The 530,798-nt window shown below is 44.4% G+C and overlaps 4 protein-coding genes and 1 non-coding gene across 24 annotated transcripts; 2 read left to right on the plus strand and 3 right to left on the minus strand.

Annotated features, from left to right (window-relative positions):
* Window positions 1-113,031: 113,031 nt before the first annotated feature.
* Window positions 113,032-158,169, minus strand: TFCP2L1 (transcription factor CP2 like 1). 2 transcript variants are annotated; one of them, XM_005279775.5, is made up of 15 exons: window positions 158,007-158,166; window positions 150,763-150,914; window positions 133,800-133,876; window positions 132,286-132,391; window positions 131,913-132,019; window positions 131,087-131,239; window positions 129,537-129,647; window positions 127,614-127,705; window positions 126,063-126,111; window positions 125,872-125,965; window positions 124,018-124,108; window positions 123,174-123,274; window positions 121,803-121,945; window positions 119,352-119,403; window positions 113,032-118,381 (listed from the first exon to the last, which is right to left on the minus strand). In XM_005279775.5, the coding sequence occupies exons 1-15, from the start codon at window positions 158,066-158,068 to the stop codon at window positions 118,344-118,346; spliced, it is 1,428 nt and encodes a 475-aa protein (XP_005279832.1). In that variant the 5' UTR covers window positions 158,069-158,166; the 3' UTR covers window positions 113,032-118,343. The 2 variants fall into 2 exon arrangements, with proteins under 2 accessions (XP_005279832.1, XP_042699002.1); XM_042843068.2 differs by lacking the exon at window positions 133,800-133,876 and having other exon boundaries at window positions 158,007-158,169.
* Window positions 158,170-215,060: 56,891 nt separating this feature from the next.
* Window positions 215,061-480,452, minus strand: CLASP1 (cytoplasmic linker associated protein 1). 19 transcript variants are annotated; one of them, XM_042843070.2, is made up of 43 exons: window positions 479,732-480,452; window positions 453,351-453,836; window positions 407,153-407,231; window positions 406,062-406,165; window positions 404,908-404,999; window positions 404,722-404,797; window positions 398,586-398,683; window positions 393,870-393,937; window positions 350,564-350,716; window positions 349,477-349,550; window positions 346,900-346,992; window positions 345,038-345,183; window positions 343,023-343,158; window positions 341,003-341,073; window positions 339,766-339,825; window positions 338,266-338,343; window positions 335,619-335,786; window positions 334,078-334,127; window positions 332,141-332,311; window positions 330,442-330,465; window positions 318,773-318,880; window positions 316,259-316,285; window positions 314,330-314,497; window positions 307,535-307,642; window positions 300,555-300,617; window positions 289,266-289,369; window positions 285,504-285,527; window positions 284,263-284,507; window positions 279,214-279,277; window positions 277,109-277,272; window positions 275,757-275,835; window positions 273,282-273,425; window positions 261,533-261,628; window positions 255,278-255,421; window positions 253,576-253,682; window positions 245,792-245,908; window positions 240,936-241,083; window positions 239,614-239,860; window positions 238,570-238,763; window positions 236,811-236,939; window positions 227,014-227,220; window positions 219,780-219,896; window positions 215,905-218,917 (listed from the first exon to the last, which is right to left on the minus strand). In XM_042843070.2, the coding sequence occupies exons 2-43, from the start codon at window positions 453,543-453,545 to the stop codon at window positions 218,831-218,833; spliced, it is 4,827 nt and encodes a 1,608-aa protein (XP_042699004.2). In that variant the 5' UTR covers window positions 453,546-453,836; window positions 479,732-480,452; the 3' UTR covers window positions 215,905-218,830. The 19 variants fall into 19 exon arrangements, with proteins under 19 accessions (XP_065417541.1, XP_065417544.1, XP_065417547.1 ...); XM_065561469.1 differs by lacking the exon at window positions 261,533-261,628 and having other exon boundaries at window positions 215,061-218,917; window positions 238,570-238,760; XM_065561472.1 differs by lacking the exon at window positions 245,792-245,908 and having other exon boundaries at window positions 215,061-218,917; window positions 238,570-238,760.
* Window positions 408,711-408,837, plus strand: LOC112059471 (U4atac minor spliceosomal RNA). The gene has a single exon (XR_002888786.1). It is a non-coding gene; the product is annotated as a U4atac minor spliceosomal RNA (small nuclear RNA).
* A 20,901-nt stretch (window positions 480,453-501,353) lies between the features above and the next one.
* NIFK (nucleolar protein interacting with the FHA domain of MKI67) lies at window positions 501,354-509,451 on the minus strand. The gene is made up of 6 exons (XM_005279793.5): window positions 509,263-509,451; window positions 508,337-508,465; window positions 505,928-506,036; window positions 505,280-505,491; window positions 503,312-503,386; window positions 501,354-501,546 (listed from the first exon to the last, which is right to left on the minus strand). Exons 1-6 carry the CDS (start codon window positions 509,374-509,376, stop codon window positions 501,370-501,372), a joined length of 816 nt encoding a protein of 271 aa, XP_005279850.1. The 5' UTR covers window positions 509,377-509,451; the 3' UTR covers window positions 501,354-501,369.
* A 3,574-nt stretch (window positions 509,452-513,025) lies between these two features.
* On the plus strand, window positions 513,026-523,250 carry TSN (translin). The gene is made up of 6 exons (XM_065561482.1): window positions 513,026-513,341; window positions 513,542-513,635; window positions 519,045-519,141; window positions 520,152-520,267; window positions 521,003-521,082; window positions 521,578-523,250. Exons 1-6 carry the CDS (start codon window positions 513,276-513,278, stop codon window positions 521,812-521,814), a joined length of 690 nt encoding a protein of 229 aa, XP_065417554.1. The 5' UTR covers window positions 513,026-513,275; the 3' UTR covers window positions 521,815-523,250.
* Window positions 523,251-530,798: the final 7,548 nt, after the last annotated feature.

A 530,798-nucleotide genomic window follows, 5' to 3' on the forward strand; every position in this document is an offset into this window, starting at 1 on the left:
GGCTTCTTAATGGATAAAGACCCTCACCCCCTTGTTCAAGAACAGCCTATTGCTGGAAGCAGATACAGAGTGATGGTGCGACCTTTCATGTGTACAGGATGGGTGGGTAAGAGCCAGGACCATCTTCTATTGACTGTCAGTTCAGTCTGAATGTTCCTGATTAAGTCGCCTTCCGGTAGGGGGTCTGGCAATGGGGATATAAAAGCCTCACTCCTCCTTCTTTAGCTCCAGTGGCAGAGGCCCCATGATTTTGGAGCAAAAGGTCTTGAATTCTATCATCATAACTGTAGCTCCTAGAGATTGGAGCCCTGTTGTGCTAGGCACTGTACATATACATAGTAAGAGAGAGGCTCTGCTTTGAAGAGCTTTACAGTCTCTGTTGACAAAGTGCGGGAGGGGCACAGAGGCAATGACTTTCCCGAGACAAACAGGTCAGTAGTACAGCTCCTGCATCCCAATCCAGTGGACCACACTCTCTCTCCCTCGGTATGTAGTTGTCCATCAGGATGTGCGTATGCCAGCAGTCTCAGCTCATTAACATTCTCTGCATGTCACCAAATCCTTCTGTATTGTACATTTTAACACAGCATCTGATTGACTCATAGGTTTAATTTCTTTCCTGATATATGTATATTGACTTCCTAAAGCACAGAAGAGTTTGGCCCATCCTTCTCTGTGATGACCCCAGGATCAACCCAGATCAGACACTAAATACCTCCAGTGCCATTAGTCTTTCCATTACAGTCATTGGAGGGGGGATTTTAAGCTATGACCATCTACAGACTATCTGGCCTGTGAATGAATAGAGAGGTTTGGATCTAATTCTTTGCTTGCCAGTCATGTCTCTTTCAAGAAGACTAACGTTCACCTAACAAACTGAAGACAAGTTTCTCAGAGGCTCTCTCGTCCTAAGCTGGTAGGAGATGCCTACCAGAGGCTGTAACAGCCAGGTCTGGGGAAGCTATGGAGGCTCTGTATGGTTAGTTTGCTGTTCGGGGCAATCTTCATTGTTGTCTCCATTGCTGGATTTGGGATATTGATGAATACACACCTTTAACAAAGTGAGGCAAGTTTTGTTCTTGCCGATTTACTGTTCTTCAGCTCATAACAGCCAAACCACATGCAGCCAAAACGCAGTAGGTGCTGGTTGGCTGGCGGGACAAGTTATTGGCCTCACAGGTGACTGCAGCTGCTTATTTTACACTAAATTAAAAAACCTTTCCTTACAGCTGCAGATTCCCTGGGGCAGGAGACATCTTTTTGTTCTGTGTTTGTACAGTGCCTAGCACAGTGGGGTCTTGGCCTCTGTCTGCCACAATACTAAAGGTAATAAATGCTAATAATTGATTGGCCTTTTCTTGTAGCTGTGGAGTGTAGTCTCCCTAATATGAGCATTTTTAAAAAAGAAAAAACATATCTTCACAGCCAGATTTCAAACACGTGGGATCTTTGGACCAGAGGAGGTTGTTTACATGTAATTTAGAGAGGGCCAACTGCAAAGTCCAGATCTGGAGTCTGAGCCCTTAAGATCTGGCATGTTCAGATCTGGGTTTTGTTTCAGGCCCACCTCGAATTGTTACATGATGGCTAGGGCTTGGACTTGGAGGGTGATGGACTTTCATAAATGGTTACAATTTGCAGAGAAACTGCAGTCCCTGGGCTGCTAGAAAAGGACCTTGTGAAGGCATCGGAGAGAGGCTATTTTACACTACGTCAGGGATCAGAGCAATCTGTCAGCCAAAACAAAGGGGTTGTGGTGGCAGATGATTAAGTTTCTATAAATCTGAAGGTTAAAAAGTGAGTTAATTTTTTCAGATGGAAAATCCTTGAAAACGCCATAGAGATGATTCATGTCAGCTTTAACTCTAGAGAACAAGGTACCTTTGGAACATGAGAAATACCCAGGCAGAGGTAAGTTTAAGAATTATTGCTGTATCCGTGTGGGAGCTCAGGGTTTTTTGAAGGCTGTTGTACTAAACAGAGGATGAAAATGCTCCAGCTAAAGAACATGGCACTTCAACAGATGGGTCTACACTGAGAAATTAGGTTCAGGGTTCCAATTCAACCTTTCTCAGAGTTGGAGTGGGCTCAGACCCACTGCTCTTGATTTGATTCCAAGTTGACTCAGAACAAAAACTCGACTAAAACGGCCACGTTGCACATCGGCCTCACTAAAATTATGCAGAGTCAAACACTGCATGTGATTTTGGCTCCAAATTATTCACTGGAGCGGTTTGTAAACCTCTCAATGTGCAATGTCTGAGCAAAGGCAGATTACAGGTTTGTGGGGCCCTAGGCCAGAGTAAGTGGGGTCCCCTCCACACCCCTTCCACCTGCAGTTCCCCCTGCCACCCCCTGCGCTCCAGCTGGGGGCAGGGGCGGGGCGCAGGGGCTTCCCCCGCTCCCCGTCAAGGGTGTCAGGCGGGCGGGGGGAGTGGGGCAAGCCCCCACATCCCAATCCCACTCCCCATCAGGAGCACTGGGCGGGCAGAGCCAATTCCGGGGCCCCCCAAATTGGCCAGGGCCTGTGGGCACAGTGGTCCAGTGGCTAATCCACCCGTGTCTGAGGTTTGGCTTTTGTAACACACCCATCACCTTTTGGGTTGCAATCCAGACCAGTGAGAGGTGGCGTCATCATTTCTCCTGTAACCTTAAGTGCCTTAAAATGCTCTGTTGCTGTAGCTCCCTGTCCGGATGCTGCTAGCCAGCATATAAGCACGCACTGAGTGTCTGCATATTAATCACTCATGGTTCAGCAACGGACTCCAGCAGCCTGCGTGTTACACCACAGCCACACCTTGGTTACTACTAGCCAAGTGACCCCAACACACCCCAGTCCTGAATTTTCCCCAACCCATCTGCCTGGAAGGGTCCAGCCCTCTCCTGGAACACTCAGAGAAGTAAACAAAGTTATTTTGCTCCTTTAAAGAGACAAAAAGCACATTGTAGCTTATTAACATATCTGGGGTAAATGCACTCTTCCCTTCAAGTGCAGCACTGAGATGGTTTATTGTAAAAATAAAACAACTTTATCAACAAAGAACATTGGTTAATGATACCACGTAGAAGGAATAAAGTTAGAAAGGGTTATGAACAAACAAAAGTAAAAATACGCTTTCTAATGGCTGAGACCTAACTTAACAAGCTACAATCTTGATTCAAGGTAGTTTCCTTGCCAGTCCTCCATTCCCAGAGACTTCAACCCCCTAGGTTGAAGGACCCATCTTTCTCAGATTGCAAGAGCTCTGGCCCCTTGTGTCTGCCCAGTGATGGATGACAAGATGGCTTCTTCTCTTTCCTTATATCTCCCCAAACTCACTGGTTTGTCCTCAGACGCAGGATGACCTCATGCTGTTCTTCCCTTCCTGTGATTTCCCATCCCCCCCCCCCACTGATTCGTATGAAAATGGGGGTTTCATTGTTTTTGTTCACACCTTGCTTCAGTTCATTGGAGACTGGTAGGTAACTGACATCCCTCCTGTTTGGGAGAAAACCTGTTTCTCCCTGTGTTTGGTCACAGACTTTAAGGCACAATATCAGCGAGTATTCATAATGCCTCCTAGAGTATTAATACATACACTTCACAGTGATTTAATTACCAGTGTGTCATTAGCTTTCATAAAAGACCTTACATGATACACTTTTATAGTGCAGTAATATTGTATACACTCAAGTGATTCAATTACTTACCATTTGAGGTTCAGACGCCCAGAAGAGGCTTGCTCCCCCACTTGCTAGGCTGATGGCTTTGTTCACCTTTTATGTAAATATGCCTTCATTATCTCCGCCTGCCAAGCAAACACACATTCTTTTGTTTTGGGCTTTTGCATTGCTTGCCAAACACATTTTAAGAACATAGTTCTCACACATATCCATAACTCTTAGTACACACATCACTCAAGATGATTAGTTTTCTAATGGATATCTTACATGACTCCCTTCTGATACAGAGACAGTGTGTTAGGTGTAGTGAGTGCGTCAGGCCTGACAAGAACTGGCGCCATGGAGTAGTGAACCACACATAGGCTTCTGTGTGTCAATCCCAAAATCAGGTGATTTTTCTTGGAGTGTTGAGGTGACTAGTGTGCATAGAAAGTGATATTTCCCATAACTGCTTCTCTCCTCGATCTCTTATTCAACTGACTTCACAATCATAGATTAATTGTGCTCTCAGTTGTACTTGTGCAAGAAGGATGGACTTGTGCTTAACACACTGGAAGGGGTCTCAGGAGACCTAAGGTCAGTTCTCAGCTCTGTCACAGACTTCCTGATATGACCTTGGGCAAGTCACTTCATCTTTCTGTGTCTCAGCTTCCTTGCTATAAAACAGGTCTCTTTGAATAATAATTTCTTTGAAGTCTCTTGCTCTGTGTTATGCAGCACAGTGGGGCCCTGATCTTGGTTGGGGCCTCTGTATGCTTCCATAACACCAATAATAATGATATTCCTGTTTATGACAGTAATCTGTGTATCTTCTCTGTGGTCAGTGGGGTAGCACGGGGAAATGAGAGCAAAATTTGGCCCAATACTATAACACCAGAAGTTAGATGGATGTTTGAGATTTCCTTTCTTTGTGCTAATTCCCCAGGTGGCATCATAAGCATGATGCTGTGCAAAAACCATGTGTTCTCCTGAAAAATGCCTTTATGACTTGTACCCCTAAGACGCGGTTGATAGCAGTAAAATTACAATCCCCGCTCATGCCAAACAATATAACTACGTTATTCTCACACACACCCCTCCAGAGACCACAGCTTTGTTGACAACTTAATTAACTGCGTTTATAATGAATTTTTGGCCTCATGCAATAGCCTAATTATTAAAGCAAACCTTAATTTCTTTCCAGGAACATCAAAGTATTGAGAACTCTAAATATTTAGACCAGCCGCAGATAAAATTCTTTGCACTAATTCTAACATAATTAAAATTATGTTGGGGCTAAGGTAATTATGCAAGGCATGTATATGGCATAACAATGGAATTGGAGCCTGTGTCCAAGATGGAGTCCTTTAGTAAATCAGTAAAGTTCTCAAATGTGTGTGAAATCTGTTGAATGCATTGTTAAACGATTCAGACCAGCATCACTCATAAGCCATGGTAACCCTTTTAAAACTGCCAGTTGCCTTAAATAAATAAGCAAAGAGTTGCCGCTAGATCACCTCATTATTTGCAATAGTCAAGCTATTTCCTATAGTATGTAAAGGGGAGTATAAGAGGCTCCTACAGATAGTAAAGTAATTTTTATGGACTAGATTCACAAAGCAGACTGAGGCATTGCAAAGCTGAGCATTGCATTGACTAATTTTTAGGTTCCCTGCTGTCTAGAGGTGCTCACTGCCCTGAGTTAGATTCTCCGGCTCCCTACACAATACATAGGGAGGGTTAGGCACCTAAGAACAGGATTCACAAAAGCCAGCATGATGAGCAGGTAGCTGCCTAAGCTAGCCAATAGGAAATGCTGAGGAGAGGATTCTGTCCTAAACCCTGCCCTTCTCAGGGACTTAGGCACCTAATTCTGGGCTGGAGGGAGCTACCTATCTACCTTTGGGGTCCACAGACAGGAGCCTTCTCCTGGAGTCAGGGGCCTAAGCCATTTCTTGCAAGAAAGCTGACAGCACATTCCTCACTTCACACAAAATGGCTAGGGGTGGGTTGCGAAAGAAGAGATCCTTAGGAGACACCAGATCGTCAGGTGAGGCTGAGTTCTGCTCAGCAAATCATGGGTGGAGGGGGCAGCATGGCATAGGTGACTTTCCACCTCTCCATATCTGATGGCAGCCAGGGGCTGCTTTGGTCCCCCATGCAAGTTAGAGCAGCCTCAGGACTGCTCTAACTTATCCCAGCTAGAACAGCCTTCTATTTTGACAGGCCAAGATTGCTGGCGTTCAGCATGCTCTGGCCACACCCATTCCAGTCCCTGGTGCACCTACTGCAACGGGGGGGAAAGGGAGTCAGGAGAAGATACCATAGCTGTTACATCAGCTTTGCATCAATAAGAGATCCTCCTATGCAAGGGGAATCCTGATTGGCTCTTTAAGCTTTCCATCCCCTTTGCACCATTTGGATGGCATGAATGGGACAGATCAGGTGCTGGAATGTAGCCTAACTTGCAGAACCATTAATAGCAATTCACGATAGCTACTACAGCGTGAACACCACACTGTACTCTCTGTGCCTCTCTCGCATGGTGACATATACATTTTTTCTTTCTTTGTCATTTCCCTTCAATTGGAAATAAAAGCCCGCCAGACCGAAAGTCCATGTTTTGCTATTTGCAGCTAAGAAGCGGAATAGGAGCTAGTGAGTTTATTTGAGGAAAAGGTGTTCTCTGTTTTATGCTGAACCTAATCCAAAGTGTATCTTTTTATGAACTAGCTAGCCCTGGGCCTCATTCTGTGCTCCGTTACAGCTGTTTTCTGCCAGGGTAACTCCATCGAAGTCAGTAAAGTCACACTAGTGTAACAGAGCCCAGAATCAAGATCACGTGCTCCAGAAACCTGAAAAATCCAGTGCATTTTGAAGCAGAGGCAAAGTGCACCAAAGTTAATGGGCATTGGATCAGGCCCTTATCAATTAAAAATAAATTACATCTGAGTAATTAGGATAGCTGATGTGCAGCTTATTTCCAAGAGAGTTTGTTTTCTCTGATGACTGCTAGTTCTGGTTACAGTAAATCAAGTCAATATGGCCATCTGCCTTGTTCCAATAAAACAGAATAAATAATAATGCAGAATGTTCACCATGTAATGAGTGTAACAACATCAACAGCCTTTGGGGTAAGTGCTTAATAGATTGCTATGTGCAGTCAGGATGCTGAGTACGTTGGAGCATAGGCGATGAAGTATGGAATGAAAAATGAATAAAAGGTGATTTTGTTTCCTCCCCCACAGGTACAGCCCCCATTTGTGCCTTGTGTCTGTTTCGTTAATGCAGCAGGTGACCTAGTTTCACAAGTAGAGCATCCCAAAGATGTGCTGCATGAACAGAAAACACTGATCTGCTGGCCTGTGCTCAACACACCTGCATTCTGCAGCCCTGGGTCTCCTGGCAAGGCTAGCATGCAAGGGTCCATGCTGACCCAGAAAGCCAGGAAAACAGTCTTTTAATTTATGATCTTAGAATGACAGAAGCCAGAGATGGAAAAGATAGAGTGGCTCATCCAGCCCACCTCCCTGCCACGGCAGCATTTATCTCTACAATACATTTCCTGATGCTCTGGATAGGCTAGCTTTAAAATTCCCAAAGGATGTCACATCCACCATTTCCTTTGATAAACAATTCCACAGCATTATTATGCATCCTACTGGCCAAGATCAGCCCCTCCCATGTAAGGGGATTAGAGGGAGGCGAATGGGAAAACGCCCCTCACTCTCATCCAGCAGAAAGCCCAGCAGGGGGGAAGGTGGCAGCGGTACTGACTGCCTCCCCACCACTCAGGAAGAACCCTTTATTGGGGTGGTGTAATTTATACCTCCCTGCTCTAGCTTGGATAAATCTAGCCTTGTGTTGTCACACAAAATTAACCTGCACCATTTGTGTCATCTGCACTACTGGGTCTGATTTTCCACTTGCTTACACTAGGGCATCAATCAGGAGTGGTTCTGGTGAGGTTGATGGTGTTACCCTGCTGTAAAAACACAGGGGAGAAGAGAATCATACCCATTATGTCATCTCTTCCACACATGTCAGGACATATGTTCCTTTTTCCAGCTACTAAATTTCAGCTCCTTTCTGTGGCCTTTGGAGACATTTGCCAACAGGAAAGCTGGATTCAAACAGATTTCTGCCTAGGTTTGACTTCATTAATCACATTATTTCTTGACACAAAGCACTCAGGACTTGCCGGAGGTGTGAGGCCAGCAAACCTGGGCTTTGCTGAAAGGCTCCATGGGATATTTCAAAAGCATTTTCACAGATACACAAGTTATTTGAAACAGGCAAGCTTTCCTCTAGATTTGCAGAGTTTAAGCACTTAACAGATATCTTCAAAAATCAATCACACTCACTGCCTGTGTTACAAGGATGGGACCACTGGGATACGGTGGTTATGACGGACACTGAGCGTGCTTTTGATCACATTATCTGATGCCAGAGATAGACCTGATTGATGAAGATTAGCTCAGAATTAGAATCTGACTCCAGAATTCCCCTAATTTCAGAGGTTTCTGGACCCAGTGTCCATTGTGAGGCCTCCTCTAGTTGACACTAGAGCTGTGCAAAATGTTCTCAAAGACACCTGAAACCATGGAAACCTCTCTGCTTTCTGGTTATACTTCAGGCTCCCAACTTGTGCCTGGTTTGCCGAAAGGCTCGCTGAGGCTGCTGAACGTGGGCTGACGTTACATCAGAATTGTGCCAAATTCATAGTGAAGTGTGTGGATTGTGAACACACATGGATTGGCAAGCTCTTGTTTGCATCTTTCTGCTTTCTGTACTGAAGATGAACCTAAACCAGAACCCTGGATCCACGTACCCTCTATCTCTGGCAGAGTTTGGATCCAACCCAGAACCAAACTTTTCAGCTTAGACCCATGTCTGTTCTATACAGCGTATCCTGGTCCTTGTGTTCCTGTATAATACATCCCTATCATTGTGTTCCTATTCCTCTGTCTTACACAGTAGTTGCCTTTTGGTCTACAAGTACAAAGCAGTTTTAATAAAGACTATGAGCCATATTCTAGCTTTGGAGCTGATCACACATAGCTCCCAATGCAGTCAGTGGAAGCAGGATAAATCTCTATATGAGGATTATTTTTTCCTGAAGAGAGCACTGATGTAATGAGTTAAATGACAGAAGCAAATCTAACTGTAGTAGGATTTGGTTATACATTGCCCATTGACTATGCCAATAATGGTTCCAAAGCTTTCATGGAGTTGATTAAAAATATTTGTACTGAACAAAGGGAACATAATGTATATGGCTACGTAACTGTTATGATTTTTGTTTTCTGTATACTGTACCTTTCAATTTCTGCAAGTTTGCTTGGGCAACTACCATTCTGGGAGGCAGTTGATAGATTGTGTTACAAACAAGATGTATGTAGACATGATTTCTCTCTCAGTCTCTCATGGAGACTTTACGTTTGTTCTTTCTTGTTTTGTTGTTACTTTTAATCTAAAATAAACATCATTCTGATGGAAAGTACAGTGTTGCACTTTGTGTCTAAAATCATCCTGGAGGCAGTGTTATCTGGTGATTATATTCCTAATATCTATTCAGAACTCTGCTACTGGCTTCCCATGTGACCTTGGGCAAGTCCCTTACCCTATGAGACTCAGTTTCCCCGTCTGTAAAATGGGATTCACTTTTGTGAAGCACTTTCAAATGCTCAGCTGACAAAAGCTATTTAACTGCCAAGTATTTTTCCTAGTTTATCTCCTTGTAAGCACATACGGTATATTCTCCACCCTGAGATTTGTATAATCCATTTTTAAATAATTTAAGCAACAGGGCTTCCAATAGCCTCAGGACTGCTCTAACTTATCCCTAAATAAAATCTCTACATTCCAAAGTCCCTTTTGAAAATGAGATTTAGGCTCTTAATTCAACTAGGTGTTGCATCATTCAGCTCAGCAATACCTAAATACTTTAAAAATCTGGGCCTACGTGACTTGTGCCAGAGCTGAGAATTAAGCCACAAGACCAGCCTTCCTCCCTTGGGTTGACCTAAACATTTCCTCTTTTGAGTGGTGCTCACATACATCAGAGAGGTCCTGGACATTGAAATTAACTTTTGCTAGCTCCACTGCCTGAGCAGGAACATATATTTCTCAGATTTAACACAGACATGGAAGAATAGCTGAGAAGTGAAGTGGGCAAGAAACATTCTGGGGTTATCAGGTTTGCTATCGGAGACCATTCATCACTATAAAAGGTGTATTACCAGATGGAACTGTCGTATAGGAAAGAATATTTTGTTTACTTCCATGTCAAAAAGAATCATAGAGAGCTGGAAGGGACTTCGTGATGTCATCAAGTCCAGCCCCCTGCATTGAGGCAGGGCCAACTAAACCTAGACCGTCCTTGACAGCTGTTTGTCCAACCCAGTCTTAAAAACCTCCAATGATGGGATTCCCCAACCTCCCTTGGAAACCTATTCCAGATATTCCCTCATGAACAGGGAAATAACCTGGTTGGAGATCTAGGGACTTAGACCCAGATCGTCCAGATAGGGTTGCCACCCTTCTGGTTTTTACGCAGACAGTCTGGTTTTTGGCTTCTGTGTTCGGGTGCCATTTAGGGTTGCCAGGTGCCCGGTTTTGGGAGACCTGGCAACCCGAAATGGTACCCAGACCAAAAGTCTGATTATCACAGGGCAGCGGAAGGCGCCAGGTCATTAACCCGGGCCAGACCCTACTCAGCCAGGGCCACCTCCTACCTGCAGGCAGGCTCCTCGAGACGATCCAGCAAGTGACAGGGGAAGGGTGGGGGAAGAGGAGCGAGTAAGGGGGGGCCAGGCCTTAGTGAGAAGAGGCAGAGCAGGGGTGGGGCCTAGGGTTGCCAACTTTCTAATAGCAGAAAACCCAACACCCTTGCCCTGCCCCTGCCCCTGCCCCTTCTCCATGGCCCCGCCCCTGACCCACCCCGGCTCACACCATCCCCCCCATTGCTCGCTCTCCCCCACCTTTGCTCACTTGCACTGGGCTGGGGCAGGGGTGTGGGAGGGGGTACGGGCTCTGGGCTGCTGGTGCGAGCTCTGGGGTGGGGCTAGAAATGAGGGATTCAGGGTGTGGGAGGGGGCTCCGGGCTGGGGCAGGGGAGGAGGTGAGGGCTCTGGCTAGGGGTGCGGGCTCTAGGGTGGGGCCAGGGCTGAGGGGTTTGGGGTGCAGGAGGGGCTCCAGGATGGGGCAGGGGGTTCGGGTGCGGGGGGGGGCGTGAGGGCTCCGGCTGGGGGTGGGATTGAGGGGTTCCAAGCGGTGCTTACCTTGGGTGGCTCTCAGGAAGTGGCCAGTATGTCACTCCAAGCTCCTAGGCTCAGGGGCAGCCAGGTGGCTCTGCACACTGCCCCCGCCCACATGCACCTCCCCCACTGTTCCCACTGGCCACGGTTCCCACACAGGCCACTTCCCAGCAGCAGGGCCGGCTCCAGGCACCAGCTTAACAAGCAGGTGCTTGGGGCGGCCAAGGGAGAGGGGCGGCAGGTCCCTCACTCCCTCTAGGATCGAAGGACCTGCCGCTGAACTGATCGCGGCTTTTTTTTTTTTCCAATTGCTGCCGCCGATCGCAATTGCAATCGCGGCTTTTTTTTTTGATTGGGGCGGCAGAAATGCTGGAGCCGGCCCTGCCCAGGAGCCATGCAGAGCCAGGTAGGGAGCCTGTCTGCGCTGCCAACTGGATTTTTAATGGCCAGGTCAGCAGTGCTGACCAGAGCCACCAGGGTCCTTTTTTGAGCAGGTGCAGTTGGAAACAAGACACCTGGCAACCCTCAGAGCCTCAGGGGTCCAGTTATCAGCAATTAGAATGGTGGCAACCCTACTTCCAAAGTGTTTAGGCTCCTATCTACCTCTTTAGGTGCCTAAGTGCACCATTTGGGCACCACTGCCATAGTCAAAACTGCCACTTGGCTGCCACCTAACTCACAGGCCTCTAAATACCCTCGCACCTTCAGCATTCACAAAGCCGTCTAAGCCAACCCACAGCTAACAAACAGCTTGGACCATCAGCCCAAGCTGAAGCCCCAGCAACGCAGGATTCTCAAACTAGGCAAGGCAATGCCTGTCTTGCCAGTGGGCCCTGATCCTGTCGGCCTGCTCTGAATATGCCTAAGCCCCAATACCTGTCAGGCCCTGCTGCAGGAGGGCTGGGTGCAGGTCACTGGTAGGTGGCAAGGGGACAGCACGGCAGCTCAAAGCAGAGGGACAGCTCAGGGCATGAGAGAGATATCCGTTGGGAGCAGGAGACATGTTTTCAGCTGCTAGGGCATAGGCTACCTAAGCAGTGACCTGGCCTAAGCCTAACTCCAGGAGAAGGGGCGCAACTGAGGATCCCAAGAAGAGGGAGGCACCTAGCTCCGGCCCATCACCCAGAGGCACATGTACAGCCGGTTAGGAGCCTACTCTACCCTGCCCCTCTCCTCAGCATTTCACTCCTGGCTGACTTAGGCAGCTCCTTGTTCAGCTTGCTGGCTTCTAAAGATCCCCTTCTTAGGCACCTAACTCTCTCCAGGCATTATGGGGAGCCTAAGCACCCAGCTCAGGGCTGAGGTTTCCATGAGCCAGCAGAACCCCACATTGGGGTTAATGTGGCAATGCTGACCAGAGCACCACCTCAGTACCTGTGAGGGTTTGGGCCTTAGTTCTCTCACTTACACCAGTGTCAATCTGTACTGACACCACGGGGGTCAATGGAGCTACAGCAGGGTAAAGTAGGTGTGAATAAGAATAAAGTCAGACATCATGGTCTTTCAACAGAGGTGAACTTACTTCCAGGCCTTCCAAAATGATGCTTACACAGCAGTAGGGATTAACCCAAAGTTAATCGGGTATAAGTCACTAGGGGGTATTTACAGGCTTATAGATCCATCGATTCTAGGACTGGAAGGGACCTCGAGAGGTCATCGAGTCCAATCCCCTGCCCGCATGGCAGGACCAAATACTGTCTAGACCATCCCTGATAGACATTTATCTAACCTACTCTGAAATATTTCCAGAGATGGAGATTCCACAACCTCCCTAGGCAATTTATTGATGACCAGAACAGTAGTGAAACAGTGGGATGAGTCAGAATGCAGCCACAAAATGAATCAGGGGAACTTGTCAGAGTGCCAAGAACACGGGAACTGTAAGTACTGCCGGCCTTTTCCTCCCAACCCCCCCTCTTGTCTGGTATTAGCGGTTCAGTAGATGAAACAAGTGGCAAATGGCACATATTGTGATTTTAATGCTGGATTGCATGGAAGATAACTCCCACATGCCTGGAATTGCTAAACTGTTTGATGATTTTTTTACTTTCCAAGTTATTGCAGGATTAGGACTGGGGCTTAGCCTTTGGCACAGTTGACAGGTGCTTTAGGGCTAGAAAAGATTTTAGGCCTCAAAATCCTTGAGTTGGCAGAGGCTGGGACCCTTACACAGACTGCTATATTGCCTATACTGCTCTACAGCACCCTCTGGTGGCTGCTTGTAAGCAGGCGAGGGCTGCACGCAGCATGAGAAGCAGGCAGTTGTAACAGGCGAGGCTCTTCTGATGCACAACAAGGCAGCTGATAATAAACAGAGGAGAGAAAAGTCACTCCAAAAGCTCAGAAACTTTTGGTGGAAAAGAAAGAAAAAGAAACTTGTCAGCTATCGGGGGCTGGACGACTGGATACCATGTCTCACCCTTTAGCATCTGACCCAGGCTGGTTCATTGGTCCATGTGAAAGGAGTTTGTGGTCTCTGGCCTGTGGACAAATTTCCCCATCTACCCAAAGTACTACTATTGCCCTCATTACCCTAACATCCGGGCACCCCCCCAATCCTCCCTATGAGGTAGGGAAGTGCTCTTCTCCCCATTTTACAGGTGAGAAAGTGAGGCACAGCTTTTTAGGCTATGGATGCAGACAGGGACCGAGTCAGATTTTCAAATCCCCCTGGATTTTGTAACTTTTTCAGTCATTCTCTGTTTCTGTTTTTGCAGTTGGCTAAAGTTGGAAAATAGTCAAACTGTGTGTGGGGAGAGGAGGGGAGGGGGGGGAAATCCCACCATTTAGTAACAAAACATTTCAGAAAGCCAAAAATGTCATTGAAGTTTTTTAACCAGCCCTACTCTAGGGCTATCTCAGCAGAAGACTTCCATTTCAGCCACCCAGAAGGGCCATATTACTCCTTGCTGGAGACTAGAACAGTCCCTTCATCAAATGGAAATCTTGCAAAATGGTGAGAGGAAGCTACTATCAAGGGCCCAGATCCTGCAATCAGATCTCCATGAGTGAACCTGTGGGCTAGCTAGATTAAAGTGAGCTCAGGTATGTCTACCTGAGCTGCTGTCCCACTCCACAATTGCTGTGTAGCCACCCTAAGTCACGTAGGCGCTTTTGACAATTTTACCCATTGTGTCTCCACTGAAGTATTGCTGTTGTATTTCCAAGACTAGAAGGACTGAGCAGTGAGTGCTGATGGTGCTCTCACTCTGACAGCCAGGTAGCCCTAGCAAAGCACTTATTTTCATCATATTCTAGGATGATCTCTTTGTTCTGGTGCAATGAGAATGAAGTGGAAATTCATTAAGACGAATCAAGTTTATAGACCTTGTGAATCAGTAAATGAATTATCTGGTGCTGAACACAACAAGTAACTTTACTTACACCTCTCAAGGGGTGATGACAATCCCCTTTGGCTAGTGAATGAATCAGATCTGCCTGGGTAGGAATAAGCAAAGCCAGATCACAAGGTGGTTAGCGTTCTTATTGGGTGTTCAGCTTGTTTTGAAATGCCCAGAGCAACCAGCAGGTGGTGCTGCAAGACAAGGCATGTGAACTTAAGGTGTCTTTAACACATGATCATTCTTTGGATAGTCCAGAAATATTCATTGCTGAGGAAAAGCCCCTCAGCTGAAGATTATTCACTTCTTTAAAAATTGCAAATTAGGTGAAAATATCCGTTTTGGATAGAGAGAAAGATGTGTGTGAGGGGTGGTATCTTCCATATAGGAGAGGAAGATGTGTGTGAGGGGTGGTGTCTACCATATAGGAGAGGAAGATGTGTGTGAGGGGTATAGGAGAGGCAGGATGATCTAATGGCTGGGACATTACTCTGGGACCAGTGTTCAATCCCCTGATTTGCCACATACAGTCACAGTATTTAAGGCCAGAAGGAACCACCAAATTATCTAGTCTGCTCTCCTGTATATCACAGGCCACCAAGCACCCGCTTGCTAAATGCAACCTCCAGACTTCCTGAGTGACCCTAGGCCGAGTGACGTAGGCCCAGCTCCTCAAATGCACTGAGGCATCCAATGCCCATTAATTTTTTAAAAAAACACGGTTTGAACGCTAGTGTGAGCGCAAGTGCTGGACACAACAACATCCTCCATAACAGACCCTTACACTCTGCCGTAATATTTCCACTGGTCTCTGCTGTTATCAGTGCAGTGAAAAGTAAGTTGCAGACCTCGAGATTTTAGAGAGTTTCTCTGCCATTTTTGAAATGCTCTGCAATAGTTTTTGGAGCAGGGATTAGAGCAGTAGCCTAGGACTCGGGGAACATGGGTTCAAAGTGCCTGTTCTGAACATGGCGAACAATAGCTCACCCTCCTCTTTATAAAAGCCCTTGAAATATTTGGGGTCTGCTAAGGTTCCCCCCTCAGTCTTCTCTTCTCAAAGCTAAACATGCCCAGTTTTTCTTAACCTTTCCTCCGAGGTCAGGTTTTGTAAACCTTCTGTTATTTTTGTAGCTCTCCTCTGGATTCTCTCCGATTAATCCACATCTTCAAGTGTGGCACCCAAAGCTGGACACAGTACTCCAGATGAGGCCCCACCAGTGTCAAGTACAACAGAACAGTTACCTCCTCTGTCTTAGATACAACACTCCTGTTAATACACCCCAGAATGATATTAGCTTTTTTCACAAAAAAGCACACGTAGATCTCACCATCTTTTATGTATTCATCCAGACAACAGCCCTAAGAGGTAAGGCAGTGCTGTTATCCCCATGGTACAATGGGGAACTGAGGCAGAGGATGCTAAGTGACTTGCCCAATGTCACACAGGAAGTCTGTGGCAGAGCAGGGAATTGAACAGAGGGTCCCAAATCCTACACTAGTGCCCTAACCACTGGATAATCCTTTTACTTCTAGACAAATACCTCAGAAAGCTTTCTCTCCCAGTGTCCCCATATTGCCCACCCTGGCATATTCAAAATCGTCATTCGCATCCCTGCAAAACAAGTCATGAGATTGGCTTTGATATACATGAGATTTAAAAAATATATTTGGGGCTCCTTTCATTTGACTTCTGGTTTTATGGGTGCATTTTGGGTCACATCTTCAAACTCTTCTCTGCAATGAGGAGGGCTAGAAGCCATTTTTTTTAACTGGAAACTGAGATTCTTACCTAGTCACAGGACTCCAGGAGCTGGGGCTTTAAGAAAAACACCAATAATTTTAACATTTGGCAATTCTGTCCCAGGTGCATTCTGACTGCCCCTGTCCTCTCTACGGTTTGTGCATCCGGCAGCTGTACTCCCACCCACTCTAAATGGCTTTTCACAATGTGGCCTTAAAAATGTTACCTTCTTTCATCATGGTATCCCAGTCAGTTTTCTCATATCCACAAAATAAACTTCACAGAGACGAAGCTTTTCAACCACAAATAGAACTGATCAGAAAACAGAATGTCCTCTCTACACGAAATTCTAACACTTCCACATTTGTTTTCATTCAGAATCAGAGCAAAAGGTCAAAATTTCAATTCGGAAACATCAAATCATTTCATTTTGATAATGTTGAAATGTTTCATGTCAATAATGTCAAAACATAATATTAAAATATTAATTACTGTATTTAAATCAATATTTTAATATAAAACCAACACAAAATCAAAATGAAAGATGGAACTAAACATTTTCACCTTACTGTTATTTTTGATGCTATCAAAATGAAACATTTCAACAAACACTGTTCCATTCAAAGTTTGACCACCTCTGATCATAAGTGGTTATTGCCTTTATAGTGGAAACCTACCTTTCTTTCTTTGTTACTATTAATATTATTTAAAGGGTGCCATAACTGTATATGCTATTTTATAAAATATAGCTTGCTACTCTGGTGTACCAGTGCAAAGCCTGAAGAACTCCAGTGAAGTCACTTCACGGATGGGGAAACTGAGGTATAGAGAGTCATTGATGGTCTGGAGTAGACCACAAGTCCTGTCTCAGTGGCCCTGCTCTAACTCCTCACTGAACTAGAAGGAAACTTGGCAAGGTCCAGAATGTTGTTGATACTGAAGAAGAGGGGAGCTAAAAAAAATCATCTGAACACATTGCAGACTGAGGATACAATCTGTTTCGAAGGTCACCCCACATTATTCCAGCTCACATGTGTCAATTCTTTTCATCAGATGACAGTATTGTGTGTTTCGAGGGTGAGTCAGGGTGTTTCCTACGCAGGGATGTTTCTCCAAGCCTAGGGGTGGTGGCTTTTGAAAATTAAAACATCAGCTATGCTTTAAATCCTCCAAAACAGTAGAGCAGGCTTTAAATGTTCAAAGCATTAGAGCAGGATTTACACATCAAGGGATCATTTTGTGAATCAAAGCATAAAATGAGTTAGCACAAGTGCAGTACATGTAGGGAAAGGTACTGGGAACGCTGTTTTTATAGGCCTTAACTGCCAACATAAAACTAATGTACTGGCTGGCTTTAAAAAACTACAGCCCAGCTCCTCACATGGGGTAAACAGCACAGCTGCATTGAAGCAAATGGTGCTACATCCCTCGACACCGGCTGAGGATCTAGCCCTGTATATTTAAAATTCAAATTTGTGCGGAGAGAACATTCCATTCCTGCTCATGTCTCCGGCACTAAGCTTTTTAAATCCACTGTTTACAAATTTGGAAGAAGTTTGTTTTGGGGTGGTAATAAATGTTATGTAACTGAAATTCCTTTAGTTACAGTGCAAACACTTCTGGGCAAGGAAAGCATTGCTCTCAGATCTAGGTACAGGAGTGACCTGCTCTCAGGCTCAGAGCATCAGAAATGGAAGAACTCTGCAGTCCCTTAGCACCTCGAGCGGCGAAGCTGCACGCCCCTTCATTACTTGGTGTTTAGGATTTTGGGAGGCCCGTTTATGCTGCTCAGAACTGACCTGGCTTGGGCAAGGGTTGTTCTAGTCAGTGGCCAAGATCAGCTGGCTCATGGAAGCCAAGTCAAGGCCACGGCGAGCCATTGGAGGAGAACTTCATGCCAAGAACTCTTCTTCCTCCTCACCGACATGTTTATCTGCCTGCCTGATGCAGAGTGGGACCTGTGAGACATGCGATGACATTTTGAGAGTTTCTCTATTGGCAGCACTTCTCAGTGGGATGTTCAAAAGCACTCAGCGCTGGCCTAACTTTGCTCCCATTGAAGTCAACAGTTCAGCCATTAACGACAATGGGAACGAAGTTAGACCAACCCCGAGTGCACCTGAAAATCCCATTCTTCATCTTTGCAAAAGTACTTTGGAAACCTTAATCCTCAAACTCCCCCTCACCTCCAGGCAGCCCATGTGAAATTGGTCAGTCTACGGGAGGGCTGTTGTGATTTCAGATGGGTCTGTGAAGGGATTTTTGGTCGCCTTACCCCGCCCCCATATAACAGATTCTTGTCTGCTACACTCACATGATGGGCCTAGGGATCTCGGGGAGGGTCATCCAGGGCATTTTCTGAGGAAACCCCAAATTCAAATTAATTTGATTCTAACTTAGAAAGGGGGTGGAGCTCTGGACTCCCTGCTACAGCTGTAAACAGAGCCTGATTGCCTGGTGCCTTGTGCTGGAATCAGTGAATAATTGGCAATACTTCCAAAACCACTTTCCACAGGACTCCAAATGAGCTAGAGCTGATAGGCCCTTTGTCCAGGAAGGTTGCATGCACCGTCTGATGGACAGCCACCCTTCAGAAACACTGATCAGCACAACTCCCCTGTGGGGCCATTGAGCTACTGTCCCCATTTTACCCACTGGGAAGCCGAGGCAAAGAGTTTATGACTTAACCAAGGCCACAGAGGGACGCTGTGTCAGAGGAGGGACTCATGCTCTGTCCTGTAGAGCACTAGAGCAGCCTGTCTTCCTGTGTCCCCACACGCCCTGTTGCCAGCCCAGCAAATCAGAACTCTTTGGGAGGCACTAGTATCACCACTGTCTTGAGGGTCACCAACTTTCTAATGGCACAAAACCGAACACCCCTGCCCCGAGGCCCCGCCTCTTCTCCAAGGCCCCTCCCCTGCTTGCTCCATCCCCTCTCCCTCCGTCGCTGGCTCTCCCCCACCTTCTCTCACTTTCACCAGGCTGAGCCAGGAAGTTGGGGTGGGTGTGGGGTTGTGAGGACTCCAGCTGGGGGTGCAGGCTCTGCGGTGGGGCCAGGGATGAGGGGTTTGGGGTACATGAGTGGGCTCCAGGCTGGGCCCAAGGGGTTTGGAGTGTGGGAGGGGGTGTGGGCTCTGGATGGGGGTTAGGGTCTGGGGTGGGGATGAAGGGTTTGGGGTGAAGTAGGGGGCTCCAGGCTGGGGAAGGAGATGGGGTGTGGGAGGGGGCTCAGGGTATTTCCAGGAAGCAGCCACCAGGTCCCTGCGCCCCTAGGTGCATGGGCGGCCAGGAGGGCTCTGTGTGCTGCCCTCATGCCTGCAGGTTCCACCCCCACAGCTCCCATTGGCCGAGGGGACGAGAGCAGCACGCGCAGCCTCCCTGGCCACCCATGAGCCTAGGAGCCACAAAGACCTGGCAGCCGCTTCCAGGAGCCAGACGGAGCTAGAGCAGGTAGGGAGCCTGCCTTAGTCCTGGGCCCCCGCTGCACTGCCGACCTGACCTTTAACAGACCGGTTGGAGCCGCCACGGTCCCTTTTCAACCGGGGGTTCCAGTCGAAAACCAGATGCCTGGTAACCTACTGTCTTTCTTAGCCGCACACTGGCCTAACATCCTCCCCCAAGGCAGTGGGCCCACCATGGCAATAGGGTGGATCTGTGAATCCCCATGGTCAGCCCTGAGTGCTTGTAGGGATGCTGCAGGATGTAGGCCAACCATCAGAAGCCTGGGTTGTGAAATTCCCCCCATGTTGTGGCCTGATTGTCCACTAAGCGAGTTTTATACTTTCCTTGGAAGCAGCTGGTACTAGCCCCCTGTCAGAGCCGAACAGTGAACTAGGTGTACGATTCCTCTGCTCCAGTACGACAATTCCCATGTTCTAATGGGTTCTCTTTAGCTTGTGCAGTATTAGCAGAATAAATTAAATTCTGTTGTCAGAATCTTTACTCCTGGTGACGATGCAAAAGCCAGAAAGAACCCAGATTGGCTTTCCGATCCCAGATTGAGTTGGCAGCGCTGGAACTGAAGTCTTGGCAAGATAAACATGGAAGCCTTCAAGATGCCAGTCTTTCAGAGGATAGTATCAGAGGGGTAGCCGTGTTAGTCTGAATCTGTAAAAAGCAACAGAGGGTCCTGTGGCACCTTTGAGACTAACAGAAGTACTGGGAGCATAAGCTTTCGTGGGTAAGAACCTCACTTCTTCAGATGCATCTGAAGAAGTGAGGTTCTTACCCACGAAAGCTTATGCTCCCAGTACTTCTGTTAGTCTCAAAGGTGCCACAGGACCCTCTGTTGCTTCTTTCAGAGGATAGCAATGGAAGGAAAAAAAGAACCAGTTGACCCACCAGGAAATGTCTGTACCTATTGTGGGCGGATCTGTGGCTCCAGGATTGGAGTCCTGAGTCATCTCAAGGCCCATATGTAATTCTGTGATTGAGATTATCCTCTAATTGATGGTGATGAGCAATGCTCAGTATTGCTATACAATTCACTAAATGCCCACCATAAAGATAAGGAAAGTTGTAGCGAGAATAGTTCAACGTATTGTTTGGTCATATACTGATACAATAGGAAATATGTTTAAGCGAACTTTGCATGTTTTATTACATTATTGTCTGGGAACTCACTTCATTTCTATAGTGATCAGGTAAAAAGAGTTCTGTAATGGGCACTTACTGAATATACTACAAAATGTGAGAATGAAAGCTAGCCACTTATGCAAATAGTCAGATTATAAATCAAGGCAAAACAATGAAACTAGGCCAGGTTCACAAAGAGATGTTTATCTACAGTAATAAATAAGGAAACAGAAAACAAGAACAATATGACAGATTTATTATTTCTCTGAAACCTGACTCACTAAAAGAAATTACAGTCTCACAAGGGGCAAAATAGCACTGGAACACTGGTTTTAAAAGAAGAATTTGAGTCCCAGTCTCATACAGCTATGTTTCTCTCCCTTATGTCAACCGTCTCTTATTGGTTTCTTCTGCAGCCATAACATCTTGGGTTGTGATGCTGTCAGATCGCATAAGCTAAGCAGAGCTGGGCCTGGTCAGTACATAGATGGGATACTGAATCAGTGGGTGGTTGACAAGATGCCATTGAAATACATGTATCAGAGGGGTAGCTGTGTTAGTCTGGATCTGTAAAAAGTGACAAAGAGTCCTGTGGCACCTTATAGACTAACAGATGTATTGGAGCATAAGCTTTCATGGGTGAATACCCACTTCGTCAGACGTCTGTTAATCTATAAGATGCCATAGGACTCTTTGTGGCTTTTTATTGAAATACATGTATTCTCTTCTACTGTGACTGGAGCATAAACCTCATTGCTGATAAACTCCTAGGACGAAGAAGCTGCTAGTTGTAGGGCTGGTAACTCTCTCCTAGGTAAAGTACCTAACAGAATTCCCTAAGGAAATCCCAGCTGCTACCACACACAGCTTTGGGGACTGAGCAGGTGGCACTCTCCTCCGAGTGTTACTGCTACATCAATGGTGCCAGTAGACCATATGCAGTTGGAGCTACCATCATGGAGGTGAGACTAAAAATGAAGACCACAAGTGGCCCAGGTTCTTAGTGTGACGGGTTGGATCACAGAAACCCCCTTGGGAGTTGCCACGCGATGTGCAAAGACTACCCCTGCTTCTGTTTTCCCTGCCAGCTCAGGACTCCAGCACCCTGTCTTGCTGAGCCAGACACTCCCATCTGGCTCCAGACACAGACCCAGGGTCTGAATCACTTGTCCCAAAGCTGCAAGTTTACCTGAAAACAGCTCACAGAAGTGTGCTTGTCTTTAGCACTCAGATGCCCAACTCCCAATGGGGTCTAAACCCAGATAAATCCGTTTTACCCTGCATAAAGCTTATGCAGGGCAAACTCATAAATTGTTCACCCTCTATAACACTGATAGAGAGATATGCACAGCTGTTTGCTCCCTTAGGTATTAATACATACTCTGAGTAAATTACTAAATAAAAAGTGATTTTATTAAATACAGACAGTAGGATTTAAGTAGTCCCAAGTAGTAACAGACAGAACAAAGTAAGTCACCAAGCAAAATAAAATAAAATGCGCAAATCTATGCCTAATCAAACTGAATACAGATAATCTCACCCTCAGAGATGCTTTAGTAAGTTTTTTCTCTGACTGGACACCTTCCAGGCCTGGGCACAATTCTTTCCCCTGGTACAGCTCTTGAAGGGTGACCAGATAGCAAGTGTGAAAAATCGGGACGGGGGCAGGGGGTAATTGGCACCTATATAAGAAAAAGCCCAAAATATCGGGCCTGTCCCTATAAAATCGGGACATCTGGTCACCCTAAGCTCTTGTTGCAGCTCAGGTGATAGCTAGGGGATTCTTCTTGATGGCTCCTTCCTCCCCTTGTTCTCTTCCACCCCTTTATATATCTTTTGCATAAGGCGGGAACCCTTTGTCCCTCTGGGTTTCCACCCCCCCCCCCCCCACTGGAAAAGCACCAGGTTAAAGATGGATTCCAGTTCAGGTGACATGATCACATGTCACTGCAAGACTTCATTACTCACTTGCCAGCACACACATATACAGGAAGACTCGCAGGTAAATACAGCCATCTGCAGACAATGGGAGTCATCAAGATTCCAAACCATCCTTAATGGCCCACACTTTACATAATTACAATAGGCCCTCAGAGTTATATTTCATATTTCTAGTTTTAGATACAAGAGTGGTACATTTCTACAAATAGGATGATCACACTTAGTAGATTATAAACTTTGTAATGATACCTAACAAGAGACCTTTTGCATGAAGCATATTCCAGTTACATTATATTCACTTATCATATTTTTATAAAACCATATAGACTGCACAACGTCACACTTAGTAACAACATTCTATTGACCTAAGGTTCTGCCTGCTCTTTGCTTTGGAAACTTGAAGTTATTCTTCATGTCTCCCTTAAAAATAAAACCCTGCTGTGGCATTTTGCTAGCACAGAAAGAATGACTGCCCCATTTCACCCCAGCAATGGCTGCTTTTCAGCAGTAGGAGACTTATCCCTACATACATGCAGTCAAAAAATGAGAGAGAATCTTTCTGCATGAAAGGCACTACATATATTACTTTTATTAATGGTGTTTAAACTTTGTCCAGAACTGCATCACCCATATCACTGAACTTTTTAACCTGGTGCAGCGCTCTACGAAATCTTCTTAGCCTGAAATATTGCAGAGACAGAGATCTATGATAATCAGAGCATAAGCCTTCTTAGAAATAACTGCAAATGAGCCAGAATTGGAATTTTGAAGCTAAACACCTTCCAGCTACATTGTGGGAAGGTGGCTCAAATTCAAATCCCTCTATAAATACCATTTTTTGCAATTTACAGTCTCTTAATTGCTATGGGTGAGATTCTCTGCTGATCCTCTTAAAGGTGTGGCACAGAAATTGTAGCCCAGGAGTGGAGGATAAAATAGCTTTAAAATTACTTTTAAGACACCTTTGTGTCCTTCTGATCCCATGCTGCTGTGGATGCTGGAGAGGGTAAGGGGGCCGAGACCACAGCTGGGGGTGGGAGTGGGGCCAGGATCAGAGCCGTGGGCAGGGACTGGCAGCTGGGACCCCATGTGCGGGGCCAAGAGCAGAGCCCCGGCTGTGGGGCTGGGCACGGGGCCAGGTTCCCAGGAGCAGGGCTGGGAGTGGGGCGGGCCCCTGGAGTGGAGGCCTGGGAGCAGGGGTGGAGCCAGCGGCCAGGACCCGAGCCCTAGGTGTGATGAGAGGTTGGGGAGCGGAGTGCAGGCAGAGGGTCTGGAGCAGGGCATAGGCACGGGAAACACCCCCAGGTTTTATGCGCAGATCCAGTGGCTGGGGAGTGGTGTGCGGAGCCAATGGCCCTGCATAAAACCTGGGGGTGCAGCACCTCCCCACACCTATATTTCCTGCACCTATGGGGTTTAGGACAGGGTGACTTCTGCAATACGTGCACTGAAGGAATCCTCCCTCCATGCATACGAGGGGCTTTTAGAGACAGTTTATGGCACTTTAACCCTTTCCCCCAGCATAAAGAGGCCAGAGTGGATCTCACCCTAGATATCTAAAGGGCAAGCCTAGGGTTCAATTTGTTCCATCATTGCAAATCACATCAATTTTTGTATACATCAGAATCAGGACGATTTCTCATACCACTGACAAGATATTTTCAGTTTTTATGAAATAAATGTACCCTTTATTATTAAAAAAATGAACTTGAGAGTAGTAGCAAAATAATTTTCCGCATCTCTGCATAACAGTAATTATAGAAAACCCTCTTTTGGAGACTTTGTCTCTCCTCCTCCTAATATTCTGATGCATTTAGTTTATCCAAACTTCCTCTTGTATTTTAATGAGTTCTGCAACTTTCACATGGTTTATGGCAGTCAGTAATAACAGTGGGGCAACTTCCAAAGGTTTGGAGGTACAGGAATTCAGATGGACTTTCAAAAGCTTGAATGCTCATCTGAGCTTAGCCAGTCTGCAAAATTGGTTATTATATTTATATATAGGACAACGACATTCAAAATGCGCTAGGGACTGTACAGATGTATGGAACGACAGTTCCCTATCCCGAAGAGCTTATAATCTAAGGCCCTGATCCTGCAAGGACACGTCATGTATTCAGACCCCTGTCCCCACCCAAGCAGATCTTGACTTTAAAAGGTTCTCCTTTCAGAAAGGAAGTGGGAGACAGGGATAGACTTAAAAGCAAACTTGATAGTGTTAGGCTCACATCTTGTTAGCACCATGAATCTTTTATTTATATAGAGAATAGGTTTTTTTGTGAGATTGATGGCAAATCCATAACCAGTAACTGGTTGTACAGAGGTGCAGAAAACTACCAATGATGGAGAGGAGCTTAAGTTAACTAAACTTTTTTGAAGCCTAAAAACATTAACCCTCTAGGGCTTTAGAAAGACATGAAATCTCAAGCCTCTGTAGGTTCCCCATCTCAAATGAATACTTTACATCACCACCGATTCTTCACTACACATCCCAGAATCAGAACCTGCTTTGCACACCATGTGTATCAGGCCCCAGTTCACAAAGCACTTAAGGGTTAAGTCTATGCCTATTCAGCAAAACTCAAACATGTGCATAATTTCTATTGAAGTCAATGAGTCTTAAGCACTTGCTTAAAGATAAGTATATAAAAAATGACCAGAGGCTATTTAATTTGTGAAATTGTGACACTGCTCAAAAAATAAATGAGCGGGGTATAATATTGGGTTTGGCACATTTGTCATTTCTCAATTGGAAAAAAAATTCTCTTAAAAAAATTCTTTCCCATTAAAAATCACATAATAACTCAGACTCTTTACCGACATCCAGAAAGAATTGCTTGATGAAATTTCCAAACTGAAAGCAAATCCTTTTTAATCTTTACCTTTCCAAGAAAACAGACCCACTGCTTGTGTGTGATGTCTTTTATCCAAAGTTCTTGATAAAATAGCATTTAACTAATTGCTTTTAGGTCGTTTTTATTTTATTTTTTAAATAAGTTTTAGCTCCAGGTCATGGATCATTAATAGTCAGTCTTTAAGACTAAAAAGGAAAGGCCACTAAATATTTTACTATTTATAAGTAATCTGTTACTGGAGACTAATGAAGTACTAATAAAACCTTGAATTAATATGTAACTTAAATGACAGCTTCTTTACAAATACATACATTACTAGAAAAAAGGATAGTTAACCTTTTTGAGTTAGTTTACTTGTTCTCAGCATAATTCTAGTCTGTGAATCCATTAAATGTAAATGTAAAAAACCCTACCAAAACCACAACATTAATGTCATGTCAAGAGTGCATAGATAAAATCCGCGTCAGGAAATGTAAAGGTTAAGTTTGTAATCTAACCAGGATGCATACATTATGTATGTACATTTCATTCCATATTTGCACATCCACTTAAAGAAAGGAAACATAGGAGTGCCTATCCTTTGCTTTATGTGCTCCTTGACAGTTCCGTAGTCAGAAGACAGGCAGTACCTATAATCCCTCTTCAGCCATTAGCCAACAGAGTGGATAAAAAAAATCTGATAATTTGTAATGAATTTCTTACCCATACACTTTTTTATGTATTGGGAAAATTTAAATTAAGAAGCCCCAGACCAGCTCTGATCTACCCCATTATGATATCTTAGGGGAGTGATAGACAGCGGGTCAGAACATACAAGTGGCTCTTTGCAGCACATCATATTAAAACACTGTGATTTAATTATTAACCAATCTAAGTTATTAACCACGTAGGATGCTTTTACTATGTTATTAACCAATTGTAGTGGATAAAATCGTAATACTTTGCCAGAATAACCAAAACTATATAAATAGTAAATGAAACAATGAATTCACACTACTGCGTAATGTGGATCACTAATTTGCCTCCTGAACACTGAGGTCTGAGATCACTCTCATAGGGTAAATATTAAATGACATCAAACAGAAACACATTTAACAAGGGGAATAGGAACAGAAAATTAGAATAGATAGATAGATAGATTGCCAGAGCTAACTTTGTTATAAGACTTAAGGCCACATTTTTCAAAACTATCAAACTATCAATGTTTAGGAACCTAAATAATTTTCCTGGTTTTCAGAGGTGCAGAAGAAGTTCTGACTCCCATTGTGGGTCCATGGGCACTAGGGTAAGCACCTATCTTTACAAAAAATGCCATGGGATCTTTTGCATTTGTGCAAAGTGAACCAGAACCTCAGTTCTTATGGTCTCATCTGAAAGACCTACACATAGTAAACAGCATGGTATTTAGTTCACCTACTTCAGAAGAATGAATAGGAAACTTGATCTGGCTGAAATTTGAACTCTTTGGCTCTAGGGAATGAAGTTATGACAAACCTGAAGCTTATACTACACAGCCATCGCTTCTGCTGTTAAATTTAATCGCCGTTGAAAGAGTAACGTTTTGGTTTGTGAAAATTATGGATGACTGAATCACTCTGGGTAAAATATGAGCTGATCCCAGTCTTGTAACACTGAAGCCAAGCTGAATGGAAATGAAGCAAATTATAAGGCTTCAAAAATAATCACTTTTTGTTTTATCATCTACTTTAACCAGAGCAAAAAGCAATTAAATATAATGACAGGCTGTTTTCTCTGCATTTTTGTCCCTGGCAAAACCAAGAAAGATTTGGAAGTCTCTTGACAGTCTCACCTTGCAAAGTTTAAAGCCAGTTTACTGGAGCAAAGGGGCTTTCTGCGATCTTCTGTTAATGTATATGCTAGCTAGAATCATGTTCAATTCTATGTCACTGCCAATAGATGGCACTCCTGATTTCCATATTTGTTCCTGTTTCTATTTGGAAACCAAGTCCCAGAAACACTGTTACATATAAAGGTGGGCATAAGCCACAATCTTTGGCACTAGGTCCAAAATCTGATGGTGTCTGAATCAGGGTTTTGACCCAGTATTTGGTTACATAACCAAATACTGTATTCGTCACGACTTCCATCGTCATACAAGAAGACAGTCAAAGCTACTAATTGTGGATGTCACACCCACATACATTCCATTCTATATCCCACCCAAAAAGGTGAATCATCTTTGTGTCTGTGCAGTCTAGGAGCTCAGATACTATGGTGATGGACAGCAGTATAAAACTAACAAATAGGTCTTGGCAGGTAAAGTATGTTTCTGGGGTCCAAAAACTGAACAAGCGGGAACAGAAAAATTCCCCAATAGACTTGAAACGCCTCTTGAGTATCTTAAACCAAAAACCACAAAAGACCACTAGGCCAACAATCATTTTAATAGACCCAGTGCCATGCTGACAAAATATGAAGGAAAAATTAGATGCAATTTTGTTTTCAAAGTTTTTATAAGAGAAATATTGACTAGAGTTTACCACATGTAGGTCAAGAGAGCTGCATTACTGGGTTGAAAGAGTCCTTAATTCACAGAAAGGCTTTGGTAGTATTCTATTAGTACCCAAAATTGGAGCTCCAATCATTTCTTCATAGGGGGAAACTGATGTGATACCTTGCTCTGAAACATATTGAAGCCAGTCAGGGAACGGAAGACTTGAATCTAGAACAGAGCTCAATGACTTCCAGTTGAAGAATAATTTTCAGTGTGAGAATTTCAACTGAATGTTGATCACTGCCCCAGTTGCTGGTCCTGTCCCTGTGGGTTCCTTAAACTTCAGTCAAAATGAGTTAGGAGAATTCTACTACCTCTGTTGTCACCTTTTGTGTCTACTTCCAATGTCACTGGGAACTGTCCAGCAAAAGACTTCCTGAAGAACATCATGCCCTGAAGATTCTGTTGAACATCCAGAGCCAATGGATGGCACATTTTAAATTCTTTCTTGGTACATATGCACTATCAAGGGCTGTCTACACTACAGAAGTCCAAGTGTGTTCCCTAACCCCGACCTTTCCCCTAATATAGACATGGATGAACACCTTTTACCTCAATTCAGCTGGCTGAGGTCTAATTAACGTTATCCTCTTTTCTAATATCGATGTGACCTAGCATTCGCAGTATAGGACTGAGTCGAGGAAAGCAGAGAAAAGGTCCTTATTGGCACATGTTTTTAGATAACACATCCCAGATGAACTTCATCCTCTCCTGTAGTGTAGGAAACTATTTTAACCGCTCTCTCTTCAGGCTTCATCTAGAAATAGCACCTTCAAAATAATATTCTGCTGATTACCATGCTGAGGGATGCATCGGTAATATGATTAGCCAGGGGACTATTGTTCAATTCTCTTCCCTCACAAATGCACAAGTCTGTGCACATTGGAAAAAATCTCCCAATGTCTTCAAAGAGAGCAGGATTAAACCCTTTATGACAGAATTGTTTGGAAGACTACAACCAAGCAGTGTTCTGGGTTCATTAGTCAATCCCAGAAGGACTATGAGCCATCAGTATAACATGGCCATTAAAAATGCAAATGCAACTCTAGAATGTATCAGGTGAGGTATTTTCGATAGAGATAGGGAGGTATTAATGCCAGTGTAGAAGACACTAGTAAAACTTCACCTGGATTATTGGTCCCCTATGTTCAAGAAAGATTAATTCAAATTTGAACAGATGCAGGGAATAGTTCCGAGGATGATCAGGGGACTGCAGAATATATATCTTATGAGAGGAGACTAAAATAGCTTGGCTTATTTAAGCCTAGCAAAGTGAAGGCAGAAAGGGGATATGATTTCTCTCTATAAATAGAGCTGTGGGGGGAAAGGAGGTTAAACATGAGGGAGGCAGAAGAGCTACTTCAGCTAAATGTTGGCACAATAACCAATGGGTATGAACTGGCCATGAATAAGTTTAGGCTGAAAATTAGCAGGTTTCTACACATCAGAGGAGCGAGGTTCTAGAACAGCCTCACGATAGGAGTAGTGATGGCAAACAACCTAACCATGACTCCTCTGCTTCCCTCAGGGAACCAACCAAACAAGCAAAGCTTACCACCACCGCCTATAAAGGAAGGCAGAGAAGCCAGGTGTCCACTCAAGGATCAGTTGGACCCAAAGCCCGCTCCATAAGATTCATCTTGATGGCCAAATTCTGCTCTCAGATATATGAATCATAGAATCATAGATTATAGGACTGGAAGGGACCTCGAGAGGTCATCGAGTCCAGTCCCCTGCCCGCATGGCAGGACCAAATACTGTCTAGACTGTCCCTGATAGACATTTATCTAACCTACTCTTAAATATCTCCAGAGACGGAGATTCCACAACCTCCCTAGGCAATTTGTTCCAGTGTTTAACCACCCTGACAGTTAGGAACTTTTTCCTAATGTCCAACCTAGACCTCCCTTGCTGCAGTTTAAACCCATTGTTTCTGGTTCTATCCTTAGAGGCTAAGGTGAACAAGTTCTCTCCCTCCTCCTCATGACACCCTTTTAGATACCTGAAAACTGCTATCATGTCCCCTCTCAGTCTTCTCTTCTCCAAACTAAACAAACCCAGTTCTTTCAGCCTTCCTTCAGCCTGAATGCAACCCCATTGATTTGAATTGGTTCAGTTAGATAATCCTTTATTGCAGTAGTTCTCAACGAGGGGTCCGGGGGCCCCTAGGAGGCCTCAAGCAAGTTTCAGGGGGGCCTCCAAGCAGGGCCAGCATTAGACTCGCTGGGGCCCAAGCCAGTCCCTGATTCCCGTCAGCCGGGGCTGAAGCTGAAGCCTGAGCAATGTAGCTTTGTGGGGGCCCCTGTGGCATGGGGCCCCAGGCAACTGCCCTGCTTGATACCCCCAATGCTGGCCCTGGCTTTCATATGCAGAAAACCTATTATTGTGGCACAAGTGGGACATGGAGTTTTTATAGGATGTTGGGGGGTGGGAGGGGCTCAGAAAGAAAAAGGTTGAGAACCTCTGCTTTATTGGCAACAAGATGCACATTTTGTTGCCAAAGAATAAAGGAGAGAACCATCGGGTCTTCTTCAGAGATAGATATAATATGCCAAGCCTCCACCTAGTAGAGCGGCTCACGCTTCATTTTGGGTTTCTTCCTCTGCAACCCCTGTGTTATTGTCAGTCCCTGGGTCTGACAGGTTTGTGACACCGCATGATGCTATCCCTGCCGTCTCTTCCATTTTTCCTCACTCCCCTTTTTAAATGAGGAATCTTATTTCTCATATCTAGAGGAAATACCTCTCTCCTGATGCCCTATCCTCTGGGCAGTGGAGCAGAGAAATCTCCCCGTCGCACTGAGTACACAACTGTTGCACTGTGCTTCGTGTCTCTCAGGCATCCACAGACATAAGAGGAAATAATTTGGCCCAATGTGTTTAATCATTTCAACATATCTCTGCAAAGATCCCTGTGGAGTATTGCCATACAAATACGAACAGTCTAGAATCAGAGACACAGCAGAGTGGTTCTAGCAACTGATATTTCAGATCTCTGTAACTCAGTCACCTACAAAAACAAACAAACAAACAAAAAAATCCAAAACAAGATAACCAGCACCATATGAAAATTTCTAACTCATTAAAATCACTAAGTGCTGCAACAATCTTAATTCAGCACTGCAGAGAATGAGCCAAAATTTCCCCTTCCCAAACGAATGCAACAAGGAACATTATGAAACTTAGTTTTAGCTGGAAATAAAAATTCAGACTGTGATTTTTGAACATCTGCAAAGCTTAGGGTTGTTTGGATGTGAGGGGCTCGTTTGGCTCATATCTTTCTCTGCTCCGCAAGACACATTGTGATTGCAGCTTGAAGGTCCAGACCAGGTGCCAAGGGAAACTTAATTCCTCCCCCCACCACTACACGCACAGCATTTCAGTTTTGCCATCAATTGCATGAGGACAAACTGGTTCTTCACCCAGATGCAAATTTGGTGGGGGAAGGGAGGGAAGCACACACTCTTCTAAGACTGATTTAGTCTAAATGGGAAAGAGGCACATGCAAATACAGGAAAGTTCAGGCCTAGAAAATATGTACCCAGAAGGAAAAAAGAGATAGCTTGAGGTCTTAAGAAACAAAATGTCTTTAATCGTGAGAACATACGCCATAATGCATACTCAGCCAAAAATAATACTATTACAGCACAATGTGCTCTAGAAAAGAGAATAGGGATTTGTTCCAGGAGGAAGAACCTGCAAATTAATACAAAATTAAATGAGATTCTACGAAAGTAGTGTTAGCTCTGGGGTATGGGCAGTTTTCTTCTTCTTACCAAAATGTCCTGTTGTTTCAATCAGACAATCAGAACTGTATTATCTTCCTGTTCTAAAACCTTTATATAATGTTGCTGTACGGTTTCACAGCTGCGGCCTTACCTGCCCAGAGCTGGTTGCATTAGACACAGGTGTACATTATACAGCAAGAATTGAGAATTTGAGGGGGGACTCCCACCATTCTTGCTAGGGTAGGTGTAACTGCTGGACACAGCAAAATCCTCCACATCAAACCCTCACATCCTGCCTTATCTTTTCCACTTGTCTCTGCGGTTATCAGTGCAGCCAAAAATAAAACCAGACTCTGTGGTTTGAGAGATTTCTCTGCAACTTTTGCTATACTTCACAATATTTTTGATCCAGTGGTTGCAGCACTGAACCTATGTTTCCCAAATCCTAGGGCTAAAGTCCCTGGTCTGCCACTGACTTCATGCGGGACCTTGGGCAAGTTTCTTAAGATACACCTACATCGCAGCTGGCAGCGAGACTCCCAGTCAGGGTAGACAGACTCACATTACTGGACTCAAACTTGTACTCTAAAAGTAGCAGTGTGGATACTGCAACACCAGTGGCTAACCCACGCCTCCGCTGGTGGTAGCCACCCAAGCATGGGCCCAGCTGGCTAGCCCAAGCCACCGCCAGGGCTGCAACATCCACATTGATATTTTTTTAAACACACTAGCTCAAGGCTCGTTATCATGAGTCCATCTGCTGGGTGGCTGACGCCCAGCTGCAGTGTAGATGTACCTTTGGGCCAGGTCCTCAAAAGGCCTTTAGGCAGCTAATTCCCTTTGGTGATCTGGGCCTTAGATTCGGTGTCTCAGTAACATGGGGATAACAGCACTTCACTATCTCAGAGGTACTGTGAGAACTACATTAAAGCTTGTGAGGCGCTCAGATACTAAGGTAATAGGGCCCGTGTAAGTATCTTAGACAGAATACTCCACAAATTGCAAACTTTCAATTAAAATAAATAGTAACTTTTTTTTCCACCTCTTGCAAAGATATAGGCATCCCTGTGTCAGATGCATTGCTACCAACCAGCCTTGCAGATAATTCTCGCTAACCAAACAGCACTAGCAGAGACAGGAAGTGACCCGCTGTCCTGCAGTTTCCTCAAGCTTAAATGGATGAAGTTGCAATCCCCAGAGGGTGATTAATTTGGATTTATACTATGTTGCTTTACCACCTGAAACACGTCCCTCCCAAAAGGTGCTCAGATATGGGAGAGGCAGGATTTAAGGGGCTTAGCAGGTTTGATAGAGAGTTGTAATCAGAAAGCAAAAGCCGAAAGAACTTTATGTCCTGGTACCAAATGTTTACACAACATTTTCTGAGAACAGAACCATTGCACCTGTCCAAACAAAACAGGAGGAACAAACTCTCTCTGCCAATAATGAAACTATATCTTCATATGCCAACATGCAATCCCCACCTGGAGAATCTGATACAGTAAATTGCAACTGATTTACAAGAAAGTCATTGATTTACCTCCATTAAAAGGTCAGATTTTAGATTCTCCCCATTAATTTTTTCACTGTACATAAGAAAAAAAGCAGTATAAGGAAGACTGAATGGTTCCAACAGACAATAGGATAAGAGAAAGTCCAGTTCATCCCTTAGCCATTGGAAGTTATCACCACCCGGTGGACTCTGTGTGTCTGTTTTCCCTATTTCCTCTTTTGTCGGTCTTGCCTATTTAGATTGTAAGTTCTTCAGGGCAGGGACCATCTCTTACTATGTGTTTGTACAGCATCTAGCATCACGAGCCTCTATCTAGGATCAGGCCTTCTAGACAGGATCTCAATACAAATATATTAACAAGAATATGTAATATTTGCATTGTGGTAGCACCTGGGTCACATTGTGCTAGGCACTGTAGCGACAGAGAATAAAGAGACGGCTCCTGTCCCAGTGCCCTGACAATCTAAGGAAAGCTGTCCAATGGGAAAAGAGCTTGCGGGGGAAGAGATGGTATAAATCCAATTCCTAGAGGCCAGACGTTGAAGTTCTTTAACTTAAGCTCTTGTTATTGATAGACCAGTCAAGGACCAAACACAAAGTGAAGCCCGGTCAGAAATAGAGCCGCAGCGCCTCTCTTCCTGCAACACCACATCTCCCTGGGATTTGATCCATTGTCCTAAGTGCTTCTATTCTCTGTTTTAATTGGGGAAAATTCAGAGATAGCCCCAGGCTGCAGTTGTACTGAGCTACAAAGCCATTTAGTTATACTTTAACTCCCACCTGAAAAGGGGTCAAGAGGTGAAGCGTGCAAGGCGGGGAGAAGTCCTCCTGCAGGAATGTCGTTATTTGGTGCACGGCATAAAATCAGCATCTCCGTCTAAGTGAAAGCTTAGATCCATCACACGCAGGAGCCTTTGCAAGTTGGTGAGGGTGAAAATTCTCCCTGGAAACAAAAAGCGCCGGTGAACTTAACTGAGACTTTTCCAGTGTTTATTAGACGTTTTCATAAGAAGTGAGAAGTTAGCTGCTGGAGGTTTTCCTAAGATAGATGTGAAGCATGAGTGCCCAAAGTTTGCCCAGACAAGAGCTAAACAGACAACTTAGATTCCAGTCCTGCAAGAGGTTGAGTGTCCTCAGCTCCCATAGAGTTCAATGGCAGTTGTAAGTGCTCAGCACCTTGCAGACTCCAGGACTTGAGAAGTCCAAAGTCCAAGGCTGGGATAAAGCATAACAGGTTGCGACCATCTTCTCCTAATTTTAAAACGTTATGGGCTACACAGCTAGAAAAAGGTGCACCTATGATGCCATAAGGAACAGGGAGGAAGTGGATTTGGTGGTGTCTGTAGAGAAAGGCATTGGCTCCCATCTTCCTGAATTACTTTAAACCCAGGAGATCGTCAGTCCATTTTCCAAAGCCAAGAAAGTGACTCTAGAATTTCTGGAGCTGGGAGATTTCAGGCCTCATTTTCTATCTAATCTTAAGTACCTATCCCTTGGTATCTAAGCACAATCACAACCCTGTAGAGGCCCTTCTAAGTAAACGTTTCTACAGATTAGCGATGGTATGTGCTTATTTTTTCCACTTGCCCTTTGTATTTCCTAAGGCTGTTTATGATTTCCTCTTGGGCAAGACCTGCGGGGGTGTTGGATAATATTTCCTTCTTGAAGTGGGTGACCATTTCAGGAAGTAGCATGTTGATCTGTCTTCCCGGGTGGTGACACTTCTACCCTTTCCTTCACTCAGGTCAGCTAGACCAGTTAGACCATCTCTATTCTGATCTAATTGCACTACCCTTTCCCTAGACACTACACTTACACTTCAGCACGTTCCGTGGCATGAAAAAAAATGCATTTCTTAGGACACAGTTCTGCTCCCTGATCCACCTTCTCTTTCATAAAAAGCAAGAGAGGGTCCTGTGGCACCTTCAAGACTAACAGAAGTATTGGGAGCATAAGCTTTCGTGGGTAAGAACCTCACTTCTTCAGATCAGAGGTTCTTACCCACGAAAGCTTATGCTCCCAATACTTCTGTTAGTCTTAAAGGTGCCACAGGACGCTCTGTTGCTTTTTACAGATTCAGACTAACACGGCTACCCCTCTGATACTTGACTTCTCTTTCATAGTCTGCACATTGATCTTCAGATATCAGGAAGCACTGGCTCATACTCATCCATAATCGTTGATATCTCAACAGACATCCCCATTTTCTATGTGGGTCAGGGCATATCAGCATTGATCAATGTTATATCAGAATTAATCTGTATTTTTTCTATCTGGATCAATAATAAAATGAGGGTTGGTCCTTCTTACTGGGACTAATGGGACTTGATAGGGATAGATTTTTCTTAGGAGATTTATATCTGTAAGGTTTACAAGCTACTTTTTCATCTTTGCTTCCCCCATTAAAATCATTTTGAAATCAATAGTCTGCATTCCTGCTTGCCTAGACCTCTGGGGCACATCATCAGCAGGTATAAATCAGATTAGCTACGCCCATTTACACTAGCTGAGAATCTGGCATGCACATCCTGTAGCTCTTCCAATACTCAAGCTTTCATTCTCCTTTTATCGAACCTCCAATATTTATGCAATTCTCCTCTGACTATTTTATCCTACTCATGCATTTCAGGCTCCCTAGCAGAGATGAGAATGTGAGTTAAATGTAAGCAGATTTCAGCCCCTAGTCTGTTCCTTGCTTCTACTTTATTTCCAAGTGTTTGCATTATTGTTTTAAAAATCAAATGATATGACATATACCTGACAATAACAATGCACAGGCAAGGAACAGATGATGGGCCAAATTCTGTTCTCAGATTAAATCCAAAGTAATGTCACTGACTAGAAGTCAGTAGAGTGAGCTGAAGCCAATGGAGTTACACAGGTGTAAATCTAAAACAGGGCAAAATTCTTAAATTTCATCAGGACATCCCATGGTGGAAGCTGGCATACGCCTCTTGCCTTCAAGATCACAATGGGGGGTGGGGGCTATGCTGCTTGTATAATACAGCCAGATCACCACCTGATGATCATATTATATAAGGAAATTCAATCATTCCTCTTCTGAGGATACCAAGTAAAGAATTTCTAAGTCTCTGAGGCTAAATTTTCAAAAATGGAGATTTGACTTAAGAGGCCTAATTCATTGCTGTGCCCAAACTCCACTAAGCGCAAGGTCTTGGGGGCTTTATGCCCAGTTCTGGAGCAGACAGGAGGCTGTTTTTAGCCCCCCCCGAGCAACTCAGGGCAGCCAGTTACTAATGGCCCTTTCTCCCCAGTCACACCGTCTGCCCCAGAATGACTTTTCTCCTGATTTGCATTGACTACTTACATCACTTGCGGGACATAACTTACATATTTCATCAGACTTATCTGACTGCTGCTTGACCATGTCACATGCTCAGACGGCTGCAGCTGAAGCAGCTATATGTAGAGTGTAGCATGAATCTTCTGCTTCCTCATAACACAGAAAGCTTGGAATCCTCTGCTACATGATTAGAGGCTATTTCCTTCACATCAGTCAAACAAGCAAAGCTATTAAAAGCAGGGTCTTGGGCTCCAGAAATCTACTTTGTATCTGTATTCAAACATACCCGTGCCTCGCTGGTTAGACACTCTTTTTTAAAGCTGCCACATGCACCGCTGAAATCATCCGCAGAAGAAGCTACGTCTAAGTTCAAATCAGCAAAGGACGAATGAGCGCACTGGAAGAACCTATGCAGTTTGATACGAGACACCAGTCTCCACTGGATCCAGAAAAATGACTGAGGGCAATGTTTCCATCCATTTTTAAAGTCCACAGGACCCCACTGTCAGTAACGGGAAGCGCCTACTGAAAACCTCTCCGTCTTGTCTCTCGTGCTTCGTCAGCATAGCTTGGATCAGAAACACAAAATCTGTTGGTTTGTTGCAACATCTGGAAGTCATTTTGACACATCAAGGTAAATTAGATCTGGAGAGCAGCAGGTCATGTAAAGAATCAAAGAATGACCATGTTTGGCTGATCTTCTGCCAGAGACTTCATCCTCAAAAGAGGAGATATACAGTCTGCGGTTACTAACCCTGTTGCAAGAAAGAGGATTTTGCCCCAAAACCCTGGTTCGCCTTCATCATTTTAAGGAGGAGCACCTCAAGTTCATATCAATAAACATGCACGTTCATCCTTCAGTGAACTAGGAAAGAGCTGTTGGATTGGTATCATTGTCTATTATGAATAACTTAGGGGTAGTAACAAAAAACTTTATGTTACTAGCACATTAGTGTTTAGGAAGGGTCCATTATCCAGATAGAATGCTGCTGGCCTATGAATCTATGGGCTAGACTACACCCAATTTTTGTACAGCTGTAAGTGTATCAGGTTAGAAGCAAATATAAAGTAGTGCATCCTTCTAGTGTGGATGTGATTATATCGGTTTAAAGGTGCTTATATTGGTATGACCTAATTCTGGACATTTGTTAATTAGAGGAACATTCTTCCCCTGCCCACCCATGGTAAAGATGTATGAGCCTCTCCGACATGAAGTGATAAATGTAGGGCAAGTTGGCTTTCCTCATATACCATGTGGGCCACTGATTCAAAATAAAGACCAGGAAGCCCTGATTTAAGACCTTAGTGCTTTAAACAACTCTATGCAAGGATGTCAGTGAAACACCCAAGGGCAAATTCTTCCCTAAATTACAGGGATGAAAATCTGGGAAAACTCCATGGCGTTCTCAGATTTTCATCTGTGTAACTCAGAGCAGAATTTAGCCCTCAAATTATGTGTCAAAGCATCAGACCTTCTCTATGGAACCCTAGACTCTTATATAATTTTGAAGTACAAAATTACCTTTGCCACCGCAGGGCATCAGTTGACCTTCCAGTCACACCATGCACTTTCCATACCTGTTTTTGCATTTTTTAGGACAATATTTGAACTATGAGCAGGAGACAATTCTTTTCACCAAAAGACTTTCCACTTGCAGTAAAACTGAAAACAGCACCATAGTGCACAGCAGCTAAACTCTTGGGACCACGTCCCTCTTTCAATAAGGGCCCCAACAGCTAGCATCAGCTCTACCATAAGCTGACATAGCTTCATTAAATTCTGTGGGTGTTGCCCCGTATTTATGCCATGTCTGCATTGGTCAATCAAAGAGCCTTTCTCAGGCAGCAAGGACAGTACAAGCCAGAAAATAAATGAGGGTAAATGGAGTATCTGACAAAAGGGCAGATTTAGACATAAATTTGCAACTCCAGTCAAAATACACCTGAAAGATTTAAGGGCCGGGTCTGAAGCCCATTGAAGTTAATAAGAAGATCCCTTATTGACTTCATTGGGCTTTGGATCAAGCTGTAAGGACGATAGAATGAGGAAATCTCAAAACTTCTGAAAATAGTTTCCAATAACTTTTGGGAATCAGAAGAAGTTGCTGATAGAAAACAGCAAATGTGAAAGTGAATAAAATGATTATTCCTGAGTAAGTTAATTAACCCTTTGAGCATTAAAGTAAAAGGGATTTTCAAAATCTAATTTGCATTTCACTATTTATGCTATTTACTTTCAGTAGGAAGTTTGGACAATTATATTACACTGCAATTATATTGCATTTTCTGTGTATTGTTGCTTTCACTATCTGATTATCATGCTCTTGTTCTACTGGTGTTGTAACTGAGTGTCCAAGCCTATAGGAGAATGTTGAAATTAAGCGAAAAGTTAACTGCTGTTTCCTAAATAATGATCATAAAAAAAAAATCTTATAACTTTTTACATGTTGTTTAAAAATCTTTTTCTTCTAACAAAACCTGAATTTGGGTGTTCAATTACTTAACAGTGTCCCTTTAAGAGGGACAAAAGATAATCATCTTAATTTTCCCTAATCTACAATATTTTGGGAGCTGATAATTTTGTAAGTATTCACATGTTGTAACAACTTGGATAGACACTGTTATATTAAAAATAGACGCTGCCTTTCGACTCTGCCAATTTCTCACTGGATTGATTTATAAACATTAAGATCATGGACCAAATTCTAGCCCCCTTTTCCACCTGCAATCCTTTATGGAAATCAGTGGTGTTGCAAAAATGTAACAGAGCAGTATTTGGGCTTTTCTAGCCAACACATGCAGCAGTTCATGCATCCAGTGAATTCACCTGTTGGTGCAAAAATAGTTACACACACCTTGAAAAAGTGTTCAGTTCAACTGTGTCAGCTTCTGTATTAGTTCTGCTGAAACATTATCACTCTCTGTTGTTAATTTCTACAGGACTACTGTATAAGGAATCTCATCTGTCTAGGGGCCAATGGCAAACAGGTGTGCTAATCTAGAAATGTGGGCACTGGAATTTTATTCTGGTTATCTGACCATTCTTGCCATGAGATTGAAGTATGGATGAAAACAACCACAATAGGAACTGAATAACCCACCAAGCAACCACCACGTGAAGTGTGGAAATGATTGACACATGGGAAAGCAGCTATGCTTATTTATTTCACTGGTAAAGCAGCGTGGGGTCCTGCATTTGATCAGGTTCCAATATGGAACCAATGATCTCTTAATGATTCTTTGTATCCTCGCAGAGTGGAGAATTGTTTTATGGACTGACTTTGCCAGAGAGATGAGATAAGCACTTGCTGCATCTCTAGGGTGACCAGGTGTCCCGATTTTATAGGGACAGTCCCGATTTGGGTTTTTTTTTCTTTTATAGGCACCTATTACCCTCCATTCCATTCCAATTTTTTACACTATCTGGTCACCCTATACATCTCACTTACAACCTCAAAAACCATCCAACACATGGTGGAAGGCCCTAGAAGTTCATGTTGCATGAATTCCAGAGGAACCCTTCTATGACAGCATCCTGTTTTTAATCAGATACTGGATACAGCCCTAGTTCATGTGCTTAACTTTAAGCACATGCACAAGTCCCCTGGCCATCAATGGGACTTGAACATGTGCTTACGTACTTTCCTGAACTGGGGCCGATATGATCATTCCCAACAAGATATTCAAAGCTGCTGATCAAAGAGCTATCATTGCTTGGTTTATCGTAAAACCTTTCAGTAAGCAAAAGGTGTCTGCTCCTGACAGCAATCAGAATGTGGAATGGTTGGCCCTGATTGAACATTAAGAGTTGTACTGCTTTGTTTCAATCCGCAACCATGCAGGTATTTAATTTGCTGTTACCCTTGAATTTTATCATCAAGCAGCTAGTTCAGACAGCACAGAGTCAGTTGGTTCCAGTCTAACCCTTATGGGGGAGGAGAGAGCCGATTATTTGCACTGCTAAATAAGGCCAATCTCTCTATCAGCATCAGCTCTCCTCCCTTGCTCGACTGGTTGGAAAAAAAAAAAAAAAAGCGCTAAAAAAGCCCAGCCTCTCTCCACCTTACATCTGCCCCACATGAGACTCAAAGGTTACAAATGAACTCGAGCCAATGAGATGGAAACTGAGAACAAACATGCAGAAGCACCCAGAGATTTACTGCTCAGATAGGATTATTTTCCATAGAATTTGGCTAAGAATTCCTGGCAATACAACTGAAAGGCAGATCTCCATCTCGTTTGAAAGGAATGGGGATTTTCACCCTCGTTCTCCAAGTGGATAGCTGAGGGTCAGTGTGAGCATAGGCAACTATTTCTGCGGGTTTGAGTTAGATATGAATCTCGTATTTAGCAATACGTTTGTTGCTAACTGCTGGCTTTGGGCCTGATCCAAAGCCCATGAAAATTAGTGGAAAGACTCCTTGACTGCAAGGGCCTGATCCAAAACCCACTGAAGCAGCAGGTATTCTAATAACTATGGGAGATATTTTAATTTTATGATGCAGTTTGGAAAGAGCTTTGGAAGCATTTGGGATGAAAGGGCCATCCACTGAATTTAAACTAGTCTGAAACCACCTGACATTTGGTATTATTTATAAACAAACATCTCTCTGGATTTCAGGTTTGGAGGAGCAAACAAGTTTTGGAGATCTCACAATGTGAATAGCTAGAATTTACATAATCATAGAATATTAGGGTTGGAAGGGACCTCAGGAGGTCATCTAGTCCAACCCCCTACTCAAAGGGTGACTTGTTTTTTTTTTGCCCCAGATCCCTAAATGGTCCCCTCAAGGATTGAACTCACAACTCTGGGTTTAATGGGCCAATGCTCAAACCACTGATCTATCCCTCCCCCCTGTATGAGCATGCCCCTAATATATATGTGATATATTATTAATAATAAATAGATATTAGAATAATCTTTTAGGCCCAGATGCACAAAGGTATTTAGGTTCCTAACGTCCATTGATTTCAGCAGATCTGGGCCTTAGTCCCTGATTATGCAAAACTGAACAGGTTTGTGAGCGTTTCAGCATGTCAGTGAGACTATTCCAATGCAGAAAATTGTTTAAAAAGCTGGGGCTTTATTTTTAAAATACTTTGTTGCTACTATGACTGCCCCAGGCAGACACAGTAATAGATACCGTAACAGAGAATAAAGATAGCATGGATGCCATTTGACTCAACTGCCCTTAATCTCAGCACTACAAGAGATGCCAATTCATAAAGTTCTGTTGTATTCCATCATTATATCAAAATAGATCAAATGTAATAAACTCCAAGAGATCAATCAATGCTGGGCATATACAAGATTTTCAAGAGGCCAAGTACCTGAATAAGGGCCAGGTTTTTCAATGCTCTGAACCCTGCAGCTCTCAACATGATACTTATGATCAGATTTTCCAGAGGAAAAAAGCCACCCAGCATGCCAAGCTGTTTGGGAAATCTGTTCCCCTGTCATTGGTACTGAACCCTCCTGAAATCCTGGCATAAGGAAGAAGGTAGTTGACCAGCCCAAAGTAGTGGAGGAATTCCAGGGATGCTAATGACCCAACCCTGCAATGTGCATTGTACAGGAAAATTCTGCACCCACGCAGTGCCTACGCTGAAGCAAACAGAGCTCCATATGATTGGGGATCTGCCCAGGCAGAGCTCACTGAAAGATAAGGATCCAAATATTTGAGTATAAGCTTGTTAGAAGAAACTAACTGCAATATCAGCTTTCTGTCAAGCAATAGCAGAGGTTGGAGCCTTGTACGTCAGTTTTCTATTGTAGAAGAAATTAGTGACATGGAATCTGGAATAACTCTTAGTGCAACTTCTTTTATTTACCCATATGTACCAGTCCTGGGATGGAGGTGGTCACAAATAGCATGCAGGCAATCCCCGCCTTCAGGAATCTCAGCCAAACCCCAAAGCACAATTCTTCAGAGCAACAATCCCCCAAGAATGAACTAGTTAGAGAGATTAAGGCAGCGAGCAAAGTCCTTTGCTACTTGGCACAGTTCTCCTAAAGAATCCACATCGGGGGGGGGAAACCCACACATTTTCTTCCAAGACTAAAAACTTGCTCATGTGTTCGGAAAAACTTTTAAGACTAATAGTGCCACGTGGTGATCCACTGCCATAACACAAATAAGAGAGAACACTGCTGCACCCAAACAGTAATCTTCTAGGTGGGATTTTCAAAAGCATGCTAATGGAGACAATTGGAGTTTGGTAAAAATCCCCTGGAGGCTGAATTGGGCCAACACTGAAAACTGCTGAAAATCTCATCACTAATGTGTCTAACCTGATTAGCCATTTATTTAGAAGGGCGCTGGAGCATTAGGGGTCATATCTGAACTGTATGGAAAGATTATGCAATAATCTAAGGAGGCTGGTCTATTTTTAAGCACTGTCATAATGTTAATTCTTTTATCAGTTCATGTATATGAAAGCGGGTGGGGGAGGGGCAGAGTGGCCTGTGTTTCTGGGTAAGATTGGCTTAGTGCATGGAAGGAAAGAGCATTCCTAGATCATGTTCCTTCTAAGAAAACAGAAAATTAATAATTGCTTCTGGGGCTTGTTGGCATTTTATTAGGCTGATTTTCAGAGACACTGGGTACCCTTGGTTGTCCTTCAATCATATAGATTCAGCTGCTTACTTTTAGGCACCCAGTTTTGAAAACTTTCTCTATATAGTTAAGATGAGATTTTCAGTCACCTAGATCTCAGGCCCTTAGGCCAAGATGCTCAGTGAATCATGTCTCCAAATATAGGTCACTGAAAATCTCAGCCAGAGAGGGTATGTCTTCCAAAGAAAAACCCGTGACACTGGCTCTCAGAGCCTGGGTCAACTGACTCGGGCTGTGGGGCTAAAAATTGCAGTGTAGATGTTCCCACTCAGGCAGGAGCCCAGACTCTCAGACCCTCTCCTCTCACTGGGTTTCAGAGCCTGGGCTCCAGCCCGAGCCCAAACACCTACACTACTATTTTTAGCCCTGCAGCCCAAGCCAATTGAGCCAGGGTCTGAGACGGTACCGCAGGGTTTTCTTTGCGGTGTAGATGTACCCATAGTTAGCAATAAACATTTAAAAACTGTATGTTTGATTGTATCCCTCTTCCCTCCCATCCACTGTATGTCACCTGTGAGGTGTTTGTACAGTCACGAGCACAATGGGGCTCTGATTGGAGCTTCGGGGCACTTCCATAATATAAATGTTAAACATTATGATCTACTTGTATTACTGTGGCACCTGCAGGTCCCAACCAAGTCTGAAATCTCACTGGGCTAGGCACTGTAGAAATACAGAGTAACAGAGACAGTCCCTGACCCAACGACCTTACAATCTAAATAGACAAGCCAGACAAATGGTGGGCAGGAAAACAGGCATGGAGATAAATGACTTATGCCGGGTCACACAGCAGTCCCGGGACTAGAACCTAGGCCTTGTGATTCCTAGGTCAAGTAGGCCTCAGTACCTCAGAATAATCATTTCCTGAGCAGTTCATCTAAAGGGGCTCCCTTCACTGAGTAGAGCTAGCTTTGGGCATCATAAATCAGGGCCTAAAAGACAGAGCAGATGAAAGACGAAGCAGTGAAAATCTCAGCAAAGGACCTCATGCTTGTGAGCTCTGCCTTTGACCCCCTTCAGTTTATCAGCACTCAGAGATCTGGCATGTTAATCCACTCTGCTGGCTTTTAATTATATGGCCCTAGTCAAACACTGCTGCATTTCAAAGAGCGCTGAACCTTTTGCTGCACACATTATTTGGCAGAGAGGGAAAAAGTTCACTTTGGGGGAGCCCCTCTCTGACACGATGATTCTGATTTATGTGGAAATTCCACATCAAAGAGTTGGTGACCCTGCCACATTCTCCATCAACTGCTCTTTGCCATGTGGGCTGGAATGCAAAAGAACAAGTCCTGGTATTCCAGCATCAGACTCCCAGGAGGCACTGGGGCAACTGCCGTTCTGTCAACCCAGAAAGGACACACAGAATCACAGGACTGGGCTGGCCCGTGGTAACAGAGGAATTACAGTGCCATCCAGGTGACTGGAGGAAGAGGGGAATCGTTTGGAATACACAACAGCAAGTCCAGCCACCCGGAAAGGAGAGAATGGCATTTTCTGTGTAAGCCTCACTTATTGACTGAAGTGTCAGAGTAGCAGGTATAGAGCAAATGCATCTTTCTGGCATGCCTACCTCTGACCTGACTCGCTTCCAGTCCATACAAAATATCCACTTGCATCTGCTGCCACATGCGCTCCCCTGAATCACGGCGCTGGCTGTACTCTCAGTAAAGCACAAAGGACCAGCCCCTCAGCTGGTGTAAATCACCCTAGCACCAGTGATGGCACAGCTACACAGGCTGACACCAGGTGATGATAGAGCCCAACAGAATATGTTATTCAGGATGTAGACTCATGCTCCCCACAGCAACAGCCTGCTCAACCTCTAGTTACTTCCAACCATCAAAACCATATTTGGGAGGTGCGGGAGGAGAGTCCCAGTCGGGGCACTGTCTGAAGGTTGGGATTTGTAGATGGTTCAGCAAAGTGCAACACCCCATGTGACTCCTGGGCATAGTGCTGTGTGGAAGCTGAGCAGCGCGCACTGGCTCTGTTTGGGGACAGCTATAGTAAACAGAGCACATCAGACCGTTCTGCACAGTCAGGAAAATGTGACCAAGGTTCAATCAGTTACCGTGCCCTTCCCACATGCCTCTTGTGCATATCAAGCAGAGAGAGTGACTTCTTGACCTCTTTCACACACGCAGCAATGAGAACATTTCGTTGCACTAAACTGCTTCTCGGCGTTTCAAAATCCGGAGCACAGTAAAGCAAACAAGAACGTGTGGCAGGTAATTTCCTGCAAAGCTGGCAATTCTGAATCACTGAGTCACCTGGGTTCTGTTCCTGGCTGTGTCACTGATTCACTGTGTGACCTAGAGGAAGTCACAATCTCTGAGCCTCAGTTACCCATCTGTGAAATGGGAATCTCATATTACCTCACAAGGGGGTTGATAGGCTCAATTAATCAATGCTTGCAAGTACTTTAAGACCTTTAGAGAGCTCCAAAGTATTATTACTATTTATAACTCCTTTACATTTATTCCCTAAATCTTCACAGGCAGTTCCCAATACTGCATGTGCAATTTTGCAAGCCAAAGTTAATGTAAATGCAACCATTGGCACTCACAGTTACACCCATCTCCTTTTTCTGCTTAGCAACAGCTGTCGTAGTGCTGCTGTCGCTCGTCTCATAGCTAAATGGTCAGCAGCCTTCACTTCTTGGATGGCACGTGCCATCTCTTAAGCCTGCTCTACATTACCGAGTTAGATCAATGTAAGCCACCATTCATTGACCTAGATGTGTATTTGTCTACACTTGTATTTGTCTCCCGCCGAAGTAAGTACCCCGTTACAGTGATGCAGTACCACCAACTCCCCAGTTGGCGTTGAGCCATGGTCGGCGTACTGAGGTCAACGCAGTGTGAATGCAGACACTGCATTACCTAGGTCGACCCTAACACACTCCTCCGGCAGATGTCGGACACTGACTGCTCTGGTCACAATTGTAAACTCCACTGCCCAGAGGTCACTGAGACTGGTTAGAGACCAGAATGCATAACTTCTAGTTCTAGACAAATTGGTTGAAATTATAGTAAAGAACAGAATTATCAGACACATAGATGAACACAATTTGTTAGAGAAGAGTCAACATGGCTTTTGTAAAGGGAAATCATGCCTCACCAGTCTATTAGAATTCTTTGAGGGGGGCAGCAAACATGGACAAGGGTGACCCAGTGGATTTAGTGTACTTGGACTTTCAGGAAGTTTTTGGCAAGCTCCCTTATCAAAGGCTCTTAAAGTAAGGAGTCATGGGATATGAGGGAAGGTCCTCTCATGGATCAATAACTAGTTGAAAGATAGGAAACAAAGGGTAGGAATAAACAGTCAATTTTCACAATGGAGAGAGGTAAATAGTGGAGTCTCCCAAGGATCTGTCCTGAGACCAGTTCTGTTCAACCTAAGCATACATGATCTGGAAAAGGGGTAAACAGAGAGGTGGCAAAGTTTGCAGATGATATAAAATTACTCAAGATAGTCAAGTCCAAAGCAGGCTGCAAATTGTTACAAAGGAATCTCATAAAATCTGAGTGGCTGGGCAACAAAATGGCAGATGAAATTGAGTGTTGATAAATGCAGGATCTCATTAAACAGGTCATCCCGAGTTGTCTTTTCTCCTCCTTACCTGGCTCAGGCGCTCTGCGGCTGTGGAGGGTGGCACCCCTCAAGGCTGCAATGGCAACAGCTCCAGATAAAACACACAGAGGTATCGTAAGTAAAGTCCCAAGGGAAAGCGAAAGGTAAGTTTCAGAACTCCCTTTCCTTGCTCCCCTAATGCTTTAAGACGACATGCTTATTGACACTACAGCTTTGGAGCACTTGCGCCCAGCACCACTCTCCAGTCCCAGTCATTGTGAGTGTAGCCTACTGGGGTAATGGGGGGTGGGGGATGGGGAATGAGGAGAGAATTGTATTGCTTCATGCAACCAACATGAGTACAGGAACTCCGCGCTTAACGTTGTAGTTACATTCCTGAAAAATGCTACTTTAAGTAGGGTTACCATACGTCCGGATTTTCCCGGACATGTCCGGCTTTTGGGGGCTCAAATCCCCGTCCGGGGGGAAATCCCCAAAACCCGGGCATGTCCGGGAAAATCGGGAGGTCAGCCGGGCCGGCGGGGAGCCGGGTCAGCCGGGCCGGCGGGGAGCCGGGCCGGCGGGGAGCCGGGTCAGCCGGGCCGGCGGGGAGCCGGGTCAGCCGGGCCGGCGGGGAGCCGGGTCGGCGGGGAGCCGGGTCAGCCGGGCCGGCGGGGAGCGCCGGGCCACCGGGGGCCGGCAGTGCTGGGCGGGCCGGGGGTGGTCGGCCGGGGCCGGCACCCCAGGGCCCGAGCCGACCCAGGCTGGAAACGCCGGGGGGCCAGCCTGGGCCGCGCCTCCTCCCCCCACACCCCCGTTACCTGCTTCAGGCTTCCCGCGAATCAAATATTCGCGGGAAGCAGGGGAGGGGGCGGAGACTTTGGGGAGGGGGCGGGGCTGGGGGCGGGGGCCGTGGAGTGTCCTCCATTTGGAGGCACAAAATATGGTAACCCTAACTTTAAGCGAAACGATGTTAAGCAAATCCAGTTTCCCTGCATCTTGCACCTGCAGGGATTGGCTGTCACTAGAGTCCTGTGCCAGCACAGGGAGCCTGGTGCAGCTGCGCTATCATGGCCCACTCACTCACTCCCGTGCCAGCAGGGCTGCACCGGGCTCCCTGCACGTCCACAGGAGCCATTCAGTAGCAGAGTGTCCTTCCCTGTGATCAGGGGCTCGTCCTCCTCATGGGGGAGTCTCTGCTCTATTATCCAAACTGCGCATTATCTAAACCCCTTCCTTGCTTCCAGCATGAGTTACATACTGCAAAGGGCACGTATCTCATGCTCGGGGACATGAAAGGGATTCAGATAATGTGGCGGGTCAGGTAATAGGGTTTTGGATAAATGAAAGTATAGTATACGGTACCTTAGAAATTAAACCTTTTGTTAATTAAATCAGCTTGCTCCTTGGGTCAGCTCCTCAAATGTGGTTAAAGGTCTAGAGAGAACCATCTTGTATTCAGATATCACAACAAAATGTTTTACTTGTAAGTGGCAAGATCGCTGCACTAAGGATCTTCCGGAGGCATTGTTGGTGGGACCTCTCCAGACTCTTGAGGTGCTGTCGATGGGTCACCCCGGTTTCACAGCCATAGAGAAGGGTAGGCACAACAATTGTCTTATAGACCTGGATCTTGGTGTCCTGCCGAAGGTCACAGTCTGTGAAAACACATCAGAGCAATTTCCCAAAGGAAGCACTTGCACGCTGGATCCGGTGCTGGATCTCACAAAATTTTTGCATTTTGAGAAAGTTGGCTACTTAGGCAGCAAAAATGCTCTACTGTCTCCAAAGTCTGACCCTCGATGGTGATTTTTGGTGGGTCATGTGCAAGGCCTGAAGCAGGTTGATAGGGCACTTTAGTCTTCTCAATATTGAATGAAAGTCCTAGGCTTCGGTATAGATTCAATAGTGGCATCAGAGACAGTTGACTCACGGTTCAGGAGTAATTCAAAATGCTCCTTCCATCTGGTTTTGATGGCTTCACTGTCCTTAAAATACGTTGACCAACCTTGGGCTCGGAGTGATGTGGGTCCATGGGCCGTAAATGGCCCTTATTGCCTGAAAGAAACTCCTCATGTCATGGTTACCAGCATAAAGCTCAATCTCCTTGTCCTTTTCTCACCATCACTTATTTTTGATGTTATAGATTTTCCTTTGGGCATCAGCCTTGAGTTGCCTGTATGACTTTCTTCTGCTGGTGTGATATGTTGTTTTGCCACATGTGGTGAGCTTTTCTTTTCTGGTCAAGCAGGCCCCGAATTTCAGCATTGTTCTCCTCAAACCAATCTTGGTGATAGGGGGTGACATAGCCAATGGACTCAGCACATGCCAAGAGAATAGCAGTCTTTAATCCCTTCCAGAAATCTTCATCAGCTGTAGGCATAGCGGCAGACTTCTCTTGGAGACACTTCTGAAGTTGCTCCTACGTCACTATATCGTCAAGGGACTTGACGTTGAATTTCTTTCATACTGATTTTGCCTGCTTGCAATGGCTTGAGGTGATCTGGAAATTCACGATTGATCTAACAAAGCGATTGTCTGTCCACCAGTCATCAGTTCCATGCATGGCCCTCGTGATGCGGACATCCTTCCAATCTCAAGCTCAGACAATAACATAGTCAAGAAGGTGCAAATACCTGGAGTGAGGGTGTCTCCAGGTGGTCTTATACTTCTCACTTTGTCTAAGGAGTGTGTTCGTGATGAACAGGCCACATTGTACGCATTTGCACAGGAGGAGGATGCCGTTGGATTTAGCCTTTCCTACTTCTTCTTTTCTGATAGTGCCATTCCAGAGATCTGATTCCCGCCCAACTCTAGCATTAAAATCTTAGAGGAGAATGATCTTGTCCTCCTTGGGAGTGTTGATCAAGACTGTCAAGATCTGTATAGAATTGTTCCTTCATAACCTCAATAGAATCAAGCATGGGGGCATACACGCTGATGACAGCAGCAGACGGGTTGTTGCTGAGCGCAAGACGAAGAGTCAATGAACGTCTTATGATTCCTACAGGAAATTCTATTAGATGACTGACAAACTTCTTCCTAATTGCAAAACTGACACCAGGAATGCGCCAGTCCTCTGCAGATTTTCCTTTCCAGAGAAAGGAGTAGCCTCCACCTTCTCCCGGTTGACCTTCATCTGGGCACCTTGTCTCACTCAGGTCAGCGATGTCAATATTATACCTTGCAAGTTTCCTGGTGACAATTGCAATTCTTCTTTCTGGCCATACATTATCTTTGTTATCCACCAGGGTGCAAACATTCCACGTAGCAAAAGTCGCTGTCTTTTTATACCTTCGACCGCAGGCAGAGTGGCAGTAATCTGATGGCGGTAATCCAGCCAGTAGTGTATGAGACAGCCTAGGTTTAGGGCACCTTTTCTAGCCGTCTCCCCATGTGGGGTGAGCAGAGGGGATCCTAAAGAGGACTGCTCAGTTGCAATTGTAGCTGCCGAATTGCACCCGTCTCAGTCCAGGTGTCCGACGACCATCTAACTACCGCCGCCTATGTGCAGATTCGTGGCTAGGGACTGCCAGATTCACTAATCCTGTCCCCGTCACCATTAGTCTGTTGCTGCAGGGCTTTGAAGGTTGGAAAGATGTTATTTCCTATGGTAGAAGCCTGCACTTGATTTCTTTTAACATGGGGAGGCTGGTACACCTACAGCGACCACACGATCATGACAAGTTGGAGGTCTGGGGCCCAGTGGGAGGGAAAGTCCAAGACTACTGGAGAGCTCCACTTGCCACATCCTTCATCCGCTTTCACAGCTGTTGAGATCCGAGGACCCTCTTCCGCCCGATCCACCATTGAGGACTTGGGGGATTGGACCGTGCCTTGTCTGGGACCTCCCCTCAGACCTGTTCACCTTGGGAGACCCTACCAGGAACAAGAAGCTCATGATAACTTAGCTCTGAGGATCATTGGAACACACAAGCCCCTTCACCACAACAAGATGATGGTCCCCAAAGAGGGCTGCACCAAATATGGGTTAGATGGGGGACTTGCCTAAGGGGCCTACATTCAGATGGCTCAATTCTGGCTTTAAACTCTCAGCCAGGTCCATGTGTCAAGAAAATCAATTTCTGACTTGCTGGAGTTCTGGGTGCCCACATAAAGCGAGACTGGTACCAACGAAGGAAACCTAATTTGGATTACTATTGACCTTGTAAATGCAAACAGAGTGACGTGCTCAACTGCCACGCTTCCTGATACCCTATTGCCAACCTTGAAGGGTAGCTAATCCCTCTCTGGCACCTGTTACCCGAAACTGAGCAAATCCTAAGAAGGTGGCATTGTTTTGCCTGTGCCCTAGTATTTGCAACTGCATTGAGAACAGATGCCATGCACAGAACACACAGAAGTCTACCTTCTCACATTTCAGGTGGGTGTTGGCATTTGACAGTGGCAGCTTGAAATACCAGGAAGCTCTAGGACTTCAATATCCTTTTAATTTGCCAGGCAGAATTAGCTGTGCAATCACTCTATTTGCATGGAAATTATAAGCAATATAATGACAAGCAGGATGAGGGGTGGAGGAGGGAGGCTAGACCTTTGACACCATCCAATTTGAATTCTCAGTGGAATAGTTCATTTGAAAGTTTAAGGGCTGTTATTATAATTATTATGTCTCTATAGGACTAGAGATTGGCCCACAACAAACCTCATGACAGGTTCAGATCCAATTTCACATCTGGAGCCCAAGTCAATAGCTTGGATCTACAGTCGGTGGATATAAAAGTCTGAATCCAAAAGGTCTCTGATATGGGAACCCAGATTTCAAATCCCGGTGTGGGAGAATTGGGGACCAAGGGTTTTTGACTCAGGCAGATCCAAGATCCAATGGTAGAATTCAGGTTTAGGGCGTTTGGTTCCAGGCCATCTATATCTTCATACTAGCTCCTGGGGATGGAGACAATTAAGAACAAACTCTCCTACCCCCTTCTGAACAACCCCTGCTCTACTTGGTAGACTGAAGCATGGTGCAGGCAAAGGGGAAGGAGTAGAGAGCAATCAGTGATGGCAGTGAGTACCTTGGTTAGGAAGGCAGCTGAGAGCGTTTCCTTCCCATGTGAACACAGCGCTGGTGAATGGCCAAGTGGACAGTTCTGGAGCCTGAATCCTCCATCATTGTCCAAACGGGCAGTAGCAGCACAGACTTCCCTTCCCACCAACTCCTGTGGTGTTCAGTGATCACTCTGTGCTCAAGATGCTTGCAAGAGCTCTGCTTCAGCTGGTGTCTTAGTTAACTGGTCAGCATTGCTTACCATGAGCTGCTTCATAGCATAACAATTCCAGCGAGCTCCTGCCAGAGCTTCTTAAAGCACAGTTCCTCCCATGCCAGCCCCGATCCAGAAGCACCACCTCAGCCAGAGAAAAGATAGTTTAATATCCAAGATCCGTTCTATCCTTGACCTTTTTGCTGTGGCTGCCAGTAAGGGGTTCCAATGGTGATTTTCACTTTAATTTGCACTGATGTCTCTTCCTCCTCATGTCCTGCCTCATTCTGTTTATCCTCTATTCACAATCTGTCCATCAATCTTTAATTGATTAAACAGTAATAAGCCACCAGGACCAGATGATATTCACCCAAGAGTTCTGAAGGAACTCAAATATTTTCAGAACTATTAACTGTGATATGTAACCTATCGTTTAAATCAGCTTCTGTACCGGATGACTGTCAGATAGCTAATGTGAGACTGATTTTTTAAAAAGGCTCCAGAGGCGATCCTGGCAATTACAGGCCGGTAAGCCTGACTTCAGTACCAGGCAGATTGGCTGAAACTAAAGTGAAGAACAGAATTATCAGACACATAGATGAACATGGTATGTTGGGGAAGCGTCAGTTTGCTTTGCAAAGAGAAATCATACCTCACCAGTTTATTAGAGTGGGGGGGTCAACAAATATGGACAAGGGTGATTCAGCTGATATTGTGTATTTGGACTTTCAGAAAGCCTTTACGAAGGACCTTGTCAAAGTAGGCAGTCATGGGCTAAGAGGGAAGGTCCTCTCATGGCTCAGTAACTGGTTATTCCTATCCTTTGTTACCTATCTTTTAAACAGTCAGTTTCACAGTAGAGAGGTAAATAGCAGGGTCCCCCAAGGATCTGTATTGGGACGGGACCTGTGCTGTTCAACATATTCATAAATTATCAGGAAAAGGGGGGGTAAACAGTGAGGTGGCAAAGTTTGCAGATGACACAAAATTATTCGGGATAGTTAAGTCCAAAGCAGACTGCGAAGAGTTACAAAGGGATCTCGTAAAACTGGATGACTGGGCAACAAAATGGCAGATGAAATTCAGTGTTGATTAATGCAAAGTAATGCACACTGGAAAACACTTGCAACTATACATACAAAATGATGGAGTCTAAATTAGCTTTTACCACTCAAAGATCTTTGAGTCATCCTGGATCGTTCTCTGAAAACATCTGCTCAATGTGTAGCAGCAGTCAAAAAAGCTAACCGCATGTTAGGAGCCATTAAGAAAGGGATAGCTAATAAAGACAGAAAATACCATAATGCCACTATATAAGTCCATGGTACGCCTGCCACTTGAACACTGCATGCAGTTCTGGTCACCCCCTCTCAAAAAAGATACATTAGAATTGGAAAAAGTACAGAGAAGGCAACAAAAAACAACTAAGTGCATGGAACAGCTTCCATCTGAGGAGAAATTAAAAAGACTGGAACTGTTCAGCTTGTAAAAGGGACGACTGAGGGGAGATATGATAGAGATCTATAAAATTATGATTGGTGTGGAGAAAGTGAATAAGGAAATGTTCTTTACCCCTTCACACAACACACAAACTGGGGGCCACCCAATGAAATTAATAGGTAAAATGTTTAAAACCAACAGAAGTACCACTTCACACTCATTGAACTTGTTGCCAGGGGATGTTGTGAAGGCCAAGACTATAACAGGGTTCAAAAAAGAATTAGATAAATTCCTGGAGGATAGGTTCATCAACAGCTATTAGCCAAGAAGGCCAGGGATGCAACGCCATGCTCCGGGTATCCTTAAACCTCTGACTGCTAGAAGACGGACTGGACGACAGGGGATGGATCACTTGATAAATTGTCCTGTTCTGTTCACTCTCTCTGAAGCATCTGGCACTGGCCACTGCTGGATCACAGGATACTGGGCTAGATGGACCATGTGGTTATATTCCTACCACAATTTTTGCTGTTAGCTTCAGTTTTCTGAAGGTGTCATCCTCTTTATCCTGCTTACTCCGCAAGTGGAATTTGTTTATCGTGATTTATAACAATATTGATACCAAATAAAGCACCTAACTTGGGCTCAAGGCCCCTTTCCCAAAAGTTGAAAATGCAGTCAGATTAAGAGTTCAACTAGAATGGAAGCTGGTGCAGCATCGATTATGGGAGGCATCTTGTAGCTAGTATGTCAGAAACGCTTTTGGATCTGCATGGTCTACCTCCATTGTACTAGGTAGAATTTAATGTGCTTGAGAACGACATTGCATTTGAAAATGAATAAGTGAGTGAAACCAGCTGTTATTTCAGAGCTTGGTGGCCAAAGATAACCAGCCACCACATAAGCCCAAGGTCAAACATCCCCTCCTGATCAAGCTTCCGTCTTCATATTCTCAAATCTGCGTCTTCTTCCCCTTTATGCCACCATTCTGTAGTCCTGTTGTGTGTTTACACCATTGCTCCTGGCCTTTGCCCTGGTCTGCTTTGTCTGAATCCTGTAGATAATTCTCTCCTAGCCCTGTTTCCTTTGCACAGAGCCGCACTCTTAAAAACATGCTATAGAAAAAGAATACACTGGAAAAAATGTGAGAGAGGAAGAAGCACTAAAGGCTTGTCTACATGGCCCACGGTTTGGACAACTGGGATGTGAAAAGCCGTGCACAGCCCAGCACTTTAGTGCACAGTGCTATTCACATGCCCATAGTCTGAACTCCAGATCAGTGTAGACAAGCCATAAGTCTATAGCTGCTATAAGGAAGCTATAACCAAACAGGTCTTTCTTTCCACACTCTTTTCGAGTGAAGCAAGCCCAAAAGTTTGTATGCGTATGCAAATACTGCTCAAGATAACCAGCCAAATGACTCTTTTTTGCCGTAATGCCTACAAAAAGTTAAGTAGCGGGTGTACTGATACCACTGCCTGTCATGCCGACCACTGTTGGCTCATTGTTTCCTTGTACTCCGTCTATATCTATTGGTCTCTCTCTTGTCTACTTAGATTGTAGATCCTTGGGCCAATGGCTGTCTTTCTGTTCGGTTTGTACTGCAATAGCGCTTTGGAGTCTCAGTCATGGGCCAGGCACTGCACAAATAATAATAAATGCCTCAGGGAATAATAATGCCTAGCTCATCATTAGGTCTCAAAGCTCTTTACAAAGGTCAGTATCATTATCCTCAGAGGGAAACAGACACCGAGCAGGGAAGAGACTTGCCCAAGATCACTGAGCAGTAGAGCCAGGACTAGAACACACGTCTCTTGTGGCCTAGGTCACAAGGCTCTGTCTATGAATCCATAACCCTCTTTTGTCTTTCAGTTTGCAGCCAATCAAAATAGCATCCCAAACAAGCTCGAATGGGGCAATGTGTTTAAGAAAACGCTGAAGGCATCTGTTCAGCACTGAGAGGGTGAATCAGATTCTATCCCAGTATCAGATCATGTGACCCACCCACTGCCAGTGGTGGCAAGACCCTCTGCCTGGCTCACAGCGTGCTACTTTGACAACAAAGCAGTGGGGGTTCAGAGGGCAGCTAGGCCCATGAGAAGGCCTCTCACTACTGGAGTAATCCTCATCATGAAAGTGCTGTAGGACCAATGGGATTAGATGAGCTCACACACAATTCAAGGTCAGAACACTAACACTTTTCCTTTCTATTTTCTAATCAGGTTCTTACATTGCACCCATCGCCGTGGTGTGTGAGCGCCTCTTAAGACAGGCGTTACTGCTGACAACGGGCACTGTGCCTGGCATCATTCAAGCACATGGCTGCTCCTCTGATCTTTGGAGTCTATCTGTATTGCGCAGCCTTCCTCCCACTGGGACACAACCAGTTTATTTGCACTGCTTCAACTGAATCCATGCTTCTTTCCCCCCACTATGACATTCTACACTACATCAAAGCCATGCAGACCTCGTTGTGATGGACATAACATCTGATCAAGGGCCATTTTCCTCTTGCTTCTGTTGTAACATAACTTTTGCCTGCTTAGGAATTTACCATGGAAAAATAGGTCAAGTTATTGTCAATAAAGATTGTTATAAACAAGTGCAAGAGAACCAGACAGACTAAATTAGTCCAAGCAGAAAGTTACTTTGATATAATTCAAGGGCTATGTTGAGATCGTGGTGGGTAAACACGGAAATGTGGGTCTGGAAATTAATGAACCAAAACTAGTGTGTTGGATATTAGGCCTAATTGGTGGACAAAATACTGAGAGGACAGGCTATTCTGCCTATCACCCCCTTTTGGGTCCTTAAAGAAAAAGGCTGAGAAGAACAGACGAAGGCTACCATCATGGCAGCCACACCCACCATTTTCTGGGACCCTAACCCTGAGCAATGCCCTGACCAGATTGGGCAAGAGAGATGAATCCTGATGACATTGCTGTGTTGCTAACACTTATCATTGAGGTACTCTCATGTTGAGAGTACCTCAAATCTCATGAGACTGTCATGATTTTAAATAAACGGTGGGTTCCTTTTATTTGCCTCAGACTAAAAAATCCATTCTCTGCACAATCATGAGGCCTAAACATTTATTTTATGTGGAGAGAGGGATAAATGAAAGTGGAGATTCTCAGCCAAGTAATCACATGACTCCAGGAGGTGGGGCTTTAAGAAAAGACACTAAATATCGTGAAACTTGCAATACAGTCACAAGAGTTGGCAACACCACTATCCCTCTAATCCAAATTGCCATATCTGTTACCAGCTACAGAAGGGCTATTTCCTGCAGTATCCTTGAAAAACCTTACTGAATTAAGTTTAATTATCAATAGGGGGGGCATTGCATTAATCCAAAGTTTATGTATTATTGGAGGCCAGGATTCTATGTAACCTCTCCGGGGAGGAGTGTGGGGGGGAGGGGGCAGATGTGATGTGAAGCCTGGATGACCAAAGGACTATACTGATCACTGTGCCAGACAAGAATGGACTTGAGACAAAAAGCATTAAGTGGTTTTCTGGTGACTATCCAGGGGGAAGTGAATGCAAATTCCCCACCCCTGGTTATGCAAAAAACAAAAAACAAAAAACAAAAAAAAAACAGCCTTTTGAAGCTATGCCCCAAGGAGTGGGTCATTGTCTGCTGATCACCTGTTACAGGAGGCCAAAATCAAAGGCCCAAGCTGTATAAAGGAAAGACATTGTTCGTCTGGTTCTGAAGCAGTCATGAACTTGTAACCACAGGGAAAAACCCCATTGTGGGGTCCTGAAAGACTGACACCTCCCAGAGGTTGAAGCTGGGGTGACCTCTAGTAAGTTTTTTAGTAGGCATGTGTTTTCTCTGGAATGTTTTCACCTTAAGAATAAACGTGCTTGAGTATAAAGAGCTGTGTAATAACTTAGAACTGTGGGCTGTTCATAACCTGTGGAGATAGAGCTGGAGAAAAAGCAAAGCACAGACGCTGACCTGTTTAGGCAGTCTGGGTTGCTGGGGATATCACAGAGTAGGCAAGGAACTACGCAGCCTGGAAAAACTTCTGTCCGGAGGGAGAGAGATGTGGGTCTTAGCCCAAGAGAGGTGACTGCTGGGAGCCAGAAACCCTTAAATGGGTTGACCACGGTGGAAGGATACAGGTGCAGTTGCCCTGAACTGTAATAGCTACAATCAGTTATGCCTCACCCTACATCACAGAAAAGCTGGGATATGCAACCATTGTAACTGCTAGTGCCCTGCTTTACAGCCACTCTTCTAGTTCAAGCCCATGGTGGAGAAAATGGCACAGACCAAAGAAAGGAAAGGAGAAGAATATGAATGCATGCAGCACAACTGTTCAAAATAATTAGAACTTAGAGAAGGGAAGTATGAGCTTGGGGTTACGACACTGGACTCAGGGGATTTTGGTTTGACCGCCAGCTCTGTCAGACTTCTGTGCAACTTTGGGCAAGTCACTTCAGCTCTCTGTGCCTCAGTTCCCCATCTGTAAAAAGGGGATGGGGAGACTTCCTCTTTCCTCACCTCTTGTCTGTCTTGACTATAAGCTCTAAAGAGCAATGATCATCCCTCACCATGTGTATGTACAGCCCCTAGCACCATGGGCCTCAATGCCATTGGGGTACCTAATACAAATAGATATAAGCACCCAGCTCTGTTTCAATTTATTCAGTATTATACTGTAATCTTTTGTTCAGCTTTTCACCAAGAATCAGAATTAAAACAGACACACACAAAAAGCCAGCAGCCATTCTACTGAATGTACCAGGTACAGTACTGGCCCTTGAAATTTCCACATATCCCACAGGACATTACCAGGCCTCAAGGCTGAATTCCACTGAATTCCTGTTAAAACAATACTCACCTTTTCCTTGCTGCAAGGCACATGCAGTTTTAGAGAGCTAGGACTGTACAGCCCTTGACTTCAATCAATCTGAACAGGCTGATAAGAACCACTGCAGGTGATGTAGAAACCCAGCATGAAACAGATTGAGAAAGAAACAGGGTGTCACATGGCAATCATAATTGTGCCTTTTTAGCACACAGCATCGGAGGATCTCAAAGCACTTTACAGATCTCTGATAACCCATTAAGCTTTGAAGTATCCCCATTGTAAAGAGGGATGCCTTGAAGCAGAGAAAGGTTTTGATTATTTCCTGAAGGTCACACAATAGTCAGTGGCAGAATTATGCTTCATAGTCCTCAGCTTTTACATATAGCCAACACTCCCTTGCCTAACTGCACACCATTATAGTGTTTTATAGATCACGTTAGCCATTGAAAAAAGAACAGGAGTACTTGTGGCACCTTAGACTAACAAATTTATTAGAGCATAAGCTTTCGTGGACTACAGCCCACTTCTTCGGATGCATATTAGCCATTGAGCGTGCAAAGTCCTGAAAACCCTTACACCACACAGATTGGGAGGTACTGTGGAAGGCTGGCATAGTTCCAGGATTCACGAGAGGACAGCAGGAGGGACCTGCAGAAGAGATCACCGCCTATCATATGTGGCTCAGTGGTCTCCTGCCCTGAAATTGTGTTTGCTTTGAGTGGTGAGCATCAAGGATCATTCCAACATGGACAGCTTTGGAGAAGAGGTTGCCATCCAACAGGATCATGTCACCATGGGAATTGTAGCCTTGAAATCAGATGGTTTATCTAGAGACATACAAGCTTACCACTAACTATACCAGTACAGTTAAAGTAGTACAACCCAGCCTAGTGTGGACACAATTAGACTGGTATAAGTGTGTATACCGGTATAGCTTATTCCTGAATGGGAAATGGAAGAAGCTAAACTTGTATGAGGCATCTTTATGCCACTATAACTGCACCCACTCTAGAGGTCGTGCTGATGTAGTTATATTGGTTTAAAAAGCACATTCCTCACCAACAGGGTTACACAAAAATTATATGAGGCCCAAGAAAGCGTGTCTTGAATTATAAAGAGTGCCTCAGACAATCCTCCGGCTCACCCACCCCAGCTCCCCTCCACTATACAAGCTCTCCATTGTTGAATGCAACAGCCCAGCTGACCATACAAGCTACACGCTCCAGACGCACTCCTGCCTGCCTACTCCAGGCAGATTGCTCAGGGGATGCAGGAGAAGGGCTAAGATAGGGACCAGCAGGCCCATGTGAAAGTCAAGAAGCTACAGCAGGCATACCAGAAGGCCAGGCAGGCCAATCAATCAATCAATCCGGTGCTGAGCCACAGACCTGCCGCTTTTACAAAAAGCTGCATCCTCCCCTCCCCACCACATCACAGATATCTCCATGGAGCCAAGGTGAGGAGGAGGTGGTGATGAGGAACAGGAGTATGGTGGACAGGAGACCAGGGGATCCAGGTGTGCAGCTAGCCAGGACCTGTTTTTCACTCCACTGCAGTCCAGCCCGAGCGAGCCTGATGCAGGGGAAGGAAGTGTGTCGATCTATTTTCGCCTACAGCAATGGCACCCCCAAAGTAGCAGGACACAACTTTTGACTTTTCATTATGTTACTTATTCTAGAAGAGGTCAAAGTAGAACCAAGAGAGGTAGAGTTGCTGTCTGCTTTTCATTCCCCTCTAGAGTTAGGTCGGGGGGGGGAGGGGAAAGAGAGATGCAAAGCAGTTTTTTATGCACACAGAGATGTCTCTTAAATCCTCCTGAGAGATCTCGAAGCTTTCATGGAGGTACACTGCACTCCTCTGCTGAAGGTTCCCAGGGAGGGCTGTCTTATTTCCCATGCCACCCAGCGATAACTTCAGCAGGCACCATTGCAGTACACAGGCTAGCAGCCTACGGCCCCAGGCGGCTTCAGGATGCCAGCAGCAACTGTGCTCTGTGCCTGTGTCACCTTCAGGAGTGAGATATCAGCTAAAATCACCACCGCCTGTGGAAAACAATACCAGTGTTCAGTGCCATTGCCCTACACTACTACAATCCTGCAACCAAGCAATTCTCTCTTCATTTCCCCTATCCTCAGCAGGCCCCCCTCACTGTGCAGTGCAGTGACAGGCGTTGTGCACAAGCAAGCCCAAGCAGAAGGGAGAATATGGTGCTTAAAACTTCAGGGGAGCGAGTGGAGTGTTTTAAGTTTTGCTGCCTATAGTGAATGCGCGGACAGTGGCACCTCTGTGTGTTTTATCTTCAGCTGCTGCCACTGCAGCTTTCAGGGTCTGTCCCTCCACACCCATGGAACACCTGAGCCAGAGAAGGAGGAGAAAGAAAAGGACTTGGGGAGCACAGGCACAGACTCTGTGGGTGCTCTGGGGCTGGAGTACCCACGGGGAAAAATTGGTGGGTGCTCTGCACCCACCGGCAGCCAAGCTCCCCACCCCGCCCCAGCTCACCTCTGCCTCCGCTCCACCTCCTTCCCTGAGCGTGCCGCGTCCCCGTTTCTCCTCCCAGTGCTTGCCGCTGTGAAACAGATGTTTCGCGGCGTAACAAGCTGAGGGAGGAGGAGCGGGAACGCGGCATGCTCAGGGGAGGAGGCGGGGCTGGGGCAGGGGCAGGGATTTGGGGAAGGAGTCTAATAGAGGCAGGAATGGGGTGGGGACTTTGGGGAGGGGATTGGAATGGGGACAGGGCAGGGGTGGAGTCAGGGTGGGGCCAGGAGTACCCACCGGCACCAGGAGAAGTTGGCGCCTATGTTGGGGAGGACATGTTCAAGCCAGTGCTACATCAGACCATGAGCACATTGCCTGGAGGATTGCAGGCAGCCTGGAGAAGGAGAACAGAGAGAAGGTACGCACAGGAGTGCCAGCAGTAAAAAGAGAAGGAGATGCACCAGGACATAACAGGGTTCCCAAGCAGCAAACACAGATGCTGCAGACTCTTGCAGGTTCAACAATCCCAGATTCACTTCCCTCTGCAGCCCATTGAGAACTCAATATCAGGACCACTCTATACCCCTTCCCCCAACATTCCACGGGGCATCAGGGGTCACTGCACTACCCCATCACTCCACCCCATTAAAGACAATCTCAGCTTCACATATACTGACCTGTGAAAGCCACGGCCGGTGTCGGTGCAGCTAAAATGTACACGAATGTTCTTTGCCCTTCAAAAATTAAGGGAACAGAACTTATGAAGTGCTTATTGTGTTTGTTTAAAGTCGCACAGAGCCTTTTCCACTGATTTTGTTACAGAAGAGAATTATATTATTTAGAACATAATTCATCTTTGTTAGCTCACCACACATGCTGTCAAGGGCTCGGCAGTTCTGAAAGCAGCCAATTACTTGTTACTGCACAATGTCATATAAATCATAGGATCATTCAGAAACATAATTAATAGGGGCACTGACAATGTTATATTCCGACATGTACAGCAAATTGCCACATGATTCCTACCCGGGCACAAAAGAGCAGGGCCAGGCAGAGCATGCTACAACACACACTACTCCAGCTCACTGTTAAAATGGGCTTTCAAAGCCTCTCTGAGCCATATAGCTCTGCGTTGGGCTCTTCTAACAGCCCATCTAGCTGGCTGTTCAAATTCAGCAGACAGTCGCTCCACCGCTGCTCCCTACCCCAGCAGAAACTTTTCCCCCTTTGCTTCAGATTTTATGCAGGACACAGCAGACAGCTATACCCATCGGGACATTTTTCTCACCGAGGTCCAATCTTGCAAGTAAACTATGCCAGCAACCCTTCAAACGACCAAACACACATTCCGCTGTCATTCTGCACCTGCTGAGCAGGTAGATGAATCATTCGTTGGCTGGTGCATGGCTTCCTGAGTCAGGGGAGCAAGGGGTAGGCTGGGGTCCCCAGGATCGCTATTGGCATTTCAACATTGCCAGTGGTAACCCACTGCTCAGGAAAGAATGTCCCTGCTTGTAGCTTTTTGAACAGCTGTGTTCTTAAAAATACGAGCATCATGCACCTTCCCCAACCAGCCAACACTGATGTCAGTGAAGTATCCCCAGTGATCCACCAATGCTTGCATAACCATAGGAAAGTAGCCTTTTCTGTTGATGTATTCCTCTGGTCCCCCCCAGTCAGACTCAAGTGCTGAACAGTGAATTTTGATTCTATCTACAGCTGATCACCACCATCACACCCACCACCACCACCACCACCGAAGTTTTTATGCCAAGATGTTCTGAACAACATTGGTTGGTCATGGCTTTTAGATGTACAGACCAGGGACTGTTTTTAAAACCAGTGAACAAGGGAATAAAAAAAGCACCCTACTGGATTCTATTAACTATTCTTCCTCTTTGTGGCCGTTCAGGTGGTTTCAGTTCCTGTGGCCATGAAACACTGGATTTTTGCCTTGAGTTTCTGGTTCCAATGAGCCCTAACCTCAAAGTTCAGTTAAAGACTACCAAGTTTTCCTGGCTGTCACATGACATTTTATACCCAGTGAATTGGATATTAAAGCCTACAGGAGTCAAGGAGCATTACCATTCATTTTATATACAGAGAGCAAAACCTTTGTGTACCTTTCAGCTAAAATAACTAGTTTAGATGAAGGAAAAGGGAAAGCAAGGGCAAGGTCTCTCACTGGGGAGACTTAGAAAGCCTGTTAATTTAAAGGCCGGATTCTCTCCTGCCATTTCTTCCTTACATTTAACCCAGACAAGAGAGAGCACCACCCTCCGAAACTCCTTTGTAGTCTCAAAGACTTAATTAAAAATCAACGGCATGACAGGGGTGTAACTGAGGACAGAACTGGGTCACATTTTTGTGCATGCAACATAAGACCTTTCATGCCTTGTTTGTTCAGTGTCATTTGGGTACATCGTAAATTGCTTTCACCTTCTGCTATGTACATAACAGCAAAGGACACAAGATCAGGAAACTTGGATCCTCTCTCTGAACTCTGCGGTACCTTTTGTATCTAGGGTAGGCAACTTGGTCTAGTGGATGGGACATGGCCATGGGGACTTGGGAAACCTGGATTCTATTCCCAGCTCAACCACTGACCTGCTGTTTTTGTCCTGGTCATTTCACCACTTTCCTTTGGCTGTCTTGTCTATTCGGATTATAAATTCTCCACTGCAAGGAATGTTTGTACAGCACCCAGCCCAAGGGGCTCACCCAGCACAGACCCCTAAGATCATGCAAATCTTCTTTATAAAAATCAGAACTACTTATACATAGCTTGTCTGCTCATTCAATCGAAAGGCACAAGCTGGGTGAGGCAATACCTTTTATTGGACCAATTTCTGTTGGTGAGTGACACGCTTTCGAACTCCCGAAGAAGAGCTCTGTTTAGCACGAGAGCGTGTCTCTCTCACCAGTAGACGCTAGTCCAGTAAAAGATATTATCTCACCCACTTGGTCTATCTAATATCCTGGGACCAGCACAGCTACCACACTGCATACACCCGGTCAAAACACAGGTATCAATTCTAACTGCATTTTTTTTTTTAAACTACCACTTCAGCAGAGTTTAGCTTTCTAAACCAGGAGTGCTACCTTTGCACACACCTTACTCCAACGTTAAGCAAGGCGGCTTGTCTCTTTAATAGAAGGCTAGAGCTTGTCCAAGTTTTAGAAATCTGAAAGCGTTTCTCCTCTAGCTTGCCCTAGGTGTGAAATAGATTTTGATTTAAGACATCCAACAAGTCTACTGTTTTATTTTTGGGGTGAGGGGTGTTTGTTTTTTGGGTTTTTTTTTAAACAGACAAAACATCCCAGGTAATGATTAAGCTGGCACAGGTGCGCAACATCCGTTTCAATGGCTGTTTTGATGGCTGAGGAATACAAACAAACAATCAAAAGGGGAAGAGACATTAGCCGCTCGATATCCTAGAGACGGCAACACAACCTTGCCCAAAACAACCAAACAAAAAAAAAAAAGCCACCTGATTTTTCGTGACAAAAGCCCCATCCAAAAATAGAATAGCCCCAAGTTTAACCCATCAGTGGGTTCTGGAGCTGTGCAGAGGTTTCCTACGACGAGCAAGATAGCTGCTCTTAATCTTCTGCAGCATGGATCTGCGGCTGCTAAATATCATGATGGACTGTCCAATACAGCTTCGCTGCATTTTTTTAAAGTGAACTCATTCATTTGTAGCCAGGGGTGAGTCAGGAGTAAATGTAAATCGCCTGCCTCGGCAGACTTATATAAAAAGGTTTAAAGGAACATTGTATTCTCATAAAAAAGGCTGGGCCTCCAAGTAGGCTGGCATGCTCTATATGAAAAGCTATCAGCCATGACAAGTTATATTTTTACGGTATTCAGCTTGGATGACAATATACCGTGACCTTTAAAAAAAAACGAAACAGGAGCAATAAATATCGAGTGCAAATAAAGCTTCAAACTCCTCCAGAGGCAGTTCTTATAGAGCATGCTCTATGCTTAGAAGTGTGATGTTCTTTAAAGTAGAGTTCCTGGAAAGATGAGCTTAATGGAGCGCTTGCAAGATCCAAGAGCTCATTAGAAGTGTGCAAAGCTTCCTCCCCAATGAAGCACCTTCCAAACGACACAAGTTTCTTGCTGCATACCTACATGGTAGTTCATTATTATTTGTTGGGACAAAATACCCGAGTTAAAATTTGTTTGGATGCCAACAAGTCAGTGGCCTCCTAGAACTTCACAGTTGTCACCTCACCACATCCACTCAGCACTTCAGTGACCAGAAGAACAGACCCAAGATCTTCCTGCTCCAAATGGACTAGCAAATCACCTTTACCTGCAAGGATATGATTTATGACACATAAAACAGTTTTAATTCCGTCCAGGAGAGGACAGAGGTGCTCATACACACTTCCCAACTCATTGCTGTAGTCAGCAGGCCCCTCTTCAATATGGTGTCTGTGGCTGAATACCTGGCACGGCAAAATCTCTCCAGTGTAAAGAGAGACACCTACGTACCATGTGCTGCAAGTAGACTTTCGGAAGCAAAGTGATCCATCTGCTGAACTCATTTATAGTTCAATAACCAGAATGTTCTGCTATTCAGAACTGAACTGAAATTCAGAACGGATATCAGTCCCAGGCTTCTTCTCAAAGAAGAGTAATCCCCTTTTAAAAGTGTTATACCCAAATAGTGTGATGCTGGAAGGCATTACGTGCTGTATTACAATAAACTGTCATCGGGCAGCTACACAGGATATAAACAACTCCCTTCTCCTCTCCAAGAGTCCAGTAAAGTCTTCATAAGCCAGGCAAGCAGAGGCTAAACTGGATCTTCCAAACGACAGGAGGAATCAGACCACCATTAATAAACAGTGGTCTCTGGAGCAAGAGCTCCATTTTTAATTGCATAAGACAGGGATGAGTAAATAAAGATCCTGGCATCATGGACCTTCCCATTTCACTCCACATTGGTAAACCTACCACAGTAATAAACTAGAGCATCACCATACCCTTTTCTGAGGCCTGGGGAGGGGGAGGAAAATAATAGACATATGGGTCCCATCAATGGGCCCTTTATAATTCCAGAACCGCAACCATGCAACTCCATCAATAACCTCTTGTACATTCCTCAGCTTTATGACCTAGGGCAACAGCACGATCCTCCATAACAGTAGCCCCAACAGCTGATCTACCAACACCAAACTGGTTACCTCCTGGCTGGTAGAAATCAGGAGGGGTGACTGATGAGCTTCCAGATGGCAATGGTCATGTGTTTTTTCTATGCTGAAAGGGAGAGGGCTACTCATGTAAGTGTTCTGGCACTGGAGCTCTTGGATGAGCTCTCCTCAGATGGAGGAAGTAGCCTTCTGCAGCCTGAAGTTCTGGACAACCTAGCTTTGCAGCACTATCCCTTACCACCAGTTAGCACTGGTAAGCTGAGCCCAGACGTGGCACTCCACTAAGGGCACGTCTTCACTACCCGCCAGATCGGCGGGTAGCAATCGATCTATTGGGGATTGACTTATCGCGTCTAGTGAAGACACGATAAATCGATCCCCGATGGCTCTGCCGTCGACTCTGGAAATCCACTGCAGCAAGAGGCAGAAGCGTAGTCGACGGTGGCGCGGCAGCGGTCGACTTGCTGCCGTCCTCACAGCCAGGTAAGTCGACCTAAAATATGCAACTTCAGTTACACTATTCACGTAGCTGAAGTTGCATATCTTAGGTCGACCCCCCCCCCCCCCATAGTGTAGACCTATGTGAAGCAGCTCCAGGAAAGCATCATGCAGAAATAACTGCTTAATTTTACCCTTCTCCAACCATACCTGCACAGCATCATGGTGGCTGTCTCCCACTTCATTTCAAGTCATCCAAAGCAGCCTGTTCAAGTTGATGACCATCAAGATCACAGCACTCAGCAATCTTCCCTCCATGTTGCCTGACAGCAATTTGAAAATAGGGCTGGACCACTAAACACAAATGAATTATGTGATACCATGAATGGTATCATGAGAATTTTAGTTTGACCCCAAGTTCCAGAATTCTAGTCAGCATCCCACAATGCACCATGAGAAAGATCCCAGAGTGCATAGAGTCTAACAGTGGAATATTTCACCATGGGCTATCTGCCCCAAATGCTGTGCAGTTATTTCAAAGAAGTGCAGAGTTGCGTGGATGCAATGATTATGGGAAGTAACTTAAGCCAGCATAAACAAATTGGTGTGGACACAATCTTTTGGTATAGTTTTACCAGGAAAATCATACTGAAAAAGCTTTCCGACATAGACAATGCCCCAGTTCACCTTTAGTATGGAACATGGTATTGCAGCCTATGACAGGATGACCTGGAACTATTATAGGTATGTCTGAAGGCATGGTCCTCAAGTCATTTCTTTCACACTGTAGTGTATAGATTTACTGAAGAAGCATGCTAAAAGTCCATGGTGCCATAATGGCAGAGGAGGCAATCAGGTTGTATCATTTGCATATAACATGCCATCTGATTCATCCCAGGAATACCTGAAAATACTTATAACGAGGATTACTTTCCAGCATGTGATAAAGTCATTTATCACTCTAACAGGTATTTAGGGAGTATTCCGATTCTAAATCATATTGCTGTTCTTTGGAAGAAATCCAGATGTTCAGAAAGTGGCAGCCATATTTTCAGTAAGCTTCTTTTCCCGTACACTAAACATTTCTGTATAATAAACTAAAGTTTTGCACCCCCCCCCCCATTTTTACCAGCAAAGTGTCAGATGTAGGAATAATGTGGTGCTATGCCACTTGGCAGACCTCCTAGGTTCTGTATTTCTGTAGCAGCTTTACCCATAGGCACAGCATTTTAGATATATTTGGGCATGGATTCTGGAAAACATTCCTGCTTCATCATACTTCAACCTCATCTTCTCTGACGAGCACATAGCAGCATGTACATTAAAACTACCAAAACAAAACACCCCACCTCAGACATTTCTTCCCCTGGGGAGAGGATGAGGGAGAACAAAGCACACATGACAGATGTTAGGCACATCACTTAATGCATTTCTGGAAGGCACAGCATTCAGTTATTATAGTGATAAGGATGGGACAAGAATAGAACAGAATACAACAGAAAGCACTTAAGTCCCAGTAAGAGCTTGAGTGCCTTTTCTGAGAAGGGCTGGATCTAAGCACATGCTTAAATGCTTTCCTGAATTTGGACACTGCAGTGCTACAGGAAAGATGAATTCAATGTGGCTACTGATAGGGCAGAGCTTAGAGAAGAGAAATCTCTTCCCCAGTCATGAGATGGGCCATCTACAGAAATTCACCGAGTGAATTACCAACAGAAACTCAGACTCTAGAAGCAGGTGCCTCCATGGCAGAGGAATAGGCTGGTCTCCTCTACCAAGTGAAGCTTACAAAAATAAACGGGTCCATTTTATTTTGCAATTCATTGGAGCACACAGCATGGCACAGTCCACGAAGGTAAGCCACAGGAGCAACAGACTGGAGAGCAAGGGAATGAGAAACAAAGGGCTCAGTCCTACTGAAATTAATCCATCTCATGTAGGTCCTATGGGGCTGGCTGGGCTCAGCTTCCCGCTCTGGGCATTTCGACCTGGTCCACAGGGTCACTGCACCGCTCACATTTGGCTCAGCCACCCTCTCTCATGATGGTGGGGGACCAGCAAGGCCAAATTTGAGTGAGTGGTGCTGTGATCCCATGTGCCCGTTACAATGCCCCTCCCTCCAATTAAGGAAACTGGGACCAGACCTGAGCAGTGCTGCAGTCCTATAAATTGCCAAGCCCGAAGCAAAGAACCAAGCCCAGCCAGCCCTGCAGGACTGGGAGCTACAGGATGCAGTGCTATGGTACACATGGTGTACTTATTGCATTAGTGTGTTTATTATATATCATGGCTAAGAAATATTTAGGAAGCCAGATGTGTTTTGCACTAAGGCTATTTACTGGGTCAAGCCAGGGCATCAAGATTTACAACTGGGTCTCAAACTCAATATTTTAGGCCGTCTATCAAAGCAATGACTACACAAGCTTAACTTTAAGCCCGCCAATAGTTCCACTAAAGTCAATAAAACTAAATCTGTACTAAAGCACGTGATTAAATCCTTGATCCAGCAAAGCATTTAATGAGCACACTGGGTCAGATCTTGTTTGTGTCTCACCTGGAGTACAGATGTAAATCACTTAGTTTCATATATGGCACAGAGTCTAATCTGTGTACTGTAATCTGGTTGAGTGCTTTCTTGGTGCCTGAACACCCATAAAAAGATGGCTTTAGCAGCTTAATCAAACTTTTTGTACTAGTAAAATGCTTGAAAATGTCAAGACTAAATACAAGCTCCAATAACCATAACAGTAGCAGAACACAAAAATCCCCAGAACAAACTTTTTATAAGTCAAGGAGTAAATAAAATCGGAATGACTGTTAGCTGCGTCATCAAAAGCATACGTAAATTCCTGAAGTGTCTCATAAAAGTTGTTTCACACAATTTTTTGGCACAAGATTTTTGCATTTGTGTTTTGTATCATCACCTAGAAGCACATAAACCATTTTTATGAGAGGACATTTGTGAACGGCATGAACTCTAGTAGGCAGCAGACTACTTTAAATTCAGTGTTGGGCATTTTTTTCTTTTAATCCTTTGGTATATGAATTGAAAAAAAATAATTCACAGTATAGTACATAGCCAGATAATACGCTAATAGAGGGGAAATATCAAACTGACAAAGTGCTATCAAACAGATGAGCAATTTTGTTGTATTAAGCTGGGACGGGGGTGGGGGTCAAAAGCACCTACTGGAATTTAGGAGCACAAGCTCTTCTGACTTCCAATGGAAAGTATGTTCCTAAAGTCCTTAAGGGCTTTTGGAAAAAAATGTACCTCTAAAATACCAGTCTGTGGCTATCTGCGATCGCTCCTGTATGAAAAGTTGCATAAAGCACATGTTAGAGATGGGCCACAACCAGTAACTGAAACGCCTGTGAATTTCAAATAGGTTCAGATTTCACTCCGCAACTTTGAGCCCAACTTTATATAGTTTTGGCTCCTTGGGTCAGATCCATAACTGAGCAGGAACTATTTTGTGGTTCCAATTCTGATGTATCCAGGAGACGTGAGAATGTGATAACTTACAAGAATTCTGCCCAATAGGGCGTCAGTATCACACAAGAATAGCTAGCAAAATGATATCACAGTAAAATTTGAACTCAGACCCAATCCATAGACCTGATTCAGTCCTGAATCCAAGCTCCAAATACTAGTACTCTCTTTCTAGGAGGAGTTTGAGAACCGCTGATCGCATATTTCGTCTGTACCACAGGTATCACACACACAGCATTCTTTTAAAGCTTGAATGGGCTGAAGAAGCAGTATGATGATGATCATGATGGGGGTCCTCACGTTGATTGTCGACTTATGAGGACTCAGTGAACACGACAGGTGAATATGGATATGCGAGGTCAGACCAACACGAGAACCTCAAACACGTTTACATGTGGGACAGACAAGATTGTGATCATTGCAGACCGCTGTATCCTTGCTGTTCACGATTTCACATAAGGTGTTAATGCTCTTCTTCAAAGTGGCTAATGGCACCATGACAAACCGGCTGCCACTTTGCTCTGACATGGGTGCTTGCTTCTCAGTTGCTGGGGTCAATCAGACATGCTTTCAAGTTTGATTTCAGTGTGCTGTTGATAGTGGCCACCAGGAGAGCAGGTGCCTTGCTTTAGCTAACCATCAAATAGGACTTTGGGTATTCTCGAGTCAGCCATATGAACAAGATGCCCAGACCAATGCACCTGAGCTTTTATGAGCATGCTCTGAATGCTAGACTTCCAACAATTAAGGCGTTTGATATTAGGAATCTTGTCCCGCCATTTGACCCTGCAAACGGATCAAAGACAGCACATATGGAACTGACTGAATTTCCCAACGTGCAGGTGACATGTTGTGCATGTCTTACAACCGTAGAAAAGTTTTGAGAACGACTGCTCAATAGACATTTCGCTCAGTGCTTATTTTGACACCCTTTTCGATCCCTAGGCAGAATACATATACACCCTGAATGGATCCACACACTGCTTCCTCTATGAGCAGGAAGCAGAGCACAAATCCTTCCATTATATGTATTAGAGTAAGTCTTAAAAGCCCCAATCGAGATCAGTCCCACTGTGCCAGGCACTGTACAAACACATAGGAAGACAGTCCCTCTCCCAAAGCCCTAGAATAGCACTAACAGTCGTACATTAAAATCAATGTGGATGTAGGAACAAACTACTAAAAACCTATTGAAGTCTGAGCATATTCTTAAAAAAACGGAAGCTGTGATCTGATGCATGTATCTCCCAATAACTTATTTCCAAAATTCAACTCAGAAAGTAAATACATGTATACATGGAAATGTGTACATACATACACACACACACACACATGGCTTCAATCAAGTTCAGTCAACTGCATGCAATTCCCTCCCCACCCCGGTCTCAAAAATAGCATACCATGGTTTCAAATTCATAATGTTTCATAGAAGACTGGCTGCATCCAGCTGAAACAGGTTAATAATTATGCCTTTTTTATCAGAGCAATCCGTTTTTTGCAAGATAAGTTAAAGGGAAATGATCCTTGAAAACGTTATTCTGGGTGACTGTGAAAACACTTTTACTGGTACCCAGTTCTCTCAAGAGTGACACTAAGTAGAAATTACTCACCAATAATTCTGTTCTCTGTAGTGCAGTTCTTCATGAGTCTAGGATTAATCACCACAGCTGGACATTGTTTGTTTAGCTTTAAGTGGCATGTCACTAAGTCAAATGCCTCACACCATTTTCAGTTGTGATGGTTGCCATGGTTCACTCTGATTGGTCACTAGGTGCCATGGTTGGTAGAAAGATGATATATTCTCTTCAGAGATTAGAAAGATAAACAGGACACCACAGTGGAATTTTCAGAAACACTCAATATTGGCCTAACTCTGCTGCCAATGGGAGTTTTACAAAGGATATCAATGGAAACCCATAATGGCCTGAACTAATTATTATATATTGATATGTTTTACAGACAAGATAAAGGCCAACATTTTCAAGAGTGGCCAGCAATTTTGGTTACCCAACTTTGAGGACAGTTGCTCAGCCCTTTGTAAAACTCAGCCCCTCTAAGGTGACTCAAGTTGGGACCCCCAAAAACAACATCTGAAGAGCTTACCAAAGAATGATGTGATAAAATCCTACAAAAATAAAGTTACTGAGTGGAGGAGCGGGGTATTGGGATAAAGGTGTACAAGTTACCATAAGATACTTACGTGAGGAAAGTTATTCACGTATATATTTGCAAGATCAGGTACTAAGTTAATACATAACTTGATGATCGCAAACACAAGGAGGAAGGGATGATTTGGCGGTCGGCAATAAGGTCATGTGTCTGCGTTGATTGGTAATTCATTTGGCAAGGAAGATCTAAGGATAGTATTTTTTGTAAGTGAATCTGTAAGATTCTGTTTCTTTGAAGGGAAGACCATGGGATGTAGGCTAACTAGGAGATGCAAAATAAAATGAAAGGGAAATGTAGGCTGAAGATCAGGAAAAAAGCTCCCAGTGGCAAGAGGTATTAGACTAAAATAGCACACAAGACATTTTAGAGCTAGACTGAACTATAACACTGGAGAATAATTACAGAAAATAATCAAGCACTATCAGGGGACAGATTAGATAAGACATAGTATTTTGCTAAGGTCTATCATTCTGTGATGTCTCTTTCAGAAATATCCTGGAGCACTACAACGTGGACACACCATGATGAAAGTTATGGCTCGGTGAGATTTTTTATTTCTGACTTCCCCAGTGTTCGCTGCTTAAGATGCTTAGAATTGCTGGTGCCAAAATGAAAAGCTCTGATCACACTAACAAATACCTGTAATCTCCAGCTCTGGAGGTGGAATTTTAATGGCTTATTTCATCTGAAAGTCAAGAGTATCCTATCTTTGACTAATCATAGATCAGTAGAGAAATGTGCCCGTGAAAGGGGCATTTCATTGTTATTAAAGTAGCATTAATAGCCTCAACTCCACTCCTTTCTAACCAGACAACCGTTTCACATGGGGAAGGTTGTTTCATAGTATGTTCACCACAAGGCCATCAGGCCAGCTGTATACCTTCTGGCTTATACATGGAGAAACTGAGTTCTACAAGAGGAAGGAGGGTCTAGTGAACAAAGGCTGTGCACCACACGCAGCCTTCATGCTAGACGTGCCTTTCTCTTGTGGGGGTTAAGAAGTTGCATAGTCTGATGCCAGAAGGAAATCCCTAGTAAATCACTGTTACTCTGAGTGTTTCATGCACCATGTACTGCATAAGAGAGGTCTCCACATTTCTAAAATCAAATTGTCTCTTTATTAAGAGAGCTATTTACAGAGATACAACTGCAACTAGCATTCCAGCCATGTGCACACAGACTGACTTCTTGGTCCCTCCTCCAAACTCCTCCTTTCTGCAACCAGAGCTCCTCCCTCTAGATTCTATCCAGGTTGCTACACTGAGCAACAATAATACAGGCAACATGATTTGTGAGTTCCATCCTACGTGTTTTGCTGTTTGCAGCCGGGTGACCAGTAGAGCATAAAATCTGTTTCAGTCATGCCACCAGTGCTGTGGAGAAGGCATCTGAGCCTAAAGGTCCCATAGATTCCTAGCCACCCTATTTTCAGCAAGAGACAACCCATGCCTACAAAAGGAAAGCCTATATTAGATTTTACTGCTTCTCCATTTGAAGCCTTTTTTGAACATGGAGAGGAAGTTTTCATCCTAAATATATAGGGAAATAATTTCACCCACAACTGAAATGCAATCACTTCTGAGGTGGAATGTGGCAGCTGTTTAACATCACACAGCAATTCTACAACAGAGTATTTCCATATGCACCTGAACATGCTGATTATATTTAGAATAGAACACGTAACTGTCCACACAGAATGTTAGCCTGGACACTAACGGTGACAACCTCTCCCTGCTTGCAAACCATGACACAGGATCTTTAAATATAAGAGAGGGTCAGGTGCTCTGTCTCTCAAATGAGAAAACTTCTTCTCTAACACCACAATGCCTTATTGTTTTAATGAAGTTATGTGACAATGAGCCTACATGTCACTGAGAATGTGGGTTCTGATATTTCCAAAAATACTCTATGCAAACCATTACTGGGTGGTTACCCCAAATACAGAGGAGAGCTCCCCCAGCCCATGCTATTATTTATGTTTCTCCCCACAAAGAGAACCCATTGCAGCTTGAATGACCCATATTTTAGAAGAAGTGAAACAATCAATAAAGTCTCCACAAAAGAGCACAGTATGTGCATCTCCAACAATCTACACTGATTTCAACACAAAATGGTTGCCCAACTCTGTAGACAACAGTGCCCTTAGAAATTTCAAGAGCAGGCCACCGAAGAGACAGACATAATAATTGCACTGCAAAGTACACCACACTACCTCTGTTCCCTGTGTGTGATTAGAATTGCTTCTGCTTGGCTTGCAGCCAGCTGGCTGAACAGGTCATCAAACAATTAGGAAAAGGGTTAAACAGAGCTAGAAAAGGTGATTAGATCTACTATAATTGAAAGAAGCAAAAAATGGAGTGCCAACTTGAAAGGAATTTCTCTTTTAATAATCTATGCATTACAAATCCATAAAGAAGACTGCTTAGCCTCAGACCCATGGACTTTAAGGCCAGAAGAGACCATCATGATCATCTAGTCCAGGGGTCGGCAACCTTTCAGAAGTGGTGTGCCGAGTCTTCATTTATTTACTCTAATTTAAGGTTTCGCGTACCAGTAATACATTTTAATGTTTTTAGAAGGTCTCTTTCTATAAGTCTATAATATATAACTAAACTATTGTTGTATGTAAAATAACCAAGGTTTTTAAAATGTTTAAGAAGCTTCATTTAAAATTAAAGTAAAATGCAGAGCCCCCAGGACCGGTGGCCAGGACCTGGGCAGTGTGAGTGCCACTGAAAATCTGCTTGCGTGCCACCTTCGGCACGCGTGCCATAGGTTGCCTACCCAGATCTAGTCTGACCTCCTCCACATTGCAGACCTCAGAACCTTGCTTGTTCCTTAAATGTAATGACCAAAGCAGACAACCAAGAAGATTACACAATTTGTTTCTTTCCTGAAAGAAAAGCAAACGAAAATATTTCAGCCTCCTCTTAGCATGAAACAGAGACTAATCCCATTGGCTACATCTGTCAGTGTCAAAAATGTCCACCTCTTCTGTAGCGCAGAACTAGAAAATAAGCTTCATTAAGATAGAGTTATAGTTGTTAGAGATAGATTGGAAGGCAATAAACTTATTAACATTGTAGGACAAATGACTGAAAAGTAGGAGGATAACCACACAAACACCCCACAGATACACCTAAAAGACTGGAAATTCAGAGTTAAAATTCCACAAAAGAGAAAGAAATCCCTAAACCCTTAATTCTGCTTCCATTAACCATCTACGTCATTAACCATCCACATAGACATGCCTAGAGGGCTGGCTTTAGCAAGTGCGGGGCCTGATTCGTACTCACCCGACGGTGCTCTGGGTCTTCGGCAGCACTTCGACAGTGGGTCCTTCACTTGCTCCGGGTCTTTGGCGGTGGGTCCTTGAGTGCCGCCAAAGACTCGGAGCGACTGAAGGGCCCGCCGCCGAAATGCCACCGAAGACCACCGGAGCGCCACCGGGTGAGTAAAAATTAAAAAGGGGCTGGTGTGGGGCCCTCTTAGGCGCTGGCGTGGGGCCCTCTTAGGCATGGGGCCCGATTCTGGGGAATCGGGCGAATCGGCCTAAAGCTGGCCCTGCATGCCTATTTAAAGTCCTTCTGCTGAGTCAACTGCATTTAAGCATTCTTTACTTCTTCTTCCAAGTGGTTGCTGATACATCCTGGCAACCCAATATTCACCACTGTCATGTAATTAGGATATGGTTTCTACAAAGTATGCCTTGTGAGGTATCATTCTAAAAGTCTTGATCTGCGAGATATTAATATCTCGTTTGATTGTATGTGCTACCGTTGTATGCGAAGTTTGGCTATGTATGTGTTACTGAAACATGTTGTGAGGTTGAAAACTCCCACAAGCAGCCTTTCAGGTACAACAGTAAAAAGGCCAAACAATGTTTATGGCTTATTAAGGAAATGCACACAAGCACAAGGATTACCCCAGGAATCGATAGAAATCTGCGCACGATAGAAACCTCTCAGAGATAGCACCATATAATGAGAACTGTTTGACCCAGGTCACAGCAAAAGTGCTTCCCAGCAAGCAGTAAGAAGATATAAAAGAGGGACAAGGACATCATGATGGTACCTCACTCTCCCTGGATCACCTGAGGGAGAAGGACTGAACTGTGGGAAGTGATGGTCCCAGGCTAGAGGGATTTTTAGCCTGTGTATGAAAACCTGGGAAACCCAAGTCAACTTGTACCTTAAGAATCTGCCAGCCTGTTTATCACTCAGGGTGAGAATTTGTTAATTTATATCTTACCTATCTAGTGTGCTAAGCTCAGTTTGCAGTTTTGTTTATTCACTAGGGTAATCTGCTTTGATCTGTTTGCTATCTCTTATAATCACTTAAAATCTATCTTATGTAGTTAATAAACTTGATTTGTTTAAAAACTAATGTGTGTGGAAATTATAACTTGGGGCAGAAAGCTGTTGCATCTCTCTCTCCACATTGAGAGAGGGGGCAAATTTCATGAGTTTACGCTGTACAGTTCTCTGTGCAGCGCAAGGTGGTATAATTTTGGGTTTACGCTCCAGAAAGGGGTCCGTGCCTTAGGAACTGGGAGGTGCCTTCGCTGAGCCTTCCCATGCAGAGCTGATCTCAGCACGTGTGTGTATAGCTGCAGCTGGGTGTGTCCCTACCTGTATGTGTGCTAGTAAAGTGCTGTCTGAAGCCTGGGGAAGGGTTTGACTGGTTACATAGCAGTACAGTGTAAAGGGAGCCCAGGCTGGTGGGTCAGGCAGGCTCAGTGGTACCCCAGTTCCAAGTGGCACCCAGGGGGGAAACCGGTCACAGTTCCATAGCATTTTCTTGCCTTTTGCACTCCACCCCAGCAATGGCTTCATCCCATACACAGTGGCTGCTGCTAAAGCCAGCAGATTCTACACAGCACAAAGAGATACCATTACCACAGATTTCCACTGTAATCAAATAGGAAATAATTTCAATAACTGATAGCAAATATGGATAATGGCAACAATTCTCTATTGATTTCAGTTAGTAAGAGAGTCTGGGATCCTTCACAATGCAAGGCATTATTACTAGGGGCTCATCTGTTCTCTATATAATGCCTCACTAACAGACCTTGAATTGCCCAAGAAATGCACAAAAACTACATAGTAAATTTACAATCCGGACAGGGATCATGTCTGGACATTAGTATTTTTGCCTCTTTGGCCCAAGCAGTGAACTAATATTTAGTTCCTTGCGAGTTGTTTCTATTTGGATAAGGTTTCAATGAAACAAGTCAGCTATATTATTCTGTAGTGCAACCCCATTTGTTTTCAAAAAGCCCTGTTTACCAGAGCACAATGCAAACAACAGCAGGTAGTTTCCTTGCAATGCAGCAAGCTCTATGCCCAAGATGCTCAGGGCCATGCTCACAACTGCTTCTTTTGGCTTTCTGCCTCCAACACACACAGGCTGCAAAATACTGCCCAGCCCCTGCATCTGCAACCAGAAAACTGCCAAGCCACACAGTACCTCTGACCTGTCATTTGCCTTCGGCAGTCCCTGCATTCTTTGTAGCTGTCTCTACCACCACCTACATGGGCTTAACTGTTCTGAAAATTAATCTGATAGAGAGCTTTGCACTCCCATTGACTTTTGTGAATGGCTGTCAATCAAAACTGCACCCAATTGTAACCATCTGCACCTTTCAGCATAACACACCTCTGGTGGCCCTATGGTCCCTCATCCCTTGGGAGCGTGAAGTTCAAATGTACCCACAATATGGAATCAGAGAGGAACTGGAGAGGCAGTTGAGGTTTTAGACAATACATTTGCTGTATTTACATTTTAAAAGTGTGCCCACTTTCACACCCAAACTATTTCCAAGTCATTCCCAAGAGCCCTTCAGAGAGTAACAAGCCATGACTGCATGAATCTTTAATTGCTCATAGAAAGGGGAGCCATCCCAAACTCATGCTGGTGGAACCTTTGTACCACCCCACCCCATCATTCATCATCTCTAGATGAAGCACAACATGTTATGCTCGAGTCCTTAGCACACTTAACCTGCATCTGCCATTATACGGAAGCATCCTAAAGCAAAGTTCCTAAATCTATGCTGTCAAGTATCAGAGGGGTAGCCGTGTTAGTCTGGATCTGTAAAAAGCAACAAAGAGTCTATAAGGTGCCACAGGACTAACAGATGTATTGGAGCACAAGCTTTTGTGGGTGAATACCACTTCATCAGACGCATCTATGCTGTCAGCCAACCAACCGAGTTGCCGTGTAGCAACAAATTGTTGTGTTGTATACCTGTCACAACATTAGGGAGGCACATTTTGCACCTGGATGTTTATTCTTGCTTGCCCTAAGCCACCATAGTGTGCAGTGTTGTTGTAACCAAGGTTACACAGAGCTCTTCTTCAGCTGCCAGAAGAAGAGCTCCGTGTAGCTCGAAGGCTCAGTCTCTCTCACCTACAGAAGCTGGTCCAATAAAAAAATATTACCTCACCCTCCTTGTCTCTAACAGTGTTAATGCTGAACAAACCGGGAGCCCCTCAGGTTATTATTCACTCTGACTAGCTTCTAAAAATACCTCTCCTCCCGCTGGCTACTGCCTTAGAAGTCTCCACTCCTAAGGCCATAACAAACGCTGACACAGCAATTTCTGCCCTCTGCTTACCCTGTCACCTCACTTAATACCTCACAGGGAGAGGCTGCCTAACTCAAGGAAGGTTTGTTCCTCCCGCTCATAGCCTCCACCTGCAAGACCCTGAATGTCTCCTACCAAGGTCTGAGCGTGGCAGCCACTCCCATTGCTTTTAATGGGAGATAAGGACATGTAGCAGGACTGGATCTGAAGAGTAACATTAAAGTTGTATTTAGCATGTTTGTTTGCATCATTGTTTAGTCACAACAACATTAACGAGTGGATATAACTGTCATTGGGAATGGAGTCCATATTATTGTAGTCTAGCAGCTAGAGTAGATTGTAGCTTCTTTTCCCTAATGTGTTTATACAAGAGGTAGAAATCCAGTACTGCACCCCTTCTGAGTTACTACCAGGTTTGGAAGGATTCAATTTTTATCTCTCTGATTTAAGGATATTTACTTGGCGTATTTTGACATGAGACGTTGGCAATTTGTGTTTTGATAGTTCTGAAGCTTTAACTTTTTCAATCTCAACGTCGGTCATTAAATAATGGTATGATCCCCGGCCCTTTGTCTGACCATCTCTCCCCACCCCCACCACACACACAATTTCCAGCAACCGCGTAGATAATTGAAAAAGCGCTTAAAATAAATGGCTACTGTCAAAACCATAAAAAATAGAAGTTGCATTCTGCCAATTCTAGTTATCAGCCATTTGTTCTTCATTCCCCACATCATGTATTTATAAAAACCTTCTTCCCTTCAGACTTTCACCCCTCAAAAAACCTTATCTCCCCTCCTCTGTTTCCTGCACAGTATTTATATAAAATAAAACAATCATTCATGCAGCCACATTGGCCATTTACTGTCCCTTCTCATTCCCTCTGAAATCAAACACCTTTGGTTTGCTGTGCTCTGTGAACTTTTTTTCTTTCTATATTCAAATTCATGACTTCTTGTCTTTGGGTCCAAGCTTCCCTATTGTGTTCATGATCGGCACCATTTCCTACCTACCTGGAAGAAGCACGCATCTCTGCTTTCTGAGTCACTAAACTGTCGTTTTCAGAATCTGTCTGATGATGGGTGTTTAGCTGCTTTTGTTACCAAACAGGTATCCAAGTATTTAAAATTCCTTATATGAATATTGTTCTGCTGTTTGTTAGGGCATCTTTAGAGTTGCTCCAGGAATATTTTGTTCTTACTTTTTCTAGTCCTGAGGGTCTATAGCACATGCCAACGGTCACATCTCCTTTGTTTTCAGCTCTTAACCATTACCCAAAGTTTTCACCCCGGCTTTATGCATGTCATCTGTAGCTCACTAGCATCCGCCTGTAACATGCTCTAGCAGCATTCACCACCCCTTCTTACTCCAGTTATCCCACTAGCTCATAACCAGCACCATGTATTAATCTTTCTTTGATGTAGAGGCAGTTTAGTATATTTATGCACTTCATGTTCCATTGCAGGATAATTCCATTTTCTGCCTTGTTTCGTTGGTTGGAATTACATGCCAGATTAGTTGACCTGAACAAGGACTTGATTTTAGTGTAGTCCCAAGAGAGGCAGACTAGCAGTTGGCATGAATTGTCGTAGCTTCATTGAAGCCAAGGAGCTATGACAATTTACACCAGCTGAAGATCTGTCCCTTGGAGTTAATGCCTCCTCTGCCCATGTCCCTAATCCAGAGTGTTGCCTCACCTCCCACACTGCATTGCTCCAGAGACTCCCGACCCGCCTTTCTACTACACTGATCTCCAAGATATGGGCTGATCTCTCCAGGGCTTTTGGTTGTATTGATTCTTCCTCATGGCAGATTTTATTTTAGATCTACCTACCTCGGTTCTTTTACTGTGCCCTGTTATCGTTGCAGTATTAGTTCTGATGTTACTTTACAACCCACTGCTAGTGCTGTACCTTAAGTTTCTTTTCCATGAGCTCAGGCTCTAATGTCTCAAAACTACACAGGATGTAAACCTTCTATTTTATTAGCCATGGGCTACCAGGTAAATTCAGCTTACAAAAAAGTCAGCTTTGTGTCTTAGGTTACAGTGACAATATTGGTGAGTTCACGACTGATGTGTCAACAAGATTCTGAGGACACTGTCACACAGGTGGCAATAAAGATGTTAGAGAAACAAGGTGAGTGACGCAATATCTTTTATTGGACCAACTTCTGTTGCTGAGAGACAAGCTTTCAAGCTAGAGCTTGTCTCTCGCCAACAGAAGTTGATCCAATAAAAGATATTACTTCACCCACCTTGTCTCTCTAACATCCTGGGACCAACAGGACTAAGACACTGCAAACCAAGTTGTTCATTAACTTCCAAAGCCAAAATTGTGTTAGTTTAGAATCCCGTCTCCCTCCCCCAAACAAAGACAGAAACAGAGGGAAAGAAGATGCTTGCTCTGCTACAGTCTGATGTGGGTGGCCAAACCTGGCACCCTCTTCTCAAGCAGACAGGGATGTCCTTGTCCATAAACAATTAGAGAGACTGAAAGTCAGGGAGCAGGAGGCAGGGTCAGTTTAACAGACAAAGTCCCCTCTCTCCACAGCAGGAGGATCAAACAAAGCCGCACCGGATGAGCAGGCAGGGACCACATCCAACATGGCTAGATTACGTTGTCAAAGCTCAAGAGACACCATAGCCCCAACGCTCAGTTGGCTTGATGCCAATTAGACCTACAACTTGGAGTGGAGAATAAGAGCAAAAGAAAAGGGACACAGCAAGAAAGGAGGAATAAAACCCAAGGGAAGGGCTTATCATCTGTTATCCCTGGTTGACCACTAACCACCTGGAAGCCACTGAGAGTTCCAGGAGTCCTTCCCCCAAACCATCAGGACCTTGACTTTTTCTGGAAAGCATTTAAGGCTAATATTGTCCAGGCATATAAACTGTCTATGAGTCTATCAAAGAACTCCCAGTTCCCAAAACAAGTCCAAGTAGATCAGCCTCTCAGCGTGACTCTGGTCAAGGAAGTGGAGCCATTGTTCAAATTACTTAAGTCATTAGAGTCTCAAGAACAGGTGGGTGGGTTCTATTGTAACAATAGTCCTCTGCCATGGCATCCAAGCACCTTCATTGTGGTATCTGAATGCATCGAGGTACATGAAAATAAGAGTCTGGCCCAATGGTGGAGGGGGTCTCAGATTATTCAAATTCCCTTACAGACTTCAACCTTCCACATCCCATTTTGTACAGCACTGTGATCAGATGTTAGTATTTCATCTACTAATGTGTGCTGTGGTGGGTACCTCAAAACCTATAGCAGATTAGTGCCATAAAATATATTTTAATAGTTACAAGCTGAATTAATTTGTATGCCCTCTTATCTAGGAAGCATGAGAACAGAATTCTTGCACTATGCAATGTGGTTTTTATCAGCAGCCTTACCTAGAGTGCCATGCTGAAATGGATCCGTTCATCACAAGCAGATTTTTAGCTTTATGGGATCTTGTGCATTTTGGTTTTGGTGTCATTGAAGTACAATTAATTTATTTTGACTAACTGCACATGACAATAAGGAGTTATAACCCAAGATGTCACAAAATTAAAGGAAACAATTAGAACATGAATAGAAGAGACGCTCTGCTTCTTTATACTTGAAGTAGATGGAACATCTTGATTTTTTGTGTGTAATTACCAGACACTAGAAGGTACTCAATCGGTACAGAACACATTGGCTGGATCTTACAACACATTGCCAGTGGGGAAGGGTCTGGTCAATGCTCAGCAATCATGCTTCTTTCCTCTAAACTGCAAAGAGTTCAGCGCCCTGAAGATGATGACTATGAAGCTGCTCAAGTTTTGCCACATCTGTATACATTAGAAGCTAGAATTCCCAGAAATTAATGAGAGACTGCACATAGGTAGAATCTCTTCCTTCCACAGAGATTCCATGTAACTAGAGATAAATCGAAACCACAAAATCTGGCTGAAATCCTAGGTTGTAAATCCCTCCAAAGTTCTGGGGCTTTTCTTCAGACCATGTATGTATATAACCACCATCTGAGCCATCCCACTGCAATAGTTTCCCCAGAGACCTCATCACCCTTGCCATGCAAACAGCCAGCGCTCTGCGCACTCCTTTCCTGTGTGCAGCCCTGCCCTCCTAAGAGGTTTTAGCAGCAGGTCTCTGGCTGCCTCACAGTCTGCCACCAGGCCCATTTCACGTGCCGTTGCCCATATTCTAGTCTGCAGTGATGCTTGGGCAGCTCAAAGTCACAGGAAGCTATTTCAGGTTAGGTTGCTGACCCTGTATAGGAAGCAGGCAGCAGCTGTGTATCGGGAGCTAGTTCAGGCCTGATAGTGATGGGAGCATGATAAACAGGTTAGACGGAGGGGGAAGTGAGTTGTGTGGGAAAAGCAGGGAGGGGAGAATAGCCAAGCAGAGATCAGCAGCAAGGGTTTGATGTACCAGTACGGGTACCATAATATTTAGCACTTTAATCCTTGAAGTACCGTGTAGGTAGGCAAGTAACGTCACTCCCCTTTCATGAGTGGGGAAACTGAGTCAGAGGTTAAGGCCACAGAGATCAAGGCTGCGTCAGAGGCATCCCTGCATGCCTCACCTGAGCTCAGACCCACCTCCCTCAGCACTTGAGAGCCAATGAACCCCATGGAACAAATCTGTGGGAATGCTAATTCACAGTAGTGCCAGGGAATGTTCCATATTAGGTTGTGTTGTTCACACCCACATTACAGCCATGATGTAACTCTGCATACATTTCCATCAAACCCAGAACAACTGATTCAATAAGAACGTTTGTCTCAGGAAAACAATGGGGTCGACACATCATTCTGGCACCAAACTCCGGTACCCACCTGTTTTTTCTCATGCCCATCCTTGGTGATTCTTCATTATCCGCTATGTGAAGAGTGCAGGCTATCAGCAGCGCTATTAACGAGCCCCATACAGTTTGGCATCTGCAGAGCGTATTTCGTTTCAGAATGATCAGAAGTTAATACAGCAGCAGATACAGAAGCAATGGGTGGGGAGACTGTCTCAAGCTTTCAATCAAGCAGCTACCTGTCAGCCTACAGGACAGTAGGCCAAATTCAGCAGTGATGTATAAAGTGATGTATAAAGTGCTGTGTTCTACCCTAAGGGAGTCCCTGGTAGGGGAATGAATACGCTGAGGGACCAGGAGAACTAAGCATGGGAGTGAGCTAATGTAGGCATGAGCATGGGGAGGAGGGATAGCTCAGTGGTTTGCACATTGGCCTGCTAAATCCAGGGTTGTGAGTTCAGTTCCTAAGGGGGCCATTTAGGGAACTGGGGCAAAAATCTGTCTGGGGATTGGTCCTGCTTTGAGAAGGGGGATGGACTAGATGACCTCCTGAGGTCCCTTCCAACCCTGATATTGTAATTTCTACCATCTACCCCTCTTCTGGAAGGCTGGTGCACCTCCTCTCCTTTTTGGTTCCTCAGACTGCAAGATCCCAATCCTGCTCTGTAGGGATACCCCTCTGTCCACACAACCCCACTGAAGTCAAGGAGAGTTTACCCCCCCCCCCCATTTTTTGTTTTCCCACAGTCAAAAATAAAAGTCATTTATGTTGATAGCATGTTCCTGGGACCTTAAAACCCCTTCCCTGAGGTCTGATCCAAAGTCAATGTGAGTCTTTGGATCAGGCCCCCAAAGCAAGCTGCTTGCCCTGCAGGATGAATTCCATTGAATGACGCTGAGAACAAGGCACCCCCTTTCTACAGGATAAGTGGGATTTTAAGACACCAAGAAAGGGTCCAGGACAGGGCTTCCCTGAATATCACAATTGACAGCTGCCATAACTGCCCCTTGGGGATTATCGGCAACTGGGCCATGTAGAGTATTTGCTGTAAACTTACAGCAGCCCAGGCTGGGGGAGCACAAGCCCTCCTTTGCACACCCCCTCCCAAGCTCTCTCTCCTTCACACTATTGGTTCATGTTCCACCAGATCAATTTTCATTTCAGTTCAGTAACATGCATATAAAATGTTGCCAGAGACATTCTCAGCTAGGTCCAGTCTGCCCAGGATAGCACGTTACGGTAGCCTCATTTTACTATCCAGCCAATGGCTATATCCAAAACGAGTTGATGGGCTTCAATACTATACTAGCAGATAGGTAGCCATGTAGATGGCAGTCTTAGCAGCCTAAACGGACATGGTAACTTGGCCACACTCATGTCTGTGTGTGGTCCATGCAGAACAGACGTGAGGTCCATAGGAAGGACAGCATGAGAGAAGCTTATGCTACCACTACTGTATTTTTTCCAGTGGATCAAGAGAAGATTTCAATCTTCAGGGGTCAAAGACTCTTAAGATGAATTTAATGGTCATAAAAAGCAAGAGTCAAAGAAGAGCAAAAAACAGTAATACTTGCTGTGTTCTAGAAAACAGCTTCCACCAGAGGACACCATTATAAATGCTGGAGGTAAAGCGGGGTTTGGGGTGGAGACTGACAGCACGTGACCCCCCATGTAATACCCTCACAACCCCTGAGGGGTCCTGACCCCCAGTTTGAGAACCCCTGACCTAGAGAAAACAGCACCTTGTGCTTCTGTTAAAGGGCCTAACTAAAGAAGTTAAGGGCCTAACTAGTCAACCCTTGCTAGAAAGAAAGAAATATTTGTAAGAAAGCTACCTTGAACGAAGACTGTAGCTTGGTGAGTTAAGTCTTAACCATTACAAAGCACATTTTTACTTTTGTTTGTGTGCTACTCTTTCTATCTTTATTCCTTCTATTTGGTATCCCTTAGCATAACCTGTGTCCTTTTGTTAATAATCTTGTTTTATTTTTACTATAACCCCACTCAGTGCTGTGTTTGAAGGGAAGGCTGTGTTTACCCCCATTATTAAGCTATAATGTACTTTAAAAGAGCAGCAAACTTAATATCTTCTGTGAACCTACAGTGCTAGGGGTTATGCATTCCAGAGAAGCATCTCTAAGGAGCTCAGGGGCTGGAATTCATGGATTGTCACCTGCTAGGCAAGCTTTGGGCTGGGAGAGCTTTGAGGAAGATAGGCTGGTGGGGCAGGGAGCCGACACACTGTCTAACCTCCAGCAAAGCTCACTCTTGCTTGAGGCAGGGAGGTAACTCAGTGACTCACAGTTCTGGGTGACACCAGCAGCATGTTACAGTAGCATCCTAAGGGGCCCAGCCCTGGAACTCTGCACCATGAAGGGGTTTTCCACCTTCAATCTAAAACAATCCTACATCACAGGGTAACTTCCTACAGCTCCCATCTCTACCCCCCGGCTACATTAGCACAACCCTTCCAGGCTGCTTCCCAGAGTTCTTATCACTCCAGGCTCTTCTAACCCCACCCAGGCACCCTACCTGGAGAAATCCCAAGCAGCTCCTTCCCTGGCTTTCCTAGTGGAGAGTCCTACAACAGGTCTGGCCTCTCATAGACTGGGCCTTATATAGTCCTGCTGTGATTTCTCAGCATGTCTTGCAGTCACCTGACCCCTCTGGCCCTATACTCCAATCGAGCCTCTTCTTAAAGGGTCAGAACTCACTGCAGAGATGAGCAGGGTCCAGACCTAGTCTTAAAGGGGCAGCCCACTCTATAACAATGCCCATTCCAGAACAAATCTGCCTTTGCATTTGGATCCCAAGCAGAATCTTTTATTTAAATTTATAAACTGAGCAAATTCAATATGGAAATTAATGTGAGATGATAAACATAGAAGCCCACAATGCCCTTCTGGAGAAGAACCACACTCTAAGCTTCAAAACAGCCCAATGCAGTTTTTACAGAAAGGGAAACTGAGGCATAGAGCAATTAAGTGACTTGCCCACAATCACACAGGAAGCCTGTGACAGAGACAAGCCTGGAACATGGATTGCTTAATCCCCAGGCCCATGTTTTAACAACAAGACTATCCTTCCTCCTTATGGCTCCTGACCAGGGCCCCATTGTGCTAGGTGCTGTACAAACACAAAACAAAATGTTGGTCTCTGCCCTAAAAAGTGGACAGTCTAAGTAAATACAATTTAAAAAAAAATTATTGCAACATCACCCTCAAATGCTTCTTTTTCTCAGAGTACACGTATAATTTCTCTGAGTAAATGGCAGATGGACAGAACCCAAACATTGCTATTTTTTAAATCTCATAATTTTAAGCTAATATGATTTTGGGGACTGAATCATGATTTTATAATTCATTTATTTCTTTGCTTATTTTAAACATTTGGAATTGGCAATACTATGTACGTACAATGTACTTATGTTAGGAACTTGTCAGCCAGATTTTGCTCATTGATAACAAATGCATGTGCAATTGTAGTTTTAAATGGGAAACTGAAGGTTATAATGCCACAATTAAACTCTCCAGTACTGGCTATGTCAATATCTTAATTCCAGAGCTTGGTGGCAAAATATATGTAATAGGGATTGTCTCAAACTGCAAAATTTGCATCTGGATTTCTAATGCCCTGAAGTTTGGGGTTGTTCAGAATCTAGGGCTTGGATATACCCATTATAAAGAAAAAGCACCATTTGCAAAATTCATCTCTAGGTTTGCATTATAACCACTGTCAAATATAGGGGTTACTTGCATGCAGAGTTTTGATTCATGCCCCAGTGTGGCTGCTCTCACTTATGCTAAGTTAACTCACTCAAGTGAGCGGTGTAATGAAGAGAAGGTTTCTGACATGAAAGCCGCTGTTCACACTTCGTAAACTGGAGTTCTTTATGCAAAGATCTATGTGCTTGTCTTACCACCAAAAACAGCCAATCTAGTTCAAGTCTTGGCAGCACTTCAGAGATAATTGTAAGATTTTACGCGAGGAAGGCATTAAAGATTTTCATAGCCCAGTTTCTCTGGTGTTTTGAATTTTGTTTTTAGCTTCTTAACAAGTTAGAGAACTTTTCCTTTATACCAGCAGCGAAACAAAACATGCTGTTTAAAGTTATTATTAGTCATGGATGTCAGTGCTGTCTTTTCTGCAGCTTTTGTTTCATGAAAGATTTTCCTAAATGTGACTCTGTAAATACCATAGTCACAGCACCTAGGTAACTGGAGAGGAGAAAAAAACTATTGAGAAATAATGTTTTGCATTGATATAGCACATTTCATTTATTGATCCCAAAAGTACTTTTGATAACGGTAATGAAACATCTCAGTCCTCCTGGGAGATAGGCAGTCTTGTGCCCATTTTAAAATGAGGCACAGACAGGTTAAAGCCACGTTTTCCCTCAAAGCTTGCATGAACGCATAGAGCCACGTGGGTGCCCAAACTCTGCCTTCAGTTATACCTAATTACATTGGCATCTTGATCTGCAACTTGGTTATTAGATAGGTCAGATTCTGATCTCAGTGACACCAATGTAAATGCAGAGTAGCTGCCCTGTCGTCAGTAGAGTTAGTCCAGATTTACTCTGGTGTCACCGAGATCAAAAGTTTGCTTTGTGGGTTTCGAAAAATTCAGACGACTTATAAAAGTATAAATAGCCTTAGGGGCAGCAACATAGCGAAAGAAGGAACAGATTAGATCCTGGATAGCCATATGCAACAAAACGCTGACCAGGGACGACATCACAGTGAATAGGGGATACATTTATAAAACCATTAGCATGGTATTCAGCAGCAGTAAATATAGTCCTAGGGATCTGTAAATGCTGGAATTTAGCATAAGCGAGCAGGCCACATCTGAAATATGAGGGCAAGTCATGCTGCCAGCACTTATGCCAATGCAAGTCCCTGCCACACATCCGCACCGCCTTCTCTGGAGGCTCCCTCTGCCCCACCAGCATCACCTTTGTTTAATCTGGATTCAATGTCATTCAGCTCAGTCTGCCACTGCCCCCGGCCTATCCATGTTATTCTGAATTGTACTGCTCTCCTGCTTTGTACTAAGCGGACTGCGGCTTCCTCCGCCCCACCACGCTCAGTTTGGTCTCATCAGACAAAGTACCACCTCATCACACGCTCCTCCTTCTGAGCTAGCTGTATGAGCCCATCAGAGGTCTTTGTGGCCGTGCACTAGCCCCCTCCCTCTGAATGAGCCAGACTTTGGGAAATAGCTTAGGTGATTTATAAGGCCAACTCTAAGCCCCCTAGGTCAGAGACTGTCTCTTTGTTCTGCGTTTGTACAGCACCTAGCACAGTGGGGTACTGATCCATGACTAGGCTCCTAGGCACTATGGTAATACAAATACTAATAATACATCAGATACTTTTGCTTGTATGTAGTGCCAATACTGTCAATTAGGAGTGTGATTCTTTTTTTTTTTTTTTTTTTTTTTTTGCTACATTTTCTACCTTCAACCTTTTCTTGTACTATTTGTGGGTAGGGGGACAGGTGGGTATAGGCCTGCCCAAAACTAAATGCCCGCCCCTCAACTAAGGGGGAGGGACCATAGGCCCAGTTCACAAGTGAGTACCTGGGACAATGAAACAGGAAACGGCTATTGGAGAGAGGTCAAAGGTTAAAAATCAGGGAACCAGAGGGGGCCACTGAGCAGAAAGCCCCGGACAGCACCCACTGTCCCGCAAATGTGTCTAAGGAGTCAGTAGACACTGCCCTGAGGAAATCTGCCTGGAGAAGTGATCGGGTGAGGGACCAGAAATAGGCCCCACACTCACAGAGCGCACACACACCCCCATCTGCCTCCCGGTATGTTTGATGGCCATCTTGGCCACAGCCAGGAGGAGGTTGACGAGGAGGTCCTGCAATTTTGTGGGGCCACAGATGGGATGGGCATGAATTAGGAGGTGCAGGGAGAAGTGCACCCAGAACCTCAGTAACAGGTTCTGGAGGAGCCGGGAGAGGGGCTGCAACCTGACTCATCCTATACAGATGCGCGCCAGGGTCTCCCTCTCGCCACAGAAGGGACAGGTGTCAGGGAGTTTGTGCACTGTGTCAGGTACACACCCATGCTCACGGCTCCCTGGAGAAGCCTCAATCTTTTCTTGTGTAGACCAGGCCTAAGGGGCTGGGCTTCACGATGCTCTCTGCAGAGCTGGTTGGATAAGCTGAAGATCCCGGCATTATTTCATAACCTCACTTGCAAAGTTGCTTGGACAAAACAGTTGAAGGTGATTGCAAATGGCTTGTGCCCCTTTTGCTTCTTTATGAGGTAAAAAACAGGCCTGGAATCTTTGTTGTAAATTGATTTTTCCCCTACTTGTTTTATACATTGGAAACATCAGGAATTTCAAAGCCTGGCTTTGCTGCAGAACCCCTAGGGGCCTCCAAGCCTGTTTATTAATAGTTTTAATATCTTAATGGAAGGGGCTGGTGAGCTGAATCGTTTAACAAACGCTTACTTTCTGCTCAGTGTTACGTAAGCATTGACATTAAATGGGTGACAACAACAAACAGTCCGACCAAAGAGCTCTTCATTAACTTGACTTTCACTCCCTCAGTTCTCTTGTGACAAGTCCTGAATTATTTTTATTGTTTCAAAAAAAAAATCAGGGGGGAAAAAAAGAGAAAAACCTTGCAGGCCTCCTTTACTTATCACAAAGAAGAATGTTGAAACATGGAAAGGGTTCAGAAAAGAGCTACGAGACTGATTTGAGGGCTGGAGACCACCTCTCAGGGCTGGCCTACGCTTACAAGTTTTACCGGTGTAACTATGACGCGTGGGGTGTGATTTTTGTTGCTGACATGGCTGACCAGTAAAAGGCCTGCTGTAGAAGTTATCCCAGTATTATCATGCCTTAGACCAACATAGCTTATTTTGGTTTCCAGCTGACACAAGTTAGCTGATTGACTTAAAGACTACAGGGGAGCCTAGGGTTTACTTTTACTTGCCAACTCGTGAGGAAACTACACACTGCCTTGCCTTCCACTAGGATTTTGCCTCAACTCGAGTTACGGACACTCCTTTTTCCTAGTGAAGACAAGGCCTCTGTAACACTGAGGTCTTGTTTAAACAACAGTTTCTGGATGTGTGATAAGTCAATGTAATTGCCAGTTAACTTGAGTTAACCAACAGAGTGTTAAAAGAACAGGAGTACTTGTGGCACCTTAGAGACTAACAAATTTATTAGAGCATAAGCTTTCGTGGGCTACTGCCCACTTCTTATGCATTCGAAGAAGTGGGCAGTAGCCCACGAAAGCTTATGCTCTAATAAATTTGTTAGTCTCTAAGGTGCCACAAGAACTCCTGTTCTTTTTGCGGATACAGACTAACACGGCTGCTACTCTGAAACCAACAGAGTGTTGAATGCTAATATAGCCACAAACCTTTGTTCCTGGTGGTGGTTTACCCAGGAGTTCCTATCTCTACCATCCTTTGTCTCACACATCTTATCTTTGAGATCCTGTATCATTTTTGTTGCCTTTCTCTGCAACATCTTCCTGAAGACCAGCATTTCATGCAGTATTCGAGGGACAGCAGGACCATGTAGAGTGGCACTATAATGCCTCTGATTGTCTATAGAATCCCTCTGTAAACACATAGAGCATACCATTGTCCATTTTGTAACAGCACCTCAGTGAGATCACATAGTTTATGTGCTATCGCCCCTTGGTCCTTCCAAGATCATGTCTACACTAGCAGGGCTTTGGAGCTGTGCTCCGGCTCCGCTCCAGCTCCAGGCAAAAACCTGCAGCTCCACTGCTCCGGAGCTGCTCTGTGCTCCAGCTCCGGGCTCCGCTCCAAAGCCCTGTACACTAGGAGCACTTTATTGGTACAGGAATACCAATATAATATACCAGCAAAGCACTCCCAGTGTGGACGCAGCTACACCAGCACAACTGCACTTTGTACCAGCATAGAAAAACTCCCTATCCCTCCAAGAGAAACAATCTATACCAGTAAAAGCCAGTATAGCTGTGTCTACACTATGATTTCTGCCAACAGAGCTGCCAGCCAGGGATCACACCTCTTTACTCATCTGACTGACAAAGCTATGCCAGCAATAGTCTGTAATGTAGACCTGGCCTCAGACTTCCTGCTTTCCAAAGCGTTTCTCCTAGTCTGGGTGTGTGCTGTGCAAAACTCAGTTATGTCAGGTTGAAAGGGCTCACTGGAACCTTTCCTTTGATTTTGAACCGCGAGTAGTTAATTTCACCTTCCCACCCCCTAAGATTTGGTCCTGGGTGTGAATGAATACCAGTGCTCCCACGAAACAGCTGAAGATGACACAATCCAACAGGTTTCACGAAGCCTTTAGTCCATCTGACTTTGATGTGAAATGACATTGGCCCCAAGTACACAAAGCTTATTGTGAGCTCTATTCTCCTCTCCCCAAGGGTGTGACTATATATTTAGGACCATGTTCTGGCAGTGCATGAATGTGTGTGAGTGCCACAGTGGGGAGAAAGGCCCAGGAGCTCATAGCACCACCAGAGATGCTGGACATCCCAAAAGAGGGTCAGGCATGCTTGTAGGTGGCTGTGGTCCTGCAACCTCTCGTCCCCTATACACTAGCTGGCATCCGCAGGAAAACAAACACTGCAAACCTTTTGAAGGGTGGAGCAGCCACACTGCTAGACATTCCTCCACAGACAGACATAAACTAGTCCAGCACTGAAACTCAGTACTCCTGCCTCTGGCTTCTCCATTCACGCCTTCTTGGAGGGCTGACAGTCCATTTTTAATCCATGCTTTGGTATGCTTTAACTATTTGGTACTCATCCAGTATTTGTCTGAGTTTTCTTATGTGGCACTAAACTGAATGCTTGTCGGTGATCCAAATATATGCTGTCTGCTGTATTCCTTTATCTCCCAAGTCAGTAATTGCTCCAAAGGAGGCTATATGATTGAAATCAGCAGTAACACTTTTTTTCTCCCCTGCCATTGTCCTTCAAGATTAAAAAATGCTTCAGATTGGGGAGTGTGGGGAATGAAAAGTGCTTGTAATGTGTGGGAATGGAAGGTTCTGAATACTGGGAAGTGCTTATCAACCTGTGAGTTGTAATAGCATCAATTAAATCACAATCAAGGTGTGCCACATTAGAGGGGGGAGGGGTAATATTACACAAAGGAATAGATTAATAGATTTTACAGCCAGAATTACTCTGATAATCTAGTCTGGCCTCCTGCATAACATAGGCCAGAAAATTTCACCCAGTAATTCCTGCAGTGGAGGGAATTATTGTTCTATAACAACTCTAAGTACTGACCTGCCTTAAGGCATATGAATGGAAACACTGAATATTGATCCAGGGTGGCCCATATAACCTCTTTCAAGCAAACTGTATCCCATTGTTAGCAACAACTGTTAAAAGGTTATGAAAATATTTTCACAACTAATTATTTTCATCTGCTTGAGGTCCAGGCTCTACCCCCAAGAATGAAGACGAGGCAGGTATCTATCATGGAGAGAGTATCTGCTTAAAAACATAATGTGGAACTCTGCTTTAGCAAGTGTGTGGCTGTATACGGTTTATCATCATGGGTCACAGAGTTTACGGCCAGACGAGGGACACCAGATTACCTAGTTTGACTTCCTGCACATCACAGGCCACCAAATCCCACCTATTGAGCCCAATAGCCTGGATTAGACTGAAGTATTGAAGATCCCAGGAGACTAAGCTATTGTGTGCCACAGGCAGAGAACACGATGGGCCAAAGTGTTCTCATGTCCAAGGCTTTGCCATCAGTTTCACTGCAGCAGCCAGTGTTTTATTTGCAGTCATTCGGATGGTGCACATTCCCATAGTATCTGAGCACCTCACAAACACTGCTGAATTTTGCCTCACACTTATGAGGTAGGGACATACTAACTCTATTCTACTAGAGCCTGCTGAAGACATGTCAAAATCTGGCAATGAACAATGCCTTTTCTACAAAAGGGAAGTTTCCATGAGACAATGTCTGTTTTGTCAATATCTGTCAAGTTTTTGATGAAAATCTGAAAAAGCTAGTAAAAGTTTTAACAAAAAAGAAAAATATGTGTTATATATAGTCTTCAAAGTCTGTTGAAGTGAGCTCTACATTTTACATGTGAGGGAAATGGGGGTATCAAGGGGTTAAATGACTTGCCTAATGCCTCACAGGAAGATTGTGGCAAAACTGGAAATCACAAGTCTCCTGACTCCTAGTCCAGGGTTTTAATCACTGGCTCCCGGGTTTTGGCCGCCCCAAGCAGCCAAAAAACAAAAACAAAAAAACCCCGTTATTGCGATTGCGATCTGCGGCGGCAATTTGGCAGACGGTCCTTCGCTCCCAGTGGGGCGTGAGGGACCGTCCGCCGAATTGCCGCCGAATCGCTGGACCTGCCGCCCCTCTCCGGAGTGGCCGCCCCAAGCACCTGCTTGCCAAGCTGGTGCCTGGAGCCGGCCCTGACTGAACCACCGAGAATAACATCTCTTACCTTCATGCCACAGTGGATTATGAGCCTTCAGGCTCTTGTAAACTAAGTGGCATTGGGTCTTTTAGTCATATTTGGATGGAAGAACAGACAGATGGTGGAGAATCAGCCAGTACTAAACCTGCACCTCCATGTGATATTAAGAGGCAGTAGTGGTCATCTCTTTCAAGTAAGACATTTTAAGGTTGAAGTCCTGACAACCTGTGGTCTTTAGATATCCTATGGTCCTTTATGCGAAAGACAGAGTCTTAACTTCAGTGACCTAGCTCAGGCCAGATTATTGGCCTGTTCTGTTTATCTAAAGTTCCCTCCAGTTTCAACTAAATAGGAGAGTCTTCTTCATTTCCTGTTCTGAACTTTCATGAAGTGTTGCTGTGCACTGATAAATAGCTCCCATATTCCACACCCCAGGGTGACTGCATTTCAGTGGTGAGATAAGTGGTCTCTATTTAAAGTGCATAGTGAACAGATCAGCTTGATTTTCTAGAGTACTTTATAGCATTGTTTAAGTTATCATTAGCCACACTGAGTGTGGGAGAGATTTTTTGTTTTGATTTGAGCTCATGTGGTACATTAACTTGGCTCACAATAGCAGTCACATTTCTGCTGCCCTTATCCTGACTCGCTTCTTGTGGTAACTGAGCACCTACCTTCAGAGATAACTCCAGAAGACAGAGGACAGGCGCATGGGCCTGAGAGAGAGATGATTAGATTACAGTAGGTCCTTGTTAGTCTGTGCCTTTGCAAGTTTTAGCACTGTGTCATTCAGACAGCTGTCTGACTCCACATCTCAGCAAAGACTGAGGAGCAAAGGATACAATTCTGAGGCCTCATATTATTACAACTTTTATATTTTTACAGAATATACCACAAAACATTAATTAACACTAAATGTCCCCTGCCAGAATAAATGAACAAAGAACATTCTAAATGGCATAATTTTTTTTTTTTTTTTTTGGTGAGAGGGTTGTTTCATTTGACCCAAGACTATTTTTTTTCAAGGGGTGGCAGTAGAGTCCTTTATGACCTTCAGCCCATTGGTTACAGCACTCACCGTGGGATGTGGAAGACCCAGGTTTGATTCCCCCTGACCCAGTGACTATTCATAGTCATTCATAATGGCAGTTCATCAGGCCAGGGAAAGACAGTGAAAATGATTTAATGGTTAGGGTGCTCCCCCAGAATGTAGGACCCCCAAGTCCATATCCATGCTCCAATAATGTGTTATAAAAAGTGGAACAGCTTCAACAGGAGAAAAGCCTTGTCCGAATACATCCTGTAGCCCACTGGTTAGGGCTGCCTCCTGAAATGTAGGAGACTGAAATTCAAATCCCTTCTCCGCATCAGGCAGAGGGGTGGGGGGATTCAGCCCCAGGTCCCCTGCATTGTGGGTGAGTCTTCTAACCCCTAACCAGTTATGGGGAGCGCATTTCTGTGCAAAAAGAACAGGAGTACTTGTGGCACCTTAGAGACTAACAAATTTATTAGAGCATAAGCTTTCGTGGACTACAGCCCACTTCTTCGGATGCATACAGAGTGGAGATATATATACACACATACAGAGAGCATAAACAGGTGGGAGTTGTCTTACCAACTCTGAGAGGCCAATTAAGTAAGAGAAAAAAAACTTTTGAAGTGATAATCAAGATAGCCCAGTACAGACAGTTTGATAAGAAGTGTGAGAATACTACAAGGGGAGATAGATTCAATGTTTGTAATGGCTCAGCCATTCCCAGTCCTTATTCAATCCTTTGTTGATTGTGTGCAAAAGGAGTCTGAATACCGAAAACAAGAATCTTGGCCATAACTATTCAGCATATTTTTGTCAAATTTGAATAGTTTTGGGTTGACCAAAACAGCATTTTCCAGTGATCAAACTATTTGTCCAAGAATTCCATCCAGCTCTACTGCAAGCACAGAAATATGGACGGCTACAGTGCAGCTCTGCGGGGGTGGGGGGCTGCCCCCTCCACCCTGCTTAAAGCTCTATGGGCCGAAGAAATGACATTTCATATGACTGAGCATATGACCCTCTTGCCATGATGAAAAGGCAATTAAATAATAACACCTTATCAAATCATGATTTTTCATAGCTTTCCTTTGGAACTGGGTCAGCTCTTTCCAAATTCATGCGGCTAAATCAGCTAGCAGTAAACAGCTGTGGTTGTTCCCTTCGGTTAACATGGTGAGGTCCATCACCTTCACAACCCAGAGGGACAAATCCTTACTGAATCCTTATTCAGACAAATTCCAAAAGGTGCTAAGGTTTGACCAACCACACAAGTCTATGGGAAATCCAATCATGGGCAGATACACTCTGGCCCTATCTGGATTTGTTACATTGTCACTTCTTAACCCTGCACCTAAAAATGGATAGTAGCTTGTTTTCCCCAGATATATGGCAATGCATCCTAGGGACCCACTTTGCAGCTAGCCCTGTGCCGATGCACTAGAAGGGGAGAGGACGTGGGAGTCCCTTCCCAAGGGGATCCATGCAGGAGGCGGTCAGAATCCGACTGCAAAGCTCCGGGGAACAAAATGCAGGGACAGAACCATCAGCCTTACACATGGGAGCAGTCCCCAAAGATGTAGGGAGAGCCATCGCCCACTGCGTGCTCCCATCAGGAACGAGGAGCCATTCTGATTTATACAGGCGCAATGCCTCTTTTCACTGCACTCGAGCTGAATGTGCCCTGCTCACAGCTATTACTGAGCCCGACATACGCTAGGGCAGGACTGTGTAATCTGTTCTGCTCGTTTTAAAAGCTATGAAGTCACGTTCTGATCATGGGCACTTTGAAAATGTCTCTTCTGCTTATATAGGAAGTGGGGTTTTTTTCCCTTTCATCCCTTTGCCCTGTCCATGATTGTGTGTTAACTCCTTATGCTAACCAATCTGTTCATCTTGTATTTACCTGTGATACTCGGAGTACATTTCCCAGACTTGAAGAAGAGCTGCGTGTAAGCTCAAAAGCTTGTCTATCTCATCAACAGAAGTCAGTCCAATAAAAAATATTACCTCACCCACCGGGTCTCTCTCCTGCGCATAGTACATTATAGTGGCATAAATTATAGCTGTATTTAAAGGGAGAAAGGTATGTATCTTTCTACTTTTCTGCTTAAGAATATAATCATGGAACTTGGGCTATAAGAACTCTGTCAGAAAAGCCTCCATTGAGGTTAGGGCACTGGTGGGGGACCTGGGTTCAAGTCTCTACTCCACCTCAGACTTCCTGGGTGATCTTGAGCAAGTCACTTAACTTCTCCAGGCCTCAAATTTTCCATCTTTAAAATGGGGCCTTAGCACTTCCCCACCTCACAGGGGTTGTGTGATGAAATACTGTGAGGCACTTCGATATTATGGAAATGGGGTTCCCACAAGTACCTTTGATAGATAGTTATTACTATTTATTATGATCAATGCCCACCATCCTCTGCAGTACAGAGACAGAACACGATTAGAGGTGGGCAGGAACTGGCATTTCCAGCTGCAAGAAATTTCACATTTTCAAAAAAAATCCCATTCTAATTCTGAAAGAAAAGTCAGAAATGCAAGATTTCCTGGGGACTGGGAATTCTCAAAAAATCCATTTCAGAAAAACCAAAACAGAATGTTTCAAAAATGATCTGGGCTGGCTCCCCGGGCTGCCCACCCAGCTCCCCGGCGACTTGCCAGAAAACCAGTTGGGCAGCCCACCCATACACTAGGCAGGCAGGCCAGGGAACTCTGCACTCAAGGGAGCACAGCAGACAGACAACCTAGGGACCAACCTCGCTGGGGATCCAACCCCGCACCCACCAGGGTAGCTGTGGTAGATTCAGGGAGCTGCAGATACAGGTAAGCTGCCATGAAGCTGGGGACCCCCAGATCTCAAGTTCCTCAGCAGTCCAATTGGTGAGAGCCTGGAAATCCAAACCCACAGCAGCCTGCCAGGGGGTTGTCAGTGGAACTCATTACTCCTGGGAATGTTTCAATTTCACTGAATCAGCATGTTCCCATGGAAAAATGCTGCATCAGAACATTCCAACCAGCTCTAGTCAGTGACACAAAACTACTAGAACCAACGATAAGTTTTACTTTGGCCAGACTTCAGGAGGAGGTGGGAGACAATCCTTTCTTTGAGAATCTGCCTGCAGCCCCGATAAAGTTGCCTTTAACAATCCGTCATTGACAACGATTGAATAGCTAGTCACAGGCTTTGCTATAGAATGGCAAGGTCATCACGGCAATAATCCTGATCCATTTTAACTCACTAAAGTTGGCAGAAACATGAGTGTGTCTCCAGTGAGGTAAAGAAATTTACCTCCCTGGCCTGATGCAAAGGCCTCCGTTGATTTCAATGGACTTTGGATCAAGCCCAGAGATTAGATGCTTTTCAAAAGACAGGAGTTCCTCTAGCAACCTGCTTTCCTAGAGCAGAGCTGGTTTTACAACTTTTCCAAGGACAGGTGAGAGTCTTCTAATGGTGGTGCTGATGGTAGGGAGAGTAGATGGGGAAGGGAATGTGGGACACCAGTTTGTCAACAAAGCAGCCAATAAGCAATTTTTTTTTTATGAGGGCCAAGGGGAGGCTCTGGACAGGAAGATCTAGACAAACCTGTTTGCCCAAAGTTCCTGAAGTTGTGTGAGCGATGTTCCTTGCCTTGCTTTTTATAGCTCTTCCATAGCTTAAGGCACAAAGAACCGCACACCCACCCTCTCCAGAAATATGTCCTTTCCAGGCCAGAACTTGTTACAGTCGCAAATAAAATCTGTCAGGTACCCTGGTCAAGTCAGTAGCATTTTAAGATGACAGTTTACATTTTGAAAGCAATGAGAACAAAATGTCCAGATTAAATAACTTAATAAGCAAGAATGTACCTTAGGCTATCCATGTTCTACCCTGCTCCACTGCCCTTCATGTACTGAAGTGAACAATGAATTAAATTAGGTCTTGCCAAGGGGAAAAAAAATCTGCTGTACTGTTATGTCGTAATAGCCCATTTAGGAAAGGAGGCAGTAGTATTTTTGGATGGAAAAACGTTTACATCTGGGATTGTTACATGCATTTTTAAAGTGGCTCCGTCACCCCAGATTGATATGAGAGAGAGAGAAATCTTTCCTTGAAAGGCTCTGAAAAAATTATAGTGGAAATTTTTTTTTTTAAATGAGTAAACATTCCAGGGCAGTGTTTGCAATTGCAGCACTGACGTTAATGCAGGGAAAACTGGGTTATATGGGATAAAATTAATTACATGTTTTGAAAAGTTAAATTCCTCATCCAGCCCCTCAAAAACAAACTATTTTATTAATTATTTGTATTGTCGTGGCCCAGGACCCCACTGTGCTAGGCACTGTACAAACACAGAACAAAAAGACAGTCTGTGCTCCAAAGAGCTTACAATCTACCTACTTAAGGACTCTCATTCTTCAAACACTTGCAGATGGGTTTCAGTGGAACTGCTCGCAGTAGTGAAGTTAAGCACATGTGGAAATGTTTGAGGATCAGGGTCTAAGCAACAACACAGCTGTGTTCTTAGGACTTCGTCTTCCCCTCCCCTACTCTCCATCTCCTACGTTTCTTTGTTTCTTTTTTTTAAAAAGACTCTGAGCAAATTGTAAACTCTGAGGGACAGGGACTGCCTCTTAAATTTGGCCCTGCTCCTGCAAAGGGAGTCATCTCTGCAGAGCCCCTTTGAAGTGAGTGGGATGCTGAATGGACATAAGAACCAGGCCTTTGCAGTCTGCAAAGTGAAGAGTGTTGTATAGTGACAACTGTGCTAAAATTACAAGCTGTCACTTTAAATTTAAGGGGTTTCTTGGTCCTGCTTTCAGGTCTAGGGGGCTCTGTAGGGAAGCAAGCAATCTGGCTCTTGTGGAGTTAGACTGCAAAGAGCCAGCCTCTAGCAAGGTGGGATGAGTTGTGCCTCTTTGGCTAGGGAGCAGCCTGCTTTCTCTCTCTCTTTTTTTAGGTTCTTATGTTAGGGTTCTTGATTCTAAGAAATAAAAATAGTGTTACTCTGGAATCTTCCAGAAAGCTAAAAACATAAAATACTCCAACTTCTCTGTTTGTATGCTGTGAACAATGTAAAATAACCACCTGCTGGGGGATCATCACAGACCCCTGCACTCATGTGGAGTCCCCTTGACTTCAGAGGACAGAGGGCTGTGCTAGAGGATCTCAGGGCCTTTGAGGTAAGATTTGGAACAGATAAAAAAATAGTTTAAATACCCAACAAATTAAATGCTATTTGATTTTCAGGCTGAACAATTGTTCTCCACATTTTAAAAATCAATTATTCTCTACATTTTAATACTAGGTGATAACCATCCTGTAGGGTAAAATCCCACTCTGGATTTCCCATATACACTTTGTGTACGTTTTACAAGCTCCCTGGGGCACTGGTGCTGGGCCCTGCACAGAGTGGAGTACATCAGCAGCACTAAACTAATAACACTAATAGTGAGAAACACACTAGAACTTGACCCTCTTGAGTATGCCTGTAAGTAGGGCCCTGCCAAATTCACAACCAGGAATAATTCATCACGGACCATGAAATCTGGTCTCTCCCCATGAAATTTGGTCTTTTGTGTCCTTTTACCTTATACTATACAGATTTCATGGGGGAGACCAGCATTTCTCAAACTGGGGATCCTGACCCAAAAAGCAGGTTGCTGAGGGGTCACAAGGTTATTTTAGGGGGGGGGTCACGGTATTGGCACCCTTACTTCTGCGCTGCCTTCAGAGCTGGGCAGCCAGAGGGCGGAGGCTGTTGGCCAAGCGCCCAGTTCTGAAAGCAGCAGCACAGAAGTAACAGTGGCAGTACCATGCCATGCCATCTTTACTTCTGCGCTGCTGCTGGCAGCCGCTCTGCCTTCAGAGCTGGGTTCCCGCCAACAGCCACCACTCTCTGGCCACCCAGCCCTGAAGGTAGCACTGCCGCCAGCAGCAGCACAGACGTAAGGGTGGCAGAACCGCAACCCCCCTACAATAACCCCCACAACTCCTTTTTGGGTCAGGACCACTACAGTTACAACACTGTGAAATTTCATATTTAAATATCTGAAATCATGAAATTTACTATTTTTAGAATCCTATGACTGTGAAATTGACCAAAATGGACCATGAATTTGGTAGGGCCCTACCTATAAGCAAGGCAATCGTCTTTTCCTGAGACTGGGCCCTCCCATTGCGTTGGGATCCCTTTTCAGAGTTATGGCAACTGGGCCAAATTCAGCCCTTCTATAAACAGATATAACTTGTGGTCTTAGCAATGTGGACTCCTGTCCATTGTGACATGGATCTGTTAGCCAATATATATGTTTGTTATGAATGTGGCACAGCACCCTAATATCTATTACATGCACAATGTTAACACCGTGCATATTATATCATGTATGAAGGTTAGGTAGTACCCTTAAACTGTATAAACAGAGGAATGTATTTGCTTTTCCCAGAATGCTGGTCACTCTTGTTCACACATGCTAAAGTATGTCCCATAACACTTTGTAATACATGTAGTTGAACTCTGCTCTTGACACAAATACAAAATCTGTCAGAAATAAGATGTATGAATAATATGTCCTGGTATAGTTTGGAGGTGCCTCCATGGCCCAGGGACACCTGGAATGTGGTATAGAAAACAAAGATAAGGAAGATACAGCAAAACAAGAAACTGATACAGATTGGTGGGTTGAGTCCTGGGTGATGTACAGAGTACTTTTAGCTTGCAAACAACTACAGTATAAATACAGGTAAGTTGAATGCATACTTTTGAAGCAGACCTTCTATATAAGGTGAACGCTGCAAGATTGCTTCCGAGAAAGGATGGTACGTATTTCTCTTTTTCATGATGTACAGCTTTGACTTTGACTAATAAACAGACTAAGCTTCGCTATTTGGTTTCTCAAATATTCTTAATATTGAACCAAAAGTGTAATCAAGTAATTGGCTATACCTAGTTAACAAATCCAAACCACCAATATCCTTTCACACAGGTCAGATTGCCATCAGAGAAAAATGACTTTCACCCACATTGAATTCAAACCAGTGACCTAGAGTTGAGAATCTCTAGCTCCCACTAACACAGAGGTAACAGGTTCCACCCTCCCCAGCCATATATTCCTTTTCCAATCAAGAAAAATGCAAAGATGAGTTAGCTCAGTCATTAAGCCTGATGTTATTTCACATCTGTCATTGTATAGTGACACCATCAGTCAGTTCAACCATAGATTTTCCAGCTGCAATTAGCATGTGTTCATGCTTCTGACAAGACAAAACACCGACCGATGACTGTGTCCTTACAAAAACTGCCAGATTTAGAATGAAGTGTTTGTCAAGTTACGTTCCTTCCATTTACTGAAGGAAGAATATGAAGTAAGCAGATACACCCCGTTTTTGTTTTAAATGGTCATTGCTAAGGAAAAGATTATGTCACGGAGGTCATGGCTTCATCCCCCTTCCCCTGCACCCCCCTCAGGCTTCAGTCATCCCCCCGTCAGCCCGCTACCCCCCACCCATTATTTTTAGTAGAAGTCACAGACAGGTCACGGGTTTCCATTAATTTTTGTTTATTGCCCACAACCTCTCCATGACTTTTCCTAAAAATAACCATGACAAAATCTTAACCTTAGTCATTGCCAAAGAATGAGCTGGTCTAAGTGATTATACCTAGACACTCTTAGGTTGTTTTATCCTTTTCCTCCCACCCAACCCAGAAGATGCACAAATCTTCCTTAATTTTTATATTCCTAGATTCCTTAAGGCCAGAAGGTGCCATGATGATTATCGAATCTGACCTCCCAGATAACACAGGGCATGGAATGTCACCTCGTGATGACCTAGGCCATAACTTCTGGTTGAACTAGAGTATATCGTCTAGAAAGACATTCAATCTTGATTTAAAGATTCCAAGGGATGGAAATTCACCACATCCCTTGCTAGCTTCCAATAGTTAGGGTTGTGGTTCACCTCAAAATCTCCTGCATTCTATTTATGTTATGTAGGGATATTTTATGGTGGTCTTCATTGTATCCCAGCAAGACCCTGTCAATACCATTTCATGACCAACAGTTAGCAGCTCAAAGAATCAGAAGACATCCAGAGACAAGAATAGCAGGAGATCCTTGCAGCTCAGTTGCTGGAAGGACATAGGTAACAGCACACTGCACCCAACTCTATCAGCCGTTCCTGGTCCCTGTGTTTACTATGTTGGCTCTGGAAAGTATTTGGCTAGGTTATCATTACTGTCCTCTAGCCAATCTTGCAGAGGTACAGTTTTTATTGAGTCTGGGTTGTTTGGGAATCATCTTTAGTTTACAAACCTAGTCATGGCAAAGTCTTATAATATTAGACTTGCCCAGACTGGCTAAGCCAGACTTTTAGTAGCTACAAGGCAAAAGGAGAGATAGGAAAGAGAAATAAGAGGATGGAAATTGACACACCAGGAAAAGATTAGCAGGAACCTTAGATGTTCTCATCTCAGGAGCGGTTCAGGACATAGTCCTGGAGACAACGATGTCATCTGGTTTCTTCTCCTCATCTGACCTAAACCTATTTCATGATGCAGAAGAGAAGGCCCCATGATGGGATGGTAAATCCCTTGGAGAACAGTCAACAGCAGTGAGGATACTGCTGCCTCCTGTGGAAATAGGGAGGGAGAGGGGGAGGAAAGAACAGGGATTTAAAAAAAACAAACAAGGGTTTGGCAAGCCCCAGACCCTACTTCCCAGCGGGAACTCGAGGGCCGGATTAAAATGTCTGGAGGGCCGGATGTGGCCCGTGGGCCGTAGTTTGCCCACCTCTGAGCTAGCCTGAGTGCTGTTTGTGTCACTGCTGACCCACTACTATTTTTAGATGCTAGCCTGAGCAGAGGTAGCACAGGAACGTCTACACGGGATGGGAATCACATCTCCCAGCTCATGCTCTTGGAGTCGAACACACAGCCCAAAGCCAACCACCTGCAGACATACAGAAAGGGATAGCTCAGTGGTTTGAGCATTGGCCTGCTAAACCCAGGGTTGTGAGCTCAGCCCTTGAGGGGGCCATTTAGGGGATTGATCCTGCTTTGAGCAGGAGGTTGAACTAGATGATCTCCTGAGGTCCCCTTCCAATGATGATCTATGTGGTGGAAAAAATTCCCGAAGTTTTATTAGCAGATCGAAAAAGGATGTAAAGGGGGGTGGGTCATTGAGGCTTGTGGATGAGGGGCTCTTCGGGGCCACAGCGTGGAGAGAGGGCTCAGAGAAGGAGGTGGCATCCAAAAATGGAACAACCTGGTCATGATGTTCCCTCCATTTTTCTCTGTGTGAGACAATTGAATAGAGCTGGTTGGAAAATTAGACTCTTTTCCCCAGGAAAAAATGTAAACTTTTTGTTAAAAAGCCAAAAATGGAAAATTTCATCTAGTATCTGCCAGAAATTAACAAATTTTGATTTACAGACCATTTTGGGTTTTACGTTTGCTGGCAAATATGTAAATTTTTCTAGACAATTGGACACTTTCCCACCAAAAAAGTTTTCACAGAGATTTTTTCCAACCAGCCTTACAGCTGAATAATTGCAGAGCTCAAACACGACACCTTTTGCATGAGCCCAGCCTCTCCCACGCCTATTCGCTCCCTCATCCTATCTATGTCCCCAAATGCCTCTCCCACCAAAGACTCCCTCCTTATTCACCCTGTTCGCTCTCCCGCTCTGTCCTGTCACTCACCCTCTGCTTCTCCCCCCTGGCTTTCACAGTGGAAGAGAAAAGAATAAAGGGGTGAGGGGGGGGGAGAAATAAAGCCAGGCGAAGGAGAAAGTAAAAGAGAGGGAGGAATTAAGAGAGGTGGGGAAAGAAAGGGAAGGAGAATGAGAGAAGAGGCGGGAAAGAAAAGAAGAGAGGGAGAGAAAATCTCTCTGCCCCAGTGATTCTTTCATTAGTTATTCACAGTGAAACCAGTTCAACAGGAGAGACTGGGGGCTTCCCCACACAGAATATCCCACAGGCCAAGGCACTCCCCTGAAAGGTCGCAACGCCCTGCTCAAATCCCTTCTCCCCCTCAGGAGAGAGGGTTTGCATCCAAGAGGGGAAGGGGCAGAATTTAGGCCTTGGCATCTCCCATTGGCTAGCTTAGGCAGGGAGCCACCTAGCATGGTGGCTTTTATGAATCCCATTCTGAGGCACCTATCAGAACATAGGAATGGTCAGACCAATGGTCCATCAAGCCCAGTATCCTGTCTTCCAGCAGTGGTCAGTACCATACACTTCAGAGGAAATGAACAGAATAGGGCAATTATTGAGTTATCAATCCCCTGTCATCCACTCCTAGCATCTGGCAGTCACTGTAGCCTAGGCGCCTAACTCAGTCTTTGTGAATCCCAATGATTTTCTAGGTGCCTAAAAGTTAGGCAGGGTCACACTAAGCATCATCTTGCCTACATTTCTTTGTGAATCTAGCCCTAACTCTCTGGTGTTTCTTGTTTCCCTAAAGCCACGTTGCACTATGCATTTTGAAGACAAACTCCCTGTTTCAGTGGGGAGAGTTCCATTTCAGAATCCAAGGCATGATCTTCAAACATCAGGAGGTGTAACTCACTGCAAATCTTGCTCCACTTTTTCAGACCCTCTTAATTATTTTGGATGAAGGTCATCTCAAAGCAGTCTCCTCTTGTGCACCAAGTATGAACCCAAACCCTTTGATCGTTTGTCATACCTACTAAGGTAGGTATGCTCTGTGAGGAAATGGGCAAATCCTTTCACCTCTCTGTGCCTAAGGTCACCCAACAGACCATGAATAGAACTTAGGTCCCCTGCCTCTCAATCTGGCACCTGTCAATGAGGCTATGCATCTGAGGAAGTGGTTTTTTTACCCACGAAAGCTTATGCCCAAATAAATCTGTTAGTCTTTAAGGTGCCACCGGACTCCTCGTTGTTTTTGTGGATACACACTAACACGGCTACTCCTCTGATATGGGGCTGGTGTCATTCTTTTGCTTTGTAGCTGTGGGGAACAGAGAAAAAGAAAGAAGAGCTTTGAGACATGATTTTAAAAAGCAAGGTTCATGGGGCATGGATGAACTGATTTCAAGGAGACTAGACTGTTGTTTATCAGAAAACAAGATTTGGCAATATCCTTAGCTAAAATGTGGATAACTGAAAGCAATTGACCAAATTCTCCCATGTTTTTGCAACATCATAGAATTCAGTGAGGTTATAACATAATTGTGGGGAGTTAGAGCAAAATTGTACTCAGTATTTTCCGCTAGTTTTTTGTGTATTTTTACACTTTTTTAGATTGCAATGTTTTGAGCAGCAATGGGTTGCCACTGTATCATTCTCTTCCCTTTCAATTGGGGGAGAAGAAGAAGCGAGGGGATTTGCCCTTGTTTTGCTTCTTTAATATATATTGAAAGGACCTAATCTTGTTGTTTTAATTTTTGGTTCTTTTATATTGGAAATTCAGGTCTGGTTTTCTAACAGACTAGACTGAAAACTTCAGGGCTAGCAGTATTATAATATCAGAGATACCTCATAAATGGAGAGGATTTCCCTACAGACTGTGTGTTAACATCTGTTTAGTTCTACTCCAGTTATAAGAAAAGAACACTTTGTTAAAGTTTTGACAGCTCCACACATTCTGTTTAAGGATTCTGCATCTCTAGGTTCTCCATCTGAGACCACATGCATACACAAGGAAGACAAGACTAGGCATTCCTGATATTTCTCGGCGTTTGTCTAAACTGACATGATAAAGCCAGCCACCTACCCTGACTGCAAAGTTGCGATCAGCATTGCATTAGCTAACGTGACTCTTCAAGGGCACGTTCTACTTCAGTGTAATTTTCTAATGAAGGCAAGTCCTACAGTAAAAAACAAAAGCCCAAATCCTCTAAATTAAAAACAAAACATAAACCTTCCAGGTGTTCCTTATAAAATATAAAGAAGAAATAAAAGAGATCACAGATTATTTGCCTTTTCAGTTCACCTTTAATTCGGATTCTATCACAATTAAAATTTGCCACAGCCTCATACCACTTTAAGATGTTTCCTGTTGGAATTACATGAATTAATTCCTAAGCTGGCACTAAATGCCCAGAAATTGCTTATTCTGGGAGATTTCGTGACTCCCCAAGGTGACCTTTAAAATTCTCTCACATGGCAATGCTTCATAATTTTGCATTTGCACAATCGCATCTAGCATGTTGTTACTCCAACCAAAAAGGTCACATTCTTAACCTCATTATTTAATTAAATTTGAACCATATGAAAATGGTTTCTCAGTTACTCACTTTCTCCGATCATTCTATATTGTTGTTTAATCATCATGACTGGAGATTCTGATTTTTAAACATCTGACTTGAGCCCATGACTGCTCTTCATAATCTTCCTTTTCATGTCATACTTCATCCTTCTCATTTCAAAAACAGAAGAGCCAGGAAAAATCTGGAAAGACAAAGACAGACATTTTCTTTTGCCATGTGGGAAAAATAATATACATTTTTAAGAACAGATTTAAAAATTTTATTAAGAGGATGTTAAAAAAAAAGTGAGCAGAGTTTGAGCATAGAAGTTTCTGGTTATCAGGGAATAACGTACAGATTATCGAGGGTGCAAAGTTTGGTTTAAGATCAGGTGGCATAAGAAATACATAATCTGCAATATCCCCGATTGGGGGTAAAGGGTTGATGGGTCAAAGTACAGGCATTGAGATATGAGGGTATGAAGTTCATAAAATGCACAGACTTTTTCAAAGGAAGTAATTCCATCTGCTACCTATGGAAAAGATGATGTTCTTGGGCAATTTGTTTAGCTGCTCTATGCTGCAGTTCCCACACTGGTGTAATTGGGATAATAATGGTTAACTGTATTTTCAGATAAATAGTGCCATATAAATAATGATTAGTAGTAAGCCCATTTTTCTGTAATTTTTTCATTGCAATGTCTTGTGCATTCACTCTGAGGGTGGCATTCACCCAAGTGTAGAGAGCCAGCACAAGGCATAGGACCACTTAGTTCCCCACTTAAGGACAAACACATAATTGGTGCCTAACCCTGAATGTATTAGGCCCGTCTTTTACCTATTATTGGTTTCCGTTTTTTCCCTCTCCTTAGGCAAAGGTCAAGAGAAACACATTGTTAATTATCAGTCTTTATGTTGGCCTTCAAATTGGGTTTTGTTTCTTTTTTGTCTTTTAAATAACGTGGATTAAAGTTGCAGCACATAGCTTCAGATTTGCGACCACTTGGCTTGACGTGTATTAGGCTTGTAAGAAACTAGTAGGAAGCTGGGTCTTTTGGGTGAGGTGCTGGAATGAGCCTTGAGCACTGACTATCCATGCTGGGAGCTGCTGATTCTCAGCCCCTTTGAAAACCAGGTCTCCGGTGTTTTTGGCACATTGCAGCCAGCAGAGCGAATGGCAGGTCACGTAACATACCTCCACTCATGGTATTCTAGTTAGCTCACTAAAAATAGAACGGAGGATGCCAGGGTTGGGGATATAAGGGAGTCCATACCCAGGGAGGCAGGCTTGTGCAGCTGGCACTGAACCCCATATCGTGGCATCCTTGCTAGATACACGCTTAGTTCCCAATCTGTAAAATGAGGCTACTAGTAGTGTCTTTCTCCCACCTGTTGTATGTCTTACCTATTTAGATTGCAAGGTTTTCAGAGGGGAGAGCCCACCTCTGATGTTTGTACAGCACCTAGCCCCGTGAGACCTTTATTTGATTAGGCTGCCTAGGCTCTACCATACTATCTATAATAATAGAAGGGTATAACCCTTCTTCTGCCAGTACCTATGGAAGCTATTACTCATGGAGAGAGAGCGAGAGAGAGAGAGGTTTCCATGACTGTGCCAGTAATCTCAACTGAAAGACTACATTGTTTTATAAGGTGGAAAAAGTCAATTAAAAAAATAGTTTGCTTGTTGTTGTGGATTTAAATGAGATTAGTCCAATGCTTTGACCAAGCAGTTCTAACCTCAGCACTTGGCTTGCCTCACGCGTGAAAGGCTGTTTTCAGCTCTTGTCCAGTCTTAACACAATTACAGCTATTGTTTTCTGGTGAATTTCCAGAGGGTTTTTTTTGTTAAATCTGTTCTTGTAGGTCATTTAGCAAAGACCTCAAACTTACCAAAGTTGACTCTTACCCTAGTTCTAAATCCTTCTTATTTAGCTAAAGAGGGATCAAGAATTCATCTTTGGTTTTAACTAAACCCATCGGCTCTGAGCTTCGGTCTTATCACAGAAAAGAAACAGCTTTGCTTCAACTTGGTGATGTGACATGCTGGTCTCAGCTGAGCCTGGGGGACATGCACCCCTCACCTTAATAATGTGGATCATGCTCTATTTGACCAATTAGTCTGTTCTCGGTCCATACTTGCCTTGTACCATACGTCGTTACTACTGCCAAGACCTTACCTTTATGAGGCTCCTACAGTACATTACAGACTTTATATATGCAAGTAGGGATCATTTCATCCATCATGAACATGTAGTCACCTCTGGAGAAGTGAACAGTGCATAGCACACCACTGCATACTTGTTCAGGACAGAGAATGAGGGGAAATATCTCCAAAGCCCATCTACACTAAACTTTATTTTCATAGAGTTTCCCACCAGCACTACCTTCAGTGCAGCTCCACTGGTAATAGAACCAGGGGGTGCACTAGCCAAGAGAGGCTGCCATGTCATCTCAGGCTACGTCTATGCTATGAGCTAGGGGTGTGACTCCCCTGCTCGTGTACATAGACTCACGCTCCGTCAATGAGAACTAGCATGAGTACAAATAGCAGTGTAGCTGTGCTAATGGCACTAGAGGCACTGTTGAGACGTCCAGAGTACAAACGTGCCTGAAACTGGGGGGTATGTGCTCAGCACAGCTCAGCCATGCCGCTGCTGCCGCTACCCTGTTATTTATGCTCATGCTAGCTCAGTGAGAGCTAGTGGGAATATGGGAACCATGAGTAGGCGAATTGCACCCCTAGCGCGTAGTAGAGACGTAGCCTTAGTGTAACCTGTGCTTACATGCGAGTCTCCTGCTCACTCACGCCTGGCTAGGTCACGGACAGGGGTTGGTGAGTCTGCAAGTGCTTCTGGGCGAGTTGTTCTCATCCTTTAGCTGAGGCTTATGCTTTTGGAGCCAGAAGTGCTGGGTTCAATCCCTGCAGACAATCCAGCTGGGGATGTTATGATTTGTACGGTATGACCGTGCCACCTAGGAGCCGTAGTCATGGACCAGAACCCCACTGTGCTAGGTGCTGCACAAACAGAACAAAGAGCTAGCCCCTGCCCAAAGAGTTGACAATCTACACATAAGACAAGAGACAACAGATGGATAGACAGACCAAGGAAACAATGAGACAGTATTGCCTAAATAGACAAGACAAGCCCGGGGGAGGGGGTCTAACACAGACAGTGAACAATATGGTGGCAGCAAAAGTCATGTTAGGTCCTTGATTTTGGGGGTGGGGGGGTTAAGTTAGAAGGGAAGAGGAAACAGGGCTTTGGAGAAAAGGGTAGGAGGGCTGGGGCAGATGTTCAGGGAAGCTAAGATGAAGAGACTGAGGGAGGGGAAAGAGAAAGGAGCAAACAGCCAAACCTGCACAGGACAGAAAATCAAACTCTCTACAGTTTTGACTGGAATGTGCAAAGGTCAGACAGAAATTCCCAGCTTTGGCTTGCTTCTGTCATACCAGGTAGAGTCTCTGGCCAGCTCCTCTCTGCAGCCCATATGGCCGGGGGCGGGGAGGGGGGGTTTAAAGGGAGGTCCTGCATGGATCCTAGCACCCGCAAAGTGCCTGTGGAGGGTCTCCCATTCCCAGTTCTGGGGTCTGAAGGGTGCTGGGAGGAAGAGGTGGCCCTTGCCGGGCCCCACCAGTGCAGCAGTCTCTGTTCCTGCTACATAACCCTGCTTTGAATGGCTCAAACTTCTCAACAATGGGAGCCATGGCACAGACTGGCAGCTGACTCCATTGCAGTTGCACTCACAGGCAGTATCAATGAGTAATTTTAAGGACAAGACAGCTAGTATAGACAACCCTCTCCCTCCCCCTTCAGAATGCAGTGGTATATCCGTTTCCAGTTCTCTTTGGAGAACTAATCAGGGGCCCCAATCATTTTCAGTTCAGAAGCAGCCATCACTAAACCTTGTGTAATGTTTTCTGTGCCACCATCCACATGCAGCCCTAGGTTTGTAATTCAAATACTTCTAACTGGAAGTCAAAAGAACAAATTGAAATTGCTCTCGGACATTGCATGCCAAGCTGAGTCATTGAGTGAGTCTTGGAAGTGTCTGCTGACGTTAGAAATCCACAACCTTTGAAGAAACGTAGCTAGCATCCCAAGCAGTATGTAATTAACAGAACTCTACAAGGAATTATAATTGATATCCTGATGGAATCAAAGGGAAGGAGATATGCTTCTTCTCTCTTTGCCTTGTTCTTGCTACTCGGGCTGGTGAAAAGCATTATTTGTATGCAATTCGGGAACAGTTTTCTCTAACTGCCTGTTATTAATATATCCATGTTTCAATGTTAGCTCAGCAAATACATATTTATTAGAGACACTGCTCAACTAGGCTAATAATGTACACACTAAAAGACAGATTCTAGATCAATTTCAGGTTCTCCTCTCTTGCCAACACTTCAATATGTTCCACCACATAAGAATTGTCAAATGAGAGATGGCTTTACAAGTGAAACAAATGCTTTTTCTTTGCTGGACTCTTATCTTTTAGGACGTAGCTTCTCAAGACTGAGAAAAAGCCATTGCATCTATTGATTAACAAAACTGAAGTCAGATGTTGTGCGCTCTGTGATTGAAAGCACTGATCTGTTATTAAAGACTTTGGTATTTGTAATTATTTTTACATGAAAGAGATATTTTCCCACTCCCTCAACCCAGATTAGATGTGAATATTTCGCTACATTGTAGATTCACTTTATTTCCCTGGCCAGGTCTACGCTATAAACCTACATCGGTTTAACTACATTGCTCAAGGGTGTGAAAAATCCACCCCCAAGTGAGGCAGTTATACCGACCTAACCACCCGTGTAGACAGGAGAGCATCTCCCGTCAATATAGCTACTGCCTCTCAGGGAGGTGGATTAACTACACTGACAGGAGCAGCTCTCCTGTGTCTTCACTGAAGCGCTACAGCCGCATCGCTGTATCATTTTAAGTGTAGGCCTGCCCCCAGGAAATAACTTTGTTTGCAACAAACCAAAATGTCCTAGTGTAGTTTAACATGACTGTGGTTCTCCAACACCTGCACTCTGACAAATAGCGATGGTGCTTCGCATGGGGTTCTAAGCTCCCTACCTTCAGGTTCAGTTCTGGAGGACCTCAATCCCCTCGTCTTTAATGGACTGAGGACAGTCAGCACCTTGCAGGAGGCGGCTCCTGTTCGTGAGCTGCGTTGGGCACCCGTCTCCCAGTCACTTGGTTGTGCATGTGCTACTCCAACCCGCAATGGAACTTGAACAGCTCAAAGTGGAGGGTGCAGGCCCACACTCTACTGCAGGTTAGAGCTCACTAAGCGAATAGGAACTGGTGGACTCTGGGTGGTGCAACCGAGGATTTGGCACCTGATGCTCCTTTCCGTCACAGCATTTTAAACACAGAGCATTAAGTCATCGGCATTAAACAGTCTAGCGAGAGAAGAGCCAGGCCACCAGGACCAAACTAATGGCTGCCCCATGTGGCCACTTGACACTGGCTCCAGCTACATAAAGTGGCATCCAACCACTCGCAGGACCCCTTGAGGAGTTCCCCTGACGTAAGTATCAGGGGGTAGCCGTGTTAGTCTGGATCCACAAAAACAACGATTTATTAGGGCATAAGCCTTCGTGGGTAAAAAACCCACTTCTTCAGCATGTGCTGACACTGCACAACCACCACTGCCTTCTGCAGGAGCCTCCAGCATAGAAGACATGTGGTTGCTCCTGGGAAGAGGAAGGGGAAGGGTGGCATGGCCCATAGTGTTTCTATAGCCCAGTTATTCCCCACTGCTGGAATGGGGCATAGAGACTTTTGGCAGCCGGGTGAAGTTAGAGCTACCCCAGCAGAGGAGCAACCCTAAGCATAGCAGAAGAGTGATGGTAACAAACCCAACTTTGCCCACTCCTTCCAGGCTCAACCCTGCAAACATTTTGGCCCTGTTCAGGCAAAGCACCGAAGGGCTAAAGCAATCAGCACATAGCAGGATCAAACCTTTGGTCCCTACACAGAGCTGAGCTCAGGCTGGGAGATAAATCTAGGCCTTTGCCCGGCAAACTGATAGTGCCGTCTGTTAACGGTGCCGCAAGACATCCTTCCACAGCGAAAAGGACCATCCGCCTCAACCCAAGTTTAAAGGACAATATATTTCATCAGACAAAATATTTCTTACAAACAAGTTTATTCGCATTTTGACTGGAGCACAGATTCTAGATACAGATTTCTTTTCTTCTGCACAACAGTACAATAGCCAGTGCAAAATATGCTTTTTATTTCACGTACAAAAAACAAAAACAAAAAGGTGTGGCAGTATTACTCACAACTGGTATGCCTCAGCCTCCATTCTAACCACCTCCATTCACCCTTTGCTAATCACAGACTTACTGGTCAATGGCTGCATTGTCAGCGAAGAGAGGGGACTCCCATAGCCCTTGGAAAGAAAAACACCTACCCCAAGCAAACTGGGAAAACAACTTTAAATTTAGAGAAATACAAGCCATTAAAAAAAAAAAACCTGAAAAACCTTGGGGGAGAGGAGGGGGGGGCGAGAGCTGAACAAATTTTAGGGAATTACCAAAAAAAGGTACAAATCTGAAATGCACAGAAAATTAGGCACTATCTTAACCCATTTTTAAACAGACGGGTGAATTAAAATATACGCCCAGTCTGCCTTTTCATCTGCATCCATAGAAAAGATACCAATCCCAGTACAACTTTTGCCCCACTCAGAGTACATTGTGCTGTATCATAATCTTAGCAAAGTATTAAGGAGTATTGGCTTATTATGCAGAAAGTTAACCATTTCGTTTCATAGCTGAAGGAGGAAGAAAATAATCACAATCTGAGCAAGCATTTCTTTGAAAGTACAGTCAAATGAAACCCCTAGCACTGTGATCCTTTGGAGGATTGTTGGAATTACAACAAAACATTTAAGCAATACATCATCAAGCTATCATAGTTGCTGTGTGGTTGTTCCGCTCAGGGAATAGCTTTTATTCCAAAGCTTTGCCCAATCTATTTTTTTAAAACTGTATTTAACTCAGTCTTCCAGAAGCTACAATATAGAGTAACAGAATTAGTATAAAAATATGGTTGTCTTTACCAAGGCACTGTTTATACCATAGAAACGCATCAAATTTCAAGCGTACCAAGCTTAATTCAAACCACAGCAATGATTACATACTTTTAAATTTCTACCCAATGGGACCAGTTGGGTCTCTAAGCTTGATCAACCAGAGTTCATTACAGTGAATAGAAATTAAACAAAGCAGAATGCCAACTAAAGCCAAAGGACACAGCAAATACCTAGCTCATATACATGTCAATATACACAGGATAGTATATATATTACATCATTAGGAAATTGCCCTCCATAGATTTAAAAAAAAAAACCCAGATATTCTTCAATGTGTTTAGCGTGAGATTTTATATCCAGTTAGATCCCACTCAATACAACTAGAGCCAAGTCTGAAAAGCATCAGGAGACATCTCAGACTGTTTAAATTCTGGCCAATTAACATAACAAGGAGTGAGTACCTGGGGAAGCAAGTGGAGTTTGCATTTTGTCTAACAGCAACTGTCTCATTTTAAGAGGAAGGTACTCATTCAAATCAGCACATTTGTACCTTTTCCTCCAGAAGCTGAATAGATGCATATTTAGGTGCTTTCAAGACTTCTCTAACCACCGCCAATTAGGCACTAATTGTCCCAACACACTTACTCCTGTATGCCTGTCGATAAGGTGATTTGTTAAATAAATTCAGCTGTTGCTCTGTTTTGGGAATATGTTCGTGCCTTGTTACACGCTGGGAGGTGCCAAATTGCTTTCATTCACACCCATCTATCCCGCTCTGAGCCAGAGATTGCATTGTGACTGTTGCAGATCCCACGACCATTCAGGATACAATGTGTGGTTTCATTAGAACCTCCAGGAATCTAAAGTTCTACTGTACACATTCTGGACAAAAAGCTGGAGAGAGGCAAACTACAGAAATCTCATTCTCCTGAGAGACTGAAGCAGGGCTTTGGTTCCAGTTTAAAAGCACATCAGAGAGGGCAAAATCACAACAGGTTTCAGACGTTTAGGCACTTCTATAGATTCCAAATCTGCTATACATTAAAACTAAGTTATTCTAAAGTAATTTGAGCATAGTGGAGATTTTTTCCTTTAGACATTTAACACACATACAGAACAGCCAAGAGGACAAAATCTGAAGTCTTTGCTCAGTCTTTACTCAGGCAAAACATCCATAACTGCAGTGGGAGGTTTGCCTGCATCATGCTCCTAGATTTGACCCAAAGATATTGCTCTGACTGGTGTCCCTATATGCATTGGCAGTGTATTGATAAGGATTTTTGGTCTATGCATCCATCACAGCATAGTCTGTGGATTATACAGCAAGATCTTTTTAGTCAATGCAAATTCCCATATAGCCTTTAGGACATAATATATTAATAACCTGTCTATGTAGGCGTTCTATAAAACCCCAGTAGCCCTGAAATCGGGCAGCAGGAAGTTCTTAAAATGCACCATTATAGCCAGGATGCACCTACACAGATTTGTACAGATAGGTTTTCGTTAGGCAAGTGCAGTCTCCCAAGCGTCCCATTGAGTCAGTGTAATCCCAGTAGAACTATAGTTATTCCTTCACAAGTTAGGGCATTTCGATACATAAAAGTTGTATCACTAACTATAGGACATTTCATTTCAAAATCAAAGACATTCCGTCCCCCTGACTTGTGCCCAGAGAAGTTCTGCGGCACTGCCTCGGATTCACACTTCATCTTAATCAAGGGGTCCATATCAGGGAATGGAGCACTCAGACTGATAGAACTACGGGGCTCAGATCTTGCACCCAGGAAACAAGGGGCACAAGTAAAGTTCCCTGCTCCAATTTGAATAAAATTCATTCAACCAGAGTTTTGGCCACCTTTCTACACAAAGTTTCAGCTGGGGCAGCGTACAAAGCAGCCAATTGGGCAAGAGTAGGGCCTGTATTTGAAATGTTAATTAGCAGAGAAGGCTGGGAAATATCTGTAGTAACTGTTTATTGGGAGGGGTGGGGGGACAGGAAGAGGCAGGGTTTTTTTGTTTGTTTTTTTTAACAGAAACACCTTTCCATTGGAAAATGTTGATTCTCTCCCCCGCCCCCCCGCATTTTATTTTATTTTATTTATTTGAAAAAAAAATTAAAAAATTGTTGCGTGTCCATTAGAAATTAATCAATCTACCAGAGTGCCCTGTATCCCCATTTTCCTCTGTGGGCTGGACTCCATCCCACATTACATCTTCCATAATGCACTACGCCGCCACGCACACCTCCCACTCCACCCCCACTGGCTAAGCTACTACACAATGCATCATGGGAACTGGAGTCCAGCCCACAGGGGAGAAGTGGAGCAGGAGGCACCTGAACTACAGCTCATTTTGACAATGTTTTGACACTTCCAATTTGAAATGTTTGGTTTCAACATTTCCAAAACGGCTGTTTTTCAAAACTTTTCATCCTGTGAAACGTTTTGTATTTCAACTGTTCAGACCAACTCAGGGCAAAAAAAACAAATGGCAAAGTCTCAATTGCCCACAGGAAAGAAATTCTCATTTTCAATCAGCTCTCCTAATTAGCCACCAAAAAGAGTGAAATGCAACAAGGGCCTGATCCAGCGTCAATTGAAATCAATGGGAGCCAGATCAGGCCCATAAAGATGAAAAGGAGAATGGTAGATACAGGCATGCGAACAGGAAGCAAGAATGACACAGCAGATGTATGCGAGGAGCAAGTATTCGGAATGCCCCCTTACCTGATCTTAGATTCAAATAAACTGATTGCATAAACTAACACGGCTACCCCCTGATACTTGATTGCATTTGCTACAGCAGATAGCTTATGTAGAAAACAGAAGCTACCACAACTAAAACCTAACATTTACAGCAAGTATCAGTTACCAAAAACTTTCGTTGAATGGAATAAATCCAGAGTTAAGTTGTCAAAAGATTTAAAGTCATTCTCAAAAAACAATGCACTTGACTGAAGCTATTCTAAGCTAAAAAAATATAGTGTGAATTGTTCGCCTTGATTTGTCCTCATTTGCATCCTCCAAAAAAAAAAATCATTGGATTGTATGTGTGTACATTTCCATCCATGTGGAGTCCTTCTGGCAGCATGCTAAAATGGAACAATACACATTCACCTCTAGTAGCAACAGTGGAACAGATGTAGCTACACAGGTCCTACAGCTGAGTGAAAAAAGAGAGGGGGCAGCTGGAGAAGAGGTCTAGAGAAAGCTTAGCAGGGTACCAAAAATGGAAATTAGCCCAGTATCTGCTGTGTTGTCAAATTGAATGGGAAGGCAGCAGGACGAAATGCTCACCAGGGGCACTGAGAAGGAGAGGAAAGTGTTGGTTGGTTGTTGTTTTAAAGAGGAAAGATAGAACAATGCAGTGTGAATCACAAACAGCCATAACTGACTGGTTATAGGAACACAGGACGGGATGCATGCAGATACTTAAATATTAATTGGGCCAGAAAACAAGCAGACTTAGGCATCTAAAGATTCCACTTTAAATTAAACAATGGAACAACTTCAATAGGAGAAACTGAGGGAACCTCACCTCAGAATTTTCCATAGCCTAGTGGCTAGGGACCTCACATTGAGAGAATCTGAACAGGGATCTTCCATGTTTCTACCCCTCAGGATGAGGGGGGGGGGCACTTGCACTGGGGATCTCCCACATCCTATGAGTGTACCCTATCCACCAGGCTAACGATAAGGGAAGTTTTTCTCCCCTCCCCACAGCTGTTATGTTTTGGGTCCCACACGGGCAGCCAAACACCTGTGTTCCTCCAGTTTGTGGATCACTAGCCAAGATAGGTGCCTCCATGCAGCGTGTTGACTTTGTGGATCGCAGTCAAAGGTGCCTATCTCTCCCCATTCATTGTACAGGGAGCCAAGGTGTCTAAATTGGCTTTGTGGCTCGCAATGTTGTTCCAGGGATTTTCTAGGCACTATGACACTCAATGTTGTTACACCTACGCCCGTTCATGGATCCCACCTATAGTCCTCTGTCTAGAAAGAGGATAAGAGCTTGTATCTGAGATGAGACTGGTGCTGAATGCAAGAGTACTCAGAAGGCACTGTAGATAAACCAGTTCCAGCCATGAGAATTGCTTTTCGTTTTGCATTTCCCTTTAGAAAAAGGCAGATGTATCTGAGCAATAAGCAGGACCCTCAACAATTTAAAAGCCTAAATAGGAGGGAAGGGGTAGAAAAATACACAGACGCTCTGAAGATATTCTCATCTCCATTCTCAGAAAACCACTTGTCTACGAAGTTTGTTTTTCCTTAAGACCTTTGGTATTTTTCAGTTCATGGGAGCGCTTTATCCAAATGGATCTTCATGTTTCCAGTCTGGGTTGCAGCAATCTTGGTGAGGCATCGTAGTTTTAGGCTGTTACAGTCCTGCTAGGCCGAGTGGTCATTTTAAAATGATGTGGTAGCCATCGTTGCTTTCAGCTGTAATAGCAAAATGCTTTTCAGTGCAAAGATTATTGTGATCTATTTTATATAAAGAAGATGAAGAAATGTAACATTCTGGTCTTTCCTCTAATGCAGCTTACACTCTGCTACCATAACTAATTAATAAGGATTAATACTGAACGTTCATACAAAAGCATTTTTAAAAATGACTCTAATAGGCGATGAAGGCTAAATTCTGATAATTTACACTAGTGATGTCAATGGACTTATGCCAAATTGGCACCAGTATAAACAGAGAATATGGGCGAGATCCTCATCTACTGAAAATTGGCTTCCATGGAGCTAAGATGGTTTACACCAATTGAGGTTTGGGCCTTTGAATTCAGTGGCTTTAGAATCCACCTAAATTCAATGTAACAGAGCAGAATTTAGTTTCAGATTTACACTGGTATAAGGGAGGGCAGAATTTGGCCCTAGTACTTATTTTTATGCATTCAGCTACCACTCCAGTTGTGCTTGATGCTAGAGATGCAAATCAGAAAAAGTCAACCTTTTCCAGATAGCTTAGAAGGGATTCAAGGCTTCAAATGCTTCATGAAGAAGTTAGTCTGAGGATTCATTTACCTGTATACTCACTCTCAGATTCTTATCTCAGAGGATACAGTGGTTCTTCATAAAATAAAATCCTTCATTACGAGGAATAATTACTTTACACCTCAGTTATGTCTACGCTTATCAGAATATGGATTTAAATGGGGATGGGAGATATTTTAGTCCATTAATGCATTTGACTTTTGCAGTGTTATTTGCTACACATTACTTAAATTTACATGGCCAACAAAGGAAACCAAAGTTTCATTTACAGAACTTTTGGTTATTTATATCTGCCATATCCCACCTTTCCATTTCTCAATCCCCCCTCCCCCCCCCCACCATTCTTTCCCTGAAGTTCTTAGGCAGTTGAAAGCAATAGTATAAAACGGTAAGTAGCATCAGAATAGCATACCTTTTAATGTGCTGATAACAAAACAAGACTCATCCTGGAAGTTTTGCACCATCTGAATGGCAGGAAAAAAACAAGAACAAAAATTCTTCATAACAGTTGATGTCTTAACATTTTGAGCACAACAAGTTTTAATTCAATGCCCAATATAACTTTTAAAGGGAAGGTCAATCAACTGAGCATCAGATCTTACAAAGCACTGAGCATTTTGCCCCAATACAGCAAAGCAACTGAATATAGGAGTAGTCCATTAAAGCCAATGGGACTAACTCATGCTTAAGTGTTTTTCTGGATCAGATCTATAGTGCTCCTCATTTGCAGGATCGAGTCCAAAGATTACCACACAAATTCATGTTTTCCTGCTACATCAAGTCACCCAGTGCATCCCCACTCTGGATCGGGTGAGGGTCTGGCCCTTAAACTGGCCTACCTCCATTGACTTCAGCAGGTTTAGGTCAATTTACATCAGGTGGGGTCAGGATCGTCATGCAGGCTTATTATACATTTACTAGTTTTTCACCAGTCTATTTTTAAGTGTCCCAAGCACCAGGGCTTCTATAACTTCCTTGGGGAGACTATTGTCCCTCTCCAACAAGGCCTGATCTCGCACCACTAAAGTCAGTGGCAAACACCCTTTAAAGTCAACAAGGCCTGACAAGGGCCACAGATCTTACTATCAGGAAGTTAAAAGTCATGGATCATATCCTAAGCTGGTATAGTTCCATTGATTTCAATGGAACTATGCCGATTTACAATTGCTGAGATATGGTTCCTTCTTTTAAAGTCTAGTTTACTAGTGAAATATTTGTCCAATGAAAGGACGCCACTCAGTTAAGAGTAGATCATTGCTATCATTTCATTCTTTTGAATATGAGAGGATGTTTGCTCCTAAAAAAAGGAAAAATGGAGTCCTTCCTGTACATACGGAATATCATTAATGTCCTTAAATAAAATAAGCTAGACAGCATACATCTGATTATTTTGCTTACATGTAACATTTGCCTGTTTCTTCCTCTCTGCAAGTAGACAATACACATTGACCAAAATCATATGAGAAACTCAAAGAGAAGAGTGAGATCTCTGCTGGTAGGGTTAGTAGCTAACCTAAGCAGAGCTAGTTACTCATGAGAAGCAAACAGATTTTAAAGAAAAGTCCAGCTTCCATTTAAATCCCCAAATAACTGATCAGGTTGGGCACAGAGTGATGAGCTCCTCTGGAAAAGTGTTACAACGGGAGCTGAGGCCCAGAGCTTGGAAGGCAGTTAAGTGCCTAACTTTTTGAGCTCTTTTGAGACGTTAGCTCCCATTGTGTGCTGAGCACTTGAAAATCTGGCCCCTACCTGTTTAAACTTGACCCCCAGTGGCAAGCAGAGCAATTCCACTTCCATTCTCTTGAAGTTCTCATGCTAAGCTCCCTTTCCACCTCTGGTTCCCCTCAGGCTAAGTTAACTCCCCTACTCTCTCTCTCTCTCCCCCCGCCCACCCCAAATTAGACTTCACTGCACTGGGTGTGTGTGCACCTAATGATGCATGAAGTACATTAACTCAGTGCCTCTCCTTTGCATCACTTGTGCCTCTCTGCCACTAGAGCACAAAAGACCAAAAATAAAGTAATAGATATTGTTAATAAGTAACTTAAGTATTTAATTAAGGCCCCTCACACCAGAGGTAGTTGAGGCAATTCCCTCCCTCACAGGTTGCCTCAAAGCACTTCATGCTTATTAAACGCTGAAGGTTTCTGATTTAATCGGGGTGAAATGGCAAGGAGACTTTCAGAGTACGCATTACAGGCTTAAATTTAGGCCCCATTTGAGTCCCGCTCTCTGCTTCGTTTGCTTTAACAACGTTCCTTTCAGGTGTAGGGCCAGTCCATCTAAATGAAGCTCCTTAAGTGATTCTGGTGCATGAAAAGAGTAAGTCATTTAGAGAAAGAAAGAAGAGTGGGGCAATTCACTATGAAGTGCTTGTGTAAGCAGGGAACTGCCAAGAATTCAGGGACTTTGTTACATACACCTAGAAAGCAATGGCTTTGGCTCAATGTCTGCAGCCATTGGCTAAGACGGAAGAGTGACTGGCAAGTGATTTCCAGGTGCCCAACCTTAAAGAGTCTGATTTTCAGATCTGGTACCCAAAAAGTTACCACTTTTGAAATTCACTCATTCATTGGAATTAAGATATATTTCATGCGACAGCAAATATCACTGAAAAGGAACTTCTCTTAAGGAGAAAAAAGGAGAGTTGTATGGCTGAATTCTTTGATTTAAGACTCAAAAATATCTTGGACAAGTGTGATAGTTAAACAAATTTTTTAGGCTTAGTAATCTCGACTAGTTCCCTTGGAGACTCTTACATAGTTTTAAAGGTCAGCTTAACTATAAGAAAAGAAAGAAAGAGTCAGGCAGCTGTCTTGAACTCTGATACTTCATACCAGATGTGTTTGCTTTAGCCCCTTACCTCATTGCTCACTAATACATGGATCCCTGTAGGTCCTTGCCGATAGATCCGATTTATCTGCTGTGGGGAAATGCTATACAAGTTTGCAATCTTCTCAATTAATTCCAGGGTTGTCAGCTCTTCCAAGAAGACTGCATGATATACTGCAATAATTAAGGGAAACAAGCCTTTATACATACAACCAAAAAGCTTGACTTCAATGAATGAATTGGATATAAAAGATCAAGCGCTAGATCTGGAGCTGGTGTAAGTTAGCATAGTGCCTTTGAAGTAGCACCAATTTATACCAGCTAAGGATCTGCCCCAAAATGGCTAATATTTATTTCTCTGCATGTAAGAATGCAAGGAAAATCTAGATACGTTTTGGCCCAGATTTGCCTGCAGAAAGACTCAAGAACTGCCAATAAAACCACACATCACAAGACACTAAATGAAACCCCCTTTATACGAGTGCTAGTTGATTTTCTTAGAGAATCGTTTGATTCTGCTGACCCCATTTTGGCACTTTGGATACATCTGAAAGAGAATTAGTTTGAGCTACAGGAAGATGAATGAGTTTCTATATTATAAGAAAAAAGCCTAGCACACGTGTAGTTCTTTGCAGGCATAGATCTCGAAGCAGAGCCCAGAACAGAACCTGGATCTCCTGATGCCCAATCCTGTGGCCTATCCTTCAGGCCCCACTACCCTCTGGCATTTCTGCATGTGCCATTCTCAAAAGGGCAGAGTCTTGCATCTGTTCTTCAAATTCTATTAACTGAAACAGTTGCCTAAAGTACAATGCTTGCCATTAAAAAGTCAACATCTCCTATATGGTGTTATCAGTTACTTCCCATTTTACATGTGAGGTGATAACTGCAGTAGATCAGATACCAATGGGTGGTAACGTTTGACAATGTTGATTTTTAGAAGGGTAAAGGGGCCACAATCTCCCTTCCATCCAAGGGCTTGAAGGGGGCCATGGAGAACCCCTGAAGTGGGCAGGGCCGGCTTGAGAGAGGGCATGGCCAGGACAGCTGGGAGAGGATGCACTGATTCAATTGGTCTCCTTCGTGGCATTCCATTGTAGGGGCTACTGTGGAGCCACTAGCAGAAACTGCCCTGTGTTGATGGCTCCCTTGAGGGAGGGTGGCAGTGCAAACATCACCTGCCTTTCCTGAATAACCCTCAAGTCAGCACAAGTTGCATCTCTGTGGCAGGCAGGATGCTGTCTGTGCTCCATGCCCTTGTGGAGCTGAAGCCAACCTAGTGGAATTACAGCTGGGGTGAACCACTGTTAACTTTTCAGACATGGAGCAGTCAGATGTGGAGTTCAGAACCAACGCATCTCATCAGACTAGCACTTATGGGAGCAGAGGTCAGGAAACTTACCACACAGATTACCATCTCCATTCTCTCGTTTTTGGTGCAGATGAGACCTGTTCTGCTCTGGTTCTTGACAGACATAAATTGTCATTTTAGGCCTTACGTTTCTATGGGTTTAAAAACAAAAGCGAAATTCTTTGTTATTAGACTGTGTTGTTGGTGTGAACCGGTCCACAATGCACTGGAACAGCTGTGGTGGACTCATTTGGGTAGTACATAAAAAGCAGTTAAGGAGAATCTTGACATTAGTGTTGCAGAGGAGAGGAGATGTGCCAGGAGATTTGGTAACTGAAGCTTCCTAACCCTGGGAGATGATGGAATTGGTGCTGAGCAGACTCGACTCCTATGAAGCAAATAAGATTGAGGGTGTTCAGCACCACACAGGAGGCCCTTAGTACATAGAAGGCTAAAGCCCTCAGTTACTGACCTGAACCCAGCCCGGTTGGTTAGTGAGTGTAGCCACTGCCTCCTGATGAGGGTTAAGAGGCATTTGTGGGCTGTGTCTTTTTAGTCCATTCAAACCTTGGTTTCTGCTGAGACAGGCAACACAGGTACCAGATGGGATGTGAACATGTCTCTACTGGGAAACACATTGAGACCACTAACTGATTCCAAACAGACCACTGAAAACCACATTATGCTAATGACTTTTCACTCATCTCTGACCGAGGCAGTATTCAAACCCATACCTTAGGGTGAATAGCCCACTGCCAACCCCCTGAGCCAAGCAGACTCTAAGGAGACCTACTTCGAGGACTTTACAGAGGCGCTGTAACCAGAGACACTGAATTAACACTGGAAGCACCAATGGACGCCGCAATAGCAGTATCTGGAAGAGATAGGTACAAACCTTCCTTTGATTGCATTAAAGAGCCGAATTCCATCAGCAGGCCCACAGATCTGAACAAAATCTTCTTTGGACATCTTCAGTAAGTCAGCACCTAGACATTTTGAGGTTATTTTTAGAGGTTAAACAAAACAAAAGAGCTTCCAAATAATCCGAAACATGTACAGCTGGACCAGTTAAGAGATGCTGGATGAACAGTTAACATTCCCAGGGTGTGCACTGCAATCGATCCCTTCACAACAGATTTTCTGCAAGTCCACAGAATGGCCAATAATGAGCAGTAGTCCAGAGGAAGTGCTTTCAACTGCCACATGCACAAGCTAGATTGAGTTCCTGGTCAGTGGACCAAAATCTGCTCTCAACTACACACATCAATGTGGTTTTAATGGAGTAACACGAAACAGAATTTGGCCATGCAACCCTTGCTGCCCTAGATGGCTAGGGCTGGTCATGACCTAGCTTTCCTGCTGCACAGGGACATTTTAAAATGTCTTCTTGTTGACCAAGATTGTGGAGGTCTTAAACTCAACTTGATGACATTTCTGTTTGTCTGTCTGCAACATAACTTTTGAATGCCTCATCTGACCAATTTAAATGTTTCAGAGAACATGCTATTCAGCATTGTTGGGGCCATGATATTCAGTCCCAGAATATTGGAAAGAAAAGGTGGGTGAGGTGTAATCTCTCTTATTGGACCAACTTCGGTTGGTGAGAGAGACAAGTTCTTGTCTCTCTCACTAACTGAAGTTGGTCCAATAAGAGAGATTACACCTCACCCACCTGGTCTCTCTGGAGAAAGTACTAGGCAACAATGGATATTGGATTTCCCCTATTGATTTTTGGGGAAATGGGGGACACATGGAGCCCCTGCCTTCTGATTACCACAGCCACAACTTCAAACATCTCCGCAATTATCTCTAGATCAAACATCAGATTGATGGCACCCATTAATACCATCCAGCATAACAATTCCCAACCTCTCCCCAGCCTCCTAATAGAGTTGGACTCATTGACACCTTGACAAACTGAATGGATTTATCTCCCAGATTAGCAATGGTGGGGAAGGGGAGAAATGGGGTGTACACACAGGCACTGGCACGTGGGGGGAGAATGGAGGATTGCACGGGAGGCACACAGAGCCCCTCATATTGGAGGGAAGGTTGGAAAAGAGGTGCACACAGAGCTACTAGCATACGGGGTGGGGAGGAGGGAAGTGGGTGACCCTGATATGAGAGAGGGGAAAATGGGAGGCACACAGAACCCCTGTCAGGGTGGGGAGGAAGGGAGATGAGGAGAGAAGTTGCAGAGAGTCCCTGAAACAGAAGGAGTTGGGAGGTTGCCCCACAGGGAGCTTGTAGGTGGAGAGACAGAGGGAACCAAGGAGCCCCGATATGTCCAATAAGCTCAGCCTTCTCAAGCTACAAAGTGTGTCGCCTCCTAGTATGTACCTTTCAGATATTCACGGTCAGTTCCTTCCTCGAACGCATGATGAAAGTTAGCTTAAATTGGAACAACCCATGCACATTTCATGCACCAATGAGAGAGAGTAGAATTTCAGTGACCGAGATTTTCAAAACCAAGTTGCCCAAAATTAGACTTCAAAGCCCAGATTTTGGCACCTAAATGAGTGGCCCAGTTCACACAAGTGCTGAATATTTAAGCAGCTCCGATTAAGATTATATAGGGACTTAGGAACTTAACTTTAGGCATCCAGTTTTGGAAACCCTGACCAATCTTTTTTAGGGTTCGTCCAAACCCCAGCTCACCATTTTCTTTGACAAACGCTACCAACCTCCAAAGAATGATCCACGCTTGTACCAGAAAAACAAAACAAAAACACGGACCACTTAAACTCACCCGAGAAACTTGAGAAGAGTCTACAGAATGGAGAAAACCTATTACGATGAAGCCACTGCTGGACATCTTGAATAGAAGCAGAGGGAAGGAGGTGCTACATTGCAAAAAGAATAAGAGGGTCTTGAAATGAACTGCTCAGCAGTGTCCTAAAAAAAGAAAAGCACCACATTAACATGATCTCAAATACTTACATCGTTGCTGGGAGGCAGGAGCTCCACTTGGTGGGTTGGAGAACTGTTGCTAAAAAATTGTATAAAGCAGGGAGAGAAAAAAACGTTATTTTAAAATTGACATTGAAAATTGTTGGTTGTCTTTCCCCACCCCCCAACCCCTTGTCTTGACTGTCAAGAATTTTATGTCAAGTTGACATTTTTCCCCCCTGATTGGATCAGTTATTTTTTAAATCAGTTTGGGCAAAATTCTGCAAGTAAACTTCCATTGACATTGCCCCTTTGATGTTGCTTTACAAATCCATCTGGATGGAAAGCAGATGGACTTTGTGGGAGGAAAAAAGTTAGTGCCTTCTAATCCCTCTCTGCAAGATCTTGCATTAACTCCTTGAGAGGAATGTGTGCCAAGGAAAAGTGGTGGAGGGAAGTGAAGGGAAGAGAGGTCCATCAGATTTAATAATCCTACTAGCATGGAATTAATCTTCAGCAGGTTGCAGAAAGCAAAACATGTTTACTCCTAAATGTCACATTTATAGAATAAAGCGAACCTTGACCCTGAACCATATGATCAGTTGCACACATGCACTCCCATTGGCTTCACTGGAGTTTGCAGAGGTGCAACTGAGGGCATGATCAGGCCCCTTAAGCTCTGTACTGAACCAAAACATCACAGCAACTGAGAGTGCACTGTCAGGTCTCCCACATATTGGGAGGAAAACATTGAGTTCAAACTTTTCAGCTGGGCAAGTCTCTATCCTCAAACCATCATGCTAAGAGGGTCTGACCTGCCAATGCAGGCTGGGCACAAACATTTTACCATCCCTGGGCCAAGCCATCAAACTCCCAGGGATGTTCAAAGGAGTCTGCCTGCGCAAAAACGGAGTAAAGAAGGACCCCATGATTTGACCCCAGTGTTATTATTTTAAACAGGGCAAATTGTATTTGAACAGTGTTAGCCCAAACTGGTTTAAACCATGTTTCAAACAAACATGTTCTATCCTCCAGGGTGGACTGGGCCTTAAAAAAAAATGCTAAAGATTTGCCTATAGAGCTAATGATTTACCTTTGAATAGGAGTGAGTGCTCAGAAGAGAGTTATCAGCTAGCATGCTAGTGTCTATTTTTGCAGTCTGAATATTTTCCCCTGCCTCACAGGGCCTAAGTCTGTCAGTGCAGAGCAGAGATATCATCAGGCCTGTTTACATACATTAAATTTAAAATGAGAACACTAGATATCCGTTATAAAAACACTTAAGACCTAACACTGCCCTCACTGATGTACAGAGCAGAACTTTCACTGACCATCCCATAGTCTCTCAGTGTAAAATATTATTACCGTCCCCTGCCCAATACAGCACACAGATCGGGAATGCGTAATCAGACCGTTAAACTGCAAGGAGGTGGGAAATGCAGCCAGTTCCTTCTGGGAATTCTTGTGGGAAGAGTGGACTTTAAAGCTGGAATAAGCACTGAGCTCCAGGCTAAGCTGGTTCTTGATCTATTATATGGTATCAAACCAATGCACGCACACACGCTACACGCCAACTGAGAAGAGAAAGCATTTATTACATACCCATCTCCAAGGCTGAAGCTGTTTGGAGAACTGTTGTAACTTGGAGATGGAGCGTTGTTCACTTGATAAGGCAAATCTGGCCATGGAGAACACTAAAAACAAAGCCAATGGGGACACTGAGCAAAGCAGGCTTAAATAGGGGGCCTGATTCTTCCCTCACACCACGTATGGCACTGTCACTCCATTAAGGTCAGCAAATTACCCCTGCTGAAAGGAGGAGCAGGCTTAGTGATCTATACTCTGCATTGCAAGAGGACTGAGGCGGTCCCAAATTAGTTCTAATTGTGCTTTCTCCATATATTCCTTTTCAGAAAGCCTGTCCCAAACTAACACTGAGCCAAACTGTGCTCTTCCTTACATCTGGGCAACACCTATAAATCAGTTCTCACTGAAGGCAGGATTTGGCCCGCAATACAGAAATTTCCCAGCTGCCAGATTCTGGTCTCAATTATAAATCCCAAGTAACTCCAGACTAGAATGACTAATTAGATGAGCCACAGGCACGTCAGTGGAGTTACGTCAGGTTTATACCAGCGTGAGAGCAGAATTTGGCCTGGTAGCAACAAAGGAAGTCAAGTTTATAAATACAGGCTATAGGAAAACCTAAGGCAGGCACACAAAAGGCTACCAAAAACCACTGCAAACATAGGCCTGATTCCACACTCAGTTCCACTGGTGTAAATCCAAAGTAACTTTACTGAAGCCAATGGAGTTGGTTACAGTGATGTAAATCCAGAACAACAACAACAACAGAATCTGGCCCTGTAGTCAACCTGTTAAGAGCCCATGACTATACTATGCAGTGTCCCTGTTTGCAGTGATAAAGCAGGAGACAATCTGTGGAATTCTTGGAGTTTTATCACCTCCACAAACACAGCTTTAAACAAATATTTAACTCGTTGGCAACCAGGGCTAGAGGATTTCCTGATTCAATGTGTTGAAGTGCACTGGTACTCACAGCAAGAGCTCTGTATCTGCCCATGCTGTAGGATTAGGTTTCTCTGCACAGCAGGGTCTTGCTAGCAAAGGCTACTAGATTATAGGACAAATTATATGGTCTTTGATTATTCCAAGTAACTATAGACCAAAAACTGTTCTCCTAGGGAATGGGGAGAGCTTATTTAAAACAAGCAAAAAGAAAATTAAATCGTCTTAAGGAGTTCCAGTGAGACATTGTTTAAATAAAAAAAACTTGATCTTCCCCTCAGCGGCAGTTCCAGGACTAAAATGCCAGCCTGTAGAACATTCCCATAAGGAAGGTGGTACCTGACTCCTAAACAGATTATAGAGGTGCCCTTGGCTGGTGCTTCTGCAGCCCAATACGGGTTATGCACAAGCTTTAGTGCACAGTGTAATCATGATGTTAAAAAGAAGAAAAAGTAGATCTCATATGACCCATACCTCACACACAACATTCTTCAAACGTGAGCCCATTGTAGAGTGAAGCTAGCAAAGACCAAGCTCACTATAATGGCTTGTTCTAAAGGACATCCATGAAGGAAAAGGAATTGCCAATTGGATCAGACCATCTCTTCCAGCATCCTGTCTTTGACTCCACCCAGTACCAGATGGTTCAGAGGAAAGTGTAAGCCACATGTATGGGACACTTATTTGGAGGGGACAGTTCAGGGGGTGGTGGGAGGTGAAAGACAATCGCTCCTTAACCCAGTTAATGGCTGGTTTATGCTCTAAAGCACAAGGGTCCAATATTCCTTATAAACTTTAGTTCCATCTAATATAGCTTCTTATGAAACGTCTAATCCCTTTTATATAGTTTCATTAAGCTCTCAGTCTCAATGAGACCTTGCCGAGTGGATCCCCACAAACTCATTCAACCCAGGGCAGAAGTCATTCCTTTTGTCATTTTAAGTGTGTGGCCCGACATATTAAACCAGTGTGCTGTACATGACTGAAGGATCTTACCTCTGTGAGAATGGTCGTATCATAGGAGGGCTGGTATTTCTCCTTCTCTTGGGCAGTCTTCTTCTCCATTTTCTCTCTGTCAGTTTTCTGCTTTCTGTCAGCTCCCTTAGGCTAGAAGCACAGAGCACAAGCTTTTCCTTATGCCTCGCTTCACAGGGTGGGTAACAGGGGGCCATAGGTTTCATCTGATCTGTGCACAAAAGCCTCATTGACAGCAATGGGCTTTCTATACATGAAAGAAGGGCAGGACAAGGCCTCTATTTTCCAAGCAGCAGTTCATAGAAAAACCTCTACTGGATCTACAACATCCTTTGTTAATATTGTCATGCCTGTAGCATTTCCTAAACATGTTGAGTGCTACACAAGCGGTTTGCTTTCACAGGATTTGATACTATTTTAGAGCCTGAATCTCTGATGGAGAAACACACTTCAATGAACACCTGTGTTATTTCTCCAGGGACTATAGATGTTATGAAAACTAAAGAGGGGTCAGAGTGGATCACCAAATCCAGCCTCCATGCTCCCCACCAGTCTATGGGGAAGTTTAGATTCAGATCTAACCGAAACCCTGATCACCCGTCCCAAAATGGATTCAAGTACCTGCTCGTTCCAGGTTTGCCAAAAAGCTTCAGACATGAACAGAGACCGAGAACTAGGTTGGCCATCTTCCTCTCCGTTGTGTGGCATAGAGGAGAACTACTTGGAACATTTAAGGCCCTTCTCGAGGGCTTATCTGAGGGTAGTCTAGGGAGTCGTTATTCTCCTCCGCTACTCAGGAAGAGCTAACTAAAAACTAACTAAACTAAAAAAGGAGCCAGATTCCAAGAAGCGGCAAGGTCAAGAAGCGCTACCGCCAAAATGCCACCGAATTTTGGCGGCATTTTGGCGATGACGCCTCTTGACATTGCCGCTTCACGGCGGCATTTCGGTGGCTGCTTGTCCAGCGGCTACGGTCCTCGCGGCTAGTCATCCGGCACCCGCCCCATGGAACAAGTTGGGGACCACTGTAATAGAGCAAAGGTTGGCTTTGGTATCTTAACAGGCAGTGACAGAAGTTACCAAGTGCCGGGACTGGAACAGGTAGAATATACGGACCATCTCTATGGCTAATTCTTTCCTGCTATTGGTGACTCAATGAGCAATATCTTTTACGGTTGAAGAGACTCGGATATGAGAGCTCTATTCTGTGCATTGGTGCCTTCCCAAGGAGCTGTGAGCCCCTCCAAGCAGAGTTGATTGTTTAAAAATCCAGAGAACAGAAAGGACTGAGATCTGGGCAGATCTCGGTCTGAGTGCATGAAGCCGGTCCACTGAACATAGCTAGCTGTGCAGTGCACTTTGAGATCTCTGTTGCTAGGATGTTGTGCCTTTTCCATAACGGGTACTACTGATAAGAGTACGAGCACACCTGTTTAATACCTTTATTCTTTTGCTTTATTGTAATGCCTGAAATACTAACCAACATTTTTAAAACCTTGCACACAGCAAGAGCAATATTTCCCGTGTCTCGAACTCCAGAGAGAATTTGGGAAAACCGAACTAGCCCATACCTTGAACACTTTGATCTGGCAGCTTGCAGAATGCAAGTGTTCGGTATATTCGCCATTCTCATTCTGTTTAAATGTGTCGATTTGTATCCTGAAGGGCACCCCTTTCTCTCCACCATGTTTCCTTGGCGTAAATTCTGTGCTGATACAATGTACCTGGCGAAACAGAAGCTGTCTTTATAACTAGAGATGGCTCAAAGTTGCAAAAGATCTGAATTTCAAGCCCCTGAAGTTCAGGCGTATATGCAAGTGGGGGTTTCAAGTTTAGTTCTGGCCCATCTCTTATTTTCTGGAGGAAACGTAGAAAGAGTTCAGAACAAAATAAAGAGAGTTCAGAAGAATGACAGGACAAGCAGCCTGGAGAAAAACTGAACATATAGAAAAGCAGGCTTTGGTGTCGCATACATACAGATTTAAAAAAAAAAAAATAGATATTAAGGGTGGGAAAGCCCCATGAAGTCTGAGATTTTGCAGACACTGAGCCATTTGGGGTGTTTGCAAAACTAGAGTTTATGGCCTTTTCCCCCCCATAAATGAAACCCATCTTTAAGAGGAGAGTGGATATTTAAAGAGACATACAGATCATTCTACCTACAACAGGGCCTGTGCTATGTGTTAAGAATAGAAGATGCAGCCCCACCCCCAAAAGCTAAATTGGCACAAGTGAATATCCTATAAATAGGACATCAATGCACACACTCATCGATGGAGCATGGGTATTTTCCTTAGTATATTTCTTTCCCACACCTCAGATACTTTTTCAGTCTCTGTGTATCCTTATTCCATCATACCATTCCATTTACTGCATGCAAATCCATTCATTCCTTACCTGAATGAATGCAGATGCTCTTTTGGACGGATCCCACAGAAATTCAACAGTGTTTAGCTGGGTCGGGCTGGCCCTGGGATCTAAGATACCGACTGACAGTGGGATATCTGTAGAAGAAAACCCCTAAAATTTTAAAAATATTAAATTGAAGACAACCAACCAAGTTTTCATACAGTTACCAGACTCATTTGAAAAGCCAAGACAACCAACGAGGTATCCAGTTTAAGCCAATGCAGCTGTGGTTTCTTTCACCCCTCCCTGCACATGCACACACCATTAAAATTTTTCTAAAAAAGCAAACTCTGAAAAATCCTTCATGCAGCTCACAGCTAGCTCCAAACACTTTATGGGAACCATAATGAAATAATCTCACCTATATCAAGGATGCGGTCTCCAGGCCGGCTCCATCTCCAGCCCTCCAGCTGCTGGTGTTCTGTGTATTGCAGACGCCGATCATGGAAAACCACCCGAAGGATGCTCTGTTAAGAGAGGAGGGCAAAATGAATTAGGGGAGCCAGAAGCCCTTTTCCGGAGAGGATTTTGGTTTCCCAGTGTCAGAGATGGGGGTCTGATCTGTTCCTCCTCCATGAGTCTAACTCCCATCAAGGAGGAGATCAGAGTGTCCCAATGAAAGCCACCCATCTCCATTTATGTCAAATTCCATTGAGAGATGGTTCATCAAGGCAATGCTCTCTTTGAACTTCAGAGGCCTTGTCAGTGGGAATTTGCCTTGATTCCAGCAATCGATGGCCAAGCCATTGATGTAGGGTTTGCCCCAGTGCACCTCTTCCAGTGTAGACTACGAAAGCCTCTGTTTGCACCAGCAGAGCTTGCTCCCCTTTCACTTCAGGTTTGGACTGGTGCAGCTACATCAGTGGCCAGAGACCAAATGCCCAGAATCAGGGCAAATGCCCAATGCAGGCAAAGCCAAAGAGACTTTGTACTAATGTATTGCTTTGCATATGCAAAGTGCTAATTATCCCTCACCTCCCAGTTTCCAAGTCCATTGTCTTGCTGTTGCCATCCATTCAGAATGGAAGTGAGAGATTAATTTTGCATATAAAATTAGAGAAAGGCCCAAACCAAAACCTAGATCCAAGCACTTGCTTGCTCTCCTAGCAAGAGAGCGTGTGTGCAAATCTGAACCCAGAGCCACGTTTTATAAATCCTTCCTGTCGTGGGCTGAATAAAAACATGGAATTCAAATATGCTTGAACTCTGGAGATGGTCTAAATCCAGATCTGGATCCAAATTTTGCAAATGGCCCTTCTCTAATGAAAATCCCTGGATCACAACCACAAGAATTTGGGCAAGGAGGGCTTGAAACCAGAACCAAGATCTGGATCCAAATTTTGCAAAATCCCTGTATTTGTAAAATTCAAACCCCAGAGTCAAACAACCCAGAACTCAGGAGGTAGTTCTGTATGTTGTGGGTTGAGTCCACCACTAATGTAAACTTGAGCTGTGTAAGACCTGTGTGAGAAAGCTATGTGAAAAGCTGGAGTCCTCCTTCTGAACACGTATCTGAGCCCAGGTGCGTTGAACCTGGGGTTGGTTTATAGCTTTGCATGGGTTAAGCCAGTAGATGAAGTGAGCTCAATGGTTTCAGCCCAGTTTAGCTTTGAATTTTGGGATTCATCTGAACCCAAAACTCAGAGTGAAACTCTGAGGGCACGATTGTAACCAAAGCAAAGGTTTAGATGAAACCCTGCAAAGCAAAACTGCACGTGCAGCTCTAACCAACTCAGGAATTAGGCCTTCAGTCCTGCTCCCATTAAAGTCAATGGCAAAATATCTCCCATTGTCCTCCATGATAAGCACGGTCAGGGCCTTGATTTGTGTCTGTATGTAGTAGCAGGAAGAAAAGAAATCTATATTTCTCCTTACCTTTACATATTTTGTGTTTAAATCTTGAAACTCTCCCAATTTCCTATTCTCAAGTAGACGGATTTCATAAGACTGACCTAGAGTTTAAGGAAACATTTCCAAGGTGTTTAACATGTTGTAGCAATGAGAGAGTCATGCTGGCATTCATGTTGCTAATAAAGCATAAGACTGATCAGGGAAGGGTCATTCTTGGCAACATAACTCGTTTGTCCCATTAATGAGTGGGCATTAACGCAAGGCAGAAATTTGAGGGGAAGATGGTCCTGCGGTTAATGCCCTGGAGTGGGCATTAGGAGATTTAGGCTCATTTCCCAGCTCTGCCACAGACTTCTTGTTAGACTCTGGGAAAGTCACTTAATCTTTGTGCTGTCATTCCTCACATAAAATGGGGACAATAGCACTTATTCCTTTGTCTGTCTTGTCTACTTGGTCTAAGTATTGAAGTCTCTTACTATATGTATGTACAGTACCTAGCACAATAGGGCCTCTGGGATAATAATCTGAAGCTGATCTTGCTTTCCTTATCACGAGCTTCAAAAGGATTTTTGGGTGCCCGGGGATCACAAGATTGGGCTTGATTGTGGCCTTCCACCATACAGAAATTAGCTCTGACGTTTGTTCGTGCAGGACCAGCGGTGATGGTTTTCTATCACTGTGAGGGATTCAAATCCAAGTATTGGTTTCTTCCATATTAAGAAATTTGCTGATAGTCATATATGCTGATGCTATTGTCTGGACGTGGAAAGCACCTGGACATAAGATACCAGAACCTGGACCGTGCAATGAACCTTTTGTGTATAACCAACTCTGTGTAGTAAACCAGTGCCTGAACAAGGGCAGAACACGATCAATACAATAAATGAAGGGAGTAGATACACAATAGCTGGTTTTTCCAGTTTATCTTGCTGCCCCCTATCCACCCTCCTTTAGTGAAGAATGCAGATCATCCTAGAACAAGGCAATCTGAAATGGTGATTGGTTCAGATTTTCTAGCTTAACCAAGGTCATTTTAGCACTGATCCGCCAAAAGACTGCATAGCAGATACATCTGCCCCCAAGCAGCTGCCATTGGTAAAGGAAAAATGCTACATTTCTGGATCCAAATCTGTAAATAGCAGTAGATTTAGGACAGCAGAACTAATGGAAAGATATTGCATTAGAACAGGGTTCCTCTTGGGAATTGCAGCATTGCAGGTTGGCAATGTGAGTGTAGGCAATGTCACTGGAGTGCTGGGATAGTCCAAGCTTATTCTGCTATCTGGAAAAAAAGAGTAGAGAGGCCATATTCTATCTTCAGTGTTTGCACACCACTCCCACAGATGTCAATGGGAGTTCCACATGCAGGCTATGACCCTTGAATCCAACTGGCTAAAGGAGAAAAGGAAACCACATGTAGCTACAGATTAATTACTTGGTGCTAGAAATATATATAAATCTCAGCCCACATTTTGCAAAATCCACCATTTTTACTTCCAAGGAGAACTATATTTTGTAGCAAAACAGACTGTTGGACTGAGACGATGGTGTCTGTAAACCAATAATCCCAGCACACAATGCCATGATAAATCTTGTGTTCATACCAAGGAAATAGTCCATTGAGTATTCTCTTGATCAGGAATATAACTTTATTCACATGGCAATTTCAGAGAAATTTAGTTCACTGAAACACAACAGAAATGCCACGTGTCTTGTACAGATTTCATAACAACGCTACATAAGCATGTGCTTGACTTTAAGAATGTGAGTAACTCCACTTTCTTCATTGGAACTTAAAGCACTTAAAGTTAAGCACATGCTTAGTGCTTTGCATGATTGGGACCTCACTTTCCTCAGACATTCCTGGAATTCCAACCTGATCAAAAAAAAAGCCCCAAGGTTCGTTTACAGAAAATTCAGTAGTTTACTAGAAGACACAGACAAGTAATTGCATGTGGCAGGGAGATGAGGATGTGACCATAAATGGGAGGGGAGATGAGCCAAGATGATCTTTCTGTTAAGGTGAATGCTATGAGAGTGTGAGAACCCTCCGTTTATGTGCCCTACGTAACCGATCTAGTGTTTATGCAAAGGCACTGGCTCTGCGTAAGCCAAACTGTTACACAATAAGAACAAAATACTCACAGGGCCCAATTCAGATACCATTTACACTGGTAGAAGTCAGGTTTATCCCAACAAAACCCATGGTGTTACATTGGGGGAAGGGATAGCTCAGTGGTTTGAGCATTGGCCTGCTAAACCCAGGGTTGTGAGTTCAATCCTTGAGGGGGCCACTTGGGGATCTGGGGCAAAATCAGTACTTGGTCCTGCTAGTGAAGGCAGGGGGCTGGACTCGATGACCTTTCAAGGTCCCTTCCAGTTCTAGGAGATGGGATATCTCCATTATTATTAGCGTAAGCCCCCGGCTGTTCCCACTGCTGTTATTTCATTACAGCAACACAGATTTTTGACAAAGCCAAATGGAAATAATTGGTCCATCAAAGATGGCTCCATTTTGGTCTAACTTTCATTGGTAGCATGACTTTACACATCTCATTGCCTCAATGGATTTAGCTCCTCTCAGATCCCTCTTGTACTTACAGAGCTTTACTGTGCAAATATTAACCCAATTAATCACCTCACAAAGCCAACTTTATTATTTGAGAGACCACACACTTCTCTAGAGGTAGATGGGTCTTTCTAGCCTCATTCTACAATAGAAAGGCTAAGTGACTTGATCAAGGCCACAGAGTAACCCAGAGCCAGAGCCAGGACTAACACTAAGTATTTCTTGTTCTCAGTCAAATGCTCGGGGTACCGGACAGCTTGATACTTGGTGGCATATTTGCTATGGGTTCTCCCATTAGTCTCTATTGTCCAGCCTTGGTTTATCATTAGCTGTTCACATAAAACAAAAGACCTTACTGGGCATAAGAAAATTGGCCCCACTCCCTCTAGGCTGTCTTTATTCACCAGATAAACTAACAAGTCACTGTGCACCATGTGCTTTCCTACCAACAAACAAACAAAATAGTCACATTCTGGATACAAAATGAAGGCCTGAACTGGCAAAAGTTCCACGCATGAAGTTACCATTGAAGTCAGGTTCAATGGATCAGACCTCAAACTGGCTAGAAACAGAGGTTCAGCTCTTTAATAAATGCTGCCTCCAAGAAGGGCTCTGTTATTTTAATATTATGGACGCCAAAAGGCTAAAATGTTTTGGTTCAAAATATATGGATCAAGTGAAAGAAGCCAGTGAATTTAATATGGATTCCCTGAAAATCATCATTCGAAAGGATATTCATACACTAGCTGGTTCCCCTTCAACCTGAGTGTTAAATACCGATTCCATCACAAAATAATTAAATATTAAGAATGTTCCTAGTTGAGCTTCCTGCACATAAATTGTCTCCTATGGAAAACACTTCCCTTCCACACCCACCCCCGAAACCAAGTTTTAGACTACAGGTCAGGTTAACATTCCTACCAGCATTCCCATAAATATCATTAATGCTAGAACAGGGCACAAACAGGACCGTATTTAAGGGCAGTGGTACCAGCACAGCCGTGTCGATATAGAAGCTGAAATGCTTGTTCTCGGCTTCTCCACAAAACCTTCCCTCAGTGTCACAACTAAGGAAAATCTGAATTAACCTGGTAGTTAGGGGTTACATTCTCTTCTCAGTTATACAGTGCAACCCCATTGTCTGAGGAGAATTTGACCCTATACCAACATGCCAAATATTCTCTTCCATTGATAGTACTTTGGTACTGATAATACTTAAGGTATCACATTCTCAAAAGTACACCTCCCTATGGTTTAATCCGTTGTATCAACTTGGAGGGGGATTTCTTTGGTTCATGGCTGATGCTCTGCTAGCTTTCACCACTGTTGATAGAAATTGTAGTGTAGACAGGGCTGAGGCCTTCATGCATTTTTACCACAGCATAGTCTAGACCTGCTCTGAGCAGAGTTCAATAATACAGTGGTAAAGACACCAGAGCCCTGTTTGCACTACAGCTTCCACCAATGGCTAAGTTGCACCAGTGGAGAATTACATATGGTCCCCCTTTCGCTATTGTGGACATACTGTTGAAATGGTTCCACTGGGTATAAATAATTGTGGAGTCATTAGGTCCAGAGAGGGAGAACAAGTCTAGAGACCAGTGCTTAGTGCACCCCTGGAAGGTGGGTGACCCAGAATCGAGTCCCCTCGCTCCTGTGACTCTTTATATTTATATCCACTGGAACAACTTCAACAGGAGAGACTGAGGGACGCCAATATCAGAATCTCTCATAGATTTATGATTAGACTAGAGCACATTCTTCAGAGGTGTGAGACCTTCTAGTCTAATGTGGATATCAAGCTGGGAGGGCTTACAAGTGCTTTGGAGGATAGGATTAAAATTCAAAATTATCTGGACAAACTGGAAACATGGTTTGAAGTAAACAGGATGAAATTCAATAAGGACAAATGCAAAATACTCCACGTAGGAAGGAACAATTAGTTGCACACATACAAAATGGGAATACTGCAGAAAGGGATCTACGGATCATAGTGGATCACAAGCTAAATATGAGTCAACAGTGTTACACTGCTGAAAAGAAAAAAAAAAAAGCAAACATCATTCTGGGATGTATTAGCAGGAGTGTTGTAAGCAAGACACAAAAAGTAATTCTTCCGCTCTACTCCGCATTGATTAGGCCTCAACTGGAGTATTGTGTCCAGTTCTGGGCGCCACATTTCAGGAAAGATGTGGACAAATTGGAGAAACTCCAGAGAAGACCAACAAAAATGATTAACGGTCTAGAAAACATGACCTATGAGGACAGATTGAAAAAAATGGGTTTGTTTACTCTGAAGAAGCAAAGACAGAGGGGACATGATAACCGTTTTCAAGTGAATAAGTACAAGGAGGAGGGAGAAAAATTGTTCTCCTTAACCTCTTAGGATAGGACAAGAAGCAATGGGCTTAAATTGTAGCAAGAGCGGTTTAGGTTGGACATTAGGAAAAACTTCCTAACTATCAGGAAGTTATAGTTGAGCACTGGAATAAATTGCCTAAGGAGGTTGTGGAATCTCCATCGTTGGAGATTTTTAAGAGCGGGTTAGATAAAACCCGTCGGGATGGTCTAGATAATAGTTGGCCCTGCCTTGAGTGCAGGGGACTGGACTAAATGACCTCTCCAGGTCCCTTCCCGTCCTATGATTCCATAATCCTTTCTACCACTCAAGCAGAGGCAGGAGACCAGCATTTGGATACCTAGAGCTTGGCAGCAGCACGAAAGGTCAGAGGGAGAAACCTGGGCACCAAGGGAACCGTTACCCTGAACCTTTAGGCAAATACAGAGTTCAGCAGGAATGTTGGGGATCACAGTGGAGCCTAAAACTAGGACTTGCCACCTAAGTCCTTGTAGTGGGGTGGCTGCCCCACTCCTGGAGAACAGGGACTGAGAGCAGCTGAGGGAGTGGCTGACCACAGGTGTAGCCAGCTCAATCAGGGTCCAGCAGGCCCTGATAAGAGGGCTGGAAGCCAGGAGCTACTCTCTGTCTCTCTGTCTCTCTCTCACTGTGGAGAGAGAAGGACCTAGCTGTCTGGGAATAAGGTACCTGAACTGGAGCAGTGCTGGGGAAGGGCAAAGGGAGCTGGGGAGCTCCAGCCTGGTAACCCCTAGGCTGCAGGCCTTGGGGGTTAGGCAAAGGCAGCAGGCCTAACCCCCTTGCCAATGATGAGTGGCCATTACAGACTGCAGTTTGCCCCAGTGAGTGGGAGCTAGATGCTGACTGGCAGTAGCCACTGAGGCAAGATGGGTTTAGACGGTTGGGGGATCCCCTAGGAGGGGAAACCCAGAGTAAGGGGGTACTGCTGGGGGCAGAACCCTGAGAAAAGGGGCACCGGGGTCTGGGAGGGACACGGGGCCTAAGGCAGGCAAAACACCGGCCAGAAGGAGGCACTCCTGGGAGCTGGAGTTGAGCTAATTCCCAAGATGACCAGCAGGAGGCGCCGCGCCAGTGAGTATCGCCTACCTAGCCAGTCCCCCTTTGGGTATGTCTACACTGCAATTAAAAACCAGCAGCTGGCCTGTGCCAGTTGGCTCAGGGGCTATTTAATTGCAGTGCAGACGTTCCCTGCGAGGTGGGAGGGTCCCAGAGCTTGGGCTGCAGCCAGAGCCTGAATGTCTACACAACAATTAAACAATCCCTTAGCTCCAGCCAGCAGGCGCAGGCCAGACATGGGTGTCTAATTGCAATGTAGACATACCTTCAGTGGATCTGGGCCAAAATGCCTCGTCTTCACTGTGATTTTACCTCAGGCTAGCTCACACATGTTTGTTAGCCTGCAGTAACAAAAAATACACACACACACACACACACACACACTTTTTTTAAGCAGTGAAGAAAAGGCCAAAGAGGCAATTTGCCTCACACTTCACCGAAATCTTCATAGGCACTAGCCTAGCCTCTGACCTAGCTTTATTACAGCAAGTCTGTAGGGAGGATGTTGTACGGAAGTTTGTGTTTAAAAAGGGCAGTTCCTGAACAACAGACATTTACACAATCCCATTACAGGAGTTTATGCTCTGTTGCTGTACAAACAAGACTAGGATATGACAAAGTAGTAAACCACCCAGGCACACAATGTTCCTAACTTCTACTTCATGAAACAACTCCACCTGTCTTAAAAAGAGATTTATGGGCAGTTTACTTTTGTTACTTATATTGTCCCTGACAATTAATGCAGCATAAAATTTAATTGTTGCTATCATTAGCAAACTTCTGACATCCATGTTCTTTTTGCCAAAGGTAAGGATGACAAAAATAACCCTCTCACTTAACAAGAGGTCACTAGACTAGTTCACGTGCTAAACAGGTACGCACGCAACACTTAATTCCATTAATCTTCAGCAAGTGTATTGATTGCTGGGATTTAGTCACTACTGATCGTAGGAGTTTTCTGATTTTAAGAAGAATTATTTTATAATCTAAGGTTACATTTTGTAAAACCACTAAACTCTTTCCCACACAACTACCAATCCTATTGCAGTTACCAGTTTGGCTTTACATTTCTAATGCCATTTACATCGCAAGGTCTCCGTTTTCTACACAACACGTTAACAGGTTATGCTGATTTCCAGCTATGGCTTCAGTATGCCAAACTAATCGGCTCCGGGCCTGTTTAGAAAAGTAACTAGCTCACCTAGCTAGAATAGAAGATTAGGTTTTATGTAGAATAGGTTCGCCAAATCAGTGGAAGCCAGAGACAGAAAAATATACTCTTCCTTAATATATGGTCCTAGTGACACAAAGAGGGCCTAGAAAGATAGAATCAAACTGGAAACTGTTTAAGGATTAAGCCAGAGGTGGGCAAACGATGGCCTGCGGGACCATCCTGCCCGGCTGGGGAGGCTAGCCCCCGGCCCCTCCCCTGCTGTCCTCCCTCCCCCACAGCCATGCAGGCAGCGCTCTAGGTGGCGGGGTTGCGCACTCCTGCCGAGCAGCACGGCAGCGTGTCTGGCTCTGGCCAGGCGGCGCGGCTGCCAGACATGCTGCTCTGAGCGGCATGGTAAGGGGCCGGGGGCCGGATAACGGGCAGGAGGTCCTGGGGGGCAGTCAGGGGACAGGGAGCAGGGGGTGGTTGGATGAGGCAGAGGTTCTGGGGGACTGTCAGGGGATGGGGAGGGGTGGATAAGCATGGGAGTACCAGGGGGCCTGTCAGGAGACTGGGAGCAGGGGGGTTGGATAGGGGGTGGGGTCCCGGGGGCAGCTAGGGGCGGGGGATCCCGGGAGGAGGTGGTTAGGGGACAAGGAGGGGGAGGTTGGATGGGTGGGGGATTCTGAGGGGGGCAGTCAGGGGGTAGGATATGGGAGGAGCGGATAGGGGGCCGGGCCAGGCTGTTTGGGGAGGCACAACCTTCCCTACCCAGCCCTCCTTACAGTTTTGCAACCCCAATGTGGCCCTCGGGCCAAAAAGTTTGCCCATCCCTGGATTAAGCTAAACTATGGTCCACCGCAATAAAAATTCCATTTAGCAACTTAACAAGGACCCGCAAAATGCAGCATTGATAAAGATGAAAGAATGTGCCCGGCTGAATACAGCTTGGAGGGGAAGGAAGGGAAAAGCCGTTCTCCAAAACTCCAGCACGCACAAGGCAGGCAGGCAGAACACCTTAATGAGACCATTCAGAGAGACGGGCATCCAGAAAGACTTTCAGCGGGTTAGTCAATAAATCCTCAAGCTAAAACAGCAAGATATTTTCAGGGCATGGGGCCACCTGATCATGCATATTTTATGCCACACACGTACTTCAGCTAGAGACAAGCAAAAGTGAAACCGTGCTCCCTGCACACCCCCTGTACACACAGGCATTAGCAGTGCCAGGTGGGTGACAATTCTCCCATCCTAGACCACAAGTGGCACTGGAAGCTGCTTTGTGGTTGCTTATTGTAGCCTCAGGGCTGTGTAAGCTCAACAGATGCAGCAGGAGATATTTAGCCAATGGATGTTGGGGATCCACTAGCTACAGGACAGGCCACCCTCAAACCTCCCTCCTGTGCGAAGAGGATGGAACCCGGGGGGAAGAGGGGAAACGTGTGGGTGCCAGGGAATGCAGCCCCCACATGACTCCACTATGTCCCACTCTGTCCAAGGGTCTTCCATAGCCCTTCCTTGGACCAGAGGATTATGCTCACAGTCAGTCTCTGCCCTGATTTTTATTACAGAGGGGTTGGAGGAATATAATGGAGTGCCGTTCAGGTGTCCAATCAAATACCAATTTATATAGCCGCCCTTCCAACAGTTCTCTTCCTGTATTTGTCTCCTCCTGTGGCTTCTTCTCTCCTCTTTTCAACCCTTTGTCCCCTGTCCCTCCCATGCACATCTCTTCCCTCCTGTACCTCTCAACACACACTCAAGAGCCAGGTTGGTTGGCGGGAAGGCTCAGCGCTCTGCACCAGCACTCACCTCAGCTTGAGTCTGCTCAAACTTCTGCAAACAATCTAGTTCCCATTGGGCATGCTCAGAGGCTTACAGGTATTAAAATTACATCATCTCATTGGCATGGTGACACAGACCCTTTGTTCAAGTTTAGTTAATAATCCCTCTGCGGCAACACTTCCTACTTTGAACTAAGGGCATGTACCAGCCAACAGGTTCTGAAGCACTTTACAGTTCCTAAATTAGTCACCTGCACTTAAATTCAGCCCTGTGTATGGCTGGCTCATTCCCTGGGGTGATAGCTGACATGACTTACTCTGGGTTGATTGTAGTATGGTGGCTGATACTTGGCCTGGCTGGTGTCTATAATGATTTTAGTAGCCTGGGGAATGAGGTAGTTCTCTATTCCTTGGGGAATAGATTTCACCTTTGCCTCCTGAATCAATAAGGATCTAGCACGTTTACACGTGTAATGAGTAAATCTCGATTACGTGTTCAGTACCTCTGCCTGTCCAGATCCAAGCATGAAATCACATACTCCCTGCCAGTGAGGTAAAGGCCCTTGCTGGCTTCCAGCTGATATTGTCCGTCCTGCTATGCAGCTGATACCATCTATTGCACAAGTTTCCTGGCTGCAAGTTTTGACACTGGGATTTTTAGGTCCGTCACGGTAACATTTGTTTCTTTTGTGGCTTTTGCAAGCCTAGTATTTGCTCACGTTTCCCAGGTTACCAAGAGGAAGGATGGTCTTGTGGCTGGAGTGCTGCAGAGGGACTCAGAAGAGCTGGGGTCCAATCCTCAGCTCTGCCAAGGGCTTCTTGTGTGATGCTGGGCAAGTCACTTAATCCTCTGTCTTAGGTCCCAATCGGTCAGATGGGGATAATGCAGCCTGTCTCCCAAATTTGGCTGTCTTGTCTATTTAGATTAACTATTTGGGCCAGGGGCTGTCATATTAAATTTGTACAGGACCTTGTACCTTTAGCTCAGTGGGACCTCTATGCACTACTGCAATACAAACTAACAACAATGAGGTCTAGTGGAAAGTCAAGTCCCTACTTGTCTGCTCACTAGCACCTGTGCTGGGAAAGCCAATCCACCTAGCAGCACACTTTGAAGATACAGTAGGACAGATCTGTGTCATGTTTAGCTTTCATGGAAAGTTTTTCACTGTCTGAATAGCTCTCAGACAAACCGTTACTCAGGGATTACTAGGAATAATGAACTAGGATGGATTAACAGCCTCAAACACGAAAGATAGAGCACATCATTACAACATTGCAGGAGATGACTGGTCTCTTATTTCCAGAGAGAATAGTGTTTTCTATTTAAGCACAGAATAGGTGCAGTATGTTAGTGTCAGCAGCAGTGCAACCTTCCCTGCATTGGCCCATCGGAACGCCTTAACCCTGACCTGGAGGCTTCTCACCCAGGCCTGGTCATTCACTCCTTGCTCTCTCTGCTAAAAATAACCAAGAGTGCCAGTCAGTGCCTGATGTGCTGTGTGGGGAAAGAGACTGTGCTGTGGACAGCCACCCATTAGGAAGGAGACAGAGACTCTTGGCTCATCTCTCATAGCATGTACAACCCACATGACACTAAGCTACAGTACCAGTTGGTACATCAGCACGAGGAGCATCCCCTGGGTTTCCTAGAACACCCAACCTAAACAAATGCAGGGAAGAAAGTGAAGTAAAGGGGTCCCCTAAGAAGGGGCAATTCCAAACCTCTTTACAGCATACAGATCAGGTATTGGCATCTCCTTCATTGATCTACAAAGCCAACAACCAGTAGAGAGAGCTTGGTTAGAACAAGGATCCACAATGCCCTCCAAACTGCTTATTCATGACCTAAAGTGCAGCTTTTGAAGACACTTCAAGGTAGAAACAGCTAATTAGGAAATGACTCTAGCTGCTTGGATTGACAGGTGCTTTAATTCAGAACTCAAATGCAGTAGAAATATAGGAGAAACTTCAGTACCAAAGTTACAAACATCCAGAAAAGTACCAAGCGCAAATAAAAGAAGGTTCAGGTAAATGTTCCAGAAGTCTTGCTGACTGTCACCAATGAGAAACCGAGTCCAATCCTGAAGTCTACCCACAGTCCTGAACCTGGTCTCACCTACACCAGCATAAATCCACAGACACCAACAGTCACTGCTGCTTTGTGAGAGTAGAACCAGGTCCAGAGACCGCAGCAGAAGTTTTTCCTGAGTGAGGACTGCAAATTCACTGACTTCCATTTAATCCAGATGGGAGTAAAGAGAGGATATCAGGAAGGATAGAAAACAGTCTCCCAGGTTAAGGGCAGCCAGGAGATTCCTGCTTCCTATGGACAGTTGTGCTCTGATGCTCTGCTTATTCCGAGCCCCTTGTCGCCTGAAGCAAGATTGATGGCCACGTTAGCGATGGTGTGGTTTGGAGATAGCACTGTGTATCCTGCACTGCCATGTAGAGGTAAAGCTGCCAAACGTATGGGAGAGGCAAGAAAAATGCTGCTAGCAAAATGAAGGGGCTGGAGTAGGACACCAAGAACCTATCCAGACTTGCTTGTAATTGAGGTAAGAGGGCCAACTCCATCCCCTGAGCTTGAGGTTATGTCTACACTATTACTTATGTCAGTAAAACCTATGTCACTCAGGGGTGTGAATATTACACACACACACACACACACACACACACACACACACACACACACCGAACAACAAGTTACACCAGCAAAAGTGGCAGTGTGCATAGCAGTATGTTGGCAGGAAAGCTTCTCCCACCGACATAGCTACCGCTGCTTGTTGGGGTAGATTAATTATATTGATGGAAGCGCTCTCTCCCGTCAGCCTAGAGCAGCTACACAAGAGATCTTACAACAGCGCCGCTGTAAGCTCTCTAGTGTAGACACATCCTGAGAAGTGCCAACAGAAGGACAAAAAGTCTCAACAGCTGGTCATGAAAGTGAAGAGAAAGAAGAACCAACTTCACAAACCATTCTTAGAAATGATGGGAAACCAGGGACAGACCAAAAATGTGTCAAGGAGGAGAGATTCTAAGGCATCTGCAGAGCACATATTAGCAAAGGGTAGGCCAGAAGGGGATTTAATTCTTTGGAAGGCTCAAGATCTTGTCAATAATTGCAATGACAATTAGGAAAAGAGCCAATTTCTGAGTCACGCAAAATGAAAATAATATTCTTGCAAATGCAGCTATAATTAACCAAGAACCACACCCAGTCAGAGCTGGTCTCCCAGCTTTCTGTACTCTTCGTTTAGGCAAATAAAAGACTGTTCCAGGAAACATACAAATATTCAAGCACAGTCATGACCCTATAAAAATTCAGTTCCGTGAGAGTTAATGTCAATACAAAACAGCTTTCTTCATTTCCATAAATCTCCAAGCATAAAATCCAATTCTCCAGCTATGGAAGAGTCCTGTGGCCAGATTTGGAGACTTAAAATTTAACCAAAGCAAAGGTTTTCTTTCTACTTTCTCCTCTAGATAGCTCCATCTCCTCCCCAGACAACTAGGATTTCAGAGGGTCTTCTTCAAATCACCTCTCACTTTCCTATACTTCCCATGCCTGCTCTGCTGGCACTACTTCCTGCTGGCACAATTGCTCGAACTCACCTTCATTTGCCCTTTTTCCACATTCAGGATGGTAACCATGTTGAAAAGTATTTGAGCAGGGACTGCCGTATTAAGTTTGTACAGGACCTTACACCTTTAGCTTGGTTGGGGTCTCTATGCACTACTGCAATACAAACTCGGCTGTTAGATGATTTATAGCCACACCCCCCGCTGGTACAAACCATGGAATACAAACTGTATCAAGACACCTTGCTAATGGGGTAGTTTGTAGAAGGGTTGCTGGTCAATAAGGTTTTTAAGACAATCCACTGAAACAGCACTTAAAAAAAACAGGCTAGTTCCAACGGTGTTTGAAAACAGTTGGCCCCAAATGGTTCCATTTTAGCAGGGTTCTGGCTCCAGTTTCACAATGCATGAGGGAGCGAAGGGGAGGAGACTGCGAAAGACAAGAGTAAGGAGTCAGTCACTGGAGCGCAGACTGTGTGGATCGGACTATTCAGTTATTTGACCTGTAGGCTGGGTCTCTCACTGCAGCCAACAAGAATGTAGGGTTTCAACCTTTTGCCAATGAGCTTGGCCTCTTGTCAACTTAATACAACAGTTAAGACTAAATGCCTCAATGTCCTTCATAAACCCTCCCCACCAGGCACACTATCCTCTCATAACCTGGGAGTCCTCTTCAACTCCCCTCTTCCCCCCATCCCCTCCGCCGCTCCCATCCAGGAGAATCCAGTCCACATCTCCTCCTCCAAAATATTTCACCTTTTCTCTGTCTGCACAGCTAAAAACTCTTCCCAACCCTAGTCATCTGTCCCTAGGGTATATACCCTTCCCCTATGCGGCCTCCCCAACCCCCATCTTAGCAGTGGCTGCATGGACTGGAGGGGGCTAAGATCTTCCTAGCCAGTTCTTCAGGCCATATCAGCCCCATTCAATTCCCTCTACTGGCTCCTTCCCCACTATACTAAGCTCAAAATTCTTGCCATCACCTTCAAAGGCACTACTTAGTTCTGCCCATCCTCTCTTATTGATCCTCCTTATTCCTTCACTCAGTTAACAATGGCAACCTCAAGGCCCCATATCAGAATCCGGAGCTTTCTTCCAAGCTTGGCCCTACACATGGAACATCCTTCCTGAGCTGGTCCACAAATGCCCTCCCCTCCACACGCTCCCTCCCCATCTCCTTCATTGGGTCATATCTGGCATTGGTTTGTGAGCTCCTCAGGGAAGAGATCAGGCCTTTGTAACACAAAGTGGAAGTTTTATGGTGCTCAAGACTCAGGAATAGTTCCAATGGAGAAAGACATTTCTCCTCAAAACAAAATGGTATTTAGACTAAAAGACTATTTTTTGTTTTTAAATTAACAAATGCATGTCCTACTTTTCTACTCCAGAGAGGTCAATGCTCCCACAAGACTTTTGACACACAGGGAATGGGAAGGAGACATTTATAAATACTTCTCTCTAGGAGTTTACAAACACAAGTGCCCATTTTAATCAGACCTCATCATCTGCCAGTTCAAAGGGACTCTGTCATGGGACTACAAGGCAAATTAGGATTTATTTTTAACCTAGTGTAAAACCGTTGCTTAGATACCCACAAGAGAAATGTACCACATCTGACTGGAAGGCGAAATTTAAAATTGCTTCTCCCCAACCCACAAGAGATTACCCCATAAATATTATTTTAAAACAATCCCTAGACCAAGACAAGCTTTGGCTTTTGCTCAGAAAAGGCCATGTCTATATCAAAGCGAGAGACATGCTAGCAGGGCTCTGGCACCTTTCCCAAGCCATGCCCTACCCAGCAGAGTAGGGCTAAATCCTCTCCTTCCTATTGGGAGGGGCAGTGTGTGGAGCGCAAAGCAGAGCTGGCTGCAAATATATACCAAGAGACTACCCGCTGGAGTGGGGCAACGTGGCTTCAAGCAGGAGCATGCCTTGAGCATGGGTGAAATTCATCTGCATACACAGATTCAACCACTTAAGCAGTGCACAGACCTCGATTTCAAGGCAATGTTCTAGTCACTTCGGGTATATCTACCCTACAATTAGACATTCGTGGTGGGCTCAGGGGGCTGTTTAACTGCAGTATACACATGCTGAAGACAGAGCAGGATTCCGCGCTTATACCATTCACATTCTACTCTAGTCATGTTCTTCTGCATTGTAGTTCAGTCCAGCTAGCCACGGCTGCAGCCAACTTGCTTGTGACCCCACTAGAGACAAGGCCAAAACTGGACCTTCCCCTACTCCTTTAGGCAAATCCATTCTAGGTGGGATTGTCAGAAATGCTCAACACTGGCCTAACTGTGCTTCAAATGAAGTCATTGCTAAGAGTCCCATCCATTTCCATGGGAACAGATTTAGGCCAAAGCAGAGCACTTTTGAAAACCCCAGTCTGTGTGCCTGTCACACGGTGCAAGCCTGTTGATTTCCCTATTATAACAAGGGCAGAAGTTGGCTCCTTGGCCAGGTCTACATGGGGATACTCAGGGCATGTCTACACTTACCTCTGGAGCCATCGATCCAGCAGGGCCGCCCAGAGGATTCAGCACTTCGGCGGCGGGTCCCGGGGCGGAAGGACCCCCCACCGCGGGTCATCGGGGCACTTCGGCGGTGGGTCCCGGAGCGGAAGGACCCCCCGCCGCCGAATTGCCCCTGAAGACCCGGAGCGGAAGAAGTTCCGGGGGCCCAGGCCCCGCAAGAGTTTTCCGGGGCCCCCGGAGCGAGTGAAGACCCCATTCCAGGAGCCCCGAAAAAACTCTCATGGGGGCCCCTGCGGGGCCTAGGGCAAATTGCCCCACTTGCCCCGCCCCCCCCCCCCCGGGCGGCCCTGCGATCCAGCAGGGGTCAATTTATCACGTCTAGTAAAGACGCGATAATTGACCGCCAAGCGCTCTCCCGTCGACTCCGGTACTCCACCGGAGCGAGAGGTACAGGCGGAGTCGACAGGTGAGCGTCAGCAGTCAACTTACCTCAGTGAAGATACTGCAGTAAGTAGATCTAAGTACGTCGACTTCAGCTACGTTATTCATGTAGCTGAAGTTGCGTAACTTAGATTGATCCCCCAGTGTAGACCAGGCCTCAGGAGAGGTAAGGCAAATCAGTGATGAATGGTATGAAGTCAATGCCCAGGCACTGGTGTGTTAAACATCCCACTTGGATGCTCTCTGTAACTTAATCGTCCTCCACACACTCATATTTCCAGCTTTGTTTAAAAAAAAAATCCAAAGATTAAATTACAGCAAATGAAGATCACTTTACTCCTAAGTAAAAGCATCCACGTGGTTGTTCTGATACACTTTAACTTACATGCACTGACCCCACGTCTTTAATTGATTTGCCTTAGCCTTCCTGAGAATCCTCATGTAGCCAAGCCCTTTGTCTCTTACAAAGATGGAGCAGGAGATGCCCCATTTTCAAAGCTGTTGACAGACAACAGGGAACAAAGCCCAAAGACACAATGGAATTTATCAGGAGATGTTCAAACATGATCAGTCTCAACTTTAGAAAGGGAACTTTAGACTGCCCATTCACAGAAATCTGATGGTTAGCCATGAGCGCTCTCCAGCCTCTGTATGCAGAGCCAAGGGAAGAACTGCAAATTAGCAGCTCCACCCTTCTCTGGGGCTAAGGCTGAGTTGGAGGAGAGAACACTTTGAAATGGGCTTGGGTATTTTACAGGCGGAGACGTTATTTTGCTACTGGTTGCTTTTAATGGTAAAGGATCCCATGCCCTCCATGACTGGAAGATCTTTTCACAGAAAGATTCACCAGTTCTTTTACCCTCCCTTTGATCACTTCAGATATTGAGCAGCATAACCTCTCCTGCTCTGGTTTGCTCCTGCTCTGGAGGTGCGTCCATGTGTTCATCTGGGAGCCGAAGTTAGCCTACAATATAGGCAATACGGAACCTCGCTACATTGCAGCTCATTACGCTGCCAAGTTAGATGCTTAGCTGTGTCATCTACAGAAGCGTGGAGCAATGACATTCCACCACTGTGATGAGATAGGGCCAGCATGAGTGAAGTCACACTCTTCATGGAACAACATGGGAGCATCATATGCCTTCCTAGCCCATCCACTGGCAATTCCATGAAACAGAGCTAGGGCACTCATAACTGAGTTGTGTCAGTGATACTCCTAACGCTTACCAGTCTGCCAACTTTACCCATCCCCACTGGGCTCCCCCTACCCCATTGCTGAGGAACTAATGCATGTCAAAAAGCAAAAATTCAAATTATCTCAGTAGAATCCAGCACCTGCTACATGGAAACGTGTGGGCCAATCCCCAGCTGGTGTGAGTCAGCTATGAATTCAGTGGTGCTTCACCAATTGACACCAGCTGAAAACCTGACCCATATAGGCACAAAATTCAAAGTTTTCCCCCCAGGCAAAACAAAGGAGCATAATTCAATTGTTTTATCATGAGCCATTTCCAAGGGACATTCCCTCCTTTCGTTTCTTACCTTGGTTGAGATAGGTAAGGGTTTCTTCATGCAGCTTTACAGCAGGGGATGTGGCTGTGCAGAGAACATACTGAAACGGAGGCAGTTTGGTGTCATTCTCCGGAGACAATTGGGGCTCCTCCTGTTTGAAGATCGGCAGTGCAAGGACATCACTGAAACACAGAATTAACACATGTTTACTTACAGCAACTTAGAGGAACACAAGGCAAGAATCCAAAGGTGAAATTCTCTCACTCTGGACTCGTGGGTGATGATCCAACAGCGCAGAAGAGATGGATCTGACTTCTCACGCACAATGAGTTATACGCACTAGAGCTGGAAGGTGTGAATTCCAACTCAGGGTAGACATAAGAGTGCTAGCTCTGATCAAGCTTGCGTGCTAAAAATAGAAGTATAGTTGTGGCAGGGTGAGCTGCAGAAGGGGATAACAGTCCCCATTAGATACCTATGACCATGGTAGCTAGTCCTCCCCACCCGCCCCGCCCCACTGTGGCTACACTTTTATTTTTAGAGCACTATCTAAATTAGAGCTAGCACAGGTATGTCTCCTCAATCTGGAATGTACACCTTCCAGCTCTAGTGTAGATATTTCCTCTTAGGGTACAAAGAGTTTGGCTTGTGCAGCATAACAGTGCGTGGAGTCCTCCAGTTCAGTAAGTTAGTACCAGGCACACTTTAGCACATAGCATCAGTACAATGGAAGGTCCTCAAGAATTACTTGAGTTAGTAAAAACTAGAGCTGGTTGAGAAGTGGGTTTTGTACCGGGGGAGGGAGGTGGGTGCAAGGAAATGATGAAAACTAACATTGCAACAAAAGTGAAAAGCCTTTTGAAGAAAGTTTTGGGGTTTTCATCCCAAAGACAAAAGCCTGGAAAAAAAAATTCAAAGAAAGTAAAAATAAGCCCTGGATCAGGGCCGGCTCTGGCTTTTTTGCCGCCCTAGGCAAAAAAGCCACCCGCTGCCCCTCCGCCCCCCAGTGCGGCATGGGAGGGCGCCGAGCCCAGCCGTGGGCCCGCAATCCCCGACCGGCCGGAGCGCTGGGGGGAGCGCAGCGAGCCCAGTCGCGGCCCCGCTCTCGGGCCGGAGCGCTCCGCCGCTCTGGCCGCCGGGGAGAGTGGAGAGTCCCAGCTGGGCTCTCCGCCCTGCTCCCGGTGCTCTGGGCGCCGGGGAGAGCGGAGAGCCCCGGCCGGGCTCTCTGGCCGCCGGGGGCTCTCCGCCCACCCCCAGGCACTCTGGCCGCCGGGGAGAGCGGAGAGCCCCGGTGGAGAGCCCCCAGTGCTCTGGCCACCGGGGAGAGCGGGGAGCCGCGGTGGGCTCTCCGCCCTCCTCCCGGCGCTCCGGCCGGTCGGGAATTGGGGGGGGGGGGGGGCGGCGGGTGGCTTTTTTGCCTAGGGCGGCAAAAAAGCCAGAGCCAGCCCTGGCCGGGGGAGAGGGCGGAGAGCCCCGGCGGCCAGAGCGCTGGGGCTAGGGCGGCGAGCCCGCCGCGGCTCTCCGCTCTCCTCGACTGTCCAGAGCGCGGGGGGGAGGGCGGCAAGCCCGCTGCGACTCCGCTCTCCCCAGCAGCGGGAACGCCGCGGGGAGGGCGGCGAGCCCAGTCGCGGCCCCGCTCTCGGGCCGGAGCGCCCAGCCGCACCGCCCCACTCCAGGCGCCGCCCCAAGCAGATGCTTGGTGGGCTGGTGCCTGGAGCCGGCCCTGCCCTGGATGCACTCTAGTAAGAACACTGGGATGTGATTTTTTTTTTTTTAACCGGAATTTGCTACCTACCCATCAGATTGCTTGATTAATTCTACACAACAAAGCAACAGCCCCTTCTCTCAAAAGTAAGGCATCCTTCCTTGTGCCTACTAATCCCATCCATTTGCTTCTCACAGAAAATAGCCTTCTCCCCACCAAGCTATGCCCTTCCTCTATCTAACTCTTCCCATTCCCCCACAAAACCATGCCTCTCCCTCCTACAATGTAGACACACTCCCTGTAAACTGATCCCATCCTCCCAAAGCCAATCAACTCACCCTGCACTGGTCACTCCCTCAAAATTCAGCCTGCCCCGACCAACAATTGGTGTGACTAATAACTCAGGGCTGGTCAGGGCACCTCAGGATAAAGGGTGGGGAGGCTGGGGGAGGCCTGGCCAGAGTTAAGCAATACAGTCATAGGGTTAACAAATGATGGGTATTGGGAATGAGCTTTCTTCCACAACAATTCACTCTGCCATGCAGCCAGTTTATATGGCCTGTTGGGATGTGGATGCTTCATGCTACCATGTTAAATAGCTTCAGGATTTCGCCCATATTGAATAACATGCTTCTGTATGTACCGTTTGCACTGGAAGATAGTGCTCAGCCTTGGAGTTCAGCTCAAAACATTGTGGCTCAGTCCAGGGTTTTGTTCTAGCCCATTAGAGTCACCAGGCTGGATCCAGATATCCCACCTTCTCCAAAATAGATCAGATCCAGCCATTTGGCCTAGGCCCCTCTCTCATTCTAATTTAAAAGCCTTTAGAGTTTGATCTGTCCACAATATAGGGTCAGGTTCTGCCCTCAGATGCATCTGCACAACTCCCGTGGACCCAAATCTGACGTCCTTTCCAAGTTTCACGCTGGCATAACTCTACCGACTTAAATTAAATCAATCTTGACACTGTCAGAGAACAAAGCAAAGCTCATACGCATTCAGAGTACCAAAGCATGACCAGCAAGGGCATCCCTACACTGCGGCTGAGGGCATGCTTCCCAGCACCAGTAAACAGACTCGCCCGAGCTTTCCTTGAGCTAGTGCCCGAAAAATAGTAGTGTGGACACCGTCAGGCACAGGTACAAGCTAATCACCCAAGCTCAGACACAGGGGGTCGGGAGCTTTGGACTCAACTCAACAGCTAACCCAGGCTATTACTTTTAGCATGCTAACTCAAGCATCCCCTCCCTGAGGGGTTCTCTCCCAGCTGTAGTGTAGACATACCCTATGAAAATAGAGGCCAGTGTTAGCAGCCTTATCTCGCTATGCCGAAGTATAAAGAACCACATTAGTCTTCCCAGCTTCTCCAACGCTGAACCCTACTTCTGTTCATTCTGTACTGTTTGTACGACTATTAAAGTCTAACCCGGCCACCTCCTGGCTCAGAACAGAAATCTTTACAGCCATCTGTTGTCTCCACCGGGCACATGAAACCCCTTGACTTCCAAGTTATTGAGGCAGTAGCTCCATCCATTGCATTAATGCTTAAGTGCACAAACAAGCATCAAAAAATAACTGTCTAGGCACATGGAAAGGAGCGGTGGCTTGCGCAGTTAAGGGCATTAACTCTGCCCATGCAGGTTAATGATCCACTTGTTGTTAGCTTTTAACTCGCAGCACTACAACCTTGGGGAGCTCTCTCCAGGCCATTAAATCAAATGGTAAAGACTCAAAAGTTCCTGGTTCAAAAACAGTCACTCCCATTTATGGAGAAAAAGCCATGGAGCAGATCAAGCAAAGTGTGGGGAGAGTCAGGAGTATTTTCATCTATAGCCACCATGAAAAAGTCCAGCCCCATTCGTTTCACTGGTATTAGATGCTATCACAATTCTTGCCTAACTGAAACACCAACTTTTTCCTATATGACGATGAAGACTTATTACAGTAAAGAAGATCCAAATGCCTACAGATTGATTTTGAAAACAGTATTTCTTCTACAGGGACCCCATAATACTTTCCACACTCATATATAGGAATCATTCTCCACTGAAATGCAGTCACCTCTGCTGCACAGGAACACTTATTCATGCACTAGCTACACAATGCCATGAGGATGCAAGTTGCTTTACAGAAAATATAACACAGGTCCCTGTTCAAAGGCTCTACAATCTAAGAGCCCAATTCTGCAAATGCAAACAAACAGCCAGTGGGCCCATAATTAACAACTTTGGGCAAAGATACATTCCTCATCTGGCTGAAATGACACGGGGAAATTTAGGGAGGCAGAAGTCAAGTGGCTAGATTCCATATATCACAGTCCAATTTAATTCCTCTAAACTTGCAAAGAGTGCTATAGGATAGTTAATGACCACAAGCATTGAAGGACCCTTAATTTCATCTGAAAGGTTAGTGGAAAGTCTAATCATAAAAAACAATTGGGAAACTGCACAAAAAAGTGCTATTGTATCCAAGTAAACAGCATTTTTATTCTCACAGGGCCTAATCCAAAGCCCACTAACTAGAACGTGCTATAGATCAACCCACAAAGAACATTTTACTTTATGGTACTTGGCGCATAGTGTATCAAGAGTCTGGCAACAAGACAAGGTTTTAGCAGCCAGTCAAGGCCTGAGATCATATACATGGCAGGTATATAAATTCAGGCATGGCAAATAGAACGGAACGAAGATTGTGAAGTGCTGTCCTGTCTACCATTTTGGAGAGCAGTTTTTTCTATAACTGAGGCTCCGTAACAGTTCCCATCTTATTTCATACAGAACTTATTTTTAAAGTTTCACTTTTCGGCTAAAGTTTTCCAGGACTGGTCTCTGCCTAAGGTCAAATGCACTTACCATATCTTTTTTTGGAGGTGCGGGGAAGGAGTTTGTTGAAGTAAGTGAATCCACCATTGGGAGAATAAGGAGAGTGAAACAAATCAACACTGTTCCCATGGGGGGGGGGGGGAGAAATCAAGATTCTCCCCCACCCCCCCAAAAAACCCCAACTTTAAGGCCAGGTCTACACTACAGACTTCTGCCCATATAGCCATCCATTAGTGATGTGAACAGCACACCAGCAGAAGTCCCTAGTGCAAACAGCTACTACATTTTTACCAGTATAGCTTGCTACATTCACGGGGCGTGATTTTCCTCTAGTCTTTTTTGACAGGGACAGCTGCATCCACTCTAGGAAGGCTTTGCTGGTAAAGTATTCATAGACCAGTATGCATCCGAAGAAGTGGGCTGTAGTCCACGAAAGCTTATGCTCTAATAAATTTGTTAGTCTCTAAGGTGCCACAAGTACTCCTGTTCTTTTTATAGACCAGTAAAGCGCTCAGCCTCCTAGTGTAGACCTGACCTCAGGTCCTGCTTGTACGGGGATTTTTGGCAGTATTACACTTACACCAAAATACACCCCAATGCAGATGGACGGCACTGGGGTAAAAGAGGCATTGGGCTGATGTACCCTGGTAGACTATCAAAGTACATCACACACAAGCCTCTTTTGCACAGCCGCAGTGTTTCTGCCTCAGAGATTGCACTGGTGGTGTAGATACATCCGTGTAGTTGTCTGTGCACCTTTTCCTAGTCTAGACAAGCCTCAACAAGTCTGGCAGAAAAGTAGCCCTCACCGAAAACAGGGGTCTTCAAATGTTCCAGTGCAAAATGGGGGTTGTATTGAACAGCGTTAGGAGGCATCAGAAGTCTTTGGGTTGTATATCATCACCTGTCACTTGCTCTCCATGTTCCTTAATAGCCAAGGCAGCCTGCACACTGTACCAGCCCTTGGGTTGATGCAGCCTGCTTCACCCATTTACCAGCTCCACGCAGAGGGAGCTGGGCAAAAGCCCCATCTAAGTTATTAATACACATACCTCGGGGGGCGAGAACATGGACACCCTAGACCGTTTAAGATACAGTGGCCCTTCATGGCAATGAACAAGTGGCCTCTATGTAAGGGTGGGGGAGAAGTACTCAAATCGAATACCGTTCCACTGGAGAACAACAAGGGATTTTGTACTTAAAGCATCCTATGCATATAGGGCTAGAGTTTAAGAATGCAGGTCTAGCAGCTTAAAGGAAGAGATTACCGGGCTTTTGAGTGCTTAAATGGGCAAGCTGGATGTTCCCGCAGATAGCGGTTACACGGAGATATGCTTTGAAAATGACAAGCCATTTGGTTGTGAACCAGACTCTCTGCTGGTATAAATCAGCACTTATCCACTTCCACTGAGTTATGCCATTTTCCACCCGCTGAAAGTCTTCCCCTATAGATTTGAAACAATTTTCATAAACATTCAGCAAAGTCAAAAATGAAATTCCCAGTGGTCTATTAGAGGGGTGCAAATGTGGGGTTGTTCTACATATATTGCCGTGCTGCAGACTGTATTGTTTAACTGCCCCTGTGCTTAAATTAGCCATTTAATTCAATGTGACTGGTGTGAAAACAAGACAGGATATAACTGGTTTCGACAAGCTCACAACCAGACGTTGGAGCCAGTTAGCCATCCTCCAAAAAGAAAAAAAGAAACATCTGATCCTGAGAAAATCTGATGTCTTCCTAATTTCCAAGGCAGCATTTTCTACAGCCACTGGACAGTGCTTTGCAAAGAGTTGTAACTGCTCCCTTTGAAATGCTCTAGTTAAATCTCTACAGAATGCGGCAACCCTCAAGGGCGATCGTCCAAAAATCAACAGCCAGCAGTGTCTAATAAAGACCCTTTCATCGCGATTTAACCCCCAGCTCTGGTAAGAAGTGGGGAGAGCCCAGTTTAGCTTTCTGTGACTCAAAGCCAAAGCTACACAAATTCCTTAAGCCTGTTCATAGTTATAGGCAGCAAAGGTGGGAACGTTTCCAAGGGTACCCAAAAAGAACAAAACTTTCTAGGAAGTGGATTTCATCTGGAAACAGTACAAGACAGCTCAAATTAAAAGAAACAAGCCAGGAAATTCACGGGCAGATTCGCCGCTCATTTATTCGGATTATACTGGTTTCACACCAATGTAACCCGAGTGGCGTTACTCCAGATCTACACCAGCCAGAGGAGATCCACGCGGTGTAGCTGTGCACACCAACACTTCTGCCCCTCGCCGAGGGGATTTTTCTCTAGACCACACGCGTTGGAACGGAGGCTGGCTTCGCCCAGAGCCAGCGGCACACGCGACGCGGCGCGGCAGGGCAGTGTCAGCTGAGGACAGTGGGGAAGCGCCAGTTGGGTGATACGCTGCCAAGAGTGGGACGCGGAGCCCCCAGCACAACGCAGTAGAGACACGGCGGGGGGCGCCACATCCACGCCTGAGCGCCCCCCAGCCGGAACGTGCAGTGGGGCCAGCCTGCGCCTCTCCCCATGCTGCCCCAGGCAAAGGGCACCGGGCTCTCCCATGCGCCTGGAGCGCACCAGCGCCCACCCTTCCCCGATGCGCTCCCCTTCTCCTCCGGCTTCTCTCTGCCCCTAGGGCCCCAGCCCCGCCAAGGGCTGCCCTGCCCGGGAGCACCCACCGCAGCGCCCGGAGCTGGCACCCCGCGGGCAGGGGCGGTCGCTGCGCCCGGGGCAGGGCGCCGGACTCACCGCAGGTAGCTGCCGGTGGAGTGCTGGTTGTAGTGCTCGGGCTGCGTGTGCCAGAACAGCATCTTGGGGAGCCCCGGGGAGCCAGGCGCCCAGCCTGGCACAGCGCGCACCACTCCGGACCGCGGCCGCCCGCGCCGCTACCTGCGCTTTTATTGCCCAGCCCCGCCGCCGGCCGCTTGGCCGGGCCCTCCCCCTGCTCCTCCTCTCCGCGGCCCGGGCGGCTCCACCCGGGCCTGGCTGGGCGGGCGGGGCTCGCAGGTGGATGTGCCGCGGCGGTTTCCCTGGAAAGAGGGCAGGACCACTAATCCCACAGGTGCCCCACAGTACAAGGGCAGGGCACCCAAACGTGCCCCAGAGAGGGGGGTGAGCAGGACACACAATCTCATAGGTGCCCCAGAGAAGGAGGCAGGGCACCCAAACCCATAGGTGCCCCAGAGAAGGGGGACAGGGCACTCAAACCCACAGGTGCCATAGGGGGACAGGGCACCCAATCCCATAGGTTCCCCAGAGAAGTGGGGCATGGCACCCAATCCCATAGGTGCCATAGAGAAGGAGGCCGGGCACCCAATCCCATAGGTGCCCTGGGGAGGAGGGGCAGAGCTCCCAATCCTATAGGTGTCCCAGGAAGGAGGGGGGCAGGTAGGTGACCCAATCCCATAGACACCCCAGAGAGGATTAAAGTGTCCATGTCATAAGCTCCCAAAGGTGTTGGACTAGATAGAGGCATCTCTGTGGAGAACAGCCTCTGAGTCCTCCCCCTTTGCCTTAGGCAGCAGTTGGGTTTCCAGGAGGAGCCCTGTGGGGGTGTCTGTGTCCCTCCCCTCTCCCTGTGGCTCACAGTCTGGCACGTCATTCCAGGCAGTAGGTTAACCCCTCACCTACCCATGCCACCCAGGGCTTGGTTTTCCCTTCCAAATGGCTGTGAGTGCACGTGCATCCGTCCACACATGGGTGCAGAGCCACTCCCTTTGCACTGAGACTCAGGCAGCACCAAGCGAGCAGGAGCCTCCCACAAGTCCCCTGCTGGGGCCTTCTCTGGTGTGTGGGTGTCCCTAGTGGGGTACCTCCGGCACTGACTCCTATGCTATCCACTCTGCAGCCCCAGCAAAGGGCCAGGGATGGTGAGTGGCAGGAGCACAGCACACTCAGCCACCCCCAGCTCTTGTATGGTCTTTAAAGGACCATAACCAGCTAATGTAAGTTAGAGCATCTGGGGCTGTTCTAACGAGCTCCAACCCCTTGACATCCAGGTGGGTAGGGAAGGGAATCGGCCCCATAGACTGACTTCCTGGCACCAGGAAGTTTAAATCCACTCTTTTTATACAATGGTCCTTTATGTGAGTGAGTTTGTCCCAAAATTTCTCCTCCCAGTGTTTTTGTGATGTTTACTGTCTTTGGCTATCATCGGCCACCCCAGAGGCAGCTGCATTTAAATGGCAGTGTGTACTAGGTATATAGTAAAGCCCTCAGGGATTCGTTATGATGCAGGGTGTTGTGTGTATGTAAGGTATTATTATTGTAAATGACATGCTCCGTAAAAAGATGTTCTTTATTAAATAGCACCAGAGGTGCTTGGCCTATGTTACCACTTATATACCATTGATGGTTCTCCAGAAATAAAGTATACACACTAAAAGCCAGGTAGCCGGGGCTAGAATAAGCAACAGCTGTATGTAAATTGTTGTATTTGTTTACATAAAATAAAAACTGTGCCTTTTAAAACCATAGGCTCACTCATAGATTTAAAGGGAGTCTGTCAAGCATCTTTCATCATAGATTGTTTATAGTCTGAGGTACAGTATGTGCTCCAGATATCTTTTTAAAAGCAGCTCTCTTCCCATCATGCCCTGGGATCATGCCAGCAACGCCCATTGACTTCAGTGAGGGTTAGATGTGTGGACACGCGATAACCATTCAAGTTTATTTTAATGTATCTGTTCTATTATTGAAGGTCATCAGATTATTGTAACTGCATCTCTGGCCTCTGGTATGTGGCCTGTCTGGTACACTAGACCCTCACATTAATGAATTTAGCATCACAACATTTTGCGAGGTGGGAAATTTATCCCCATTTTACAGATCAGGAGCTGAGAGGTTCAATGACTTGCCCAAGGTCACACGGGAAAACTGTGGCAGAGCTGAACACTGGCCCAGTCCAGTCTTTTAACTATAAGAACACCCTGCCTGTCCCCCACAGCATATATCTCCCCTTCTAGTCTGACCAAAATGCTGCTGCTAAAGTCATCTTGCCCTCCCACACCAACTGTGCCACACCAGCCCCTTCCCTGCATCCCTCAATCTATTTTTCTACTGCATCAAATTCAAGCATCTCATCCAAACCCACAAAGCCCTATATATTCTCATCCCTATCTGCAGCTGTGCTTCATTTTCATCCTTATGCCCCCTAGGCTCTTCACAGTCCTCTCAGTTTAGTTTCCTTTTTCCAGTCTCAGCCTCAGCCCCGCTACCAGGTCCTCCCACCTGTCCTTCAGATGGGATGTAAAACTGAGCTCACACTCCCTGTGATTATTAAGGACCTCATGGCACATTTTTGTGAGAGTAGGCCTGTTAACCCCAAGGATCCTAGTACAATTTGAACTGAGGTAACTACAATCTCCTCACCTACCTTCCTCCTTGCAGTTTCAATCAGAGTCACTATTCTTCCCTTCCTCTTCTAAGCTGTTAGGTGGTGTTTCTGTACGTTGTTTAACAACTGCTCTATTCTACCCCAGAGGTGATTGCATTTCAGTGGTAGGTGAGGGTATTGTTGATTATTATTATTTAACATTTATACTGTATTAACACCTCAAGGCCACGAACAACTTGATGTCCATTGTGCTAGGTGCTGTACAAACACAAATAGATGACAGTCCCTTTTCCAAAGAGGTTACAGTCTAAAAAGATACTTGAATCCCGTGTATTTGTTACCTACTTCACAGAGGTGTTGGAGGGCTGAGTCAGCTAATATCTGTAAAGTATTTTGAGAAATATATTTATCAGTATTTATTGTTTTCAAACTAAGAAGGTGTCACAAACTGAGAACTTTAATAGAAGAGAGAGACAGTATTAAATGTACTTTGTAGTGTCTCTTTAAAGTAGTTTCTCTTTTTTACCCTTCTATAGTGCAATAAGAAAGCTTGCTTCTTTCAAGGCAAAATTATTCATTCTAGATTGCATTTTTAAATGCTTTTAAAAATATTTAGCAATAAATGCACAGCTCAGTTCACACAAGTCAACATCTGAGCAACACAGCTGTTCAGGTACTTGCTGGAGCAAAGTACCTAAATATAGTTCTTGGACAGAGACTCAGCACTACATTTGTTGAGGTGTCCAGAGACTTCTGAAATAGTAATTATCCTTCCACAATTCTGGACCCATTGCAGCATTGACTGGAAAAATACATGATTTGGTCCTAGAGTGCAAGGCCATGTGAATGATCCAATCAGATCTGGCCTGTCAATATTTTGTTTGCTTCATTTCTAGAAATTTAATGTTGGAGGTCAAGTGAGTTTAAAATAATTCTATTTATTTCCTCTCCTGTTTCGTTATTGTCGCTAAATGTACAAAACAAAGTTCCGTTTGCTGACCATCTTCTCCTCCCAGCACTTTTCTCCTCGGACCCTCCCTTTCTCAGCCAAATCTGTGGGGAAAAGACATCTCTGTTTTTCATATACCTCTCCTGAAACCAATTCTGCTTCATTCCCAGTCAAACTTCTGCTCCTCTCACAGTGTGAAAACTCTCCCACAGTATCAAATCTGCTCTCCTGGTTTTCAAAACTTGCCCCAAATTACAGATCTGGGGTCTCTCTCTCTCTCTCTGTCTGCTTTTTTTCCCCCTCCCCCTTTCTTCTGCTCATCCAACCCCCGCCCATCTCTCTGCCCCTTACATAGTCTCCAATTCACACAAAAGTCTTCCCCTCCACAGCTTCTGTCACCTGGATCATCATTCCACCTTATCTCACTTCCCTCTCAGATGCAAGTCTCCCACTTCTGCTTTTCCTATGGCTCTAACAGGGCCGGCTCCAGCTTTTCTGCCGCCCCAAGTGGGAAAAAAAAAAAAAGAAGACGACAACGAGCGGCGGCACTTCGGCGGCGGCTAAATCGCGCCGCTTCTTTGGCGGCAGGTCCTCCCTCTTTTCCTCTTTGGCGGCAATTCGGCAGCAGCTCAAAGAGGAAGAGAGGGAATGAGGGACCTGCCGCCGAAGACCCGGACGTGCCGCCCCGATACCGGACAGAGTGCCGCCCTTTTGAATTGGCCACCCCAAGCACCTGCTTCCTACGCTGGTGCCTGGAGCCGGCCCTGGGCTCTAATCTCTCTCTCTCCCCCTCTCCTTAGTTACTCGTTCCTTGTTCTGCTGCAAAAGGCTTTGTCCATATGATTAAAAGTGGGCAGGATAAATATTTAACTCAGTGTGTTATGTCAGGTAACTCTGTAACGCATTTTGGGATACAGTTTGTATGAAAGATTCGGTACAAAGTAAGGATTCAGGCCTACTGACACAGCTGGGCATGACATTTACTATAATAATTAGTCTGGTTGCTAGGCCAGACTACTGCTAGGCCCTCTTCTGTAATGGAGCCTCCTGGCCTGAAGGTAGGACCAGGAAACCCCCCTGGAGCATATTTAAAGCTGACAATTTCAGTACCATTTTCAACTCACCACACTTGACTTTCAATGCAATTTAGGAGCCTTAACTCACTTTTGAAAATGTGACAGGTTCCTAAATCAGTTAGGCACTTTTGTACGCTAGGTACCCCCAAAATGCCCTATGCCCACTGGCAAGTGTTTCCAGGAGCACGTTCTAACATACTGTACTGTACAGCATAGCTTCCAAAACGTGCCAATTGGCTCATACAGCAATGGGGTTTTTGTAAGTTGCCCTGTGAGGCATGAACCAGGGTGTCTGACATTGGCACAGATCCCACAAAATATAATCCACTATTTAAAGGGAAAGAATTTGCTCTCCTCCTTTTTGTGGTCATCAGGATCACACAGCTTCTTTACCTTCACTCTTCAAATGTCCATGTAATTGCTTTGTTCCTGGCTAAGGGCTAGTGCAGACAGACATGCTTGCCGGTGGGAAGGCAATCGTGATAACAAAGGTAGTTCCATCTGCTACATGAACTATCTACAGTATCAGGCAAGAAGAATAGCCAAGAATATGCCATGTGGATGTGAGGGGGATTTTGCTTAGGGTCCATGCCCACACTGACATGCAGAAATTCTTCTAGGACACTGGTTCAATATCCTGAGAATTAAAATGTCTGGATGAACTGCAGGTATTTTGACATTCAGGGAAGTCAGAGCATTAATCCAAACACTGAATATCCTTTAAGAAAAATCAACATGGCGCCTTTGTGTGAAGAGCACCGACACGTGTATTACTTGTGTTATGTATATCCGTGCTCTAGTCAATTGTAGGAGTTTTACAATGTTCCTTCGTGTGCATTTACGTGTTAATATGTTATGGCAACTAAATATAGAATTATGGAAAGAGAAAGAATGCAGAGTTTATTTCCTCTCCATTACAGATTTTTATACATTAAAAAACAATAACTTGCATTGACATACTCCCTATCTTTCCAAAGGATGCCAAAATGATGGATCAACAATAGCTCCAGTCCAGCAATCTGATTCCTCATAGCAGACCCCTGCGCCCACCCAGAGCCCATTGACTTTAGAGGGTTACTGCTCAGATCCACCTGTAGGACCGAGGACTATACAAACGGGATCACATCACCTATCACTCATACACAGTAGTTTGGAGTGGAATGTTTGCTTAGCAGCTCACAGCAACATTACATAATAGCTAAAGACTTGTGTATCCAACTGACACTGTATAAGGATATTGGGCAAGCCGAATAGGATTACCCATGTTGGAGTTTTGCCAAGATATCGGAACTACCAGCCCTACTCTGGCAAAAAGTGCTTTGAACTATTTCTAGAGGAGCAATTAGTCACCAGTCAACCCTGTCACTGGGCTTCAGAGTTAAACACATTGAGCAGAAGGCCCTCATTCATCTCAGAGAGCTGTTGTCTCTGAAACTTAATGATGACAATTTAAATGTCAGCATTGATAACTATTTATTCCAGAGCAATTCCAAACCACCTCCTAAGCCTTACTGGGTGTCCAGCGGGGGCCCCACATGTCCCTTACCCAAAGGCCCAAACCTCCAGAAATTCTGGCATCAGCACAAATACTGGTGACGCATTGAAAAGTGAATTTAGGGACAGAGTAAAACCAACCTGAACTTAATATCAAAGCACATAACACAGAGACTCCCACACAGATTGGTTTTAATTAATGGAATAAGAAAATAATCCAAACATTTTCTCATTTACCAGAAGCTGCCACCAAATATCCGCTGTTGCCAAATCTCCAGTCATTGCTGCAGAATCTAGGTCCAGTTTGCAAGCCTTGATCAGTATTATCACTGGTAATTACAACGGCCCTGATTTTATCAGCTGAATTGAACTATGTATTATTTTCTTTCCCAATGAACATTTCTTTTATAACCCTGTTGTGAAAACAAACATGTTTATACAATGGTATGACTGATGATGGGACAACAAAGTAGAAGCTTTTAAAATGTTGGTACTACATCTACTGGCACTGGATTTCACATTGCAGTGCCAAGCTTCACTCACCAGAAAGACAACTCTAGCCCCACCAGCAAACTTTTTGGTTAGTTGTATGTCCTATGCAAACACAGTGTTTATTGTTTACGTTGCTACAGTGCTGGAAACAGAAGATCCAGAGAGCTTATGTAACTCACAGAAACAAGGAGATGGTTTAAGAAAGGACAGGCTGCACTTTGATTGCTTTAAGCAGTTTGTTTCACAGCAAAAGGTTTCCTCAAACTCCAGTACTTTATTAGTAATTGTGGTTACTATGGTAGTGCCTAGGGACCAACCAAGATCAGAGCCCCTGTAGATGAGCGCCCCCTGGTGGCCTCAAGGCAGCCCCGAATGCCACTCTTCACCTCAGTTTCCCTTCTTGGATCCCCAGATAAACTCCACACAGAGTTTTTCCAGTCCAATCACAACAACCCTCCTCAGGGTCTGACTTATTAACTTAAAGTTCAAAACTAAACACACAATCCTTCCCTCGTGAGATTGGTCAGAATCAGGCAACACTCAGCTAGAGCTGTTCCCCTGGTCTCAGGATCTTCCCTGCAGAGGCCTCTCTCATTCTCACCACAGCCACCCTCTGCTCTTGACAGGAAACTGCCTGATTCCCCTCAGGTGGGGCTCATTCTGTAATCAGGGTTGGTTGGCCTCAGGCTGTCCAGCCCAAGGACAAGCCCATTGTGCTGAGTGCTTACAGACGTATAGCAAAACACAGATGCTGTCCCAAACCCTAAATTGACATGACAAACACAGGGTGGGGGGGAGGAATAAAAAAACAGGAGCAGAGTGATCAGTGTGGTGACGACAGGGGACATGGTGGGGTTTAGGTCAGGAGGGGGTTTGCTGTCAAGGGAAAGGAAGGAGTGGAAGGGTGAGACAAGGGAGGGGAGGAAGTTATGAGGGTGAGGTGAAGAGACCTGGGATGGGAAAGATTTGGAGCAAAAAGCCAAAGTACTGCAGCTAACATTAATTTAGGGCCTGGAATGGCAAATGCCAGCCAGTCACATCAGTGCATACTACACATGTCCGTAACAGTTTGCAGAACCAAGCCCTTCATTAGTCTGTGTGCTTAATGCTCTACTTCTTAGCGTATGCGCAACATGCCTCAGGTGGCACATGATCAGGATTCATCACCAAATTTGGTCCACTGGTTGGATCATTAGCTTGCCTGGGCCAGGTACTGACAGAGCGCGACATGAACGCTGATCCATGCCCCTCAATGCTCCACTGCCTTGTGTCGTTATTTATGCTTGTGCAAAGTGAGTGTAATATGTGTCCAAATCTGGATTTTCTGCTCCTTTGGTGTTTGACCACCACTTTTCCCTGTAACTGGCAACACAAGGCAATGGAGAACAGGCCCAATCTTTGTAAAGTGTTGTCAAGATGGCAGGTCCTAAATAATCAACATGACAGTAGAAGATACAAACTACATAATGAACATCCCTGTGAGGTCCGACAAATGTCAGGAAAAGAAAGCTACCCCTGTTCAGTTACAATTGGATCATGTAACTGAAATCAGAGGGCCCAATTCTCCGCTGCCCTTCTCGATACCCTTTGTGTAGCCACTTACAGATGTGAAAAGTGATCAGAATTGCAGCATTTGACACCCATTTGGCACAGACGGACGGATTACACAAGGAGCCGGGCTGTACAGAAGTGGGTATGTCTACACTAAGCTTTTTCCCCTCCAGGCAATTGATTTCCGGTTCGCTGGAGGAAGTTCACACATTGGGAAAGGCTAGTCTGGAAACTGCCCAAACCTTTGTGCTAAAGTAAAACCAAGCGGTTAGAAGCCTGGAACAAAAATGTGGGGAGCGTCCAGACTAGCCTTATCAAAAATCTTACCTCCCTTGAGTTTCCTGGCAACCGGGTAAAAATCTCCAGTGACGACAAGGCCCCCTGGGGTAACACTGGAAAGAGAGGAGAATTGGGCCCAACTGATTCTATTTCTACAAAGTTAAAAAAAAGGGGGGCAGAAAAAAGTATTTGAAAAATTAACCCAGTACACCGCCCCCACCCCTGTTTGTGGGCACTGTTATAACAGTATAAAAGTGCTCATCCCAGTCTAGCTTATTCCTATAAAGGAAGGGTAATAAACTAGGCCAGTGTAAGTGCATCCATAACTGCACCCAATTTCATTAGTTCAGTAGAAAACTTACACCCCTAACCAACTTAGTAGTTGCCTCAGTACGAATGCTGTGGTTAGACCAAGTCTTCGGGCTTATCTACATGGGGACATGCAGGGCTTGTCTATACGGCACAGCAAAGCGCACCAGTGGGGTGCGATTTATAAAGTGCTCTAACGTTCTGCACTTTAACTGCCCTGCACAGAGCCTGCTGGCATGCTCTGAAAGGTACATATAGGTTGATGTTAACAAGAATGAGGTACCTTTTAAAGTGGGCTCGAGGGTCTCAACAGGGTAGTCTGCCGTGAAGACACGCCCCCAGGAAAATTAATCTGAATTACTCAAAGGTGTGAATTTAAAGAATAGTTAAACCACATCAAATCTCTGTGTGGACGCACACATTCAGAATTAAAGTGACCTAATTCAGTTTAGCTTAATTCACTTCCAAAATTCCAAGTTAGTCTTCTCCGCTCGCATCTCAGCCTGTATCACTCACGGAGTTTATGCAGGTGCTGGGGTGACTTCCTGCAAAACCTCTGAGCTGGCCACTTCCCCTTCCTGGATGGTGAAGGCCAGTGCAGCAGTACTAGGTCCACTGTTGGTTGAGGCAGTCGGTGGTTCCCCACAGCAGTGGGGGAAGGGTAGAGAAGAGTGCTAGTAGCTCTTAAAGAAGCTATCATGAGGCCAATGATCAAACCAATCGTTGATGCTTAGCATTACTCCTTGATCTGGTGCCTTAAAAAGTTTAAGTTCATTCATAGATTTCGAGGCAAAAATAGAAACATTTCCAACACATACATAGATATATACACACACCTATGTATAGGAAACAGATCTCACACAGAGATAGCGTAAACCAAACCAAAACTGGAACAGCAGTTTAAAAAAATGAGCAAAAGTAGGTCATGATAGTTTACCGAAAATAAAGCCAGTGTTGTGTTTTCATACAATACAGAGAGCTGGGTGGGAGATGAAATTTCTGACCTATGAAAAATGTCAAGTTTTTAGAATTTTTTTCATCCTGAATCAGGCCAAAACACTCAAAAAATTTTGTGGGACTAAAAAGCCGCAATATTTCTATTAGAAAACATTAAAATATTCCTGCAGTGGGAATTTTTCAGTGTTTCTGAAACAAAATATGTTCCATGAGTTGCTCCCTGGAAGCCTGTCTGGTGGGTTGCCCGTCTTCCCAGGTTCCTTGGATTCTCCAGCTCCCCACCTGGCTGAGGAACTGGGCAGCCCAGGGAGCTGGGTGCCTGCCAACCCTTTTTCACTCAGCAGGTGTTCAGACTAGGGAACGCATTGCCACAAGATGCCATCAAGACCTAGAATTGAACAAGATATAAAGAGAGAGGTTGGATGACTATTTGGATAACAAGAAAATCCAGAGTTATAATAATTAATGCCAACAGAAAAGGAGAGTTTGGGAAGGAATGCATAAAACCTCATGCCTTGGGGTTTAAGACAATCTCTAACTACTAGGGATTAGGATGAAACCCTCAAGGTTGGCAAATTACCCCATATCTGCTGTGCCTACTATGGGCTTTCCTGCACCTTCCTCTGAAGCATCTGGTGCTGACCACTGTTGGAGACAGTTCACTGGAGTAGATGGATCACGGGTCTGATCTGGTATGGCAATTCCTATGTGCCTATGCCTCAGCATGACATAAAAAAATCCATTGCAATAGTGGTCAGTTTAAGGTTTTCTTTAGGATGCAGAAACAGTATACTGAACACCCAACTACCCAACAGCACTACCGTCAGTCAAATTCCTCCGTCAGCCCATACTGATCAATGCAATGTCTGCACAGGTTGACTTTTTTACAGGGGTCCCCTAATGAAGGTGAGTGTTTGGGCGCAGAAGGATTCAGAGGGTTAGATCCGGAACCAGCATAGTAACAATGACATTTGTGTAGGACACAAAAGGAGACATTCCCGTGAATGTAAACCCACCATTTGTGAAATGATTCCAGTATAATAATTAGACACAGTTCGGCATGTATAAAGATCTGAAATACTCAACCCCTTAAGACATGCATATAACTGCAGGGCAGAAGTAACCATGAAAATTTGTGTCACAAAGCCTTTAATCTTAAATCCTTTAAAGACAGTTTAGCGCCTTGAAAAGAGAATGTTTTAAGTTTGTGTCCATAAATTGCTATTGAATGGTTATTTAGTACACCCTTTGTACTGTATCATCATTATTCATTGTAACCCACAAAAAGTACTGGGTCCTGTAAAAATAAATAAGATGACTTTTAAATAGTGCTGGTCAAAGGCAGAAATTCCATTCTATGGGAAATTCTGAAATTGTGGGGGTGGTGGTGGTGGGAGTCATTTAATTTTGGAACAACAAGTAGAAACTTCAAAATTTCCCACTAAAGGAAAAATCCAAAAAAACCTTCATTTTGAAAGTTTCAAAATGAAATGGAGCTAAGCTAGATGAAGTCAATGGGAGTTAGCCCAAGTAAGGACTGAATAAAAACTCTCTCTATTAGGTATTTATATGGCACATATCACTATAGTATTTAGAAGTCAAATTAAGACATGCATTAAGACAACCGTCTCATGATCTGCCCTGTTACATGCTAAGGGCCAACCCGTGTAATCAAACTAGCGTCCAAACATGGCTTAGCAAAGTCCTGGATCAAACAGCAATGGGAAAAAGTCGGGGGGAACCTGCAAAAAGTGATTTCCCTGACAGCCACTTTAACAGAACCATAGGCCCAGCTCTACAAATTTGCCAATTTAACTTTGAAGGTAAGTCTTGCTCTAAAAGGGACTAGCTAGCTAGCATTATGCTAGACAAGGTGATTGATGTCCTCACCCAGCAAGAAACTCAGATCAAATAATGACGCCCGAGACTCACGTTGCCATACTGCCTGCTACAATCTTGTTGCTTCCCTCCAGCACCCAAAACGCATCATTGCCACGTGCATCAAGCAGGGAATTAAGCATTATGACATGACAGACGCCAGGAGCAATTCCAGAACCTTCCCCATCTTAGTAAGAATCGACAAGATGATGGTGGTTAACGTGTACAAACCACTGCATACAGACTGGCCTTCTCTTCCATTACCCACAGCCTATCATCCAGCTATGTATGTCGGTGATTTCAATAGTCGCCACATAATGTGGAGCTATATTAATAATTATTTTGTGAACGAGGCACTTGTGGAATGGTCAGCAAATGAAGACATACTTTCTTTTTTATACGGCATTTTTCATTTCGCCTGCTGGCTAACAGACTCCACCCGAATCTCTGTTTCCCACCAAAGATCAGTTCAGAATTCTTCAGAATACCGCCAGAACTATTCAGGGCCACTTTCCACACAGTCAGCACTGCCCAGTGATAATCCACCTTGGGACTGAACTCCTGGTAGTTCTGGCATCGCCCAAACCGCGATGGAACTTTCAAACGACAAACTGGCCAGGAGGCACTGCAACAATTGAGACCACGTTGATTAAATTCCACCCAACTCTAAATGTGTGTCACTTGGCTCATCCAAATAAAAACATCTTTAGCAATCCAAAAGGATATACCTCATGCTGGAAACCAGAAACAGAAAGGCTATTAAAGGAGTACCAAACATCTGGTGACCCAAATACTGCAACATCTCTACTAGAGTCACTGAAATTAGCACATCATCAACGATCCATCAAGAAGGTTCAAGCTCTGGATTTCACTCCTTCCAGATACAAAGCTTGTTGCATCAGCGTGGGGCTGCAAACCCAGTGAAAGATCGAAATCCTGATGTCTCAGCTGATGCAATTTCAAGAACTCAGCTCCTTGTGAACTCAAAAACACCAGAGGACAAATCTATTAAGTGCAAAGTGCATAGGAGAGCTCCAACAAATAATCAGTCCTGGGAGGAGGTAAAATGGGAGGAGGTAAATGCTCTATTTACCTCCTCCTAGTATCGTCCTTCACTGATGAGGAGATAAAAAGAGCCTCTCACTCACAAAAGCCAAGAAACCTGCAGGACCTGACGGTGTCTTTCCAGAATTTCTTAGGAGCCAAACGATGGAAATGGCTGTCAGGACTGTCCTCCAATATCCATTTCTCAGGGCTCTTCCTGAGTAGGGCCGGCTTTAGGCCGATTCCCCCAAATCGGGCCCCGTGCCCTAAAGAAGAGCGCCTAACTTAGGCACCTTTTTAATTTTTTTACTCATCCAGCAGTGGCCCGGGTCTTCGGCGGCGGGTCCTTCACTCACTCCGGGTCTTCAGCAGCATTTCGGCGGCGGGTCCTTCAGTGCCGCGGAAGACCCGGAGCGAGTGAAGGACCCGCACCGAAGTGCTGCTGAAGACTCGGACCACTGCCGGGTATTCGAATCGGGCCCCGCACTTCCTAAAGCCGGCCCTGTTCCTGAGGATCTGGCACAAGGCTATGGCTACTGGAAGCCAACCAATAATCCCTTATTGTACCAGCCCATATCACTCCTGTGTATGTTGTGCCAGCTCATGGAGAGAATGTGATTGGTAAGGATTATACCACTTGTACAAGCAATGTTACCAAATGAACAAGCAAGTTTCCAAACAGGCCACAGCTGCACTGACCAAGTATTAGCCTTCTCAAAACACACTGAGGTAGGATCCAGAGAAAACTGAAAATCAGGGCAGCTTTCCGCAGCCTATGACACTGTGTGGAGGAATGGCCTTCTTCTGAAAGCCAGCAAAATTATCCCATGCAGTGCAACAATAAAATTCTTCCGAGAAGTTCTGACCAACCATTGTTTTTGTGTTTTCCTTGGTAACCAATAATGGCGTACCACAGGGATCAGTCCTAGCACCAATCCTGTTTAATATCTACACCTGAGACCTTCCCCAAACATCATCACAGAAATTTGTCTATGTTGATGACATTGTTCTGACTACACAGGAATGGGATTTACCTACCATAGAACAAATCATAACCAAGGGCCTTAAAACCATGAGAAAATATTTCCTATATTGACATCTAAAACTAAACCCCACTAAAATTATCATGTTAGCATTTGATCTAAACAGTTGAAAGGCTAGCATGGGACTGCATGTGCCTTTCTATGATCAACAGATAAGACACCATCCTACCCCAAAATATCTTGATGTAGAGACTGAAGCCTCACAGACCACCAGCACTTGTAAAATATCCATGACAAAATAAATATGCATGTAAAGCTCATCCGGAAACTGGCAGATATGACCCAGGGTGCCGATGCAAAAACACTCTACAGACCTCTTCACTCGCCCCTGCCTACTCTATTGCAGAATACTGGATACAGTGTCCATACATTACTTGTTGATTCCCAACTTAACACTGTCATGTGGATCATCACGGGCATAGTAAAGTCAACGCCACAACCATGGCTTCCTGTGCTGGCACACATCTATCCAACCCAAATTCGTCACAATATGAGAATCCTTCAGGAGTTCCATCATATTCAAGGGAACAAGAATCTACCGATGCAAGCCGATCTAAATAATATACCAAGATTATGACTCAAATCCAGAAAACCTTTCTGGCTTGCAGAGCAAGAGCTCAAAGACGCTGGGTTTTCCCCTGAAGATCAATGGCAAGCAAGGTGCAAGGGAGCGAATGTCCTGAACGAACACCTCATCAACGACCCAATCAAAGAACCCAGCGGCTTTTCATGCCCAGGGAAAATATGGTCCACTTTGAACCACATCCATACATCACATGGCAGATGCACCTACTTCCTCCATATAGGGGGACACAGCAGACACAGACAGTGGAAACAGACTTCAGACTATGGAACACCTCATCAACCAGTGTCCCGGCCTGTCATATCCTGGTGGTAACCCAGCCGTCCACTTCATGTCACCAAAGCGAGCAATTGGATCACCAACCTAGAGGGGGACATCTAGCATTACTGTTTTTAAGCCATTCTAAAGAAGTCTGTAATGAACCTTGCTTTTGGTGTAATGACCTGTAAACATTCTGCTGTAGGCCACATGGGTAAAGAGCTTTCAGAGGTTCATAAAGTAGTTAGTAGAGCTTCAGGTCACCCAGTCTGAGTCTGCCTAGCACTCAGGCCCATGTTCAATTCAGACCTCCCTCTAGGTCAGAGGTCCCCCAACTGTGGGACACAGAGGAACGTTCAGGGGGAGGTGTAGCAGGGTATGGGCCAGCCCACATAGGGGGCGGGGAGGGAGCACCACCCGGTTCTGCTCTCCCCCGGCTCTGCTCCTGCCCCACCCCCAGCCCTGGCCTCAGCTCTGACCCCTGGCTCCCGGTCTGGCTGTGGCTCCACTCCTGGCCCCGGCTGCAGCCCCAGCCCTACCCCCAGCCTCAGACCCAGCCCTGACTACAGCCCCACTGTGGCTTTGCTCCTGGTCCTGCTCACAGCCTCAGATCCACCCCCAGCCACAGCACCGGCCTCAACTCCTGGCCTCAACTGCAGCCCCACTCCCAGCCACAGCTCCAGCCCCAACCATGGCCCTGCTCCTGGCCCTGGCTCCCGACCGTGGCTCCTAGGGGGGTGTAGACAGATCACATTACAGGTAGGGAGATGTAAAAAGTTTGGGGACCACTGCTCTAGGTCCTCACATCCAGGCTATGTCTAAATCTTGGCAATTCTTTCTGCATAACCTCTCTAAGACAAAACCTTTCCTATCCAGCCACACAGTGAAAAGTCTTGTCCAAGCTCTCATAATCTCAGGTCTTGATTACTGCAATGTCTCTCTGGCTTTGACAAATGCAATCTTGCCCCGCTCAAATCCATTCAGAATGCTGATGGAAAGATCATTTTCCTAGCCCATCCCCCTGATGATATCATCCTTCTCTTTGAATCCCTCCACTGGTTTCTCCTTTCTCTATTTCGTGTCTCATTCGCTGCAAAGCAGTTGATGTTTGCCTATGATTAGTTCATGATACCAGCCTTCACTGTCCGCTTTTCAAACAGGAACCTTTGTTCTTTCTCCCATGCTGCCCCTCACACTTGGGAGGTGCTGCCCATAAACATCTTCAAACCTGTTTCATGATTCATCTTCAAATCCCTCCTTAAAACTCTCCTTTGATGTGATACCTACCAAAACTTGACAGCGGTCAGGCTGCTGGCGTTCTGTGACAACCCGCTGACCAATATTGTCTCATTGTACTTCCCCATTTGTCCGTATCCATCCATTGCCTCTTGTATTTGGACTGTAGGCTCCTTGGAACATGGACCATCCTATGCTGGTACAGTGCCTTGCACAATGGCGTCCTTGTCTCTGACGGGGGCTCCTAGGTGCTATATTAATACAGCGATAAATAATAATAAAGAATAATAAAGAAAATCATTAGAATGTATCCCTTTCCCCTACTCTCCCTCCTCCTCCCCGCACCTCACAGTCATTATTATTATTAATTCCAACCTGATTTCAGTCTACACAGAGTTTGTGTGAACAAATACAATCAGAATGGCATTGTGCAGTTAGCACATTACTGGACTAGATGCAGTAATCCCTGAACAAAATTCCAGGGCCTGTGTTTTACAGGAGGTCAGGCTGGATGATTATAAAGGTCGCTTCTGGCCTTAAAGACATCTGTGAATGAATCACAGTGCAGTGCTGAGCTCATCCGCTGCTAGGCAATTTTTCTATAAACAATTTAATCTTTGAGATCTGAGCTTTGAAAACAAACAGAAGAGACACAACTCTGATGTCAGGATTTCAAATGCATTAGAGCCCCTCGGGCTAGGGAAGCAAACATACGCCGTAGATCTCAGCCATTACAAATGTCAGCTGGTCCCTTGGCTAGCACACAACAGTTCATCAACAGAATTGTTATAAGACGGAAAAGATTTGTCAGGTGCCAGTGCATGATCACGACTGGATATCATGTGTAGTTTTAAGTGTCTCGCTATTTGGAGGTAACTGCATAACAGTAGCACCTGACAAAGCAGGGTTAGTATCATGGTCCTCTCAGAAGGAGAATTAGGGTCAGACACTCAGCAAGTGTACATCAGTGTAGCGCTGTTGACTTCAATGGAACTACACCCATTTCCACCAGCTGTGGCCCTTGGTATGAGCTACACACAGGCTATGGTGACACTACAAACTTTGCTCAATGCAAGTTATGTTGTCATGCAGCCACCGAATTTGTATATCACTCTAGCACGTGCAAACTTGGCTTCTTGCAAGGGCACCACACGTACACACCAAGACTGCTTGTGTCGAAGTTAAGTGCGGTGCATTATGGGTAAATACCCCAGTGTGCCACACACTGCCATCCTGTGCAATACCTTTTGGGACATTTTCACAGTATTATGTGGGATAGTAATGATTTGCCAAGGGATTTCTGGGAGCTAGGGGCCAAGTTCCCAGCATGCACCTTTCTCCATCCCATAATACAGTCCACATCCCATAATTTTCACACCGTTTTTTAAAAAAATCCTACAAACCTGTGTGGAGCTTTTCGGTCTCTGCCAACTCTGGTGCCTGCGGAGCTCAGCACTATTCTCATAACAGTTGCAAATCAAGGATACACTATTCTCCTGTATTTGAAGCCCTTCTGGAACAACTAGGGTCACACGGAGGAAGATGAGGAGATCTTCAAGGAGAGTTTGTTTATGGGCATAGAGAAAAACGTCCAGGCGGCTGATGGCATTCCTAGAGCAGCTGCAGATGATGGAATGCCACTTCTAGCCCTAAGAAACGAGCACTGACTGGTGGGATCGCTTTGTAATGCAGGTGTGGAACGATGCACAGTGGCTGAAGAACTTTCGGATGCAAAAGGCCACATTCCTGGATCTGTTTGCCGGGCAGCCCTCCAGTGCTTGGACACCAGAATGAGACCTGCTTTTACAGTTGAAAAGCAAGTGGTGATGGTGCTCTAGTTTGCAACACCGGATTGCTACCAGACAGTGGGAAATCATTTTGAAGTTGGAAACTCTACAGTTGGAGCCCTTGTCATGCAAATGTACAGGGCCATTAATTGTCTCATGCTACACAGGACTGTGACTCTCGACCATGTGCAGGACATAGTGGATGGATTTGCAGCAATGGAGTTCTCAAACAGTGGTGGGGCAATAGATGGAATGTATATCCCTATTTCAGCACCAGCCCACTTTGCTACTGAGTACACCAACAAAGAGGGCTACATTGCCACTTTTATACTAGACGTTAGTGGATCACCAGAGATGTTTCATTGCTATTAATGTGGGTTTGGTCAGGGAAGGTGCATGAGGCTTGCATCTTTAACAACACAGGACTGTTCAGAAAGCTGCAAGCAGGGACATTCTTTCCCAGGCTGTGGATTGCCATTGGTTTTTCTCCCCTGGCTCATGAAGCCATAGACTGGCCAGCACCAATGAAAGCTTCAAGTACCGGCTCAGTAGGTGCAGAACGACCCTGGAAAGTGCTAGTGGTAGATTGAAGGGCTGCTGACATTCTCACTAGATTAGACCTTAGCGAGAAAAACATCCCAGTGGTTATAGCTGCATGTTGTATCCTGCATAACATATGTGAGGCAAAGGGCGGGACGCTGCCAGCAGGGTGGAGTTACCGTCTGCTGAATTTGAACAGCCGGACATCAGGGCTACTACAAACGGATATAAACTGGCCGTCGGGAAGTCTAGGCTTGAAATTAGATGAAGGTTTCTAACCATCAGAGGGGTGAAGTTCTGGAACAGCCTTCCGAGGGAAACTGTGGGGGGCGAAAGACCTCTCTGGCTTTAAGATTAAGCTTGATAAGTTTATGGAGGGGATGGTTTGATGGGATAAAGTGATTTTAGTCAATAGGTCAATAACGTGCCATCGCTGGTAATTAGTAACAATGGTCAATGATGGGATATTAAAAGTTACTACAGAGAACTTTTTCCGGAGGGTCTGACTGGAGAATCTTGCCCGCATGCTCGGGGTTCAGCTGATCGCCATATTTGGGGTCGGGAAGGAATTTTCCTCCAGGGTAGATTGGCAGAGGCCCTGGAGGTTTTTCGCCTTCCTCCGCAGCATGGGGCAGGGGTCACTTGCTAGAGGATTCTCTGCGACTTGAAGTCCTTAAATCATGATTTGGGGACTTCAACAGCTGAGTCAAGGGAGAGAATTATTCCAGGAGTGGGTAGGTCAGCTTTTGTGGCCTGCATCATGCAGGAGGTCAGACTAGATGATCATAATGGTCCCTTCTGATCTTAAAGTCTATGAGTCTAAGAGCCCAATGTGGAGCTGTGTGTTTGAGGGTGGCTTTAAAGGTTTATAGCCAGTCAGCTGCAATACTGTTGTCTCTTGAGATAGTGTCTATCTTCTCTTTTTTAAATTATGTATGTTTTGGTTTCTGCCTGCAGGAATCTATTCTGTTGTGTCTCCTGCAAATTATAAATACTGCTGAGCCTGGTGCTATGAATTGCATGGTGCTTGCTACCCATTTATAACTGTGGTTGGGGGGGGGATTTCCTGGTGCTATGAATTCTGTGGTGCTTGAAGTGCCCTTACAATTACTGTTTGATTTCTTGATGGCTGCTCTGCGCTCTGTAATGTTTGCTGTGAACTAATCAAGATCTTTTGATTCTCCAAAAAGAGAACTTTATTGCTTGCAAAAATTCAGTGCACAAAATCAAAGCGCAAACACGCACATACAATGTCACACCAACCTCTAACATAACTTAATGGGGTGAAACTTTCAAAATGCCTGCTGAAAAGAAAGTAAACATTTATGTCCATTTGGGTAAACAAAAGGTAGTTCAGTGTAGTCCATTGTGGCAACATAGACACTCATTTGTGGTTGTCACAAGTCAGGCTATGCAAAATTGTTTTTCCTTGCTGTCCCCGGCATCGGGTGTTAGGGGTAAGGATGCAGTCCGTGATGCTATGTGGTATCTTGGGGGGATAGGGGGAGGTAGGGAATGCGCAAGAGGGGTTCAAGCAGATGCACAGGTCATGGCGGGAGATGACAGCTCCTCTGGCCCTGGGGCCGCGGGGGGAGATTCAACTCCTCAGACTGTCGGGGGAGAGCGAACCCCTCCAGCCATCGGGGGGAGGGGAAGAGCCAAGTCTTCCAGCCATGCGGGAAGGGGAGGGGGAGAACCAGCTCCTCTGGCTACGAGGGACACAGAAAGTGCCCCTCCAAAAGTGGCCGAATTTTTATTCCTGTGCACGCCCCTGATGATGATGTTCTCCAAGGTGTGCAGAGGCTGATAAGTCCAGGATTTTGGGTCACCTGTAGGTCAACCAGGATCTGCAGCATTTGGGTTTGCTGCCTGAGAAGACCCATTATGTCTTGATACATTTCCTGCTACTTGTCCTGCTGGGACTCCTTGGCCTTTTCTCTGTCCCCTCTGTCCTTCTGCATGCTCTCAGTCATCTTGGCCCTCCAAGCCCTCTGTTCATGGTCCAGCGCAGCACTGGCTTGGAGGATCTTGCAGAACATTGCCAGGGGGTGTAGTGAAGGCCAAAAGTATAACAGATAAGTTCATGGAGGATAGGTCCATTTGATGGCTCTTAGCCAGAATGGGCAGGGATGCAACACCATGCTCTGAGTGTCCCTAGCCTCTGTTCAGTTAGATGCTGGGACTGGATGACAGGGGATGGCTCACGGGATAATTGCCCTATTCTGTTAATTCCCTCTGAAGCACCTGGCATTGGCAGGATACTGGGCTATTTGGACCATTGGTCTGACCCAGTATAGCTGATCTAATGTCCTCCCTTAGTCCTCTTTCTTCTCCTCCCATTAGGGTCAGGCAATCTGCAGGCATGGAGGGGGCACCCCTCAAGGCTGCTGATAAAAGCAGGCAGATGTGCCGTTCAATTTAATGTCACGACAAAAAGGGAATGATGAGTTTCAAAACTCCCCTTATTCCCATAAATACTTGTAAGAAGAAATACTTATTGACACTTCAGCTTTGGAGTAGCTTGATACAGCACCAGTCTCCATCTCCAACCATGGTGAGTACGGCCCGGCAGGGGGAAAGCTGGGGGAATTTTCTGTAGTATGAAGCAATCAAATTTCAACTCTGATCCATGGGTTCAAGTCTACGGCAATGACAGTGAATATTGGCACGATTTTCCACAGGCACTGGTGATTTGGGCTGATATTTCACTCCTGAGGTTCACAGGGGCACAGAGATCCCAACTGCTACTGACATCCCAAAGCCGCCCAGGCCTGTATCCCGCTAGCCTGTTGGCTGCAATGGTGCCAGATGAACTCAACACAGCATGGCATGAGAAAGCATCCTATAGGGGAGGAAGAAATAAAGTAGCCACCCCTAGAAACCTTTGGGAGGGGATTGCACAGTATCTCTATGAAAGTTTCATCAAGATATCTCAGGAGGATAAAAGGGACATCCCTCTCCACACAAAGAAAGTGCACCATCCAACAGAGGAATGAAAATCAGATGCCAGCTCTCCCTCTGTTTGTTCTATCTCTACCTGAGCACGGGACACCAAATTGATGTGGATCATGCAGTCGGACTGCCATAGAGCCGTTCAAGAATTTGTTTTGCATTTACTTCCTAACTTTCCATTCTCTCATAATATACCAGGAAAGCAATGACAAGCTGATACCCTTGTCTTGTAAGGTTGGGGATGTAGGGGGAGAGGACAGAAAAGCCAATAGAACAATGCAAGGAAAAATGCACATCCACACCGACCCTAGCTCCCTTCCCTTTCATCAGAGGGCTCGTCTGCACTTGCCTGGCAGAACTGGCTAGACTCCTGCAGCGTTTCAAATAGGTCCTGGCTTGCAGCATGGTTGGAGTCATCCGCCATATCCCCTTCTCCGCCTCCTCACTGTTCACAGCCAGGGTCTCCATCTTAGGCTCCTCCGAGGTATCCCCAGTGGTCTGTGGGGTCGGGTGGAGTCACCACCAAGTACAACATGCAGTTTGTTGTAAAAGCAGCAGGTCTGCAGAGCAACACCAGATTTCTTGTAGCCCTCCCCTACCTTGTGGTATCCCTGGTGGAGTTGCTTCATTTTCATATGGCACTGCTGCTGATCCCTGTTTTACTCTTTTGCCTGCATCCCCCATGCAACCGGCTTGTAGACAGCCATGTTTCTATGGCCAATCTGTAGCTTTCACAGTCTCTTCTCTCCACAGGCCCAGGAGATCCAACAGGTCTTGCCTGCTCCTTCAGGAATGTGTTTAGTACCTCTGTTTGCATGGAGCTGTGGTCAGTTGGATGCAGAAAACAAAGGTGAGGTACTTGGTGTGCTTGCTAAGGCAGGCAACAAGGGAAGGCCATTTCAAAAACATGTGAGAGTTTTAAAAGCAGGGGAGAGGCCTTCCAGTCTCTGTGACTTCTGGGCAGTGCAGTTTTAAATGGTGAGCAGATTGGTCACTGTCACAGGGACTTGGGCATTGTGGGACATTGGGTTGACACAGGTCATGCAGTCTCTATACTCGTAGAGCCCAGTAGGTCGACCGTGGCTCTGTGCCATTCGGGGAGGTGTTTTTATTGTGTCACTGTAATTGGGCACTTACATTGGCCAGAGACAAATTTGAGTGTAGACACATGCACAAATAGGTCGATGCCAGGTGACTTGCATTGACCTAAGTTTGTAGTGTAGACCAGGCATCACTGTAGACACAGGGCGTCATTTTGTCTGCCTGTGTTTCTACAATAGGGCTGTGTGATGGTGCGTGTATCCCTCACAGCTGCCAAAATGGTTAATATGCATCTGCAAGGCCAATTAACATACTGGGCTGCACCTGGAAGGACAACCCAACCAGGATTAACTGAGGAAAAAGCCCAGCTGGGGTGGAGCAGGGAGAGGACTACAAAGGGAGGAGAGGTGGAGGTGGAGAGCAGAAGAGGGCTGCCAGAGAAATGCCTATCACTCTTGGAACAAAGCTCCTAGACTTAACCTTTTGTGCTAATGAACTGGATAATAGTGAAGATGATAACACTAAGCTAATATATACTGATTGTTGGGAATAAGTGGGGAGCAGGTAGGATAAAAACTCAAAAATTCCTCATGTAAGGAGGGTAAAAAAGAGGATAAAGGATCTTAGTGAATAGAAAGTCTTAAAAGAAGCCAAAATCTATAGCTATAGGGAAATACTCTATCACTGGAAAACCACTACCCCTGAGAGAGGCATGGAATTATATCACAAAATAAACAAAAGGAGAAAAATGATAAATATACAAGATATAGAAAATTTATATCTCCATGAAATGTGGAAGGAATGGGTAGAGTGGGAATAGCTTTCTGCGTGCCCGCATTCAGACTCAAAAAAGCCATAAGACCAATTAACTTTATCTCTGTCTTCATGGCTATTGCTGGCACTAACTTGGGCCTTAGATGTGTGGCCAGCTGCCGCGGCCAACCTGTCTGATTCCTTATCAGGGCTGCCAGCACTATACAATGGCAAGTTTGACAGCAGAAACTATATCCTTAATGAAATATTACCACTAAGAACCGAACTGGAGCAATTGGATGTGACCATAGGCCTAGCATGGATCCCAGCACATGTAGGGATAGCTGGTAACAAACTGGCAGACAAAGAGGCAAAAAATGCTATTAAGCCTGACCAAGTTGACCTCGAGGTGCCCTTAAGCAAACTAGGATTTAAACACTTAAAAATGAGCTAAGGAAGGAATGGCAAGAATTGCAGGCACATGAAATAAAGGGAGCATGGGGAGGGAATCCATGAAGCTTGTCCAACAGCTGAAAATGCTGATATAACCCAAGCCCTGTGAGGAAGAGTGAAGTGGCTCTATTCAAAATGTTAACAGGTCATGGTGGATTAAACAGTAATCTATTTCTAATAAACAAACATAAGGATGGAGTGAGCAAAAAATGTAAGGTCCAGGCAACCATAAATCATCTCCTATGGAATTGTAAAGACTGTACCAGCAGAGGAGATATTTATAAGGAAAACTCAGAAGAAGAAAATTTTCTTTGCCACACCTACGCAGAATATTAGGGAAATAGGCCCAATGTTTAAAAAAAAAAAAAAAGCTATTCTGCAATTCTTTACGAATACTGGGAAAGATGACAGATCTTAAGTCAGAACCTATCTATGAAGTCCACTGAATGGCAGTCCTGGACTCAGGAAGTGAGTCTGCTGTACCACAAAAGCCAAGGAGAAGAAGGAGGCTGCAGGGAGAGATTCTGCAGTCACTCACCGGGATTAAAGAGAGTGGAGAGAACAGGAGGGTCAAGGAAGAAGCCCAGGGGAGAACTGGTGAGTGGAAAAGTCTGGCAGGAGGCCAGGAGAGAGACAAAGCAGCCATTGGGAGTGGAGCAGGCTTCAGGTAAGTCCTGATAAAAGGGCAGGAACTGGACTTCCAGGGAGAAAGCCTGGGAGGTGTTCAGTGGAGGAACAGCAAAGGGAATTTAAGAGTCATGAAAGGCCAAGCCTAAGGAAGATGGAAGTTGGTCTGAGTTTGTACCTTTAGTTTGGGTTTGTTAAGGCATTACGGGGAGGACTCCGAGTCCTAGCCCTGAGTGAATGGTGAACCCAGAAACGTGTGGAAGGAGAATGCCGGAGAAAGGTTGAGTAGGAGGAAGCCCAGGAAGACAGCAGCAAAGAGTTGGATGAAGCAGTCCTCTGTTGCTAGCTATAGGATCCCTGGGCTGGAAAATGTTGTAGTGAGGGTCCACGTTCCCCTACCAGCCTCTGGTATGGTGACATGTGGCTGGAAAAGGGGACAAGGATGACAGAGAGCCCTGAGAAAAGAAAGTGAGGACCATGGGGCCTACAGTCAGAGCCGAAGACCTGATACAAGTTCTTGGAACTTGGTTTGTTGGACTTTTTGTTACCCTCAAAGGAATGGACTTAAATTGAGACCTGGCTGGAAAGCCGCGTTGTGGGAATCGACAGGCCACTGGAGGACCAGAGAGGCTGTGAGCGAGGGGTGCCAAATGGGGAGAGAGTCGCTATGCCACACCCGGCCATGAGGAGGCATTCTAGAAATGAGTCGCCCCCTTCACAGGTGGGTTGAACATTTTCCATCAAAACTGGTTCTCGATGGAAAATTGGGATGTCAACAAAATGACATTTTTCACAAAAAGTGTCTCTTCCTGCAGAAAATGTGAGCTTTTTGTAAAAAATAACAAAAACTTTAAGGATTTTGTTTTTTTGATGAAAAGTCAGAATTTTCCACGCCGGGGGTGGGGGGGGGGGAATGGAACCCACTTGCTGACCAGCTCTGTTCTATAATAATGCCAAGGAATTTCATAGGGCTATGCAGCCACAGATGTCAATGCATTTTACAATGGAAAGGAAGCATCTTAATCCTTATTTGAGCAGATGAGGAAAGTGGCAATTAAGTGATTTGCTCAAGGTCAGACAGAAGTGACACAAGCCAGTATAGAACCCAGGTCTCCTACATGTGATCCAGTAGATCATTCTGCTCTTATTGTTCACCAGCTCTTAGAATCACAGAATATCAGGGTTGGAAGGGACCTCAGGAGGTCATCTAGTCCAACCCCCTGCTCAAAGCAGGACCAATTCCCAGACAGATTTTTGCCCCAGATCCCTAAATGGCTCCCTTAAAGATTGAACTCACAACCCTGGGTTTAGCAAGCCAATGCTCAAACCACTGAGCTATCCCTCAATTCAATGGTGCTATACTGATATACACCAGCTGAGGGTCTGGCCCTAATTGTTTCTTATTCCACAGCTCACACCTCCTTTTCCACATTAAGAATTGTGCTGTTAAATCCAGTTGTAGACAGCACGGTTGTCAACTGAAGCCTTAGTCAGGGCTCAGCCATCTACAACGCAGTGATTTTAAAAGCAGCAGATGTCAGACTCCCAGGAGATATAATTTGGCAGAGATAAACTATGATCTGTTAGCTTGAAGACCTTGAAAAAGTTGACAAATGGTTGTACAAATGTCTTTCCTCTGTCAGCCCAGCCATTGGTCAAGGGTAGTGACTGCTGAGTGATAGGCTGCATGGTGTGTCTTGATCTGTAATCTGATTGGGAAGCAGCCAATTCTTACACACACAGTGATAAGAGGGATTTTCAAATACCCATTTGCAGAGATTTTTGCCAAGAGTGTTAACGGTATTGTCCAGTTCTCTCTGTCCCAGAACAGCCTTTCATCAGCTCTTCTATCAGCCGGTGCCAACGGGAGACAATCTGTATCCATGTGCTCTTCAGGCCAGCTCCTCAGCTGGTGCAAGGGGGCACAGCTCGTTTGGCCCAGTTGACATCAATGGAGCTATGACCATTGACACCAGCAGAGCATCTGGCCTTTTTCTCTACTAAACCCTCCTGCTCCCTCTCACCCCTCCCCCCATACTACTAGGTAAGTGCTGGTGAAAGGTGCCAGATGGACAGCCCTGAAACAGACGTCCTCTCTTTACCCACACTGAACCTACACTGCAACTGTGCAAGCTGTAAACTCTTTGGGGAAAGGGCCATCATTTTACCCTCTGTGTGTATGTAACACCAACAGACCCCGATCATCTGTGGGTGAGATCAAACCTGGGACGTCTGGAGCGAAATGCATGAGACTCTACTGCATGAGCTAAAAGCCACATTGCTCTTAGCTAAGGCTGTAGAGCAGACTCAATCTCTAAGTGGCCTTGGTGCCACTAGAGAGGACAGAGCACCACACCCAGGAGGTGTGTGGATTTCAATGGTCTTGCCCCTGAGAGGGGGCCTCTGTTTACAACCACAGTACAAAAATAGATAACTCTAATCCCACCCACGCGTCGCCTGAACTGAGGAGCCACCTATAGACACTGGGTCTATGTGGCCCATTAAGCCTTTGGCATCTCTGCTGCAACTCCCAACAAGGGTCAGTTAGGACCAACTGCCATGGTGGTTTTTGCAGTGTCCACTGGACCGAGGTGCTCAACGCATGGCATGTCGCCCACTGTCGCAGCCATGAACATAAGAACGGCCATACTGGATCAGACCAAAGGTCCATCCAGCCCAGTATCCTGTCTACCGACAGTGGCCAATGCCAGATGCCCCAGAGGGAGTGAACCTAACAGGTAATGATCAAATGATCTCTCTCCTGCCGTCCAGCTCCACCCTCTGACAAACAGAGGCTAGGGACACCATTCCTTACCCATCCTGGCTAATAGCCATTAATGGACTTAACCACCATGAATTTATCCAGTTCTCTTTTAAACCCTGTTATAGTCCTAGCCTTCACAACCTCCTCAGGCAAGGAGTTCCACAGGTTGACTGTGCGCTGTGTGAAGAACTTCCTTTCATTTGTTTTAAACCAGCTGCCCATTAATTTCATTTGGTGGCCCCTAGTTCTTATATTATGGGAACAAGTAAATAACATTTCCTTATTCACTTTCTCCACATCACTCATGATTTTATATTCTGCTATCATATCCCCCCTTCGTCTCCTCTTTTCCAAGCTGAAAAGTCCTAGCCTCTTTAATCTCTCCTCATATGGGACCCGTTCCAAACCCCTAATCATTTTAGTTGCCCTTTTCTGAACTTTTTCTAATGCCAGGATATCTTTTTTTAGATGAGGAGACCACATCTATATGCAATATTCAAGTGTCAAGTTCAAGGTCTCAGTCCTTATCTTCATGGCCCTCAGTGGCCTGGGCCCGGGCATCTACAAGATCACCTGACGCTCTGGGACATAGGCGCTGCTCAGCAGCTCCGCTCCTCAGGAACATGGAATGTAACTCCCTATCCGAGGGGGTGGGAGCGTGTGCTTCAGGTTTGTAAAGCCCTATGGGATCCTCAGATGACAGATGCTAGGGAAGTATGAAGTATTTTGGTTTTTTTAATTCAGAGGCAGGGTGGGCAATGCAGCCACATGATTTACAAGCGGAGGGACTGTACCTTTAAGTAGCCAAGACTAAGCTGCTGCCCCAGTGATGATGGGAGAACATGGTTGCTCCTGCCTGCTTTACCTGGGCGCCTGTGAACATCGGCATGCATTTGCATAAAAGACCTTTCATTGATTTACCTTGGACTGTAAACTGATGAAACACATGTGCAGCTCAGAGATGGCTCTTGCACCACCTCTCAGAAAACCAGGCTTGTTCCTGGTACCACTGTTCACCTCATGGGAAAACAATAGGGACCCATGTTTGTGCAGTGCTACGTTAAGTGCTGGTTTGGGATATTTGCAGAGTATCTACAATTATGGGGCCAGATGCAACCCTTGGGCTGTGCATAGGCATGTGTCCAAAAAGCTGAGCTAGGAGGGGACAGGCAGGGTGCAAATTTTGTGCCCCACTCCCTTCAAGCCTTTGGAGCTCACACAGATTCTCCATGACCAGAGCCGTGTATGTGGCAAGTCCTAAGATCAAGGGTGCAGGTCCATGCCTTTTAGTACACACACCCTCCGATCCAGCTGCCCTGTATCTTGTACAGGCTACTCTCACTCCTGGGAGACATGACCTGGTTGGAGGACTGTAGCCAAAGGTAGACACAGAGTCGTATTAACGCTGCCTTTGCTGTGCTGAGGTGCCCCCCGTATCCATGCTATGAGGGAAATCCTGCTCCTGTGAAAAACAACTGAGTACCAGGGCTGTGTGGAGGACTTGTGTGAATGATGGGAAAATAGACACCTCCTCCTCAAGCCAGTCTGTGGGGCACTCCAGTGTGTGGGTTATAGTAGCAGCTGTAGGCCACTGCATCCGTGGACATTGGTCTTGGGCCAGTGATTCTGTCCTGTGCACGACATCAGTCTGCCTACAAGTCCTGCTCCATAACCCTGCAGAGAGAATTTCCCTTTGTTGCCTGCCCCAGATGCAGCAGTAACAGCTTTCCTGCTGCGGGATGGGGCCTGAAGGGGCAGGACCTGGGCATAAATGTCCCTCTTTACTTATCGCTTTCTAGGTGCTGATCGAGATCTGGTTGCTGTAGCATCAGCCCACAGAGTTTGCTCATTGCTAGTTTAACTGTAAACATTGCATGATTTTTATGGAGGGGATGTTATTTCCCGCCACTGGGGTCAGAAACAAAAGGTCTGATTGGGCATTAGCTCTGGAGCCAATAAACATAAGCACATGTTGAAAGCCATACCTTATATTTGGGCTAACCCAGAAACAAAATTAGGTCACTGGGTTATGGAAGAACTACAATTCTGTGAAGTAACTGTGGAAAAAAGAAAAGCAACACATGCTGGTAAGTGGTTGACTCTGGTCCCCTAGACTTAGGAGATCCTTATGATTCAGGTCTCATAATGAACTATATCAGTTGAGGCCTGCATCCCACTATTAGTGGCTGGAGTTCTTCCCTGTACCTAGTCTCTCTGCATTTAAAAGGAAAATCTGCTGTGCCAGCCCCATGCTGATTACTCTGAAGGGGACATTTTGAAGGAAATAGGTGTCCTGGAAGGTGTGGATGAAGGAACAGCTAAAGTAAATGGGATAGGCAGGGGCCATGGATGACTCTCCATTACTATAGGAGGTACAGTACTTGCTTCAGAAAGCTGGAGGGATCACAGATGGAATGGTGCTAGCTGAGGAAGGGTTGGGGCTGCCAGCCCTAAAAGCTGGTGGGTGAGGAAGTACCACAGGATGGAGATTATTGGCAGTGTCCTAAAAGCAAAGTCTTTAGAGCACTTCCTTTAAGGTTGGAAATACACATACAGCATAGTCCTCAGGACTGTGAACCAGGCTGACAGCCCCGGATGTCCTGGCTTAGCCCGGGGTGTCCTGGGTGGGTGACGTTGAGGAGGAAGGTAGAGACCACCCAGTGAAGAGTATGGCTTTCTCCACATCCCACCAAGAGAATGAATCTACCAGTTCAGCCATGAGAGCTCCTTGGCCAAAAGTTGCTTCACGGTTCTGTGGCCCAGTTTCCCCCTTGTGGTGGGGGATAACTGTATCCTCCCCACAAGGGTGGTGAGAGGATGGATTTGTCAAGGCCAGTACAGCACTCTGGAGATGTAGGGTGCCCTACAAGGGTGATTATATCCTCATGTGATAAGGATGTCATCCTGGATTAGCAGGGATTCGTGGGTAATGTCATTCCTGCACATACTGGTTCCATTTCAGCCCATTGTCTGATTGAGAAGGTTTTACAGTCTTCACTCAGCTCAGTGAGGTTCTGTGCATCGTCTTCATCAGCGAATGCAGGCTCCCCTTATGTGGCTTAAAACGATGGTTCCTAGATTGTTAGCTGGGTTTATGCAAAATGCATGTGTCTATCTTGCTCCTTCTACACCTCTACCCTGATATAATGCTGTCCTTGGGAGCCAAAAAAATCTTACTGCGTTATAGGTGAAACCACGTTATATCGAACTTGCTTTGATCCACTGGAGTGCGCAGCCCCGCCCCCCCGGAGCGCTGCTTTACCGCGTTATATCCGAATTCATGTTACATCGGGTCACATTATATCGGGGTAGAGGTGTATTTACTCTATGGATGTTGGAGTCCCACCAGCATGTTACTACTAGTCAATAATATCACTGTCTAGCTGATTTAGGGATTCGTAAATATTTTTTTTTACAGGGACCTGTGTGATTTTTTCTCCTTCTGCGTTTAGCTCTAGGAGCAAAACACATGTTATTGAACACAAATCTAAGTTAATATTTAGCACTTGCCCAAAGACAAAGTTTATGGAATTCCAACTGAAATGGAGTGAAAAACCACCTGGTGACCAATAATAATCAAAAGGGGACACATTCTCCTCATAGGCAGGGCTGACGAGAGGGGGGGAAGCCGGTACAAATTACTGGGGCCCGGCAGTCCGGAAGGGGCCTGGGGCCCGGCTTGCCCCCCTCTCATTGGCCCTGTTTAACCAGTCCACCCTTGCTGGGGGGTGGGGTGGGGTGGGGGGGCAAAAAAAAATTTCACCAGGGCCCGAACCCGCTCTCTGCAGCCCTGCTCACAGGTACCCTATGCAACATCACTGGAGTCTCCCTCAGGGGCAGGGACGGCTCTAGGCACCAGCAAAGCAAGCACATGCTTGGGGCAGCCCATTTGCGGGGGCGGCAGGGATCCAGCATGGGAGCTGAGAACCAACTGGGGGCCCTGGGAGCTGTAGTTCCTTGGTTAGCTCCCTGCCTATAGAGCCAGCCCTGGAGCAGGGAAAGAACTACATTTCCCAGCATTCCCTTGGCCACTACCAACAGGAAAGAGAGGGAGGGAGGGAGGAAGCTGAGACCTCATGCTGCAGCCCGCTGTGAATGGAGAGCTGCACTGGGAGTAGGGATTCCATATTTTAACATTCAAAAAATAGGACACTTCACGGGGAGGGAGGGTAGCCCCACCCTGTCACCATCCACCCCCTCCAACTACCCCCCACAGAAACCCCAAACCATCCAACCCCCCCTGTTCCCTGTCCCCTGATCACCCCCTCCCAGGACCCCTGCCCCAACTGCCCCCCAAGACCTCACCCCCTATCTAAGCCCCACTGATCCTTGTCCCTGATTGCCCCCTCCTGAGACCCCCCCCCCCAATTCCCCACAGGAACCCACCCCTTACCTGTCCCCTGACAAACCCCTGGGACTCCCATGCCTATCCAACTGCTGCCTGTCCCCTGACTGCCCCCAAACCCCTGACTCATCTACCCCCGACCCATCTAACCTCCCCTTCTCCCTGCCCCTGACTGCCCCCCCGAACCTCCGCCCCATCCAACCCCCCAGCTCCCTGTCCCTTGACTGCCCCCTGGAACCACCTACCCCTTCTCCAGCCCCCTTACCGTGCAACTCAGACCAGCATGTCTGGCTTTGCGCAGCGCCAATTTCTGCATCCAGATACCCATTGCATGCACTCAGTGTGGGAGCAATGAAATAGTGGAGGAATGGCTGCAAACTTTGTTTGGTAAATTGCCCAGGGGTTATTCAGCCTAGGCTCAAAGACACCACAGCCTATGATTGTTTCCAAGTCTTGTCCCTTTGCCCAGGAACCAACACTGAGTAGGCACAAGCCATTTCCTCCACATTTGTTATTTATTATCCTTTGGTCAGTTCAGTTATAAGAGGCTTAAATCAGCCTCTCATTCAGCCAGTCACACAGTGCATGCCACTCAGGGCGTGTCACACTTCACGCAGAGGTGTGACTGCAGCGTGTGTAGACATACACAAGCTAGCTTGCTAAAAACAGCAGTGAAGCCACAGCAGCATGAGTGGTGACGCATACCCAGGGTCCCAGGTGAGCTTGCAGAGGGCATGTGGGGCACTGCCATTTTTAAGCAAGCTAGCTAGATCAAAGGTGGCCTGGTTACATCTACATGTGCTGCCGTCACACCTTCTGAGTGCTGTGTAGACAATACCTGAAGGCTGAATGACTTACCCAGCCTCCCACAGGAAGTCTATGGCAGAGCAGAGAATTGAACCTAGGTCTCCACTATGCCAGGCCAGTGCCTTAACCATTGTACTAGCCTTCCTCCTTTGATAGATTTGGCCCCAGAACATAGGCGTCGACTCCGTGAGTGCTCCGAGGTGCTCCGCACCCACCAGCAGCCAAGCTCCCCCCTCCTCGCCTCCTTCCCCCACCCCGCAGCGTGCCGCGTCCTGCTCCTCCCCCTCCCTCCCAGTGCTTCCCACTCCCCCGCCCCGCCGCCTAACAGCTGTTTGGCAGTGCTTAGGACTTTCCAGGAGGGAGGGGGAGGAGCAGGGATGCAGCATGTTCAGGGGAGGAGGCGGAGAAGAGGTGGAGCAGGGGCTGGGGTGGGAAAAGGCAGGGTGGGGCAGGGACTTGGGGTGGAATGGAGGTGGGGCGAGGGCGGGACAGGGGCAGGAAGAGGTGGGGCCAGGGGCGGGGGAGGGTTGAGCACCCACCAGGCAAAGGGGAAGTCGGCGCCTATGCCCCAGAACACGTAACCCAGGTTTTACAATGAGCCCATCGCATGCTGGGGCAGGGCTTTGGGAATTTAGCAAGGGACATGCAGACATGATCGCTACGGATCATAGTTCTGTCCCTTACCTTACGCAGAGCCTCAGTGCCTTGGTTTAAGGAACTCCCAGGAGCATGGGACACAAAACAGGCTGGGTACCTAGCATGGCCTTCTGCAGAGTGAGTTAAGGTGAGATGGGAAGGATAACTTCCCTGCAAGGGCAGGAGGCACATGCAAAGTGCTAAAGGCTGAACGATGTCTGCCCATGTGCAGAGGTATTTGGGAAGGGACGTGCAGAGAGTGCATTTGCTCCCTAATACTCCTGCATGGCAAGCATCCATCATGTGGCCTCCTAGGCTCCCAAAAGCACAAGGGGTGAGAAGGTGCAATGCTGTAGAGGACATGGTAGGGGAGTGACTCTAACCACACCGTGGTCACTGGAGAGTGTACACAAGCGCACGCGCTCAGTACCCACAACACTGCGATGGGTGCATATATCCCCAGTGCCATTGGAGGTCTACAGCTCCTCTGAGCCTCTTCAAGCAGGACCCTGCTACTCACATGCCTCTTCCTTTTTGCTTCCCTCTTCTCAGGCTCCAAAAATTTCCTTTGGGTAGCTGCATCCCAAGGAAGCAAGCCCCTGGCTGTGGTCATGAGCCAAGTGCACTGTGTAATGTATGGACTAAAATGGACAGAAATCTTTTCTACTTCACTATAGGAAATCCAAAGAACCACCAAAGTAACAGTGCCTCAGACTATGAGACAGCATAGCCCTGTCTAACAATGGACCCCAATCCAAGACCGACTTATTTTCTAAAAGCTTCCATCTACCCCACAGGGACCATATATCGATACATCCATGTATTCATCTTTGGGGCAGCACATCTCTATCTGACTATAGCAATAAAGTTATTGAAAGTGATGTATAATATTATGGGTATTTATATAACGGGGATTATAATTTCATAAATACTATATTATGAAAGGAGGGAGTTTCTCAAAATCCCTTCTAAATGTAAGCACAACCACAACTGGTTATGTTTTTAAATCTAAGTGCCCCATTTCTCTCTGAAGGCAAAACCATGTTTAACATCATGTTGGATGCACTTCCCCAGAGAGATTAAGGGCTAGTCTGCACAACTGTCTTGTGAAGACGCGCTAGGCCGATGGGAGACCGCTCTCCTGTCAGAATAATTACTCCACCTCAGTGAGAGGCGGGAGCTATGTCGGTTGGACAATGTCTCCCACCGACTTAGCGCTGGTGTGGACAGCACTTTGGTCGATGTAACTTGGGTGGTGGCTTTTTCATACCCCTGAGCAATGTAAATTACATCAACTTAAGTGGTAGTGTAGACAAGCTCTACGTGAATTGACCAAGGTAAGAGCCAGGAACTGAACTCCGAGTTCCTGAGCCATGGAGCCAGACTGGTGCGATTACTCTTCACCTCTCTGCCACGTGCCTGAATTTTGGGCACTCAGGTGGGCTCTTTAATTACCCAAATATCCATTTTAGGCACCCAAAAGGGCTGATTTGATCATAGATTCATAGATTCTAGGACTGGAAGGGACCTCGAGAGGTCATTGAGTCCAGTCCCCTGCCCACATGGCAGGACCAAATACTGTCTAGACCATCCCTGATAGACATTTATCTAACCTACTCTTAAATATCTCCAGAGATGGAGATTCCACAACCTCCCTAGGCAATTTATTCCAGTGTTTAACCACCCTGACAGTTAGGAACTTTTTCCTAATGTCCAACCTAGACCTCCCTTGCTACAGTTTAAGCCCATTGCTTCTTGTTCTATCCTTAGAGGCTAAGGTGAACAAGTTTTCTCCCTCCTCCTTATGACACCCGTTTAGATACCTAAAAACTGCTATCATGTCCCCTCTCAGTCTTCTCTTTTCCAAACTAAACAAACCCAATTCTTTCAGCCTTCCTTCATAGGTCATGTTCTCAAGACCTTTAATCATTCTTGTTGCTCTTCTCTGGACCCTTTCCAATTTCTCCACATCTTTCTTGAAATGCGGTGCCCAGAACTGGACACAATACTCCAGCTGAGGCCTAACCAGAGCAGAGTAGAGCGGAAGAATTACTTCTCGTGTCTTGCTCACAACACACCTGTTAATACATCCCAGAATCATGTTTGCTTTTTTTGCAACAGCATCACACTGTTGACTCATATTTAGCTTGTGGTCCACTATAACCCCTAGATCCCTTTCTGCTGTACTCCTTCCTAGACAGTCTCTTCCCATTCTGTATGTGTGAAACTGATTTTTTCTTCCTAAGTGGAGCACTTTGCATTTGTCTTTGTTAAACTTCATCCTGTTTAACTCAGACCATTTTTCCAATTTGTCCAGATCATTTTGAATTATGACCCTGTCCTCCAAAGCAGTTGCACTCCCTCCCAGTTTGGTATCATCCACAAACTTATTAAGCGTACTTTCTGTGCCAATATCTAAGTCGTTAATGAAGATATTGAACAGAGCCGGTCCCAAAACAGACCCCTGCGGAACCCCACTCGTTATGCCTTTCCAGCAGGATTGGGAACCATTAATAACAACTCTCTGAGTACAGTTATCCAGCCAGTTATGCACCCACCTTATAGTAGCCCTATCTAAATTGTATTTGCCTAGTTTATCGATAAGAATATCATGCGAGACCATATCAAATGCCTTACTAAAGTCTAGGTATACCACATCCACAGCTTCTCCTTTATCCACAAGACTCATTATCCTATCAAAGAAAGCTATCAGATTGGTTTGACATGATTTGTTCTTTACAAATCCATGCTGGCTGTTCCGTATCACCTTACCGCCTTCCAAGTGTTTGCAGATGATTTCCTTAATTACTTGCTCCATTATCTTCCCCGGCACAGAAGTTAAACTAACTGGTCTGTAGTTTCCTGGGTTGTTTTTATTTCCCTTTTTATAAATGGGCATTATATTTGCCCTTTTCCAGTCTTCTGGAATCTCTCCTGTCTCCCATGATTTTCCAAAGATAATAGCTAGAGGCTCAGATACCTCCTCGAGTATTCTAGGATGCATTTCATCAGGCCCTGGTGACTTGCAGGCATCTAACTTTTCTAAGTGATTTTTAACTTGTTCTTTTTTTATTTTATCTGCTAAACCTACCCCCTTCCCATTAGCATTCACTATGTTAGGCATTCCTTCAGACTTCTCAGTGAAGACCGAAACAAAGAAGTCATTAAGCATCTCGGCCATTTCCAAGTTTCCTGTTACTGTTTCTCCCTCTTCGCTAAGCAGTGGGCCTACCCTGTCTTTGGTCTTCCTCTTGCTTCTAATGTATTGATAAAAAGTCTTGTTTCCCTTTATTCCTGTAGCTAGTTTGAGCTCATTTTGTGCTTTTGCCTTTCTAATCTTGCCCCTGCATTCCTGTGTTGTTTGCCTATATTCATCCTTTGTAATCTGTCCTAGTTTCCATTTTTTATATGACTCCTTTTTATTTTTTAGATCATGCAAGATCTCGTGGTTAAGCCAAGGTGGTCTTTTGCCACATTTTCTATCTTTCCTAACCAGCGGAATAGCTTGCTTTTGGGCCCGTAATAGTGTCCCTTTGAAAAACTGCCAACTCTCCTCAGTTGTTTTTCCCCTCAGTCTTGATTCCAATGGGACCTTACCTATCAGCTCTCTGAGCTTACCAAAATCTGCCTTCCTGAAATCCATTGTCTCTATTTTGCTGTTCTCCCTTCTACCCTTCCTTAGAATTGCAAAATCTATGATTTCATGATCACTTTCACCCAAGCTGCCTTCTACTTTCAAATTCTCAACGAGTTCCTCCCTATTTGTTAAAATCAAGTCTTCCCCCCTAGTAGCTTTTTCAACCTTCTGAAATAAAAAGTTGTCTCCAATGCAGTCCAAGAATTTGTTGGATAGTCTGTGCCCCGCTGTGTTATTTTCCCAACATTTATCCGGATAGTTGAAGTCCCCCATCACCATCAAATCTTGGGCTTTGGATGATTTTGTTAGTTGTTTAAAAAAAACCTCATCCACCTCTTCCACCTGGTTAGGTGGCCTGTAGTAGACTCCTAGCATGACATCTCCCTTGTTTTTTACCCCTTTTAGCCTAACCCAGAGACTCTCAACACTTCCGTCTCCTATGTCCATCTCTATCTCAGTCCAAGTGTGTACATTTTGTGTGTGTCTATCCTTCCTGAGCAAGCTGTACCCATCCACACCAACATTCCAATCATGTGAATTATCCCACCAAGTTTCAGTGATGCCAACAATGTCATAGTTGTATTTATTTATTAGCACTTCCAGTTCTTCCTGCTTATTACCCATACTTCTCGCATTTGTATATAGGTATCTAAGATACTGGTTTGATCTTTCCTCCCAGTTTTGTCCTGACCCTCCTTTCTCTCATGCAGGTTCAGGATTTAGGCATCCAATTTAGATGCCCAAGTCGGAAAGCTGGACTTTGGAAGAAGAAAGAGATAGATGAATGGAGGAAAATGAGAGGCAGAGAGGTGGTGTGGATGGCCCCCAACTATTTTTCTCCCTTAATTTGGGTCTGATCCTGAGAAGTGCTGACTACACACAGCTCACACTGACTTAAGTGTGTATTTCACCTTCTGTATGCCCAGACCTCAAAACATCTTGGAAAATTGATTCGCAAACAAGAAAGAACAAATAAGAATAATCTTCTTCTTGCAAAAGGGGTGATGGGTTCTCTAATGAGGCAGTCAGCTTTAAATCTAGCTCTTTGGAGCAAGGACTGTCTTTTTGATCTGTGTTTGTACAGCGCCTAGCACAATGGGGTCCTGGCCCAGGACTGGGAATCATAGGCACTGCTGTTAATGCAAATTATAATTAATTATACGTTTCACCCAAAGAGCCCCAACCCCAGCAGCAGAGGGTCAGGGACTCACAGGGTCTCCTCTCAGACAGTCACTTGCTGTGACACTTGGAGGATCTCCTACCCACACACTGACTTAGGGCTACACCATCACTTGGGATACACCAGGCAGTGAGAAGTAGAGCTGTGCAAATAATTGATTTTTCAGTTCTCAACAATGGAAAAAAATGTTTTGGGTCTGTCAAGACAGCTGGGCCATGGCAGGCCCAGGCTAGAGCAGGGGATGGTACAGGCTGAAGCAGGAGTAGTCTGTCAGAACTACCAGGCAGCTGGAAATATCCCCTAAAAGGTAGCAACATGGAGCAGACTGGAGTGGCTGCTTCTATTAGGAACACATACCTGCCTTGGGATCACATGGTTAGGCCTTGGCTAGTGGATTGGCTGGACCATTGGGACTCACAGATATTTACCTTAGATGACTCATTAGGATCTCAACACTCATCAGGGTCAACTGGAAACAAAACCGTTTTTTGAAAACATCAAAAAAATTGTTTTCATGGAGTTTTGACCTTTTTTTTTTTTTTTTGGTTAGAAAGAATAAAATGGAAGCAAATTTCTAACCACAAACTTGTGTCAAATGGAAAACTCAAGATGTTTTAACTTTTTGGGGAATGTTTTGTCTCTTCTTTTACGGATGAAACAGTTCAGCAATACTGACCTGAATTCGCTAAATGGTTCAGTCCACTCAAGTACACATTTTTTTGGCCAGGAAAAGGTTCATCTGAAGAATTTTGAGCAGCTCACGTGAGAATCCCCTTTGTGCCTCAGATGGGCTACCCCAAGCAGGGGTCCAGGTGTGTAGGGATAAGTGGGACTACTTGCCTGGGTATTCCTACATAGCTCAGTGGTTTGAGTATTGGCCTGCTAAACCCAGGGTTGTGAGTTCAATCCTTGAGGGGGCCATTTAGGGATCTAGGGCAAAACTCTGTCTGGGGATTGGTCCTGCTTTGAACAGGGGTTGGACTAGATGACCTTCTGAGGTCCCTTCCAGCCCTGATATTCTATGATTCTAGGAGCAAGCAGGTGAGGAGTGGGCAGAGCCTTGGCCCCATCCCCTCTACTCGCTGACTAGAATGATTGCGCCAGTGCAGAAGGTTAATAATTTCTCACTGGTGAAGGCCGGCAGCAAATTACTACCCCCTCCTCCCGGAGTAAGGGGGACTTAGAGGAGGAACTTGGACTGAGTCCCAGTGCCTCCTGGGGCTGCTTCTACAATGGGGCAACTTATATGTGACCCTTATCTCAGGGCTGTGATGAAAGGCAGAATGAAGCCCTTAGTTTGTGAGCTGACCTGCCGAGAATGAGATGGTACAATCAGCAGGCTATTCAGAAGGAGCCACATGATTAATAACTGGCACATTTCGGGATGTTTGACTCCTTTGGTTTTCATTGCTTCCCGGACTCCTTCCTAGAAAATGCTCTTTTGCAAATGTCTTCAAACATGGGCTGCTACTGCAAATGAAACAGAATCTATTGGGTTTTCTAAACTACATCATTGATGGGTTTGTTCTACTCCCATTCAATCACTAATTCACTGATAAAGAAGCATCCCTTCTCGTCTGCATATTTGATCTAATCACAACTCAGCGCTGCACGTCCGTTGTGCCTTCCATCGGAGGATCCCAAAGCGCTTAGCAGCATTAATGAAACAAGCATCAACCTGGTGGGGGGAGGTGGGTAATCAACCTTGTTTTGCAAGTGGGGAAACTGAGGACCTGCCCAAAGTCACACAGTGAGTGAATGCCAGAGTGGGAAACAGACTCCACATCGCCTAACTCCCAGTGCGCCGTGTTAACCCCAAGACCAGCCTTTCTCCCTCAAGTGATATGGGAAATATTTTTATAGCTCAGTGGTTCCAAACTTTTTACTAAGGCAACCCACCAGCTGCAATTTGTCATTTTTGGGGACCCACCATGACCTGTATAGAGCGCCTGTGCGTGTGGATGTGTGCGTCTGTGTCTCTAAAATAATATTTACTATTTTTAATTTTTAAAAATATTCAAACATGAAAGAAAAAAGAAAAACACAAAATTGCATGCTTTTCACATGGCTAACTCCGCTCCCCAGCACCCTGCTTCCCCCTCCCCTCCCCCCCCTTCCCTCTCCTCCCCTGCCCTCACCAGCCTGGCTTGGTCTCCAAGCCCCCTGCTCAGCTCCCCCCAGATCCCTTGCTCTGTGTCTCCCAGCCCTGCCCCCTCCGTGGACAGAGAACAGTAACAGGGTTCCTGCTACACCCCCGTAGTTTGAGGTCCTCACTTCTTTCAGTGAGAGTGGAAGACAGGCTACACCAAAACAACAGCAAACCCAGAACAGCCCCGCAGGCTGCCTGTCTCTGTGCTGGGAGACAATTTGCCTCTCACAGTTCCTTTCAGGTCAGGGGTCCCAAAGACAGAAACCAAACAGCACAGATTCCCCTCTCAGCAAGAGTCCTCTGTGTCAAGGTACGGAGAGCACCCCTCTTGCCAACACTGCTCCCCTCCTTGGCCCCGTGGGTTCGCCAGGCCAAACCTGAATGGTGCTGTGACCTCGTGCACCCAGTCACAACACCACTCAGTTTGGGAACCCTCTCAAATGGGGGGCCTGGGAAAAACTGTCCTCCCTAGGCAGCCCTAGCAGGGAAGAGCATTTCTGGGGCACACAAAGGGTGGGGATTAGTGACGTGTGACCCATCTAGACCCTTCCCACGACCCTCTGGTGGGGCAGGACCCAACGTTTGAGAAACACAGGTATAGACACTCATTTAGTGGGAATGGAGACGAAAATTCCATTTGGAATGACAGGATTGTTGTGTATAGGTGCAATTCCAGTTTCCAGGTTTCAATGTGTCAGTTGCTGCCTGGGTTTATTTATTTTATGGCACATACAAATTGGGATCTCTAACTCTTTGCTAGGGTTTCTTCCCTTCCTCCCCACTTTCTTTCTCTTTCTTTCTTTCCATCAGAATTAGTTACATAAATATTGACAACATTTCAAGTACTGTACAACTGGATTCAGCTGCTAGAATCTCTCCCCAGCAATATATTATTCTAGAGTGTCAGGGTCACAGACAGTTCTAGGCTGTGGATGCCTCTTTGCAGGAAAAAGCAGGAAAAAACTGGCAGGGAGTGGAAACTAGTGGCAAGCAGATTAGAAACATAGCCTTCTATTTATAGACTAGCAGCAGAATTGTCAGTGACTGCCCCTGCGGTGCATCACAAACAGTTTAACCTTTTCAAGTCCTGACCACAAAAGAATGGTAAATAGAGAGAAAAGGAAAACAAACCCACAAGACGTACAACATCAGAAATACACAGGCATTTCTCTGTAGCGTTAGTGAGTCATGCAGCTGTGGAGTAGACAGGCAACAGCTGCAATTACTGTCTGAATGACACACACCCACACACTGGGTGGGGATTAGAACCCTTTGTGTTTCAGCCCCAAATTTCTTTTAGCTGTCACTAGTAGTAGGTCCCATAGCCACTCTGTGGCCTCAGATACCAGGAGGTAACATCGCACATTCAAAGCCAATGAATTCTCTTGTGGTCGGAGCCTGGAGATGGAAGTCGAGTTCTGGGCTCTATTCCCGGCACTGCTGCGGGACCTGGGGCAAGTCACTGGATCATCTGCATCTCAGTTTGCCTAAATGTAAAATGTGGATAATACGATTTGCGGAGCGTAAAATGGCTAGGACCCAACCCACGCTACTATGTCTTGCAGGGGTCCTGTAAGAACTTCAGCGAAACCAGCACTGCTGAACTCCTGCTAATCTTGGTCACCTGTCTTAATGGCCAGCAAAATCTCAAAGTGCCCCCTTATTAATCACATTGGGCCATGGGGCCCCCTACTATACAGGCAAGGATTGCGTTCCATTTGGTTGCTGCTGTTCACATACCTGGCTAAAATGAATGCACCGAGATCTCCACTGAAAGGAGCTGCATAAATGCAAAGGACTATGATTCCAGAGACAAGTCTGGGGTTGCAATATTCAGCTCTGAATCCAAAGTCCTCAGAGCTGAGGGGTGTTTGGGCTCAGTTGGGTTGGCCCAGACCCGAGGATATTGACACCTTTGGAATTTGGAGTGGTGAACCAGTCTGGAAAAGAGAGAAATGCATCAGAATCTCAAAACTCAACAGAAATCAAACAGAACCTGCTCTGTCTTGGAGATCTGGAAGAGTTTAGAAGACTTTCCCCAATCCTCTTATCGACAAGGCCTACCTAGAGAACTGAATAGAGAATGAGATCCCTTTAAACCAGCCTATACATTTCCCCAGGACTATTGTTGTTATTAAATTATATAAAGTGGTTTAAAAGTCCTATAGAAAGGCTGTCAGTCTATATATGTTTTTAGAGGGATTGCTATGAGACCCTATTCGAGCTGTATAGAGAACCCTATCAGATTCACCCCAGTAAACTCTATAGGGCTTTTCCATAATAGGGCACCACTATTTATCATTTTCACAGCTCCTCTGCACTGTTCCAGGAGGGGCACTGGTAGCAGAAGTGCTCGAATAACGTGAGAGAGGCTGTTCTTGGAATACTTCCGGCTCCACTGAAGGCAAGTACTATCAGAACTATCTCCTGTGTTCATGAGGTTTCCAATGCAAGAGGTTCAGGGGAGCATCCGCACTTCTAGGGTGCTTATCTGAATCTAAGCTCCAAACATCAGGGGTTCAGACCCCACTGGGTTATTAGACACATGAGATGAGAAGGCCACCGTTCAGAGGAACGTATGATCTAAAAATAGACACATAACACTGCTCTACAGCCAAAATGCTTCTGAAATAAATGTCGTCAAACTTTACTAATTCTGGGTCACTGAGAACAAAAATGCTGCTTAAAATTGTTGATTGGCTCTAGTTTTCAAGATATGCTATTGGGTCAGTATATACGACCCTTAACTTGGGAATGGCGGAGGATAAGCGAGTTATAAAGGGAAGGGATCTCAATTTAAACCAGAAATGACTAAAATACATCTTTGACTGGATCTATGAATAAATCTATGACTGGGTTTGGACAGTACTTGCTTTTTAGGCAAAACAATGAATGATGCAATCTGAAGCTGGTATTGCGTCATACATGATATGAATTGCATCATGTTATTCCTAGAAGTCATGGATGATGCAATCATAACAAAGTTTACATCACTCTGCTGAACAAATTGCCCTATATCAGCTCTAGAAATCATACAGTGTCATGCTCTCTTATTTGTCAATGTTTGATTTTGCAAAGGGACACAGTTCTGTTTAGCCAAAGTGAGCAGAGATGCCTCGTACTTGTGTGAAAAGTGCAGATAACTTCTGCTATGTTTGTGGTGAAGTGACTTTTGCATCACAAAAGTGCAGTATAACCACTATGGTTAAGAAAGCCTATCACCTTTATTTTGGCTGCAAAATTGGAGATCAGGACAAGAGGTGGGCCCCACACATATGCTGCAACACTTGTGCAACAAATCTTCGCCAGTGGTTGAACAGGAAAAGGAAATCTATGCCTTTTGCAGTGCCAATGATTTGGAGAGAGCCAACAGATCATACCAGCAATTGTTACTTCTGCATGGTGCCTCCAGTTGGGAAAGGTGTGTCAAAGAAGAAAAAGTGGACTGTGCATTATCCAAACATTCCATCAGCTATATGCCCAGTACCCCATGGAGAAGGACTGCAGGTTCCTGATGCACCAGAATCATTCTCACTTGAGTCAGACGAGGAAGAGGAAGAGGATGAAACTTCTGGTCCTGAACCATCAATGTCACAGGACCCACATTTTCTCCCATCCTCCTCTGAACCACACCTCATAACACAAGGTGAACTGAATGACCTTGTCAGGGATTTGGAACTACCCAAGAGTAAGGCAGAGCTGTTGGGCTCCAGACTACAGCAGTGGAATCTCCTGGCAGGTGATGTTAGGGTTTTCATGTTCCGTGACTGTCAAAAGGATCTTGTCCCATTCTTTTTCATGGAAGGTGATCTTGTAGCCTGCAACAACATCGATGGTGTAATGGCAGCCCTCAACATCGTTCATGATCCAGATGAGTGGAGACTGTTCATTGATTCATCGAAGATGAGTCTTAAAGCTGTTTTACTGCATAATGGCAATGTTTTGCCATCAATTCCAGTTGGTCATGCAGTCCATATGAAGGAAACCTATGACAACATGAAACAACTTTTGAAGTGCATAAACTATGACCAACATCAGTGGCAGCTTTGAGGCGATTTGAAGGTTGTTGCTCTCTTGCTTGGTCTGCAGACTGGATACACAAAGTACTGCTGTTTTCTCTGCGAATGGGATAGTCGTGCAAGAGATTCCCACTACATCAAGAAAGATTGGCCACTCCAACAGTCATTGGAGCCTGGGAGGAAAAGTGTTCAGCATCCACCACTTGTTGAATCAAGGAAGATTTTGTTACCACCCTTACCCATCAAGCTGGATCTGATGAAGAACTTTGTCAAGGCCATTGACAAAACACAAGCAGCTTTCAAGTACCTTCATGGAAAATTTCCAAGGTTAAGTGAAGCTAAGATAAATGAAGGTGTCTTTGTCGGTCCTCAGATTCGTGAACTTCTTCGAGATGATGCATTTGACAATGCACTGCGTGGCAAGGAAAAGACAGCATGGAAAGCTTTCCAGTTAGTGGCAATAAATTTTCTCGGAAACAACAAGGCAGACAACTGCAGGTTGTTGGTGGAAAACCTCCTCAAGGCATATAAAAGCCTTGGTTGCAACATGTCACTAAAGATACGTTTTTTGCACTCTCATCTAGATTTTTTTCCACCGAACTGCGGAGCAGTGAGCGACGAGCACGGCGAGCGATTTCACCAGGACATTGCAACAATGGAGAAACGCTATCAGGGCAAATGGAGCCCATCAATGCTTGCAGACTATTGCTGGACAGTGACAAGTGATGCTCCATTTAATGAATACAAGAGACAAGCCAAGAAGCGCCGAGTAGACACTGAATAGGACTAAACTATGTACATAATAGTTTTTTGCCTTTTGTTTCATAATAAATTTTATTTATATAACCCTTTTGCTGATTTTTAAAGTGTTACATAAACAGGACAGGTGAAATATTATCCTGTAAAGCAACCATAAACACATGAAAAGACCTAGGTTTACAATTTATGATTAAAACTCTACTATCTACACAATATACATAGACATAAAATGTAAAAACTTAAGTATCTTAGAAACAGTAGCCAATCAGTTGTTTTAATTGTCATATTTGAATTCAGCACATCAAAATACATAATAAATAGCACATTTTATCTCTGAAGCAGACGACTTCTCAAAAATTGTAGACCAGTGTAATGAACAAAGATCAAGATGGGATGGTGGGCAAGATCTAAGGCACTAGGGAAGAAGGAGAAATAAGAGAAGTCAAGGCCAAGGCAACAGAATCATTGGGAGAGCATCAGTTTTGAAGGAAAGCAGGTCAGATAGGATCAGATTCATATTGATTTGAATGGGAATCAGATCAGACACATCACTTGTATTGTTTCTCACATTTCCTATTCTTTTTGTCTGTCTGTTGGTCCGTTTTCACAATCGCAGGAGTAGCTAGATCGAGTGCGGAGATCGCCAGAGGGAAGCTAGCTCTGAGGAGGTATATAGATGACAGGAGTCATCTTCTCACAACAGAATCACATCCTTGTGCAGGATTTCCACATGGCCTGAGCAGGAGAGGTCACATTCTGAGAACTGTTTGCACTTTGCAGTTTGCTGCCAGAATTCTGGTAGATCATCAATGCAGGGGCATTGTATAGAGGAACTTTTGGACTGAGGAAATCAGCAGACATGGTACTTAAAACATTCCCCATTAAACACAAAATTGTCCCGGGGTCTACTGGGATTGTGGAGTAAATTGGGCTCTGGACTCTTTCACCTTTCCCTTGCCATCTCAACTCCAGCCCAGGTTGGTGACCAAAAGTGGTTGCTGGCTAGAGCTGTTTAGTATGCTCTGAGGGATGAGTTTCATGGTCTCAGCCCTGCATCACTAAAGCCATTTCCACCACACCTGGTAGCATCCTTGTTGGCCAACTCAGTGAGGCCAAGGTTGGAATGGTCCAGGGAAGCTGAACTAATGCCATCCGTACCTTGTGTCTCCCTCCTGGTCCCTCTAGGTCAGGTTGAGGCATCTCAGCAGGTGGGGCTGAGAAGTTTTCACTGCTGTCGCTGCTTTGTTAATAAGCAGAGACCTCACAGTCTCCAGGCCTGCAAGCTGGCTCCTGTCAGCAGCTACCTGCTGAATTCACACAGTTCTTTTTTCCAACCTCTTTGCTCCCTTTCTAAGACGTAGTAGCTGTGTTTTCAAACAAGAGCTCCCTCGGGCCCCTCTCCTCTTACAGCACATGCGTGAAATCATGCCCTCACCAAACACGGTAATTCACGGTAAGTCAAAGCTGCAAGTGCCTTGTTCCTCCCATGCCTTCCAAGCCAGGACAGTTCATCCCCAACACGCAAAGCACTGCAAAACCAGGTGAAGTTAATGTTCCCCTGACAAAAGTATGGCAGCAAAACACAAACCACCACCCTCAGGGAACTGGGAGAGGCAGCGCGGTGACACTTGTAGTGCATGGTAACAGGTCCACATGGCAAGTCAGCACCTGGCAGGCTAGTGTGCTGCAGAGTCCCTCCCCAGCATGCCGTTCACTGACGCACCATGTAGACAAGCCCTGAGGTCGTGAGTATCACAATTATTAGCACATTCATCCTTACAACACCCCTGTGACACGGGGCAGAGCTATTAGCCCCATTTTGCAGATGGAGAACTGAGGCACAGAGAGAATAAGCAACTTGCCCAAGGTCCTGCAGGAAGCCTGGAGAAGAGCAGAGAACTGAACGGAGGTCCTAGCCTCATGCCCTAGCCACCAGACAACCCTTCCTGTCATAGGCATGCCACGGCGATGAGCTTGGCAGAAATCCCAAGGAGAGTAGATTGGTGCTAGGACAGAGGGAAGAGTGTCCCTATAAATCCAGTTGAATGTAACATCGGGATTCCAGTGATGGTGTCAGTATTTCTGCCCGCTGTAGCCAGTGAATGACATTAGTGATGTACTACGGTGGTTATGTATGTACTAACGCAGGACATCGCGTTGGGACAAATGCCCAACTGGGAGGAGTCAATGCTTTGTGGCACAGCCGAAGAATCCCCACTAGTCATTAACTAACCCCCAGGAAGTGTCTTGCTGTAAGGTAGTTATTGCTAGTTGAAGGTAATAAACACAGGCGGATGGATTTTTCCTTTCAACGGGTGATGCCTAAGGGGACGATTTGGACACCGATTTTTTTTTAGTAAATTTCCCAGCAAAGGTACAGGAAAAAAATGAAAAGGCCCAGAAAGGTCACCAAATAATGTAGGATTTTGCTACATCAACTATGCAAGAGGTGAGGCTGGAGGAGGAGGGGCAGTGTTGGAGAGCAAACCTGCCCTGCACTCACAGGACATGACTCCCCACGCCACGCATTGCAACCTGGCACACAAGGTCACAGCCCCACTCCCGTTTGGCCCACTTGCCCCTCCGTTGGTGGAGATGGAGGGGAAGATGGGCCAAACCTGAGTGGTTCTGTGACCACTCAGGTCGCACCACCACTCAGTTGGGGGCCTAATCCAATGTGATTTTACAGCCAAGATTTCACAGACTGTATTCAAATTCTCAATTTCCGTGACCACCGCGGCAAAATGGCAACTCTAGTGATGCAGTTGTATCTGATCTTGTTCTGCCAGCTCTTATATCCCTCTTTAACCACTGGTTAGCCAGGCTGCTTAGCCAAGCAGGCTAGTCCAGCTTGCTAGGTTTCTCCCTCCCATACAAAAGCTGCGGTTTGAAGGATTTTAATTAAAGGCTCTTAACTTGCATTTATCTGAGTTGAATCTGGTTGGGCCACATCTTGGGCTGGTGGAAATCGGCAGCGCTCCTTTGAGGTTATACTGATTTACACCTGCTGAAGATCTGGCCCATGGTGGTGTTCCCTGCCTACATGCCTAATATCTCTGGTTCCCTTTGGATTAATTCCCTCCCCTTGCTAGTGATCCTAATCTTTCTCACCTGCCCATTTCATTACCGGGTGGTTACCTCCCCTCAGCCAGGCCACTAATGTAAATGTTAAATAAAACCCGACCATGATGGCTCACTGGATGATTACCTGTTCTGTTCATTCCCTCTGGGCACCTGGCATTGGCCACTGTTGGAAGACAGGATACTGGGCTAGATGGACCATTGGTCTGACCCAGTATGGCCGCTCTTATGTTTCTTATGTAAGAGCAGCAGCAAAGATGCTTTCCTGCAGCTTTAATTGTTCCTCCCCAATTCCCCATCACGTTTTAAAACACGACTACGCAGTTGTGAAATTTTCGCCGCTTGTTCCTTTCGCTCAAGCCAACGTACAAGTTCCGATTTGCCGAGTATTCCCATCCATGCTCTCCACCGACAGCTATTTTTACCAGATTTTCATTACTTCTTAATTGACCTAAATCCTTTCCCTCCCTTTTCTTGTTAAGGATGGATTTAAAGAGAAGGAGTTCATTATCTCAGCCATTTTTGAGTCATTATTCATTTCATCCCTTGCCTCGTTAATTACTCGTTACTTTCTCTTTCGTGCTGCTTTGTCCCCTGATCTATTTGTAAACAGCCTTGTTCTCACCCTTAATCCTCTGGACCAGCGGTAACTCATTCTGGTTTTTGCTGCCCTTCTTTTCCCTTGCAACCCTCCACTGGCTGCTGTGCCCCCAGAGCAGGTTCCATTTTATCCCCCAGGCCAGAGAGGCTGTTTTTTGTTCCTTACACACCCAAATTTCCAGAGGAATTGTCGCCTGATGTGCCTTACTGCTGGTGGCAGAGATTCTGTCTTTTCTAAGGCCTGTGGCACAGAAGATGCAGCCTAGGGGCAAAGGGTTTTAATTTCGCCATCTTTGAACCCTCCCGATTGTGGCTCCAGGCACTGGAGTTGCCCCCTGTGTAGCAGATCCCTGGAGGCCTGTCTAGGTTACGGTAGCCTTCCCGCTCTGCCCTATGCGCCCTAGCGCTGCCTGGAGATAGTGCTGTAGCCTGACCCTTCTCCGGGCTGGAGAAAGAGAAGAGCTGCTACGTATGGATCCATCACACTTCTGGAGACGATGGATCCCTGCCGAGGGGGGGGTCAAGAAGCCCATAGAGGGCGGATCGTATTGGAGAGCTGCTAAAGGGAGCTGTTCAGGGGTGCCATGAGGCGTGGGTGAGGGGCTGGATAGCAGCAGAAGGCCCGAACTCAGGGTTCTGTCAGTAGATATTTTCCCTCCTGCTGTAAGGCCACGGAAGCTCAGTGCTGGTGAATTTTGCATTGATTGAAATTGCACTAGCCATGCCATTATCCCCGTGGATTTCCTCTGCAATAATCTGACTCTCTGCTGACAAAAGACGTTGGATTGGAAAACAGAATAAGATGATCAATCAGTCAGTTTCCTGTTTGTCTGTAAATAATTCCCTGCCCCCCTCTTTTCTGCTGGACACTCATAGCCTTGATTCCAATATATCCATATTTCAATGTATCTTGGTAGGATAAAAATAATGCACAGTACCCAAACATGTTGCATCCGGGCTTCAGCTTCATCTAGCCAGTATTTCCTGAGCCTGTGATTGAGGTCAAATGTCCAAGGCAATCTTGGAACCATTTAACCATTTTATACATTTTCCCTTCACAGTTACAAATGAGAACATCAGTTGCAAATATGTTACCATGCTACTGTCTGTTCACAAGCCCTCACATCGTGAATGGAAGGCAGCTCGTGCCTACACACTCAGATAATTATCCCTTTACAGCAATTATCTAACAGCCTATAGGATTTGCAATTTTCCACATACATCCCTGATGCAGGGAGGCCAAATGAACAGGTCACTGAACAGGGATTGCTGCAATCTAAGTGTTATTCTCAACTCTGCTACTGACCTACTATGTGATCTTGGGCATGTCTCTTCACCTCCCTCTGCCTCTATTTCCATTCCAACTCTGTGTCTGTCTTGTAAGCTCTGTGGGACAGGGACTGTCTCTGCAGCTTTTAGCACAGTGGGTTCTGGAACTCAGTTGGGATCTCTAATAATAAATAATATTTTGGGGGGGAGGGGTGCATGCATAGTTTTATTTTCAAAACCTGAATAAATGGGCAATATTTGGCACCAACCCCCATTCCAGGCCTTCTGTGATACAATACCGTGAGTTCCTGGAAAGTGCAACATGCCATTTCAAAACTGCATTTGGCTTAAGTTCCTTTCCAAGCGACAATGTTCTCAGGGTCTGAATGAGAACATTGTCCTACGCAGCTTCCCCAAGCCTTAATATCAACAAGATTTTAATTACCTTCAGAAACTGGTGTGGAGGGGAGATCGCTGTCTTTCTGTCCTCCTTTCTGGCTGGCTCACAAACCTTTCAGCTCCCGTCAGTGCTTTCTGCCTTCTCTGTGGGGGCTGATCCTGCTATCCGTTGTGCCTAGACTGCAGCATCATGACCCCTCTAAGAGAGCTTTTCTACAGTTTATCATAGCATTTAAAAGAGCAACACATGAAGGTCAGGTTGGTATCTTTTTTGGCATCTGTTTTACAGCTGATTAAGAAAACACCGCATCCCAGCATAGGCATTAAACAAATATCCCCAAAAGCTCATTCCATCAGGAGCCCGATCCTGCTCCCATTGAAGGTAAAGGTAAAACTCAAGTTGATTTCAGTACTGCTGGGATTAAGCTCAAGGGGGAATTAAAAGGAAGAGGGTGAAGGGAAGGTTTTTCTTCCAGCTGTCCTGGTCGTCTTCTCATTTTGGGTAGCAGCTAAGGCACATGCACCGTGGGAAGTTTTTCACCTGGTTTGCTTTCACGTTTATTTCGACTGTACCAGGAAACTGGTGTTCTCTGAATCCACTGGAGAGATGTTCCCATTACTCACGCGCCAGCACGAGACAGGCTTTTTGGCATCCATGAAGTTGTGAGTCCCCATGCTGAAGTCGATATTTGTCTCCTGTGTCAAAGATCATCTCTGATATTTAGCACCCAGCAACTAGGAGGGAGGTGGAGCTGGAGAGAGACCTTCATAGGCTGCAACTAAGGGTCTGGCTTCGTGGGAATGCTTTACCAGTTATCAGGGATGGTCAAAAATTTTCCATCCACACCATTTCCAAGAGAATCCCCCTCCTCCCCCACCCCCGCCAAAAAACCTGTCAGCTTTCCATGGAAAATTCAGATTTTTCATTAAAAAATATATATATATTTTGGCCCAAACACAATATTTTGATTCAGACAGACTGTCACAGTGCCTCATGGGAGCTGTAGTTTGGTTGCCTCATGTCTTCATCCTCCTCTATGGACCAGGCCCCCCTACTTGAACTACATCTTCCATGATGCACCACAGCCAGGACCTGCCATCATACACCACCTCCCTCCTCTAAGATATCAGCTCTCTTTCCAGGATCAGAGTGGCTTTTTGTGGGTTTGCTTAAATCCCATCCCAAGCAACATAACGTAAACCAAAAAAGCCTCTCTTCTATTGGAATAAGTGTTCACATGGGGCCTTATATGGGTATAACTATATTGTTTAAATCAGTGGTTCTCAACTGATTACACATTGTGGGCCGCATATGTGTTACCTGGGCCACAGGGTCCAGGTGGCAGCGCAGCAGCATCCCCGACCCTCACTGCACGGGGCAGTTGGCTGCCCGCCCTAGGCCCCAGACCATGCCATGCGGCTGCCCCGGACCAGCCAGACCCTGACTGGGGAGCTAGCTGCAGGGCTGGCCAAGAGCCCCAGACCCTTCAGGGCCCACCGGCAGCCCCAACCCGGACTCCGACCCTGCTGCGCTGGGTGGCGAATTCAGCCCGGCCCGACCTGTCAGTGCCGGGCAGCTGGGAACCCGGGACCCTTGGCACGCAGGCAGCCTTTGGCACGCAGGCAGCCTTTAGCACACAGCTGAGCTGGGCCGCAGCTGTGTGCTAATTTGGCTGCGGGTTGAAAACCGCTGCTTTAAATTCACACCTCTAGTGTGTCTGAAAAAAAGTCTGAAAAACCTTTCCCACATAGACAGGGCCTAAGTGCATCAGAGTTGATGCAGTGGTTTGGGGCGCACGGCTCAGGGCTGGAGTTGTAACAAAAGTACTGCAGAGTCACGGGCAAGTGGTATCTTTCCCTGTGAATTTGAAACACCATTTTAAAAGTTTTGTGGGGTTCTACCACTTGGCACGTCCCTCTTGGATCCCCAGCCTGTGAGCTCCATCACAGCATCCTACGTCTCCTTCAGTTTCTTTATAATGCACTTGTTTGGGCTTCACATTGCCACTGTACTTTCCCATCCCCCCTTTCCTCTCCAAGCTACACCCTAGAATCATAGAAACGTAGGGCTGGAAGGGACCTCAAGAGGTCATCTAGTCCATCTGCCTGTTGGACCAGAGGTTGGCAAACATCTGTCATTTTAAGCCTCGCACACCCACGCCCTCTTATTTCACCACTATTATTATTTATCTATGTTATTGTGGGAATGCCCAGGAACCAACACTGGGGCCTCACAGTGCTAGGCACTATACAAAGCATAACAGACAGTCTGGTCTCGTGTCCAACTTGCCAGTACATCCATAATTCTGCCAATTCCAACTTTCCCTCGCTCACATCACTGAGTAATTCCACGATAAATTACGGCATAATTAGGGATCTCAAGTGATCCTGGGCCAAGTTCCAGAACTTGCCCTATAAAGACTTGGACCAGTGTCAAAAAAGGCTGCTGATCCAAGAAATGAACGACAGATTTATGTTTGGATATCTCCAGGAAAACCACAATGCCTAGAAATGATGTGGGATTCTCAGCTTTGACACGGTGCTTAGACTGTTTTGAGAGACATTGAAACTCACATAATTCTGATTACCACCTGACATTTTTTTTTTAATACTTGTTTCAATACAAACCTGATTTTGGTGACTGCTATTTCAAAAATGAACTAGAGCTTGAAATCAGTACTTTATGCCATTAGAAAGCAAGTGGGAATTCCAGTCTTCATGGTCCTGTGACTGCTGGTTCCCTCCCTAGGGCCTGATCCAATGGAAAGACCTTCATTAAATTTAGTGACGTTGCCTCAGCCCTTAGTACCGTCAATCCCCACAGCATGTGCTCTGTATCTTCCCATTGGAATCTCTTTCTGAAAGTGCTACAGATGGCAGGTCTGATGTAGGCTGGAGTTATTCCCTATGTATCCCTCTTTGTCTGTCTGTCACATCACGCCTGCAGAGCTGATATTGTGCGAGACGTGGCTGCTACGATCGCCATGGAATTGACGTGTGGGGGAAGGAGTCAGAATGACAAGATTTTAAAATGTGGGTGTCCTCGTTTTGCTGAGTTATTAAACATTACGTTTTCAGAGCGTCCTGAGTGCAGAGGGCCACAAAACTGAAATATGAGGTAATGACCAAGTGTAACTCTAGCACAGAGTAGAATAGCACTGGCCAGGAGGCTAGGCCAAAATTTGCACTCCCACTACAGCTGCACCCCCAGAGTATGGGTGAGTGACCCCGAACTAGAGACGCTGTCTGGATGCTGCTCAGGTGCCGTTGTCTTGGGAGCGCATGGGGTCCCAGAGTTGGCTCCAATCCACAGTGAGGGACTCGGCCAGGGCTGTCACACTATCCCCAGCAGAATCATAGAATCTCAGGGTTGGAAGAGACCTCAGGAGGACATCTAGTCCAACCCCCTGCTCAAAGCAGGACCAATCCCCAGACAGATTTTTGCCCCAGATCCCTAAGTGGCCCCCTCAAGGATTGAACGCACAACCCGGGGTTTAGCAGACCAATGCTCAAACCACTGAGCTATCCCTCCTCCCTGAGAAGCTGTTGGAGTCACCAACAGTTTCTATATCCATGGTAAAGAGGCACCATATAGGAACAAGGAAGAAAGTAAAGCTTCCCAAATGGGAGCGCCATGTGCTGGACACAGTTAGGAACTAGTAGAAAAGGGGGGTTTTGGTGGAAGCTAGAATTTACCCTTAATTACTGTGGTACTCTGAGCACCTGAATGGCACACTGGAGTGAATAAGACGTGGATAACCTCAGTTCTGGCGCAGAGAGATTCCGTCTGAGAGAAGATGGAAAGGGAAGTCCAAACAGCTGACTTCATCTCTTGCTTAACCACAATCCGTTTCCCCTGCATTTTGTGAATTGACTGGAGCTCTCGCTGGGCACCCAGGAGGCTGAATAAAACACAAAGGGTCTTCTAAGTGCACATATTAGCTGAAATCTGCATCTCTAGCTTGCACTGCCTCATGCTTAATTTGTAACCCTCAAACTTCAGAGCTTTATGGAAACTCTCTGGTCTTAAAGACCAGTTTGACCCACGAGCTGAGAATTTGCAAAGACACGGGTCAGACAGAATCAACGGAACGCTACCCGCCCCGTGCTTATAAAACTGGCTGTTGGCACAGCTAGAGAAAAAACAGCCTCGGAAATGCCTTGGGAAATAGGCATTTGAGCCACATTATAGAGGACAGCCACACGGCGCAATGCTCCCACATACTATTCCAATGAGCAGCATATCCAATCCGAGGTCTCAGCCCTGCAAGATGCTGAGCTCCCTCCACTGCACTGCAGCACCTCCCAAGAGATGGTCAGTTGAGTAGCCAGTGGGCAAAAGGGGGCGCAGACTGGTTCATGTATTGGTACTGGCACTCTCAGCAGAGAGACGGGTTAAATCAGGGGTCAGCAACGTTCGGCACGCGGCTCGCCAGGGCCGGGCCAGTTTATTTACCTGCTGACGCGGCAGGTTCGGCCGATCGTGGCCCCCACTGGCCGCGGTTCGCTGTCCCGGGCCAATGGCAGCGGGAAGCCACGGCCAGCACATCGCTCGCCCGCGCCGCTTCTCGCCGCCCCCATTTGCCCGGGACGGCGAACCGCGGCCAGTGGGGGCCGCGATCGGCCGAACCTGCCGCATCAGCAGGTAAATAAACTGGGCCGGCCCGCCAGGGTGCTTACCCTGGCGAGCCGCGTGCCGAACCTTGCCGACCCCTGGGTTAAATGGACCTGAACACCCCACTCTAGTCTATCTAGGCAGAGTTAAGGAAAATTAGCAAAGGTTCCAGGTGGAACTCTACTGCTCCCTTTGGCTGTGCCATACCTGTCCTCTGGCAGGGGGATTTCAGTCTCCAGGACTTTCAAGCCAACACTTTTCATCAGCAATAAGAATTCTCTTCAAAGCCAGGAGAGATTAAAAATAAAAGCACTGTTACACAAGGCAAGGCCAGCATTCTACAAATTAATACATTCTACAGCTCCTTTCATTCAAGGATTTCAAAGCACCAGTAAAACACTAATTACACCTCACAACTCCTCTGTGAGGCATGGAAGGGGGTATACAGAGGGGTCACAACATCCCTAAGAAGCAGGGAAAGGGGTATATAGAGGTCAATTTCTTCACCACTGGAGTGGGATGTGTCAGGTATTAGACTGTAAGCTCTTCAGGGTAGGGACTGTCTGCAAAGTTGGGTTTGTACAGTCCCCAGCACAATGGGGCCCAATTTTTTGTTAGTCCTTAGGCACAACCGTAACATCAGGGGTCCCTGCACCTCACTGCATGGAGGCTGGATGGGTGTCTTTGTATAAAGGACCCAGAGAAATGCAAAAAGTGAGAACAGTCTGCTACTGGACAGCAACCACCTCTTTCAATCTTTGTTATGGCACTATATGGATGCATCAGAAATAAATTACTAGACGAGGTGAAATCTACCCCATGCAAGGCAGTAGAAGGCCTGTGCAAAGCTGAAGTCCCATTTAAGTGACACATATGCCTTGTGCTGACTTTCTTCCCATCTGGAGTGAACAAATGTTTTGGGGAACTCAGCATCTTACTGCTGCCTTCATTGAAAATACCTGATGTGATTCCCCCTGACCCTTTCTTCAACTTCTTTACTTATTCCTATTTATTTATTTGTGGGACATTCCTTATTTCAGATCAAAACCCTCTTCCCATGCAGGAAATATGAACCTATACCACTACTCAAATCCACTGTTAGCCAATACGCGATGTTTGAGCTTGTTAAAGGAACACGGTCAAGATAAAAATTATACACTAAAGCGATTTTGTTTATTCCTGTTATTACTAACACTTGATATTATTAGAGTTAAGGAAAATTAGCAAAGGTTTAGCAAAAATTGTTTGTAATTAACTCAGCTTAGAAAATGAAAACTAGACCAGTCAGTTTCACTTCCTTGTTCTCGGTCATTAGAGCCACATGAGAAGGTATTCTCCCTAATGCCCTCTAAAACAAATTCTTTCTGCAGAAACATTTCTAGTGCCATATTTTGCAAAAACCTTTCTGCGTTGTTACTAACTCCTGTGATCTTATTGAAAATTGTGCAATATTTGGCATTTTTCTTGAAGACCTAACTCCTGGAGTCAGGTGATTACTTGAGAATTTCAGCTTTTATTTTAAACAGGAAAAAAAAAGGTTTCTAGCTCTCCTGGTTGTGAAGAAAAGCTGGAAAATCGGGCCCCTAACGGCTCAAAAACCAGAAGGTAAATTAAAAGAACCCAACGTTTATTATTCTCATTAGATCTTGTAACTTTTAAGCCAACCTCTTGATTTTGGGGTGCGTCTGACATGTTTTTTGAATGTTTGAGGTCGGCAATACTGCTTTCCAAATGCCTCAACTAAATTTGTGCTTGAATTAATTCAGTTTCGTCCAGTGCCTCTTATTAAAGCTCTAATAACTGTAGGGCTAAACTATAAATAGGACTGTGCATCCACACAAGGGGGTAAATCCTCCCTCCCCCCGACCTGTACACACAGTACCCAGCTTTTGGGCTAGCATGTAGGAGTAATCAGGGCTATTTGCCTACTTACTACTTCCCCAGAGCAGGTGGATGGGAAGTGACAGGAAATGGGACAGGTGTCGCACCCCCTCCGCCCCCCCGAGGCATTGGCTGCAGTAGCTGGAAGGCAGAGGGGTTAGCGATTTACTCCTGATACTGACCGGCAGTAAGTTACTATCCTCCCACCCCCCAACCTGGGAGCAAAGAGAAAGCAGGTGTCTCCAAGTCACGGCGCCTCCCAGGGCTACTCCTGTGGGGTGCAGCTTAAAGACCACTCCCAGCTTAGGGTCTAAAGTCAGACTCCAGGCCCTAATTCTGAACAGCACTTAAGCAGGTGCCTAACTTGAAGCACGTGTGTATGTGCATCCCAAAGTTTCTCCTGTACGGGGAACGTGGGGCTGCTCCAAGGCCACTGGGCTGACCTAGGCTCAGGTTTAAGGACAAGAGGGACTTGAAAACTTTCACCATCACCACCATAAGCTGGGAAGATACAGCTAGCAACAGGCTGCACTGCAGCAGGGAGTCAGCGAGGCTGAAGAGAGGGGGTTGAGAGACGGGAAAGCCAAGAAAGCTGAGAGGACAAGTACAGCAGGCCACAGCGCGCTAGCAGTGCACTGGCTTCATCTTCTGGCCCTTGCCTTAAGCCTGCATTAGCTGTGACAAGGACTCGAGAATTGGACTTTTTAGTCACTCACGACGCTACAACACGGCTCCTGAACTGTTTCAGCACTTATACCGTCGTCCTTCAAAATGGACGGTTGCCAAGCAACATCCCACAATCCTCCGGAATTGGGTCCAAGCCCCGCAATTGTAAGATCTATGGGGAAGAGGCTCTGTCTTAGTATTTGTCTGTAAAATGCCTAGCATGGTGGTGTTGCTATACAAATGATATCAACATTTGCTGTTATCAAACGAAAGGTAAACGCTTTCAGTCTATCCATGTGAATGAACAGATATGAGATGTAGGTATCAAACAGTCATTTAAAGATGGCTCAGCAGGAAATTAAACGTAAGTTTCATTTATTCTAGGGCAAACTCAAAAGGTTTTATTTTATTTTTTTTTAGCAAATTCTATCACATAAATGTTAACAAAAAAACATCTGTACATTTGCCATGATACACTCAAAAGTTAAACAAATAAGATATAAATACAGATATGGATGTAACATGACAAAAGCCAAAAAAAGAAGGAAAAAAGAAAAAAAAATACATGCGCATGAACACTGTGCCAACAAAATCATTTCTTATGGCTGACATTTTTCAGAGCAGTTTTTACTTCCCATTTAAAACATTATTGTTAGCAAAGTCCTGCTGTATTCTACAAAGTTTTATTTTCTGTCCCTTAATATGTCATATTATGCTTGATAAATAAAGGGATGAGGAGGGGAAAAGATTTAGATGACAAAGATGCGAGTTATGTTACTTATACAGGTTATTGGTAAGCTAGTAATAAGCAATAGAAAAGAAGTCTTGTCTTGTATTGTAATCCAGGCAAGCACACATAGTGTACCTTAAGAAAGCCACATGCCTCAATAATTCTGCACTACATGAGAGAACTACAGTACTTAAAACTGTGAGGGGGATGTATCAATTGATTTGCTCATGCCCATGGAGCACTGGTACAGCCAATGACAGAATGGCCATCCTTGTCTGAGATTTAAGCAACCCCACAGCCAAAGGGTGCTGGTATTTTCACAGTTCCTCACAGTCAGACTTTATAAGCATGGTGGGCAAATCAAAGAAACGTTTTTCTTGTAAGATACCAAAAATTGAAGCCCTGTATAATGGGCAGCAAGAAAAAGGCAGCTGTTGTAGGTGGCTACTGCTGGGAAAACATTAACACCAGCCTCACTGTCGCAGTGATGTCTCGCCCACATGCAGATCCTTCTCTGCAAATGTGCCCGCGGACACTGTCAGATTTGTAGCCAGAGAGACCTTTATGCTTGCGAAAGAAAATATGATTGATCAGCTTTCAGAATGCAGAACACTGGAGATCATACAAGTGACATTCAGAGCTAGCCCTTTGAGTACTTCAAAGGAAAATCCGGTCATGTTCAAAACTCTAAACCAACCTTACTATGTACATTATACGCAAATGAATTTATAAATAATTGAAGCAGAATGCCTCCTACTGTATACAGGTGTAACAGACATCTAGAGTACTCAAAGGATGAACAGTCCTTGATTGACTTGTGTAATGAAACAAAGTATCACATTAATAAGCATCTGTTGATAAACAAAACAGTATCTGATTAAGAAAGTAAGGCCTGGTTCTGTGATTTGCAGCCCCAATTATGCTAATAACATCTGGAAATACAAGCTCATCACTGAAGTCTCCAAGCAGCAGCAGCAACATATTTCACATGTATTTCTAAGAGACGAGTTGTTAATTCGTACTGTAGTGTCAGCATATGTGGTAGGTCAGTTTATGGACGTTACAGTGCATTCACTCAGTGCATACTAACAGTATTTTATAAAATATATAAAATCATTTCAGAAGGAATTCAATTCACATAGATCTGCCACAGTGTGCCATTCAAACAAACAAACAGCAAACCGGGATGGAACAAGATCGGTCAGACCGCTGGAAGGACTAAGCACACAACACAGTCCATTCCGCAGACTTTGTATTCCACTTCGGGGGTTTGGACCCCAGAAGATGCTGAACTGAGATGGGAAAAGAGACGTTTAAAATACTGACTGTTAGGAAAGCAGTTTAAAAATAAAACACCCTAAAAATTCCAACGGGACAGCTGATTGCTGCCAACATATTGATTGAATATTTCCTCAAAAGGGAAAATTAATTCACTTAAACTAAAATAATTCAAATCATCCACAACAAGAATTAAAAAAAGAAGAAGAAAACCTCTAGCAAGCGTCTCGAGAAGGGGTGAAAGTGAATGGTCCGTGCGAAGGGAGACTGGATTTTATTGGCTAGTGCAGGTTATAACAGCCTCCCTCCAATGAAGGCATTTTCGAGTCTGCGGTGAGTCTTTGGGGAAACACCACAACACAGGCTAGTAAAGATCTCTCTTATGACGGCGTTATATGCAGGAAGAGCAGCAGACAAATTGCCTGATCCTGCAGCCAGTGTAAGATAGGGCCCATCCTGAAAAAAACAGGAGCCGGATTGTCCCTTCCACTTTGTCACACAAGGGATGAAGGAGGTTGAAAAACCTGCTGCTTTGGGGCCCAATTCTGCTGGGTCCTGAGACAGCCTCAACTGTTATTGATTTCAATGGGAGCTGAAGGCCACTCAGCACCTCTCAGGATCAGGTCTTTCAACAAACTGATGTGGGGGTGTTGAGTCGACATGGCATTAGCCTTCCCTGGGTGGGTGTCTATGTGGATCCCAGGCCACTCTGCAGGGGATGTGCAGAGCCTGGGAGGGCCCCTCTGCTGGTATATTTCACTGGGGCTGGGTTGGTTCTAAGTTTTCCCCTTGCTGATCAGTCCATTCAAGAATTCCGCCAGCCTTGCCTATTACAGGGGCCCGATCCTGCCTGGGCTGAGCGACCCCATCTCCACTGAAGCCAATGGCAGCTGAGGGCACTCAACACCTATCCAGAGGTGCTAAGTGCCTTGCAGGATTGTACTCTGGTTCCGTCGGCGAAGAAGAGGTTAAAATGCTGGTTAACTACACTGCAGGCTTTTTAGGCCCAAGGTCATGGGCGGGTGTGCAGGAGAGGGGGGGACGTTGTCTTATTAAACACTAGGGCCAAGCAGGAATATTTTGCCCGGTTAAGAGTTCCCCTTTCCATTTCCTGAGCCAAACGAGGCTCGGAAGTGTGGAGGGGAATGGCCCAGGGTAATTGAGGCTATTCATTATCCGTCACCAGAGCTGTCGAACCAGAGTTGTAGATCAGCCCCTTTCAGAACAGACTTCAACGAAAATAAAGATGGCTCAGCTAGTTTCACAGACTTTGGCAAGTCTCCACTGCGCAGTCCTGACGACAAACCCACTATCCTGCCTTTGAGATGAACCCCCAGGGTCTTCTGAGCAACGGAAGAAGGTGGAAGGCCGGGCTGATGTTAACCCTGTTAGGTACAGGTGGGAGACCCGGGTTGCTCTTGTTAGACGATACTGCCGGGTGGGGAAAAGCTGCAGAGAAATTCTTAGCCCATATGGAAATCTGGAGCGTTAGCTATAAAACTTGGATTTTTGTCATTACTCAATAAAGGTACCGATCCGTCTTGAAGCGTTAAAAGCCAGAAGCATGGCAATATTTGCAAAGATTTCATCATCAAGATCTTGCAGTTTAGGCAAGTTTCAGATCAGAGTTATAGAACGGGGACACACCACCGCACTTGGGAGGTGAAGGGTCTAGCCAAAATGGGTTACATCCAGAAGGAAAAACTGCTCACACAGCAGGTAATGAATACATTAAAAAACAAAACTTTGTGTCAAATTAACTAAAAAAAGGGACTCATTTCGCTTTTAAGCATGAACATGTTATTTGGACTCAGTTCTGAAACACTGCAACCTAAACATATGGGAAAGATTTCAGCTGGCTATACCAATATGTTTAAGTATGGCTTTCTACGGTTGTTTTTTCTTAAATGAGGACTGCAACACAGGCCTTGCTTCCTTTACATTCAGTACCAATCAGAGTCTACATAAAAGCTTTAAAGGACTAAAATACTGATTGCAATAAATATCTGCATGGCCTCCTTTAGCTGATGGGACGTGCCAATGAAGAAAGGGTAGCAGAAAGGTCTCTGAGAGGCACCGCTGATTGCTTCTAAGTCTACACACATGTCCAGATATATCCATTAACTGTGCGTTGAAACATCTGAAGATGAGCTGCTGTTACTATTGGTGGTCTGGGCCCTCTTTATGTACAAGTTTAGAAGCTTCATCTGGAAGATAAAAGAAGTTAGAAAAAGATCAAATAATCCAGAAAAGAAAGACAGCAAAAGTTCACTGGAAATATTAGGGCAAAACCTTAAGTGTGGATCCTGCAGTGAGCTCTGTGTGGGGCAGGGATCTGCCCATGAAGGATCAAAGCATAAAGGAGGTGATAACATGAAAACAGATAGTTACTAAAATAAAAAAAAAATTGGTAGCAGGAAAATATCTGGGGAGAAATCCTGTCTACATTGCAGCAAATGGCAAAACTCCCACTTCAGTGAGGCCTGAATTTTTACATTCATTGTTGGCATTTTTCAGGGCATGGCCCTGATCCTGCAATCTGATCTGTGTGGGTAGGAGTCCTGTCTGTCGCTCTGTAGAGGCGCAGGGATCCACTCACACAGAACAGACTGCAGGGCCGTAGCCTACATATTATGAAATGTTCTTGATACCACGCAGTCACTGAAGACACAAGCCAGCAGGGGCTTGTGCTATAGCCAATTAATTCTTGTATGCAGGACAGCGCTAGATTGAGGGCTTGTCTTCACTGCACTGTTAGCTCGAGCTGTCATGAGTGTTGCCCCTAACCTGACTCCTGTGCATACACAAACATGGACTGAAGCTTGAGTGTTGCCAATGCTCAAGCCAGTAAGGCAGTGGGGTCTCAGCTACTCCGTGCTGCTAATCCAAACACTCTGTGCTGCTCAAGGGTTGTTTTGCAGTGTGGCTGCTCTAAATCAAGCCAGGCTAAACTAGAGAGGGGTGAACTCAAGAGAACTAAGCCTGCAATGAAGACAAGCCTTCAGTTGCTGAGAGCACACACCGTTCAGTTACCTAGTAGAAAATATTCAAGAGGCTGTAACATTGTACCTTGCTTCCTGTGAGCTGTGCGAGGTGAGGTTTCAGTTCTTCTCCAATTACAGAATAAATTGCCACTAGGCAAAACACGCTGGCTTTGCGAACGCTGCTCTCGGTATTATCGTACCCCTAGACCAGGAGAAACAAAAAGGTTGCACAAATCAAAGGTCACTTTCCAAGATCTTTTCCAATCAGTTTACTAATGGGCTGGTAAACACTTTACAAAATCAACAGAAAGACTCTCACTGAGTGTAATGGGCTCTAGATTAGGCTCGTGAGGAATTGTACCTTCAGTGGTGTATTTTGCTGGATCTGAGTTCTTTCTACTGCTATCATCCGTGATGAAGTTCCATGGTGAGTTCTGGATCCATAAAGGGATTAAACTAACACTGAGGGCTCAGTTCTGTCCTCACAGATATAGAAGAAACTCCCGTTGATGCCAATTGGGTTGTAAGTAGGTGACAGAAGGAAGAATTTGGCTAAAACAGAGCCTAAGTCTTTCCATTGACTTCAATGGCGTTTGGATCAGACCTTAAAAGCTTGATATGGGAACGTAATAAAGTCCCTGACAGGCATGCGTTTGGCAGGATCGGACCCAAAGGCTGTTTTGTGAAGTGCATTAGGATCCTCAAATGGAAGCTATTTGTTTGTAGCACTCAAACCACCATGGCATCGAGGTGCGATAAAGTGCAAATTATTAATATTGTGTACTACTATCGTGTCTTTTTAAGACAGACAAGGTGGGTGAGATGTTGGTGAAAGAGACAACAGAAGATGGTCCAATAAAAGATATTCTCTCACTCACCTTGTCTCTATTATAGCCTGGGACCAATACGGCTACGACACTACAAACAATGGACGATCGTTTTTTTAAGATAATTCATTTATGCATGTAATATTTATTTTGAAATAGGAAAAGCACACTATGCTACACTATGTCCTGTGCATATCTGCCAGGCCCAGCGGTTCAGATGAGCTACGTTACAATACACTTTCTGATTAACGTCAGGCAGGAACTACTCTGAGACAGTCCATCATGTGCTCCTCGGGGCTAGTGGGCCACATCTCTAAAAACAGGAGAGACCTCAGACTATCCACCACGCCATTGCAGCTCTATGGCTCATGCTGCTAGTTCTGCACTCAAGTGATCATTGATCAATGAACAGCAACGAGTAACAGATACACAGCCACTCTGGTGGACTGCATGCTACAGCTGGCATGTCGTTTCGCAGCGTTCACCCAAGCAGGGCTGGTATTTTTACTGAGGGGCCAGCACAGATTTCGACCAACATATTAAAATGTGGCTTTTTTAGGGGAGGAAGGAAGCTAAATATTGTTCTAAATTTGTAGATTACCCCCCGCCCCACTCCCGATTGTACTAAAGAGCATAATAGTTTGCACTTCTAGAGCAGATAGGTACTGATCTGGGGCTCAGGACAGCAGGCTTCTAGTCCTGGCCCTGCTGTGTGATCAAGGGCAAGTCACTTCCCCTTTCACCATTTTACTGTCTTGTCTGTTGAGCTCTAGAGGGCAGGAGCGGTCTCTCACTATGTGATTTTATAGCGCCTAACACAATGGGCCCCAGAAGTGGTCAGCTAATACAATATAAACCTTAAAAACATGTAATTTATTAATATTAAAATGTGTAATATTAATAATGATAATAAAGGTATTCTTATTACTTGAGATGCCATTACAAACTGGACATTTACCATCCACAGGAGTAAAATGTACGGGTATTTCCCATTCTGAGGCCACATACTGCCACTGTATCACTGTCCACACACAGTTTTTATACCAGTTTAACAATTTTGGACAGGGTAGTGTTTTCTATTGCCATAGTTACATTGCTCTAACCCCTAGTGTGGACTCAGTTTTTCCAGTATAAAGGTGCTTATACTGGTATAGCTTTTTCCCCTTCCCGACAGCAATAGCTGTACCACCATAAGGACTTGTCTACATGGAGACACCCAGAAAAGTGAAGGCAAATGAAGTGAAGATGTGGAAGTTAATGCGTGTAAGTTAAAGCATGTTAACCCCAGTTTGGATGCTCTCACTCAGGAATAAAATGGTTTTAGTTTGCCTCAGAAGGATTAAATTACAGCAAACTACAGCCACTTTGGTCCTGAGTGACAGCATGAGGGGTTGCTTAACATGCTTTAACTTATATGCACATTAACTTCACACCTTTGCTTGATTCACTTGAATTTTCCAGGGGGGCCCCATGTAGACATGGCCTCGGGTATGTCAACACTGCAACGGGAGATGCAACTGCAGCTCGGGTAGGTATGTCTGTGCTAGCTTTGGCCTAGCTAGCATGGCTAAAAGGAGCAGTGAAGGAGCAGCTGCATGGACAAGCTCACTTGGAGGCCTGGGTACGGACTTGCGTTCCTAGCCTGTGCTAGGGTCTGGGCCGCTGTATCTCTACTGTTAGTTTTAGCTGTGCTAGCTAGATGAAAGCGGGTTCGGGTATGTCTATCCAAGCTGCAATCACCTCTCCCATTGCAGTGCACACATACTCAAAGGAATCTTTTTACCAGTATAACCACATCTACATTAGTGAGGTTGCACTGGTTTAACTATACTGGGCTAGCAGTACAAATACTACTGGGATAGCCGTACAATTTTTATGTGCAGATGAGGCCTTTGGCAACTTTAATTAATCCCAAATTCCTTGTTAGTGTTATGTGTCTGTCTATTAATTACAATGAAAATTATCCAAAACATCACACACCAGACACATTCAAGATGCTGGGTAACAAGTTGAACTTTGTAGCCAGACACAAAAGACAGGATTTTAAAGGTAATTACGACTGTGGGCGATTTCATTTTGTAATATTCGGAAAGGTCTGAAATAATTTATCCTGTGAAACGGTCTTGAATGATTTTGATCATTAATCATAAATTACAGGGTCTTTTCGTTACCTCAATGATAGTAGAAGGAACGGACAAATATAAAACGGGTAAGTAAAATGTAAGTATGTATTTGATTGCCCAATAGACAAAAGGCCTAACTTATCTCTAGTGCAACCCCATGGAAGCTAGGTGAGTTAAACCAGGGATGAATCTGTTCCAGGGTGGAGTTACATTTAGTTTTTAGTGTTTATAATGTGGTTATTTGCAATGAAAGGTGGAAACAAATAAAATGTGGCCAAAGACTAGCATGTAAACTGGAGCTGGCCGATCACTAAATGTGAGGGCTCATTCTGCAATGGTTATTATATGCAGCCCTTGCTCCAGCATAACTCTCATAACCTCAATGGGACTTTTGCCTGAGTAAAGACTGTTGGGATTGGATCTCAACTTGTTCCAAAGGGGTGTTTAAAGCATCCTTTATCCCAGGTGATCTTGCTGAATGGGAAATATAATCCCCAGCTGGTCTAGCAGTCAGATAGAAAAAGGCAGAAAATATTGACAACCAGACTAAAAAAAGTCATAGCTAACTGAACACAGCCCAAACGAATGACAAATCAAATTTTCCAAGATAACATGACCTGAATTGAATCTTCTATCCCCATACCTCCCATACACTGATGTTTATTCTTTTAATTGTATTTGAATTTTTATTCCATAAAGTAAGTGGCGATAATAAAACTGCAGCACTATGTGGCACTGGAGGGAAGATCAGGAAACATACTGAGGCACGTGACAGTAGTTGCTCTTTGGGCGCCCCCAGCCCAAGGCTGACCCCAGCCTGAAATACTGTTTTGGGCTGTTTTTTCGGACAGAAGAATCCTTTAGTTGTGTCTCTCTTTACAAAAAGAGAAATGCTCAGGGTGTCTCTGTTCCTGCCTTGTCAGTTCTCCATTCCTTCTGGTCTCATCTGAAATCCTCTTTCGACCCTTCCCCATGCCAGTTCTTTTCTAATTTCAATGTTGTAGCTGTATTTAAGCCTGTGAATTGTTTTTCAGATAACAAGCTCTGTACAATGAAGTTGCACTGCTGAATGACATGAGACAAGGGCCTTTTGCCTATTCCAGGTAATGGCTCAGAGACCTTTTGAAATGTAATTGTGATGTCAGAAGGCTTCACCTCATGAGACTGTGGTAAAACTGACAAGACGATTGATTAGAGGAGGAGCGCAGACTCTACCTTGGAAAAAATGTTTGGGTTCCATACACATTACTGTCTTGGCTTTGCAACATTCGTGCAGGGTGAATCAGTCACTGAAAGCCAGGAGGGAGTTCACTGACTCTATGACTGAAATTTACTAGAAAAATGAAAGCCACAAAATATCTCCGAGGACAGGACTCCAGAGAGAGGCAGGGCTGTGCACTCTCGTTTTCACAACACGCTCTGACATCAGGAATAACCTTAGCTGCACTTAAGTATTTATGCTACGTGTTCCAACAGCGCTTCTGTTCGAAGAGAACAAAAGGAGGAGAACCTTGATACCGTAACTTAGGTTTATCCTGTAAAGTCACGGTTCCTTACTCTATTCAGGTGGAGCAGGTCTCCACTAGAAACTGTTTCCAAGGTAGCCATGTCAGTTAGGAGGGTGATTTTTTTTGGTAACATTTCTCTTCCGGCAAAAGCCCCAATGTAGATACGGTTACACTGGCACAAAAGTGCTTTGGCCAGATGATCTTATTTCACTCGGGAAATTGGTAGAAGCTATAACGGCAAAAGCACTTTTTTTTGGCCAGTATAAGCCATGTCAGCACTAGGAAGGTTTGCCATTAGAGCTATGCTCGTATATCTGTTCCAACTAACCTTTTCTGGCCCCAGTGTCAGATTCTGGCTGGCCTTGCAGGGGCGCACAAAGTGGGGGAGAAAGGAAGTGCAAAGAGCCTTCCCCTCACTAATGCCCTGCACAGGGGTCAGCTGCAAGGTGGCTGTGGACTGACCACTGCCCCACAGCGAAGAGCTGGCAGTGCCCAGCAGAAATGCAGGCTGCTTCCATTTACACAGTGGCAGAGCTGCCATTGGCACGTGTGCTTCCTTGGAGACCCAGGAATTCTGACAAAGGGTTCATCGACAGCGATCGATCTATCGGGGATCGATGTATCACTTGTAGTGTAGACGCGATAAATCGATCCCCGATCGCTCTCCCGTCGACTGCTGAACTCCAGCTCGGCGAGAGGCAGAGTCGATGGGGGAGCCGCGGCCGTTGATCCCGTGCCACGAGGATGCAAAGTAAGTCATTCTAAGTCGATCTAAGATACGTCGACTTCAGCTACACTATTCTCGTAGCTGAAGTTGCGTATCTTAGATCGATCCCCGCCCCAGTGTAGACCAGGCCCAAGTCAGCTGGAATTCTGCCTGAGAAACTCCTCCTGTAACATACAGGGGTGTGTCTGTAGGCCATAACCCGACCCTGGCCTTGTACAACAAGATCCTTATCCAGCAACTTGAAAATGAAACAGATCCCATGAATGTACCTTCAAACTAATTCTGCTTTTTAGGATGTAGGGATCACAGTCATTGCAGCTGAGCTGTTCACACACATTTCACTGTGGTACACTGATTACTAGTATACTTGACATGGTTACCTTTAAAGCACTGCACCAGTATTATCTGGCTGAATGATGGCAACAATGACTTTCTGTTCATATAACATCTTCCATCCAGAAGGATCACAAAGTGGTTTGACAAATATGAGAAAAGGATCTGCATGATCAGCATAGATTTCTAAGGTGGTAAGGTCACTGTCAACACTAAGAGTTCAAAAATCATGAGTTAGTCTCCAAAAAACCATGAGACCGGCTTAAAAACGATGAGATTACAAAAAATAAGAAATGTTGGGTTCTTTTTATTTGCTTTACAGTTTTTACGCCTTTTGGGTACAGGTCACTTTTCAAGCTTCTCCACAACAAGCGCTAGAAACATTTTTTAAAATGAAAACTAAGATTCTCCTGTGATCACCTGACTCCAGGAGGTGGGGCTTTAAGAAAAACAGCAACTGTTGCAAGAGTTGCCAACACTGCTGAGGCCGAGGCAATGGTAGGGATGGTATCGGAAGGATAGCATAGGGTAAAGCTCTGACATCACTCTAATGCTCTTGAGGTTGAAGAGGGGATTAAATGTTATTTTCAGTTTCTTGAGACATTTCTTATGCTTATTCTCTGTATGAAGGTTTCCTCGTCCAAGTTCCCCTATGACATAGTGGGGCCTTACAGGCCCAACCCCCCACAAGAATGTATTTCTTTCCATCAGAGGGGTAGCCGTGTTAGTCTGACTGTGAATGGCTATCCAACTACAGAAGCAGTTTCTCCTCCCTTGGTGTTCACACCTCAACTGCTAGCAGAGCACCTCACCCTCCCTGATTGAACTAACCTTGTTATCTCCATACTGATTTATATCTGCCTCTGGAAATTTCCATTACTTGCATCTGAAGAAGTGAGGTTCTTACCCACGAAAGCTTATGCTCCCAATACTTCTGTTAGTCTTAAAGGTGCCACAGGACTCTCTGTTGTTTCTTTCCATCGTCAACCTTGTGACTCTCTCAGATGTCATCCTATCTTACTCTCTCCCTGGATTTCTATCTGTCTCCTTTCTAGCATAACCACAGTGCCCGGCACTGCTGCCTGCCTGGTATGTGGGCATAGAAATGGATCACCATTCCCACGCAGTCACCAATGAACGTGAAAACCACAATTATTGTAATGTCAACGCCCTGCCTTAGTGTTGGCAAAAAACGCCTCTACCCCACCCAGCTCCTATTTGGTTATGATAGGTGTCCAAATAAATATGAATTGGTTGTAAAGTTCAGGGTGCTGGGAAGTGAGGAGGGCTTCACAGTCTGTTTGGGTCTGACACAGGCTTACAGCCGAGTTCTGAGCGATTCAGCAGAATGACAGAAGAGCCTGTGATCTACCTGTGTGAGGGTCACTGTTTAGGATGTACGGAGCCTGTACAATACAGGAGCTAAATCCTGCCCTTGGTTACGCCTGGGCCTTGGCTGCCATTAACATCATTGGGAGCCATGCACGTTTCCAAGGATAGAGTTTGAACTCAACAAGAATTGGATTTTCCCTTCCTTAGACTAAAGTATGAAGACAATGATAAAGTCTAAAAAGAGAACTACAGATCTGCTTTAAATTGAAATCCAAATGCACCAGATTCTGGTTTTAGAAGCTCCCATATATGCTGTTAACCAGATATTAGAAAGAAAGAAATGATACTTTGCTCTTAGTGTTTGTACAGTGCTAGCACGACAGGGCCTTCTTCTCGGTTGGTCATTCACCACAACCAAAATAAACATGATGGTGATGATGAATACTAATATTCATGCAAGGTTGTGTACCTGTAACAATCCAGGGATGATATCAGGAAGGAGCTGATGTAAAGATTCTTTTGAAATCCTTTCAATGACTTTTGTCTGCATTTTGATGGCAGCTAGATTAATGGGGTAGTCAGCGGTTTGAATGATGGGGCAGAGCACTTTGATGCACTGTTCAGGGTGTATGGAACTGGCCAGGGTGGAAGCAGCTTCCTCAGCAGCTCTGACAACCTGGAATAAAAAACAAAACAAAACCAAACATTAATGGGCTCTCACTTCACAAGCAAAATAATTCTCCACACGCCAGCGAACACCAGGAAACTTCCACTGATGCTGTTCTATAATAGACCCCTTACAAGTACAAAAGGCATTCCTGAGGAGTGGAAGGGGGCTCAGAGAACTGGCAACATTTGCTTCCAGCTACAAATCTACTGCAAGCAGGCCAGGAAGTGACAAAAAATCACTACCACTAGTTCACAGATTAACAGATTTTAAGGCCAGAAGAGACTATTTGATCATCTATTATAGCTTCCTGTATAACACAGGTTACAGAATTGCACCAAATGACTCTGGTATTGAGCCCAATAACTTGTCTGACCAAAGCACATCTTTAGAAAGCCTCCGGTCTTGATCAGAATATATCAAGAGATGGAAAATCCACCATTTCCCTTGCTAGTTTGGTCCAGTGGTTACTCACCCTCCCTGTTACTGAGGGCTGCACTTAAATATGCAAAGCCTCAATCCATTCTTTGTGGGGCACAGAAAGCTGCATCAGTCTCCCCATAACGGCATCAGTGTTAGCAGTCTCCACAAAGAAGTCAAGGATGGACCAATCTCAGATACCGAACTACTCATCCTTTGGTGTTGTCAGGGTACAGGCACCTTTGTGAGGCACCATGGAAGAAGCTTGCACTGCTGCTGATCGCATGCTGTTTTCTATGGCCGAGGAATTGTCAGTCTAGGACCCTTCATAACATAACTTTTAAATGTTTTAGAAGAAGAGGGGCAATCTGCCAACTTGTTAGAATTCTATAGGGATCAATTCGCACTGTGATGCTTCATTCAGAAGGTCCCATTTTTTTTTAGTCAGAAATCCATTCAGGATTGGGACCCATTTTTTTTTAGTCAGAAAGGTATCTACAATCATTAACATTATTATTCATTCAAGAAATATAGTCACAGGGTTATAATTTTCCACAAAACGTGAAAATGGCAATGAAGGATCCAATGGTTTTGCCATTATAAACTCAGCATGAAAAGTTGCCTTTGGACTAAATCTTAATTGTGAGAATTAATTTTTGCTGACCTTTTAGAAAACAAATTCTGCTGTTTTTGAACTTTATGAGTTTTCACACAACTGCATTTTTTTCTAACTGGAATTTTACATTAATAGTGATGTTGATTACAATTGTGGCATTCTAATACTGTACATAATTAGAAAGTGCCAGATTAGCTGGTATAGAAACAAGTTGTATTATACCTACACACCCACTTTTTCAAAACATTGCCTAAAGGTTCCCAGTGGGTGGGCCTAATTTACTTGGACAGCAGCTGGTTACTTTTATCGGGTCACTTCTCCATGAACTAAATTTTCACCACGTAGGGAAGGGAAAATTGCATAATTCATTTTCTGTTCAGAGCCAGCGGAAGATTTCTAGTCTTGTGAGAGCATATCAAGTAAATGGGGTCTGCATTTAGGTCACACTTCAGCAAAGCACTTAAGCACACATTTAACTTTAAGAACCTGCTGAAATCCAGTTGATGTCAATGGGATTTAAGCATGTGCTTAAGTGCTTTCCTGAATTGGCGCCTTAGCGAGTAAATGCCTCTTTTGTTCTCTCTCTCTCGCACACACAGACACACTATTACTTTGGAAAGGCACTGCAGGGGATAGGGTGTCTTAAGAGTTCCTGTCACCTATTTTGATCCAGCAGGACAAATTGTTCTATCATTACATCTACATTGGCACCTTACAACAAAATGCCACCATGTTGCATCTCAAGCAATAAAATGGCAGTTAATAATTTAGGGCTTAATCCAGTATTCATTGTGCACCCAAATCTCCTACTGGCTTCAACAGGCATCAGGCCTTTAGTACAAGTCTTCTTCTAAACCACCAATGAGATTAACTTTACATGTTATCTTTCATGCACTGGACCATTTCCTTTTCATATATATATATGAAAAGACACATCTAACAGCTCTTATACAGGTAAAATATTCATCAACTTCATAGGTCTGTAGGATTAGTTCTATAGAGATAAAGCAAAGAGAAAATCAATAGCAAGAAATAGTCCCTTTTCTGACCTTTAAATTGATGCAGATGTTTTGTAACCATTTCCCAAGATAATTGAATATTTCTGTGTTTATTTTATTGGTGTGAAACAAAGGAGTGGGCGGGTGAGATGCTGTGGCCTGCAACATGCAAGTGGTCAAACGAGATGATCATGATGTTCCCTTCTGGCCTTAAGGTCTATGACGGGTCACAGCAATGTCACATCAATGGTATTGTTTATGGCAAACGACATTTCTCCTTAGTCAGAGGTGAGTAAATTTACTGGATCAAATGAGTTAATTTTAAATAATTGGGAACAGAAAGATGGTTCTTTCCCACTAACTCTAAGCAAAAAGGGATAAAAAAATCACCAAACAATAATACGTCCTACATCATTCTTTGAGCACTAAAAGCTAATTTAAACTAAAAGCAATTTCTTGTCAAGCCCTGAATATTTCTTTACAATTAAGTAGCAATGGGTCTAATTATTATTTCAAACCAGTGTAAAAAATAGGGACTCCAATTAAGTCAATGGAGTTAGACTGGTATAAAAGTAGGGAAAAGTAAAAATCAGAATCAAGCCTAATTTCTCTAATCTTATAGTTACATTCATTATAATTATGGCTACAACTGAAGCAGCTCTGAACAGTAGTACATATACAGGGGGCAGAGGCAAGGCTGAGTAAGGAACCTTGAAGTTGTCATTTCATGACGTTTGAGAGCTTCACTTTGTAACCTTAATATTCTGTTTTTGTTGTTTTTTACATTTATAGGCGTACGAGCTATCTGTTTTACTAGCCTCCACAATTCTTCCATAGATGCTTTTACTGTCAGGCTGCCTGATGTGTGTACACACCATGAGACTTGCAGGATTGGGAAGGAATTTTCTCCCGGGTCAGATTGGCAGTGACCATGGGGGTGGGGAGTTGCCTCTCTCCGCAGTGCAGAGTGTGGGTTATTTGCAGGTATCTGGGTATATCTCACTTATTCAATTCCTTCCCACTGCAGGGACCTCGGGCATTGGTGCACTTTGGTCCCTCCTGTTTTCTGCCTGTGGTGCACAATAGTTTAGTTTTCTGAGGACTATAATACTTTGGTTAATTTTAGTTGTTGGGTTTAGGGTGTGGGTGCTGTTGGTGGCCTGTGACGTGCAAGAGGTCAGACTATATGATCTGGTGGTCCCTCTGGCCCCACTCTCTATAGCTCTATGACTTTCTGGCACTGACAGACAGCAATATAACTATTGACAGGTGAAGTTCAAAAGGTCCAGGGTGTGGGTTTGGATAGCAGCTGGAGATCTCACGATGTGTGGTCCCTACCTGTATTCCACTGTGGGGGTACACATGCGCTCCATGGACCTGAGATCAGAAGATTTTTGCTAGCAGTGATTCCTGGCCCGTGCCTGCATGCTTCTATTCTGCATGCTCCAGATCAGGGGCATAAAGGGCAATCCGGACAGACTGCCTCTCCAGTTCCTTCCCTACTGTAAGCTTTGGAAGCAGAGGGGAAGGCAGGTAGTGGAATACAGAGAGGGGTCTCACATCTCGAAGAACTCCAGTTACTGTACAAGGTAAGTGACCTCTCTTTCTTCTTCAAGTGCTTGTCCCTATGTGCATTCTACTGTGGGTGACTGACCAGCAGTTCTCATGTAGGAGGAGGATGCGAGGACCTACACAGTATAGATGACTGATAGACTGCAAATCCAAAGGATACATCAGCTGCAGAGGTTGAACTAGTGCATAATGTCTTGGGCAGGTATGTGCAGAGCTCCACACTGCCGCTTTACAGATATCAAAGAGCAGCACTTCATAAAGTGAGGCTAACAAGCTGTCTGGGCTCTGGTAGAGTGGGCTCTCACATGTTATGGGGGTGGGGTATTAGTTGACTGTTAACAGAGGAGAACCCGCTTGTCCTTTCACCTGTTCTGCCAATGACTTCAACAGTCTAGGTGATTTCCTAAATGACTTTTGTCTTTGTAGATAAAGTGCAAATGCCTCCAGGGAGTGGAGTTTCCTCTCCTCATTGGTGGCATATGGCTTTGGAAAAAAGACAGGTGTGTGTATTGTCTGGTTTAGATAAAAGGCTAAGATTACCTTGGGGGTGAATTTTGGGTGTAGTCCCAACAAAACCTTAGCCTTATGGAAAACTGTGTTAGGTGGATCAGCCATATGGGCTCCTAGTTCTCCAACTTCTAACTAAAGTCATGACCACTAGAAAGTCAACGTTCACGGATAGATGGGACAGCAAGCATATAGCTAACAGTTCAAACGGAGACTTGGTTAACACCAAGAGGACCACCAAGTTAAGTTCTCATGTTGGAGCAGGTTTAGTTACTAGAGGGAAGGTTCTAACTAGATCTTTTAGAAAGTGTACAGTCACTGGATGGGTGAAAATACAGTGGTTGTCACTAGGGGTCTCAGCAGGCACTAATCTTTGCCAAGTGCACTCACAGGGAGCTAAGAGAAACACATGAGGTCTTCAGGGTCCAACAGATAGTCTAGAGTAGTGGAAATGTCCTATCCCTCCTGGGACATCTGGCAACATTGAGCCCAAATCGAAAAATCTCTTCCACTTAGCTAAGAAGCATTTCCTAGTAGATTCCTTCCTACTATTGTTAAGGATGGTTTGAACAACTACCAAACATCTCTGCTCTAGATGCAACGCCCATCCAAATACCAAGCGATAAGGTGGAGACTGACCAGACTGTCCATTTATATAGTAACTTCCACCACAAAAGACTCCAAAGTGCTTTACATACGTAGAAGGATGCCCAAACTACACACAGTGCTCAATCCAGCCACCACTGAAATGCAGCAACACCACCCCAGCATGGACCACAATTTGTGGAGAACCTCCACGAACCATGTCTGACTTTTCCCAATGCAGTCAGAGCTTCACATGTGTGAGCATTAACATCTTCCAAATACAATTAGCAATCAGTGAAAGGATGGTATACACAGTACACTGGATAGAAGAGGATTTGATTTTGTGCGGTAAACTTCATATATCCAAATATCCCCAAAGTAACATGGCAAACATGCTAAACAATAACTCACATCGCCTTTAGCACTACAATTTGTTTTAGTGAGAGGGGAATGAGAGTCCGACCACTGAGATAGTCTCTTCTCCCTCTCAGTTACTCTCTTAAAATGCCCTCAAATCTTTAACATCCACCTAGACAGCCAGCAAACACACGCAGAAGGAACTTTAGTTTAACCTCTCATTGAGATGGGAGTATGTCAAAGTGCAGCACGTCCTACCCCACCCCCAGACCTGCACTGCAAATTCTGTGCCAAGTAGGAGCTGGAGTTCCAGTGTGGGACAGGAATTCATGACCTTCTGGCCCAGGGGTGAGAGTTTGACCAACTGAGCCATACTCAAATGGACTCTCAGTTAATGTTTCACAGACTTAACTGATTCAGCAACCTCAAGGTACAGGTAAAGCTATCTAGAGCACTTCCCCAGGTGTATCTTTACCCAGGACCCTACTGACATCCCAGTGGGGCATTCAGCCCTTCTGACAGCACTACCACTCCACCCACAGTGATACCACCTAGTGCACCCATACAGGGCAGCCATTATTTGCCCTTAAATGTTATGGGAACATGGTCTGCAGCATCCTGCATCTGAGCAGTCATTCAAAGATCTGTATTGCAGATGTTTATAGATACTGTCTACATTCTACGTCTATTAATAAAGGTACTGTCCATAAAACTGTAGATCAAGGTCATACTGAATACAGCATGGCTGTCAACTGCCTATGGTAAAGTAGCTGTGACCACACTTCTCTTCCTGTAGAAAATGCCTCATTCCCAGCCTAGCACTTTAGCCAAAGGGCTGTGCTTTCTTCCACTGTTGAAATTACCTGTTAATTTCTAGACTTGTTCATGAAATACCTGCTCATGAAAGCCAAAGAGCCCTTCGGCATCGCAACTGCATGCAACAGACAGGCAAAAATGTGAGGGTGTAAAGTATAAAACTTTAAACATTATACTTCATTTCAACACAATCTGACAATTGCACATGGAGGGAAATGCCCTGGGGGACTTTAAAGATGAAGGGAAAAAGCGAGGAGGGAGCTGCTCGAGATTGCAGATTTTTGTGTGAACTTTTGAAGGAGTTTCAGAAGGAAAAAAATACAAGGGCACTGAGTCAAGGTGAGTTGAGAAGTATGTAACCAGGAAAAACCTGCTAATAAAAGGCACTCCTTCAGAACAAAATGTTTTGTCTGACTGCTTTATCAGGAAACCAATTTACAATTACAACTTATTCCTCTGTATAGAAAATGAAAGCAGTGTGGAAAACACTTTAAATCTGAGACTGGAGAGTATGGCAATGCCGATTTATTAAAGGATTAAAATTAGGGCTGTCAAGTGATAAAAAAAGTAATCGCGATTGTTAAACAACAATAGAATACCATTTATTTTAAATATTTTTGATGTTTCTGCATTTTCAAATATATTAATTGCAATTACAATACAGAATACAAAGTGTACAGTGCTCACTTTATATTTATTTTTTATTGCAAATATTTGCACTGTAAAAAACAAAAGAATTGTATTTTTCAATTCACCTCATACAAGTACTGTAGTTCAATCTCTTTATCATGACAATTGAACTTTCTAATGTAGAATTACACCTCTACCGATATAACGCTGTCCTCGGGAGCCAAAAAAATCTTACCGCATTATAGGTGAAACCGCATGATATCGAACTTGCTTTGGTCCGCCGCAGTGCGCAGCCCCGCCCCCCGGAGCACTGCTTTACTGCGTTATATACGAATTCATGTTATATCGGGTCGTGTTATATCAGGGTAGAGGTGTCAGTACAAAAAAAACTGCATACAAAAATAAAATAATGTAAAACTTTAGAGCATAAAAGTCCACTCAGTCCTACTTCTTGGTCAGCCAATCACTCAGACAAACAAGCTTGATTACAATTTGCAGAACCAACCTGCTGGCTGCTTCTTGTTTACAATGTCACCTGAAAGTGGAGCAGGCGTTCACATGGCACTGTTGTAGCTGGCTTTGCAAGATATTTACGTGCCAGATGCACTAAAGATTCATACGTCCCTTCATGCTTCAACCACCATTCCAAAGGACATGCTTCCATGCTGATGATGGGTTCTGCTTGATAACCATCCAAAGCAGTGCAGACTGACTGACTCATGTTCATTTTTATCATCTGAGTCAGATGCCACCAGCAGAAGGTTCATTTTCTTTTTTGGTGGTTCGGGTTCTGTAGTTTCCGCATCAGAGTGTTGCTCTTTTAAGACTTCTAAAAGCATGCTCCACACCTCGTCCCTCTCAGATTTTGGAAGGCACTTCCAATTCTTAAACCTTGGATCGAGTGCTGTAGCTATTTTTAGAAATCTTACATCGGTACCTTCTTTGTGTTTTGTCAAATCTGCTGTGAAAGTGTTCTTAAAACTAACATGTGCTGGGTCATCATCCGAGACTGCTATAACATGAAATATATGCAGAATGTGGGTAAAACAGAGCAGGAGGCATACAATTCTCCCCCCAAGGAGTACAGTCACAAATTTAACTGATGTATTATTTTTTTAACGAGCATCATCTGCATGGAAGCATGTCCTCTGGAACGGTGGCCAAAGCATGAAAGGGCAGACGAATGTTTAGCATATCTGGCATGTAAATACCTTGCAACGCCGGCTACAAAAGTGTCATGAGAACGCCTGTTCTCACTTTCAGGTGACACTGTGAATAAGAAGCAAGCAGCATTATCTTCTGCAAATTGTAACAAACCTTGTTTGTCTGAGTAATTGGCTGACAAAGAAGTAGGACTGAGTGGACTTGTAGGCTTTACACTGTTTTGTTTTTGAGTGCAGTTATGTAACCAAAAAAAAATCTGGCTTTGTAAGTTACACTTTCACAATAAAGAGATTAAACTTCAAGATATTCACTTTCACAATAAAGAGATTGCACTTGTATGGAGGTGAATTGAAAAATACTATTTCTTTTGTTTATTATTTTTACAGTGCGTATATTTGTAATAATAATAATAATATAAAGTGAGCACTGTGCACTATGTATTCTGTGTTGTAATTGAAATCAATATTGAAAATCTAGAAAAACATCCAAAAATATTTAATACATTTCAATTGGTATTCTATTGTTATAAGTACAATTAATCGCGATTAATTTTTTAATCGCGATTAATTTTTTTGAGTTAATTGCTTGAGTTAACTGCAATTAATTGGCAGCCCTAATTAAAATAGTTTCTGCCTTTGATACTTTTTTAGACAGATGTTACATGTTCAGTCCTTTTGCTGTTGTTTTTAAACAGACAGTACAACCTTCTGCGGAATCTAACAAAAACTACTTTTGCAGCAGTTACACGATCCGATGTGGCAGCCTTATCTGTCTGATGAACTTTCTGATGGCCAACAACACTTATAGTGTAGAGGTGTAGAAGTCTTTTTAGCTTAGGACAACACTTTCCTTCTGCTGCATCAAAGGGCAAAGCTTATTAATAAGGAGTTGACTAAATTAGCAGGAAGGATTTGGTTCTCATTGGAAAATATGTAGCTTAGAGAAACAGAGAAGTTAGATTAGTCACTTTCTGGAGTTTAATATATGTGCATAATTGTCATGATCTTTTTATGTGGGTCACTTGCCATGGAAAATATGCCATGACAGGTGACCCACATATAAATGTTACCTCAAGGATTCTACTGTGATGCTTTTTTTTCTTTTTCTTTTTTTTTTTGTTCAGTGGATCCCTGCTGCAGCAGGAAGATAAAAGAATAAATAAACCAATCCAACAAAGGGTCAAATCCTGACCATCCTGACCAAAGGCAGCATGTCCTCAGGCAGGCCTCAGGTGCATTGAGTTTAATAGAGATCCTGCTGTTGCATGATAGAATCTCCCACCGGGCATGGCTGTGATGCTGTGGGGCACTTGTCGCTGCAGGGGGAAGTTGTGGACTTCTGCACATGGCTGGCATGGCTGAATGTGCATTCACCAGTTCTCTTCGTGACTTCCCCCTTCCCCTCTATATCACGCCTTCTTTGTTCTTTTTTTGCTGTCCATTCACTAATTCTTCCACGCTGTGGTCCAAGTTCATCTATCCCTCCCCATCACGTAGAATTGCTGCTTGTGCACTGACTGTGCGTTCACTATTGCCTTCCCTGTCCTTACAAACCAGCGTAGACACAGGCTGGATTTTGCCGTTAGCATGCTCTTCACGGTAATCAAGAGCGTGTCTTTCCTGCCATAAAGCCATATCCTGCCATTGATATTAATGATAGGTAAAGCTGATTGCAGGAATTGGCCTCCACATACAATATAGTTCCATATCCAGTTGAGATGCTGTCCCGAGTCCTAGCGATTTTCCTTCCAATGCAGCAAGGATCAGCTAAAAAGCTGACTACACCAAGAAAACCTTTTATATTAAGGGTTGTTGGTTTTTTTTTGTCAAGATGGGTCAAATCTGTTTACTTCATAAACCCTGAGGATGTCGTTTTCCATTTCTTTGATCAGTGCGTATTCTATTTTAAGAGTTAAAATAGCATGGATCGCTTACCTCTTTATGGGAATCCTTATGTGCTTCCAGTGTTTTCATGATGGTTAGCTCTGCGTAGTTTTTAAATCTTGCTGGCTGGTTTCTTAAGATCTCCCGCAATACTCTTAATGCCAGGGCTCTTATTGAATGCTTAACCAAAGAGAAATACAAGTTGGAAACAAAATAATTTAACTTCAAAACGATAATGTTGGCCATATTCTGCTGGCAATTACACAAACATAAGTCACGAGTCACTCCACAAATTCCAGTAGAGTGACTAGGGATTAAAATCAATGCAACTGAGGGCAGAATTGGTTCAGAGCTCTCCCCACTGTACAAAGATTCATATAGACAAGTGCATTCTCACTGATGGAGAAAGAACCAGAACAAATATAACATTTGCTAAATCCAATATCTTACTCCAGCGAAATATAAATTAGTGCTGAAAAGCAGTAAACCTGTATCACGGGGGACTGATAATGAAGCTCAGATTATATTTGTTTTTACTTTCCTGTTGTACCGAGTTCTGCAGATTTCACACTATCCATCTTTAAAGTGACAGTTCAAAACAGTGTTTCATATACAGATGCAATGAATCTACTTCATGTTTTTGTAGCTTTTATGGAAACTACTTTCATGGCTCTAAGCATTCAGTTAATGCAGCCACACCTCTGATTTATGCACTGACCCTTTACAGCAAAAGTTCATTATTAGTGAGAATACTAGAACAACTGCTTGAGTTATATAACTGTTATACCAAGTTTTTGGATTGCAGCCATTCCAAACAGTGACTATAATTTCAGCAGAGGACTAATTCCAAACTGAACCATTAAAGTACATCCTGATTCTTTGCTATTCACCTGTACAATTCACATGCTAACACAATTTAGTTGTCCTCAGCTTTGATCACCATATCTTCTGATGTATGATAACAAGAGCTGACCCTACAGACGGTGATGCGTAAATTACAAGTAACAATTGTCAAAATGTAAACTATCTACTCTGCGTCAGAATTATATTTTCATTTTGCAAATGGGGAACAGATTCAAAAGGACTTCAGATGTTTTATTATTGAACACAACAAGCATGCAGTGGTACTGAACCAGGATAAAAATACCCCCAATCCTTTGAACAAGTATTTGTCCATAATTATTTGCCAATGTAATCAAGGTCACTTAGATGACTATGGCACTAATTTGTGGGCATACTTAGGGACTGAAGTCAGCTAAGTGATGAAAATTTGGCCCATAAATAGTCTTTCTTGTCAACTATCATCTATTAAAACTTTTGCAGTAGTTCTACATCTGTATTTCCTATTGTATGCCATTGTAGCCTGTTTAATGCCAAGGCCATTCTTCCCCATTAAAACACTGTTTCTATTATTATTATTATTGGCTGCTACTGGCATAATACTCTGGGAACAGAAGTCAAGCATCTGAAGGCATTTGGGGGGAGGGCTAGCTCAGTGGTTTGAGCATTGGCCTGCTAAACCCAGGATTGTGAGTTCAATCCTTGAGGGGGCCACTTAGGGATCTGGGGCAAAATCAGTACTTGGTCCTGCTAGTGAAAGCAGGGGGCTGGACTAGATGACCTTTCAGGGTCCCCTTCCAGTTCTAGGAGATAGGATATCTCCACATATTATTAATATTATAAGGCAACTCAAAATCCATCAGTGAGATGATTGAACATGAAAGGATTGTCAACAGAACCAACATGGACAAAACTGTCATCTAAGAATAAATGATGTACAAGAGAGTTAAATATAACACCAGCATCTTACATCTTTGTCTCCAAGTGTTTCTAGCAGCAAGAGCAAAATGGTTTTGAAATGTTCCTCCCAAACTCCCAGGTTATCTTCTCGCGTGATCTTCAATAGCTCGAGCAGGGCTCCTTTCCGTTCTTCCACCCGTTCATTGTGGTTGGACAGTTCTTTCAGAAGATCAGCCACCAAATCAGAATGATCAATGGATACTTCTAGGACAAATGAAAACAGGTCAATTTCACTGGGGAAAAAAAGCAGCTGCCAGCGCTTTCAGGATTTATGATTGGGATGTCCCAAACCCAGGCCAGAAATACTGGACACATGGCAACCCCATATTTGAAGTAAAGCCCCAAAAGACTGTTTAGAAACAGACTCTAGTCAGGAACACACAAATTCTAGGATCTTTTTAGGACTGTTCAAACTTATGCCTGGCTACCCATGCACTTCAATGTGCAACTTGGATAGGGTGATAGCAGGTGAAGAAGGAATAGAGGGCATGAATGAAATGACTGCATCTCTTAATTGCTCATTACCAGACTTTTGAAAATGAAGCATTATTTCTAGACAATATTATTCAATTTCCGGTTGCTAATTAGAATCCATTGATACCCGTTTTCAATCTAAATTATTTTCTAACAAACTTTTTTATTTATGAGTATATACATGCACATAAAAAAAACCACTCCCCATATTAGGAGTGCCTACACACACAATAGAAAGAGTTCCCACACAACAATTTAGGGGTTCAATTCTTCTCCCAATTAAGTCAACAGCAAAATTTGCATCAACATTAATGGCAGCAGAGCCAGCACTGAGAGAGGTTATGAATAAAACAATACTGCTGAAACGGAATTGAAACAAATGACAATATTGCCTAATAAACCTACATGCAAGTTCTGTTACTCATGCAGTCACTTGAACCCTTACCTGAGTAAAACAGGATGTATAGTTATATAAAGAAATAATTTGCAGAGTTGTGTCCCATGACAATTTAAACATGTAAATGTAAAATACAGAACAAAACTAACTGCTTGAGAATTTATAATACAAGGTGATACCAACCATCCCGTAGCTGATCCATATCATCATCAAACACAGCCTCTTTCAAGGCAGTCTTGTCGTAGGTGTTGATTGTGTCCGAATAAGGGTAGGGATTGTAATCTCGGGCTCGGGGCCCTGAAAAGGCGCGTGGAGGCTGAGTATTAAGTAGAGAGGTTTTGTTATCTAGAGCCATCCTTCCTCCTTCCATGACCTCACTGCTTCCACGTACATCGCTGGCAGGTGCAGCTATTCCACCATCTCGAGACACCTGAACGGATCAGACAAAACAGGAATGGAATTTTAGATTATTCTTTTAATCTCACCAGAGATGCAGCCTTGTAGATTTAATACCAACATCCACTAAAATAAAACCAATCATCATAAATTGTGCGTGTACTCTAATTTGCTGAAGATTAATTAAAATGTTGATATTGTCTCTTTTCATGAATTATGTACCTATTACTGTCCCAAAAGATTTCATTGGTGAAAACTTGAGCACCAGTCAACAAATAAAATGACACTAGCTACTCCTAAGTTTGCACAAACTCCTGCAACTTGGCAAAAAACCCAGAAAGAGATCACTAAGCAGGCTTAGGTACATATATTCTTGAAAACGAAGTTGCAAAAGAAGCAAGTGAAACTTTGAAAAAACGTGGACTTGTATTGAGGTTAATGAGAGTCCAACTCTGAAAATTCTACCAGGAATGTCAGGAAACCTCAGGTCTCAGTGGCAAGGGAGGGTCAGGTCTCAATTTTAGCATCATGAGCACAAGTTAATGCCAAAAATTTGTTATGATGACTTTAAAAAAAGTCTTCCAAAAGCCCAGAGAATATGTGGCTTTAAAATATACTTGCGTGACATTATGCTAACCTAAATGTATCTTTTTCCCTATAAGAAGCAGAAATTTAACTTGCCGAAGCATTTAAAACCATTAATGGCCCCAATTTTGCCCTCCTTAAGAAGCATGATGACTAACACCTTTTATCACAAATAGTTCCACTGACCTCCAGGAAACCACATGCAGTACAAGGTACTATTCCGTGATTTAAACAGTAAGTTACTATGAAACCTTCATATGAATTAGATACAAATTGGGGGGAAACAATTAATGCATTTTGAAGATTTGTATCTTACTTTTTCTGTCATAAGCCTTAATACATGTTCCATGTTGAGAAATCCAATATTAGCATTTATTTCTTACTAAGTCCAAACTCCCGCTGAAGTCAAGAGAAGTGAATTTCAAATGGAGTTTGACGTGAGTAAGGGTCTATAGAATATGGCTCCATGATTTTAGGACTAGGCAATTATATGTGTTTTAGAATCTTATTAATAGCCTACTTACGTCACAGTCCTTCTTTCCATCACGCTTGATTGGTTCATTCAGATCCTCTTGACTACGGAAACTAAACTTTTCAATTGCCTCTGTGACTCCACGAAGAGAGCTGTAGATTTCATCGGAATTTAGGTTCTCCGTGTCATAATCCAGCATGCTAAAGGTCAAAGGCATATTGTAAGATGTCACATACCAAAGTAAGAATCAACTTTTGACCTTGAATAACATTATTGCCAGCTCGAAACGGGATGAGTTGGAGTTCCATTTCTAACAGCGGCTTGTAACAAAATGGGGACAGAACCTAGGCAGATTTTGGGCCTAATTCCCTTTTCACACAGATATAATTAATGACCAGTTCCATTGAAGTCAATGGAGTTATAGTAGTGTAAACGAGAGGAGAATTAGGTGCACTGTTAGTTAAATTCCACAGTAAGTGCCCTAGTTTTCATAGTCAGAAACCTAGCCTTAACTTGAGAGGAATGATTACATGGACTTGACTGACTTAATTTCATTTAAATTCTTACAATAATAAAAATGAAAACACTTGCATGATTGTCTGTTAGTGGAAATTCATTAGTATTGAAGATGACACTGGGAAAACTGACTCTCGATCTCAAACTAGACTTTTGATTCCACCACAAGACCACTAGGAAGTCTTCACTCATGGTAAGGCATATCTGAGTCTCTGGACTTCCCTTAAGAGTTATCTGAAATGGCATCCTCTGGAGTCTCACAAGAAAAATGACTCTTACACAAGGGAAAAAGGTATAAAAGGTGTAGGAAAAAAACGGGGAAAAAGATAAGCCCCTGCCTGCTCCAAAATTAAAAAGAATAAGGAGTTATTGGCAGAACTCTGTTCTGCCCAGGGGAGGAGAAGCTGAGTTTGTAGTAATGTCTAAATCAGCACCTACAAAGGTATTTCATGGAGACCATCCAGTTTTTTTCTGGAGGAACCTAAGGTCTCAGAAACCAAGGAACAAATAGACCAAAGGATTTAGGGACATGCGCATCATCAACTCTCTGGACAATAAATGGCAGATGTGGACTCCCTGTCTCCACAGGTGGGTTTCAGTTTGTGGACAATTTGGAAGAAGACATGATGGCTTAGAGAAAGGTGCCCAGAATGAAATATCTGCATCATCCTATCACAAAACAAAGAAATTCCTTGCAGGGTGGAGGAATCAGGAAATGGGAAGCTTCTTTTGACTTGTGGACACATAGGCCATCTTTCTACAGAATAAGGTAGAACATTACCTATAACCTCTCATTCCTTCTGGAAGAGAGTCTAGAACTTCAGAAGAAGGAAAAGATGTAGGTCTCTTGACTCCTTTGGGAGTAAAGAATATTAGAAATAGATATAATCCCTGGCTCTCTGTCAATACACTCACTCAGAAACAACAGCACAGGAATGAGCACTAGTACGGAATGTACGTCGTATGTTTTGGCAAAGAAACCAAAGGACAACTCCCGAACTCTAAACAAACAACGTCTCTGAGGCAAGGTCTGGCTGGAAGGAAAAATGAAACCCTTTAACAGGCTGGGAGCTGGGAACAAAAGCTGCTTATGAACCTTGAGGAATTATAAAATTGCAGACCTTTCAGGCTAGCAAAGGATGGATAATGTTTAAAATTGCTCTAAAATGCAAGGTATGGCTGGACCCTGTACAAATGGAAACTGGAGGCCTTTTTGGGTTCCTGATGGACATCAGAAAGGAGTCAGACAAGTCTGAGTTGATATCAACTTTAACACATTATGTTGAGCTCACTCAATCATCTTTCAATCAAGGATAGCAAGAGTTTTGCAAACGGTTAAATGAGTAGCAAATCACTCCATGAGGTAAGTGCAAGTCGGAGTTATTATACCTATTTTACAAACAGCAAACAGACACGGAGTGGTTAAATGATTTGCCCAAGGTCACACAATAAAAAACAAGCCGAATCAAGAACAGAACTCCAGGAATACTGATTCCCCAGGCTTCTGCTATAATTATTACCCCTTCTCTTAAAGGACAATACTCGTCTGACAAATACTAAAGGCCAAATTTTGCCCTTACATATGCATACACACAACATGTACATGAAGATAGAATTTATACCTAAAACAATAAAAACTGATACTGCAGCGAACCAACTCCCAAAGAATTGATCAAAATAAAGAATTTGTGATGCCAAAGCAATAAAGCAAGATCCGAACAAAGAGGAACATTTCTGTGTGAGGGACAGTGGTCGGGAGTGTTCCTTATGGCACAAATTAAAAATTTTATGAAATTTAAAGACTTCAGCGGCTTCTAAATTCACATGCCATCTGCCTATTTTCATATCTCAACAGTGAATCTGTGAAAGAGATCCCATAATGGGAGAGCACAGTTTTGCATTTTAAATGAAAGAATACTCTATATGTGAACAAACACATCTATCCATTTGCCAGTACGTGTTTGTTTACTATACAGATAATATGATGGAAACACAAATAAATGTCAGATGGATCTACACCTACCTTCCAAAAAACAGACTGTCAACCACAACAGAAAAAATAATGACCCATGCAGAAAACTGGAAGAGTCACAGGATGAACAAGAAGAGATGTGTAGAGATAAGCAGCTTTTAGGGATGTCACAACATTATTTTCCGTCTGCCACGGTATCAAACACAATTTGGCAATTTACCAATCTTGCTTCCTTGTCTGGTGTCTGAAAAGTATTTTATTTTCTTAAAACAGTGTTTTTTAATTGGTGACACAATTAGGTAAGTAATCGACAGTTTAGCATCCTTAAGCAGCACCCCGTAATTCCACCTGCTTGCAGTTCCTCCTTTCACTTTCAAGCTTATGGCTGGTGTATACCTCAATGTTATCAGCTTGTGGTCACAACAGGCATATCTTAGTGCTTGGGAATCAAAGGTGGACTAGAGGCTAGACAAGAAGGGCCAGATCCAAATCCCACTTATACCAATGGGTTGATTTCTATGTTACTGGATCAGACCCTAAATCAGAATCATACTGATCCTGATCGCTATATATTTAATATACACCGCTACCCCGATATAACGCGACCTGATATAACACAAATTTGGATATAACGCGGTAAAGCAGTGCTCAAAGGGGAGCGGGGTGAGCTGCGCACTCCGGCGAATCAAAGCAAGTTCGATAGAACGCGGTTTCACCTATAATGCGGTAAGATTTTTTGGCTCCCGAGGACAGCGTTATATAGGGGTAGAGGTGTATATATTACTGGATCAGACCCTAAATCAGAATCACATTGATCTTACTGATCCTGATTTCTATATATTTAAGTAGATTCTAAAGAAAAAACAATTCTATTTTGCTCATTAACTTCAAATACCTGTCTCTGAGAATGTCCTAGATCGGGGTCGGCAACCTTTGGCACGTGGCTTGCCAGGGTAAGCACCCTGGCGGGCCGGGCCAGTTTATTTACCTGCTGACGCGGCAGGTTCAGCCGATCGCGGCCCCCACTCGCCAGGGTTTGCCGTCCCGGGCCAACGGGGGTGGCGAGAAGCGGCGCGGGCGAGGGATGTGCTAGCCGCGGCTTCCCGCCGCCCTCATTGGCCTGGGACAGCGAACCGCGGCCAGTGGGGGCCGCAATCAGCTGAACCTGCCGCGTCAGCAGGTAAATAAACTGGCCCGGCCCGCCAGGGTGCTTACCCTGGCAAGCCGCGTGCCAAACGTTGCCGATCCCGTCCTAGATTCACAGATTTTAAGTCCAGTAGGGACCATTATTATCATCTAGTCTGATTTCCTGCACAACACAGGCCCTGGAATTCCACCTGCAAGCTCAATAACTTGTCCCACAACTTTTGAAAATGTTTAGTTTTTTGACTATCTTTAGCTTAGCCAACACTGCATAAAATGTGCACTCAATGAAAGTCTCCTAATACAGCTCTGACACCACTGTTTAATATTTTCCAGTTTGGAACTTCTTGCTTACGGGAAAAAATACAGTCCTCTCTAAGGCAATATTTCCATTCAAGTCCGGAGTAAGCACAGTCAATGGGAGTTTTGCCTGGGGAAAGACTTCAGGATTTGAACCTTCCTAAATAAACCCCGCAATCTAAATTAGAGATGTGCCTGAAGAGCAACATTTGTAATTCTGGTTCAGCCCACCCTACAGGTAGAGGCCAGAAAGGGTCAAAACAGGGGCAAATGCTGATCCTAAGCAGTGGTGAATAGTTGCTGAAAACCTCCTGTGACAATGACATTCAATAATCAATTATTTTTTTCATGATGTTAGACAGCCACATGGGAACCTCTATGATCCTAGTGGGCAGGCAAGTACTGCAATATCATGTGCATGTTTCATCTTCACGGTGCTTTATAGCCATTAACTCCTCACAACAGCCCTGGGAGATCCCAGCTTGTATTTGCAAGTGCCTATTTGTGTGCATCCAGGCATATTTCGCATGGGTAATTTAGGTGCCTCCGTTCAAAGACCTAGCCCGGAAGGTCACACTGAGACTGCGTATCATGTGGTATAATCAGAACAGCTGAAACTGGAGAATTACTGAGTTCTGCATTGGAATTCAAACTGTATGAAACACAACAGGAGAAAGACTTCCCAGAAGATTCAATCTCAGGTTTTTTTCAATGCTGCGCTTTCCTGTGTAAGGAATGAATGACAGAAATGCCACCTGCAGTCTCTGTAAGTTAATACTCTATGATTTCCAGCAGACGAGAAAGCAGCTAGTTCCATTCTCACAGAGCTTCATAGACCACCAAGAGCCCGGGGTTTATCCTCCTTTGGATGAAAATCTCCAGAAACATCCTGTCCCATTTTGAGAAAATTCCATCACGTGAAAGGTAAATAATATTGTGACACCTCAGACAAGTTGGTTTAACAGGTAGCTTGTTACCTGGGCGAGTAAGAGCGTCTGAAAGTCTTGTGGGAAGGAGCAGTGGGGATGGAGTTAGGCTGAGAAAGGGGAGGGGGGTGCTTCGACAGCCCATCTGCACTCCAACCCCAGAAACGACTGCAGTGATCAGACAAAGGGGTCGGGGGAAGAGAGAAAACAGAGGAAAAAAGGGAGGAAAAAAAAGAAACTATAATCTGAGTGGTTTAGTGTTCTCATGCTTCCTGAGAAAGAAAGAAAGAAAGAAAGAAAGAAAGAAAGAAAGAAAGAAAGAAAGAAAGAAAGAAAGAAAGAAAGAAAGAAAGAAAGAAAGAAAGAAAGTTTAACAGAAACAAAATGAGACAAGAATACTCCATCAGTCTCCTTCAGGTCACTGCTTTGGCCTTTAGTGTTGGTTTAGATGTTTACAGTTATTATTATTATTATTAATATAATTTACACAGGCTGGTGCCTGCCTCTTTTATTCAATATATATCAGATAAGGGATGTAGTTTTTAAACACAATTCCTAAAATACTGTAAGTGAACTATGCTCTGTAAATGTGCCTGGATTCAACCTTTGATGTTTTTAGACAATGGAATTTCCCTGGAAAAGAGCAAGGAGAAGAAAGCCTGGTAAAGGGGTTTGATTCTAATCAGAAACCCACGGATGTACTGTGTGGCTTGTAATATCTGGTTCTGTGTGCGTGCACACAGCTGCATATAGTGAAATCCTGCAGTATATACAGGCAAAATTCCCATTGACATCAGTGGGTGTTTAGTTTAAGAACTTCAGGATTTGGTCCTATGACAGTTCTTGAGCTACCTCTCTTGTTTTATAATCAAGCAAAAGTGAACACAACTTCTGGGTCATAGGTTCAAACTGAACCCAGCTCGGCAATAAATGAAAAGCATTTCTTGATGGTTCTTGGTGTGGCATATACCACGAGTCTGTGGTCACAATCCAGATACCAGAGGAAAATACTAAAAAGAATAATCACAAATGTCATCATTCTTGGCAACCTCAGCAGAGATATATAGGACTGAATCAGTCATGGAGACTCAACTGTCCTCTCACCCATACAGGGATCCCTCCAGGTCAGAGTTGAGGCGAAACTGAAAAATTGCATAGGGGAAGCTCCTGATAAATCAGAGAGCTTTCTAGCTTGAAGGGTCAATCCAGCAGTAATTACGGTGGTACCCTTAAAGTAGCCTACTGAAGGAAGGGTAACCTTCTGGTTAGAATCTACTATTCTCTTTTCTTGGGGGTAAACCAGCTCTAGGGTGACTGTGGTCCCCAAAATAGGAAGATCAGAACAGTGAGCTGCTAGGCATGGGAGAAACAGGAAGTTCATTTCATGAGTTTCTGTGACACTCCCTTTATACAGAGATTATCTTTGGACCTTTTGACTCATCACAGCAGGCTTGAATTTCCTCCTGGGTAGGTAAGCCTGCCCTGTAGCCAGTGTTCCAGAACCGGTGCAGGTCAGACAGGGTATGTCTACACGTCAAAGAAAAAACTGTGGCTGGCCTGTGCCAGCCAACTCAGGCTCACGGGCTTGGGCTATGGGGCTGTTCATTACGGGCTTGGGCTGGAGCCTGGGTTCTAGGACACTGCAGAGAGGGAGGGTCCAAGAACTCCAGCTCCAGCCCAAGCCTGGAAGTCTACACAGCAATGAAACAGCCCCGCAGCCTGGGGCCCACGAGCCGGAGTGGACTGGCACAGGCCAGCCACGGATTTTTCTTTGTTGTGTAGACATATCCTCGGTCACTCTCCTTTCTACTGGGCCAATCCCTGGCTTAGACACTGGGTTTTAATTCAAATCAGTCTGCATGTTTCTTTTGTGATATGTCTGCATAACTACCATACAATGATAAGATAAGAGTAACAGATGTATTTAAAAAACAATAATCCATTTTCAACTGGACACTGATTAAACTAGAGCCAACATTCAATGAGCATGTCAAATGCCTGAGAGTAGGAACAAACTGCTTGTGTCAAGGCAGAATGAGTTATTAGAAGCACTAACTTGCATCTTTGACATACAGGTCTCTGATTTTGTAGTATCCCCTTTAAACCACCCCTTCGCCAAAACTGCTATATACCTATTCCTGGCAAGCAGGTTGGATTGTCCGCCTCTCTGTCTATCAATTAATTCTCATTTTACATGTTTCCAGATTTCTGTTCTTGAGCTGTTGGGAGTATTCAGTATGCCACTTTGTTTCTATTAAGTTTGAGTTCATTATATCTAAATAGGTCACATTCATGTATAAATAAGTGAAAGGTGCTACAAGACTGGAAACAGATACAAGTCAGAAATCATTCTAGTGCACAAAACAGCAGTGCCATTCGAAAACCCATTTGAAGAGCAGTGTCAGGAAATTCACTCATTAGCCAAGAATCAAGCAACAGGTGTTACAGAAATGCAGTAGTTTGCAAAAATGTTACTTTACAGAAAAAAATTACAACCATAAAATTCCGTATCTCGAATCTCACCTACCTGTAAGACGCATTGCTGGATAATACAAGCTCACTCTTACTGCATAACCTCGGTTACTCTGTTAAGATTATTTCAATTCTTCCCCTCACCTAACGCTGAAGTTGTGAAAACTTCTTTTTGCAAAGGAAACACACTGAGGCTTGGTCTATATTACAGACTTAAGTCAATATAACTAAGGCTTGGTCTACACTACCCCCCTAATTCGAACTAAGGTACGCAACTTCAGCTACGTGAATAACGTAGCTGAAGTCGAAGTACCTTAGTTCGAACTTACCTTGGTCCACACTCGGCAGGCAGGCTCCCCCGTCGACTCCGCGGTACTCCTCTCGCCGAGCTGGAGTACCGCAGTCGACGGCAAGCACTTCCGGGTTCGACTTATCGCGTCCAGACTAGACGCGATAAGTCGAACCCAGAACTTCGATTTCCAGCCGTCGAACTAGCTGGTAAGTGTAGCCAAGGCCTAAGTTGCTCGGGGAGTAGAAAATCCACACACCTGAGCGATGCAGTTATACTGACCAAACTCCTGGTGTAGACAGAACTGGTCAACGGTAGGGCTTCTCTCGTTTACATGCCTCTTGGGGAGATGGATACCCACGCTGACGGGAGAAGTTCTCCCGTCGGCGCAGGTAGCATCTTCACTAAGCACTACTGGGGCGCAAGCTGCAGCGCTGTATACGTAGACAAGCCCTAAATTTCTTGTATTTCCCAATTCTCACAATTTTACAGTAGGGCAGACATTTAAATCCACTGCGACTAAATACAATTCCCTTTTATTTTGATTTTTTTTTTTTAATTATTTCCTATGCAGATTATTTTTCTAGGGTGGAATTTGGAATTTTAATACTGTAAGTAATCTAAACGTGATACTGCATTTAATCAACACTTAGCACCGTAAATAAATCAACATGAGCACATGCTATACAAATGGTGGGCTAAATTCTCCTATCATTTATACTCATGCACCCCTGCTTAACTTTATGGGCTTTCGGGTTGCAAGCTGGGACAGAATTTGACCCATTCATTTAATCTTATTCCCTCACCATAATCAAGGAACTCCACAGGCAAATTTAAAATCAGCATGCAACATCTTGACTGATAACAGATCATTTCCAAATTGGAGTGGTACTCTTTATACTAGGTAATTTGAGCCCAATACTCCTTTTTATGATAGTACGTTATTTATTAAATCTCAAAAGCCATTCCTCATTCAATACAATGGCAAACCATTCATTTCAGGGTCACATTTGATTTGCTCAGGAGTTCTTCTTTCTTCATGTTCACACATGTGCTTTCTCTCTAGTTTCCACATTTTGATTGTTTCTTAAATTACTCAAAAATATTTTTTAAACTAAAAACCATAGAAAGCAAGAAAAAAAAAATCCCCAAAAATACAAATATACTAATGCAATAGCTATTCCCTAGTAAATCCGAAGCAGAACTGGCTGGATTTAATGAAAGCAAGAGCAGAAGCCAGAAGCATTTTGTTCAAGGCACTGTAAGCAAAGTGTCTTCCAAACAGAGGGGGGTATTTGCACACAGAGTTTCGCCTGGTTCAAAATGTTAGCTGTTGGTATCAGCAAAATTTAGTTCACTCATAATTTAACAGCTCCAGCCAAATGGCCTGAACGTGAAGAGAATCACGGAATGTAATGTGAAGGCAACAATATGGGAAATGGCAAAAGCCAGGAATTTCATGCAAGAACAAGGGCTTGCCCGCCGTTTAACGATATAGGGCCACTGGTGTCAGTGGAGCCAAGCAGAGTCAACTGAGGACCCGGACCACAGAACATAAACATTAGGGGCAAGATCTCCAGATGTGGGCATAGCAGCTGTGCTCACTAAAACCTAAGTGCCTCCACAGGAACCACAGTTATCCAATCGGCCTGTGCAAATGGGATTGCTAGCCCCTTGGATGTACATATGCCTAGAAATCTACATTTTCAAGTCAAATCCAAATGTAATTTTCAAAATCAAAGGGGCTGGTAGGAATTGAGGCTAATATTTCAAGTAGTTGCACTTAAGCTGCTAATGCAAAATATGCAGTGATGCACACACAAGCAGGTGAATGGAGCAGCAGGTGAAGCAATGGCAAACTGCATACGTAACTGAGGTGCAATCCTTTGAAAATATAACCCTGACCCTTTAGAGACAAACATATTTTTAAACTACAGGGATGTGTGGGAATAGTGGAAATCCTTCTCTTTGGATATTTCCACCCAAATGGCTCAACCTATTTTATTGAAAAAATTGGCCGAATTTCAAATCAAAGGACAGTTTTAATCTTCTAAAATTTAGAGGTTGTATCAGAGACATTGACACAATGAAAAAACAACGAGGAGTCCTCATTGTTTTTGCTGATACAGACTAACATGACTACCACTCTGAAAACTGACACAATGGTAACTATACCAGTGCCATTCATGCTGGTTGTAATCACTTTCCATAATCTGTTAGCGCTTTTTCTAAAACTTAAATCACTCTTGTTCTACAGATTTTAAAATGGCTTCTAAGGCAGTTTCTTCTTCCACTTCTCATTTAAATGTTGCTCTTGGATACAGGGCCGGTTCCAGGATTTTTGCTGCCCCAAGCGAGGGAAAAAAAAAAAAAAAAAGCCGCGATCACCATCTGCGGCGGCAATTCAGCAGCAGGTCCTTCGCTCAGAGCGGGAGTGAAGGACCGACCGCCGAATTGCCGCCGAATAGCTGGACGTGCCGCCCCTCTCTGGAGCAGCCGCCCCAAGCACCTGCTTGGCAAGCTGGTGCCTGGAGCCAGCCCTGCTTGGATAGCTAAACAAAATGAGGAAATTAAGCACAATATTTTTAAATGAATCAAAGTTCTTACTCTCCATGTTTCCAAGACCTATATGAAAATTTGAAGGAATCACTGTTCCAAAGGAAAAGGCCTCCAGAATTCTACATAGTGACAGGAACTGCTTCCTGATACAAAAGTGTGTCTTCCAAGATCATATGCCCTCTCTAGCTGTACCTAGAGAACATGGTAGATGAAAAAAAAAGTCTACAGACACTGAACTTGAAACCCAGGGAAATGGACATTTTGAGGCACTGGAAATAGATGATTTTATAGAAATGGTGCTTAACCAAGAGGGTCTGAAATTAGAAGAGGTAACAAGGCAAGTACCAACGGATGCAAACAAAAAGACAAACTAAATGGCGATAAATGAAGTGGCGAATATTGGCTGTTTTATAAAGACCAAAAACAAAACAGACATAGTAAAATGTCACGGGTTTAAAACTAGCTGCTGCATGCGAGTACTACCAATGACTTTGCATTTTGAACCACATAGACACAGAGATCTTTGACTATAATTTCCCATGCCAGCGATTCAAAATCTTAACATCCCAGCAAGGAGAAGAGGAAGCGCTGCTATAGGGATCGTCTGTCTGAAGTGAAATCCTAGTACTTTTATTAGTGAAAATTCCCTGTTGAAAAAACCCTTCCCATCCTTAACGCCATATATGATGACTCAATCTAGTCTTGCGAGCTCTAAGGCTGGCTCTGTAGTGAAGCAGATTTAAGGATGTGAAAATATGTTTAGATACCCTGAAACTTTTGGCCTTCAGAATACACATCTTCTCGAGATGTTGCTTGGATCTGGATAGCAAAACTACCCTGGTACCTGTAAGATTAACTAGTCACATGACTCCTGTTATAAGGGGACTCAGCAACAGAAGGACGTCTTGTGACAACACTTATGGGAACCAAAAATGTGCCCAGTGTAGTGGGGCAACTGCCCCACTCCGATAATCGGGGTTAAAAGCAGCCAAGCTAGGCTGATTGGGGAAGCAGCCACAGCTGGGGCCAGCTCAATTAGGGCCCAGCTGGCCCTGATAAGAGGGCCGTGAGGGAGTCTCTCTCTAGCGGTGGAGAGAGAAAGACTTAGCTGCCTGGGTAGGGTACTAGAGGTAGAGAAGTGCTGGAGAAAGGCAAGAGGAGCTGGGGAGCTCCAGCTTGGCAACTCCCCAGGCTGCAGGCCCTGTTCAAGGCCTACAGAGGTACTGGGGCTGCAGAGGTGCAGCCTGGGGTTAGGCAAAGGCAGCAGGTCCAACCCCCCCTTGCCAATGATGAGTGGTTTACAGACTGTAGTCTGTCCCAGGGAGCGGGGGCTAGATGATGACTGGCAGTAGCCACTGAGGCAAGGTGGGAATAGAGGGTTGGGGTTCCCCTGGGAGGGGAGACCCAGATGGTGGGTTACTGCCGGGGCAGAACCCTGAGGAAAGAGGGGCACTGGGGTCCAGGAGGGACATGGGGGCCAGTGGCAGGCGAGACACCGGCCAGGAGGAGGCGCTCCATATACTGGAGAGCTAATTCTCAAGATGACCAGCAGGAGGCGCCGCACCGGTGAGTCGTCACTTTGCTACACCAGCCTCGCATCAGGATGTGTAAAGCAAAAAAAAAAAAAGGAGAATTACAACACACCATTGTGTTTGAATCTATATCTCCTCTGCTCCAGGGTGTTTGCTACTAGATCCCAGAAGGATCTACTATCCTTCTGGGGATCTGGTAGCAAACACCCTGGAGCATGCTGTAGCATCAGGCCAGTTGTGGTCATATCTCCATGGAAACACTTAATAGCACAGCAGTAGGTTACAATGGCTTTGACTTTAGTACATTACGAATTAACACTGTTCCCCTCTTGCACTTTTAAAGTTTCTATACACAGAGCCTAGCAGCAACATTCATGCTCTTCCATGGCTGAGCACTCTCCTTCAAACCCCTGCCCCATCCTACCTCCTTCCCAACTGCCTAACCCCATCAGTACAATACTGGACTTCCAGAATTCAGTCTTTCTTAATGGAATCACATCCTTCTAGGTAACATACCATATAGCCAGGCATACTGTTCAAGCAGCCACTGCTGTCCTAGTAGAGATGGGCTCAAACCAAAACCCTGAACCTAAACACACCAACTCTTTGAGGGTGTTTGAAAACCAAACCAGAACCCAGATTCAAATAGTGTGGTTTGAATCGATCTCTAGCTATTAGACTTGAACTTTGAACACAGTTGTGTGATTCTGTGGAGGGATTGGTTGCGAAGGAAAATGCAACATTTTAAGTACATATAAGACTTATGTTCCAGTTCCACTATCACGTATATAAAAGTCAAATACTCACCATGCATTATGATGCTTTGTGTATGCATCTGTCAAACACTGCTGAATTGAACAAATCTACCATATAATACTCTTGGTTTTAATCATCTTATTTGAAGAGTCACATTTTAGAGACGCACATTTAATATTGAAACACTTGAAGATGCTGTAAGTACTTTAATTAAACGGCTGCATTACCTTGGAGACAGTCCGCCATGGGAACAGTTGGTAGGGGAAGTTAAGGGGCTGGTCCTGCTGCTAGAGTGCCGTGAAGGAGTCCGACCAATAGTATTGCTAGGACAACCCTAATACAGAAGCAGGAAGAAGAGGATTAGGGAAATGTTAGTATACACAACAGATGGAGACAAAAATAAAATGGGCCCAAATTCTGCTTTCATTTACATGGGCAAGCTTGATGGATGAAAATCAGGACCGGATTAGCCCCGTTCTGATTTTAGTTTGTGCTATCACTTTCTGTGTTATCGACAGTAATCCATTTCAATAAGATTAAGTGAAGGTCTAAACAAAAGCAGGGTTTGGCCCACTCTCATTAGCAAGTTCCAATATTTTCTAGCCTGGGAAGGCCACCCTTTCATAGCTCTGTGCACTGTGGGTTCCATCCAAGACACACATGTTCCTGTTGGACCTATGTTTCAGAATCCACAGATGCAAGAGGTGTAAACACGTTTTGGGCAAGCTTTGAAAAATTTGGCCCATGCAAAGAGAACGAACTGCACATTCAACCAAGTTACCACTGAACTCACATTTAAAAACATATTTGATTCTCTGTCCTGCTGTTCCTAAAGCTGTCTTGCCAGAGAAGTAGTTTATCAAGTTATTCAACTTCTGAAACACAATTCTTTGTATTACAGGGTATGGAGATCATTATTCTGATCATTTAAAAATTATGTTAATACATTTATTATTTTTATAGCCTGGAATGTTTTTGGATTTTGTTTTGTAGCAAGAGAAACAAGTGTAAGATAATAATTTAGAGCCTCATTTTCTACTGCCTTGCAGGGTCATTTATACCATTGCAACATGGGTAAAAATGTTTCCATTCTGATTGAGTAGCATTATACACACAAGGTGCAAGGCACTAGAGAATGCCGTCAAGAGCACAGGTGTGTTCAGCGCCTTCTTCCTGTGGGTCTGATCCTGCCGTTCTTGCTCAGGCAAGACTCCCACTGAACGTAAGCGATGTGCAAAGACTGCAGGACTTGACGCTATCTGAATTACACAGGATTTCTGTACAAATAAGTTGTTACAGTCAAGAGGAATTGCAGCAAAAACTATTCTGGTAAATGCTGAACTGAGAAAAAAAGAATTTAGAGATTTACCAAAAAATTCCCTGCTTTTTCCTTCAATAGAATAAAAATATTTAAAGGCTTCATGTAGAATCAAAGTAGAGGAGCACTGGTTAGAGATGGAAAAGACCTACTGGATCAAAGTTCTAGTTCCCTGATGGAGAACGTAAGATATTAAACAGATTTCAACGGCAGTGCTGAGCACAGAGAGTTTGCAGAATCAGGCCCTTGATCCTAACTAAAAGCTCAAGATAAATACTTCCAGTGGGATTTTCAAAAGCAGCTCAGTAACTTAGGAGCACAAGTCCTGTTGACTTTCATATGCTCCTAAGTCACTTAGTCTCTGTGCTGGCAGCACACAGATCAAACCTAAATAGAGCTGGCAGGGTTGTTTTAATGGTCACTTCAACAAAATGTCAAACAGACATTTCATTTCCAAGAGAAAGTGAACTTCATTAAGTCGACTGTGGCATAATGCTGCTCGCAGGACTACAGGCATGCTACTGAACATCTGAAACAGTGGTTCATCGGTGAATTGTTGTCTTCTGCAACTCTCCTCGTTTCTATGGACATTAGCTGCATAAGCATCTCACCACGCTAGTGTTACTGGAGTTCTTGAGGTGGTTGTGGAGGAGCTTGGTAGCACCGTCTTGGAATGTTTTTGGCAAGGCACCAAGTAACATGGTAAACTCGGGAGTGTTCAGTTCAAACAGCGAAATCAGGACTATTTGTGCTGCCTAGAAAGAAGACAAAAAGGTAAAAGCATCCATCAGTTTATCTGTGCGGAGAGTTGGAACAGTCTGCGTTCTAGAAAGGCTCCTTGCAGTAAATGTCACAGATTTTTCATTTAAACAGAAAATTACCGTGAGAGACAGACACATTTCTAACACACAGCAAGGAAGCACTGTTGAAACTAACCCTTTAGCGGTTATGCTTACAATGTATTTTTAGATGGACACTATTTATTTTCAGGCTTAAAAAGCTGCTCGTAGTTACAGTAATAAAGCCTTACAGTTCCTTCCTGCCCTGCAGGGTGTTTCCATTGAACACCACCAAGTTGCTGCTAGAAACAAAAGAAACCAAAAACAAAACAGAGACTTCTTTCAGAGCAGAGTAATTGTAAGACTCCAAGACTGTAGCTTCTTATATTAGTCTGAAAGGGACTAATGCTCTCTCCACCCAAGGGATCCACAAAGCTGATACATCAACTAGAGAACCCCTGCTTTGTCCTTCACATATTAACCTTAACTCCTGACGCCGTGTATTGCAGCTACCAGCCTTAAGAGCAAGGACGACCAGCCCGGGCTCCTTCAAAGCCTACCAATGACACAGACAGAGGGGAATCCCCCCATCTGCAGCTCCCTCACAGTCAACGAGTGAAATCCTGGCCCCATTGAAGCCAACGGGAATTTTGCCATTGGCTTCAATGGGGCTAGGGTTTCACCCCAGGTGCCCAAGAAGTCTAGAAGAATCATTTCCAAGAAAAAGTGAACTTCATGAATTCCATGTGGAAATGGAGAATGCTGGGCAGAAATGGCTTTTAATGGGAATGTGTACAGTGTAAATAATTGCTAACGATCAGCAGCAGAACTGCACGGCAAATTACACAGTCACATGTCTCGCATTGATATGGCCTAGGACTGTACAACCAGTACAAAATGTTCCAGTTCGTCTTTCTCTTCCCTTGCTCGCTTTAGAGAAGGGTGAAGTGGTCTTATAATTACCGATTCAGCACCATAGAAGAAAACAACTACAAAGAAGCTGAAGCAATGAAGGACCTCTAAAAAAATGCTCGTCAGCAGCATGTTCTCCAGCCTGTACACAGGACCAAAGTATTTATCTGGATAAAGGGCAGTAGTTTAGGCTCACAAGCCAGATGACATGTGCTTTGATTGACAAAATTGCACAGAGACTCTGCAATCGCAGACATTTGGTTTAGAAGCTTTCTGGAATCTCCTTAGACTTCCTAAAAATGAAGAACATCTTTAAAGGAGTTTAAAAAACAAACTCATGTATTCCATTACTTTGATGGTGACTGCGCTTTCCATTGCTTCAGCTGATTCAAAACAGAGGACATCATTTTTAGGAAGTTGAGTATTTTAAAAGTTGCAATAAGTAAGTGTATTCAGTTTCTTATGAAGTGGAATCCATTGGTAGAGAAGGAACATGGGTACACAGAAACCCTTCCATAGCTAAACAGAATGAAAATACTCCATTGTTTCAGTGTGAAAACTATAATTCTAATTTTACTTACCTCTCCATTCATTAGTCTGAGAACTTAATAATAAGGCCCTGCATTAAAAAAAGCACTTTTCATCTGTAGATCTCAAAGTGCTCTTCAAAGGTGGGGAAACAGCAGCATCTCCATTTGACAGAGGAAGAAACTGTGGCCCAGAGAGTTGAAGGGGCTTTCCCAGGATATCACAGCAAGTCTCCGGCAGAGCCAATGAACAAAGGTCTCCTGCTTTCAGTTCCATGTGCTAACCAAAGACAATGCTGGCTCCTGAAAAAATTCCCATTCACTTCAACACAAGCATGGCCTGCAGTTAATTACTTGAAACTAAGAGTCCCAGGGTATGGAAGGAGGTGGGGGGGGGGGGGGAGGGAGGGAATTATTTTCCCTTGGTACTTTCCTCTCCGAAAATCCTAACTCCAGACTTATCCTCCTCTGACTTTCAATCAACTGTGCCAGGGAGTCTCCTTAACCTGTACCCAATGGGGGACACGTTTTGTCGTCTGTCCTGGTACCTTTAATTTTCATCAACCTATTTTCTGAAATGAAAACATTACTGCAAACAAAAGACCCCAAAACAGAATAGTCAGCATGTTGAATGGAATGAAATGATACTCATGACAAAATACACACCCAGTCATGAAATCATGCATACCCCCGAATTATTAATTTAGTGGTTAGGAAATCTACACGCAGTCACTAGCACAACTTGGCAAGCGAACCTCAACTTCAGCGAGACTTGAAAATGAGGGGACTCGAGCAACGTTCTCAGGATGAGAACCTTTTAAAAAATAATTTGAGGTGGATTTTCAATGCCTGATCCTGCAGTCCTAACTCCAGCAAAGCACCAGCTGAAATTAATGGGTGTTTTGCCCGAGTCAGGGCCACATGACCAAACTGATAAACATTGCCTCTCAGTGTCTGTTAAGTTACACTTGGAACGTGCTGCTTTGTGGACTTCTCTCACCACATACCTCTTTCCATCGTAGGTGTATTTCCTACATAAATTGGGCCTGCTCCTGCTATTATTCAGTACCTGGAACATCCCTGAAGTCAATGGGAATTTCAGGAGGTAAGCAGGAAGCTACTCAAAGACTGGGTCCAAATTTAGGGCCAGACTGTGCCTGGACCTTGGACAGGTGCGCACGGCATGGGAAGGAGGGGAAGGATGCAAGAAGCCTTCCCATCCCTTCTACCCCTAGTGCATGGGCCAGGCACAACAGCAGTCCTTGAGCTCTCCTGTGTACAGAGAACGCGCTCTCAGAATGCCCCCAGGGGCAGAAAGGAGTAGAAGCCATAGCAGAAGGGAGTGCAAACTTCTATGGGTGGTGTGACAGGCACCTCCCCCTTGTGTTCCACAATGCTCCAAGATACATCATGCTTCTCTGAGGCACAATCCTTATTAGAGCTCCATCGGGGACAGTGTGGCTTTGCTTCATCCCAACATGGACCACTGCCTCATAGGCACAACTTGACTCTAATGCAGCAGTTTTGAGGACACAGAGGTACTGCAGACAAGTCCTGCTCCCAAGGTCATTGGAAATTTGCCATTGGCTCCTTCCCCTTTGCATTTACTATGGCCTACGTCAGGGGTTGGCAACCTTCAGCACACGGCCCGTCGGTAATCCACTGGCAGGCCGGGAGACACTTTGTTTACATTGGCCGTCCGGAGGCACAGTCCCCTGCAGCTCCCAAAGGCCGTGGTTCGCCGTTCCCGGCCAATGGGAGCTGCGAGAAGCGGCGACCAGCACGTTCCTGCAGCCCGCGCCACTTCCTGCAGCTCCCATTGGCCAGGAATGGCGAACCGTGGCCTCTGGAAGCTGCGGGGGGCCGTGCCTGCAGATAGTCAATGTAAACAAAACGTCTCGCAGCCCGCCAGCAGATTACCCTGATGGGCCGTGTGCCGAAAGTTGCTGACCTCTGGCTTACATGTTCAGAAAAGACCTCCAGTATTAGGTACGCAAATGTCCATTTGGTAGCTTTATTGCTTTCTGCCAACTGGATATCTAACCAAGGGTAGCATTTGGCCCGTGGGGGGCATAAAAAAATGCTTTAGAACGATACACCCTATTCCTGAGGTGTGATACAACTAACAAGTACTCCTTTCAAAATACAAACTACTACTAGTAAATGGTGGTTCAGTAAAGGCACTGAGACAGTACTACGGCTCTGTGGTTTTTATTTCAACCTTGTTCTGGGAGAGGCAGCTCTTTTTAAACAATACTCACCCACATCCTAGGTTCCCTCTAAACTGCGCAGTTGCCTATTAAGCCTCGTGCAGGGGCTCAGGGCTGTGGCGGGGAGAGATGCCCTTTCCCCCAGCATGGACCTGCTGTGGCAGGGAGAGGCACCCTCCCCTTCCCCCCCCCACCCCCCCGCCAGCCCGCCGCAGCCAGGGGAGAGGCACTCCTTCCCAGCGCGGACCGGCTCCGGACTTGCAATGGCTGGGGGAGAGGAGCCCCTCCCTCGGCCCGGACCAGGCCCGCTGGAGCTGCTGCAGCCGGGGAGAGGCACCTCTCCCCCTGCCCCGAGCTGCTGCAGTGAGAGAGGGCTGGGGGGAGTCCTCTCTCCCCACCTCAGCCCTAGGGCAGCCTGCACCCCAAACCCCTCATCCCCAGCCCCACCCCATAGCCCGCACCCCACAGCCAGAGCCCTCAACCCCCTCGCACCCCAACCCGCTGCCACAGCCCTGAGTGCCCTCCCACACTCCGAACCCCTCGACCACATCCCCACCACATGAGTTTTGTTATGTACACCAATATGAAGGTGATGTGTCACACATCACCTCCATATCGGTGCACATAACAAAATTCATTCCACACATGGATGTAAAAAATTAGCAGGAACACTGCCCACATCTATTTTTAAATGTACTGTTGCTTTGTTTAATGCAGGAGTAAACTGTAATGCAAACCAGGGTTCTGTCTCTTTAGCTGGGATTTTCTGTCCAAGATTCAAAAGACAACGTTCTGCCCATGCTCCAGCCAAACCAGTGGCACAGCTCGCATTGACTCCAACAGCAGCAGGGTCCAAGCAGGCCTAAAGTTGGATCTATTCAGTACTAACTGTCACAGCACTTCCTGATTCAACCTAACAGAGCCTTCCAGCTGGGTTGTGGGTGCAATTTTCTTCTTAGATTTGAAGGGGGCAGAAGCAGCACTCCTAAATCTTTCTGGTAATCAGATATATACTAACTTGAAAACACATATCAAAATGAGTGTGCTTTCACTGATATTTAACTACTGTAATCTTAGAGGCCAAATTTTCAAAAGGGACCAGTGATTTTGCGCATTTCAGTTTTTGGGTGCCCAACTTGAAATGCCTTAAAGGGGTAGATTTTCAAAGGGGTGCCCTTATAGGGTGTGTCAAGTTGAGCACCCAAATCATATTACTTTTGAAAATCTTGGCCCTAATCAGTAACCGCTGGACAGTCATTACATGGATAATAGTTAAACACACAGACAGATTAATTCTGTGCTTGCTTCACAAGCATTGCCCATGCAACACTCATGCTGAGGATAGAAAAGAGGGTATGTTATATGAATCTTCTCTCACCTATGTGCCCCTGGCTTCTGACATTGCATCAGCATTGTGCAAACTCAGCACATCTCCTGTCAGGGCCAGATAATCTAGATATTAGGGGTCATCTCTTAATGGGCCAAATTCTCTGCTGGTTTAAACAGGAACAACACCCATGACGTCAGTGCCTGCTTATGTTAGTGGGGGGGAACCTGACTCCATGTCGGGATGTTGGCTCACCCACTAGGGATGTCAGGCTGCTACTCTGAAACCAATAGGGATGTGTTACTTCCTTCATTCCCTCCCTAATTACACCCTTACATGTTCCATAAGCTTTTGGCTGCTCACAAAGTGGATTGACTCAAGCCACTGCTGAGCTGACGATCAACTTCTGCGAAGACCTTGCTATCCAACAGCATCATCTGACGTGAATATTAATACCCAACGTCCCATTTTACACTAGGAGGAGTTGGTTGGTTGGTGAGCCAGATTCACTAAATTCCTATGTCCCTTACAATCTAGCTGAAATATACAAAGTCACTTTGAAACCAAGTTTGGCAACCTTCAAGTTACAAGAAATGTCACGTCACATGGGAGAATGAATTCATTTTAGGAAGGGAGTGGAATCAGTGTCCTGAGCTTAATATGAGTGACTTGAAAGTCTATCCAGCCAGCTCATATAGAAAATTGCAGTTAGTCTGATCCCCAGGAACCAGATCAGACCCTTAGAGCCGTCAGCAGCAGGGTTAGGTTGCTCTAACTTATGCTGGGGACTACCCTGACCCACAGTCTGCCCAGAACAAGGGAAGTGAAAACACCACCTTTTTTGCTCACTCTCCTGAGCTGTGCACTTCTCAACCACAGCCAACAATCTGGGCCAGACTTATCCCAGCTACGACAATAGGGTTAATAGAAAGACACACTAAAACCAAACTATTATTTCACATACACACACACACACACACATATATAAATGAGGCATCGCATTTACAGGCAGCGAGTTAATGTCTCTTTACACCATTAAACTGTATTAGAAATCTAAACTGCAAACAGAAAGTGTATTTTGTGATTAGTGTACATCTGTACAGTAGTCTACCTGTTTACATTTCTCTTCCAAGTTTCCTTCACCAGGCCCTGAGGAGGCTGTAGTTGATCTAGCTGGCAAATCCTCACCTACCCAACTATGCATGCTCTGGGTTCAACAAATAGGAAATGTGTTATTATTTAATAAAGAAGCACAAGATTTTTAACAACGAGCATCTAAATGCAATATATATTCCAGCTTCTTGCATCAGATGCATCTTCGGTATAGGTTGCTTTCCTAATTTGGGATTAATAAGAATACATATTAATATTTGAACCAACCAGCAGGAAGATCATAGTCAATGAGATCACCGGGGTTAAATCTAACTTGCCTTAGATCTCTGGCTTTGCAGCACTAGTTAATTTTTTCCAAATCCTGTTACAACAACCCTTAGCGCTCACCTATGAAGATGTAAAGCACTGCATACGTTCAGACATTAACTAATTAAACCCTGCAGCCACCATTTGTTAAGTGTGATTATCACTCTTACAGACAGCAAAACCAATAGACAGAGATTTAGGTGAGATGGTCAAGTTCAGTGTCAGTTTAGAACTTGGGAATTCCTGACTCTCAGTCTTGTGATGAGTCTACTAGCCCAATGCTCTGTGCAAATGCATCTTACAGTGTTCATCAGGCTGTGGGAATGGCTACCAGTTCTACACTCCTACTGCACATTATTGTTTTATTCTTAATTTTGCCAGAAATGATAAAATTGCATGTGTGTTTCTCTTTTCACCACCCAAGTGTAAGGCAAGTGGGTAGATTTCCATTTTAAAAAGCATAAGATATATGGGCGCAGGAATCTCTGTCTACTGTTATAGACTTAAATAGCTTAATTTGTATGGAATTGTTCTCTACCAGTGATCATGCAGAATCCACATGAGGTATTAGGCTACAGCAGTTTTGCATTAGGCTGTTTGCACGAGCAAGTATATTTGGATAAAGCCATGTTGGTATCAGCTTCACATCAGAGAAGGCTGTTGCATTAACTGTCTCACTCACTTCCAACTGGAATGGTTTGCAGGCCTTAATTGAGGCTCACTTAAGTGGGGTTTTGGACAGATGATTTAGCATTATCGGGATATTAAGCAGAACCCACACCCCTTGACCAAACTGAGCCACACTTGTTTTCCCAAGTATGCTGCCTTTTGGGTTCCAGAATCTGAAGGCTACAAGAACAGTTGGACTGGAGAAGAACACCGAAGAATCCAAGTTAAGCACTTCAGTTCACAACCCACTTAAGTCTCTTGACCAGCTAGCACTTACGAATCAGATTGTACAATGTTCCCAAAGACTTCAATTACATGACTCTGTTTATACCCACAATCTGCAAAGTAAAAACTACTTTTTCCACAAATTTACATATATTCAGATGTAAATACACACTCACACACAGAGAGACCACATCCAGATTCTATATAGTGAATATTGATATATATTGATATTATATATACATCATATACTTGTACATATGTGTGTGAATAGTTATATATCTGTCATGTATTAGTGTGTATTCACACTCACATACATACAAACATGATGCCTGCACACACATTATATTAAGCAATTTCTTCCTGTCTCAGAGAGCAGTCATCTGGTATACTAGCGCTAAACTGTAAAATACTTTATTTTACTTAAATACCACCCTGTAATAAAAACAACTGTTTGTTGAATAAAACTGCTTTCAAGCCAAGGGATCCCAAAGTACCATAAAAATACATAATGGTCATTTTAAGGAAATGATTTACCCTAGGACTGTGCTATCCAAGAAGCCCTAAAATTTTTATCTGTGGGCCTATGAATGTTAGAAAATCGGTTTCTTACAGAGCGTACAATAAAAATATTTGGACTCACACAGCAGTCCTGCCTCAAATTCTAAACAAACAGAAAATGACCACCACATTTTTGGAAACAAGACTGAGTACACGGAGATCTTTATTTTCTAACAACATTAAAGAAATCAAGTAAAAAAAATGTCAATTTTGAGATTTTTATTATAGATTTTCTCCCTCAGTTGTTTGTAAGTATAGGGATAGTGTTGAGGTCATTGAAAATGGTTAGTCTTCGCACTTGTACACCTTGACTTCTTTAAAAGACCTGCATTACAAGTTGGATTTCAGCGATACAGTCACAGTACTGTTTTAATCCCCATACGGTCTTGATGGAATCCCAAAACCTGATTCTCCATTGCTGGACTCTTTGTCTAGCCAATGACACATGGACAGGGTGGGTCTCGGCACATTACCAAACCAGAGCTCTCGGGTCACTTACAGCGTGTTTGCATTTTACACAGGTGTAAATGTCTGCACAAGCTGCAGGGCAGTGAAGAATCGGGCCCCAAAATTGAACTAGAGCTCCAAGGAAACAGGTCTTAGGGTCCATTCTGGCAAAGTGCACAAGTCTGTGTTAGTTGAGAATGCGCCATACATCAGTTCCTTTATAGTAATTCGTAGCACTAAATACTGGTGTATAAATTGCCTCTCTTTACAAACAATGTGCATGTGTAACAATTGTGTGTATACATCCTGCATTTGCACACAAAAAAGTAGTAACTGCACACACACAGGAACTGCCCAAATCGCGCAGGCACAATGTCACTACCCAGAGGTGAACATCTGACATTTGGTGCTAGTACAACAGTGTGCAGTGGTCTTATTTGTTTAGCACCAACAACATGCATCTGTGGTAGCTTCTTGGAAATCCGATTTGAACCCCCAGAGCAGCATTAAAAAAAAATAAAATCTGCCTTTTATTAAAAATCCGCCAATATTCTTTATCCAGTTGCTACCTCAAAAGGCCAAGACTATCACTAGCTGTTGCTCAGTAACATGTCCAGGGTGCATGTCACAATTACAGTTCATTAAAAGCCTTCAGAGACTCCTTTTCAGCAGAGCTTTTAATTAAGTCACAGCAGTGCTTCATGCAGGCCGGGCACCAGACATGCCAGCCCAATCATGTCTCAAATGCAGTCAGAGCAGCACTGTGGAAGCTCCAGGAGTGATTTGGCAGCTTTGGTCCTGCAATATTGCTACAGAGGAGTCCGATTGCATTTTCGTAGCAAAGTTTGTTCTTCCGGCCATTGCACGGGTCCTTATATAGCCTTCATATTTACTCCCATTTTAAACTAATATCTGTATTTTAACCATACTCTTTTCTTCGGGTGTCCGCTACGATCTCTTTTTTCAAAGTGACAATACCTGTATCTGTTAATATATTGCTTCCTATACCATAATCTTTAATGGATGACCTCTGTGCACTTCCTTGAGTATTTGCTGGTCTGATATCTTTCTTCTGGATTTATCCTTTTCTCTTGATATAACTTAGAAATGGTTTCCTCTTGTTGCAAAAGCCTTTCACTTGTTCTCAACATTGTATATTACTTTTCATAAAATGGACTCATGTTAGACCCGAGACCTGTGCTCTCTCCCTTGCTCATTCCAAGTGCCTAAGAGAATCTTTAATGGGTTTCTGGATTTAATCCATCTCAAAAACAATTTGGGCTTCCAACTTGTTTTAGTTCATATGCACTGGTGAGTGAAATCTACACCAGCGATGGACCAGCATTAAAACAATTAATATAAGAGATTGATGAAGGCTCGACATTGAGGTGAATTTCATCTTGGTGTGAGTTCAAGTGATACTACGCAGTCGTTTGTGCTTTTCCACTCTTTTCGCAATGGCTCTGTCATCTCAGTTGAGTCCCATTCTTCTGTGGTCGCCACATAGATTAGCTAGATGTACCTGGGGGCCAGTGCAGTTGCATGAGTGTAGTTGGGGACACTTTGCCTAAAGTTCAGTTTAAAACTAGAGCAGTTGAAAAAGTAGTGTTTCAAGTGCTCAGACACACAAGTAGGAGACGGAATGGTACTGTGTGACACAAGGATGTCATGTAACATGCCACAATTCCAGGCTTGTACAATAAACCACCTAGATAATCACATTCCATCAGCAGAAATACCCTGGGGACATGTCAGGTAACTGGGAGATTTTCTTTTTTCCTGTGAAAGCAATGGACCAAATCATGGTCCAACTGAAGTTACTGGGAGTTTTATCACTGACATCAAGGCGATCAAGATTTTACTTATTAGCAGGACTGGAGGCAAAGTGTCACGTAAAGCACTGGCCTGTCACCTTGGGGGGCCTGGTTCCTGTTCAACCTGCACAAAAACTTGTTTTAAATGCCAAGGTCAATCTGTTTTTGCATATCTTACCATTGTTCTTCATGGTGTGGGACAACCCCACATTCTGAACTAAACATCTCTGTCCCACGCAAGCCTTCAATACAAGGCTTCTTACTTTACCAGAATTCAGCAGAACTGATGAGTAAAGCTACTTTTTAGTCACGGGTATTTTTAGTAAAAGTCATAGACAGGTCACGGGCAATAAACAAAAATTCACAGCCCATGACTTGTCCATGACTTTTACTATATAACCCTGACTAAAACTTGGCGAGAGGGGCATGGGGGGGGGGGAGGAGAAGGTTATTGGGGGTGGCCTGGGGACACCGCGGGTACTCAGGGGGGAGGGGAGGGAAAGGGAGTTAGTGCCTGGGGGTGCCACGGGTGCTTGGGGGTTGGCAGGGCTGAGGCAGGTTCCCTACTCGGCTCCTGGGAAGCAGCGACATCCAGCTCCTAGCTCCATGTGCTGCCTCCATTCTGCCCCAAGCCCTGGTTCTGCAGCTCCCATTGGCTGGGAACTGTGGCCAATGGGATCTGCGGGGGCGGTGCTGAGGGCGGAAGCAGCAAGTGGAGCTAGAAGCTGAGGGAGCAGAGCTCCTGTCGCCCTTCTGGGGAGCCCCTCCGCCCCCAGGTAAGCACCACCCCACACCCCAACTCCCAGCTCCCCACACCCAAACTCCTGCTGCTGGGTGGTGAGGAGACCGAGACTGCGCCAGCAGCAGCCAGTGTGACTGGGCCAGGGGCTGCTCCAGCTGCTCAGGCGGTTCCCTGGCCAGCCACAGAGGCTGCTGCAGAAGTCACAGAGGTCATGGAAAGTCCCGGAATCTGTGACAAACACAGAGCCTTACTGATGAGTTATATACCTAGGGTCAAAATGCCTATCTGTAATCAGTGGGGTAACCGTAGAATTGGATTTGACTCTGGAAATTACAGAACAATTCACTTCATTGTACTTAGAGTATTTTCCCACATAGGGCCTGATCCTGACATCCAAATTCAATTGGAGTTTTGCCTGAGTAAGGACTATATGATAACTCCCCATGAAATATCAGTAATTACACGCTAATTCATGCTAACGTATTGATAACTGCAATTTACCCACATCACCACTATTTGCATTGCAATTTTTTGTCACTTTTCCTAAACAGTAATAACATTTAGATCTTAAATAGCACTTTGTCATCAATAGCTCTTTACAAAGTACTTTACAAAGGAGTTCAGAATCATTATTCCCATTTCACAGATGAGAAACTGAGGCACAAGGAGGTGAATGACTTGCCTCAGGTCAGGCAGCAGACTAGCAGCGACCCCCGTAATAGAACCAAGGTCTTCTGAGGTCCAGTCCAATGTTCCATCTACAAGGTCATACTGCTTCTGAATAGTATCACCCAAGCAATGAATTTTAGTGAAACTGACAGTAATTTACATGCTTACATTACGGCCATAGTTTGCCCTCAAATATCCATGCACAATTCCATTGCATCTGAGGACAAAATCTGATCCACAAAACCTGCTTTACACATAGAGCATGAGCTGTGATGCAGAGGATAGTTTTTGTTCTGCACAAACTAAATTGCCTTTCGCCCCTTTCTAGTACGGTTTCTAGCAAGTTACTCCTAGCTCTTATGCAGCAGAGTAAATACTCTCTAGTATTAACAGTCTTTAAAAGCAGGGGAAATATTTACCCCTTAACACTCTGGATATCATTGTAGTTCCCCCTGTTTTAAAAATTAAACTTAACAGTTTTGACCCTGCACAATTTACTGCCACAGTCAATAGTTTTTCATTGTGAACTGAGCATACGTTTATTTCCATTTCACGGTGAGGTGGAATCATGACATTTCATAAATACTAATTGGTGTTAACTACACCTTTCTTTAAAGGAGATCACAACTATTTAAAGCTACAGTGGGTCATAAGTTTAGATATAGGTATTACCCACACACAAGTTTAAACCGCCTCTGGAGACACAGCAGAATGTTTGGAATGTTGGTATAGAAGGTACAGCTTGCTCAGGAAGGACAGGCAGGGAAAAATGGAAGGAGGTGTTGCCTCGTATATAAAAGGAGTAGTGTATACACTTGCACTGAGGTTGAGGTGGAAATAAGAGCCAGGCTTGTTGAAAGTCTCTGGATAAGTATAAAAGGAGTGAAAAACCAAGGGTGATGTCATGGTAGGGGTCTATTATAGACCACCTAATCAGGAAGAAGTGGATGAGGCTTTTATTAAACAACTAACAAAATCATCCAAAGCACAGGACTTGGTGGTGATGGGGGTCTTTAACTACCCAGACATCTGTTGGGAAAAATAACACAGCACTGCACAGATTATTCAATAAGTTCTTGGAATGTATTGGAGACAATTTTTTATTTCAGAAGGCGGAGAAAGTCACTGGGGAGATGTTGTTCTCGATATAATTTTGGCAAATGGAGAAACTGGTTGAGAATTTGAAAGTGGAAGGCAGCTTGGGTAAAAGTGATCATGAAATGGTAGAGTTCATGATTCTAAGGAATGGTAGGTGGGAAAACAGCACAATAAAAATAGATTTCAAGAAGGCTGACTTTAGCAACTCAGGGAGTTGGTAAACAAGTCTTAGGGGAAAACAGTTCAAGAGATTTGGCAGTTTTTGAAGGAGACATTATTAAGGGCACAAGATCAAACTATCCGTAGGAAAGGTAGGACGTATGGCAAGAGACCACTCTGGCTTAACCAGGAGATGTACAGTGATCTGAAACTCAAAAAAGAGTCCTACAAAAAATGGAAGCTAGGTCAAATTACAAAGGATGAATATAAACAAACAACACATGTACATAGAGATCAAATTAGAAAGGCCAAGGCACAAAACAAGATTAAACTAGTTAGAGACATAAAGGGTAACAAGAAAACATTCTACAAATACATTAGAAGCACGAGGAAGACTAAGGACAGGGCAGGCCCATTACTCAATGGGATGGGAAAGACAATAACAGAACATATGGGAATGGGAAAAGTGTTAAATGCCTCTTTTGTTTCAGTTTTCACTAAAAAAAGGTTAGTAGCGATTGGACATCTAACATAGTGAACGCCAATGAAAATGAGGTAGGATCTGAGGCTAAAATAGGGAAAGAACAAGTTAAAAATTACTTAGATAAGTTAGATGTTTTCAAGTCACCAGGGCCTGATGAAATACATCCTAGAGTACTCAAGGACCTGACTGAGGAGATGTCTGAGCCATTAGCGATTATCTTCAAAACTCGTGCAATACGGGAGAGATTCTAGAGGACTGGAAGAGGGCCGATACAGTGCTAATCTATAAAAAGGGGAATAAGGGCAACCCAGGGAATTACAAACCAGTCAGCTTAACTTCAATACCTGGAAAGATAATGGAGCAAATAATTAAGCAATCAATTTGCAAACACCTAGAAGATAATAAGGTGATAAGTAACAGTCAGCATGGATTTGTCAAGAACAAATCACGTCAAACCAACCTAACAGCTTTGTGTATGGGGGAAAGCAGTAGATGTGGTATATCTTGACTTTAATACACCTTTTGATACTGTCTTGCATGACCTTCTCATAAACAAAGTAGGGAAATACAACCGAGGTGGAGCTACTATATGGTGGGTGCATAACGTTCGAAAACCATTCCTAGAGAGTAATCATCAGTGGTTCACAGTCAAGCTCGAAGGGCATATCGAATGGGGTCCCACAGAGATCAGTCTGGGGTCCAGTTCTGTCCAATATCTTCATCAATAATTTAGATAACAGCATAGAGAGTACACTTATACGTATGCAGACGATGCCAAGCTGGGAGGGGTTGAAAGTGTTTAGGAGGATAGGATTAAAATGATTTGGACAAACTGAAGAAATGGTCTGAAGTAAACAGGATTAAATTCAATAAGGACAAATGTAAAGTACTCCACTTAGGATGGAACCCACCAGTTGCACACATCCAAAATGGGAAATGACTGCCAGGGGGTAGTGCAGACAGGGATATGGAGGTTACATTGGATCACAAGCTAAATGAGAGTCAATAGAGTAACACTGTTCCAAAAAAAGCAAACATCATTCTGGGATGTATTAGCAGGAGTGTTGTAAGCAAAACAGGAGAAGTAAGTCTTCCGCTCTATTCCATGCTGAGAAGGCCTCAACTGGAGTATTTTGTCCAGTTCTGGAAGTCACATTTCAGGAAAGATGTGGACAAATTGAAGAAAGTTCAGAGAAGAGCAACAAAAATGATTAATGGTCTAGAAAACATGACATGAAGGCTTCTTCAATTATTATCAATATTAATTATTTCTATTACACCAGTCAGGGCCCCACTGTGTCAGGCACTATACAATATATATAGGAGACATCCTCTGCCCAGTAGCAGTTACAGTTTGAGGCCCTGTCTACATTGGGAGTTTTGTACCAGTGTAGCTACCATGATGTAGTTACACCAGTGCAAGCCCCTAGTGTACATGCACTGCACCACTGTAATCGTGACTTGTCCATAGGGAGCAAAAGTTGTTCCCACTACATGGGCTGTGGGAACTGAGCAGATGGTATCAATCCATTTCCTGCTGGACAAATGACCACAACAGTTTATACTAATTACAGCCCTTCTTGGCAGTCTCCAGAGGGTAAGCACTTAGTTACTTGGAGACTGAACTCTCCTTGTCATTCTTGAGACGGTCCCCACCTTTTCTGGTGGTGAGGAAGTTTGCATTTCAGACATCTGTTCTGTAGCCAGAGAACCTCAGTCTTCAGGACTGGCAAGCTGACCCCTTTCACGCGCAGTAAATTCACTAAAGGACTGACCTTTTGCTTCAGACTCCTCCGGAATAAAAATAAATCTTTTTGATGCAAAATTTTGGTATTCTATTCCACATTCTATTCCACGTTCTCAACAAAACATGTTTTTAATCTGTGTTCTTCAGAGCAAATTTTGCCTGTTTAAACTGGCCCACGATCATTCAGTTCATTATTGTATCATGAATTCAACAACTTCACTGACTGCGACCTTGCCAAAGAGAAGGGCTGATGATTCTGCATAAACCATTTGCTGCTGCTAACCAGTGTCACATCCAGAGCCTGCAGTTTGCATGGTGTGCCTCCTGACAGTAATGGGTTATTTATTTACATATAAAGGCATCAGTCCTGCTGACAAATGAAGGCACGGATTACATGGGCACTCTGCTCATTTTTAGTAACCAAAAATTAATATTTTGCTTTAACTGGGTAACCTACAATAAAGCTTTTCAGCCAAGTGTAGTAGCCACATGTGGGTTTGAATAAAATAGATTCAGTAATCTCAGATCAGCCTCCAAGGCAGTGTGACAATTATTAGAGTATTGTTTAGTTAGAATTAAGTAGGAGTTGACATAGATCTCTGCAGTAGATGAAGCTATGAACAAACACTTACTCCCAATATACACTGGCTGTATATCTTAACAATACTGGAATCTGACTGTCCTATGCATCCCAATTTCCAGCTGCAACAGAGAGGCTCCTCTTCAATTTTGCATGCAGCAATGACGACACCTAATGGTGGAAACATTTTTTTCAGCTGTGCAATCCCCAGAGCGTTTGCCTTTCAAGCCATACGTCTAGTAGTTAAACAGAGAGCTACAACTTTACTGAGCTACTAAAGAATTCACTCCAGCACTCCCTCCCTCCCTCTCTCTTGTCACTAAGTAGTAAGTTAAGCAGACTGAAATGTTTGGGGTTCAGCTGAAGCCCAGGGAACAATCATGCAGTTTCATTCTTCATTTAATTCTTTCGGATTTAAAATGGATATGTGCATTCCAGGTTGGTTTAGATTTAGTCTGAGGTTTAAAGTCATCAGAGCTGCTATTCAGAGCAGGGACTGTCCTGCTTAAGCAAAGTGTCAACTTGCACTACTGTGAATAATCCCCGACGGAGTGTTTCTAAAGAGTGCACAAAAAAGTTTCTCTAGATCTCGCTGGCTTGTGCTAGAATGTGTATAACATGGAGGTGAAAACTTTCTTTGGAGAATCCTGACTGACATTCGTGAGCTCTGATGCATTTGCAGTAGCTTTGGTACTCAAGGAAGATTTTCAGGAGCATATTAAGGCATACGCCATAAGTAATAAACACTCATTTACAGAAAGAATTTGCTTATTTACAAGCAAATACTCCCTTTTTACTGGAGTTATAAAATGCTAAAATATTATTTTGGCATTAATACAACAAATGAAATATTTCAACAGTTAAAGGCTCTGCACATTTTAATACTTAGGTGAAATTTCTGGTATCTTTTTGTTTATCTGTGTCTTTCTAGGAACCTACATCTTACATTAAGGGTCCAGTGTGATGAACTGCTGATAGGGTGACCAGACAGTAAGTGTGAAAAATCGGGACGGGGTGGAGGGTAATAGGAACCTATATAAGAAAAAGACCCCAAAATTGGGACTGTCCCTATAAAATCGGGACGGCTGGTCACCCTGACTGCTGAACACCCTCAAACTTCCATTGGGTTTGTCTTAACTAGGAAAAGCGTCTTGAGTTTCGGATGTGTTTTGCCAACACATTAGCTAAACGCAATCTAAACTTGACCTTTTTTCCTAGTGCAGATTCAGGGTGACACTGTTAGCTCAATTTTAGCTTGTCTGTTATCATGCATCTACATTAGGAAAAGCATCAATTTAGCTCATGTTAGCTAAGCCTGACCTAAACTTGACAGCTTTTTCTAGACACGACATACCAACCAACTTTAATAGGAGTCGAAGGTACTCAGTACCTTAGGTGATATTTTTAAATACCATATCTCAGAGATTATATCTGATTTCATTTGGAGCACATAGTGTGCAGAGCACTGGATCTTTAGCTAAATGACCAAAAAAAATAAATAAAAAATTACTTCCCATGTATCACCAACTGCTTACCAAAATACACACTTGGTCAGTCTACTTTCTCTTTGCATTGTATTGGTGAGTAATTTAATCATTCACCTGCATGACAATCGACTGGAGGAAAATACAGACAAAGATATTTCAAAAACACCTTAGAACAGCCATACTGAGTCAGACCAATGGTCCATCTAGCCTAATATCCTGTCTCTGACAGTGGGCAGGGCCAGATGCTTCTAAGGGAATTAACAGAACAGGGTAATTTTGAGTGATCCATCCCCTGCAGTCCAGTCCCAGCTTCCAGCAGCTGGAGGTGTAGGGCTACCCAGAGCATGGGATTGCATCCCTGACCAGCTTGGCTAATAGCCATTGATGGACCTATCTTCCATGAAGTTATCTAATTCTTTTTTGAACCCAGTAACTTTTGGCCTTCACATGTCAATGAGTTGCACAGATGGACTGTACTTCCTTTTGTTTCTTTTAAACTTATGTATTGAATAAACCCAAATTGTCAAAGGTTTTGTTTGATCTCAACGGTTACATTGTAGAAACAAAGCTAATATAACACTTTGAAAATGTTTTACTTAACATTACAAAATAGATACAGGGGAAGGAAAACAAACAAACAAACAAACAAAAACCCTAACAAATCGCCTAACCATGCAATTTTTCGTTGTCTTCAGACTTAATTTAATTGCCATTAGGCAGGGTAACAGTCCCACTTGCAATAACTTAATCATTCTAACCTACCTTTCTTACATCTGAGCTCTTTGGTTCTGTTGTCCAAGTTATGATTCTAGATACAGCAAGTCTGGTCTCACTGGAGTTCACAAAGTCTGTGGGATCCATCTGTCTTGCCAGGGACTCAATGTACTTCAGGATTGCAACTTTTACCTAAGAAATGTAAAAGTATATTGTCATCCTTTGTTGGAGAGATGATGGAAGGTGGACATCACTCAGAACTATGCTGTGCCAAACATAAAACTTGCAAGCTCATCTCTGCTCTATAATGAGCCATAATGAAAAAGAAATACGACTTGGACACTCTTACAGCTCATTGGACAGGTCTAGACCACCATCCTGCATGTAAATGACCAATGAAGACAGAGTACCCTTCTGAAAATCTATAAGAAAGGTATACATAGTTTTATGGAAAACTCCTGTAGAATTTAATAGGGACTAAACTATAGGGTTTTACAGAAAGTACTCTAAAAACCTATAGCATTTAATAGAGGATCTATAGAATTCTGTAAATAGAATACAATTAAATTGCATAGGATTGTGCAAGACACCAATAGTAAAGTTATAATTTTCTCACAAATTAGATAGGATTTTTACAAAAGGATATGAGCTGGTAAAAAGTAAAAGTTATTTCTTCACTTATTCCATAAAACGTATTTGCGTATCTATTTCAGAAACAAAAGGAACCTTCTACCTATACTGACTGCTTGAGAGGCTGCAGCCTAGCAATCTCATGTATATTGTAGCATTGTCCATCTGGGTAAAAACTTTGGACTCCTGCCTTAATTAAGATTTTTTTAAATGCCCACGGTTGGGTTTCCACTAGGCTCTGAATTCCTACTGATGGCAACAGTGTTCTCCCTCCCTTTCATAAGACACCTTTTGCACTACTGCATGCATCTGGAAAACAAAGAATACATGATTCCTGGAGTTTCTGAAGTTCATTCACCTTTGAAGTAGCCACCTTGCATAGAACTCTCTACACACACCCTATATAGCCCAAACATATTCCTTTGATGGAATGTGGTATCTCAGATAACAAAACAAATCTCAGTCTAATGTTTCTCCTCCAGACCATATTACCTCTGTCCCAAAGAGACCCATTTATATCATGGTTGGAATTAACAAGAACCATCTGCCAGGAAGACAGGAAACCTACATTCCTATGAAAGCTCTTAGAACCTGCCACCTTCCTTCTGTTTTGGGACCTTAATAGGTTGATTGTATCCGTGGATAAATTTTTTAAAGCACTTAAGTGACAAAGGATAATACATCCCATCTTCAAAAATGACTTAGGCATTTAGGAAGCCGAAGCACCATTGATTTCCTAGTAAGATTTTCAAAAACAGCTTGATTTCAATGGGAATTTAAAACCCCCACTAGGTGTAGGGTTGCCAACTGTCTAATGCACAAACCCAAACACCCTTGCCTTGGCCCCTCCCCTCCCTGAGGCCATGCCCCTGCCCCCCCTTCTCTGAGGTCCCACCCCCTGTTCACTCCATCCCCCCCCTTCCTCCATTGCTCGCTCTCTGCCCCCCCTCCCCCACACACACACTCACTTTCATCGGGCTGGGACAGGGGGTTGGGGTGCAGGAGGGGTGGCTCTCAGAGGCGACTGGCATGTCCAGCTTCTAGGCTCAGGGGCAGCCAGGCGGCTCTGCGCACTGCCCCTGCCTTCAGGCACTGCCCCCCGCAGCTCCCATTGGCCATGGTTCCTGGCCAATGAGAGCTGTGGAGTTGGCGCTCGGGGCGGGGGCAGCACGCAGACACCCTTTGGTTGCCCCCGTGCCAAGGAGCCAGAGAGATGTGCCAGTCACTTTTGGGAGCCGCGCAGAACCAGGGCAGGTAGGGAACCTGCCTTAACCCCTCTGTTCTGACCGCACTTTTAGCGGCCTATTAAAATCTCCCAGATTGGTTTCAGTAGCCATTGGGAGATCGATTCCAATGCCGGGAGACTCCCGGCCAATCCAGGAAAGCTGGCAACTTTAACTAGGTGCCTATCTGCATGGGATAGCTCAGTGGTTTGAGCACTGGCCTGCTAACCCCAGGGTTATGAGCTCAATCCTTGAGGGGGCCATTTAGGGATTTGGGGCAAAAATCTGTCTGGAGATTGGTCCTGCTTTGAGCAGGGGGCTGGACTAGATGACCTCCTGAGGTCCCTTCCAACCCTGATATTCTATGATAAATCTTTAGGTGCCTAAATACCTTACAGAATCTGGCCCTTCTGCATTTAGCCTAAGTCAGTTTTGAAAATGGAATTTAGGCATTTTTGAAAATTTTACCAAAAGGTATTCGTACATACAAAATATTGCAAAATACATCAAAAGTATTGTTATTTATAAGTGTCATATTATACATGTGCTTTCAAGTAGTTATTTTTCCTTTGAATATTAGATACTCAAGTATGATCAAGTGTTTTAAAACACATCCTGAGATTTAAATGGACCATGTTTATGTTGCAATGCAAAGGTTTTCACTGCTTACCTTGAGGTTTGGCGTTTGGGTCTGATCTACAATAAATCTCATCAAAATGTTAAACTGCTGATCAAACGGAAAGGAATCCCTGTTCAGAGAGGGGAAAAATGATTTCCATTATTATTAGAACAAACTCATTTTAATACATTTAAACTTACAGAAAAAATTACTAAAGAATCACAGAAATAGCCTTTAAATATTAAAACATTCTGTAAACTTCACCTGTGTTTGACCAGCTACCAAATGGGTTGAATACCACAAATGTAAAAGTGTTGAATGAATTATTCATTAACACTGGTGAAATCTGTCAAATCAATATATTCACAGACAACTACTCAGCCTGTATTATGTACATCCTTCCTGCTTTTGTTACCCCTGTTCTTCCTTTCCCTACTTTATGTTGCTCTTTCATTTTCTAATCTATAGCAGATCATGGTTTATCTTTTCCTGAGTTAGCTTCAGTGTCTGATTCCTCTTTGCTTTCCCTCTCTCATCTCCTTCTCTTCAAGTGGATTTTAAAAGCCCTATACAAATTAACATTTCATGGTGCCACCTCTACCAGAGTGTGAAAATGTGGTACATGTGACATCCTTGGCTAGAATGCTGTAGTGGATTGAATATGCATGCTAGGAGGCAGGAACACCGGAGTTCTTATCCTCACTTTGCTACTGATTTGCTGGATGTTCATGAACAAGTTGAAGATGCTCAGCAGTTAGTATTAAAGCACTATTCATTTTCTGAACAAATGACTAGTGTTCATCATCCAAGCTGGGAGAAATAAAAAGTGCAATCAAACATTAAATATGAACACAAAGAGACAAAGCACATTAGATTTCAATGTTCTTTCACTTTTAATAGTCTAAAGTGCTAAGAGCAAGGTAAGTATATTTGCTGTTATTATTATTATTTGTATTACCGTAGCACCTAGGAGCCCTAGTGGTGGACCAGGACACCATTGTGCTAGGAGCTGTACAAACACAGAACAAAAAGATGATTTCTGCCCCTGTTTTTTAAATATATGAGAAAAGATTCTGCTCTCATTTGCATGAATGTAAATCAGAAATAACTCCATTGAAATCAATGGAGTTAAGTAATATAAAATGAGTGCATTTCAGAGGAAAATCTGGTCATTATTTTAACCTGATTTGGGGGACTGGAATCTGCTTTGTTACATTGGTGAACATCCAGACTAACTTCACTGGGAGGTTAGTCCAAATTGACACAGGATAAATCTGGTCCATCTCTTGAAACAAGAGTGGGATGCAGTGTTTCTGAAACCGCCCAACCATAAAAAAAGCAGGCCTAGGAGGTGCATCACAGTTTATGGATTAAAGCATCCCTAGAACTTTTGCATACCGTACCTTGTTACATCCAGAGCTTTCTGAACTTTTGCCTGCACAGATCCTAGCAAGTCTGCTCCCATTTTCTTAAGTAACTGTGTCAGGAGAACGAACAGCCAATCTTGCAAGTCGTCCTTATGGATGATGATGAAATCTACCAGGGTTTCTAGAAACATGCTGAAAACCTGCAAATAAATGCAAATTTCCAAAAAGGGGAGATTACGTTTTTAATCAGAAATGATCACAAGAGAAAGTCTACAAAGAATCTGTGTTTTAAAATGATTTTTTTATAGACCGTTTTATGAATGGATATTCTCAGTGAACATGTTAGCACTAGAAATCACTGACATTAAACATCCAGGATGTGCCGTATTAAAATGTCACACTAAACAGATTAAGGAAGAAGGAACGAATACACTTACTCTCTGTTGTGAGTTCCACCGCAAAGCAGGCCATGCAACAAAACAAACCACTCGTTAGTACACATAGTGAATCAATGCTGACTGCTCTGGGTGCAATTTTTCAGTGGATTCATAGATGGCTTATAAAAACTTTTACAACATCTTTCTTTTTTTTATCATATTTTTTTAAATATCATACATCTTGGGCCAAAACCCGTCTCCTTACTCATGTGAGTAGGGACTTTACAGCCAACAGGTATACTTACATGAGTAAGGATAGCAGGATTAGGTTTGTTTGTTTTTTAGATGTGTATATATGTGTATCCCTTTATGAATTTATGAACTGAAGGTTTTTTTCTATTCATTTTTCCCTCCCCAAATTCATTGCAATATCTATGGCGCAATCCCAGAAGCCCCCCCAAATGCTAAATGTATTCAGCATGGATGAGCTCCTGGTTAGCAGTGACGGGCCAAATTCTGATCTCAGTTCCATTGGTGGAAATCTGGAGTAATTCACCTGATGTTAAATTTGTGTCATAACATAATGAAGTCAAATTGCAATGAAGTCTATAAAGTCAATGAAGTTACCCAAGATTTACACCACTGTAACCGAGAGCAGAACGTGGTCTAGTGTACAACAGTCTAAAACTTTTCACAAGTTGCAAATGTTGTTGCAAACATAAATAGTCACACCTGACCCTAGCAATGCCACATCAGACAGAATTTTAAGAGTCAAAATGTTGATCTCTTTTGCATGGTAACTGCTAGACAGGATCAGACCAGTGGCCCATCTAGTTCAGTGTCCTGTCCCTAATGGTGGCCATAACTAGATCTTCAAAGGAAGGTCTGCAGTAGGCACATATGGAATAACCTCTCCACACAGGAAGTTTCTGCCTGATCCCCATCAGTTAGTGTTGGTTTACTACATGCCCTGAAGCACTAGGATTTATTAACCTAATTATTTCTTTTAATCCATGCTAACGTAACTGTGGATGTTCTCATCGGGCATATAAATGTCTAACCTTCTGGCCACAACGTATCCCAGATCCCGCAGTGGGGAGATCTGTCCCAAGCAGTATTAACTTTTTCAGAAAAAACTGAAGGGGGATGATATACACGCCCGTTCCCACAACTTCCTACCCCTGCTTGCATGGACAGAGTGCCACAGAGTCTGAGAGGGGGGTGGAAGGTACTTGAGACCCCGTTAGAGAAGGAGAGATTGGTAGGTCGATGGAGGGATGATCTTGGCCCACTGCTTGGAAGGATGGTGTTACAAAGATGCTGGAGTGCTCATATGATTAACGTTGCTTTAAATGTAAAGTCATCCTGCAGTTTCCATACTGCTGCTTAATACGTATAAACGGCCATTCCTACTGTACCAAAGCCATGGCTATTTAGGGCTTCACAGATGTCACTGTGCTCCGTCTCGTGGCCACTTACCACAGGAACAGAAATAAAGCCCAGATCCTTCTCTTCCAAGGTCTGGATTCTGCAAGGTGACATGTGCCTTGGAAGGGGCTGGGAATCCAACTCCCAGCAACTTGCAGGATTGAGTCCCTAAAGCTCAGAACCCTACCACTTAAACTAATGCAGGGTCTGTAACATGCGTGTCATCAGTTCCAGTTCCGTCCAGTAGAGTCACAGGCCCAACCACACAATTACCCAGATCTTGACAACATAACTGTACACATTGTAATGGAAGAGAGTAAGCCAAAAATGCATTACCTTGCTGTGAGGGTCAGCAAACATGCGCGTAAAGATCTCACACAGCCGTTTTAATTCGACTCGGCTACAACACACAACAAAACATTATATTAAAGCTAAATCTTTTACTCACAACAGAGTAGACTAGAACTGTCATTGAAAAAAAAGACAGAGATCTGGTCTTTTAAATTAGACCTGGTTGACCTAACTTATGTACGCATATAGCCGCAGTAATTACACTGTTTATAGCAACAGAGGGTCCTGTGGCACCTTTAAGTCTAACGGAAGTATTGGAACATAAGCTTTTGTGGGTGAATGCCCACTTCATCAGACGCAAGACACCCACGAAAGCTTATGCTCCAATACTTCTGTTAGTCTTTAAGGTGCCACAGGACCCTCTGTTGCTTTTTACAGATTCAGAATAACACGGCTACCCCTCTGTTACTTTACACTGTTTATGTGTGACAATACTTTGCTCTTTTGCGTGTGTCTTCACCAGGAGCCTTTGTATGCAGTGTACTGTCAATGGGGGGCATTGTCGGATGGCTCCTAAAAGCCAGTAACAGTGGACATAAGCAAACAGTGAACCGAGATAACAACAACAAAAAAGGAGACGGAGTTCTCTGTGGGCAGAATTCTCCAAGGGTCCCTGCTTTGGTAGAGCCAGTTACATAACATTTTTAGTGCTAAAACTCCATCTCAGATGTTGCAAAGAACATTGCCCAAATCCTCAGGTCCTTATCTGTCTTCCTTACTCAGGCAAAACTTCCAGCAGAGCCAATGAGAGTTTTGCCTGATTAAAGAACAAATGAAAACAAACGAATAAGCTGGATGCTGGGTTTTTCTGACAACGCTATATTGTCCTCTCAAACTAGAGGGAACGGGTGAATGCAGGGAGAACTCCAGTTCAGGTCAGGATTATAGACTTCCTTTCTCCACAAAAAGGGTTTCGTCCATAGACCTCCAATCATGCAGATAAAACCAAAACAAACCTCAAAGAGTAGGGAAGGGTACACTAGTAGTCTAGAGTTAGTGTGACCTTTTTAAAGGTAGCTTATTTATAAATAATAGGAGATATTTTCACCCCAACAATGGTATTCTAAGCATAAAAACTGATGCAGATTTTAAAAGAGCATAAGACAAAGATGACAGTCTCCTGAGAAGGAAGAGTTGGATGCAGAGGAAAGCAGCCCTTGGAACACTGCCAAAGCAAGCTGTCAGCTTAATTCAGTGTTGAGACTGCACTGTTTCCAGAGAAACAAGAAAAAAACTCCAAGTGACTGCTCTATAACTCTCGCCTGACCTGATGGGGATTGCAGCTCCCTCTGAATGCACTCCTTTTTATTCCCCTAATGAAATTTATCTCAGACAAGGAATACAAAAGGACAGCTATTCTGAACTTCCCTATTTTCAATGCACACTGACCTAAGGTGGTAATATGGGTGCCAAACTAAAATAAACAGCTCAACAACATTTTCTCGGGGGACTTGCTGGCCCCGGCTATATCCAGTAGATCTAATCAGGATGAGTTTATAAAAGAAGGACTTTAGAAAATTGTAAAGAAACAGTTAGCGTGGGTAAGTATAAAGAAACTCTGATACCATCTTAGACCCCACAAACTTTCCACACACAGAATGCCCACTGAAGAGAACGCATGATTAAGGCTGCGAGTCTTTCATGGAGGTCACGGAAGAGCAGTGGTGCCGCTGGCGCCTGGACGGCCCCCCGCCTGGAGCAGCAGCAGCAGCAATGGGGTAATGGGCCGCCCCCACCCCTGGAGCAACAGCGGGGCCCCGGGCTGCCCCCCCACACCCAAGAGCAGCTGCAACCACTGGAGCCCCCCTCCACCAGAGCAGCAGCATCTGCTGGAGCATGCCCCCCTTTCCCCAGCACCTAAGATTTAGTTGCGGGTATTTTTAGTAAAAGTCACGGACAGGTCACTGGCCGTGACTTTTTGTTTATTGCCAGGGACCTGTCCATGACTTTTACTAAAAATACCAGTGACTAAATCGTACCCTTACACGTGATCAAACCCTATTCAGCACGGAGTACTGAAAAAGGACCCTTAACCAGTAAGTTCAGAAGAGTAAAATATCCCCTCCCGTATTAAACTTGTTATATAAATTAAGACTACATTGCAACCAATCACACTGTGTTTAATTTGAAAATTCTATCCTCTAATAACCTTGGGTACTTGCACCTACGACTATATGTCCAAATTACTCAAGCAGGCACCACCTGATCAATCTAAGAAGAGCCCTGAACTACCTTGGAGAGGATAAAATTGCAAATTAAGAGCAAATATAAACATCAGCAGAACTAGAAATAATGTACAATTTTAAAAATGCAACGCAGAGATTTAAAATGAAGATGGTGCAAGTCCTGGTACTGGTTTATAATATATCCAGGATCAGAGCCAAGAAAATCCTGCTACCCTAAGGGAACAGTGGAAGTAGTACAGTTTGATATATTGCAAACCACCAGGACTAGGAACAATAATTTCCTCCAAGAGCTACACAAGCAGGGAATCCCCATCACTTGGTGTTCCCAGAGCCTCCTCTTTTGGATTCTCACTGACACCATTGCCCTCACAGATCACAGCCACGTACACACAGGAATCAAAATCAAAATTTTATCCAAGCTTTTCACACACTTATGTGTGGTGCCAATGGGCTGTCACCAGATCCTCATGAAAAATATACTATGTCCGTGAAAAGAACAGGAGTACTTGTGGCACCGTAGAGACTATTAAATTTATTTCGGCATAAGCTTTTGTGGGCTACAGCCCACTTCTTCGGATGCACAGAGTGGAACACACAGACAGAAGATATTTATACATACAGAGAACATGAAAAGGTGGAAGTACGCATACCAACTGTAAGAGGCCAATCGCTGGGTCATTACACTAATTGAATTTTTTTTCCCCCATGTTAAGTTCTCCTCACACCTTCTATGGGTCATCTCGATTATCACTTCAAAGTTTTTTCTTCTGCTGCTACTGATAGCTCATCTCAATTGATTGGCCTCTTACAATTGCTATGCGTACTTCCACCTTTTCACGTTCTCGGTATGTATAAATATTTTCTGTCTGTGTGTTTCACTCTATGCATCTGAAGAAGTGAGCTATAGCCCACGAAAGCGTATGCTGAAATAAATTTGTTAGTCTCTAAGGTGCCACAAGTACTCCTGTTCTTTTTGCGGATACAGACTAACACGGCTGCTACTTTGAAAACTATGTCAGTGGTTTCTCAGCCAGGGGTATGCGTACACCTGGGAGTAGGCAGGGGTCTTCCAGGGGGTAATCAACTCATCTAGATCAGTGTTTCTCAACCTGAGTGTTATGACCCCGGGGGGGGGGGGGGGGGGAAAGGCGGAGTCACAGGATAGGTTTAGGGGTGTTGCAAGTACAGGGCCGGCATTAGGGGGTGGCAAACTGGGCAATTCCCTGGGGCCTCACGCCACAGTAATAGTGTGCTGTGATACTTTTGTATTTTTATATCTGATTTTGTAAGCAAGTAGTTTTTAAGTGAGGTGAGACTTGGGGTACGCAAGACAAATCACACTCCTGAAAGGGGTACTGTAGTCTGGAAAGGTGGAGAACCATTGCATTATGGTATACCAAAAACAGTGTATATGGGAGAAGCACATTTTAAAACCCCTACGAAATGACCAAGTTTAAAAAGTTTTTACCAGGCCATGAAAAGATGCATCTGTAACCTCAAGTCTACGCCTCCATATGTAAACCTCCTAGCACCTCCTACTGAGGTGCTATAGGTGTTCAAATAAATGATTGGAAAATCTTTTTCTAATGGTAAAAGTGTATTTTTTCCACCCTCTCTATTATCAGTCAGAACACAACACTGTTCTCAAACTCATTTTTGCTTAAACTGCTAATAAGAACAAAACCAAAAAAAAAAAAATTATAAGCAACTTTACCCTTAAATGAAATATTTACCCTGCTACCTAGCTAAGGTTGTGGAAATGTTACTATGACAACTGCCATTTCTAAATGCATTTAAAACGCTTGTTTATAATATTCCAAAGAGCAGATTTTTTTAAAATGAAACTATTTGTTAACATGTTCTCTTCAAGTCAGCAAGTCCATAATAAAGCCACATGCAAACAACTTGCTTACAAATACTTTCACCTTAAACGAAATCTCAGTCAGTCCAAACACTCTTCATAGTCTTACAAACATTCTTCTACCCCATTATAAGCTACGTTGTCTATCTGAGGCTCAAATACCATTTCCACTCTAACAACTGTAAGCAGTCACAAATAAATTTATCTAACATACAGAACTACTTGACCCCATTTTTAACATGAACACCTTGCTTCCTTTCACTTATGTGGCTAGCATTTGCTTCACTGAAAAGCTGCTAAGCAGTTTGTGATCAAATGCACATACATGAGGTAGGCAGCTAAACTTCCTGAAATATTTGAGTCACATGTGAAAATTGTAGCACACTCTGGTTGTATCAACATTAGCATTTTGGCAGGAAATCTCTCACCATTGCACAGCCACAGACAGCAGCAGTGGGAGTGCTCAAGTAGATGGGGACAAGCTGAGAGAAGTGCTCACTGGTAAAGGAGCTTGTATCCTGCCTATACTACTGTTCCAACATGGCTACCGCCAGGTAGAAGCTCTATTGAAAAACACTGGTGCAGGCAAGGCCTCAAAGGAAATGGCTACACTGCAGCTAGGAGCATGTCTCCCAGCCTGGGTAGACAGAGTCAGCATGTTGAAGATAGCCATATGGACATTGTGGGAGGTGACAGCTTGGGCTAGCCATCCAAGCTCAGGCCCAGAGGGTCAGGTGGGCTTGGACTTTGGCCACTAACCTGAGCCACCATCCCTCTGCAATGTCCACATCGCTATCTTTAATGCACTAGCTTGAGAGGAGCTAGTGTGAGTCTATCCCACCAGGTCTGGGAGGCTTGCTCCCAGAGGCAATCTAAGGCCTATGAAAGACAATATGTGTCAACGCAATACGAGATAAAATAGTGAATTCTGACTGCACCATAGCAAAACAACACTAATGACCACCATTACAAAGCTAGGAAGATCACCTCAGCGTCCTCTGGCTCTTCAATAAATTCTGAAGGCCTATGAGCCCTTCTTTTCTCTCCGACCAGTTGGAACTGGCACAGTGGTTTAGGACCTCAGCCACATCTTCAGTTTGTCGTAGGTAGTGTGGAATGCCTCCATTTCTAGAACCATATGAGCGCTCGGAGCAAGCACTCGATGCGTCGCTATTAGCATCATCATCAGAATACATCCCATATGGCTCATATCTTCTTCTCACTGGCTTTTTCTGGAGGAGGAAAAAAACACACATTAAGTAAACTGTTTATAGTTCTATTAAAGCAGAGGAAAAGATGCTCTGCCTATATTGCCAGTAAAGGTAGTTTGAGGCTATTGTTATAGTGGCACAAAGGTAAAATGTCACGGAGCACCGGCCTGTTTATCTTACTCACTCTAGCAAGAAGAGTCCCATTGATTTTGAAGGGAATATACAAGTGACTGATGCTCTAACAAAATACAATAAATGATCCAATAGAAATGTTAGCTAATGGCTGATGAAATAATGTGTTGCTTTTATTGAAAATAGTGGACATTTCCATGGTTACAGATTGACAATACAGTTTTTACTTCAAGCAAATTCATTAAACATGAAGGGGATTCTGCAAATAAACATTCTGATGGAATAATAATGAGAGAGAGAGAAGGAGATAAGAGCTAAAGGACCATTTCTGCTCTGTCATGCGCTGGTGTGAATCCACAGTAATTCCACTGCAGTCAGTGAAGTTACTCCAGGTTCAGACTGCTTTACAAGAAAGCACAATTTTGGCCCCCTGTGTGTTAATTTGGGCTAGGTTTTCAAATGCACTTAAGGGAGTCAGACATTCAAATCCCATTCATTTCAATGGCTTTGGGGTTCCTAATTCCCTTATGCACCTTAGAAAATTCTAGTCTTAACACGTAGCAAGAAATATCAGCATAATTTTGACAATGTGCCAAATTTAACCCTATGGAATAAACACTAGAACAAACCTTAACAGGATACGACTGACTATAAAACATAACAGAAAAGGTCACCTATATTCTTAGATGATTGCTACAGAATTCCTTTCTGAGGGCCCAATCCTGCAGTTGTTGTGTTTGCAAAGCCAATGAGATTATTTTGCTTTCACTGGGACTTCAGGGTTGAGCCGTTCTGAATCAGCTCGATTGCAGCATCATGGGGGGTTTTGCAACAGGAAAAAAAAAGGTGGGAAGTAGAAATCAAAAGTCAAGAAAGCACTAGTACCTTGCTCCTGGAGTCTCCTAACAGCTGTAGGCAGGAAAATATTGAAGGGTGGGAAAAAGCACAGAGAATTATGTCAGAAGCTTATGTAGGGATTGTTCTTGCAACAAAAACGTACAGCAAATGCGTCCTAGCAAATTAAAAACACAGTTTAAGCAAAAGAAAAGAAAAATGGATATATAATGTCTGCCTTTACTTTCCTACTGCTGCTCCTATGCCATACTCCTAATGCAAACAAAGTTCCCATTACAGAGTTTACCTGCATAAAGAATATGGGATCGGGATTATACCTTTCCTAATGGCTTCTTACAGCTGTAGATCTACATACACCAGCTCTGTGTTTTACATCTCAGGAAAGCTGCTCTAACTAAATACCAATTTTTGAAACCGTCAGTTGTCCATTAAAGAAGGAAACATATTAGAGAGTCTTGAACAGAGACTCTAATGCCAGGAAACAATTATATACTGTAAAGCTTCATTTAACCAAACTCCAATTAACCAACATCTCTTTTTTGCTCCTGGAACTGTACAAATACCTTGGATGTCTCTTAAAGCTCAGCTTGTTTAAAGCCAGCTGGCTGGCTCCCCTTGCATCTGAAATCCCATTTACCCAAAGGTTTCACGTGTTATTTGAGATTTTCAGATAAACAGAGTTGTACTGTATATAGATTCAAAGTATGACCATTTGGACAGACAGACAGTCTGCCTCCCTGGGTCAATTTCTGCTCTCTCACACATGAGAATGGGAATCAATGGGAGCTGCTCACATGTACTAGAGGTCAGAACTTGATCCACAGTGTTTAGTTCAAACTTGATCATTGGGATAACGCCATCTTCGGAGAAGCTCCTCTCCTTCCCTAACACAACGAAAAGAATACTCCTTCTGTATACAAGGGGGTTGGCTAGAAGCTGGCATTGCACGGCTCTCCCACAAGGAAGCCAGAACTGGCTTTGTAAAGTGCCTGCTGTGAAAGGACTGTCTAAAGAGCCTATGAGCGAGAAGAGCAGAATGGGGCACTGGGGAGGAGGGGGACTACAGGAGGAAGTTGCTCCCCTGCAGTAATAGGCGTTCAGATACTGATCAGACTAGATTTTAAAGTCACAACTTCTGGAAAGAGAAGATTATATACTGATGCTTTTCAAACCTAACAAGCCTGAAAGTGGTAAGAGGATACACAGGGACTGCCCTTAAAACTTTCCAGGATTGCCTTCGATTATGTTACTACAATGTAAGCTGTATTCCTTACCCTGTACTTCCCTATATTAAGTATTAGGTATGCTGTATCTTGTGGAGTACGTTATCTAGTAAAACACATGAAACATTTAAAATAAGCATTGACCTGCTAAACCCAGGGTTGTGAGTTCAATCCTTGAGGAGGCAATTTGGGGATTTAATTGGGGATTGGTCCTAGATGACCTTTTGAGGTCTCTTCCAACCCTGATATTCTATGATTCTATGACAATCCAGAGTGTCTGTACTGGCATTCAACCTCGGAGACCAAAATGAAAATTTGGCCCACAAAGTCTTTAATTTGCTTAACGAACACAATACAATAACTCCTCACTTAACGTTGTAGTTATGTTCCTGAAAAATGTGACTTTAAGCGAAACGATGTTAAATGAATCCAATTTCCCCATAAGAATTAATGTAAATGAGGTGTTAGGTTCCAGGGAAATTTTTTTCACCAAAGACTATATATATATATATATATATATATATATATATATATATATATACACACACACACACACACACACACACACACACACACACACACACACACACACACAGTATAAGTTTTAAACAAACAACTTAATACTGGTACACAGTGATGATGATTGTGAAGCTTGGTTGAGGTAGAGGAATCAGAAGGTGGGATATTTCCCTTACTGCTAAATGATGAACTAGCAATTGGCTGAACCCTCAAGCGTTAACTCTCACTCTACAAGGCAGCAGGAATGGAGGGAGATATGAGCATTTCCCCTTTAAGTACACTGTCTTGTTAATTAGATCAGCTTGCTGAGACTGCAGCTGCTGCAAGCTCCCTCCGTCCTGAGCCCTGGTGTGTCCCCCCCACTTCAATTGAAGATGGGGTAAGCGGGGAGCAGGGGGACACCCTGACATTTGCCCCACTCTTCCTTCCCTCCCCCCCCGCACAACAAGCAGGAGTCTCGGGGAGCAGCTCCAAGGCAGAGGGCAGGAGCAGCACATGGCAGTGGGGGGAGGGACAGCTGCAATTGCTAGCCTGCTGGGCAGCTGCTGCACAGGGAACTTAGGGGAGCGGGGAGCTGATATGGGGGCTGCCGTCCACCCTGGTTCCAAGCTCCCACCAGCTAGCTGCAACGGGCTGCTCTTCCTGCAAGCAGCAGACAAAGCAGGCGGCTGCCAAACAACGTTAGAAGGGAGCATTGCACAACTTTAAACGAGCATGTTCCCTAATTGATCAGCAACGTAACAACGAAACAACATTAACTGGGACGACTTTAAGTGAGGAGTTACTGTATTTAGACCACTGACTGCAATGGCACAGCCTACATTCTAACACCTTGTTTCTACATTCTATTGAATTCATACTTTTATAAAAGTTTTCTGAAAGAGGGATCTTAAATCAGATCAGCAGTTCTCAAATTAAATTGCTGGTGGTGTGTGATGATTTGGAGTTGTTATGTGATCACAAATGGGAAGGAAAACAGTCTGAGCAATAGTGAATAAGAGGGGAGGTGGTCTGCCCAATTGCAAATGGGGAGAGATGTCCATGAGACACTCTCTCTATGGGAATGTGGTCCACAATATGGAAAGGTTTGAGAACCCTGCATCAGATACTTCAAGAAATCCTTTCATCATCCCACCAGCTTAGGTCTCTGGAATTACCCTGTATAACACACAGGACACAGTGGTACCCACATTACCCTGCACAACGATTGCTACTCTCATTCTGCCTTCCCTCGAAAAAAAAAGAAAAACGTATGCAGAAAAATCAGGTAAATGTGGCAAAAGGTTAATGTATGCTTTCGGGATGAACTGCAGAAATTCGCTGGATTCTGCCACAGGAGAACTTTCGCTGCAATAAAATTCAGGAATGCATGGGAATTTAGCTAATGCTTGCAAAGGGAAGTAACTCAGCAGGGATAAGGGAAATCAAGGGAGATTGGGATAGAAAATACAAAACAAACTGCCTTTGCTTCTAGGGGCACAGTAAATAAACACATTTCAGTTTTACACTAATATTGAACGAGAGATAAGCCAAGCTATTAGCGGTTCAAAGTGTTCAACCAGATGCCAGAAATACTGGGCAAATCCCCAAAAAACTGCAATGGGATCTAATGTCCACACAGAGCAGACAGGATCCAGGTTTTTTAGGGTTTTGCCCAAAACATCCCCAAGCAATTTACTGTCTAGGGCTTAGTTAGGACCCTAGTCCTTCCAGGCACCGAGCATCCTCAATTCCCTCTAGTGCTCAGCACCTCACAGAATACCCTCCTCAAAAATCAGATTCAAGACCAAGGGCTGATTTAACCTATTCCTCATCAGTGACATTAACGCATCTCTGCTTGTTGGATAATAACTGTTGAGGATTAACTAACTTCCATAATGAAATGTAGCATCGGTGCCAATACATTCAAATGCAAACCACAATTATCAAACATCGCCACAGTGTCGACATTGGCACATTTAAAACAACGGCTATTAAAAAAGAGAACATACGTACAGGTAATTTTAAGCCACTTTCTGGTGTCGGTAGCATTTTGTATTTTTCCTCTTACCAGTGCATCAGCCACAGCGGCCTCCAGATCTGTGCTTGAGCTCAGGACTCGCATGGCATTCACAGAAGCAGGCATCCTGCCTGGCTGGCCAAGTCCAAACCGGTCTGCACAAAAGACAACATTGAAAGAGATTGTTAAGTGAATTCACATTCACTCTGAATCCTAATAAGCTGTCTGGCCAGGAACGCCCCAACGAAAGGCTTCGGGAACCCACAGTGCCATTTCATGAAATGTTATTTTATCCGTCACTCTGACACATTTTGCCGCTATGGTATATAAAACAAAAATACTACAAACAAACTCCAGTAATTAAGCTACCAGAGACACTATGTTTAATTTTCATAGGCATATTTCACTGTTGCGAGATGAGTGGGAAAGGAATCTATTTTTCCTTTTATTTTCCTCTCTCTCTTTTTAAATTAACTCTTTTCTACTTTTATTTTGGTTTCATAAGTCACACATATATGGGACCCAATCCTGCTATTATAAAAATCAACTGTCAAACTTTCCTTGACTTCTCTGAGGCAGAATCGGGTCTACAGTTCCATTACTCACTAATTCTATTAAGTGCTGATATTGCAACTCTCTCATCTGAGCAGTCCCTACTCACAAGAGTCATTTGACTGAAATCAAACCTTGAGCTCTTACATATTAAGTTTTCAAGACCTGACTAACCACTAGATGAGGTTTTTTCCTCTCATGTGGGAAGAAGAACGTATAAAAAGGGAGAAACATTTATCATGTGATCATCTCTGAAGTGGTTCCAACTTCATCTTTGTTGTTAAATGGCTCTTAGAGGAACTGTCTTAAATTTGCCCTGGGCTGAAACTTGGCCTCAATACTGGATCACAAATCAACATGCAATTTCTTTCTTTGGCAAGTAAATAAAGGTTCTGATCAGGGCTGCCACCCATCCGGGTTTTACCTGGACAGTCAGGTTTTTGGCTTGTGTCCAGATGCCATTTAGGGTTGCCAGGTGCCTGGTTTTCAACTGGAAAGTGCAGTCAAAAAGGGGACCTGGCAACCCTACAAGGCCCCCGAACCAAAAGTCCGGTTACTGTGGGGCGGGGGGAAGCATTGGGTCATTAACCCATACCAGCCCCAGCTCAGCTTGAGACGATCCAGCAAGCAACTGGGGTAGATGGGAAGAGGAGTGAGCGACGGGAGCAGGGCCTTGAGGGGAAGAGGTGGGGAAGGAGGCGGGCCCTGGGGAAGAGGCGGAGAAGGGATGGGGCCTCAAGGGAAGAGGTGGAGCAGGGGCAGGGCCTTGGGAGGAAAAAATGGTTTCCTACCTTTCATAAGTGTTGTTCTTTGAGATGCGTTGCTCATTTCTATTCCATTCTAGGTGTGCGCGTGCCCACGTGTGTGGCTGTCGGAGAATTTTGCCTTAGCGGTATCCATAGGGCCGGCTGTGATGCCCCCTGGAGTGCCACACACATGCCGTGGTATATCAGGCACCGCTGGCCCTGTGCCCTCTCAGTTCTTTCTTGCCGATAACTCTGACAGAGGGGCAGGAGGGCGGGTAACGGAATGGACACGAGCAACACATCTCGAAGAACAACAGTTACAAAAGGTAGGTAACCGTTTTTTCTTTTTCGAGTGCTTGCTCATGTCAATACCATTTTAAGTGACTCGCAAACAGTATCAATGGAGGTGGGCTCAGAGTTCACCATCGTGCAGCTTGTAGCACAGCTCTGCCGAAGCCAGCATCATCCCAAGCTTGCTGGGTCAGCACATAGTGTGAAGCGACTGTGTGGACAGAGAACCAGGCTGCAGCCCGACAGATCTCTTGGATCGGCGGCTAAGCGAGGAAGGCTGCCAAGAATGCCTGCGCCCTAGTCGAGTAGGTCTTCACTATCGGCAGCGGGGGCACCTTCGCTAGCTTGTAGCAGTAGCGGATATGGGCCGTGATCCACGATGATATTCTTGGGGAGACACAGGGCAACCTTTCATCCTGTCTGCTATCGCCACGAATAACTGCGTTGACTTAAGGAATGGCTTCGTTCTGTCTATGCAGAAGGCCAGAGCACGACTGACGTCCAGGTTATAGCAACCTGCGTTCTTCATCTGTCGCGTGGGGCTTAGGACAAAGAACCAGCAAGTATATGTCTTGACCAGTATGGAACTGGGAAGAGGACCTTGGGCAGAAAGGCCGGGTGCAGACACAACTGAACCTTGTCTTTATAGAAGACCACGTAAGGTGGTTCAGACATTAGCGCTCTGATTTCGGACACTTGACGGGCCGAAGTTATGGCGACTGGAAGGAAATCTTCCAGGAGAGAAGCAGTAAGGAACAGGAAGCTAGGGGCTCGAAGTGGGGACCCATGAGCCATGACAGCACAAGATTCAGGTCCCAATGGGATACCAGATCCTGAACATGCAGGTAAAGGCGCTCCAGGCCCTTCAGAAACCATGCCACCATAGGGCGGGTGAAGACCGACCTGCCTTGAAATGGAGGAAGGAATGCCAAAATGGCCGCCAAGTGCACCTTGACCGAAGATAGTGATAGGCCCTGGAGCTTAAGGTGCAGCAAATAGTCCAGGATGTCCTGCAGAGGGGCCTCCACAACACGGATGTGACAAGGCTTCCTGCTGCCCAGCAGGACTTCCTGGACGCCGGCGGAACACTGTCATTCATCTCCACTCAGCCACGCAGTAGCCAGGCTGTCAAGTGCAGCGCCGCCAGGTTCGGGTGCAGCAGATTGCCATGGTTCTGGGACAGAAGATCCGGCCGAAGAGGCAGCTGCAGGGGGGAGCTGTCAACAGATTCAGCAGCATGCCAAACCAGTGCTGACATGGTCACAAGGGGGCCACAAGGATGACCTTGGCCTTGTCTTGCTTTAGCTTCAGGAGGACCTTGTGGATCAAGGGCACCGGTGGGAAGACGTACATCAGCGCTCCTGACCACGAGATCAGAAAGGCATCCAATAGGGAGCCCTTGTCCCTGCCCTGCAGAGAGCAGAAGACGTGGCACTTCCTGGACGCAAACAGGTCTACCTGGGGACTCCCCCACTTGTGGAATATCAGTCTGACTACTTCTGGATGGAGCAACCATTCATGGTGAGACGAGAAGGTTCTGCTGAAGTGATGTGCCAAGACGTTCTTGGTCCCCCGGAATGTGGGCGGCCACCAGGTGAATGGCGTTCCTCGTACACAAGTCCCAGAGGATGAACACTTCGCAACAAAGGGCCAAAGACTTGGCGCCGCCCTGCCTGTTGATGTAATACATCGGTGGGCTCCCCAGCCGGGATCTGAAGCATCCGAGACCAGCGTGAGCGATGGGGTCAGAGACACAAAGGGAAGTCCTTGGAGCACTGACTTGCGATCCCGCCACCAGTCCAATGACAGTAGGATATGGCTCGGTCCCGTCACTACTTGGTCTAGGGGGTGCCTGCTGGGAGTGTAAACCAAGGCCAGTCACATTTGCAGAAGCCTCATATAAAGATGGGGGTGGCTGACCACATATGTGCACACAGCCACGTGTGGGCTGTAGTGAGTAGTTGGGCTTTTACGTGGGAGATTAAGCCAGCCATGGCCCAAAAACGTGCCTCAGGAAGGAAGGCCCTGGCCACATGGAGTCGAGGACCACCCCAATAAACTCTATGCATTGGACTGGCGTTAACGTGGACTTTTCTGTGTTCACCAACAGGCCCAGGTCAATGCAGGTGGAATGCACCAGATCGAGGATCCGTTGCACTTACTCCGGAGACCCGCCCTTGAGAAGCCAGTTGTCGAGATACAGAAAGATTTGGACCTCCCTGCGTCTGAGGTTCATACACGACTCCACAGATTTCGTGAATACTCTGGGGGCCAAGGACAGGCCAAAAGATAGCGCTGTGAACTGAAAGTTTCGCCCGGGCACTATGAAGCGCAGGAACCGTCAGTGTCCTGGGAATATGGAGACATGGAAGTACGCATCCTTTAAGTCGAGAGCAGCATACCAGTCCCCCGGATCCAGGGAAGGGATGATGAAGGCCAGGGAGACCATGCGGAATTTCAACTTCTTGAGAGACTTGTTGAGGCCATGCAAATCCAGAATAGGCCTGAGGCCCTCTTTCACCTTCGGGATTAGGAAGTATCAGGAGTAGAATCCTCTTCCTTCCATATCCTGAGGAAGAGCTTCTCATCCTCCTGAACAAGGAAATGCTTGTGAGAAGGGACTGAATAGGGACGGGGAAGAGGGAGGGCTGGAGGGAGGAGTTTCCAAAAATTGCAGGGTATAACCCCAAGCGATTATGTCCAGGACCCAGAGATCTGACGTAACCCAGGACCAGGCCAAATAAGAAGGGGAGAGGCGGTCGAGGAAAGGGGTGACAGGATCCGGGCACGGTTGGTGCGTCACTCTTGGGTGCACCCTTAAAATGAGTGCTTCTGGCCCCCTTGGTGCTTCGCCGGGCTAGGCTGTGCAGGGGAGCGAGATGATGACGGGCGGCAGCAGCTAAACCCAGTGTCCCGTCTCCTTGTAGGCCACTGACAAGGCTGCCACTGTCGTGGTGGCGGAGGCGGCCAGAACGGCTGTCTTGAAACCTGAGGAATGTGCATCCACAGAGAGCAGAGAGTCGCCCACGTGTCCTTAAGGCCGTAAAGCCATGCATCCGTCTGGTTGGAGAACAGGCCGACACCATCAAATGGGAGGTCCTGAATAGAGGCCTGCATCTCCTGGGACAGGCCTGTGGTCTGGAGCCAGGAACTGCACCTCATAACCACTGCTGAGGCGACCACCCGGGCAGCCGAATCGGCTGCATCCCAGGCCATTTGGAGTGAGCACCGAGCCACCGCAGTGCCTTCCTCCACCAGGGTTGCAAACTCCTGGGCCACATCCTGGGCCATGGAGTCTTTAAACTAGGGGAGGGAGTCCCACAAGTTAAAATTATAATGGCCCAAGAGGGCCTGGTGGTTCGCCACCCGAAACTGGAGGCTGGCCGTTGAATAAACCTTGTGACCAAGCAAGTCCAACCGCTTAGCATCTTTATTTTTGGGGGTGGAACTGGTGGGGCCCTGCTTATCTTTTTCGTTGGCCACAGACACGACCAACAATCCTGGTGGCGGGTGGGTATATAAGTACTCAAACTCTTTTGCCGGGATGAAGTACTTTTTCTCCACTCTTTTAGACGCGAGCTGAATAGAGGACGGGGTTTGCCAGATCAACTTGGCAATGTTCAAGACCCTTTCATGCACCGGGAGTGCAACCCGGGCTGGGGTGGCCGCTGAGAGCACATTGAACAATGTGTCCGTCTGCTCCTCCATTTCCTCTGCTTTGAGGTCCAAGTTCAAAGCCACCCTAAGGAGCAGCGCCTGATGCTCCTTGAAATCATCCAGTGGGCTAGCTGTGGAGGGCCCCACCACTGCCCCATCTGGGGAGGATGAGGATGATTGGACCACCAAGGGAAGCCCGCTGGCATCTTCCCCCGATGGTCACCAAAACATCCTGCATCGAACCCAATGCCGGCGGTGGCTCAGGCAGAGGCTTCAGCATGTCCGATGCAGTGACCGAGGGTTGGCAAGAGTGGGGCAATGGCATAATAGGAACCCAAGAGGCATTCCAATAAGGCCATTAGGTTGTCCATTGACCCTGCTGCCAGGCCAGCCCTGATGCCGCAGACGCTCCCTCCGGGGCCCAGTCCCATTGCTGCCCGGGTGAGGGACCGAACTGCATCACCGATCCAGAGAACTCGTTGCCCTCCAGTGACCATGGAGGGGCCGTCGTGGCCTTGGTCTGGCAGCTAAATGTTGCTGCTGGTGACCGGGAGCGTTCCGACTGGTGCCGGGAGTTGGGAAAGCGGCATCATATCAAGGAGCAGCCTCAAGGTCTCAGCATTGGCAACCGGCAACATGACGTGGATCAGTGTCAAGGGGATCGTCTATGCCTGGGAGAGCTTCAGCGCAAAGACGGGGACCGGCAGCGCGAAGACCAAGAGCGTGACGACCTAGCGCTCTGCCTTGGCTCCAGAGATCGATGGCACTTGCTCATCCTGTGAGAGGCCTTACCAGTGGTCTTGCCCTCGTGGGTTCCATTGCCGAACACGGTGCTGGCTGCGGCGGAAGCTCCCTTGGCTCTGCAGGCGCTGAGAGCTGAGCAGGCGTTGACAGCACCGTCAGCTTTGACCTTGTACTGCTCACCGGAGTCGGTGGTGGGTTCATTCAGGTGGAGGCACTTCCCTGGCTGGAGCCCTTGTGCAGGTCCGGAATGGGCATAAGGCCCAAACAGGGTCCTTTGCCCGGCACGCCTTTATCAGGCTTGCCCGGTACCATCTTCTTCGGCTTTGTTTTCGGCACCAGGGACAGGGAACGGTGCCTGGAGGAGTCCAGTGCCAGAGGTACACTGTGCACCAAGACTAAAGGGCTGGATGTCGTTTCAGACCGAGCCGGCTTTGAGGCTGGGCGCAGGGCTGCCTGCATCAGGAGGGCCCTGAGACGAATGTCGCGTTCCCTCCGTGTCTGAAGACTAAAGTTCTTACAGATGCAACAACGCTCCTTCACGTGGGACTCCCCAAGGCACTGCAGACAACTATCATGAGGGTCACTAACAGGCATAGGCCTGTTACACATGGAGCAGGACTTAAAACACAGAGAATGAGGCATGCCCTGCCTGGGGCAAATTCTCCGCTGGGACTTAACTAACTGAACACTTAACAGCTACCTAACTACTAACTAACAAACTATAGAACTATTTACAACTGAAAGCACAAGGCTGAAAGAGGAAAGAAACTGGTGCAGGGCTGGCGGCATTTGATATACTCTGGCATGAGCATGGCACTCCAGGGGGCGCCACAGCTGGCCCTACGGATACCGCTAAGGCAAAAATCTCTGACGGCCGCACACTTGGGCGTGCGCACACCTAGAATGGAATCGACATGAGCAAGCACTCGGAGAAGAAGCAGCGGTGCAGGGGGAGCCTCAGGAATCCAGTTCCCAGCAATTAGAAAGGTGGCAACCCTAGGTCTGATCCTGAATGTAATGGAAAAGCTCCCAGTGATTTCAATGTGAACAGCGCTGGGCCCAAAATGTGATTTACCTCCAAAATATTGCTTGGCCTCCTTCATCATGTCCCAGGGTTTTGCATATTAATGTCATTTAGCAAAAACCCAGCAAATGGCTTATTGCAGACACATATATTAGTCTTACTAATAAAACACATACTGTCAGCCAAAGGCATACAGTAGGTATTCGAGGGGGATCAGACACAGGCAGCATTTAATTTGTAATGAAAGACGGGCCAGGGCTCAAATAAGTAGGTGCTAGGGCGCAAGCCTAGAGGTGGCGAGGCTATGAACTGCCAAGCCTAGAGGTGCCAGGGCTCAGCTCGAGCACAAATTAAGCACTGGATACAGGGGCAGTGGACTTACCTATCATGGGCCAAATTCTGGCACCACACTGCTCATAAATACTTTCTAGTGCAGAGGCAGTATGGGACCAAGGTAGTGTACCCCAGTCCGGGCTCCACTTCTAAACAGGGAAAAGTTGCTCTGCGGATCTTTCAATGACATGAGCTACTTGGGGCATTCTGATGCCCAGAGCCATGATTTGTATTCATGAGTGTGTCTCGACTCAGTAATGACTCATGGACAGACTACTCTCCAGAGGACATACATTTACATTGTCTTAGTGGAGAATGGTCCCGCAAATGTTACCGTTTAAATAAATGGAAACCTCCTATTAGCGTGAATGATGCAGGATTAAGCTGCACACGTGCATGCCCATCTGTGGGGTACTTAAGCGGCATTTGGTCAATACCCAATACAAGATCAGTGGGCAAAAGGGAGCAAGTCAAGGATTTTTTAAACAGGTTTTTTGTATTTAATATTTAACTAAGGACAAATATTCTGTCCATTAAAAGTTTTGACCAAAAAGGAACATGATCATTTGTACGTGGTATAAATGTATTGCATCCTTCTATGCAACGGAGTAAAGTATTACATTCAGAAGTTTATTTGAGTGCATACACTTAATAGGGAAATAATTAAATATAAGAAAAGTTTGCTGGTTTACACACCTTAACATTTACGTTTTAAATTCTACAGTACAGAAATCTCTTGCAAACCTCAATTATAGAGGGAAAAAAATTTGTTAACAGTTATACAAAGAACTAGAGAGAGGTGTAATTGTCCCAAAGGGAAGAATGATTTTTGTACTACTTGAATTAATCTCTTAAGGCCTCAAACTTGTAGTCTTTAGTCTGGCAAAACTCCAAGTTGAATTAAATCCGACTTATGTCTGATTAAGGGGTTGCAGGATTAGATCAGCAATGGGAAAATAGGAGGGTTTTTTTTTTTAATTAAAAACATATTTTGTCAAGTGATGAACTGAAAACTTGATTGTTTCTATATTTATGTTTAGAAGTGGACGGATTGTAGTTAGGAGTTTCCTACTATCTTTCAGAGATGCATTATCAGATCAAACATTATATTTACAACAAGCTCATTTTCTACAAAACACATTACAAGGGGAAAAATAAATTTCTTAAAAACTACTGCGAAAAAGTAATCAAATCATGACATTTCACAAGGAAATTAAAATTGTATGCGTTATTACTATCCCCTTTTTTAATGAACTCAGTTGCACAACTGTTATAAATACTTGACAAAAATTTCATCCCAGAATGGAAAGATCTGTAACTCCTTTAGTAGGAATGCAGAGGAGATGACACTGCATTATATATGATACAAACTAAATGCGTTGCTACATAGATTTATGTTATGAAAGTGTACAGAAGACACGAGTGTTTTCATAAACACAGATGGATAACTGGTATATAACAAAAAGGCAGAAGATGTTGAGGCAAATTGTGTTCTCAGTTATATCTGTGAAAACCTAACTGATTTAAACAGCATTGCTCAGGTGGTACTGAGAGCAGAATTCGGCCTCTTAGGATCAACACATAGCACTTTGAGTGTCATTGGTTTGCAAGTTAATTTAGTGTTGCATTAGAAAAGGGAAGACAGTTTCTGTTTTTAATGAATAACAGAATGACAAAATAATTCAGTTGTAAACCAGTTTAAATTACCCAGCATAAACATAAACAAAAGGGAGCTGTTTTTAAACAAATCAGAATAAGTACAATGTGGCATGCTGGCGTATATCTTGCTCCAAGAGTACTGCTGGAATCTCTGAGATACAGATTTAAAGGTCTGAGTAATGTAACACAAAACACATTGGGCCCCAATTCCCTGATACTCTGTTCCTGCACCAAGTGCAGAAATGAGGTGGGGCATGCCCCACAGGTGTCTATATAAGCTTTTGCATCTCCCTAATTCTGTGCTGTGCTGGGGACATGCTTGGCTGCTGGCACAACTGGGCACAGAATAGCCAGAGTACCATGTGCTCTGGTCATGCATCTTTGCTCCTCTTGCCTGAGCCACTACACTTGCTCTGGACTGGTTAAGGAACCACCCCCAACATTCAGGGTATTCTGCAAGGGCCATCTTTGACACTGCCAAAGGGGCCATATTACAAAGCAGGACTGGGGCCAGTGTTTCCAAACTGCGTACAGCTTTGTAATATGAAGTAAGTTTAAACCACCAATCTTCCTGTCTTTGAGCATGTAAGGTCTCTCTTATTTCAATGAGAACTATACATGTTTAAGAGCTACTTGAGTGGGACCATAATGACCTCAATTTTAGACACATTTTTTTTCAATTGTATTGACGAACTCTAGTTAGACTGAAAGACTAGTAAAATGTCTTCTCTACAATTCAGAACAGTTTATCTGAAACCTGCGTAAGGATTAAATCTTACTCTTCCAAGAGGTAACTAATTTCAGTGGGACTTCTTATGTGAGCAAGATACATAGGATTTAAAAGTCTATGCCACTTGGTTTCATGCTATTTAGTGGGATTGTTCACTATACGGGACTTACGTAAATGATGGCTGAGGTTCTCAAAGGTGACTAAGGGGATTGGACACTCAATTCCCAAGGACATTCAGTGGGATTTGGGAGCAAAAAACTCACTTAGGCTCCTTTGAAAATTCCAGCTTTAGTTCATTTTTAAAAAGGGAAGTTAGGTCTATTTGTGGCCTGATTTTATCATCTGTATGGAGGCAAAATTCCCACTGGCTTTAGTTTTCTCCAGCACAAAGGTTATTTACTGTGTTATGTTTGATCATACTTTGTGGAAATTTACAGGAGCTAAAAATGTAGAATATATCATAAGCAGTGGAAGAGGAATGTGTAGTCTAGATCTTCACCTTTATTACAGTGAAATATAATTTTTCAGTTATTTCAATTATTCTGTGAAATGTATCACATTTGAATTGTGACCTAAAATATTCTAAAGTTGAAAGTCAGTTCAACTTAAATTATGTTGTATAGAATCACTAGATAAAAAGAATCAATTTTGAGGGTTTGGGTTAAATAACAGTCATTTAATTCAACCTCACCCTAAGGTAAGCAGAATTTCACACACCCTATTCAAAATAGTTAAATAATTGACAATGTCATCAATGCCTCCACTCTCCCTTATGAAAAGGGCAGTTTTGCAGCTCCTGCAATCCTCACTCAGTTCTTGCCAGCTAAATTCCCATTGCGCCAAATCTTGAAGTCCTCACTCAGCTCTTATTAAAGAAAAACTCCCACTGAAATCAACTAATTTCAAAGGTAGTTGCACGTGCTCAGAATCTGAGGATTTGGCCCACACATTCAATGGGAATTTTGTTTGAGTAAAAAGCGGGTAAGGATCTCAGGATTGATCCCATTACAATCTAAATATTAATGGCGTGAGCTAAAGCACAGGGACTTTAAAGGGAGTCTTGCCCTTGGCTTGAGTGAGGTTTGGACCAGGCCTTAAAAAATTATATATTGGAAAATGTTGTATTTGCCTTTTTAAATTTTAAAAGCCCATCCAGCGCTAATTTTGTGTTGGTCGTGTGCATCTGGGGCTTGATCCTGCAAGGTACTGAGTGGTCTTAACTCCCATTGACTTAGATGGGATTTGGGAATACTCAGCAATATGCAGGATCTGGCCAGTAAGGGTCCAATCCCAAGCACCTGAGTGCTCAGCATCCCTGCGGCTGTATCCCACGTTACACAGCTGATCAGTTTGCAGGGTGGATCTGTATATGCCCTGGATCACCCTGGGTTTGTTTGTACACTGCTCATAATGTTCCTAAAGTACATGAACAAAATTAAAAACATTCAATAAATTAAAATAAAAAAAGCACGTTAAACAAAAACCCCACAGTAATGAAAAGCACATGCCAAGTGCTGGCTGATACGCATGACAGCAAATGTTAAGATGATTGTAAAACAAGACTAATATTAAGAAGCAGATTCATGCAGTTAGCACTTGTTCACCTGACTGCCCAACAGAATCAGCAGTGGAGAGAGCACTAGTGGACCTGGAATGACGTCGAGAAGCTGCAAGTAAAAGGAATGGCAACACCCACAGGATTAACACACAAGTACCCAACACAGAAAATGCCACAGTCCAAAAGGGATGCACACAATTACTACCAACATGGGTGTTTTATAGTGAAAGAAAATGCTGCCCCGTATGAATGCGCAACAAGTACAGTGCAAGCCCCAAGGCAAAATCTCTATCGGCAGCTTCCTCCTTTCCCCCCCACAACCACAAACACAATGTGTGACAAACAAATACATTGTTTTTAAGAGTACCAAACCGTGTGCAGTTCAGCAAAGACTGGTGAGTGCCAGTCATGTTCCAGAACCACAGATCCTAAAAACAGCTAGTATGAGAATGTGGAACATTTAACCCCATAACAGGATTTAGATGTGATCCATTTAAATCCCAGAAGTGAAGCCAAGAGGAATGATTAGAAATTGTGCTTGAAAATATTTTTCACAATATTCTACTCTATGTACAAGAAACAATGTCAATAACAAGACCAAGACCAATTCCGTAAAATGAGTTGTCACAAAAGTGTAAGGAGTCATACCGGGAAATAAGCCACTGAGCACAGCTCTTTCGTTAAATATTTGAGTTTTATACACACACACACACCATTGTGGCTATGATAGCTATAGTGTAACATTTTTGTATATAGTTATTGTGTTTATATAAATATATTATATACATACATATATGTATGGGTGCATAGAGAGTGTAATATATACACAAACACACTCAAAATGTTATAGCAACCGACCTTTATAAAGTAGCAATGGCGGCAGTTAAGATTGAATTCCATCTTCCATTTTAGCCCCTTATTTTCAGTGGTTCATAACTTTGACAAATTCCTTTAGGGCAGAAGTTTTCCAATCTTAGTTTCAGCACAAAGATGATTTGTTTTTGAATGTTGGAAAAAATCTGGTTCAGCCATTTCTGAATTATGCAAGTGTTTTTAAAGAGCTTTTTCCCATATGTCTAGCAAATCTGTGCTCACATAACTCAAAAACACATAAGTCTAGAAACTCTAAAATAAAGGCCCGATTCTGCACTCTGCTCATATGAGTAATCCTCAGTCAATACAACAGTCCTACTGAAGGCCTTATTGTATGATTGTCGCTATTAATTCTTGAAGAAAGCTACATTTGAACATGGTTCTTAATTTATAAAGATATATATACGTTGTCAATGGTGCACATATATGCACATTACAAGAATTTAAAGGATTTTTTCTATTTAATTGCCAAACATTTGTAAATGCAACATTAAAATTACATACAAAAAGTGAGGGGGAAAAATAAAAAATACGTTTCTCACAGCAATGGGAACTTGTCCATAAGATATTCAGGGTGTGCAATGCACTATATAAAAATGGAGCCTAAGGCCCGAGGCATTTATTCAAGTAAGCACTGATATCAAAAATGACTCATGAAAGTAAGGTTTGCAGGATCAGTAAAGAGTTACATATTAAACTTCACAAGGCAGACCCTCCATGTACATATACGGATCCTCCGGCAGGATCAGGGCCTAAGAAGAAACAAAGGAATACAAAATACCTATACTTGAGCAATGTGACCAAGTTAACATTACTGCGGGAACTTTATCTTCCGCATTTCCTCATTTAGATCCCAGTCCTGCAAGCTGCTGAGTGCAGGCAGACATTTATACCTGCATAGAGCCCCAGTGATATCATGGGGGCCATGTGAAGCCGCTCGAAAGATCAGGCTTTTAGTGTGATAATGACCAAAACATTAGGTTACCACAGGATTTTTATATTTAGTAGAGTCCAGTGGCATACAAGTTAATCTTTACAATGTGAGTAAAACGACACTTGGGACGCTTCGCGGAGCACCCAGGACTGTGAGTCTCCTTGTTACCACTTGCCTCCAGAGGAAGGAAGTCTTACCAGTACCTGCTAGGTGTTAGCTCCCTAACAAACAGCCTGTCAGCTACTCAAGCACTCTCCTCTGGGCTACACAAGCCCAGTCTTTGACCTTCCAGGTTGACAACAGATGCACTCCAGCCCCTGAATACTTTCGAAGTGTCCCCCTGTGGCATCCAGCCCATGATCACGGGATACCCAGAGAAATCCCAGATCATCTGTTCCCCAACGAAAAGTTCACCACCATTTACCAGTTTCATCTTAGACCATGCTCCTGTAATATGCACAGCACTTGAGTTCAATTATAAAACAAACAAATGTATGTAAGAAAGAACAGAGATTCAAATAAAAACCTAGATACACAAGAACAGACCTTTGATGTACACCTCAAGATAGGGTTCCCTCCCCACACCTGCTGCTTACCTCTCCCTGTTAGGGTATGTCTACACTAGAAACGCTACAGAGGCACAGCTGCTGGTGTGCCACTGCAGTGTAGAAACTTACTACAGTGATGGAAGGGGTTCTTCTGTCACTGTAGTAAATCCATCTCTCCAAGAGGCAGGAGCTAGGTTGATGAAAGAATTCTTCCATCGACCTAACGGAGTCTACACTGGCAGTTAGGTCAGCTTAACTGCATCACATAGGGTGGGAAGATTTTCACAGCCTTAAGCGATGTAGTTAGTTTAACCTAACTTTGTAGTGTAGACCAGGCCTTAGTTTCCTTCTCAAGTCTCCGCCAGCTCATTTGACTTAGAATGCTACCAGAATCCTATTGTATGACGTACAGTACACAACGTTACCCTCTGGAGATGGGGGTGGGGCAGTGGGAGACACCTGTCTGGAAGAGTTTGTCTCAAGGTATGTGAGGAGCCTATTATCTGTAGTTGTTTCTCACAATGGCTAGGACTACTAGCATGACACAGCCTTTCATTAGAGTTCTTCCATGACAATATGTTGGTGAACCTCAGGGATCCCTGTACCCCGTTGCACCCCAGTGCACTCTGCGAGTTGGCATCAAGAGATACTTGAGTCACAACACTGTGTTAAAAAACCATACTAATTAGTGTTTCCATGAAAACGTTACTGAATTCAATAACAATACTCTGGCTGAGTCACATAGTTTTGGCTTAAACTGATGTATGTACACTTCTTTCAGGTAATAATTCTACAGCACAAAGTTTATGACTTTAGGCACTTATTCCAATTTATGACAGTCATTTCAGTGAAAATACACAAAAGTAGACAAATAAATTGGTTGCACCACAATTATGCTGGTTTCTTATTGCACTGGAATTTTCTATCTATTTTTTTCTGTAGTGGTTCCTATTGACTCACTGAAGTGATAATCCCCAGGCTATCACATCCAATGTTACATTTTAAATTAACTATTTTTCATCTGTGTAATAAATCATTCAAAAAAGTAACCAAATATAAAGTGAAACAATTTGTATAAATATTTCGTAGTATATAATAATAATAATCCATGTATGGGTCAGATCTTCAGCTGCCGTAGATCAGCGCAGCGTCACTGAATTCAATGGAACTGGGCCAATCTCCAGCAATTGAGGATCTGGCCCAATGTATTTATCTTTAGATCAAGGACCCGAAGGAAGTATTTCCACCAATATATTTTTGAGGTTTCAACTAACATACTGTCACTAAAAGGAAAATGTCCGGTGTAGACCAATACCAACATAATGCCATTGAATGTAATAAGTTACTGCTGAAACCAGGCATTCTCCATCCAGTATGTTTATGCAAAACAGCATCATCTAAAAATGATATAATTTAGCTTAGAAACATAAATACAGAAGTAGTATCTACTGCATTGCTTATTTAGTATCTCTCACTGGTTCCAATATCAAATTGGCTTCGTTTATAAATCAAAAGGTGATCCCTTTTACCTGCCAGCCCCATAAACTCAGTGTGGGCTCTGATAATTAAGCTGGCATCCTTTTGCCACTTCTCACCAGAACAGACAGAACAGAGCTGTTGATTTTGTGGTTGTCTCCGGAGTCAGATCAGGAAACCATCTCATTCTTCAGTTGCTGCTCCCCAGCGCTACCAAAGCAAAAACCTTGCCGTGCACAGTAAAGCAAGTGGACACTTTCCCTTTGGGCCAAACTCGGCCCTCGGTTACGCTCATGCAATTGCATGGCTATCAATGGGAGTTTTATGAGCGTACCACCAGGATACTATTTAGCCCAGTGGGGGCAGAAGTGAATAAGAAGGTGATCATTTTATGCAATTGTTTTATTTTGACTACAATAACCACACACATTTAATATGACATTTTTCATTTAGATCAACCCCCAACTCCAAATAAAACACTGCATTTCAATGTATGCCCGTATATTTTCACTACCTTCTCACAATTGGATATGTATGATCATACCAGTCGTCATGCCAACCAAGGGGCCCTCTTCATAAACACATTGGTATAGTAAAGGATAGCTTTGTGTGTCCAATTGTCTCCAAAACTGATAAAAAATGCATCCTCATTTTAATATCTGAGCAATGTGTGGCCAAATACATACCGTGCATCAGAACCTACTTGAAATATGAATACAAAGATACTAACTCACTACCGGTTACTTTTAAAAAATCTTTTGTGGTAATGTACTTTATTCTGGGTAAAGCACATTATTCAAAACAGAAATAGCTGTGATCAGAATACAGGGGTCCGAGAAAGGTCAGATCCATGATGCAGTGCCAGAAAATGGCATCAACAAGGATATCCATGCTGATGCCTTAAGAACTACTGTTTGCTCATCCTGTATGTAGAAATCACTGCAAACTCCTTCCAATAGTTCAAGGGTCACATTCTAGATCTACATATGAAGATGAGAAAAAAACCCAAACAGAAATGCTGTTGCAGAAGATCACCAAACACAGAGGCCCCAATTTTGACCTCAGCTATGGGACACATGTTCTTATTCGTCTGATCCAAAGCCCAGTAAAGACAACAGAAATCTTTCCATTGACTTTGTTTAAGGGGCTTTGATCAGACCCTATCTCAACAACAGTTCCATGTTGTACCTCAGAACTTGGCTTGAGAGTGATTTTCAAATAATTTGGTTTAACTATTTACATTCTCTCCCTGCTCCCCTCATTTTTAATAACGTGCAGGTAGTACCATTGACTTCAACAGGACTACTATCCCTGACTGAGAAGTGCAGGACTTGGTCCATTTCTTTCAGGGTAAATTTCATCCATAATTATCTCAGATCTAAATCAGTTTTGTAAAGAGATGTTCAAAAAAAATGAGAGGGAGAGATTTTCACAGTTCCCCTTTCAAACTCCATTTTTTTAACCTACATTATCTAATGAAAAACAAGTCCAAAGTATTGGAATGGGATCCTCAAGTATCCCAGTTCACACTAACATTTTGACTAGATAGCTAAGTATCAGGGGAAAGCATGAGAGAGGAAAAAAAATTCCTAATGAAGCCTCTTATGGAATACCCTTTTTCAGATTAAGCTAAGGGTTCAATTCTACTTCCATTAAAGTCAATGGGAATTTTGCCACTGATTTCAAATGGGAGCAGAAGCATCCAACCCCCATGGATGACAATCTGAGTCTTTCCATTGACTGTATTGAGAATTGGATCAAGTCCTAAAGAAATAGCCCGAGATTAAATGATAAAAGCAATAATGGAAACACCACTTATATTGATAATAATTCAGTTCCAAAGACAAGATTAATCAAGAAGTATAAATTAGTCAATTAATGAAATTTCAGAGTAATGGCAATTTAATGGAATTAACATAGTACTCCCCAATACCGCACACTGTCCAAGAGTACTTTTCTTCCTAGCACTGAGCCAAACAGGCTCAGATCTACACTGCAAATCTTGACTTTCATATTTCACTCTCCCCACATGCTGTACAAACACAGGAAGAGAAGAATTATCAGAGTTGAGGACCAAAGAGGAGCATTTTGCTCATCTTGTTTTACCTCCCTTCCTGGTCTGACTGGAGCGCATAATCCACAGATACCTCAGTTCATTTACTTATGCAACTCTTGCTTCCAATTCTGTAAATTAAAGTGAAATCAAGCCCAAATGTGTATTCCAGCTCCACTTACATATTACTCCATACAATTGTACTTTGTCACCAGTTCTAAAGCTAGATCCTACAGCTTCTGCGCATACCAAGCCTGCCAGATTGAATCCATAATGATTTCTTTCCCCCAATTTGAAAACCAAACCCACTGTTATAGAATTGCTATGTAAACAGATAGGCCTCAGAGATCAACTGTATTTTGTCTTGAGATGATGAACAAAGCTTTTGTACAACACGTGATGTATTCTGTTGGATATGAAATGACATTTGATCAGAAACATTAACTATCCTGCCATTTCAGCCCTATGAAGAACAAAAATGTCTGCATACGATAAACCGTAATGAGATTTTATATTTGTACTGTACGTTTAAACTGAATAACCATGCTAATTTCAGTCCTCAACCTTTCAGAGTGCTGAAGATGCTCAGACTTGAGGAGAATTTCCATTAGTATGGCATGTCCAACTTACGAATCAGTGGCTGACGGCTCTGTATAGAACCTTTACATAAAAAGAATTTTGATCTCTTAACTGGGGTTTAGTGTGAAATTGTTGCTTCTCTTTTTGTATCTAGGTTTCAGATCAGTTCGTGTATAATTGAAGTCACTCTGCAATAGGCTTTGTGGTGCTGCTAACCATACTCTGAGCCGTACAAGTAGGATTGCTTTCATAGTTATCCATCAAAATACTGGAACTGTCTTTTTAGGTGAAACATTGCAGAGGTCTGTACAAATGGACTTAAAGACATTGAAATTATCACGGGAGTTCAGGATCAAGGGACTTTCTACTAAAAGAAAACACTGAGAACCGGAACTGAAACATGCAGAAGAGAACAAAAAGGTAGCAGGGCTGGAAAGGGGGAGTGTACGGAAGTGAACAGAGGAAGGAAACAAGCTCATTCCACCTGGCAGTGTCTTGGACAGACAAGCAGAATGGGGAAAGGGAAATCGACCCTTAAAGTTCCAATGCCTACATGTACTCACCAAGTGGAGGGAAGCCCCGAGCAGGGCTTGTATCTCGACTGCTCTCACGGCTGGTATCGCGGCTGCACCCCTGACTCATGCTGGGTCGGGGGATACGGCTGCTCCGTGCTAGCATGCAGCATGGAGAGTTTCAGAGAAGGTGAACAAGTTTAATGAGGACAGACAGCTTATCAAGTCAAGTCACATTTCTGTTAGTTAAGGTAATTATTACATTAGTAATTATCATCTGCTACAGCCACCTCAGGCTTTTCACAAACCAACTGTGTCACATGCTGAGCTGTGTTTTTAACTGGAAGTTTCAGCCCCACTGAATGTCTGGCTGGCACAGTATGTTTGTCTCTCAGGCAATCCAAGCTTTGTTATTTGAGTAGAGCAGGAGATCTTCATTCATTTAAAGAGTGGCTGAGCTCTACTGCTACAGAAGCATGCAAAACAGCTGAGGCTAAAAGAAACCTTTCTGGAAGAATATTTGCTTAATTAGAAGAAGGAAGAAGCGTTTGTAACATGATCAGAATTATTTTAAAAATCATCACAAAAGAGAAAGCCATTTCTATGTATGTTTGGCTTTTGCAAGGATAGTTTACACATGATCAAAATTTTGGGGGAAAACAAGACATTGCAGTGTACAGATTTACAGAGGTAAATTCCCCCTTGAAAGATATTGTGAATAGAGAGGGTTACAAAGCAGTTTGAATTTCAAGACCACATGGGTTTCAATGCTTTCGGTCCTTTTACCAAAAGCTGCCTAATTTTTATTGCCTAAACATATCTAAAAGCAGAAATACACTCTACAAAGGTCCTTGTCGTGCACTCCTTTCCCCAACAAAACTCTCATTGGGCCAGATTCTGATCTCAGGCACATTGATAATTCTGCTGATAATTCCAGTCTCTGTCACTCCATTGAAGATCAGTAGCCAAGATTAAAAACTGGCCCACTAGCTTCAGTGGGAGTTTTGCCTGAATAAGGAGAGCAGGATTGGGCCCTTAGAGGGTTATTTAACCTATCAGTTAAGAGTAAATTTAAGTACGGGGTAAAAAGTCAACAACAAAACTGCCTCATGTAAACCGTAACTGGATTATTTCTTTGTAAACTCTGTTTTATTGGGATATGGTAGCAACAAGCCAATGAATCATAACTTGTAAATTAGTTCTGCATAAAAGAGAATGCACTGTATCACATTTATCAGGGGGTAGCCGTGTTAGTCTGTATCTACAAAAACAACAAGGAGTCTGGTGGCACCTTAAAGACTAACAGATTTATTTGGGCATAAGCTTTCGTGAGTAAAAACCTCACTTCTTCGGATGCAACCGAAGAAGTGAGGTTTTTACTCACGAAAGCTTATGCCCAAATAAATCTGTTAGTCTTTAAGGTGCCACCAGACTCCTTGTTGTTTTTGTATCACATTTGTACCTGTAACAAAGAGAACCTGAATTACAATTAAGCGCTGTGAATATATCTTGAATAATTAATCACTGTATTAGTCTTTGGAAACAAGAGTAGCTACTTTTAAATGAGTAGTTAGGAAAAGCCCTGAAGGAACTGTTCACAGTGTCTGGTCTAAAATCAGATCTTTCAGCTTTGACTTGGATGGCAGAGATGCACATACCGTAGTGCTGTCACCTACTCTGCCTGTCTGCTCCATCATCAGTACTCAGCAGGATGTTCATATTTGCAAAATGATGTCGAATGCATGCCTTTGAGTGCAGTCTTATAAATGTTTATAGTGCCTGCTCATGGATAGAGGAGGCTGGGGACAGTGCAAACAGAGCCATGGTAATAGAAAAATTTAGCACACTGGGATTATTTTGTAGAATCATCAAGGAATGTGATAATAAATTAAATATTTCTGCATTCCTCATTATTGAAGAATAGAATATTAGGGATGAGGAGGACAGAGTCACAGTAAATAATCTGTTTTTATATTATCAGTTAAGTGCTGGGCCTATCACCCTTCAAAGTATCCCCTGAAGTATAACAGTACAGGACAAAATAGAATCCTTCCCATATAGAGTCAGAAATTCAGATATAAACTGTTGCCAGATCCCTGGTTTCTCAAGCCCCTCCCAGTTTTGCAAAACCCAACTCATACATCTGTTTGATGAATTAATGGTTCTGATGTCTGAACTTTGATGTTGAACAATACAAGATGAACTATAGACCAACTTGATAATAACACCACCATGCCCAGAAGCCGAGAAAGTTATGAAGGAGATAGAGAGGTGGTGTTATAATAAGTAGGATTATCATGGAGTGAATGAAATTAGGACCCAAAAATACAGACGCCTCAGATTGGAACAGGAAGCTTAAGAGTGAGCTTTGGGTGAAAAGAAAAACTCCCAAACGTAATCTGCATGAGAAATATACTTATTTGGAAGTATGGGGTTCTCTAAAAGTAGGACTGTTCACTCTTGGGTCACATGCTTACATGTAAATCTTGGCAGCCTTCACATGGAGGTAGTTTGCACAGGCATTCCTTTATTACAAGCACTTTCATGAAATTTATCTTTCATCTGTCAGTCTTCTTCCTGATTTAAGCACCCTAGGCCTAGCACATATTCTCAGTCCGATAGACGTGATCACTATAGAATGAACGATACAGGCAACACATTTTTCTTTATTAACGAATTAAAAAGCCTGCATGTCATATGACGCATTTCTACTCTTGGATATTACAAATCAAAACAGAATACTGGGATCTGATGCCACCCACTAGACACAATATCCAAGCAACCAGAAAAAAACACCTTATATTCTGATTTCCTAACGTAATGAGTGATATTTAAATATGAGACATGTATGTTGGTGGATGGAGATACATACACAAGGGAAAGAGAATGAATGACGGGAAAGAAGGATCACAATAAAGAAAAATGACGAACTCCCAGGGATTTTCCCTGCAGGTCTCCATTGCCTTGAACACGGGTCATTTTAGGTACAAGACAAATCGTGGCTGTACAGGATGCCACATTTCAGGGGTTGTCATGATTCAGAGGGGAGTCTGTCTGCAAGAAGAAGTCATCCAGCCAGAAAGGTCAGACAGCCAGAAGGCTTGACTTCAGGATCCCATTCCAAAAAGTATGGACCACAAGGCAGGCAGCCAGCTGGACAGAAGACAAGTTCCAAAATGAGGGAAAACTAAAGAGCTGGGGAAGACAAAATGATAACAGTGGATGGATGCATAGAAAGAAAGCGGGATCTACTATTTCGACTCAGGGGAAGTGGGGGCCTCTAACAAAAATTCACCTTGGGCACCCAACAATAAGCTGTGGGCCAGCCTTCGGTGTGACTGAGTGCTCTCAATACAATGCAGAGGAGACTTTCCAAAGGCATTCTGTATACTACAAACTTTCCAATCTCATCTAAAAAGGTATAAGGAGGAGATTGTTAGCTCAATTAGAAAAATATATGGCAACAGTGGGCCAAACCCTGCTTGTCTTACTCATGCAGATTGTCCTGGAGAAGCTAAAGGGTTGACTCAGGTGACCACCACTAGTAGGATTTGGCCCATCTCCTTGATTGTTCATCTAATGTATGCAAGACACTTGAAACTTATACAAATCACAGTTCAAGTAGATATTAAGGGCACAGTGCTGGGTTCCATGCTGTCTCCTTTACAGCAGCTGATGCAACTCAAAGGCTCTGCAAAACCTGCCTAAGCAGCCATCATATAACACCCACAGCAAAGAGGCAGAGTACAGCTGGCAGCCTACTTCAAGAACTGCCTTGTTCATTGTAGCAGCCAAATGTGGGCTGAGCCCTTAAAAACATTGGGGAGAGGAAGTTAAATGATTTTGATGGTAAACTGGGCCTGCTACCAGCAAGTTCATCAGCTAACATTCTGAAGGAGAACAAACTTTAACCTTGAATATCTATAATCCTTTTAGAATCCAACTGGTGCATGGGGATTTAGCCACTCAGCTCCCAAACTCATCATCAGTGTATTTATAACTCTCCAAAGAGAAGTGCGTTGTTTACCTCACAGCATCTATTCAGTGTAATGCTAACTGAGATACATATGATAATGCTAACCGAGATTCCTATGATGCACAGGTAACACTGGTCTTCCTACAGAACCCGCTTGAAGCAGATGCCTACAATATCAAATGCATTTCCTTGCTTCAGAAACTTTCATTCATGGATCTCAAAGTAATTTATAAACATTCCTGGGAGGTAATGAAGGATGGTCTTCCCATTATATAGATGCACAGGGAGGTTTACAGCTCCACTGCATCTTATAGGCAAGCCCCCATGTTGGGGGGAGGGGGCCATGGAGCCCGACCAGTCCAGTAGACTCTCCAAGAGACATGTTAACTCACAAAGGCACAGTACATCCCACAAGTGTCCATCAAAGAATGGAAGGTACCCACTGCTACACCCCTTGCCAATAGGGAAAGGGAAAGAGGCCAGTAAAGGACTATGGCCCTGATTCTGTGCCCCTTTGTGGGGCTAGTGCCACTACTACTATTAGCCTCAAAGTCTTTGTCCTCAGAGAAGCACAAAATCTGCCCTCGTGGATGGCCCCTGCATGGAGTATCCTGGTGGTGGTGCAAGAGGAGATAAGCTCCTAACATCCTCCTTCTCTTGCATACGCAACACAGACAGTCACAATCTGGCCCTAAATTACTTACTCAGAAACCACACAAGTCAGTGGCTGAGCCAAGAATAGGACCCAGGAGTCCTAACTTCCAGTGCTGTAATGGTCTGATTTTTCAACACTAATGAATACCCAAGACAGCTGCAAGAGTTGGGCACATTTGAAAATCAAGCCATTTACTACTAACCACTTCCCTCAAAGCTAAGAATCCAATTCAGCACAGTAGTTAAGCATGTGCATAATGTTAAGCATATGAACTACTCACTTGCTTAACATACTTCAGAACCTTGTTGAATCAGAGCCCGAGAGAGCCTATCAATAGGCTTAGGATGTACTGGATGGGAGGTGCTAGTTGATGAAATGGGCAGCTCGATGACTGGGGAGGGTAAATAGGATCTGAGACTCTTAAGAAAGTAAAATATAAAATATAACTTAATCCAAACAAATGTTCTTGTTTTATATAGTGTCCAGTTTTTTTAAAGATCCAATAAAGCTGCAGAGTTTCTGCATTTGAGTATTAAACAAATACAAAACTCAAAAAACACCTTGATCCCAATGACAGCCCAAAAGAACAGGCTTCAACCATCAACCCAGAAGGAAAGAAAAGACTGACAGATTTGATAGCGTCCTCACACTCCCAAGGATTGAGCACTGATGATTTTTGCAGGGGAGGCATATAATAGTGATGGGGTATAAGTTACCCTTTTACAGGAAATTCTCCAAGGCTCCCATAATTTACTTGAATGCACGCAACCCAAGAGTGATTTATGCAAAATAAATTCCCTTCAGATAATAAGGACTGTTTCAAAATAGTCCATGTAACATGATTATCAGCATAAACAGAAACATGATGGTAACATCAGAGTTTGTTTCATTTTAACGGACAATACTAGTTTGCAGAATGACAGTAGAATAGTTTACTTCAGTTAGTAAGGGGGCATCTTGGATTTTAAAAAAACTAAACAAAAGAGCACAATATATTTATACAGGCGTAATAAAAATAGATATCAGAGGAGAAGAAATTTGAATTTTGCAAAATATTCACCATAAATAATGTAAAATTTAATGGATCATAATTCAGGATATGCTCTTAGAGAGACCTCCTAAGATCATTTCAGTAAATCTGAAATATAAATAAATAAGGAGTACTTCTATGTTGACATCTAATATGCTATAAACTGAGCAGTGGGCTTAAATTTAAAAGAAATCCTAGCCCTATTGAAGGCAAAGGCAAAAACTCTCATTTACTTCAATGAGGCTACAATTTCACACAATGAGTTTAGTTGGAACTTCTTATAAGCTCTGTAAAACGATATTATCTTTTTTTTAATGAAAAAATCATTTCTAAGAATTTCTTTTCCCATGTAAACTTTGGTTAATTTCTGCAAATACTCACATTTTATATCAAAGTCATTAGCGGCAATAAGTATAGCTTTGGCTTATCCACAGAACATATACAGAGAATCCATTTCTGCTTTCATTCAAAAGGATGGCTGTGTTTGTGAACATCTCTGGAATAATGCTTGTTCAATTAATTTAAACCGAATTAGAGAGATCACTGGTAAATTTGAAAATAAAAGCGCATACAGAATATTTATAGAACAGCCAATGAGTCTCCACGTAGGACAAAAATATTTGTGAGCAAAATACTTAGCACGTGAATCTAAAATGCAATCGAAGGAAAGACTCCAGGATGTATGAGGTGATGCACATAAACTGTTCAGTGTGCCATATTCCAAAAACAGGTCCGAAGCCTGCAAGGTGCTGAGTGCCCTCTGACATCAATCAATTCCCAGAGATTTCAGTCAGAGGGTGTTCAGCATTTCACAGGAATTGCTCCTCGCGGGATTGGGCCATACAGTTTTATTTAAGCGTGAGATTCTTGCAATGGTGGGCTTTCCCCTTCACTTAATTCTTTCTTCATCCTGACTCAGAAACAACAAAGATGATGCCACAATTTCGAACAGAAGGCACCATACACTCTTTTGACCCACTCTGAAAACAGAGATCACATGGAAAATTAAAATGACGTTTTAAAAACCGAATCACTAAGAATGTTTCCTCACATTGAAATTAATTTCATAATTTAAGGATTCAAAAGCGCACGACGGTAAAATGCAGTCATGTCGTTTCCTTGTTAGCATGAATAACCTTCCCTTGGGCAAACTGGTCGAGATGTCACGTCGGTGAGAATTCTTACCTAGTCCTATTCTGTTGGGGCTTGTCTCTCGGCTGCATCCCTGGCTTCGAGGGATCTTGCTGCGTTTCTCTGAGGATGATGGCACTGGTGGGACTCTAGCTGTTCCGCTGGTCAGTCCACCATATGCACTTCCCAACAGCTTGCCAGGAGAACTAGACCGGCTGCCAGCTACAAAGGAACCAGAAGTAAGGAAGCATGATAAATCTTCTGGACAGTTCAAAATAGGGATTTTAAACACTTTTAAACAGGCCTGGAATAAAGAGGGCTCCATCTAAGAGACTGATCCAAAGCCTGCTGAAGTTAATGGAAGTCTTTCCATGGGCTTTGGCTCTAGGGTGACCAGACAGCAAGTGTGAAAAATCAGGACGGGGGTGGGGGGTAATAGGCACCAATAGAAGAAAATGCCCCAAATATCGGGACTGTCCCCTGGTCACTCTATTTGGCTCAGGCACTACACAATACACAACTCAACAATTGGGCTTGTATTATTCAGCCTGCCTGACCAAAGCAGCTAAAGAACAAATGTTTACATAAAATAATCCAGTGAGGAAAAATTAAGAACCCCATCTCAACAACAGAATTCTAGTAGATTAAGATGATAAATGACCCAATCATATATAGCCTGTGGATACGTCACCCCAGCTGGTCATCACAAACATTTACTTTGTATATGTGTTTGATGGGTTAAAATTAAATTGCTTAGCTGTAAGTTTGCAGCTGGGTAAACTATTTGTAACGAATAGTAATATTTGGCCAATTTTGCCTGTTTGAATTGTCCACGAACCGATCACATTTTTCTAGACTCTGATCTGTGCAAACAGACTACTGACCAAGATTTATTCACACAGAGTATTCAAGCTGTTCATTAGTTAACATTTGACATCTGAGCTGCATTTGGCATTTCTGCCTGGACACATGGTTCCCATGGTATGTTTCTGTTGCCTGGCTGGATCTAAGAAACTCATAGAATCAAATTTTTGGCGGGAATAATCACATTTTCAAATTCAAAGTTTATTCTCCCTGATGTTTGCTTAAAGCTAAGCACAAAGGATTTTAAAAGAACAGGGCTTGGGACCCTTTTTGCTTCCTTAGCTGTATAAAGATGACCTTGAAAATATGCTGTTGCTGTGAGCTCTACTGTCAATAAACTTGTTTGCTAGAATATCCAGGGAAAGTACCTCTGAAAGGCGTGCAAACAGTCAAACAAATAAAACATTTTGAACAATATTCATTAGTTATAGTTTTTTAAATATTCACCCAGCTCTAATAATTTCCATCAGAAGATTCATTCACACATAACTAATAATAGATGAGACAGAAATTGATCTGGAATCTTTAGTCTAAACATTTACACAACTTTATTGGTTAAAATATTTTCCCATCAACTATCAGTTACATTATAAACTTACCTACCCTTTCCTATTCTCTGCAGGTGACATTTTGCAAAGATTGAAGCTCTCCAGTCATGTATCCCCCACCACTACAACATATGGCAGTACGCCAAAGCTCTGAACATTTGTGACTGATGTTAATCAAATCTACCTCCTCTTTTACACTAATGCAGCCCTCTGAAGGCCAAATACTCCTCCTAGTTCCACTGGTGTGATTCCACTTCAAAGGGATTGAACTGATATGGAACAATTTGGCAGCTAGGGTTTAAATCACAGGATCTACTTCGCAATTCCTACAGTAACTTCACAAAGGGGTGCCCTCATTACACAGAATGTATGTTTGTCACATTAATTATCATGGAAAAGCTAAACTAATCACAATACAAATCTGACATTTTGATTTTATTTTAAGAACATGCCTTTTCAACCTCCCCCAGTGAATAAGGGGGTGGGGGACCCTACACATTGAAATAGTTAACTACTGTGAAAAAGAGAACACATCAGAAAGAGAGTGTGAGAAACGGAAAATGTTTCTTACCACCAGCAGGATTAGCTGATCTGGATCCTTGTTTATGAGAGCAGACCAAAGGACAGGCAAAAAGTGGATTAAAAGACAGTAAGACAAGACAGAGTTCAGCATGCATTATGTTATACATAAAGTGAACTGATTTATTTGCAAACATACATTGGTCCTAAGCCTCTGCAAAATACAACGCGTTAATGTGCAGATAAGTAGATGGGCCAAGCCTGCGTACATTTTTCCATTGCCACTTAATTTCCCTAGTCTCATAAATTTCTTTGAGTGAAGCCAATCATCTATAGTGGGCCAAATTCTCCCTGATTTACAGCTGGGCTACTCTGAAAAAGGCAACAGGGTTGCCCAGCACGTGAGTCAGAGGAGAATTTGGCCCTGTATCTATATTACATTTGCACTTTAGAGTGGTTTATTTCATGCAGAGGTTGGCCTAAGACATGGTGTTCAGATCCGGGTTAGGCTGGCGTTGGGATTTGATGCCATACTAGGGTTAGGGCTCGGGTTTAGATTTAACTACCAAACAAGCCATTCCTGAGAGATTTCAGCACCAAATATCAGGGGGTAGCTGTGTTAGTCTGTATCTACAAAAACAACAAGGAGTCTGGTGGCACCTTAAAGACTAACAGATTTATTTGGGCATAAGCTTTCGTGGGTAAAAACCTCACTTCTTCAGATGCACCAAATGGGAGAAACCTTGAGAGATCAGCTGCTCTAATAAGTTTTCCACCATCTTGAACTGAAATCCTTCTTGAGATATTTCAGCTTCATCTGAACTGGAATCAGGAAAAAGGCCATTTCCTGCTTGGGCTGGACATGGATCCAAAGCCACTGCGTTGGGTTTGGATCCAGGCATCCAAATCCCAGCCTATCACCACCACAGTCTGAAGGTGTTCAAGCCTTGAGGTTTTCTGTTTGAAACCATCTCCAATATAATGACTTTAAAACTGTTCCCTCTTCCCTTTAGCCCAGGGGTGGGCAAACTTTTTGGCCCGAGGGCCACATCTGGGAATAGAAATTGTATGGTGGGCCATTAATGCTCACAAAATTGGGGTTGGGGTGCAGAAGGGGGTGAAGGCTCTGGTTTGGGGTGTGGGCCCCAGGGTGGAGCCAGAAATGAGGAGATCAGGGTGTGGGAGGGGGCTCCGGGCTGGGGCAGGCGAATAGGGTGCTTGGGCTCCGGCTCGGGGTGAGGGCTCTGGGGTGGGGCTGGGCATGAGGGGTTTGGGGTGCAGGCAGCTGTTCTGGGCTGGGACCAAGGGGTTTGGAGGGTGGGAGGGGGATCAGGGCTGGGGCAGGGGGTTGGCATGCAGGGAGAGGCTCAGGGGTGCAGGCGCCAGGTGGCACTCACCTCAAGCAGCTCCCGGAAGCAGCAGCCATGTACCCAATCTGGCTCCTATGCAGAGCTACGGCCAGGTAGCTCTGCGCGCTGCCCCATCTGCAGGCGCCGCCCCTGCAGCTCCCATTGGCTGCAGTTCCCGGCCAATGGGAGCTGCGGGGCGGCGCCTGGGGCGGGGGCAGCATGCAGAGCAGAGCCCCCTGGCTGCCCCTACACATAGGAGCCGGAGCAGGGCCATGCCGTTGCTTCCAGAAGCAGCATGGAGAAGCCTCTGACCCTGCTCCCCGGCTGGAGAGCCAGAGCGGGGCAAGCCCCAGACCCTGCTCCCCAGCGGGAGTTTGAGGGCTGGCTTGAAACGGCTGGCCATAGTCTGCCCACCACTGCTCTGGCCTGACATTCAGTGAAGAAGTGACACCATGAACAGAGCAGACATTTTTCAGTGAGGCTGCAAAGCAAGACAAGTCCTCATAACAAAGAGTACTCTTCCCACCCTCCCATGCAAACTTAAGTCTATGAAGAGGCACTTTCTCTCCTTGGGAACATATGCAAACCTCCTGAGCCCTAGGTCAAAATTCTCCTCTCAGACCCATACGGCAGATATTCTGCTCTCCCTTCATGGGGGAACCATGCCATGCAAGGAAACCAGAACTTCAGAGCCAGGATATGCCATGTGGATGAGAGAGAGCACATCTTTTTTCCTAAATCTATGCAGTAGAGATAGCAACCCCTGCCATTTTACACATTAACTTAGACAGCTCATGCTTAACACATATGGAGATGGGATAATGTAAGCAAGAGAAGCTTGGGAGAACAGGAACCCAACAGACAGTAGCAAGCTGCAGATACAAGGAAGGTGTCCCACTAGGTAGTACTTTACAGATTTAAGTTCAATATATATCATCTAGTATGATACATAGTAACAAACTTTACATGACTGGAATTTTTCAATTGTGCTGAGCAGAAAACTAGCAGTTTCTATGCTTAAGAATTCAAATCTCAGGCCCTATTCTTTAACGACGACTTGGACTGTGAGTTCTTTGGGGCTGACCGTCTTTCTGTGATATGTGCATGCAGTGGCTAGTACAATGCGGCCCCATTCTTGGCTGGGGTCACAATACAAATAAGAGATAATATTAATAAATATGGCTCCTGCCCCCTCCCTTAAAAGAAAGGCTTCTTACGCTGGGACTGTGAAACTACTTTAGCACGGCTGCGGCCTCGGGTATCGGCAGGCGTCGAGGTAACACCTGTGGCACTTCCAGAGCTTTGCCTCCTCGTACGGATCCGACCTGGGGAACGCAAAGAAAAGTGGAATGTTAGCAAGTTGGTTCCAAGGGGAAATTCTGCTGTGGCCTCTAACTTGCTGTCTGTTCTATACTGAATGTTTTTTTTTGCAACAGTAACAATGATAAGAAGTGAATTCCCTGGAATGGCACTTGCAGTTTAAAACGCAATTAAAATGCTTTTTAACAAGAAGGAACAAAGTTTCTAATATGGGCATAAGAGGTGCACCCAGAAAATCTCACATTTAGGCACCGATGCTTTCATACCCCTATCTACAATTGCAAACTGGCATGCATCAGTAACAGATTCTGCTGACACCACCTGGCCATGTGTATTTGTCTCAGGTGTGCCCATTATGCTCATGTTGGAAACGTCATCTCTAAGAGTTACCCTTGGTGCATATAAATTCAACATAATTACCCCCCAAGTTAGTGCAGCTTTAATTGTAATGGAGAGTCCCATGTGACGCAATTAACACTGTGAGAGAAATCCTGTGCCTGCCCTTTATTTTTTTAAGCAAAGAATTCGTATAAAGTTTCTTGTTCAGAGTGCTTTTATTTCTCCCTCACAGAAATTTTAGTTGGAAAAGACCCATTAGCTTGTTCAGTGCATGTCCCTGCTTGGTCAGGGCTGTTCCCGACAGTATGTTCTTTCCAATGCTTGGACACAATTATGAGTCTTTAGTTGCTGGAAAAGGAATGATGATTAAGACCAACAAAAAGAAAACCTCTGTCAGTCCTTTTCAACACCTCAGTTCTCAGCCAAACTTGAAACAGTCCTGGGCTTGATGCCAGTACCAACACTGTATTCAGAGAACAAGTTCAAGTTTCAGGCATGATAATCAGAGGAAATAAAGAGACATGTAAAAGATTACACATTCTGGACAATGTCATCCACTGATCACATAAATCTGTCTCCACTGTTGTTGTTACAGAACATTAACACGGCACCATAAATGTAACTGGTGCATTACAAACACAGATAGATGCACATTTCCTGCCCTGAAGACCTCACACTTCCTATGAGACAAGACAAATGCACACAGGACAAGACAGTGGTCGGCAGTTTGGGATTGACTGAACAGATTGACAGCTATGTTTTTTCTGTCAGAACTCTCACAACACTGGTAACATGGCTGGAAAACACGTCTGATAAACCTTTCACACTGTATTTCTAAAAGGAAACTTCAATTTCAGAGGAAAAACAAACATAAGAACGGGTTCTCATTTGCAGATGAGAAGTGAGAAACATAGGCTGAAGCCGAACTTAGAACACATGTATTTTCAGTGTCCCATTTTAAAAACATTAGCTAAGAAGGCTTCGGAATTTATAGAGATTCTCCCATTGAAAAAAATATTTCCAGCCTTGGCATAGTAGAAATCCTGGGCCAGATTCTCTACAGCATTGCAGCCCCTAAGCACTGCTCAGGAAAAGGGGCCAATATCCAATCACCATTACCCAGAAGAGAGTTCCCTTTGGTGGGAACTGTCTGGTGGGTGTAAATATGGTGATCCGGGTCTGTATCTGCTGCCTTGCTCCCCAGCTAGCATAGGCGGGGATGTTTCAGCAGGGAGTAGGGGACATGGCAGAATGCTGCTGTGCTATCCCTAACCTGGTGTAAATTCCATTAAAGAGCGAACGTCAGTGGTGAAACTTACAGCTGCCTGGCAGCAACTTGGAGAATCACATGGCTGGGACTAGCCCCAGCTCCCTGTCACTTCCTCTGCTCCCAGCAGAGCTCCAGCAGAAGAGAATAGCTAGCTCCATATGTTCCCTGCCTCAATGTGGCAAATTCTACGCTGACTTCCATCCCACTGATCTCGGTGGGTTTGCAGAATTTGGCACGCAGGCTGTGCTCTATTTCTAGACGTCAGTGGCGGCAGCAGTACTATGTGTGAAGAAAAAAAAAAGCGTGGGTGACACAGGCCCATATCGTACCTTAGGAGGTGGCAACTCTATACAAGAGTTTAGTCTGTTCTATCTTATCCTCCAAACTTTTCAAGATCCTGATGGAAAGGACTGAGTATTGTACGAAGTACCGGATGGCAACTGTGATGAAATTCAAAGTCTAAACTAATGGATTTCATGGGGAAATATCAGTAACCTGTATGTGCTAGAGGTCAGCCTGCCCTGACAGCATGGATAAGATGGGAGAAGTCTGAAATTTTCCTTTTGCACGCACTCCCCCCCTTTTTTCGGTTTGAGGTCCCAGAACTTTCCTGTTCCTCCTGTGTCTGATAAAGTGAGAAATGGATTTCTTAAACAGCAGAAGGAAATTGGAACTAATTGTAATAAACAATTGTTCTCCATTTATAAAACACATGGCTAAACTCCAAGACATCAAGATCTTCCTGCAGAGGAACCAAGACATCATTTTTCTTTTTAAATGCCAGCCCCGTTAAGTAGGAGGGAAAGAGTCAGAGGAACAGAACACAAATGTCAAAATAAATCAATGCATGTGCTTGTTTCCAGTCATGCTAATAAAGCATTCAGGCCCTATCCAATGCCTTTTGAAGTTAATGGAAAGACTTCCATTGATTTCCCTGGGCTTTGAATCAGGGCTTCGAAGTAAAAGTCTGCCTTCTGTTTTGCTTGGCAGATCTCAAAACTGATACCTGGTCTTTCTACCATGCACAAAATTCTTCCTGAATTCAATGGGGGTTCCTCACATGTTGGGGGAGAGAGATCAGCACTGAGAATGGCCACCTTGCTCTGAGAGAAGAGTTTTATCCTTATTTCAGTAATAGGATTTAAATTTTCTCATCCTTTTAAATAGGCACTGTATTTTTAACTGAATATGTAACTGGAACTGAAAGACAAGCAGATGTCCCACCACCATGCAAGTGAGATGGGGGTTACCTAATCCACAAATGTATGGCATTCTCCCCATTTCCATATGCTTGCCTTACATGGTGCAGGCCCAGCAACTGAAGAGAACTAAATTAATTTCAAGCATTGCAGAGTTGTGACTCCCAGTATAACATGATGCTATCCCATCTTTGTTCCATGATACTGTGCCATTATATGAAAGCGCTGAAAACTCACCACACATTGATACACAATGATGATATAAGGGTGGATATATCATCATATTATGATAATAGGTCACTCTGGGATTACTTTGTCCCAGATCATACACAAATAAAGGGAACAACTGAAGGGGCAAATTCTCTCAATAACCTTAGGGCCAAATTCTTCCCTCAGTTACAAGGAGAAAATGGCCTTTAATGTCTCTAAAAAACATTTCTATGGAAGCATGTGAAATGGCAGAAAACTTAACACAGAGGTTGCCCAGTGATGGCTTGTGCCCTTCTGGAATAATGAGTTCAGCAAAATTCAAACATCTGAAAACTGGGAAATACAGAGTGAAGTTAAAGACTCATGCAACCTTAACTCCGGAGCTGACAACGGTCACTGGGAATGATCTCCATGCACTCTAGCTGTATTCACTGTGTTATGTATCATTGCATTAAATGGTGGAGGAAGAAGTTGGAGCAGCTTGGAAGAGCTGTGCTTGTGACATGAGACGATCTGGCTCCGAGTCCCCCGCAGGTGATTATCAAAAGAAAGAGGTACCAGAGTGCCTTGCAGTTCCAGTCTGCATCATCTCAATACAGAATTGTGTAGGTGGTGTCAGTAGCAGGGCACTTGGGGCTTCCTGCCATGGGTGTTGTCAGTAGTGAGGTGGGATATGAGAGCAGTCTGTGGATTTAATGATGGGTATGGGAAAGTATAGGTTTAGGTGCTATCCTGTGAACTAGTGTGAAGGGGTTGGGAAAGGGTATAAAGCAGTGGTTACATTTTACCAGGGTGGTATTCTGTCTGGGGAGCAGGCTGAGCGTTCGAGCACAAGGCAAGTGTGGGTAGCACCTGTCCATTAGTGAAAATGGCCAAGTGGGAGTGTGCATGTTAGTGGGGCACCACCCAAAGAGAGCAGACTGAAGGTTGTGGGGGCATTTCCCTTAACTCTGTACTTCCTGGTTTTCAGACGTGTGAGTTGAAGAGAAGCAGGGTCCCCAAGATCCCAGAAAGCACAGTGGGCAGGGACAGGGGTTCAGAGCACTGCAGAGGGGTAGGGCTCCCCCAGATCCCAGCATACACACGGAAGGGGAGAATTCAGGGCTAGCAAACCCCTCCACTCCTAAACCCCCATCTTCCTCTGATACCTCTCACATTCTCCAACCCCTCATGTCTTCTCCTCCCCGAATCCCTACTCTCTTCCCCTTTACCTAAGCCCTCCAACCCCTTCCCTCCCCTTCCACCCATTTCCATTTATCCCCCCCACAATAGCCCCATCCTTTGCTGCAGACCCATCTTCCTCTACTACCACCTACCCTTGCACCCCTAACCACCCCTTCCCTCAGTCAGCATTCACGTGTGCAATTTATTTTCTTTTCAAAAAAGTTTCAGCACCTTCTGAATATTCTGCTGTACTCAGATTACATTTCTGAAAAATGAAATAAAATAATAATTAACTAACTAACTAACAAAACAAACCCTTCATGTGTCATTATATAATGCCTGCATCTGTAATTTTCACTCCATGCATCTGAAGAAGTGAGGTTTTTTACCCACAAAAGCTTATGCCCAAATAAATCTGTTAGTCTTTAAGGTGCCACCGGACTCCTTGTTGTTTTTGTAAAACAAACCCAACACTCTGACATAGGCAGATTTTCCTCTACAGTTTACACTTCATTCTCAGATTTCTGCCCAGGGTGCATTTCAGAATTCAAACTTGCTAGAATCTGTGAATTTAATAAAATGCAGGTTTTTTCCCCTGGGGCTGTATCGCAGGAACTCCTTGCTCAAATGACCTCACATTTGAATCACTAACCCCAGACTACACTCCCATGAGGCATAGCAAATTTCAAGAACATGCGTAAGGAACATCAGAGTACTAAGGAGTCCTCCTTTTGGGCTTCCCATCCTTAGCTAGAACAGAGCTGGTGCTCCATTATAATATCGTATGAAATGAGAGGGAGAATGGAGGGGACAGGCACTCACCTCCATCAGCACCACAGCAGGCTCAGAGGGCTGTTAAGAGGCCCTTCATCTCAATGAAATGTTCTCAGCAGAAAGAGAATACCTCATGGAGATGAATGTAGTCTGAGATGTGTGAACTGCTCCATTCAAGTCCCCTCTCCCCAGTGCCGGAGAGTTTCTGACCTGTGTCAAGTATACCTGTTCTCGGCTCCTAAGCCCAGTCTCAGCATTGTATGCTGAGCATGCCCCCCTCCCCTCGCCCTCCCCGAGGGGCAAGGTTCCCCAGATCCTGGCTCATATGGGGGGATAGAGAGAGGGGCTTAGACACCCCCAGAACCTGGGTCACAGGAGGTGGGGGCAGTTAAGGAGGGGTCAAACCCTCACAGATGCACAGGGGCCCCTAGATCCAGGCACGCAAACATGGAGGCAGGGAGCTGGGCTCAGACACCTCCAGGAGCAGGGACCCCCAGATCCCAGAGGGTGAGGAGTTCAGACATTCCCTGATAGGAAAGCTCCCTCCAGAACCTGGCTCATACGATCAGAAAGATGTGTTGTGGGAACTCCTTGGCCAAATGGCCCCAAATTTGACAATACCCTGGGCCCCCATGATGCACACCAAATTTCAAAGCAATCTAATTAACTGTCCCGATTTTAGAGCACTTTGAGCAGCTGAACTTTAAATGGAAAGCTCGTCTTAACCTTAACCATGAATGTTCCTTCCAAAGTTATGGTCTCTGACTTTTAACAGTTACAAGTCTATCTATTTATCTTTAGCCAGGGCATTTACTCTTACAGATCACATACCAAACGCTTTCACGCTCCTGCTCTGTGAGTGACTGCTGAAGATTCTAAACCTTTCCCATCCCCCAAACACTGAATAATGAGTTACCTGAGCAACCTGCACTATGAATGGATTTAAACGAGAGAGAGATGTGCAGAAGCCTTTCCCACCCTCTCGCCCAAGCAGCTGTTGCCAAGCTGGGGCAATAGATGCCACAAACACGGCACCTCAAAACACAAGCCTTCTGTAAATCAGAAACAAAGATGATCACATGGAAATCAAAATCATTATTTCATTAGGTCCCTGCAGGCAGGTTAGACGGAGATGGAACACAACCTAGAGGGATTCTGGGATAATTCATACATTATTAACTCACCTCTGGGATACTATTGTTTCCGTATGATTATAGCAATATATATAAAATGTAGACACACACACACACACACACACACACACACACACACACAGGTGTGATTTTTAAATTAGTCTGTAGGATTTAGCCACATATTTCCATTAAAAATAATGGAAAATAGATCTGAATCCTCTGGCTTGCTATGAAAATCCCAAGTCTATAGGATAGCTTGTAAGACACATTGCACTATTACAGTAACAGAAAGCCTTTTTCTAAGGTCTCTGAGTAACCTGCGAGAAAGATGCTGTATCCTAGAATTTGCATTTGCACATAGTCCAATTGTGCTGCCTCTGACTATAAGCCACTTTCTCTATTGAGTCATTACATCCCAGCCGGAATAATGAATTTCATGCAGCACTTACTAGAAAAATGCATCAGATCCAAACAATGAATAGATACTTCCCAAAAGGCAGGGCAAAAAGAGCCCAGGAAGCCTTCTTTTTTTCACTGGTTTTGTTTTCATATCAATTCAAACTGCAGAGGCAATGAGTCATAATTTGTAATCACCAATTTTTCTGATCCTCTCCAAAAGAATTACTGTAGCTGAATGGCGATGTTACTGTAAAGAAAACAGATAAAGGAAATGCCCAGGCTATTTTCTAGGAATCATAAAATGCAGGCATAAAAATTTGCCCTTGATTGAGACTTGACCCATGACACCAGATTCTGCTCTCGGTACAGAAAGCTTTTCCTTTCTGTTCAGTAGTTTTAAAGACTAAAAAGCCCTGGTAATTTTAAAAACAGACACAGTCAATGAACCAGGCCCAAGTTCAGGTTTGTAACAAATGCAGAAATTTGGTAAATTGAAATAGCTAGATCAGGCAGATATATTTCTAAGCTATTATCAAAATAATCCACCATAATTTCATTGACTTCAATGGAGTGGAATCAGATTTACAAAGACATAACTGTGATCAGAATCTGGCCCAATGTCTCAAGCCAGAAATAACTTTATTCATTTATGTATATAAATATGATATATTAAAAACACTTAAGTTGGTCATTTTCATGTATTCACACACTGAAATAAACACAAAGATTTCTTCTGAACAATTCTTATCCTCAAGGGCTTCATCATGTAAGGTTCTGAGCTCCTTTCGTTAGATAATGAGCACCTTCGACTCCCATTGGATGCAGAGGGAGGTAGAAGTGCATGGTACCTTGCAGGATCTAGCCTGTATGCTCTACTGTGAAGGAGAGTTCTTTTAGTGCACTGTCTGAAAATTAATCAAAATAAATCCATAATACGGTTTAATCAACTCAGCGCTTTCGGAAAAAGATAATCACAATCACATGTTAGCAACTGATATGAACACGGACGATAACTGATGCTCTCTGTGTGAGATCACATATCTACGCGAGTGGGCCAATTCTCCTCCATGTGATGAAAAAGATTTTAAAAAAAGCCTGTAGCAGGTTCTGAGAATCATTTAACTGATTCACCACTAGATGGCATCTGTGCCCATCTACTGGTAAAACAAAACTTAAGGATTATCAACGATATAGTTATTCATATAAATGAGTTTACAATGAGCATCAATATGGATTCCAGCCACATCTAGCAGAAGTCCTATTTTACAAACATAAGGGCCACCAGATTTTGCCAGTTTTATTCATGCTAAGAAGTGCCTTACCATGCAAGCAAATCTCAATGCATCCAAGGTTATCAACAGACTTTATGCTGAAAATGTAGGACCTCCAAAGTACAGAAAGTTGAATGAACCACATCACGACAATGCTTCAGTGCTGCTTTGCTTAAATAACTAGGTAAAATAAAGTACATTTTCCTGGAAACCAAATAAACAGCTTGCCAAAAGTGTGACATGGGTCACGCCCATAGACCAAAATAGGAAAGAAATCCAACATCTAAGTATCTCTGCTTCAGTTAGAATACTCATTCAGATTTATGGACAAATCTTAAAGCCCTTACTGAGGCTAAACTACGAACTCCATCGGAGTGCTGTGAAAGGAAGGATAGCAGGATAGAGGAGGGACAACGTCTTCTTGTAAGTTTGTGCTTCTCCAAGTGCTCTGTTGAGGCTCAATAAACAATATTTATCACTCATCTGACCACTCCGTATGAACTTGTGAGATTAACACACACACTAAACAATTAGGGTTTATTTTTTTTCCAATGGACAAAATTCATATAGCTATATGCCATTCTCTTCCCTTTATGGGAGAGGTTAGTCTTTAGTGTCTGAAGGGTTATGTTTGTGCTCACTTTGGAAATAAGGCAAAAAGGGCCATGGAAAGTAGAGTCCTTACAAAGGCCCCTTTTTAACAGAAAATCTGTTTCAAAACTGGGGGTCATTAGGTTTCATGACAATACAGGGGCAGAAGGATAAGCAAAGTTCGTGGATGTATATATAAATATAGTCATGGGTAATCAGTTACCTTCTTTTTAAGACACGTGGAACACTGAAATAAATCAATGCTCTCTGACTGCAGTCATTTGTTTGCAAAATACATTTAAAGGTTAACTAGGATGAAAATCAGACCCCTTATAAAAGGAGATATCCAGGTAGTGCAGATATAGACATAATATGTAGAAATTTATTTCTAGCATCAGATTACCCTGTAAAATATGTGTTATAAAATATGTGGTAATGCTCACTTCGGGAAAAACACAATCAAATCAAGGACCTGTGATTATCTGTGGGCCTGGGGAGGGAAGGAAGGTTATTTGGAAAGATGATTTCTTCCCTGATCATTGGTAAAAAAAAAAAGACACACATGTTCCCTTCACAGTATGTTAAAAATTACATAAGGTCAGATTCTGATCTCTGTTATAATGGCATAATTCCAAAGAAAGCCTCCTTGACTGGAATGGAGTTACTCCATATTTATACCATGTAATCGAATTCGGAATTTGGCCCCACACAGATTAACTGCATCAGTCCAAAGCATTTTTTAACATGAAACTTAACTGCCAGTTTCTTGATAGGAACAAATCACACTGCTTTGAAGCCAAGAGCTGCAAGTAATTTGTTTGCTCCCAGCCCCATGGTTTCTGTAAGATGTGTGAGCTTGTGCTTAGAAGGACTTCAAAATTCCTATAAACGTCTGAGGAGAAGTCATTATACTGTACTATAATAATACTTTTATTTGAAAAAATTGTACTAGTCTGGATGACGGCTGGACACTGACAGGAATACTAAAGATACCAAAGAGGGGCAGAACTCATCCCATCTGAGCTTCCCAACTTCGTAACAATACACCTATCCACAATCTGTTTGGGAATTTAGAGCTGTTGGCACAGCCTAACGTATTGCGGGTTCTGAACCACCAGTCCCTCTCCAGGGATAGTAGTACAGAAATCTTAACAGTGTTTGCACAGCAAGCTCAGAATTTGTTTCTCCACGGAATGTAACTGGAAAGTTATCTCGGGAAAGTTTCTACACAGACATGACCAGTTATTTGGATCATAGTAACTATTTGTATAGCTCTACAAAGCCTGATTCTGCGACCTTTCTGCATACACACCTCCCAGTGAAGAGCAAGGGAGCTACACAGTCAAAAGGGTGCAGGAGAGGGTACTAACTGGATATAGCGCCCAATTCACCTTTGTGCAGATGGACAGCACAAGACATAAGTTGTGCATAGGCCCTGTGATGGCTCTCAGCACGTGGTAAATGTCAAGCATGGTGCTTTACAGAGTTATCCAGGCGACAGTGTTTTTTAAATCTATGGCCTGATATTCAGCTTTTAACTTGCACTTCTGTAACTGGCATATCCCACTTCTGGCTTTCTCCTAATCTGAGATATTGGTCCTGAGAAGACTACACGTACACTTCATGAGCACTACTGCACTGCAAAGGTCAGTCTACATTGCACAGAAAAATGTGGCGATTCTAAAATAGTTGCTTAGAGGTGACCTAAAAAATGAGTTTGTATCTTTTATGATATGTAAAGAGAGCCCAAAAGGGGGTACTGTTCAGAACAAAGGGGCCTGGGTGTGTGTGTGTGAATTTTTACATTTGAAATATGAAGAACATAATAAAGTTTTGCATTCCTTGTTTTTGTCTCCAGAGAGTCCTCCAGCAAAAACAGTCTAGATAAGGACTGATGGTCTAATAAGGAAAAAAACAAAACAGTAAATGAACTTTAAATTGCGGAAGCCTTGAGTCATGGGCGGGCTGAAGCTCGAAGCTCCAAGCTTAAGGTAGGGGGTGGCAATTTTTTCGGGGGGTGGACACAACACACAATTATTATTTAAGTCCAAAGAGGGTCGCCAGCACAAAAAGGTTGAGAAACACTGATTTAAACCAGCACGATGGTTGATGGATCCTAAAGCATAAAGGCTTGCACTGGATTAAGAGCCAGTTCATATCTCTACACCAAGACTCATTTTCAGCTCAGGAGACTGGAGAAATCTATCCCTATAAGTAATATATCAATTTATCAGAAATCAGAGGGGAAAACAGACATCACAATGACATGGTGGTGCTTCTTGGGAAACTACATTCGAATACAAACAGCCATCTAGGATATTCACACACAGCCCCACAAATCAATAATACATCCCTAAAAAGGTGACTTGCAAAAGGGAAAAAAAAGGGGCTTGTGCTTTTTGGCTTTTTCGTCATGGACACCCACGTCCTCCTTGCCTGGCCTTCCCTCCCTCCCCCACAAAAAGCAAGTTTTATGCTTGCCTTTTTATCATAGAAATATCAGGAACATTAAGACTTGTCTTTCCTTAAAATCATTTTTTTAAATGGCTTCTTGGGAGGAACTGGAGTGGGAGCTCTCTCAACCACTAAACGAAGGGTAAGGGTGTTGAGCCTTTAACAAAAAGCTCTTCGCTCTCAACTGTTTACCAGGCACAGGAGTTAAAGAGAGTCAACAAAAACAAACAAAACACAGAGGTTTGATCAGGCTGACTAAACATCTCTTCCTTTCCCAGCTTTCACTTCCTTAGTATTTGCAATATAATCATCTCAGTAATTCTCCTGTCATCCTGAGTCTCCCGGAAAAAAAAGTAGACATGACCTAAATTTCTTCTAGAACAACAAAGCAGACCTTCTTTATGCATCTCAATGAAGCAAAGATGAGCACAAGCCTTTGTTTTTATCCTTTTGTAGGTCACCTTCAACCGACAGCACCTTTTTAGCATGGAGACTTGTATACAACATTGCTTTTAAACTAGTTTCACATAAAGATTGGAAGCAAGAGTCATAAAATCAGATTGGTGTCTAATCTGAAGGAGGATCTTGGAGAGAAGGTGACATATACCTAATGGTGTCATAATGAGCCAAACAACCATGCAACACTTCATGCAGGTCACCAGTGAGCACAGATGAGAACCAGGTAACACTTTGTGAGAACAGAGACCAGATAGGGGTGGTACAACTGTAGACACACCTCAATCACACAGACAGACTGCTTACCCTCAGGTTTAGTGGTAGTACCATCTTTAGGCAAATTTTAAAAAAAATAAGGAGAGGGTAAATAGGGAAGAGTTAGTAATATTAACAGAAATGGGCACTGTATATTAGCTACAGAAATAAGCAAAAAAATCAATACAATTAAAGAAATGAAACCGGAAAAGAAAATTTGGTTAATCAGCAACTCAAAGCATGAAGCATCTGAACAGGTCTTAGAATCAGATTAGTTTGGTCCCATTGCAATCATGTATTAAAGACAAAGCTTTGCTAAATCCCATTCCTTTGCTTGCCTTGCTCATTCCTCTTGCAGGAAATTGCACCTGCAATTTTTCCTACTGGCAAAAAGGAAAGGAGTTCCCTTTACAGCCAAGCCAATCCATGCATCATTTAAACAAGAAATAGAGTATCAGAGAAGAGCAGTAAACACACTCTGCTTTGGAGTGAGACTAATAGAGCACGGTCACTTTCCTGTATTCAGCCTCTAAACGTTTGGGAAATGACAAGAAACATGCGTTTAACTCCGGTATTCTGTCTGCAGTTCTCACTGCACCACGAAGTCAATGTGAGCAACTAATTTAAGCCAGGGCAAACACTTCATAACAAAACCACTGAATCAAACAGGGCCAATGAACGGAAGTGAAGACAAAGATTTTAGCAGTAAGTGATGCCTGTCAAAATATATAAATATATCCTAATATAATTCATACAGTATTTCCCATTACACTGACAAGAGAGCTATGAAGTCAAGCTTTCAACGGATACAGCTAAGGTTCAGCAATCTACTCGACAGGAGGCAAGGGTATCCGTTCTCATACCAATTAGAGACCTGCTATAATCACTTAATCTGGTAGAAGTCAATGGAGTTACATCAGTATAAGGCTGATGTAAATTACAATAAATTACAGAATTAGATCCTAGCTCAGGTAATTAGCTCTCCCTGGGTCAAATCTAGGCTAATGAAAACTGACAAGTGAAACCAAGCAAGTAATCTAGCAACTGTTTTTAGCTGTTTCTGAACTGTATTTCCTCATCCATGCAGCCTGCCGTGCCACCTGAAAAGTAGATTCTACATCAAATGGCGACTTCACTTGTCAGCATGAAAAACTTGGGGCAACAGAAAATGACAAAAGGAACACAATGCATGATTTCAACCCTCAAAAAGAGCCTGAGTGGAGGAAGGTGAACTTGTGCCTTTCACATAGGCTGAAAAAGTAACTAAACCATACTCACATATCAGTCAGATTCCTCTCTTTGCTGCTCTATCCCTTACTTATATGAAGAGACAGCTCCTTAGCTCAGGATCAAATGCAGCGAAGACATTCTTAATGCTACCCAAAGTATAACACAACTTGCAGGAAACCTGTTCTTCAGTTCCAGGGTGAACTGGGCAGCAAGTATCCTCCCCTGGACTGTCAGAGTCAAAACAACATCTCTTCACAACATAAATGTGCTGGTTAGTGGGAAACCGAGGAAAGAAGAAAAGTGTTTCAAAGCAAACTGTGTTTCCTGCAAGGCTGATTCCCTCTGGAAATGTATTTTTCTTTAGCCCCAGTTGCCACAGAGCACAGACTGGTTCTGGACTGCTAGTGACCCTCTCGTTGGAGACATGGTTTATATTCAGAACAAGCCATCTAATACTAAATTCACATCGTTTATAATACTGGAGAAATTATCTGCTTTCAAAGAGAACACGGAAGCTCACCTAGTGATGCGTACGAGCCTGGGGGCAGGGCTGCTGCGGAACTGAAGGGGGTGGAAGCTCCAGAAGATGTTACTTTCGACTTGGCACTAGCTGCTGCATTCACATCGATGTCACTGCGAGACCGCTGCAGAGATCCTGGGGTTGACACGGATTTTGTACTCACTGTAGAGGCTTTAGATAGGGGTGGGGAACAGACACACAATCAAGACTAGTGAGGATTAATTTGTTTGACTCTTTGTTTCAAAGCACCCAGTTAGCACTTGAATAAGAACATTCAAGTGTTCCCTGCATGAGACTTCAGTGCTCATTAAAAGGGCCAGAAAGACCACGATGCACAATGTACTCACTGAGGCAGTATCTCATTACCAGTGCCCTGTTCTTTTCTAAGTACAGTTTCCCCTACTCTCATCAGTGCATTCAAATATATTGCCTCATCCACCGGGTCTCTATTTTGAACTAATTCACAGTGCTGTTCTGCAGTGGTTTCTGTGAGCAGAAAAATATATTACTTATATGTAAGGCTGGCATCTGTCATGGAAGTCATGGATTCTGTGACTTTCCAGGACCTCTGGGACTTCTGCAGCGGCCAATATGGCTGGCCTGGGCCAGCCGCACCAGCAGCTGCTGGGGCAGTCTCGCGCCACCATACCCCCACCTCCAAACAGCAGCAGAAGCTTGGATGTGGGATGGGGCTCAGGGCTGGGGCATGGGGTTGGGGCACGGGAGGGGGTGAGGGCGCCGAGCAGCGCTTGCCTCGGGAGGTCCCCAGAAGCAGCAACATGTCCCTCGGCTCCTAGGCGGAGGTGAGGCCAGGCGGCTCCGCGCGCTGCCCCTGGCCCGAGCACTGGCTTTGCAGCTCCCATTGGCCACGCCTACACCTAGGGACATCTCGCTGCTTCCGGGGAGCCATGCGGAACCAGGTAGGGAGCCCGCCAGCCCCACCAAATCTTTCCCCCTTTCCAGCAGCAGCAGGGGTCCCAGGCCGCTGCCTCCCCCAGCAACCGCAGGGGTCCTGGGCTGCCTCCCCAGCCCAGAGCACCCGCAGCACCCCTGGGCTGCCCACTGCCTCAGAGCACCCAAGATTTAGTCAGGGGTATATAGTACAAATCATGGACAGGTCACGGGCCATGAATTTTTGTTTATTACCAGTGACCTGTCCATGACTTTTACTAAAAATACCCATGACTAAAACATAGCCTCATGCTCTCAGCTGATGGTATCTAGTAGCAGATTAAAGTGGGATCAAATCAATTAGTCTGGGCCCCGCACTTTGAAGATTACTGTTAGCAAGTCCTGCTAACAGTAACCTCATCTGCTCATGAAGGTTTTCTGTTCCCCCCACTCACTGATGTTCCCACCCAAGAGTGTGCCCTTCAGGCATTAAGCTGCAAGTGCTTGGAACCAAAGCAAAGCTCTGAAGATTCTACATGCTGGAAAGTCTTGATGGAAAAGATCAAGGAGGCTCAATATTACTTTTGATTGTATCAAAGGCCTCTGTGGGATACCCTGCCTGTACTGGGGTACATAGTGGAGACTGAGACAGTGGCTATTAAAAGCCCAACAAAAATCAGAGCTGGAAAAGGCCTGTTAGGTCTTGTCCACCCACCTGCCAGTGCAGTCAAGTGCATTAGGGCTCTGATGGCGAAGTGGTCCAGACCTCTCTTGTGTCCAATGGGGAAAGCACTTTTGTGATCAGTTTGGAATTTAGTACCATAGGAGACATGCACATAAGATGCCTCCACTATATGCTGGTGGCCACAGGAACAGCTATATCTGACTGGACTAATGGTCCAAAGAACAACTTCACAGTAAATGGAGATTTCATTATAACCAGAATCACTATTTTGAACCCTGAAATATTTGAGTCTTTTATCGTACTTCATTACAAATCTTCCCCTGCAATAGGTGATTACGTATCCTCCAGTTCCTGCTCTCACCTCTGGATGTAGTGCTCCCGGTAGGACTTCTTTTGGCAGACAATGGACGGCTAGAAATTAAACACAAACATTTATTAAAGTCAAACGGGTCTTTTTTGAGCCGCCAATGATCTTGGCTATAAAAATGTCATCATATTTTAGGAGGCTTTGTTCTATATTACTACATTTATAACTGGTTATTAAAAATAGCAGTGGCCTAATCATGACCCCACTCTCCAGACTCCAGGGTGTGCCAAATGTTGCTATATACACAGAAGCACAACCATACCAACCACAACCTCAGACACCTCCAGTGGCTCCCCACTTATTTCAGGATTTCATTCAAAACTGCCCTCTTTGTTTTCGGAACTCTCCACATATATGCTCCAAGGGACTTCACTGATCAAAGGCACAGGAAGAGTCTATTGCCAAAGGTGATTATTCTCTACTCCCCTCTCTGCTAATCTAGAACTGGCCTTCAGTCCAGCACTGGTCCTTCATCACTGACGTCTGCTGCACTGAAACCCTTGCTTTGGAGCCAGTCTAGTCTGAGTGATGAATGTCTACTTAGCTCTTCCTGTGCTCCCACAACACTCTCCTGCTATTGCTAGACTGCTGGCCTGGCCCTCTTTCATTTTCTTTTTAAACATATCAAATATATATTTATGCAGTTATATAATTACTATGATAAACCTGGAATTACTTTTTAGAAGCCGTCCCCATGTCCCCGCTGAGTACATAGTCATAAAGGGTTCGTAATAGACAACTATTTACATATAGTAATAGACTAACAGGATTTATTGTTTAAATATAAATATTGAGGCTCAATAATACTCCTTAGAAAAGAGTATGAAAAAATTACCATGAGCATTAACAGAGCAAAAGAAGATTTCAGGTCCTAGTTAAATGGTGACTAATGTATTTTATACATTTCTTTGTAGGATGGAGGTGGATTTTACAATTCATATTGTAATAGGACAGTCCTCAAAAAATTCTAACGCTTTTCAGCTGGGGCGAATTTTGAGTCTAAATTCTTTGATGCGTTCCTTCAAAAACAGCCAAGATACACAAAAGCAGCAGAAAAGCTATTCGTTTTGCAGCTATATAATTTATATCTAGCTTGGCCACTTCTCTTCTTACAAGAAAAAGAAAAGACAAACAGATACACTCACTTCTCTGGCTTAAGGCTAAGCATGAAAAATTTCAGACCAGACAAGTGTCTTTTTAAGTTAGGAGGGCTGACTAATACTGTCTGGCTGAGAATGAAAAGCCTCTTGTCCACTTATTTATGGATTCAAGACTGACTCCAGGATATTTAGCAGTGTGGGGTTTTTTGTTTTTTGTTTTTAAATATCTTGCCAGCCAAAAACCTCATATGCCATATTTTGGAGCTGGTCAAATGTTGAGGTCAAGAAATAAATGTGAACAGGGATAAGAGAGATGAGACACAAGGTTAAGCATGAAGTTGTGAATGGTAACGGTGCAATGTCATAGTTGCTCACATTTAGGTGCATCTGCCGCTTAGACAATAAAATCAGTGGTAATAAAGTACGGAGCCTTACTTGAGACTCTCCTGGGAACTGGAGGACGAGCGATCGGACTGAGGCAGGGACACTATGCTGTCTGAGTTCTTCAAGTGAGACTGCAGGGCTTTCTGATAGGAGGATTCCAACGTGTGATACAAGTGTTCTGCTTCTCTGTTGAAGTGATTGTGGAAGCCCCAATAACATCTGAAAAGAAGATCCCAATATACCATTGAAAACTCCTCGCGACGTTCGGTGAGCCACAGCGGCTCAGTCTGGAGACGTCCATCCCCAATGGCAATGGCTTAACTGAACCATTTCAGTAAAAACAAAGAGGCGTCCTTGTGGCACCTTAGAGACGCACACATGTATCTGGGCATAAGCTTTCGTGGGCTAGAACCCGCTTCATCAAAGGCATGGAGTGGAAAATACAGTAAGCAGGTATAAATAGACAGCACATGAAAAGATGGGAGTTGGCTTAAGTGGGTGATAGCCCATGAAAGCTTATGCCCAAATAAATTTGTTAATTTCTAAGGTGCCACAAAGACTCCTGGTTGTTTTGACTGATACAGACTAACACGACTACCCCTATGAAAACTGAACCATTTCAGGGATGCAGCCTTTCTGTGATGCATCTGAAACATACCACACAGGCTACTGCTGTGTTTTGAGGAAGCAATTCCACACAAGACACACTTACCAGAAGTGGGAAGGCAGGGTGTGTACACCGTGCAGGGCATCACAGGAACACAGCTAGCACCAGAAAGGGGCAGAGTCTATACCCAGATGTCACAGGTCCAATCAGGAGGTCAGGAAGAACACCCTTAGCCCGTAAGAGCAGCGGGGCTTAGACAAGACAGACACCCCATGGCAAGCTTCAACCCGCAATGTCCCAGTGAAAGGGGGAAATCTAGCATGAGTGCTGGTAAATACCATTAACCCTTTCACCCACACTGGCTCTCTACAGGCCGAGGGGACACTCCGTTGGTGTTTAAAGAGGTAGGACTGGCAAATTAACGTGAATTCAATAACAGTTTCTGAAACAATCTGCAATTGAAGACAGATCTGTGGGCCTGATTCACGACAGCAATCACAGAGATTTTTCTTTCAAATTGTAACATAACAGTGACTCCCTTATTCAATAACATTCAAAAGCAGATGTGTGGTAACTGACAATTATCCCTGAGATGATCCTGACCCTTTGCACAATACTGTGGGGCAAACTTTGGCTGCTATTGAGGCAAATTTTAGGGAGTGCTGAGCTCGCTGCTCTCACTATCTTCAGTGAGAGTGGCTCAGCATCTCCCAGGATCTAGCCCACTCGAAAAAAGGAGAGAGAAACATTTCCGCACACAGGGACCAGTCTTGTGTGGCACTAACGGCCTCCCAGATGATGCTGAGCATCTTTACTTCCTGTTATAATCTATAGGAGTTACAGGCACCTTTCAGGATTAGGCTGGAGGACACTTTAAGAACAAGATCAATAAGTGCAAATTAATCCAGAGCCGTTTGCACGTGACAGCTGCTCCCAAGACAGAGGAAGTCGTCAGCATTTTAATCTCTTTGGGATAAAATGCAAAAATTTAAATCTTAACATTGGCAATATATTAATTAAGAAAAAAATAAAGGAGAATTAGGCAGTCACAATAAATCCTCAAAGAGTTTGCCTAGCTACTAGCTATCTGGGTTACCTAGCCACATTGCTGTAATACCGGGGTGCCTATAGTATTTTCATGATTGGAGAAAATGCTCCTTCCCAAAATAATTTTAATACCCACTCCTACTATGAACTACCATTTCTTGAAGTGTAGCATTTAATCATTTGATTCTTCTAAACGAGTTCATGAAATGTAAAACGTACCATACGACAGCTTTCTCTCTCCATATAAAGTTCACCTAGACTCTTTGGTGCTTAGTTTAAGAACAAGTTCTCAGTATACCAAAACAACCTCCCATGGACACATACACACACTTTTGAAAATACAGCAGCACCTCTCCTATATCCTTTGTGACAGGGAAAATCATTGCAAATTAATGAGATTTCAACATCAGTGATTAAGAAAGGCAAAATAATGCTGCCTCACAATTGTACTTTATTAACTAACTCGGACAGTGGTTTTGATTATTTACAATATTTTGTAGTAGTTTAGAAAGCAATGGCAAGCCCAATCCTGTAATGTTTACTCAGACAAAAATTCCATTAAGGACAAAGAGATTTTTGCATGAGATAAAAGAATCAGCCCTGAAATCAAATGATACTTGGCTATCAAATCTCACTGCCCTTTGGCAACCCAGTGTTTAATGGGAGCAGGAATGAAACCACCAGATTTTATCTAGGCATTATATTGGTGGCAGATAAGTAAGAATTAGCAAAATGCTCTTGTGCTTCTAAGAACATACATTAATACATGGATTAATCCACACTGGGAGAAAACCAAGTTACACATTGATGTAAAATGACCAGAATCTAAAGAAGCAATGAGTGTATGGCTGGGGTTTTATTAATAAGATCATGCTGACTGCTTTGTGGGTCCACTCCTGTTCCTGTTGAAGTCATGAACTGTTGCCATCGACTGCCATGGGAGTAGGAACAGGCCCTATGTGCGTTTGTCTTGGCTTCTGTTTTCCATCGCACACCATCCTGTGTTTATAAAGTGATACTTATTTTTTTTTAAAATCCACTTACTTTCTTGCCTCTATCCTTGCTTCAGAGTCTGCATCGTGGATTCCCTTCTTTATTGTTTCCGCTAATACTGAGATGTGTCTGAGATCAGAAGAAAACATTATTCCGTTAGTGAGTAAAGATGCAGAAAACCTCCCTGCACTCATAGATGAGTCTGCAAAGGTTAGTGATTTCTCCCCGCTCTCGGCAAACAGAGAGCATTTCACAGCTTCCCCCATTGTCACATAACATCCTTTAGGGGATGTATTTATTTATTCTTACAAGTCAGCTTTATTTCACTCCTTGCTACTGGAAATCAAGAGCCAAGCTGCATTCTTCAGAGGTCATTCCTTAGTTACCATGGAAACGACCAGGGTGTAAAAATAATCTCTTAACTCTTAAAGTAGCCCAGGGCAATTTGGGTTAATGAAGTAAGGGTCAATCACCTTTCCTTTTCCCTTCACACCTTTGTCTTTCTCCGCAGACTGTTAGTTTGAAAGGCCATAATGTGTCTTACAGATATGAGTCTCTTATTATGTCCCTATTAGTTGTGTGTCAGCCTTAAATTAGCTATTCTGGCTTTATGCCTGGCATCTGGGAGGCAAAATCCCGCCCAGGGCGCCCCAACACCAGTGCACATGATATACCATCCTTTAGGAGTCTGCAGCATGCTCCAATCTCTGCATGTGTCCAGCATCATCAGTCAATTATACAAGGTGATGGGCTCACAGTCTTAGTTTTTCCTACCCCTTCGGGATGGCTCGAGCCCCAGGGGTTGTAGGAGGGAGTACTCCCCAGGCTGGGTGAACACAGGCACTGCAACTGCACCCTCACTTGCAAGAGTCAGATCTTAAGGCCAGAAATCTAGGGTGGAAGTATAAGGGAAGGGAAAGGCCCCTTGTGTGCTCCCCTCTTTGCATACCAGAACAATCCAGCTCTTAAACATATAGGCCAATATAGGGAAAACTGGCTATTTAGAATAGTATTACTGCTTTACTATCTGGAATTACTATAGCATTATTACTTCGGAATAGCAATATTTTGGAATGATTGGACCACACAGTACTTGCCTGCAGCAGGAAACTGAAATGCCTAAGATCTTCTTTTCTGCCAACCCCAGTCCCGTCCTCCCACGCCTGGCTTCTCTCTGCCACTCGTTTTCAGTCAGGAAAATATGAGACCCCCTTGCTTGAGTTTAATCTGGAGAGTGGCAGAGCTCAAGAATTCATTGACCATCTTCTCTGAGCCTGACTGGAGAGGACCAATTTCTCTAGTCCATTCAACAACGCTTTCAGGAAATAGCATCTGTAGCCCTGGGATCCACATTTGTGGTGCCACCAGAAGCTCCAATATTTGGGAGGCCTCAGCAATTCCCCCAACAGCCTGTGCCTAAGTAGGTGCACACAGGGCCTCAGAGGACTCTTTTTCCCTTTTATTTTTGAACGGGGAAAAAACGGATTTTAGCAGTGAGGGTGGGATGTTTCAAGCCACAGTCCCGAAGGGACGCTCATGCTCAGATCTTACCTTTCTAGGGAGTGTGTTTGCCATTCCTGTAACAGCAAGTCTAAAAATTCAAAGCAGCGCCTGAAAGTGGGTAAAGGAGAAATATTGTCTGAGTTATTTAAGCTAATAAAGAGGCATATGGCTTCTAGTGGACTTGCAACCGCACATCAGTCATTTATTATTATGGGGTCCAGCTGGACACCAAAATCAGCAGTGACAACCCTTATTAAAAATACTAGTGTATCTATAACGATCAAATGCTACAAAGAGTTTTTACACTAAAAAAATATGAATATACGCTACAGTAATGGTCTGAAACACTGGAATGTCACCACAGTATGAAGCAGTGCTCTGGACCCTAGCTGTAGACTATTACTTGTGGGGTGGTTTTGATTTTGCTTCTTTTTAATACAAAGCACAGTGAGATGTAGAGAAGATCAAAGTTAACACTACTTTGTAGTTGTTAGCGCTTTACAAACACTACGCTTCGTATCAAGTCTGAAAAGAAGGTATTTTCTCATCCCCATTCTTCAAATAGAGAAACTGAAGGACAGAGATGTTAAGTGACTTGCTTACGGTATGTGACAGAGCTGTAGTCAGTAGGTGACACAGTCACCAATCATTCTTACTTCTGTTTGTCCAGCTAGAGGAGACTGGAGCTAAAAACAGTGGGCTCAGGTCTTCCAACTAGACAGCAGAAAGGAAATAATCATCCATTTTTAAGGCCAGAAGCAACCAGTGTGATTATCCAGTCTGACCTCCTGCATAACTCAGGCCATCGAATTTCAGAGAATGTGACTTTTACACTCTGGTCCGAAGGAAATGTACTACAAAAGTGGTTGGTAGTAGAAAATAGGAGCATATCTGAGGCCTCGGAAGGCAGCCAAACTAATGTGATAATATTATAGCAATATCTAAACATGCACAAACATACACAACTGTACAGTACACCCTCACCTACCTTCCCCCACATGTTAAATCAGCTACTTTCTATTTAAAGGCCATCCTTCCTTTTCAAGAACAGGAACAGTGATTCTCCCCTACACAGTGTGCAACTTTTAAAAAAAACACTTGGTTTGAATTTTTCATAGCGACCTAGGGGATTCAGATATATCCATTAATGTTAAGGGAAGATGTGCAGATAAATCTTCTACATCGCTTTGAAAAACTCAGCTTTTCTTTAAAAAAAAAAACAAAAAACAGGAAGTGAATTTAAGCCATTGATAAACAAGAAGAAAAGTTAAAACCTCATTCTCACCTTCTAACTGCAACAGACTTGGAGGTACAGTTACTGGTTATGATGGGTATTAGCCGAGGGATGTGCGTATGCTAGAACAAGAGAAACAGGGGGAAAACCTTTACATTTTAGATTTGTGGGAGTAAAGCCAATTTCCCTTAGTCATCCTAAAGCCAACATCCACACACTCATTTTGGCTCATTTTAAAAAATTCAGCCCATAGATAAAGGAATATTTTTAAGAAAGACATGAATTCCTTATTTACACGTATGGAAACAGGCTCCGGCGGGTCTGTAGTCACTGCTGTGTGAGACCCATATTCATCAATAGGCAGAAATCTCCAGCAGTAGGGTATGCCAAGGCTTCCCACAGCATGCCAGCCACATCACTGGGCAGAGGCCACACTAGTTGATGAATGGCCTTAGACAAGATGCACTGTCCATGTAGTGCTTACAAAGACTCTTTATATGAGGATGGGAAGGCAAGCGAAAGTGGTTTAAAAATGACTTCAGAGAAATATACACGCAACTCTCCAAAGGTAAAAATCCTTTGTTTCTGCAAAGAAGTATCCCTAATACATCTTATGCTGATAGCACTTGTCATCCACTCTCAAAGTCCTTTGCAAACCTTCACTAGTCAAGCTTCACAAGGTCCCTCTGAGGCAGGTAGATGGAGTTAACAATATCTACTTTACAGATAGGATAACCAAAGGACAGAGAGGTAGGGCCCTGATCATGTACCACTTGAGTCAATAGAAATTTTGGCTTTGGATTTCAGTAGGTGCAGGATTGGACCCTAAGTGAATTGCCAAAGATCATACAGTGAGTCAGAGGCAAAGCCAGGAATTAAACCTACTAGTCCTGATTCCTAACCCCCCACGCTCCAAATCACACAATCCATCATTCTAGAATAACGAATAGTGCATAAAGAAATAGAGTCCTTCCTTTTTATTATACAAAGTAACACAGAGGGATACCCTGTTAAACGATGTAATTATTCCTAAATGATCTTCGAGCCTGTAAATATGAACATGGTTAGGTCTTGTTGTGCAACTGGAATCTAGAGCAACCTGGAAAGTTATGATTTTGAACCCTCACTTGCTGACCAACAGCATTTATATTTAATAAAAGAGCTGCTAGTTCACCATCTTTACTCACTTACTAGTACTATGAGAACTACTTTCTTTTCTACTTACAATCCAGAATGTTTTTTTGTTTGTTTGTTTTTAATGGAGCTATCCCATCTCCTAGAACTGGAAGGGACCCTGAAAGGTCATCGAGTCCAGCCCCCTGCCTTCACTAGCAGGACCAAGTACTGATTTTGCCCCAGATCCCCAAGTGGCCCCCTCAAGGATTGAACTCACAACCCTGGGTTTAGCAGGCCAATGCTCAAACCACTGAGCTATCCCATCTGATGGAGCATGCTACAGCCTGAACCATCAGAACAAGGTCTTCATGACACAAAATATCACTGCTAGGCTTCAATGCCAGATAGCTAATGATAATCTGATGAGTTGTCCCTTCCCCTTCCTACAAGCTAATGGCCACCCAAACACCAAATGCTACCCAGCCAGCAGCCTATAATTAACAGTGTCCCTAGCATCTGAATGTCTCTGTAGTGCTCTTCCTTCAGGTGGCTACACAACTTCCACTGAACAATTTAGTCAGTAAACTGCTAGATTCATAAACTGGGTTCATAAACAACAAGAGTCACCAAGAAGCAACTTCCATTAATAGCGGACAAACTATTACTCCTCATTTATTGTCAGTCTCTTTTCCCCTCTTGAACTGCGTTTCAGTAAATAATTTTCCCTATTCTAAGACATGACATGGGGCTCAACAAAAGCTTCTGAATGCAGATGATATATCCAGATGAAATTCAAGGAAGAAGTCTCATAGCCAAGTTCTGCAACATTTAGGTGCTTGATCTATTTATTTAAGCTAATTTTCACCAGGGACATGTTCACATTCTCTCCTCAGTTCAGATCTGATCACAGATTTAAGCCTTTATAAGACAAAGTTTTGTTTTGATATATACTTACTCGGATGATTAATCTAACAGCTACGACACCAGAAGTGGACATTACTTTGGCACTGTTAGGAATCAGATTAAAGATGGTTGGCATGATGGCTTCTGCCCCATGGTCAAACTTGTTTCCCAAAACTGAAGACAAATGTCTGAAAAACAATTATTAAATGCTGGTAAATATGCTTTAGATTATGCTAGTCATAGTAATGTAGACTATCTGACATGCACTATTTCGTGATTTTGCAGTCTCCTCTCTAACTCCACCAAAGAAGAAAGAACAAGACATATCTCAAACATTTTTCAGTTTTCATCTCAAACCAGTGCTATGCTTTATGCTAATCCAGATTTTTAACAAGGAATAAATTCAGCATGGAAGCTCACCACATCACTGGCACTCTGTTAAAGATGCACCGACAAACCCATAGGGCACTGCTGAATAACTTGGTTTTCTAGCACTTGTCAGTTTCAGATTCTGTTTTCTCTCAAGCTTCTGTCTTGCCTTGACATTTGTGAATTTCATAAACGATTATTAAAAATGCCCTAGTCCCCTTTCTTCAGAGTCACTGCTCTGGCAGCATTCAACATTCAGTTACTACGGATGGGGGAACAAGCCCACAGAAAATAAGAACTGACCTGTACTTTCACCCCAAACTCAGTCTGAACCCAAAGACAAAACACATTTCATATTTGTGTCTTTATTATTCAATGTTACGCTGCCTCCTTGCCTGCTAACTTCAGCTCGGGCAGAAAGTGTGAGTGTGAAATATCACAAGAGAAGCTATTCTGTTGGCATTTCCAGCCTTAACAGACCCAGGATGAATGGGAACTTTCCAAACTCAATTTTGCAGTCTCCTAAGGGTCAGAATATTCACGTGTTTTCCATATAAGGCATCTGCAATTGGTCCCTCGCTACTGAGTACATCGTTTTACATAAGATTTGTACCTTAATAGAATTAAATGAAATTAACCACTATGGGCCTGATCTTTCATTTGTTAGCCATGACCAAATTCTGCACTCCATGCAACCCCACTAATTTAAAATGTGGGGTCAAGGAGGGCAAAATATGGCCCTCCACTTCTGTTCCATTGGATTCAGATACTCAGGGCACATTTCATTTTGTTATTTGGAATTGTGGTATTACACTATTGAAAAGCATTTCACAGCATTGTGGACTTGACCTTGACAGGTGCCGAGTACCCTCAATTTCCACGGTATTCAATGGGCCCTCTAGGTGCTCAACTCCTCAAAGGCCAGGCATTGCAACAGGAGCTCTGTTGTCTCTGCCAGTTTACAGAAACATATAACTCAGTCAAATCTGTTTGATTGTAAACTGACCCTTAGAATGTCGCAAGTATACCTGGGTCATGAGCCCAGGACCAAAGAGCTCCACCCCCCCCCTTTTTTTAATTAAAAAAAAAATCTGTGGTGTCCATATTAGAGCTAATGTGATCACCGAATATATTCTGTGGTTTTACAGGCATTATTTTGTATTTGAATAACTTAGAAACAGTTTGAGGATTTTTTAAAGCTAGCTTTGGCCAGCAATAAACCCATAAGGACAGATTTTGCCCTTTCCTACATTGGTTATCAATCCACAGTAACTCCATTGAAGTTAATGGAGCTACTTCAGATGGACACCGGTGTAACTGAGATCTGAATCTGGTCCATAATGTGAGTAATTGCTTTCAAAGGTTAAAGCTGATCAAGGCCTGCCCAACCAACATTTCCAAACACCATCACCATACGTAACCCATCCCCACAGGCTGTACAACCATCACCGTACGGAACCCATCCCCACAGGCTGTACAACCATCACCGTACGGAACCCATCCCCACAGGCTGTACAACCATGATTAATGACCCGCATGAGCATGGTTTTTAAATGGTTGTGGCAAAAACCAAGTTCTAACACCACTTTGTCTGTCCAGTACTGACAAGGCCAAATGACATCATAAATGGGTTCGAGCCAGGATCTCCTGCTTTCATCAAAACTAATTGTAGAACACAGTTTAGAATGTATTCCTTACCCCAACGTGATACACGCCTCTCGCACTACCTGAGACCGCAGATCTTTAGCAGATAATTTAAATGCTCCATCCAGCAGGCGTAAGTGTTGGAAGAAGTTATCATGCTCTGCAGCTCCAGCTAATAGTAAGGATCGGATCCTTTTCAGCTGTTGGCAAACAAGATTTAAGGACTTACAGGTGACAAAATAGCAAGAGACACTGGTATCTATTAATGAGAAATAAAAACACTCAGAACTGTGTTCAAAACTAGTGCTCATTTTCCAACTTCCCTGTAAAAATATGAATGTGTTGAGGAATAGGTTCTTAACGCAATCTAAGATCACATATTTCAGGGATCAACGTATTGAATAAAAGTAAGAACATTCATACGTTAGCCTTGGCCATGCTACAGGAATCCAAAAGTGTCATTTACAATTTGACCAATGACAAAATGTGGCAAGCCAGACATTTACTTTTCCAATCGTATCATTAAAGTTATTGGGACATTTAAACAAGTCAAAGAATTTGAAGGTTGCTCCTCCATTCCCTCCGTCCATTTACAACATTTAGGGAAATGAACATCTTGAAACATTCAAGTGCATTGTATGCATTGAAACTCTATAATTTTCTCACAGCTCTCTCACTAAAAAGATGGTCTGACTTGAAAAGCCACAACTCAGATTCTGATCTCAGTTACACCAGTGTAAATCTGGAACATCTACACTGAATTCATTAGAATCAGGCCTTGTCTACACTAGGAGTGAAATCCTGCCCCAATGAAATTAATGGCAAAATTCCCACTGACTTCAATGAGGCCAGGATTTCACTCTAGGGAGCTAGTTTTAGCCACTGACATAACTACACCAATGCAAACAATTAATCATGGTGCACCACTATCAAAAATTGCCTAGGGAGGTTGTGGAATCTCCATCTCTGGAGATATTTAAGAGCAGGTTAGATAAATGTCTATCAGGGATGGTCTAGACAGTATTTGGTCCTGCCATGCGGGCAGGGGACTGGACTCGATGACCTCTCGAGGTCCCTTCCAGTCCTAGAATCTATGAATCTATGAATCTATGAATTCACTATTAGACTTTAGAACCAAGGTTCAGACTGAGGTAAACTGCACCAATGCAAATCACTGCTTGGACAAGTATGTCAGGGCTACACTGGGGATTTGCACCAATAACATTACATCAGTGTATTTACACCAGTGGCAGAAACCAAGAGTGTAGAAAAGATCTTATGCAGATTTGCATCAGTGTAACTTACAGCTTGTCTATAAATAAGACTCAAACTCAGCATGTCCATTACAGGTCTGATTTCCTATCACCTTGCTCCTCCATGCAGTCATTTCCACCTGTGCCCAGTGGCTATAAAATGCTACCAAACTGTTTTACACCCACTTTGCACAGGAGTAAATGACTATACAACCTGGAAGGCAGTGAAGAAGCGGGTCTTTTGCACGTATCCATCTACTCAAATGGAGTGCAGAAAGGACACTTTTCACAATTTTGAACTCCACTTTTGAAAATTTGACTCTAACCTAGCTATTTTCTAGGTTTATCTATTTGTCTGAAAAATTAAGTATATCTTAAATGTATGACGACTTATTCAATATGATGCCTGTTCATGATATTTAAATTCCTATAAACCTAATACTTCATGGTTTCCTTAATGCAGGAGTTTAAATTTAGTCCCATAGTGTGAAATTCACTCCATGCAGAGGGCCAGTATAGTCAATGTACCACTTAAACTGCACATCAGCTCTATTTAGACAACTTCAGTGGTACACAGAACTCATGCTGACACTCTGCAAAGGGATGAACTTCACCCATAAAAACCTTACATTAAAATAATTAGCATATAGGTCCAATGCTTACTGCAGATACTCTCTGCTCCCAGTCATGCTTATCATCCGATAGGATTTCCCTAATTTTGTTTATGGATTCTTCAAGGTCTCGGCTGGAATAAATCTGTGAATTAAAAAAAGAAAATGTTATTAAGATAAAAGAAATACTTGCTCCAGTGAATCAGAAGATTTCTTAACTGAACCTCTAACCTCCTTCACTCCTGAATTCTTTATTACCATGTGCAAAACAACACACACTGCGTGTGGCTCTTAGACTCTAAGGGACTAATGGACACTTGCATCTGAAGCAGTGAGGTTCTTACCCACGAAAGCTTATGCTCCCAATACTTCTGTTAGTCTCAAAGGTGCCACAGGACCCTCTGTTGCTTTTTAAGGGACTAATGTATTACACAAAATCAAGAAATATTAAATGGCCATACAGGATGTTTAAAGTGTTATCATTTTTGACTATTATACAGCTCTACAATTTAAAGGCAGTAAGCATTATTTCTGAAGTCAACGTCATACCTAAAACAGTCTTCTAGAGGGTCATACAAAACCACCAATAAATATAGAGAAACAAATTAACAACATTTGATACATAAATTACGCCCACAAAGTGTGTAAATACCCACTGCATAAGTGAAACCCATATTTGTTGGCACAATAGATAACAGTGCTTATAAGGACCTATTTGCCCTGTAAGTGCAGGTTTTTACTGGCACTGTTTACGTACCAGTGTTTGAAAGACTGTCCCAAAATAGCACATTAGCCACACGAACAGACAACATTTAAAAAGCTGAAGAGTAGCTTGAAACGTACAGGTGCAAAGAAGATTCCAAATGTCAAAGTGCAAGAGTTCCACTGCATCAGCACATAGGAAGTCAATGCCATCGCTACAAAAGACTAACCAAGAAGGCTGAGCAGCCAATAGTCCTGAGTTTGCTGAAAGCAATTTCGCAAGAGTAATATATGCAACATGTCAGCAACGTAAGATAGGCTAGTCATGAAGTCAGTGGGCCAAATTCAGCCCTGAGCCTGTAACACCCACTGAAATGAGTGTGAATTGTGCATACATGGAGGAGAGGAGAATTTAGAGATCGTCAGCACACAGTTCTGTCTGTTTTCCAAGTGTTGCACACACACACATTAACTACTACCCCTTTCGAGTCAGTTCAGTATTATCATCTCCGTTTTACAGAGGAGAAAGCTGAAGCACTGAGAAGTAAAAAAAACCTCTGTTTGTCCTGGTTCCTATCTGACACGCATCTCCAATTTGTGCAAGATCACACAGTTCAGAATCAGAATTAGAACTCCAGAGCTTCTGGCTCCCAGCTAGAGTTCAATCCTCTATTCCGTGATGCTTCTCTAATGTTGCCACTGTATATAGTGGAAAACGAGACAGCAGCTGTGCAATGACATCATGGTATAACATGCATGTTATCAATCCAGCTTTGGTATCTTCAATAGTCTGCAGCCTGTAGGGAAGGCCAGATACTGCAATGGTCAACCAATATAAAGGCATGAATCGGGACTGTAATAATTAACTCTAAGGACCAACAAGCAATATTCCTTAACTGAGAAAAGTAACATTAACTATGTGTTTTACTTAACCTTGGGAAGGCAACTAGAATCAAACACCGAGATCCTTGGCAAATGTTGAAATGAGAATAACTCCAGTGAAAATAACCTCTGGGTAGGAAAGAGGTGGGAAAGTCAGAGAATTCCTGAGATTAGTGTAAAATCCCCTAGTCGTAACAGGAATAGCTGAAGGAAGTCTGTCTTCATCCAGTCAAGCACTGAGATAACAAAGAGGAGCCCACTAGTATTTGAAGAATAAGTCAAATTAACCTGGAACTATTCAGTCTGGCAACAATTCGGGTCAGGACAAAGAAAACTGTGAGTTGATGAAAGCGTAGATATACTGACAAATCCTACATGCATGTGACTGCATTTGAAAACTTTCCACTGTTCAAGTCTACAGATACACAATAAGTGAGTTTGCTGTTTAACCGTCTCTCTTTCAAGTATCAGAGTTAGATGAACCCTCTAGTGAAGTTATGTTGAGTCCTCTTCATGGCCTTCACAAATCTCAGCTCCCAGTCTTCAGGAGGTGCAACATCTTGTGACTTGCCTTTAATCTCTGTCCACAAACTACTCCACTGCCTTTAGGGAGTTAGTTCAGGAGCCAGTTTAAGAGGGCCCGCTTTCCTCATTTTAAACATGCTCTGTTGGCTTGCTCCAGCCAACCTCACAGCCCTTGTCTCTTCACTTTCCTCCCATTTCCCTCTGTCTGTCGAGCACTGACTTCCCTTTCAGTCCTCCAGACAATTGCTCCACCGCTCCTCTGCAACTCCTGTCATTTGGAATCCCCTTCCTCTCTCTCTCTCTCTCTCTCTCTCTCTCTCTCTCTAACTCACCCACTCTCCATCTCTTTCCAAATCTGAAAATGAAAACATCTCTTTACTCCCTTGCCTCCCTCTTTATTAGAGCTTGCCACCACTGAGGTTAATGGGCCTCAGCTATTGATTTCAATGAGAGTGGGTTTGGGTTGGACATCTGGGTTATACTGTTATTGTTAAATGTTTTAAAATGTCTTTCTTCTTACCTGAACTGTTGGGACGTCATCAAACGCTTTAATAAAATCCTCCTCATCAACAGCACCAGCTCCCTCTTTGGCTGCTGACAGATAAATGAAAAAGCCTTTTCACCCTTCTCATCAACAACCGTATAATCACTAAAAATATGCTCAGTTCTGAAAGCACCTAAAGAAGAGAGAAGTCCCACACCCCCCAAACCTACATGGAAAGAGTGTTACAGCTGTAATGGAAACAATAAAGGCAAGGAAATTCAAAGCAAAGCACAAACGATACACAGCATCCTTCAATTCCTAGGCATAACAGAGCACATTACAAAGTCGTTTAAGGCAGCCATTCGACTGTTAGGGGTGCTGCCTGAAAAGATGAGATGGAATATTTACTTAAGCTACAAGGGAGTTTTTCTCTTAAAGGGTTTAGTCCCATTTATAATTGACAAATGGGTAGATCTCCTGACAGGTACACAAACTGAAGATACAGAGATGGGAAGAAAAGGTAAAGGCTTAAGGACATTATTCAGATGACAGTTATCGTTTGAGAATGGAATCAGGAAAGTTTCCTTTAGTTGCAATTTGCAAATAAATTCAGAGTCATTGTTCAGTTTTCTTTTCACCCTTTAATTAGAGCGTCAGAAGTTGGAGGTCAAGTGGCACAAGTGTTAAAAAAACAATTTGCCAACTGTTTTAAATTTGCATGAAACTGGAGTTTAGCACATACATTTTTGACCTTATTTGTTAAATAAACAGCCTGTGTTATTTAAGCTATTTGACTACAGAGGTGTAGTTCCTTTAGGAGGAAAAGGTGGATCACTGCACACTGTTGCTTCAAACACAATGTTGAAGCTCACTATGTGGATCTGGATGTGGGAATCATTTGCAGGTTCACTCTTCCAGAACACATTCTTGGTGTTCAGCCAGTATAAGTCTCATGTTCTCAGACAGAGCAATTCACCACCCTAAAGAGGGCCTGCTTAGCACAAGGACTATGTAGCACTTAGGTCCTCAAAATAAGGCTTAAATGGGACTTCAGCAGTGCCTAGGTGTTGTGCAGGCCCTTTGCAGAAAGGTGAGTTTCACCCAATATGCGATATTGCCTTACCTGTGGACTTTGAGCCCAGAGCTGCAGACCCAAGTCTGCGAGCAGTCCCCATGCCAACTCTGCGGGAGTTTGGAGGGGCCTTTGAAGATGTAGATGAACTGGCCGAGGAAGGTCTGTTCCCGTCCACAGAGTCTTCATCATCAAAATTTTTATCTGAGGAAGAACCACATTCAGTCATAACTAAGGTGAAATTAAAACATTTCCCAACTGGTGTGCCTATATTGGAGCAAGTGCTCTGTGCATTTCCTGCAAGAATACTGAAGACAGCTCTCACTTCAACAGCTTTTTAAGGCTTCACTGAAGTTATTTTTAAAAGAATAAACCAACAAGCTATGATCAATGCCTGCATCCAACTGTCCTTTCTAAATACAAATTCAAGGAGCTGGTCAGCTCAGGAGATCTACAGCTTTCCACCTCAAGATGAGTAAACAGGCCTTAGTGTAACTGAGAATTCAGGCAGTGGTTTGTAGTCATAGCTGAGATCAAGGACTGAAGGGCCCGTAGATCCTCAGCTACCCTCTCACCCCTAGAGGTGGTGCCTGTACAACAGGACTGAGCGCTTGTCTTTACTGTAGCTGGGCTGATATAGCACATCTGGTGAAGAAGCACTATGTTGACGATAGCGCTCTTCCGTCTATGTAATTAGTCTACCTCAACGAGAGGCGGAAGCTATGTCAACATAGCTTGGTGTAGACAGCACTTCAAATTGATTTAACTTATGTCGCTCAGTGGTTTTTTCATACCCCAGAGTGATGTAAGTTATGTTGACTTAAGTGCTCGTGTAGACAAGCCCTGAGGCCTCAGAGGGGCAGTGTGGGGAAGACCACACAGCAACTGTCCATGCTGTACCTGCATTCTATGGATCAAGAAAAGACACTGGCTTTCAGGGCTGTGAATCATGCAACTTTCAAAAGCCCTAAATCCACTTTAACTTGTTTTTAAATGACAATTTGCTACATAGTCAGTCGGAAGGTGTAAAATGTTTGGACGGCTAATCCGGGTTTTGCGTGCTAAGAAAATCAGATTGAGTTCTACTATGTTCCCCCCCAAATCTACTCCCACCACACAGCCCTTCAGGATCACATTACGCCCACCTAAGGTGATCTCCTTTTCAAAAGGCAAAAGCAGGACATATGCAGGAGCCCCGCCCGCCTCTGTTGGCCCTGCAATCTACCCCTTTTCTCCCCCCCCAAACTCCCACACCCTGCTCCTCCTCTTCTCCCCGAAGCCCCATCCCCGGCCAGGTCGGCAGCCAAAGACAGGCCATAGTAAGACCTGCCCGGGAGCCCGGGCTGCTGTGGGGAGCCCCGGACCCTCCACCTGCCCTGGGCGTAGGACCAGGGTGCCCAAGACCAGCCCCTGGCCCGTGTCCCTGTCCCCGCCCCCTGGGGTGCGCCACCCAGGGCAGGTGGAGGGTCCAGGGTTCCCCATAGCAACCTAGGCTCCCTGGGCGGCTCATACTACTGGCTGGCTGCAGTTTCTGGCCTGGCCAGGGGGTGAGGAAGAGCAGGGGGCGGGGCTTTATGGTGAGTGGGGGGCTAAGGCCCACCTCAGCTCACCCCCACACACACACACCAGGAAGAGGCTGGCACTGCCCCTGAGGCTCGGGCACGCGCAGAGCAGTGCCACAGGGAATCCAGGACAAATTTTGTCCCGGAATTATTCAGCCTGGGACCGGGACTTGAACTCTGCCTTTCGGGACTGTCTCACCCAATTCGGGATAGGTGGTCACCCTGCTCCCACCTCCTTCTGCCTGGAGGTTGAACATGATTCCCTCTGGCTGGACCCCATCAATGCCATCTTTCATCAGCCGGAAGGGTCACTTCCAGCCAGGGGTTGAGCACATTCAGCACTAACCACTCCATTGGCTCAGGAGAGCAGAGATCATTTATCAGTTCTGGGCATACATTAGTCACTATCTCCCAACTCAGCAAACCATTTAAGCACCTGTCTAAGTCCTTCCCTATTCAGCAAAGTCTTAACCATAAGTTTCACTTTAAGCATATGCCTCAAGTGAAGTGAATGCTTAAGTATTTCAGTAAATAGGGACAGACTGAATAGGGTCGATGGGTGAAATTCCACCCAGCATCTGGAGAGCCTGCACAAGGCCCCCTGCACCATTTAAATCCTTATTGTGGGGTGGTGAGAATAGGCTCGTCCAGACTTTTAGAACGGGGTGAATTTCACCCCAACTACATTTTCTTTTAAATTCTTATCGAGAGCTATATAGATATCAAGTAAAAGATTCATTACACACTCTCTCTCTCTCTCTATATATATATATATAAAACCACCCAAGAGGAAATCATTACTATAAATATAACCAGATAACAGACATTCTGCATTATTTCAAAAGTAGCACTTTTATCTAATAGTATACATCTTGTTTCAGTTACCTTAATATTCATCTAGACTGTCATTTATTTAACGTAAAAATAATCTAGCAATTGTGCTTTTCCAACCCTGACCCCCCCCAGCACACACAAAGGGTGTGGTTTCCTATTCCAGATAATAAAGTAAAATAAAAACTCAGAAATCAAACATTAAGAATGACCTCATTTTTGTAGCATTTTAGTAAAACTCCATTAATTTTGCTCACATTCCAATTTAAAATGAGCTTTCCTGAGTATTAGCTATAAAAAAAAAAAAGAGGCGAATTACAATCAAATGGATCTTCTTGACAACATTGTGGCCAAATGTTTTTTCTAATATCTATGTTGAATAACCTTTAACATCCAGAGAGAATTTCCTTGACTGAAAATTAGGGATAATATTCTGGCACATTCAAAACTGCATACCAGGTCTTTCAGCAGCACATGTATTGGACAGAAAGAGAAACAAAGAACAGAAACAATCTGAATGTGGAGTTCATAAAATAAAATACAACCAAATCAACTATACAGTAACATGAAGAAGCACATTCTTCCCAATTCAACAGCTGATGGTCACAATCATCATTTATAATAAGGATCAAATTTTGCACTCTAGCTGTAAATCCTATAGGGCCAAATTCAACCCAGGTGTAATTCCATTGACTTCACTGGGTGTGCGCCAGGGATAAAATTTGGATCATGGTGTTTAACATTTAACAATCATGACTATTCTCCTGCCTTATGACCCAAAGCTCATTTACGAATGATGCTTAGTAATATCTAGCAGAGACATGCCTTACTAAACGGGGCCTTTGTCTGCTCACTACTCTGCTCTCTCTCTCAAAATTTAAAAAAATGCAATTTGCTTAAAATCTCTTCTATTCACTGACAATCATTAAAAAGGAAAAAAAGAAGAAATTGCTCACAAGTACATATCCTTTTGCAAATAAGCTTCCTCAACATTCCTTCATATTTTCCATAGCATGCCCAGATGCAACACTGTTTCACAGACTGCTGCAGACTTCAGTCCAGATCAGAATCAATCATTGCCCCTTGTATTCATTAAGCTGCTGTCTTCACACATAGATTTAAACAGCTCTGGCTTCAGTCCTGTTTGTACAACTGTGGCTCTGCAGGATTCAGATGAATGCCCATTTTAGCCCAGAAAACTTCAGGCCACTTCTAGGAAGGAAATTCACTGCTACTGTTAGTAACCCAGGACAGACAATCCAAGACTGAAGACAAGCTTACTCTGTCTTGCTAGCTTGGCTCACAATAGGAACTAGCCTGAGTTTATCCCTTGGGAAGCTCTAACGGGAGCATCTCAACAGCTGTCATCATTTGTCCATGACGAATAAATTTAGTCATTATTCATTTTACAGCGTAACCCCTTCAGGTCTGTGTGAGGTGTAAAACAAGCAAGAGATGTTATCCCAGGAGCTCAAGAATCTGAGCAGATAATGGGCCAATGTTCTCTTCACCATAACTACTGATTCCTGCATTCCTGGGCCGGTACATCAGGGAGAACATCTCCAAAATAGCATGGGACATATTAAAACAAACTATAATTGTGAGAGTCTCAAGTTTTCATTTGAAAACTATGAAACGCTTGGGCCCTTAGAAATTTCAGCTGATCATTGTAGCTGAGTCTCTTGTTAGTTACTTACACGGGAAGTATTTGAGCAGAGCATTATTCTTGTAAAGAATGTTGGTTATACCTGAGATATTCTTGCCCAATACATTTCTAGTTAAGATGCTGCATTATGGTCTTTGGGCCTGATTTTGCAAGGTGCTGAACACCCTCTGTTCCCACTGAGGTCAATGTATACATCTGAGTATTCCCAAGATACCTACTACTGCCTGGGGATCTAAGCATCAATGGATCCTGGAGTGCTTGGCATCTTTACAAGATGAGACCTTAAAGACTAATCCCACATTGTTTGAACTTGCATGCCTTAAGTTAAGCAACTAAATCCATACTTAGGCACCTAAAAAAGGAGTCACTGAGCATCCACAATGAGATCAATAGGACCTGTGGGTGCTCAATGCCTCTGAAAAACAGGCCTCTGTTATTTTGGTGCCCAACTCCAGGCTACCAATTTCAGGAATTTTGGCCTAAAGGAACTTGTCCATCTAAATAACTAACTTGGGGGTTGTTTTAAATATGCACCAAACAACTGAATGGCTCAGAGAATTGATATTAAGGTACACAAACTTCACCTCTAAGTTCAAAACCAGTCCAGGTTGGTGTGACAAAGTCATTACTATCTGGTTATCTGATGCCCTATGTGAAATATGCTAGTGGGTCTCAGTCCAGATTTCAGATGAAGATACCCACATCACACACACAATAAAACAAAAAACAAAATGGCATTAACTAGCCAGCATGTACACCAGGATTAAATGAGAATGGAAAATCAACTGGCCGCCCCCTCCTTGAAATAGTCCCCTCCAGGTCGGAGTGAAGGGCAGAAGCTGGGTAGTGTAGGAGAACCTTGCACCTATAGTGTACGTATCCTGTAATGAATGCACATAAGGAGGTATGGAAAGAGAGGCACATTTTGGTACACTTGATACGAAAGACTGCAAGCTCAATACTAAAGCACAATGGACAGATAAAGCCCAAATATCAGAACCCTCAACAGATGCACAGCAAAGGATATGGTGCCCCACCCCAATGCCAAATTACATTTGGTGTACATAACAAACCCCTCCTTAGCATCCTGTACTCCATGCCATGACCCTGTGTGTACTGGCCTATTTTGTTCAGACAAATGCCCCTTGAATACTTTTATACCCTCAAGTCCAGCATCCGGCATCCCTGTCGCAGGCTGAGACTCCTTTAGGACACAAATGGCTTTTCACTCCTTCTGTGTGGGTATCAGATCAGCCTCTGAGTCAGATAGCTACAATTTAGAACACTTTTCTCATTACCATGCTTGGGACACCTCAGGATTTAGCCCCACCATTATATATAGTCCCTTGAATAGTTATATTGATTTTACAGATATCTGGAAAAACAAAGTTAAAACATACCCAGGGCAAACAATGAAAACAAGCCTAGAGAAGGGCTATTCTCCTTGGCAGGGTGAAATGGGTAAAACTGAATGTTGTTCCAAACACAAGAAAATAAAATTGTCCAGCATCTCCTCAATATGGTTTCTCATTCAGCACAGTATCTCCTACCACCTCATTTGACCCGTCACCCTCTCTCTGTATCTGTTCACTGCCTCCCCCTTCTCCAAATCAGACACAAGCTTCCTGTCCACACCTTAAAGATCCTGCTCTATCTAGCCACTCCATTAACTCACTGCGATGTCAGTTGCTGCCTTCACTCTGCAAGTGTTCCCAGCCTTCACCACCATCAGTTGGCTTTTCCAACAAACAGCTCCATGCTTTCTCCCACGCTTCCCAGTATGAATAGGAAAAACTCCGGCACAAATTCCATCCAGTCATCATCTTACCATCTTCAAAACTCACTTTGAAGTGAGTTCTCCTTAAAATTCACCCAATCCACGATCCCTAAAAGACACGACCAACTCAGGACAGCTAGGTGAGCCATGCCTATGGCTCATCACGTTCAGATGTTCCTACTTCACTGTTAACTCGTCCTCCTCCTTCTGTGTATTTCATGCATCTGTTGCCTTCTGTTGCAACCTAAATTGTAAACACTTTGAGGCAGGCGGAGTCTTTTAAAGAAGGGTCTTTATGGTCTATCATAATATTCCTAATAATAAATAACAACAATCATCCTTTAGGTAAGGTGGAAGGAGATAGCTTTTTTCTCTCACTCCAAGGGCTCTATGCCAAGTACTAACTGGGGTGTTTAAACCCACCCTTTTCTTCGATCTAAACTAACATGTTTCTATTTCCTTTCATTGGTTAGGAAATGTCAATTTAATCATTTTGGCTCCTGTTACAATTCTATTTAATCAAGAGTTAATTAATTAAGTTACTCCCACTGTAGTGTGTGTTAGACTCCCATTATGGAGAGTAAATATCTTTCTTTTAGGAATCTTGACAATTGGAATTGTTTTCTGCTTCACCAACAGATCACGTTTATACACCTCACACTGTGGCTTTAATGTGCATCTTACCAGCTTCCCAGATGGAAAATGAGCAGACTCTACACTCACAGCCAGTACAAGTACTTTCATTAGCCTGGTAAAAAAAATTTCTCCTGAAGGAAATATCTCAGAAGACAATCACATACTATGATAAAAATCACATTTGCTTTAATTCTACCTTTAATAATTCCAGTATAATCAATCATATTAAGGAAAGTAGTGTCCAGATACTGAGGTGATGAATGCCTTATAATAGATTTGACAGTCAGACACAACTTTTATACAGCACCATAAGTACGTACACAAGAGAGAATAAGCCACAGCACCGAAGACTTTATAATCCAGTACCAACAAAGACTGCCAAATTCATGAGTCAGCCACTGCAGAACACTGTACTAGAAGATCAAACAAAACATTCCATGGTCTCATTGTTGCTAATTCTCATGACTGTATCACAAGCCTTGTTATATTTAGAGCTTTTTTAAAGCCTCAGCTCTTGGAGTCAGGTGATTCTAGAATTTCAACTTTCTTTGAATTTTTTTTTGGGGGGAGCTATTTTCTTTTGTAAATTTTATTCCTTGAAAAGCTTGAAAACATGAATCCTAAAGACTCAAAAACCAGAAGCCTAATAAAAAGACCCTAACATATATTAATTCTAAATTCTCATGATTTTAGGCTAATCTCATGATTTGTAGGGGCCAGGATCATGAATTTTAAGCACTTGGGGTTGGCAACACTGTGACAAACTACAAAGTTTCTGTGGCAGTTTTCCGTGGTGGTCTATGAATATTACTGCCGTTATAGAATGGTGGCCAAGTGACCCAAGAGGGCGCTTTCAAATCCATTATCCATTAATCTAAGGAAGCTATAAAACAGGAACCAAAAAAGGAACCAGTCCTACCTTCCTTATTCAGGCTAAATGTTCATTGATGTGAAAAATCCCATGAAGTGCAAGATCGTTATTTGTATTACAGTAGCACTTAGAGAGGCCTCAGCCAAGCTCAGGACTCCACTGTGCTAGGTGTTGTGCACGCACATAGTAAGAGATAGGCCCTGTCCCGAAGAACTTAACATTGAAATAAATAGACAAGACAGGCAAAAAGTGGGAAGGGAAACAAAGATGATGTGATTTGTACAGCACCTAACATAATGGGCCCATGACTGGGGCTCATTAGTGCTACGGTCATACAGATAAATAATAAAATAATAATAATAATTTGCCCAATGTTACAGCTGTGAATAAAACCCTCATCAATTGACTCCTGGTCTGGTGCCCGACCCACTGTAAGACATTATGCTAACCAAGGAAATTTACAGCACAGACCTTGAAGAAAAACGCATGATTTAACATAGTTTTAAATTGAATGACAAAGAGAGAAAACAAATACAGCTTTTCCTATGCTACACTTTGCCTGCCTGTCCCCAAAAGGTTTCTTTGTGAGGATTTTCAGAACTCAGGGCTCCAGTCTACATTCAGGGTCTGTTTGCATAGAGACACGATTATCTCTCAATACAATTTTCCACTGCTTAGTTCAGAGTATATTTAATTATCAACAATAGCTCATTATTTTTATACGTGAATGTTTCAGCTTTTCCTGTTGACATCAGTAGTAGGTTTTCTCTTTTTTTAATTTGCCGTTTGGATCCTTGAAAATTCCCTTTAAATTATGCTTTGGGAAGATGTCAGCAGTAGCTGTGAGTAAAGATATTAAACCATCCTCCCGGGCTCTCTCATTAGCATAATATTTATGACCCACTTAGCATTCTTCTCAGGGAGCTGAGCTCTAGTGATACTGATCAATGAGCAAGACATGTATATGGCATGGGGAAGAGAATCTTTAATAGTCAGTAAAGAAGTAGGAATAGCTTTCCAGAACTAGAGGTATTAATCATATTACTGCCGGTGTGGCTGTGGTGAAGTACATTTTTATTTTTAAAACAGTAAGTAAAACATCACGATGGATTTTCTGTTTAAATGCATACTAATGATTTGCACTTCTACAGCACCTTCTATCAGAGGATCTGAAAGTGCCTTACAACTATTAAGCCTCTCAACCACCTTGTGAAGCAGAGCTGTATTATCCGCCTCCCCCATTTTACAGCTAGACAGACTGAGGCAGAGTGGTTAAGTGACTTGCCAATGCCATCCAGGAAATCTGTGGCAGAGCCAGGAGCTGAACACAGATCTGAGCCCCAGTCCTGCTATTATTAAAATCATCCTCCCCCTCAGGGGTGAAAGTAACCTACATACATTTAATTGCCTGGGCCATTTAAATCAAGATTTAAAGGCCCCAGCTGCGGCTGGGAGCCCCAAGCCCTTTAAATCACCCCCGGAGCTCCCAGCTGCAGAGGCGGCTGGGAGCCCCGGGGCTCAGGGGCAATTTACAGGGCCCGATGCTCCCGCCGCTACCACAGTGGAGTTATGGGCCCTTTAAATCACCATGAGAGCCCTGCCGCCGCTACCCCAGGGCTCTGACAGTGGGACTCGGGTGGCGATTTAAAGGGCCCGGGGCTCGGCCACTGCGGAGAGCCCCAGGCCCTTTAAATCACCAGCCAGTCTGGTCTGGCACGGCGTACTGGCTCTGCTCTCCCTCCACCTCACCCAAGTGGCTTTAAGAATCAGAGTAATATTCCAAATATGCAGATATTCCCATTGTAAACTCCGTTTCAAGATTATTATATACAAAAATATATATACATAAAGAGTGACTGACAAACACAAATCAACTCTTGTGTGAGTGGCACAAATAAATGTGAATAAACTGAAAAACTAGTCAGTGTTTATTAAAAAGTGATGTAAATCCATTTAGATCTCTTTTGTGGAGCTGTATCACAATCCCGGGGGCTCAGTCCTGCTAGGAGTTGAGCTTCCGAGGTAAGGGTGACCAGCACTTCTCAGGATTGGTCCCCAACACTGGCATTAACTAGCAAAAAGAGACTGTTTCAGACTCACATGCCAGGGAGACATCTGTTGGTGAATTTTTTATTTGCCTGAAGCCCATGGGAATATCAAAGAGTGCAATCACTTGGGCAATCAATAGGCCAAATCCTGTTCGCCTTACTCACACTAACAGCCCCACTGAAGTGAATAAGACTTCTAGGGCGAGATAAGTGAGACTTGGACCAATATTGACAACCTTGTAAATGGACGGATGGATGTTCCTGTTTTACATATGCAGCAGGGGAATTCTGCTTGGAAATTTACCAAGTCCCCGGAACCCAACAAAACAGGGTTCGGGTTTCCAGCCATTAGCACCATCTGTTGTCATGACATCATAGGAAATGGCACCTTTCTAGCCTCCATGCCCCAGAATGGCATTTATGGCACGAATTTTTCAGCCTACTGAAATAATTTGTAAATGCAGTACACTCATCAGCCGAGTGCTCCGTAACACTCCGTCTCTGTAAGCTAAAGGACACTGCATTTTACATTTCGATAGCATCAGCCCTCCTGAAGGATCCTGAAGTGCTGTACATTTTATACACAAATAACACACTGGGATGGAGAGCGGCTGACAGCCTAGAACAGGACTCCACAGCAATTCCCCACTTTTACAAAAAGGGCCATAGGATCACTATGGCCCACACAAAATAGACACAGGCTCAAGTTCTAACGTCTCCTCTGAAGAGATCACAGGAGGAGGAAATGCTGCAAGAAGTCATTTTTCTATACAATGGCATCATTACGCTCTCAGAACATCATCTCATCCAAAGAGATTATTATTCAGTATTTAGACACTAGGATAATAAGCACCCAAGAGAAGGGCAAAATTATAGCCTTGCTCCTCTTTGGGACACTGGGAAAGGGAGTGAGTGGGTGCACAGGCAAAGCAGATGAGCAGGGAAGATACAGGCAGGATGTCTTAGGGAGTGCTGGGTGGTGCACCCGTATGGTTCTCCTAAGGTCTACTTATAATTTTATTCCATAATCATCATCATGGTATCTATCAGCGTGCCTGCAGCATGCACTCCCCCAACACTGCTGCAACATACCGGCAGGTGCTCTGTTGGCAGGACTCTTGCCTTGCCCCCAACCCGAGTGGTGATGGCCTCTTGATGCCTTGGAGCACTTCTGGTTCTGCTAGCTGGCCCTCCCTCCGCACTGACAACACACTAATGTATTGTGTATGTGGGTGTAATAACTCCCCATGATTCTGCAATGCATCCACACATGACAAAGGAGAAACTAGCCCTTCGTTGGCAGGTACCATTGTGTGCGTTGCGATGGACAATACAGAGAGGAAGATACAGTCTCTCTCTCTCTCTCTCTCCTGAGGATTTATAATCTAAATCCAGGGGCAATGCAACTGGTGACCACATACAGACTAATACTATGCCTGCATAAACTCTAAGGTGTTATGCACACATCAACCCTTACCCCATAACTCTTAAGCCATTACACAAATAATTAACATCTACTAATGTTAAAGCACTTAAACCAGAGGTGGGCAAACTACGGCCCGCAGGCCACATCCAGCCCGCCAGCTGATTTAATCTGGTTCTCGAGTTCCCACTGGGGAGCAGGGTTTGGGGCTTGCCCCACTCCCGAGCTGCAGTGAGTCACACTACCCTTGGTAATCCTCCTTCGTAGCATTTCGGGGATAAGAAACACAGCAGTCAAATAACTGGCATTTTGCATTTAAATTTCCTGATAGCTCTCTAGAGTGAGCAATGAAGCCATATTCAGTGGTTTGTCTCATTTTAATACTATCCCTGAAAGTACTGTGATCAGTAGTACCTAGCTCTTACATAGCATATTTCATAATGCGGTCATGAAATCACTTTGGAGACTTAAGACTGATGGGGGGGGGGGGAAGTAACTAGAATAAAAAGTCAGTTAAATCCTACAAGTACTTTTACTAAAGAGAGTGGCTTACCAAAAACAACAATGAATAATTACCTTTAATAACACTTCGCATTTGAGTAGATGCACAAGGTGGCTAAGCTTTATTATCCGTATTTTACAGATAGGGAACTGATGCACAATGAAGTTAAGTGACTGGCTCTAGATCACACAGCAAAGCCAGTGGCAGAGCCAGTGATAGAACCTACACCTCTTAACTCCTAATTCAAACCGACAAAATGCCCTATTCAGTACTATCAGTGCCACATAAACAATGGGCCAAAGTCAGCTTTCAATTACACTCAGGCACCCTGCTGACTTCCAGGGGGGTTCATGGGAGTAAATGAAGACAGCATTTGGCCCAATACTTTATCAAGCCCTTGTAAGCAGGACTTCCTTCTCAGCCCAGTTTTGTGGTTTTAAATGATTGTGGGGAGGTTTTATTCAAATGCTTAGTGATCTATGTGTGGTTTCCAGTTTGCCTGCATATTGTTGGTAAAGCAAGCTAGGGAAGCCTGGCTTATATTTAACATGTGTACCAACTTATGCTGGGTTTCCGTTGTTGATGTGCAGCTAAAAGGCTCCATAACTAGGACCAATTCCTTGAGCCTTCCAAGGGCACCCCATCAAATGCTGCAATGTACAAGACCTACTCTTCAAAAAGAAAAATAAAGTATAACGAGATGTTGCTAACCACCAAGTGTGCTCTGCCTCATAAAATATTGAAGAGCTGTGCTGATTCTGTTCTTCCTAAACTTGTTTATCTTTTGATTCTTTACGAACAAAAATGATGCTTTTTTTTTTCCTGGCTAGCAAATGTATTCTTCAGACATAGCAAAGAAAGCAAACATGCAAATAAAAAGGAAACAGAAAGGGGGGACATGGGGGGGAAAGAATTTAGAGGGACAATGGAGAGAAAAAAAAATACAGTTGAAACATTCCTTCTCTGTCTTACTAATGACCAGCTATTCCATTATTATTATTTGTATTACAGTAGCACTTGGAGGCCCCAGCCAAGATCATGACCCCCTTGTGCTAGGTGCTGTACACACACACACACACACAGTAAGACAGTGTCTGTTCCAAAGTTCTTAGAACTGCAATAGACAATGCAGACAAAGGGTGGTAGAAAAGAAGAATTACTATCCTAATGTTACAGACGGGGACAGGAGACAGAGAAATTAAGAGGGAGATTTTCCAATAGGAGGAAGGGCACTAACTCACCTCCATCTATGGTACTATGGACATTTTTGCCAGTCCCCCAGCATCCTTACCTGCTGGCCACTCCCCTATGGTAACAAGTCTCTGTGTCCCGATGAGGTAAGACACGGTGCCCCTGCTCCTTGCTGGCTCTATTGCATTCCAAGCCAGGACTGAGGATTGGTCCTGTGCTGGCTGTCAAGCATTGCTCTGGTTCCCAGGGAGACCCTTTGACTCCAGGGTCAATTGTTCCAGCACTTGGCTGACCATCCTGCTTTCCCTCCACAGGCCCAGTGTGCAGTGCATGCGCTGTGCCCCCCCCACCCGCCCCACCCCCACTCTTGGACACATGATTGCCCTTTACTTTTTACTTTAGGGGAAGAGTCCCATGTGGGTGACACAGGCACCTTCCAGCCCATTCTCCTTTACATTTATTCTTCAAATAGGTGAATCAGACCCTGTTTGTTCCACTTCCATTTTGAAACACACACCTATCAACTGAGATGTTTTAATGGCAACAGCTTTTAGCTATCCTACCAAACAGCTAGTGAAAACTGGAGAGAAAGCCAATAGCAAAAGTGCAAGTCAGTGCTCGGAGACCAAATCCTGCAGTCCTTACTCAGGCAAAACTTCCACTGAGTCCAATGAGGCAAAACTCTCATTGATCCTTCCACAATTATACACACTGGTGTGAACCTCTATGGAAGAATAGGCAACTAGCAGAGTTAAGTTAGTAATTGAGACTGAGTAAAGGAACAACTGAGGAGACATTAAATCAGAGTGTTATTGGAAAAAACAACAAGACTTCAAAGAAGAGAAATTAGAGGGGAGAAAATCAATGTCAAAGCATTTGCCATATGGAGCCACTAATTACACGGATAAGAAATACTGTAATAATAGAGCAAGCAGGATCAATAGGGAAGCGAGAGCTGGAAAATGTGGAATAAAGGGCCAGTAAAATCTTAGTGCCCTGGCCTAAATGGGAGTCCGGGATTTGGGGGAAGACCATGGAAATTAAAAGCAAATGTATCATAAGGAAAAAAATTTGTCTCCAACTTGAAGCCATGGAAATGAGACATTTGAGGGCAGTGAGAGGGGTGATACTGCTGCACCCCACGTGGGATGATGCCATCAGGAGACCAAGACCTGTGGTATCAGACAGAAGCTGCCAGAGAGGAGGCTGAGATGGTGTAGGCATGTAAGAAGGACGGACAAAAGGAATCCTATTAGGGAGGCGTTTGAGACTAAAGTGACTGACAGACAACAAGAGGACGGCCAGGAAAACAGCAGATAGAGCATGTACAGGAGGGCAGAGTGGATATGGAGCAAGCTGTGTTGAGTGTTCTGAGCCGGAGCCTCATGAGCAGGGGCAGCTCTAGGCACCAGCAAAGCAAGCACATGCTTGGGGCAGCCCATTTGCAGGGGCGGCAGGGATCCAGCATGGGAGCTGAGAACCAACAGGGGACCCTGGGAGCTGTAGTTCCTTGGTTAGCTCCCTGCCTATAGAGCCAGCCCTGGAGCAGGGAAAGAACTACATTTCCCAGCATTCCCTTGGCCACTACCAACAGGAAAGAGGGGGAGGGAGTGAGGAAGCTGAGACCTCATGCTGCAGCCTGCTGTGAATGGAGAGCTGCACTGGGAGTAGGGATTCCATATTTTAACATTCAAAAAATAGGACACTTCACGGGGAGGGAGGGTAGCCACACCCTGCCACCATCCACCCCCTCCGACTGCCCCCCACAGAAACCCCAACCCATCCAACCCCCCCCGCTCCCTGTCCCCTGATCACCCCCTCCCAGGACCCCTGCCCCAACTGCCCCCCAGGACCTCACCCCTATCTAAGCCCCTCTGGTCCTTGTCCCCTGATTGCCCCCTCCTGGGACCCCACCCCCTATCTAAGCCTCCCTTCTCCTTGTCCCCAACTGCCTCCTCCTGAGACCCCCCCCCCAAATTCCCCCCAGGACCCCACCCCCTACCTGTCCCCTGACAAACCCCTGGGACTCCCATGCCTACCCAACTGCTGCCTGCCCCCCCAAACCCCTGACCCATCTAACCTCCCCTTCTCCCTGCCCCTGACTGCCCCACCGAACCTCTGCCCCATCCAACCCCCCTGCTCCCTGTCCCTTGACTACCCCCCTGGAACCACCTACCCCTTCTCCAACCCCCCAACCCCCTTACTGTGCCACTCAGACCAGCGTGTCTGGCTTTGCGCAGTGCCAGACATGCTGCTGCATACATGCTGCCGTGCTCCCCTGCGGAGCCACAGGGCCCCCCACCCCCCCCAGCACCTGCCTTCCAGATTTGAACACCTCAAAATTCAGGAGTGCTCAAGCTCAGTTTGGGCAGCTGTTCCTTCATTTCTCCCAAATCAAATATACTGATCCACTGTAACTTGCTGTAGAAAAAGTAGGATAAAATTGAGCAAGAAATGCTTCCCAGTGGTTATTAGGACTGGAATTGCTATTTTCAACAGCCATTGCCATTTATTTGTTTAAAAGGAAGACAGTGATATTGCATTGGCAAATTCCCCATAGAAAGAAAGAATGGAACAAAAGAATAATAAAGGCACCTCAACTTTTCCTCATTTATGTAGGACAGTCTTATAATATGCATCCAGATATCCTCCAGTCACACAAGCTGAAAATTGTTCCACTTTACTGCAGTTCTGTAACCATATGGGAACCAATCCGGTCTGTGTTCTGTGCACGTCTAAAATTCCTGCTGAATGACCTGCCCTGTGAGCGAGTTACCAGTGACCCAGGGCTGCGGTGGAAGGAGGGTGCGGGGGGGAGCCCAGAGCTGGGGTGGCAGGGGGGTGCGGTTGGGGGGGGGGGGAGAGAGCCCAGGGCTGGGGCGGCAGGGAGGTGCAGGTTGGTGGGGGGAGAGCCCAGGGCTGGGACGGAAGAGGGGTGCGGTGGGGGGGGGGAGAGAGCCCAGGGCTGGGGCGGCAGGAGAGTGCGGGTCGGGGAGGGGGGGGGAAGAGCCCAGGGCTGGGGCGGCAGAAGGGTGGGGGTAGGGGGAAGAGCCCAGGGCTGGGGCGGCAGGGGGGTGTGGGTCGGGGGGGGAGAGCCCAGGGCTGGGGCGGCAGGGGGGTGCGGCGAGGAGCCCAGGGCTGGGGTGGGGGGCAGCCAAAATTTTTTTTGCTTGGGGTGGCAAAAAACCTAGAGCCGGCCCTGCTCATGAGTCATTTGAGATAATTACATGAGTACTAAGGGTCCAGCAATCCACAAGCAAGGGTCTAACCAGGGAACCCAAGGCAGGCACATAGGATCCTAATGAAAGCAACCACTCTAGTCTGCTCAACATTGCTAGCTTGTTGGGGATGCTCCCACTACCTGGTAGTTTTGACAGACTACTCCTGTTCCAGCTTCTTCCTGCTCCAGCTCCAGCTCCAGCCAGCTCCTACCCCTGCCCCAGGCTGTGCCTGTACCTGCTCCAGCCAGGGCTGGTCGCCTGACTGTCCTGACAGCAGCCTAGAAAAAACTGCTCCGGCGACCCAACTCTGAGTTGCTGAAGTCTGTCATCTTAAACCAGGGATGAATTTGGCTCGTTTCAGCCAAAACTTCCACAGGGTACGTGAGGTCAGTGGAATTTCACCTGAGAGTCTGCAAGATTTGGGACAGTTTTGTTATTCCCAACCTTCATTTAAAGCAAATGAGTTATGAACAACTCACACCCTATATAAACTCAAATTTATTCAGATTCAAATTAAAATGGTGCATCCTGGTTTCCTGCGTAACACAAAGGCACGTGCTTTGCCATTATACTGTTGGGTGAGCAAGAGTCAATAAAAATGAGTTTGAACGTGAGAAAATAAAAGGGAAGCGCAGTCAAAAGTTAACAATGAACATCAATTCATTAATAAAAATGAACCATTCTCTGAAAAGTATGAGATGCTGCCTCTTCCCCCTCCTCTTCCCCCCCACCCCCCAAGCAAATCTGGCTTGCACAGCCATTTTGTATGTCTCAGATAACCCCCCGTGGAAATTCAGCTGTAATACTTGTGGAACACTTTTTCACAATACGCTGGTTTGTACATCTTACATACAAGCCATTTCCTTTAATACACGTTAACAGAGGCTGCTTCTTTCTGGAGCCAAGAGTTGTAAAGCGTGCAGTCTGCATTCAGACTAACCGTTATCTAGAAGAGCCACGCCTCCCTTTATCCTTGAGAAAATTGATGCTTTAAGCAAGGTTTGTCAAAGTACAAGCAGATGCCATGACAATGATGTGGGTTTCTGCTTTGATAAACATAGGCCAGATACCCAAGAATGTGTAAAAATAAAGATGCATGTTAACAACTGAAATGCTTTGATGGACAGGGCTAGAGCCTAATCTGGCTCCCATTAGAGGCAATGACAAAACTCCCATTTCATTTCAAAGGTGCATAATCTAGCCGAGTATTCATACTCAATGTCATTTATAATTACAGAGATTCTTACCTGACATCATGGGATCTATAGACTTCCCATTCACAGTGGTATCTTTGCTACAAGTGCCAAGTAACTCCAGCTCCAAAGCGTGAGCCTCCCCTACACACAGTCCTGTTCCCTGACTAGTTATTCTTCTAAGTGCAAAGAGCTTCTTTTACTGATGTCTGCACATCTCCAGGCAAGCAGACCCATAATATGCTCTAGATGGAACAGGCAGACATCAATTTCAGCACTAGCTAATTCGCTTGTACACCGTCAAGTAAATGGCATTTTGATTCTTTATTCTCTAGAAGAGGAGTTGCTTGGTGTGCAAAGTACAAGAATGGATACAATAAACATTATGCTAGAGAAAATGGTTTAAAATGTCTAATCATCACATTGGAAAGAAATACCTTGACCCCTTATTATCCACAAATTCAAATCCCTGCACAATCCGTCTATGACTCGAAACTCAGGGCCGGTCTATACTTCAAACGCTGCATTGGCGCAACTGCACCAATGCACTTGCGCCGCTGTAGTGCGTAAGTGAAGACATTCGTATGCCAACGGGAGAAGCTCTTCCATCGACATACCACTGTCTACACAGGGGATTAGGTCGGTATAATTATGTCTCTCAAGGGTGTGGATTTCTCATGTAAGCTTCAATGGGCATTCTGCAGGTTTGCAACTTGCACATAAATACGTTAACACATAACATAACAGTAAAACAGCCATAGCTACTGTCCGCATATCTCAATGATCAATTATACCCTAACCCAGACTGCTGGCCAAATACGTAATGTGTGTGACAGAGACGCTAGAATTGCAAAATGAAGCCAGATTAGGAGAACGAAGCCAACGGTTTATCTACAGAACTGGTAAAGCCCAAACAACAGCAATGTAAGCTTCCCTCATTCCTGGAGCTGGAAGCAAAGGAGATAGTTTATTCTCAATGCTCTGAATCTTTGGCCTTTTGGCTGGGTAGCTTTCTAAATAAAAACCCTAATCCTACAGGGTTTGTGTTCCAGTGATATGGATTCTCTTTGTCCTCAAGTATCATTTCATGTGGTTAAAAATCTGTCCACTGGGGGGAGTTCCTTTTAATTTTAACTCTAGCAAAATGATGAAGAAATAAAATCAAAATGTAGTGGATTCATAATGCAATACTTTCGCAGTGTCTAGGGACAAAATCAGGGCACATGGCCAACCATTTGCAAAAACAAAAATGCCCAAGAATTTATTGTGCAAGAGTCTAATTAGGATTTGCAACAGAGACTAATCTTATATTGTGTATTTTAATCCAAATATATTTCTTGAGAAAGGTGATTCAGTGAATTACATTCAGACTTTAAAGTAATTAAGCTGGGGTCAGAACTTCAAGAAATTTTTCTAGTTTTTTCAATAATATGGAAAGATTGCCCTTGCTACAGTGTAATGGCTCCCAAACTATTGGGGAAGTCCCACTTCTACATACAGGTGCTATTCCTGGGGGATTCGGTGCCAAAAAATTAAAGATTCTACGTCAAAACTTTTTAAGTTCTGCAAAATTCTGCATATTTTATTTGTCAAAATAACATAATACAATCATATCGGTTTCAATTATTTTGGTAATTTATTTCAAAAGACCTGTCACCAACTATGTACAGACAACAAAAAAGATTCGGGAAATGTTTTTTTGACAAATAGATTCCTCACTAGGTATATTAATACAGAACTTTGAGTAATACACATCTACCCCGATATAACGTGACCCACTATAACACGAATTCGGATATAATGCGGTAAAGCAGCGCTCGGGGGGTGGGGGAGGGGCCTGCGCGCTCCGGTGGATCAAAGCAAGTTAGATATAACGCCGTTTCACCTATAACGCGGTAAGATTTTTGGGCTCCCAAAGACAGCATTATATCGGGGTAGAGGTGTCATTCTTTTAAACTACAATACAGGACCATATTTCCTGCACTCCCCAGAAGCAGTGGAAAGGCTTGGGGGAGTCAGGGGTAACGGAGGGGCTGAGGAAGAGGGAAGTCATTGCTGGGAAGGAGCCCGGCTGTGAATTTGGAGGGTTGTTGGGTCTGGGTGGGAGAAGTATGGAACAGGGGTTTTCTTTTGCACAGTGAGGGATCATTAGGGAGCCTCCACCATGCAGACCCTGGCTGACCCCTACTCTCTCTCATTCAGTCAGGCACATCTGTCTGTATGTCCCTGCACCCCCTCCTCCTGTCCCCATATGTTCCTGAACCCCCACTCAGCCATCCCCTGCTCCCATAGCCCTGCACCCCCACTCAGTCACCCCACCCCTCATGTAGCCCTGAACCCTCCCCCTGTCCTGATGTGGCCCTACACCCCCACTCAGCCACCCCTCTTCTCCTATATGGCCCTGCACCCCCTCCCTCTATGTGTCCCTGCGCTCCCATTCATCCCCCACCCCAGTCCATCTCCCCCACTAGCCCTTCTGAACCCCACTCTGTGACCCCCAGCAGCCGCATATGCCCCACACTGTCCGTTTCCCCATATCCTGTGCCTCCTGACCTGGCCCCCCCAGGAGCAGTTGTTAGAGACACAGCATCTCACAAGGTCAAGGTCTATGAACTCCAGAGATGCCTAGGATTTGCTTCCCAGAGAAGAAAGGAGGAGTTAAGGGAAAGAGTGGTGGGGAAATAGCAAAAAGAACTTGCAATATTTGATTTCCCATGTGCTATACTGAGAGCATCCCTGGGGTTAGAAGAGTGTCTTAGCACATCCCTGCAAGGCCAGAACTGCCCAGCTTTGCTTTCAAATTCTAATACGTTAAGGCAGCGGTTCTCCACCTTTCTGGGCTCTGGACCCATTTGTAAATGTTTATGGTCGGTCACGACCCAGTAAATAGTCTGGGAGTGGAGGCCGTGGGGCAGAGCCGTAACTAGACATTTTAGCGCCCGTGGCGAGCAAGCATATTTGTGTCCCCTTCCAGAGGTGATACGTGGGGGAGAGGCATGTGGGGTCACGTGCCCCCCACCCAGATATTTTGGTTGCACCCCCGCCTCAACTCAGACAGGCTGGGTGGCCCGCTGAAGTCAGCGGGGGGCAGGTGGCGCTCCCTCCTCAAGCCCCACTCCACTGAACTCCGCTGTGCGGGGCTGGCCCGAGCCACCCTCACGGCTTTGTGCCCTGGGTGGCTGCTCCACTCACCCCGCCCTGGTTACACTCTGCTCTGGGGTTGTTTCAGCTGGATCCTGTCCACCCCCCGGGGGGGGAGGGGTTGGGTCCTGCCCAGCACTCACCCCACAATGGCACTGCCAGTGCCACTCACTCAAATGTGGCCTTCCTGGGCTCCTGTCATGACAGCTGGGCCAAATCTGAGTGGTCCTGGGACCCCAGAGGTTACAGTGCCTGGAGCAGGGAGGCGAGCCCAGCCAGCCCTGTGGAATTGGAGCCACAAGAGCTGCCACGTGACCCTTTGAAACATTCTGGTGACCCAATTATGGGTCCCGACCCACGGGTTGAGAAACCCTGCTTTAAAGTATGTATGTAAAGAGACTTTCCAGAACAGGACTGCTCTCCTCTATGTGGGAAAAAGTGGATATGGGAAATTTAGATGAAGGTAAACTGCCATGGTTTACTTTAAAAAATATTCATTTAATTTAGTACACCTCTACCTTGATAGAACGCTGTCCTTGGGAGCCAAGAAATCGTACCGCGTTATAGGTGAAACCGCGTTATATCGAACTTGCTTTGATCCACCGGAGTGCGCAGCCCTGCCCCCCTGGAGCACTGCTTTACCGCGTTATATCTGAATTCGTGTTATATCGGGTCACGTTATATCGGGGTTGTGGTGTATAATCTAAGCGGAAAGGAGAAACGAGATTTTTTCCTTGTTTATCCTTGTACAACGTTACTCGTTTGATAGTACTGTGTAATGCAAATTGTACGTGATTGTGATCTCAAGCACAGCCTGGTCATTATTTCTTATATTTGGATTACAGTGGTGTCTAGAGTCCCCAGCAAAAATCAGGGCCCACTGAGGTAGGTGCTGAACATTCACCGAGTGAAAGATAGTCCCCTGCTTAGAGGAATTTACAATCTCAATATTTGCAGGATTTAGCTGAATGCTTCGGCCCTAAACCTGCAACTTATCCAGGTGCACTGACCCACTTGGGACTCCCCATGGGCCCAAAGGCCTCACTCGTGAAGATCTGACAGAAGGATCAGGGCCCGTGTGTCCAGATAAATCATGTCTTCACCCAAGCATGGCATGTGCTGGGATAGCACAGCCTGCAATTCTGCATGCCCACGCACAGGCTTTGTGTTTTAGGGGTGAGTAAAATATGCATTATTTGTATTGTGGTAGTGCATCAGTGCCCCAGCAATGGACCAGGACCGCACCCTGCATTCATTTTTACCAATAGTCAGTGCACAGGGTGAGTAAATAGCATGTCTGGCCTGGCACGTTTCAATGACCCTTTCGATAGGTAGGGATACTGTTCATTAGCATCTACGATAAATCAGCATTCTCACAATCTCCATGACTATCGCTGACACTTTTTGCACCATTTCTAGGTATGGAACTGGCATGGAGGAGTGTGAAACTGGAGCCAGGGACAAGTACAAAATTAGCACATTGATATTAGCAGCTGTTTCCAAGCGTTGCTCAGACTAAACTAAAAATTTGAAGCTTAAATCGTCGTTTAGAAACTTGGGGAAATTGCCACTTTTATAAAACTCCTGAACAGTTCTACAGTCTGATGCACCCAACTGAATGCCTGCATGCTGCGACGAGAGACCTCTGAACAAAGTAAGATGGGGTCTTGGAGGACATGCAATGGAAGAAAGATTATGGGCTTCAATGGAGATGGAAACTAGGATACAGTACTTCAATTTTAGATCCAGCTTTATAGTAGAAAGGTGTGAATTGTGGGAGCTTGGAAAGATAGAACAGCAATAGCTTGTTGAACGTCTCCCTTCGCACTAATAAAACCTCAGCAGATTTGAGCACAAAGGGATCTGCAGAAACCTTCTGACGCATTCAGAGGTTTTTAGTATGCGATGCAGGCTGCTGACATTTGTCTCCCGACTGTTTAACAACAAGTAATGCGAAACGCTCCGTGTCTAATTCATACGAATGCTGGCTTTATTCCGTCATCAGTCAAAGTCCATTATTAAAAAAGGAACAGAGAGAATGCGAGCTTGCAGTTAGTAGCTTATTGTTCCAAAACCCAAAACAAAAGGGATCAAGTTTTGTGGGGAAATAATCAGAAAAGAATAAATTCTAAAACAACATTTAAAAAACTGCAGTTTGCGTATAAATCTCAGGCCTATAGATTCTATCAATCAGAATAGGACTTTGGACATCAAAGGCCAAATTCTGCCCTCCGGACACAGATACAACTTTAGTGGTTCTAGAAATAGGTATCGGACACTGGATTTGACTCATTTGTCCAAAACTGTGTTCTGAATGGCCTGCTGGGTTTTTTGCTGGTTTCTTTTTGTGATCAGAGGGTTAAATCCTGTGTAACCGAAACTGCCATAGAAGTTGATGGAAGATTACTATTGTTTATTATTTGTATTACCGTGGTACCTCGAAGCCCAAGTCAGGGATCAGGGCCCCATTTTGCTCGGTACTGTACATACATATAATGCAAAGATGGTCATTGCACCAAAGAATTTACAACTTAAGGCCCTGATCCTGCAAAGACTTAAGCACATGCTTAAGTTAACATACAACAACTAGTCCCATTGAAGCAGGACTAGTCACAATCTATGAAGTCTTTGCAGGCTCAGGGCTTATGTACTGGTATATGACAAAGGGTGGATAGAGCAAATAGACAGTGGGAGTGCAAGGTAACAGCATGATTATTATGATTAGCATAATAAGCAGCGGTCACAGTGCACCAGCTCCCCAGATATCGCCAATTGTATTTTAGGAACATAGGCTACAACATGGCCAGCTAATGCATCTTCCAATGTTTTTGCCTGCATCTTCACAAGGATTTAGAGAGCTTGCCAATCACACTGGCCATTGGGAGCTGCGGCGGTGGCGCTTGCGGGCCTTGGCGGCACACAGAGACCCGTTGTGTCCCCCTCCCCTGGGGTGGCAGAGACATGCCAGCAGCCAGCCACTCCTGGGAGGGCGTGGGGCCATGACAGGCAGGTAGCCTGCCTGAGTCCCACTGCGCTGCCGTCCGGGAACCACCTGTGGCAAGCGCATCCTGGCTGGAGCCTGCACCTCGCACTTCCTCCTGCACCCCAACACCCTGCCCCAGCCTGGAGCCCCCTCCTGCACCAAACTCCCTCCCAGACCCCACACCTCTCACTTCTTCCCCCCAACCGCCTGCCCCAGGTTCAGCCAATGCACACCCCACAGTTGAGAATGTTACACTGATTTGTGAAATCCCTGAAGGATTTTGGATCTATAAACCACAAATGACACTAATAAAAAGTAAAATTCATGAAATGGCCAATGGATTCTATGAGATTAGGTGCAGTGTGACCATATGACCCCTGCACCCAAACTCCCTCCCAGAGCTTGCACCCCTCACTCCTGCACCCTAACTCCTTGCCCCAGGCTCAGCCCGGAGCCCCCTCCCACATTCCAAACCCCTCGGCTCCAGCCCAGAGCCTGCACCCCCTCTGGCACCCCAACACCCTGCACCAGCCCCATGAAAGTGAGTTAAGGTGGGGGAGAGCGAGCGACAGAGGGAGGGGGGAATGGAGAGAGTAGGGCAGGGCCTCGGGGAAGGGGCGGGGCCTCAGGGAAGGCAGGAGTAGATCCTGAGTTGATCTTAAATTCAAAAAGTGATCTTGTGTGTAAAAAGGTTGGAGACCACTGGTGTAGACACTACCTATGCTAACAGAAGGGGTTCTCCTATTGGTGTAGGTAATCCACCTCCCCAAGATGCACTAGCTAGGGCAATGGAAGAATTTTATCTATCACTGTCTACATGTGGACTTGGGTTGGATAACTCCACTCAGGGGTGTGGATGTTTCCCACCCCGACCAACGCAGTTAAGCCAACATAATTTTCTAAGGTAGACCAGGTCTAAGAATTATTTAGACTGGAAGGAAAGGGACCCTCTAAGGCATCATCATCAGTTCTTAGCCTCTTGGCACTATGGAAGGATTGATTTATAATACTCCTAAACAATACCTAAGCGAATGGGGTATGTATTAGCTTTGAACATATCTATTGATGATATACCCTTCAATACAAAACATGGACCACTGCTGGAGTACACAACAGAATATTTCTGTCAGCACAGAAGCAAGTTGTCTGTGCTGGAAGGAAAAGGCCCACAGAGGAATCACACTGTACAAATCTGTTAGAGCAAAGGAATGAAGAACTTAAAAAGTTTAAATTTCTACCCCCAAAAAGGTGACATCAATGTATGGAAACACTCTGAAATCAGTCTGATTCTCACTCTTGCAAGCACAACAACACTTTGACACCACATCATCTGGTGACCGTTAGCATCCATCTGTGGTTGCTTTCATTTTAAAAAGAAAAGCATTAGCAAACAGAAAAATTAACGTGTTAGACACGGAGCAACAGAGACAACTATGTTCATATTTGCCTTCAGCTTCACCCTACATAGTTTGCTAATAAAAATACATGAACCTCGCCTGCTATCAAACTTGTGAATCTCAACTCCATTTTCACACAGCGGTGTTAATGAGAAACCACTGCTCCCAATATAACTAAGAGTCTTATACTGTGCTGTTTGACTCATCCCATTTCATCTGAACATGCCTATTTGATGGAAAGTAAATGTGTATTTGTATTGCTGCTTTTTATCACTACTTTACAGACTATTTAGTCTCTAAAAAAATCGTTACAAATGCCAAAATAACAAAAAAAAAAAATTCTGATATAAAAGATGAATAAAAATGTGCACACCAAGTCACAAAATCCAAGATGTGGAAATCAATTCTGAGATTTTTTTTTCTGCCATAACCTTGTTCCAAATGCAAGTTCTGTGCTCTCATGTTATTCAAGAGCAAAAATAAGGTATTGCCCCATTTCATATGGACCTTTGAACTCTCTGTAGTAGCTCTTGTTTCTCTAGTCATGCTGTTTTAAAGAATATTTTGGGTTTGTTTGGTTGATTTTTGTAACAGATCTTTTGTTGAAGACCCACAGATGTTTGATCAGTAATTAACAGGACCTGTTAAACAGCATGGAGAGAGAGAGCCCCCAGAAAAACAAAGCAATAGAAAAGGTCAGTCAGAAAGATCCAGTTCTTTCTCTCTCAGTTTTATATTTCCTTTAAACTTTAAAAGCAAGAATCTATTTCTTATTATTTTTATTGTCATTACGTTCCCTCTGGCAGTGGCTCCTAGGTGGGGGGAGTGAGTGTGGGGTCTCCACGCGCTGCTGCCCGCAGGCACCAGCCAATGGAAGCTGCAGAGTCAGCACTCAGGACAGGGGCAGCGCGCGGAAACCCCCTGCCCCTCTCCTCCACGGGGCCACAGGGACGGTGGCGGCCACTTCTGGGAGCGGCGCGGAGCCAAAGCAGGTAAGGGAGCTGCCTTAGCTCCGCTGCCATGCCAGACTGTTAGTGCACAAAATCTCCCGGTTTGGCTGAAGTAGCCTCTGGGAGATAGAGTGTGATTCCAGGAGACTCCCGGCAAAACCCAAGGTCGCACAGGAAGAATGTGGCAGAGCTGGGAAATGAACCCAGGAATACAAGAAATATGTAATTTTTCCTCAATAAAGAACTGGAGCTGGGAGAGAAGCAGGTGAAAAAGCTCACCACCCAAGAACAAAGGTGCAGAAAGAGAACCAATGAAGTATGTTGACAGGATAGTGTCAAGACTGACAGGCCCAACATATAACCTTCACCACTAATTTGTAGCAACCTGATCTTCAGGCAAATGGAACTACCAGTACTGGCCTTGCAGCACTTTCCCATATCTCTTGATGTTGCAACTTTAATTTTACTATTTTAATCCAAGAAGCCTGTGATTAGTAGAAGAGAGACACTTATCTTAATAATTGATCCCTTACTCATAAGTATGCAGATATGCAGCCGCTTATTAACATTGGTGATGAAATCCTGCTGCATGGTAAAACTGGAATAAAGTACAGTAATTTCATCTGCTTTTACAACAATGTCAAAGAGGCCGATTGTATATATTTATGACAAAGACTGTCATTATTGCTGGTGCCTACTTATATGTTGTGGAAGTGCTATACTGACAGCAAGTTGTGTGTGGGTGAGGTCACTTTTCTTATTATACCTTTAACATACTGTGCGATGATCACCATGAGCAAATGCATCATCTTGTCGATGGTGGAATGTAACAGTGACATTAATGCAATGTTTGTCATCAACTTCCCCAGAAACATAGCTATGGAAAATTTCTTGGCAAAAATCTGATAATGGACCTGATGAACTCAGCTGACTTTCATATCTCCCCGTTAGAGGTATCATACCCAACAGGATCAGTTCATAGAAGAACTGATTATTAACTGATTTATTAACTGTTAGTCCTAATATGAATGTAAAGACACTTGAACTGTTAAAATTTGATAAAAAGCTAATGATGACTTTTTGGTGACCTTTGATGGAAAGGTCAAACTTCCAATTTGGAATTTTCTGTATCCAGTGGTCCATTAGGACTAGATATAGCAAATGCCAAGATTCTAGCATCAGGAGAAAATGACGATTCGCTGTGTCAGTCCTTTTCTAACATCTATATGTTTTGTCCCAAGTTCTTCTAACAAAGCAGAGACTATCAACCTTCCAAACAAGGGAAGTAATATTGCTAAAATCCCATTTTATCACAGGACTTGATGGCCTCAAAACATAAAATCTTTTACTCCTAAATTACCTCATCAAACCCTACCTAGGTCAGCTGTGATCTAAAGCTCTTAGCATCCGATGTTTGATGTTATATGTGAAACGTGTTTGCTGGACAAGTGTCTCCATCTCGGCATTCTCAGATGAAGGACTGAGTGTATCGCCTCTCATCCCTAGAGGTGGCCCCTCCAGCTCAGGTTTGTTCTGTTGACATGCAGAGGACTTTTTCCCCCGGGCATTCTCAAACCAGAACCTTTCACCAGCCCTAAATTCACACAATTTTCTTTTTTTTAAAATCCCATTTTGGCTAATGGACAGCTGAACAACAAACCCAGCGCTCTACGCTGCATTATCTACAACCCTCCAACCTCCAGCACAGAATTCTCACAAGTTCCTATATCCTGCCTCATCAAACATTGCCTGTCAGAACAGATGGCATCATATGCAGACCTGCCAATACCCGAGTCCTATAAACAGGGAATATCTGGGGGGAAAATATGGGCACACCACATATTCCATAGCAACACACTGGCCAAGCAGCACTTTTCAGAGGGATACAGAGAGAAACTGTAAACAAGGAACAGAGTGTGTGCACACCCGTGAACAACCAAAGCTGTTTAGCTCTAAATTCTGGCAGAGTCTCCTCTAAAAAGAGCTAGGAAAAATACAAACTAGGGACAAAAATAGAATCCACAGAAGGAGAGGAGATATTAAATGCAGGTATGCAGTTTCTTGAAGGGACATTGTCAGGGGCTAGCAGCTTCAGTGAGCTACTACAAAAAGATTTTGCCTTTAGCCATTCAGGATCGTATTCTATTAAAGTCTCAAGTGAAAATGAACGTAGTTGTCTCTCCATGTCATAAATGCTCTGTATGATTCGAAGTCTCTGCAGTTCAGCCCAGGACTCAAACAGCAGGGGTGTAAATTAGGACTGAAATACACTGGCAGACTACATTAGGGGGTGAAGCGTGCACAGCCCCTGCTTGCCCAGTGCCTTGCTCCAAGCAGCACCATCACTTCTTCACTTTCACAAGCAGCAAATTCACCAAAGAAACGAAAGAGAAAAAATTGTCAATTTGCAAAGACTCCTTTGGCACCCCCAAAATCCTGATCTACTTAGCTATTTAGGGCTCTGTTATGAGCCAGAACCCCGTTGGGAAGGAGGGTGGCCCACTGTCCAAAGTGATGTAACTGGAAGCATTATTCCTTCCACAGATGCAACACCTTAACATTCAGAGGCTGGGGTGCACAGCAGGGGCGCTTGCTGCAGTCCTACAGCAGCTGCATCCAGGGCTACATTCCTGTCAGCACTGCTAGCCTGCACCCCCACCCCTAGTGCTCCCCAGTGTTGGGAGCCAGTTGATCCCCAACTTCTACGCAGGTGTACTGGGACAGGAGGGCTTTCCTGTGCCCCTCCCCCTTTCTAATGCCCCCCACACCGCGGAGGCAAATTTGAGCCCATAAGATCCAGAGAATGGACATTCATCACCAGGACATTAGTTACAGTGTTAAAAATGTCCAGGAAGTGGGGGTTGAGGGGAAAAAGCTCAATGGATTTAACTCCGCTCCCCCATGCAGTCAGTGGTAATAGTCTGCTTTTACACCAGTGTAATAGAGTAGGATGGAGCCCACTGCTGCACTGTGGTGCAACAACAGTGGGAAGTAAGCAAAGAAAGGGAGCAGTCAACAGTGTTACTTTAAGTTGAAATCCAATAAAACAGAGAGTAAAAAGAAGTTACAGGGTTGTAGGTCCCCCCAGTCCCGGCGCCAGTTTCTTTGTTCTCCCCTGTTGTGGTGTGTAAGATTCACACAGACAAAAGGGGAAACGGACTAACTGATTCAACCAGGGAAATGGGTACAGACTCCTCACAAATGCTGTCAATTGCACAAATAAACTGAAAAACAAAACAAAAAAAAGAGAAAATTCTCCCAAATCCCATTCACCTATGGTCATTTTAGCAGTTACTTTTAAGAATAGTAAGTAAACAATGATCAGAGGGATGGATTTTTTTTTTAAATCAAATACAATACGGTACTGTGTTAAATGTAAACTACTAACAAAATAAAGGGAAAACAGCATTTTTTCTTTTGCACAGTAGTTTCAAAGCTGTATTAAGTCAATGTTCAGTTGTAAACTTTTGAAAGAACAACCATAACATTTTGTTCAGTTACGAACCACCTCCATTCCCGAGGTGTTCATAACTCTGAGGTTCTACTGTAGTTGGGCATAGCATTTTCAGTGATAGTGGGAGGGGAAAGAAGGCCTTTTTAAGACATTTGTCTCCTTCCATCCTCTATGACATTTGCTCTAAAAGTCAACTGGTTCTTGGCTGCTGTGAACTTTTTACAGGAGGCCAAGTGCAGAGAAAGGGTTACTAGCTATTTTCCTCCCCTAGCCCCATGCTCTGGTGAGCTCACTACAGGCTGTACGTACAGATAAACCAAGCAAGGATTATTCAGGAGACTCTATTTTCTTGGGCTTTGTGGAGAGTAAACAAGAGAAATTCAAACTGCTTAGCAGAGTGCAACAAAAGGATTCCTCTGGCAGAGCAGCAGGGCATGGTTAATTCCTTCAGCGGGCAAAAGAAACCTAGACGTGTACTGTATTTGCTGTCTTACGCTTCAGAATTAGGACAGTTGCTATTTATTACAGTGTGGATTTTACTCTAAAATCACGCCACCACGTCCAAGGAACAGCTGAATTACTTCTGAAAATCATACATAATTAAGAAAGCCTAAGCAGGGCAATGCAGTGCCAGACAGGGACCATATGCTGACTGGAGTTTCTCTGCTTGCACATATGATGTAACTGAGAGCAGAATTTGCCCCCTAAATGCTATTGGGGGGAAAAAAGGAGACCCTAATATCACTGACATCAATGAGTGTGCTGAGGTGCGAGTGAGGGCATTTGTCCGATAGTATCAGTTAATACTGGATTGTCACCTATCGGTGTATGTAGCCTGTTTCTCTGGGGAACTGATTAAATATTCTAATGGGTCTTTGCCATCTTTTAAAGCTATTATTTTAGTATGTGAAATGGCTAAATAAAAGAGAGGAACTTTAAATCTGAAAGCATTTGCACTCAGCTTCTTTCAAAGACTAGGATTTATTCTTTAGTCTAGACACAGGAATAAACGTACATGATTATGGGCACTGCTTGTTATAATGCACTATTCTGTTTCTGTACTTGAATACTCATGGGCACAACAGCATAGAGCCAGGCAGTGTACTACCGGAACAGGCTGTGCATACCACCTCTCACACTGTTGTCATTGCACCTGAATCCCTACCTACAGCTCCCTTGCTGTCCTAGCACCTATGTACGCCTCACCAGAGGCTGCTAATTACACCACCTAAGTGCCTTTCACTTGCGATGTGCCTAATCTGAAAACAAATCACCAAGATAAACAAAGAACATTCTAGTACCATGGAGAAGTTTCATATTCACCACAGAGCACCTCCTGAGGTGTGAGAATACTTCAGCTATGTCCCATACCCTCCTTGGTGACTACCCTCCTTGGTGACTATGGAGGCTGCCAATAATGGTGCTAATTAATTCCAACGGTGATGGTGGGTTCTGTGAGAAGGACTCTGTTCGGTAGAACTGAACCAGGATGTCAGTTTGAGTCACACACAGCTATCAGGAGATAACTTTCAGTCACCACTATCTTGACTGGAGTCAAACATAGAGATCCTAAAACTGTTCTCCTAGCTCGTTCTCCAAGAGAAGAGAATATATTTGGGGGTCTATTTCAAAGTTTCCTGCAGTGAGAACACTTACTACATTTACACAGCTCCATAAATGTGCATGGTGCTTTCCTGACAAACGTCAAGGCCCTGCCCTGAAAAAGAGGGCTTTGAAGATGTAAACACATGATTAAATTAAGCTTCACAACAGCACTGGCAGTGGGTAAATACGTACCATTACCCCCCCTTGAAAGATGGAGAAATTGTGGTTGAGAGAAGTACTGTGCCTTGTCCAAAGCTGCACCAAAGAGCATCAGTGACAGAACCAGCACTATCAGAAATTAGGGGTTCTTGCATCCCAGTGGGATCAGCCCATTAGACTTTAGTGCCTCCACAACCTTAGGTACTTTACATGCTACTGTGCCTTTACATGTAAAAGTATATCCTTCCAGATACTTCACTTTACTGGGATAGACTGAAGGGTAGCTGTTTGCCTCATGGGGAAGAAAACACAAGTGAGAAGTTTATGAAGCAGCACAACTGTGATCTACTGGATATATACTGGGGATAATAAAATAAGCACAGGGATGGGAATAGGAGATCACTGGCTCACTGTATGACCTTGGATAAGTGAATGCACCTCTTTGTGCATAAGGTTCCCTGTCTATAAATTGGGGACACTAATGCTTAAAGGATGTAACATGTTTTCTGTGCTATGTAAATGCAAAATATTATTCAATATTTATCATTTTAGCACTTTTTGTAAAAGAACAGTGACCTAAATTATCAAAAATTCACATACAGAAATACATATACATAATCTGTGTGTGCATTTTTGCATCTGCAGTTCTGAAAATTGAGCATTTACAAGGGACAATATTTTCCAACAGAACTTTATAGAAATTAATTTTGATGACAGTTCTGCAACAGCCATGGTTTTTTACATCAGCCTTCATTCAAAATTCTTCAGTGATTCATAATCCTATTCTTGAATGTCTGAGAATTAAAAGGCCAATTTACAGTTGTCAATGCACTTAACCTTACATACAATGCCTTCTTCATTAGCGCTTTAATGTTGTTGCTGTAATTGGCAGGGATCTTTGGGAAGCCTAAGATTTGGTAAATAGGAGGGAAGAACATTCAAAGTACCATTCCGTTGCCAAATTTGCCCTCAGAGGAAATTATGTGTAATAAATGTCAGTGATAATAGAAGTGTCAGATTTACAACTGGCACTTTCATAGGAAATGTCATTGGAATTAATGCTGTACCAGCCCTGGCCCTAATTCTTCCTGACAGAGATCTAGAAGGAGGCAGGCAGGGGAGTGGAGAAGACACCAGGTGGCTGGTCCAAAACTGGCATGATGGTGTCTGTTTTTCTATGATCACCACAAACCTCAGAGTGGGACAAAAAGAAAAGGGCAGGAGAAAAGAGACCTGACCCAGAGAAATAGTAACACTGCTGCATGTGCCTCCCCTCTCTCAGGCCTGGTCCCCACTAAGTCCCCAAATCGGACTAAGGTACGCAAATTCAGCTACGTTAATAACGTAGCTGAATTCGAAGTACCTTAGTCCAAACTTACCGCGGTCCAGACGCGGCAGGAAGTCTCCCCCCGTCGATACCGCGTACTCCTCTCGGCGAGCTGGAGTACCGGCGCCGACTGTGAGCACTTCCGGGATCGATCCGGGATCGATTTATCGCGTCTTAACCAGACGCGATAAATCGATCCCAGAACATCGATGGCGTGCCGCCGGACCAGCCGGTAAGTGAAGACTAGGCCTCAGTATCACCAGCTTCCACTAAGAGGTATGGTGTGTTTGCAGGTCCCACGGGAGTGTTAGTTTACATCATTCTATATGGATTCCATTACCTGATTGGCATAATGGTCACCTCGTAGGCTTAACATTTAATAAATTCCCTATATTCCTTTTTTTTTTTTTTTAACATTTCAATATCACTTGAAAGCAGGCTGTATAAGATTCAAGAAATGGTGTTCATGATATTACATATTCCCTTTTGATACTCATTCCCTGTCTCACGTGTCCCTTACCACATCCACTGAGCAGCCTCACATCACCAAGGAAAGTTCCTTTAATACAGGGGGTATTTGCATACTAAAGGGTCTATTCATCTCTAGGCGTGCAAGAAATTTATGGTTCCAAACTCCATCAAAGTTAATGGGAGTTTTGAGCATTAATTTTTCTTTCACTGAGAGAACAGGCCTCACCGGTTTACGCTGAAGGATGGCCTCAAAGTATTTTAAATGTTAACTTTGTCCTTTTATATTTGCTGGTCAAGACCACCGAAAAACCTGACAAGAGGCCCTTAGCAATTAACGGGAAGTCAGAGAAGTGCTGGGTCCAGAGGACCGCAGACCTGGTTTAATTACAACAAAGGAAGACAGGAGGAAGAGGAGTCCTCTCTCTTTCTGTTTTTCAAGGTAGTGCTAAATAACCCATTAAAAATAAAGTTCAACACAAATATAAATACAACCAACAACAGGGACCCTATTTGAACAGCTAAAGGCAAACACTGCCTTTCTCTCCTTAATAATACTTAACTTACAGAACAAGGTTCGTTTGCAAAGGACAGTAACTCCTCACTTAACGTCCTCCCGCTTAACGTTGTTTCGATGTTACATCCCTGCTCCATTAGGGAACAGGCTCATTTAAAGTTGTGCAATGCTTAGGACTTTCTCGGAGGGAGGGGGAAGAGCGGGGATGCAGCATGCTCGGGGAAGGAGGCAGCGGAGGTGGGGTGAGGGGAGCTTTTGCTGCCAGTGGGTGCAAAGCACCTGTTAATTTTTCACTGTCAACCGAGACTGAACTCTGCCAGCATTCAGCAGGCTGGAAGGGAGGGGGGAAGAGCTTCACAAACATCATTGCTGAGTATAGTATTAAATTGTTTGTTTAAAACTTATACCTGTATTAAATTACTGGTTAAATTTTTTTTACTGTTTATGTATATACTGCCTTTTGTCTGGCAAAAAAAATTTCCTTGGACTCTAACACCCCCCGCCCCCATTTACATTAAATCTTATGGGAAAATTGGATTCGTTTAACATCATTTCGCTTAAAGTTGCATTTTTCAGGAACATAACTACAACATTAAGTGAGGAGTTACTGTAGATTCCAAACATTCAGTAGTCAGTCTTCGCTGCACCCGCTGGGATAGGAAAACATTAATCCCACTTTACAGGTGAGGGAATGGAGGCCTAGAGGCCAAGTGACTTGTCCAAAGTGACAGAGCGCAGATTAAAACTCAAGAACTCACAGACCTGTGCTTAAGCCATTAGACCACATTGCGCTAAACTCACCTCCCTAAGGGCTGAAGTGAATAGTGCACAATTGCCCCCAGAACCTCCCCAATGGAGAGTTTCACAGGCAGATGAAGGTTGCCTTGATTTTTTTCTATGACCACAAAATGGACTGCAGGGGGAGAGGAGAACCAATACCTGCCCAGCCAATGGCCCCCTGGCCCAGCCCTTCCCCACAAGGGGATCCTGGTCTTTCAAATAGGTCCCAGAAATGGGGAGAATAAGCACTATGGAAGCAGCTCAGACTCACCCTTCCACGTGAGAAGGGCTAGAGGCAGAGGGTCCCTTCTCAAGATCTCAAGGGGACCACTGGGGTCCATAGCTCTTTGGGTTCCATCCAGAAGAAAGATGCCATAAGAATAGAAGATACCACCAGTCATTTTTCTTCTAACATTTTATATTTACACAGTTCATAATATCAATGATGACCTCAAGGTCAGACGTTTCCTGACACCAGGGCCGGCTCCAGGCACCAGCTGAGCAAGCTGGTGCTTGGGTCGGCAGATTGTTCGAGGCGGCATTCTGCCCAATCCTAGGGCGGCATGGCTGCTTTTTTTTTTGTTCCGCTCCGGCTGCCCTGTAGGGGGCGGCGGCGTGGAGGATCAGAGCGCCCTGCAGGGCAGTCCTCTTCCTTCCCTCCCCGCCGACCGGAGCGGAGCCCTCGCGGCAGGAGGCGGCGCAGTGGGAGGGGCCGCGTGGCAGCGCCCCTGCTGTAGCCCTGGCCGCCCCCTTCTCTCTCTCTCCCGCCCGCTCCCTCCCCCTCCCCAGCTGGTCCCCCTGCACCCGTGCCGCAGGTGTGTGTTTTTTTTTTTTTTGCTTTGCCGTTCTGGCCGCCCCGTTTTTTGTTTTTTTGTTTTGTTTTTTTTTTTGCTTGGGGCAGCCAAAAAGCCAGAGCCAGCCCTGCCTGACACATTAGACCAGCTGGACTAAGTCCCCCCAGGCCCTCAACTCCATCAGCTGGTCATTAAAAGCCAGAGAATCCCCAGCCTGAAGAGATCATTCATGCTTAATTAATAACAATAAACATATGTTTACTTTATACATGAAACAGAGCATGTCCATTTCTCCAGTACATTAAATCCATCCAAACAGGGAGATTCCATGTTTAGAAAATACTATATGAAGTGTCATTCTCAGATCTCTGCTATCTAATCAAAATGAAAGGAACTTGGGTAGTGAAAGGACAACTTCACACAGTATAGCAAAGATTAATAGCCATGCTCTACTGTGGGAGGGAATGCGATCTAGTGGTTAGCATAAAGACTTGTATCCTCAGGTTTCTGAGACTCTATTCTCAGCTCCATCACCAACTTGCTAGGTGATCAAAGACAAGTCACTTCACATTCCTTTACCTCCTCTTTCCCCTCTGAAAACTTGTATAACAATGTCAACTTATCTAACAGGTATGTTATGGGATTGTAGTAGTATTCTAAAAGGGCTAGGAAATCCTTGGATGAAATGAGCTATAGAAACGCAAAATATTATCTGTAATATCAATCTTACCTCATTTAATGAACACGGGTGATTTATACCTTCTAAACCATTACATTAAAAACCTATCAGTAAGATCATACAGCAAGAGGAAAAACGTCAGTATACAGCCACATTCTATTCAGCACATCAGATACCAACAATCACATGTAAACTTCTCTCATATTTAATCTGTTAAAAAAAAGTATCACCTTTTGTCTCACAAGAGAGAGACATGCTCCAATAAATTTTTCAACAGAAAAACAAGTGGATTGGTATGGTGAGGGGGGGAGAGAGAACAGTTTTACCAAGATGGCTAACATAAATGGGTCCTCTCGAATACTGAAATGAAAACACAGGATTAGAATGCATCATGAAAAGACGTGTAAGCACGGACACATATCCTGAAAATTAATACTCCACAGTCAAATAGATCATTACGTTCCTCTGCCTAATTGTCTCCCTATTCCTCACTGTTTTGACTTCAATAGACAACCTTTCTGCTATAGAACCTTAGCCAAAAAAACCAAACTAAATTATAGAAAAGCCAATGACGTCTCCATTCAGTCTATTTCTTTAGCTGCATTTCAGTGTTAATGTACAAATGATCTGGGACCGTCTCAATACTTAAAATTATCTTCCTTAGCTGATACAGCAAACATCTTACTGATAAGAAACAAAAGCATCAACAAATATTCAAACATATCACACAAATTATGAACGACTGTTAAAAATTCCACCAGTCATTTCCCTCTCTCACTAGGTGTTTTTCTCTTAGATATATGTTCTCCCTCCACTCCTGTTCAATTTATCTGCATTTAGACATAACTGATGCAAGTCTCAGTCATGTTTGATGTTTATATGCCACTATGCTTATAGCCTATTTTTTAAAGTTTCTTTAGTGTACTAACGTCTCAATAATAAAATCGATTGGTTTCTTTTCGAAGGTTAAAAAGAAATGAAAACACAAACAGATTCACAGGCATAAATGACAATTTCCATTCTGTTTGCTCGTTCGTTAAGCAGAATGCCTACCTTTCCCAGTAGTCATAATCTGCAGTGATCCTGAGATGCTAATAAAGAGCACAGTGCTCTAAAAGCAGCCCTACAGTACATCTCTCAGTAACTTAAGCACCAGTAAACTCTCCACCCTCCCAAACGGCTTCTCAGTGTGACCTAGCACAGACGACAACTGCTACCCCTATTCCAAAATAAAAGCCTACTCTGCGCTCAGCTGAGCAACATTTGTCCTCCCGAGACTGTTCTTTCACTTCACTCTTTATTTTAAAAGTGTCATGACATCAGAACAGGATCCAGTAGGATGTTTGTCAAAAAGAAAATCCAGATCACTTCTGCCCACTTCTCTGATTGTTTTCTAGGAAACTCGCAGAGCTAATCTGAGGGATCCATTTATGTCTTGTATACCATGCTCAACACTGTGTTATTATTATTATTAGCTATCTGTACTACCTAGGAGCCCTAGTCCTGGACCAGGACAGCACTGTTTTATAAGAGCACCTTATACATTCAAAAGGGCATGACAAGGACCTTCATTGTCTTCTACATGCCTCAAAGGTAGGAGTCTATTTCTTTTCTCTCCTTTTTCAAGCGAATGCTCGGTCAATTAAATTAATTTTTCTTTTCATCACCAAGGCAGCGAGATTCATAGAACACAAACCCGAATGGACAATTAAGCATGCAATGAAGTGTGAATCCAGAAAAACACAATGTGTTTGCTAGTTCAATCCTCTTGAGACACTACAAAAAGCATCCCTTTCAATTTTGTAATTTCCTTGTTTGTAAGTGGCTTGCTACACACACAACATCACAGCTGCAGAAACACTGCAGCACAGAAAATCTTCCCCTATCATGTCAAAATAGCATACTTGCTATAGTCTATAACTGGAATGGCAGAGGAAAGTCTAGAAAATTACTAGTTTTCACCTAATCACTTCCACATCCTCAAGATCATTATAAACAAACTGAGAAACAAAACAGGATTAATGCAAAGTATAGTATGGCCACATTAGACTAAACATCCCCTTCACTGTAAATAACAAGAGTATCGAAGAGTAAAATTCATCTTTCTTCTCAGGCCTTTGGCTGGGATGGGTTTATTGTGATCGCTATCAGTGGTGTTGATTTATTATTAATAAATTATACTATTTTTCTTTGAAGGGGGATTAAGCAGGCCATTATTATTATATGATGAATGCCTGTGTGTGTAGTGGGCCCCATTCTAAACAGAAATCAATAAGCAGCCGCTTGAGATGTGTGTTATTAGTATAAAGTACTCAAAGCTGCTATGCTAAGGGAAAGCTATGTGGTAAACAATTCATGTCACAAAAGTATGAATCCAAATCCTCAGAGTTTTTTTTAGCCCCATCCTTACAGGTAAAATTCCCTTCAAAATCCATGAGGACTTTGCCTGAATAAGGAGCAAGGTTCACACTGACCCCATGGCAAACTGTCGAAAGGCCACAAAAGTTTTTCTTGCATACCCCACTTATTGGTTAAAAGGGATTCCCCTCGTTCTGCACAGAGACAGGCGCCATCCTACAGGGATGGGTGCTGCTCTGCTAGCCCCACTTCTCCTTGCAGTAGCCACACTGATCCTGGCTGCTCAGAGCTTCCAGCTGTCAGACCTCCCACCTGGATTTCCACTGCCTCAACTTCACCTCCTACCCATCCCTGCGCCCTGCTCCACGAAGTGCCCAATCCAAGCAGAGAATCCCATTGGGGGTAGGGAGAGGAGAATATCTGGGCATCCACCCACCCACCCACCCCCCAGTCACACAAGAAAAGGGGTTATCCTCTACGCATGGACCACTGTGGAACTATCTGGTCCAGAGGATGACTTCAAGATTTGGTGTATGGAATTTAGATATAAAACATAGTGTTTAATGGCAAACAATATCAGATTGGAATTTTGTAATGATCAGTGGGATTAAAAATTATGTATCAGAGACTTTGTTTACCAACAGTTTTGTTCGCTCATGATACGATTGTCATTTCCAATCGGTCTACTGTTCTGAATAGGAGAAAATGACTACATTGTAATATTGATCATTAACCTTTAGTTACTGCTTGATCATGTGCTTAACCTGATCCTTTCTGAAACTTGAATTTAGAACTCTGTGTAGTTAGAGCTTGACCCAAAGCCCACTGCAGTCAATGGAAAAACACTGATTTCAACAAGCTTTGGTTCAAGCCCTCCTAGGCCTAAATCCAGGAAAAGCAGAACAGTGGGGATTTCTGAGAGTAAATTAAATCTACATTTATGTCCAAGGGCCTCCCTCCATACCACATCCAATTAAAGACCATCATGTGATGCCATATGAAGACGGCAACTGACTAGGCCTACAATTATTGGCTCTTTCATGCTGAAAATCTATTTCTCCCAGGGATACAAGTATATCTGCATAATTAGCAAAGGCAGTTACACAAAAAATAATTAGCTTGTTGAAAGCCAAAAAGGGGAAAAAACTGTAATTTTTGCCTCAAGAGGTTGACTAATTATATGTAAAAAACAAAACAGATACATCAAGAATCATCGAGAAATCCAACGTTCACCTTAGCTCCATTTTCTGGCTGTAAGGCTTTCTGGTAACCTAGCAACATACTTACAAAGATGAAATCCTCTCCTCTGTCTGCTATATAAACGAAATCCACTTCAAATTACTATTCGGACCTTCCCCCCCACACATACACAACTGTTGTTTTATTCATAATACTATTAAGTCTTAAAGCAAAGTCCAGATTCACAGGGAACAATATGAAGTGTTTCTCAACATCAATTTGAGGAAACTGTGATGAACCATGGTGTAAAAAAAATGCTGGAATTGTTATTTGGAAAAAAATACAATGACTCAAATTCTGATCACGGTTACACCGGTGTAAATCCACTGGCTGCAGTAGTATTTCTCTAGATTTATATCAGCGTTACTGATAGCAGAACATATCCCATTATTTTGATCAGTGTTACTCGTAAACTGAATGTCTCACTATTCAGACCAAAAAATATTGCTTATCCTCTGTTATGAAATACTGTTTGTTCAAGACAGTCCTAAATGACTTACAGCGCACTTCCCAAAAAGTACTCTCAATATACATAAACTCTCACTCTAGCTGCTGGTTTCTTTTACATAAACATTGGTGATCTGATAAATACATCTATATCCAAGTCAGTACACTTTGAGAGCTAAAAGATCAGTTTCAGTTATAGTTTTCCGTTGTCTGATTATCTTGGCACATACCACTTTCAGTGAAAACAATCATTTCCTTTCTGCCTGCCTAACTCCCCTGCACATCAGTATAAGGCAGGTGTGACAACCATTTCTGAACCCTGTCATAGTTAGCACAGGTCAGTGCTCCTGGGTGGCCAGGACTCTATTACGAACCGCCCCGTTTGCCAAAAGTACGCTCACAGCTCCACCAAGGAAGCCTCAGGCATGGTTTCAAAACATGGTTCTAACATGTGTGGACACAGGGGTAACTTCATTTGTTCTCACCTGTCTTATAACCATGCTAGAGGGCCATGCTCTAACCCTGAACAATAGCAAGGCTAAAACAGTGGGTGAAATCCTGGCCCCACTAAAATCAATAGGAATTCTGCCACTGACTTTAGTGTTGCCAGCATTTCATCAATAGTTTTCTAACATGATCATCACAGGAATTTTCTGTCTAGACACATCTACATAAACCACATTATAACATGCTTTGGGGACAGTGATGTTTAAACATGATGATTTCTGTGTGAAGACAGGGACTTACTGTCTTCAAAAATGGCATTTAATCCTGTTTACAGGAATCTGTATAGAACAGTGGTTTTCAACCTTTTTTTATTTGCAGGCCCCTAAAAATTTCTATTGGAGGTGCGGATGCTTTGGAAATCTTAGGCATCATCTGCAGACTCCCAGGGGTCCGTGGAGCACAGGTTGAAAACTACTAGTGTAGAGAAAGGCTGAGGCTTTATCTACATGGAGCTTTTTCCCTATGACACGGCTGTAGCATCCTGGGGGCTAATACTAGTGCAGACAAGGCACGGGTCTGGGCTAACTCTAGTACTGATGGAGCTGCATCAGTCCCACCATTATCCTGCTCAGATAATTGTGCATTTAAACTGCTGCCAGCTGACCTACACTCCCACACTCCCACTACTGCAAGAGGAGAAACGCAGTGCAGACACAGCCTAAAAGGAGCAGTCTTCATGCTAATAAGGTAGAGAGCCTGGCACTAAGCACTGCCATCTGCCAAACTCCAAAAGGGATCAGCAGATTCATGAAGCTGTTTCCTGTGAAAAGCTAAGCTTTGGGGTGCACATTATTTATTACCTTTCCCGTAAACTCTGGTGGATGTTGATAGTATCTCCTTTGTTCTAAAAGCAGGGATAAAACAGAACCTCTCTGGACAACAAGTCTGTCTTTAGGCCACAATGAAATGTGTGATCAAGGCTGAAGACAAGTCACATTTACTGTCTAATACCATCGCTAGAGGGCATCATCTGAACATAAAGATTTATTGCACCAAGTTTGTTCATACATTGGATAGAGAGAGGAAAGGAGGAGGCTGGGGGTGGTGCCAGTCAGGCAGAGGGGATGAATCTGCCTACAACACCAAGGGAAATTGAAAAGTCTGAGAATTTTCTTCTCAGTTAACTCACCACACTCTCTCACACACAGGTGTTTTGCTTATACCTATGAATAGTTATGCTTCTATTAAAAAACAGCAAAACATATTTAAAGTGGTGTTTTAAAAAAAAAATCAAGAAAATAATATATTGTGTATGTTTAGTGAATCAGGACAAGGTGACTTTCAATAAGTCAAGAACAGTTATTTAGAAAAGACCCATCTCTCTTCCCCCAGTTATCTACTTCATGATACTTTTACAGTTTTGGAGCCTGTAGCCATGGTACCTGAGGCACCTGTGAGACTACACAAAGCGCTGAGATGTTAAAGAATGTCCTGGGGGCTAGAGAAATCTCCTAAGGGCCTGGGGTTAGGCAGGTTAAGGAGCTGATACCCTTCTCAGTTATATCCAGTGTATAATAATTATACAGCTAAAGTCTTGCTCTTGAAATCTGAAACAACTCCCCTTTTTCTACTCTCCAGCAAAACGTTTTCTTAATGGTGACTCTTTCCTTGAATACAAACTATTGTCCTAGCCATATAGGCTTGTGATCCATCTGATTTTCCTCCAGAACTGCCCTCACATTATTCAGATAATCCACTTGCAAGTTGAGCTTGTGGCATGTTAATAGGTTCCAAGGCAGCTTCCAATGGCAATGAATCATCACCACCTCACATCATTTCAGTGCAGTGGGGCTCTATTGACAAAATGTGGTAACATGACATCACAACACCATGATGCACAAGTATGTCCCATCAAACTCCAACAAGTGCCAGCACTACATATGACATAACCAGCTGAACTCCTTTTAAGGAGAACCTGTCTTAGATACATCTAGAGTCCACATTAGCATCTCTCATTAAGACATAATGGACCACATTCATCCACATTCACGGAAAAAGGGGTAAACAGTGAGATGGCAAAATCTGCAGATGATACAAAACTACTCAAGATAATTAAGTCCCAAGCAGACTGCAAAGAGCTACAAAAGGACCTCTCAAAACTGGGTGACTGGGCAACAAAATGGCAGATGAAATTCAATGTTGATAAATGCAAAGTAACGCACACTGGAAAACATAATCCCAATTATACATTTACAATGATGGGGTCTAAATTAGCTGTTACCACTCAAGAAAGATCTTGGCATCATTGTGGATAGTTCTCTGAAAACATCCATTCAATGTGCAGCGGCAGTCAAAAAAGTGAACAGAATGTTGGGAATCATTAAGAAAGGGATAGATGATAAGACAGAAAATATCCTATTGCCTCTATATAAATCCATGGTACGCCCACACCTTGAATACTGCGTGCAGATGTGGTCGCCTCATCTCAAAAAATATATATTGGACTTGGAAAAGTTACAGAAAAGGGCAACAAAAATGATTAAGAGTATGGAACGGCTTCCGTATGAGGAGAGATTAATAAGACTGGGACTTTTCAGCTTGGAAATTTGATGACTAAAAGGGGATATGATAGAGATCAATAAAATCATGATTGGTGTGGAGAAAGTAAATAAGGAAATGTTATTTACACCTTCTCATAACACAAGCACCAGGGGTCACCAAATGAAATTAATAGGCAGCAGGTTTAAAACAAAAAAAAAAAAGGAAGTATTTTTTCACATAATGCACAGTCAGTTTGTGGAAATCTTTGCCAGAGGATGTTGTGAAGGCCAAGACTATAACAGGGTTCAAAAAAGAACTAGATAAATGGAGGATAGGTCCATCAATGGCTATTAGTCAGCATGGACAGGGATGGTGTCCCTAGCCTCTGTTTGCCAGAAGCTGGGAATGGGCGACAGAGAATGGATCATTTGTTGATTACCTGTTCTGCTCATTCCCTTTGGGGCACCTGGCATTGGCCACTGTTGGAAGACAGGATACTGGGCTAAATGGACCTTTGGTCTGACCCAGTATGGCCGCCCTTATTTTCTTTGTCTAACTTCATTGACATCAATTAAGTTAGAATCATAGAATATCATAGAATCATAGAATATCAGGTTGGAAGGGACCTCAGGAGGTCATCTAGTCCAACCCCCTGCTCAAAGCAGGACCAATTCCCAACTAAATCATCCCAGCCAGGGCTTTGTCAAGCCGGGCCTTAAAAACCTCCAAGGAAGGATCGGGGTGAATTCAGCCCAACTTGTCCTGGTCATTCAATAGATTGAACTAAATTTAGAGTAACTTGGTGAACCACTGCAGTGTTTGATAAAGGTGTAAATTGTTCCTTCCCACTTCTCGATATAGACAAGAACATTGGTTCTCAGTTACATTCTTCTGAACAACAAAAAACATCCTTTATGGTGAAGAAACTTCAGATTCTCCTCCACTGTAAACAAACACAATTTCCCCCATATTCAGCTTAGTGTTTTATCCCACTCCATCACACATTGAAGTGCATGAACTAGACTTCACCATTCCCAGATGTACAGGAAAAAATATAACATTTTGGAATGAGGCACACAACTTATTTTATGAATTTCCCCAACACTGATAATTCACAAAAAAATGGAGACCATCACAGTATTCTACTTACCACCTGCACCCTGGATCATGTTTCCAGATTTTTGGACCTCATCGAATTTTGTAAAAATTACATTCAACCTGTTTGAAAGTTAAAGAAAATGCATTGCATAATGAGTAACCAAAGTGAATTACTGTGGCCCCTGTAACTTAGAATGCTAATTAAGGGACCAATTCTGCTCCCACTGAAGTCAATGGGACTTTCACCATTGACTTCTATGAGAACAAGATGAGGACCTAAACTATTTTATGTATCACATATAGATACAATATTTGATTATTAATAAACAAAGAGGAAACAGAGAAAAGACAGAGACACCAGGTGACATATTATAGGCAGGACTGGCAGCACCGCTATTATTAAGGTTGCCATTCCCATTACAAAACCCAGTTTCCTGTTGCTTATGACTTTGCTGTACTTTAACCATTTGCAGAATTGTTAATAAAGGAGAAGTCTTGGGTTTTAAAGAACATTCTTGTTTGGCCGTGACATTTCTTTTCTGTTCGTGCCTTGTTTTCACCTGGGCATTTCCACTGCAGCAGGAAATCTTTAGCCCAGCACAATATGCCAGCCTATGGAGTTTAGTCCTCAGAGAGATTGCGGCAGACCTTTATGAGGGTGCACACGGAGGCAGGGGGACATACTGCAGCCTAGACAGCCCCCACCACCGCCCCACATACCAGATCTTGATGAAACAATTCCTTCCCAAGCTTCCCTTGGGGTAATGCAGCTCCACACCACCCCTGCTTGGCCCAGGGGCTAATTGACACAACCTGACCTTTAATGTCTAAAACATTCTACACCAAGCAAAACCAAAAAACTTCTCACTCTGCCAAACATTCATTGCACATAACACACACACGCTGTAAGCTTGAAAGCAAAGCACAAAACAATTCATTGCAACTCATATTAGCCCATTTTATAGACATGGAAGTTGAGGCTGTGAGGTTAAGAGACAATAATATAAATCATAATGATCCCTGATGGGCTGCAAAAAGTCCCTTGTTCCCTTGTTCTGGAGTTTTAGACTGTGCACGTTGTAATGGTCAAAGTGTCAACAGTCCCTCTTCTATCAATGAGCATGCTAACAACATCCTGAGTCCTATGACAGCCTGCCCTTGGAAAACAAGGGGAACCATATCTTGTGACAGCTAAGACCACATTGGCCCTTTGCCAGGAGCCAGAGCACAACATCAACATTTATCAGACTTATTTAAAAAAAATCAGATCTGAATGCACTTCTCCAGAATCTTTGCTAGTACTTATTCCATCCTTGGCAACGACTAGAAGGTACTTAGTGTCTGAGATCCCCACCAATGAAAATCTAAACAATTCACAGGACCAGGACAGAGAAAGATCAGACTTCGGCTCAAACCTATCTATCTGTGGGTCTCTGCTAACTGAACTGTATCTTCTCATGCCCACCTTTAAGACTCGGCCTGCGTTTGTTCTTACTTCCACCTACCCACCTTCTCATGCCCCTCACCCCTCCACCTCTGCTCGCCTAATCACTCCCTCGGTCTTCTCCACCCATCTCAGCTCTGACTTATTATGCTTCCCCAAAGCTTACATCCGCTTCCTGCTTCCCCTGCACTACACACACATACACTCTCTTCCCGTTCCTCTTTCATACGCCTCCTTCGGATCCACTTCTTTCTCAAAGACTTCCGGCAATCATCTCCTCTCTATGTCTCTTTACTACTTAGTCTCATCTATGGAACCCTATATTCCACTGATCTAAGCCAGGGCCTTATCCTGTGTGGTGCACCCTGTAAGCACCCTGAGTGGGGGAAGTTCATATACTCAGCATTTAGCCCCATTGGACAGATTTTCAAAGGAGCTCTGGATGTTTTCATGTTTTTCAATTTGAATGAAAATAGTGTCCCAAATTCTCCAGGGGGTTGCACTAGCATAAATGATAGGAGTAGTTAGCCCATGGAGCTTTTACACATATTTAAATGTTCCCCTGCATTGCTATGAACCCGTGAAGGTGGGAACCAGAAAGTGAAACTGACACCTTTCAATCTGAATGAGGAGCAAAAAGTAAACAAACTGCATACACTGACTTCATACTTTCCATGAGTTTAAATCTGAAGGGACAATTATGTCATTTAGTCTGACCTCCTCCATACAACAGGCCTTCAAATTTTACACAGTGATTCCTATATCAAGCCCAATAACTTGTGGAATTTTATTTCAGTTTTCAAAATACTGTAATCTAAGGTATCGTTATGCAGACAAGACTAATACATGCAAAAACTGTTTGGTTTAAATAGACAGTGTTGCAAGTTCTCACAACTATACTGCATCTCCCAATATTTGCTGTTTTTCTTAAAGTCCCAGCTCTTGGAAGAAGTGATTACTTGAGGATCTCAGCTTCCATTTAAAACAGAAGTAAGTTTCTAGCCCTTATGGTTGTAGAGAAAAATCTTGAAAATATGGCCCAACTGAACCTTAAAGGTTCAAACACCAGGAGGTAAATATAAAGAGACCAACAAGTATAATTTTTTTAAAGATCTCACAATTGCTGAGTATATGGTTTTTATCCTGCCGATCTCCTTTTAACTGTGTGTCCATTTACCAGTCTGAACTGGCTGCTCCTAAGGCCAGAAGGGACCATTATGATCATCTAGTCTGACCTGAGGTATAACCCAGGCTATAAAACTTCCCCAAAATAATTCCTAGAGCAGATCTTTTAGAAAAACATCCACTCTTGATCTAAAAATGGTCAGTAACGGAGAATCCACCGCGACCCTTGGTAAACTGTTCCAATGGTTAATTATTCTCACTGTTAAAAATTTACATCTTATTGAATACTTCTGCCTTTTCTGCATTATTATTGATAATTCTATCATTTCCATCTAGCAAAGGACCAATACCATTACCAGGTTTCTTTTTGTTCTTAATATATTTAATATACATGCAAGACCTATGGAGTCCAGGAGGCAGTAACCAAGCAGAATGTTGCAACATAAACACATTACCTTTGAATTACAAGAAACCCAAGGATCACTTCCTGCACAGGTCCAGTAACACCCCAACCACACCAAGAAATCTGTTATCTATACCCAGGCATTCAGATTCCACAGAATATGCTCCCGGGAGAAAGTCTGGATACACACCTTAACACACTCAAAACCAACTTCACCAAACAAGGATACGCCAGAGAAGTAGATCACATCATGGAACGGGCCACCCAAATACCCCAAGAAAACCTACCTCAATACAGAAATAAAACCCCCTCTGACCACGCACCCCTAGTTGTCACCAACCATCTCACCCTGGAACCTATATAGGATATCATCAAACAACTACATTCTGAGATAAATCTTTTCTGAACACCCTCTTCTGGCCTTCAAACAACCCCCAACCTCTCCAAGCTCATCATCAGAAGCAAACTTCCCACAGACCAGGACACACCAAGTCAAAGCGGCACCAGACCCTGTCAGAACAACAGATGCAAAACCTGCAGACATATCTCCACTGCTTCAATGGTCAATACTACCCCACAACATGCATTTCAAGAGCCATGGGTCCTATACATGCCTATCTCCACACTCATCCAGTGCACTAAATGCCCCACTAGCAACTATATGGATGAAACCAGACAATCCCTACATTCTCAAATGAACTCACACAGGGAAAATAATAAAAGACAAACAAAACCACCCAAGCACCTGTGGGTGAACACTTTTCGTTAAGCGATCACTCTATATCTGACCTCATCCTCAAAGGAAACCTGCACAACACTTTCAAAAGACAAGCCTGGGACCTTAAATTCATAACTTTGCTAGACACTAAAAATCATGAACTGAATAGACACACTGGATTTATGGCTTATTTCAACAATCAGTAACCCACTAACAAACCTTGCTCAGTTGCCACCCCCTCCCCTTTCTTTCCGCCCGATGACTGGAGAGGTGTTAGCGAGCCACTTCACCTTTAATGGTCCCTTGAAATATTAACTACTTACGCTAAACAATCTGTTCCACTGTATTTAGCAGTGACACACGGAGTTAGTTTCCGAGGCCTGAAAAAGAGCTCTGTGCAAGATCCAAAGATTGTCTCTGGGTATGTCTACGCAGCAGCTAGACACCCACGGCCAGCCTATGCCTGCGGACTCGGGCTCGCAGAGCTCCAGCTGCGGGGCTGTTTCACTGCTGTGTAGACATCTGGGCTCCGGCTGGAGCCCAGGCTCTAGGACCCTGTGAGGTGGGAGGGTCCCAAAGCTCAGGCTCCAGCCTGAGCCCACAAGTCTACACAACAGTGAAAGTGTCCCAGAGCCTGAGTCCCACAAGCCCAAGTTGGCTGGCACGGGCCAGCTGCGCGTTTTTCTTTGTTGTGTAGACATATCCTCCCTCGCCAACACAAGCTGGTCCAATAAAAAAATATTACCTCACCCACCTTGTCTCTCTAATGTCCTGGGACCGACACGGCATACATTTGAGAGTTACATTTTCTAGGACTTATGTGATATTTTTTAAAATACTTTCCACAGATGCTATGGCCCCAATCCTGTGAACACTTACGTATGTGCTTAACTTTCTGCAGGTGAATAGTCCCTATCAGCTTTACTCCATTGAGTAAAGTTAAGTGCATGCAAAATGTTTGCAGAATCGGAGCCTAAGGGCCCAATCCCACAAAAAGACTCGCATGCATAGTCCCTAAATGCAGCAATAATGAAAAAGAAACCAAGAAAGGCAGAAAGAATGGATATTCTTCACTCACCGAGACTGTGGTAATCCTTTTTTACTGAGATCTGCCCTTACACGTTCACCTACATGTCTGTAAATTTCCACTAGGCTGTTTATTGCTGCATCTCGAACCTAAATAGTAGAGAAGAGATTTAATAGAAATTAATCATCTTTTAATTTTTACTATTCTTTCTGAAGAGAAGCCAAAAAAGCAATATATCCATTTCTCAGCCACAATGGCTCCCATGATTTTTTGCATAATAAATAATAGTAATAGTACTTATGTAGTGTTTTTCATCCATAGATCTCAGAGGTGATAAGTATCATTAGGCTCATTTCGCTAATGAGGAAACTGGGGCACAGCGTGCTGAAGTGACTTGCCCAAGGGCAGACAGCAAGTCAGTGGCAGAGCTCTCCAGCCTCTGTGCATGCAGTAAATCGGCTCAGCCTTATAAAATTCCACTCACCCATTCATCTAGGATGAGTACATTTTTTGAAGGCTAAACATAATATTCTTTTTTTCTTCTTTATGACCACTGTGGTAAAGGTGGATGAACAGATTTTGTAGATGTGTGCAAGTAGATCAACACAATGAGCTTGTAAGATGGCACTAAATCAGGAGAGGCACCTCTTTGCATTATACTTTTGTCTATGTTGATCTAATAGCATGAGGAAAGAAGTAATTTTGATATCAATTGCATAAAAGTCCTGCCATGTCAAGAAATCAGGCATGCTGAGTTACTGAAGTCCTTGACTTTCTGTGCTTAGATTCTGCAGAGACAGACCAGACCAATCTCCTAATGAAAAATAAAATGCCACAGAACTACCACTGCAAAATTGCCTTGGCTACAGGCTCCCTCCAGATCCGTGATATAGACGCAGACTATGTTACCCAGCAAGGAAAGAGTCACACTGCCGCAGACGTAGGTATAGACAGAGAACGGTAAGAGAATAACAAAACCCCTAGCATCTCTACTACAGAATAGATTTCAGTACAACATCAGTACCGCAGCAGATCAACTATACCAACAAACTAATCATGATTTTTACATGCTCTGGGCTGATATTGTTAATGCAAGGCAACTGATACCAGGGCAACAGGTGCCTCACAAACACCAGGGGGATAGTCGAATCTCGGCACAGCTAGGGTAAATGATTGACGTGGCTTCGTGGCAGAACATAAAGTAAGAACTTTGCATTTAAAGAAAGATATTTTCTGGTTTGCAAGAGATGTGCTCAGCAGCCAATTGAACTATATCGCCCCCGGCAACTGCATGGGCAGAAGAGACCTAAGCCCAGAACAGGGTAAGCCACTGCCCTCCATCAGGCTCTGCAGGTGGGGAGGGTGTGCTCTGGAAGATGCCTGCAATCCCTCCCTTCCTGCAAAGTTGCAGGGAAGAAATGCCCATCACTAGCATTAACTTGCCTACACTCCCCTCCCCAATGTCTGACACACACCCCACCCAAGGAGGGGGAGGTCCAGAGGCGGCAGCTGATGGGGGAACCCCTGGCCATATGGCTGCAGAAGAAAAATTGCCAAGGAGACAACAGGCAGCATGTGGCACAGCACCTCAACTGCTGCTCACACACTTGTCTAGCTCTGTCCTCCCACTGCAGAGCTTTCCCCTAGCAGGGTCTCTGCTTTCTCCCAGACCCCTGAGTTCTGGCCCTCCTGCCCCAGGGGCTTTTAGTCATTTTCCTCTGCCTTAGTCAAGTTTTCTTTCCTTTCCTCTCTCCCTCATTCCATCTCTCCCACCGTACCGCCATTCACCTCTTTCCCCTCCTATTCTCCCCTCTCCTCCTACCTAACCCCATATTTCCCCCTCTTAGGCCCCAGCATCCCCTTTTCCCCCACATGCTGCCAGTTCAGTGCCCCCTTCCTCTTCTCCATTCCAGGCCGGGCTCTACTCAGCGCTTCTTCCCGCCATCCCCATGGCAACTGGCAGGTGAAGCACTATGCTGCAGCACCACCTATGGGGAGGGGAGGGCAGGAAGCAATCACAGGATTTCTCTGCCCCTGCAGCCTGAGCCCTGGCACAGAAGGTGGAGAAGACGAATGACAGCCCTGTGCATGCTGAGGGGTGCCTCTCTGCCCTCTCTCCCCCAATTCCTTACTCAGCCGTCTGTCTGCCCCGTCAACTGCCGCTGTGTCTCCGGGGGCAACTGCCCCTCTCGCCAGGTTCTGGAACCAAGGCCAAACTCAGGCTCCTACTGGCCTTCAACATTCCACTAGAGCTTCCCTTTACACCTCGGACCAGTGGCTGATGGGAGCAGCTGCACAGGGTTGGCAGGCTGGAAATTCACAGGGCAATGGACACTGCTCTTAGACTCCAAGATCCTCTAGGCCAAACAAAGTCACTGACCAAAGTCAGCAGAAGCTGGTGACATTCACCCCGTGTTTGGCCTTTGGCCAACAGAGGGCATTCCTTTAGAATCCTTGATCTTTTAATCTTCAACCCTTTGCTGCACTTCCCGGCAGGGTGCACTGGTAGAAAGGACTCTCGAGTACTTGACACGGTCACGGGCAGACTCTTATTCTGTCACACTCGGTTCCCTAACCAGTAGAGGACCATTGGTGTGGACTCCGAAAAGACCCTCACACTTAGTCCCCCTGCTCTGCTGCCAGGTTGTCAGCCATCTAAGGAACAAGGCCAGGAGATGGCCCAATGACAAGATGAAACTGATGTGGGAGACGAAGTTAGGAGGAATCTCCCATAACCATCCATTCAGTTGCAGAGACCCATTTAACCAGCCTGTACATAAAGGGATGCACCCAGTATGGTGTACAGGGGGTGTACACCTTTCTGGTCAATTTAGGAGGTTATTTTAGACTCAATTAAAGATTGAGGAGCTGCAGCGATTGCTGAAGGACAGTGTACATGGAGTGGGACAGATCTCAGAACGAGATCAGAAGTGAAAGTCCTCTCTCTTTTTCTTGGACAAACCTTCTTTAATGGGTCACCATCTTTACATGTGCTGTAACAAGGAGCTAAAAACGAGGGAGAGCATGGGGCCCCTGTAGAACAAAGATTAAAAGAGTAAACATGACACAACCCAATCTATCTACATAGAGAATACCAAGGTCCAGCATCACATGCTATCAGCCTGAGTAAGACACAAGTTACCACACAAAGCAAAGCCACGGGTGAGTCGACAGGATCATCCCAAGCCAACACACAGAAAGCAACCACGTTACACTGCCCAGCATCCTGCCACATTACTGTTGGGGTAAGATGTTAGTGGGTTCATGAACACGCCAGGAATTCTGGGGCTTTCTTTGAGCCCTGTGACATTGTAGAGCTGGCAGGAGCGAGCTAAGACCCGACTAGCCCTTCAAACAAGAAAGCCTCACTGGTTCCCATTGCATGGAGCCGAAGAGAGGCCACTGAGCCTGCTACAAACAAAGGAAGGTTGAGCAGATCTCGTCCCCTCAGCTGAAGATTTGATCACTGCTGCCCGTTCCCCTTAGAGATAATGAGGGATGAAGATTCCAGAGCAAGACTCTGAGGTAAACACTTTCACAGCTGGGAGAGGGGAGCAGGCGATGGGAGGCTGTAGTTGGCACAGGTGAAAGCATGGCTCTGAAGGGGTAGGTAAAAGAACACTGATGCTTCCTCTAAAAAGTCACCATGAGAAACTTGTGCTTTCTGAGGAAAAGTCACTATAAAAAACCTACAGCCTAAGGTCCCAATCCTGCAAACATTTATTATTATTTATTACTTGTATTAATATAGTGCCTACGAGCCCCAGTCACGGACATAAGTTACTTTATGAGCCTGAGTAGTCCTCCTGAGTTTAATGGGGTGACGTGTAAGGTTACTTGGATGTGAACATGTTTGTAGGATCGTGGCCTAAATAAATACTCATGGCATACAAGATGGGGTGACCAAACACAGGGATAAAACTTGGCTGTATCAATAGCGGCTTTTCTTTATTTATAACAACACACTTTTTTAAATGCTTTTAAGTTCTTTACGTTACAATCCTTTAGACTCTTTGTTCTCAGTCAGAATAGTCTACATGCATATAACTAAACAGCCATATCAAGAGTTTACTGGGATAAGGGAAATTGCTAAACGATCACTCAAAACCAATGTTAGTTCAAAAAAAAACAAAAAAAAACCTCCGCTTGTAAAAACAAAACCCTCAACAATACAACTCGCATCTTTGGAGCAAAGCAAAACAAAAAACCCTGCATGTTTCCCTGCTTCTGCTATATCTCATTCAGCCAACAGAGGGCAGTGTTGATCAACATTCTGCTAATGCAGCTTTACAACAATAATTCTCAGAGGGAAGAAAATAAGCAACTGGAGATAGAGAAAAGTGTTATCAGATCACAAGGTCCATCCCTCTCCCTCCCTGCCCCAGGAAGGACAGAATCTATTGGGCCCTTAACAGAGGAAGCAACATTTATTAAACTGACAGTGCACTTGATCTTAGCCAAATGGGTTAGTGTTTTTCACTACTGTGAAGATTTAAAAAGATACCCAGGCACAGTAGTTTATGTTTGATTATTGTGGGGTTTTGTTGTTGGTTTTGTTTTTGTTTGGGCAGGCCAGGCTACACCTCTCTGCCCCACAAGCACTGCTTTGGGGTGACTCTGAAGGATAATGAGGAAATTTGAGACTGTGAGATGTACTAGGCACCAACAGGAGTGCGCAGGGGTGTGAGGGTTGCTCCCCTCACACGCTTGCTGGCTGCTAGCAGCACACAAAGAAGAGAGAGAGAGAGAAGACGTGTCCAAACAATCACTGCATGTGCACTGAGTGAGAGTCCTGGAGCCCATCTCTCTCCCCTGCCAGAGAGCCTGCTGGTCCATCCCTGTCCATGGTTTGAAAAGTCAGTACTGGAAGGGAGTTTGGATCCCCATTCCCCTTCCCTTTACCACCTCTCAGGGGTAACCAGCTCTTCCTCTTAGCCCCTTACACCAGTGAAGGGAACGCTCTCCCCCACCCAACTCCTCACAGCAGCTAGGGGACAGCCCCAGCAGTCGGGCAGTAGGAGGCGGGAGGAGAGACCTGCCCAAATCAAGAATCACGAGGCACCTATTCTCCAACCAACCACCCAGCCCAACACCACATCCCACCAAGCTACAGCCAGAGACAGCTGCCAGGTAGGGGAACACCTAGAGGATCATCCATGATGCAAGAGGAAGTGAGACTCATGGTGCGATGCGAGCAAGAGAGGGCAATTTCCAATGACTGGGAACCAGGAAGTTGCCAAAAGCTGCCCTATAGAACAACACTATCTCATTGCCCTTTCCCTTGTCTTCCCTTCCCCATCTTCTCCCTTCCTGTTTCCTACTTTCACTTGTTGTGTCTTGTTTCCAATTGGATTGTAAGCTCTTCAGGGCAGGCTTTGCCTCTTCCTGGCCTTAGCAGCGCACTTAGAGAAACTGGGCCCCCATCCATCTCAGGGTGAGGGGCACTACAGCAATAGAAATCACTCTAATGGAGTTGGGAGAGGACACACGTATGGACTTGTTGGATTCTCTTGGGAAGAAGGAAAGGAGGACTGGAATGATGGTTTTGTTCAGAGGGAACAGCACTATTTTTACATAGGGGGTTGGAAATGTATCACAGATTTTGGTAGGATATTTTTGAGGAACTTCCTTATAAAAACTAGTCTAGCAGCACATCACGGCCAATTCCCTGATTAGGACATCGGCTCAGTTTCACCGCACCCACCCAAGCCAGCTCTTATAACACAACACAATAGAGCACATGGCACTAAGCAAAGACAGACTGGATTCATGCATCTCTTTCATGTCTTCTCTTGAATTTACTCAGACGGCCACAGCCCCAATATCCCATGCAACTCGCACTGCTGCACAAGGAGTTAACTATTGTCATGATTTCAGTCTTTTAGGATTTGACTCTCTTATTAATTATTTTGATGACACCAATATAAACCCAGAGCAACTCCAGTGAAATCACTTCAGATTTACCATAGAGTCACTGAGAACAGAACTAGGCCTGCCCTAAAATCACATTATGCAAAACTAAACCAGGGCTTTTCATAAATGGCAAAGTTGCAAACTTCACCAACAGCCGGCACACAGTCAATGTACCGCTCAAAATGTAGAGCCCTGCTTATTGTGAGTGGCAATCAGACCCCCCCTCCCTGCCAGTAAATATGGAATTTAACATCGAGTTTCACCAAAGACTTACCTGGCTGTTTGGATCTCCAAGTAAGTTACATATATGTGGCACAATCTTACTCAGTGTTAAACTCTGAGCTCCGGATCTAGGAGAAGAGAAAGTGCATGAGTATGAATTGTTGTTTGTTTGTTTGTTTTTTTAAATGTAAAACACTTGGAACCAAGTAACCCGGGTCTATGACAGGTCCTGACTTACACGTTGAGGGTTGCAATAAGGCAGAGGCAAATCCCTTCTCTCGTCCGGAAATTCTTGTGTTTGAATCCTCCCAACAGTCTATCCCACACGTACTGCAGAAGACAGAAAAGAGGGTGGAAAGGGAAGAAGAAAAATAGAGTGGGTGGGGTTTTCTTTTCCAGCCCTGGCACAATTTATCATCCCTTGGGTTTAAATATAAACTCTGTGCCCACACCCAAGAGACTAGGAGGATTTCTGGGTGGGAGCTCCAGGACGACTGTATTAATCTCAAAGGTGACTAATCTTTTGTTCTTTGTTGAGCCTTTCAGTAACTCACTGCTAGCTAACATAACACTGGTTTACCAGCACATACCCGCCAACCCCCAAGGCACAGCACTTCTGACACCTGCGACTGCCCCTCCTCTAGTGGAGCCCTGGCTAATGCTCAAACACACCCATCTCCCAGCTGTGCCCCAGCTTCATGGGACAGAGCTCTGGTCTGCGGGATAGGGAAGCACAAGCATCAGCTAATTTCAACTGTGTCCATCACTGCCTTTCTTTCTGCCCTATCAGAAATTAGGAGAGATGGGGGGCAAGGCTCAGAAACGGGTGCTCTCCTGGACAAGCAGGTAGAGCCGGGGAGCATAGCACCTTTTATTTCCAAAGATCCCAAAGAATCTTTCCAAACTATACATGTGCATCACCATTGAAATGGGGTAGGTTGAGTTTCAGTAACAACTGTGTCGGAAGAGGGAAAATACTGGCCAGGGGCAAACCCTCATTTTACAGAAAGTATCAGAGGATCATTAACATCCATGAGAACAGAAAGGTCCTGGATTATATAGTAGTAATCTGAAAGATCCACGCCCAGTAAATTATGTGGCTCTCAGTGGATCTAACTCAGAAGAGGAATAAGTCAATTTCACTCTGTTGGGATTGGAACCGAAGATTTAGAACATTAATCAACCATCCCTCCCAGATCTAACTGCAACTGGTCTGAAAATGATCCATTCTTCATAACCACCTTGGAAGATTATCCTGTGGACATGGAGACAACGGGCCAGTTAGCATGCACCCATGGGGGAAGGTGAGTTTATGGCAGGTCATAAATACAGATTCCGACATAGGTTCTTTGTGAACACACGCAGTGTATTCCAAATGAGTCATTGCTATACCTGAGGATTAGTAGCTTGTTCCATAATTTTTAGCAGCAGAGCCTGATCCTGCTCCCGCACCGAGTCTTTAGCATCTCCCAGCCTGTCAAGTAAACTTGGCAACACTGGAAAAAACAAACCACCAAAGTCTATCAGAAAAAAAAGCTACAGCGTATCGCAGTTAAAATCCCCCCCACACACTTCAGCAAAGCAGAGAGAATTCTGGGACATCACTAACCCACGATGTAAACTGTGTCCCCACTCACTTGTCTGCGATCTGATCCTGAGAGGCACTGAGCACCCATAATTCCCATTGATGTCAATGGGAATGGACAGCACTCAGTACGTCTCAGAACTGAGATCTTGACAGGTTTGCATTAATTAAGATGTAATCATTATGACAGCGGTACTCTGTGACAGCTAAGAAAGAAGGAAGCAGCAATGTAGTAGCATGGGACCATCCTTGTTGCGGAGGCCGGCAACTAAGGCAGGAGTACTGCAGAGGCAGAGTAGTCACGGGAATGAGAATGGAGAACACGAGGCTATTCAGGGGAGCAGTGGGGGAGAACCCAGAGATCTCTCCCCAAATAAAACACAAACAAAATGTTCACAAAACCCACAGGACACTGAGAACGCACTAGTGGCCCCCATGCTTTGCAGACAACTGTGCAAATTCTCCAGACACAGATCTGTGCTGAACCAAACAGAGCCCTCTCCTACTCAGCTGGTTAAGGTCAAATCCTCCATGGAATTTAGGCTGTGCTCCTGTGACGAGGTTTTGGTTGGGGGCTCTGCTGGCGCCGTAGAGGACGAGAGCACACACAGCAATAAAGGGACTCAGCATAGAGGCTAATCATTTAGGGCCAGAGTCTGTCACTTTTACTCATGCTATTTGAGTGGCAGAAGCTGCAAAGTACCAGTCCTGATGATGCAGCCTCTGTGGTATATGCAATGTTAACAAAACAATTCAGATTAGTGACAGTGGACCATATTTCTGCTTCTCCGTTATAGCCAAGTAACCTTCTTTAAATGAATGAGGCTGCCTGGGTGTGAGTGAGGGCAGAATTTGGCCAAATATATTTCAGATGGGCTAACGATCCCTTAGCCTTTACCTGTGCCTATCTGAGCTTTAAAGCGATCCTGTAACCGTGACACTAGTGCAGACAGGATGTCCATCCCCAGCAGAACCACCTGCAAACACACAACAACAAAGATAGCAAGTTAGCGTGCAGTCAGGCACAAGACACCAGGATAGGCAAGACTGTAGGGGTTTCTCACTGCAGAAGCAATGTTGGAATAAATATGCTCATAAAAGAGAAACAAATCTTTCACGCATCATATAAGGAGTTCCACTGCAATGTATGCCATTTGGATCTGCCCACTGCCCAGCATAGAATATGACCATAAAGAAGATTACTTTAGAGGAGCAATGAAAGGATTACTGATTTTTAAACAAACTGCAATCCACACAATCAATCATTATAATCACTTTCACAGACATGTTCTTCAATTATTTATTATATATATTTGCAATTTATTCTTTCTATTATTTTCTATGTATTGGTAATTAATTGATATTAATTATAATGTATTACTAAATAATGTATAATGCAACCAGGTTAACTGTATTTATTATCCAAGTTTAGAAAAAAATTAAACTAACAGCACTAAATAGGGATGACTAAATTGATTTTTTATTGAAAGTGAAAGTGTTTGTCAACAGTGTTACTAGGATTACAATCATGATTTTTCTTTAAAGTTTGTAGTATCCCTTTAATAAATAATTATAATAATTTTAAATACATTCAAAGATTGTGAAGCACTTTGATATCTACTGATAAAAAAGCCCTATATAAGAATTGGATAGTATTATTATTTGCAAGCACTGCATATTTTGCAATGTGCTAAATAAATGCTAATTAAGAATATCCATAATGATACCATGTATTAATATTAATAGAAAAGATACAGAAGTGCTAATTATAATTAATAATATTCTTAAGTGCTATGTATTCTTTGTTAAGCATAATAAATAAGTGGTAGGTAATAAACTATTACAATAAATACTTTGTAAACTGTTTTATGCATATTAAGTTAGCCTGGCAAAATACTCCCTCCTCAGCCCCCTTACCACCAGTAAAATATCAGCAGATTGGTGGTTTGGTTTTGTGTCTATTTTTATTAACATCACATTAACATCATCCTGGTAAAGGGCGGGTGATCTTTCATACAAAATTAGTAAAGCTGTGCAAATTTTAGATTATTATTTATTATTACTATCCTCAGTTCCATCAATGTGTGCATAAATATCAATCAGCCCAAAGTAAAATGCAAAAAAGGATGCATTTGACCACTTCTTCCTTTCCATTTAACGGCAAAAACTTTGCTGTGAGACTGTTCATTCACTCTAGGGAAGGTTCGCCAGCAACGTATGCAAATATACACGCTAGGTGGCGCAGTGCATTATGGGTACGGTCGTGACTGTCGGCCAAAAGAGTATTAAAACGGCGCTAACTGACATAAAAATGAAAGACCGAGACACTGTATCGTGCTGGACTGCGTCCCTGAGAGAAACCAAGAGTGAAAAAGGCAGGCTCAAAATACGCCGTCGCCACAACCGAACTAGACATCCAGAGTCCCTCCCCGCATTCCCATTAGGCATTTTTACTAACCGTCCTTATCTTGGGGTTGCGCTACTGTTCAATGAACGTATAGTGAGAACAGTACTGCTAACACCGACACAACACATAAGCGCCCGCTGAGGCTTTTGCTTTAATGTGGTGCAATTTTTGGAACCTACTAATTGGTGCAACCTTATAATCCGTTGTAAAAACAGGTTAATATTTAATAGGGCTTGTTTGGTGTAAATCCATTATTTTCGCTCTGTTGTGTTTTCGCCACTTTATCCCGGATCAATATACTCTTTAGTTTCCTCTCCCCCATATTTAGGTACCTTCCAAAATGAAACGGAGAGGAGGGGGGCAAATGTGCATCGGGAAAACCCCTTCCCGTTTCTCTATACAGAACAAGTAGTTCGAAGAATAGCCACTAGATGGCGTAAGGATCTGTGCTAAACTCTTTGATCATTTTAAGCTCAAGACCGAAGTGCATCTACTTCACTTTCTTCCTTTAACTAGGGCTTGAAAATATGCCCCTAGCAAATCATCATAACAGTAATCAGCAATAATTGCTCCTCTCCTCCTAAGCAACATACACACTGAGGGCTCAGTTTATCTATTCAGTGTTGCCAAAAAACCCAACAGTTCTGCAAGGTTGAGTTAAGATTGTTAGGAATGTTTAATTAGACTTACATTTGTTATAAAGCTTCCTTAAAATTTCTCTTTGCAAGTCTTTCCCTGCAGATTTCCTATTCCAGGGCAATACCTTAAATTACCCACAGTACTATGCGGCCTAAGCATGTTGCCAATTATAAAGCCCAGATACATTTGCTTATAAAATGTGACAGAGTTTACTAAACAAATCTGAACAGTATTCCAATTTAATATGGAAACTCTTCCTCAACCTAGAGGGCAAAAAGTTTCCCATAAGATACAGGTACTACGAGGATGATCAAAGAAAAGAGATGGCTGTGCTGTGATAATGAAGTCATGTCATCATTACATCATCATGTGTTACTACCCACTTGGGAATGAAGGAGCAAGGTGAGGTGGGTGGGGTGCTTGTTTTTTAAATACACTACCTAGTCCAGTGTTTTGCAAATTTCTGTACAGAAGAACTATCCAGGCTCCTTGTCTCCCGCCTGTGTTTCTCACTCTGTTTCTAATTTTATTCCAAACATGGATCTACTAGGCAAGTTATCATGCAAAGAACTATGAGCAATAAGAAATATAAATTTGCACATTTGGGGGCTCAGTAAAAATTAACTTTATTACAAAGTCTATTATACTATGGTGTATGCTAATAAAAACCTCCATACATTTAATCATTCAATCACCATCCTTCATACAGTGTTTTTTTCATTTTCCTTTGGCAACTACTGGCGCTTATGCTGTTGTTGCAATTGCTTAGTATACAAAGATTCGGTGATGAAACGCTCTTAATGAGTATGCTTACTCGTAGAGACACCCATGATTAAGTAAAAGAAACTGGAGTAGCCCTTTCAGTAATATGTGAAGGATGCATATCCAGTTTAAACTGAAACACTGATGTGAAATGAGATTAAAAAAAAAAACAATTTCTGGGGAGTTGGAATGGAAAAAGCGCAGGTGCTGCTAGTTTAGTAAATAATCTTTTGTAACTTCCAGCTAATCAGTGTTCTAAAGCATCTGGTTAAGTTTTTTTCCACCAGTTCATAGAATATCAGGGTTGGAAGGGACCTCAGGAGATCATCTAATCCAACCCCCTGCTCAAAGCAGGACCAATCCCCAGACAGATTTTTACCCCAGTTCCCTAAATGGCCCCCTCAAGGATTGAACTCACAACCCTGGGTTTAGCAGGCCAATGCTCAAACCACTGAGCTATCCCTCCCCACAAGGGGACATAGTCAAATACTTTATAAAGTGTGCTTTTTAACTCTGCATACTGTGCTACATGCTGGCAGGAGGACCTTAGAAGAAAAGGTTTCAGAGCGGTAGGAATCCTTGTGGCACCTTAGAGACTAACAAATTTATTTGGGCACAAGCTTTTGTGGGCTAGAACCCACTTCATCAGATGCGTGGTGGGTTCTAGCCCACGAAAGCTTATGCCCAAATACATGTGTTAGTCTCTAACGTGCCACAAGGATTCCTCATTGTTTTTTTAGGAAGTAAAGGGTCTTTGCCTCATTTGGTCCTTTTCTCTACGTCAAAGAATTTGCCCCTGTATTGGCTTGTTTTCACATCCATAGTTGTGCACCAGGGACTGGGCTCTGTACCACTGAAGCAACTGGGAGTTTGACCACTGACTTCAAAGGGAGTTGGATCAGGCCCTACCGTTAGCCACATGGTCTGTCAGTTACTCTGTGCTCCTCTTGGCAGCAAAGCACAACAGCGTAGGTCCTACATAAAAAGCAACCCCGGGGTCCAGAAACTGTCTTACCAACTGAGGGCTTGTCTATACACAGATGCTAAAACAGCACCACTGCGGCATAGACCCTTGCTACAGGGACGGAAGGAGGTCTACAATCACTCTAGTTAATCCGCCCACCTTGAGAGGCAGTAGCTAGGTTGATAGAAGGATTCATCCATCAACCTAGCTGTGTCTTTACCAGGGCTTAGGTCAACTTAACAACATTTCACAGTGGTGTGAATTTTTCACATCTTCCAAAAGTGACGAAACTAGGTCAATCTAAATTTTAGGTACAGACCAGGCCTGAGTGGTAGAATATTCTTGTTTAAGTAACCCAACAAGATATTTAGACCCTGGATAATATTCAGAGTCACTCACATCTGGGACATACGTTACATGACAGCATCTCTTGCTAAAAGGAACAGAGTGCTTGCTGTGTGCCACTATCTGCAGAACACTCAGCACTACACCAGCTCCAATGGCAGGTCATGTTCCTAAGGGAGTAAGGCACCAATCTCATCCCACTTTAATTGCCTTGCAACATGCGTGGGAAAGTGAGAGGAACAAGAGTGGGACTTATCCAGTGTAAATATAAAATCAACAATTAACCTCCCCTCCAGCACCTAGGATCAGACAATGGAAGAGCACATAAGCCTCCTAAGACTTTTACTTATCTGTATTTCTAATCATAATTTAAAATTAGCCTTAGACCCAAACCACCACTATAATTACAGTGCTATTTAAAAATCTGTAGTGACAATGACCCAGTGCTATTGCCTGCCACTCGGGAGATCAGGATTTGATTACCACACCTGATCTTTCACCCAACTCCCAAAGCTGCTAGAGGCTGCGGGGGCAGAAAAGTCAGCATATTACACCCTGCAGGTAGGGAGTCCCACTGGACCTGCTCAAGATCTGACTATCAAGGGTTTGAAAAGCCATCCCTGGCTGAGAAGATGCTGATTGCAATGGGTAAGATCTTGACTATAGGCCCCACCCAGCCTTCTTTAAGCCTCATCACCACTCTGTGCCTCAGTTTCCCCATCTGTAAAATGGGACTAATGATACTTTCTTCCTTCATGAAGCCCTTTGGGATATATTGATGAAAAGTGCTATATAAGACCTAAGTATTATTAATATTATTGCCATCTGTCATGGGATTTTAGCCACTGCTGGAGCTGCACCAGTACAATCCCCTAATGTAGACATAATTTGCTCTAGTGCAATGCCACTTGCATTGGTGTAGGTTACCCCAGTTTACCTGTGACATCACTGCAAGCTTTGTCTGAACCAGGAATGAATAAAGAACACTGAACAGTGTCCTATGTGAGAAACTGATGTGAATGGAGCCTGGCACATGGGGCAAGGGGACGCTGGAAGGTTTGGCAACTGTACCAGTGGCAAGGAGATGATCTTCCAGCCTGTACTATTTCTATCTGGCTATGAATTTCTATTGCGTCCCTCCTCCCTGTGGAATCTAGGCACCACATACGTGAATTAGTAAATCAAATTTTGATGTAGAGAAGGCACAGTTCTCTGCCTAGTACTTCTAAAGAATTACATTGGGGACTGAAGTCTAAAGGAATGACTCCCAGCAATGAACTAGCCTTTTTTACTGAAAGACGGCCTGGTCAAAGAGACATGCTGCTCTGAAAGTGGCAAGATATAACCTTATCGTGATCTCCAGTGGCATGGAGTTCCACAGCCCTGCACAAAAAACACATTGCCATTGGCTTTCGCTCTCAGGCCTGTTAGCTGTATTGATCCTCTAGAGAGAGTCAGAGAGAGGGAAGCAATCCATATCCAACCCATCAAGAGCTCTGAAGGACCTTGGATTCAGGGCAAATAGTCAATTAGGAGCTAGTGCAGAGCTCCATAGACACATAAGCCCATCCATTTATCTTGCTTGCTTGGCAGATGCTTGTGTGGTGGCTGCTGGGATTCCACAAACGTATCAATACTCAATTCGTGCACTTGCCATCTGCTGGGGCCTTTTTTTTTTTTTTTTTTAAACAGTATCAGCTGTAGCAGCTAATTGCTGACAGCGGACTCTCCTCCTCTGCCTTGCTCTCCAACTGCTCACTCTCCAGGCGTCCTAGGCTCCTGTCAGTTACCAGAGTTTAATATTCCCCCTTCCCAATGCTGAAAGGGAAGTCACACCTCATGCTTTTACAAGCTGTCAAAAAAATGCCTTCAAAGGACTTCACAAAATGGCTGCCCTTTAATAGTTGGGTGTTGCTGAAAAGCCTGGAGGCAGCCCTGTGTAGTGGAGATGACACATAGGTTACCATCACTCCAGCATGACTGCAAGCGTTTACCAGGCGTAGCAGAAACGGTCAATAAGTTCCAGCCTGACTAAAAGGAAGATGCTTTGAGACAAAGAACAGGGGGAGGAGCAGCACAGTGTAGAGGATTCAGAGTCAGGAGACCTGGGTTCTGTTCCTCGCTCTATCACCAGTCTGCTGTGCGACTCTGGGAATTCTCCGTGCCTCGGTTTCCCTATCTGTAAAATTGGGATAATGATGTTGAACTTCTTACATAGGAGGCTTCGAGATCTGCAAGTGGAAAGTGCTATACAAGAGCAAAAGAATTATTAGGAAAAGGATACCGTTTTGTGCCTTCCACAATTCAGCTGGCTAAGTGAGTAAGGTATTAACAAACACAAAATAATAATTACTGTAGTATTCTCTGATAGACGGCAGGATAGGAGTGCAAAGTAGTGACCTCCTTTGGAAAGTGCTTTGAAATCTACAAACGAAAAGTATTACACAAGCGCTAGGTGACATTATCATCAGTCCACAAACTGTAAGCATCACACCTTTGAGGAAAAAAGTATTATCCTCATTTTACAGAGGAGGAAACTGCGGCACAGAGTGCTTATGGCCCACATCTTCAAATAGTCACTAACTTTGGGGGCCTCCCTTTTTGCGTACCCAACCTGCTGCATCTCTGGCCTAGTTTTCAGAGCCAATGAGCATCCCCTAATGGTGTAAGTTGGGCTCCCAAAAATCTAAAGGCACCCAAAATTAGAGGACACTTGAAAACTTACGTCTGAGGCCTGGTCTACACACAATGTTTGTATTGCTATAACTGTTTGTTAAGGGTGGGATTTTCCCCCATTATAGTTATACTAGTAAAATGATCTAGCGTGGGCAGTTTTACTGGTATAAACGTGACTGATACCAGTATACCCACATGCGTCTGACGAAGTGGGTATTCACCCACGAAAGCTTATGCTCCAATACGTCTGTTAGTCTATAAGATGCCACAGGACTCTTTGTCGCTTGATACCAGTATAGTGATCCCCTTTCCTATATGGGAATAGCTGCATCAGCATAAAGCACCTTTATACAGTATAACTACATCGACACTGGCGGGATCATATCGCTTAACCTATACCCGTAGAGTTAAAGTAGTAGAATGTTCTAATGTAGACAAGCCATAAACTACTCGGAGCAAGTCACCGATCAAATCAACGGCTGAGTGAGGAAAAGCAGACAGAAAATGCCCAGTCTCCCTCTCTAAGCACTGGACATCCTCCATTTTGGCTTAAGCATCCAGTATGGTACAGAAACGGCCTTCAATTGTTACTATACAATAGTAACATCAATTTTAGCGGCTGATCCATTGATTTGTCACTCAACAGAGATCATTCTCACCAGCAGCAACAGGGTTACAGTGGTGGCAGCTTTTCCCTTCGAACGCTCCGCCGAGGCGTACATTTTTCTGTTCTAAGAAGCTGACAAGGATCCAGCCATCTGCTCCGGATTTGGAGAAGTGCAAATAAATAAATAAATAAAAATCACAGAAGTTTAAACTTTTCAGCTGCCTTTCTGCACATAGCTAAAATTAAGCTGATTCGAGTCATTCCATCCAGAGCAAGAAATTCCACTACGGAACGCTGGGAGGACACTTTCTTGGCTGCAGAGCAGTGGACTAAGGAGGCGATTAAAAGGCACCAACAAACTGTTAAGTAAAAAGAAGAACAGGAGTACTTGTGGCACCTTAGAGACTAAAATTTATTAGAGCATAAGCTTTCGTGGACTTGCATCCGAAGAAGTATGCATCCGAAGAAGTGGGCTGTAGTCCACGAAAGCTTATGCTCTAATAAATTTGTTAGTCTCTAAGGTGCCACAAGTACTCCTGTTCTTCTTTTTGCGGATACAGACTAACACGGCTGCTACTCTGAAACTGTTAAGTGTGTATCAGCAGGATCCGCACGGACCCTTAGTGTGTGGCAGGCTAGTGCAGGACAGAGTTGCAACCCAGCTCGCCACAAAGTAAATGTTTGTGTAGACAAACCCTAGGAATGAATGTCTGCCTACCACTCTGAAAAGTCACATAAGACCGGGGGCTTCCAAACCAGTTTGTGATCCCGACCTAGGAGACCATACAAGTCTAGGATCCTGCCTACACTATGGGAAGCACTGGTACTGCAGGATCTCATCCTGGCACACTAAACAATTCAGACTGGCAGCGCCCGGTGGACAGGATTGAACGGTGTTTTAACCGTTCTCCCCTACATACTCCATATACCAGGCTCCACCACTTTGTTTTGTCCAAACTGCCTTTCTTCTTCTGGCAACATCTACAAAGATCCCAAATTCTCCTCCCCCCACACCAGCCCCATTTTATCTTCTCCGGAAACCCCCTCAAAGACCAGCATGCATTGCAGCATACCTTACTCCAGTTAATGGGGACTGACTGGTGCTCCCTGCAGACCCATCCGTGCTGCTCCTTCAGTCAGAGGGGAAGGATAATGGGGCAGAGTGATTTTCAGGAGTCTGTCCAGATTTTGTCCCAAACTATCCCTACTACTTTCAGCTTCCCTTCCTGTTCTCACCATTTTTTTTTCTGCTTCTCCATCTTTCTCATCCCTCACATTTATTCCTCTCGCTTCTGCATGAGAATCACACCTCTGGTCCTCCCCATTAAGGCAGATCAACAGACTATAGAGTGCCAAGGGCGCTAACAGGAAGTGATGTGACTGTGATTCCACCCCTCAGTTTCGCTTCCTGCGGCAAGGGCTTTCCTGGCAGCCCAGCACAGGAGCAATTCCCAACAGCTGCTCTGGGGGTAAGGACAGGGAGGAGAGACACCAACAACCAGCTCATTTCCCATCTTCCCCTCCCTCACCACCCACCCACCCCGAGCTCACTGTTTTCTTGGCCATTCTCAAGCCAATCACAGCTTTGATACAAATGGGAAGTGGAGCCTACAAGTTAGGGGCTGTCCCCCTGCTCCAAAGTTCATGGGACCACTCCACATCCCACCTGTAGGAGAGTCTCCAATTTTCCCCGCCGGTCACAGTGATGTGGCAAACAGTGCGATGGTGCCAAGAGACAAAGCACTGAGGCCGATGATTTTGTCTGGTAGGAGCCCCAGGAACAGGTGCTGTGACCCTGTGACGAGATAACTAAATCAACACGTTTAAATGAATCACACAAACCCCTTTTAAAAAAAAATCGAAAGCTGATGTGGAAAACTCCCCCTTTCATTTATCGATCCAGTGGGAGCGAGATTTATTCCACAGCTTTACGTTATTCACTGGGAGCTGAGGCAAATCCCAGAAAGACGATGTGGAGAATTTGTTTAAATGTTGGCAGTTTAAAACAGATAAAAAGGGTAGCTAGAGTCAGTCCCCTGCAGGAATATATTCTGGGAACTGCCATAAGGCGCACAAGGAGACCTGGCTCAGACAGACTGTATTATATGAGCACAGTGAAAACTGAGCAGTCCGCTGTCATAATACACGAGCAAGAGACTCAATGGAATTAAAGGGCAGGAAGTTGAGAAAAGCACAAGGAAATGCAGCTGAGAGTGAACCTACAGACATCACTGCCATTGAAGGTCCAGCAAAAATACAGGAACTAGACTTTTAAGAGGACTGGATAGGTTTATGAGCATGGACGTGTGTACAAAAACCAAAGATGATGATCTGTGAAATTAAGATATATGCTTTGGGGCATAAACTGGTTTCCTCAGGAGCCAGGAATGATGGTCCAGTGCTTAGGGCACTAGCCTAGGACTTGGGAGTCAATTCCTGGGCTCAGGTCCCTGCTCTGCCACAGACTCCCTGGGTGACCTTAGCCAAGACATTTAGTCTCTCTGGGCCTGTTTCCCACCTGTAAAATAGGAATAAAAGCATATAAGGACCAGAGAGAGAGAGAGAGAGAGAGAGAGAGAGAGTCTCCCACCCACTCTACCCTGGCCACTTCCGGGAGCGGCGTGGGGCCACTGGCCATGGCATGCAGGCAGCCTGCCTGCCTGAGCCCTGCTCCGCTGCTGGTCAGGACTCAGGGGCAGGCTGTCAGATATTTGTCCTGCATTTTGAGGGCCGCATACCACCACATAGTTTGTTTCATGATAAATCCACTCCTGCCTAGATCACCTTGTTACAGTGGGTGCAGCATTACACCCAGTTATCCCGTCCATGCCTGCAGGACACTGTCACTCCAGGTTAGTGTGGGAGTCATGTTTGCAGAAACAAGACTGTAACAAGCAACTGGGACCGATGGGCTGATCTGACAGAGCCATTTCGGGGGGTTGAAACTCAGACAGTAAGGTAAGCACAAATCTTTAAAACAATTTACCAGAAGACGGCCAGAGCTGGTAACTCAACTCCTTACCTCATGAAAACACTGCGGCAGTGGGGCTGCAGGCCCACATCTTAGAATTGCCCCGGGAACTCTGTCCCCCCCCATGTCACTGCAGAATGGTATGACCCCATGGCTTCAATAAAATGAATATGAACTTAACTTTCAACCTCAGCTGTCCATATTCCTTCCACAGACACAGTCCAGATTTGTGATCTGATCGCTGGACTAGAATCCAGGAATACCTGGATTCTAATCCTGGCCCTCACCAACTCCCTCTGCAGCCATGAGGGGGGAAAATCTCTTAAAATTCTGACTCCATTTCTGCAACACTATGAGGGAGATAATGCTCACCTACCTCCAGAGGTGTTGCAAGAAATTTCTGGAAGAGGGAAAACACTAGAGAGAGCTGAGCATTCAGAGATGCATGTTGATTATATGCATAATGGATTAATCACTTAGGTGATTTGATGCTAAATAATAATACATTACTTAGCCCTGCTATGGCATCTTGTATCTAAGGCTCTCAAAATATTTTACAAACATGAATTAAGCTTCACAACATCTCTAAGTCACCCCAGCATGATCCCCAATACACTAAAGGGGAAACTGAGGCACAGAGAGGCTGACTGACTTGCCCACAATCACAGAGAGTATGGACAACTAAGGTCCCCCAACACACAGTCCCATTTAACCACAAAACCAATGCTTTCTTCCACAGTGACTCATCTAGTGATTTATGGAGGCTGATCAATTGTAACTGACATATTCCTCTTCCATGGTCTTCCCTGCTTGCATTATCAGGCAGAAGGACTTTTATAATGAGATAAGACAACAGGGCAGAATCTATATAATAAGATTCCAGGATTGTCACTCTCAAGCCTAGAGTGTCTTTCGGAGGCAGTGTGAAGTGATGGATACAGCCACAAGCACGGCTGAGAGCGCTTTTTGTTCAGAATATATTCAGGTTCAATTGTCGCTGAGTTTCACGGTTTATTACCATCCAATTTTTAAGTTCTTAGCTACTTTGACCTTACAACTTACATGCATGACTGTCGCTGTACAGCACACGGGTGTATCTGTGCCATGCCAAGCACCTTAGACCACTGTGCTATCAGAGGTGACTCAACTTCCACTCTAATGTGTATGCAAAAACTTCATTGACTGTATGAGGGAAGCGGCACAGATGGTAGATTACTTGGCTCAAGTGTCACTCATGCAACAGCATGAGCTTTGAGCTGCTAGTTCACATCCAAGGAACTCCAGCAGGATAGTCCCACTTCTATCTGCAGACGGAAGCCAAGTGGGGCTGGTAAAGTTGTCAGTTTCTTCCCAAACTGGTAAGCCTCCTGCTCCTTAAGGTTGAGCAGGAAAAGGATCCGTTTAATATGCCCTCCCCTTGCCCTATACCCCCTTAAGACGCTTTGTGTCTGCCAGTGAAGGAAGCATGAGTTACAACCCCACAAAGTGGCTTCCTGCACTGCACCATACTGTAAACCTCTCTCAACCACAGATCACAGTTTAATTTTATTTTTAGCCTTTTTATTTTTTTTAACAGCAGACAGTAGATTCCCTGATGCAATGGGGCATCTTTCTCACTTGCCCTGGAGAACAGCTGTCCTTATCTTGGGGCTGTGACACTGTTCACTTAGAACTATTCTCCTGAGACTGCAGCTCCCAATCAGGTGTGGCGTGTGCATGCCAAAATGCAATCCTTAGAATCTCTACACAAACCAAAGTCCAAAATAAAATCAGTGCTATCCACTAGCGCCGCCCACTCCCCCGATTTCAAAATCCACGTAGGTCATCCTTAAATGAATACCACTGACAGAACCGTGCACTCTATTGCTGCCACCTGAATGGCCAAGTACAGAGACAGATGAAGGCCTGGTCTATGCTACAAAGTTAGGCTGATGTAATTCGCCTTGTGTCAACCTATTTGTGCATGTGCATACACTTTGATTTGATGCCGGATGATGCAAGCGCCCCATTACAGTGATGCAGTAAAACCACCTCTCCAAATGACACAGAACCCTGGGTCACCTACATTCGTCGACAGTGCGAGTGTGGAAACTGCATGACTTGTGTTGACCTAACAGTCCTCCAGGAGTTTGTCCCATCCTCTGCAACAGTGACGGCTCCGTTCACAGGTTTAAACTCCACTGCCCAGAGATCACAGAGACCAGAAGTCAACATCCCTCCTTCTAACTCCCTGCATGTTTTTGAAATGCCTTTTCCTGATTTGCCCACCTTGGTGAGTGCACCTAGCAGATCCCCCTTGCTGTGTGCACCTGCCAAACCAACCGTACCAGCTGCACGCACTACACGCATGCCTGCTTGGAATAGACAGGAGGTATTGGATCTCCTGGGCCTGAGGGGAGAAGAGGCTGTGCAAGCATAGCTATGAAAACGTGGACATCTATAAAATTGCACGGGGGTGCAGGCAAAGGAGTATGACAGGGATAAGCAGCAGTGCTGCATGAAAGTGAAGGAACTTCACCAGGGACACCACAAGGCCAGGGAGCACAACAATAGATCTGGTGCTGTGCCGCGGACCTGCCACGTCTACAAGGAACTGCATGCCTCAAAGGATCCAGGGACAGAGACTCCTGCCGTGAACAGGGACGGAGAAGAGGAGGAGGAAGCAGGAGGCACAGCATGGAACTCCAGCCATGCTGTGTGAGCAAGGACATGTTTGAGATTCCGCCACACCGTGTTTCTCAAATGCAGCCACCGTGGCCACATGCAGCCGCCAGGAGCTTTTCGTGAAGCCACGGCCTCCTGGGCAGTGACTGTGAGGGTGGTGGGGAGCAGCGGACTCTTGCAGGGGGCCTATCCCCTGCTGGAGCCCCAACAGTGTAGGAGCAGGTGGCCAGCTTGAGTTCCTCACCTTCCCAGGGCTTGGGCTTCGGGCTTCAGCCCTGGGGTAGTGGCGGCAGGCTCTGGCCATGCAGCGGCAGGCTCTGTCCATGCAGCGGCAGGCTCCATCCCCCAGCCACAAGTCTTCAGGCTCTGGCTAGGGACTCACCTCCTGCACGTCGCCCCTGACCCCGCTGCCTCCCATCTATCCCCCCATTGCCCCTACCCAACTCCCCATCCAGGGCTTAATTTGTCCCCCAGCTTGCCAGAGCGGAGTAAACAGCCTCTCCACTAGCTAGCAAATCTGCTGTGAAAAGTGATATTAACAAATATACAAATGTTACTTTTCACAATAGCAGACTTACTAGCTAGCAAATCTTGAAAAAAGCAACCAGAAAAGCAAAACATGCAAAGCCCCTTATTTGTGTTTCTATTCTGTTTAGGTCCAGTAAAGAATAGAGACAACTGTACATTATTTTTAACCACTGAGTCTTCAAAAAAAAAAAACCTATGTAAATAAATCGCAATGATTTGGACATGTTTATGTGCATATATTTATTTGTTTTTCCTAAAGCTAATTGACAATTTTTCCTAAAATACTAGAGCGGCCACCAGCAAGAGTTGGTGGCCACACTCTGAGGCCACCCAAAAAATTTGTTGTGAGAACTCTTCCCACCAGGCAAGCGCAGATAAGCCTGACAAAGGGGAAGGGATCTCGGGTAAGTGTTTGCATGCATTTTTCCTTACAAGGTTTCAATTTAAATATGGCGCCCAGCCCACCCCCAAGTTAACAAGACAAAGGTATTGACCTTTTATTGTTTTGCTCGTATCAGAAGAGGTAGAGGCTACAACAAACAGAGGCAGAGTTGGCATCTAGTTTTCATTCCCCTGCTGGGGTAGGTGTGGGGGGCGCACGTGGAACACTTTGTTATATGCACAGTGATGTCCCTGTTATCCCTTTGATGCACTTCTATGGAGGCACTCTGCAATCCACTCGTGAAGGTTCCTAGGGATGGCCTCCTTACTTCTTCCTCCAGGGTACCACACCACTCTGCGACAAGTTTGGTGGCACCTTGCAGTAAATAGGTTAGTGGCATACAGGCCCAGGCAGGTTCTGGGCACCAGTCGCAGCTGTGTTCTCTGTGCACCAGACTACATGGGTCTACTCCTGGGGGAACTCTGCATTACTGTGCAGTTGGGCTCTGGGGCTTAGGGGGTGTGGGTGTCTGGGCTGAGGGTGGCCCTGCAGCTGGGCTCTGGGGATTAGGGGGTGCAAGTACCTGGGCGGGGGGGGGGCACATGGCCAGGCTCTGGGGCTTAGGGGGTGTGGGTGTCTGGGCTGAGGGTGGCCCTGCAGCTGGGCTCTGGGGATTAGGGGGTGCAGGTACCTGGGCTGGGGGGGGGGGGGGGGGGCACATGGCCAGGCTCTGGGGTTTAGGGGGTGTGGGTGTCTGGGCTGGGGTGGGGGCCTGCGGCTGGACTCTGGGGACTAGGGGGTGTGGGTGTTTGGCTCACCTGCTGGGCTCTGAAGGGGAGGGAGCAAAGAAGCAGGGGTTTCTTTAACACTCTACTCCTGGAGGAATTTTTTTGGCCTTGGCTACACTTGCAGCTGTACAGCGCTGTGAGGTAAACCTGTCTTCGTGCAGCTGAGTAGGGAAAAGCGCTGCAGTCTGTCCACACTGACAGCTGCCAGCGCAGTGGTGTGGCCACACTTGCAACATCTGCAGCTGTGTTGGGAGTGGTGCATTATGGGCAGCTATCCCAGCATTCATGTGGCTGCAACGTGCTTTTCAAAACGGGGGGGATGGGGTGGATTGTGACAGGGAGTGTGGGGGGAGAGAGAGTGCTTTTGGGAGCATGTCAGCTCTCTATTTTGCAAGTTCCGAACTCCCGGCCCCCTGCTCATTCATTTACTCACTCAAAGCAAGCTGCAATCTGTTTGCTTTTCTCTGTGGTACGAGCTTTGAAACCAGCACTTCCGCATTCCTGCAACCGGTCACAACAATGGAGAGGACTGGCCACTTGACAAGGTGATTAGTACAGCGCTGCAAGCATTTACACTCACACCGTTGTAGCCACTCCGCTGCAGCTGTTATTCCTCTCGGAGATGTGGAGTACCTGCAGCGGTGTACCCAGGGAGATACAGCACTGTAAGTGCCCTGCCAGTGTGGATGGGGAGTGAGTTACAGCGCTGGGGGAGGCTTTACAGCGTTGTAACTTGCTAGTGTAGCCAAGGCCTTTGTGCCTGTATTGTTACAGACATAGTTACCAATAGATAGCTTGAAATAAATTCCCAAAATAATTGAAACTAGTATGATTATAGTGTTATTTTGACAAATAAAATATGCAGAATTTTGCAGAATTTAAAATATTGTGTGCAGAATTTTTAATTTTTTGGCACACAATTTTTAATTTTGTGGTGCAGAATTCCCCCAGGAGTAATGGGTGCATGCAAATGGACATATATGTTTACTTTCGTTCTAATTTTAAGTTTTTACCCTGTTATACAAATTTATATAACTTAACATTGCCTGTGGTTTTTTGGCACATTGATTTTTCTGCACTGTTTTCTCCCCGCTCAATCAAGGTCTATTTTCGGAGAATCAAATTCTCTTTATTAGTTCACCACAAATATTACAGAATGCACTGCAGTAGTCAATGCAAACACTCCTTGTCAATGCACACCAAGCACCATGTAATTCATAGCTTCAGGAAAACACCCACTCAACATTTATAAATGTACAGCCAGCACTACCCAAATTCGTAGAAGCACCCAAAGCTCCAGGCCCAGAGAGCACAGCAGCACAGAACCTAACGGTCAGCCACAGTAAAGTGCTCTTTCAAAGTCTCCCTCAACCCCATAGCTCCACGCTGGGCTCTTGTAATGGCCCTTGTGCCTGGCTCTTCAAACTCAGCAGACAGCTGCTCCACCCCCTTTGCCTCACAGTTATTATGCAGGACACAGCAGGCAGCTATGGCCACTGGGATATTTTTCTCACTGAGATCCAATCCCTTCAACCTACAAAAGCACATTCAACAGTTATTCTGCACCTGCTGAGCTGATAGCAGAATCTTTCTGTGGTGCTGTCCAGGAGGCCGGCTCGATGAGCCAGGGGAGCAAAGGGTAGGCTGGGTCCTCCAGAATCACTATTGATATTTCAACATTGCCAATAGTAATCCACCAGTTGGGAAAGAATATCCTTGCTTGCAGCTTTCTGAACACTCCTGTGTTCTTAAGGACGTGTGTGTCAGGCACCTCCCTTGACCACTCCACATCAATATTGGTGAAGCATCCATGGTCATCCACCAATGCTTGCATAAAAACTGAAAATTGGCCCTTTCTGTTGATGTGCTCTGTGGCAAGGTGGGCTGGTGCCAAAATTGGGATACACTTACTGTCTATTGCCTCACCACAGTTCAGGAACCCCGTTGGGGCAGATCCATCCACCAGGCCCTGCACAATGCTGAGAGTCACAGTCCTGAGTAGCAGGAGACGATTAACAGCTGTGCACGCTTCCATGATCATGGCCCCACAGTGGCTTTTCCAACTCCAAAATGATTTCCCACTGACACGTTGCAACCAGCATTGCAAATTTCCACAGTGTAATTGCCATGTGCTTCTCCACTGAACATCTATTATGGAACAGCAAGGAGAAGCTTACAATGAAAGAAAAAGGTAGGAGTGTCCTGTTTTGCTCTTTATGGGAAGACTTAAGGTCCTTCATATGGCAATGAAATTTACCAATAAAACAGATTACTAGATTAGTCACTCAGCATTAACAACATGGTTGTATGTGAAGGGGTAAATAACACTTCCCTATTCATTTACTTCACACCTTTCATGATTGCATAGATGTTTAATAGAGACACTTTCCCACTAGTCCCAAGGGACTTTTGGTATTGGGATGTATGAGAAAAGCGAATCATCATCATAATCATCCAAGCAAGATGAGCGCTCTTAGAGTCCGATTTTCAATGGGAGTGGGGAGGGCAAAGCAACTTTGAAAATCAGGCCCTACGTACTGAAATGCTTTCCAGGATTAAGCGAACATCTAAACACCAAGCACGGACTGTGGCCTAGTGGATAATAACTTGCTTTTCCACCAACGATCCCAAGGGGCTTTACATGTGTAAGAGAAGGACTGTGTGAGCTGTGAGAGTTTGAATATTCACATATCTTGCCTTACCTGCTCACTTCCACACTTGCAAATGTCCAGCTTTTGCGAGTTTTAAGTTTAATGTTCCTAAATATAAATGCACATGGGCACCAGCAAGATTAACACCGACCTTAGGTTTTGTTTTGGAGGGGTTTTTGTTTTTGTTTTGTTTTGGGGAGGGGGATTTCGGAACTTAGGAATGTCACAATATCTTCAACTTCCCCGCCATCTCTCCTGCAACACTGAACTGAAGGAGCTCTGCTTTGCAGAGCCAGATCTGCAGCTCTTTACCTAGTCGTCTTCATTATGTCTGTGAAGCACTCAGCACAATGGGGCCCTCCTACCTTGTCAAAGAATTCTGTTGCTGATGGGGAGAAGGAATTTAGAATCCAGCTCACTCTCTCCCAGGGATAACAGGAGCAAAACACAGCAAAAAGTAAACTTATTTTGGTTACTAAGTCAGTAGCTAGGAGTCTGAATACACAGGAGGAGCAGAGCTGTTGCGAACAAAAGTGCTACAGAACATGAAACAGCTTCACATGTGGTTCTGGCAATTCAATAGCTGAATCATCCCCTTTAAGGGCCTGATCTAAAGCCCACTGAAGTCAATATAAGTCTTTCCATTTACTTCAATAGGCTGTGGATCAGGCACTAAGGCAGTATTGAATGTGCACCCCAGCATGCTGTCAGGAGTGTGCTGTCAGAGGTGGAATTTTTCAAATCAGATAGAGTGGATAGAAGTAAATGGCTGGTTCCCCCAGGGGTCTGTACTAGGACCTGTGCTTTTCAACAGATTCATAAATGATCTGGAAAAGGGGGTAAACAATGAGGTGGCAAAGTTTGCAAATGACACAAAATGACTCAAGCTAGTTCAGTCCAAAGCAGACCGCAAAGAGTTACAAAGGGATCTCACAAAACTGGGTGACTGGGCAACAAAACAGCAGTGGAAATTCAATGTTGATAAATGCAAAGTAATACATGTTGGAAAACATAATCCCAACTAAACATACAAAATGATGGAGACTAAATGAGCTGTTACCACTCAAGGAAGAGATCTTGGAGTCATTGTGGATAGTTCTCTGAAAACATCTGCTCAATGTGCAGTGGCAGTCAAAAAAGTGAACAGGATGTTGGAAGCCATTAGGGAAGGGATAGATAAGAAGACAGAAAATATCATAATGCCACTATATATATCCATGGTACGCCCACACTTTGAATACTGCATACAGTCCTGGTTGCCCCATCTCAAACAAAATATATTAGAATTGGAAAAGGTACAGAGAAAGGCAACAAAAATGACTAAGGGTATATGGAACAGCTTCCATATGAGGAAAGATAAAAACACTGGGACTTTTCAACTTGCCTGGCTGGCTCCCAGACTGTGGCCTTGATACAGGGGCCGAGTAGGTGCTGGGGCTATGGAGAAGTGGCCCAGGGCAAGCAGGTAGCAGCGGAGGGGAAGGAAAGGCAGTGAGCGGCTGCCAGCTACAGGGACCCTGGGTTGGGGCCCAAAGTAGCAGGTGTGCCTGGCCCCTCCCCCTTTATTTAAATAAAGAACTCCAGTCTGCAGAGCTGTCAAACAGGCCACTTACAAGTGCACCACATTCGCATGAAAAAGCATCACAGAAAATAAATGCCTGAAGGGAAGCAAATAGGGTTCCCTATCTTGCACTGGAAGGGAGGACAGCATTTTCCTGGAGCAATAGCACACATATTGTCTGAGTGGCTGCATCAAAAGAGGAAAAACAACTGGAAAATTATAGGGATAAACTGCAGAAATCTTGGCCCTTTCATCCATTTCTAATCAAATGTTTAAATGATCAACCAAATAGCTCCAATCAACGCTCTAGTGTCTCGCCAATACTGAACAAACAGACGGGAAACCTCTTTGGGGGACCCCCCACAACTTTAGAACAACAGGAGAATTCTCATGAACTAACACAAACGAGCAATAAACATAGCATTTAAAAAGACATTAGTTCTTGATTAATGATTTTTATTGGACTCTAAAAAACAGAAGTATATCAGATATGAACAAAAGTTGGAGCTATAAGAGAAACCTCTGCTGAATCACAGATCCATTGGAACTGTGTATTATAGCACAAATACTGGGGAAACGTACAATAAACGGTCGGAACAGAAACAAAACATGCCATTGGATTCATGGATGCTTCTCCTGGAGATCCCTGCTAAAAAGGATCATCCTTCATACATAGGAAGTTTTCCGCATATTCTTTTCCTAATATGGTTTTGTGTTCAACCTAGCATTGGAAATCAGAAATGGTCCCACCAGCCCATGACTGGATTTCAAGAGTTTTACAGTGCCATCCCTAATGAAGAACTGGCTTATGGACTGAGAAACAGCACGACTCCTGATTGTTTTGAAATCCTGGTCTAGATACAATGGTATCAAACAGACTCTTTCTCTCTTTCCCTCAAGCCCCAATCCTACAATCTGATCCATGCAGGTAGGCCTGGGCCAATCCCTATTGACTTCAATGGAACTCCACATGGGAATCAGGGATGTACCACATAGATCAGACTGTAAGATCAGGGCTTGTATTTGCCAATTTCAATCCCTGCTAGATGCAGCAGGGATAACTGACATTCCACATACCTTCATTTCAATAAAGAAATGGAGTTTTTTAACATTAAGGATGTGACAGCACCGGATGAAAGTAAAAAGTTCAAAGTTATACACAGTCTTGCTCTAATTACAAGTTTCTCTCCCTCTCTGTCAGTTTGTGACAATGAATCAATGATAATGTTATTCAAGAGGGAGGTTTGAGGGTTGTGGGGTTTTTTTTGCTTGTAAGTCTTTTACAAGCCATGGCGTGCACACTATTTCACAGGACTAGGAGAGATTCAGTTTCATTGTTAGCAAACATCAGAGACTATGAGACAGGGAGGAGACAACATTTAGGATCAGAATAGTTAAGAGGTGGAACGGACTCCTGGGAACAGTGACAAGGCAGGATATAAATCCCTGATGCCATTCTTCAGGGTATACATTAAATCACTGTCTTTAATCCGTAATGAACAGTTGCAAGGAAACCAGATAACCCACCTCACAAACAGCCAAAAGAAAACAATGCTCAGACCTTGGGCAAGTCCCCTCTGGACCTTCATTTTTTCCCTTCCATAAAATGGGGCTAACAACACTGTCCTACCTTCCAAGGATGTGGCGAGGCCAAACACTAATGTTTCTAGGGTGCTTTCAGATCCTCAGCTGTAGAACTGCAGAATATTATTACTATTGAAAACCTGTCAAGGCAAAGTCTAATAATGTTGTCTATGTCTTGGGAAGAGGTACCTGAACTAGCCCAAAACATTTCTGTTATCTGCAGTGTTGGGACAATCCCAGCACCCCTTCAAAGGATTACAATAAGTTGCATGTACATAATTTTTCCCCTTTTTTCAAACATATTCAAGCCAGAGAAGGTGGAACTATACTTCTGTAAAAATATCAAATGACTACAAAGCAACACAGTACGGGTATGTCTGTATTATTTATTTGGAAACTGTTGATTCTTTTAACAGGTTCTTTGAAGATTGCTACCACCTCTTTCTTTTGTTTTCATAGAGTTCAAGGTTTGCCCTTCCTGACTTTCATCAGCTGAAAGTAAAAGTTCAGGCTTTGAGCATCATTAGGCGTCAGCAGTCATCATGCACTCCTAGCTTTCGATGATTTCCTCCAGACCTTTAAAATTGCTTCAATTGCATTAAGAAAAACAAACAATTCCATCATCACAGATTTTTACCCATTGAGCTATTTCAGTCTACTGGGTACATCACATGCTCTTTAAAGAACTGCCTGATTATGGGCTGGCCTTCCAGATGCCTTTGTGCCCTCTTGGATGAAATGACTCATTAATAACTCATGAGCATGGATACTGTGTTTATAGTTTATGTGCCAGATAAATGGGGCTAGAAGTCAGGAAATAGGTGCATCAACTTTTTCTCCCCTTACTTTAATTATTGTTAATTTGTGGTTATTATTTGTTTCCCACAACACGCACAACATGCTAGGCAACACACAAACATAGGGGCAGTGCCGTCCCTGCTCCAAGGAGCTTACATTCACTGTAAAGTATTTGCCCACAGATTGCTAAGTGATACTTACCATCACACAACTTGGCACAGGATACACTGCACAGACATTCAACGCCCCGGAGAGGGACATGGAAAAGTATTCTGCCTTTTTGTAGGTGGGGAAACTGAGGCAGAGAGGTGAAGCGGTTTGTTGAAGGCCACGGTGCCTGGCCTTGGTCACTGTAGCACTGACTAGACCTGTTCATTCAACCCCACTGCACATGCAGGATGGACTCTCTCCAGTGCAGGGAGGTTCAGAGTTAAAAATTTGTATTAACGTTAACATTAAAATGATGTAATAAACAGGTTAAAGAAAGAGTGTCTGTACATCTGGGTATAGTGCTTAGATTATCCAAAAGTACAAAGTTTGATTTACAAGTCACAATAACTAGATCTTAGCCAGGATCATGGAGATGTAGGTGGTGAGCAACCAAAGGGAGATGGAAAAGGTGATAACTGGGCATAATCAGTAAATCACAACCAAAAAGCAGCTGATAAAGAACAATATTTTGTACTTTTGAGATCTTCTGGAATGTACTACAGAACATTTTACACAATGCCCATGCGGGGAAACTGAGGCATGGCTGGCTTGTCCAAGGTTCTACGGGAAGCCTGTTGCAGGACCAGGAATAGAACCCCAGTCTCCCAATCCCAAGACTTAACCACAAGACCATTCTTCACCCCCAGACCTGAGCTTCATTGTTGTTGGGTTTTTTTGTCGTTCCCTCTCCCCCCCCCCTTAGGTCCTTCTGCATTAAGGAGAGGAAAGAGGCAGGACAACTGTACCTGGATGCCCATCCATGAGTAAGGTGTGGTCTGGGGTCCTGGCATTTCCTTTGGTAGATAACAGGATGACCCTGTTTCTCTGCCATGACACACAAGACTTCCTGTTTTCAAGGCTTTACTCCTGGCAGGATAGTGGCTCTGCTCAGCCCATCTGCCAGCATGCTCTTTTCCCTGCCACACGCTGTGCCTTTCTGGAGATTAGGAGATTTTCTGCCCACGACAACATTCTTAAGGCTTCATCCCACACATCCCCCATTTCTCAGTTGTCAATGACCCTGCCGTGGATTGTCAGAACACACATCCTTTCCCTCAGGCCCTGAGCAGAACAAAGGAGTGTATGGAAATAACTATCGGGTTAGCCCTATAAGTGTAGTGACTTCGTCAGGAGTCTCTCTGTCTCTTTAGCCAATGACAGGTTTCAGAGTAGCAGCCGTGTTAGTCTGTATCCGCAAAAAGAAGAACAGGAGTACTTGTGGCACCTTAGAGACTAACAAATTTATTAGAGCATAAGCTTTCGTGGACTACAGCCCACTTCTTCGGATGCATATAGAATGGAACATATGTTCCATTCTATATGCATCCGAAGAAGAGGAACATATGTTCCATTCTATATGCATCCGAAGAAGAGGAACATATGTTCCATTCTATATGCATCCGAAGAAGAGGAACATATGTTCCATTCTATATGCATCCGAAGAAGAGGGCTGTAGTCCACGAAAGCTTATGCTCTAATAAATTTGTTAGTCTCTAAGGTGCCACAAGTACTCCTGTTCTTCTTTAGCCAATGATTTCCAGTGAGATGGAGGCACAGATGTAGTACCTACCTACCACCAGATCTACCTGCAGGATTGTTCCCCACCGGGCAAATTGCCCCTTCAGGCACTGTATCAGCTTGCCTGAGACAGAATTCTGCATCCGTATCCCAGTAACCAAAGTTTCTCAGGCACTTACATACACCTCAAAAGGGAGTTTCACAATCTAAATATTCCTGGCTTCCTCTCTGCTGCTCAGATCAGGCTCCCCCTTCAGGGCCTAATCCTGCTCCAACTGAACTCTATGCAAGTTTTGCATTTGAGTTCAATGGGAACAGATATGGGACTTTTTTTTTTTTTAATCGCTTTTTTTAGTTAAGACTTGACACTGAGAGGTGCCCAGCACCCACACTTGAAGTAAATAAGAGCTGCGATCTCATATCATGGAATCATCATTACCACTGAAAACTAAGCAGCTTTCCTGTCACTGAGAGGGTCCAGGCACAGCGAGAACTCTGCGGTCAGGTTCAATCACAGTGAACATCTCTGCGACACAGTAAAACGTCTCATACTTGTGACAGTTCATTATCTAGCAGCAGCTGACAGGTTCTAATGAACTTTTTAATGACTCAGGAAAGCTTTCACGTCACCGTATATATCTTTCTGTCACAGACCGTACATATCACACGCTAAATTACAGGAAGCAGGCTTGTGTGTTCAGAATGAACTGTCCCAGGTTCCCTACAGATTCTCTGGTGACCAAATTATGCTGCAAAACGTGTCCCTAGAGCCAGAACAAGCCATGCTCTACGCACAAAGTTCAATCATTTTTAGCCCTAGGGGGCTGTGACAGCAGCCCTGAGGCAGGCAAATCAGTAACAGCAGGATCAAGGGAGCGACATTATTTTTACAAACCCTTTATCTTCCTCTGTCTTCAGCTGGCCCCCACATCCACAGCATCCACTCACCTCAAAAACATTACTGGATTTATCTCCCAACACCCCTGTAAGGTAAGGCAAAATTATCCCCATTTTACAGATGGGAAACTGACACAGAGAGTGATAAGTGACTTGCCCAAAGTCACACAGTGAGCCTGTGACAGAGCTGGGAATTGTACCTAGATCTCCAGCATCCCATCTAGTGCCTTACCCTCAGAATAATCCTGCCTCAACTCCCCAGCCCAAGCTTGTGCTCTGTGCACTTGGGTTTGCAATGCCCTGCTCTAACATTAAGCAACATCTCACTTGATATGTAGTAACCTGCACTGCAGCGCAGTTTGATGCAGAAGCTACTGAACGGCATGTATTCCTGCTGCTAAGTATTCTTTGAATCACAGAGTCAGAGACCATTAGAACACATTAATCAACACCAGCAGCCTAGCCATGAACATTAATGGGTTTTACTCACATCAAGTTACCCCATTGTCTACTCATCTCAAAAACCTCAGTCAAGGGAGAAAAAATTTATCTGGATAGTGATCAAGGCTCCCATTTCAGTTTTAAAAATTCATGCACAGCCTTTGAATGATCTGCTGGACTTTCTCTCTGGAGCTTTTTCCACACACAGACGAACAGGAAGAAAACATGCAACAGATTCTAAATGGGCCAAGTTTGGGAATTTGTCTAAACTCTGCTGTTTTCTTGTTTTGATAACCTACACTGTAATCCCCTCAGGGCAGGGCCTGTGTCTTCGTGTATTTTCCTGTAAAGCACCATGCACCCCTGCAGCAGTATAGGAACAATGGAAGAAGTCACTGGCTCTATGCAAATTACCAAAAACTCCAGTTCCGGAACCCCCCTGTAAACATGCATGATTGTTACTGTGACTTGTTTACTCAGCAAAGTTTGCTCCATTTCAGATCTGGTGTTCAGCAAATTTGGATTTTGCTGTTGTAAACCCATTGTTTTACAGTCTGACTAACTGAAGCACAAGGGAGCATTTTGCTCAACATCAAACATGGGGAACTGGCTGCAAGCTAGATTCAAAACCAAGCCCTTCTGTTTTAACTGCTAGATCACTCTCCCGCTGTTATCCATCAAAACTAAATAAAACATACGGATTGCTCCTTAGGGGATCACAGTGGTGGAGGGTTTGGCTGGCTTGGAGGATCAGTAACAGAATACAGAGCCTGCCTTTCACATCTAGGGCACATTTTGAGACTGCATGCGCTTCAGGGCAGGAGCTGTGCCCTCCTCTGTTTGGAAAGCCTAGCAGATTTTGGGCACTACTGAAAGCCAACTATTATTGTTAAGGTCACAGACAGCTCAGATCCAGCTCAGTGAGACCAAGAGCCATTCCCACCTGATGGGTTTTCAATGCCTATATGAACTCAGTTTGGTGGTCTCCGGCTGTATCCCAGAGGACAACTGGACTCATCCCATCACAAAACCCACCATCAAAATGGATGCTAGACACAAGACGGGCACGGAAAATGCATTATCCTCTCAACCCTGAGCAACAAGCCTGTACTGCCTCTTCCCAGGGGTCGCCTCCCCTGTACATTAGAGGATTTCCATGACCAGGGGCATCAGACTGGCATCTTTTGCCAGTGTCAAATTCATGCTAAAGGTCAAAGGAAATCAAAAGGTGAGTATGGAACCTAATGCAAACAGCTAGAGGGACCAGGCAAACAGACCAGTGCTGATGTCTGACTGTCTGGCTATTACCTGACAGACTCTCTGTCTGATATCCTTCTTTACACACCCCAGTTGGAACTTCCTTAGAATCACACTTTGAAAGTCGGCTAAGCCAAACAGGACCCAGGCACTCTTATGTTGGCATAAGGGCATCCACTCATGGAATTAATCAGGTACAACTGTGACGCTTCCGAGGGCTGAGGGGCACCTCGCCACCACCACCTCATCGATGCACATTCCCAGTGTAGACCAGCCATTAGCTGTGATCTTCTGCTTGTGAAGCAAGCCCACTGTCAGCTTACTTCTCAAGTGAAAGATGCAGAGTTTCTCTCTGGGATGGTCTACACTGAAAAGTTACATCCTCATAGCCATGGCTCCCAGGCCTGTGAAAAATCCAGACCCTGAGACACATAGTTAAGTGATCTAACCCCCAGCATGGACAGCACTGGGTTAATGGAAAGAATTCTCCCATTGGTATAAGCACAGTCTACATAGAATCACCACAGCAGTGCAGCTGCAGTGTTTCAAATGTAAACAAGCCTTTGTCTCTACAGTTACAGCCCAAAACTCCACTGTTTGCACTTGTCAAGAAGATAGCCCCCGTAGCTGGGGTCTTCCTGTCCAGGATCTCCCCGGAAACTTTGCAATCACTTGATTAGCCCTGTGCTCAGACTGTAACTGGGTGCCCATTGTGAACCATACAATATTCACTTTACATGTAAACAGACAGGTAGATAAACATCTCTTGCCCTGTTTCTCACCTTTTCTGGTGACCAGCCCCAAGTTACAGACCGTAGGAACATAATTTTCAGTGTGTATGTGTACACACACACACACACACACACACACACACACACACACACCGCCTTACCTATTATCCCTACACACATTTCTCAATAATTATGAGGACTAGTGTGACACAGGCTTTCATTAAAGACCTTACACGATGCTCTTTGGTGAATACGCAAGATAGCAGACCCAGGGGGGTCCCTGTGACCCTTAAGCACCTCTGTGCCCTCTGTCTTGTGGCACCAAGCTGTCCCTAAATCACAACTCTATGTGCAGACAAGCCCTCATTGCAGAAAAGTTTGAAAGGAACCTGCTTTTCCCTGAAGCTAACCCAGGACAATCCTGTGGGGTGGTGTGCAGTGCTCCTGCTTCTCAGCAAACTCTTACACAAAGAGAGACTCATTTCCTGTTCAGCTTCCCATGGTCCAGCAACCTGAGAGTTGTGCATATCTCTCTCCACATTGAAGGAGATGGCAATTTTTATGAGCTTGCGTTGTGCAGATCTTTCTATACAGTGCAAGACAATATTATTTTGGGCTCACATCCCCCCAAAAAATTAATGGAGATATCCCATCTCCTAGAACTGGAAGGGACCTTGAAAGGTCATCGAGTCCAGCCCCCTGCCTTCACTAGCAGGACCAAGTACGGATTTTGCCCCAGATCCCCAAGTGACCCCCTCAAGGATTGAACTCACAACCCTGGGTTTAGCAGGCCACTGCTCAAACCACTGAGCTATCCCTCCCCCCCCAAAGGTGGTGTGCATGTGAGTGCTGGGTAAATCTCCTAGCTAAGTCCTCCCACACAGAGCTGATCTCAGTCTGTGTCTGCAGCGGGGTGTGGCCTTACCTGTGTGTGTGCAAGAGAAGGCTTGGGAGCCTAGCACAGCAAGAACAGGGTGAGGAAACCCAGGCTGGCGGCTCAGTGGGATCCCAGCACATCAGGTGGCATCTCGGACGGGGGTCGAACCTGTCACACTGAGCACCTCTGAAAGTCAGGCTCAAAGTGACAAACTGGGCAACGCAAAACTGAGGCATCCAAATTCAGTGGCCACTTTTGAACATTTTGGCCTTACCCTCTCTGTGCCTCAGTCTCTCCATCTGTAAAACAGAAACAATAACACAGTACTTCCCTCCCACACCGTGGTAAGGAAGAGTTTATTAATGTTTGCAAAGCACTGTGATGGTTGGACAGAGGGCAGTACAGCAGTGCAGACAACAGTTCCCTGATGGGTCAGGTCACTTTGTTGGATTGTAAAGTGCTTTAGGATCCTTTGGGATGAAAGGCCTCCACAATTATAAAATATTGTTTATTAATATTGTCCTTCCAAAATGATTTTTACCTTCCTTCTTTGATCTAGCATCAAAAGATGCGCTTTCGAGTTTTTTGTATCATTAACTATGCTAGTCAGATGAGCAATGAAACTCCTCTATGCATCTAAGTGTTTGCAGGAAGCGCTAGTGTAGAAAAAATTGTTTACTTAATATTCAGAGCTCAGATCTTGCAAATTTTTCACGTGCAAAGCTCCCAGTAAATTTTATATGCAGAACAATATCAGGAAAGGCCCTTATATATTAGAAGATAATATGATGTATTATTTGTATTGCAATGGCACCTGCAATGGCCCCCACCCCATTACACTAGGCACTGACCAAACATACAACAAAAAGATGGTCCCTCCACCAAAGAGCTTACAATTTAAGGCTATGACCAGGCAACACTAAAAAGTTAGTGAAAAAAACCACACCTCTGAGCAACGTAGTTAAGCCGACCCAACCCCCAGTGCAGACAGCGCTAGGTCGACAGATGAATTCTTCCACTGACCTCGCTACTGCCTCTTGGGAAGGTGGATTAACTATGGCAACAGGGGAACCCCTCCCAATGCTCTAGTGAGTGTCTACACTGAAGCGCTGCAGCTGTGCCACCGTAATGGTTTACGTGTAGACATAGCCAATGTCTATACTTCAGAGCCTAGACCAATATAGTAACCTCCTAGCGTAGACACAGCATGCACCAACAGAAGGAGTTTTTCTGCCAATGTAGGAACACACCTCCCCGATGTTAGCGATGCACAAACTGTTGGCCTAGTTCCATCTACACTGGAGGGTTGGTCAGCATAGCTGTGTCGCTAGGAGATGTGTTTTTTTCACACCCCTGACTGACAAAAGCATGCTGGTATAAATTTTAAGGGGAGGCCACACCTTAGGAAAACAAGAGGACTACAATCTAAAGCTTGGTTTACACTTAACATTTATACCAGATTTTCCACACCTCTGAGAGACATAGTTATACCAACATAACCCCCAGTGGTCGATGGGAGGGCTTCTCCCATCAACATAGCTCCCGCCTCTTGGGGAGGTGGAGACGGCGTACATACGCCATTAGGAGAAGCTCTCCCATCAGCACGCACAGCATCTTCACTAAGCTCTATAGCGGCACAGCTGCGTCGGCACAGTACTGTAAGTGCAGACAAAGCCCTAAGACTTCCAGATCTCACATATTGCAGGATTTATATTTGTTTGTTATCCATACCTGCAGACAGAATACACTTGTCTACATTTGTTACTGTCCAGCAGAAAAGATGTAGCGAAATACAAGATCTGGAATGCTTCCGAAATGTAACATTAAAAAAAGCAAAAACACACTCTTGTTTTTTATGAAGTAGGGGGGCTTGATGCACTGAGGAGGAGATGATTAGTAAAATGAGCAGAGAGTATTCTTTTTCAAGTTTCTATCTCATCTTTTGATGCGAGATGAAAGTAAAGGTAAGATTCACTTTGAAGGTATGCAGCTGTTTGCAAAATGAACACTAAACAGAATAAACTAGATTGGAAAACAGGAGATACACACACACACACACGACAAGGAGGGCCTTATCCATGCTGCAACTGGAACTCTGCCATCCACAAATATAGTGACTGCTTGTCATCAGGGGGGTGGGGGAGAGGAAAGATGATTTTGTGATTAAAGCAATGATCAGGGACTCAATTCTTGTCTCTATTTTCCTGCCACACCTGGGACCAGATTACCAAAAGAGCTCAGTACACTGGAAATTGAGCTCTCTTGAAAATCTGGCCTCAACTGGAAGTGCTGAACATTGGAAAGCCTGGTCCGTAGAGCTTATCTTCGCTACAAAATTGTATCACATTTGAACACAACCGTGAAAAGATAACTAACATGATGCTGAGCATGACTGCCTGGGTCAGTTCAGATGAAGGCAGATCACACTCAGTATCGTGTCAAATCATAGGGCTTGTCTCCACTACCGGCGGTGATCGATCCACCGTGAGTTGATTTAGCGGGTCTAGTGAAGTCCCGCTAAAATCGACCACCAATTGCGCTCCCATCGACTCCAGTATTCCACTGGAACAAGAAGAGTAAGGGGAGTCGACGAGAGAGTTTCTCCCGTCAACCCAGCACAGTGTGGACCCCGTGATAAATAGATCTAAGCGACGCCGACTTGAGTTACACTACTAACATAACTCAATTTGCTTAGATCAACTTTTCCACGTAGTGTAGACCTGCCCTTAGTCTCAGATCACAATCTAATTTGTAATTTAGACAGGGCTAGATTCTGTCTGTTACACTAGTGTAAATCTGGAGTAATCCATTTGAAGTCAGAGGAATTACTCCAATTTACCCTCAATACTTCACTGAGATCAGAATCCAGCCCATAATATATTAAACTGTGAACTGATTTGAAGCAGAATGGGGAGGGAACAAATCGGACAGCAGGAACCCCCTTCCCATCATTGGACATTGATCCACAAAGCGCAATGAAAACAAGGAAAATGTTAGGACTAATTACTGCTAGGGTAGAACAGAAGATTTTTTTTTTTTTTTAAAGAGACACTCATTCAGTGATCATCATCAAGCCACATAGTTTTAAGGATCTAATCTTTAAGAAACTAAATCTCCTTATCTTGTGTTACTGTCACCAGGTTTGATTCATAGATTTTAAAGCCAGAAGTGACCATTAGATAAGGCTACAGAATTTCACCAGTTACTCCTGTATTAAGCCCAATACCTTGTGTCTGACTAAAGTATATCTTCCAGAAAGGCAGCCAGTTTTGATTTGAACAAGACTTCAGATAAAATCAAAAAGACGATTAAAACTATAAAAAAGATACACACACACACACGTTATATTATAAACTGTATACAAAGACACAACATTTAGTATTTCCCTGATCACAGAAAACACATAAGTTGATTTCATTTTGCTTGTCAACATTTTCTAGTTCTTTCAGGTTCTCATAACTACCAGCCCATGTGTTTGGGTTGCAAACACTGTTTTTTGTTTCCACAGGAATTAAAATAGTAATATGGAAATATTTCTACTATCTTGTGTTTTGTAAAAAAACAAACCCAAAACTCAATGCCACAATAACTGGCATGTAAGTGTGAATTTCTACCATGAACAAAAGATTAACCGGATAGAAAAAAGAAAGGACCAATATGTTCCTATTCTAAAATCCCCAAAAATGTTACAGGGAGCTAAGCGTTCAAAAGTTTACAGTAAGAAAAAAAGCAAGTGATCACTATAAAATTCAACAACAAAACTCTGAATTCTGTAACAATAAGGTAAATCAGATTAGTTAGCCTTAATTATCTACTATGAAGAGTTAGCCTTGAAGAAAATGTCTTCCCTAAAAAGAAGCATTGTATGAACCATAATTCAAATGATCCTTATAAACAAACATGCATGCCAGAGACAATGTCACAGATGCTGCTACAAATGTTTCAGAGTTAAGCCTAAAAATTATTAGGGACATATATCAGAATCATCTTAACTGAGCTAAGATTGTACATTGAACATGACATCACATCTCATCGAGCAGCCTGCATTTGGGGTGTGCTATTCACAGAGCAGCTGCTGCCTGCTGTCCAATCCTGGTTCAAATGAAGTCTGTGTGAGTTTTGCCTCTGACTTCGACGGCAGCATGGTCTGGATGTAAATGAAGTACATTACTTACCACTGTCCCATCCCCATGTGTACTATTCTGTATGAAAGGCAGGTTAAAAGTATTTTTCCCAGAGTCACTCCTCAAACTACCATATGCCAGAAATCCGATCTGGCAGCCGGAGTAGCCCATTCTGACTGCCTTTCTGATCCACAGCAAGCAGTTACCAATACCAGATTTCACCTCCCTCCTCTCTCAGCTCAGAGAGGCATGAAATTGAAACTGCCGCTAGTTTTGAAAGGAACAGAAGTTAGACGAACACACTGTATGTAAACCATGTTCTCTGTGCTCCTCACCCTGGATCTCTGCTACCTTTGGAGTCTTCTCCTTGAGCTTCCATGAATTTGGCATCTTCGCTCAACTCCTGCCTTGCTGAGCACTCTTGCAGCAACTCTTCCTCGGGGTCTGTCCTTAGTCCCCCCCTTCTCTTTCCCTACACTCACTCCCCCTGGGTTACGTCACCCACAAAGATGACTCACAAACCTGTCTCTCCTGCACCCCATCGTCCCATCAGCCTCTTTAGCATCTCCTTGGCATATCCCGCCATATTAGGAATAGAACTGTCTCTCTCTCTCCCCCTCATACGGACAATTCTACTCACCCACTATCTTGGTGCATTTTCTCAGACACTTCTCTAGGTCCCTATCCAGGCAGCTTTAAAAAATCCTGTTGTTTCTCTCTCTGTGTAACATCTCAAAAACCCACCGCCTACCCAAAGTCCCCATTGCCAAACCATCGCACATGCTTTGGTTCTCTCACACTTCTGCTACTGGAATGTCTTCTCCCCTGCAGCCTACCCAATATACTCCATCAAAACTTGCTCTGATTCTCATCAGAGAGACTTCCCCCCATATTCAGTATCAAGTTCAAATTCCCATCCCTATTACTGCTCAGCCTAGCTCTGCCCCTGCCTTCACTTCAGCTCTCATCTCCTCCCATTACTGATAATGGGAGGAGATGAGAGCTCATCTCACCTTACTGATACCTTTCCCTTCCCACTCACATTTCTGTGGCTTCTCACACGCTGCTTTCACACCTGGAATGGCCTCCCTCTCTCTCCTCCGCAAACCCCCTTCCTTCGGCTTGCCCCAAGAACCCCAGCTGTTGTGCCATCTCTCTCTCTCTCTCATGCCTGGTTAAAAAAACCTGTACATGAATTACAGGCTACATGACCTTAGCCCTTGGCCTTATGCCTCTCGTCCTCCATCACCTCCCTGTTAGTAATATTATAGCATCCAGAGATCCAATCAGGATTGTGGGATGCACCACCAGGTGCCACACAAACACACGTGTGTGACAGCCCAGACCAGAAGAACGTACAATTTAATTTAAGACATGAAGTAACAAACAAATGAAGGAAATGGGGGAGAATGAAGGTAACGCTGATAGGCACACACTGTTACACACACCAGCTATGAGCATGATTCACAAGTTTTGAGACACATTTTTTTTTTTTTTACAAACAAGATATATCGCTGATCTCAGTAATGCCTACTGACCACCTGCCTAGTCATTATCGTTTGCGATAGACATCATGGTAGAAGTACGTCTCAAGGAGAGATTTGAAGAAGTGGCTTTATAGCAAGCTATGTCTAAATCTTACAGATTTTCTCTGCATTTCCTCTCCAGGACCTGGCCTTTCCTATCCATCCACACAGCTAAAACTCTCGTCCAGGGTCTCATCATCTCACTTCCCTCATCTCGCTGCACCCCTCCACTGGCTCCTTACTCTATCACGTCAACTATAAGCTGCTTGTCTTCATTTTCAAGGCCATTCATGGCCTATCCCCACCCTACCTATTATCTCTCATTCACCATCATGATGTCAACTCCTTATCAGCCCATGATGCCAGCCTCCATCACCCACCCAGGCATCTCAGTGCTAACTCCCATGCAGCCTCTCACCCTTAAGAGGAGCTCCCCAAAGCTACCTCATCACCCTCTTTAAAACTCTCCTTCAACACAACTCCTACAAAGAAACTCAACAACAGTTAGGCCCCTGGTGTGCTGAGAACACTGCCTATTAATGCTCACCAACCCGGTCTCGTTTCCTTGTTCTCCCCAATCTGTCTGTCTACATCTTTTGTCTCTTGTTTTACACTTAGATGTTACGCTCTTTGGGGCAGGGGCCATCTTTTTATTTTGGATTTGTACAGCACCTAGCACAATGGGGTCCTGGTCCGCAACTCTGCTCCTGGGCACTATGGTGATACAAACAATAAATAACAACAGTTTGGGATTAAGGAAGTCATGAAAGAGACCGAAGGTGCTGATGAAAGATGCAAATGAACAGCTGGGTGAGGCTGACATCATTGGAGACAATTTGGGTCATGCAATCAATAACAAGAACAGATAAGTAGAGTCGTGAAGGCTCTTTAAAGGCAAATAAGAAGCTTGTATCTGACGCAGTGGAAAGGCTCACAACAGCAATGTGACATCATCAGACTGATGAACCGGTTGATGAGCCAGGAAAATGATCTTGACAGCAATGTTCTGCATGAACTTGTAGGGGGGGGAGCGCGTCAGGTATGTTAGAGAGGAAGAGGACTGGAGGGGAGTTTTAGCTGTCTGGAAAGAGAGAAAAGACCAGCTTTTGGAAAAGTTTCCATGGCCCTTTCCATCTTCTCTCTTATTGAAACTGTAAGATGCACAGGGAGGAGCTGCATTTTCTTACCTGAGGGTACCACACGTGTGCAAAAGCACTACACAATAGCAATTTACACAGAACCCACACTTGAAAAACATACACAAGCAAATAGGAATGGCCTAATTCCGGATATAAACCTAATGAGGAAGCTTTCCACAAACCTAGCTAAAATTTGGAAGTTGTGAGCAGTTAAGTTTTCCGAACTGCAGTGATTTATTCTGCATGAGATTCCTTCTGAAGGACATGCAGTGCGTATGCATACATAACTGAGTGACAAAGTAATGACCCCTTGATCCCTCAGCGTACGTTGCAATGATCCTGCTGCTGCTAATTTCTCATATAATTAGGCTGGGCAGAATTTGATTTTTATTTTGTATCATTTTGGTGGATAATATCGATGTTTATTTTTAACTGTTTTTTTCTATTTAAATTTTCACAGCTGTGGGAAAATAATTATTGTCTGACCCTCGATAAAGCCAGAAGACTTTAAGATTCAAAAAGTTACACCTTTATAACCCTCGAAACACAAAATTGTCAACATCGTATGTCAAAATATACAAAGTATATGAAATCAAGCTCTAGTAAGTTCTTAAGCAACATTTTTCTTACTTTTCATATCTGTAAATTTCAGCTACTCTATTATCAAATTATTAATTGTGTTGGTGTGTGTGTACTGTACACAGTGAAACTGGCATTTATTGACATTTATCAATAAAAATCTAATCCTTCCAAGCCTACACATAATTAAACAGGAAAGCTACATTGCTATCATGCCCTGTGATCTTAACTGGGAAAGCCCGGGGACTATTGTAGTATACACTGCAGGATCATTCCACCCACAGCACTGTAACCGTACGGATATAGGAGCGTTCATGCACATATGTTGACTGGTAATTGTTAACCCCTTTATCTTAGGCCAGGAAAAGGATGCAACAGTATTAGTCACGCCAACCCTAAAAAGCAGCAAAACTCACATTGCATTTTCTTATTCCAATGTGAACTAGTTACAGAACTCAATGCATCTCTACCCTGAAATACAGAAGTTCTGGTTCTGAAAGACCCTGCCTCAAACAACCATCCTGCTGATATGCACACATGAACAAGCCAAAAACCAGCACATGGGTTCACCTCCAAAGATCACTTCAATACACAGCCATTATTTGAGCACATGAATGGTCAAACATGAATCCCTCCTAGAGTGTTAAGAGTTCAAGCTCATGCCATACATCATTTGATATGCAGTTATCCCTGGTTTTGCAATAAGGCTCCAGACAGACATGAGACCTCCACGTTAGTTGCTATTAACTGGATGCAGAATCCTGAACACTAAGGCAAACAAGAATGTAATTTTTTTCTGGAGATGTGCTAGAATTTTGTTAATTTACCAGGACTAATTCAATTAGCAGAACAGTCTGATTTCTAAGATAAAACACATTTACACCGAATACCCCCCATTCCTCAGATGACCCCAGTAGTTTCAAAGCATTTTGGATGCAAAATACACTCTTTCAGCTAAATGGTATTACTGGGTTTTCAACCCTTGAAGATGCAGGCAACAGAGTATTCTCTTACATTGGTGTGGCAGCAATGCCATCATTAATGTTGTCATGCCACTTCCACTTCCTGGGCTAGAATCTGCTAGACCTTATACATGGAAGCATCTCCATAGATTTCAATGGAACTACCTGAAAAAGAAAGAATGGCAGAATTGGCCACGAACAAACCCTATTTTTCAGTCATTTATAAAATGTCCTCAAAAAGTTCCTTTTGGAGGTGAAAGTTCCCACACCTGGGATCAGCCCACAAGCTAATTTTAAAAAGTTTTATTTAAGGACCAATCCCGAGGTCTTCTCTCAGGCAAAACTCCCAGTGGCACCATGAAAAATTATCTTGTTTTGCCACACTTGGATCACTGGGAATCTTTGCTCTGGCACTTGGATAACTCAAACCCAGCTTTGTTTTAAAACTCCATGCTTGGCACAGACATATTCCTGAATGAGAAATGCAGCAGGCTTTGCTTCATTTGAGGAGACATGTTCTGGAAAGAAAGCTTGTGGGAGGTGGGTTTCGCTTGGGGAAAATAGGGACTAACTGGAAAAAAACAGAGCATCTACCTCCACTGTATTCCATGTCCTGCTTCTTGCTGTGTCTAAGTCTTACTAAAAAGTGTAGAGATAAACCCAAACATGAACAGAGCGTTGTATTGTCTAGTAGTTAGAGAACATGACTAAAATTCCAAAGGACCATGGAGGGGTGTGTTAATTCGGACTGACAAATTGTTTAACCTTGGACCTTGACATATATACAGGATATATATCTCCAAAACATCGCTATCTGGAAGCCTCAGATAATGTGTGATATTCCATCAACTGAAGGGACACAGAAGAGCCAGAATCAGGCCCGTAGCATGAGAGAGCAAGCCCCTATCAAAATCAGTTTACAACCCAAGGCCTCAATCCTGCTAAGACGTATGGCACATGCTTAACGTTAACCATGTGTTAGGCTTTTGCATGATTGAAATCTAAGAAGGTCAGAAACTTACAAATGAGCAGGGAGCAGGAAACAGCTGAATATATCCATTTTTATTTACATAGTTAGGGTTGTGGATTGGTTTGGGTTTTTTGTTTTTGAACATTATAACTAGATAAAGCCAGAGCCAACTGGTCCCAGCTGAAAGTAAACCTAGTCATGGTTAACTGGAGGCATCATGAGGTGACAATGTATTGAGATTTGAAGGAAGAGACAGGAATGGCCTTAAAGAAGAGATCAAGAAATGTGCTCCATGCATAAGGGAATGCATGGAAGAAGGTGTATAGATATTTGCAGAAGCTGACAAACAGGTGGGTGAAGCTGGTACTGCTGGTGGAATGGAGGGGGCAAAGCGACACGGTCAACTAAACATACTGAATCTGACAATTAATGAGACAGAAACCTCAATTAACAGGAAGCCCCACAACATCATTTTTATAGTCATCTATCAGTGTAGAACATATTAACAAGACATTAATTCTGTGCGAGTAACAGTGCTATTAATCCTGCCATTGTGGCTAAACTCCACCTCAGGTAATGACATTCTGGCTCCAAAGAATCACGGTTTCAGTGGGATGCGGTATTCTTCGCTTCCTGCCCGGTCTTGCTGTGCACTAAGAACCAGTGGGAGCTGAGGCACACAAGCCAGTCAAGTGACTTGGCACTTAGAGGACTGCTGAGTTTTACTCCAGAAGTAGCTGCATTTCAGTGGCGAGTGAAGTGACTCTTATACCACCTACTTTTTGTATCCATTTGTAAACCACTTTGGGATCCTTTGGGATGAAAGGCATTATATACATTTAAAATAAAAGAATAATCTCACTAATCAACGATGTCAGTGCAGATGCCTTTAAGGTAGTTATACTGTTCTAAAATAATCGACTCTACTGGCTATCACTGACCTGTTTTAATTGGAGCATCCTCAACACAGGAACATTTGAGGTATCTTTTCCTGTCAATTCACTAACTAGGCCTCGGGGGGGAAAAGTCAACTCTTACTAACAGAGAATCTAAGGGCCTGATTCTGAGAGGGTTTCAGTATACACAACTTACCATTGGAAAAGGCCATCAATTAGGGCAAAGTTCTGTTCCCAGGAGCTCAACCCTACCCAAAACAGGAAGGGCATAATATCTACCACGCCTGTCTGGGGGCAGACGTGTACTCTATTTCAAAACAGGGTCTCGAGCTCTCCCCAGCCTCCTCCGGGATTCCATGGGCTACTCCCATCCAGATTTGATTTCCTAACACCTTGGCAAGCAGCTGAAAAGCACCGAAAAATTGTGTCTGGTCTGCTCAAAATCCCAGCTTGTTTTTCCACCTTCTGCAACCAGCACATCCGTAATGGATGTAAAAGCTATAACACTTTAGTACCCAACCCTGACAATCCTCACACCCCTCCCCACCACAAGCAGCCACTGAAATAAAAATCTCCTTGCTGCAATGTATATTTGGCGGTAGCTCGGGAGTTAAGCAAAACCCATATGAAAGGCCTGCTTCATGACTTGGCTTAATAGGCTACTCTATTTTTTGTCCTGAATATGAAGAGCTGAAGCCAATATTAAATCTGACCTGGTCCAGCTGCTAGAGCTCCAGGATACTGCATCACACCCTCCAGTACACTCCCCATACTGTTGATACCAACGGATAATAGCTGCACCATAACAGAATCAGATTACTTGGGTAGAGTCATAGCATTAGACAGGCAGCCTAAACCACAGGAACCACACAAACAGCGGTGGAAGGAGAACTGACTAGACCAACTGGTACACAAAGAGTTTTTGGAATTAATTATTTCAATGTCCAAAGGAAAAATATGTTGAACCAAACACATGCTACCTATAGCATAATGTCCCCCACTTTGGGCAGCTTTATAAACAGAGCTAAGGAAAGACCAGAACACGTCGGGGTGGTGGTGTAACTGCTGAAATGGAACACCAAAAAGTGCACTTGCTCCAGAATGGCTTCTAAGTGCAACTCAAAGTGTTGACTGATCTGTAAAGCTCTCAGCCTCCTTTCGGATGGACTCCTGCCCCGCATACAGTAGTTGCGGTAAGCTCAGAGCCTGGGTTCCGTCAACAAAGAACTCTGGAACATTCTTCCTCCACTGTCCACATCCCATGTCTCTTGGTTTCCATGTATAAGGTCCATCTCAGGCTTTTGCTCTAGAGGTAATTATGGATTCACGGTTATGAGGCCTTCAGGGTTGAAATCATTCAATATGTTCTGGATGTTTTTGGTCTTTATATATTGTTCAACACGCAAAGACCGAAGGGCTATTGAATGTGACTGTTCATAAACCCTTTGCAATCTGCTCTTTCCACAGATGATGAAATGGTCTCGTCTTTCCATGTGCACAAGATACTTTGAATAAAGTGCACCTACCAGAAGATCACATAATTCCTGTGTTAAGACAATGAGTTATTTCCTTTACGTCAAAGTTTTGCCCATTGAATTTCAACTGAACAAAAGAAAGTCATGTTGTAGAGAGTGAACACACACTTATAGCGAGCAATCATTCATCAGCTTAAGTTATTTTAATGGACGTTACTTTAAACTAAGCCTGCACCATCTGTTCTACCCCTCAATTACAAAGGCAGACAGAACATTATTCACAAATACACAATTAAAAAAAACAAAGACATATAATTTAGATGCATGTTTATTTTTTTCTATTCTACTAAGCAAGATCTTGTAATGTTTCAGACAAATCAAGGTGGAAGACTGTTCCCTCTAACACAGTGGTTCCCAAACTAGGATTCGCAAAATCTTACAGCGGCTTCTCAGGAAAAAAATCCCTAATGGTGGACAGAGCTGTCCCTAGGGACCCCTGGGCTTCCAAGAGCTAAGCAGATCAAAGCAAGCATATCTATCACACCGAGGAGATTTAAACTTCAAGACTCCTTATAAGAAATGGAAAGGGAGGTGGATATTTTTTGCTGTTTTTTAAATTAAATAGGCAGCTAGTATTGTTTTTAAAATTATTATGAAGAACAAGTTTAAGCTTTGATGTAACGTGTGTTGTTTGCCTGGTCTACTCAAGACCTGAATGATCGTGTAGGAAGAACTCTTTGAGTTGGCTTCTTAAATACCTTCATGCTGTTTCACATCTGATACTTCTTGATGAAACATAGGAGCCTTGTCTTATAACCGGCTTATTCAAAGTGATACAAGCTACCAAAGTGAGATCTTGGAAGAGTGTTGCCATTTTCATAATGTAATAAAAATACTGTACTGATAAATAATAATTAATAATAGTGTGTGATAAACATGTCATCAAAACTAATTTTACATTTCCAAGATCATTGCTTTTATAATTTATACTCAGGTAAAGGAGAAAATCCCTGGAAATATTCATTTTTAGGCAGGGCTTCGCAAGACTCGACATTTTAGTGAAAGGGGTTCACAGGTTGTTAAAGTTTGGGAACCACTGCTCTAACACAGTGAATCCAATCCTTGCCACAGCAAACAGAAATTCACCATAGTATTTCACTATTCGTTTATTTCAAAAAGTGTGATGCCCTGCAACTAATGATATCAACTGGGAGTTTAAAAAAAAAAAGAAACAAAAAAAAAACAACCCACAATCAGGAGCTCTGTACACAAACAAATCAATAGCAGGATCTTGGTATACAACTCAGCGCGGCTCACATCTTCTGTTCAAACCCGTATAATTCTGGGTTTCATTAAACAGGACAAACTATTCAGTCATTTAAAACAAATAGTGTATTTTATCAGAAATAAGACTAAAAAGAGGGGAGAAATTTGAAATCAAAACACTGCTGAAATAAATTGCTTAACTTATGAAAGCTGATGAAAGTAAGGAAATTCAAAGGAAAGGGTTGCATCTTCTTCACAGACACCCCTCACAGCTCTTAGCAGTTCTGGAGCAATACTTTTCAATTCTGTTTCATTTGCTACACAACAGGCTCAGCTAGAGATTCAGAGCGAAGGCTGCCACAGTGCTCTTCACTGCCTGGAAGTTGGACCCTTTGAGGACAGCTAACGCCTCATTAAAAAAAAAACAAAAATCAGAGAAAAACATTCTATTTAGAAGCCATTTGAATTATGCTACATTGTGCCCCAATCCTGTGGGTAATCAAGTCAGTAGCAAAAACCTCATTGGCATGATAGGGTTAGGATCAGGTCTATGGTCTGCATTTTCTTTTGTGGTTTGCTTGTTTGTTTTTACCAAGAACATCTGAATTACGTTTCTTTATTTCTTCAGGTTCCCTCTACTTCTTCCTTTAACTGAACCCAAACATACATTCCTAGCACAATCCAAAGGAGTTCACAGAATGACACAGTTCACTACGCAGCTAACTTTGCTGCAAATATAGGTGGCCAAAACATACCAGCAAAGTTCACTATCGCACTGAGCTATTATCTGTAGTATGTTGTGCAAGAATAATTTAATGTGCCCTTTTCATATAAAGGACTTTCACAGAAATACACTGTACTGCAATTCTTCTGTCAAGCTATTACCCACACCGACAGAAGCACTCCTCCAGTTGGCGTAGGTAGTGCCCACATTGAAGCATTGCAACTGTACCGGTTTAAGTGTAGACATGCCTTTTCACAAAGACCAATGAGCAGCCATTGTGCACTAACAACTTTTGGTTGATGCAGGCTAGATGCTGAACTGTCATCCTAGGAAGAATCCAGATAATGGAGTGGCTGATAGAGGACTCGATTAATAAATTAAAGGAGGGTAAATGTAAATAATGCAAATCAACATGGGTTTCTGGAAAACAGAGCCTGTCCGACTAACTTGATATCTTTTTTGATGCGATTACAAGTTTGGTTGATAAAAGGAAGAGTGTTGGCATAATATACTTGGACTTCTGTAAGGCATTTGGCTTGGTACCACGTGACATTTTGATTTGAAATCTAGAATGATATAAAATTAACATGCCACAAATTAAATGGATTAAAACCTGGCTAACTGGTAGGTCTCAAATTGTAATTGTAAATGGCCAATCATCTTTGAGATGGTGTATTTCCAGTGGGGTCCCACACGGATTGGTTCTTTGGTCCTACACTATTTAACAATTTTAGCAATGACCTAGAACAGGGATCGGCAACATTTGGCACATGGCCCATCATGGAAATCTGCTGGCGGGCCAGGATGTTTGTTTACCTGCAGCATCTGCAGGAACGGCGAACCGTGGCCAGTGGGAGCTGCAATTGGCCGAACCTGTGGACACTGCAGGTAAGCAAACCATCCCGGCCCACCAGCGGATTTCCCTGATGGGCCACGTGCCAAAGGTTGCCAATCCCTGACCTAGAAGAAAATATAAAATCATCTCTGATAAAGTTCGCAGAGGACATAAAAACTGGGGGAGTGATAAATAACAAAGAGGACAGGTCACTGATTCAGAGTGATCTGGATTGCTTGGTAAACGGAGCGCAAGCAAACAAATTGTGTTTTAATACAGCTAAATGTAAATGTACACATCTAGGAACAAAGAATGTAGGTCATCAGTACAGAATGGAGAACTCTATCCTGGAAAGCAGTGACTCTGAAAAATATTTGGGGGTCGTGGTAGTCCCATGCAATGGTCTTTTGTTCCAGCCTTCCTATGCTGTGTTTTAGATACCGGCTAGTCCATATGTAATTCTCTTTACAGAGTACATAAGAACATAAAAGAGTGGCCATACTGGGTCAGACCAAAGGTCCATCTTGCCCAGTATCCTGTCTTCCGACTGTGGCCAATAGCCATTGATGGACCTATCCTCCATGAACTTATCTAGTTCTTTTTTGAATCCTGTTATAGTCTTGGCCTTCACAACATCCTCTGACATGTAAGTTATTAAATATGCAGTGTCTCTGTCCCCAAGGATGTTCATCAATCGCAGCCATAGGTCTGTGTAGTCACAGATTCCCACACCTACTAGCTGCAGCAGCATTAATGGCAATGCATGCTAGACAGTGGAGAAAGGAAGGCATTGGACATGGTCCCCAAGTGCCTTTCTTCCTGGGGACATCCTTCATATATACTTTGATAGAAGATTATCAGACATTATGAATTGCTTTAGAGGGTCTTCTACACTTCACAAAGGCATACAGCAGTTTGTTATCTCACTTGTAGAGAACAGACTTGCCGATTAAATGCTGCAAGATCAGTTTGGGTATTACTTACACTATTTTAGGCATGACACTTTGACTGGAGCAATGCACTCCCTTCCCCCAGCCACCCCTCTTTTGCTACAGCCTTCTGACAAGGGTGGTGCTGTACTCTGGCTGGTGCCAAAGTGAAGGATTCCACAAACTATGGTGTAGACAAGGCCAGAGGTTTAAAAAAAAAAAAAAAAAAAAAAAAAGGTTGAGCACAATTATTGAACAGCTGAGACCTGTGCACTCCAAGAGGGAACTTAAATCCTCTCTTTAAATAGATTTACTCTTGTTATGTCGGTGGCAGTGGGGACTCATTGTTTTGAATTCCGAATTGGGCAGCCCTGTGAAAGTCACTTAGCCAGCGTGTGCTGATGTTTCCCCAATTATCAAATGGAAATACTGGGCTGCTGTCAGGCTTAGTTAAAAGCAATACTGTGCGCAGGTCACAGCCATGAGTAAACCACACACACTTGCCTATGCTATTGGATCAGTCACTTTAATCCCTCCTAAACTTGAGACCTTCCTTTTTATTGATGAAATGTTAAGGAACAGCAATTCTGAATTTCTGTTTCCACACAGTCTCGGTCTTTGCTTTAAATAGACACTTCCAGGATTGGGGATGGGGCAAGAGGGAGAAAGAGACAGACACACTGTAAATGCTGACTTCTTCAACAGTGACCAAACACTTCCAGTCAAATCTCCAGATGGCTACTCTGTGGCAGTGAAAAGTAACCAGCGGTTATTTAGAAGAGTCCCTGGATTTGATCAGATATCAGTAGCACCCCCTAGCCTCACGCACACATCTTGTTACATGCAAGTAGCACTGAGCAAAGGAACCTGAGCTCCTATGATCCCTCCAAGCAGCCAACAAGGAGGGAGACAGTAATTCAAATGCAGGGAGCCACAACCGTATATGGTATGCTATCGCGCAATATTTACAACTAGGTGGTATGCTGCGATGGTGCAGTTTGGTGAAGCAAACATCCCAATGCACATACCACTGAGCTAAAGGCTCTCCAGTCACCATCTCTATGTGAAGGGCCTTTGTTTAATTAGCAGATACACCGCTACCTCGATATAACGCGACCCAATATAACACGAATTTGGATATAACGTGGTAAAGCAGTGCTCCGGGTTTGGGGGGGGGGGGGCGGCGCACTCCGGTGGATCAAAGCAAGTTCAATATAACGCGGTTTCACCTATAACGCAGTAAGATTTTTTGGCTCCTGAGGACAGCGTTATATTGAGGTAGAGGTGTATATTCTATAGATCAGTGGTTCCCAAACTTGTTCCATTGCTTGTGCAAGGAAAGCCAGTACATCCCTCGGCCCGCGCCGCTTCCAGCAGCTCCCATTGGCCTGGAGCAGCGAATCGTGGCCACTGGGAGTCGCGATCGGCCGAACCTGCGGACGCGGCAGGTACACAAATCGACCCGGCCTGCCAGGTGCTTTCCCTGAACAAGCAGCGGAATAAATTTGGGAACCACGGCTATAGATAATTCATGTTATAAAGTACTGTGAATGCTAACCATTAGTTTCCCTAACAGTGACAAACACTGAATGTAGTCACTGCCTCAATTTATATAACAAAAAAATTTACATATTTCAAATGCGAAGTCATAAAGAATGTGAGACTATCTGGAGGTGTAACGACCTATTTACCTTTTCTGCCTCCCTCATCCCCATGAAATTCCTTGCTGGAAGTTGCGAGAATGCACATTCCAATTGTAAAGAAAAAAAAAGCTACTGTAAAAAAAAAATCTCTTACTCTGCATTTTAACTTAATGCTGAACTTGGCACATCTTATGTATCTACGTAACTTGTATCAATTTTTAAAACCCCTACAAATAGCAAAAGTTTGACAATAAATTCAAGTTTACAGTATCTGTGAATTCCATCTTCAATAGTAAGATAGCATGATAGATGAGGAACTACTTAGCAAGAAGGAAAAAGCATGCTGCTATACCCTCACATAACAGTACATGTTCCCCATTAGTGACTATAGCGCGCACACATCAGGATGTCTTTGTAGTTTGAATCGGAAATGATATTCCACTGACTTTTTAGATAACTTCTGCATGCTAAGGGTGGAAAGAAGTTCAGCTTCCACCACAATTGCTCAGTGCCAGACCAAACTTACTCAAAATTCAGTTGCACAAATACATACAAAAGAAAGTGTAAGGCATAAAAATGCAGCTCATTTGATAAGTGTGTAAAGTATGAAGAAGTTCTTGCACCCATTGCCAGATCAAAAATTCTGTGAAAACAAACAGTGAAATGGAGTTGGGGAAAACACTGAACTCTGGATCACCTGCAACTGGTATTCCAGGCTCTCCATAATGCCAAAGGACACAAATAATTGCAGAGTTAATCATGGTTAATTCACTCAAGGCTCTGGGTCTCCATAGGAGTTTTTGATCTCATTCTCATGAGAATTGAGCAAAGTCTTCTAGTTATCCACAACAGAAGCACCATACATTTCTCATACAGGCTGGCCAATGAGTTTCAACCATGCTTTTGGGGGAAACCTATCCTTGCTCTCCAAGACTCCCCCCAAAAAGGAAGCTAACTAGTGCAAATTGTAATGGTAACACTTGTTCACTTAGACAATCAACTTGTTACACAAAGGCCAAATAGGCCTTGGACAGTGGTGACTGATTGCTATGTAGAATTCCATGTCCTACCACCCATTCCTGTCCCCCAATGACATCACTACAAAGGTAGCAAATTCTGACACAGAAAGCTCATTCAGCCATTGTATCCCTTCTTCAGCTATTAAATATAATGTTTTCACCTCTCTTAGCCAGAAGGCCAATACACTGACATGTTGTATTACAAAAACAGTTAATAACATAAAACTCATATTAGCTGTTGTTCAATGCAAGAGTGAAAGAATACTGGCAGCTTATATGCAAATTTTACAATAAAATCAAGTAGTATATTTCAGATATATACAGCACAAATTCATTAATTCCTGTTAACAATGAGACAACTATTGGAGATGACCAAATCCCCCAAGTAAATGAACAAGCTACACAAACAATCCAAGTTATCTCATTGCAAAAATGTAACCTGGTATTCAATTTGGGGAAAAACTTACTTGTGATTTAAAATACAAAACATTAGTACACGTGTTTGTTAAAGTAATGAAGTCTTAGTACCCTGGGTCCTTGACTACAGCATCAGCTACAAAATCTTGATTGAGAATGGGGTGAGAACAGTGGGTTTAGTAGGACTATGATGAAGTCTGCAGAACAAGTGAGAATGAACAAGACTCTACTACGTAACTTTCGTTTAAAGGAAGTTCCTTACAAATAAGACAATATGACTTGCCAGACTGAAGCAGTATTAGACTCTAATCACTTTTCCCCAAGCAGATCTTACCTTGTAATTGCTGGAATTTACCCAAGACGTGGCAAGTCCATCAACCATTTTATCCAACATAGTCTGATCATGTTCAAGATCAGCAGACTTCTGTTTATCTGAGCAATAATCTATCAATTCTTGGCCAACCTGAAGTCTCTTTCCAACGTCTTTCTGAAGCACCTGCGCTAAGCAATACTCCATACTGGGCTCCATGGTGTGCTAGAAATACAGCACCGGCGAGAATAAAGCTAGAGGGCAGTAGGTCTGAGAAACCCCACTATAAATGTATCCTGTAGGTCGCCTCTTTGTTCGATGAAGGTTACTGAGGGCCTGGGTTTCAAAGATGCAATTCTGGGAATGGCAACAATGCACCATGTGTGTCTGAAGAGCAGCTGGCAGGATATTAAAAGTCCAATTTAAATAACTAGTAATAGATAAAGCTGCGAGTGGTGCAGCAATGTTGTATTATTGGGTCTGGAATATTTCCTAGTTCAGCAGTCCATTCTGCAAGAAATGAAATAAGACAGCATTTTAGGTTAAACAAATTAAATACGAAGAAAATCAAAAGCATGTCACAAAATAGGTTATTCATCTGAGGGACGTAAAGATGTAATAAACTGGATACAAATGATATAGCTAGGACTTTTTTTAAACAGACAGCATTAGGTAGGTTAGGACAAAGCCCTTAGGTTATGTTTCAAAAAAAAAGGCAGTTCTCCATCAGTCCCCTGAGAAGCAGCTTTAGTGATAGATCCAGCAAATTTGGGTCTCAAATAAGGGCTGATGAGAATTCAGTGTATTCTGTCTGTCCCCAAAGGTAGAGTGATGATCCCATGATACGGGCCATCAGTCACTGAGAAAGTATGTCTGTTTTAAGAAACGAGTACAGAAAGAAATGTGGATCTCATTTGACTGCTAACTTTCAACCATCACTGCCATCAGAATCTGTATCAGACTTTAGGCCCTGTCTAAAATACAGGTCAAACAGCAGAAGCCAGAACCACAGAAGATAGCTTTTGTTAAGAAGCAGCAAACACTGTTTCCAGGGATCAAACTATGATGAGCCACCTTACAGCATGGTTTTGTCAACTGGCTAACACCATGCAGCCCTCAATATGCTGGCCTGGGAAATAGCATTAGCCCTTACTAACATAATGTTTAAAATGGGGTGTAGCTAATACTGTTTGAGATATCCTGTAAGCGGAGCCATAAAGGAAACTCAGGGGCCAAACTCTGCTCTCGCTGGGGATTTATAGCAGCGTAATCCATGGCATAACTCGGGATTCTCATCTCTGTAACAGAGCAGAGTGTGCCCTTAAATGTTCCTTTTCAGCAGGGCTTTTCTGCATCTTAACACAAGCTGGTGAAGTATGTCAAGGAACCTCCAGGCTAATGCTGCCGACTGGAAATCTCGCTTTACAAGCAGCTGCAGCCTCTCTCTGCCACTCCCCCTCCATAACTAAATGAATCATCGCCACTAGCCCAGGGAGCAAGACCCCCCCATGCCTGCCCTTTAGCTTCAGTCTCCCACATGCTACTGTTAATGGCGGAAGCCAGCATCACTACGTACAATTTCCCTGAGGTGCTCTCTTTACAGGTTCCACTTTTCTTTAAAAATCAGAGGCGGGTAAGAATCTGGGATTTTTTTTACTTTCTAATAATAACATCCAAAGCTAGAAGCCTGCCCTACTTTCTGCACTAGCCCAAGGAAAGCAGGTCAGACTCAGTGCAAGGGAAGGGGGACCGGAGAGGCTGCAAAGCAGAAATCTTAACTGGAATGACCCTACAGGCACAAGTTCACTCAACTCAAAAGCACTGGGGTAGTAAACCTAATTGCTACGGCTTGAACAACAGGACCTTGGCAGTCAGTTCATTACTTTTGAATAGCTGATGGCAGGTGACATGCAAAAAAGCATAACTTGGAAAACAAGAATAGGCCTTACACAGCACAGGCTATTTTTCAGATCGTTATTCCAGTTCCTCTGTCTCTGCCTAATTTACAAGCTGCCCAATAAAAGATATTACCTCAGCCACCTTGTCTCTCTAATATCCTGGGATCAATACAGCTATGACCCCACATACAGAAGTATGACTGTATGAGACAAGCAGACTTCAAACAGAACTGCTAGACATAATCCAGTGCCTTATGTGCTATTGAGCCTTTCCACGTCTGAGGACTCCCGGCCCCATTTAACCACAACCAGTCCAGGGCTGGGCGTCCCTGCCTCCTGCACTTGTCTGTGTTGCTCTTAAATCATAGGAGAGCAGAGCCCTGTATATATATATATCTCCTTACTATATCTTCCATTCTATGCATCCGAAGAAGTGGGCTGTAGCATACGAAAGCTTATGCTCAAATAAATTTGTTAGTCTCTAAGGTACCACAAGTACTCCTGTTCTTTTCCCCCATTCTAGGTCACCAGAAACAAAAAATCTAGCCCAGGATGGCAGTGAACAGCACTTTTTTTAACCATGGTATTGCTTGGGGTCTCAACCCAGTTCCCACTGGACAAGTGTCTGCCAAAAATTACCCGTTGTGGGGAAAGGGTCCAAGACTGAAAAGGCGACAGGGCCTGAACACCCCTTCCCCCTTTAAAGATGGCCCCTGCAGATCAGTGCTGAAGTGAGGCATTTCACACTGTTGTGGTCTGTGCAGTACTGTCAGTCTCTACGGGCTTAATCAGGGCTTCAGGGCTTTTAATCCAGCACCATTCACAAGCAATAAGCATCCATCCCAACATCCCTAGGACTGGCCCTAAACTTGCACCATTTCAAATGAAGAGTTGATAAGCCATTATGATTTTGCAAGGCTCTGATCTGCCCACTTGCTCAGTGCAGGTTTTTTTCAATGGAAGATTACTATGATGGTGACAGAAAATACTAGTATTTTAAAGGGTCGGAGAGTATATTTTGCACTAGTAAGTTTAACATAATTCTGCCTTGCACAACCGCATTTAAGTCTATGCCAGCTGTGTAATCACTGAATTCATACACCTAGAAATCATAGAATATCAGGGTTGGAAGAGACCTCTGGAGGTCATCTAGGCCTTGGCTACACTGGCAATTCACAGCGCTGCACTCGCTGCGCTCAGGGGTGTGAAAAACACCACACACACCCCGAGCGCAGCGAATGCAGCGCTGTAAAGTGCCAGTGTAATCAGCGCCTGCAGCTATTCCCCTCGGAGAGGTGGAGTACTTGCCACGCTGCAAGAGAGCTCTCGCAGCGCTGGCGGTGTGACTGCGAGTGTAGCCAAGGCCCTAGTCCAACCCCCTGCTCAAAGGAGGACCAATCCCCAGACAGATTTTTACCCGAGTTCCCTAAATGGCCCCCTCAAGGATTGAACTCACAACCCTGGGTTTAGCAAGCCAATGCTCAAACCACTAAGCTATCCCTCCTCCCCCTTTGACCACTGAAAGCCCCATGTAACAGTTTCAGGTTAAAGGAGAGATCCACAGGCGTAAAATGAAGACCAAAACACAGAATGCAACCAAAATGCAAAATCCCCATGCAGAAGTCTGAAACTAAGGTTTAGCTAGCTCACAACAAAGCTCTTGGGAGGTCTCCCCATATCTTCAGAAAGATTGCCAGCACAGGAAGGCTATCTAAGGCTGCTAGCTACAGTCCCTCTTTGTCTGGACGGTTCTGGGCAAGGCCTTTCAATTTGGTTCACTGCATTTGTGACCTTCCTTTCTGGATTTTTTTTAGCTTGCACAAAAACTAATTTTTATCTGGGCATTGGGCCCAGTTTTGATTTCAGCTTTCAAATCTTGACCAGTGCCTCAGATACCATAATGGAAAATTGAACAGAACTGTCTTATTTTCAAAACCCTTTTTTAAAGGAGGTATTAGTTCCAAACTTAAGGACAGCCAGACCTCCCTCATAACCTTAAATCTCGACCTCTACACCCTCCCATTATCATCTTTACACTGAAGATATTTACCTACTCTCTTCCCCACCACCCTCCACAAGTGTGGGGCAGCCAGTTCACCGCTTAAAGCACAGAGTTCCTCCAATGAAAGGCACTAGAGTATCAAGCAAAGGTGATTTTCAATTGTGGTAGCTCAGCCCAGTTATATAAATTGGAATGAAAAGCCCTCTTCGGCCCTGTCTACATGGGGAAATTGATCAGAATAGCTATCACAGAATACAATAATCTGAATTAGCTCCTACTGTGGATACTATTCCAGAATAAATGATTTTATTCCAGAATAATTACTCCAGTCTGGAAGTGCACTAATTATTCTGGAATCAAGTGGCCTATTCTGGAATAGTGTCCACACAGGGAAATTGACTGGAAAAGTTTTGACCTGAATAGCTATTCTGGACAACTTCCCATGTACACGAGCCCTTAAAGCTTGTTAAGATGCAAACTACCTGTTTCAAATGAGTATTAGCTGACCATGTAGCCAAGATGGGGGAACCTAGGGCTTCAAAATGTTAACCTGCATCATATGTAGTGTTGTTGTAGCTGTGTTGATCCCAAGATATTAGAGAGACAAGGTGGGTCTCTCTCACCAACAGAAGCTGGTCCAGTAAAGGATATTACCTCACCCTCCTTGTCTCATTAATAACCTGCACATTTTCATTTGTTAAACTAACTCGATTAAGGTAACAACTGAAAAACATCAAGCCAAGACCAGATGTTTTAAGCTAATTCATTTAAAACTAACAGTTTTTCTAGGAATGCCTTCTTTTTAAGTCAGGGTAAAATTGTCTAACACTTCCCGTGTTTTAGAGAATGAACGTGCGTACAAGCCAAATCACATCGTAAGGGATCGCACACCCCACAGCTTGTGTAGTCGAGCTCACTGTACAAACCAGGGCTCCATGCATCCCTCCATTCCCCACACTCTCCCATCCCCCTTTATTTCAGGGACTCCCTACAACTCTCTCCCAATGTCAAACTGGCGGGGGGTCTGTGTACTCCCCATATCTCCCCTGCTCCCATACCACAGTCTCCCATTCCCCCGCACCAGTGGCCGTGTGCACCCTCATTCCCACTTCCCCGATTCCTCCCTTCATCCCACCATGACAGGGGCTCTGTGTGCCTCCATCCCCTCATTCTTGGGGCCTCCAGTCTCCCCCATCCATGAAGGTTCTGTAACCCCAGTCTCTCCCATGTACCAGGTCCCCCCAAACTCTTCCCCCACCTAAGGTTCTGTGCCCCCCCCCATGTCTTCTTGCCCAACCACTGCAGGGTCCCCTGTTCTACCCACCATGGCAAGGCTCTATTCCCCATCATCCCCCCAAACCACATAAGGGTCCCCCCTTCTGTACATTATGCCAGGGACTCTGTTCCCCCACCCCATTGCCCTCTCAACAGCAGCATCCCCCACTCTCCACACCATGCTACGGGTTCTGTTCCTCACCCTTCCCCTACTTTCCCAATCTCCCCACCATAACAGCAGCCCTGTTCTCCGCCCTGACACCTGTCCCCCATCCCTCTCACCATGACAAGAGCGCTGTATGTGTCTCCTCTCCCCTCCAAAGTACCTTCCATCCCCCCAGATTGGAATAGAGGGTGGGCAGATGGTGCCATCTTTTCCCCCACCTGGAATAGGTTTTGAGGGGGCAGGACTTTAGGAAGGAATTAAGCCTTTTCTCTCCTTTCACTCTGACTGCCCTTGCTGACTAAGCATCTGCCTCATAGGGAAAACAATTATGTGTCTTCTATCATGCAGGGTGTCAACATGTTTAATGCTATTGGGAGGATGGGCAGAGGTTATGTGCAAGATGTTTAATGGGTGCCATCAACATATGACAGCAAGCGCCACATGTCCCCCACTTTCTCTCTGGATGTTCCAATTGTCCCCCAAATCAGTAAAGCTTCTGGCCATCAATGCCTAGTTCATTCCCTGAAATTTTGGAATTGATCGGATGCGGGGTTCAAAAATTAACACATTACACAGAGAAACAGAAATACCACTGAGTAAGGCCTCACGAGTTTGGCCAATACTACAATCTACCTGTGGATGCAAGTCAGTAACCCACAAGAGGAGAAGGAAAGGGGTTATACATGAGGACAAGGTCTTTGTATATACCAGAACAGAAAAGAAGGTGTATAAATGCAAGATTAAAACCCTAGTAAAGACAAAGCACTAGGCAAAGAAAAGAGCCCAGGGTTTTTTAATCAGCTAACAACTGTTAAAACTACACCTGCTTTGTCTGCTCTAGGATTTTCACACTTGTCAGAGAATGTGTTTTAAAAATACCCTCTTTTCCCAGTGTAAACATGGCTAAATAGTGAGCTGGGATGCTGGAGTAACAAAGGCCCCGTGAGAAAACTCTCTCTCAGGTAGGCAAAGATGAACCTCGTAGACAAGGAAGCACATGGCAGCTTTGTCAGAAATTCCCCTCCTGCAGAGAGCACCTTGGAGTTCAGCTGAGGCTTGGTCTTCACTACCAACTTATGTCAGTATAACTACGTCGCTCAGGGGTGTGGAAAAGCCCCTTGAGCAATGCAGTTATACAAACCTAACCTCCACTATAGACAGCGCTGTGTCAAGGGGAGGGCTTCTCCCATCGACATAGCTACCGCCTCGGAGGGAGGCAGAGTACCCATGCCGATAGGAGACGCTCTCCCATCAGCACAGGTAGCGCCTTCACCAAGTTCTACAACGCCACAGCTGCACCGGTTCCACTGTGCCACTGCAACACTGTAAATGTAGACATGCCCTAAGTGCACCAGCGCTGACTTTTCTTTTTCCTGGTAGGGGCTCCACCAGACTCCACTCCTTTCCCCCGAAGCCCCGCCCCCCCTCCACCCCTTCCCTAGCTCCTGCCCTCGCTCTGTCTCTTCCCACCGCCTCTCACAAGGCTCCCTGCTGCTCTCTGCCAGCTGCCGAACAGCTGTCACTGACGGGTGCTAAGCACCCCCTATTTTTTCTTTTCCTGTGGGTGCTTGATCCCTGGAGCACCCACGGAGTTGGTGCCTATGCCTACGTGGATGTTCTGACTCCAACCCTCCTTCTGCAAGTTGTACAGTCTCAGCCCTGTGGGGATCCCTCTGGTCCGGTAGAATTTAAACCCTACAGCCTCTGAGTAGTCAATACCAGGAAGAGCCACTGACTCCGGGAGCCTACGGAAGTTAAGCTTTGAGGACCAAAACTTTTCCTCCCAGAGGCTGTCCAGTCATGTAAACCTTAAGCCCTTGCCGAATTCCAAGCCAGGAACCCAATGGTGCAGATTTGTTATGTCTGGAGGCTCTTGAGGTTTTAAAAATAGGTGTAAACATAGGACCAGAAGCAACCCAAACACTGCAAATCTAGTCAAAGGCACTAGTCCTCAATTCAGGAAGACGGACTAGACTGAATTTGATCTAGGCAAGCAGTCTGATTGGTTGATCCAAAAGATTTAGGAAACTACTATTCTGCAAAAATGAAGCCCCTGCTTTGTTTACATAAATGCTCAGTCACCGTGCCCACCCCGCCCCCCCTAAATTTTCCACCAAAGTCATCTAGCAAAGAACCACAAACTTCAAATTAGTTATAAAGGTTTTGGTCCAAAACTGGATTTACAAAAAGAGAAAACAGCTAACTATGGAAAGCACAGTCTAACTCAAACCCAGTAATCAACATCTAATCGCTCAACCTCAGCCCATCCACAACACTGAAAAGAAGTCTGGACAGTCCATAGCAAAGCAATATGCACAGTTCAGACTGAAGTGGTGCAAACAGTTAAGTAAATATTTATAATGGGTTTGTGAAAACATGAGAAAAATCAGTAAAAATGCAGAACTGGACATGGTAGAGAATTTTAACTTTTTGATGTGCTTAAAAAAAAAAAATCCCCTCTCACCTGTGGCAAGTACAAAGCTTTTCTTGGAAAGTGAAATTCTGCTGAACTTACTAGCTTATGCCTTTTAAGCTTTCACTTTAAAATTATGTTTCTAGCCCTTGTGATTAGGAAGGAAACCCTCTGAATGTGACAGATGCAGTGCTGTCTTCCTGTCAGTACATGAAATTGACCTGGAATAAGGTAGGGTGTGTGAATTTAAAGCAGATTAACTATTCCTGACTAACTCCATGTGTGAATGCTCTGGCCTTGGCTACAGTGGCGCTTTAAAACGCTGCAACTTTCTCGCTCAGGGGTGTGAAAAAACACCCCCTTAAGCGCAGCAAGTTACAGCGCTGTAAAGCACCAGTATAAACAGTGCCCCAGCATGGCTCCCAGTGCTGTAAGCTAATCCCCTCGTGGAGGTGGAGTACCTGGAATGCTGGGAGAGCTCTCTCCCAGCGCTGGCGCCGCGACCACACTCGCACTTCAAAGCGCTGCCACGGAAGCGCTCCCACGGCAGCACTTTGGAGTTTCGAGTGTAGCCAAGCCCTCTGTCTCTGGAATAAGAGTGCCCTATTCCAAATCAGCTTAATCCATTTTGGAAGTGGATTAAACTAATTTGGAATAAAGCACTTTGAAGTCAGAGCATGGAATTTAATCAGGACTAGATATTCCAGACTAACTCCCTGCGTAGACATGCCCTTATAATCTTCAGACAAACTGCTGCTGCTCACAGCTTCCCAGATCAGGAGTTTCACCACTGCTACTCAGAACCCCTGGGCTGCAGTGAGACTGACAAAGTCAGTCAGTTTCACACTGCTGTCACTCATGAAAGTTGTGAGTGACAGTACATGCATTTCAGGGTAGCAGCCGTGTTAGTCTGTATCCTCAAAAAGAACAGGAGTACTTGTGGCACCTTAGAGACTAACAAATTTATTAGAGCATAAGCTTTCGTGGGCTACAACCCACTTAGCCCACGAAAGCTTATGCTCTAATAAATTTGTTAGTCTCTAAGGTGCCACAAGTACTCCTGTTCTTTTTGAGTACATGCATTGGAGTTGTTGTCCCTGGGCCTCATTGGTGACCCTCCTGAATGCATCTCTGTATGTGTCTCTGGCTGGTACATTTAGGTTTATGATCAACTTTCAAGCCCTGATGCTGCTTATTCAGTACAATATTAATTTCTTGGGAGGTGCTGGCAAACAGACCAACCCACCAAAACAGCACAGCAGTCGTATTAAATAACGCAGTGGCATAGTTACCCAAACAGGGCTTCTTCTCTACATTTCTCATAATGTAGTTGCAGGCAAATTTCAAATTAAAGATTAGCTCAAGGCACATCAAACAATCATGCCTTTGAAGTCTGACTTTCCACAAGAATGAAGAGCTCCTTTTAAAGAAGTTTCCACTTTCAAACAACAGGCAGTGATGTTTGTTTTCAAGTATAAAAGCCTACAAAAGAATCACTCTTTCTGTAGTACATCTCTGACACCCCCTGCCAAAGGGAATGAATAGGTCTCAGGATTGGGTTTAATAACTGGGCTCTCTCGAACCAATGGTTCATGTCCCAGCAGGGACAACACATCGTCCTTCAGAAATGAACTGAGTACTACTATGCAGATGACATGTCCTTTTGAGAACACACAAAGGATCTCACGGCTCTTTTTGAAAGAGGAAGGGGCTTACCCCAGCATCTTTGGCCAAAATTGCCTCTTCTCCCTCAACTGTTGTGCTGAGTCCCCACGTCAGTTGGCAAGCCTTTATTCCAGAGATGGCTGCATATCGGAGCTGTACGGAGCTTGTAAAGCATTTTGGGATGCAAGGAACTCAATAAGATGCAACACTTCTCAAGGCTTGTCTACACTGGCACTTTACCGCGCTGCAACTTTCTCACTCAGGGGCATGAAAAAACACACCCTTGAGCGCTGCAATTTTCAGCGCTGTAACGTTCCAGTATGGATGGTGCACCAGCGCTGAGAGCTGCGCCCCCAGCACTGGTAGCTACGCCCCTCGTGGAGGTGGGTTTTTTTAGAGCGCTGGAAGACTTCTCTGCCAGAGCTGTGCTGCAACTACACAAGCCACGTTAAAGGCTTTAACGTTGCCAGTGTAGACTAGCCCTCAGTTAGGCAAAACACTACTACTTTATCTAACCGTAAAGCTTTCTCAATGACTTGTGCAAACACTAAGGCTACATCTTCACTACCAGATGGATTGGCGGGTAGCAATTGATCCAGTGGGGATCGATTTATCGCATCTAGTCTACACGCAATAAATCGATCCCCGAGCCCTCTCCCATCAACTCCTGTACTCCAGCTTGGTGAGAGGAGCAGGCAGAGTCGACAGGGGAGTGGCAGCAGTCGACTCACCGTGGTGAAGACAACGGTAAGTCGATCTAAGTACGTCGACTTCAGCTACATTATTCATGTAACTGAAGTTGCATAACTTAGATCGATCCCACCCGCCCACCCCCCAATGGAGACCAGGCCTATGAGATAACCAAGGTGGCAACATAAACATCAAATGCCCTAGCTGAAGGAGAAACTTCATCTTACTGGAGAGATGAAGGCAGCAGGGGGTTACAAAAATGGCAGCTATGCAAATATCTTGTTAAGGAAACTTGCTCTCACCTCTTGTTGATATAGCTTCCATGTGTAGGCAGTAAGGTTCCTCGAACTGTTCAGGTACATTTTTGACAATTACAATTAGTGTATGCTTCTGATTTAAGTGTTACTGCTTGTTTTCCAAAACCTAAAGCCTAGGACTCTCATTCTAAAAGGGACATCAACTTAAACAACATTTTACCTACAGGTGTTGCAAGTACCACTCAACTGCTAGATTACTCTTTTTCCAATTTACTGCGTCTCCTTGACAGCACTTTGTGTATAGTCTGGTCCCATTTCCCCTATATAGTTATTTATTGATGGGGTCTAAATTAGCTTTTAGTACTCAAGAAAGAGATCTTGGAGTTATTGTGGATAGTTCTCTGAAAACATCTGCTCAATGTGCAGCAGCCATCAGAAAAGCTAACAAAAGGATACGAACCATTAGGAAAGGAATAGATGATAAGACAGAAAATATCATATTGCCTCTATATGAATCCATGGTACCCACCACATCTTGAATACTGCATGCATATCTGGTCACCCCGTCTCAAAGATATATTGGAATTGGAAAAGGTACAGAAAAGGGCAAGAAAAATGACTAGGGGTATGGAATAGCTTCCATATGAGGAGAGATTAATAAAACTTGGACTTTTCAGCTTGGAAAGGAGACAACTACGTGGGGATATGATAGAGGTCTATAAAATCATGACTGGTGTGGAGAAAGTAAATAAGGAAGTGTTATTTACTCCTCATAACACAAGAACTAAGGGTCACCAAATGAAATTAATAGGCAGCAGGTTTAAAACAAACAAAAGGAAGTATTTCATCACACAATGCACTGTCAACCTGTGGAACTCTTTGCCAGAGGATGTTGGGAAGGCCAAGAGTATAAGAGGGATCAAAAAAGAACTAGATAAATTCATGGAGGATAGGTCCGTCAATGGCTATTAGCCAGGATGGGCAGGGATGGTGTCCCTAGCCTCTGTTTGCCAGAAGCTGGGAATGGGCGACGGGATGGATCACTTGATGATTAGCTGTTCTGTTCATTCCCTCTGGGGCACCAGGCATTGGTCACTGTCGGTAGACAGGATACTGGGCTAGATGGACCATTGGTCTGACCCAGTATGGCCAGTATGTTCTTATCTGATGTGTGTGCGCATCTTTCAACAGCACCAGGGCAGCAACCAGTCTTTTAATAAGAAATGTGAATGTAAAACTGTAAAGATGAACACCAAGACTCAGGAACCAGAGTGATACCGGAAACTACTTAACTTGTCTGAAGTTTACTGAACTTCAAGCTTATAGTGCCTCTAAGTTTCTCTCTATGGCACTGGGGAAATTTCACACAAAGAAGTTTCCTACTGTTATTAACACTAGTTCATCTCCACCAGTGCTAGCATGCTGAGAGCCCCAGCATGGATGGGCCATCGGCTTTTTAAGTGCAGTACTTATTAAACCAGAGACCCTGTCCTTAAAATACAGAGTGCAGTCAGTGGTCTGTCTATACAGTGCATTAACAATACTGTTGACATTAGAGAAGCTGAACTGGATTTAACAGTGGAAATTGCAAGATTTCCCTAGCTTTAAGCCACCAGTTCAGACTGTGTTACACTCGCAGACTAGAGTTTATTAAACTGACAGCTTGTACAAGCCCCATTGCTGCTGAATCCTTTCAGAACACATCAAACTCTGATGCGGCAGCCAGAGCTGTCCCCTTTGACCCAGTTAGCAGACCTTCAATACTTAAAAGGACAGGACCAAGGTAAATAATAACCTTGACATTCCCTTATGAGTGCTACGTCCACCCCAACGCAAACCCCATAGTATAGAGGCTAACATCAGTGGAGCACAATTTGTACTGGCACAACTTACCCAGGTTTGAAACAGGGTAAGCTTTAACCAGTATGAATTGTTGCTTCTGTTTTAACCATGTCTACACTAGGGATTTCCATTGGTGCAGCTACAGCAGTGGCTAAACACCCAGCATAGAAAATGCCATCGTTTCTTATAGGGCACAAATCATCATACTTATGCAATAATGGAATTGCAGCACATTTTAAGATTTAATTTTGAGTTTAAGACTCAAAGTTGCTAACTGGCATTGCGCTAGTGACTGAAAACTGGAGTAAAAGCAACTCTCCAAACATTAAGAAGAAAGCCAGGCAGGGTGGATAAAAATCAACTAGTTAAAAAAAAAAAAAAACTGGATTTTTCTTTTAAATTGGATTTTATTTAAAGTAAATATAGTGTTGTTGTTTTTTAAATAAACTTATTTAAATTAAATTTGAAACGGACATACCTATGCCAAGGTCTAAATTTATAATCTATTAATCACAGAATCATAGAAATGTAGGGCTGGAAGGGACCTCTATAGGTCATCTAGTCCAGTCCCCTGTACTGAGGCAGGACTAAGTACAGTCAAACCCTGCACTAAGGCGCGCCGCCATAATGTGAAATCGCATATAGCGCAATCACAATTTGGCCCCCCTTTAAGACACACAGTAATACAGTACTGTATGTACTATACCAGTGGTCCCCAACGCCATGATGGCTGCCGGGACACTGATGCACCCCCGCCTAGTGCCAGGCAGGGGAGAGAAGCTGCGGCACCGCGCCTGCCGGGGACAGAGAGCACCGGCGCCCGCAGCCCTGGAGTTCTGTCCCCGGCAGGCGCAGGGCCGTGGCTTCTCTTGAAACCGGAGAGGAGCCACGGCCCCGCACCAGCCCGGGACAGAGAACAACAGGGCTGCTGGCGCTGGTGCTCACTGTCCCCGGCAGGCGCGGGACCGCAGTTTCTCTCCCCTGCTGGGCACTAGGCACTAGGGGGCGCACATCAGTGCACCGCCTTGGGGACCACTGACAGGCTTGAAACCCCGCTATACTGCGACCCCACATTTAGCGCGATGTAATTTTTTGGACCCCAAACATCGTGGTATAGTGGGGTTTCATTGTATTATTTGCCAGCATTTCTCAAATGCGGCCACCAGGGGCTTTTCTTGTGGCCACAGCCTCCTGAGCTGTGATGGGCGGGGGAGGGGGGCAAAGTAGCGATCCATCCCCCTCCCTGTTGCTCCTGGATGCACTGCCTTGGTGTTGGTTGCTGGGGCTACGAGCAAGGATTGGGCCCTGTCCCCCTCTGGAGTCACCTGGGGCACAATGCTGTAGAAGCAAGCAACCAGTGGGGCTCAGGCTTTGGGTTCAGCCCTAGGGTGGTGGGGCGGCAGGCTCCAGCCCCGGGCTCTGGCTGTGCAACAGTAGGCCCCAGGCTCTGGCCACATGGCTTCGGGCTCCGTCCCTGGGCCCCGTCCTCCAGCTGCGAGGCTTCATGCTCTGGCAGCAGGGTTTCAGGCTCCAGCCTCCCTGCTACCTCCCCCACCTCCCCTGGCCTCCCCCGACCCTCCATCCAGGGCTTAATTTGTCCCCAGGCTTGCCAGGGCTGAGTAAGTCTGCTGTGAAAAGTGATACTTGTAGGTTTGTTAATACCACTTTTCACAACAGACTTACTAACTATCAATAAATAAATTGCAATGATGTGGACATGTATATGTGCATATTTATTTGGTTTTCCTAAAGCTAATGAAGTATTTTAGGTTTTCCTAAAGCTAATTAAGTGTGAGAACGGCCACCAGCAAGAGTTGGTGGCCCATTCTGAGGCCATTAAAAAATTTGTCCTGAGAACCCCTGATTTAGACCATCCCTGATAAGTGTTTGTCTAACCTGCTCTTAAAATCCTCCACTGATAGAGATTCTACCACCTCCCTAGGCAATTTATTCTAGTGCTTAACTACCCTTATAGTTAGGAAGTTTTTCCTAATGTCTAACCAAATCTCACTTGCTGAAATTTAAGCCCATTGCTTCTTGGCCTGCCCTCACAGCACAAAGAGAACAAATTTATCACCTCCTCTTTATAATATCCTTTTATGACTTGAAGACTGGTATGTCATCCCTCAGGCTTCTCTTCTCCAGACTAAACAAACCCAATTTTTTTCAATCTTTCCTTGTAGACCATGTTTTCTAGACCCTTAATAATTTTTGTTGCGCTCCTTTGGGATTTTCTCCAATTGGTCCACATCTTTTCTGAAATGTGGTGCCCAGAACTGGACACAGTACTCCAACTGAAGCCTTAAAACTGTTGAGTATAGCGAAACAACTACTTCTCGAGTCTTGCTTACAACCTTCCTGCTAATACATCCCAAAGTAAGGTTTGTTTTTTGTAACAGTATTACATTGTTCACTCATATTTAGTTTGTGATCCACTATAGCCCACAGATCTTTTTCTGCAGTACTCCTTCCTAAGCAGTAATTTCCCATTTTATATTTGTGCAATTGATTATTCTTTCCCAAGTGTAGTATTTTACATTTGTCTTTACTGAATTTCATCCTCTTTATTTCACACCATTTTTCCAGTTTTCCACCATCACTGGATCCTCCACAGCACTTGCAGCCCATCCCAGCTTGGTATCGTCCGCAAACTTTATAAGTGTACTCTCCATTATCCGAATCATTGATGAAGATATTGAATAGAACCAGACCCAGGACAGATCCCTGGAGGACCTCACATGCCCATCTAAATTAAATACAAAAAAAAATAATATTAAGCACACATGGCTGCTGACGTTTTAAAGAAAGTCAAACCTCTGACCTGGTGGAAGTCAGTGGCTAAGCACCTAGAACAGGGGTGGGCAAACTACGACCCGCAGGCCAGATCCAGCCCCAGTCCCTCAGGGCTTTGGATCCAGCCCATGGGATTGCCCCCCGTGGTGCCATGGGCTCTGCGCCGCTCTCAGAAGCGCCCGGCATCACTTCCCTGCGGCCCCCAGGCGGGGGGCAGAGGGCTCCATGTGTTGCCCTTACCTCCAGGCACCGCCCCCCACAGCTCCCATTGGCTAGGAACAGGGAACCGCTGTCAATGGGAGCTTCGGGGGAGGTACCTGGAGGCGCGGCAAGGGCAGCGCACGCAGAGCCCTCCACACACCCCCTCCCCCTGGAGCGGCACGGGACCGGGGACAGGGCAGGCATGCAGGGAGCCTGCCCTGGTGCGCGCCACTGCCACCCTGGAGCCACTTTAGGTAAACGGCGCTGGCCCAGAGCCAAAACCCCTCCTGCACCCCGCCCCCCAACTCCCTGCCCTAAGCCCCTTGCCTGCACCTCGCATCCCTCGTGCACCCCAACTCCCTGCCCTGAGCCCCCCAGTACACCCCATACCCCTCCTGCACCCCAACCCCCTGCCCTGAGCTCCCTGCTGCACCCTGCACCCCTGTGCACCCCATCCCCCCACCCCTCCCCTGAGCCTCCTCCCGCAGTCCGCACCTCTCCTGCACCCCTGCCCTGAGCCGCCTCCTGCACTCTGCACTCCTCCTGCCCCCGAACTCCCTTCCCTGAGCCCCCCATACACCTTGCACCCCTCCTCTGCCCCAATCCCTTACCCTGAGCCCCTTCCTGCACACCACACCCCCTCCCACACTCCGCACTCCCTCCCTCACCCCAACCCTGCATACAATTTCTCCATGTGGCCCTCAACCCTAAAAGTTTGCCCACCTCTCACCTAGAACCAGAGTTTGCTGAAGTGCTAAATCAGCTTTTGACAGCACTAGCTTCTTCTGCACATGCAGGGAAAATATTTTCTTCATTCCAGTTTATTCAACTAGATCAGTTCAACGACTAGTTCATTCAAAGTTAAGAAACTGACTAGAAGTACAAAAAGCAGGAAAGCTTGTTCTCTTCCAATTTATTAATAAAAATGAGATATGAGAGGATGAGATCTATTATTTCTAAAATCTTGAAGGACATGGTGACCAGAAGTGATCAGCTGAATTAACTAGCTACGGATAATACTCCCTTGGTTTATCAGTTAGTTTTAAATGCAAAACATGTTTTGATAAACTATAGCTTTCTTATGTATCCAGAACATTTAAGTTAGTTTTAATTAAAAAAATGTTTTAATTAAAATTTGAATTTCCATCCAAGTAGATCACAAGTGGAAGAAGTGGCCCACACAATCATCAGTGGGAAGGGATGTAGTCCACACCAGGAAAGTTTGAGAACCTCAACCTTATTAGCTATCTGTAACTGCAGTAACAGCGAGAGCCCCTGAACCAAGATTATGACCCTAAGCAAGATGTATCCGGAGGGGAGACTGTCTCTAAGTATATAATCCAAAAAGATAAGAGACAAAAGGTGGGAGAAAAGTAGTATCCCCATTTTACAGATGGGGAACCAAAGCACAGAGATTCATTGACTTGCCCAAAGTCAAATATGAGGTCTTTGGCAGTGCTGGGAACTGAAGCCTGTTCTGCTGAGACTCTGTCTAGTGCCATAAGCACAAGACCACTTTTCCCCTCTGAGATATCTATTACTGACAAACCCAACATTAGCAATTTTCTTGCCTTTTTTTTTTCCCCAGGCGGGGGGGAGGGTGCACAACAGATGGCAAGACAACTTTCTGAGAAGATACTCAGTCACATGCTGGGCATGAGAGCAGGATAATCTGGTTTTAAGGAGATCTCAATAATGGGTTGGGATGGAACTACTATACTTACTACTTTCACAAATCCTCCAGGCACTCCCTACTAATACATAACCGGCTAGTAAAGCACAGGCGACAGGAAAGAAGTGGGTTGTTTGTGTGAGTACAAGAAGCAGAACTCCCTGAGGTAAAACAGATTTATTGCATGAGGTTTCTGAAGCATGAAGCTTCTCATTAGTTAGGAAAAAAGAGGGGACAATGCCACAGCTTGTCTATCAGAGGTCCAAAGGGAGCTGCTAGGGACACCCAGTCACATGCCAGTACATGAAAGCAATGGGACCTAGGAAAAGTTCTCTTCCAGGCAAGATAAAGATCTGATCCTTTACAGAAATCAAGTAGACATTGTTTTAAGTTTCAGGACCTGTCTTAGCCAACCATTAGGACCCATTCCTCAACTTTCAAGCTAAACAACAACAGGTCATGACTAAATATGGGATCTGAAAGAAAATCCTTCCTGGCAGCCAGAATTTTAATTTTCCAAGCCCTTTATAAACCTTAACTAACCCTCCACCCCCAAGTGGTTGATAGTGACCCAGCTGAAAAGCAGGGAGCCAAGGACTGGAAGAGAATAAGTGACTTGCCAAAGCCACAAGGGTTTGGGCAGGGAATGGGGGCTGGGGGATACAAGTCAGGAATCCCTGTGTTTGGACCACATCTCCATGTGAGAGCAGTGTGAGTCTACTGCGGGGTCTTCTGGAGGACTCTCTCTAGGATTAGAAGAGGACACAGCATAAGCTGCTAGAAATACTAACTTGATGTTTTCTGACTCCATACCATACTTGGGAGGAGAGACTGTGGCCAAGTCTAACGCTGTGTTAAGCAAACAGAACTGCTTGGAAGCTTTCAACAACCTCCTAGAAGTCAATAGGCAACAAAGTCAACTGCCACTAGCCAAGTACTGTAGCTAGATCTTGACACCTCCAACCCTTAAGAACTCCAGAACAGATGATGGGAGGAGTGAAGTAGGCAAATGGAATGTCAGTACACTGGGTGTCCAGCTAAGGATCTTTAGCAATGGCTTTTTTAAATGGTCTAATTACATGCCTTTGAATCATGGGGGGGGGGGGAGGAGAGTGGAAGAAGAGGGGGAAGAGGAAAGAAGCCTTGTTATCTAGTCTACATTTCAAAAAAGAGCCCTGTGTTATTTACATATGGAAGAGACTTCTGTATCCACTCCAGAATCTAAGTGAATAGGTTTTGTAGTTGTATTTTACTACATAAGTACTTCTCTTCCTAAGCTGTTGAGTTGAATATGTAACATTTACCAGAAGACAGTCGTTCCATCTTAGTTACAATGGGTTGTTGTTGGTATTAAGACCAATAAGAAACATAAAACTAAATGAGAAAAAAAACCTCAGGTGGGTCACAGAGAGTCATGAATATCTTTATTGCAGATTTTATATCCCAGTGTTTGTAAGTCAGCAGTTATAGAAACATCTTATTCCACAGGCCTCACTTTCCAGAAGGAAGTCTTGCCAAGACTGAACTGTAGCTTTCCAGTTATGGTGTTTGGATGACAGTGCATTCCAGTCCAACACTACTCCACACAGATGTCTCTCCTCACATTGGCCTTCTTTATACTAAGACAGAGGAGTCCTAATGCACCACCAGAGCAGCTCCAGGGCTGCTAGCAATGGTGGAAACTGTAGGCCAACCTTGGGAGCATTCCTGAGAATACGGTAGACAATGGCCCTGTCTACACTAGAGTTTCTAAAAACTGCCTGTTGTTACTAATGCTGATCTAACAGTAACAGTGGGAGATCTACTGTAGACAGGTCTCTAACTTAAGTAGATTCTGCTCCCAGGTCTGGCAGTAAAATGCCCAGAAGTAGATGGGGAAAGAATCCTTCAGTACAAGCACAGCATCGGGCCACTACACGCAGCCCCACACTGCCCCCTCCTTGCAAGCCACAGCATAGTGGGGACCACTAGAGGCAGGGGTGCAAAGTGCTACAGACATTCTGGGCTACGCTACAGCCTGTAAAGTCTAGGATAGGCGGTCATAAATTAGAGTAAATGAGACTACTTCAGTCCCCAGGTCAGCCCAGAATCCAGACAGCACAAAGGTGGTCCCCTTCGCCCGCTCCCCTGGATGGTGCCTTCTGTTCAGTGACTACTGGATGCGCAAGTTAGATCAGACCCGTGTTGATCAGATCTGCAGTGAAGGAGCAGTGTCAGCTCAAGTCTGTCTCAGTTTGCTTAAAAAACAGAAAAACCAAAGACCAATACAAATGTATCTTAGGTCATTTAAGTTCCAAATTAATCTACTATAACATTTTTTAGAAGTTATCTGAAATCAAAACACTGCAGGATTGTGCTACTGCATTAGAACTAGAGATCAGATATTCTATTTCCACTGTCAGGAATGTACTAGAGAAAACAAATTAAATGTTTTTGAAGATCTATTCCCTTGCAATAATCTAAAGGCACTTCCTTTCTAAAAATTAACATCAATGCCACCCCCACATTTAGTAAGCTGTGCACCAACTATTGCACTCTCCCTCCCTGGGGATCAGACCCTTGAGATATTTGGCTAAATGAGGGAGCAGGGATAAGTCCACAAACTATATATGCATTAAGACAAAAGCTGTTTGAAATTGCCCTTAAATAAAACCTTTCCTTTTTGCCCTCCTGTAACTTAAGAGGTTGAAACTTTTTTAACTATGCTTCTTTAAAAAAAAATCATCATCATCATCCCTGGATAAGAGGAATAACTACGCCTAATGAAGCTGAAGATGATCTCCTTAAATTTTACAGAGAGACTCATTACAGTGCAGGATGCTGAAGAACATGTACGTATTTCATTCATCAATAAGGTTGCAAGTCTGTCACAGAGGTCATGGATTCCAGGACTTTCCGGGACTTCTGCAGCGGCTGGTGTGGCTGGCCCGGGGGCAGCCTCTAGGCCAGCTACACCAGCTGCTGCTGGGGCAGTCTCAGGCCACTGCACCCCCCGCCCGACCCCAGCAGCAGCAGGGGTCCAAGGCCACCTCACCCCCCGACACCACCCTGGACTGTCACCCCCCAAGCACCTGCGGCACTCCCAGGCCGCCCCCTGCCCCAGAGCACCCAAGATTTAGTCAGGGATATATAGTACAAGTCATGGATAAGTCACAGGCCATGAATTTTTGTTTACTGCCTGTGACCTGTCCATGACTTTTACTAAAAATACCTGTGATTAAAACATAGCCTTATTCATCAGTTTCCCCACTGTGCAACTCCCCTCTTTAAATAGATCATTCAAGGGATTCAGACAGTTTTTGAAGGCTTATAGCAAGTTAACCTGATACAAACAATACCTGGAATACCATGACAGCTAAGCATCCAAGTCTGATACCACAATGATGGATGCAGTATAAGAACCTGATTAGAACACAGAACAGGCTAGAAAGCACCATTCAGCTAATCTATGCCATTAAATAAGTGGTCAGAACTATACGAGTTCTATGTAGAAAAGGATGCCATAACACCCACCCCTCTTCCTCTGGTGGATGACTGCTCCATTCATCCTGGTAACAGAATAACTGATGTGTTCTTGGTACACACAGGCCCTGTCTCAATGGGCAAAAAAATGTGGATTTTTCCAATCGGTTTCCCCTGTTTGAGGGATTGTAAAACCATAAGGGGTGGTATGGTCCTACAGGACAGGGGGTAGAACCAGAAACAATAACTCATTCTGAAACTGACCAGACTTCAAGTTGGCTGTCACCGTCTAAGAGAGACTGCTAACAGGCCTTGACTGAATCTGTATCATACAGAAAAGAATTATAGGATCTGCCCAACATATAAGGAAACCCAAAAAAAATCAAACCAAGAAAAGTTATCATTAATTTCTGTCTGATTTTGATACACTTCAGCCACAGCTCAGACTTAAGATTTCTACAGTACTTCAAGACAGTGTTATTTTGACAGTATAGTTTCTTTATCTGCACCCTTTACAATTGTCCCTCTGGAAAGTGTAAAATGGTTTACTCACATGTATTTCTTTCTCTCACAAGCGTGCTGCTGTCTCACTTGTAGTGCTATAAGTTATTGGCCAAGAGAAGCGAGGCCTAACATTGAAACGATGGCATTTCTCTATTTGTAATGCATTAACTTTTGAAGACCGCACCCAATCGATTCCAAAATTTGAGAGAATGTTCTAAGTAAACAGAACGGACCCTATGGATTTTGGTGACAATCAGAAAAATCCAATTTCCACACAGTGACCATTTGGTGCTGCAGATAGAAGAGCACTGACTGAGATAGCTCAGCCAGTCACCTGTCCCTCCCTCCGGTTTATTTGCATATTTCAGTCCCATTGGTTGAAGTGAGTCAGCAAATAAACCTGTAAGTCAGGTCTGAGGAGTCTCCATAGATTTGGGGGACCCAGGGGTCAGGACTGGAATAGTGAAGTTCCTTCAGATCAAGCTCTATAGCAGCTGAGTAAGGGTAAGGCTGGAGATTTCACTCTGGCTCCCTCCACGTTATGCCTGGCTCAGGCAAAATCATTTACCTTTGCCCAGTCAAAAGCTGTTCTATGTCATCTAAACAGTGCTCATTTGGTACAGCAGGAAGAGAGATTCCTCTGCCTGCAGCACCAAACTGGCACGGTCAGGGAGAAGACAACTGAGTCAGGCAGTAGGCTCAGTGTTTCAGGTTACATTACCTCTGATGCTACAATGCTACCACTCAGGTTCCTGAAGCACCAAACAGGCACCACTGGGGGAAGCTGTAGTTGATAGGCAACAAATAAGATAAGATGAGCAGCTTAGACAATTTAGTAAAATGTAGCTTTAGCGGCTGTATCCTGCAAAACTGCTACAAGTTTGAGGCTAGAGATTACATCCTGCCCCTCCCATCACCTGCCAGCTCAGCCTACATAAGCAAAAAAGTAGAGATCTCTTTCATTTACTTATCAGAAACTCATGAAGCTGCGGTTTGGGAGGGATTTGTATGGTCCAGTGCTTAGGGCACTAGCCTAGGAGTTGGGAGACATAAGTTCAGTTTCCTGCACCATCACAGACATCCTGCATGAATTTGGGCAAATGACTCCACCTCTCTGTGCCCCAGTTCCTCCTTTGTAAAATGGGGATAATTGTCCTTCCTTAACTCAGAGGGATGTTGAAAGGACAAAGACATTAGAGGCCGTGAAGAGCTCAGACATCACAATAATGGGGCTGTATAAATATCTTAGGGCTTGTCTACACTTACTGGAGGATCGATGCATTGGCGGTCAATTTAGCAGGTCTAGCGAAGACCAGCTAAATTGACCGCAGATTGCTCTCCCGTCAACTCCTGTACTCCACCAGCTCGAGAAGACTAGGGGGAGTCGATGGGAAAGCGTCTCCCATCGACATCACGTAGTGTGGACCCCGCGGTAAGTAGATCTAAGCTATGTCAATTTGAGATACGCTATTCACATAACTCAAATTGCGTAGCTTAGATCAAATTTCCCATGTAGTGTAGACAAGGCCTTAGACACGTAGACTAAATAACTATGACCACGCTTCCTTTAGACCCTCCTACAGCAGTTTCCCCTTCTCTCTTATTTTGTGTCTTTTTTCCACAACTTGGGCCTTAGCATACCACTCAAGTGCTTACACAATCTGGTCCAGCAACAAGCCTATCTCCCTGTATTGACAGACAAGATGGGGTAGGTAATATATTTTACTGGACCTCCAATAGGTGATAGGGTGTTTTTGTCTTTTATCATTTTCCTGTGCAAGTTCATTTGAGAGGATAGTAACACACTCACCCAGGGCCTGATCTAAATTCCCATTAAAAGGCATCAGTGGAAGCTGGACTGGGCACTGAGGCTATGTCTACACTACAAACCTTACAGCAGGACAGCTGTAGCGCTACTGCTGTGCCGCTATAAGGTCTCCCAGGTACCACTCTTTGCTGGTGGGAGAGAGCTCCTCTGCTGGCATAATTAAACCATCCCCCAACGAGCGGCGGAAGGCAATATAGCGCTATCCATACCAGCACTTTTGTCGGTGAAGGGAGTGTTTTTTTCACACCCGACCAACATAAGTTTAACCGACAAAAGTGATAGTGTAGATATAGCCTGAGTGATAACGACAGATCAAATGTAAAAACTGAAGCCAGACTAAGCTGTAATGAAATGTCCAAATCAGAATGTTTGTTCAAAAAAAGTGCTTTTTAAAGCAAAACAAACAAACAAAAACAGGATCCTCTTAAAGCCTGGCACTTTTTAATAAGATACGGTGTGCAGGTAGGCTCTTGCAAGCAAATCTTTTCCTACTTCAGATTTTTATAACAAGGCTTTGCCAAGTTCTGCTTCACAATCAAACTAGCAGTGACGACTGTGAACCACCCAATCTAAACGGTCCTAATTCTTATATACCTTACAGGATAGCTCTTTCTGCACAGCCTCTAACCTACTGCAGTGTGTCCATCCAGTATGTCCACTAATACCGCTTTTTAGACATGTTCTTTAAGGAAGGGGTAAGGAGACTCCCTTCCTATTGAAGTGGCATATACGTATCTGAGGGCAGAACAGATCCTGAGGAGCAACACAAAAAGGTTTATTTAGCATCTCTATCTTTCTGTAAGGCAAAGCTGGTCACACATGCTAACACCTGGTACCAGATTTGCCCATTACTTTGGGGTATGCTCATTTATTCGGGTTATTCTTCGAGACCTGCAGGACCTAGGTTCCCTAGGGCTGGGTTTCTCCAGTCCCAGAACCGGATGAACACACCCACACATACATTAACAGAGCAAGTCTGAGCGGACTGGGTCAATCAGCACTGTCAAGCTGACCCCTTATATGTCTCTGGACTCACGGGGCTGGATGAAGCAGCACTTTCAAGCTACCTCTCCTTATATGCCCCTGGGCTCCATGGACTGGGTCAAGCAGCACTTTCAAGCGGTTAACCTTATGCGTCCCAGATTCAGCATGTCCCTATCCCCACTCTCGCATCACAGTTGTACTGGCAGTAACCTACTTGATGAGCAAACCCCACAGTATTTTGGGTGCTGCAGGGATCTTTAGCTTAGGTAAAAGAAGCGTTGCTGTAGAGTGAATGGGGGAAGCTAAAAACACAAAAAAGAGTAAAGTTCAGCAAGAGCGAGAGAAGCAACCAACTAACCATAAAAGTTATTTATTGAATAATAGTGATAACTACACAAGGAGGGCTAAACCAACATAACATACATTATTAAAGGTTAATACCTAAGGTAGAAAGGAAAACAGAGAGAGAGAGAGAGAGAGAGAGGAGGATCTCACCCGCTCCATGAGGCTTGAACTGGTTGGGGTTCCCAGGTGATGGTGGTAGCTCAGGGTCCCAAGTGCTGGAGACAGGCAGAGCCCCCAGCACAATCGGTCAGGAGAAGATGGAGTCCCAGTGGAACTGATGCATAGTTTGGAGCTAAGCATCAGAACACTTACTGGAGGGTGAGTAGGGATTATTATAGAGAAAATACAATGGTTCAAGGGAGACCATTAGATTTGTTTATAGGTAAACTGATGACTCAAGGGTTTTCTTTAGGCTAGGCCGGGGATAGGCAACCTATGGCACGCGTGCCAAAGGCAGCAGGTGAGCTCATTTTCAGTGGCACTCACACTGCCCAGGTCCTGGCCACCAGTCTGGGGGTCTCTTCATTTTAATTTAATTTTAAATGAAGCTTCTTAACATTTTAAAAACTTTATTTACTTTGCACACAACAATAGTTTAGTTATATATTATAGACTTATAGAAAGAGCCCTTCTAAAAACGTTAAAATGTATGACTGGCACGCAAAACCTTACAGTAGAGTGAATAAATGAAGACTCGGCACACCACTTCTGAAAGGTTGCCAACCCCTGGGCTAGACAATAGGAGCTTGGTTCATGGCTATGGGTGGTGTTTTCTTCCAAGGAGTTCACAATGCAACTAGGCTGCTTCAGTATTTTGGATATCAATCAAGGATCCTTAGGAGAGTTGGTCTGATAATTGCTGAGCTGGGTGTGGGCAGGCATAGGTTCATTAACATCTGGAGCAGAGATTCCCATGATGCAGTGCATCCCTGCTTTTCTGGTCCCAGAGTTCAGTGCGGTTCTCTGTTCTCTATTCTGTATGCAAAATTGAGATGTCTCCCTGTCCCATCTTTCATGCAGATGAGGCTAGGTGAGTTGTCTCTGTTCTTCATTCTGTATGTTAATGGAGGTGTCTTAATCTTGTCACCTTTGTCAGGAGGGGTCTAGGTGTGTCTCCCAATGCCCTTCACTGCTCTCTGCAAGTTTTTTCCTCTGATGGGTTTTGGTTTAAGCGGGGGCGGGAGGGGTGTCTTTCATGAGTCAGGCTGGATACTGCACCCTGGCTCCCCAAGAACACAGAGCTGACTGGTATCACACCCCAAAAATTAACTAATCTGTTCAAATCAATACATGCTTTTAAACTGCAGATGAGCAAAATTATTTGTGTTTTCACCACTTTCTAAACAGCTTTGAATTAAACAAATTATTTAGTCTTCTAGCCTCCTGGCTTTAGACACTATCACTAGTACATCATGAAAACTGTCAAATTACTCAAATCTCAGTATCAACTACTAAATATGCACTAAAGTATTACAGAACTCTTATTGACCATACATTGTGTGGGGACACGGTTATTCATGGATCAGAACCTTGATCCCACTGACACAATTCAGAGCAAGTGCTTTACCATGATAATCCACAGATTAAGAACATCTAGTAGTACACGCAAAGAATCATTAAAGGCTGTTATGTCAATTATTCAGATTACATAGCCAGATTTTTTAAATAAAGAACATACAATAAAGGATCTAACTAAACATTGTTAGAACGTAGATTAAGGGGCAAGGAACTAATAGTAAAATCGCCCATTGTGCCCAAGTATTGCAGTACATACAGCCATGCACTAATCTCAGATCTAAGCACAGCAGGGAGAGTTAAGGATGAAACAAAAGCCTTGAGTCTATACTCCCCAGCCCCCGCGGTTTAGATTTCTAAAACCCATCCCCAAATCAGAGGAAAAAGCCCTATTAGGTCATCCAGTTCACCCCTCCCAGCCAGTACAGAATTCATCCTGACACTGTTTTCTATACTGCTTTGTCCATTTTTAAAATGTCTGGAACAAGGGAAGTGCATTCCCTCTGGAAATTACAGTCCCACAGCTTTTCCTACGGTGGGCTAACCACAGTGCTAGTGCCTTCCAAGTCTTTTCTTTCATGTGCGTGCAACAGAATACAAAATCCTTATGTTTAGAAAAAAACACTTTCAAACCCTGATAAGCTGGGCAAAACTGCCAGGAACAAACCCTGCTGGAAAGCCCATGTACTTCCCCTAACCATGAGCCCCGGTCAGGCTCCCAACTGTGCACAGCACAGCCACAGAGCAGAGGCAGCTCTGTAACCTATTGATTTCACCACACAATGCTTCCCCTCCCCCTTTCCATCCCCCCCTCCACCCCAACAAGCCAAGGGCTGATTGCCACCCCCTCCCCCCGCATATCGACCCCATGCTACATGACACTGGGGTTTTACCTGGAGCTGCTGGAACAGCAGATGGGGGGTGCAAGTAAAACTGGACTCATGGGCGTTACGGAGGGTGCATGCAGTAGAATGGGAGCAGCAGATCCCGCTTAATTCCCGCTGCTCCTACTGCAGTGCATGGCTGCTGCTCTCCTCCTCCACCCCACTGCTGCTGCTGGAGCTGGGTAAGAATGGAACCCCCAGAGCGCAGGCGCACTCAGCGCCCACTGGCAGGACTCACAGGCAAGCGCGAATGCCCAGCGCGCATGCGCATCATTTTTGTCGCGCCCTCGAGAAGCCTCCCCAGCAGGCGGGACGCATGCGCACTAGGCTGGCGCTCTGTTGCCCACTTTCCCTCTCACCATGGAGCTCCGGGAAAGGCTAGAGCGGCCGGAAACACCTCCCGTGGAGCTCCATGTTGCGAGAGGGGAAGTCTTCCAAGCGTGGCTGATATGAGATCAGCGTACAAGCTGCGCATGCGCGCGCCGGCCACCGGGGTAGCCTCTGAGATCAGCCCAGGCCTTGCGGGGTTCCGGAGTCTGCGCGCGAGATGGGCCGTTGCTGCACATCAGGAACGTTCGAAGTTGCCGGTTCGCGTTGCCCGCCGCGGCTTTTTGGGGGGTGGGAGCCGGCCGGTTAGTCACGCCGCCTCCGCGGCGAGAGGGGGCGCTGCTGAGGCAGAGACACGGTGAGGGAGCTCAGCTGCCGGGAAAACCTTCCGGGGTAAAGTTCCTCGGGTGCTGAGGGCCGGTTCTCCCATTCACTTCCGGGGCGGGAAGCGGCCTCTTAAGGGTCAGGCGCCCCGCCCCCACGCTTCCTCTGGAGGCGTTGCCGGGGAGCGGCGCCTTCACACAACCCGCCTTCTCCCGCGCCGCAGAAGCGTCCCGGCCGGGCCCAGTCAGAGCCGTGTCGGGGGGGGGGACACGCTCGCTCCTCCCCAGGGAAGCCCCGGGGTCGACGCATTGAGGCACCGGTGGGGGAGGGGCTGGCGCGAAGAGGGGCCTGTTGGAGGAGGCTGCAGTGAGGGGCCCGTCGGGGGTAGTCCCAGGTCCTAGGGGTGGGGAAGGAGCCCCAGGGGATGCTGTGAGGAGGGGCCCGTGGGACACTTACGTTTGTCACCAGCGGATGCGATTTTTATCATGAGTCTCATGATATTTGATTAATTTTAAGCTTGGAGTCCTGTGATTAGGGGAGATTCTCCGCTATCATTTAAAAGAAAAATAGTTTCTGGCCCTCATTGCAAAGAAAAGCTTGGACATGTTACCCAAAGGGTCAGAAACCAGAAGACAAATAAAAGGAACACCACATGTATTGTGTTTTTTTTTTTTAAATTGTATGCTTTTTATGCCAGTCTTCTGTTTTTGAGGGCTTGGCTTGATTTTTAAATAGGGGATATTGACAATACTGCCACTGAGCTGGCAGGGTGGGATGAGGAAATAGGGCCTGTATCTCTATGTTGCAGAAAGGGTTGGGCTTTAATTGCCCTTGCCACAGCAGGGATATGGGAGGAACATTGCCCATGGAGTGTGGGCCTTTCATCTTCCCTGCATGCAGCAGGAAGTAAGAGGATGAATCCCACACAGTAAACATCCTGTGGTGGCTGCAGTCAGTGGGTGTACCAGCCGTTCCCATCCCCTCTCTCCAGGTATGGAGGTGGGGTGATGAACCATCTGTGTTCCTGGGAAGGGAGCAGCTTCCTGCTGCTAAAACCATGTGCTCATGGCGCCAAGAGGACCAATGACTCTGGCCTCATTCACTTTGTAAAACAAGCCCATCCAGTATCAGGCACAAAATCCAAAGTTAAGTCTCTAATGGTGCGAGTTTAAGTAGAGTCTTCAAACCAGCCCATCAACGAGTCCACCTATATTCAGGTCTCCTACCACTATGCATCACTGTAGTATCCAAGGCCCGGATGCTCAAAGGTATTTAGGTGCCTAATTCCCATTGATTTCCATGGGAGTGAGACCCCCAAATAGCTTTGAGGATCTGGACCTGGAAGCCTATTTGAACCATGGAATCAAAAATACATATGCTAAAACCCAGTTACCCGTGTGAAACCTTCTCTAGCTATATGTGAAATTGGTGATGCAAATTCAGCTCTATTACTCCAGTATAAATGCAGGTTGTTGCCTGGGTAGCCCTCACTGGAAATACCAAGGTCAGGGCAGGCTGCAAAATGGAGAGTAGATACTCCCAAGACTGGTGGGTAACACTGAAGTTAAACCCCCTAACCAGTCGCAAACTTTGCTTCTGTTCCCCCCCCCCCCTTCCCCACTGGTTATCAGTAAGCAAAAAAGAAATCACATAGCCCCCTTTATTGCATTCCAGTTCTCTGGCTCCCAGTCAGCACCTAAGTCCAGTACAGTGAGAAGTTATTTAAAAAACTGCTCACATATGCAAAATGTTCTTCTGACCCCAAAGGGTCAGCCACGTTACCAGGTCAATATAGGTTTGGATCTTACCCAAAATACCATGCTGCCAGCCAATCCTTTAGTATCTAAAACTAAAGATTTCTTATAAAGAAAAAAGAAGAAGAAGAGAGATGTTAAATGGTAAAGCAGTCACATAAACAACACTTCAAAGTCCATGAGGTTCCTAGCAGTACTGGCTTGAAAGTCTCTCTGGGACACATCCACATTCAGTCTTTTGTTCAGAGCTTCAGTTTGTAGCAAAGTTCCTCCAGACGTAAGACGCAGGATTGATGACAAAATGGAGAAGATGCAGCTGCCTTTTATAGTCTTTTGCCATGCAGCTTGTGCTTACTTCATTTCAAACACAAGCTGCCCAGCACATGGCTTGGAAGCCTCACAGTTCTGTCCATAGGCATGCCCCGGCATGCCTTGCTGAGTAATAAGGTGTATCCCTTGCCTTCTCTCAGTGGGTCAATTGTATAGCTAATGGGCCATCAAGCAGGCTAGGCAATGCTGATGACAAACTGTCTGAGGGTGTCACCGAGAAGCATAGCACAAGTTTTGTAATACAGACGTACATACGTATCTATAACCCAATATCCAAAGGTGATACAAATGAGATTATCATATTTGGCAAATTATAACATTTCTGCAGATCTTAAATGACATATCTGACAACTCATTGCAATTTTACAATATTAATATCCTCAAGTGTCTCCCAGATTCCATACAGCATCTGAACAAATAGAGCTGTCTTAGTTTATTTTTTTTTCACTAGTGTTCCTGAGATCAGATTCTGGCCCTCTGTATTTAACACTTGCATACAGTGTAAAGCCAGAGTTATTTATATTGCCCCATCAGCATGTAAGGAGCTCCTTAAAACGTAAACTCTGCCAAACAAATGTGAATGTCCTTGCCCCAGCGAGCTTGCAGGCATGATGACTGGTACAATGTGATAAAAAACACAAAGTCCTGCATCTGGTCTGCATAAACAGAACACTTCAGAGAAGAAGAGGCTTCTTACAAGTGGTTGGAAGGAGTAGATGAGGAGGTATCAATTCAGTTTAGTCCAATATGTCCTGCACACATGAGAAAGGAGTGTTGGTGTCCTGGCAGGAGGGATGCAGCTAAAGGAAGCTGGAAGCATTCCCCACATGGAATACAACTTTGAATGTAATGTCATATGTAGATAAGATTTCTATCCTTGTGCACAGAGTTTAGATTACAAAGCAAAATTAGAGTGTCAAAATGACAGCTGTCTCCTCAACTTGGGGGCTCTCATGATGTTTCCCAGGAGGGCTGCATGCAATTTACTATCCTTACACTCATCTCACATAAACCTTTTACCAAGTACTGTGCCACTGAGGATTCACTCACCAGCCTCATGGCCTTTTTTCCTGAATCTGCTACAGAGATACTTCCACCACCAACCCACCACATTCTCTGATACCACAAATTCAGTCTGATGAGATCTGACTTTGTCAAGCACAAAACCCATATCACCTTAGTGTCAACACTTTGATGTCAGAAGTGCTGATTATAAAACAGGTTATAGAAGAGTTGCACACTGTGGAGAAATTTGGTCCATTTCACTTCCAGATTTCTGCTCCTAAGTTTGTGAGCCTCATTCTGCACCTCTGTAAGATGTGGGCTTTGATACAGTAAGGCTTGGTCTACACTACCCCCCCTAATTCGAACTAAGGTACGCAACTTCAGCTACGTGAATAACGTAGCTGAAGTTCGAAGTACCTTATTTCGAATTAGTTGAAACTTACCTTGGTCCACACTCGGCAGGCAGGCTCCCCCGTCGACTCCGCGGTACTCCTCTCGGCGAGCTGGAGTACCGCAGTCGACGGCGAGCACTTCCGGGTTCGACTTATCGCGTCCAGACTAGACGCGATAAGTCGAACCCAGAAGTTCGATTTCCAGCCGTCGAACTTGCCGGTAAGTGTAGCCAAGGCCTAAGAGCTGTGGCTCCTAGCTGTACCCACTGCCTTTTGGGGAGGGAGCCCCCCCCCCCCCGAATCCTTCACTACATCTATCCATAGACGGCCTCTCCATTGATTAATCTTCTCAGCTGTCAGGATCACTGACTGTTTGACTGTTTCTCTGTTTGAAGAAACGCATAGATTCAAAGCTCCCATTCTACAGCATCAACAACAAGGAGTCTGGTGGCACCTTAAAGACTAACAGATGTTGTCTTGCTGTTTTTGTAGATACAGACTAACTATTCTACAGCATATGTCCTATCTGAATGTACAATTAGCCCATGTTTTAGAAGCCAGCCCTTCATTTATGTTAGGAAGACTGCATTTTCTATGGAACAAGCTGCAGAAACTGTGTAGATATAGAAAACTGGGGATACATATGTGTGTGTTTGTGAGGGGTAGGGTGGGTGTGTTTAAACTGAAAGCAGGCAATTACAAACCAGCTTTAGAAAATACCTTGGTTTCCACTCCCTAGCGAGCAGCTAATCCCATGACAGTACTAATTGGCTAAGTACTGCCCACTCAAGAGATAGAATGCCCATCTCTCACACATGTGGCTTTCCAGTCCCTGTATTATTGTGTGTGTCTTCTAAGAGGACTTCCTGCAATTAGCCCTCTCCAGTGAACTATGTAATCAGCACTGCAGTATTTTGTGCTCTTCTGCATCTGCAAAGTACCACTCACTATTTAAGATCTTTGATCCATTAACAAGACACCAGTTGTTTTAGTTGATTCATATCTGTGAAAACCACAGACAAATTTCTCTTTGAGACTTAAGACAAATCATTTTTCTAGTTTCACCTGTGTCCCTGAAAATGCTTCCCTGTCACATTCTGCTTCAAGTTGGAAAATATATTTGTGAATTTAGATCTTCCTCTATCAAACTGCAGACTAAATTACAATAAATATAGTATTTTCTTTACCTTGTCTGTAGGTAGCTAATTCTAAGACGTATGTTTCCTAGTGTAACATATTACTGCTGCAAAGTGATTTTCATCAGTGCTACAGCAGCAGTTTTTAAAGGGTCCTTCCCTAAGTCTTCCAACCCTGTTTTCTGCACTTTTTAAATGTTGGCTAACAGTTTATCTGGGAGTGTTTGCACAAATTCCTACCTCTAGTGATTTTAGATGTAGCCTGTTTAAAACATATTTAACACTCTTTCTGTAAAAATATCAGAAAAGTCAAGTCTTAGCTTTGCTTTTTTGCTGGGAGACTTTTCAGATGACTAATCCATGTAAATTAGGAGAGACCTTAAATTGAAGGTCTCAACCTTAAATTGAAGAGACAGGGCATTGAATCCTTAGCACAAAGATTTTCTCCTAAGTCTTACACTTAAATAGGTGTTAACCAAACCAACAGAGTTATATTCTCGGAATAAATATAGTTTCTCTTCTCCGTTAATCAGGTTTAACATTATTAGTATTTGTAATATTAATCAACTACTTCTCCAGTTACCCATAGAGTCATCCAGGGTGGACAAGATTTGCAATTCTAATATAAAAAAGAGAAAATTAAAACTTTCTGGCTTTTGTAAGCTTCATAAAGAAGGCAGAATGGGCACCATCCTGATTCCCCCCCCCTTCAAGTCATCTTTAAGACTAGAACCATCAGTATTGTGCACAGCATTCCAAACAAGTTACATGAATCCCTTTTCCATGCTACAATAATGTCCTCGGATAGATTTCCATTATCTCCATTTTAGAATATCACAGAATCTTGCTTTTTCTTTACTCAGCCCAAAGATCGCTCTTCCTGATCAGCAGTGTAGCATATCACTTAGCCTCCCTTCCAGCCCATGCAGTTTTGTGAGCAACAACTCACAGTCAATCAAATCAAAGCATCCTGAGAAACCTAGTCAGATCAGCACAGACACTTGACCTTTCTCCAAAGTCAGTAGATAATCAAGCATACCAGTGCTGCCTCTGTACCAAGCCTGACACCAGCTAGACAGAAAGAAGAATCTAAATGAATCTGGAGCAGACAACCTCAAAAAGGTAAGATTCGAGAGCGCAGTAGTTGTGGGGGAGTTGTTAACATCAAGCTATAACTTTGTGAGCAAGGATGTTATTAGCATTGGTTTAACATCATTTGCTTCTATGGGACACTACTCCCATAGAGGCAACCAAACCTACCTGGAGTTGACCAATCATTTGCAAAATAGACAGAAAATCCCTCCTGATGAGAAATGGTCAAATCTGTTACCAAGCAGAGATGCATTTTACACATGGGCAGTAAAGTATAACCTATAACATTTCCAGGGTGCATCTGCAGTTCAACTTGTGAATGGCTGGCCATGTGGAAAACAGCCAGTAAGGTCAGAGAAGGCTGTGTCCAGGAAAAGACAGCAAAGAAGGATGAGGCGGATGCTCCTATTAATCTTTCAAACAAAAGAAGAAAGAGAATCAAACTAGTGTGAGGAAGGTGGCGTTTTGTTTCTGTACAATTATACATTAATTGTATTGGAATTAACTGCTCTTCCTGCTTCCTCTTGGCCTTTGATTGTTATACAGGAGATGGGAGAGTCCCTTCTTTGCTCAGAATCTGCCCCGGAATTACAGTGGTTTGGCTGTTCTAATCTGAAATCTACTCATCGCTACTTCAAAATTGTCATACAACTTTTATTTCACCCCAGAGGTGGCTGCATTGCCAAGGCTGGAGAAGTGATCCCCATAACATACAAGGCCAAAATGTGTTTCCTTTATATGAGTAGTCCAACAGGACTACTTGCCTGGGTTAAGTTAACAAGATTTAACTCACAGTTTGTAATGTTGGCCATTACCCTCTGCCATCTCGTCATGAAGGGCATTGCAGAAATCTCCTGCAGACACTGCACCTCATACAGTGTAATGGAAAAGATTTAACAGGCGTCGACACAGAGGGGAGACCAGAGACAGGACTCTTGCATACTAGTCCCAACTTTGCCACAGATCCCCTTGGTGACCATGGGAGAGTCACTATGTTTTTCTGTGCCTCTGTTTCCTTACCTAAAAATAGAGAATGCTCTTTCCCTGCCTCCTAGAAGGGTTGTGTGAGGATTCATGTTTGAAACACGAACAGCATTATTGTTTGGAATGATGTTAAGTTTAATAATTCACCATTGTGCCCTTTCCACATGAAAATTGTCACTGACCTAGATATGAGGTTCTTTCTGCTCAGACAATTTGTGCCTGCACTTCTACATCTTAATTGGAGTTTTCCTGCCAAGCTTCAGAATTCTACATTGAGCTATTTCCATGTGATCGCTGCCACAAACACAACAGACAGCTGACCCACTTAACTCCCACGTGAAGGCTGAGGGAGTCGCTTCACTCACCAAACAAAAAGGAAAATCCAATCAGTGGAAGGGTTGTGATTAAGGGAAACTAGCCATTGGCTTCATAGCAGAGATCGTCTATATGTGTGTGCTTTGGTTCAGAGGGGCAGCAAGTTCTGCCACCTAGGAAGAAACACGGGCATAAGGCAGATACCCAGGCTGTATGACTGAATTTAGTTCTGGTGAAAGGTGCCAGATTAATAGCCCTAACTCTGAAGTCCTCTCAAAGCTGCCCATTAGTGCTAATTGTGGGGGGTGTTTGTTTTGTGATGTGGACTCTGGGATCTGGGCTGAGACCCACAAACTCATTTCACATAGGCCATCGAACAAGCATCTGTTAGTAACAGATTTCACTACAGACTTGGACTGGATTTGATCTAACGATCTAGAGCTGAAGGGCTTTGTAGCCTATTAAGTGGGGATATGTATGAGTTCTAGTATTTATATTTCAGCTATAAATGCTTATGTTTCCCCAGGCTGTCATACTGCCGCTGGGAGGGGTGATTTATGGATCAAAACAATGGGAGATCTACTTCATATTATTTTAAATTCACACTTAATCAGCCTTTAACCCCATTTCCTCTTCTCTAGTAACTTTAAATTACCCCCTCTCAGTTGGTTTTCTTTCTGTTCTTTCTCTTTTTAGTCGCTACCTATTTTTATTTGTCTCTCTTTTTCCACCCTTCACACTCTCATCAGTTCTGTCTCTCTCAGTCACAAATCAGAGTCACACGCGCACACACACGTTATGGACGCTTTTGTGTTTTCATCTTTGAAGAACATTTCGATATTTTGAATCCCCCCTCCCCCACCCAAATAGAGTCTGAAAAGTGACATATCAAGGTTATAAATGCAGCATGCTCCTGACAAGGAAAAAATGCTGAGCACTGCAAGAGAGGCTGTGTAAGTGGATTCAGACTCTTTTTAAAGATTAGACCACCCTCCACCTCAAATGCAGATTTCCACTGAAATTAATGGAAGCATTCAATTAATCCAATGAGAGGTTTGTCATCAAAAAACAATCCGACAAATATATACAGTCAGTCCACTCAGAAGCTAATTCTCAAATACACCAGTTTCAAGTAATCCGAAATCCCAAAGGATTAGCTCTATTTTATGCATTAACTCTGTCAAAATTTATCTTGTACAATTATGACTAGAGGGGGGAAAAACTAAGCCAAAAGCCTTCAGGATAAAAATTAAGGCCCAGATTCATTCCTGATGTAATTTCATTGATGTTAAACCATGGTCAGATTTAGCACAGTCAGAAATGCACCCACAACATTAATAATAATAAATATTTTTCACTTACATATCACCTCCTATCTCAGAATCTCAAAGCTCTTTACAAACTCTAACACAGGGGTCCCCAACGCGGTGCCCGCGGGCGCCATGGTACCCGCCGGGGCATCTAAGTGCGCCTGCATACTGGCTGGCGGACGAGCATCCGCCGAAATGCCGCCAAGAAGCAGCATCATCCAGAGGTGTCGCCGCCTAAATGCCGCCAACTTTCGGCAGCAACGCCTCTGGATGACGCTGCTTCTCTATGGCATTTCGGTGGCAACGCCTATTGATGTTGCCGCTTGTCGGCGGCATTTCGGCAGATGCTCGTCCGCCGCCACGGTCCTCCGTGGCTCGTCATCCGGCACCCGCAAGATGAAAAAGGTTGGGGACCACTGCCCTAACAAATCCCCCTGTCATCCTTTGCTTGTCCTGGATTGTTTGGTCTTTGGGGCAGGGACTGAGGCAGCATATACACCACAGACACCGCAATTTGCCACTGTAGTGCCACGGTGTGGACACTGGCTTCAGTGATGGAAGGGGTTTTCCATTGCTGTAGCTGGTAGCGAAGACGCTGAAAGAATTCTTCCACCAACCTGCCAGTGTCTACACTAGGGTTTAGGTTGGCTTAACTATCTCTCTCATGAGGTGTGAATTTTTCACCCCTCTGAGTGACATAACTAGGTCGGCCTACATCTTAGGTGTAGACCAGGCCTGAGTCTTCCTGAGTTTGCGGATAGTACCTGGTGTATTGTGGGCACTGCCATAGTATAAAGAATTAATACGAAGGGTGACTGCTCTGGATGATGCCTTTATAAAAGTGGCCTCAGGTAATACGTCATTCGCTTCCAGATCAGATCTGCTCCTTTTAACACAAATCAATGGCTTTTCTAGCTGCCAGCCTGAGCCTTGCAAACCCAGTCTGGTATCTGAAAGTTAAACCAAATCCCTTCCGTGTCCTTAGTTAACAACAATTGTGTTGACGATGCATGAGCCAGAATAGAATCCTACTCCCTTTCTCATTGCTGTAATGGTTCTGCAAGGCTAACAAGTAAAGAGCAGCCAACTAATTTTAGTCACTTAGTGATTCTGAGTACAGAGAGGGAGCAGGTCTACTGAGTAAGAAGGTGCCATTTTGGACAGCACTCTCAGGGCAGAATCACAAACCCCCTCTGAAATAAAATCTCCCTTCCACTCTCCATTGTACAGATAGGGAAACTCAGCCACAGAAAAGCTGCTTGGTTTGTCCAAGGACACACAAGGCGTCTGTGGCATGGCTGAGACTAGAAGCCAGCTGTCTTGATTTCCAGCCCTCTGCGTCAATTACCACACCATTCTCTCAGTTGTAATTACTGCTGGTTGTTTTTGCAATGGACATAGAATATCAGGGTTAGAAGGGACCTCAGGCGGTCATCTAGTCCAACTCCCTGCTCAAAGTAGGATCAATCCCCAACTAAATCCCCAAATGGCCCCCTCAAGGATTGAACTCACAACCCTGGGTTTAGCAAGCCAATGCTCAAACCACTGAGCTATCCCTCCTTCCAAATTTAGGAGACCCTAACTGGGACAGCTGTGCTCTGCTGATTGATCTCCTCTTCTGGGTGATCCCCATGGAGTCCCCACAAGCATTTTATAGGGTCAAGTCAAGGACATTTGGGACTTTTACAGAAAAACAGCAAATTTCCAGGATCTTATCTTAAAGCCTCCTTTATTGTCCAATAACTAATATTTATTTTAATGTAAATAATTAGCCAATAGTTTTAAACCCATTCTCCCGCTCTTCACTATGGATAGAGCCATAAATGCAAAAATGGAATGGAGGCTTGCTCGGTCAATTACAAAGACCCTGTCTTCCTTTGAAAACCTTTCTGTTTATCCCAAAGTCATGCAAACATGCAGCCTTCATGATCATAATTCCGTGTGGTTGTTTTAGGAGGTGGGCCCCCATTAATGAAGCACTTGCTTAAGTCCTATTGACTCACATGAGGCTTAGAGTTAAGCATTATTTTTAAGTGCTTTGTTGAATGAGGGCCTAAACCAGAGACACCCAGACTGCAACACTGTGGCCTACATTGGCAGCTAAGCATGAGTCTATGGGGCATGCTTTACATGTGACTAAGCAAAATAAATGTATGTTCCTAAGCAAATCATACATTATCAAAACTAAAAGCATCCAGCCAGAACACTGTACTTGCACTCTATTGTCTAGAATAGGGGAGCAGAAATGGCTTGTCGAATGAGTTCCCCAGCATTGAACTTAGCAGGTTTCTCCTCACCTTGCAGTCACAGGGAAAGGGCAGCCATTGGCCATGGTTTGTGGCTCTCTGGGCTGTATTTGCCCTTCGGGTGGCACTCTGAACTCCCCTTTGCAATGCCTGTCATTGGCTGAGCTGCAAATAAAAGAATAATGTTGCTCATCACTCTGTATGGCTGTCCATGGATTTTGCTGACTCAGTGATGAGTCCTGGCCTCGAGTGGGGGCACACTGAGCCAGGTCTCAGATCCCACAGGTTGGGGTAGGCAACTGGTTCTCAATGCTGAACTCTTTTGCTAGTGGCATGCCATTGTGCTTGGTCCTGTCCCCCACTCCTCTTCAATGGTTACATTAAGGCCATTTGGGAGGTTGCAAGAGACTGCTACAGGCTACAACTCCCACGGTGTGCTGATGACATGACTGAGGTCTACACCCCGTTATACAGGGCTGGTGCCATCAACTGCACTTGGGTGAGACAGTCCAAGCACTGAGGCATTCCCTTTCCCCCCTCTGCTGTTGGACACTTAGGGGCTGTGCCCGTACCTAACTGTACTGGGAGCACAGATGATGTCTGCAAGAGCCAACATGCACACTGTTGCCTTTGGCTGCTAAAGAAAGCAGAAGTGTGAAAACAACATGCTATATATCCTTGATGTTCTCGGCTATCCTAATATCAGTGGAATTCTCACAGCCCATCTGACTGGCTAAGGGCTTCTGTCCCTGGAAACCCCCCCGTCAAAAACTTGACGGTGAGGGGACAAAGAAGATCTACACTATACAGACAGACAGACACAGACAGAGCTACTACTTTCCCCTCCCCCAGCCCCAATGCTGCCCAACCTGCCAATGCAGCCCCAGGGGATGCCTGGGTTACAGGGCACCCCACCAGTGCTGGGGTGATGGTCATGCTCCAGTGATGCCTGAGAAGCCTGTGGGGATTATTTGAACCCCCTACGGAACCAGGATGGCCCCCCCTTTATCACTGCCCTATCTGGAGCTTACCATGGCTTCTCCCTGTCACAGGGCAGCTTGGTCGCTACCCAGTGTACCATACTGCCTGGCCAGTTCATGTGATCCCACAGTCACAAACACACACCAGACTGGTATCCTTTCACCACACGGTTCCTTACAAAGTACAACAGCGTGCTGCAGACTTACACACAGCCCTCACTCCTCAGCTCAGGCGTCCCCCTCCCCCCACTACCTGTTCCTCCCAATTATACCCCTCCAGTTACTGAGTCAATTGCCTCATTAGCCCAGATATCATCACTGAACTCTCAGTAATCCCCAACAGAAATGGATTAATTGGCTTCAGTTAGGCCTGTGCTCTTCCCAGTGTTCAGCAGCCTGAGTGACCTAATAACGCCTTGGTACATCTCCCTATTTAGCAAGAAGCCTCCATCCACCATTCCCCTAACTCGCCCCACAATCCCCTCACCCCCCAGTTCAGACCACATCATTGGCTCCTCTCTTCAGCTCTCCAGGGACTCCCCTCCTGCGCTCTGGATGGCATACAAGTTTGGGGCAGGTGGAAGGAGAAAGTTACACACTGAATCTTGGGCTGTGCAGATGGTAAGACCAATCGAACGAGCCCTAGATTTGTTTGAATCAGTCCTTCTAGGATAAGAAGAAAATCTTCTGTCCTTTCCCCTAAGAGTCTACAAGAGCATCCATCATCCAACCCTGGGGCTATTTAATGATGTGGCCTAACTCCAAGGGGAAGGCACTTCTCAGGCAGGTACAATTCTGTGGACGAAAGAGGTCTGTCCAGTGATTTTGGACAGCGCTTGCTTTGTGAGTAAGCTGCCCAAGTCTGCTGGGTCAGGTAGAGTCTCCTCAGTGCCAAGCTGTTTTGGGAAGAGCTGCTTAAAGGGCAAGATGGAGACCAGGGCTTCCCAGAGCAGCAGAAGCAGCCTGAAGAAAAAGCACAGACTTCTGCCAATTGGTTTTTGAGGCTGGGGAAAGGAGCAGAGATCAAATGACAGCCCAGCCTTCTGGGAAATGATCTCACTGAGCTGGACAAATATATTAAAATGTCACTGTATTCTGACATAATGGGCTTAGCAACAGTCACCTTGATAGAGGGGTCACTGCTGATAGAATTCCCCAATAGCTAACGCAAACCTTGCTGATAAGAGATGGTCTGCTTGGTACCACAGGAGCACTGGTAAGAGAGACTGAGTTTTCCTTTCTACCCCCAGCCACCTGGCCTGAGTAGGGTTACCAAGAGTATTACCATTATCACATGAAAGGGGCCGGTACCCCTCGCACTACTGGTTGCTGTTACGGTAGGATACATTGTTTGTACGGTGTGAATGATAGTAATTTGGCGCTTCTGGATGGACTGGAAGCTCTAGACCTCTCAGCTTTGCCCATCAACAGAGGGGTGATGGTGCTGATGGGGGTTTGAACTAGCATCTTCAAGCAGTTCCAATAGCAACAATTTGTTCCTTTTCATTGTCTTTGAGTTGCACCTTAATTAGAGTGTGTATTTTTAGCAAGTTTCAGATTTCTCTCACACTTTTAGCACACTTGGTCCTGTTATGTTCATGGAGAAATTAGATAACAACATCAGCGCTTTCTGGAAGACTGAAATGAAACATGATTTTATATCTTAAAATTCAAAACGATGACACACAAGAATCCCCAAACAGAGAATAAACAGGCTTCTCCCTAAGGCAGTGAGGCATAACTCACCCCGCCTTGCTTTAAGATGACTCTTTCAAGATTGACCCTGCTCACAGCCTGCAGGCTTTGCCACAGAGTCCTCTAGCCTGAAGGCAGGACCATTGCTCCGTGCTCCATGATCACTAGGTTTCTTCATTCAAAATCAGTTACCCTTGGCTACTGCTGTATTTTGACGAGCCTTTTCTTCTACTGAGTTGAACTCCAAGTAGCTGATGGCCACTAGCACCAAACATCCCTATTCCTTCACCTTCTATTGCTTCCTCCCTAGGCATAAGACAATATGAGCTGGCCTGCCAGTGTTCTGGATTATGAAAATCTGAGACAACCATTGTTCCCTGACCGATAAGGCTTGTTATAAAGGGTCTCTGGGAAGTGAGGCAGGAGAGAGGTGGGTTTTTTAGAAAGCCAGGGCCTAGCCCAGTCAGGGCTTTCAGAACCTTGAAAAGGACCCAAAACGGTATCTGCAGCCAATGTAAAGAGCAGAGCACTGGCGTGATGTTATCTCCTGGTCAGTCCTTTTTAGAAGGCATTAGCTGGGAAAGAAGGAGGAGCAGACAAGTAATAGCAGCTACTGGGCTCCTCAGTACCACTGTCTGCAGCAGTCAGGTGTTCCTTACAGGCCACCCATCCAAGGAGAGAACCCTAGGCTAGATAGGGTGAGGGATGCAAGGCCAACATCTTCCCTGGTCTGTATTATTTCTTGGAAGTGTTCTGGTGTGAGGGATTTGGGTGTTTGCTGGTAGTAAATGGATGCCTGGGATCTATACAATCCCTTAGCAACTGTAACAAAATCTTTGTAACCACAACTCCCCACATGCCATCTCTCTAGATTCCAACATGTGCAAAATCCTGCTGCTCAGTCTGTCATACTTACCAAGATGTGTGACCATATCAGCCCCACCCTCCGCTCCCCATTCATTTCACAACCCAGTTCCATATCACCCTCCTCCTATGTACATTTCTCCATGGACTTGCTTCAGCTGATCTCCCAGGGCTTGTATCCCTTTACTCATGGAGTAGCAGCCTGCTGTCTGTCATGATAGATGGAATCACAGACTGCTTTAATCAGGAGACATTTGTTAAAGAAAACTAGACACGAACAAACAGGCGTTCACACAGCTTGAGTTCCATCTTTGTGCTCATTGTTTACCAGGGACTACACCCTGTCTGGATTTCTGCACAGCCCATAGACATCTAGTGGTTGAATTATAGACTGCAGTAAACACATTACACTGTCTACTCCTCCATACAGTACCTTTTCTGCAGCTCTTGCCACCTTGAGTGGCTTCTCTGCCTCATTTACTTTCTCTTCCATCTCTTCAGATCTCAGCTGAGAGGATTTCTTTTCCTCCCTCACCTTTACCTCAGAACCTCTCACTCCCTCTGTGACTGCACATACTTTCTCTCTGTACCTCAATTATTTCACATTGCATAGAGCTTTTGGGGAGGCAACCCAAAATAAAGTTGTGTTTGTTTTAAAAGACTGACAGCTTAGGAACCAGTGGCAAAACAAAGGCAGCATTTTCTTCCTCCCCCAGTTAGAGCCGAGTTTCACACTTTCTGATTTGATCTTTTTGTAGCATTTCTGTAGTTCATCCTTTCCCGGCACAGTGGGAGATCTGTGCACTTATTGGCCAACGAAAGCACTGTGTGGTTCCAAGTAGGGCTTCAGTTCCACAGTACTCAGCAGGTAGCCGGAGAACTCATCCCAGCTTCAGGGTGAGCGACATGATTGACATCTCTTGCTGCCCTTCCACATTTTTAATCTCAATCCAGAGTGGCTCAGCATTACCTTGAGGAGGGAAAATGCTTTGCTTTGACACTTAACTCGTTTCTGATTTGTTAACCTTTTGCATGGCTTACGCTGGCAGCAGCTGAGCTCGGCCAGAAAAGTGAGACCGAACTCATGGGTGTTAGCTATGCGTGGGACACGCAGAATCCCCCCAGCAGTGTCCTCTGTGCTTTTTCCCCGCAATTACTTAGCAAAGAGAGTGTAGATTATTCCTCACTGAAGTCATGCCTCTGAACTTTGACTTTAATGATTAGGCACATGCTTAGCTGTGATTACAGCTACTGGTTGGCTAAGCATCACACACATTGCTTTGACTGTCAACTCTTTGTTCTGTTAGTACAATACCTTGCACAGTGGGGTCCTGCTCCATGACTGGGGCTCCTAGGTGCTACCACAATACAAATAATAACTAACATCCTATTACCTGTTGTTATTCCATCTCCTCTCACTCCCCATCCCAATCCACTTGTGTGTCTCATCCACCTGTGATTCCTTGTCTCCTAGCACATTAACTCTTTGGAGCAGGGATTGTCATTTACCAGGTTTGTCCAGAACCTAGCACCACAGAGCCCTGACCCGCTTGGCCTCCAGGCACTAGCAAACTGCAAATGTAAAATCATCACCATATTTAAAAAAACTCATTGCACATGGATGAGCGGTAATGGAAAGCTCAGAGGCGGTTGGACATCACACACCTATTACAGCTTCCTTCAGCCAGCTTACGTGGGCTAGCTCCAGCCTTCCACACAGCTGCTGTCACTTTGGTCTAACAACAGGATGGGGTGGAACTGGCAGCTGTTCCTTAGTGGTGTTTCCCACCACTTTCTTGGAGTTCCCTCAGACTTTGTTTCCCAGCTGTTTGAGCAAGGCTTTGACTCCGTGTTGGAGTCCACAGGATGCAGCATTTTACAGCACATTTGTAAAAGAAAGAGGAGGAGGATTTACTACACATCACTGTCCAGAACAACCAGAAGCTAAACTCTGGTTTGATTTGTGGAGGAAAGCCTTTATCCCATACCTCTTCTGCAGCACCCCCTTCTCAGCCATGCAATATGCAGACACGAGCACTCTCTGAGCACTAGGGGGCAGCCATGGAGCCCAGGGCTACACCAGCATCTCAAAAAGGGAGTGGTCCAACTAGTTTGGGGTGTATCCCATTCTCCATCCCCACACGTCCGCTGGAACCCGGCAGAAGTTAAGGGGAAAGTGCCCCCTTTGACCTACAGCACCCTCATTTCCCAGCTTGGGTATGACACTAAGACCATGTCCATTGTTTAGGGAGCTGAAGCTGTACTTGGGATATTGGGAGAATCTTGGCCCCAGGGCTAGATTACTTGTGTCACTTGATTATTTTTTCAGCCAAGCCCCCACACCATTTGTTCCCAGGGCTGCGTGTTCTAGAGGTTGCTGTGCACTCCTGGGGCCAGGTTCCCCACCTGGAAGGGAGAGATTACTTCACAGACACAACGAGCAGATTCACTTTGAGCTCCGATGCCAGAAGGTGTTGTGTATATGTGGGCAGACTGCACTATCCCAATCTGAGTCACTCAGAGCCAGGACAACAGCATACATAACTTGCCTGTCACCAATCCCTATAAATACTCCACAGCCTCCCCAAAAATCTCATCCGTTTTCTGACCAAGTGAAGAGTTTTGCATTTGACCAAGTCAAATGAGCAAATGTGCTGTAGTGTTCCCAGTGTGAAATCCCTGCAAGGAGGGAAACATAACTCGTGACACAGCACGTCCGTCCATTTGCTACGGAAACTATGTTTGGTAAGTATCAGGTGTCCCGATTTCTGCTTTTGTGCACAGCCTGGGAGAGCTGAGTATTAATAACACAGGCAGCCTAAAAACAGCATCACAAGTCAGCCTGCTCCAGTGAGCTTATTGCCAAAGCACTGATAGTGCGAGCTGATTACCCAGCATCGTAAGCTGGCACAGCACCTTGCACAGAGGATTCTGTATCCCTGCTCTGTGGATCTTACGCTGTCAATTAGATTCAAAACAGCAAGGGAGGATGGTAAAGGGAGTAGAGATACAGGCTACAGCAGTAACTGAGCGGATGGATCTATTGTTACTGTATGCATGAGTCTCAGGAGTTCCTTTGGTGAGATTTGTTGTAAACGCAGAATGGATGTCCAAAATGAAAGTGGAGTTTAGCAATGGAAGTGCTGGCTTAAAGGAGTGGCTCTTGGGGAGGGATTTGAAGGATGAGGTTGACTAGCTGAATTCCAGTGCATGACACATGGGATTAGACAAGATAAAAAGCCATCGAGTCACACGTGGGAGGAGATGGCAAAACCTCTTACTGATTTCAGCATATGCATATCTGACCCATAGGGGAACTGAACTGGCAGAGCACAGGGCACGCAGAGGGGGGGAAAGGGGGTATGAGATCAGATAGGTAGGGGGCAAAGCACTGCCAGGCTTTGAGAGGGTGAGGAGTTAGAACTTGTTTCTGGAGAGGAATGACTCTTACTGAGGAGGTTGCACAGTGAGAGTGAGAAAGAGGAGTTTGCTGGCAGCATATTGGATAAACCAATTTAGCTCCTTGTGCCCTCAATCAGTGTTATTTCTACCAGCATCAAAGTCCTTTTGATAAAGAGCAAGGTATGATTTCCAATAAGGCCATCATGACTTTCGCAAGGTCCAGCCACCCCCTGGTACACTGCTTGCCCGTTCCTGCAGAGAGCCTTAAGTACCAAGCCAGTTTACCAGTCAGATCTAGTGCAGCCTAGATACTAGGAACTTCTGGTAGAGTTTCTTTTATTTGATCTTGGGAGACCACTCATTAGAGATTCCCCCATTCTGTACATCAATGCAGTGGGGGAAAAAGTTGTTTCCACATCAGTGAAATATACTGCCATCCAGTGTTAGAAGGTTCTTTAAAGCATATAAAAAAAACCAACACCAGCTTGGTGAGTATGCCTTCCTGAATCTAAATATTGCTCATAATATAGTAGGTTGTTACTCAGATTAATTTACAACATGCAATTTTTGAAACCTTTGTATTTTGAGATAATGTTCAAGCTACATTGATCTGGTAAGTCTTTTGTTACATTAAGTATTTAAGGTTAAGAATAAGCATTTTAAAGGTGACCTGGACAGAATGAATAAATTAGGTCAGTGGTTCTCAAACTTTTGTACTAGTGACCCCTTTCACACAGCAATCATCTGAGTGTGACCCCCTTATAAAAAAGTGTTTTTAATTTATATTTAACACTATTATAAATGCTAGAGGCGAAGCGGGGTTTGGGGTGGAGGCTGACAGCTCATAACCCCCATGATACCCTGAGGGGTCACAACCCCCAGTTTGAGAACCCCTGAATTAGATCTGTGCCCTTTGTACAAAACAGCTGTGGCAGATTGTAGGCCCTTAATACGCCAGCTACTGTATTTAGGACAGATTACTACTGATCTTAAAAATTCCTGTTTAAAATTCTTTAATTACTAGTGGATTATTACCTTGCAGATAGGCAACATGTAAAGTGAGATTCTGCCTTCCAAACAATTTTAACCTCAAGACTGTTCAAACCCTTAACTTTACCATGCAAAGCAAAACAAACCCATTTGCACTAATAAGAGGGTTTAATGTCTTGGAAAGGTGCATTTCATTTTATGTGCATGCCAAGACACTCCTATTAAAGAAGGTACACAAAACTAGTGATTGCGCCAGGCTGGTAAGCAGATTTCCCCAGAGTCCCATTGTGCCCAAGAAACCAAAAACATCTGAGGGGAAGTCACACCCAGCCAAGATGCTGCCTTGATCACTAAGAGACAAAGGCAAATTATCTGACCTTAGTCACCCAACAGAGGCTAGCAATTACGCACATCTGACTCTCATGATTTAAATCGTAAAATGGCCAAGTGAGGATAGATCTAGCCAGGAAATTGATCAAACTTCCCCTCTCCTGCCAGGCAAGTCCCACAATAGCCAGAGATTGAATTGGCTGCTCAGGTGTGTTGTCCATTAGTCTGAGCCAGGTTTTCATCTGAAATCTCTTGCCAAGCCTGACCAATGGCCAACAAAGCTGCAGCAATGGGAGTGTCTCTTCTCAAGCAATGAAAGATCAAGACTTGTGTAACCCGAATTGATTTTTTGTGTGACTCAGACTTGTATTAAACAAAATGCAAATACTAATTGCATTGTCAAAGGATCACTTTCTAAAAGGTCTGGGGGAGTGACAGTTCCATGCACATGCTGTAGTCTTTCTCCTGAGAAACTTAGTACTAAACCACCGTTTAAAAAGACAAGACTCTGCTTTTGTGTTGAGTATTCAAATTAACAGACCTCATGGGTGAAACAAGACTAGAAATCTCTACTCTCCTAACAATGTCTCCACCCGATTCCAGACCAGACTTTGGAACAACTAAAACAACCTGCCTCAAAAACATTCTGCCAAGGTTTTATGCTGATCCCAGGATGATGGATAGGACTTTAGCTCAGGTCTGTAGCTACCCTCTTCACGGTAGTGCCAGTATGTCAATGTGAAGTGCTCTAAGTCATCTGTGACGGATGTAGCGAGAACATGTTTTCATTCTTTTTGCAGAATGAAAGCCAGCCCAGCTTCTCTGACCTCAGAGTAGGAGACAAGCCATTCATTCAGGAATCAGCCTCCCCATTCAAGTGTAGGGTACTGATGCTCAGTTTATGGATCAGTAATAAATACAACATTGTAAAGATCAGCAGATGGAAAAATACGAGCTTGATTCTCTTCACCCCACAAGCACCAAGTCTCATTTTACAGATGGGAAAATTAAGGCACAGAGCAATGAAGTGAGTTATGTAAAGCCACAGACAAGCAGCGCTAGACATATAACCCCAAATCTCCACTCAGTTTTGTGTTTTAACCACGTTGTCTCAAAAATAGACACTGCTTTCAGATCACCCATGAAACAGCAGAAATTTGCCCATTCTTGCTGAGAACTCATATCTAGGATGCAACCGTTTTAAAGCAGGCCATTTCAATATGACTCCAGCACCATACGCATCCTAGCCAGAAGTCACTTGAAAAAAGTCAGTCCTAGTTTTTTGTGTTGTAAGACTTATGGGAAGTGGAAGATAGAATCATGGATTTTAATGTGTTTTCCTTCGCTTTCAAGGTTCCTTTAAAGTCTGCAAACAGAGCAGCAAACTTGCGGAAGAGACAAATCCAGATGCAATTAGTAAATTACTTTCACTTGTTTGGCATGATTATAGAGCAGCCTATAGGCTAATGCAAGTTTTGAAAGCATGTTAAGTGGTTGGAGTTTGAAGCTCCTTTTCTAAACGTGACTGTGATAAAGGGTCATATTATGTGGTAAAAGCCCAAGTCTGAGGGTCAGGAGATCTGGGTTCCATTGTGGAGCAGCCTGAAACACCATCTAAATTAGTCTTCATGAATTAGATGAATACACCCTTAGTGTAAAACAAGCATTCATCCCATTGATGCTACTGAAAGTCACGATGTACTTCTAAAATGTTTATAAAAATTGATATCCCTATGCTAATTAGGACTGTTAAGCATACTGCCCCATCAGTGGCCTCGCAAGGCTATCCTTTGATTTCCTTGCAAAGGGAATAGCCATTCTAATGAGAGAAGAGAAGTATGTTACAGAGCTTATTCAAAGCGACAGTGGGCATGTTAGGACACAAACTTCCATTTTATCTACACTGATCAACACAGACATGGATTTGAGAGAGTTCTGAGAATCTTCTATAGCAGGGGCTCTCAGATGGAGGGCTGCAGCTACCCTTCCCTTGCTGCTAAGTGGGAATGCCTCCGGACTAGATGGACGGAGCCCCGATATGGGAAAGGTTGAGAACCACTGTTCTACTCAAAGCAAGAATGAACACAAGTCAGTAAGAACTGCTGGAAGTTCCAGCTTGCAAACAACCTTTGGAATTAAGAAAAACTTGGCTACAGAGACTTCATCTTTGTTTATTTCCGTTTCTTTGGGTGAATTTTTTTCTGCAGCTTCATTGTCTTTTTGGTCTTTTGAGCAGTGTTCTTTACACTTGTTGGAGGCAGTTTGATGGTTATTTCATCTTCATCACCTTCTGCTGGTTGCGATTTCCGACGCTCAAGTGCCGTGGGCGTACACACTGGGGTGGGGTCCTAGATAAACCAAATAAGGTAGTTACCATTAGAGGGACAGCTTCCCTAACAGACACGTCCTATATGACATCAAGACCGTGTCTCCCCCTCCTCCCCCCCAATTCCCTGCACACATGGAACAACTGCCAAGAGATATCAAGTGAGAATGATTTCTAAATAGATTAAGTCGATTTTGCATATTAAAACAGATGTATGTGTTTTCGCAATGGTACAGGGGAAATATGAATGAGATTAATTTTTATTCCCTTGAACAAGTGTCATGAGTTGCTCTAGCTTTTTGGCATTAAGATAATTATTCCTTGATTCAGGGGGTTAAGGAAGATGAAATGAAGGGAAAACAAAGATGAACAGAAAGTGTCATGAAGAATGTAAAGATATTTAAGAACCAGGGATATTGCTCCCTTATAAATCCAGTCATGTAGAAACTAACATTTTTCACATCCCAATGGCAATATTTTTTAAAACACAATCCATTTCTCTGTGCATTCAGTTTTCTTATTTTACAAGTCCCTCAGATATCTGCCTTTTCACAAGAGACAAGCCAACCCCACCCCAATTATCCGGAATTACTGCACAGTGCGATTACATGCTGTGACACTTCTTTCCTGAGGATCCAAATGAGAGCATTCAACCCCTCACACACACACACACACACACACACACAGATCTTTCCAGGTGTACATTAAAATGGAGACGGCTGAGGTGCAGTGTTCAAAACTCTCATTCGGACAGGTCTAAGCAGTAGGTGAAACCTTAGTGTTTAGACTTTTGGACTGTAATACGTGTAATCTCAAGCCTCGGAATCTGACCTTTCTGATCATAGCACTATTTGTTTTACATGGCTGACGGCAGCTCCCAACATCTTTTAGCTTATTTATAGCTGATTAGCAGTCTGCGGTCTGGTTTACACTAGAAAGTTTTGCCAGTAAAACTTCCTTTCTGTTGGTCCAGGCTTCCATTCACACAATTCTGAGTCTTGCTGATAAACCCTCCATGTTTACTGGCATAATTATTGCCATTTCCTCACATGAAATAAACCATCTGTTGGAACAGTGCTAGTGTGGAAGCACACATGTATGAGTATGAGTTGTCCTCCAGCAACAATCCCACAACGCAACTTTCTCTTTAACAGTGCCTGGCTGGAGAAGAGACCTGAGCTTCATCCATATTTGCAGAGACAAGTTGAAAATGGCATGTAAAAGAGCAGTAGATAATGGGATGGAACAGGAAATTGTGGAATTCAAGATCAAATTCCCAGTCCTTTGAGAGGAACGAGGGTATCCCACAATATACAGCAACCACCCCACAACACAGAGCGTAAACTTCCTAAAGGGTAGCAAGCCAGAAGCTGGTATGGAGGACACTGGGATGCCTACCCACAGTGCAACATGCATTTTGATGACACAACCCACGGTGGGTTGACATGATGCACAAGCAGCCACATTCGGTACATTCGATCAACATACCTTATCGGTAACAGTAAGCCAGCAAAACTTTGACTGGTAAAATTTTCTAGTGTAGACAACACTTAAGACATCTGCTATTCCAGACAGCATATGCTGCCTTCCATTCAGAAGCGTGCACTCTAACCCACACTGCAAATTTTATTGCTACAAAGTCAGTCTGTCTGTCACCAGTACAACAAGGCCCAGAACACAGACTCAAGAAAGTAACAGGGGAACTACAGTAACCAGTTCTGTGTCTGAAGAACATGTTCTGGTGCCTTTAGACTGCATGAAACCCACTGAGATCAGTTGAGTCTTACCTGGCTGTTCACAGATATGTTCAGGTTCGCGTTTGAATTTGAAACATTTTTTTTCTTTTGAGGCATCTGTGCAGCCTATGAAAAGAAACAGATCAAGCAATTAATTACACAGAATTGCTTTCTAATGCAAAGTTATTGAGATTCTCCTAATGTAGACTTTTCCTTCACAGTTATAAAACCTTTACTGCAGCAATTACGTCTGAACCAGTACATTGGTCTATCATGCCACAGAAGTCAATGAATGTGATTTGGTGTATATATCCACCACACAATCATAGAAATAAGAGAACCCTTACGGGATCTTGTATATCTACTGACAATACACAATTGAACCCTGCAATATCTAAGTATTTCATCCCATTGCTTTGTAAACACACAGTATCTAAATGGAGGAAGGATGGTCCAATGGTTAGGGCACTAGCCTGGGACTTGGAATATTTGGCTTCTCTGCCCTGCCACAGGCTTCCTGGGAGTCTTTGAGCAAGTCACTTATTCTATCTTTACCTCAGATCTATAAAATAGGGATAAATAGCACTTCGGAGGGGTGGCACGAAGACAAACATTAAAAGACTGTGAGGTGCTCGGGTCCTATGGTAATAGGGGGCCTTACAAGTATCTTGGATAGATAAGTAGTGGAAAATAGCAAACAGTGACACGAATCAAAGATCACGTTTCAAGTCAGTCACTGACCTATTAAGCAAGTATAACGTTAAAGACATTTCTCTAAAAGAAAGCAAGAACAAGGCTTCATCTACACCGGGGTGGGCAAACTACAGCCCGCGGGCCACATCCAGCCCGGCCCCCGAGCTCCTGGCCCGGGAAGCTAGCCCATAGCTCCTCCCCCACTGTCCCTCCTCCCCCACAGCCTCAGCTCGCTCGCTCTGCTGCAATGCTCTGGGTGGTGGGGCTGTGAGCTCCTGGGGCAGCACAGCTGCAGAGCCCGGCCTGACCCGGTGCTCTGTGTTGCGTGGCGGCGGCAGCGTGGCCCGGCTCCAGCGCCGCCAATCACCGGTGCTCCAGGCAGCGCGGTAAGGGGGCAGGGAGCAGGGGGGGTTGGATAGAGGGCAGGGGAGTTCGGGGTGGTGGTCAGGGGGCGGGGGTGTGGATGGTGGTCGGGGAAACAGGGTTGAATGGGGGCAGGGTTCCGGGGGGCAGGGTTCCGGGGGGCAGTCAGGGTGGAGGGGGGGTTGGATGAGGCGGCATGGGGCAGTCAGGGGCAAGGGTTCAGGGGGCAGTCAGGGGACAGGGAGAAGGGGTGGTTGGATGGGGCAGGGGTTCCGGGGGTCTGTCAGAGATGAAAGTTGGGGTTGGATGGGGCAGGGGTTCCAGGGGGGCCGTCAGAAATGAAAGATGGGGTTGGATGGGGCAGCGGGAGTCTGGGGGCAGTCAGGGGACAGGAAGCAGAGGTGGGTGGATGGGGTAGGGGGTCTCATAGGGGCCGTCAGGGAACGGGGGGGGGGTTGGATGGGGCAGGAGTAGATAGGAGGTGGGGGCTGGGCCATGACCCCCTCCCCTAACCAGCCCTCCATACAATTTACAAAACCCAATGTGGCCCTCAGGCCAAAACGTTTGCCCACCCCTATCTACACTACCACTTTTGTCAGTAAAGCTCTTCTCAATCTGGGGGTTAGGGGCGGGGGGGTTTCACATTCCTAACCGACAAGTTTCACCGACAAAAGTGCTGGTGTGCAAAGAGTGGCTACAGGACCGTACACCACTGTAAGGTCCGTAGTGTAGACATGGCCCAAGTCTGGTAGAGCGCACAATCCACCAATCAAGTCACTGCATGATTTCTACGAGCGCTCACACTGTCCTCACTCTGATTTAGTCTCTGCACCAATCTCCAGATTAAATGTAACATTCTTAGATCAATCACGTATAATGGATGCAACACTTTCTCCTATTTAGCACAATCTTAGACATGAACTTTGAATTTAATACTTGACCAAGCTACCACAAACCACTTACAAATCCAGGGAAGTCATAATCTATTCCCTTCTCAGCCAGCCTCTTTCGTAACCGTTTCTCATTTTTTAGTAGTCTCTCTGTCATCCTTGTCTTTTCTTGGGGTGTTCGTTTCTTGTTATATCGCTTGACTGCCGGGTGCGATGGCTTCCTAAATGTCTTCTCACTGCCTCTGAAGAGGTTTTCATGGACCTTTTCAGGCGGCATAAATTCACCTGTGTCATAAAGCATATCACACTAAATCAACAGTTAAGAACGTAAGAATGGCCATACTGGGTCAGACCAATGGTGCATCTAGCTCATCTTCCGGCAGTTGCCAGTGTCAGATGCTTCAGAGGAAATGAACAGAATAGGACAGTGATTTTCAACCCCTTTTCATCTGTGGACCCCTAAAAAATTTCAAAGGTAGGTGTGGACCCCTTTGAAAATCCTAGACAGTCTTAACAGTCAAAAGACTGCGAGGAATGCATGGGGGGGAGGGGGGAGAAGACACTCGTGGAGAAAGGAAAAAAGAATCTGTGATATTCACTTGGAAGAGCTCCTTGTGTGCTGGAACTCTAACATGAAAACGCAAAATTTCCCTGACTTCCCAGAAAACAATACACTCACATGCTCACATTTCCCGCACTCACCAGTGTCTCAGATACTCACACTTTAGGAGTCTTTCACAGAACAGGTAATTGTTCATGGTATCGGCAACAATCTTAGCAACTTCATCTGATTCAAACTCTACAAATCCATAGCCTTTGCTGTCTCCAGTCTGCCAGACAATGACAACAGTATCAGAAATCTAGGTTACGTTTACACACTATGTCTGAGAACTACACTAGTCTGTTTTTTCACACTCCAAGGGTTATATTCTGTTCTCAGATCAACAAAGACAACTCCCAGTAAACTCAGTAAGCACTGCATGCGTCTTAGGGCAGAATTAGCCTATGATGATGTACAAGATAAAGATAAGCTTTTACAGATTCTATGTGAAACCAATAGCTCTGCGTTATGTATATAGAGAAATAAACATTACTTAGTAACAAATATAACAAAACTAAAAAGCTAAGTAAAAGTTATGCCATGAGATGAAGGGGCATTTCCCCTTTCGGTAGAAGGGGTGGCCAACCTGTGGCTCCAGAGCCACATGCGACTCTTCAGACAGAAGTTAACATGTGGCTCCTTTTACAGGCACTGACTCCGGGGCTGGAGCTACAGGCTTCAACTTTCCAATGTGCCGAGGAGTGCTCGCTGCTCAACCCCTGGCTCTGCCACATGCCCTGGCCCCCACTCCACCCCTTCCCCTCCCTCCCCTGAGCTTGCCCTGCTCTCCCTCCTCCCCAGAGCCTTCTGCATGCCACAAAACAGCTGATTGGGAGGTGCGGGGAGGCGCTGGTCGGCATGCTGGTGGGCGGGAGGCGCTGGGAGGTGGCTCAGGTTGGCCACCCCGATCTAAAGCCAGCCATTTGTATTACAAAGTAGTCAGGAAGTTTAAAAGCACTGTCCCTCCTGTTATATTAATTCAGAATTCTACGCTGGATATAGACTACTCTAACATTTCTCACTTAAGTGTGTTTAGTTCTGATGAAAGGGGCTAGATTCACAGCACTGGAATTGGAGCCCTGTTTAACCACAGAACCAGGGGCAACTTCCTCACAACACTGCCTATTTATCTCTATCCTTTTCTGGAATGACCACCTTTATGGTAAGAGGTAATGGCAAGTCTTTTCCCTCTTCTGACCCTGCCAACAGGGTTTCCACTTCAAGTGATACCTCTACACTACAAAACAGATAGAACCAATAACTTGTTACTTATAAGCCAATGATGAGACTTCAAAATACGGTTATCTTCAGTAACCAGCTGAGCTGGGTTCAAACCAGTAACTTAAATTAAAGGTTTTAAAGGCCAATGACCAAAGTTCAATCAGCCTCTGGAACAAGACATTTATTATAAACATCCAAGTAAAAGTCTACTTCTGAGGCGGTGAAGTTTATGTGAAACCAATCAATGGCTTCAGAAGTTCAGGAATTCAGGATCCTCATCCCATTTCCGAAGAGCAAACATTTCTGTGTGTTCTGAGAGGCTATCATCGTTTCCAGAATGGACTCTTAGAACACAAGAGCGGGGATATTTCAGGCTCTCTCAGATCCTGGTATAAACGGCAGCCCATTTTTAGTCTGTGTTCCTCCATATTGCTTTTATACATTGGCTGGTGCGATTGCACGTCAGTAACATTCTCAAAATGGAAATCAAGAGGACGACGACGTCCAGGATGTGAGGATTTCATAATGTTAAATAATCTACCGTCCAAGTCCTAGCACTGGTAGCTACGTTAACTGATTTTGTTTGTGCAGCACACAAAGTGTGCTCTGCACTTTACAAAACCCTGCCCCACGGATCTTACAATTTAATTGTAGACATGAATGAAAGGAAAAACTGGGGCTGTGACAAAGCAGGAGAAAGGGAAGAGGGCTGCAACAAGATTACACAATATTTGGTTGGTCATATGCATTTTTTGGTGGCTAGCAGGGCAGAGAGAAGGGCACAAAGACAGATGAGAACAGATTTTAGCAGCTGCATTTTGGATGTACTGAAGGGAAGTCAGGGAGGCTGGAGAGAAGGTTGCAGCAATCAAGACTGGCGATAAGGACACAGAAAAGTGCTTTAGCCATTGGGATAGAGAAGAATTGGATTTTTGAAATGTTGTGGAAGTTAGACTTGGTAACACCCTGGCAATGTAGGAAGGAGTGAGAGGGTGTCAAAGATTAATCCAAGGGTCAGAGCTTCAGTGATTTTAAGATGATGTTATCCACACCAATGGAGAAAGATAATGGAGAAAGGCTGCTACTTTCTACATCTTAATGTAGAACAATTAGGCCTTGAATGAAGTTCAGGGAAACGGTAATAAAAAATAACAATGAGGACACCAGTATGCTGAAAGCCCCTGGCCAGTGCTCACTTCTAATGGGGAAAGTTTATTAAATGAATGTGAGGATCTGGGGGAAGTAGGGAAAATTCAGTAATAACTGCAATTAGGAAGCTAAACAATTCAAAGCAATTATGATTTTTACCTTTTTACTTCTTGAAAGCCGAAGTCTGGTGACTGTTCCAAACTGGCTGAAGTACTCCTGGAGTTGTGGCTCATAAAGGCCCCTAGGGATATGCCCTAAATAAATTACACCAGGAGTCAGCTTCTCGTGCTGCGAATAGGAAAAGTACAGGTAACATTAAAAACACAGGAACATTTATGCCCAATCACCACCTTAAACAAAAGGAGACAAGAAGCCACCGATCTGGTCCCAGCACAGTAATTCCTAGTCTCATCTTCCAAAGCAGGCTGCATCCCTGACTGATTTCCTGTTTTCTTCCCATAGCCAGTCTCCCACCAGATACAATTTTCACAATCACAGCACGAATACATCCACTGAGATTTAAACGCAAAACCCTACTGCCAAGTATCTTCACTATCGCGGTTCTGCGCCACTTTCGACCTTGTTCCTCAACTCTACAGGTGGGGAGGGGTGGGAGGGAGACTGGGAAAAGAGGGGAGTGTGGGGGAAGGGGGGAGAGGAGGGAGATTCAATTTTTTTAGTCAGCCTCTGGCTGTTCAGCGTCTGAAATGTCTCTCTCCACGGGGCCGCGCGGGGGGGGGGGGGGGGGGAGAGTGGGGCCCCCATAGGAATATAGTATTCTATAATATTGCAACTTTTTTTTATGGAAGGGGCCCCCGAAATTACTTTGCCCTGGGCCCCCTGAATCCTCTGGGCGGCCCTGTCTCGCCGTAGCGGAGCCCCCGCGCCGACCCGCCAGTTCCCCCTACACTGTCCAGAGGCGCCTCCACAGCCCCGGGAGAAGGGGCCGGAACCCCCGGCCCCGGCCGCTCGCGTGAGGGGCGCTCTGCTGCACTGTCTGCAGCCGGCTGGAGGCAGCTCCGCTGCTCGCGGCTGGCCCGAGGGAGCGCAGACCCGCCGGCGGGGAGCAGGGCCCGGGCTCTCACCTTGGTCCCCCTGCCGGAGCGGACGCGCAGCACCTTGTCCTGGAACTCGCGCTGCAGCTGCGGGTCCAGGGAGAGGAGCGAGGCCGGGGCCCCAACCGCTTCCGCCGCCGCCATACCGCTCTCTCGCACTGACCACGCCGCCGACTCCGGGAGCGAGCCCGGCCACTTCCGCTTCCGGGTCACTCAGCGGAAGTGCTCTCCAGCCAACTTCCGCCCGCGCGGGCTGCAGGGCCCGAGCGGAGACGTAGGGCTACAGCGGCCCCTGGCGGCCAGAGCGGAGCCAGCCCGGCCCGCACCCTGCCTGCCGGGCGCGGCCACGTGGGCGCTGGCTGGGGCCGGGGAGCTAGCCAGGGCGCTGCCGCTTTCCCCCTCCAGCCTCCACATCCCACCGGGTCCTTGTTTTCGGGGACACGCGGCCCGAGCAGAAATGCAGGAGCCCAGGGGAACTGCATGGAGCTGGGCATGAGCGAGGCAAGCCCCTGGGAGGCAGGGCTGCCCCGGTGGAGATGCAGGGCACCAGGGAACTAATCAGTGTCCGCAAAGGAGGCCCCAGAGCATGGCAAGAGAGTGAAACGCCCATAGGTCCAGATCCTCAACGGTAGTTAGGTGCCTAATATTACTCCCCGGGGGAATTCTGCACCAAAAAAAATCCTGCACACAGTTTAAAGTTCTGCATATTTTATTTGTCCACAGAACACAGTATAATCACTCCAGTTTAAATTATGTTGGTAATTTATTTCAAAATATCCGTCAACAAGAATGTCACAATAGAGACGACAACAAAAAATTGCCCCAGGAGTAGAGAATTAAACCCCTGTGACAACCTGGTTCCAGTTGAGGGATGCAGGAGGGGACTGTGGGGGGGCACCCCAGAGTCCAGATACCTGCATCCCCCAGAGCCCAGCTGTGGGGCACCTCCTTCCCCCAGAGCCTTTATTCCCCCTAGCTTCTTTACGGTCCTGCCCTTCCACACCCTTTGCGAGCCAGGTCTCCCGAGCCGTCTCTCATTGTATGGGGAGATTTTGGAGGACCTGTTAAAGGCCAGGGACCGCTACTGATAGTGTAATATTGATTATCATACTTGTTGCTAACAGCAGCCAAACTTCTGGGCCTTTTTGCAGGCCTATGCAGCCTTAGCATGACTAAGCCAGAAGGACTCAGCCTCTTGCTCAACCTTTGTCTGACTCTCCACCCCTCTCTCATGAAGTCTCTGTTGAACATGCTGGGGTCTGTGTTTTAGGAGAAAAACAAGAAGCTTACCAATATTTGCCTTCTGGGATGTGTCTGTCAGGGCCTCAAGGCATGCAGACCCTGCAGGAATACATCTGCCTAATTAATAAAGAGTCCTGTGGCATTTTATAGACTAACAGACGTATTGGAGCATAAGCTTTCGTGGGTGAATACCCACTTCGTCAGACGCATGATTGTCTGCCTAATTAGTAATCTGAGGAAACCTCTTGCTTAGCTTTTGAAACTGCTTGCCTAACAAGGTTTTTGATTGTTGTTTCTGTTGTCTACTAACAAGATAAATAAGGGGAGAGAGGTTTGGTCTCTTTGGGATCACTTCATGGACGCAGTTTAGGGCCCTCAACAATAGCTGAAAGACAGGCCAATCCGATGGCTCCCACTGTACCACTCAAGAGCCACACCAAACTTCAGTAATTATTGAGGGTTGGGGGTGTTTTACTAACCTGTTGTGGATGTTTGTAAGTGCTTGAAACTAAATAAAGTATAGCTTTACGTGAGAGCACTCTTGTATTGTACTGTTTGTGCCAGCCATCTATTGGTCGGATGGCCATGTCTCCATTGATTTATTTCCTGACACCACCTCACACAGAGTAAGTTACCAGGAGCTTTGGATTGAAACAACTCTGGGTAACACCATCCCTGGATGGATGAGGATCAAGCCAGGCAGCCAAAGCATGGAGCGCCTCCATCCCCTGGATGAAAGCCAGTGAGCTGGGCTCTGTAGAGTGCAGCGGCCCCTAGTGGCCGCCAGCAGCTCTGCAGAATTCCCCCAGGAGTAAAATATGTCTGAGGATCTGGGCCATATAGTCCTTCTATGGGGACAGAAGGAGGCCCCTACAGAGTTTCCTTAGCAAAACTTTTCTTTGTCTGATGCCTACAAAAATGCTGACAACAGTCAGGCTGTTGCTGTGCTAATCATGCTGACTAGTATCATCCAATTTACTTGTATTTCCCCTTCTGTCTGTATCCATCTCTTGTCTTGTCTTGAAGTTGTAAGCTCCTTGGGCATAGACTGTCTTTTTGTTCTGTTTGTACACCACCAGGTACAATGTGGTCCTGGTCCACGACTAGAGCTCCTAGATGCTATGGTAATATAAATAATAATTAATAATTTGTTCAGTAAAATAGAGATTTCGGTTGTTTGAGTTTTGATAGAATATATGTGAGTAGGTCCTATATGTTCCCTAAATTCTGAGTGGGTTGGAGAGAGTACTCATGAACAGCTGCCCTCCCAACCGTGAGTGGAAAGAAATTGAGACCCCATGGTCTTTCTGCCCCTGCCCTGCCTCGTGGGGGGTGAAGAGAGATCCAGTGAGGCTGCTGCCTCCAATCAACCTAACAGAGGTGCATGCCCCACCCACCCTCCACCCCAAGCCCTCTGGACCTTTTTGTCGGGCCCCCGCCCCGTGGACCTGACCGGCCTCCCCCTCGCCCCTTCACTGTGAGCCTTGCAGCCGGTTCGTTTCCAGACCGCGCCGAGGAAACATCTATACATGCTCGTATCTATACATGCTCCACACCCTTCACTTCCTCACCCTTGCATCCCACCCTGACACAAAGTGGTGGGACCTCCTGCCACCTCTGGAGGGTGAAGAGCCCCTGTGTGCCAGCCTATATTCCACCCGAGGCCCGCCGGGGATATCAGTTGGCAGCTCCTTCACGGGGCCATGAGCACGGGCGTGTACTTGGCGCGGTTCACCCCCATCCCAGACACCTGACCATAGGGGAGATGGTGAAGACATCCCACAAGCTTCCAAAAATGGGGGGGTTGCACAAGTACTGGAGAAGGAGGTTTCGGAATGAAATGCTGGGGGCTGATTAAAGACAAGGTGGGTTCTGCATGGGTGGTGGTGAATTGAAACGCTTCTGCTGTGGGGAGATCAGGCCAAGATGGAGGAGCCCAGCGAGGTTCCCTTCCCCACTCTGGGCAGTAGGGTGACCAGATGTCCCAATGTTATCGGGACAGTCCCGATAGTTGGGGCTTTTTCTTATATAGGTGCCCACAACCCCCACCCGCTATCAGGTCACCCTACTGGGCAGCTCGCCAGCTGCTTGTGAAGGGATGGGAAGCCGGCCAGTAACACAAACATCCCCCGCTTCTTTGAGGATGCTGGCGGGCGGGCGGGCGGGGGGGGTCAGCTCCCTTCTCCCCACGGCCGAGCTTTGCCCGCTCCAGAGCGCGGGGGGGGGAGGGGGCAGTCAGGGACACACCCACAGGGTAAGAAAGAGGCAGTGGGTAGAGAGGCGCGCACTGCGCCTGCGCACGCTGGCCCGGGGCGCCTACCCCACTGCCTGTCCGAAATGGCTCACGCGGCCCCCTGCAGGCTGAACTCGCTCTGCAGCCAACTTTCGTTTTCCTCGAGGGGTGGGTGTCCGCTCTGCGCCAGGAGCGTAGAAGGACCCAGACGGCGGCCGGCAGGCAGTGATTAGGGCACCCTTGCGCTCGGAGTGTGGAAACCCTCGCTCAGAAGAAGGGGTCCCGACGCGGAATGTAGAAGCCCGCCCGCTGCGTGGCAGTAGCAGCGGCTTCAGTGTTGAATGCGGAAGGCTTTCGAGGCGATGGGAGCGGGCCCGGCACTAGGAAAGGCAGCAGGTCTGCGCCGCGGCTGTGGAAGGACCCCTGAGCCTCTGCCGCGCGCGCGCATGTGGAGCCTGCGCCCTGCGTGTTGGAAGGTCCCTGAGCAGCGGTTGCGGCCCCGGCTGGGAGCGGGAGAGGCCCAGCCCCTGTGTGGCGGCTCCCTGCGTGCCCGGCCTGGCGGCGCGCCATGTCGGTCAGCGAGATGTTCATCACCCTGCAGGGGGTCCTCACCGCCGACCAGGACATCCGAGAGGTCAGGGCCCGGCCGGCGGGGCGGGCGCTGGGTGGGGTGGGGTGGGGTGGGGAGGGGCGGGGTGTGCGCGCGGCGTGGCGGGGGGAGGGGCGGGCTACCGTCGCACGTGGCTATAGGGATCAGGGTGTCCCCAGGGCTCCGAGGGGGGCGGGAGTTTCTTCCTCCATCCCATGTCCTGACGTGTTGCCTTCGACTTGCAGGAGATCAGGAAAGTGGTTCAGACCCTGGAACAGACGGCTCGGGAGATCTTAACGCTGCTGCAGGGGGTTCACCAAGGCGCTGGATTTCAGGACAGTAAGTCACTTGTGATTGGTAATGATGTCACAGCCGGAAGACAGCATCTGCCCCAAATCCTTACATTCTAAGGATACAAAGGGTCAGGGAAAGAAGGGAGGCTGTCAAACACTGATAGATAATCTTTTGTTAAACACACCAACTTTCCTTGACTATACTGTCAACCTGCCCATTGTTAGTCGAGCAATTTCTTTTCAGCAAGACCCTCCACATCTGAAACAAAGCAAAAGCTGCTGGGGGGAAAACACCTGAGGAAAACTGAATCCCCCCATCACTGTTGCTGAGAATGGAATCTGAGACCTACTGTGACACTTCCCAGGGGTTATGGGGCACCTCACTTCCACCTGCCCTTAGCATGAGGAAGCATGTGCCTCCTGTGGATCAGCTCCCCAAGTCCACTGGCAACACAAGCACTTCCCTCTAGGCCTTGCAGGCCCATTCCACCTTCTTATACCTTAACAACATAGGAATGGCCACACTGGGTCAGACTAAAGGTCCATCTAGCCCAGTGTTCTGTCTTCTGACAAGTGGCCAGTGCCAGGTGCTCCCGAGGGCATGAACAGAACAAGTAATCATCAAGTGATCCATTCTCTGTCGCCCATTCCCAGCTTCTGGCAAACAGAGGCTAGGGACACCATTCCTGCCCATATTGGCTAACAGCCATACTTTCCAGCTTGAGGTGCAGAGGCACCCTTAAAAATCTGCTCTAACTGAACCAAAAGTTTTGGATTTGGTGCAGGACTTAATAACGTGAGGCAGGATGGCTAGAAACAAATACTTTGATTTGTCATATGTCAGAGGGCTAGTGACTCTCCATGCTCTACCCTCATTCTCCTCCCTGCTCAACCTGTGTAGACTTTCCCTGCTTTGTTCTGTACCCCATTTCCTCTTAAGGTAAGTCTACACTACAGCAGCACAGCCGTGGGGCTGCAGCTGTGCTGCCATAGTGTAGGCTCTCCCTACAGCAACAGAAAGGGTTTTTCTATCAATGTAAGTAATCCATTTCTCTGAGAAGCATTAGCTAGATCAATCGCAGAATCCTTCTGTTGGTCTAGACCAGGGGTCGGCAATCTTTCAGAAGTGGTGTGCCGAGTCTTCATTTATTCACTCTAATTTAAGGGTTTGCGTGCCAGTCATACATTTTAATGTTTTTAGAAGGTCTCTTTCTGTAAGTCTATAATATATAACTAAACTATTGTTGTATGTAAAGCAAATAAGGTTTTTAAAATGTTTCAGAAGCTTCATTTAAAATTAAATTAAAATGCAGAACCCCCCGGACCGGTGGCCAGGACCCGGGCAGTGTGAGTGCCACTGAAAATCAGTTCGCGTGCTGCCTTTGGCATGCGTGCCATGGGTTGCCTACCCCTGGTCTAGACACAGCCATGCTGGGGGTTAAGTTGACCTAACTACAGTGCTCAGGGTGTAAAATTTTTCACAGGCCTGAGCAATTTAGCTAGGTCAACCTAAGTTTTAGGTATAGACCTGGCCTTAGTCTAGGAGACTTACTTCACCATTTGATTCTCTTTTCCCTTTATTCCTCCCAGTTTATAGTTGCTGAAGGAGCAAGTTTTCTAGCTAATGAAGTTGCATGACCTAGACTCCTTGGGTTAGGAGTTGTACAGATAATTACAGCGCTGTCAGTCTGACATCAATCCTGGTCAAAATAATGGAACAACTGATATGGGACTTCTTTAATAAAGAATTAAAGAAGGTTAATATTAATGCCAATCAACATGGGTTTCTGGAAAACAGAACCTATCAAACTAACTTGATATTTCTTTTGATGTGATTACAAGCTTGGCTGATAAAAGTAATAGTGCTGATGCAATAAACATAGACTTCTGTAAAGCAGTTAACTTGGCATTACACGACATTTTGATGGAGACTGGAATGATACAAAATCAATATGGCACACATTAATGGAATAAATACTGGCTAAATGATAGATCTCAAACAGATAGTCATCACTGAGCCAGTGTGTTTCTAATGGGGTCGGTTCTTGTCAGTAGACTATTTACATTTTTTGTCAATGACCTGGAAGAAAACATAAAATCATTACTGAAAGTTTGTTGTTGACCCAGACATTGGGGGAGTGGTAAAAGAGTGGACAGGTCACTGATAGAGTGACCTGGATTGCTTGATGAATTGGGCAGTAGCAAACATGCATTTCAGTATGGCCAAATGTAAGGGCATTCATCTAGGAACAAAGAACGTAGGGCATTCCTACAGATATGGGATTCCATCCTGGAAAGCAGTGACAACTTCGCAGTCATGGTGGATCATCAGATGAACGTGAGCTCCCAATTGTAATGCTGTGGCCAAAGGGCTAATGTGGTCTTTGGATGCATAAATGGGAATGTCTAGTAAGAGTAGAGAGGTTTATCCTATATTTGGCACTACTGCTTCTGCTGCTAGACTACTGTGTCCAGTTCTGGTGTCTACATTCAAGAAGGATATTGATAAATTTGAGAGGGTTCAGAGAAAAGCTATGAGAATGATTAAAAGATTGGAAAACAAGTCTCCTTATAGTGGAGCTCAATCTGTTTATCTTATCTAAGAAGCTTGTGATCCGGTGACCCCATAATCTATGAGTACGTACATGGGGAACAAATATTTGGTGTTAGAGGGCTGTTCAATCTAGTAGCCAAACATATAACAAGAGCCAATAGCTGGACACTGAAGATGTCACACACAAACTCAGACTAGAAATAAGACGCAAAGCTTTAACAGCAAGGGTGGTTAACAACTTGACAAGGGATGTGTTGGATTCTCCATCACCGTACATTTTAAAATCAAGATTGGATGTCTTTTTGTAAAAGATCTGCTCTAGCTTGAACAGGAATTAATTCAGGAAAGTCCTATGGCCTGTGTTATACAGGAAGTCAGACTAGATGATCAAAATGGTTCATTCTGGGTTTATAATCTATGAATCATGAAAGATCATATCTTCCCCCAAGATGCTGTTTGAACATTAAATGCAACAAGCTGTGTCATCTTGAATTGTATTGGAATGCTTCCTTGTAACCCCTGTTTTGGTGGGTAAGAAGAAATTGACTATCCTCTAACCACCAATTATTTGTGCAGATTACCTTAATTGATATCAGAGCTGTAGTCTCAACATTAGCTTCAACCTGGCAGTGATTTGACCCTCCTTGTATCCACTGTTTGGCTGGAACCTAAATATATTGATTAGCACAGAGATTGATAATGACCTTTTATTTGAGGGACTGATAGTTAAACAAGACTGCTGTCTTCCCCAATTTTTTATTATGTAGACTTTATAAGGAATTATTGGTTTATTTTATGTGTTTTATTCAGCCTCATAACTGATTTGATGTTAACCCACTTTCTTGTAATTTATTTTTTGTTTAGTTAATGGTATGTGTAAAATAGGAAACCTTGTTTGGATGTTTCCTCCCCAGACCTCAGGAGTCTCCGAAGTCAGTAAGAGGCAATTCTGTGACTCACCTACTTATGGGCCATAGAATTGCCCCTATAGGCCTCCCATAACTGGTGCCTGAACTGCTGCAATGCTATTGGTTTTTAAGGGAAATTGACTTGTGCATTGATCATAACTTGATGAACTGTGTGTATTCCAGAGCCCTTGAGGGTCTGCTGTGGTGGATATCAACCTAAAGGCTGACACATTCCCCATAAGTGTGTACTCCTCACAAACAATATGAGATCTCATCCAGCAAGAAATGCTGTTCTCCCTCCATTGGTCTCTGACCAGAATTTATAGATCTGGGGTAAAAGACACTGATGCTCTTGGACTCTGGCAGGCACGGTACTGCATGTGCTGTGGGACTGCTATGGCTAAAGAACTTCCCTTGCACTCCAAGTGCGGGTACTGCCATACCATAGCTATTCATACCAGGGTGAGCTTGGCCTTGTGGCTCAGGCATTGGACTGGGACTTTGGAGAACTGGATTCACCTCTCAGCTCTGCCACACAGCTCGTTTGTGGCCTTGAAGCTATCTGTGCCTCGTTCCTCATTGGAAAGTGGGCATAATACATCCCTGCCTCTCACAGGTGCTGTAAGAAGCCACAGCATTTTCAGGTCTCTGTCATGACTTAAAACCTCCCAGAATTCAGCGTGCCTGCACATAGAGTACTGGACTTCTGAACTTTGGGTAACCGTAGAAAGGGTGGCATACAAAAGACTTGGATTTGAACAATTTGAAAGCATAGAGATTGAGGTTTTTCAAAGGTGAAGAAGAGATTTTAACCATTAACTTCAAAGGGAGTTGTGTGGCTCTGGTCCCAAGGATTTGAAAATCTGAACCAGCGTCTTCATTCTTTGATAAAGAGGTTTATTGTTGATCATGTCTGTCTTCTGCTTTATGTGCTCTTCATTGTTGCATGCTCTGTCAATCACCTCACTTTCTCCTCTTCCTTTATTGTCCTGCTGTTAATTCTTTTCCTTCTCTGTGGGCACTGCATGCTCTCTTCAGATTGATTGCACGGTCATGCAAAATCCAATACAAGCTCTTAATTATGGGACTGTGGTGAAAAAGGTATTCGTGTAACGTGCATTTCCCCTAAAGGGGAGAATGTTACATCTCCCTGCCTCATAGCCACTATAGTCTGTCATCACTTTTGCTGTTTTTCAGCATGTAAAAAAAACCCAAACTTTTTGAGGACCTCTTTTTTTTCCCCCCCTCTCTCTCTAAATTGCTATACATATGTATAATTCTGTATGTATAAGAAAAGCTGAAATAAGACTGTTACATTGGTTGTAGCGGAACAAAACATTGCTGTATGGTTTTCTGTTAAGGTGTATTTGATATCTATAGGTGGCAGTGGTTAGTGGATGAATGAGCCTGAAACCTTACTTTTCTAAATAGGGGCTTAAAATCCTGCTGATTGTGAGTGGTAATCTTATAGGTAACGATGGTTTGAAACATAATTCATTCAAATGTATATAAAACAGAAGGGGCTACTGGAAAACATAGATCCAAACCCAGCTATTATCCATTGTAGTAATAATCCTTTTTTATCTAGTAGAGAGTTATTGGATTTGGAACAGAAAGAAAAGAATATCTCTCATCGTTGAATAGTCAATTAATTTGCATGCGATTGCTGATCTGGGTCTGTGATGTGACTGAGACTTAATGATGACCAGTGATTCCTAAATAAATATGGAGTGACTATTGTCATGTAACTTGGAACTGTGGACCAGTGGTTGGAGTTCAGGTCTGAGAGCCAGACCTCCTGGGTTCTCTTCATTGCTCTGCCACTGACTCCTGGTGTGACCTTGTTCAAGTCACTTAGCCCGTTTGCTGCACTGATGTGTAAACATAGTGTGCTGATTGGAGAACTTTAAGTAGCGTTATGTACATTCACCGGATTCTTTTGCAAAAATTAGTTTAGACACTTCCTAAATGTTGCACTGTTTCTTTTTTTCAGTACCAAAGAAGTGTCAGAAGGCCCGGGAACACTTTGGTGCAGTCAAAACACAGCTAGCATCTCTGAAGACCAAGTTTCCAGCTGATCAGTACTACAGGTCTGTAAGATTGCAAATAACTATACTGATGACAAAGTTTTGATATTCTAAATGGGTATTACACACTTTAAGTTAAAAGGATTCTGTGAAGGTGTGATAGGCCCCAACATTTTTTTTCTACCCTACAAATTAAGGGTAGCATTGGTTGACACTTTTTTCCTGAATCAAAAATGGCTATTTGACCAAACTTTTTGGTAAAATTGTTCAGCTTTCAAAAAAAAAAAAAAAAAAGTTTTTTCCTTACTAGAATCATGTTTTGAAAGTTGAAAATTTTCATTTTCTATTTTTTTGAAGACTTCCTGACAGAAATAATTGGGCTTTGTTTTGAGTAGTTCTAATTAAGGGCCTGATTTTCAGAGGTGTTGAGCACTCACACCTCCGTTCACTTCAATTAGTTGTTAGTCTGTTGCATTTCTGAAAATTAAGCTCCAAATCTGTCATGAAACGTACATCTGATATTGGGAATTATTCCCAAATGAGGCAGTCCTCTTTGGCCCTTGTTTACTTTCCCTGCCAGTAGGGGACTTCTCTGAAGTACTCTTCTCAGAGCAGGAATCTTGTCAGTTAAATCCATTGCTAGCTCGCATGAGGTTAGCCATTACAAAGGATTGGAGAGAGGAGGTGAACCCTCCAACAGGTTATCTTGCATCTTGTACATGTCTGTTGATCATCTCACACTGAGCACCTTGAGTTGTTCAGGTTGCCAAGCCCACAAGCTCAGACTGACACACTAAACCCATATTTGTGGGGTGGAATTCTTTTCATTGTCAAGGAAGCCATTGTTTGTATCAAAATATAACTTTTGGATCGGTAGCTGTGAAACTTCAGTTCTGTCAATCTTGGCAGCGTGTCCAACTGAAGTGCAGTGCTGAAAGTAAACATGCAGCACACATAGTATAAGGTAGACTAGATATTTAATACTTTCAGTCTTTAACTTTCAGTCCTTTCTAACGCAAGTTGTAAAAATGTCTTGAATGAATTTTTTCACCTCATTGTGTGTTTCAATATAGATTTCACGAACACTGGAGGTTTGTGCTACAGCGCTTGGTGTTTCTGGCAGCATTTGTTGTCTACTTGGAGACAGAAACATTAGTGACTCGAGAAGCGGTTACAGAAATACTTGGAAGTAAGTTCATATTAATTAAACTGGATAAAGTTGTGAAGTTCTTAAATTTAGTGGTTTGCAGAGACATGGCAAGGTGCAAAATGCCAGATTGGTCAGCAGAGTTAGATTTAATTTCCTATGGAATGAACAGATTAAACACCAGCAGAAATTTATCTTCATAAAGATGCAAACCAGACTACAAAAAATTTTAATCTGGGAAAAATAAAGACACTTTTGCTTAATGTGGCAGTTTCGGAAAGTAATTGTTTACTCCTAAGGATACTTGACAAAATCATGTGAAATTAAATTTGCCTAGGATGTTGACTCTGCTTTGTCTGTTTTTTCCCTCCCACTACTTTTGTTTTAAATGTTAAATAAGAAGTTAGCATAGTTAATGTTTTGGAGCTATAACTCTGCACAGAGCAGAGGATATTTAAAAAAAAAAATTCAGGAGGACTAAAAGTTTTACAACAGAAAACTCTCGTACTTCTGTGATCCTGTTGGATCAAGTGTAGGGTATTGTCTCCTAGGTAGAGGACATGTCCGATATTAAACCACCATGGGAGCCAAGTCAAAAGGCTGGAAAAGAGCAGTATTTACGTTATATGTGGGGAAACAACTGACTTCTATATTGCCATCGGATTTCTTATGTTTGAAATGTCTCCTGTAGCTGACTTGAAATAAAGACATTTCTAACTTGCTGCTTGTGTTCAGGTATGATATTGATTCAGATTGCAACTCTGTTTTTCACCTTAGTTGAGGCTGATCGAGAGAGAGGTTTTCACCTGGACATTGAAGACTACCTCTCTGGGATTCTGACTCTTGCCAGTGAGTTGGTAAGTAAAAGATATTTACACAAATTGATAGCTAGTGTGAAACCAACCAAAAATGAATGGCCAGTAGCTTGTTTTCCAGACCCTGCATTTGGGGAGGGTAGAAGTTACATTGCATAATGCCCTGGTGTTGAACTCTTAGCTAACTGGCCTTTCCAGCTACTATGAAATGCTAAGGTAGCAACTAGGAGTGAACCTCGGAAAGGGAAGAACTAAGTGCCTACTTCAACTTAATCGTGTCCAGATTCAAATCAGTGCCTTGATTGAAAGTGAGGATTCTCGTTACACAAGAAACCATTCTATATGATGAGTATAACTAGTCTGATTACCATACATTGATGCTTCTTCATTCAGTAAACTGACAGGAAAAGCATGTTTGGCTGTAGAGACAGATTAAGGTAGGCGACCTCTGTCTTCAGAAGGATTTGAGAGATCTGACTTGGCAGTTGCATGTGTAGTCAACCTTCTTCCATACCATCTGACTTGTTTCCCCCGCAGTCTAGGCTGGCAGTGAACAGTGTCACCGCAGGTGACTATTCTCGTCCTCTTCGCATCTCCACCTTCATTAACGAGCTGGATTCTGGCTTCCGTCTCCTCAATCTGAAAAATGACTCCTTGAGGAAGCGCTATGATGGCTTGAAGTACGACGTCAAGAAAATTGAGGAAGTGGTTTATGACTTGTCAATCCGAGGACTCAATAAGGAGGCAGTGAGTGATGCTGGGGGAGAGAAATAGAAGCTGCTGTTCTAGCAGGATCATGGATTACCTCAGATGGTTGCCAGTGAGGGTGGTGTGTTAGCAAAGCCCTCCTGCCGTAGTTTAGAAGAACCACAAGCTGAAAAAATGCTCTCTATTTTCTTACCAAATGTGTAGTACGGGTGTTAGAACGCAAAACGTTTTGTAAAATCATGTCTAGGGAAGGGCAGCAGGCTTTCTGTTTCCAGTGAAGTTACTCTGTCATAAACACACATCTCTGTTCTGTGTACCGTAGCAATAGCTGTCAAGCGCTTCCTGCAGCTGAAATTCCCGCTTAGTTCTGTGGAGACACTCCAGCTCCACCGCTGTATTGTTCTGGCAGTGACGTGCTTCAGCTTTCTGTGCCCACACATCCTCAAAGGTGTGTGCGTGGGATGCAGCTTAACGCAAATATGACATGGCATTTTGAGAGACAGTGTAGCTATTCAGTTCCTTTTTAAAAAAAACACTGATCTTCATTGACAATTTTTTCTGTAATTTCCACCCACTTTAGTAACTTGAGCAGCAGAGACTTGTATAGCAGTTTATTGCCCTGATCTTATTTACTGGTTACAGCATATCAAAAACACTAAACTGCAAAATTAGGCTAAGCAGCTCATGTAGACATATCACTGGGGATCAGTCTTTTCCATATAACTTTGGCATATCATGCCCAGGCATCTCAGTATTATTTTTTTAAATGACGAGTTTTTTGTTACCAGAAGGACAGCCGGCTGTTTCTCAGAAATGTCTGCTTTCGCTTGTTGGCATTGTTCGTTACTGTGGGTAAACAATGTTGAATTTTAAAGTGAATCATTTTGTTTTGAGCACTCCACATAATTACCTTTCCGACTATCAGACTTTCTAGCACATGCATGCTAAGGCACACCTGATAAAATGCAGGCATCTTTTGGATTCTGAGTACTTTGTTCCTGAATAGGCCAAAAGTTCTGTATTTTTTGTTTGTTTGTTTGTTTGTTTTAAGATCCCAGATAGTTAGTTCATGTAATAAAATGTTTGTATCTTAAGAAAAGGGAAAAATTAACGTCAAGTCTAGTTTGCATATGAGATTTTTATACCCAAAAACCTGTTTTTTTTTCATTGTCAACATGCAAATTCACACATCACACAGGGTGTTTATACCCCTTTCCTAAAGGCATGCATTTGAATTTTACAAAACCTTTTTTTTACCATTTTGTGTAATGTCCTAGTTTTTCTTCTTTAAATATAATGTGTCTAGGATAAGGACTGTTTCCAAAGGATACAAATACCACTTGTTGAATATAAACAAGCAAAATTACAAGCAGTTGTTGAAATTCCTGTGAATCTTTTAGTTTGTAAAAGTTTTTGCAGTTAGCTGTTAAAGCTTGTTTTAAAAAAATCATTGGGAGAAATAAGTTTCTTTGTTATCTTGACCAATAAAAGCTGTTCTTTGCCTTCGTGTCCATCTGGTAATTCTGTCTCTTGCCTGATGTTTGTTAATGTCACCACTTTTCATCCTGCAGTCCAGCCTGAGGAGATTTTAATACAAATTCACCCTGCCACTTTAAAATTGGTTGATTAACATACGATTCCAGTGCATTAGCTGGGAAACTGGATCGGCCACCTGGGATCAAGGAGGAGTGAGGATTAAGCTGTGAACATATAGAACCTACCCAGAATGTGTGTTTGGGATTCTGTTGTGTGGGGACTTGAACACTGAGGTTCTGTCTTCGGTACTTCTGTGGCCTGTGTTATTGTGGTACTTGAGTGCCTCACAATCTTTAATGTATTTATCCTCATATGAGATAGGGAACTGATATTACTGCCGTTTTATAGCTGGGAAACTGAGGTACAGAGATTGTCACTTGCCTAAGATCACACAATAAGCCTGGGGGAGTGGGAAATTGAAGCCAGATCTCCTTACTTTGCCGGTAGCACCCTAACCACTGGACCATGCTTCCTCTCAAAGCTGCCACAAGCAGCAGAAGTTCAACTCCCTCTCTTGACCACACCCATCCCACCAACATTCTCTGTGTCTTCAGGAGGGATCTTTCCAATGTGGTGCTGCTGGGGCTAGATAACTAGTAACCCTCCCCTGGGTCTCCAGGTGTCTGGGGAGCAGGAAGGGGAACACTGGGTAGCCTCTCTCTCCCCAAGCAAGATCATTCTAGGCCACCAAGTATGGGCTGCATTCTTCATTCTAAATGCTTGTCTCGGTGAGTGGATAGGGTGTAGGAAGCAGCACAGTTTGCTCACAACCCGCAGCAGGGAGCACAGAGGAAAATGTTCCTGCTGCACCAGCTTCTTGAAAGATCCTGGGGGCAGAAAAGCCCCATCATCTTTAGAGCAGTAACAAGGAAACCTCTGGAGTCGTAGCTGCATGCAAAAAAACCTTGAGCTTCTCTTTCCTAGTATTTGGTGCCAAAGAGAAGGGTATGTTTCTGCCCCAGAGCTGCATGTGTTGTCTTGCCAGCTGCCACTGGCTTAGGAACGGGGGAAGGGGAAATAAAATTCCCCTGAAAGACTCAGTTTGGGGGAGGGAGTGGCCTGTAGCTGATGGTCTCTGCTCCAAAGATCATGTTGGTAAGCGGAAGCCACTTGGCCCAGGAGCATGGTGAGAGGCAGTTCTTCCCTGAAGCCTGCAAAAATATAGCAAGGTCAAGTGTGTTTTTGATGATCTGGTTCATGATGAACCTTCAAACAAATCTGTAATGAAAGTAATCATTCTTATTTGGTCTTGAATACCCTCCCCACTACACACTGTCAGCTGAAAGGGGCAGTGCGTCAGAATAGAGGCTGACTCAACAGCCCCCAAAGGTATTTTCTGAAGCACTTATGCCAGAGTTCATATTCCGGAGAGAGCTCTCCAGGGTAACCTTTCCATGCTTTGTGTTTTGTCCTCCTCTTCCTAAGGTCACTCCTCCGCCTCTCCCTTGCCTCAGTATAAAGGGCTGTTCCAGTTGATTGTGTGCAGTAGAAAAACAAGCAGTGACTCAGTCCTCAGGGAGGAGTGAAAGTGCTGGCCTACGAGCCAATGCTTCCAGCTGTTGTTAAAAGCTTTCAGGACATAGGGTGAACGGGAGCACGGGGGGTGCAGTGGCTATGGAAGCCAGAAGGGCTGTCTTGGTTAGTTTCAACTCCATCTGTTGCAGCTAGTAGATTTTAAGTGAAGCTGCTGGAAAGTTAGACAATCATAACTTTTCCCCCCACTGATCTCATTTCTGATAGACTTGCCCTGAGTTCCCTGTGTGGACAAATAACTTGCCTTGCCCATGCTGCTAAAAGATGGTTCTGCATAGAAGGGCAACACACAGGCCGTTTCAGTGGGGAGAGTGACTGTGGGCTAGGTGCATTAGCAGGGATGGAAAGTAACTGCATCAGATCCCCAGGGCATTCGCCCAGACTTTGACTCTTAAGGCACCAACTTATTCCATTTCCTTTCATTAAGGTGCTGCCTGCAGCTAGATACTGTGGCTTAACAGAGAGCTAAAAGAAGAGTTGTCTGGAGACCAGAGCAGCTTGTTGGGCTGGATTTATGGCTGTGGGCAGGTGTGTGGTTTTTCAAAGCAATGAGCCTATTGTGCTGTCTAATATCTCCCCTAGCTTGTGTTCAAGGCCAGGCACTAATTAATTGAGGACAGTGTCTGTAATTGCAGGTTCCCTTGCCTCTCATTTGCTTCTCTCTGCTTATTAAGGACAATTAAAACTCTTGCACTGGGGGTTTGCAAGGAGACTTGTTGGTGTGTTATTTCCTGAAGCAAGATTTCTGACTGAATAAAATAGCAGCACCCTCCCTTTTAAAAGAGCAAATGATACTGCTAAGAATGGTCCATTTCTGAAAAAAACAGACAATATCCTGAATGTTGCTATGCAGATTGTCACGCCTCTGAGAAGTTGTTTAAAGGGCTTGAGAAGCTTTGAACACACGTTATCTGCATGATTGACTTGTATTCATCCTGCTCCCTAATGCTTATAATAGCTTTTTGTCCAGGTTTCTGAAATATTTGTGCTATATTTTCCCCATATCTGTCATCTCCAAGGCTGTTGAGTAAGTCACACTGCACATGATGCTGAATTAGTTCATACCTCCCTGCAGATGGATGGTCCGGATTTGACTTTATAAAGTGTCTAGCAAGAATGGAAAATCTACTGCCTTGTTAATTGTGATGAGTCTTTCATCTTCCTTGCTTTGTGTACTCGCTACATAGAATTGAAACATTCAATACCCTGGAAATTAGTCCATACGGAGATTCCCTTTCAACAGCTGTCAATTAAAAGCAGATGCGCAGCTGAGTATACAGAGCATCCATTAAAGGCAAATAATGTTTAAAACATAACGAGACCCTGTCAAGTTAGACAGGTCCACAATTGAGGTGTTGGTTGTTGCAGACTGTCCTAGACAAAGACATGTAGCTCCATGTCTATAAGCTTTTTAGTATAGTGATTCAGTCCTTATATGGTTGTACAGGACCGAACACATTGTTTCTGCTCAAAAAATAATATCCACATGAGTCTACAGTGCATTGTTTCTGCTCAGTAAATAATATACCCATGATCTGTTATTGGGCTTCTTAACGGGAGCCTCCATTTGTCTTGTCTAGAGGGAAGGTGCCTGTTTTACTAAGAACTGGGCAGAATGGACTTTTCCCATGAAATCTAGAAATATCTGGAATCTGACAAATGTTGATATCGAAGCAGTTGCATAGAGTAAGATCAACAGGACTTGCACTAGCTGGCAGGCCTCGTCTAGTTAAGGTGAAAGCCTCTTCTGAAATGGTTCGTTCTCAGTCTCGGAGAACTGAGACGTCTCAATTTAAAGACACCCAGTTATTCAAACAGCCACTATTAAGAACATAAGAACAGCCATGCTGGGTCAGCCAATGGTCCAGTATCCAGTCTTCCGACAGTGGCCAATGCCGGGTGCTTCAGAGGGAATGAACAGAGCAGGTGATCAAGTGATCCATCCCATCACCCATTCCCAGCTTCTGCCAAACAAAGGCCAGGGACGCCGCCCCGGTTGGGTTTGATTTCCAGTTTGCTGTGGAGCAAAATGATCAGATCAGAAAAAACTTTTAAAGCTTTACAGGGTGTAGAGCTTTTTTCAGCAGTGGACGTCAAAGCTGTTAGATTTGTTTATAGTGAAATCAAGTATTGGACAGTCGGGAGCTATTAGGCTCACTAAACTCAGATCTTTTCTTAAGAGAACTGCTACTGGAGGCAATGAAGTGAAGGAAGAGTCTAACCATTTCTTTCACTGGAGAGAAGATGAATCTGCCAGCATCCTATTGCTTTCTCCTGTGTATGGGGTCTGACAGTTTCAGACTGATGTAGTTGTGGCTCTATTGTGAGTGCTTGGCACTTCAGAACAATCTTTAACCAGCACATGGTGGGCTCAGGCTGCCAATTTATTTTTTAAAAAACACCCCCATCAAGAAACACATGAAAGAAAAGCACCTAGCAATTCAACCATTTTGTCTGTGCCTTTGGGAACATACAAATTATTGCCTAATGAACTTTAAATAATGGAAAGGATCAGGCTACCACTGAAGAGGAGCAAGGGGCATTCTGCCCAATATCAATTGTCACAATACTATAATTTGCATCAGCAGCACCGGTTCAGTCTACTCCCTGCTGCTTTCCAGCTGAAGGAGCGAGATGCAAATCATCCTTTCTGCAAAATGAGAAAGAAAGGAGTTAAGGGTGGTGTTTGAGAATAGCAAATTCTGTTAGACAGGGCCTTTTCCTTCACATTGCAGCCCTGACTCAAGCTATTGCATTGACTAGTCTTGGTGAAGAAGGGGGCACTGGCATTTCCAAGGGCCACAGGCACTCATGTACAGATACCTTGTCACCTGCAAGGACAGAACCCAGAGCAAACCTCTAGTGCTTAAATTGAGAGGTATGTGCACAATAGTCGTCGGAGCTGAAGCCACCTTCAATGCTATCAACATCTAAAGCTTGGTCCCATAGTGGCAAAAGAGCAGAGGGTCCCAGAGCATAGCCTTGGGTTTTTAATGAATTACTGGAAATCACTATCCTGTCGTCTGGAAAACATTCTACCTTCTATCACCTCAAAACCAAGCCAACCTGACTGCAGAATATACGGAAACTCGGGGTTAGACAGAGCTGTCTGATCAATTATAAAGCAGGTGTTAATGCTACTAGGAGCTATGTTCCCTAGATCATTTCTTCTGTATAGGACTGTCCAATGCAATTGTATCTTTCTTAATGTGAAATTAATAGCAGCACTAAAACAAGAAACTTTAAAGCTTAATAGTTGGGGTGAGGAAAGAATGGAGAAAATGTTTTTGCTCTATCGTAGGTACCAGCAGAGCTCCATTGGGTCCACAAGAGAATAAGAAGCACTGAAAGTGGAAGATGTGTCCACCTATCCTGGGGCATGTGTTTGGCATGTGTGAGGAGGTCTCAGCAAATTCCCCTCACCCCTCAAACAAAATGAACCGTGAAAGCAATTCTTGGAGGGCACAGGCAACTCAGAGAAATGTGTGTGGGTCAACAAAAGATACTGTCCTGTAGACAAATATTTCAGCTGTTGCTCTCCGGATCAGTTTTCAGGGTGCAAAGTAACATCTCAGCAGCTGCTGAAATCCTCAGAGCTGGATAATCACTGGTTCTGCAGAATTATTTAGCTCAGCAGTAACCAGACTTTGTAAGACTGAAGGCTGCACTAGCAACTTCTCAGGACCTTGAGAGGTACCTTAATCTGCATATGTATTTACCTAATTGATCAAAGGATAAATACACAAATGTATTTTCTTGGGCATGGACTTTCTTGGATGAATTAACAGAAATATCTTGTTGGATGTGCTCAAAGTGCTTGCAACCCCTCCCAGCTAGATGTCCTCCACACACTTTATAACATACACTCCACTCCATTATTCAAGTTGCTAATGAAAATATTGAATAGTACCAGGACAGACTGCTGCAGGGTCCTACTAGATACAGCCTCCCAGTTTGACAGTGAACCATTGATGATGATTCTCTGAATACAGTTTTTCAAACAGTTGTACACCTACCTGATTGTAATTTCATCTAGACTACGTGTTCCCAGTTTGCTTTTGAGAATGTCACGTGGGACAGTGTCAAAAGGCTTACTAAAGTCCAGACTTATGACGTTTCCCCCTCCCCAGTAGGCCAGTAACCCCATCAAAGAAGGACATTAGATTGGTCTGGTAAATTTTGTTCTTGACAAATCCATGTTGGCTGTTATTTATCACCCTATTATTCTCCAGGTTTGAACAAATTGATTGTTTAATAATTTGTCCATATCTTTCCAGGCATTGAAGTTAGGCTGACTGGTCTATAATTCACAGTGTTCTCCTTTCCCCCCTTTTAAAAATTAGGTGCTATGTTTGCTCTTCTCTAGTCCTATGAGGTTTCATCTGTCATCCATGAGTTCTCAAAGATAATCGCTAATGGTTCAGAGATTGCTTCAGTTCCTTAATACTCTAGGGTGAATTTCAGCAGGCCCTGCCAACTTGAATACATCTATCTTATCTAAAGATTCTTTAGCCTGTTCTTTTCCCTATTCTACCCGGAGATCTTTCTTCCTTGTTGTTTATTTTAATAATGTTAATTGTAACCAGATGATTAACACATTTATTGACAACTGAAGCAAAAAAAACCAATAAACATTTCAGACTTCTTTCTATGTGTCATCTGTGACAAAGTTCCTCCTCTATCTTGGTGGGTCCTGCGCTTATTGGCAGATTTTCTTGCCTCAGAGATTCACCATGTGGGTTGGGGAACAGCCCAGAGACCTTCCCCTCTGGAAAAACCCACAGTCCAGGTCAATTGGGAGATTTGGGAGGAACCCGGGCCCGCCCTCTACTTCGGGTTCCAGCCCAGGGCCCTGTGGACTGCAGCTGTCTATAGTGCCTCCTGTAACAGTTGCATGACAGCTACAACTCCCTGGGCTACTTCCCCATGGCTTCCTCCAAACACCTTCCTTATTCTCACCACAGGACCTTCCTCCTGGTGTTTGATAATGCTTGTGCTCCTCAGTCCTCCAGCAGCTCTCCCTCTCAGCTCCTTGCGCCTCTTGCTCCCAGCTCCTCACACTCACACCACAAACTGAAGTGAGCTCCTTTTAAAACCCAGGTGCCCTGATTAGCCTGCCTTAATTGATTCTAGCAGCTTCTTCTTAATTGGCTCCAGGTGTCCTAATTAGCCTGCCTGCCTTAACTGGTTCTAGCAGGTTCCTGATTACTCTAGTGCAGCCCCTGCTCTGGTCACTCAGGGAACAGAAAACTACTCATCCAGTGACCAGTATATTTGGTCTCTACCAGACTCCTGTACCCCACTGGTCTGGGTCTGTCACACGTCCTTTATTTGGTCTTCTTCCCCATTAACTAATGGACCGACGCCTACCTTCAGCTTTCTCTTACTTCTAATGTGTTTATTGAACCTCTTTGCTTTTTATGTCCCTTGCTAGGTGTACCTCATTTTGTGCCTTAGCCTTTCTCATTTTGTCCCTACCAGCTTGCGCTATTCCTTTATATTCATCCTTAGCAATTTGTCCTGAGTTCCACTTTTTGTATGATTCTTTTTTGATTTTCAGGTCATTAAAGAGTTCCTGATGGAGCCATGTTAGTTTCTTACTATTCTTCCTTTCTTTCCTCCATGTTGGGATAATTGGCAGTTGTGCCTTTAATATTGTCTCTTTTAGAAATTGCCAGCTGTCCTCAAATCCTTTTTCCTTTAAAGATCCTTCCAATGGGACCATACCTATCAATTCTCTGAGTTTGAGGAAATCTGCTTTTTTTATGTCCATTTTCTGTATTTTGCTGCTCTCTCTTTCCTTTCCTTTCTTTAGAATTATGAACGCTATCATTTTGTGGTCATTTTCACCAAAGCTGCCTTCTACCTTCATATTCTCAATCAGTTCCTCCCTATTAGTCAGAATCGATCTAAAATAGTCCTTCCCCAGTGTCAGAATCTACATTGATGTCAGGTTGTCTTGTAAGGATTAGGGGAACGTG

Source organism: Chrysemys picta, chromosome 11 (assembly GCF_011386835.1).
Source record: "Chrysemys picta bellii isolate R12L10 chromosome 11, ASM1138683v2, whole genome shotgun sequence".
In the NCBI taxonomy this organism is placed as follows: domain Eukaryota; kingdom Metazoa; phylum Chordata; order Testudines; family Emydidae; genus Chrysemys; species Chrysemys picta.

What these genes read in the sequence shown, in the direction of transcription:
- NIFK (XM_005279793.5), bottom strand. Translation starts at nt 509,376, where the DNA reads ATGGCGGCGGCGGAAGCGGTTGGGGCCCCGGCCTCGCTCCTCTCCCTG. An exon ending in GGCTTTCAAGAAGTAAAAAG is followed by an intron (nt 506,037 to 508,336) that starts GTAAAAATCATA and finishes ATTGTCTGGCAG; the next exon opens with ACTGGAGACAGCAAAGGCTA. An exon ending in ACATATCTGTGAACAGCCAG is followed by an intron (nt 501,547 to 503,311) that starts GTAAGACTCAAC and finishes TGGTTTATCTAG; the next exon opens with GACCCCACCCCAGTGTGTAC.
- TSN (XM_065561482.1), top strand. Translation starts at nt 513,276, where the DNA reads ATGTCGGTCAGCGAGATGTTCATCACCCTGCAGGGGGTCCTCACCGCC. An exon ending in CCAGCTGATCAGTACTACAG is followed by an intron (nt 519,142 to 520,151) that starts GTCTGTAAGATT and finishes GTTTCAATATAG; the next exon opens with ATTTCACGAACACTGGAGGT. An exon ending in GGTTACAGAAATACTTGGAA is followed by an intron (nt 520,268 to 521,002) that starts GTAAGTTCATAT and finishes TTTTCACCTTAG; the next exon opens with TTGAGGCTGATCGAGAGAGA.
- TFCP2L1 (XM_005279775.5), bottom strand. Translation starts at nt 158,068, where the DNA reads ATGCTGTTCTGGCACACGCAGCCCGAGCACTACAACCAGCACTCCACC. An exon ending in TGGAGATGGTAATCTGTGTG is followed by an intron (nt 121,946 to 123,173) that starts GTAAGTTTCCTG and finishes TAATTATTGCAG; the next exon opens with TATATCATGCAGTCTTCTTG. An exon ending in TGTTATCAGCACATTAAAAG is followed by an intron (nt 118,382 to 119,351) that starts GTATGCTATTCT and finishes TTGCTATTACAG; the next exon opens with CTGAAAGCAACGATGGCTAC.
- CLASP1 (XM_042843070.2), bottom strand. Translation starts at nt 453,545, where the DNA reads ATGGAGCCCAGTATGGAGTATTGCTTAGCGCAGGTGCTTCAGAAAGAC. An exon ending in AGAGCTCAGATGTAAGAAAG is followed by an intron (nt 261,629 to 273,281) that starts GTAGGTTAGAAT and finishes TGTTGAACCCAG; the next exon opens with AGCATGCATAGTTGGGTAGG. An exon ending in ACTCCAGTAACACTAGCGTG is followed by an intron (nt 253,683 to 255,277) that starts GTGAGATGCTTA and finishes CTTCTGTATTAG; the next exon opens with GGTTGTCCTAGCAATACTAT.